At 44.4% G+C, this 550444-nt stretch overlaps 2 protein-coding genes, 3 long non-coding RNA genes and 2 other non-coding genes across 22 annotated transcripts; 3 read left to right on the top strand and 4 right to left on the bottom strand.

The window, feature by feature from the left end:
- Positions 1-11307: 11307 nt before the first annotated feature.
- Positions 11308-342382, top strand: UVRAG (UV radiation resistance associated). 9 transcript variants are annotated; one of them, XR_012423532.1, is made up of 16 exons: positions 11308-11624; positions 48903-49020; positions 58189-58223; positions 73681-73842; positions 87266-87340; positions 112600-112685; positions 162878-162983; positions 180791-180917; positions 202470-202554; positions 206085-206172; positions 207664-207724; positions 211746-211921; positions 215623-215788; positions 263704-263782; positions 313803-313894; positions 338870-342382. XR_012423532.1 is itself a non-coding variant. In XM_065528736.2 (15 exons), exons 1-15 carry the CDS (start codon positions 11508-11510, stop codon positions 339570-339572), a joined length of 2100 nt encoding a protein of 699 aa, XP_065384808.1. In that variant the 5' UTR covers positions 11308-11507; the 3' UTR covers positions 339573-342382. The 9 variants fall into 9 exon arrangements, 6 of the variants coding, with proteins under 6 accessions (XP_065384808.1, XP_065384810.1, XP_065384809.1 ...); XM_065528736.2 differs by lacking the exon at positions 211746-211921; XM_065528738.2 differs by lacking the exons at positions 211746-211921; positions 338870-342382 and adding an exon at positions 316289-316414.
- Positions 342383-388538: 46156 nt separating this feature from the next.
- Positions 388539-412696, bottom strand: WNT11 (Wnt family member 11). 7 transcript variants are annotated; one of them, XM_045371271.3, is made up of 8 exons: positions 412407-412696; positions 411515-411624; positions 408219-408392; positions 398463-398698; positions 396616-396893; positions 393621-393913; positions 389151-389251; positions 388539-388969 (listed from the first exon to the last, which is right to left on the bottom strand). In XM_045371271.3, the coding sequence occupies exons 3-8, from the start codon at positions 408299-408301 to the stop codon at positions 388836-388838; spliced, it is 1125 nt and encodes a 374-aa protein (XP_045227206.1). In that variant the 5' UTR covers positions 408302-408392; positions 411515-411624; positions 412407-412696; the 3' UTR covers positions 388539-388835. The 7 variants fall into 7 exon arrangements, with proteins under 7 accessions (XP_045227206.1, XP_073870894.1, XP_045227205.1 ...); XM_074014793.1 differs by lacking the exon at positions 411515-411624 and having other exon boundaries at positions 396780-396893; XM_045371270.3 differs by lacking the exon at positions 411515-411624.
- Positions 408502-418952, top strand: LOC123568722 (uncharacterized). Its single transcript, XR_006692204.3, has 3 exons — positions 408502-409357; positions 416292-416475; positions 417719-418952. It is a non-coding gene; the product is annotated as an uncharacterized lncRNA (long non-coding RNA).
- On the bottom strand, positions 412893-439036 carry LOC102130131 (uncharacterized). Of its 2 annotated transcripts, XR_010580925.2 has the most exons (5): positions 438936-439036; positions 437976-438088; positions 434688-434788; positions 430169-431288; positions 417272-418254 (listed from the first exon to the last, which is right to left on the bottom strand). It is a non-coding gene; the product is annotated as an uncharacterized lncRNA (long non-coding RNA). The 2 variants fall into 2 exon arrangements; XR_012423533.1 differs by lacking the exons at positions 430169-431288; positions 434688-434788; positions 437976-438088; positions 438936-439036 and adding exons at positions 412893-413184; positions 417152-417220; positions 418602-418769 and having other exon boundaries at positions 417926-418254.
- On the top strand, positions 437847-437918 carry TRNAP-AGG (transfer RNA proline (anticodon AGG)). The gene has a single exon. It is a non-coding gene; the product is annotated as a tRNA-Pro (tRNA).
- Positions 438143-438214, bottom strand: TRNAP-UGG (transfer RNA proline (anticodon UGG)). The gene has a single exon. It is a non-coding gene; the product is annotated as a tRNA-Pro (tRNA).
- Positions 439037-502620: 63584 nt separating the features above from the next.
- Positions 502621-506801, bottom strand: LOC135967272 (uncharacterized). Its single transcript, XR_010581255.1, has 3 exons — positions 506633-506801; positions 505340-505539; positions 502621-502834 (listed from the first exon to the last, which is right to left on the bottom strand). It is a non-coding gene; the product is annotated as an uncharacterized lncRNA (long non-coding RNA).
- Between the last annotated feature and the right edge of the window lie 43643 nt (positions 506802-550444).

Genomic DNA, 550444 nt, shown 5'->3' on the forward strand with positions numbered 1-550444 from the left:
ATTAGCCAGGATGGTGTTGCATGCCTGTAATCCCAGCTACTCAGGAGGCTGAGGCGGGAGAATTGCTTGAACCTGGAAGGTGGAGGTTGCGGTGAGCCGAGATCGTGCCATTGCACTCCAGCCTGGGCAACAAGAGGAAAAGTCCGTCTCAAAAAAAAAATTTGTTTGAACCCGGGAGGTGGAGGTTGCAGTGAGCAGAGATCGTGCCACTGCACTCCAGCCTGGGCGACAGAGCAATACTGTCTCAAAAAAAAAAAAAAAAAAAAAAGGCAGAGTTTGGAGTTGTGTAGGCACAAGCAAGGAACAAAGGAACACCTGGAGCCACCAGAATCTGGAAGGGGCATAGAAGGATTCTCTCCTCGAACCTTCTAAGAGAGCACAGCCCTCGATTTTGGACTTCTGGACTCCAGAACTGTGAGAGAATAAATTTATGTTTTAAGCCACCCAGTTTGTGTCTTAAACTAATACAGTGACTTTAATATATTTGCACCACCTGATGGAGAAGTTGGACCAGAGGACGACAACCTCTAGTCTTCTCACAAATCACATATTTCACTTTTCTTTCCATGGGGTGGACTGCAAGTTTGGAAGCCACTCTTCCCTATACTTCTGAGAGGGTGGAATATTTTCCCATTTAATGAGTTATAATGGGATCACGAGGAGGAGAAACGTGGGGACTTCCCCAACCCCCTGCTTCCACCACCATTTTTACAGCAAACTCATGCTTCATATATATATATTTCAAACTTCTTTTTCATGTTCCTGTTTCCCTTCCTTGCAAACTCTTCTTCAAAATATTTTTTACCACTTTCCATTTAGGGAGTTTTGTTTCATATATTTTCATCTAATTTTTTTTAATCATACATACACACAATTTTATTTCTTGTGTTTTTTATGTATCATTAAATCACACTAACATATACCTTTAAAAGTTTCTTCTCTGAAATACCAAATGATTTTTGAGATTTATATTTACTTTTGATGAAAACTAATACATCAAAGTATTTTTCTTCTAATTAAACATGAACAGTATATTTTTTCATTCAATGTATATGATATAAACATATATTCCAAAAAAAGTATGACTTCACTATATAAATTTATCGAAAATATATGCAGTAACACTATTTCATTAGAGGCAATAAAATGTAGGATTAACAACACTGGAGTTACACTGCTTTAGAATCCCAGCTCAATACTCAGAACATGTGACCTTGGGCAAGTAACATGACTACCTTCACTTTCTAATCTCATAGCACTGTTGTGCCGATACACAAAAACTGCTTGTAACAATGCCTGGCACAATCCAAGCACTCAATAAATTATTGTTTTTTAAAATCTAAGTTTTAGGGAGTTGAGCCTGATCTCTCTCTCCTGCTATAGAACTCCACTGTGGTAGCCCCTCTTGAATAAAGTCTGCCCTACGCCCTACTCTTTTTTTTTTTTTTTTTTGACAGAGTTTTGCTCTTGTTGCCCAGGCTGGAATGCAATGGTACGATCTTGGCTTACCACAAATTCCACCTCACTGGTTCAAGTGATTCTCCTGCCTCAGCCTCCCGAGTAGCTGGGATTACAGGCACGCGCTACCATGCCTGGCTAATTTTGTATTTTTAGTAGAGATGGGGTTTCTCCAAGTTGGTCAGGCTGGTCTCGAACTCCCGACCTCAGGCAATCCGCCTGCCTCGGTCTCCCAAAGTGCTGGAATTACAGGCGTGAGCCACCACACCTGGCCCCTACTGTTCTTAAATAAACGAATCTAAGCTTTAATGAGCAAAATATTAGGATAAGAGTAAAATAAATAATTTTCATTTCGTTTACATGAAATAGATTACAATGAATATTACACAATTTTTAAGTCATTTCTTAGAAACAATCTCACAAAAATTTTCAAGTACAATATAAATAATTTTTTTCCTAAACTATTTGAGAGTAAGTTGTGGACATGATACCTCATCACACTCAACAAACAACAATGTTATTCTTTCTCTTTTTTTTGAAAGAGGGTCTTGCACTGTCACCCAGGCTAGAGTGCAACGGCACAATCATAGCTCACTGCAGCCTCCAGCTCCTGGGCTCAAGTGATCCTCCCACCTCAACCTCCCAAGTAGCTGGGATTACAGGCACATGCCACCAGGCCTGGCCAATTTTTTATTTTTTATTTTTAGTGGAGATGACATCTCTCTCTTTCTCACAGGTCTTGAACTCCTGAGCTCAAGCAGTCCTGCCTTGGCCTCCCAAAGTGCTGAGATTACAGGCATGAGCTACCATGCATGGCCAAGAATGTTATCCTATATAACTACAATGAAACCATGAAGACCAAGAAATTAACATAAAAACATTGCTACAGTCTAATCCTCAGGCCCTATTCAGATTTCACCATTTGTCTTAATAGTGTCCATTCTGGCAAAAGGATCAAGTTCAGAGTCACATATTATTTCGATCTTCTTTTATCTGAAACAGTCTTCCTTGACCATCAATGACTTTGACAATCTTGAAGCTGACGGGCTGGGTCCTCTTAGAATGCCATTCAGTTTTGTTTTGCCTGTTGTTTCCTTATGATTGATTCAGGTTATTTATCTTTGGCAGAAATATCACAGATGTGATGATGGGCTCTTCTCACCACATCCTATCAGGAAGCACATAATTTGAATTTGTCGTATTACTGATGATGGTTATGTTGATCACTTTTAAGATGGTGACTTGCCACACTTTTCCACTGTAAAGTTACTCTTTTTTTGGTAGTTTGAGACTACACAAATATCTCCTTTCTTATTAAACATTTATTATAAAGACTCATGGATCCTATTTTATTCAATGGATTATAAGCCATTCTAACATTATTTATTCTGATGCTCAAACTGCCCCGGTTTTGGACAGTGAGAACCCCTTTGAACTGGCTTCTGTGTCCTTTTGATGTCATTTGTCCCATCATTTTTCTGAGGACTTCCTTATTTTCTGGCACAACTAGATGCCCCAGGATCATCTTTGGCTTTTTTTCTGGCCCAATCCTGGAATCAGCCACTTCTCCAAAGAGTCTTGATTCCTCCTAGTGGAGGACGGCATCTAGAAACCAAGATCTGGCCAGTCTTAATTTACGGACAACAGGGTTCATCCTAGTTCTCTCCCTTCTCATATTTATAACTAACTAGTCCTAAATAGTGTATTCTAATGAATGCAGGAGCTATGGTGTGGGTGACAAAGTCCTGGCCTGAGGACCTGTGTTCACACCATCAATTTGCCCTAAGAACCATGTGATGGGTCATTTTAATTTCTGAGCCTTTTTTTAGGCATCTGTAAAACAGACAATAATACCCACTGCAGCCAGGCTCGGTGGCTTACTCTTGTAATCTCAGAACTTTGGAAGGCTGAGGTGGGTGGAGCACCTGAGGTGAGGAGTTTGAGACCAGCCTGGCCAAGATGATAAAATTCTGTCTCTACTAAAAATACAGAAATTACCTTAGTGTGGTGGGTCACACCTGTAGTCCCAGCTTCTTGGGAAGGAGAATTGCTTGAACTTGGGAGGTACAGGGAGGTGGAGGTTGCAGTGAGCCGAGATCGCGCCACTGCACTCTAGCCTGGGTGACAGAGTGGACTGTCTCAAAAAATAAAATAAAACGAAGTAAATAATACCTACTTCACAGGATCCTGTGGGGATTGACCAGAGTAATGTATGTAAAACACTTAGCAAATGTTAGTTCCCTCTAGGTCCTAGGGAAACCTATAGACTCATAGAGGGGAATTGATTTGTCTAAAATCATGCAGTGAGTTAAGCTAAAGGTTCAGACTGGTCTCCAGCTGCCTACCCCGGGTGTGGAGTCTTTCAGCCACACCACTTTGCATCCAGGGTGTACCTTCTCAGGAACCCTGTGACGCTATGCCTGCCTGGGGAGTGGCTGACCAGTCAAAGAATCAGCCTAACAGGGAAATCAGACATCCCTTGAGTGCCTTTATTACCAGGAACTCAGCACATTTTTGTCCTAACTGTCCTCAAACTCAATGAAGAAATGTCACTATTTATCATCACCATTTTCACAGCTTTGCCCACCCCCGAATCCACTCAACACAGTAGCCAGAGTGACATTTCTGAAACATAAATTAGAGCATGTAACTCCCCTGCTTAAACCCCTTAGTCCATGAGCCTCAAAGAAATCCAGACTCCACTGTGGCCTACAATGCCCGGCAGGACCTGGCCCTGCCAGCGTCTCCGGCCTCATTCTGTGCCATCAGGGCTGGATTAGGACTTCAGAAGCTCTAAGCACCAAAGGATAATGCTGCTTCTGCTGTATAAAATTACAAATAAGGGCCAGGTGCAGTGGCACACACCTGTAATCTCGGTCAGCATTTTGTAAGGCCAAGGTGGACAGATCACTTGAGCCCAAGAGTTCGAGACCAACCTGGGTAACATACCAAAAGCAATCTCTACAAACAATACAAAAATCAGCCAGGTGTGGTGGTGCGCTGTAGTCTCAGCTATTTGGGAGGATCGACTGAGCCTGGGAGGTTGAGGCTGCAGCGAATCATGATCACACCACTGTACTCGAGATGGGGTGACAGAGCAAGACCCTGTCTCAAAAATAAATAAATAAATAAAATTACCAATAAAAACAACACTAAACTGTTAAAGAAGCTGAAGGTGGTCTTTGGTTTGGGTTTGGTTTTGAAATACCAATTTCTTTCAAAAGTGTTCTCCTCTTCCTCCTCGGCACCGGCTGGCCTTCTCTTTGAGTTGCTGCAATGCTCCATGTGGTCCTTCACAGGCTGTTCCTCCTGTTCCTTTATCCAAACAGCTTCCTCTGCCCTCACTAACCTCCTTTGTCCAGTTAACTCCTACTCATCTTTCAGACCTCACTGTAAACATCAGTTCCCAAGGAAAGTTTTCTCTGGACAACTCTCAGTAAATCAGCTCCCTGGGTTAGATGTGCTTATTTCCCATATGTGTTACCCTTACTGGCCCACACATTCACAAGCTCCTGTGTTCACACTTGCATCTTTACAGTCGGTGGCAGTGGGAAAACCCCTGGAACTGAGGAAAGAGCGTTGGTCTTGGGGACGAAAGGCCCAACTCTTTGTCTTAGCTTTGCTACAAACTTTGTGTGACCTTAGGCAAGCTTATTTCCCCTTTCTGGGGGCTGTGTCTAGTCAGGAGGAATGGAGGCCCCCATGTGATCCAAACATTCACTTACTCAAGATTCATTCATTGATTTCATTCATTCAGCCATTTGCTAAATGAAGCTATGGAGCCTGTCCTCTGTGTTGGGATACTGGGGACTCAGATAAATCAAAAGCAGAGGTTCACAGCAGAGTGGGAGGGACAAATGTAGACTGCTCAGTATATGACTAGGCACACAGTTACACATACCGAAGAGAGGTCAGACAGCTGCTGTAGGAGCCCAGAGGAGGTAGCAGTTCGTTCAGACCTGGGAAGGCTTTCTTGAGAAAATGACCTTGCCGAGTTGGGAAAGAAGAAGGGAAAATGCTGTCTAGGCACGTGCCTGTCAGGGTTCTTGGGTATGTGCAGTTTCTTTGGGGAACTGCCTTTTTCTTTTACAATTCTCACCTGACTTCTGCAAGTGTCTCACTCTTCTAGTCCTGCCCCTTCAAAGCTACCCCTCCCCCAAGGGCTGCCTGAGCCATATTTCTAAGTGCTTTCTGTTGCCCAAGATGAAACTCATGTTCTTCGGCCTGGTAGTCAGGTTCTTCTCACCCGGCACTAGCTTCCTCTTCCAACCTCTTTGCCTGTTGCTCTCCCATGCAGCCTTTGTTTCAGCCATGTTACACTCTGCTGCTGCCACATCCTCTGCCCCTGTGCCTTTGCTCATGCTGTTCCTCCTGTGTAGGATACTCTCCTCTCCTAGGAAGCCTTCCTGGACAACACGCGACAGTTAGCAACTTTCTCTTAGTGCTTCCACTGTACTTTATACATCATCTCTATTATTGTACTTACCACTTTGTACCGAATGAGCTGTGATCTCCTTTCAGTTAGGAATTCATGCGCATCATTTTTTGAAACGTAGTGCCCAGGCTGGACACCTGGCAAAGGTCTGATGGGTGTTTGATTAGACAAGTAAGTGAATGGAAGAAAAAGGGCTCTGTTGAAAGGAAGGCGATAGATTTAACTCAATACAGTTTAAGACACTGAAAGACCCATCTGACCTGCCTTGCTCTTATTTACCCAATGCATCAGGCCCATGAGGTGAGAGGAGGAAGTGGAGGCAAAATGGATTGGGGTAGGCTTAGCTTTTTGGCCTGGAAACTGAATGTTTGACTTAAATACCCAACATGGTACTAATTGGCTGTTAAAACACGAGCTATTCCCGAGCTAAACCAGTCTAAACACCTATTGTTCATCTCCCAATCATCCTTTATAACTTTGGTGAAGCCTGCTCTGACCTTGCCCACCAGCTCCTGAAGAGTTGGTCACTCTTACTACTTGACCTTGGACCCCATTCTATCATTGCATATATATTGCATTTGGCCACCTTATAATCTGTGTCCTCTAAACTTGGATATATGTTTCTCTGGGGGATATACAGCACTACGTAAATATTATAATAATTTAATTCTGTGATTTAAAATATTTTTACATTGAAACAAACAGCCATATTATGAAATAGGATCCCAATAATAAAAGAATTTTTAGGGCCAGGCACGGTGGCTCACGCCTGTAATCCCAGCACTTTGGGAGGCTGCGGCGGGTGGATCATTTGAGGTCAGGAGTTCGAGACCAGCCTGACCAACATGGTGAAATCTTGTCTCTACTAAAAATACAAAAAAAATTAACTGGGCGTGGTGGCGCATGCCTGTAGTCCCAGCTACTCGGGAGGCTGAGACAGGAGAATCACTTGAACCCGGGAGGCACAGGTTGCAGTGAGCTGAGATAGCGCCGCTGCACTCCAGCCTGAGTCACAGAGAGAGGCTCTGTCTCAACAACAACAACAACAAAGTTTTTAGAATGAAATAGGACATATGAAAATAATGACAGCTAGTATTTATTAAAAATGTACTATCTTCAAGACAGTATGTTAAATGCTTTACATTATCTTGAATACTTTGCAAGCAGCAGGCTTTTGAGTTCTTCCCAATGCCCCTAGGGATGAGAGTTCTAGTTCTCCTAGTGTTTGCGGCATTTGGGAAAAGTGGGAGACGGGTTGTTTACTTGAGCTCTGCATTTCCAGCACTGAGTAGCTAGCCTGTGCAAAGGTGAACCTCAGTAAAGGCTTGTGGAAAGAATGGATCCTGCTCTACGCTGGAATATCCTTTCCTCCCTCCCTCCTGACCTGGTGAACTCTTATTGGCCCTTCAATACCCTGTTTCAATGTCACCTTCACTGTGAAATCTGACTCTCAACTATTTTCTCTGGCTCCCACTGCCTTTGGGCTTCCCTCAGACCCAGCAGTGAGTAACTGGATGATCACTCTTTGTTTATTTTTGATGTGGAGTCTCACTCTATTGCCCAAGCTGGAGTACAGTGGCATAATCTTTTTTTTTTTTTTTTTTTTGAGATGGAGTCTGGCTCTGTCGCCCAGGCTGGAGTACAGTGGCCGGATCTCAGCTCACTGCAAGCCCCGCCCCCCGGGTTCATGCCATTCTCCTGCCTCAGCCTCCCGAGTAGCTGGGAGTACAGGCGCCCGCCACCTCGCCCGGCTAATTTTTGTTTTTTTTTGTATTTTAGTAGAGACGGGGTTTCACCGTGTTAGCCAGGATGGTCTCGACTCCATCTCCTGACCTCGTGATCCGCCCGTCACGGCCTCCCAAAGTGCTGGGATTACAGGCTTGAGCCACCGCGCCTGGCCCAGTGGCATAATCTTGACTCACAGTAGCCTCAACCTCCCCAGGCCCAGGTAATCCCCCCACCTTAGCATCCTCAGTAGCTGGGACTATAGGTAAAAACTACATGCCGGGCTAATTTTTGTATTTTTTGTAGAGATAAGGTTTTGCCATGTTGTCCCAAATTCTTGGGCTCAAGCAATCTGCCTGCCTCAGCCTCCCAAAGTGCTAGGATTATAGTGTGAGCCACTGTGTCTGACCTACTCTTTGTTTACTGGACTCCCATATAAGGGGTTGGGCAGCTCCTCTAGGGATGGATCTCAGTCTGATTTCCCAGCATCTAGCAAAGAGCTTGATAAGAGAAGCCCTCAGTGTGCATTTATTGAATGAATGAAGTGATAAAGTTCAGAACTGATGCCCAAAGGAGAAAGAAGTGATTCTGTGTTCTTTCTCTAGGTCCATTTTCTTAACTGAGTTATGGCCCCCTAAAAGATATGTCCATGTTCTAACCCCTGGAACCTGTTAATATGACCTTATTTGGAAAAAAAAAAGTATTTGCAGATGTAATGAATAATCTCAAGATGAAATCTAAATTATCTAGGTGGGCCCTAAATCTAAAGACAATTTTTTTTTTTTGAGACAGAGTCTCGCTCTGTCACCCAGGCTGCAGTGCAGTGGCACGATCTCGACTCACTGCAACCTCCACCTCCTGGGCTCAAGCAATTCTCTTGTCTTAGCTTTCCGAGTAGCTGGGATTATAGGCGCCAGCCTCCATGCCGGGCTGATTTTTGTATATTCAGTAGAGATTGGGTTTCGTCATGTTGGCCAGGCTGGTCTCAAACTCTTGACCTCAAGTGACCCACCCACCTCAGCCTCTCAGAGTGCTGGGATTTCAGGCGTGAGTCATTGCGCCAGGGCCTAAAGACAATGTCTTCATAAAAGAAAGAAGAGGCAGCCAGCTGCAGTGGTTCATGCCTGTAATCCCAGCACTTTGGGAGGCCGAGGTGGGCAGATCACCTGAGGTCAGGAGTTCGAGACCAGCCTGACCAACATGAAGAAATCCTATCTCTACTAAAACTATAAAATTAGCCGGGCATGGTGGCGCATGCCTGTAATCCCAGCTACTTGGGAGGATGAGGCAGGAGAATCACTTGAACCCATGAGGCGGAGGTTGCGGTGAGCCGAGATCATACCATTGCACTCTAGCCTGGGCAACAAGAGTGAAACTCCATCTCACACACACACACACACAGACATAGGAATAAGAGAAGCCCATGCAATGATGAAGGCAGAGATTGGAGTTATGCACCACTAGCTAAGAAACTAGAGCCACCAGTAACTGGAATATGTAAGGAAGGATTCTCCCCTAGAGCCTTCTGAGAGAGCACAGCCCTCCTGACACCTTGATTTCAGGATCCTAAACTCCTGAACAGTGAGAGAATTTCTGTTGTTTCAAGATACCAGTTTGTGATAATGTGTTATGGCAGCCTCAGAAAACTAATACAGCTTAGAAACAGAAATGTGTTTTCTGTGAATTTCCCCCCAGATCTTGGCACCACATGAGTTCAATCAGATAATATTTGGGATTTCCCAGTGACTCCTTTCTCAACAAACACCTGACCAAGCAACTCCTTTCTCAGCAAACACCTGACCCCACACCCCAGACTCCAGCCATGAGGAACCACTCAGTGTGTCAGAACAGGAGACGGTGTGACATCTTTGTGATCCAGCTCTGAGAAAGATCCAGGGTGTTTTTCAGGCTTCTGAACACCCTGGAAAGATAGTATGCTTACATTTCGTTTAAAAAATTTAAAATGCAACTATTATATGCCAGGTCCTGTGTGGGCACTTTACATATGTTGATTTACTTTAATCCCTACAGCAACCCTATTACTATTTTAAAGCTGAGAGAGGTGAACTGACTTGCCTTGGGATACATAGCTCAAAGGTGGCAGAGCCAAGATTCCAAAGTGCCTGATTCCTATTATGTCTGACTCTAAAACACTATGTTCTTTCTGCTATGTTCATCCAGGTGGTGGAAAAATTCAGTCTGGGAGCAAAAAAAGGAAGATCAATATCCTGCAGAATGACTCATGCTATTTATTATAGAAGGAATTACTGGAGATGCTATCATTGTGGATCACAGAAGTCTTCATGGAAGAGGTGGCATTTGAGCTAGGCCTTCACTGAAAAAAAAAACATTTCCCGATTCTCTGTCAGGCACTGGGGATCCAGAGATTAATCAGACAAGGTCCTTTTGCTTGAGGAATTCACAGGATTGTGTGTATGTGGGAAGGATGGTGGCTGCTTGTGTGTGTTAAAAGACAATGTGGCCAGGCCCAGTGGCTCATGCCTGTAATCCCAACAGTTTGGGAGCCCGACGCTGGAGGATCGCTTGAGCCTGGGAGTTTGAGACTAGCCTAGGAAATATGGCCAGGACCCCATTTTTACAAAAAATTTAAAAATTAGCTGGGTGTGGTGGCATATGCCTGTATTCCCAGCTACTTAGGAGGCTTAGGTGGGAGGATCACTTGAGCCCAGGAGGTCGAGGCTGCAGTGAGCCGTGATTTTGCCACTGCACTCCAGCCCGGGCGAAAGAATGAGACAGTGTTAAAAAAAAAAGAAGAAGAAAAAAAAAGAAAAGAAAAGAAAAAAAAAGGATAATCCAGACCTACGGTACGGTCAAAATTCCTAACTCAAGGTCCCAGAGAGGCTCAGAGAAGCCTTTTGGAAGAAGGGACTCCTGCCCCAGCTAAGACTGATGGATAAGTAGCAAAGGCTTTCTACGGACGGCACAAGCAGCCCACCTGAAGCGGTGAATCTGGCGTCCTGGGTGCCTGGCACACCTTGTAGCTCAGCGTACTAGTTAGTGGAGTGCGAGAAAGGGCGTGTACTTGGTTGGAGTTGGTCACGAAAAAGCTGGTGGGACTGCCCAACGGTTCTCAGGTCCCAGTGCATCCTGCGTGGTGGCTATCCGCTGAACCATAAAGCATTCCTTTTCAATCCCTGCACGCTGATGAGAACGCCGGGAAAAGACTGCGCAAGGAGCCTGCCAAGGCAGACAAGTGATCGCCACCCAGCTGGCTTCCAAGCGGGTCCCCGCCCTCCACCGGAGGCCTGTTACCACGGCAACCAGGGAGGGCGGAAGTGGCTCAGAAGACCGATACTCCCTAATCAGGTGACTCTCCCGCCTCCTGCACGTGACACCGGAGCCCAGGCGCGCACTCTACCTAATCAAGACCCCACCCCTCTTTCCCTTTACTGACAATTGACAGCGACCTCGTGCAATGGCCCTCCCGCCTCCACCAGGACCCTCTGCCCGTTGGTAGTGAATGAACCAATTACACTGGGAAAAAAAGAAGCAACGCCCCGGGTTTCATTCCGGCTTGACAGACGCAATTGAGGCCATCCTCGAGTCCCTCCGCCCCCAAGTTCAGTACGGCCAGCGATGGACAGACCTTCTACCCAATAGCACGCCCCTTTTCTGCCGTTGGGTCCCGCCCCTTGAGGGCTAAGCCAATGAGCGCGCCGGATCTCAGCGGGTGGAGGGGTTGCACTGCGGTAATATGGCTCTTCCTTAGCCAGCGGCGGCAGCGGCGGCGGCCACTGTGCGGACCGAACAGTCCTGCCTGTCGGGTGGCGGGTTTCTAGGCTGCAGGAGCTTGGCAGGTCGTGGCTAGGAGGCAGCGGCGGATGCCGGAGGAGCGGCCGCCTCGCCGCTTGGCGGCTCCTGGATCCAGATGAGCGCCTCCGCGTCGGTCGGGGGCCAGGTCCCCCCGCCACCCCCGGGCCCGGCCGCCGCGCTGCCTCCCGGTTCTGCCGCGCGGGCCCTGCATGTGGAGCTGCCGTCTCAGCAGGTAAGCCCGCGCGGGTCGCAGCGCTCGGGAGGGACCCGGGCAGGCCCGCGTGGAGAGCCTGCTGGCTCCGGGCTGACCCCACGAGCCGGGACACCCAGAGCAGGGACCCGGAGGGCTCGCGGGACTGAGGAAGACTGTCAGGAGATCTTGTACGGGGAGGGGTCCAGTGATGGCCGAACCTCCGGGAGATCCCGGAGTCCTAGGAGAATCCGGTTACAGGAGATGGGCTTGTGAGGGGACAAGCAGCCAGCCAGCGAAAGTCCCTGGGGCCCCAGCCCGAGGCCACCTCCCCCAACGCAAGGAGCCGGGGATTCCCCCGCGTAGACCATCTCCCTCGTTCCCCCCGGGAGGGACCCGGGGAAGCTCCTGTGTCCCACGGGCCACAGCGAAAGCACTTTTTCTTTCTTTCCCCACCTGGCCGTCCCCGCTTATGGAGAAACCAGTTTGTACTCTTCGTGCAAGAGCCCTGGAGGAGACTTTAGGGTGTCTACCATTTGCTTTAATCTCCCTTGATTATTAAGTATTCGGCCTCTTTAGAGAAATGTATTTGAGACTTGGGGGTTTCCTTCCTAATTCTCCGAGTCTCAAGGAACGCATCTTAATAATTAGGAGGACTCTTTCCTTCTTCATTCCCTCCAGTGAGTCTCTGTGGAAGGAGGATTTGATGTATATATTCATGTGTTCATCCTTTAAGAAGGGCTTTGAGGACCTCTTGGCTCTGCCTTGTAGGGAGTTAAGAAGGGGGAAACACTGACTTTGCAGGTCTGACAAAACTCTTTGTTTTACTCACATATCTGTAGAGTACTTCCCTCCTTATATCGGTTGCCTTCCTTCTGTCCCCCTAGGGGATATTTTGCAGGAGTCTTAGCATTAAAGAGACCTAAAGAAAGTACCTTTCACCCTCTCCCTTTATTCCTCCTTCCAAGAAGAGGATCTAGGAGAAACTATCATTTATTGAGAACTTACCGTGTTGGATTTGTGCAGAGTTGGATTTGTGCAGAGTTCACTGAATTTTCACAACTCTGTGAGATAGCTGATTTTATTACCCCCATTTGGCAGTTGAAGAAACGGGCTTGTCCAGAGCCTTCCAGTTGGTAAGTGGTGGGACTGGGTTGCAGAATCCAGTGTCTGACTCTGCAGCCATGCACGTTCTTGAGACTTCGGCAGCCTTCCTCAACCACCTTTACACAGGACAGAGTGAGTTCCTTCATACACCCCTCCAACTTTTCATCAGCTGCCAGTGGGACTTAGGAAGGATTCACAAAGAGGAAGGGAGAGGTTGTGGGGGAGAGAGTGGTTGAAAAGTGAAATGGATTTGAATGCAGTAAAGGAGGCGGGGGCTAAAGGGAAGAGAAGAGTTGGAGATAATAACCACTGTGGTTGCCATTGAATAGGCAGACAGAAGAGCTTACAGTAGCAACGGCTTTTTGCGTGACTGCTACCTACTACCGAAGAGGATTGAAAAGATACCATGTGCCCTGGTTTTGTGATGCTGTTGGCAGGGAATTTCTGAATAGTAGGAGTTTGAGGGTAGTGGGAGTTTGGATTGTATTGTGAGATACTGGAAGAGGGTAGAAGTCTGGCTAGGGAGACACGTCTCTGGAGTGAGCATTAATGTGAGTTTTTGTACGTGTAGGAGGTAGAGTGTGAGGGTGGATACTGGGAGAGGGAATAGGGAGCACCCTTAGAAACAGCCTGGAGAAGTCCTAAGGAGTTCAGGGGCCAAGAAGGGTTTAGTTTGGGGGAGCTTCGAGAGCATGTGGGATTAGGAAAGAGAAAGCGTCATTTACTTCATAGAGCCTGTTCTCTGATAACAGTTCACAGTTTAACACTGGGAAAACTAATGCAAACAAACTGTTGATGGAATAATTTCAGCCTCATTTGTTAGTGTTTGTCAAATTTTTGGATAGGTGCCGAGGGATATATAGTGGCTTAAGTGTACAGCTGAATGCTATATGAGTGCCGAGTATGCTATTTACAGCTTTCTGGGGGTGTCATCCTTGAATTCTTGGAAGGCAGCCTATATAACAAAGCACTTTTACTTTTGCAGTTGACATTAATTTAGCTTTTGGGGTCAAAAGGCTCAGGTTTTTAGTGTATAAATAGTATCAATAAAATTTTGTTGAAGTTTTATCTGTATATAGTTAAGTGCACAGATTATTAGTATTCAGTTGATGAATTGTCACCAAGGGAACAGTTATGTAAGTACTACCCAGATTAAGAAATACAAAATTTTGGCTGGGTACAGTGGCTCATGCCTGTAATCCTAGCACTTTGGGAGGCTGAGGTGGGGGGATCACTTGAGGCCAGAAGTTTGAGAACAGCCTGGCCAACTTGGCGAAACCCTGTCTCTACTAAAAATACAAAAATAAAATAAAATAAAAAAAATAGCCAGATGTGGTGGTGCACATTTGTAATCCCAGCTACTTGGGAGGCTGAAGCAGGAGAATCGCTTGAACCTGGGAGGCGCAGGTTGCCGTGAGCCGAGATTGTGCCACTACACTCCAGCCTGGGTGACAGAGTGAGACTCTGTCTTTAAAAAAAAACAAAAAAACTCCAAAATTATTGACATCCTGGAAGTCCTCCTTATGTTCTCTCCCATCTCTACTTTTCCTTTTTCTCTAAAGGAACCACTTTTCTGATTTCTAATGCAAAAGATCAGTTTTTGCCTGTTCTTGAGCTTTGTATAAATGGAGTTGTGCAAACTGTATTTTTTTGTGTCTGGTTTCTTTTACTCAGTATTGTTAGAGTCATGGAGTATCTGTGTATGTCTAATTTTTTTTTTTTTAAGCATTTCTTTGTTGTCTTTTTTTGCTTTTACAAAATTTCAAAGGTTTAGATAAATTGGAATGTCAATTGTTAACTTTCCTTTAAATAATACTTCCAAACCATACATTTTAATACATCCCATACTAGTTAGCAAGGTATCTTTTTTTTTTTTTTTTTTTTTTTTGAGACGGAGTCTAGCTCTGTTGCCCAGGCTGGAGTGCAGTGGTACAATCTCCGCTGATTGCAACCTCTGCCTCCTGGGTTCAAGTGATTCACCTGCCTCAGCCTCCCAAGTACCTGGGATTACAAACGTCTGCCACCACACCCAGCTAATTTTTGTATTTTTAGTAGAGGCAGGGTTTCACTGTGTTGGCCAGGCTGGTCTCGAACTCCTGACCTTGTGATCCTCCCGCCTCAGCCTCCCAAAGTGCTGGAATTACAAATGTGAGCCACTGTGCCTGGCAGGTATCAATATTTCTAAACAAATAAGCCCTGTTGGTTTAAGATTTCTATGATAAAGTTATCTCAAAGCATAGGTTCAGTGGCTCCAGCCTTCTTCTAAGATGGGGTTTGTCAACCTTGGGACTGTTGACATTTTGGAAAGAAGATGGACGTTACATGTTTAGCCACATCCCAAGATATCAGCAGGACCTCCCCAGTCCTGACAATCAAAAATGAGTTCAGACATGGCCAAATGTTTCTTAGGGGGCAAAACTACCCCTAGTTGAGAACCACCTTTCTAAGGTGTATTTTCATTTTAGGATAGAGAATAGTATCCTTATTATTATCGACTCATTTATTCCAATCTTCATTAAGTCCTGTTGATTCTAGAAGTGGCTGTAATGTTTAAAAAGTTAACACTGCAAACACCTGAACTTTTCCATGTATGAGTACTAACTATAGTCCGAATCAGCCCCTTGACAGTGTCAGATGGGACTACTACTTAATTTTGTCTCCTTTTGCTTCTGTGTGATCCTACTTTACTGTAATTTGAGCAAGAACTAGTCACACTTTTTTGTTTTTTAACACTTTGTTTGTTTGTTTGTTTTTGATTTTTGAGATAGTTTTACTCTGGTCACCCAAGCTGGAATGCAGTGGTGCGATCTCCTCTCACTGCAACCTGCCCCTCCTGGGTTCAAGCGATCCTCCCACCTCAGCCTTCCGCGTAGCTGGGACCACAGGCTGTGCCACCATGCCCAGCTAATTTTTGTATTTTTAATAGAGATAGGGTTTCACCATGTTGGCAGGCTGGTCTTGAACTCCTGGCCTCAGGTGATCTGCCTGCCTTGGTGTCCCAAAGTGCTGGGACTACAAGTGTGAACCACTGTGCCTGGCCCAAAGCAAACTATTTCTTAGAAAGTTTTGTTTCTATTTTTGACCAAGCGCGGTGGCTCATGTCTGTAATACCAGCACTTTGTGAGGCTGAGGCAGGATGATCGCTTGAGGTCAGGAGTTTGAGACCAACCTGGCCAATATAATGAAACCCTGTCTCTATTAAAAATAGAAAAATTAGCCAGGTGTGGTGGCAGGTACCTGTAATCCCAGCTATTCAGGAGGCTAAGGCAGGAGAATTGCTTGAACTTGGGAGGCAGAGGTTGCAGTGAGCTGAGATGGCACCATTGCACTCCAACCTGGGCGATGAGAGCGAAACTCTATCTAAAAAAAAAATTATTTCTATTTTTTTATTTTTATTTTTTTTAGAGACAAGATCTTGCTCTGTTGCCCAGTCTGGAGTACAATGATGTGATAGATCATTGGCTCCCTGAGGCCTCAACCTCCTGAGATCAAGTGATTCTCTTGCCTCAACCTCCCGAGTATCTAGGACTACAGGCATGTTGCCACCATGCCCAGTTCATTTTTAAAATTTTTTCATAGAGATGGGGTCTTGCCGTGTTGCCCAGGCTAGTCTCAAACTCCTGGCCTCAAGAAATCCTTCTGCCATGGCCTCCCAAAGTGTGGGATTATAGTTGTGAGCCACTATGCCCAGCCAGAAAAGTTTTATATTTATAGAAAAATTGAGAAGATAGTACAGAAAGTTCCTATATACACCTAGTTTCACTTATTCACTTATTCTGGTTTATTTTATTTTATTTATTTTTTTTTGAGACAGAGTCTTGCTCTGTCACCCAGGCTGGAGTGTAGTAGTGTGATCTCTGCTTACCGCAGCCTCTACCTTTCAGGTTCAAGCGATTCTCCTGCCTCTGCCTCCTGAGTAGCTGGGATTACAAGCATGAGCCACTGTGCCTGGCTGATTTTTGTGTTTTTAGTAGAGATGAGGTTTTGCCATGTTGGCCAGGCTGGTCTTGAACTCCTGACCTCAGGTGATCCGCCCGCCTTGGCCTCCCAAAGTGCTGGGATTACAGGTGTGAGCCACCGCGCCCGGCCTCATTTATTCTTAATATCTGCCTTGACATATGGTACATTTGTTAGAGTTAATGAACCAATATTGGTATATTATTGACTAAAAAAATCCATAGTTTATTTAGATTTTCTTAGTTCTAAACAACTGTGGCCAGGCCTGGTGAGCACTTTGGGAAGGTGAGGCAGGAGGATCCCTTGAGCCTGGGAGGTCAAGGCTGCAGTGAGCCCTGATTGCACCACTGTACTCTAGCCTGGAAGACTGTGATTAAATGTGATTAACTATATATACAACATAAAATTTGCTGTTTAAATATTTTTTAAGTATACAATATAGTGGCATTAAAAACACACTTAATGTTGGCTGGGTGCGGTGGCTCAAGCCTGTAATCCCAGCACTTTGGGAGGCCGAGACGGGCGGATCACAAGGTCAGGAGATCGAGACCATCCTGGCTAACATGGTGAAACCCTGTCTCTACTAAAAAATACAAAAAACTAGCTGGGCGAGGTGGCGGGCGCCTGTAGTCCCAGCTACTCCGGAGGCTGAGGCAGGAGAATGGCGTAAACCCGAGAGGCGGAGCTTGCAGTGAACTGAGATCTGGCCACTGCACTCCAGCCTGGGCGACAGAGCAAGACTCCGTCTCAAAAAAAAAAAAAAAACACAAAAAAAAAACTTAAAAAAAAAACAACCCACTTAATGTTATACAACCATCATCACTGTATATTTCCAGAATATTTACGTCATCCCAAACAGAAAACAACTCCCCATTCTCGCCTCCTACCAGCCCCTGGTAAATTCTGTTCTACTTTCTGTCTCTATGAATTTGACTATTCTGGGTACCTCATATAAGTGGCATCATACATTATTTGTCCTTTTATGTTTGGCTTATTTCACTTTGCAATGTTTTCAAGGTTCATCCGTGTTGTAGGGTATGTTGGAATCTCATGCCTTTTAAGGTGGATGGTATTCTGTTGTATGTATATACTACATTTTGTTTATTCATTCATCTCTTGATGGGTCCTTTTTTTGTTTGCTTCTTTGTTTTGAGACAGGGACTCACTCTGTTGCCCAGGCTAAAGTGCAGTGGCATGATCATGGCTCACTGCAGCCTTGACCTCCTGGGGTCAAGTGATCCTCCCACCTCAGCACCCCCGCAAGTAGCTGAGACTACAATGGCATGTGCCTCCATGCCCAGCTAATTTGAAAATTTTTTGTAGAAATGAGTCTCACTCTGATATCAAACTCATGGGCTCAAGAGATCCTCCTTCCTTGGCCACCCAAAGCAGTGTTGAGATTATAGCATGAGCCACCATGCCCAGCCAACCCTTAGTTTTTACCTGATGTCCTCCTTCTGTGCCAGGATCCTGTCTGGATACCACATTGTATTTAGTTGTTCTGTCTCTTGCCTCCTCTTAGTTGTGGCAGTTCCTCAGACTTTCCTTGTTTTTGATGACCTTGACAGTTTTGAGTATTGGTCAGGTGTTTTGTAGGAAGCCACTCTATTGGAATTAGTCTGCTGTTTTTTCTTATGATTGCTAGGGTGGTGGTGTTTTGGGAGCAAGACTCAAGAGGTAAAGTGCTATTTTCATCATACGTTATGTACATATTATTAACATGATTTATCACTGTTTTTTTTGCTTGTTTGTTTGTTTTGTTTTTTTGGTTTTTTTTTGAGATGGAGTTTCACTCTTGTTGCCCAGGCTGGAGTGCAATGGCGTGATCTCAGCTCACTGTAACCTCCACCTCTCAGGTTCAAGCGATTCTTCTGCCTCAGCCTCCTGAATAGCTGCAATTACAGGTGCCCACCACCACGCCAGGGTTTCACCATGTTGGCCAGGCTGGTCTTGAACTCCTGACCTTGGCCTCCCAAAGTGCTGGTATTACAGGTGTGAGCCACCATTCCTGGCTGATTTGTCACTGTTGATACTAACTTTTATCACCAGCTGTGGTAGCATATGTTAGGAAAAGCAAACTAGCTGTTTTCTCTTATTACACTATTATACCCTCAACATATATATTAGAGTTTATATACAATCTATATGTTAGATTTGGGGGGTTTAGATGTGTGGGGTTTTTCCCCACACACCAAGCGATTCTCGAGTGATGGTGTCCTATGATTCAATTCAATTCTGCCACAGTCTCCTTAGAGTTAGTATCATATTCCACAAGTTAAAGGCTCAGTCCCATAAAACTGTCCCCTTCTTCACATGCCAGTCGTAAGTCTGGGTCTCTGGAACTTCTGACCAACTGGCTATAAATTGGGGGTTCCTATGTTCATCTCCTCAGGCTCAGTCATTTACTAGAGCAGCAACCGGAACTCAAGAAAGCACTTTGCTTGCACTTACTGTTTTTTTTGTTTAAATAAACAATATTACCCAGGATATGGATGAACAGCCAGATGGAAGATATGCATAGGGAACAGTATGGGGGAAATGTCCCTGAGCTTTCATGCCCTCTCATGGCAGCTCCACCCTCCACATGTTCAGCAACCCAGAAACTCTCCAAAACCTGTAGTTCTGTGATTTTTATGGAGGCTTCATCGTGTAGTCATGATCAATTATTTTTTTTTTATTTTTTTATTTTTTGAGACGGAGTCTCGCTCTGTCGCCCAGGCTGGAGTGCAGTGGCCAGATCTCAGCTCACTGCAAGCTCCGCCTCCCGGGTTCCCGCCATTCTCCTGCCTCAGCCTCCCGAGTAGCTGGGACCACAGGCGCCGCCACCTCGCCCGGCTAATTTTTTGTGTTTTTAGTAGAGACGGGGTTTCGCCGTGTTAGCCAGGATGGTCTCGATCTCCTGACCTTGTGATCCGCCCGTCTCGGCCTCCCAAAGTGCTGGGATTACAGGCTTGAGCCACCGCGCCCGGCCCATGATCAATTATTAAGTCAGTCTTGCCCCTCTCTCCTTCCTGGAGGATGGGGAGTGGGGCTGAAAGTTCCAAGCTTCTGATCATGGCTTGGTCTTTCTGGTGACCATCCTCCTTCTAGGAGCCCACCAAGAGTTGTCTCATTAGAACAAAGGATGTTCCTTTCACCTAGGAAATGCTGAGGTACTAGGCGTTGTGTCTGGAACTGGGGTCAAAGACCAAATATTAAAAGTAGAGATTTTCTAGCACCCCTGTGGCACCCAGGGAATGACAGAGGTTTTAAGAGCTCTGCACCAGGAACTGTGTACAAAGACCAAAGTATACATTTATTATTATAAATTAAAGGGCCACAGGTAGTGTTTGTCAGGTTTCTCTGCTGTAAGGTTACTCTTCCTCCCCTTCCCTCTATACTGTAGTGTTCGCAAGGAAGTCACTATGTGTAGTCTACACTTGAGTGAGATCTGTGCTCCCCCTTCTTGAGGGTAGTGTATCTACATAAATTATTTGGAATTTTTCTGTATGGGAGATTAAATCATGGCTCACTGCAGCCTCTAACTCCTGGACTCAAGTTATGTGCCTCAGCCTCCCAAGTAGCTGGGACCACAGGTGCACACCACCATGCCTGGTTCATTTTTTAATTTTAATTTTTGTAGAGACAGAGTCTTGCTATATTGTCCAGGCTGGTCTCTAACTCCTGGCTTGAAGCAGTCCTCCTGTCCTGGCCTCCCAAAGCGTTGGGATTACAGGCATGAGCCACTGCGCTGGGCAGGTAACTTTAAAGTCACACAGAATGTCAACAAAGGGTCTACAATCTAGGTGTTTCCTGTTTGCCCTAGACACCCATTCTTTGCAGGGTTTTAGTGAAAAGTTTTAATTACCTCAGAGTTTGGTACCATCAGGCTTTATATTTTATTTCCTACAGCACTTGTGCCTAACACTGTGCTAATGATTTAGTAGGAACTCATGTACAATTTTTTTGTTTATGAGTCTTTCCCTTGAAAACTTTATAGCCTAAAGAAAACAAGGAAAGATTGGATTCAATGGTATTGAAACCCATACCAAAAAAAAAAAAAATGATAGAAGCAGAAAAGGAGATCTAAAGCTTGATTTTGCTGTACAGGATAAATATTTTCCCCTAGTATGTTTATGTTTATTTGGATACTCTACTTTTGTAAATCTAATTTAATCATCTTTCTATTATTAAAAAAATCAGTTTTATTGGCAAGGCCGTTCATCTTATCAGAAACATGTGCCTCACGCAATGCACTACCATGCTGTGTACATTCATTCCTTCTGCAAATATTTACTAAGCCCCTTGTAACTCGAAGAAAAAATGTAATATATAGTTCAGTATCTACAAAGTAAAATGATGGCAATTTTTGTGCTGCTTTGGCTCTTGTAAATAAAATGATATGAGGAAGCCTCAGAAACTTAAGATATCAGCATCTTGAAATCATTATTTTTTATGTGACAAAATGCTATTAGGAATTTATGTTTTTTGTTTGTTTCTCTTTTTCCTGTGAAAATGAGTTTTTTTTTTTTGAAAGGAAAAGCTATGTTTATTTAGTGTTTACCTTAAAATGTCTCTATAGGATCACAATTCTTTGTGGTAGAAAATTCAGAAGTGAAACTGACTAGAAATAGAGCACAAGCAGAATTGAAACTAATAAGTTGGGCCTGAAGTGAAATGTATGGTAGAATGAAAAAAAATTAGATTTTCATAGTTTCTAAATGTGTATTTTTAATCAGCTGTGTATTTTTACCTGTCAGACATGTTACTGCTGGGGAGAAAAAGAAATTTGTCATTTTTAACATACTGGAATGTGTACAGCTACAAACTAAAGGTGTTTTAGAAAAATTAAAGACATCTTTCTGAAAAGAGAGGTTGAAACATTTTAGGTTTATGCTTTGTTTTAGGTTTAATGACATAAGTAATGTCTTTTTTTTTTTTTTTTTGAGACGGAGTTTCCCTGTTGTCGGCCAGGATGAAGTGCAATGGCACGATCTCAGCTCACTGCAACCTCTGCCTCCCAGGTTCAAGTAATTCTCCTGCCTCAGCCTCCCGAGTAGCTGGGATTACAGGCCCCCGCCACCCCGCCTGGCTAATTTTTGTATTTATAGTAGAGATGGGTTTCACCACATTGGCCAGGCTGGTCTCAAACTCCTGACCTCAGGTGATCCACCTGTCTTGGCCTCCCAAAGTGCTGGGATTGCAGGCGTGAGCCACCGTGCCTGGCCAGTAATGTCTTATATTGTTAAATTTTTTCAATGCTTTGTACGATATTTTAGCAGTTGCCTCCTTAGATTATAAAGGTGAGGAGTACACGCAGAATGGAAACTTAACATTGGAATTTTACAATTCATAGTACACCTTCTTGATTTAGTATCACATAACCTTGTTTTCCCTCTTATTTTAAGATGGAAACATGGATTTTGAATCATGGAATTTTACAGATGCAAAACCTGAAACCCTCCAAGGTGAAACTATTTGCCTGGCCACAGACTTGTTCTATCTGTTTATTCTTGCCCTGAAGTATTTAGTGAAGAGTATTAGTTTAACAGATCTGTGTTGTGTCTTGTTCCTGCTTGTGGTGGAGAAAAAAACAGAACCTGGGTCTTGTGAACAGTTCCACTGTTCTTGGCTGGGTGTGTTGAGAAGTTGTTTCTTTTTTTTTTTTGAGATGGAATTTTGCTCTTGTCACCCAGGCTGGAGTGCAGTGGGTGGTGTGATCTCGGCTCACTGCAACCTCCGCCTCCTGGGTTCAAGCGATTCTCCTGCCTCAGCCTCCTTAGTAGTTGGGATTACAGGTGCCTGCCAGCACGCTCGGCTAATTTTTGTAATTTTAGTAGAGATGGGGTTTCACCACGTCGGCCAGGCTGGTCTCAAACTCCTGACCTTAGGTGATCCACCCACTTTGGCCTCCCAAAGTGCTGGGATTACAGGCGTGAGCCATCGTGCCTAGCCAAGAACTTGTTTCTTTTTCTTTTCTTTTCTTTTTTTTTTTTTTTTTTGAGATGGAGTCTTGCTCTGTTGCCCAGGCTGGAGTGCAGTGGCCAGATCTCGGCTCACTGCAAGCTCCGCCTCCCGGGTTCACGCCATTCTCCTGCCTCAGCCTCCCGAGTAGCTGGGACTACAGGTGCCCACCACCTCGCCCGGCTAGTTTTTTGTATTTTTTAATAGAGACAGGGTTTCACCGTGTTAGCCAGGGTGGTCTCGATCTCCTGACCTCGTGATCCGCCCGTCTCGGCCTCCCAAAGTGCTGGGATTACAGGCTTGAGCCACCGCGCCCGGCCTCTTTTTTTCTTTTAAGATGGAGTCTGGCTCTGTGGCCGGGCTGGAGTGCAGTGACGCAATCTTGGCTCACTGCAACCTCCGTCTCCCGGGTTCAAGTGATTCTCCTCCAGAGTAGCTGGGATTACAGGTGCCCACCACCACTCCCAGCTAATTTTTTATGTCTTTAGTAGAGATGGGGTTTTACCATGTTGGCCAGGCTGGTCTCAAACTCCTGATCTTGTGATCTGCCTGCCTCTGCCTCCCAAAGTGCTGGGATTACAGGCATGAGCCACTGCTCCTGGCCAAGAACTTGTTTCTTAAACTTCACTCGATGCTTTGGCACTTTAGCCTCACAGCTTTGGGGATTTTAGGCTAGAATTTGAAACGGGGGAGAGGCTGTATTTTAACGTTCTCTTTAAGGGCAGAGCACTCAGAGTCTACCCTCCACCTCCCTTTTATGGTGTGAATAAAAGTGAAACTTTGGAATGTCCCTCTGGAGCTTAAATGATCAGTCTTCTGTTTTGTCCCTGGGTACTTACCATGCCTATCTTTTTTTTTTTTTGAATACTCTACTTAACTTCTGTTCTCTGCCTCTTTAAGTTTCTGAAAGAGTAACCTTCTGGTGATGTGAGTTTTTTGATGGCAAGGGTTTTATTTTGTGTAATATTTGGTGTTGACTGCTGTAGACCCTATGTAGTAGTAATGTCATTAGGCATTTTACTTATCCATTCTTTGTGAAAACTCCAGTATAGTGTGCTTATTGATTGAGAGGCTGAGAATGATAATGCTGAAGTTGAGCATCAAAACTTACCACTTTGGAGTCTCACTTTGTTGGTCCATTGAAATAGCTGGCATTTTTTCCTACTGTGGTTTTTATAATGCCCAAAAGATGCAGTCAGACATTTTTGAAAATAATGAGGAATACCAGGAAGCTGAAACTAGCAGCAACCTTTGGCTTTTGTCAGTAAACTCCTGGGAAAGAAAAACAGGATGACATAAAAGTAAAAGTGAGAATCAGACTTAATAGATCATAAAAGTAAACCTGAGAATCAGGCTTATGATCTGTTTTTTTTTTTTTCTCCAGGAAAAACTTTATACTCTTTAACATGAGTGTACCTTTTGTGATTAAGGGTTTAGCAGTGAATACAAGTAATTCATGTGTTCATGTTCGCCCATGTTAAAACTAATTCTGGGCTGGGTGCGGTGGCTCATGCCTTAATCCTAGCACTTTGGGAGACTGAGGCAGGTGGATCACCTGAGGTTAGGAGTTCGACACCAGCCCGCGCAACATGGCGAAACCCCATCTCTACTAAAAATATAAAAAATTAGCTGGACGTGGTGGTAGGTGCCTGTAATCCCAGCTACTCAGGAGGCTTAGGCAGGAGAATCGCTTGAACCCAGGAGGCGGAGGTTGCAGTGAGCCGAGATCATGCCACTGCACTCCAGCCTGGGCAACAAGAGCAAAACTCTATCTCAAAAACAAACAAACCAATAAAAAACTAATTCTGAGTGCAGGATAGGAAAAACTAAGAGATAGCCATTTATTCAATAGATACTTTTAAAGTGCCTTGTTTGATTTGTTAGACACAGGATTTGGAACTGTACGTCTTGTGTCTGCCAACCTACTTACGTCTTTCAGGGAATATGAACTATTTCCTTCCTCAATTCCAATCATTCTTTTGTTTGAGAGCTAATCCAGAAAACTAAACTCTTAAAAAATACAAAATAAAAATAATCTTGCTTAGGATTTTGAAAAACCTTTTTTGTTTTAACATTGTCTCCTTTTAATGAAAATAAGACTGTCCTCAAGAAAATCAGTATTGCTTTCATCCACTAAAATGTTAATATCTCAGTATACATGAGAAGCAACAACATGAAGAAAGCTTTCTGGTTTTTTATTCTGAAAATAGATTATGAAGCAAGGTTGGCAGGTAGGCTGTGGGATGCTCATTGCAGGTCTAGGATAATTTGCAGGACTATACTCATTACAGGATAGAATTGGTACCATTATAGAATTTTATATATAGTAGATATTTCAGACTTGTTTTCATGCATTGACTTATTGGAGTTTATTCTACATGGAGTGTGTTTAATATAAATATAAAAATAAAGAGTAGCTGCCCAGGTACTCTGGAGTGATTGGTTGACTGGTGATAGTCATACACTTCTATCAAAAACATCAGTATAAATTGGGTGCCGTGCTATGCTCCTGTAATGCTAGCCTACCTGGGAGGCTGAGGTGGGAGGATTGCTTGAGGCCAGGAGTTTGATTCCAGCCTAGGCAATATAGTGAGACCCCCATCTCTAAAAAAAAAAAAAAAAAAAAAAAAAAAGACACCAGTCTGATGATGGTGATGATGATGATGATGATTAATTAATTTTTGGAGACAAGGTTGCCCAGGCTGGAATGCAGTGGTGCAATCATGGTTCACCCGCAATCTTGACCTCCCTGGGCTTAGGTGATCCTCCCACCTTAGCCTCCTGAGTAGCCGAGACTACAGGCGTGCACCACCATGTCTGGCTAATTTATATATATATATATATATATACACACACACACACACACACACACACACACACGTAAAAATAAATAATAAATACACACACACATGTATATATATATTTTTGGTAGAGACAGGGTTTTGCTGCTGGGACTACAGGCACGCGCCACCATGCCTGGCTAATTTTTGTAGTTTTTCTGGTTGAGATGGGGTTTTGCCATGTTGCCTAGGCTGGTCTCAAACTCCTGAGCTCAAGCAGTCTGCCCACCTTGGCCTCCCAAAATGTTGGGGTTACAGGTGTGAGCCATTATACCCAGCCAGTCTGGTTATTAGATGAGGACACTGTAGAGTTGCAGAATTTCTTTTTGGATTCTTTTTTTGAGACACTGGGTCTCATTATATTGCCCAGGGTCAGGCTGAAGTGTAGTGGCTATTCACAGGTAATGCACTACAACCTTGAACTCCTGGGTTTTAAATGGATCCTTCTGCCTTAGCCTCTGCAGTAGCTGGGACTGTAGATGTGTGCGACTGTACCCTGCTGAATTGCAGAATTTCTTAATTGCAAACTAGTGTATTTTTGATATTATACAATTACCCAAAAACTACTAAAAAATTAGAAAGCTGCTTCTCATGGATACCCAGACATTAACATTTTAACGAATGAAAGCAATACCACTTTTCTCAATGACATTCTTCTCTTCATTAAGGTGTCCTGTAAAGATCAGTGTAATATGGAAGACTTTCTTAACTGTGACCCATTTTGTTTGGCTTCTTAAAGTTCATTTGAGTAATTCCTCACTTATTTAATGTTGCATAAATGTGAATGCTTGTAAATGCCAGAGACTGTCTAGGTGCTGGAAATAAAACAGCAAGCAAGACAGAGACACTGCCTTTATGGACCTTAATTTCTGGTGCATGAGTGACAAGGTGGTTAGCAAGCTTTTCTGTGAAGGACCAGATAGTGAACATGTTTCTGTCTCAGCAGGCCTCCTAGAGTCTTAGTAGCAAGTACTCAACTGGTTGCTGTAATGCAGAAACAGCCTTATACTATATGTAAACAAATGAGTGTGGCTGTATTCCAGTAAAACTTTAAGGATACTGAAATTATTAATTTTCATTTCCCATGAATATTTGTCGTCTTTTTCTTTTTATTTTTTTGAGACAAAGTCTCACTCTGTTGCCCAGGCTGGAGTGCAGTGGCACAGTCTCGGCTCACTGCAGCCTCCACGTCCTGGGTTTAAGCGATTCTTGTGCCTCGACCTCTCACGTAGCTGGGACTACAGGTGCGTGCCACCACACCTGGCTAAGTTTTGTATTTTTATTAGAGACGCGGTTTTGCCATGTTTACCAGGTTGGTCTCCAGCTCCTAACCTCAAGTGATCTGCCCCCCTCGTCCTTCCAAAGTGTTGGGATTACAGGTGTGAGCCACTGTGCCCGGCCAATTAATTGGTATGAAATTCCTTCTGTGTATCAGATACTGCATTATACTCTAGTGTACTTCCTTCTCCAACTTCTGTTATTCTTGGAATGCCAGAATATCTTTGAATATGGTTTTGAGGCTTCTTACAGCAAGTAAGTATTCCTTTTTTTTTTTTTTTTTTGAGACAGAGTCTTGCTTTCGGCCAGGCTGGAGTGCAGTGGTGCAATCTCGGCTCACTGCAACCTCTGCCTCTTGGGTTCAAGCGATTCTCCTGCCTCAGCCTCCCGAGTAGCTGGGACTACAGGTGCATGCCACCATGCCCAGCTGATTTTTTTTTGTATTTTTAGTAGAGACTGGGTTTCACCATATTAGCCCTGTGGTCTCAATCTCCTGACCTCGTGATCCACCCGCCTCGGCCTCACAAAGTGCTGGGATTACAGGCGTGAGCCACCGTGCCCAGCCGTAAGTATTCTTTAATATGGTGTCATAGGAAGACTTGTTGTAAAGCTGGTCCGGGGTATAACTAAGGTAAGTTTGGAAAAAGCGCTTTGTTCTCGTCCTCATGTTCTTAAGCTTTATACAGTGAGAAGACTAGGTTATCTGTAGCTCTGTGCACATTTTTAACCTCTGTGTGCCTCCATTTCCTCAGTCGCCAAATGCTTTTGTCTTGAATACTTTCATTCTACAAATATTGTGTTCAACTCTGTTCTACACCATCATTAATTCAACAGTTATTTTTTGAGTTTCTACGATGTATCTCAACAGTGGTTAAGAATATGGACACTAGAGCCTGATTGCTTGTGTTCAAATCCTGGTCCAGCCATTTCCTATGTGCCTAAACTAAATTAGGCAATCTGGAAGTTATTTAGTCTCTGTGTGCCTCAGGGAGACTCAGGTAAAATGGGCATAATAATAGCCTACCTTGTAGGGTTGTTTAGAGGATTAAATGCGTTATAAATTTCCCTAAAAAGGTGCTTGGTTTACAGTAAGTGTTCAAAAAATGTTGTTGCTACTGTCATTGCGATTCCCATTTGTCAGGCACTGAAGATACAGGATAAATGTGTCCTTGTCCTAGAGGGACTCATAATCTAGTGGGTGGCCGGGAGTTGTGGCTTACGCCTGTAATCCCAGTACTTTGGGAGGCCGACGCAGACAGATCACGAGACCATCCTGGTCCACATGGTGAAACCCCGTCTCTAAATTAGCCGGGCGTTGCCTATAATCCCAGCTACTTGGGGAGGCTGAGGCAGGAGAATCACTTGAGCCTGGGAGGCAGAGGTTGCAGTGAGCCAAGATTGCACCATTGCACTCCAGCCTGGGCAAAAAGAGCGAAACTCTGTCAAAAAAAAAAAAAATTCAAATCTAGTGGGTAAGACAAATACGTCACTAGGCTATTTTAGTGCAATATAAGAGATGGTTCGAAGGAAGTACTGAGATGAGAAAGATGGGAAATGCATTCTGGCAGAGGGACCAGCTTGAGCAAAAAAGAAGGTATAAAAAGAATGGCAGATAATTGAGGCTAGAGTTTAAGGAGCTTAGAGGTGGGCAGTGGAAACAAGGAGTTGGAGAGTACAAATGCCTTTTGACTTACGATGGGGTTATGTCCTGATGAACCCACTGTTAATTGAAAATATTGCTAAGTTGAAAGTGCATTTGATACACCTAACCTCTCAAACACCGTAGCTTAGCCTAGCCTATGTTCTCAGACACTTTCCATTAGCCTGTAGTTGGGCAAAATCGTCAAACACAAAGCTGATTTTTAAAAAAGTATCGAATATCTCATGTAGTTTACTCATGTAATTTATTGAATGCTGACCTGAAGGTGAAACACAGGATGGCTGTATGGGCACTCCATGTACGATTTCTACTGAATGCATATTACTTTCACACCATCATAAAGTAAAAGCATCATTAAGTCAAACCCGTCCTAAGTCAGGGACCATCTGTACCTAGGACAGTCTGTACTGTTCTACTTACAGCACTTCTGACGACAAATATGTTCGGTTTTCCTCCCAACATCAACCAATTCTTTTACACCAGTTGTGCATCCTTGCGTTGAGTTCAATTCTGATGCTATTTACCAGGAGTTATGACCTACAAGTTAAGGGCCCACTCCCACAAGGCTGCTCCCACAGACGTCAGTCGCAAGTCCCAGTCGCAGGCCTCCTGTACTTCTCAGCTATCAACTATAAACTGAAGGTTACCGTGACCTTCTCCTTGTGGTCAGTAATTTGCTAGAATGGCTCACAGAACTCAAGAAAACATTTCATGTATTATTGTAGGTTTATGATAAAGGATACAACCTGGGGCCAGCCAATGGAAGAGATAAATAGGGCAAGGGACGTGGTGCTTTCATGCCCTCTCTGGGTGCACTAGCCTCCTAGCACTTAGATGTGTCCACCATTTCAGAAGCTCTCCAAGCTGTTTAGGGTTTCAGGGAGGTGCTATTACTTAGCCATGATTGATTATATCATTGGCTGTTGGTGATTAACACAATCGCCAGCCTCTCTCCCCTCCCTGGAGGTGGCGGGGAGGGTGGAGCTAAAAGTTCTGACCCTCTAATCAAGCCTCAGTGTTTCTGCCCTGAAGCTCTCTGAGGGACTCCCAGCCACCAGTTATCTTATTAGCATGCAAAAGACACTGTTATAACTCCAGAGATTCCAAGGATCTTAGAAGGTCTTGTGTCAGGAACTGGAAACTACCAATTATTACATTATAACAAAAGATGCTTCTGTCCCCCTATACCAAGGGTTTTAGGAGCTATGTGCTAGAAACCAGGGCTGAAGACATACATTTCTTATATTATAGTGTCACAGAGAAGTTGTACTAATAGTTTGGAGTTAGATTGTAAAGGGCCATGTATGCCATGCTTTAGAGTTTGGAATTTGGACATTATCCTATAGGTAGAGGGGAACAGTCTTTATTTATTTTTATTTGGAAAGAATTTCAAGCTTATGGAAAAATGGCAAAACTAAAACATTTTATTTTATAAATTTCTGTTTTTCAGAACACCTGTATACTTGTTACTCAGATTTGTCTGTTAACATTTTGTGTTCAAATCCTGGTCCAGCCATTTCCTATGTGCCTAAACTAAGTTAGGCCATCTGGAAGTCACTTATCTCTGCATGCCTTGGGCAGACTCAGGTAAAATGGGCATAATAATGGCCCATTTTGCTTCATTTGCAAGCTTGCTCTTTCTCTCTGAATATGTGTAGATAAAGATACATAATTTTATGTGAATCATTTGAAGTTGTTACATACATCATGACCCTTTACCCTTAAATACTTGAGTATGTATTTCCCGGAATAGGGATATTCTCTTTCATATCCACAGCATAGTTATCTGCAGAGACAGCTCAGTCGGGGAGTCCCTAACCCAGAGACGCTAGAGGAATTAAAGACACACACACACACAGAAATATAGAAGTGTGGAGTCGGAAATCAGGGGTCTCACAGCCTTCAGAGCTGAGAGCCTGGAACAGAGATTTACCCATGTATTTATTAACAGCAAGCCAGTGATAAGCATTGTTTCTATAGATTATAGATTAACTAACAGTGTTCCTTATGGGAAACAAAGGGGTGGGTTCTGGCTAGTTATCTGCAGCAGGAGCATGTCCTTAAGGCACAGATCGCTCATGCTATTGTTTGTGATTTAAGAATGCCTTTAAGTGGTTTTCTGCCCCGCGTGGGCCAGGTGTTCCTTGCCTTCATTCCAGTAAACCCACAACCTTCCAGTGTGGGCGTCAATGGCAATCACGAATATGTCACAGTGCTACAGAGATTTTGTTTATGGCCAGTTTTGGGGCCAAGTTAATGGCCAGATTTTGGGGGGCCTGTTCCCAACAGTTACCAACATCAGTAAATTTAACATTGATACTTTGATCTGAAGTTCATCGGTTGATTCTATAATGTCCTTTATAGAAATTTGCCTCCTCCAGTTCAGGATACAGTTGTAGGGTAGGTATTACATTTAACTGTTGTTTCTCTAATATAGAACATTTCCACGGCTTTTCTTTGTCTTTTTTTTTTTTTAAATGTCACTGTCATGATACAGACCCTGCTCCCTTTAAAAAAAAAAATAGGACATTCCTCATTTTCTGTTTATCTGATGTTTCCTCATTATTAGATTCAGATTACACATTTTCAGTTGGAATATTGCATGGGTGGTAATAAGTCCTTCATAAAGTATCACTTCTGGATGTTCATTTGTCCCTCATTGGTAATGTTAATTTTGTCACCCGGTCAAGGTATTGTCTGATTTCTCAACTCTAATTCTTTGTGTGTGTGTACATGCATGCCCTTGCAACTAATAGTCTATAGGGAGACACTTTAAGACGATGCATGGAGCGGGGCGCGGTGGCTCACACCTGCTATCCCAGCACTTCGGGATGCTGAGGTAGGTGGATCATGAGGTCAGGAGATCGAGACTGTCCTGGCTAACATGGTGAAACCCCGTCTCTACTAAAAATACAAAAAATTAGCCGGGCGTGGTGGCATGCACCTGTAGTCCCAGTTACTCAAGAGGCTGAGGCAGGAGAATAGCTTGAACCTGGGAGGTGGAGGTTGCAGTGAGCTGAGATCGTGCCACTGCATTCCAGACTGGGCAACACAGTGAGACTCCGTCTCAAAAACAACAACAACAACAAACCCCAAAATACTTTTTGTGGCAAAGGGTCTCACTAAGTTGCCCAGGCTGGTCTTGAACTCCTAGCCTCAAGATATCTTCCCTCCTCGGCCTCTCAAATTGCTGGGATTATGTGAGCCACCATGCCCGACCTCATTTGTGTTTGGTAGGGAAAAAAAGAATATAATTATGTAATTATCGGAGAGCCATAAACTATAACTGATAACACTGGTTGCCCCAGGGGGAAGGAAATGGGTATTTGGGGCATACAGTAGTATGGAGACTTCACTATATCCTCTTATATTCTGTGCCTTTTGAATTGTGAACCATATGAATACATTATCTACTATATTTTAAAAAATAACATTAAATATACTTTTTACTTCTTATTTTTTAAGACTAGTCAAGTGTAGTAGTGAGAAGGGGGAAAGAGTAGAGCAAGTTTGATCTGTAACTGACGGTGAACACTCAATTGAGAAAACTCATTACCTTTGGACCAGCTTAAGTTTACATTTCAAAAAAAAACAGAGATGGCAACCAACCTTTAAACACAGGTATGCGGATGACAATTTCCAGAAGCAATATGACACAGTGGGAAGAACTCAAGTTAGAGCTTCAGCTCCACTCTAGGTGGTTTTACCACTCATTAGTGAGCAAGCCACTTACTGTTTCTGAGCCTGTTTCCCCTTCCATAAAATGGAGGTATTTCCACCTGCCTACCTCTGTGGGTTACTGTATTGATCAAATGAAATAATGGATATAAAAGCTCTCTAAAAAATTATGAAGTACTTTATAATATATATTTAAACAATAAAGTATTACAAAAATAGAGATGTCAAGAGAGGGATGTGGTTATTAGTGGAAGATGACAAATTTAGGCCATTCTAGTTTGAAGTAAAGAGACACAGATTTAGAATTCATCTCTCTAAATAGAGGTAATTATAAGTCACAAAAGTATAACAGATCTCTGAAGGATAAACATTCAACAAATAGGCTGGGTGTGGTGGCTCACGCCTGTAATTCCAGCACTTTGAGAGGCTGAGGCAGGCAGATCATAAGGTCAGGAGATCGAGACCATCCTGGCCAACATGGTGAAACCCTATCTCTACTTAAAATATATATATACAAAAAGTTAACTGGGCGTGGTGGTACGTGCCTATAGTCCCAGCTACCTGGGAGGCTCAGGCAGGAGAATCGCTTGAACCCGGGAGGCGGAGGTTGCAGTAAGCCTAGATCATGTCACTGCACTCCAGCCTGGAGACAGAGTCTCACTCTGTCTCCAAAAAAAAAACCCCTTCAACAAATAGAAGTATAATACCGCAGAACTGGCAAGGACCCTGAAGGTCATCTAAGCCTTTGCTACTCTGCATCACTTGTATTGAAAATGCTGAGAATCTCAGGTCCCCCACCACAGACCTAGTCCATCAGAATATGTACTTCGACAAGATTCCCTAGGTAATTCATACTGACATTTTAAGTTTAAGAAGCACTGATCTAGGCCATCTTCCTTATTTTTCAGATAATAAAACTGAGGCCTTAAGTAAAGGGATTTACCCATGTTCACATTGTTAATAAGTAGCAAAATCAAGATTTGGACACAGGCTTGATCTCCTGGGCTGGTACACCATGTTTTCGTTTCCCAGACACCCTGTTTCAAAACTTTTGAGACATCTTTGCCTTTCAAACTTCCCATGTTCCCACCCCCATTTCTAATTGGCCATCTAGATCCATCAGTTCTTTCTTCCCAATGTCTTTGGCATACTCTGCTCTTTTCCACCCACTTCATTCACTGCCCTAAAGCTACTCTTGTTCATACTGGGAAAAACCAGCTTCCCTCTCCTGTGCATGTATCAACTTCCTCTTCTGCAAACAAGAGTGCACTTTCAAATAGTAAGCTCTATTTAATTCCTTAAGAAGGTGCAAGTCATTAAAAAGCATTAAACTTTAACATGCTAATTTCAGGCAGAATTTGTATTTGAAACCCACCAAAATTAGCAGCTGTAACTGTAATTCTAACTCAAAATCTTCACTTCCATTCTTTCTTTCCTATTACCTCCTTTTCTTTGCCCTAGAACTAACTTTTATGTAACAAGGTCCTCCCGTTCTAATCAAGCTTTACTAAAATACAGTTTATCATCCTTCAGTATCCTCAGGGGATTCATTCCAGGAACAGCCACCACCCTAATCCCCCACCACCACAGATAAAAAAATCTGCTGGTCTGGCGGTGGCTCACGCCTGTAATCCCAGCACTCTGGGAGGTGGAGGCGGGTGGATCACGAGATCAGAAGTTCGAGACCATCCTGGCTAACACCGTGAAACCCCGTGTCTACTAAAAATACAAAAAATTAGCCGGGTGTGGTGGTGGGCGCCTGTAGTCCCAGCTACTCGGGAGGCTGAGGCAGGAGAATGGTGTGAACCCTGGAGGCAGAGCTTGCAGTGTGCCGAGATGGCGCCACTGTACTCCAGCCTGGGTGACAGAGTGAGATTTTGTCTCAAAAAAAAACGAAAAAAACTGCAGATGCTCAAGTCCCTGATATAGAATGGCATAGTATGCATATAACTCATGCAACATCTTCCTGTATACTTTAAATCATCTCTAGATTACTTATAATATCTCATGCAAGGTAAACGCTGTGTAAATAGTTGTTACATAGTATTGAGTTTTTTTGTACTTTTTAAAAATTGTTGTGTTTTGGTTTTGGTTTGTTTTTTTTCAGGCTAGTCAAGTGAGGAACTGGAAAGTGGAGAAGGAACAAAGAAATCTCTTACTGGTTCTGATCAACTAGTTGTGAACGCAACTGCATTTGGACTAGCCTACTGAGATTTTTTTTTTTTCTGAATATTTTCTATCTGTAATTGGTTGAATCCAGAATCCACAGATGCAGAGGGCCTGCTGTAAATTCACAGTGTCATCTTTTGAATTTATAGCTCTTACCATCTACATTCTCATGCCTTTATAATTCTCTCCTATATATTCCATCCTAAGAAACCAAATTATTTCAACATTTATTGAGTACCTATGAAAAAGTTTTTAAAAATTAGGCAGGCATGGTGTCTTTGGCCTATAGTCCTAGCTACTTTGGAGGCTGAAGCAGGAGGGTTGCTTGAGCCTGAGAGTTTGAGGCTGCAGTGAGCTATGATTGTGCTACCTCTCTCCAGCCTGGATGATAGAGTGAGACCCTGTCTCTATAACCACCACCCCCCCACCCAAAAAAAGCCACAAATGCTAAACACACTGACTGTATAAACTGTACTTAAAAAAAAACTCCACAAACTAATAGTAGATCTTGGAAATTATTCCATATCAGTGATCAAAGAGCTGCCATGTTATTTATTCTTTATGGTCACATAGCATTTCACTGTAGGATATATCATAATTTAGTCCCCTATTGATGTACATTTCAGTTTTTTCTAGTTTTTTATTTTTGCTAATAAGCAACGCTCTATTACATCCATCATATTGCTGAATCAAATAATATATGCATTGTAATTTTTTTAAATTTTAGTTGTTTTTCGTTTTTGTTTTTCAGACAGATTCTCACCCTGCTGCCTAGGCTGGAGTGCAGTGGCTTGATCATGGCTCATTGAAGCCTCAACCTCCTGGGTTCAATCGATCCTCCCACCTCAGCCTTCCAAGTAGCTGGGTCTACTGGCATGCACCACCACAGCCAGCTAATTTCTAAGTTTTTCATAGAGATGGAATCTCCCTATGTTGCCCAGGCTGGTCTTGAACTCCTGGGCTCAAGTGATCCTCCAACACTGGCCTCCCAAAGTGCTGGGATTACAGTTACGGGCCACTGCACCCAGCCTGCATTTGTAATTTTGATAGATGTTGTCAGATTGCCATCTGTTATGGATGTCTGTTTGAATATCTGTTTGAATATTTGTCCCCCCCAAAATCCATGTTGAAATTTAGTCCCCTGTATGGCAGTATTGAGAGGTAGGGCCTTTAAGAAGTGACACCATGATACCATACCTCTGCCCTGATGAATGGATTAATCCGTTTATGTATTAATGGGTTAATGGGTTAGTGGGTTAATGGGTTATCAAGGGAGAAGAACTGGTGACTTTATAAGAAGAGAGGCCTGAGTTAGCACATTGGCGCTTAGCTCCCTTGCCATGTGTACCGTGCAAATCCTCAACCAGCAAAAAGACTCACCAGGGGCTGCCCCTCGACCTATGTTATCAGATTTTTTGGTCTGTGCCAATTTTAGTGTAGTTTTTAACTTGCATTTCTCTTATGAGTGAGGTTGAGAATCTTTTCATGTTTAAGAGCTATTTGTATTTATTTTTCTGTGAATTATCTGTTAATTTTTTTTGCCATTTTTTTCTGTTGGGTTGTTGGACTTTTGATTTCTAGGAATTCTTTATGTTTTAGTGAAATTGTCTTTTTTATATGAATTAAAATTTTTTCTTAGGTTTTTTTTTTCCTTTGACTTTGCATAAGGTAGTTTTTGCCATGCCTAATTTTAAAGTGTTTTATGTAGTAATTTTCTTTTATAGCTTCTGAATATCATTTTTAGACCTTTGTGTTTATAAAATAATTTTTCATGGTTTCTTTGGGTACTTTTTGCTTTATTTACGTTAAATATTTTTAAACCTTCTGGAATTTAATGTAAGGCATAGGATGTGTGTGTGTGTGTGTGTGTGTGTGTGTGTGTATTTTTGATGGCTACCTTATTGCCCTAACACCTTTATTGATTAGTTCTCTTTTCTCTAGAGGTTATCTTTGACTTGTTTATCTGTTTTGTCCATTTTCTCTTCATCCCTAACCACATCCATTATCTAATTAGTTATCCCAGTAAGCTCAGTTTTTCTTTAGGCTCCTATGTGTTCTTATATTTTCTTTCTGTTCCTATTGATAATACTTTAAACCATTTTTATTGTGGAAATTTCAATGTCTATGGAAATGTATATTTTATACATTAATATATTCATCACTATATCAATGTATATTGAAATGCAAGTAGTGTGTGTGTGTGTTTGTGTGTATAGAGAGAGAGAGAGAGAGATTGAGAGAGGAATATAATGAACTCCCAGGTACCTATTACCCCACTTCAATAACTATTAACTCATGGTAGATCTTGTTTAATCTATATGCCTACCTGCTTGTCCTCCTTTCCTCCCTCCAGTTATTTTGAAGCAAATTACAGGCATGCTGTTTATTCAACATCTGGACCTCTGATAGCTATTTTCTGTCTTCAATTTTTATCTTCTCTAGATCATACTGTGTAACTGTGTGTTTCTTCATTGGTCTTATATTTCTTTCTTTTTTTTTTTTTCTTTTGATCTTATGTTTCTAAATGCTGAAATTTACCTGAAAATTTACCAGAAATTTGCCCTTTTCTTTTTTATTTTTTTTTTGAGATGGAGTCTCGCTCTGTCGCCCAGGCTGGAGTGTGGTGGTGTGATCTCGGCTCACTGAAAGCTCCACCTCCCGGGTTCACACCATTCTCCTGCCTCAGCCGTCCGAGTAGCTGGGACTACAGGCGCCTGCCACCGCGCCTGGCTAATTGTTTGTATTTTTTTTTTTTATTAGAGACGGAGTTTCACCGTGTCAGCCAGGATGGTCTCAATCTCCTGACCTCGTGATCCGCCCACCTCGGCCTCCCAAAGTGCTGGGATTACAGGCGTGAGCCACCGGGCCCGGCAAATTTGCCCTTTTCATGTGTACAAACTCTAGTTCTTTAGTAAGATCATATACTCTGAAATTAGGTAGTAATTCGTAATAATAGTCTGTAAAGGCAATACCAAGATAGAATAGAAGAAAAGGGGAAACGAGGGGCAGGGGAGAGAGACACTTGCAGAGGGCAGTAGTGGATCTACCTGTTTCTTAGGGTAACACTACCTGGCGGAAAAATGGGAGGGGGGAAGGCAAGTTTTGGGGCCTTTCACCGAGTTTGGGGGTAAATAGGGTAGAAATATATAAGGTAAATAGGTAGAAATGTATAAGAAGTGTAGAAAGTTCAGAGTTGTAGTTTTTTTTTTCCTGTTGAGAAGTTTTATAATTTAGTGCTTAGTAAATGACTGCATTAAATTCAGACTGATTTGAACTTGGTGGGAGAGCAGAGTTAATTTCAGAATAAAGGCTTTAGTTCCAAAGTTGTGTAATTTGTGCCAGAGAAAGCTCTCAATTAGCAACCAGAACTATGAAGTGCTTTATGAGAGATTAGGGTTGTTGGGGTTGTTTGTTTAAATCTGTAACTTGGTTGGCACCATTTGCTTATAGCCAATAGCCCCAGGCTCTAGTTTTAAAGCATTCTTGTGTTCTTTCAAAATTTTCACAGTGAGGCTTTCAGGTTGGATCAAAGGATTAGGAAAATATAGGTGCTATAATATAGAGAGTGCCTTTCTGTTTTTTTTTTTTTTTTTTTAAACTGACTTGAATTTATCAAGCTTAAATTCTTAGTTCAGTAGTTGAGTATCTTTACGTTCTGTGGAAATGTGGAAAACCAGTTTCCCCCAGGTTTATATTTGTTACCTCTCAAAAAGTTATAACAAAGTAACAGTAATATAAATTTGCCAGAAATAATCTGGGCCTTAATTCTTGCCTGCCTTAGAGCCTGGTCTCAGGCGGAGAGGAAATGTCTGACCTGAGAAAGAAATGGAACCGGGAGTTGAGCATGGGAATGAAAGAAGGTGTATAGGACAAGTTTGACTACATTTCCAAAGGCAAATACTATTTTAAGAAATTATCTCATAATATCTGTGTTTATCTAAATCAGGGGTCAGCAAACTGTGACTAACAATGGCTGGTTTTTGTAACAACCTATAAGCTAAGAATGGTTATATTGTTAAAGAATCGTTAACAAACTAAAAAAGAGTATGTAGACAGACTGGGTGTGCACTGAAAAGCTTAGATGATTTACTCCCTGATCTACATTATTCAAGGTATATAGTAATATTTCTTTATGTGAACATTAAACATTTCTTGTTCTTTTGTTTGTTTCATATCATCATTTTCAATGACCTTTTAAAATAACTGGTAATATGGTTTTCCATTGTATTTTTACATTGTACCACAATGTAAGTGTTACTCAGTTTTTGCTTTTATAGCAATACTGGAATAAACATATTTGCACACAATTTTATCACTTGTGAAATGCTTGGTAAAATTTTATATGCATTTTAAAATGTGATAATTTTTGCTAAATTGCCCTCGCTCCAAAGCAGACCGGTTTTATGTTTTCCTCACTTTGTTGTCCTTCCTTTCCCGTGTCAGCCCCAGTAGAGACTAAAATTGTTTGACTCTTTAATCAGATCAGTCCCTTTAATTATCTATTACTCCATAGCAAACAAAAACTTGAGTGGCTTAAAATAACATCATCATCATTAATTTTGCTCAGAAATCTGCAGTTTGGTCTGAGCTTGGTGGGAACAACTTGTCTCTGCTTATTATCTTGATGTCATTTCTTGAGGCTTGGAGCCTCAGGACATGGTCACTTAGATGCCTGGCTGCCTGCTGGAATCTCAGCTGAGGCTGTGGAGAGAACACCTATGAAGCCCATGTGACTGGTTGGCTTCCTCACAGTATAGTCACTGGGTTCCAAGGAAGAATATCCCGAAAGGACCAGGTGGAAGCCATGTCGCCTTTCATCATTTAGCCTCAGAAGTCACATAGCTTCATTTCTGCCCACATTTAAGGGGGAGGAAACATAGACCTCCCTTATTCATGGATGACAGGGGTGGCAGCATTACATTGTGAGAGAGCATGTCAGATGGGATGTATTGGGGCAACCATGTTTGGAAACTGTGGTCGGCCACAAGGTGGAATATTTATTTTGATGTGTGTATTTTAAAATTATGGGTGTGATTATACATCTTTTCACATGTTCATTGACTAGTTCCATTATTTTTCCTTTTCCTTTGACCTGCCTTTTCTTTTTCTTTTTTTTTTTTTTTTTCTTTTTTTTTGAGATGGAGTCTCACCCTGTCATCCAGGCAGGAGTCCTATGGTGCGATCTCGGCTCACTGCAACCTTCCCCTCCTGGGTTCAAACGATTCTCCTGCCTCAGCCTCCCTAGTACCTGGGATTACAGGCGCCTGCCACCATTCCCAGCTAACTTTTGTATTTTTAGTAGAGACGGGGTTTCACCATGTTGCCCAGGCCGGTCTCAAACTCCTGACCTCGTGATCCGCCCGACTCGGCCTCCCAAAGTGCTGGGATTACAGGCATGAGCCACCGTGCCTGGCCTGACCTGCCTTTTCGTATCCTTTGCCCCTTTTTCATTGATCTCTAGGTTATTGATTATTGGTTACATTATTGATGTGTAATAACTCCCCCTTTTTTTTTTTTGAGATAGAGTCTTGCTCTGTTGCCCAGGCTGGTGTGCAGTGGTGTGATCTCGGCTCACTGCAAGCTCTGCCTCCCGGGTTCACGCCATTCTCCTGCCTCAGCCTCCTAAGTAGCTGGGACTACAGGCACTTGCCACTATGCCTGGCTAATTTTTTTGTATTTTTAGTAGAGACGGGGTTTTGCCATGTTAGCCAGGATGGTCTCGATCTCCTGACCTCGTGATCCGCCTGCCTCGGCCTCCCAAAGTGCTGGGATTACAGGTGTGAGCCACTACGCGTGGCCAACTCTTACAGATTAAACAAATCAGACTCAAACTCGATTTAGAAGGTACTTCCCTGTGGCCCTGGGAGTTGTGAAAGTTGTGTGTGGGATGGTTTAGTTTGGTGATGGTGGGGATTTATGGAGTAATTATATTCAAGAACCATACTACTTTTGTTTTTTAAGTAAGTGATCCAGCAAGGGAGGGTGAATGGGAGCCATTTCTTTGTCTTTTGGTTATCAGCCTCTCTGAATCACTCTCCAGTGCTTGATACAGAGCAAGATTCAGGGCACATCAGTTCTCGTTGGTCATTAATATATCTCAGAAGCCAGAGAATTTTAGATGCATACAAAGGAAAGGTGAAATATTTTACTACTGAAAATGGCTTTGAGTTCTGTCAGTTCTGGTGTGTGATCTGACTGTTTTTTTTAAATCTTGCTTTCCCCTATATTGAGGTTCAAAACTGTATCAACGAATGTAGATTGACCCTACAGAAATGATTGTTTTCTAAAATGTGGGTATGTTTAAAAAAGTGAAACATTTCTTTTATCTTGCCACTAAGTTAGAATGTTACTCCTCAACTACTAACCTGCCATGGGATAAATCCTTAATAAACATTACAGTATAATTTCTTTCCCTAGTTGTAATCTTTGACAGTTTTAAAGTGATGGGCTGATGTTTGCCATCATAGTACTCATTTTAAGTATAGTTTGATTGAGACTTAGATTGTGTCAGCAGGGTCTGAATCCCACATCTCTTGACTCTGCTCTCTTCTTTGTTGGTTTCATTCCCTGGTTTCACTGTGATGGAAAGATGACTGACAGGATCTCTAGCCCTATGTCCTTCTAGGTTCAGGGCCAGTGGGGGGAAAAAAAAGAACTCATGGTCAGACGCAAGGGCTCATGCCTGTAATCCCAGCACTTTGGGAGGCCGAGGCGGGTGGATCATTTGAGGTCAGGAGTACGAGACCAGCCTGGCCAAAATGGCAAAACCCTGTCTATACAAAAGATACGAAAATTAGCAGGTGTGGTGGTGTGCAACTGTAGTCCCAGCAACTTGGGAGGCTGAGGCAGTAGTGAGCTGAGATTGCACCACTGCACTCCAGCCTGGGTGACAGAGCAAGACTCCATCTAAAAAAAAAAAAAAAAAAAAGAGAGAGAGAACTCTCAACAGTTTAATTTCTGGGTCTTTCGTTAGCCCTAGTTGGATCATATGTTATGATCAGGGGAATAGAATGTGCTGATTGATTGGCCTGAGCTGAATCGCATGAACATCTCTGATGCTGCAGGTAGAGTTAACTGTACTGGACTGTGGATCTACAAGGCCATAAACAAAACAAACAAAAATATAAAAACAAAACAAAAAAGTTGTTTGTATTCTACTGTTAAGTTTTAAAGCAGATTTCTTTTTTTTTTTGGAGGCACAGTCTCACTCTGTCGCCCAGGCTGGAGTGCAGAGGCACCATCTCAGCTCACTGCAAGCTCCGCCTCCCGGGTTCATGCCGTTCTCCTGCCTCAGCCTCCGGAGTAGCTGGGACTCCAGGCACCCGCCACCACGTCCGGCTAATTTTTTGTATTTTTATTAGAGACGGGGTTTCACCATGTTAGCCAGGATGGTCTTGATATCCTGACGTTGTGATCTGCCTGCCTTGGCTTCCCAAAGTGCTGGGGTTACAGGCGTGAGCCACCGCGGCCGGCCTAAAGCAGCTTTCTAAGAAAATTACTGGTATTAAGAAGCAAAACAGCTATTCTAGGTTTTTTGGAACCACTGGTTTATAGTCATACAAATGAGTATGATTGTAATACTAATATTTTTATTTTTTTACTAAAGCAGATGTTTCTCTTTTTTTTGTTTTTTTGAGACAAGGTCTCACTGTGTTGCCCAGTCTGGAGTACATTGGCGCTATCATGGCTCACTGCAGCCTTGGCTTCCTGGGCTCAAGTGATTCTCGCACCTCAGCCTCCTGGGTAGCTAGAACTACATTCATGCGCCACCATGCCCAACTAATTTTTGTGGAGATGGAGTTTTGCCGTGTTACCCAGGCTGGTCTTAAACTCCTGGGCTCAAGCGATGTGTCCTCCTTGGCCTCCCAAAGTGCTGGGATTATAGGTGTAAACCACCATGACCAGCCAGATGTTTCAAATTTACTATGCATACCACTTAATTCTTGCATTAGAATTTGTATTTGAAAGATTTGTAAAAAGTTAAGGAATTTAGGGTCATATTGCTCTTTTGCCCACTGCCAACATTTCAGGTAGTTGAATTGTGCCCTATAATCTCTCTATCCCCCAAAGCAAAGCTGAATAGAGTTTGATTTTGTATGTTAGTGAATGTTTTTAACCTTTATATAAGGATGTGATAGGTAGTGTTTTCAAATATTTTAAAGCCATGTTAATTTAAAAATTAAAATCCCCTATTCAGCTCTGGGGATGGATGTTACTAGAGCACAACTCAGCCACCTAAAGCTACCACTGTAGTATAATGCACAAAGAGCATTTTAAAACAGTGAAAGTATGAAGTAGAGCATTTGAGGAAGTTTCTGGAGATTGCTTGACCACATGACTATTCACAATAGCAAAGACATGGAATCAACCTAGATGCCCATCAATGGTAGACTGGATAAAGAAAATGTTATACATATACACCATGCAATACTACACAGCCAGAAAAAAGAATAAGATCATGGCCTTTGCAGCAACATGGTTGGAGCTGGATTCTATTATCCTAAATGAATTAATGCAGGAGCAGAAAACAAAAAACTTCATGTTCTCTCTTATAGGTACACATGAACACAAAGAAGGGAACAGTAGATACTGGGGCCTATTTGAGGGGTGGAGCATGAGAAGAGGGTGAGGATTTAAAAACTAGGTATTGGGCATTATGCTGATTACCTGGGTGGGAAAATTATCCGTACCCCAAACCCTGAGACATGCAGTTTACCCATGTAACAAAACCTGTGTATGTACCTCTTGAGCCGAAAAGTTGCCAAAAAAAAAAAGTTAGGCGATCTTAGGAAGTTATGTCACAGACATGAAAGAAAAAGAAAACTGCATAGAATGTTATCTTAAAGAGTAATTCCAAAGTTTATGTAAATTTTAATTTTTTTGTGTAAATTTAAATTTTATTTACTCAGAATGTTTCTACTTTCCTGAGATATTTGAAGCAATTTAGATCATAAAAAAGTTTGGCTTAAATATCTATAGCTGGACCATTAATTCTAAACAGACCAGGAATTCTGTTTAGAAAAGATCAAAGCATTGATATTTATGCTCGATGGTGCCTCTAGGATGTGCAGTACCGTTAGACCATATACCCAAGAGCAGTTGAAGGATGAGCCTTGAGGATTTCCTGTAGGCTAAAAGTGCTGTTAAGACTTACCCCGTTTCAGTCATTAGGCAGGTTTTTAGATGTGAAGTGCCCTGTGTTCTCCAACCATCTGGTGGGTGGGCATCAGAATCTGGTAAGGGTTTCAGACCACTCAGAACCATTGCAAGGCCTAAGAAAAACCAAGTTTTAAATTTTAATTAAGTCCTACTTATCAGTTTCATCTTTTATGAATTATGCTTTTGGTGTTGTATCTAGAAAGTCATCACAAACCCAAGATCACCGAGATTTTTTCCTATATTATCTTCTAGGAGTTTTATAGTTTTGCATTTTTACTGAGGTCTCTGGTTCATTTTGAGTTAATTTTTGTGAAAAGTGTAAGATCTGTGTCTACATTCATTTTTTTTTTTTTTTTTTTGCATGTGAATGTCCACTTTCAGCACCATTTGTTGAAAAGACTTGGCTGTTGTCTTTGAATTGTCTTTGAGCCTTTATCAAAGAATAGTTGACAGTATTTGTGTATTTCTAGGCTCTCTATTCTGTTCTCATCTATTTGTCTCTTCTTTTGCCAATGCCATCCTGCCTTGATTACTGTAGCTTTATAGTAATGTCAGTCCTCTGACTTTGTTCTTTCATTTTTTTTTTTTTTTTTTTTTTGAGACGGAGTCTTGCTTTGTCACCTAGCTGGAGTGCAGTGACATGATCTCAGCTTACTGCAACCTCTGCCTCCCTTGTTCAAGCAATTCTCCTGCCTCAGCCTCCTGAGTAGCTGTGATTACAGGTGTGTGCCACCACGCCTGGCTAATATTTTGTATTTTTAGTAGAGATGGGGTTTCGCCATGTTAGCCAGGCTGGTCTCGAACTCCTGTTCAGGTGATCCACCCACCTCGGCCTCCCAAAGTGCTGAGATTACAGGCATGAGCCACAGTGCCCGGCCTGTTCTTTTGTTTTCTTGAGATGGAGTCTCACTCATTCTGTTGCCCAGGCTGGAGTGCAGTGGCGTGATCTCGGCTCACTGCAACCTCCATCCAACTCTGGGGTTCAAGTGATTCTCCTGCCTTAGCCTGCCAAGTAGCTGAGATTACAGGTGTGTGCCACCACGCCTGGCTAATTTTTGTATGTTTAGTAGAGATGGGGTTTCACCATTTTGGCCAGGCTGGTCTTGAACTTTTGACCTCAGGTGATCCACCCACCTCGGCCTCCCAAAGTGCTGGGATTACAGGTATAAGCCACTGTGCCCGGCCTGGCTAATTTATTTTTATTTTTTCTAGAGATATGGTCTCACTTTGTTGTTGCCTAGGCTGATCTTGAACTCCTGGGCTCAAGTGATCCTCTTGCTTTGGCCTCCCAAAGTGCTGGGATTATAGTTATGAGCCACTGTGCCTGGCTCTGGAATGAATGTTATTAAAAAAGAAGGCAAGACCTAGGGCACAAGAGGGTTTACATGTACATTTACAGCCTTTCACCAAAATTGCATCAGTAATTTACCCATAAAGAGTTTATTAGCGGCTGGGCACTGTAATCTCAGCACTTTTGGGAGGCTGAGGTGGGCGGATCACGAGGTCAGGAGATCTAGACCATCCTGGCCAACATGGTGAAACCCCGTCTCTACTAAAATACAAAAAGTTAGCTGGACATGGTCGTATACACCTGTACTCCCAGCTACTTGGGAGGCTGAGGGTGGGGAATCTCTTGAACCCAAGAGGCGAAGATTGCAGTGAGCCAAGATCACACCACTGCTCTGCAGCCTGGTGACAGAGTGAGACTGTCTCACAAAAAAAAAAAAAAAAAAAAAAAAAGAATTTTTATTAGCGTGGGCAACATAGGGAGACTCTGTCTCTAAAAAAAAAAATTTATATTAGCTGGGCATGGTGGCATATGCCTGTGGTCCCAGATACTTGGGAGACTGAGGTGGGAGGATCGCTTGAGCCTGGGAGGTTGAGGCTGCAGTGAGCTCTGACCTACCACTGTACTCCAGCCTGGGCAACAGAGAGAGACCCTGTCTCAAAAAAAAAAAAGAAAAAGTTTATTTCCTTTGTCCATTCCAGTTGCTATAAGTATCTTGGATTTTAAATATGGTATAGCGAAAATACCCTAATGCTTTTGAAATAAGTAAAATAAAGGAAAAAGGCAAAAAAAAAAAAAAAAAAAGGCATACAGCCCACAGTCAGTGCTTTAAGTATAGTTGGTCAGTTTGTGGAGTTTGTTTTTTGTAAACCTTCTTATAAAATGATCTGAATGTGGTTAGTTCTGTTTATTTGCATTAATGGATTACACTGGTAATCACCCAGATGAAATCATAGAGTTTAGAATCGGAAGGTATCTTGGAGGTGGTCGTGCTAATTGCTACATAATGCGGAGATCTCTTTGGTAATAATATTCATGCATCTATTACAGATTCGATCTCTGTCCAAGCCCTGCACACTGCTTTGTAAGGCAGTCAATTTCATGATAGTTGCATGTGTCATAAAGTTATTCTCTTGAGTCGAAGAATTGGTTATTTCCTTGTGTTCTGTAGTAATAAAGGAGTATAAAGACCAAATGATATCTTTTAGGTATATGTAGTACTTAGATAGAAATACATATCCAAATATATAGGGTATAATCCTTGGCTTGCTTTCTGCATTCTTTCCTTCTTTTGAGATCTCTCCTGTAATTCATTATTTTCTTTGTTTTATATTTGGTTACTTAGAAATGTTGGGATTGACTGGGTGTGGTGGCTCATAACTGTAATCCCAGCACTTTGAGGGGCTGAGGCAAGTGGATCACCTGAGGTCAGGAGTTTGAGACCAACCTGGCCAACATGGTGAAACCCTGTCTCTACTAAAAATACAAAAAACGTAGCCGGGCGTGGTGGTGGGCTCCTGTAGTCCCAGCTACTCGGAAGACTGAGGCAGGAGAATGGCGTGAACCCGGGAGGTGGAGCTTGCAGAGAGCCGAGATTGCGCCACTGCACTGCAGCCTAGGCAACAGAGTGAGACTCTATCTCAAAAAAAAAAAAAAAAAAAGAATAATGATTAATAGTTAACCTTCTAGGGTTGTTATGAGAATTAAATGATCACAGGAATGAAGCACATATTTAGCACAGTGCATGGCACATGGTAAACATTTAATAAATGCTAATAGTACAGTGATGGTAATGGTTTCTTTTTTTTTTTTTCTTTTTTTTTTTGAGACAGAGTCTTGCTCTGTTGCCCAGGCTGGAGTGCAGTGGCGCGATCTCGGCTCACTGCAAGCTCCGCCTCCTGGGTTCACGCCATTCTCCTGCCTCAGCCTCCCGAGTAGCTGGGACCACAGGTGCCCGCTGCCAGGCCCGGCTAATTTTTTGCATTTTTAGTAGAGGCAGGGTTTCACCACGTTAGCCAGGATGGTCTCGATCTCCTGACCTCGTGATCCGCCCGCCTTGGCCTCCCAAAGTGCTGGGATTACAGGCGTGAGCCACCGCGCCCGGCGGTAATGGTTTCTATCAAGCCTTTTTAAGGGAGCAACTGATTTTGTTACTGGTAGCAGTTCTTCACTGCAAGTTCTCCAGGTTCTAGGTGTTTTGAACAAAGAATTGGACAAAATGCACAGCATAGCAAGGAAAGAGTGGAGCAATAAAAGCAAAGATTTATTGAGAATGAAAGTACACTCAACAGGGTGGGAGTGGGCCTGAGCAGCCCCTCAAGGGTCCCCTTACAGAATCTTCTAGGGTCCGGATACCCCCAGAGGTTTCCCATTGGCCACTTGGTGTTCACACCATGGAAATGAAGTGGTGCCCTGCAGTCAGTCTGATTGGTTGCAGAAAACTACCAATCAGAGGCTGAAGTTACCAAGTTACACTCCTATGCAAGCATCTGATTGGTTATGGAAAGCACCCAATCATATTGGGGGGTTTGCAAAGGGAGTAGCCTTTGGTCCTTTTGTTACTCAGACATGGGAAGTTGGGGTTTTCCTTTAGATTTAGTTCTAGGTTGGCCTTAGGTCCCTGGACACCCTATTCTCCTGCCTCAATTTCAGTTGGAAAATCAGGAAGGGCAGGAATCTTCTTTCCTAAACTTTGAAAATTGCATAGGATCTCCTTAAAGAGCAGGATGGGCATTGAGATCTACCATCAGCAAATGCATGGAGCTAGGAAAGTGCATGGTCTTTTTGATGGACTTTAAGCAGTCATGTGTGACTGAGGGGTTGAGTATGTGGAAGATCAGGTGGGAAGTAAGGATGGTATATAGAGAAGTCAGATTGTAGAGGGCTTTGAACACAATGTTGGGATGTTTGTGCATTATCCTAGATATTCCAGATGTTTTCAGGTCTTTGAACAGAGGAGCAAGATTGCATTCTTATAGCAAAATATATGTGATTATTGTATAGAGATAATTAGTGGTTCCTGTTTTTAAAGTTTTGACTGAAAGGGCTAATGAAGAGTATGTAGCAGGAGAAAATGGTTGCTGTAATCCAGGGTGTGAAATGGAAACCATTGGCAAATTGTGGAAAAATAAGCCTTTTAGAGTAAGCCCAGGAAACTTTTTGTAAATATGTTTGAGGCTTTTCATACTTAGAGGATTAAACAAATTTATTAGACAATAACCTTTTCTCTCAAAGAATCTTAATCTCTAGATTGGGAGAAAGGATTGGGTTGGTATGTGCAAGGGAAAAAGACCTGGGCTCTTCTGGCTGACTGCGCATGTAATTGAAAGTGGACTTACCCCAGGAGAGTGAACTGTCTTTCAGCCTGAGGGAGAGCTTTAAGCGTATTTTAAGTGTAAGCACTTGCTTTCTATTTTTAACTCTCTGAAGATAATGGTCTGACATAGGGAACTAACTTTTGGGGATGAATCTGCTGTGCCCAGACTTCAGCATTGCCAACATTCTCTTTTTGATGTATGAGTTGATTTGGCTATCCCTTAAGCTTATTTTGTATTTTTGTTGATTTCTACTATTGCTTCTGAAGCTTTTGCATTTCCAAACTTGTGATTTCAAATCATTAAAGAGTTTGGTTGGCAAAATTGTTAGGAAGGAGGCCTGATTAGGAAATTGAGACTGGTTGATTACTGGTGAAATGAGAATTGAATGGAAGCTCACCGCAGTTGCTTTATTGGCTGAATGGAGTGACCAGTGAGTCACTATTTTTGTTTTTTGGCTGTGGCCTCATTTTCCTGCTTGTATAGATAATCTGGCATCTAGACTGAAGTAGCATCAGGGGTGAGTGTTATGTGTTAACTGGTGATTATCTGTTGGTATGAGATGGATTTTACATGTCTATCAGAATCCCTCTGTGGAGAAAAGCAAATTATTACTTAGTTTATGTTCCAGGGAATACTAATGCTATTATATGGGTATATAGCGCTTACATAACATTGGTCCTTTTCAAAAATATTTCATGTCTGTTGTCACTTCATTCTTCAACCACCTGGTAAATGAGATAGGGCAGGTATAATTCCTGTTTGACAGAGGGGATGCTGAGGCATAAATAAGAGAATGGGTTATGGTTTCTGGCTCAATAAATAAATGACTGAGACAACCTATTACGTTTCATTTTTGAACTGCAACTTTCAGAAAATTTTATAGGAGGAAAAAGCTGAATGCCTTCTCTTTTTGTTATTTTTCAGCGGCGTCTTCGACATCTTCGGAACATTGCTGCCCGGAACATTGTTAATAGAAATGGCCATGAGCTCCTTGATACCTACTTTACACTTCACTTGTGTAGTACTGAAAAGATATATAAAGGTAAGGGGATCTGTGGACTTGCTACCCACAGATTGTTATATTTTTATTTTTTTTTGTAACACAAGTGATTCTCAGTGCCTCCTGCTGTTGCAGCTTCTCGGAAACCTAAATTGTTTTGCTGTCTGAAAATATGAGCAGTTGGGATGTATACTAAAGAAAAATGGCAATTGGATAGTTCTTTCAGATAACTGAGCCTTACATTGATAAGTTTATCATTCCTTTATGAATGTTAGCTGTTAATGGTCTAGTACCTAGCATTTCAAGTAGATTGAATCCAGTATCCTGTAGTAATTTTACTGTTATAAAAATGTAATACATTTTTCTTTAATATTATGGTAAAATAGGGACCTAGTTTATATCTTCTCATATCTGTAATTTCCTGTATATAGGATATTTTTCAGAAGAATGACATAGTTTTCTCTAATTCAGTTTTATGTATTGTACTATGGATTCTTCTGTAAGTGAAAATTCTAAGAGCAGACCAAATATTTGATTAAAAATCACAACCACCTGCAGAATGCATATTAGATGAGAGGCACTGAGACATAATCAGTTGGCTTAGGTGGGATGGTGTAAGAGAGGAAGCATGGTAAAATGATAGTAATGTTGGATTATGATGGAAAATACTTCCATACTAGTTCTAGCCCAGCCACTCACTAGCTTTGTGACTTTTGATAAAGATCATGGTTTCTGGAACTTCACTCTCCCCTTTTGTAAAGTAGAGATAATGATGTCTTATGAAGTAGGTAAGACAGATTTTTATGAGGATCATAAAAATCTTGATGTGATTAAAGATGTATTTATGCTAACAAAAGGTGACATCATTTTAACAAAAGATACTGAGACTTGTTTGAATCTTGTCCTGTGGCAAAGGTGAAAAATTCCAGTGAGATATATATATATATTTATTTATTTTCGAGATAGGATCTCACCCTGTCACCCAGGCTAGAGTGCAGTGGCACAGTCATGGCTCACTGCAGCTTTGACCTCACAGACTCAAATGATCCTCCTGCCTCCGTCTCCCAAGTAGCTGGGGCTACAGGTGTGAGATGCCTCTCCAGGCTAACTTTGAAAAAATTTTTGTAGAAACAGGGTCCTACTATGTTTCTTGGGCTGGTCTCGAACTCCTGGACTCAAGCTATGCTCCTGCCCCAGCCTCCCAAAGTGCTGGGATTATAGGTGTGAGCCACGGTCCCTAACCTCTTTTTAGGTTTAATCATTATTTAAAGCGGCGATTGTTTAACAACTTTTTTTAAAAATGTCAATTCCAGTATCTGCTCATTAAAACATTCAGTCAAGAAATATACAGTGAAGAAACTCCTTCAGAGTAAATAGTCTTAAAATAATTTTTTCCCCCCAAGATAGAGTTTTGCTCTGTCGCCTAGGCTGGAGTGCAATGGCGCGATCTCAGCTCACTGCAACCTCCTCCTCCCTGGATTCAAGTGATTCTCCTGCCTCAGCCTCCCAAGTATCTGCGATTACGGGCACCTACCACCACGCCTGGCTAACTTTCGTACTTTTAGTAGAGATGGGGTTTCACCATGTTGGCCGGGCTGGTCTCGAACTCCTGACCTTGTGATCCACCTGCCTTGGCCTCCCAAAGTGCTGGGATTACAGGCGTGAGCCACCACGCCCAGCAATAATTTTTAAGGATGGGAAAAGGACTCAAATTCCACCGTCCTCATGTAATTTTATTTCATTCTCACTTTTCAGTCTAACCATTGCTTTATTTATTTATTTATTTATTTATTTATTTATTTATTTATTCTGAGACAGAGTCTTGCTCCGTTACCCATGCTGGAGTGTAGTGGTGCAATCTTGGCTCATTGCAACCTCTGCCTCCCAGGTTCAAGCAATTCTCCTGCCTCAGCCTCTTGAGTAGCTGGGATTACAGGTGCCTGCCACCACGCCCACCTGATATTTGTATTTTTAATGGAGACAACGTTTTTGTCATGTTCGCCAGGCTGGTCTTGAACTCCCGACCTCAGGCGATCCTATACCTGCCTTGGCCTCCTAAAGTGCTGGGATTATGTGTATGAGCCACTGTGCCAAGCCCATTCCATATTTTTAAAACAATTGTATTCATCTGAATGCTTAATGGTAGCTACTGTAACAAATACCACAACTCTTAGTGGCTTACCATAATACATTTCTTATACTAAGTCCAGTGCAGGTGTCCTTTATCAGGCGCTGTCTTGGCAGCTTTCTTCTAAGTGATGACTCAGGTATGCAGGTTCCTTCTAGTTTGGGCTGCTTGTGTCCTCAATACATGGCCTCAGACACGGCCAGGTATAGAAGGATTACTTGTGGGAGAGTTTTAAATGGAAATGGTCCATATCAATTTCATTACATTCTATTGGCCATAAATCAGTTGCATTGTCCTTGTTATTTTTTATTTTATTTATTTATTTTTGAGATGGAGTCTCACTCTGTTTGCCCAAGCTGGAGTGCAGTGGTGCCATCTCAGCTCACTGCAACCTCCGCCTCCCATGTTTAAGTGATTCTCCTGCCTCAGCCTCCCGAGAAGGTGGGATTACAGGCATGCGCCACCACACTCAGCTAATTTTTGTATTTTTTTGTAGAGATGGGGTTTCACCATGTTGGCCAGGCTGGTCTTGAGCTACTGAACTCAAGTGACCTGCCCATCTCAGTCTCCCAAAGTGCTGGAATTATAGACGTGAGCCACTGTGCCTGGACTGAATTGTCTTTTTTAGATGGAAAGGGAACTGGGAAATGTAAGCTTCCTATATGTCCAGAAGGAAAATGAAACAGGTTGGCTACTATTTGGTTTACGGGTATAAGCATTTTTATAGGCCTTAAAACATTTAGTCTACTGCTCACTAATTGGTTATATCACTAGCAATATATGACAGTGCTGGAGTATTTTAAATTTTTGATGAGTTTCTGTATAATCAGGCCTGGTTATCTTAACAAAACTTCTGTGTTCTTACCCCAGTGTTACCTCTGATAATAGTAATTAACACCAGTACTTAGCACATTTTGGGAATTTGGAAAATGATAGCAATTAGAATTATAATAATCATAATAGTGTTTTCTAAAACGAGTAGTCATGGGACTGGTTGATGATCACGTTAAAAAACTTGTCTAGAGATATGATGAAAGCGAAGTGACTTTTTTGTTTTTGTTTTTTCTCTTTTAGCTCAGATTATATCTTGAATTTAGCAGTTATCATTGACTGTTTTTTGAAGTTATCTCAGTGAGCTAATCATCAACACAGGTAGGGAATAGCTGGTGACAGACCCCAGGAAGTCCAGGGTCTGGTGTAGCTGTTGAATTTGGCACTAGCTGTCAAGCCTCTTGGATAGGGCGTTTACTCCCTCTTGCCAGCTTTAGTAATTTATCATTAAAATGAAGGGATTGGTGATTTCTCAGCATTCCTCCCATTCCAAAATGTCATGGTTGAATGAAGCCTATTCATGAACTTTGTTGGGCCCTACGAACTTTTAACTACCATAGGAGGAGCTGGGAAGCCCTTTCTGTAGTAATTCTAGTTAATGCTGTTGTATCTTGTTGGTCAGACCTGTTATAACAAATGTGAATATTTTATGATCCTTGTTTGGTCCTTGGTATAGAACAACCATGATAAGAGACCGATTGACTCTTCTCGATTAACCACCCGTACCACCTGTTTAGTGGTGACATTTCTTAGTGTCAGAAGACAGTTTTTTATTGAAGAATATCCAAAATGCTGGTTTCTAAGTTTTTCTTTTATTTCAGGTAAATTCATAGCAGATCCAAAGAAGATATGTGTGAAATTTAAGAAGAGATGTGTGAAATTTTTTGACTTTTGACATCCTTGTAGTGCTTTTAGGAGACTGTCTTATTTTCAATCAAATACTAGTTATTATATCCCCAGAGAACAAAGCCTTGTGTTAATGGATGGATGGGTTCTAAACTTGGTTTTCTGTTAAACTTGCAATTTTTATACAATCAAGTTTGTTTTTCTTTTCTTTATTTTTCCTTTGAGATGGAGTCTCGCTTTGTGGCCCAGGCTGGAGTGCAGTGGCCAGATCTCAGCTTACTGTAAGCTCCGCCTCCCGGGTTCACGCCATTCTCCTGCCTCAGCCCCCCCCACCCCCCCCCCCAAGTAGCTGGGACTACAGGCGCCCGCCACCACGCCTGGCTAATTTTTTGTATTTTTAGTAGAGACGGGGTTTCACTGTGTTAGCCAGGATGGTCTTGATCTCCTGACCTCGTGATCCGCCCGTCTTGGCTTCCCAAAGTGCTGGGATTACAGGCGTGAGCCATTGCGCCCAGCCCTCAAGTTTGTTTTTCATAGTTATTTTCTGACCCATGAAATGTAAGTGCCTGCCCTCTCCTGGAATTCCAACTGTCTTGAATACATCAGAAGATGAACTCTGTATTACTTAATTTGGCGATCTTACTTAAGTCTTATAGTTTTATTTATTTTTATTTATTTTTTATTAGGCAGAGTCTCACTCTGTCAACCAGGCTGGAGTGCAGAATCACAGCTCACTGTAGCCTCACCCTTTTGGGGCTTAGGTGATTCTCCCACCTCAGCCTCTCGAGTAGCTGGGACTACAGGCACACACCACCATGCCCAGCTAGTTTTTTTTTGTTGTTTGTAGAGCCGAGTTTTGCTGTGTTGTCCAGGCTGGTCTCAAACTTCTGGGCTCAAGCAGTCCACCTGCCTTGGTTCCCAAAGTGCTAGGATTACAGGCGGGAGCCACAAAGGCCTGGGTCAAGTCTTACAGTTTTAAATGTCACCTGTTGATCTTTCCTTTGAACTCATACCCCTGTAATCCAGTTGCCTACTCTGTAGCTCCATTTGGAGTCTAGTAGGTAACTTAAACTTGATATGTTCAAAACTGAGCTTCTGATATTCCAGCTGTGATCCACCTCCTGTATTCTTGCTTATATCAGAAAATGGCAATTCCATTTCCTTGGCCAAAAACTTTGGAATTATCCTGGATTGTCTTCTTTCTCTCACGTTTCATATCCAGTCTTTTGGCATATACTTTTGGCTCTTACTATCAAAATATATCCATAACCTAATCACTTCTTGCTATCTTCAAACCACAGTCATCTTTTAACTACATTGTTGGAGTAGATGTTTAACAGGTTTGTCTGCTCATGCAACTCCCTCAGTCTGTTCTCAACTGAGATCCTGTTAAAATCAAAGTCACATCCCTTTATTTCTCTCCTCAGAACCCTCCCATGGCTTCCCATCTCGTTCAGAGTATAAGCTAAAATCCTTATGGTTTCCTAGAAGGCCTTTCATAATCTGGTTCTTGGTTACCTCTCTGAACTCAATTTCTGCTACTCTTCCAGCTGTCTGTGTTCCAGCTAGCTGAACGTGTAGCTGTTGCTTGAATGCATTGGTTTTAACTAACTGAAAGACCTCTGCATTTGACATTTATTTGACTTGGATACTTTTCCTTCACATATTCACATGACTAGTGCTTCTACCTTCTTGCAGATCTTTCTTCCCCCCCCCCCCTTTTTTTTTTTTTGAGACGGAGTCTTGCTCTGTTGCCCAGGCTGGAGTGCAGTGGCGCAATCTCAGCTCACTGCAACTTCTACCTACTGGGTTCAAACGATTCTTCTGCCTTAGCCTCTCAAGTAGCTAGGACTACAGGTGTGCGCCACCACACCCAGCTAATTTTTGTATTTTTAGTAGACATGGGGTTTCGCCATGTTGGCCAGTATGATCTCAATCTTGACCTCATGATTGACCCGCCTTGGCTTCCCAAAGTGCTGGGATTACAGGCCTGAGCCACTGCACCTGGCCTTTTTTTTTTTCCTTTCAGTGCTGCTCCTTCTGAATTGCAGGACTTTATTCCAAATGTTTCTCAGAGAAAGTCTCCTTGATCACTGACTAATGCTTTTATAAATTGTGATTGTTCTCCTCTGTCTTCTGTGCTTTATTTTTCTCCGCGGTACTTAAGATCACTTGACATACTGTATGTTTAATTATTTGATTATTGTATGTCTCTTTCCACTAGAATGTAAGCTCTATGAAGGCAGAGATTTTCAGGTCACTTTTGCTCATTGCTCTGACCCCAATATGCAGAACTGCAGAACCACGCTTGACACATACTAGGCCCTCAAATATTTTTGTCTTTTTAATTTAATTTTTTTAGTAGATAAAAATATATATATATGTGTATATATGCAAAGATATAAAGGTTCATATTAAAGCCTCCCTTTCACTGGCCTTCCATCACCTTAGTTTTCTACCCCACCCTGATAACCACTGTTACTCATTTCTTGTTTGTCTTTCCTGAGATTCTTTATGCAAATACAAGTACAAATACAAATATTCTTATTCCTTTCTCTCCTCTTTTTTACCCAAAGTGTACCATACTATTTATGTTTCTGTACCTTGCATTTTTCACTTACTATCGTAGGGTTTTCTCCATATTGATTCATAGACAGCATCCCTGATTTTTGTTTTTTTTCCTGCATAGTTTTGCATTGAATAGATACACCATAACTGGCTCCTATTAGTGGACACTTAGATGGTTCCAGTCTTTTGCTATACACACAGTATTGCATTGAATAACTTTATAATACGTTGTTTTGTATGAGTGGCAGTATATTGATAGGGTAAATTTCATAAAGTGGAATTACTAGGACAAAGAGAATGTGTACTTGTAGTTTTGGTAGATATTGCGAAATTGTCCTCCGTGGGAGCTGTTTTATGTGTGAGTGCTTTTCTCCCCACAGCTTCACCACCAAGCCTGTGCAGACTTTTGAATGTTTGCCACCCTGTTAGGTGAAAAATAGTTTTGCAGTGTAGCATAAGTTTGTATTTCTCCTATTAAGAGTCCACATTCATAGTAGGAGAAGTTATGCATAGTGCCTGCATAGTTTTGCATTGAATAGATACACCATATCAATGAGTATTAGAATGAGGCATTTATGCATTTGTTGAATGAATGGGATGCTGCAGAACAGCTAAAACGTGCCACTGGAACCATGCTGTGCAATCTGTGATTGCTTTTTTTCTTTCTGTCTTAGCATGGCTACATAGAGAAGTATTTGTATTTAATGGTCCCTTTCATGTAGAGGCAGGTCTTGAATGGTATCTTTTTGAAAATTTAGGCTGGGCACAGTGGCTCACTCCTGTAGTTCTAGCACTTTGGGAGGCTGAGGCAGGTGGATCGTTTGAGGTCAGGAGTTCAAGACGAGCCTGGCCAACATGGCGAAACCTCTTCTCTACTAAAAATAACAAAAATTAGCCAAGTGGTGCTGGTGCGCACCTGTAATCCCAGCTACTCAGGAGGTTGGGGCTGGAGAATCGCTTGGACCCGGGAGGCGGAGGTTGCGGTGAGCCAAGATCATACCACTGTCCTGGGTGACAGAATGAGACCCTGTCTTAAAAAAAAAAAAAAAAAAAAAAAAAAGAAAATTTACTTGTATGATTTTGCTCACATTGAATGGAAAAAACTAAACAATTTTATTAATAAAATTTTATTAATTTTAAACAATTTTCTTTAAACAATAAAATTGTTTAAAAACTATTTTATTAATAAAGATTGTAAAATATTTTAAATACATTATTTTATTTCAGCCTCATAAAAACCCTATTATATTCCGGGTGTCATTGTCCTTTGAAAGATGAAGAAACTGTGGGCCAGCCCCCAAGTTAACAAAGTTTTGGAAGAAGGAATAATACCACTCATCTTAGAGCTGGAAATACTGCAAAAACTGTTTAATTTAGACACTTTGCAGGTTAAGCTAAGGAATTTGCTTTCTCAAAAGAAAAAGATTATTTTTATTGTGTTTTTCACTGACTTAACAGTAAAATATACTTGAATTGAATTCAAACGACACAAAAATATATACAGTATAATGTAAAATACCTTGTAATAAAAAACAGTAGTTTTAAATCCCTTATGCTTTTGTTTTTTGAAAAAAGTATGGTGCATGTATATTAGGATATATGTATATATATACATAAATACATACATTTCTAAGTTTGTGTCATCAATTAATGATTGGAATAATTGGTTAACCATTTGAGGATAAAATGAAAAGAACAATACAATACAATAGTGTTGGAGGAACAGGCTTCTTCATAAGTGGTATTGTAAATTATCACAATATTTGTAGTTAACAATTTAGCAATATCTATCAAAGTCAAATTGTTCTTTGAGTGTACAATTTTCTTTTCCTTTCCTTTCCTCTTCTCTTCTCTTCTCTTCTTTTCTCTTCTCTTCTCTTCTTTTCTTTTCTTTTTGAGATGGAGTCTTACTCTGTCACCCAGGCTGGAGTGCAGTGGTGCAATTCTGCCCACTGCAGCCTCTGCCTCCTGGGTTCAAGCAGTTCTCCTGCTTCAGCCTTTCAAGTAGCTGGGATTACAGGCATGTGCCACCATGCCTAATTTTTGTATTTTTAGTACACATGGGGTTTCATCATGTTGGCCATAAGAGCAGCATGGAGATGACTTGGGCAGGGTTAGTAGAGGGAATATTGGAAGGTTTTCGGGAATGTCTGAATTTCTGACACATTTTGATTGCGTCCTTGAGTTTTGTAACATTTTCCAGCATACATGAAGGCTTGTAGAGTCATGAAATTTAAACGCTTCCCGAGGACCTTCAATTATCAGTTCAATTCTCTAAGTTGTCTTAGAGCAATAATACGCCCAAGGGAATTAAAGAGACATAGCGTTAGTGACAGAGGTAGAAGTAGGACTTAAGTCACCTGGTTGCTAGTGTTTTAACCAAAACTAGCAACCAGGTAACCTAGATTAAAACACTAGCAACCAGGTAACCTACATCAGTATTCACTCCATAGTACTACAATGGGTAATGATTAGAGATGTTTGAGAAAAACAGAGCAAATGGAGTCAGTTGTGAGGGTGGAAGTGGGGAGGGAAGAATGTTGGAGCTTTTAAGGGCTCAAATTAGAATGGGAGGAAAAAGCAGTCAGTAAAGTCATAATTATTAAAGCAAATCTGAAATGTTTTAACCTTCTTTACTGAATTTTTTTCCCTTTAAAACACTTTCATTTACTTTTTACTTTTTTTTTTTTTTTAAACAGATATAGAAAGAATGAATTCCTTGAAAATATTTTAAATGTTTTACTGGAACATATGTTAAAAAATTTAGAGGATTAAGAGTTGGTTAATGGGCTTATTTTCTTTCATATCACTTATTGTTCTTTTTTCTTCTTTTCCAGAATTTTATAGAAGTGAAGTGATTAAGAATTCCTTGGTAAGTTTGCTTTCTGACAGGTACATATGACTAAGTGTATACACCTGTTTTCAGGAAATGCAGAAATGTAAAATAAGTTGAGGTTCAGCTCTGGTTTTATGATACAGATCTGCTCAATTGTTAAGTCATGATTGTTTTGTTCATTGCTGTATCTATCTATAGTGCTTATGTAATAGGTGCTTGATATATATTTACTGAAATGAACTGATTTTTCTGTTAAGAACTTTAAATGGTAAAAACTCAAATTCTATAGTTTTCTCACTTCCATTTACCATAAATAAGTTTCTGATTATTTCACTGGCTGTATGTCATAATAAATGATATCTTTGTTTAGATATGGTTCTTAAGAATTTTATGCCTAGGACTTTTGTATAGGATACACCTACTTGTTTCTTGGCAGTGGCATTGCTCAGTTGGAAAGTTGTAAGTGTCCTACTTTTGATAATGTGTACTCTGGATATTTGCATAAATGTCTCCATTTATTAGGCTGTGTTGAAAACAAAGAAGACCTTTATAGTAATGAAAATATATTTATAATGGTTCAATACCATCTTGGATTTGGCCCTTGTCTGCTTTTCCACCTCATCTCCTCCTTTTTTCAGCCCTCATTGTGTTCCAGGTGTACCTCTTTCAGTGCTTCAAACATGTGAAGCTTATCTTGTTCCTTATGTCTAGAACACTTGTTTCCTCAGCTGTTCGATTGACTGAAGAGGTCTTCAAGGTCTCACCTATGTTACTTCAGCAAGACCTTCTATGACTCTCTCATCCAGAGCAGTTCCCTTTCCCCTAGTCATGCTTTTTCATGACCCTGTTTTATTTTCCTGAAAGCGTTCATCACTGTTGGAAACTCTTGCTTGCTTGTGTTTATGAACTGCCTCCCACCTGCTAGAACATAGGTTCCATGAAAGCAGGGGCCCTGCCAATCTTGCTGCTTCTGTTACCCTGGAGTCTAGAATAGTATAGATGCTCATTAACTCTTGTTAAATGAATAAAGGATATCAATGATGTGTTGTATTTACATGTTATCCCATTTTGATCCTTAGAACCACCTGTAAAGTAGATGGGGCAGATCTTAAGAAGCTGGTACCTGGAGAGTTCCAACAACTTTTGCAGAGTCACAGGACTGCAGGACCAGAACCCCAGTCTAGACCTTCTGTCTTCGTCTCTACTCTTTCTTCATCAAGCTGTCTTTGAAATGTCTCTAAAATATCAATAGATTTGGATTCTAGGCCAGATAGTTTCCTTGAGTCCATCTCTGGGGAGGTCCCATCACCAGTAAAGCTCTGGTTCTACGTATATTATATGATATACAATAAGTGCCTAGCATCATGCTTGACATATAATAGCTACTTAGTAAAGACTAGTTTTTCCTCCTCTCCTTGCTCAGGTGGAAACAGAAATAGTTTGCAGACAGTTGAGAGCTAGGAGTGATTAGGGGGAAGATAGAACAGAATTTTGTGTTCATTTATTGTATTCTCTTTTCCATAGTCAAATGTTGGGGATGGTTTTCAACATCCATTGCTTTTCCCCCAGACTTGTGTTATAATAGACCCTATGTCATAATGGCACTTTAGTGTATTGTTCTACATTATTAGTATTGGATTTACTGGATATTCACTTGGCTCCCAAATCCATATTTCTAAAGATCTCTGAATGTTAGCTCCTATCTTCGACTCCTTTTGGCCTCCATCTTCAGTTGCTTTGGAGCTCTCTGTGAGGTCATGATACCTTCATCCTTAGTGCACTTAGGTGGAATATTGTCTCCAAAGGATACTGTAGAATGAATTCAAGACAAGGGAGAGGATTGGGTTAAAAGACTTCTAGGCCCCTTTCAACTCACAGTTTATTCTGTAATTATTTTCTGAATGTACCACATACAGTGTTTGCTTGCATTGTGATTATTCATGAACATTCTGTTTCACAAAGTAGATCAAATCTCCTGGAGGTCACAGACTGTATGTCTTTATATCCCCTTAGTTCCCAGTGTATTTCTCTTGGGTAGTTGTTTGACAAATATTAATTTTTTGATGTTCCTTTTAAAAGGTATTCTTTTGAGATTTTGGCGAGGATTTTTTTTTTGTTTGTTTATTTTATATCTTAATAAAGGTTTTATTAACTTAATTAACTCTTTTTTTGTGTGTTTGTTTTTTTCAGACAGGGTCTCTCTCTATCACCCAGGGTGGAGTGCAGTAGCATGATCTCAGCTCACTGCAACCTCCACCTCCTGGGCTCAGGTGATCCTCTTACCTCAGCCTCCCAAGGAGCTGGGACTACAGGCATGAACCACCATGCCTGACTAATTTTTGTATTTTTTGTAGAGACAGGGTTTCACCATGTTACTCAGGCTGGCCTCGAATTCCTGACCTCAAGCAATCCGCCCATCTCGGCCTCCCAAAGTGCTGGGATTACAGGCGTGAGCCACTGTGCCCAGCCTAATTAACTCTTTTCTTTCTGAGGAAGCTCTTTTGTCTTAGCTTTTTGCTAATTCATTGTGATTGGTTCAGATTGATGGGCATTGGGCAGTACAGGAGTCAACAACCCTCAGAGAATATGCCAGAGATGGCATGTTGTTACTGCCCTTCTTGCTGTCTCCGAGGAAGCACTGCCAGGCCAACAGCAGAGTTGGTTGGTTTCTTTCCTGTTTAGGATTTTGCAGTCTTTAAGCTATTGTGATATTTGCTGAATAGTTAGTTGTTTAAATGCTTTTGTATCTATTTGTTACCATTGTGCTTGGCACATAGAAGATGTTCAGCAAATGTTTGTTGAATAAATGGATCCTTCTGTTTGGCACTTTGGGAGGCTGAGGCGGGCGGATCATCTAAGGTCAGGGGTTCGAGACCAGCCTGACCAACACAGAGAAACCCCGTCTCTACTAAAAATACAAAATTAGATAGGCATGGTGGCACATGCCTGTAATCCCAGCTACTTGGGAGGCTGAGGCAGGAGAATCGCTTGAACCTGAGGCGGGGTTTGCAGTGAGCCGAGATCGCGCCATTGTACTCCAGCCTGGGCAACAATAGCGAAACTCCATCTCAAAAAAAAGAAAAAAATGATTAAAAAGAGTGTTTTCCCCCAAATATTAGATAAACTGTTCTTATGCCCTTTTTCTGTGCTTCTTTCTAACTCCTGAATACGCCAGATCACCTGTCCAATAAAACTTTATGCAATGATGATAATATTCTACGTATTGTTCAGTACAGTTGCCACTGGCCACGTGGCCATTGAGCACTTGAAAGGTGGTTCAGTTCTACTGCAGAACTGAGTTTTAAATTTTGTTTAATTTTAATTTAAATAGCCATGTGAGGCTAGTAGATATATTAGACAGCACAGTTCTAGATGCTTCTGAAAAGCTTTCTTTTTTTTTTTTTTTTGAGATGGAGTCTTGCTCTTGTTGCCCAGGTTGGAGTGCAGTGGCACGATCTTAGCTCACTTCAGCCTCTGCCTCCCAGGTTGAAACGATTCTCTTGTTTCAGCCTCCTGAGCAGCTGGGACTACAGGTGCCCACCACCATGCCCAGCTAATTTTCGTATATTTTGTAGAGACGGGGTTTCGCCACATTGGCCAGCCTGGTCTCAAACTCCTGACCTCCAGTGATCTGCCCACCTCAGCCTCCCAAAGTGCTGGGATTATAGGTGTGAGCTGCCATGTCTGGCCGGAAAGGTTTCTTATAATCATTAACAGGATTCCCCTTTTTCTTTTTTTAAAAGTAGTTTGGGCCCAGTGCAGTGGCTCATGCTTATAATCTTAGCACTTTGGTAGACTGAGGTAGGTGGATTGCTTGAGCCTAGGAGTTCAAGACCGCCTAGGCAACGTGGCAAAACCCCATCTCTACCAAAAAATACAAAAATTACCTGGGTATGGTGGTGTGTACCTGTAGTCCCAATACTTGGGAGGCTGAGGTGAGAGGATTGCTTAAGCCTCAGAGGCGGAGGTTTCAGTCAGCCAAAATTGTGCCACTCCAGCTTGGGTGACAGAGTTGAGACCCTGTCTCAAAGGAAAAACGAATTATTTTGAGCTGAGTGTGGTGGCCCATACCTATATCCCAGTACTTTGGGAGGCTGAGGCAGGAGGATCATGTAAGCCCAAGAGCTAGAGATCAGCCTGGGCAAGATGATGGGACTCCATCTCTACCAAAAAAAAAAAAAAAAAAAAAAACAACTTAATAAATAAATAAAATAAATAAATAAATAATAAAATAAAAAAATTAGCTGGGCATGGTGGTGCATACATGTAGTTCCCTGCTAGTTGGGAGGCTGAGGCAGGGGGACTCCTTGAGCCCAGGAATTTGAGATTCTGGTGAACTATGACTGCACCACTGCACTCCAGCCTGGGCGACACAGTGAGAACCCAATCTCAAGAAAACAACAACAACAAAAACTAAATAAAAAACTTTGTGCTTTTTTTTTTTTTTTTTAAATGCCACTAGTCTCATTATAAATCCATATAATAGCTTTTTGTATGGTTGTCTTAGCCTCTTTGATATGTAATAATAAATTTCAGAAAGCAGGGACCTCATGTGGTTCATGTTTGTAATCTCCATAGTCATTGTATCGTGATTTGCTTTGACTTGGCAAACAAACAATGTAATGTATGTTTAGTATGGCATATATATATACGTATCCAAATCTAAGTTTCTGGCTGTAAGACTCACTGTTACTTTACATTTACAAAAAATAGTTAAACACTCTGATTAAACTGAACGTAAGTCCTGGGCAATAGTCTTATGAGCTGTGATTCAATTTTACTAACCTCTTGTTACTTTGGAGTTTCTTCAGTCCATTCCAAGATATTTAGCAGTCTTTCCTTCCTTCAGGTGCATTATTTTCCGTGTGATAAGGAATCCTATTAGCAGTAAAACATTTACTTCCTTAAGTCCTTTAAAGAGGTTGGATGAAGTCATTTCTCCAGTGACAGATATTTGCTTCTCTAATACCAAATTCATGCCTCCTTGCTCTGTTTCTGTGCTTTTTGCCTACACAAAATCTTAATACTTTTTATTGAAATTTGACATTTATAGAAGAGTTTATAGATTATGAGTATACAGCATGTTGAATTATCTCAAACTGAATACACCTGTGTAACCAGCATCCAGATCAACAAATAGAATATTTCCAGTGCCTAAGAAGCCCTCTCATGCCCTTTCTAGTCACTGTTACTTTCCTGACTTTTAACACCATAGGCTAATGTTACCTGTTTTTGTATAAATGAAATAATATAGTATGCACTCTTTTGTGTCCGATTGCCATGTTTCAACTTTATATAGTAAGATTCATTTATTTTGTGGGACATAGTTGTGGTTTGTTTGCTTTATAATATTCCATTATATGAAATCACAGAAAAATAAATGTATGGATGTATTTCTGTTGAGTATACATCTCGGAGTGGAATTGCTAGGAATATGCATATGGCCAGCTAAAGCTGCTAAATAGTTTTCCAAAATTGTTTGATTTATACTCTCACCCTCAGTCTGTAAGAGTTCTGTTTACATGGTTGTGAACACTTGATTTTTAAAAAAAGTTTTGAATTTAAATTGTTAAATATTACCAAATTTTTTTTCAATATAAATCAAGAGAAATATTTTAAATGGCAATTAAACTCAGCACATGTAGTGCCAACATTGTGCCTAACTTAATATCAAACAGGGCTACTTTTAAGGGTGTGCATGTAGATACAATGACACTGGATGACTGCCACCTGGTGGTCAAAGATTGTAGGACTTTATTGATTTTACTATTTCTAAAACCAGAATTCATCTTACAATGTGAAAAAACATGCATGTTAGAACTGGTAAGTGGGCTATGTTGGATGGTAATAAATAGAACGGAGTAAACTGAAGCAGAATAAGGGAGTACCTGCCAGGGGGGATTGCGGTTTTTCTGCAGCAGTCACATAGGAGATGTCACTTGAGCAGACACCTGACAAAAGTGAGGGAACAAGCTATATAGCTATTTCAGGAATACTGTTCCAGGACAAGAAACAGGAAAGTAGAAAGACAGGAGTGTACTTGATGTGTTCAAAAAATGGCTAAGAAGTTAGTAAGGCTGGAGTGCAGTGAGCAGAGGTGATTTGAGATGTTGCTATGCACGTATAATAGAGAGACAGGTGCAAGGGAATTGAGGATCAGGACAGCAGAGGGAATGGCCTGGAGCAATAGGAGATGATGGTCAAGGGCTAAGGAGCATGAGAATGAGAATTAGATATTGGAAGGCATAGTATTACAAGTAATGCAAAATGGGGCACATCTGGTGGACCAGGACCCTCACCTTATTCATGATATATTTAGCATAGAACAATTCATGGTGAATGTAAAGCTCAGTGTTAATGTCTCTGGCTTCAGCTAGCCGTGCCCTCCAAATCATCTCTTCTTGGGTTCAGGGAGAGGTTAGATCCTTGATATTATTGAAGGGTCGTTGAGTTAATTAATAACTAAAATTGTTGAAGCAGTAACAACCAAAGTGACTAAATTCTCTAAAAGTTGGTTTTTCATGTTTATAAAAGAGAATAATTATGTCATGAACCCACATCTGCCTTTAACAGTTATAAAGTTAATCTAATCATTGGTTATTTTCCCAAAAAGGAATTTTTAACTTTTATTAGAATATTAAAAATCTCGTGGTGGGAGTATATTGATAGCTAATTTGTGTGTGTTTTGAAATGTCTCTGTACATGGATTTTTTTTTAACTAAAGAAGAGGTATCAGTTATAAGTACCCACCTATGATTGAAGTAGCGTGTTGGACATGTCATACATTATTTCTCATCCTGATAACAGCAATCCAAGCTAAGAGATATGCTAAGAGATATGCTTGTTTTACAGCTGAGGAACCAGGTTCAGCAGGTAGAGGAACTTGATCTAGGTCACACAGCTAGTAACTGGTAAAACCAGTGTTTCAGAGCCCTGCTGTTTTGCAGCCTCCCTTATATCCCGCTTCCTTCCACTCTGTTAGCTAGAGGGCTTACAGAGGTCAGTGATAGGCTTTATCATTGAATAAACAAGTTCTAGAGCGTGCATTTTAGGGAAAGCATGTGGCATAATTTATCAGAACTATAAAGTTCTGTTGAGATTGTGACTGAGCTGTTTTTAAATCTTTGGGAAAAAACTGGCTAAACAGTACAAATACTTTTTATGAGTTACTGGTCTGAGTGCTTCTCAAACCAACTTTGTGTTTCAGTTGAATTATGATTGAATGAATTAACAATCTGTGTGCGTGTGTGTGTGTGTAGCTTATGTCAGATTATGTTACTGTCTTTTAAACTGCATCATCTTCAAGGTTTTCCAAGTTCTGTCTGGTTAACCACATGATTTGAAGGGAGACAGAGATAATCAACACATGGAATTATATATAGTACCAGGGAAGAACAGGATGCCATGAAAACATGTAAAAGTTTTATTTATCTTAGTTTGGAGGGAGAAGTTAGGAAAGGTTTCTAACAATTAGTAATTTCTAAATTGAGATAGGAAGTCTGAATAAAAGTGAATGGGACAGGGAAAGAGAGTTTATTGTATTACGACTAATGGTAAAATCAGTATGCTATTCCAGTGAGATGTGTTGTATGGTTTCAGAAAGTTAGAACACCTTTTATGAGTTCTTGATTGTGTTCTTGTAACCATACATTTGTTATCAAGCAACATTATAGTAATAATGATTTTAGGTCCTCTTGTGGGTACATAGTAGACAGTGAACTTTTCAGAGCTTATAAATATCCTGATATTCTGCAATTGTGCTTTGCAGTGAATATGGTGGTACAGGTCCCTGGATGATAATAGTACTTGTTTAATTTGTTCATGTAGAAATTGGGCCGGTATGTGTAGATTAAATATAAATAAAAAAACCATCTGGGCCTATATGGTAAAAATGGTAGGCTGTGAAATCTTTGAATGTGTGGCGGGCTGTATCTGCCTGTATTTGAATGTACCAACTTAGGAATTACTGCTCACTGTCTGGCAACTATTTTGTAATAGTATAAAGGAAGGTGTTTGTAATCAGAAGATTGACAATAGCTCTACTGTATTAGTGTTATATTGGCTTAGAAAGAACACCCAGGTCATCTATTCAATCACATGAAATAACTTCAAAAAACTTCCCTGTCCTCCAGAGGCATTTGATTTTGAATGAAGTATTTAAGAATATTTGCTACAACAACCCCCAAGAGTATCTATCCCTCTTCCTTGCCATGCATTATGCCCCTTCAGATACATTCACCAAGTCTCATTTTTTTCACTTTGAAAGGAGGTATTATTTTCTGCTTTTTCTGATACTTTATCACTCTAATAGTAATAGGAAATTATGCTACTTCATATTTTAGAATATATTTACTTTTATTGAAAGGCAGTCTTACACAAAGGGGAGTAAATGACTACCTTTTAAGGTATAAATTGAAGACCAGGAAGGTTTAGGCTTTAGGATATACATCAGGAAGAGATGACTTCATTTGATTTATTTCAGTGGGGCACCTCCTGTTTTTTCCCTTGTTGGATCTTTTAAAAAAAATAGTTTCATTACTTTTCATTGAGATATAGCACACATCTAGTAAATACACAAATAATAGCCTTATGACTTTTCAAAAGGAACTGATCAATGAAACACGATCATCTCTTGCTTTTCTTTCTTTCTTTTATTTATTTATTTTTTGAGATGGAGTTTCACTCTTGTCGCTCAGGCTGGAGAACAATGGTGTGATCCCGGCTCACTGCAACCTCCGCCTTTCAGGTACAAGCGATTCTTCTGTCTCAGCATTCTAGGTAGCTGGGATTACAGGCATGTGCCACCATGCCTGGCTACTTTTTTGTATTTTGTAGAGACAGAGTTTCATCGTAACATGTTAGTCAGGCTGGTCACGAACTCCTGACCTCAGGTGATCCGCCTGCCTCGACCTCCGAAAGTGCTGGGATTACAAGCATACGCCACTGCACCCGGCCTATCTCTTGCTTTTCAATCACTACCTTTTCCCAAAGAGAACCTCTCTTCTGACTTCTAACACCATGGCATGTGCCCCCCCCCTTTTTTTTTTGGAGACAGAGTCTCACTCTGGTTGCCCTGGCTGGAGTGCAGTGGTGGGATCTTGGCTCACTGCAACCTCCACCTCCCAGGTTCAAGTGATTCTCCCACCTCAGCCTCCCAGGTAGCTGGGATTACAAGTGTGCACCACCATACCAGTTTAATTTTTTTTTGTATTTTTAGTAGAGACAGGGTTTCACGGTGTTGGCCAGATTGGTCTTGAACTCCTGACCTCAAGTGATCTGCCCACCTCGGCCTCCCAAAGTGCTGGGATTACAGGCACGAGCCACTGCGCCCGGCTTGCATCTGCTTTTTGCTCAGCATAATGTTTGTGAGATTTGTTCATGTTGTATATAGTAGCTCACTAATTCTAATGAACATATGTGTGCATTTCTCTGAGGTATGTACTTAGAAGTGGAATTAAGTGCTGGGTTATAGGTTATGTTCAGCTTTTGTAGATACTGCTAAATAATTTTCCCAAGCGTTTGTACCAGTTGCATCCTTACCAGCAGTGTGAGATTTTTAGTTGCTCTATCCTTGTCCAGACTTGGTATTATCCATCTTTTAAATTTTAGCCATTCTGGTGGGATTATGGTATTATGTTGTGGTTTTAGTTTAGTTTAATATGGTATTATGGTATTTATGTTGTGGAGCACTTGTTCTGGAAAATCATGCCAGTTAATGCCAATTAAGAATAAACAAATCCCGAACAAGTATTGGAGGCTTTTTAAAAAAGTTGATGGGATATATTTGATCTAACTTGATAGTTAAGAAGCCCTTTTTCATCTTCTTTTTGACTATTCAAGGATAAATGGAGTTGGTGATCTGTTGAATTCCAGTTTAGTAAAATGTTACCATTTGAGTTTTTCATATCCATGTTGTCTTTTAATGGATTTCCTTCCTCTCCCCTTTCTTAAATAAGGGAAGATTATTCAACCTTTTCTCATCAACTCAAGGTTATCATGAGGAACAGTAATGATTATATTACACTTGACCTTCAGGGGCTGTGTGGGACATAAGGCCCCATTATTCAGTCCCCACAACATGGCCTTCCTCATATACAAAAGTGATCTAATGCTGCCATGTTTTAAAATTTTATTTATTTATTTATGAGATGGAGTCTTTCTCTGTCGCCCAGACTGGAGTGCAGTGGTGTGATCTCGGCTCACTGTAACCTCTGTCTCCCAGGTTCAAGTGATTCTCCTGCCTTAGCCTCCTGAGTAGCTGGGACTACAGGCACATGCCACCACGCCCAGCTAATTTTTGTATTTTTTAGTAGAGATGGGGTTTCACTATATTGGCCAGCCTGGTCTCGAACTCCTTACCTTGTGATCTGCCCGCCTCAGCCTCCCAAAGTGCTAGGATTACAGGCATGAGCCACCGTGCCCGGCCTGCTGCCATGATTTTCAGATATTGATTTTGTCTTCCTGTTCCAGATACTGACTTTGTCTTCCTGTTCCAGGTATAACCAACCATGTGATCTTAGACAAGTGACTTCATAATTCTTAGCATCAGCTTCTGAAAAATTGGGATAATGCTGTCTGTTTTATAGGATTCTTGAGTTTCGTGAAGATTAAGTAAGAATATATAGTCAAATGAGTAGTATAGTACCTGGCACACTGAACCTTTGGTAATGGTGCTGGATATTGTAGAGGATAAATACACTGGTAGAAATCCCTGCCTTTGAGGAGCTCACGTTCTGGAGGGGAAGACAGGCAAAAAAATCAGTGATGGTGATGTGTCATGCCAGGTGCCATAAGAAAGTTAACCACTCACAGGTTCCTATGGGAGCATAGAGGAGCAGCAGCCAGCCCCAAGGACATCAGTGAACACACAGCTTTCATTGTTCCCCCTTTCTTGTAATAATTATACCAGTAGTAAAAATGAGTAAAATGGTTTTTATTCTCTGTTTATAAAGCATGATTCATATTAGGTGAGAAAGCGAATCACTTTTTCCAAATGAATCTTAAGCTGTGCTTTCTGGTCTTGGACTTAAATTTAATATTTTCAACCCCAAAGTGATTAGGTCTTCTTGCAGCAAAGTGCCAGGAATAGGTATATATATATATATATTTATTCTGCAGATATTTGAATACTTACTTTGTCTCCAGGTTACTGTATTATCTACTTGGGAAAGCAATAGCAAAAAAAGCCCCATCCTCACAGTGGGTGGAAGGGAGAGAAGGCTGACAGTTAAGAGGAGAACTGGGAAGGCTTCTGAGGAAGAGATGTTTGAACTGAAACCTAGTGGTTACAGAAACGTTAACCAGGAAAAGAATGGGTGGGGGTAGAGGCAGGGAGGGGCTCCCACCAGAGGCTGTCAGCTTCCTTATTTCAGAACTAGAAGTGGACTAGGCAAATTCAAAGGTCCCTTTTATTGCTTTTATTCCTAGGATATGTAAGCTAGAGGAAGCCCTCATTTTGTCTCTATGTTGTATGCAGCTTGCTTGTTTGTCCTGTAGTTCATGTTAAATTAAATCAGTTATAGTGCTCACCATGCAGTAAATGGCTCACAAATGATGCCATTACTCATATAAGGTAGAGTTGGTGAAGGGTACTCAGTTCCAGGGGAGCAGGCACATCCTCAGGCTGCAGGCTAGAAGGCTTTTCCCCAGCATTCCTAGCTACAGGTTTCTCAGTGTCCTTGGTGGACAGTTGGGTGAACCAGCGGAGGGCCAGTTCCTTCTTAGCTAATCTGTAGTGAATGCTTCGTTCTTGTAGTAATGGTCTATGCTTTGCTAGTATGTTTAGTCGGTTGTTTTGTCTCAGCCCTCATCAGCGGTAGAGTCTGGTGATGGAGCAGCAAGAGCTAGTGTGAGACCTATGGAGTCTCCCCAGTTCCTTTCTCCTGGAGAATAGGGCATAGGCAGAGGGCAGAGTTCTTTCTTCCTGTTTCTGCCTCTGGCTGTGAGATCTAAAATAAGGAAATTGCTGACCCTCTCTTTAGCCCCGCTTTGTTCTAAATTCTGTCTTTTGTAATTTGGTAGAAAGAAAAAAAAAAAAGAAAAACACACACAAAATGAACACTAGACAAATTCTAGAGAACTAGATTGAAATTCTGATACTATTTTTACCAAGTGACCTTAGGCAAGAAGACTCAGCTTCTGTGTTTTATTGATTTTATTGATTTTTAATGTTTTCACAATTTAACATTCCTGCACAATCTAGATGCATCTTAAAATCAGTTCTTTTTAAGTTGTATATAAAGTTATGATGCATTTTATGATTGGTGATGTCTTGGATTTGATGAAATACGGTATTTTGTCTTAACTATTGGAATTAACAGATTGTCTTATTTACTTCATGTGGATTTATTGTTAGGATTAACAAGGCTAATTTATTCAGCAGATTAAATATTTGTATGTGCCAGAATAAGCATTCTCTATGCCCTTTTTATCTATTATTAATACTTCATATAGTGACTGTCGCTAGTAAGTATTAAAATAGTAGCTATTGCTATAATTAGTTTTTTATTACTGTTCTGTTCAAGCTTCATAAAAACCCTGTGAGGTGATAGTTTTATAACTGATGATTCTGAGACACAGGGAATTATGTAATTCAACAGCATGGTTCATTATAGCACTTTCCTCTCTCCCACTCTGCCTGTCTTCATTTGCCAGAGGAAAGGCTGAAGCTACGTGATCCTTCAAAGCTATTCCACAAGCCAGTGGTTCTGTTCGGGTGACGGTCTGCTGCTGTTCCGAAGCCTATCCACATTTCTAGTGATTACTCCTATGTCTGCATAGCTTAGTGGTCACCCAGTGATTGGCGACTTTATGCTTAGATACCTCAAGCCAGTGTCTTCTGCCAGTAGATTGTGAATTTTATCCAGTTTTACTGTTGCTTTTTGGGGGAAAAATTTGCTGAGCTACTCATTTTATCACTTCAGACATCCTACCCCTCCTTTAGATTTACTCTTGTAGGTACCATTTATTTGCTCTTCATTCATTCTTGCAGCAAAAATGTTCTGAGTTTACTTTGCCTAAAGTGCATCCTTTAGGATTTTCTTTAGTGAGCATATGTTAGTGTTATACTCCCAAGTTTTTTTTGTCTGAGCATGCATTCATTTTACTCTGATTTGTGAAGAATATTTTAATTAGGTGGATATCTTGGTTGTCAGTTATTTGGTTTTATGTGTTCTGATGTGGATTTATTTATCTTGCTTAGGACCTGTTAGGTATTTAAACTTGTGAATTAGTTTTTTTTTTTTTTTTTAAATCAGTCTAGGAAATTGCTACTTATCTCTTTAAATAATTCCTTGCCTTCTTCCTTAATCCATTGTCTCTCTCTGGACTGCTTGCTAAATGCATATCAGATCTTTTTACTCTGTCATCCATGTTTTTAAACCTTGTTTTTTTTTTTTTTTTTTTTATATTTTTCTTTTTGTCTCTGCTGCATTCTGTGTAATTTCTTCTTCCAAGGAAGGTTCTCCTCTTACCCGTCATGGCAACCTTCCCTACAGACATTTGTGGGTAGGGATTTGGTGGATTTAGTTTCACTTGTGCTGTTTAGGGGTATAGCCCTTTTGTGGTTCCAGCTCAGTGTGGAGAGGGACATTTTTTAGTCATGGGTGGGACCTGGGCCTGGCTCTTGAATTATGTCCTTGCTTCCTTTAAGAATGCCAAAACTGGCCACGTGCAGTGGCTTACCCCTGTAATCCTAGCATTTTGGGAGGCTGAGGTGGGAGCATTGCTTGAGCCTAGGAGTTTGAGACTGGTGCGGGCAACATAGTGAGACCCTGTCTCTACCCCAAAAAGAAAACCAAAGCCACGGCTTTGTATAGATCTGTCATGACTTCACAACAAAGACCTCTGGATCTCCACTTATCTCTCTGGGCTCTTTCTTCCTTGACTTGGAAATTCTTTGATGTTAAGGGTGATTATTATTATTATTTAAAAAATATTTTAGCTGACATTTTAGTTTTCAATGAAAGGATTGTCCCGTCATTATCAGAAATGGATGGCTCCCTTCCATTCACCCTTGGGCCATATAGTCTTTTATATTTACCCACATATTTACGATCGCCAGTGGTCTCCATTCCTTCGCTTAGATCCAAGTCTGTATCCAGTGTTGTTTCCCTTTAGCCTGAAGAACTGTAAGCATTTCTTGTAGTGTGGGTCAGCATAGTTACTCCCAGACCTTAATGTTGGCTTCACATTTAGATGAATCTCTGCCCCTATTTAGCAGGACTGCTAAAACAGTTATAGTGAGATACAGAGTAGAGGTCATATAAGAGTGGAATTCTGTTGATCTTAGACTGAAATTCATGCATGGCTAGCATTTAGTTTTATACAATCCAGTATAAAACTGACTGCATAAATGTGCATGCTAGGTTGTCATCGTGCTATTTGTGGTAGTATTCAGTGTCCTCTCCCACCTCACACTTTGGTCAGGAAGAAAAACTGCCACAAAGCCAAGAACAGTTAGTTACCCTTATCTGAAGACCCTTTGATTTACTGATTTACATAATACGAAAATTTGTAATTTCATAGGTTGATTTTGTTTACATTCAGCAGTGAAAGCCCTTATGTTTAATGTAGGGGAAATAAGTGAAAGTAGTTGACATATTACATTGTAGTTCATTCCTTTGATGTTATGAAAGCTCCTTAACATTTTCACTTTTCAGAGAGGGTTTCAACTCCCTGGATGATTCTCTTAATGAGAAATAATGTTCTTTCAGAGCATAAAGCTGACCTTGTTATTTTCAACTTGCAAACATTTCAATGGCCCCACTGTTGTACAGAGTGAAGTATTCCCTCCTAGTAAAAGGCATAAAAGATCCTTCAGTTCAGTTCCTTGTGTGTCTGTCCAGCTTTGTGTCCTGCCACTTTTGTATTGTGTGGTCCAGCAGTAGTCCTGAATGCCCTGACCACACCTTGGCATTTTACACCTCTGAGCCCTTTTCATACTGTGTCCCCCTTTTCCTGAAATTCCTTATTTTAATCTGGTGAAAGCCCACTTGTCTGTTAAAAGCCAGGTTTTGCAGCCTTTGTGATATCTTCCCCTGTTCGTCAGAGTTTATTTTTCCTTTCTCTGCTGCTGTGTAGCCTTATGCATAATTCTGTTATTGAACTTTGCACAAAACAGTGTAATTATTTAAATGGAGGTTTGAATCCAGCAGTAAGTTGGAGACTCTTTGAGGGCATTGTTTATGTGTTGGCTCTTAATAATCATGTATTAAATGTTGAATAAATGAATGAATTACCATATGAAACCATGTAAGTGAGAAATGGGAATATCGCTTCTTCTAATGACTGTAATAAGTAAGCAGAGAAATTCAAAAGTACCATTATCACCCTTTTTATGTTAATTGTAATGTCTTTTTGGTTTACTTAAGTTTGCAATTTAATGTATTTATGAGGTCTTTTGGTTTTGAAAAACAAAATGATTTGCCACCTAATTGAAATAATTGTAAACAAGTAGAGTTGTCCTAAAGCCTGTTTTCATTTTCATGAGCAGAATCCCACGTGGCGAAGTCTCGATTTTGGAATTATGCCAGACCGTCTTGATACATCTGTGTCTTGTTTCGTGGTGAAGATATGGGGTGGAAAGGAGAACATCTACCAGCTGTTGATTGAATGGAAAGTCTGTTTGGATGGGCTGAAATACTTGGGTCAGCAGGTAATTTTTAGACTGTGGTTTCAAGTAGTTGTCATCTCCAAATTAACCTGTCTAACCTTTCTGTTTCTACATTTCCTATTATAAAGAGAGACTTATGACTGTTTACTTATATCACTGAGAGAGACCTTGATGATCATTTACACATGTTATTGTTTACTTATGTTACTTATGTTGTTATGTTTGAATCATTGCCTAGTTTAAAAAATAACTTTATCTGAAGAAATTTATGAAGACAGATTTGTGTGTGTGTTTAGGAAAGAATGTGCTTTCTCATAGCATTTTGCTTTTTCTGTCTTACTGGATGTCCTCACCTAGAATCTGAAAATTAAGTTGAAATATGGAATATCATGTTAAATACCTCTCTTTTGACTAGTAGGGTTATTCCAAGAATAAGAACAACTACTATTTATTGAGCACAGGATGACGCGCCTGGATTATATGCTGCTGCTGGTTCTCCACCTTTGCTGTACCCATGACTGATGTAGCTAATCTACTACAGTTTCTTTTCTTTTTTTTTTTTTTTGAGACAGAGTTTCACTCTTGTTTCCCAGGCTGGAGTGCAATGGTGCGATCTTGGCTCACCACAACCTCCGCCTCCCAAGTTCAAGCGATTCTCCTGCCTCAGCCTCCCAAGTAGCTGGGATTACAGGCACGCGCCACCATGCCTAGCTAATTTTTTGTATTTTAGTAGAGACAGGGTTTCTCCATGTTGGCCAGGCTGGTCTCGAACTCCTGACCTCAGGTGATTCGCCTGCCTCGGCCTCCCAAAGTGCTGGGGTTATAGATGTGAGCCACTGTGCTTGGCCTCTACAGTTATCTTTTAACTGGGCTCAAAAGTAGCTCCATAATATTTTCTTTCTTCCTTTCTTTTATTTACTTCTTTTTTTTTTTTTTTTTTTTTTTAATTAAAGATAGGGTCTCGCCCTGGTGCCTAGGCTGGAGTGCAGTGGTGTGATCATAGCTGTGTAGCCTCGAACTCCTGGGCTCAAGCGATCCTTTCTGCCTCAGCCTGAATCCCGCAATACCTCCTGCCTCAGCAAGTAGCTGGGACTACAGGCAGGCACCATCATGCCCAGCTAATTTTTAATTTTGTTTTTTGTAGAGATGGGTGTGAAAATGTGAGACAGGTCTCAGTTAATTTAGGAAGTTTATTTTGCCAAGATAGGATGCACCCGTGACACAGCCCCAGGAAGACATGTGCCCAAGGTGGTCAGGGCACAGCTTGGTTTTATACATTTTAAGGAAACATGAGACATCAATCAATATGTGTAAGAAGTACATTGGTTCAGTCTGGAAAGGCAGGACAACTTGAAACAAAAGCAGAAAGACTCAAAGCAGGGAGGGAGCTTCCAGGTTACAGATAGGTGATACACAAATGGTTGCGTTCTTTTGAGTTTCTGATTAGCCCTTCCAAAGGAGGCAAATCAGATATGCATCTATCTCAGTGAGCAGAGGGGTGACTTTGAATAGAATGGGAGGCAGGGTGCCCTAAGCAGTTTCCAGCTTGAGTTTTCCTTAATGATCCTTAATTTCCAAAATCCTTAATGATTTTGGGGGCCCAAGATGTTTTCCTTTCACATGGGGTTTTGCTATGTTTCACAACCCGGGCTGGTTGTGAACTCCTAGGCTCAACCAGTCCTCCTGCCTTGGCCTCCTGAAGTGCTGGGATTACAGGCATAAGCCACCGCTCGAGGCCTTCGGAATCCTTTCTAACAGTGTTCCAGGACAAATCTAGGAATCTGTCAGAATTGCAAATGAAATGAAACCTATTTGCTATCATCAGATATAGATTATTATAATTAATATTTATAGCAACCTTGTGAAGGTTGATATTATTGCCCTTATTTTCCAGATGAAAAAAATTGAGACTCCGAGACTTTAATAAATGATTCAAGATCACACAGCTGGAGCTAAAATTTAAATTCAAGTCTGGCTGATTTAAAAATTCATTCTTTTTGTCCTGTACTGCACTGGTATATACATGTGGTCCTTGGTAACCCCCCACCCCACCTTGGAATGAATCCTGTTTCTATTTTGTTATGCCTCTGGTACTACTATTAAAGGTAACCATGAAATGTTAGTCATGGATTATCTATAAACATCTTGATGCTTTCTTCATATTTATTCAATATATTACTTTCTGAGATGTTTCTTACTAAAGAAACAATTTCATTCGCAGTTTTTCAGATTAAAAATCTGAAAATCTGGGCCAGGTGTAGTGGCTCATGCCTGTAACCTTGGGAGCACTTTGGAAGGCTGAGGCGGAAGGATCACTTGAAGCCAGGAGTTTGAGACTGTTGGAACCGAACTGTCGATTCCCTCCTGGGCAGGGGTCGCCGCGAAGGATCACCGACACGAGATTCACAGCAGAGAGTTATTTATTACTAGCGCGCTAGGGTCCCAAGCTCTAAGTTGGCCCTGGGACCCCGAGTGCTTGTTACAGGTTGTTTATATAGGCAAACACAAGTTCAAACACAGCTTAGGGCACGAAATTCAAACAAAGCTTTAGGGGAGTGGTAATTGGGTCTGTCTATGGCCTGAGCAAGGTATCTTGTTCTGATTGGTTGGAGCGGGACCTTAGGAGGTTCTTTCCTGGAATTGCTGATTCTGGGAACATCGGGGACATTGAGTCAGGGTGGGACCCCATGAGGTTATCAGGGTGGGACCTCATGAGGCTATCAGGGTGGGACCCCATGAGGCTATTTCCCGGAATTGTCTTTCTGTTTGGGTTCTGGGAACATCGGGGGGCTATCTGTGGCCATCTGGGGTTTAAGTTTCATGATGGCCAAGCTTTCTAAATTTTATGAGGCTTAGGAATTATGAGGCCTAGTTTCAAGACCAGCCTGGCCAACATGGTGAAACCCTGTCTCTACTAAAAATACAAAAATTAGCTGGGCGCAGTGGCACGTGCCTGTAATCCCAGCTACTCAGGAGGCTGAGGTGGGAGAATTGCTTGAACCCGGGAGGTGGAGGTTGTAATGAGCCAACATGGCGCCACTGCACTCCAGCCTGGGTGACAGAGTGAGACTCTGTCTCAAAAAAAAAAAAAAAAAACTAAAACTAAAACTGAAAATCTAAAAAAACCCGAAAAATCTCTGTGCTCATTTTGCTTACCATACTTTTGATTTTTAAATTTTTTACCTGTAGTCACCATGTTGTAGTCTCTTGAACTTATTCCTCCTATTTAACTGAAATTTTGTATCCTTTGACCAGCATCTTCCCAAGCCTCCTCCCCTCCACGCAGCTTCTGCTAACCACCTTTCTGCTATTTCTATGAGTTCAACTTTTTTAGATTCCAGAGACAAGTGAGATCATGCTCTTAACATTTTTTAAATTTTGTGTCCTATAGTGACCAGAACAGTGCATATAATATATATGTTTTTTTAAACTACATTCTAAACTACAATTTAAACATCTAAAAAAATACATTTTTTTTTTTCCTGTTTTATGGATTATCTTAATTAAAACTTAGAAAATAATGACTTTTGGTTTAGGCCAGGGCCTTTGTTTTCTCTTTTGCTACCAGGTACTTGTTGCCTTTAGACTGACAAACCAGATTCCTGCACTGGAGTATATACGCTATCTTCCCACATGCCATACTTGGCTCTCTGTGGATAGACTCTGATATTAAGTACTTGTTTCTCTTCTATCTGAAAGTATCTACATTTCGTGGAGGATGGTGCTTCTTAACATTGTGGTTGCAGGGCTCTAGGCCTGAAGGGCTTTTTTGGTCAGCGAAGATGGGCTTCATCATGTTTTCCAAGTCACACGTTCCTTTGGTGGTGGTCTTATTGACATACCCAGCTGAACTTATATCTAACCCGCCCTAATTTCAGAGAGTTGGCATTCAGGTATCTTCGTATAAAGTTAGTTATGCTTGAGTAACAAGAGACCAGAAAAAAAAAAAAGGAAAGAAAAAACACTTTGGGAGGCCGAGGTGGGCGGATCATGAGGTCAGGAGATCGAGACTGCCCTGGCTAACACAGTGAAACCTCGTCTCTACTAAAAATGCAAAAAAATTAGCCAGGTGTGGTGGCAGGCGCCTGTAGTCCCAGCTACTAGGGGGGCTGAGGCAGGAGAATGGTGTGAACCCGGGAGGCGGAGTTTGCAGTGAGCCGAGATTGCGCCACTGCACTCCAGCCTTGGCGACAGAGTGACACTCCGTCTCAAAACAAAAACAAAAACAAAACATGTTTCTTAAAGCCAGATAGAAACTTAAGATCATTGTAGAAAGTCAAAACTTATCTATAAAATAGCTATAACAAGTAACATACTGCTAATAATAAGATTAGAGTTATTATTATGGAGGAACATGAGGCTAAGACGTTTTAGGATAATAGCCAGAATCAGTTAGGTTCATTGATAGATCATATACTTTCTACCAGGCGTTGTTCTTTGTGTTAAGGATCCAGAGATTTGTAGGACAAGGTTCTTAGACCTGGTATACTGATGATTGATGAATACCTTCATAGAGAGCTGCGAGAGTGGTATGAGGAAGAGATATTTAGACCAGCTTGTATAGAATCAGGGGTTAATGACTTCTGAATAAAGTATTTTTTTTAAGTTAGGTTTATTGAGGTACAATTTACATGTCATAAAATTCACCCTTTTGAAAGTGTGCAATTCATTAAATTTGAAAAATGGATAGAGTTGAGTAACCACTACCATAATAAATAAAGCTACTATGAATATTTAAATATAGGTCTTTGTGTTTCTTTTGGGTAAGTCTCCAGGAATGGAATTGATGGGTCTAATGGTAAATGTATGTTGAAATTTATAAGAAATTGCCAGTTTTGGGCCTGGCGCGGTGGCTCAAGCCTGTAATCCCAGCACTTTGGGAGGCCGAGACGGGCGGATCACGAGGTCAGGAGATCGAGACCATCCTGGCTAACACGGTGAAACCCTGTCTCTACTAAAAACTACAAAAAACTAGCCGGGCGAGGTGGCGGGCGCCTGTAGTCCCAGCTACTCGGGAGGCTGAGGCAGGAGAATGGCGTGAACCCGGGAGGCGGAGGTTGCAGTGAGCTGAGATCCGGCCACTGCACTCCAGCCTGGGCGACAGAGCGAGACTCCGTCTCAAAAAATAAAAAAATAAAATAAAATAAAATAAAAAAGGCCGGGCGCGGTGGCTCAAGCCTGTAATCCCAGCACTTTGGGAGGCCGAGATGGGCGGATCACGAGGTCAGGAGATCGAGACCATCCTGGCTAACATGGTGAAACCCCGTCTCTACTAAAAAATACAAAAAACTAGCCGGGCGAGGTGGCGGGCGCCTGTAGTCCCAGCTGCTCGGGAGGCTGAGGCAGGAGAATGGCGTGAACCCGGGAGGCGGAGCTTGCAGTGAGCTGAGATCGCCACTGCACTCCAGCCTGGGCGACAGAGCGAGACTCCGTCTCAAAAAAAAAATAATAAAATAAAAAAATAAAAAAATAAAAAACAAAAACAAGGATTTGAAATCACTGCAGAGCAAACAAAAACAGTCCGAAATTGGAGGGGATTCACCCTTGTTATGTAGCAGGATAAGCCACAGACAAAACTCCTCAGACACCGAGTTAAAGAAGGAAGGGGTTTATTCGGCCAGGGGCATTGGCAAGACTTCTGTCTCAAGAGCAGAGCTCCTCAGGTGAGCAATTCCTGTTCCTTTTAAGGGCTCACAACTCTAAAGGGGTGCATATGAGAGGGTCGTGATTGATTGAGCAAGCAGGGAGTATGTGACTGGGGGCTGCAAGCACCGGTAATTAGATGGGAACAAAACAAGATAGGGATTTTCACAGTGCCTTTCTATACCATGTCTGTAATCTATAGATAACAGAACCCATTAGGTCAGGGGTCGATCTTTAACTATCAGGCCCAGGGTGCAGTGCCGGGCTGTCTGCCTGTGGATTTCATTTCTGCCTTTTAGTTTTTACTTCTTCTTTCTTTGGAGGCAGAAATTGGGCATAAGACGATATGAGGGGTGGTCTCCTCCCTTAGCTAGATGGGAACCACACTGGGGAAATCTCCTTTTCTATACTTTCTTCCTGATGGTACTCCCCAGTCTGAGCAGTGTATGGAAGCTAGGACTCAGGCAGAAATCTCTAGGAAGCAGGAAGCTGCTTGAGATGTTAAAGGGTGGAATTAGGGGCTGCTAAAATGACTAGAAATGGAAGGGGAAATCCTGGAAAGAAGAGGGGCACAAAGGGGGTAAGCCCCCAAATAAGTCTATATACAGATTTGGGAGCTTACCCACTCCATGCCCCTCTTCTTTCCAAAGGTCTGGCCTGACCCTTTAACATATAAGCACAGCCAGGCACAGTGAGCTCACACCTGTAATCCCAGCACTTTGGGAGGCCGAGGCAGATCACCTGAGGTCAGGAGTTCCAGACCAGCCTGACCAATATGGAGAAACCCTGTCTCTACTAAAAATACAAAGTTAGCCAGGCGTGGTGACTCATGCCCGTAATCCCTTTAATGTACTCAGGAGGCTGAGTCAGGAGAATCGCTTGAACCTGGGAGGCAGAGGTTGCGGTGAGCCGAGATCATGCCATTGCACCCCAGCCTAGGCAACAAGAGCGAAACTCCATCTCAAAATTAAAAAAAAAAAAACATATAAGCAGAGTTGACTCCAAGGAGCCCAGTGGAAAGCAGTAGATAGAAAGCCAAAAGAATCGAGCAGAGATTTCAGGTGTTTTCCATCACAAGGGGATAGAATTAGAAGTTTGAGTCCAACTTAAAGGGATTTGGTAAACACCCCAGGCTTAGGCCAGGCAGTGGCTCATGCCTGTAATCCCAGCACTTTGGGAGGCAGAGGCGGGCGGATCACCTGAGGTCAGGAGTTCAAGACCAGCCTGGCCAACATGGTGATACCCCGTCTCTACTAAAAATACAAAAATTAGCCAGGCGCGGTGGCCGGCGCCTGTAATCCCAGCTACTCAGGAGGCTGAGGCAGGAGAATTGCTTGAACTCAGGAGGTGGAGGTTGCAGTGAGCCGAGATTACCCCATTGCACTCCAGTCTGGGGGACAAGAGTGAGACTTCATCTGGAAACAAACAAACAAACCAACCAGGCTTTCCACTGAAACCTCAGAAGTGTCATACCTTAACAATAAAGGCTGTTTCTCAAGTCTGGCCCAAGATTCATTGGCAAAACAAAATAGACCCAATAGCCAACAATTGGAAACAACATAAATGTCCATCATCGTGGATGAACAAAATGCCGGGACAAAACATAGTACAGGTCGACCATCCCAAATCCAAAAATCCAAAACCCAAAATGCTCCGAAGTCCAAAACTTTTTAAGCACTGACATGCAGTTCAAAAAGAATGCCCATTGGAGCCTTTTGGATTTCAGATTTTTGTGTTTAGGATGTTCAGCCAATAAGTATAATACAAACAATCCAAAATCCAAAAAAATCAAAATCCAAAGCACTTCTGGTGTCAAATAATTTGGATAAGAGATACTCAACCTTTGTGCCCATACAATGGAATAAACAGGAACTCAGCAGTAAAAAGAAATGGAATACTGATACATGCTATGACATGGATGGTCCGGAAAAGGACAGAAACAAAATATATGTTGTATGATCCAATTTACATGAAATGTGTAAAAAGGGCAAATATAGGGAGATAGAAAGTAGGTTAACAGCTTCCTGGGGCAGGGGTGAGGAGGGAAAAAATGGAGATTAACAGTTAATGGTCATGAGTCATCTTAGAGAGTGAAGAAAATATTCTAAAACTTGGTAAATCTAAAAAGAATTATTGAATTGTACACTTGAAAGTATGGATCATATGACATGCCTCATATGTAAACTATGCCTCAGTAAAGTCATATTTTTTAAAAATAAGTGACAAATATCAGTAGAGGCTGGGCACAATGGCTCACACCTATAATCCCAACACTTTGGGAGGCCAAAGTGGGAAGATTGGTTGAGCCCTGGAGTTCAAGACTAGCCTGGGCAAGATAGCAAGACCCCATCTCGGCAAAAAAATAAACAGTTAATCAATAGAAATTATGTAGACATCAAGCAGTGAATTGCGTTTTTTGTTTGTTTTTGTTTTTTTTTTTTTTTGAAACGAAGTTTTGCCCTGTCGCCAAGCTGGAGTTCAGGGGTGTGATCTCGACTCACTGCAACCTCTGCTTGCTGGGTTCAGGCAATTCTCCTGCCTCAGCCTCCCACATAGCTGGGTTTACAGACACACGTCACCATGCCCGGCTGAGTTCTGTACTTTTAGTAGAGATGAAGTTTCACCATGTTGGCCAGGGTGGGCTTGATCTCTTGACCTCGTTATCTACCCTCATTGGCCTCCCAAAGTGCTGGGATTACAGGTGTGAGCCACAACGCCTGGCCCAAAGAATGAATTGTGACAATTTTTTTCAGATCATCCCAAAAGGAGTAATTGAGAGGAAGAGTCATACTTCAAATAGCAGAGGTGAACAGTCTCTTAGATTGCTTGACAACTCAATTAATGAATAAGAGTAATACAACTAAGATACTGAAAAAATTTTGATGTTTCCTGATTTTACATAAAATACCAACATTGATTAAAATAATATAAAATTCATGATAGGACACTACAGTGCGGTCCTGATTACAAACCAGTTAAAGAATAAAATAGTATTTAAGAGTAGTCATGGCCGGGCACGGTGGCTCAAGCCTGTAATCCCAGCACTTTGGGAGGCCGAGATGGGCGGATCACGAGGTCAGGAGATCGAGACCATCCTGGCTAACACGATGAAACCCCGTCTCTACTAAAAAAATACAAAAAACTAGCCGGGCGAGGTGGCGGGCGCCTGTAGTCCCAGCTACTTGGGAGGCTGAGGCAGGAGAATGGCATAAACCTAGGAGGCGGAGCTTGCAGTGAGCCGAGATCCGGCCACTGCACTCCAGCCTGGGCGACAGAGCCAGACTCCGTCTCAAAAAAAAAAAAAAAAAAAGAAATTGCCAGTTTTCCAAAGTGACTATAATATCCTGCATTCCCATCAGCAATGTATAATAGTTCTATTTGTTTCACATCTTTACTAGCATTTGTGATTGTAGTCTTTTTAATTTTAACCATTCTAATGGGTTTGAGGTGGTATCTCATTGTAGTTTTAATTTGAATTTTCCTAATGACAAAATTAAATTGAGCCCTGTAAGCAAAAAAAGTCTATTTGAGATCAGTCTCTCTCTCTCTCTTTGTGTGAAGTATTTGTTCAGATCTGTTGCTTATTTTTAATTAGGTTGTTTGAATTATTGAGTTGTAGACTTCTTTATGTATTCTGGATATAAATCAGTCCTTTATAAGATATGTTTTTTCCAATACTTTCTACCAGTTTGTGGCTTGTCTTTTCATTTTTTAATGTTGGTAAAGTCCACTATGTCAATTTTTGCTATTGTGTTGCGTGCTTTTTGTGTCTTATCTTTGCCTAACCCAAGGTCACAAATAGTTTTTCCTTTGTTTTCTTTTGTCAGTTTTCTTCTAGAAGTTTTACAGTTTTCGGTTTTACATTTACATCAATGATCCATTTTGAATTTTATATGTAAAGTGCAAGGTTCATTGTTTTGCAAATGGATGAACAATTGTTCCTGTACTCTTTGTTGCAAAGGCAATTCTTTCTCCATTGAATTACCTTGTCATCTTTGTTGAAAATCAGTAGTTGAGAATCATTTGTGCGGTTCTGTTTCTGGACTCTCTGTTCTGTTTCATTGATGTGTATTTCTGTCCTAATGCCAATACCAAATTGTCTTGATTACTGTAGTTTTAAAATGTGTCTAGAATTCAGTCAATGAGTTCTCCAACTTTGTTCTGTTTTCAAAAATTTTCTGGCTATTCTAGGTCTTTGGCCTTTCCATATATACTTTAGAACAGTTTGTCAATTTCTATAAAAATCCTGTGATTTTGATAGATGTTGAATCTAAGAAAATTTGGGGAGAATTAACATCTTAATAGTATTGAGTCTTTCAGTGTATAGATATGATGTCTCTCCATTTGTAAAAATTTTCTTTGGTTTCATGCATCAGTGTTTTGTAGTTTTCAGCATACAGATCTTGCACATATTTTGTTAGATTTGTACCTATAGATTTTTTGCTAATTTAAGTGGTATTTCTTTTTTAATATTTCTGTTTTCAATTTTTTTACTAGTATATGTAGAAATATATATCTCTGTACTGAGCTTGTATTCTACACCCTTGTTAAACTCAAAAATGAAATCTGGTACTTCTTTTGGTAGATTTCGTTTGTAGATTGCTTACATGGGTCATGTATCATCCTAACTTTTGTGTTACGGAAGAAATTCTTGTGCTTAGTTTTGGTATTAATAACAACAGCAATTGTTAGTGTTTGGGTATCTTTTTACATACATACAATGACCTGGAGCTTTTTGAAGATCATGTGAGCAAGTATTGTTCTCTTCCTCAGTATTTAAGAAAACAAGCTCAGAAAGATTAAGTGATTTGCCAAAGATCACACAGTGTTTGGTGGATTTAGGCCATTAGTTGTTTCATTGCTCAGACTGTATATATTACTCATTTCACTAATCTTAGCAGCTGTCTTAAAAAGTATGCTGTTTTTCATAAGATATCAAAATATGAGGTTGTGGTTAAGTTTTAAGTTCTATAGTTTCCATATTAGGATTCTAACACAATTATTGTTAGGCCATTAACTTATAATTGATAAGTAAAGGATAGTACACATTACGCTTATTAGCATAATTTAACAGTTCTGAAATGTACACAGTAGTGTGCAACATGATATCGCCAGTTTTGTTAAGCACGTTTGTTAGGAACAAAGGGATCTTTCTGAACTTTATGGTTGCCTGATTCGTAATACATTATTAGATTTTTTAATCAATGATTTTTACCTCTAATTTCCAAAAATACTTTCACATCTCATTATCTCGTTTTGTTTTTATGACCCTCGTGCAATATAGGGCAGGAAATGTTTTCTGGTGTTTGGCTGATGAAGGAATTAAAGTATACACCGTTAACATTGCTAAACTACTATATGTTGGGTAGAGTGCAGGGTATCAGGGCTGTAAAACAAGTCAAAGTTCATTTCTCTGAAGAGCTCCTTATGAAACAGAGTTGGAATTAGAACTCAGGTTACTTACTTTTTAGCCCCATATCTTTTCAAGTACTAGTACTATATTGTTTCTTATTTTTCGACAAACTATTTTAATGCCCGTCTTCATGAAGTTTACACTTTGAGAACTTCACCTTCATGTTAGATTTGTTTCTCCCCATGCTCTCCCCATCCCTTTCTTTAAGTGTGTATTTTTATTTTCTTCTAATTTTCTTTGTGGACAATTTGGACAGTTTAGAAAAGCACAGTAAAGAGAATAAAAAATTACACATAATTCTTCTGCCCAGCTGTAACCATTGTTAACATTTTGGTGAATATAATTTTAATCTTTTTTCCCCCAGGTATATATGTGTAAAAGTGTTTTATGTTTATAAAATTTCAGGATCCTTCTAATCTTGAGACTGCTTCCATAATGTTTTCTCTTTTCTAAGATGAAAAACTCCTTGAGATTGATTTACAGTTTTTATTTTAAGTTTATGATTGCAGACTCATCTTTTGGTATTGTATTCAGTTCAGTAAATGATGTGGATAAACAGGGAGTATGTGATTGATTTTGCTTTCGTGATAGAGGTGGGAGATATGGAAGTCAGGGAAATGTTCACAGGAATGTTCTGCTGCTGGCTTTGACTGTTTTCCATCTCTAGGTAGAGAAAGGAGAGATTCTGTTCTGGTAGTCCTTCTTGTCTTTCCCCCACTTGAACTTTCACTTAAAACCTTCAGGGCAGAAGAATTTTATTTAATTGTTTTGACACAACTCTTTCTGATGAATTAACTAAATCTATTTATACATTTAATAGTTGGACACTTTATACTACTTCGAGTTATTTTTTTAATCTGAGTTCCTTAATTTTTTTTTTTGAGGTGGAGTCTCGCTCTGTCGTCCCGGCTGGAGTGCAGTGGTGCGATCTCGGCTCATTGCAACCTCCGCCTTCCAGGTTCAAACAATTCTGCCTCACTCAGCGTCCCTAGTAGCTGGAATAACACATGTACACTGCCACGCCCAGCTAATTTCTTTTTCTTTTCTTTTCTTTTCTTTCTTTCTTTTTTTTTTTTTTGAGACAGAGTCTCCCTCTGTCGCCCGGGCTGCAGTGCAATGGCCGGATCTCGGCTCACTGCAAGCTCCGCCTCCGGGGTTCACGCCATTCTCCTGCCTCAGCTTCCCGAGTATCTGGGACTACAGACGGCCGCCACCACGTCCGGCTAATTTTTTGTATTTTTAGTAGAGACGGGGTTTCACCGCGTTAACCAGGATGATCTCCAGCTCCTGACCTCGTGGTCCGCCCACCTTGGCCTCTCAAAGTGCTGGGATTACAGGTGTGAACCAACTCACCTGGCCCCAAGTTTTGTATTTTTAGTAGAAACATGGTTTCGCCATGTTGGCCAGACTGGTCTCATTTCTGAACTTAAGTGATCCGCCCGCCTCCGCCTCCCGAAGTGCTGGGATTACAGGCGTGAGTCACCGGAGCCTGGCCTCAATTCCTTAATTTTTAAAGTTTTATTCCTTCCACCTTTTAAATGAAGTTTAATTTGGGATGCACTGACTGAAGCTCACCTCCTCTGAAATAGAGTGGTTTGCAGACAATAATAAAAGAGAGTGGTTTAGGGATTGGATGCTATTGCCTTTTAAAAAATTGTCTTTTTGAAAATAGAATATATTAATCTTTTATGTTTGTTCTAGGGCTTCATTTTTTTTCTTCTTTTTAAGATGAGGTTGTGCTCCCTCACCCATGCTGGAGTGCAGTGGTGTGATCATGGCTCACTGAAGCCTTGACCGCCCAGGCTCCAGCAGTCTTCCCACCTCAGCCTTTCGAGTAGCTGGGACCATAGGCGTGCACCATCACGCCCGGCTAATATTTTTTATTGTTATTGTTATTTGTAGAGAAGAGGTCTCGCTATGTTGCCCAGGCTGGTCTTGAACTCCTGAGCTTAAGCTATCTATCTACCCGTCTCTGCCTCCCAAAGTGCTGGGAATATAGACATGAGCTACAGTGCCAGGCCTAGGTTTCGTATTTTAAAAATTACTTTTAGACTTAATGAATTGTGTTTTCTTTGGGTTCAGAGAGTGTAGAATATGCCTCTGAATGTCCTCTTGTTCAGGAATAGCCATTCTGTAACAACCTCAGGAAATGTTTGTGAAAGATATGTGAGTGATGGTGCCTGTGATGGCATCTGATAGTTTTGCAAGGCCTTTGACTAAAGCAGGAAATGCTGAATTGATCTCCTGGTCTTTTGAATAGTGATTGGTTTTCTGCTAGTATGTTTAGATGTAGTCAGCCTGTTTCTCTGTATTGAAGTAGATCCTGTTATAACTGTCATTCTCTGGTTATATTAAAACATGATTGGAATAAAAATAACGAATACTGACTGTATTTTTCTCCTCTCTTAGATTCATGCCCGAAACCAAAATGAAATAATTTTTGGGCTGAATGACGGCTACTATGGTGCTCCATTTGAACATAAGGTAAGAGGATCCTTCTGATGTTACGAATTTTGTTCAGTGCAGGTGTGCCTTGCAGGTGTACAGGGTAGATAGAATCCTGAAAAGCTCTGTGTAAATAGAATCATGCTTTAAATTTGTTGCTCTGTGTGGCTTAAGGTGAATCTTTTTTTTTTTTTTTTTTTTTTGAGACGGAGTCTCGCTGTGTCGCCCACGCTGGAGTGCAGTGGCGGGATCTCTGCTCACTGCAAGCTCCACCTCCCGGGTTTACGCCATTCTCCCGCCTCAGCCTCCAAGTAGCTGGGACTACAGGCGCCCGCCACCTCGCCCGGCTAGTTTTTTGTATTTTTAGTAGAGACGGGGTTTCACCATGTTAGCCAGGATGGTCTCGATCTTCTGACCTCGTGATCCACCCGCCTCGGCCTCCCAAAGTGCTGGGATTACAGGCTTGAGCCATTTTTTTTTTTTTTTTTTTGAGACTGAGTCTGGCTCTGTCGCCCAGGCTGGAGTGCAGTGGCCGAATCTCAGCTCACTGCAAGCTCCGCCTCCCGGGTTTACGCCATTCTCCTGCCTCAGCCTCCCGAGTAGCTGGGACCACAGGCGCCCGCCACTTCGCCCGGCTAGTTTTTTTGTATTTTTTAGTAGAGATGGGGTTTCACCGTGTTAGCCAGGATGGTCTCGATCTCCTGACCTCGTGATCCGCCCGTCTCGGCCTCCCAAAGTGCTGGGATTACAGGCTTGAGCCACCGCGCCCGGCCAGGTGAATCTTTTTAATGTGAAAACTCATTCTATAAGGCACATAACCATCCAGTCCATCTATTCTAAATCCAGATTATATTAATTTTTCTAAAGGAAATCTGGAACTAGCTGTTTTCTCTTATTCTACATAATTCTTTGGGGGTTAAGAAAGGATGGCGAATTTTGATTAAATGCAATACAGTTTTATTAAATGTTTCAGATCTCTCATAACTTTCAATACATTTAAGAAACTATGAATCAGCTTGTTTCATAGTCAGCATTATCTCTACATCTAAAAGTTATTAGAGAAAGGAAAAGGAAGTGAATTCATATTTGCCAAGTACCTACTATCTATGGTACTGTGCCAGCTGATTCTTGTCCTTTTCCCCAGTTAATACTAGCCAAAACCAATGTGGTATGTTTTGTCCTTTCCGTTTTATAGTTAAGGAAAAAGGTTGTTTGAGATGAACTTCATAGGTTCATCCATCTAGCTGAGCTGAAATTTCAGGCTGCCTGCCTCTAAAGCCTGTGCTTTTTCTATTCTACTATGGTATTTTACTTAGCAACCCTGTGCATTATTTGCTCTTAGTGATCATGTTGCTTCATAGCTCTTGGTTGTCTGAAATGCTATTGCTTAGAGTACTTCATTTTTTCAACAACATTTTGTTGAGTGCCTGCTGTATGTCAGCCACTGTACTGTACTCCGAGTGCTAAGAACACAGTGGTGAGCAAATGGATAATTTCCTGCTGTTGTGGAGTATATGGAGGAGGCAAACACTGATACAGTAATCTAACAGATAAACATGTAAACACAAATGGTGGTAAATGCTATATAAGCATATAAGGAGGGCCTAACCTATTCTAAGGGCTCAAGAAAGGTCTTCTTGGGGACTTGACTTTTTAAGCTACACTCCAGATGATGAATAGAAGTGAACTGTGTAAAGGGAGTAGGGGCTGAATAGAGAGAATATTTCAGGCAGTGGAGGTTAATGTGTTGGAAGACCATGAAATAGAAGGGAACATGGTGAGTTTTAGGGACTAAAGGAAGGTCAGAGCAATGAGGGGAGAGTGATACCCGATGGGGCGGGAGAGCTAGGCAGGGACCACAGCACACAACTTTTAAAGGATTTTATCCTAAGAACAGGGTCTGTGTGATAATTAGCACAGCAGTGAAATTATCAGATTTGCGTTTCAATAATTTCATTCTGGCTGCAGTAGAGACTGATTGTAGAAGAGGCAAGAATATTTGTGGGAGATCAGTAAGGAGGATCTTACAGTGTATCAGATAAGAGATGTGATACTTTGAAACAGGATGACAGCAGAATAGAGAGAAGATAGATTTAAGAAAGTTTTAGTAGATAAAATCATTAGGACTTGCTGATGATTTGAATTTAAGGCATAAGAAAAAGGAGGTGTCATGGATGACTTTTGGGTTTCTGGCTTAGATGAAGTAACTGGATGGAAAAAGGTGTCAGGCACTGAGAAAACTAAGAGACACTGGAGGAAAACCAGGTTTGGTGGAGGCAGATTGTGAGTTGATATTTGATCCTGTGGAGTTTGAGATGCCTTTGAGACATCCATGTGTAGATGGAAGTAGGCATTTGGATATATGAGTCTGAAATTCAGAGGAGAGGACTGGGTTAGAAATATTTATGTGGGGCCAATGACAAATAGTCATTGAAGTCGTGAGTGGGGATAAGATGGGCTAGGAACAGGCAGTACTGTAGGAAGAAAGAGGGCTAGGTGCCCAAGCCTGGATGACCTCCAGCTTTTAAAGGCCACATAGACAAGGGGGCACCAGAAAACATGACTGAGAAGAAGTGGTCCAAGGTAAAGAGAGCAAAGTTTTGTGTAGAATCTCAAAGTACAAAGAAAGAAAGGGTTTTTGTTGTTGTTGTTGTTGTTATTGTTTGTCCTTTTGCTTGTTTTTTAAGAGGAGAGAGTGATCAAATAGGAGGACCGAAAATTGCCCACTGGATTTACCAAAATGGAAGTTATTCAGGTGACTTCTTCAAAATTCAGTTCAAACTCTGATAGACATTTTTCTTTATTTCAAAGCTCTCCTCTTCTAAGCATCAACATGCTATGTGTACCTTTGACATAGGATATACCACTTTGCAACTAGGCTTGTCTTTCTTCTTTTCTAGCCTGTAAGCTTTTGAAGGACAGATTTCTGTAAATAATATTGAATTCCCAGCATCTCCCACAGTTCTTGGCGTATGCAGTTTGCTTAGTAGAAGTGTTTGTGATTTAATGAAATAATTGTGGGACTGCTACTGCAGCTGTTCATAATATCTCATGTACAGGGTTAACTGTTCTAATACTGTTGCAGCATTAAGTTCCTCCTGCAACTGGTATAACTCACCTTTTAGGACAATACCTGGCACATATAATGATAGTATTTTTTTTTTTTTTTTTTTTGAGACGGAGTCTCGCTCTGTCACCCAGGCTGGAGTGCAGTGGCCGGATCTCAGCTCACTGCAAGCTCCGCCTCCCGGGTTCACGCCATTCTCTTGCCTCAGCCTCCCGAGTAGCTGGGACTACAGGCGCCTGCCACCTCGCCCGGCTAAGTTTTTGTATTTTTAGTAGAGACGGGGTTTCACTGTGTTAGCCAGGATGGTCTCGATCTCCTGACCTCGTGATCCGCCCGTCTCGGCCTCCCAAAGTGCTGGGATTACAGGCTTGAGCCACCGCGCCCGGCCAATGATAGTATTAATAGCTAAAATGTATTGAGCATCACTGTATGTCAAACACTGTAAGAGCTTTACATCTATTATTGTATTTAATCCCCCAAGAACCTTATAGCCAAATCCTCAGAGCTGTTGAAGATTTGAGTAAGCCAATAACTAATACCCCTTTCTTCTCCTGAGTTTGGAGCAAGTTCAGAAATAGGTGATAGTCTGTAATCCCAGTGGATTTTGGGAGGCTGAGCTGGGAGGATCACTTGAGCTCAGGAGTTCAAGACCAGTCTGGGCAACATAGCGAGACCTCATCTGTACTAAAATCAAACAAAAAATTAGTCAGGTGTGGTGACATGTGTCTGTAGTCCTAGCAACTTGAGGGGCTGAGGCGGGAGGATTGCTTGAGACCGGGATGTTGGTGGTGCAGTGAGCCCTGATGGTGCCACCGCACTCCAGCCTGGGCCACAGACGAGACCCTGTCTCGGCGGCAGGAGGGCGGGAAGGATAGGTGATAGATAAATGGAGATCAGAACATTGGCTTTATTGTTAATAAAACTGACGGACAAATGTGGTTTAAATTCTGTGACTAAAAATGCTTGTCGATTCCTTCTATATACTTCTTCCTGGACTGAACCTCCCTCACAAAATAACAAAACAAATGAAACCAAAGTCTTCCTCTTATAGGAACAAAGCCTGAGCCTCCAAGCCAGAAGCGAAGTTTGTATGCGTGGTTAGATAGGTTGTTTCTGATTGCAGATAACCTAGAAAGAATTAAGCCAGTCACACATAGGTCCATCTCTGAAGCCCAGCTGTCAGATCAGTCATCTGCTGGTCCTGGAGAGGAGTGAGTGGAGGACAAAGAGAAGCTGCAATTGCTCTTTTCATGACCTTTTCTCCTGAGAAATGGAGTGGGGCATTTGTCTCCTGTGTAGGAACATGGGAATGCAGAGGAAGTGTTTCCCTCTAACAGGAATAATAGCTAGTATTTAGTGAGCACTTCTGTGCTGGCACTATGCTAAACACTTTACACATTCTACCTTATTTAAACCTCACACTTGGCCTTTCATAGAAGAGGACACTGGTACAGAGAACTTAAGTAACCGTCCCCAAATTACACAGCTCCCTAAGTAGCAGAGCTGCGATTCAAAAGCAGATGGTCAGTACATGCTATTGAATATATGATCGTAATAAGTGGTGTACTTTCCCCTATTGTCCTTCAGTTAGTGAGCTTTGTTAATGGGTAAGTTCAGCAGATCTTGGCCCCCTTTACCAGCTTTCAAATGAACACCTGACATGTAGACTGAACCTTAAAAAACCTTTTTTGCCTTTTTTAACAAAGCTGCAAACAGAGTTTCCAGTCAAGATGACATTGTTAGTGTACACTTTGAGACCTTCCTCAGCACCAAACAAAAAGCAAGGATTGATGAAATCAGAGAAATGTAAAAGAAATATTCCTGGCTGGTGTGGTGGTTCACACCTGTAATCTCAGCACTATGGGAGGCCGAGACAGGTGGATCACAAGGTCAGGCATTCACGACTATCCTGGCCAACATGGCAAAACCCCATCTCTACTGAAAATACAAAAATTAGCCAGGCATGGTGGCAGGCGCCTGTAATCCCAGCTACTCTGAGGCTGAGGCAGGAGAATTGCTTGAACCCAGGAGGTGGAGGTTGCAGTGAGCCGAGATCATGCCACTGCACTCCAGCCTGGGTGACAGAGGAAGACTCCGTCTCAAAAAAAAAAAAAAGAAGAAATATTTCTTCCTAAAACAAACAAGAAACCAAGACAATAAACATCTCCTGAACAGAAATGTAATAGAAACTCAAAAGAAGTGGGAAGAAGCAGAAGACTTGGGCCTTCTGGCCATCCTGCCCAGAAGTAGACAGAAAGATGGGCTTCTCAGGGCAAAATGAGCACAAAAAGCTGAGTGGGGCTCTCCCTATTACAAAAGGGGCCGAGAAAAGACAGCTTAGAGAAACTGCACAACTTTAAGAATAATCCTAAAAAGGGAAATTTGAAAAGCTACCAGCGAGAAAGGAAATACTATTATTTACGAATTAGGCTGATGGCAGACTTCTCATCAACAACAGTAGATGCCAGAAGAACTATGTCTTCAATGTGCTATTAATAATTAATTCTGTTTCTAGTAAACTTTTAGTCAAGAGTGAGACCAGCTAGGGCAACATAATGAAATACTATCTCTATAAAATTAAAAAAAAAAAATTAGCCAGGCATGGTACATGCCTATAGTCTAAGCTGCTTGGGAGGCTGAGGTGGAAGGATTGTTTGAGCCAGAAATTCAAGGCTGCAGTGAGCTATGATCGCACCACTGCACTCTGGCCTATGTGACAGAAAAAAAAAAGTGAGGGTGAGAGAGAGAGTATTTTATTGATTGATTGAGACAGAGTCTCACTCTGTTGCCCAGTCCCACCTCGGAGTAGCAGGGATTATAGGTGTGAACCACTGCACCTGGCAGAGATAGTTTTAAATGCATAAAGATTGAGAGTTTACTTCCCACAGACCCTTTACCCATGCTGAATGATGCAAATAGAAAATGATACCAAATGGAGCATGTAGTATGTAAGAAAACAGCAAGGGGTATACAAATGGTTAAAACATTAGTGAATTTAATTTCTGACTGTAAGCTAACAAACAAAAATAAATATCTGATAAGCATATGTGCTTTAAGGTGAAACAAACCAGGCCATTGTTATTCAAAATGTGTAGTCTGGACCAGAGCTCGTCTAGGAACTGTCTGTCACAATCTGTGGTGAGCAACATGGAAAAAGTAAGGGTAAAAGTTTCAGAACTTCTATAGCAATATGACGTTATTGTGACTCTTCATTGTGTTTTACGAAAGTATCAGTTCACAATGGAATGAACAACAACAACAACAACAAATCCAGCCAACTGGTCCTACCCCACAGAGAGTGAAAAGCATTGCCCTAGACAACAATAATGAGAGTGGGTGTTCAAAGGGTTAAGACTCACTGACGTCACTGATTTGTTTGGGAAGAGGATAAAGATAGTAACCAGCTTTAGAATTTGCTAGAAAAAACTGTGGTCAAGTGTACATGTTAAAAATTTAAGGATACCTAGTAAAGGCTAAAATCAGAGGGCTGGGTGTGGTGGCTCACCCCTGTAATCCCAGCACTTTGGTCTCGAACTCCTGATCCCAAGTGATCCGTCCGCCTTAGCCTCCCAAAGTGTGGGGATTACAGCCATAAGGCACCGTGCCCAGACCGTATAATCCTAGCACTTTGAGAAGCTGAAGTGGGAGGATTGTTTGAAGCCAGGAGTTTGAGACCAACCTGGGCAACAAAGAGAGACTCCCGTCTCTACCAAAAAAAAAAAAAAAAAGTTGGAAAACAGAGATTATAGATTTCTAATTAGCAGAGGAAAAAAGAGAATAGGAAGTATAGAAAGCTTTGTCAACTTGGTAGGAAACAAAAAAGGAAACAAAAGGTAAAAAGAAACATGTAGTGTGGGGGTAACATTAAGTCCAAATATATTTGTAATCACAATAATTATAAATGGATGTCATATAGGTTTGAAGTATTTCATTTAAAACTTTAAAAATGCTAAAGTAACAAGGCTTTGAGAACAGGATTAAATTTTAAGAATGAGTATTTTATACAGAAGAGGAAAAGTTATTCTTAGGAAGCAATGACAGAGCACATTTTTTTTTTTTTTTGGAGCCATTCTCCTGCCTCAGCCTCCCGAGTAGCTGGGACTACAGGTGCCCGCCACCTCGCCCGGCTAGTTTTTTTTTTTTTTTTTTGTATTTTTTTAGTAGAGACGGGGTTTCACCGTGTTAGCCAGGATGGTCTCAATCTCCTGACCTTGTGATCCACCTGTCTCGGCCTCCTAAAGTGCTGGGATTACAGGCTTGAGCCACCGCGCCTGGCCCAGAGCACATTTTAAAGCAGCTTTCAATAATGCCTAAAATTTTTGTTGACCAGTTCTTTGGCATTCTTCTTTTTTACATTAGCTGTGGCCAGAAACAGTTTTATTATTATTGCTGCTGATTATGTTGATGCTAATACTCCCTCTGTCTACATTCTCTTCATATGTCTTCAGCCACTATGGATCTAAAAGCTGAAATTACTTATCTGTTCATAACTTTTCCCTCTTTATTTATCCGCTTCTCTCAAAGGCTTTACATCTTTCCGTTGAGTTTTTAGGAACCAAAATCTCTTAACTATAGAATACAATGGCTAAGTATTTCATTTTCACTTCCAGAAGTGTGTTGGACACTACTTAATATACTGAAAAATTGTTCACTAAACACTGAATTTTAATCCTTTGTTCAGTTACCTATTCTGGCATTATTAGGGAGTGATACATTCTTGTTAATTGTAATAGCAAAATGGTCTTTATTTGGCATCCAAATGTGGCAGTCTTTTTTTTTTTTTTAAAGGAAAAAAAAATAGAGATGAGGTCTCACTGTGTTGCCCAGGATGGTCTGGAACTGCTGGGCTCAAATGATCCTCCTACCTTGGCCTCCCAAAGTGTTGGGGTTACAGGCGTGAGCCACCACACCTGGCCAGATACTGCAGTCTTAAGTGTTTAATAGCAATTCAGACAAAAGATAAGTTGAATAAGTGATGGTACAGATTTTTATCTTGGTTGTAAAAGTGATTCATGATTTTTTTTTTTCCTGGTAAAAAATATCAAGCACCTACTATAAGCCTATTATTAAACTAGGTACTGTGGGATACAAAAGTATAAGACGTGGATTCACAAATTTATTTTCTTTGTTGAGGAGATAAGACAGCATATATTCCAGAAGACATCCAGTTTACAAATGAGTTTAGTTTGAACAATTGTTTTTGGTGTCATTTGTTTGCATCTTGCAAATAATGCAGGTGAGTTATAGCAGAACCTTAAATAATTTGAAGAGCACTTCAGGAAGAGGTTTTAATGTTTGGTGACTATTGGGAAGCAAAGAGGAGCTTTGTTATACCTTGAAATTGTGGATGGAGGTTGGTGAATAAGGCTGGGTAACCTGTAGAGATTTCTACATGGATTTTCTAGGTGGGTTTAACTGCTATGATGGTGATTAGGGGAGGATGAGAAATAAAAGGTTGTTGAGCTATTAAGCTGGAAATCTTTCAGATCTCCATTCAGGATTTTGTCTTTAATGTATACAGGTAAGATTATCTTTGCCTGAATTTCCTTTTGGTGACCACTCTTCTTTTGTGGGACTGCTGACAGCTACTTTTTATGAATGCACAGTCCTAGCCATTAGGAATATGGCTGTTGGAGTCAGATTGATATTAATTATAGGCACTCTTGGCAACTACTACTCCAGTAAATGGAAACTTCTACTCACTAGGCTCTAAATCCTATGATAAGAGGAATTACATCTCTAATACTTACCATTGTATTAACACTATATCTCTAGCACAGTGCCTGGTATGTAGTAGGCACTCAATAAAAATTTGTTAGTGAATGAAGGTGAATGCTTGCGTGTTTAGGGCTATCAGGCTATCATAGCAATAATTGAGAATAAAAATCTTGAGTAGATAATATTTGTTCCACCCTGGGTTACCCTCTAGCCTCAACTTTTGGTATTTATTTTTATGTAACTCATAATGGCACAATTACTCCAACTGTTGTGCTATTGATAAGGCGCAAAAGCATTAGACCAGTTGTTATAACACTGGAGTGAAATTACTTATAGACAAATCTCTGAAGATTGAAGAGCTGTGAAGATAAGTATATAGATATATAGAGATATAAGTAAGAATTTCATTTTCTGATTAGAAGCTATAGCAGTAATATCTTTACAGTCCAGTAGATGGCAATACTTTCTCATTTTAATGGAAAAAATTAGAGTAGGCATAGAATCCAAGTCAAAAGGAGCAAATCTTTGTGAATGAAAGAAACTCAGGATATTGAAATAGCAATCTGGTGATGAATTTCACAAAAATAACCATATAACTTGATTGTCTCAAGTACATAGGCTGAGATTGAAGATTTAGTTATAATAAGTTTCAGGATCTGTTTTGAAAGCCTGCACAAATGAAAACTCCTTATTTCATATTTTTCAATTTGTTCTGGTACTGTGCTCCTTGAGCAAATCAATGAACTTCTCTTAGTTTTAGGTTCCTCATCTCAAAAGTAAGAAAATCCTAATTAGCTGTATAACACTGCAGGGAATATTAGTTATCTAGCCCAACACTCTTATTTCGTAGATGGAAAAACTGACATTCAGGGGGCTTATGATTTCTTGAACTTGACATGGCAAGTTAGCTCCATACTACAAATGATAACTTAGACATAGCTATAATTTATTTTATTTATTATTACTTTTGAGATGGAATCTCATTCTATCACCCAGGCTGGAGTGCAGTGGCATGATCTTGGCTCACTGCAACCTCTACCTCCCAGGTTCAATCGATTATCCTGCTTCAGCCTCCCAAGTAGCTGGGATTATAGGCAACCGCCACCACACCCAGCTAATTTTTGTATTTTTAGTAGAGATGGGGTTTCACCATATTGGCCAGGCTGGTCTTGAACTCCTGAGCTCAAGTGATCTACCTACCTCGGCCTCCCAGAGTGCTGGGATTACAGGCGTGAGCCACCAGCTGCTATAATTTATTCATCTCTATATATCTCTATACTTACCTTCATAGCTCTTTAATCTTTAGAGATTTGTCTATAAGTAATTTCACTCCAGGCTTATAACAACCTTAGAGGAAGGTAGGGCCAATTTATCATGATTTGCTTAAAAGAAATTGAGTCACAGAGGGGCAAAGTGACTTCCTTTCACTCCTTGACTTAGTCATTTCCATACAATGAATTGCCCCTTTCTCTTTGCTCCTGAAGCCCTTTTGACATACCTCTGTTAGTAGCTGTTGAGTTTATTATAATTTTTTCAATTGTATATCTGTCTCTCTTTCTAGAAGGTACAAACTGTATCTTAACTTTGTATCTGTAATACCAGGCTCAGTAGCAGGCATCTAATAGGTATATAGTAAGTGCTTACGGAATAAAAATGAATGGCCAAGATAGTAGGATGGAGTTGTGGCAGAACCCGGATCAGAACATATCTCTCCCTCTTTATAGACATGCACTTTCTTCATTGTGCTGTATCACCTGTGAAGAGGTGATGTGATAGAAGATTTTCATCATTTAATTCTTGTTTGAGGTTTCTTCCATCATTTAATTTCACTCTGATTATATACTGTTAGCGATACCTCCTTTAACTTATAGCATCTTAGGTGGACAAGTAGTAGTATTTTCATTTTCAGGATAAAGATGCTGAAACCCAGAGAAGTTAAGAGATTTCCATGTAGTTAACTTTGTAGAACTGAGAAATTAAATAGATGGTTATTTTCTCTTGCTAGTCATTCTAATGGATAACTTGTTTCCAAAGCACGTCCCACACAGTATGCAAGCAGGACATCATTCAGAAGTAGGGATTAAGTGTCCCAAGTAAAGCCAATATTTTAATAACAGGGACCTGGATATGGTATATTTCTGTCCAGGTCTTTTAGTACATTATCAAGCAAAAGTTGGAAAAACATTTAAAAAGTCCATTCCTATGCATATTCTGTTTAGTTTTCCTTTCTCCTGCCTTACAAAATAGAAGAAACGATAGAAGAAACGAAGACTGGGAAAATCCTCAGGGGCTGTTGATAATAGCCGCTTGCTTTATTATAAAACATCTAGAGATCTGAGCCCAGATTAAATCCAGGGTAAAATTTTATTTCTGAACTATTTGAACTGGTGTGATTGTGTACTAACAGTATTATACTAGGTAGGTATAGAGTTTTTGTTTGTTTTATTCTAAAATATTTTTCCCGGCCGGGCGCGGTGGCTCAAGCCTGTAATCCCAGCACTTTGGGAGGCCGAGACGGGCGGATCACGAGGTCAGGAGATTGAGACCATCCTGGCGAACACGGTGAAACCCCGTCTCTACTAAAAAATACAAAAAACTAGCCGGGCGAGGCGCCGGGCGCCTGTAGTCCCAGCTACTCGGGAGGCTGAGGCAGGAGAATGGCGTAAACCCGGGGGGCGGAGCTTGTAGTGAGCTGAGATCCGGCCACTGCACTCTAGCCCGGGCGACAGAGCCAGACTCCGTCTCAAAAAAAAAAAAAAAAAAAAAAAAAAATATATATATATATATATATATATTTTTTTTTTTCCCATTTCTCTTCTCAGGAATGCAGAGCTTTAAAAAAACTACCATTGCCAGTTTTCGTTTACTGAGTGCCTGCTATGAGACACTATATCAGATAGGTTACATATTTTTATTTAATCTGTGTGTAACAGACCCATGAGGAAGTTCTCCTCCTTTTATGGGTGAAGTACCTTAGAAGAAAGCATTAAACTACTGACCCAAGCAAGATGGCATAGGTGGTGAAGAGCAGATCCATGATTCGAGCCCAGGTCTGATTCATTTGAAGGCTTGTTTTCTTAACCACTATGCTGCATGGCATCTCCACATTTCTTCCCACTTCATGTAGTGTGACAGCATACAAAGTCTCCGCCTTCACATTAACCAACACAAAGCATAACCAGTTGTGCATTGTGGGAATCAAATGAGAGAATACACGTGTAAACACTTTGAACAGTATCTCAGTGCTTTATTCTGCAGACTTTGGGCATTTATTATTGTAGAGTGGGCATGCAATGCCCATGAGACCATCAACCCACTGAAGTCCACAAAAGTTCCACACATTAGTCACTGTATTTGGCTTCCCTCTAAGTCTTTTTTCCCCCTTTTCTCTTGGATCGAATTAGCTTTTGACAGATGTTTGGAAAATCATCTTATCCTGTAATTCATATTTATAAACCCTGCTGCTGCAGTGTGGTCCCCATTCTCTCTCTTCATTGAAGCCAGAGAATAATCTGGGAAAACGCCACGTTTCCTGTTATGAATTTGGAAGATCTTGTCTTCTTAGCACAATTTTTGAGAATTTTTAATACTCTAAAATTCAAAGCCACGTATGGTTCTTCATATAGATGTTTTAGATTCTTGAGATGTAAACAGAAACAGGGCTCGACTTGTTCTCACCAGGGGATTCAGAGAGTTTAAAATTTTGTTTTGTTTAATATTTTGAAAACTTGTTTTCACCATTCTTGTTTAGATTTGTGTAGAGGGCATTTTTGAGCCCCCTCACCCCATCCTGTAAGTCAGTTTCTGTTTCAACTGTTGTACAAAGCTGAGAATCTTCTCTCACTCTCTTTTTTTTCTCTCTCCATGAATGCTCGTTAACATACTGTCACTGTTGCCTTCTCTTTCTTCTCTCTGCTTTCACGGTTGTAGTAATTTGGGCATACATCCTTTCTTCCTATTAAGGCGTATGCTCATTTAGGGCTGAGGTTATGCCTTACTCAGTTTTAAAGTCTCAGACTTTGCTTACTGAGTATTTTTCCATGAGTGAATGAAGTCTACTAGGATCACGTTGTTCCCATCTCTATTTTAAGGTAGACTTTTTGCTTAAGGGATGGCTACTTTAGCAGGGTTACTTTCAGTCCTCATGTCATGGAGGAGCATTGAAGGCACTTAGTCCACTTCATACTTGGAGTGTGTGCCTGTGATTGTGATTATTTTCTGAGTATATTTGAAGTATGAACAAAAACATCTTCATCTCTGTTGATCTAAATTTAAAATCATTAATTTTAGTTTCAGGATCTGTACATCTTTGCTTAATGATACTATTCTTATTTCTCAGTGCTTCTCACTGTTTTAAAGGAGAGGAAAAACATTCTCTGTTGTCTCAAACATTGGGCCAAATCTGAGGGGATGTACTCATTCAGCTCAGGTTAATTGTCTAAGAAGAGGTCTCACCTTTCTTCCTTAACTACTCAGCATCTGGGTTTCATCAGATCTCAGAGCCAGGGGTGTCTAAGGCTTGATGATGCTTAACAGAGATACGTGCACAGTTTTCTTTGGCTTAAACTTGGCTGACACCTAAAAGTGTTGTTAATGTCCAAATGAACATATATACCTAGGAACACAGGCTGTCTATTGATTCATTAGGTAGCTGTAGTCATACAAACAAATACTGTGTTTTAAAAAAGTATACTCATTGCATCTGAAAATGTGCTCAAGTAGTAGGATGAGCCATTGTTTTTTTTTCCTTGCCCATCAAGATTTCTTATTTTACCTAGGTCAAGTAGAAGAAGACTATTTTCAAAGCTCACTCATGGTTTTATGCATAAATATAGAACACTGGCAAGTCCTGCTGGGAAGAGCTTTCCTCCCAGATATACACCTCCACTTTAGATTTTCATGTATCTGGACATGTGTCAAATTTGCCTGGATGTGTCAGGTATACATATGCTCTCCATAGCCCAAACTGAGCTCATTTCCCTTCCCCTCTCAAAATACTTCCTGCTGTGTTTCTTAGTGAAGTGAATGGTTCCACAGTCCACCTACTTTCTCAGGTCAGAACATAGAGTTGTCCTCAGTCCCTTCTTCTGTGTTTCAATCACTACTGATGGTGGCTGCTACTTTTTTCCTGGTTCTTGACATTATAGTCAGATTTATTTTTCTAAAATGCTTATCATGTTCTTCCTTTATTCAAATCTTGTCAGCAGTGTTTGCCCTCAATAATTAATGAATTATGAGGTCTTGCTATTCCTTATTTCTAAACACTCCATCCTTAATACTTTCTTAGGCTAAGATTTGTTCACATCAGTTTTAGGTTTTAGCTAAGGCTCCATTTCCATAGGAAGGTTTTTCTGTGATGTACCTCTTAAGTCCAGTGTGGACAGATCCCTTTTATATGCTTCCGTAGCACCTGGTATTACATTTCCCTCGTCACTGACCCTTATCCTATTATATTCTGATTGCCTATTTGCTTACCCCTCTTACCTGCTACACTGTAAACTGTGCGAGGGCAGGGACAGTGTCTGTTTTCACCTGTTGATCCCTAGTACTTAGCACTGTGTCTGGCATGTAATAATAATCCAGTACATTCTTGTCAAATGAGTGAATGAAGCTTCTGTAGCAGCAGATAATTAGAAATTCTGTTGGAATACACCACTTGGTCGTTATTAGTATAGCTCAGCAGTCCCCAACCTTTTTGCACCAGGGATCAGTATTGTGGAAGACAAGTTTTTCCACGGATGGGAGTGGGGACAGTTTCAGGATGAAACTGTTCCACCTCAGATCATCAGGCATTAGTTAGATTTTCATAAGAAGTGCACAACCTAGATCCATTACATGTGTAGTTTACATTATGGTTGGAGGTCCCATGAGAATCGAATGCCCTAGCTGATCTGATAGGAGGTAGAGCTCAGGTGGTGATGCTTGCGCTGGGGGTTGGGAACCCCTAGTATAGCTTGTTACTCAGAATTGTAGTTCTTTTAGCGGTTTCTGACATTTCTGCATAGATACCTGCCAAATTATTATACTTTAAATGGAGCTCTTCATTTTTTCTCTCCAAGGTTGCTTTCTCTTCCAGTTTTCCATGTCTTTATTAACTATTTTTTCAGTTATCCTGGCCTCAAATTTTATAGTTAAGTGTTGATTTTTTTTTTTTTTTTTTTTTTGAGGCGGAGTCTCGCTCTGTCGCCCAGGCTGGAGTGCAGTGGCGCGATCTCGGCTCACTGCAAGCTCCGCCTCCCGGGCTCCCGCCATTCTCCTGCCTCAGCCTCCCGAGTAGCTGGGACTACAGGCGCCGCCACCACGCCCGGCTAATTTTTTTGTATTTTTTTAGTGGAGACGGGGTTTCATTGTGTTAGCCAGGATGGTCTCGATCTCCTGACCTCGTGATCCGCCCGTCTCGGCCTCCCAAAGTGCTGGGATTACAGGCTTGAGCCACCGCGCCCGGCCTTGATTTTTTTTTTTAATCCATTCTATTCAGTCAGCCACTAGACTCTTCTGAGTTCTTATTTGAAATGGTTCTGGTATCTGTGGCTACTTTTCCATCTCCATTGCCATAATCCAAGCTCAGATCAACATTCCCAAAGGGCTGGGTCACTGCAGTAGTTTCCTGGCAGGCCTATGGACTCTAGTCTCTTTGTATCCACTCTGTCTTACTGCTGCCTGGTTAATCTTGCTAAAGGATGCTTTCGTTTTTTATTCCTTTGCTTAAAGATTGTAGGGAGTAAATTTTTATTGTCTGCTAGATGTGTCCAACTCTCTGGTCTGATTGCTTTCTCTCCATCAGCCCAAATTCAGTCAGTTGTATTGTACTTTGGGTTCTATCTCTGCTTTTATCTCTCTTCTTCCTTCTCTTCCTCCTCCCCACCTTCCTTCTCTCCCCCATCTTCCTTCCTCCTCCTCCCCACCTTCCTCCTCGTCCTCTTTTTCCGTTTCTGTTGGTTTTTATTACCATTGCCATTGGTGGATTTGGAACCCTCTTTATGTTTTGTATGTATGGATTTTTATAGTAGCCTCCTATCGGATAGTTGGACAGTCTTCTTCCTCCAATTTTTCAGGTTTGTCAATACCAGAGTAACTCTCCTTAAATGTAGCTCTGATTATAAACTCTAAGCTGTTAGAAACCTTCCATGAGTTCTTACTGCCTGTAGGTTGTCTTTACATTTTAGCATGGTATTCAAGGCTTGCTGTGTTCTGGCCCTCCTTACTTATTCAGCTGTATCTCCCACTACTTCCCTCTCCAGGGATCCAAATAATTTCCACGTCACTGAAGCTAAACGAATTGGACTACTATTTAATTTTCTCTGAATGCAGCTTGTGTTTTCCTGCTGTCGTACTTTGGCTAAAGGTGTTCAGTCTGTGTGGGACTTTCCTTCACTGCCGTTCAGCTTTTCAGTACTACTTAATCCATCCCAAATACTGCCACCCCTGCAGTCTTTGATGTTCCTGTTCTACTAGATGGAATCTTTACCGCAGCAGAACTCCTGTAGCTTTTTAAAAAGCCTTTCTTATGGCACTCTTGCATTATTTGATTCACTTGGAACGTTCACTGGGTTGTGTACTCTTATGAGGACAGTAGTAATAATGGCCTAACACCATCTATGTACTCGGTGTTCAGGAAACACCGAAAGGAATAAGTATATGTGTAATGCTGTTTGCTTCCTAATCAGTTATCCTACTAACAGGGTTATTTCTGTATACATTTTGTAGTTTTAATGAAGTTAAGGACAGTCTTGTGTTGTTGCAGCTAAAAACTCTCAAAATATGTAGTAACATGTTTTAAAACGTGACTCATCCAATGAGCTAGTAGAGCGGTAAGCAAACCGTGGTCCACCACATAGTTTTGTATAGCTTGCAACTAAGACTGATTTTACATTTTTAAAGAATTTTAAAGAAAAAATAAGAATATGTGGCAGAAATGACATGTGGCCTGCAAAGCCTAAAACATTTACTATGTGGCCCTTTATGGAAAATGTTTGCTGACCACTCATCTAGAAATACACCTGACTTGCCTGGAATTACTCCTGCTCGTTGGGTATGTTAAATTATCTATTTCTCTGAGCAGTTTAATAGGCACTCACCCAGACTGGTTACTATTCCGTTCCTTGAAGAAGAATCGTTAGGCCGGACTTCAGAAGAATTTTGAGTGACATGTAAATCTCTTCTGGGCTCTTTGGCACTTGGCAGTATCTCACACAGATAACCAGATACAAATGAGCCGTTTCTTTCCATTATAATCCTTCATCCGAAGTCTGTCAGGATCGAACATCTGGTGAAGTTAGATGTCATTCAGAACAAGGCTCTTAGCATATTTCAAGAATGTTAATTGCTAAGTGATGGCTGAAACAGGAGGGCTTAATAATGTCCTTAAATTGCCTTAAATGTACATGGACTCAGAATTTTTAGAATTGGAAAAGGTCTTAGAGATCATCGAGTATAGCCTGGTTCTTAAGAACATGGGCTGTGGAGCCAGACTGCATGGCTCTTCTCTTTAATCCTCTTTGTGTCTCAGTTTCCACACCTTTAAAGTGGGGATAATAATAGCACCTATTTCACAGGGGTTTGTGAACATTAAATGTGTTAACATTTAACACTTTAACAGTTAGCTAACCTTGACATGTAAAATACAATACTGCCTGCCACATTGTAAATGCATGTAAACATTACTTTTTATATTGCTGTTTTTTTATTACTGTTTTTATTACTAGTAGTTGCATCTCATTTTATAATTAAGGAAACTGAGGCCTAGGAGAGTTAAATTATTTTCCTCACTTATGCGATAGGCAGAGTAGATTAAAGCCCAGGATCCCAGCTTCCAGTTGAATGTTCTTTCCCTGTTATAAAGCGTGGCTTTTAGTTGTATGTCAGTGGGTGTGGATAAATTTTTTATAGTCAGAAAAAATATTTGGCAGCTTTTTCCATAAAATAAGAAAAGCTAAGTAGAACATCATTAATCATTTCTCCTGAGAATCTTAAATCTACTTCTCAAGTCTTCTATTATTTGGATTTTGTTGCTGATTTATAAGACTGTCTCCTCTGTCCTCATTTTCCTCATCTGCCCTTAAAATGTGTAGATTATTTCTTAGCATCCGTTTTTTTAAATTGAGGTGAAGTTAATGTAACATGAATTAACTATTTTGAAGTTTGCAATTCAGTGGCTCTGGGTACATTCACAATGTTGTGTACCACCATCTCTGTCAAGTTGCAAAACATTTTCATAATCCCCAAATAAAACTCTGTACCTATGAAGTGCTCACTTTCTATTTTGCTGTCCTTTAAACCTCTGGCAAACACCAGTTTGCTTTCCATCTCTATGGATTTACCTATTTTGGGTATTTCATACAAATTGAATTATATAGTATGTGACCTTTTGTTCTGGCTTTTTTTTCACTTAGTGTAATGTTTTGGTGTTGCATCTACATGTAGGAAGGAATGGACTTCGTTCCTTTTTAGGGCTGAGTAATATTCTTTTTTTTTTTTTTTTTGAGACGGAGTCTCACTCTGTCGCCCAGGCTGGAGTGCAGTGGCCGGATCTCAGCTCACTGCAAGCTCCGCCTCCCGGGTTCACGCCATTCTCCTGCCTCAGCCTCTCGAGCAGCTGGGACTACAGGCGCCCGCCACATCGCCCAGCTAGTTTTTTGTATTTTTTAGTAGAGACAGGGTTTCACCGTGTTAGCTAGGATGGTCTCGATCTCCTGACCTCGTGATCCACCCGTCTTGGCCTCCCAAACTGCTGGGATTACAGGCTTGAGCCACCGCGCCCAGCCGGGCTGAGTAATATTATATTGCATGTGTACACACACGCAGTCACACACACACATTTTGTTTATTCATCTGTTGATAGACATTTGTATCGTTTCTATATTTTTGACTGTTGTGAATAGTGCTGCTGTGAACATTCGTGTACAACTGTTTGTTTGAGTGTCTGTTCTCAGTTCTTTTAGGTATGTACCTAGGAGTGAAATTGCTGGGTCATATTATAATTCTGTGATTACCTTTTTGAGGAACTGCTAAACTTTTTTTTTTACAGTGGCTGACCAATACATTCTTAACAGCAGTATGTGAGGGTTCTCATTTCTCCACATCCTCACGAACACTTATCTTCTGTTTGTTATGCCATTTGTGTATCTTTATTTGGAGAATGTCTCTTGCAGTTCTTTGCCCATTTTAAAATTGAGTTGTCTTTTTGTTGTTGAATGTATGAGTTCTTTATATCATCTGGATATTAGACCTCTATCAGATATACAATTTGTAAATATTTTCTCCCATTCCGTTGGGTTGTTTTCTACTTACTTGATAGTGTCCTTTGATGTACAAAAGTTTTTAATTTTAATGAAGTATGATTTACTGATTTTTTTTGTACTAATGCTTTTTATATCATATGTAAGAATAGATTGGTAAATCCAAGGTTATATGGATTTACCCCTGTGTTTTCTTCTAATAGTTGTATAGTTTTTTTTTTTTTTTTTAGCTTTATGGTGTTTTGTTGTTGTTGTTTTTGGAGATAGGGTCTCACTCTGTCACCCAGACTGGATTACAGGGGCGTGATCTCAGCTCACTTCAACCTCTGCCTCCTGAGTTCAAGTTATTCTCTTGCCTCCAACCTCCCGAGTAGCTAGGATTACAGGTGCGTGCCATCACGCCCCGGCTAATTTTTCTATTTTTAGTAGAGACGGGGTTTTACCATGTTAGTAGCTAGGCTGGTCTCGAACTCCTGACCTCAAGTGATCTGCCCACCTCAGCCTCTCAAAGTGCTGGGATTACAGGCGTGAGCCACTGTGCCTGACCAGCTTATGGTTTTACAGTTAAGTCTTTGATTCATTTTGAGGTAATTTAAAAATATGGTATTAAGAATAGATCCAACTTCATTCTTTTACATGTGACTATCCAGTTTTTTTTAAGCACCGTTTGATGAAAAGACTTATTTCCCCATTGAGTAGTCTGTGAACCTTTGTTGAAAATCAGTTGATCATAGATGCATCGATTTATTTCTGGATTCTCAGTTCTATTTTGTTGATTTATATATCTGTCCTTATGCCAGTGCTATCCTGATTTGACTATTGTTGCTTGGTATTAAGTTGAAATTGGGATGTGCGAATCTTCTAACTTTGTTCTCTTCAATATAATTTTGGCTATTGACCCCTTGCAATTCCATATGAATTTGAGAATTGGCTTTTCCATTTCTGTAAACAAGGCTGCTGGAATTTTGATAGAGATGGCATTGAATGTCTAGATTGCTTTGGGTATTGTTGCTATGTTGATAATATTAAGTCTTTAAATCCATGAACATGGGATGCCATTTTATTTATTTTGGTCTAGTTTGGAATACACTTTATTTATTTTTCTTGCCTAATTATTCTGGCTAGAACTTAGAGTACAAATGTTGAGTAGAAGCGGCGAGAGCAATCACCTTGTCTTTCTTGTTTTTGATATTGGGGGAAGACTTTGAGTCTTTCACCATTGAGTATGATGTTAGCTGTGGGTTTTTTGTAGATACCCTTTATCAGGTCTGGGAAATTCCTTTCTATTCCTAGTTTGTTGATTTTTTTTTTTTTTTTTTTTTAAATCATGGAAAGGTGCTGAATTTTGTCAAATGCATTTTCTGCATCAACTGAGATGACTATGTGTGTTGTGGTGTATTACACTGATCCTTCCTTCCTTTCTTTTCTTTCTCTTTTTGACAGAGTCTTGCTGTGTCACTTAGGCTGGAATGCAGTGGCACAATCATGGCTCACTGTACCCTCAAACTCCTGGGCTCAAGTGATCCTCCCACCTCAGCCTCCTGAGTAGCTGGGACTACAGGCATGCATCACCATGCCAAGCCAATTTCTTTGTTTAAAAAAATTTTTTTTGTAGAAATGGTGTCTCACTATGTTTCCCAGGCTGGTCTCTAACTCCTGGGCTCTAGTGATCCTCCTGCCTGTGCCTCCCAAAGTGCTGGTATTACAGGGGCCCAGCCTGATTGATTTTCATGTATCGAAACTCCCTTGCATACCCTGTATGAATTTCAGCTGTTCATGGTGTATAATCTTTAAAAAAATTTATTTGTGTTAAATTACAAATACACAAAATTTACTATCTTAACCATTCTAAGTGTACAGTTTAGTGGCATTAGGTACATACCTTTCACACTGTTGTGCAACTATTGCCACCATCCATGTATTTCATCTTGCAAAACTTTTCACCTTGCAAAACTGAAACTCTCCATTAAACAATAATTCCTCATTCTCCCCTCTCCCTCGTCCCTGCCGGTTACCCTTCAACTTTCTGTTTCTAAGATTTTGACTACTCTAGGTACCTCATGAATGAATGGATATTTTCCCTTTGATTGGCTTATTTCACTTAATATAATGTCCTCCAACTTCATCAATGTTTTCACATGTGTCAGAATTTCCTTCCTTTTTAATGGTGAGTAATATTTCATTGTGTAAATATACCATGTTTTGTTTACCCATCACCTGTCTGTGGACACTTGGGTTGCTTCCACCCCTTGGCTGTTGTAAATCATGCTGCCATGAATATGGATATACAAATGGCACTTCCCATTCTTGCTTTCACTTTTGGGGAGTATATACCCAGAAATAGTTGCCAGGTTGTGGGTTATAATTCTTTTAATATGCCACTAGATCACTTTCACTAGTATTTTGTTGAAGATTTTTATATCTGTATTCATAAAGGATATTGGTCTATAGTTTTCTTGTGACATTTTTGTCTGGTGTTGGTATCAGGATAGTATTGGTCTCATAGAATAACTTAAGAAGTGTTTCCTTGCTTTTATGGTTTTTGAAGACTTTGAGAAGGATTCGTGTTAAATAATTGGTATAATTCACCACTCAAATAATCTGGTTCTGGGCTTATTTTATTTTTTATTTTTTTGAGACAGGGTCTCGCTCTGTCTTCCAGGCTAGAGTGCAGTAGTGCAATCTTGGCTCACTGCAGGCTCCACCTCTCGGGTTCACACCATTCTCCTGCCTCAGCCTCCTGAGTAGCTGGGACTACAGGCGCCCGCCACCACACCCGGCTAATTTTTGTATTTTTAGTAGAGACGAGATTTCACCGTGTTAGCCAGGATGGTCTCGATCTCCTGACCTTGTGATCTGCCCACCTCAGCCTCCCAAAGTGCTGGGATTACAGACGTGAACCACCGTGCCCGGCTTTTTTTTTTTTTTTTTGGTGGGAGTTTTGTGATTACAAATTCTGTCTACCTCTTTATCTGTTATAGGTCTGTTCAGATTTCCTGTTTCTTCTTGAGTCATTTTTGGTAGTTTGTATATCATTTTGTCTAGGTTATCTGATTTGCTGGAACACAATTAATTGTTCACTGTATTCTTTTATAAACCTTCTTATTTCTGTAAGGTTGGTAATAACATTCCCACTTCTTTCTTGATTTTAGTGATTTGAGTCTTCTTTCCTTTCCCTTTGGTTAGTTTACCTTAAGATTTGTCAACGTGCCAGGTGCAGTGGCTCATGCCTGTAATCCCAGTACTTTGGGAGGCCAAGGTAGGAGGATAGCTTGAATCCAGAAGTTAAAGACCAGCCGTTAGTAAGGCAACATAGTAAGACCCCCTTCTCTATAAAAGATAAAAATTAGCTGGGTGTGGTGGTATATGCCTGTAGTCCCAGCTAATTGGGGGGCTGAGGTGGGAGGATCTCATGAACCCAGGAGTTCAAGGTCAGTCTGGGCAACATGGAGAAACGCCATCTCTACAAAAAAAAAATACAAAAATTAGCTGGGCATGGTGGTGCATGCCTGTAATTCTGGCTACTCTGGTGGCTGAGGCAGGAGGATGGCTTCAGCCCAGGAGGTTGAGGCTGCAGTGAACTGTGATTGCGCCACTACTCTCCAGTCTGGATAACAGAATCAGACCTTGTTTCAAAAAAAAAAAAAAAGAGATTTGTCAGTGTTGATCTTTTTAAAAAATAAGCTTCTCTAGTTTGAATTAATACCAACTTAGTTTTAATACTGTAAAAAGCTTTGCTTCTGTATTCCCCTGCCTTTGTGTCATTGTTTTCACAGATTGCGTCTTTATAATGGTGTGTCCATCAAGATAGATTTATGATTGTTTCATGTATTTGCCTAGTTGATTGTTTTTTAAATGGTAGATCAACTAGACATTCTTAGGCTACATCCAGTTAATAATATGTCTTTTTAAATCTTTATAATGTATTGCTGGTTCAATTTGCTGATATTTCGCTAAGGATTTTGTGTTTCTGTTCATGAGGGATATTGGTGTATAATTTCCTGTGTGTGTGTGTATTGTCTCTGTCTAGTTTTGGCATCAGTAATGCTAGTTTTATAAGTTGGAAATTGTTCCCTTCTCCACTTTCTGAAGGAGTTTGTGTAAAGTGGATCCTCCCTCCCTCCCTCCCTCCCTCCCTCCTTTCTTTCTTTCTCTTTCTTTCTTTCTTTCTTTCTTTCTTTCTTTCTTTCTTTCTTTCTTTCTTTCTTTCTTTCTTTCTTTCTTTCTTTCTTCTCTCTCTCTCTCTCTCTCTCTCTCTCTCTCTCTCTCTCTCTCTCTCTTAAATGTTTGATGAAATTCATCAGTGAGACCATTTAGACATGGATTTTTGTGTGTGGGGGAAGATTTTCAATTGCTTATTCACTAAAACAGTAGATATGGGGCTATTTAGATGTTTTATAGTGTGTCTGGGCACTTTGTGTTTCTTTTCAAGGAACTTGTCTAATTAATCTAAGTTCTCATAGTTATAAGCATAAAGTTGTTAATAATATTCTTCCAATATCCTTTTAATGTCTGTAATGACATAACTTTTAATGCTTCTACTAGCATTATAGCAAATATGTATATGGTGCTTATTACATACCTTTCATTTTACGGATATTAACTTTTAATTCCCATAGTTTGTGAGGCAGTCACTATTATCATCTCCATATTACAGATGAAGAAACCAAGGTTAAACTAAGAGCACTCTGGTACCTTGCTTAAGATTATAGAGCTGTTGTATTGAAGGCTTGAATTGGACTCCTAGTGGGTCTATAGTCTTTTTTTCTATATTACTGTGTACTCTCCCACCGCTCCCTGACCTTTTTTTTTTTTTTTTTTTAAATGACTATTCCTTTTTATCTTTCTTTTTTTTTTTTTTTTTTTGACAGGGTCTTCCTCTGTCACCCAGGCTGGAGTGCAGTGGTGTGACCAGCCAATTGGTTCACCTTGCCTGCTGCCTGGACAGAGCCGATTTATCAGGACAGGGGAATTGCAATAGGGAAAGAGTAATTTATGTAGAGCCAGCTGTGCAGGAGATCGGTGTTTTATCGTTACTCAAATCAGTCTCCTCCTCTGCCTTTCTTAAATGACAGAGATACCTATTCTGTTCTTCTTATGGAATTGTCCTTTGTTCTTTTTAGAAAGTATCCTTGCTCCTTTGTACCCCAGAGTGGAAATACTTGTTTCTGGTGTTCCTAATTAGAACTTGGAATGCCCTTTTCCCCATAAAAAACGTTACATATGATGGCTAGGCATAGTTGAAATATTATTGTTAATTCTCTTTTTGAGTCACATAATATGTTAAAACGACCTCTGGAGCTTCCTTGGGAGGTTCGCCACAATTTGTAATGTGAAACATTGTTTCCGTGGGAAACTGTGAGAAGAAATGTATTTTATTTTTTGACCTAACACCAAATTTATCACTTTTTAAAAACAAGAGATTTTCCCCAAAAGTGAAGAAATAAGAAACAAATCCAGTGTTCATGCATTCCCAAACTGCAGCTGTGATTCCAGGATACCTCCTTCTCTCAAACCGAGCTGGCTTCATGGGAATCCAGTGGTGGTACATGGGTTGAGGGTTCCTTTGTGCTGCATTTTTTACTGACTCTCTCCTGAGTTGTGGGGATAGATTCTGCAGGCTCTTGTGCTGGCCCAAAGGTGCCCAGCCTTGACTCCTCTTCTGTGTCTGTGATCCCAGGTGGGCAGGTCTCCTGGGTCCCTGTGTTCTCAGCAGCTTTCTCAGGCGCCTCTCCCTGCTGCTGTTGCCCCAAGTGATGTTCAGTCATCAGCCTTCATCTGGAGCTCTCTCATTGTGGGTGTGATCCTTGTCATCTTCTGTCGCTGTGGAGACATTACCAAAGTGGGTCGAGGATCCGTGTTCATCTCTCTCTGGGGATGACGGGTCAGCACAAGGGTGGCAGCGTTGGGTGACACCTCCAAATCTGCTCTACCCCCTCGGGGTCTGGGGGCTGTTGTCTTGCTCCATGGCTGGGGTGGCAACTGCTGGGTCTGCACTGTGATGGGAGGGAAGGCCGCAGGGCTCGGGGCTGGGCTGGGCGCGCTCCTTCTCCGCTCTTGTCAGATCCCCCCACCAAAACTTATTTTACATTCCCTTGCCCTGAAAGATTAGACTTGTGTTACATGGCAGGTATACTTTACTTTTTGGAATCTCTACAATTTTAGATTCACTCAGTTGTTAATATGTCATATTTTTAAAAAGACAAACATGATTAATTTGTGCATATATTTTATTTTGTTTGGTTTTGATTAATTTGTTGATTAATGTCTTTCAGGGTTATTCAAATACTCAGAAGACTATTCTTCTGCAGGTGGATCAGAACTGTGTTCGCAATTCTTACGATGTCTTCTCTTTGCTACGGTAAGAAACTTCTTAGATTGCCCTGAATTCTAAAGAATCTTTCTCATTTTGAGTTTGTGACATTTCAATGTGAGAAAATTAACGGGAGCTTTAGAGGCTATTATTCAAGTTTACCTTTTTTTAGTGCAAGTGTCATAAATTTTGTAGCTAGAGTGATTTAAGTTTATCTAGTTTACAAAGTCTTTGGAAAGCTATTTCCTTTCTCTGGCCAGTGGGAGAGAATATTTGGAAGCCAGTGATCTTAAAACAAACATAAGCTATTTCCTGCTCTTCTGTACCCTACAGAACAACAATCAAAGTTGCAGATGTTAGACTTATCAAAGTCCTAACAACTGCAGCATCACTCGGAAAGCCCTTTAGCAGCCCCAAACGTGGCTTTGAGTTTTGACCTGTTCTTTGTCTTAAAAGAATTGTGTTTGGCAAGCCAAAAAAGCTTTGCATGTACCTAATACTCAGAGGCTTAAAGGCCTCAGCTCTATATTTTCATAATGTCTGGGCTTAATTTTGAAAGATTTTAAAATTTAGCTTTAATTTTAAATGTGATAGATCATCAAGGATATTTTTCCGGGGAGCAAGCCACCAAAATAAATGCAATTCCAAATAAAGTTAACAGTGACACTCAACCTGTGTTCACCCTACTCAGACAGATTGTTCATTGAAATTTGATTTTGACAGGATTTTCTAATGTTTACATGACACGTAATACATTTCAGAACATTAGACATCCTCTATATATGTACTTGAGGAAGAATCCAGAAGGATGCTCAGAGAAATGGTTATTTTAGAAGCATTACAAAATTGGCCTTTCCTTTGTGAAACTTGAATCTTATTACACATGATAATATAGAGTTTGGTCACATGGACTGTGTCCATTAATCTTAAGAAACATGGTTTTGACTAAAGTAACCATATACATTTTCTGAGTTTTGGTTTTTGCTTGAGAGATGCCTACGCCTTGACTGCTTAGGATATGTAGCAGAACACACAGGGTTTAGAAATTAGAGGGTGGAGATAGTGGGAGGTGTCAAAACATAAACGTATTTTAATGCCTCTTCAGTTTGAGACACACGAAGTTTTAAGTATTGAAAAGAAGAAAGTCTAGAAATTGTTTGAAATGTGAGTATGCCACTAATATTTCTTGGTATCAGTTTTCCTTAGTAAAATGAGGTGTAGGTACAATTATTTAAAGATATGTTCTAAATGTGAGATTGTGTGACCTTGTTGGAGAAAACAGTAGAATTAAAAGAAAAATACTAAGTCAGGAAGAAGAGGATTTAGGATAGTGTAGTATCATAGATGCTGAAAGAGAATAGTTTCCAGGAGTAGCGAACACTGTGATAATGTAGGAGAGCAGGAACTGAAGAAAGACTGTTGGATCTTGTGAAGCAGTGTGGTATCATGGAGGATGTTTTGATTAATCCTACCCTGCCGTTATCTTTGATTTATCCTAATTCATTTAACCTCTGATGCTTCTAAAAAGTGGAAGCAGTGATGTTACAAATTTGTGTAATTTACAAGCATTTTCACATTTTTTATCTTATTCTCTTAGAAGTCTTTCACACATCAGGGATGATAGATAGCCCTTGTCTTGATTGTAGAAGCTGAGGCCAAGAGGCATTAAATGTTTTATCTATCTGAGGGCACACAGCAAGTAAGAGCCAGACTGGAGGATGCTTTGAAGGGTTTCTGACAAGCATGTTTTTTAAGATCCTTTTAATAGTCTCACCTTCCTAAACTGGTGGTTACAAGGTACACATGGCATAATGACTGCGGACATTCTTTGGAAAACGCAATGCCCTACATAAATACAAAGTCATCAGGCTAATTTAGTGGTTTCTCAGTTATTGAACATTGATCTTGCAATGATTTGGCTCTTGGGGAGTTTATATCTAGGGTATTTTTCAGACTCTTCAGATGTGTCAGTAATTTGAACTGCCTTATTAACAGTGGTCTCCTCATGCCTATTGTACAATTCATGCCTAGCTAATAACACAGATATACTTTTCCTAAACCAGATCAAGTGTCTATTATCAACCAAATTTACTGAACCCAGTGCCTGTAATCCCAGCACTTTGAGAGGCCAAGGCGGGTGTATTGCCTGAGGTCAGGAGTTTGAGACCAGCCTGGTCGACATGGTGAAACCTCATCTCTACTAAAAATACAAAAATCAACCAGGCATGGTGACACATGCCTGCAGTCCCAGCTGCTTGGGAGGCTGAGGCAGGAGATTAGCCTGAACCCGGGAGGCGGAGGTTGCAGTGAGCCAAGATTGTGCCACTGCACTCCAGCCTGGGTGACAGAGTAAGACTCCATCACAGAGGGGAGAAAAAAAAAAAAAAAAAAGCTCCTTCAGATGGATGGGTTATACTGTTTTATAGGAAAACAATGACCTGAGACCTTAATCAGATACTTTGACCTATGGTTAAGAATTTAGGCTAATTTCAGTGTTGCCAAAGATTAGCATTTCTTTCCAAATTTACATTTAATGTGGGATAGTAATTAAACTATTCCTTCTTAACTCTTGGAAATCTCTGGATTAAGGGTTTGTTTTCAGGTAAAAGTAGATATTTAATTAGGAGCCAGTTTACTCATTGTTATATTTGATATTTTAGGGTGTTCACCACAAGGTGTCAATGTTATTCCTTAACTGGCATTTGAAATTTTATTTATTTTACAATTTTGGGGTGAGAAAAGTGGGGGACTAAAATGGAGTATAAAGCAACGTTGTAAATGATAAATAAGCATTCATTTTTTGAGTTAACTAAAAAAATCTTACTATGATTCCTTCTAGGTTAAAGAATACAGGCTTAGTAGATAGCTTTCTAATAGGCTTACTAGGTAGCTTTCTCCTTTTGTTTCTGTTTTTTTTTTTAACCCTATTGATAGGGAATTACTGAAAGATTATAAAGAGAGGAGGAGTAAATGACATAGTCAGGCTTGCAATTTAGAATTCTAACCATGGTGTCAGTGTGGAATAGACCTGAGGGATGAGCCTGGAAGCAATGGTTCCTGTCTAATCTTACCTGTTCTCTGACTGAGAGATTATTTTTACTGTTAAAAAAACTCATTTTTTGGTTGTTTTTTCTTTTATACTTTTTCAAAGAGGTAACTCTGTTATAGTAAGAAAAGTAGTAATTCTGGGTTTTTTTTCTAGTATAGTTTTTATTGTTTTTTTCCCCTTCTCCTTTAGAAATATCCTGCTTTTGCCAGTTTAATAAGTGGAAGTATGGTGGAAAAATAAAGGGCTTTGGTCCTTCACCTAAATTCCAGTCCTAAAACTGCCATGTGTAGATAGACTGGATGCAAGACTTTGCGTCAACTTTTTGTATACCTTAGTCTGCTTTTGTAAAATGGGGCTACTATTTGTCTCTTCTATTAGGAATATTGTTAGAATTAAATAAGGTAAAATATTTGAAAGATCTTAGGACAGTTACTGGCATATAGTAGACGTTCAATAAATGTTAGTTTTCTTCTTCCTCTTTACTTACCCTGTCTTGGAATTGGCTTTCTCCTTTAAGCCAGTATTCCTTTTCCTTGTTACCACTAGCTTTTCCACCTTTCAGCGTAATTTCCCTTTCTCTCCCTACCATTCTGGTGTTTTCCATATCTGCTTTTATAACTGCATGATGGATTCTTTTTGCTCACTGCCCAGAAAAGTCAATGCATTGAGAACAGGTTTTACAGCAAAGAAAGAGTTTGATTATCACAGGACCAGCCAAGTGGAAGGATGGGAGATAATTCTCAGATCTGCTTCCTCAGAATTCACAGGCTACAGTGTTTCAAGGATACTTTGGTAGGCAGGGGTCTAGGAAATGGGGAATCCTGATTAGTTGGGTTGGGGCTAAAATCATAGGGGGTCTAAGCTGTCTTCTTGTGCCACGTTAGTTCCTGTGTGGGGGTCATAAGACCAATTGAGCCAGTTTCTTGATATGGGCTACCTATTTGACACCAGCTGGTCCATCAGAATTCAGAGTCTGAAAAATACCTCAAGCACCAGTCTTAGGTTTTATGATAGTGATGTTATCTATGGGAGCAATTGGGAAGGCTACAAACCTTGTGACCTCTGGGTACATGACTTCTGAACCATAATTTTACAAAGGTGGTTTCAGTCGCTGAGTCATAAGGAGGAGGTTACTTTCGGGAAGGGACTGTTTTCATCTTTATTTTAAAGTTAAACTATAAATTAATTCCTCCCATAGTTAGCTTGGCCTATGCCCAGGAATGTACAAAGACAGTTTGTGAGGCTAGAAGCAAGATGGAGTCAGCTACTCCATGTTCATTGATTTCTGTCACTCGTAATTTTTGCAAAGGTGGTTTTACTTTCAAACTTGCTTTTATTAATTCTAAACAGTCATAATAAAATATATTTAACATGTGTATGTCTTTTCTCCTTAATGACATTGAAATCTTCTTGAAGGAAAGGATTATTTCTTTTGGCTGTATTTCTCCTCTCCATCTACCTTACCAACACTTCTTGGTTAATTGTTGGAGTTCCTTTGGCTTGTGAGCTTACTAGGGCTCTTCTGTATTACTCTGTTTCCCTAGGTACTCTCTTGTGTTACTAAAGCTACAACTAACACATCTACATGTTAATACCTCTTCATTCTGTATCTCTAGCTCTACCTCTCTTTTGGATTTCCAGTCAGCATTTTCCAGCAACCAAGGATATTTGTACTTTTTTGTCCTTGAGGAACCTCAACCTCGAAGTTGTCTGGAGCCACACTCATCAGTTTAATACTCCTCTTCCTTTTCTTTTCCCTGGTTTGTCTCGTGGTATTATCATCATCCTAGTCTCCCAAGCTAGTAATCTTAGTCATTTTTGGTTTCGCTAATTTTTCTTCCCTTAGTGATAGATATTGTTGATGATAAACCATATTGATTCTTTGGTGAGATGTCTCATCTGTCGATCCTTCTTTGTTTTTAATCTGTATTTTACTAGACTGTTTCCTGATCTCCTAGATGAAGAAATTAAGGCACAAAGTAGTTAAGTAACTTCACCAAGGTCACACAAACTAGTGTTAGAACCTGTATTCAAACCCAGGCAGTCTAGCTCCAGAGGCTATCATGTAAACCAGCATATCTTAAATCCTTACAGTCTTTTACACTGCTGCTAGAGTGATCTTTTAGAAGATACATGGGCCGGGCATGGTGGTTCCATGCCTGTAATCCCAGCACTTTGGGAGGCCAAGACAGACGGATCACGAGGTCAGGAGATCGAGACCATCCTGGCTAACACAGTGAAACCCCGTCTCTACTAAAAATACGAAAAAAAAAAATAGCTGAGCGTGGTGGCGGGCACCTGTAGTCCCAGCTCCTTGGGAGGCTGAGGCAGGAGAATGGCGTGAACTCAGGAGGTAGAGCTTTCAGTGAGCCGAGATCGCGCCACTGCACTCCAGCCTGGGCGACAGAGCCAGACTCGGTCTCAAAAATAAATAAATAAATAAATAAATAAATAAATAAATAAAGATACATGAATTTTCTTACTCGCTGGGCTTAGAAAGCTTTGATAGATTATATACAGGATAAGGTTCACACTTCTTAATGTGGTATTCAAGGGACATTTTGCAATACATGCCCTTAGGGACCATGGTCTTTATTTCAAAGTCCTCCCACTCCCTACTTGTATAATCAATAACTATCATTTATGGAGTGCTTACTGTGTTATAATTAGTTCTTCATTGTCTGATTTTCCCTCCATTCCTATCCACACCCCCAAACTGAGATTGCCTTTAGGCAAGAATCCTTGTTTTATTAGTCTTTGTATTAGCCCTATGGCAGTGTGTATCATATATATGTTAAGCAGATAATAAATGCCATTTCTGTTGATCAAATTGAACTATTGTTCAGGTTACTAGAGGACTAAAGTTTTGTTTTTTCTAATGGTTTCCATCTGGTAAAATGAGAGTTGCAAAACATTTCTAGGCTAATATTTAAAAGGTGTTGAAAATGCAATCAGGTCTGTGAGCCTTCAGCTGCTTCTTTCTTTCAGCCCCTGCTCTCCACACAGTATCTGGTGAGATTTTCAGGATTTCGTGACTTTTAATCCAACTCTTTCAATGAGTGTTTTGGGAAGACCTTTTTGTGGCTCTCTGGAAGCAAATTCTGCTTCTCCCACTTTGCTAGAAAGTACTTTCAACTATAAAATTCCAATTTTAACAGGAAAATGCTCACAACCAATAAATTATCAATAGCATAGTGTTTAGAGATGGGATGAGAAGTATAAGGTATAGGCATGGGCAAGGACTTCATGTCTAAAACACCAAAAGCAACGGCAACAAAAGCCAAAATTGACAGATGGGATCTAATTAAATTAAAGAGCTTCTGCACAGCAAAAGAAACTACCATCAGAGTGAACAGGCAACCTACAGAATGGGAGAAAATTTTTGCAATCTATTCATCAGACAAAGGGCTAATATCCAGAACCTACAAATAACTTAAACAGATTTACAAGAAAAAAACAAACAACCCCATCAAAAAGTGGGCAAAGGATATGAACAGACATTTCTCAAAAGAAGACATTCATACAGCCAACAGACACATGAAAAAATGCTCATCATCACTGGCCATCAGAGAAATGCAAATCAAAACCACAATGAGATACCATCTCACACCAGTTAGAATGGCAATCATTAAAAAGTCAGGAAACAACAGGTGCTGGAGAGGCTGTGGAGAAATAGGAACACTTTTACACTGTTGGTGGGATTGTAAACTAGTTCAACCATTATGGAAAACAGTATGGCGATTCCTCAAGGATCTAGAACTAGATGTACCATATGACCCAGCCATCCCATTACTGGGTATATACCCAAAGGATTATAAATCATGCTGCTATAAAGACACATGCACACGTATGTTTATTGCGGCACTATTCACAATAGCAAAGACTTGGAATCAACCCAAATGTCCATCAGTGACAGACTGGATTAAGAAAATGTGGCACATATACACCATGGAATACTATGCAGCCATCAAAAAGGATGAGTTTGTGTCCTTTGTAGGGACATGGATGCAGCTGGAAACCATCATTCTCAGCAAACTATCCCAAGAACAGAAAACCAAACACCGCATGTTCTCACTCATAGGTGGGAACTGAACAATGAGATCACTTGGACTCGGGAAGGGGAACATCACACCCCAGGGCCTATCATGGGGAGAGGGGAGGGGGGAGGGATTGCATTGGGAGTTACAACTGATGTAAATGACGAGTTGATGGGTGCTGACAAGTTGATGGGTGCAGCACAGCAACATGGCACAGTATACATATGTAACAAACCTGCGCGTTATGTACATGTACCCTAGAACTTAAAGTATAATAATAATAATAAAAGAAAAATAAATAAATAAATAAATAGTATGCAAAAAATAAAAAAGAATTATAAGGTATAACTTTGTTTATTATCTTTAAATTATGGATGTGATAACCAACTGTTAGGCTCCGGGAAGAGTTTTTTTTTTTTCCTCCCTGCCTAATGGACTCTAAGTGGTAATTGCAGTTAGACAGAATACAGCTAAGAACCCAACTGTAAGCAGACTTTACAGAGTTTATGTACTAAAACTCGTGTACTTTCTTTTCATAGTAGAGACTAGGCTCTTACCCGGTTTCTGTATGCTTATTTTAAGTAAGTTAGGGGAGGAATTAAGAGGATTACCGTTAAAATAGACACACTGACAGCAAGAAGCGAAAGTTGATAGTTTGCTCTGTTTGTGGTATACTCTTTGATTCTGGAATATAGCTGAGTGATAAATCATATTAGCTACTGTCCTACCTTTGTAGTCACTGTGTTTGGATTCTTAAACAGCCCTGTCTCACTACTTCATGTAAAAAGAGAGAGAGGGAGAAACAGTTCAATTGTAAGGAGGGGCCGACTAAAGAAAAAAACATAGCTAGCCAACTCCTGTGTGTGTGCTTGGCCCAAGCACATCTCTATATTGCATTTTATAACTCAGGTTACTCACGAGAATTATGAGTGCGCTGTCTTAGTTTTTAATAATGCCGTCTCCATTTAACAGATGAGGAAGCAGGCTTTGAATGATGAGAAGATTTGCCTGGGCCACAGGCTGGTTAAGTGTGGAAGCAGGTCTGAAGAAAGGTCTGCCAGGCTCCAGTGCACTTGCTGTTTTCCACTATGCCATATTGGTGTTAAATCATCAGTAAAATAGAAAACTGTAATTATGAGAGCCTTCATAAGAAAGCAGGCACATAGAAGATTTAGGAAGGTTTTCAATCAAAATTAAAAATAAAATGATTTTGGTGTTCTTTTTTTTTTTTTTTTGGAGACGAAGTCTCGCTCTGTTGCCCAGCCTGGAGTGCAATGGCGTGATTTCGGCTCGCTGCAACCTCTGCCTCTCCAGTTCAAATGATTCTCCTGCCTCAGCCTCCCGAGTAGCTGGGACTACAGGCATGTGCCACCATGCCTGGCTACTTTTTTGTATTTTTAGTAGAGATGGGGTTTCACCATGTCAGCCAGGATGGTTTCGATCTCCTGACCTCGTGATCTGCCTGCATTGGCCTCCCAAAGTGCTGGGATTACAGGTGTGAGCCACCGCGCCCGGCTAATTTTGGTATTTAATGTAAGTTTTGGTGGAGCAAACTTTATATTTATGTGTAGCAGCACATTTTATTCATCTTTATTCATCTGTCTCTACATATAATACAAATATATGTATGTATATATACATACATATAAAGACACACATATACACACACAGTTTTACAAAAGTAGGATTTAAGCAAAATATGGGAGTAATTATAGGATGAAGTCTTCTCCTTCCCCTTTCCTTATACTTTTTGGCTTATCTTCTTCTTTAAGCCCTTCTCCCCCATTGCGCTGCCAGAAAACCACCCAAACACAGAACACATGTCCACATGACCCCTAGTCACCCTTCACCCATGTTAACAATCTGATGTGTATCCATCTGTGTTTTTTCCCATACTCTATGTATGTCATAGATATGATTTATAGATACATGTATATATGTTTTCTGTATATTTATGGTTTGTGTATATGGTTTGAATTAATTTATAAAATTAAAATTGTTTTATAAAATTGGAGTTGATACACATACTTGGGTTTCTTGTTCAATATTCTATGCATACATTCCTCTAATTCATTTTTTTAATGGCTTAATAATAGTCCATGGTGAGGCTATATCATATTTATTCAGCCACTACTGTACTGATAGGCATTTCGTATAATATTTACTCTGGCTCCGGTTTTTAATGCTTGTTTGTTTTGACAGTATGCACATTACTGAAGAAAATATTTATATACATCTATAACCTTGTTTTTATGATGATTTTGTTTCCATGGATTACATTCCCAGCAGTGGGATTTCTGAGTCAAAGTATTGTTTCAATTGTCAGAGATAATCAGGTTGTTTTCCCAAAGGGCACAAAATAAATGGCATTACTCCTTACTCCGATTCCGTGCTGGAAATGGCCATCATCAATTTTTATGATTTTTACTAATTTGATGAGTGTAAATGACACCTCAGTATTACTTCAATTTTTGTCAGCCCGGTGCAAGTACTTCATTTGAGCTACAGGTGAAATTTAACATGTTTTCTTAAGCTTATTAGCTATTTATGGTATTATTCTGTGAATTTGCCTATTCATTTACTTTATCTAATTTGTAAAAATTGAATTGCTTGCATTTTTCTCGTAAGTTTCTAAGAGTACTTGGTATTTTTTCCCAAATCTGATAATTACATCTTGACTTATGATACCTTATACAAAAAGTTCATATTTGTTGTATTGTGTAATTCTGTTTTTTGTTTTATATTTTCTGGGCACTCTTGAGTTGAAGATGACTCTCCTATACCTTGCTTCTATAGATACTTTCTGCTAACTTTCAGATCTATATTATTTTACTTTTTAAATTAAATATTTAGTACAAATTGCAATTTATTCTTTTTTTTCTTTTAATCCAACCATCTGCACACTGATATCTAGTATAGATAGTCCATATCTTGTAAGGTAGAAATGATTTCTTCACAGATGAGTTCAGTGTGCCAGCAGCTTTCTTTTCTCACTGAATTTAAATAATGCTTTTGTAATATATTAAAAGTGCATATATATTGGGATCTATTTCTGGATTCACTCTTTTTTTGTTTATCTTATCTTTTTGTGTGTTTTGTAACTTTCAGATTGATTTAACTACAGGGGATTTTTTTGGTGTGGTCTAATATCAAGTAAGGCACGTCCTCTTGCTACTCTTCTTTTTGATACTATTTTTGGCTATTCTCAGAACTTTATTCTTTTATGTGAACTTTAACTTATTTTATCCAACTTTAAAAGACTGGTCTTATTGGAATTTTAATCAAAATTTTTATATCAGTTGAAGTTTTACAATTATTTTGGGAAAGCTGTCATTTTATATTAGTATTCCCATCCAAAAACATGGTGTCTTTTCATTTGTTTATATTTTATTTTATTTCTTCAACAAGATTGTAGTTCTCTTTATACGGTCATTTGCCTTTCTGTTACATTTGTTCTTAAGTATGTTATAGTTTTTACAGTATTTTGTATAAAATAGGTGTTCCATTCCATTCTTGTGTGCTTATTGCTATTATAAGGAAAAGCTATAATTCTAGGAAAATCTTATTTATATTTAGTAATATATCTAATTGTTTTTATTGCAATTTTTTTTTAAAGGAAAGTTCTCCTTTTTTGGCATACACATTATCATCAGTAAAAGGATAGGCTTTTCTTCTCTAATGTTTATACAGATTTTCTAGTCTTACTGCATTTGCTAAACCTTCTAGAACTTTCAAAATAATGTTGAAAAGTCATGGACATTGTTACCATCCCAGTTCCTTGTTCTAATTGAAAAAGTTTAGTAGTTTGCTGTTGAGAGTATTTTCTGTTAATTTTGAAAAATATTGGCCGGGCTGGTGGCTCATGCCTATAATCCCAGCACTTTGGAAGGCCTAGGTAGGTGGATCACCCGAGGTCAGGAGTTCAAGACCAGCTTGGCCAACATGGCGAAACCCCGTCTCTACTAAAAATACAAAAATTAGCTGGGCGTGGTGGCAGGTGCCTGTAATTCCTGAGGCAGGAGAATCACTTGAACCCAGGCGGCGGAGGTTGTGGTGAGCTGAGATTGCGCCACTGCACCCCAGTCAGGGCGACAAGAGCGAGACTGCATCTGAAAGAAAAAAAAAAAAGAAAAACGAATATATATATATATATGTATGTATATACATACATGTGTGTATATACACACACATAAAAAAATATATAAAAAATATATATACACATATATATATGTCTGTGTGTGTGTATATATATATTTTACATATATATATGTTTTTCTTTTTTTTTGAGACGGAGTTTTGCTCTTGTTGCCCGTGCTGGAGTACAATGGCTCAATCTCGACTCACCGCAACCTCCGTCTCAAAAAGGAAAATACTTTAAATAATTCTTTTTATTCACTTAATGCTTTTGTTAGGAATTGTTGCTGAATTTTTTGAAATGCCTTTCCACATTTATTAATATTATATTTTTTCTTCCTTTATCATTGTAATAAGGTATGTGGATTTCCCAGTGTTGTATTACTGACTAGTTACAGGTTATTCTTTTGATCATTACTTATAAGCAAGATTAGTTTTTAGCAGTTGTTGTGTTGTTGTTAAGGGGGGGAGGGTGTAAATTACTGTCTCTCCCAAGATGTTAAAATTGAATTGTGAAGCTTTCTATCTTATGCTATGCCCTAATCTGTAAAATGATGATAATAGCATCTGTCTCTGGATTATTGGGAAGATTAAAGGTATTAATGTGAACTATTTAGTACAGTGCCTGAATTGTATGTGTCAGCTATCATTATCATCATTACCATCTGAAACAGATTAAATCATTTCAAAAATTTTTAGTTCTTTGAAGGTTTGTTAGGACTTAGCTAGTAAATCATCCAGTTCAGGTGCATTTTATAAGGGTAAATCTTCTTTCAATCCCTTTAGTGCTCATTGCCCTGTCCATTTTTTCCTGCTTCTCCTTGGTTTATTTTTGGCAATTTGTTTTTTGGTAGGAAGCCATCTATTTCCTTTAGATTTCCAACATTATTGCTGAAATAATGCACAAGTTTTATTTTATAATTCTTTTAATCATTTCAATAATTTACAGCAGATTTTCTAATTAAGACCAGAAACTACTCTAATGTTTTAGTTAGAAATGTTGTTACATTATGAACTCTTCTTGGACAGGATGCTTTCTGATGTTGAAATTGTAATAACTTTTTTCATGAAAACTAAAAGAAAATATTTCAGATACTTTTGCCTTAAAAGTGTTTCTCAGAATGAGAATGGAGAATATGGACTATATACGTTTAGGGAATTTGTATCTCTAGTTTACAATGTTGTTCCTAGCGTATAGCACCAAGCTGGCTCAGAGTGAATGCTCAGCAAATATTTGTTAAATGAATGAATGAAGACATGGGTGAAATATCCTGTTGGATAATAACTGAACCAGGTAGATTTTTTGAGGAATTTTTAAAATGGTAGATTTTTAATTACCTTTCCAAAGATGATTAGTACTAACCTCGGATATATTTTGCCACAGTTATAGTATATTTTATATATAAAATAACTTAATATTTCAGTTTGAATATAGTGCATGCTAATGAAAAACTCATGTTGAAAGCGTTGTTTTTAAATTAACTGCAGTTTACTAAATGAGTAAACCAGTAGTCAGGACTTACTGATAGATCTCATAGTCTTTAACTAGGACCTCTTATAGGCAATTCATGTTACTAAGTTCATTTTCTATAGTTTACTGAATGTTCAATACAGAATGGAAATGTAATGGGTAAGTTAAATGAGCCCTCCCCAAAACAGTGTTCAGAACTCTTGGCTTAGAGCAAAAGTCGGTTTTCAAATGTTGAAAAGGTGAATGAAGAATAAAATAGGAAGAATAAAATCAGCATAGAGAAGTAAAGCGTTCTTTGAGGGCAGTTAAGTATATGTAGTCTTCTGCCCAAGAGATGTTCTCTGTCTCTGCCTCTGTCCTTTAATTTTGGCTTGAATTCACAGGGTTACTGTACTAAGACTGCTTTGTTTAAGATGTCATTGCGAATTAAGGCTTCACTGTCACATCTGTCATAGCTGCCTTGTAACTTCTACATTCCCACTGGTGCCAGGCATGTTCCAAGGCAGCATTCCAAGGTTTAGTGATTTCACCCTGATGTCTCCGCCAATAAAAATAACCAGTTACCATTAAACACCTACCCCACCCATAACTTGATTTTTACGTGCCATTTTATTACGAAAACTTATTGACGATTTTAGGAGAATTAATACATTAAGTTTATCCGGATATCAGCTGGCCCTTGGTGTAACTTTTGTTCTAAAAGTGGATGTTTCACCTTGGAAGAGAATCTGAGACTCAGCATGGTTATCTGTTGAGAGTGGACTTTGTAATAACCTTATTCCTACAGTAGATTCTTTATGACTGGAAATACTCTGTTAAAATGAGAAGCCAGATTATTACCTTAGGGATTTATATTCTAGTAGGACAGATTAACAGATACAGCAAGCAAAGGGTCTTTCATTCGTTGAGAAATTAATAATAATTTCTAAATATGTTGTGTTCTAAGAATAAGTCAGAATCCCTTCCTTTTCTACAAAGGGCCTAAACAGGGGGTGGAGAAGGAAAATAAGATTTGAGTATTAAAATTTTTCACTTAAATACATTAATGCTATTAAGTGAAATAGCATTTCAGTTAAATGCTAAAAATTAGCATACATCTTTTTATTGTGTTCACAATAGCCACACTGCTGTTACAGTTCCATTTCACTGGTAAGCAGACTGAAGCTTGCAGAAGTTGAGTAGTGTGGCTCCCAGGTGTTCAGCTAGTAAGTCATGCAGAGTCCAAGTCAGGTTAGTAGTAAAGGCCTTTCCATTATACTTCTCCATCTTGTGTGGAGGAATTCTCCTTGACATTCTTTTCTCTTGTTGAGACTAACTTATAGCACCCTTAGTCTTCCCAGTAAAATTTTTTTTTGATGATGCACCAACATAAAATGAGTCAAATTTCTTAGAGTCTTGTGGCACCCACACAATGGAGAGTTTCCTAATAGGCTTTTCTGGAGCCCTCCAGAGTGTGCTTAATATACTCCTTACCACGTGCCTCCCCATGGAGCAGGTCTTAATGGTTTACTATTGAGGAGTGTCTCTGACTCTATGGCCACATAGGTCTTTTTACTTCTTTTCCCCCAATATGTTAAGTGTGAAGTGATTGGACCCAGTGATTCTTAGTTGGCATCCCGGACTGTTCTTAGGCTTCTATTCCTTAAATTCAGACTCTGCAAGAAGTAAACTAATGTCATAGAGGAAAATGACCTTTCCACAGTAGCACTGATTTTTCTGTCCCCGAGATTCTTTTATTCTAATGACAGAGTTACATTTGAACATGGGAGGAAAACTGACTTTAAACAGTTTATGGGGAGAACATCTGGAGATTTAAACTTATGAAAAATGCAGTGTAAGCCAAGAAATTGACTCAGCAGCATTAAAAAAGGAGCTAAGATGATCTTATATTACATTAATTAAAATATATTGTCCAGATCAAGAGAAGTAATAGTCTTCCTGGACTTTGTGTTCATTAGATCATATTTGGAATATTCTGTTTAATTTGAGTCCCAGTTTACTTTGATGGGAAAGAGCCAGGGGAGATGGCCAGGAAGATGAATGATTTTAAAGCAGTCATGTAAAGACTAGTTGGGAATAGAGGATATTTAGAGGATATAAATATCCTGGAGAAGAGAGGACTTTGGGGATATAGTTGCTGTCTTTAAACAGTTATGTAGTTAATTTGGCAAACAATTTTAGGGTAATAAGAGTAAAAGATACATTTATTGGATATGTACTATCTGCCAGGTAAGTTTTTTACATGCTTTATTTCATTTAATCCTTAAAGCAAGTGTATGGATTGCTGCTAGTCATTGTTATCACTGTTTTACTCATGAGATCCAGAAAGGGGAATTGAGTTGCCTAAGGTTGCATTATGGCGAAGGCATTTTTTGTTTTTTTGAGATGAAGTCTCGCTCTGTCGCCCAGGCTGGAGTGCAGTGGCACAATCTCGACTCACTGAAACCTCTGCCTCCCAGGTTCAGGCAATTCTCCTGCCTCAGCTAGTAGCTGAGGCTGCAGGCGTGTGCCACCACGCCTGTCTTATTTTTGTATTTTTAGTAAAGCTGGGGTTTCGCTGTGTTGGCTAGGCTGCTCTCTTAACTTCTGACCTGGTAATTCGTCTGCCTCGGCCTCCCAAAGTCCTGGAATTACAGGTGTGAGCCACCGCACCTGGCCAGGGGTGTAATTTGGAAGAGAAAAAGTATATAGGTTGTTGTTATTCCTGAGAGTAGAATACAATGATAGCTACTTTTATTGAGTGTTTGTTATGTTCTAGGCTCTTGTTATATCCTGAAAAAGAAAGAAAAATTCCTATCTTTATGGAGTGTACATTTTAATAGGAAATTCAGAAGTAAGTAAATTAATTAGTTATAAATTTGTTGCTAGTGGTAAGTGCTATAAAGGAAAATAAAGTAGGAGGAGGATAATAGAGGTTGGTAGATACTGAGGATGATAGATGATCAGGGAAGACCTCACCGAGAAGAAAATATTTGAACAAAGACTTGAAAAAATTAGACAACAAGGTTGGATGGGCACTTGGAGAAAGAACATTCCAGAGAGAAGAGACAGCAGGTAAGAATGAGTTTGGCTTGTTGCAAGAATAGCTAGGTAGGCAGTCTAGTTTGGGCATAGTGAGCAAAGTTGGCAAGGCCAGATTGTGTGGAGTTTTATTTTTTTTCCAAACATGATAAGAAGTTGTTGGAGGGCTTTGAGCAAGGGAGTGATGTGATCTGATTTCTAGTTTTTTAAAAAATGCCTCTGATTAGCCCAGGCATGGTGGCACATGCCTGTAGTCCCAGCTGCTTGGGAGGATGAGGCTGGAGGATCCCTTGAGCCCAGGAATTTGAGGCTGTAGTGAGGTCTCATCGTGCCACTACACTCTTAGTCTGGCCAATACAGCTGAGACCCCATCTCTAAAAAGAAAAAAAAAAAATGCCTCTGGTGTGGAGAATAGACTGGGCTTCGGGGTCAGCCCACCACAGCAGTGATCCAGCAATCAGAAAACTGCTGCTGGTGAAATAGCCATCCCACACTTACCAGACACCTAAATAAGGAAACTGTCTACTGCAAAACCTCACTCCTGAGGGAGCTTGTCACTGCTGCAGGGAGAATGGCCTCTATCCCTTCTACCTTCCAGATTTCACTCGAGGCATTCCAGCATTTAAGAAGATGATGATAGAACAGAGAAGGACAGCTAATGAGGTTGGGGAAAATCTAGGACAAAGAGGTGTCCCAGAGGTCAAAATAAATTAAATATTTCTAAGAGAGTGATTAATTGAATCAAATATTGATGGCTGGGGCATGGTGGCTCACTCCTGTAACCCCAGCACTTTGGGAGGCTGAACGGGGAGGATCGCTTGAGCCTGGGAGTTTGAGACCAGCCTAGGCAACATAGTGAGACCCTGCCTCAGAAAAAAAAAAAAGGTTGCTGATTGGTTGAGTAATGTGAGGGTTAAGAATTGAAAGCTGGGCCGGGCACAGTGGCTCATGCCTGTAATCCCAGCACTTTGGGAGGCTGAGGTGGGCGGATCATGAGGTCAGGAGATCAAGATCATCCTGGCTAACATGGTGAAACCCCGTCTCCACTAAAAATACAAAAAAAAATTAGCTGGGCATGGTGGTGGGCGCCTGTATTCCCAGCTACTCGGGAGGCTGAGGCAGGAGAATGGCATGAACCCGGGAGGTGGAGCTTGCAGTGAGCTGAGATCGCGCCACTGCACTCCAGCCTGTGCGATAGAGGGAGACTCCGTCTCACAAAAAAAAAAAAAAAAAAAAAAAAAAAAAAGAATTGAAAGCTGAATTTAGCAACTTGGAGCTCACTGGTGACATATATAAGAAGAGTTTTGATGTGGTGGAAGTGGTACAAAGAAGAATGGAAGTGTTTTCCAACATTTTAAATGATTGAACAATTATAATTTTGTGATTGTGAGAATGTGTATAAAAACAGTAACAATGAAGAATTTTACCGTATAGTATCCGTATGAATCATGGAGATTGCTATGTGATAAACTTTGCAGTTGAGAATTTTATGATAAATTAGGTGCAGAGTTTAGTGATCCAGTAATCAAGAAAAGGAATGCTCATTAACTATTTGAACTAAAATGTCATTAGTGACTAATCTTTATTGAGAATCTGTTGTTAGTAGACCTTGTGTTACTCTGTCAGTCATCCCCCTCCATTCTGTCAGTTTGAATGGGGAGCTATGCACAGAATAAGCAGTAGCAGAATGAAAATCAGAGAGTTGTTTTATGAGTAGGTGCCCAAGGGAAGGGTGCAGTTGCTGAAACCTCCTACATTACCCCTAAATCTAAATCTTGGTCTCAGCATGCTCAGTCATATTTTTATTTTGGGGTGTATGTTGGTGAGGGAGAGAAATGAAGCCCCTTGTCATCTTCTATTGTAAAATTTTACATGGTGATATAATCCTGTGTTTAATTATTCTGTATCCCTCAATAGATTTGTGGGGGACAGGGACTCTAGTTTATCTTGCTCACAGTAACAACCACTGGTCCTTAGCTTGTTCCCTGTCATGGGATGGGTGTTAAATTTATAAGGAATAATTGAGAGTTTATCAGGCAGTATAAGGAACAGAAGATAACACGTGGATACCAGCCTGTGGAAAGGTGGGGAATGTTTGCCTGACATGTTAAATACATTCTTAGAGATGTAGATCGCATTCCTCTGCTCTAGGAAGCATTGTTGGATCTCACTTCATTCCTGTACCAATATTGCACATAGAAAGTATTCTGTGCCCTGGATCCTTTGCTTTATTAACCTTACATTATCATATAGATACCTCCTTATCTCCTCAATACTAGTCACAACTTTTTTTGATTGCCTGTCATTTGCAAATATTGTGCTAGGTGTTGTATATATTTTATTATTCTATTTAATTCTTTCAGCAACTGGGAACATTAGGCAAATGAATAAATTGAGGCTCAGGAAAGTTTAATAACTTATCTAAGATTGTACATTGCTTTCTTAGCACCTTCCAAAAGGTTGAGGCCTCTTCTGTTCCATGGTGTTTTTTTAACAGGGTACATACTTCAGTAGAATTTTTATGCTTAATGAAAGTCTTCTATACTTTTTTAAAGATCTTACCACAATTCCGTTCTTTTTTGTTGATTATTTGATCAAAGGGCCATGTAATTCTAACACTTCTTGAAACATTGGAGCTGAACAGTAAGACTGGTGAAATAGCTGACTTTAAATATTGCGTTTTCAAGGCTAAAAATGAGTGTCTAACTTACTGATTCATTGTATGATAAACTAATATTATAGAACTGTTTTTATATAGAGCAGACAGAAAAAGTTTTATAATTGCTCTGAGAAAAAAATATACTTATTCAAAATGTGCTAAGCATTCCAGTTTTGATGCTTCAACATGGAGCTGTCCCCTGTAGCCTTGGAGACCATAACTTCACAGTGCTTGTTTTTAAAGTAAGGTTTTCTTTTGAATGTAAGCAGATTTTGATGGCAGAAAGAAGTTCTCGTGTGGAATTATTCTGTGGAGCCATTTGAATAAACTTGAAACATTGTTTATGCATAAATAAATTCACCACTCTGAAAAGTGTTCTGACAAGGCACGGCATGTGTTGGCGTCTGCAAGTCAGCCTGTACTGAGTTTTCACTACCCACAAGAAGTGGTGAAAACTACCTCCGGTATAAAATAAATGGAAAAGGTGAAGTGTTGGGATTTCTTCCCCTCTCTTCTCCTCTCCTCTCCTCTCCTCTCCCCTCCCCTCCCCTCCCCTCCCCTCTCCTCTCCTTTCCTTTTGTTTCCTTTCCTTTCCTTTCCTCTTTCCTTTCCTTTCCTTTCCTCTTTCCTCTCCTTTCCTTTCCTCTTTCCTCTCCTTTCCTTTCCTCTTTCCTCTCCTTTCCTTTCCTCTCCTTTCCTTTTTCCTTTCCTTTCCCTTTTCCTTTCCTTTCCTTTCCTTTACCCTTCTTTCCTTCCTTCTTCCTTCCTTCCCTCCCTCCCTCCCTCCCTCCCTCCCTCCCTCCCTCCCTCCTTCTTTCTTTCTTTCTTTCTTTCTTTCTTTCTTTCTTTCTTTCTTTCTTTCTTTCTTTCTTTCTTTCTTTCTTTCTTTCTTTCTTTCTTTTCTTTCTCTCTCTCTCTCTCTCTCTCTTTCTTTCTTTCTTTCTTTCTTTCTTTCTTCTTTCTCCTTCCTTCCTTCCTTCCTTCCTTCCTTCCTTCCTTCCTTCCTTCCTTCCTTCCTTCCTTCCTTCCTTCCTTCTCTCTCTCTCTCTCTGTCTTTCTTTCTTTCTTTCTTTCTTTCTTTCTTTCTTTCTTTCTTTCTTTCTTTCTTTCTTTCTTTCTTTCTTTCTTTCTTTCTTTCTTTCTTTCTTTCTTTCTTTCTTTCTTTCTTTCTTTCTTTCTTTCTCCTTTTAACCTTTCCTGGGAATTCATCAAAAGTTTGTTTTCAAAATTAATTTTTTGGTGAGACATAGTTAGTGTGACAGAACTATAAATGTGGATGTTCATTTTATGTTTTGGGGGAGTTGTTTCTCCTTTTCCTTTTTTCAATGCTGTTTTCCAAATAATTTGTATGATCATTTTTTTTTCCACTATGGCCATCATTCATGTGTTGTTTTCATTCAGCAGATACTTATTGCTCTTCTAGTTATTGTACTGTTATGTGCTGGAGATACAAATGTCACATTATGACACCAGCCTTCAGGAGATTTTAGTCTAATGTGTTAGTCATACAACTCATACAACTATGCACACAGACATAGTATGTTAAAGGCTCTGATAGTGTCTCATGCTTGCCTCTTGGGAACACAGGGAAAAGAGACCCCCAGGTAGTCATGGGAAACTTCCTGGAGAAAGTGATACCATCTTTCCTTTTCTCCCCCAAACAAACTTACCCCCCCAATTCCACCTGGCATATTTTTAAAAATTAAAGTGAAATCTGCATACAATTTTTAAAAAATCAAATTCTAAAATGAAAAGTAAAAGTTCTTGTTCAACCCTCCCAACGTTGACCCAGTCACAGTCCTTAGTAATAACCACCTTTCACACTTTCTGTTTTCCCTTATGATGGTTATCATTAAAACGTGAAACAATGTACTTTGTTTCTTTTATCTAATACATAAACGTTAAATGTGATTTGGCTTTGGACAATGAAAGATGAGGAATTTACTACATTTATAATACCTGCCACCTTCTCTCTCTCCCTCTACCTCTGTGTTTTTGTTAGCTGTCTCATTTTTACATTATCAAGTTTAAAAAAACTTTACATGTTGCTTTGTTGTTGTAATCGGCTGCTGTGCTTTATCTATAGGATGACTTTAAAAGCTGAGCCACAGACAAACACCCTTCATAATATTTTCATAGGTAGAAGTAGTGAAATGTCCTCACACCAGAAGAATTTCCCAAGAATCAAGGTCCAGTGGTCCAAAGGATGGTTTGTCTTTCTTTTTTTTTTTCTTTTGTTTCTCATTGGATATGTGAATTCCAACCTTCTCTTTGAATAACATTTAGTATGGTGCTTGAAAATTCAAACAGAATACTGCCTCATTTATTTGGCAATATCAATTTATAACAGCCAAACGGTAATCCAAAGGTTAGAATTAAAAATCCACTAAGCAAATTGGAAAGGAAGAACTCGAATTATCTTTGTTTGCAGATTATATGGTCTTTTTTTTTTTTTTTTTTTTTTTTGAGATGGAGTTTCGCTCTGTCACCAGGCTGGAGTGCAGTGGCACGATCTTGGCTCACTGCAACCTCTGCCTCCTGAGTTCAAGCGATTCTCCTGCCTCAGTCTCCCAAATAACTGGGACTATAGGCATGTGTCACCATACCTAGCTAATTTTTTGTATTTTTAGCAGAGACGGGGTTTCACCATGTTGGCAAGGATGGTCTCAGTCTCTTGAGCTTGTGATCTGCCCGCCTCGGCCTCCCAAAGTGCTGGGATTACAGGTGTGAACCACTGCGCCCAGCCCAGATTATATGATCTTATGTTTGGAAAATCCTCGAGACTCGACCAAAAAACTGTTAGAACTGGCAAATACATTCAGTTAAGTTACGGGATACAAAATGAACATATACCAAAATCAGTTTCTATATGCCAACACGAACAATCTGAAAAAGAAATCAAGAAAGTAATCCCATTCACAATAGCTACAAATAAAATTAAATATCTAGGCATTAACTAAAGACGTGAAAGCTCTGCAATGAAAACTACAAAACATTAATACAAGAAATCGAAGCAGACACAAAAATGGAAAAATATTCCATGTTCATAGATTTAGAAGAATTAGTATTGTTGAAATGTCTGTTCTACCCAAAGCAACCTACAAGTTTAGTGCAATTTCTACCAAAATATCAATGACATTCTTCACAGAAATAGAAAAAAGAAAAACTCCTAAAATTTATATGGAACCACAAAATACCCAGAATAGCCAAAGCTATCCTGAGCAAAAATAAAAAAACTTCAGGAATCACATTACCTGACTTTAAATTGTACTATAGAGCTGTAGTAACCAAAACAGCATGGTACTGGCCTGAAAGCAGACACATAGACCAGTGAAACAGAATGAAGAATGCAGAAATAAATCCATACATCTACAGTTAACTCATTTTTGACAGAGGCGTTAAGAACATACATTGGAGAAAGATCAGTCTCATCAATAAATGATGCTGGGAAAACTAGATATTCAAATGCAGAAGAATGAAACTAGACCGTTGTCTCTTGCCATATAAAAAATTACAATGGATTAAAGACATAAATCTAAGACCTAAAACTATGAAACTCTTAAAAGAAAATATTGGGGAGCTCTTCAGGATATTGGAGTGGGCAACAATTTTCTGAGCAGTACCTCACAAGCACAGGCAACCAAAGCAAAAATGGACAAATGGGATCACATCAAATTAAAAAGCTTCTGCACAGCAAACAATCAATAAAGTGAAGGCACAACCCAGAAAATGGGGGAAAACATTTGCAAACTACCCATCTGACAAGGGATTAATAACCAGAATATATAAGGGGCTCAAACAGCTCTATAGGAATAAAATCTAATAATCTGATTTAAAAATAGCATAAGATCTGCATAGACATTTCTCAAAGGAAGACATATAAATGGCAAACAGGCCTATGAAAAGGTGTTCAACATCACTGATCATCAGAGAAATGCAAATCAAAACTACAATGAGATATTATCTCACCCTAAACTGGCTTTTATCCAAAAGATAGGCAATAACAAATACTGGTGAGGAGGTGGAGAAAAAGGAACCCTTGTACACTGTTAGTGGAAATGTAAATTAGTACAACCACTAAGGAGAATAGTTTGGAGGTTCCTCAAAAGAGCTAAAAACTGTGCTACTGTATGATGTAGCAATCCCACTGCTGGGTATATAGCCAAAAGTAAGGAAATCAGTATATCAAAGAGATACCTGCACTCCAGTGTTTATCACGATAGCCAAAATTTGGAAGCAACCTAAGTATCCATCAACAGATGAATGGATAAAGAAAATGTGATACATATACACAATGGAATACTATTCAGCCATTAAAAAAATGAGATCCTGTTATCTATAACAACATGGATGGAACTGGGGATCATAATGTTATATGAAATAAGCCAAGCACAGAAAGACAAACATCACATGTTCTCACTTATTTGTGGGAGCTAAAAATTAAAACAATTGAAGTCATGGAGATAGAGAGCAAGAAGTATGGTTACCAGAAGCTGGGAAGGGTAGTAGAGCAGGGGGTGGTGGGGAGGAAGTGAGAATGGGTAATGGATGCTAAAAAATAGTTAGAAAGAAAGAATAATACCTTATACATGCTAGCACAAACAGGATGACTATAGTAAAAAATAATTTAATTGTACATTTAAAAATAACTAACAGAGTACAATTGGATTCTTTATAACACAAAGGATAAATGCTTGAGGTGATGGATACCCCACTTACCCTGTAATTATTATTACTCATTGTATGCCTGTATCAAAATTTACCATGTAATCTGCAAACATATACACTTACTCTATGCCCACTAAAATTAAGAGTAAAAAATTTAAATAATAACTCCATAGTTAGAAAAAAATCCACTAAGCAGCAAAAACATCTCATACCTAAAATGTTCTACATTTTATGCCTAGGAAGAATCCATAGGCCTCATTTAGAAGCTGTTTACTCTTATTTTGTGTGTCATTCTACAAATCATGGTCTAGTCTCCAAGTATATAACATTAAATGTTATAATTTAGTAATGCTACAGGCAGGCACATTAAAAGCCCAAGAAATGTCATGTGGGAACCTCATAGAGAAGAAAGGCAGTCTGTGCATATCACCCTGAATGTGCCTGATCCTGTCTGATCTCAGAGGCTAAGCAGGATTGGGCCTGGTTAGTACTTAGATGGGAGAAGAAAGGCAGACAAAATATTAAATGCTGACTATACAATTTAAAAGGTATTATGATGTAGGGCTGTATGATACTGGGCATAATGGTGCTCTAATGATCATCAGCCTTTACAAAAAGAATCATTATTTTCATTGTACAGTGTCAGAAGACAGGGAAGTAAGTAGTCATTGAGGATATATTCCTATCCAAAATGGTTAAATTTTGAAAAACTGTTTATACAATTAAAAAAGGTAAGTGTATGATACAGTTATCTGGAAAGTTAATTTGTGTGGGAGCTCTTCTCCGAGGTTAGTGGAATTGTATATTTATTATCACATTTGTGATATGAATGGGAATTGCTTTATTAGTTACTAAAAACTCAGTCTCAACAAATTAGCTATTGTGTGACTTATTACTGGGAGGCAGCTGTTGACTTTATTGTGAAATATGTCAGTTAGGAAAAAAAGCAATCTCTCTCTCTTTCTGCTATATCAGTGGATTGACCATTATTTCCACAGATTAAAAAGACTGGATAGTCTGCCACTGGGGACAAGTGAATATGCTTCCTTGTGGAAGAGTCTTGGTTTGGTACCTTAATACTCCCTGCCTTTATTTCTTGAGTGTTTTATGTCTTTTTCCTTGGAAATATTTCCAAACCTAAAGAAACATTATGGAAATGGTATAAAGAACTTCCCTGCCCACCGGCCCCCCCAACCCCTGTTTGAAAGTAAATTAGAAAGATGATCCCTCAGTACTCCCGAATAAATCATGGATATTTTCTACAAATATGAACATCCTTCTAGATAACCATAGTATGCCCATTAAAACCAGGACATTAACCTTAACATGCTACTGGCATCTCATTCATCTGCCTATTCAAGTTTCTTCAGCTGTCTCAGTGTGCTTTATAAGTAAAGGATTCCATCTAAGACCACAAATTACATTTACTTGTCATGTATCTTTATTCTCTGTCAATCTGAAATAATTTCTCAGTCTTCCCTTAAGATTTTTGAAGATTTTTAGACCAGTTAATTTGTAATGTTTCTCAATTTTGGTTTGTCTGATGTTTCCTCATGAAGAGATTCAGGTTATGCATCTTTGGAAGGAGTAATGTGGAAGCAATATTGTATTGTTTTTGCATCCTGTCAGAGGGGACACATTTTGATTTGTCCTATTGCTAGTGATATAAACTTTGAAGCCTTAATTAGTGTCTACCATGTTTCTCCTCTGTGAAGTTAACCTTTTAGACTTTGCAATCAGGAAGTATTTGTGGGGAGATACATTTTCAGATGATGTAAGTATCTCATTTTTTAATCAAATCTCTGTGCACTAGTTTTAGCACATATTGATGTTTCTTGGCTAAATTAATTTTTTAAAATGATAGCTGCCAAACGGAATGGTTAATTCAGTTATCTCTTCTACATTTATCAGTGTGACATTTTGATACTCAGATCACTCCAGATTTGACCATGGGAACCTCTTCAATCTGGCTTCTGTATTCTTAAGATATATTTCCATCACTCTTTGAGTATGTCCTTACTTTCTGGCACAATATATTACAGGTTCATATTCCCTTTGCCCCTGGATTAGAATTACTCATTTCTCTAAGGAGTTTTGTTTTGTTTTAGTACAGAATAATAATAATAATAATAAAAATAACTACTGATGATTGACTTAAACATTTCTGTTTTTTAGAGACAAGGTCTTGCTGTGTCTCCCAGGCTGGAGTGCAATGGCCTGATCACAGCTCCTCAAACTCTTTTGCTCAAGGAATTCTCTCACCTCAGCCTCTTGAGTAGCTAGGACTATAGGCTCAGGCCACCACACCTGGCTAATTTAAAATTTTTTAGAGATGGGGTCTTGCTATGTTGCCCAGGCTGGTCTCAAAGTCCTGGTCTCAAGTGATCTTCTGTTCTCAGCCTCCTGAGTAGCTGACAGGCCACCAAGCTTCAGTTAATTAACTTTTAAAGCAATTTAAATATTAAGAAAAGTTTTTAGACCGGGGGTGGTGGCTCACTCCTGTAATCCCAGCACTTTGGGAGGCCGAGATGGGCAGATCCTGAGGTCAGGAGTTTGAGACCAGCCTGGTCTCAAAAAACCATGATGAAGCCCTATCTCTACTAAAAATACAAAAATTAACTGGGCATGGTGGCGGGCACGTGTAATCCCAGCTATTCAGAGGGCTGAGGCAGGAGAATCGCTTGAACTCAGGAGGCAGAGGTTGCAGTGAGCCAGGATCACGCCACTGTACTCCAGCCTCAGCGACAGAGTAAGACTCTGTCCGGGGGGGAAAAAAAAGTTTTTATATTTGCCAATATAGTTACCATTTCTGGTGCTCTTCATTTCATTTATTTTCATCTGGTATCATTTTGCTTATGTCTGAAGTATTTCCTTTTGCATTTCTCATGGTGCCTTTCTACTGGTAATTGAACTCTTTCAGTATGTCTGAAAACATCTCTATATCATCATAGTTTTTGGAAGATGCTTTCATTGAGTTTGGAAATCTAGGTTACGGGTTTTTTATTTCTTTTAATTCTTTAAAGATGTTTCTCCACTGTTTTCTAGCTTGTATTGTTTCCAGTGAGTCTTTTTTATGTAGTGTGTCTTTTTTCCTTGGGCTGCTTCATTACTGTTGCAAGGCAATTTGATTCTGTGTACCTTGGCATAGTTTTCTTTGTGTTTTTCCTGCCTCGTATTGTTGGTATTCTTGGATCTATGGGTTTGTAATATTCATCACATTTGGATATTTTGCAACCATTAATTATTCAAGTATTATTTTTCTATCTTCTCCTTCACTATTTTCCCCTTCTTGAACTCCGTCTAAATGTATATTGGACCTTGAGAAGTTGTGCTACCGCACACTGATGCCTTTTATTTTGTTTTTGTTTTAGTCTTACTTCCTCTGTTTTTCATTTTAATGTAGGATTACAGGCGTGAGAAACTATTTAGTTTCTGCCCAAATGGTCACTGACATTTATCATCAGGTTTATATTTTTCCTGTAAAAACTAATTTGTTCATCCTTTAAAAAATATGTGTGTATAGGCTGGGCGCGGTGGCTCACGCCTGCTGGGATTACAGGAGCCACTGCACCCAGCTCTATAAGAACTAGCAAAGATCTAGCAAGAACTTTGTAGAAGGCCAGGCGCGGTGGCTCACGCCTGTAATCCCAGCACTTTGGGAGGCCGAGGCGGGCAGATCACAAGGTCAGGAGATCGAGACCATCCCGGCTAACACAGTGAAACCCTGTCTCTACTAAAAATACAAAAAATTAGCTGGGCGTGGTGGTGGGCGCCTGTAGTCCCAGCTACTCGGGAGGCTGAGGCAGGATAATGGTGTGAACCTGGGAGGTGGAGCTTGCAGTGAGCCAAGATGGCGCCACTGCACTCCAGCCTGGGTGACAGAGCAAGACTCTGTCTCCAAAAAAAAAAAAAAAAAAATTGTGTGTGTGTGTGTGTGTGTGTGTATATATATATATATGCATATGTATACACATACACATATTTTTCTCATTTCAGACATCATGATTTCCTTTTTTGTTTTTTTCCAGTCAGCTTTCTCAGTTTAAACAGACATTGTGATTTTTATCTCTGAAAGTTCAATTTGGGTTTTTCAAAAATTTTCAATGTCACTATATGCTCAGTCTATTGTCTGGCTTTTAAACTTATAAATTATAGTTTTAATAATTGTTTTAATGGCCCTGTCTACTGATTCTATTATCTCTAGCAATTTTGCATCAGTTCTGATGATTTTGCTGCTCATTTTGGATTGTATTTTCCTGCTTCTCTGCATATATGGTCATTTTTAATTGGATGTCAGGCACTGTAAATTTTACCTTACTGTTTGTTGGATATTTTTATGTTCCCATAAATATTCTGGAAACACAGTTTTGTTACTTGGAAAAAATTTATTCCTTTCAGTTCTTGCTTTTACGCCTCCTCAGCCTGTACTAGAGCAGCACTGAGTCCAGGATTAATTTTACCTACCCCTGAAGCAAACCTCTTCTGAGTACTTTATTGCGTGACCCATCAGTTATGGGCCATACTCTGACTGTCAGGAATAGGCCCTGTTCCTGGTCCTGTGAAATCTCTTCTTATTGTTTCTTCTGTCTAATCCTTTTAGGTTGTCCTTTTCCTGGCCTTGGATCATTTCCTTAGATGATTCACTGATCAATACTCAGCTGAATATTTCAGTGTGACCCCCTGCAGATCTCTGGAGTTCTGTGTGTGCAGCTCTCTCCTTTAGTATTGTGCCCTGACAACTCTCGCACTCATTGCTTCCCTGGACTCCCAAATATTTCTCCTCTACTCGGGTAGACCACCTTATTCTGTTGGGATCCCCATCCCTACTCCAAAGCCTCGAAACTCTCCAAGCATTAAGGCAGGGCAATTGTAGAGCTCTCCTCATGGGTTTCTCTACTCTCAGATGTTACTACAAGTTGTCTGGTGGCCAGTCTTAAAATCTATCATCTTATATGTTTTCCTAGGTTTTTTTTTTTTAGTTATTTCAGGTGGGATTAAATGCAGTCTCTGTCACTCTATTTTGGCCAGATGTGGCATAAATTTTGCTGGTTCTTAACATTTTGATGTCCTGAAGATCATTTTAGTATCTTCGGGGTAAATGAATTTTCTCTACACTGTAGTGTAAGTTGTGGACCATACCTTGCTACCTCTGTATCATTTTTTTTGTCCTCTTTGTTCTTGTTGAAACTTGAACCAGTCTTATGGGAAGCTGACTATGGGCCAGGCAGAGTAGAATGGGAGTTAGATTCATATGATCTGATTCCTTCCCATAGAGAACTCAGAACTTAGAGTTACATAATATCCTCTAAATCATAGCTCTTAAATTGGTAGAACTGAGTTTTGAACCATATCTTTTGGCCTTCCCATTGAATATCTTTTTCATTGTAGCAGTGTCTTTGTATAATCCCCTATGCATGTGCATACATAGACTTACACGTATACATACACACACACACATACACACCCTATGTAACTCAGGAAGCCTCATGAGCATATAGTCTAAAGTTTTCACCCTCTTCAGATTGCTTTTTGCTTATCAGTGATGCAAAGGCTTGGGAGGCATTTGAGAATGTGTGAAGCTGGTAATGAACTGGAGGTCCAATGGAATGAAAAGGGAGGAAAAAGGAGAGTGTGGTGTTTTATTTTTTGGAACAGACTTCAATAATTGTAATTACTAGTATGCTGGTAGAAACTTGCCTTTGGAGACACTGTGGTAATTTTGATTTGTGTCCAGTTAAAACTGCAACAAAACTGCCAATACAGAAAGAATTCTGTGTTTGCTCATTTTCTTCAGATAGTAGGCCAAATGGAGAAATTCGTTAAGCCAATCCTGAAACACTATACCAAAAACTTAAATGAGCAAATTTAATCACATGTATTGGCAATAGGGGATTCCATGAAAATGTTTCCACTTCTGGCAGCAACTTTTAAACTTTCTAATTTCAGTAATAAGGCTATTTGCATAGCTCTAAACGTAGCAGGCAAATGGTACAAAGAAGACAAGAAGACAGTGTGGTGTAGAGTAAGAAGGCAACTGGAAATTAAGAAACTTGGCCTTTTAGTCCTAGCTTTCTGACTGGCATAGCTTTGAGACATTGGACAAGTCAATGAATCTTAACTGTGGTTTCATTTTCATATTTAAAACGAGAGCACTGAGTTAAAAGACTTCTAAAATAACTCCTAGTACTAACATTATCATGGCCTTTGACTATAAAGGTGTCCTTAAATAATAGTCAGTTTTCTAGTTATTTCTGGAACTAATAACATTTTAAAAAAATGCTTTACTATATCGTCACATTTTCTGTTCTACTTAAAAGGTCATTATCCTGTTTGATTGCCTTGTAATTCACAAAAATTTAGCCCAGATTAATTTTAATGATTCCTAAAATACCAAGTCCTCTAGCAAAGGTGGAGATTTGCCATTATAGAGGATATCCAGTGATGGTACCACAAGTTTTATGGAGAACTCCCCAAGTGCTTTGGACAGTGGCATTCTTGCTGGAATAAATATGTAAGTTGCAAGGGGATAGTACTAATTAGAATCACTGCTAATATTTGAGTACTTATCAAGTGATAAAACTAGATGCTTTTGAAGTATTTATCAGAATAAACCTTTGAAGAATGTACGATTTTTATCCCCATTTTGCAGATGAAGCACAGAGAAAAGTCAGGTAATTTTCACAAGTTACTGATGAATTTTTGATTAATGGTTAATAAGCAACTGAGCTGGGATTTGAACCATCACAGGCACCACAGCCTACCTTCCTAACCACTACATTATACTATCTATTATATTTATGAAATTCAAATGTATCAAATTGCCTGATTTATTTCCACAAGTAGACATCATTAATTGTACAAATTCTGCCTTCAAAAACAGTCCTATGACTTTATTATTAAATTTTCTCTCAGTCTGAACTGTTTGTTACCATTCTGCAAAAAAAATGAGGCTGTTGTGCCAAAGTGTTTTCAGTAATATCTTTAATAAGCACATTGTTGAGTTCAGCTGATATTTTGTAGCAAAATTTTCTCAGTGAAGGAAATAGTCGTTCATTGACTTACACTTGAGAGCAAACTGTATAAAAATGCCCTTCTAACTTTGCTTTTATGAGCTACTCAAAGTCTGTGTAAACCCAAGGATGTGGATGAAACCAACTGTTTCTGTTCCGATTCTTGTTGTTGTCTGTACCTCTCCATATCTTTATTATTAATTTCCCTGGAAATTAGAACTTTTCTAAAACTATAAGATATTTAGAAATCTTCAAATGTATTTTCCTTTCTATAAAGCCTTCTTTAAAGTTACTCATTATTACAGGTTGAACATCCCTTAGCCAAATTGCTTGGGACTAGAAGTTTCTCGCTTTTTTTTTTTTAAATTTTAGAATATTTGCATTATATTTACTGGTTGAGCGTCTGAAATCCCAGATGCTCCAGTGAGCATTTCCTTTGAAGGAAATGTTGATCCACTTGTTTATGCTCAAAAATTTTTGAATTTTGGAGCATTTTTGAATTTTGGATTTTCAGGCTAGGGATGTTCAACCTGTATCACCATATCTGACATCCCCCGCTCCAACCTGATATTGTTTCATTTGGTACAAAGTTTCAGAATCAAATTAAGGAAATGTCATGTTTCCACAGTTGAGTTCTCTGAAAAACTTCCTCTTACAGTGAAAGTCATAGTCCAGGAGAACTTTAGATGCAGAACTTCAGGGCCAGGTGGAAAGCCATTATGAACTCTTGCATTGGCTCTCTTATGATTGTAAGCCTGAAAGTACAGAATCCTGGAAAAGGAGGCCTCTCTCTGCACCCATGTAATTTTTAAAAAGGAGAGAATGATACAAAAGGGGCTAAAGCTTGATCATAAAAGATCAGGGCAATGAAAACAAATGATAATGAATAACAAGTACTAAAAGTAAAAATGCAATGCATTTTAAAGAGATGGGGTGCCAATTATAATTCAGTTTTGAATACTACATTGCAAAAGAACTATTTTTAAAAATAGTTAAGGGAAAAAAATATCTGAATTGTTGAATAATTTCCCCCTATTTATTCCTGGTAAACTTCAATCCCATCTTATAATCCCATTCTAAGTTCTTGTGGAGTGTGAATATCAGCAATTTTCTGACCTTCAAAGAGGAACTTGAATAAATTCATTGGCGCTCTGTGTATTTTTTGATAGTATGATTCTTTGAGTTTCTTGGGATGTTTCTTGGTCGTCATTTTTTACCTTGCAGTGAACCTCACTATTGTCCTATCTAATGACTTTGAATAAAGTATATTTTTTTCTCTCTTGTCCCTGAAGTCCATGGTGGAAGCTTTTGCCTCTTGTTTAGACATGGTGATGGGGGCTTTTCTTTCGGATCTCCACTGGGATTTACAAATCCGTGCTTTTTCTTCACAGCTCACCACTGCTTTCTGTTAAGATGTAAACAAGTCTAATAATTTCTTTTTCAAATGCCGTTCTGATGAAACCTGAGTAGTTAAAAAGTACTATTTAAATTACAATCTAAAAATTACACAATTGTTAAGTATGTATTAAATGCTTGCCGAGTGTACAGCTGTTTATCAGACGCAATACAGGAGAGGATACAAAGGAAGAAGACAAGAAGTGAATTGTCTAGTTGAATAAGATTTAGCATGTGGAAGAATTAGTGTCAAGATAAATTTATTCAAGTGCTGAACTTCATGGTACATATGCTTACTGGATAAAATAGCACGCAAGGTACTTAGTATCCTTAGTTTATGAGCCTTAAAACAGATTTAGAAAAAGGAAGAGCCAACTGGACACAGTGGCGGGCACCTATAGTCCCAGCTACTCGGGAGGCTGAGACAGGAGGCTCACGTGAGCCCAGGAGTTCGAGGTTACAGTGAGCTATAACCTGCATATCATACCACTGCACTCCAATCTGGGTAACAGAGCAAGATCCTGTCTCTAAAAAATAAGATAAAAAAGGTCCCACCTCCCAATACTGTGACAATTAATTTCAACATGAGTTTGGGTGGGGACAAATATTTATACTATAGCACCCTAAAATCATCATGGCCTACACCCTCCCACCCCCACTTTGGTAGCATTTTTAGTTTCTTTGTAGTTATTGATCTATTCAGGGTTTCAGCCTCTTATTGAGACAATTTGATAATTTATAGTTTGCTAGAAAATCATTCACTTTTCCTGTTTTTTTAAAAAAATTTATTGGCCTAAAGTTGTATGTAATATTCCTTTTATATTGTAAAAATCTTGTCCATGTCTGTAGTTTGTTTTGTTTATTGTTTCTAATTCTGAAGTGCTTTTCTGTGTACTTCCTCAAGTGTGTTTATTGTATAATGAATACATTTTAAATTAAACTTGCTAAAATGCACATGGATAGTATTATGAAAAAATCTGGGAATGATTTAGCTTGCTCTTATGCCAAATGTGGTTCTTCTTGCCTGAAATGAGTTAGTTGAGATGTAAATTGGAAATGCGAAGAGTTGATTATTGTTCTATAACTGTTGCTGTATCAGTGTTGTTAGTTTTTGAGGGTATGCATATCCTTGTTAGACTTGATGCACTAATTATCACATGCTTTCACACCACCTACAGTCTCCTCAATAGGACTTTCCCACCCACGATGCTATTTACTTTTCCATGAAAGAAGGTTAATTTTATAAGTATTTATAAGTGATAGTATTGTCTTATTTGATGCCATTAGCATGAGATTGTGTTCTTCCCAACTATGTGCATGGTCTAGACGGAGGAATGTAGAAGCAGGCTTTGGGTAGACTCCTGGTCTTTTGGGAAACTATCATATTTAATAAATCCATCAACAAGTGTTTGAGTGATTCCCATGTGCTTTAGACTGCTGTAGGTGCTGTAGAGATGCAGATAATTTATTAGACATTTAAAATCTACAGCACTGTAGCTCTGATCAACCTTTCCAGCCTGCCTCTCATGATACTGCTCTTGTGCCCTCTTTGTTTTATAGCACACAACCTACTTTTCTGTTCTGAACATGTAATGCACTCTGCTTCCTTAATGACTATGAAAAGCTATTCCCAATACCCTAAACAGCAATTCCCTTGCATACAGCTATGAGTCTTAGCTACCCTTCCTTCATATTGGAGCTTAAATCCTGCCTCCTTTAGTGAGCCTTTCCCAGGAACAAGTTATCTCAGACTAATGTATCCATTTTGCAAGGGTACTTAGATTTGAAGATACAGATAACCTCAGTGATATGTTGGATAAGGTATGTCAGGATAGCTTTGGGAGCAAGATGAAGAAGTGTAAGCTAAATGACAGAAAAGATAGGTCGATTGGTAACTATTTGATGACTTGCTATCTAAAGGGAAATTTTTAAATGCATGGCATAGGGCTCTGTTTTTGACCTGGTCTTTTTCAACATGTCCATTCATTTGATTACTTACCTGCTTATTCAAATGTTTATTCAGTACTGCATGCTGGAAACTATGCAATATGCTGGGTATACAGTGGTGATCAAGGGAGACATGGTTTTTCCTCTTGAGAATACCACAGTCTAAGCCTTTGAACAAAAATATAGAAAATTGACTAAGCTAATGCAGTGGTAACGTGGTACTTATAGAGATGGTGATTATTGCATAACAGAATTAGTAAATAAGATCTCTTGGGACTGGAAAGAGAGAATTATATTCAGCTCATCTTAAATTTTAAGATGGAGTTTAATTGTGAAAAGAATATATAGTCTTATACTTGAGTCCTAAAACCAACTGTATGAGAAGAGGGAGGCTTGACATATGGGCAACAGTCTGAGTAAAAAAAGTTACAGAACCTTTAGTCAGTAGTCAAGTCAATATTAATAATCAGTGAGATATGACTGCCAGAAAATATTGGATTATTAAATTGATGGACATGTAGTATCTACAATGAGAAATGATCAATCTTTTCTGGTTTACAAACATTAAAAAATGTTCTCAAGGCAGTTTCCCAGGAGTTTTTCTATTCTTGATATACATCTAAGAAAACAGAAATTATCGCTGAATAAATTGCACTGAATATTGCATAGAATCTGAGAAACATAGAATCGGAGAAATCTTAAAATAATCATTTTTAATTCATTGGGCGTCTGTTGTGCTCTGGGGGGTTAAGAGAAGGGTGAGATGTGCCCCTTCATATTTCTGAGGAAGGAAAGGGAGTAATCTTAATACAGTCTGTTACTGAAGACCTGTATATGCAAAGTACTACAGGGAAGCTCAGGAGCACAACAGTACTAAAGTATAGGCCTAGGTTTTCAAGGAGTGTAGAATCCACTGCTGGAGAAAGCCAGAAAACAAATGATTACAGCATGATATGAAGTCTAGATGGAGCATGCTCCCAGTGCTGTTGAGGGAGACCACCACCCTTACCAAATATTAACTATTCCCGGACTCCTACTTGAGTTCTTCCTCTTCCAAAATGAATTTGTGGGTCTATTTTGTACCTAGAGGTGCCTAGTCTTTTTGCATTGCAGCCCACATACATGACATCTCTTGGTCAGGCCTCCAAATAAGTTTAAAGCTTATTTATTTGCCTTAAGAGTAAAGCTCCTTAGCCTAATATACCAGGTTTTCATAATCTGACCTCTGCCTGCCTTTTTACCTCATCTCTTGCCATCCTCTCCCATAGGACCTTGTGCTCCAGCCTTTCTAAGCTGCGTACAGTTCCTGAAAATGTTAGGCTACCTTTTTTTTGTACTTGTTTTTGCTTTTGTCTGGAATATCTTTCTCCCTTTTTATCAAGCTGATTCCTACTTTTCCTTCTAATGTTGGCTCAGTGTTTACCCCCTCCAAGAAGACTTTTGCTTCCACTCGACCCCACCCCAGAATAGATGCTCCTTTTTTATGTTCAGCCCTTACCCGATACATGCCTGTACGGTAGCCTGTATAATGCTATTATGATTGTTTACAAACAAATTTCTCTACAAAGTTTGAGCATTGTGAAGATAATGCTGTGATCTCTGTATTTTTATTACCTAACAGAGGGAATGGTGAACATTTAGGCCTTTAATAAGTGTTTATTGCATGAATATGTAAATAAGTGGTATATTTCTAGAGAGCATAGACTGTCTGCAATGTTTTTTTCTCTTAACACTAGACTCAGTATTAGCAACATAGAAAGTGCTCAATGTGAAGACAGGATGAATGAATAAATTTAAAGATACGTTAACCATCATTAGATAAGGAATTAGGCTAAAGATTTATAATGTGCAGGTGTTATTTTGACTAATGTGATAATGTGCTCAGTAAATGGAATCATGAAGAGATGACTTTGAAAGAAAGATAATTAATATTTGGATTGAAAGAATGTATTAGTTTTTGATTGCTGGATAATAAATTACCACAAATTTAGTGGCTTAAAATAATACCTGTTTTATTGTCTCATAGTTTCTTCTTTAGGCCGGAAATTTGGGAACAGCTGACTTGGTTCTGTGCTTATGGTCTCATGTGGCTGAAATCAGTGTCAGCTGTGCTGTGTTCCTTTCTGGAGCTCAGGGTCCTTACTTAAGCTTCCATGGTTTTTTGGCAGAGTTCACTTCCTTGTGGTTTATGGGACTCAGCCTCTTGTTCTCTTGCTGATAGTGGTCTGAGGGCCGCTGTCAGTCCCATAGAGGCCACCTGCAGTTTCTTGCCACGTGGCCCACTTTATAGGCCCTCTCGTGCTTCAAATCTCTTCTTTCAGGAAGGGCCAGTCCCTTTTTTAGTGCTTACCTGGTTAGAGCAGACCTATCCTCTGTATTAGTCAGCTTGGACTGCCACAACAAAATACCAGTCTGGGTGGTTTTAACAACAGACATTTATTTTCTCAGAGATCTGAAGGCTAGAAGTCTGAGATCAAGGTGCCAGCACGGTTCAGTTTCTGGTGAGGGCTCTCTCCCTAGCTTACAGATGACCACCTGCCTGTTGTGACTTCACATAGCCTTTCCTTCTTGCATGCATGTGGAGAGGGAGAGATCTTTTTCTCTTCCTGTTCTTTTAAGGCCTCCCTGTGACCTCATTAACTTTAATTACCTTCTGAAAGTCCTGTTTCCAAATATAGTCACATTAGGAATTAGGACATTTCAACATGAATTTGGGACGGGGGATGGAGGGATACAGTTCAGCCTGTAACAGCCAGCTCATCTCCCTTTTGGTTAACTCAAAGTGAACTGATATGTGACCTTAATTATAGCCCCCCAATTCCTTCACCTTGTAAAGGAACATTTCTGGGAGTAATATCCTATGGTGTTCACAAGTCCTGCTAATAACCAAGAGGAGGGGATTATGCAGAGAATGGGAATCTTGGGGTGACATTTTAGAATTCTGCCTACCCCAAAGATAGTGGGATAGAATGCAGCAGCAGATTTAGTTGAGATACAAGTTATATTGTGAATGGAATCGTAGAATAATGGAAGAGAAAAGCACACAGCAACTGATATATAAGGGTAGGAATACTGAGCTTGGACACACATATTTGGAAGGTTTAACCTAAATAATGTATCTGTGAAAAAGCACTTTGGAAACTAAAATTATTTAACATGTAAGGTGTTACTGATGCCAAGGTTTGTGGGGAGATGGTGACAAGATTAGCTTGGGAACGATGGGTTTGTGGGTGGGAAATCAGGAAGCAGTGAAGACCACAGGCTTTGGAGTTAAAGAAACCTGGGTTTAATTACTGATTCTGCCACTTACCAGCTTCGATTTTCTCACAGGTAGAATGGGAATATTTACATCTATGGATTTTTGTGAGAATTAAATGAAATATCCATTTCAAGTTTTTAGCTTAGTGCCTGGCACATAGCCAGCACTAAATAAATGTGTATTCATTCACCAACGAATTATTAAATAAATATATTCTATGTGCCAGGCACTGTATTAGGCCTCAGGTTTCTGGTAAATATTAATACTATTATGCCTGAGCTCGATTTCATTGGACTTTGAATTGCCAGACTAAAACAACAGAGTTTAATGTTTATTTAAATAGCCCTGGGCTGTTTTCAAGCAAAGAATAACATCTAATCATACGTTTTTTAGAATCTGTGATTATTTGGTGCGAGTACATGGTGGTTTTTTTCTTTTGTATAAAGAGCCCAAATTTGCCTGTAGTCATTCTAATTATTGATACACTAAGACTTAAAAGATCTCCATACCTCTTACGTCATTGTTTTGATTTTTTGAAGGACACTATTGAAATCTGTGTTTTAGGAGAGCATTCTGATGGCAGTGTTGCAGATGGGTTGAAGAGGGCAGAGATTAGTAAGGAAGGCCTTTTATTAATGCTGAACCAGGGTGCTTACAGTGGGAGTGATGAGAAGGAAATTATGTGGATAAGCGCATTGGGAAAGAAGAATCAATAGGTTTAGGTGAGCGAACACAGGAAGTATGAGTGAGGGAAAAGGCAGCACTAGTATACTGTGATGTCAGTTCCGGAGCACTGCAGTGATTCATGGAGCAGATTTATTTGATAAAATTTATTTGAATAGGTGGATTTATTTGAATAGAATTATTTAAAAAATGGACAATGCATTTAGTGTGGAAAAATGTAGATCACGCCTTTCAGACACCAGAAAAATCCTTTTATCATCGATGGAAGATGTTATCAACATGACTAGAAGTACACGTATGTTAATTACCCATAGATACATAATGAAAGGAACTGTGTGTGCAACCACACACTAGCTATTAGAGGGCCTAGAGTATCTAAAAGGTTAGTGTCCATTAGAGAAGAAGAAAGATAAAGTGGTGAGGTACTAGATGCATTAGCATGAATCTTTGAAATTGTAAGTTTGTGGATTGTGATATTTCTAGCTGTCTCTAAGGAAATACAGTTTTAGATGTGTATAAGGCAGTCATTCTGGATGCTGTTGGGGAAGATAAACTACAATTAGTAACTGAGCAAATGAAGAACAGGGGTTCTTTGGTACTAAGTACAGAATAAAATTGAGAAGAATAAGAGTTGAAGCTAAGAAATCAGTTAGGGCTATTGGCTAGGTGGCAGTGGATCTGGGGTGAGGTGAACGGATTTGAAATGGCTTTAATTAAGTCCTTGCTGCTAAATATGTAGAAACTGTCTAGGCCTTAGGTTACTTGATTTTTGTGACACTGGTCATTCCTCCCTCGAGATGTGCTGTTCCTTTAACTGCTGTCATACCAGCTCTCTGAGCTGTCCTTCTACTTCTCCCTGGATATTCTAGTTCAGAATTTTTTGCAGAACTTTTTTCTCCCCAATTTCTTAAATATTGATGTTCCTCTGGTTTCTGTTCTAGGTCCTGTTTACTCTCATTCACACAGTCTTCAGGGTGATCTCATTCACTTTCATAGCGTTCATAACCATCTGTGTGCTAATGATTGCCACATTTTTATCTCTGGCCAAGATCTGTCTCCTGAGCAACAGATCTTTATATTCAACTCATATTCAGCACATCCTCTTGGATGTTACACAGGCACCTCCAACTGTAAATAGAACTTTCTTCTCGAACTGCTCCTCCTGTGTTCTACATTGCAGTAAATAGCATTGCCATTTTTCTGGTTCCCCAAGCCATACACCAGCAAACATTCTTTTCTTTTTCTTTGGCAGTATAATTTATATACAATAAAATACAGATATATATATATACACACATACACACACACACACACACACAGTTTGATGAATTTTAATAAATATACATACCTGTATTGTCATCGGTAAATCAAGGTATAGAATATTTTCATTATCCAGAATGTTCCCTCATTTGCCAGCGTTCTGACACCCTCATTCCCATCCTGGGACACTTTTCTTACTGCCTCATCATTTATTAGTTTTCCCTGTTTTTGAACTTCTTGTAAGTGGAGTCATACAGGGCACTCTTTTGGTTTCTGGCTCCTTTTGTTTAACTTACAGTTTTTGGAATTTATCCATATTGTTGTATAGATTAGTAGTGTATTCCTTTTTATTGGTGAAGTGGTATTTCCTTCTATGAATATACTACAGTTTGCTTATTCATTATTCTGTTGATGGATATTTGGATTGTTTCTACTTTTTGGCTATTATAAATAAAGCCAATAGGAACACCTTACACAAGTTTTTTTGTGGTCATGTGCTTTCTCTTTATTTATTTATTTATTTGATATTTTAGAGACAGGGACTCAATCTGTCACCAGGCTTGGAGTGCAGTAGTGCAGTCATAGCTCATTGTAACCTCAAGCTCCTGAACTCCAGGGATTCTCCCTTCAGCCTCCCACGTAGCTGGGAATGGGTGCGCACCACCATGCTTGGCTAATTTAATTTTTTTAGTGACGGGGTCTTGCTGGATTCCTAGGGCTGATCTCAGACTCCTGACATCAGGTGATTTCTCCCACCTCAGCTTCCCACGGTGTTGGGGTTACAGGCGTGAGCCACCGCACCCAGCCCACATTATACCTGAGGGTGAAACTGTTGGCTTATACAAGAGGTGCATATTTAACTTGTTAGGTATTGCCACACAGGTTTCCAAAGTAGTTATATATTTGTACAGTCCCTCCAGCAATGTTGGAAAGTTCCAGTTGCTCTACCTCTTGCCATCATTTGGTATTGTCAGTTTTCTAAGTTCTAGCCATTATAATAGGGCTTGTAGTAGTGTATCATTTTGATTTTGATTTTTAATTTTACAGTGACTAAAGATATTTGTACCATTTCATGTGCTAATAGCTCATTCTTATATCTCATTTTTTGAAGTGTTTGTTCAAATATTTTGCCTATTCTGATTTATTGGGTTGTTTATATTTTTATTTTTATGTAGGAATTCTTTACGTATTTTGGATAGAAGTCCTTTGTCAGGTGTACACACACACACACACACACACACACACACACACACACACACCCTGAGTGTTTTTTCTGTCATGACTTGATGTTTTCTCATTTTCTCAATAGTGCCCTAAGGAAATTTTTGCCTAGTTCAAGTTCTTGAATATATTTTCCTATGTGTTATTTCAGAAGCACTGTAATCTTAGCTTTTACATTTAGGTCCCTAATCCATCTCAAATTAATCTGTGTGTATGAGGTGAGGTGCAGGTTAAGGTTCATTTATTTCCTATATGCGTATTAACTTATTTCACTGCCATTTGTTGACAAAGTTTTCTTTTCCTTATCAAAAAATTGAGTATGTATCAATGATTCTTTCTATAATCTGAATTTATATATATATATATATATATATATATATTTTTTTTTTTTTTTTTTGGAGACAGAGTTTCGCTCTTGTTGCCCAGGCTGGAGTGCAATGGTGCGATCTTGGCTCACCACAACCTCTGCCTCCCAGGTTCAAGCAATTCTTCTGCCTCAGCCTCCCGAGTAGCTGGGATTACAGACATGTGCCTCCATGCCCAGCTAATTTTGTATTTTTAGTAGACACAGGGTTTCTCAATGTTGGTCAGGCTGGTCTTGAACTCCCAAGCTCAGGTGATCCACCCACCTTGGCCTCTCAAAGTTCTGGGATTATAGGCATGAGCCACCGCACCCAGCCCTGAATTATATTTCATTGATCTATTTGTTTAGTTCTATGTGACTATTGCTGCCTTACTTACTGTAGCTTTATGATAGGTCATAAAATCTAGTAGTGTAAGCCCTCCAGCTTTTTCCTGCTCCGCCCCCTCCAACATTTTCTTATTGTTCTAGGTCTTTTGTATTTGGATATCAAGTTTAGAAGCAGTTTGCCAATTTCTATTAAACAAAAAAAACCTTTTGGGTTTTTGATTGGGATTGCTTTGGATCTAGATCAATTTAGGGAGACTTGACTGCTTAATAATATCACGTCTTCCAATCCATGAAATGGTGTATGTCTCCATTTATTTAAGTATTCTTTAATAGCTCAGCAGTGTTTTATGGTTTTCAGTGTACAGGTCTTTCACACCTTTCTTTAGATTTATTCCTAGTTATTTATTGATATTATATAGAAACACTGATTGATTTTTAATATATTAATTTAAACTCTTGCAATTTGTGGAATTTACTTATTAGTTCTAGTAGTTGGATTTTAAATTTCTTTGGATTTTTCTACATACACAGTCATAGCACCTTTAAGTAGATTTGCTTCTTCCTTTCCTATACCTATGGCTTTTATTTACTTTTAAAATGCATTATTATAATGGTTTGGACCTTGAGTACGTGTGGAATAGAGTGATGAAAGTGGATATTTTTGCCTTTTTTTTTTATTGTGAGTATAAGATTAGCTGTAGATTTTTTTCTATAAACCCTTTAGCAGATTGAGGAAGCTCCCCTTTCCTCCTAGTTTGTTGGGGGTTTTAAAAAATTTTTAACCAGTAACAGGTATTAAATTGTATCAAATGCTTCTTTTTTTTTTTTGAATCTTTTAAGATAATCATATGATCATTTTTCTTCATTCTGTCATTGATTGATTTTCAAATATTGTACCAACCTTGTATAGTATTTGAAAATCAGTCAGTAACAGAATGGTATAACCTACTGAGATAAACCCACTTGATCCAATTGCTTTGTCCTTTTCATATATTACTAGAGTTGATTTGCTAACATTTTGTTAATGATTTTTGCATTTATGTTCATGTGTAATAATTGGTCTATAATTTTTTTTTCCTATAGTGTTGTTCGTGTCATGTTTTGGTATCAGGGTTATGTTAACCTCATGAAACAAACTGAAAGCATCCCCTCTTCTTCTTGGAAAGATTTTTGATACTACTGGCATTTTACCAGTGAAGCTATCTGAGCCTAGAGTTTCCTATGTGAGAAGATTTTTAATTACAAATTTAATTTATTTAACAGATAGTGGTTCTTTAGATTTTCTGTTTCTTTTGTTTGTTTTGGAAATTTGTGGATTTTAAACAGTTTGACTATTTCATTTAGGTTTAATTTATTGGCATAGAGTTGCTCATCATTTCTCCTTAATTCCTTTTAACTCTCTGAAGGATCTGTAGTGATGTCTTGTCTTTCATGTTTATGCTGGTAATTTGTTTTCGAGCATCATTCTTTATCTCTCTTCTCTCTCACTTTTCACATCTACACCATCTTCCCTGTCACTATTTTAATTTAGGACAGAGCCATTTGTTACATGGACTGTTGGAATAACCTCACACTAACCTTCCTGTTTGCAGTCTCTTTTCTCTGTGTGCCATTCACCTTATTACAAGAAGAAATACCTTTCTAAAGTGCAAATGTAGTTAAATCTTTCCCAGCTTAAAACTTTTTAATTGTTTTCTAATGCCTTCAGAATAAAAATCTAAGCACCTTCATATGAAATACAAAACCATTAATGATAAGGTATTGATTTGTTTCCTAGATGCCTCTCTTTCCTGTGTTTCTTCTCCCTTTTTATCTCTCTCTGCAAGCCATAGGGAACTATACTTCACTGCCTTTGTAGGTATTCAAATTTGTCATTCTTTGTCTTAAACTTGAATGCAGGGTTTCTGATGTGATATGATCAATACTATCTTAGAACTTCTCCTTCAGTGAGATTGTTTTTAATATCTCATTGACATGGTCTCAGTTAACCTTTGTTAATAATTTACTTGACATATTTTTTTTATTCAGTGTATCTTCACATTCATAGAAATACATAGCCTCAAAGCACTTTTTTAGTCCAGTTTCAATTTATTACCTCAAATCATATTAAAAAATAGGAATGCATCTGTTTCCTATCACCAGAATACCTATCAGATAGCTACTTGATCTCTCCTTCCCAACAGCAGTGATGACGAGTTTTATTTCAGCTTGAGGGTGTTAGTGTTGATACTGACCACTCACCCATATTACTACATGATATATATTTCTTTCTTTATAGATTCTTTTGATAGTTTGCAAAATCAAGCAACATTCCTCCGAAATTGGCCAACCAGTTTGGAGGTAAAGCAGTTGTTTCTTTTTTAGTTAGTCCTTCACCTCTTTATCCCCAGGGGAATCAGGATGTCCCATGTTATTTTTCAAAGTCTAAATACTTCAAACTTTTATTCTCCTGTTGGGTTTGAAAGGGGGATGTTATTAGCTCTGTCGTGATGTAGCAGGGGCTCTGAAAGTCTATTTGGATAACACTGAAGATTGGAGGAAATGTGACTCTGTCTGTGTGTTTTAAGCCCCTAAGGTAAGATCAGAAAGCGTCTGGGGCAGTGAGAGCCAAATAGTTGAAGTCATACATTAATTATGGTCATGAATCATTTTTATTTTTGAAGTCTTTACCATTTGACAAGGTTGTTTGCATAGTACCAGTGAAGTTTTAGACAGCACTTTCCTACTTTTAAAGTAACAGGCTATTTTGTTGATTTCTTCTCTGGGTTGATGATGCCTATCATTTTTAGAATTCTGATAACATTTTTAGTAAAAATTGCTGTTTCCTTACTTGAATGAGTAGTCTCTATGTGATTTTTATTTTGATACACTATTTTGAAGTTACAAATATAGGAAACTCCCGCATTGATCTTCCAATTAATCTCCCACTGATGTCAAAAATATCAAATTTTGGAACTGTGCTTTTATGTTCAGACATTAGACATTAAGCCAGCAAATATATTTTGAGTCCCTCCTTTGTGCCACATTCTGTACTTAGCATTTGGAATATACATGAGAAGATGAAATTTATTTTACCCCCAGAAAGATCTAGTAAAATAGGCAAAGAAATAAAGAGTTGCTGTAAACTAGGGTTGTATAGTATTTATTGTGGTGCCATATACAAGTAGCAGATTTCCAGAGGAAGGAGTGCCTATACCTGTCTGTAATAGTCAGGGAAGGCCTTTGAAGAAGAGGTTGCTTGAGCTTCCTCTTAATGGATTAGGAATTTAGTTATCTGTTAAGGGATGTGAAGAACTTGTAGGCACATAGAACAGCTCACAAAGGGGTACAGCAGGAAGAAATGATAGGATATGTTTGGAGAGTTGCCAGTAGTTCAGCATTGCTGGAGATGAGGGTACAAGGTGAAAAATAATCAGGAATGAGACAGGATGTGTCAGCAGCGACTACATCACAAAGGGCCTTACCTGGATGTAAAATTACTGTAGAGCTATCTTTTTAAGAGAGTATTACTGTCAATGTAGATTAAACACACAAACACACCCAGACCATGAGGCAACAGGATGGAGTATAATCTCCTCTATTGGATTCCTTAGGAGCCCTGAGGGATTTGTTGAATTCCTGGTCTCATGAACAAAATAGCTATGTTGAGAGTTGGTCCTTTTTATATGACTTAAGAAATCATCAATAAATGTCAGGCAATTTCTAAAAGTACAGAATATATCATGAATATTTCTAGGGTTTACGGTAATAATAATAATAATAATATTGGCAGAGGTAGCAATACCGTCAAATGCCTAAGAAAATGAACCTCTCATGTATATGATGACTTTCAGGTTAGGATTGATGACCACCTTTTAAAAACAGAGGTAAAATTCACACACAGTGAAATGCACAGATCTTAGTATAAAATCTGTGAGTTTTGGTGTACTCCTTACCCTAATCAAGACATCAAAGCCAGGTGCAGTGACTCACTCTTGTAATCCCAACACTCTGGGAGGCTGAGGCGGAAGGATGGCTTGAGGCCAGGAGTTTGAGACAAGCCTGGGCATAGTGAGACTCTGTCTCTACAAAAAATTAGCTGGACCCAGTTGCACGCTCCTGTAGTCCCAGCTACTCGGAAGGCTGAGGCAGGAAGATCCCTTAAGTCCAGTAATTTGAGGGGGCAGTGAACTATGGTCATGCCAGTGCACTCCAACCTAGGTGACAAAGTGAGACCCCGTCTAGAAAAATAAAGACTTAGAACATTTCCATCACCTCAGATAGTTGCTTTGTTCCCTCTTCTCTCTATGTCAGTCCCAACCACTCTTGATTTGTCACCATAGGTTGGTTTTACCTGTTCTTGAACTTTGTGGAAAGGGAATTATACAATATGGACTTTTCTGTTTCTGGCTTTTTTCACTCAACATATTGTTTTTGAGATCCATCCATATTGTTGTATGTACCAGTGGTGTGTTCCTTTTTATTGCTAAGTAGATTTTCATTGTGTGAATATAGCTCAACTGTCAATTCTTCTCTTTGATAGACATTTGGATTGTTTTCTATGAACATTCTTATACAAAGCTTCTTGTAGACATGTTTTTTATTTTTCTTGGGTAAATACCTAGGAGTAGAATTGCTGGGCCTTAGGTTAAATGTATGTTTAACTTAATAACTAATACTTTCTAAAAAAGGCACTGTTACTTTATTAGGCTGGTGCAAAAGTAATTGCAGTTCTTGGCCCCCCCCCCCTCCTTTTTTTTTTGAAACGGAATCTTGCTCTGTCGCCAGGCTGGAGTACAATGGCACGATCTCAGCTCACTGCAACCGCTGCTTCCCGGGTTCAAGCGATTCCCTTGCCTCAGCCTCCCAAGTAGCTGGGACCACAGGCGTGTGCCACCATGCCTGGCTAACTTTTTGGATTTTCGTAGAGATGGGGTTTCACCATGTTGGCCAGGATGGTCTTGATCTCCTGATCTCGTGGGTTCTTGCAATTTAAATTTAAATTTAAAATAATTGCAAGAACTGTAGTTACTTTTGCACCGGCCTGATACATTTTTGCCAGCAACGCATGCAAGTTTTAGCTGTTCCACATCCTTGCCAGCATTTAGTGTTGTCATTTTAATTTTATCTATTCTAACAGGTGTGAAATGGCACCTCATTATGATTTTAATGTGCATTTCCCTGATGACTAAGACTTTGAGTGACTTTTCCTATGCTTATTGGCCATTCTTGTATCTTTTTTGTGATGTGTTTATTTCACTCTTTTGTCCATTTTTAATTGACTGTCTTGATTACTGATTTATAAGAATTCTTTATAGTCAGATAGGTGCTTTGCAAATATTTCCTCCCAGTCTATGGACTGTTTTATTTTCCTAATGGCAGCTTTGTTAAGATTAACAGGTATTTCTCATTTTTTTAAAGTCTAGTTTATTCCTTTTTAATTTTATGATTAATTCTTTTTATGTCTTCTCTACTGAATATTTGTCTACCTAGTAGACAAGAGATAGTCCTATATTTTTGGCCATAAGTATTATGATTTCAGCTTTTATATTTACTGTGATCCTCTTTAAATTAATTTTTGTGTGTATGAAATAGGAGATGAGATTGATTTTTCTCTATGCTTATTCAGTGTTCCATAGCACCTTTGTTTAAAAAACTTTGTTTTCTGCACTGATTTGCCTTGATTCCTTTGTCAAAAATTAATTTGCTGTATATGTGTAGGAGTATTATGGTGCACTTTATTCTCTTCTATTGATCTATTTATTTTTTAATCTCCATGACCATGCCATATTGTCTTAATTATGTAACTTAATAGAAACTCTTGAAATCTGGCCTATTTCAAGATTGGTTTGTCACTTCTAGATTATTTGCTTTTCTATATAAATTACAGTATCAGCTTATTAATTTCTGTCAAAAACAAAATCCTTTGGGACTGTGATTGGGAGTCTCAAGCTATTTACCCATTTGGGAAAAGCTGACATCTTTAACAATATGGAATCTTCCAGTCCATGTACATGTATTTTTTACTTACTAGTTCTTCTTTATTGTAGTAATGTTTTGTGACTTCAGGGTTGAGTCTTGCACATCTTTTATTTCATCCCTAAGTATTTTATGTTTTTTGATGCTGTCATTAAAGTATTATTTAAGAATTTCGTATCTCAATTGTTTGGGGCTAATACAGGAATACCTTGGAGATACTGAGGATTTGGTTCCAGGCTACCCCAATAAAGCAAATATCGCAACAAAGCAGTAAAGCAAATATTGCAATAAAGCGAGTCACATGAACTTCTTGGTTTCCCAGTGCATGTAAAAGTTATGTTTACACTATGCTGTAGTCTATTAAGTGTGAAATAGCATTATGTCTAAAAACAATGTACATACCTTAATTAAAACATCTTTTATTGCTAGAAAATACTAATGATCATCTGAACCTTCAGCAAGCCATATCTTTTTGCTGGTGGAGGATCTTGCCTCCATGTCAATGGCTGCTGATTGATCAGATTGGTAGTTACTGAAGGTTGGAGTGACTGTGACAATTTCTTAAAATAAGACAACATGAAGTTTGACATATCAGTTGATTCTTCTTTCATGCATGATTCTCTGTATCATGCAATGCTGTTTGATAACATTTTACCCAGAGTAGAACTTCTTTCAAAATTGGAGTTAGTCCTTCCCCTCAAACCCTGCCACTGTTTTATCAGCTAAGTTTATGATGATATAAATTTTTTGTTGTCATTTCAACAGTGTTTATAGCTTCTTCACCAGGAGTAGATTCCATCTCAAAAAACCACTTTTCTTGCTCAACTATAAAAAGTAACTCCTCATCCAATCAAGTTTGATCATGAGATCACAGCAATTCAGTCATACCTTCAGGCTCCACTTATAATTCTAATTCTCTTGCTATTAAAACCATATCTGCAGTTACTTCCGCCACTGAAGTCTTGAACCCCTCAAAGTCATCCATGAGGGCTGGAATCAGCTTCTTCCAAACTCCTGTTAATGTTGATATTTTTACCTACTCCCATGAATCATGAATGTTCTGAATGGCATTCAGAATGGTGAATCCTTTCCAAAATGTTTTCCATTGATTTTGCCCAGATCCACTAGAAGAATGAATTATCTATGGAAACTCTAGCCTTATGAATGTATTTCTTAAATAATAATACTTGAAAGTTGGAATGCCTCCTTTATCCATGGGCTACAGAATAGATAATGTGTTGGCAGACATGAAAACATTAATCTCCTTGTACATGCCCATCAGCACTCTGGGGTGACCAGGTGCATTGCCAATGAACAGTAATATTTTGAAAGAAATCTTTTTTTCTAAGCATTAGGTCTCAAGAGTCCTAAAATATTCATAAAACCGTGCTGTAAACAGATGCACTGTCATCCAGGCTTTGATGTACCATTTATAGAACACAGGCAGAGTAGATTTAGCATAATTCTTAAGGGCCCCAGGATCTTCAGAGTTGTAAATGAGCATTAGCTTCAACTTAAAATCAGCAGGTACATTAACCCCTAATAAGAGAGTCAGCCTGTCCTTTGAAGCTTTGAAGCCAAGCATTGACTTCTCCTCTCTAGCTATGAAAGTCCTAGATGGCATCTTCTTTCAACAGAAGACTGTTTCATCTATGTTGAAAACCTGTTGTTTAGTATAACCACCTTCACTGATGATCTTAGCTAGAGCTACCGAGTAACTTATTGCAGCTTCTCCATTAGCACTTCCTGCCTCACCTTACACGTCGATGTTCTAGAGATGGCTTCTTTCCTTAAACCTCATAAACCAATCTCTGCTGTCTTCCAACTTTTCTTCTGCAGCTTCCTTACCTCTCTCAGCCTTCAAAAATTTGAAGAGAGTTAGGTCCTTGCTCTGAATTAGGCTTTGGGTTAAGAGAATGTTGTGGCTGGTTTGATCTTCTATCCAGACCAGTAAAACTCTTTCCGCATCAGCAATAAGGCTGTTTTACTTTATCATTCACGTGTTCACCGGAGTAGCACTTTTAATTTCCTTCAAGAACTTTTCCTTTGCATTCACAACTTGGCTGACTGTTTCATGCAAGAGGCCTAGCTTTTGGCTTATCTTGGCTTTTCACATCCCTTCCTCACTAAGCTTTGTCATTTCTAGTTTTTGATTTAAAGTGAGAGATGTAGGACTGTTCTTTTCACTTGAACACTTAGAGGCCACTGTAAGGCTTGACCCAATTTCATTATTGTTGTGTCTCAGGGAATATGGAGGCCCAAGGCAAGGAAGAGAGACTGGGAATGGCCAATTAGTGGAGCAGTCAGAACACACAACATTTATCAAGAAAGTTCACTATCTTATATGGGTGCAGCTCATGGTGCTCCAAAATAATTATAATAGCAACACCAAAGATCACTGATCACAGATCACCATAACAGATATAATAGTAATGATAAAGTTTGAGATATTGTGAGAATTACCAAAATGTGACAGAGACATGAAGTGAGTACATGCTGTTGGAAAAATGGCTCCAGTAGACTTGATTGACTCAGGGTTGTCAAAAACCTTCAATTTGTTTATTTTTTTAAAGCAATATCTATGAAGCACAATAAAGCAAAGTGCAGTAAAGTGAGGTATGCCTACATACGGAAATATCATTTTTTTTTTTTTTGTATATTGACCTTATATCCCATGACCTTGCTAAATTAACTTATTAATTTTAATGTTTGTTTTGTAGATTTCTGATGATTTTCCACATGACAATTATGTCATCTACAAATAAAGACAGTTTGACCATTTGGTATGGAAATGTATAAGAAATACATGAGCTATATTTAAAGATAAAGAAACCAGGCGCAGTGGCATAGTGCTGTAATCCTAGTACTTTGAGAGGCGGGCAGATTGCTTGAACACAGAGTTTGAGACCAGTCTGGGCAACATGGTGAAACCTCGTCTCTGCAAAAAATACAAAAATTAGCCAGGCGTGGTTGTGTATGCCCGTAGTCCCAGCTATCTAGGGGCCTGAGGTAGGAGAATCACTGGAGCCTGGGAGGTCAAGCCTGCAGTAAGCCGTGTTTGCACCACTGTACTCCAGCCTGGGCGACAGAGTGACACCCTGTCTCAAAATAAAATTAAATTAAAATAAAGATAAAGAGGCCAAGAAGCAAAAACACAAAACCATAACTTAAAAATAAAAATAGCTCTTAATATTTTCATTGTTCCTTGAAAGAGACCTTACTGAAAATGTAGTTGCTAGTTTGAACCTGGCCAAGTATTTAATTCCTCCTATTTGTCTTTTCTATCATCTTTTGGTTTTTTCTTATCTCTTTGAGAGTGCTATCTGCTTTGATTCAACCTTCTCAGCTGGGATTACTGTGAATTCCTTTTTTCTTTATGGATACCTAGAAGTAATAGTCGCCTTTGAGAACGGTGATACTCTCTCGGTGACTTTAGCAATCCACTTAATTTCACTGGGCCTCAGTTTCCATATCTATAAAATGATAGGATTTTACTATATTACTTTCTCAGGGCTCTTCCCGACTCCTTTGAGTTCTTCATCTTACCTGACAATACATCAGAGGCAGGCAGGCAGGTACAAAAAGGGTGTTTTAGAGCTTTAATGTTTTAGGATTTATTGTATTCCTTGTTATTTCATTGTGAATATGCTAGATAATTAAATAAATTGGGTTCATTATTAAATCTTTGTATCCTCAAGGTTTGTCATTTATATCTGAGGCTCTTTGTTGAGTTTACTGTCAACTCATTTTCATTTTTCTATAACTTATATTTCTAGGCTTCATAGAGCCCAGTGTGCAATTAAACAGACTCAGGTAACTGTTCAGAAAATTGGGAAGGAAATTGAAGAAAAACTAAGACTCACATCTACAAGCAATGAGCTGGTAGGTTTTTATGTATTTACCTGTTTACACTTCTTGTTTTCTAAAGGAGAGTATCATATTCTTCTAGGGTTAATTTAAAAAAACCCTTTAGATAGTTTTTATCTTATTAATGTTCTACTGAGAGTTCTATTGGCATTTAAATGTTGGAAATAAACTTTCCCATCTGCTAATAGTGTAACACGCAAAGTGCCTGCTTTATTCTGCTAGATGTAACTTTATATTACATAAAATTACTTAGAAGATAATTAACAGGCAGTTTTATTAATGTGAACTCTGAACATGAATTATATAGTGAATGAAAAATAGCTGCCAGGAGGAAAAAAAATAAACTATGGGAGCTAATCTACTTTTAAAAGATGAATTTAAAAAGTATTTGGACTGAGCAAAATAAGTCTGGTTTGTGGACAGTGATCTCTTTTGGGAAAACTCTTATTAAGGAGCCATTTCTAAAGAAACAGAAATCCTAACCCAAACGGGCAGATTGAAGATATTAATATAATTTTGAGTTGTTTTTCCTAGTGGAGTGGAAAAAATGTCTATTTTGTAATGAATATTGTGTTTTTGTAAGCACAGTAGTGGGTATGGCTAATAAACTGAGCTTTTTTTTAAAGCCATTTGGGTATGAATAGCTTTTGAGGAACTTTGTGCTGTGGATTGGACTTAAAATAAAATTCAGATCTTCAAATTAAGTTCTAGATAAAATTATTTAAATATTTGTTTGTGTGAACTCATTATCACAGATAGGCATCTTCCTATTGTCATTTACACCCGTCTCAGCTTAGCAGAGGGCCTTTACATCCCCAAACGAAAGCTTTTTGTTGCCTTGAAGATCTGCCCAAGATAATCATATAGTAGAAGTGTAGAAAAGCAGCAATGCACTTAACCTTACAGAAACTTCCCTCTCATGGAATTTGAAATTAATATGTTAGTTCAAACTGTATACAGTTGCTGATTTTATAGCTAGTGCTATACTTGGCAGGTAGCAAACATACAAAATAGGGTAGCTGCAATAGGTGTAGTAGTAATTCTTATTATTCACGTGACTTTCCTTGTCTATAAAAGCATCTTCCATTTCAAAGATGCTGCTAAACCACCTCTTGTTGTAACTTAGCCCCAGCAGAAGACTAAATTTCAGACTATTGAAGGGTGACGAAAAATCACTGATTTTAATTCTTTCTGTAGTGTATAAAAATGCTGGATTTTTAGAACCTTTGGGGAAAATTGGTAGGTTTTATTTTTGTTTTCCTCTCCCAAGGCAAGACTGTTAAATACTTGTTTCATTAAATGACAGCATATGCTTTATCTCAGTGTGGAAAAATGTATTTTTAATCCTGTTTTTAAAAGAATATAATTGGTGACACAGAGCAAGGTAACAGAATGTGTGAGTTTAAAGAGGTCAAGTTCAGAGGTTCACTGTGTGTTTTTATGCTGCCTAGTCAACACAGAAGAAAAATCACTGGATTTTTGAACTGAACATGAACCTAGAAATCATCTAGTTCCCTAATAACCCCATTCAAAACTATAGCCCCCTCAGTACATTCTGTCCCTTTTCCTGCTCTATTGTTCCCTGTAATATTCATTATGATTTACCATGATACATATTTTGCATATTTTTCTATCTCTCTAAACTCTTTAAGGCGAGGGATTTTTGTCTCTCTCTCTCTTTTTTTTTTCTTCTTCTTTTTTCTTTTTACATTGGTGTATTTCCAGCATCTAGAAAAGTGTTTGCCGCACAGTAGGTGCTCAGTAAGTATTTGTTGAATTTAAGAATGAATCTAGCATAATGTCCTCTTAAAATAGGACGGTAAAATGAAGCTTAAAGAAGGGAAACAGCTTTCCCACAATCATTTGACAATAGAGACAGATAATTTGGTTTACTTGTTTCCTTTTAGAGAATGTTAGAGAATAATGCCATCTACATGTTAGTGAGTCACTTTAAGGTTTACCTGTAGCATATTAGAAAACTTTACTATTTGTCTTTTACTCATTTACTTTTCAATTTGGCCCATGGCCATTGTATTCCAACCCATCCATTTCCAATATTTAAGAAATCATTTTCATTTTAACCTAAGTAAAAATTCAACAAGAAGGCATATTTGATGTTGAAAGAAATCGGATTACCTTCCAAGACCATGTGTGATTAACTGTGTTATAAGAAATTGGGTTCATACTTGGTGACTTTCAAAAATTTGGCATCTTCTCACATTACATGAATGCCTAACGTTTTTTGGCATTTAATTATATTTATGAAATTTCTGCTGTTGTCATTTTGAATTTTTACTTACGTTTTATAATTTTTTTGTTTGTTTCAAGGTGAGATCTCACTATGTTGCCCGGACTGCTCTTGAACTCCTGGCCTCATGTGGTCCTCTCACCTGAGCCTCCCGAGTAGCTGGGATTATAGGCGTGTACCATCACGCACAGTTTGTTTCAGATTTTGTCAAATTCCTTTCCCGTATCTGTTTAGATAAATGTATGTTTTTTGTCTTCTGGTATTATGGTGAAATACATTGGTTGATTTTTTTTTTTTTTTTTTTTTTTTTTTTTTTTTGAGATGGAGTCTTGCTCTGTCTCCCAGGTTGGTGTGCAGTGGCACGATCTCAGCTCACTGCAAGCTCCGCCTCCCGGGTTCACGCCATTCTCCTGTCTCAGCCTCCTGAGTAGCTGGGACTACAGGCGCCCACCACCACGCCCGGCTGATTGTCTTTTTAGTGGAGACGGGGTTTCACTGTGTTAGCCAGGATGGTCTCGATCTCCTGACCTCGTGATCCGCCCGTCTTGGCCTCCCAAAGTGCTGGGATTACAGGTGTGAGCCACTGTGCCCAGCCGGTTGATTTTTTAATGTTAACCCAACTTTGCATTCCTGGGGAGAGCCCTCTTGGTCATGGTGAATTACTTTTTAACGCTTATTATTGGATTTAATTTGTTAAAAAATTTTAAAGAAATTATGTGTATGTATTTATAAAGAATGTTGGTCTGTAGTTTGTTTTCTTGTAATCTCTTTGTCTCATTTTGTTGTCAGGGTGACGTTGGCCTCAACTCACTTTTGGAAAGTGTTTTCCCCCTTTTTGTTTTCTGGAAGAATACGTGTCGAATGGGAATGTTAGGTAGAATTTACATTGAAGCCATCTGGGTCTGGAGGTTTTTTTGTGGGAAGGTTTTTGATCTGGGAATTCAGTTTCTTTAATAATTTACCTTTTGCATGAACTTTGGTAGCTTGTGTCTTTCAAGCATTTGTCCACTTCATTTAAGAGGTCAGTCTTTTTACATTTTAGCTATTCTAGCAGTTACATAGCATTTTCTCTTTTTGTTCTGAATCGTATTTCCATGATGAGCATTTTTTCATATCCTATTGGATATGCATGCATCTTTTAAGAATTATCAGTTTAGTGGCCCACGCCTGTAATCCCAGCAATTTGGGAGTCCAAGGCAGGTGGTTCACTAGGTCAGGAGTTCGAGATCAGCTTGGCCAATATGGTGAAATCCTGTTTCTAATAAAAGTAGAAAAAATTAGCTGGGCATGGTGGCGTGCATCTGTAGTCCCAGCCACTTGGGAGGCCGAGGCAGGAGAATCACTTGAACCCGGGAGGCAGAGGTTGCAGTGAGCCAAAATTGCGCCACTGCACTCCAGCCTGGGTGACAGAGTGAGACTCCATCTCAAAAAAAAAAAAAAAAAAAAAAAGTATCAGTTAAAATATTTTTGCCCACTAAAAATAAACTCTTTATTTTAGATTTATAGGAGACTTGCCAAGATAATTCAGAGAGTTCCCACATACCTTTCATCTAGTTTCCCTAATGTTAACATCTTACATAACCATGGTACATTTGACATGGTGCATGGTTAATAAAAAGAAGGACATTGATATGATATTATTAACTATGGATTTTATTCACATTTCACCAGTGTTGCCATTAATGTCTTTTTGAAAATAAATAAACTTTGAATTTTAGAAGAGTTTTAGATTGATAGAATTATCACAAAGATAGTACAGGGACTTACCCTATATGTACCACACCCAATTTCTCCTATTATTAATATCTTGCCTTAATGTGGTACATTTGTTACAATTGATGAACCTATATTGATAAATTATTGTTAACCAAGGTCCATGGAACCAAGGTTCAGTTTTTTTTTTTTTTTTCCCCAGCTTTTAACTAATGTCCTTTTTCTATTCCATAATCCTATCCAGGAAAATATACTGCATATAGTAATAGTAATCATACTTCCTTAGATTCTTCATGGTTTTGAAAATCTTTCAGACTTTTCTTATTTTTGATGACCCTGACAGTTTTGAGGGCTTTGACGGGGCAGGTATTTTATAGAATATTCCTTAATTAGGATTTGTCTGATGTTTTTCTGTTGATTGACTGGGTTCTGGTGCCTATTGTTGTTTCAGTATTTAGTCCAGGAAACCACATTGGATTTAGTCATCATTTTTTCCTAGTCTTCTCCTATCTATGTGTTTGTTTTCCTTTTTAAAATCACTGACTAATCACTGTTGATGTAAACCTCGGTCTTTTGGTTAAGGTAGTATCTCCCAGGTTTCTCCAATACAAAGTTCCCTTTCAATACTCTGTTTTTTGAAAACAAGTTACTTAGTTAGCCTACAGTCAAGAGGAAGGGAATTAAATTCCACCCTCTGGATGGGGGAATATGTACATATATTATTTGAAATTCTTTGAGAGGAAAATGTGTCTCTTCTCCCACCACTTATTTGTTTATTTAATGACTTGCTAGTGTGGGCTCATGCATGTTTATTTTATACTTTGGGTTACAATCCAGTACTATGTTATTTATTTTCTTGCTCAGTTTTGGATTTGGCCATTGAGAGATCTTTCCAGTTGGCTCTTACGTCCTTTTGATACACCCCTATCTCTTTGTTTGTTTTTAAAAGACTTCCTTACTCCTTGGCACTATGTGATCCAGTCTCATCTTGTGTTTTCCCCATCCCAGCCCTAGAATTAGCCATTTCTCCAAGAGCCCTGTTCCTTTTGTTTAATAATGATATTAAACAAATATTAAATGTTATTAATTTAATTAAAATATTAAATATTTTAATATTAAAATATTAAATTTAATATCAAATATTAAATAATGATATTAAACAAGATGTGGGCTTGTTGCCACTGGATTGCTTCTAGGATCTCTCAGTGGACAGAGCTATGTATGCACATGTTTCTATCTCTCTCTCTATGTATTAAAATGAGTTGGGGCCGGGCATGGTGGCTCGTGCCTATAATTCCAGCACTTTGGGAGGCCGAGGTGGGCGGAACACAAGGTCAGGAGATAGAGACCATCCTGGCTAACACGGTGAAACCCCACTCTACTAAAAATACATTTTAAAAAATTACCTGGGCGTGGTGGTAGGTGCCTGTAGTCCCAGCTACTCGGGAGGCTGAGGCAGGAGAATCACTTGAGTCTGGGAGCCTGAGGTTGTAGTGAGCCGAGATCGCACCACTGTACTACAGCCTGGGCGACAGAGCGAGACTCCGTCTCACAAAAAAAAAAAAAAAAGAAAAGAAAAGAAAAGTTAATACTAATCATTTATATTTTAATACCACAAAGTGCTTTCTAGCTGTCCCCTTCATGTTGTTTATTTGTATTATCTTTTTCTGATAGTGAGAAACCTGGCTCCCATTATCTGTCATTTATGTACTCATTTGTTCAGTCCTAGTATACGTGTAAAGTAGTTTCAGATTTGTTCTCTCTTGCTCCCGCTGTCTTCTTTAAGGAAATAAGGTCTTGCTCTGTCACCCAGGCTAGAGTGCAGTGGCACGATCATTGTTCACTGCAGCATCAAACTCCTAGGCTCAAGTTGTCCTGCCTCAGCCTCCTGAGTAGCCACCTGCCCAGATAATTTTCTATTTTTTGTAGAGGCAGACTTGCTGTATTTCTCAGGCTGGCCTCAAACTCCTGACCTCAAGCAATCCTCCTGCTTCAGCCTCCCGAAGTCTTTTCTCTTTTTTATTGAAATGGAGTCTCACTCTGTTGCCCAGGCTGGAGTACAGTGGCACGATCTGGGCTCACTGCAAGCTCCGCCTCCCAGGTTCACACCATTCTCCTGCCTCAGCCTCCCAAGTAGCTGGACTACAGGCGCCCGCCACCATGCCCAGCTAACTTTTTTTTTTATTTTTTATTTTTAGTAGAGATGGGGTTTCACCATGTTAGCCAGGATGGTCTCAATCTCCTGACCTTGCGATCTGCCCACCTTGGCCTCCCAAGGTGCTAGGATTACAGGTGTGAGCCACCGTACCCAACCAGTCTTTTTCCATTTTTAATTCAGATTTTTGTCTTCTTATTTTTGGTTTGTAAGTATATGTGTGTGTTTCTGTATACAAATCCTTTTTCTGTTTTGTGTGTTGGGAATACTTTCTTTTTGGTCTGTGTCTTGCCTTTTTGTATTCTTAACAGTATTTTCTAAAGAGCAAAAGTTTTGAAGTTTGATGAAATCCAACGTATTTAATTTTAATTTAATTTTTTGTGTTCAGGGATTTTTGTGTTAGAAATATTTGCGTAACCCAAGGTCACAGGAATTTTCTCCTATGTTTTGTTCTAACAGTTTAATAGTTTTGGGCTTTACATGTATATCTCCAATCCACCATTCTTACAGTTCTGTAGTTCATTGTTTTGTATCACATAAGTAAGGGTAATTTTTTCCCCCTGCATGGATATCCAGTTGATATCCATCATTGGATATCATGATTAGCATCGTTTATTGAATAGTCTTTTCATTCCTCATTTAATTGCCTTGATATGTTTGTTCAAAATCAATTGATCATATATGTGTACATCTATTTCTGGATTTTCTATTCTGTTCCATTGATCTATATGTCTGTATTTCCCCAATAGCCAACTCACTTATTATTGTAGATTTGTCATCTTAAAACTTGACCGGGTAAATCTTCCAACTTTGTTTTTTTTTTTTAGACTTCTGTGGTTTTTCTGGGTTCTCTATATTTCCAAGTTAATTTGAGAATCAGTTTGTCAATTCCTACACACACACAAAAAAGGCCTGCTGGAATTTTGATAAGAAGCTGTAGATAAAATTATGGAGAATTGCTGTCTTAACAATATTAGGTCTTTCAGTCCGTGAACATCGTGTATATCTCTTTTACTTAGATTTCTCTCTGATTCTCTTTATAATGTTGTAGCTTTCACTGTAGAGATTTTGGACATCTTTTGTTAGAGTTATTCTTAAGTGTTTTATGGGAGTTTTTTGGCAGGGGAGGCATTATTACAAGTGGAACTGTTTTTGAATTTTTATTTCTCATTTGTTTGCTGCTAGTATGTAAGAATACAATTAATTTTAACTTATTAATCTTCTGTATTACAATCTTGTTTTATTAACTTATTCATTATGCTAGTTATTTATAGTTTTTTGGGATTTTCTGTGTAAACAATCATAACGGCAAACTTGTAGAGTTTTATGCCCTTTATTTGATTTTCATCCATTACAGTGTTGGACAAAAAAGTAGTTAGAACAGGAATCCTCACCTTGTTACTGGTTTTAGGGAGAAACCATTCATTGTTTCTCTATTAAATATAGTACTAGGAATGCCCTTCATTAATTTTAGGAAGTTCCTCTTATTCCTAGTTTCTGAGAGTTTTTATCATGAATAGACATTGAATTTTGTCAGATGGTTTTTCTATATCCATTGAAATGATCATATGGTTTTTTTCTTTATTCTCTTATTGGTTTATTTTCAAATGTTTAACATTGCATTTCTGCAATAAGCCTACATTGATTATAATATATAATTATTTCTGTGTTTTGTTGGATTTGTTCTTATAATTTTTTTTCCTTCATATTGTCTTGGGTTTGCTTTGGTAATAATTTAAGAAATTTTGCACCTGTATTTATTAGGGATGTTGTGATACAATGTTTTGAATTGCCTTTTCGGATTTTGGTAGTAGGATTATGGTAGCCTGGTAAAATTAGTTGGGCAGTGTTCTTTTTTTCCTATTCCATCTTGCCCAGGAGCAGAAATCTGGACCTTTTAAATATTTTCTAGTTCTCTGCTGATATTTCACATCCTTTTATTCACTATAAGAATATTTCAATTTTTGTTGACATATTCGTGGGAGTGGCTTTAAAGTTTTTGGCAATCCTAACATCTGGATCATCTTGGGGTTGGCATCTGTTGGTTTTCTCCTCCCTAGAGAGTGAGTCACATTTTCCTGACTCTTCATATATTGGGTAATACTGCATAGTATCTTGGACATTGTGAATGTAATTTGGTGGAATCTCTGGATTTTGTTACTTTGTTCCAAAAAATGTTGATGTTTTTATTTTAGCAGATAGTTAACTTGGTTAGACTCAAACTGTCATGCCTGCAATGAACATTGGCTCAGATTTCAGTGTAGTCCTTTTACCCTTAGGCACAAGCTTCTTTCTGTTTGTCTCACGCATGTGTAGTATAGGACTTAAGAGACTTAGGTTGAATTTAAACAGAATCTAGGGTGCCCATTCTCTGCCTTCCTCTATTCTTGCACTCTTGATTGCCTGACCATTTTTCCCTGGTTCCTCTGGTCAGAAAGAAAGTTGACTTTCTTTTGGAGTTTGCAGCCACCCTCAGGGAAAAGCCACAGAAAAGGGGAATTTCATTTTATTGGTTGTTTATGCCAAGTTCTGACTCAACTCCAAAATATGCCTGCCATTGATCATTCTCAAGAACTTTCAAGTAGTGATTTTTGTATTTTTTCCATAGTCTATATCTGTTATCCATAGTCTGTGTCCTCTATGAGAGGACCAATTTGTTGCGTACTTACTTTTTTACACCAGAAGCAGAGCTCCTGTACATTTTATTATTACATATTTTTGCTGTATCCTCCTGGCTAAACCCGGGTTCTAAGCCTGTTATTGCTAAGTCTATGAAATTAATTGATTGGAAATATTTTCTAAGGAAATCTTTTCCTTTTCTTAGTGGTTGACTAGGTGTAGGTGCAGTAGAAACAACCTGTAAATGACATTTAAAAGCAAATGTGTTAAGTTTTGGGACAGCTGCCACAGTTTTAAAAACTTTTTTCTGATTGTTAATTATTTTCAATTTTGGGGGGGTTAAATTACTATAGATGAAGATAAAATATACCCTAAGCTGTCAATTCTCAAAGTTTTTGTCTCAAGACCCCTTTATACTCTTAAAAATCTCAAAGAATTCAGCAATACCTTTTTGTGAAAAATAAGCATATTTTTCTGAACAAAAGGTTTAATTAGCATTGCATTGCTTAAATATTTTGTGAATTTAACTCTATTAAGCTTATGTCTAGCCTAATAAAAGACACCTGGATTTTCACATCTGCTTCTGCAGTGAATCTGTTGCAATATCATAAGTCTTGCAGATTCTGGTAAACTCCATCATAGACTTATGAGAAAATGAGAGTGGAAAAGAGGCATACAGCTTAGTATTATGCTATTATATTTTATCTTACAAGAGTCTGTAAAGATGTCAGGAACCCTCACGATTCCCAGGAACATGCTTTAGGAACTTTTGCCCTAAGGCAAAAAGTTTTAACTCCAATATCATCAATGTGAAGACATTTGTTCCGTTACTAAGAGAACATCTCATATCAAAAATACAAAATCCAAAACACCCCAATGAGCATTTTCCTTGAGTGTCATGTTGGTGCTCAGAAAGTTTCAGATTTTGTAGCGTTTTGAACTTCAGATTTTCAGATTTGGCATACTCAACATATAATATGTTATTTATACGTTAGTCATCTTTCTGAAATGAATGTTTAACATTTCCCATTTTTTTTGGCAACGACTCACATATAGGAATGTGTGTATCTGTGATTTTCAGTTCACATATAGTGTTGTATAGAAACACTAAAATCTAATTAAAAGTAATCTATTGGAGATATATGTGTGACATTACACTTGGAGTAAACAGATAAATAGAACACTGAAACTCATTAGAAGATTATGGAACATTAAGATCTTTGAGCAATTCGTCTTTGATGCATTAGAAAGGAAGCAGAACTAGATTCCACATGGGTTTGTTTACTCATCAGAAATTGGAGCCAACAATTCTGGTTTTGAATGACTTGATATATTTCTATAAATGAGCCAGTTTCTGAACTTGGACCATAACACAAACACTATACACATACATGCCTTCCCATATTAATGTAGTATTTAGATTAACTTGTAACCTTAGTTCTTTAAATCTAGAAAACATATCTCAGTATGTACCCTGGAATAGAGCAGATTATCCTCCTAGCCAGGCATATCCCTGTGTTTTCTGAAGATTTGCTTTTCTTTTTCTGTATTTTCTTTCTCTGCCCAGGTAGAATTCAATTTACATATTTTGTGGAAAAATTCAAGTTAAGCAAGTTGAATACCTCACTCTTTGTGGGAAAAGATTGCTTCCTAAAGATTTTACCTTTTTCCTCAGTGATGTAAGAACACCTTAGGCTTCTTGATTATACTATTACATTGCTAAAGAAAACTCAGATTGTTTCTTCATTCCTTTTTCTTTCATAATAAACAAGCTCATTGACTTTTTTTCTAATTATTTTTATAATACATATAAGATTTATGATCTCATTTCATTTTTAAATGTACAGCCCGGTGGTATTAAATACCTTCAAAATGTCATGCAACCATCATCACCATCCATCTCCAGAAGTCTTTTAAACTGAAACTGTACCCATTAAACACTAACTCCTTGCTTCCCTCTACTCCCAGCCCCTTGCAACTACCATTCTACTTTTTGTCTCTGTGACTTTGACTGTACTCTATAAGGAACTCATATAAGTGGAATCATGCAGTGTATACCCTTTTATGGCTGGCAGTTTCACTTAGCATAATGTCCTCAAGATTCATCCATGGTGTAGCATATTGCAGAAATTTCCTTCCTGATTAAAGCTGAATAGTATTTCATTGTATGTATGTACCATATTTTGCTTATCCATTCATTTATTGATAGACACTTCGATTGCTTCTGGATCTTAGAATGTTGTGGACTTTTGGTTTCTGTTTTTACAGTGGGCCGGCAGGGCAAAATGGCTTTTATCTACAGTAGACCTAAATTCACAGAAAGTAGAGACCATTTCTCATTCATTTAGAAGCATGTAGTAGGGCCTTTATTAATGTTTGGTTTGTTTAGAAACATTCTTTGTAAAGCCATATTTCATAGACCTTTCAAGCTAAATATAATAGTGATTGGAAATAAGTTTTTCTGCTGTTTTCTCAGCTTGAATGTCTTTAACAGATGATCATACCATCTGTTTAGAATCAGTATTTCAGGGATGAGTAAGAAAGCATCTTGGGTGAGAAATGATTGCTGTAAGTACTTTTAACACATTGCCAAAAATCATTTTCCATGCCCGTTGCTTCAATAAGGCCATAGCATGATGCATCTCACTGAGTTCCCAGGCTTCCTCACTGTCTGTGAGTCAAATCAAGATACTAACCTTTTCCTTTTAAAGTTTTCTATCAGCTTATCCTGGATCCTTAGTAACCTATTTATTTAATGGATGAGTTTTGTAGTTACAATTTTAATTGTTTATACCTTAGGAAGGAGATAAAAATTTACTAGCTATAACCAATTTGCTGTTTGCTTAAGATATATGTCATGGAAAATCATGAAAAGTATATTAGTGACACTGATAAAGACCAGGAGAGAAGGACATACACATTCACAGTGCAGTAATTGTGTGTGTATGCACACATATTCAGGCACATACATACTCATTTTGGGGACAAAATTTCAGATTTGTATCTGGAGGTAAATTCAGGCAAGGCTTTTGGAGCAAAAAAGAGGCTGGGTAAAGTTTAAGCAGTGGTTTGATGTAATATTTATATGGAAACATAAGTTAACAAACAAGTTTAATTGTATCCCTGGCTGGTACAATGGGTCAGGAATTTTGTTTTATTAAATGTGTATTCATTAAAATTGATTTTTAATATGACTTAAAAATAAACTTTCTTTTTCAAGGTAGTTTTAGATTCATAGAAAAATTAGGCAGAAAGTACAGACTTCCCATATAACCCACCCCATCCCCAATTTCTTCTGTTATAACATCTTGTACTAGTGTGGTACATTTGTTATATTGGTTAATTAATATTAATACATTATTATTAACTAAAGTCTATAGTTTACATTAGGGTTTACCCTTTATGTTATACAGTTCTATGAGTTTTGACAAATGTATTGTATTATGTATCTGTACAGCATCAAACAGAATAGTTTCATTGCCCTAAAAATATCCTATCCTCCACGTGTTCAATATATCCTTTTCTCCCTCCCCTGATGACTGATCTTTTTACTGTCTCTATAATTTTGCCTTTTCCAGAATTTTATACAGTAGGAATCATACAGTATGTAGCTTTTTCAGACTGGCTTCTTTCATTTAGCAATATGCATTTATGATTTCTCTGTCTTTTGATGGGTTGATAGCTCATTTCTTTTTATCACTGAGTAATACTCCATTGTATATATACCACAGTTTATCTGTTGACTTATTGAAGTATATCTTGGTTGCTTCCAAGTCTTGGCAATTATGAATAAAGTTGTTGTAGACATTTGTGTGTAGGTTTTTGTGTAAACGTAAGTTTTCAGTATCCAGGTTAATATATGAGAGTATGATTGCTAGATTGTATAGGAAGCCTATTTTAGCTTTGTAAGAAACTGCCAGACTATCTGCCAAAGTGGCTGTACCATTTTGCATTCCCACCTTCAGTGAATGACAGTTCGTGTTGTTCCATATCTTTGCCAGCATTTGGTGGTATGAGAGTTTTCGATTTTATTCTAATGGGTATGTAGTCATATCACATTGTTGTTTTAACTTGCAATTTCCTAATGACTTATGATGTTAAGCATCTTATAGATGGCATGCTTGCCATCTATATATCTTCTTTGATAAGATACCTGTTCAGTTCTTTGTTGTATTTTTAAATTGGGTTGTTTGTTTTCTTTTTTTTTTGGAGACGGAGTCTCGTTCTTTCACCCAGGCTGGAGTGCAGTGGCACGATCTTGGTTCACTGAAACCTCTACCTCCCAGGTTCAAGCAATTTTCCTCCCTCAGCCTCCCAAGTAACTGGGATTACAGGTGCACACCACTGTGCCTGGCCAGGTTTTTTTTGTAATTTTGTGAAAGATGGGGTTTCGCCGTGTTGATCAGGCTGGTCTCAAACTCCTGACTTGAGATAATCTGCCTGCCTTGGCCTCCCAGCGTGCTGGTGTTACAGACGTGAGCCACTGCACCCAGTCAGGGTTGTTTGTTTTCTTAATGTTGAATATTAAGAGCTTTTTGAGGCCAGGCCCAAGTGGTAGATCACACTTGGGCAACATAGTGAGACCCTGTCTGTATTTTTTTTTTTTTTTTAATGAGAATTCTTTGTATATTTTGGATACCAGTTCTTTATCAGGTATGTTTTTTGCATAGTTTTTCTCCCAGTCTGTGGCATGTCTTTACTCTTAACACAGTATCTTTGGCAGATTTTAATGATTTCCAAGATACCAATTTCTTTTTTTGTGGATCTTGCTTTTGGTGTTATATCTAAAAAGTTATCTCCAAACCCAGAGTCTTCTGTGTTTTCTCCTGTGTTATCTTCTAGAAGTATAATTTTTAATTTCACATTTAGATCTGTAATGCGTTTTGAGTTAACTTTTTGTGAAGGGTGTAAGGCCTGTATCTAGATTGATTACTCCCTCCCTCCCTCCCTCTGTTTCTTCCTTCTTTCCTTTCATTTTTTGCATGTGGCGGGCCAGTGGTTTCATCATTTGTGAAAAGACTATCCTTTCTGCATTGAATTGCTTTTGTTTCTTTGTCAAATATTCTTTGACTATATTTGTTTGGGTATATTTCTAGGCTCTGTTCCATTTGATTGATCTATTTGTCTGTTCTTTTACCCATACCACCCTGTCTTGATTACTGTAGTTTATGGTAATTCTAGACATCGGCTACTGTCAGTCTTCCAACTTTGTTCTTCTCCTTCAATATTGTATTGTGTATTCTGGGTCTTTTGCCTTTATATAAACTTCAGAATCAGTTTTAATACTAACAAAATAATTTGATGGATAATTGGATAATTTGATTCCACTTGTTCATTGCTGTTACACAGGAAGACATCTAACTTTTTATACATATTAATTCTATATTCTGCAATCTTGCTATAATTACTTTTTCCAGGAGGGTGTTTTTTTGTTTTGTTTGTCAGTTCTTTTGGATTTTCTATATAGAGACAAAAATATTATCTGCAGACAAAGATCGTTTTATTTCTTCTTTCCCAACATGTGTAGCTTTTTTTTTCTTTTTCTTGTCTTATTTCATTAGCTAAGACTTCAAGTATAACTATGTTGAATAGGAATGAAAGGTGTCATCCTTGTCTTGTTTTCAGACATAAGGGATAAGCATCTAATTTCTTACTATTAAGTATGATGTTAGCTGTAGATTATTTGGTAGATGTTCTTTACCAGTTAAGGAAGTTCCCCTCTTTTCCTTATTAACTGAAAGTTTTTATCATGAATCATCATTGGGTTTTGTCACATGCTTTTTCTGTATCTATCAATATGTATGATCATATCATTTTTTCTTCCTCAGCCTGTTGATGTGATGAATTACATTAATTGCTCTTTGAATGTTGAACCAACCTTGCCTACCTGGGATAAATTCCATGTTGCCATGTTATATAATTATTCTTATACATTGTTGGATTTGATTTGCTAATATTTTGTAGTGTCTTTGTCTGGTTTTTGTGTCAGGGTGATGCTGGCTTCACAGAATGAGTTAGAAAGTGTTCATCAGCTTCTAATTTCTGAAAGAGATTCTGAAGAACTGGTATTGTTTCTTACTTAAACATTTAGTAGAATTCACTGTGAAACCAAGTAGAACTTTTTTTTTTTTTGGTCCTGTTTTGGAAGGTTAGTAATTGTTGATTTAATTTCTCTCTCTCTCTCTTTTCTTTTTCTTTTTTCTTTTCTTTTTTTTTTTTGAGACAGAGTCTTGCTCTGTTGCCCAGACTGAGTACAGTGGCACAATCGTGGCTCACTCTAGCCTTGAACTCCTGAGCTCAAGTGATCCTTTCACCTCAGCCTCCTGAGTAGCTGGGACTACAGATGCATGCCACCACATCCAGCCAATTTTGTTATTTTTTAAATTTTTTATGGACGGAATTTCACTATGTTGCCTAGGCTGGTCTCCAACTTCTGGGCTCAAGCAGTCCTCCCACCTGGGCTTCCTAAAGTGTGAGATTACAGCCATGTGCCACCATATCCTGCCTAATTTCTTTATTACCTCTTTCTCCTACTGTGAGTTTTGGTAAATTGTCTTTCAAAGAATTGGTTTATATCATCTAAGTTACCAAACTTCTGGGCATAGAGTTGTTTATAGTATTTTTTTATTCTTCTGATGTTTGTGAGATCAATTGTGATAACCCCTCTTTCTTCATATTAGTAATTTTTGCCTTTTTTCTTTTTTCCTTGAATAGTCTGGCTAGAATTTTTTAAAATTTTATTATTATTATTATTATTATTATTATTATTATTATTATTTTGAGACAGATTTTCACTCTTGTTGCCCAGGCTGGAGTGCAATGATGTGACCTCAACTAACTGCAACTTCCACATCCCAGGATCAAGCAATTCTCCTGCCTCAGCCTCTCAAGTAGCTGGGATTACAGGTGCCTGCCACCATGCCCAGCTCATTTTGTATTTTTAGTAGAGATGGGGTTTCATCATGTTGACCAGGCTGGTCTCAAACTCCTGACCTCAGGTGATCCGCCTGCCTCAGTGTCCCAAAGTGCTGGGATTACAGACCCAGCCCTGACTAGAGTTTTATCAATTTTATTTACCTTTTCAAAGAACCAGTTGTTGGTTTCATTGATTTTTCTGTAGTGGATTTATTCTATTTAGATTTAGCTGGCTTCTTGAATGTGTAGATTTCTTTCTTCTGCCTAATTTGGTAAGTTTTTTAGTTCTTTTAGACACAGTCTTGCTCTGTCGCCCAGGCTGGAGTATAGTGGCATTATCTTGGCTCACTGCAACCTCCACCTCCCGGGTTCAAGTGATTTTCCCACCTCAGCCTCCTGAATAGCTGGGATTAAAGGCGCCCACTACCATGCTTGGCTAATTTTTTTATTTTTAGTAGACACGGGGTTTCACCATGTTGGCCAGGGTGGTCTCAAACTCCAGACCCCGAGTGATCTGCCCACCTCAGCCTCCCAAAATGCTGGGATTACAGGTGTGAGCCACTGTGCCTGCCCCTAATTTGGCAAGTTTTTTAGCCATTATTTCTTTTCTTTTCCTTTTTTTTTTTTTTTTTTTTTCTGGTGACAGGATCTTGCTCTGATACTCAGGCTGAAGTACAATAGCATGATCATAGCTTACCACAGCCTTAAACTCCTAGGCTTGAATGACCCTCCTGCCTCAGCCACTGAGTCGTTGGGATTACAGGCATGAGCCACCTTGCCTGGCTCCATTATTTTTTCAAGTACTTTTTCAGTCATTCTTTGTTTCTCTTTTCTTTCTAGTACTCTGATGACACAGAAGTTAGCTCCTTTGGTATAGTTACACAGGTCCCTGATGTTTTGTTCTTTTTTTTAAAGGCTATTTTCTCTCTGTTGCTAAAATTGGTAGTTTCAGTATTCTGTTCACAGACTTTTCTCTGTTTCCTCTATTCTGCAATTGAGCCTATTCACTGAGTTTTTGTTATTTTTTGTTCTAAAATTTCCATTTGGTTCTCTATATCTTCTGTTTCTTTGCTGAGACTTTCTAGGTTTTTCTTTTCTACTTTTTCATTTGTTTCAAGCATGTTTTTAATTGCTATTGAAGCATTTTTATGTTGACTGCTTTTAGGTCTTTATCAGATAATTGTAACATGTCTATCATGTCAGTATTGGCATCTGTTGCTTGTGCTTTTTCATTTTCTTTGACATTTTCCTGGTTCTCGGTGTGGTAAGTGGTTTTTGATTGAAACTTGGACATTTTGGGCATTATGTTTTAAGTCTCTGGTGGGTGGTAAAAGTCCAGTAGCCCCATGTGGTGTCAGTAGTTACCACATGGGACTCGTTTGGTTACTGCCTATCTGGGATGAAAACCTCAGGCCTCTGCTTGGCCTTCTTTCAAACAGGCAGGGGTTAGAGCACCTTGGTTTGTTTTGGCAAACGTGGAAATCTACTTTTTGTTTCTATGGGCTTGCCTATTCTGGACATTTCATATAAATGGAGCCATATAGTGTGTGGGCTTTTAAAACTGAATTCTTTAACTTAGCATAATGTTTTTAGGGTTCATCCATGTTGTAGCATTTGTCAGTACTTAATTTCTTTTTATTACAAAATAATATTTGATTGTATGGACTGGCCACATTTTATTTATCCTTTCATCAGTTGGTGGACATTTGGGTTTTTTATGTTGTTTGGCTATTATGAGTAATGCTGCTATGAACATTTGTGTTCAGGCTTTTGTGTGGATATGTGTTCAGTTCTCTTGGTATATATCTAGAAGTGGAATTGCTGGATCTTATGGTACCTCTATATTTAACTTTCTGAGAACTTACTTGTTATTAAGTTTTAAAAATCTTATTGTACTGTATTGTGGTATCAGAGAAGGTACCTGAGATATTTTGTGTAGTGTCTGTTGGGTCCCCAGACTTAAGATTTACTTTTATTCTTATTCTTTGCTTATTTCTATATGATTTTAATTAAAAGGATGGTGCTGATAATTAAGTTACTCAAGAATTCCGTAAGTTTGATGAGTATTAAAATGCTTTAAACCATTATTTATTTTTAAACATTGTGAGTATATAATTATTCATAGTCATGACATTTATATTCATAAATATACCTGTGATTTTATTTATTTAGAAAAAAAAAAGTGAATGCCTGCAGTTAAAAATTTTGGTGCTTCAAAATGAACTGGAACGGCAGAAGAAAGCTTTGGGACGGGAGGTGGCATTACTGCATAAGCAACAAATTGCGTTACAGGACAAAGGTGAGTGGAAATATGATACAAACAGCCTAACCTCCACCTTCAGTAGTTCTCCTTTCTTCTTCACAAGCTCAAATAGTCAATTTTTGTGTAAATACAGTCACACATCACTTAATGACAGGGATGTTCTAGAAATGCATCCTTTGGTGATTTCCTCCTGAGCTGCCATCATAGAGTATGCTTACACAAGCCCAGATGGTGTAACCTACTACACACCTAGGCTATATGGTATAGCCTATGGCTCTTAGGCTGTAAACTTGTACAGCATGTTACCATACTGAATACTGTAGGCAACTATAACACAATGGTCAGTGTTTATATGTCTAATATATCTAAGCATAGAATAAAAATACTATACTATAATTTTATGGGACCACCATCATGTATGTGGTTTGTTGTTGATTAAAACATCATTATACAGTGCATGATTGTATGGTGATAGAATTTTCTCCAATTTTAAAAATATTTTTGCAAGTATTTTGAAGTTAGTCCGTATAGACAAGTGTACAAATCTGTATTCAAATGGTCCTGGACTTACAATGGTTTGATTTAATGATGACTTAACTTACGATTTTCAGTTTTATAATGTGCAAAAGCTACATGTGTTTGGTAGAAACCATACTATGAATTTTGAATTTTGAATTTTGATCTTTTTCCAGGCTAGCAATATGCGGTATGATATTTTCTTGCTATGCTAGGCAGTGGCAGTGAGCTGCAGCTCCCAGTCAGCCACATGATTATGTGGGTGAACAACTGGTACTCTATACTGTACTCTGTTGCCACTGTTTTTTGGATATTGTGTTTTATGTTTTCACATCCCATCTAGTCTACAAAATGCTCATCTGTATATGGTATTCAATGCTGTGTTATAAAATAAGCTTTGTGTTAGATGATTTTGCCCAACTGTAAGCTAATGTAAGTGTTCTGACACCTTAAAGTAGGCTAGGCTAAGGTTTCCTGATCAGTAGGTTAGGTGTATTAAATACATTTTCAACTTACGATATTTTCAGCTTACAATGGGTTTATCAGGATATAACCTCATGGTAAGTTATGGAGAAGTTGTGTACACAGAGCTTGAATTTTCACAAAGCAAACACACCCATGTGAGCAGAATCTCAATCAAGAAACAGGACCCCAAAACCTGGGAAGCCTCCTCAGGCTTCCTTCCATTTACCACATCTCCAGCCAGACTAGCCACTGCCAAGACTCAAACCAGATTGGTTTTGCCTAATTTTGAACTTTATAGAAGTAGAATCATGTATGTACATGTGGTGGCTCTTTTCAACATTATATTTGTAGAGTCACTCTTACCTTCATGTTGTTGCAGTTTATTCATGCTTAATGCCAAATAGTATTCCATTATATGAGTGTGAATGTATTTATCTACTCTTGCCATTGGTTTCAGTGATTTTCATTTTTGTACCATTATAGTTAATGCTTCCATGAACCTTCTAGGTTTCTGAGTGAAGAACTTTCGTATGTTTCTTAATAAAGATTTTTAGATATTTCAGTTGAGTAGAAACTGAGGGGTAGAATTACAGTCAGAGAATGTACGTATCTTCAGCTTTAGTAGATCGTGTCCAACGGTTTTCCAGTATGATTGTGCCAATTTATCTCCCCTCCATCCAGTACTGCTCCTTCCTACATCCTTGTCAGGAATTTCTTTTTTTTTTTTTTTTTTTTTTTTGTATATTTTGTATTTATCGCATTTGGTAATTTGTATTTTTCACTTTAGCCTTTCTGTTGGATATGTTGTAATATCCTCTTGCAGTTTTAATTTTTGTTTTCCTGAAGACTAATGAAGTTAGTCTTTCATATGTTGTAAGTTTTATAAATGTTTCATATGCTTCTTGCTGACTGAGATACACTCTTCTGTGATATACCTGTTGAAATATTTTGCCAATTGAAATTTGGTTTGACTGTTTTTTTTGGTAAGATTTCTTTATATATTATGGATATGGGTTCTTTATTTGGCATGTGCTTAAAAATATATTCTCCCATTTTGTGGCTCGCTCTTTAAAGAGATTTCACTCTTTAATGATACCTTTAAATGAACAGAAGTTCCATTTTATCAGTCTTCGATATATGAGGCTTTTTGTGTCTATTTGGAGAAATATTTACCTATTTTAAGATTTTATAGATGTTTTTCTATGTGTTCTTTAAAATGCTTTACTATTTTACTTCTTACGTTTTTATCTGGAATTCATCTGGAATTACTTTTTGTATGTGATGTAAGGTAGGAGTCGAGATTTTATTTTTTTCATCTTGATAGTCAGTTGACCCAGCACCATTCACTGAAGATCATCCTTTCTCCATTGCATTGCAGTTTTGCTTTTCTCATAAATCAAATGACCATATGCTTGTAAGTCTGTTAAGAACCCTCTGTTCTGTTCTGTTGATCTATTTTCTGTTCCTTTGCCATTTTCTCGCTGTTTTAATTTTTTTCATGTTACAATAGGTGTTGATATCTGTTAAAGTTCTTCAGCTTAGTTGTTTTCTTCAAGATTACCTCGGTTATTTTTGCTGTATGTCATTTTCATGTGAATTTCTACATAGAAAAGAAAACCTTGCTGGGATATTTTTTCTTAATTGTCATACATCATTGCTGGGACTTGCTAGGATTTTAATGGAACTGCATTGAATATATTTGTCAAATGTAATTGGGGATAATAGACATCTTTACAATATTGAGGCTTCCATCCCAAGAAAATGATATATGCCTTTGTTTATTAGATCTTCTTTGCAAAACATTATTGAAATAAGATAGTGTATGGGTCTTTCCCATGATTTATTGAATTTATTTCTGGTTTTTGATGTTTTATGATACTATTGTACATATCATTAAATTTTATTTTTACTAGTTTCTGGTGTATAGATGTACAATTAATTGGTTTTCTAAAAGTGACATTGGTATTTATTATGTTTAAAGAAAAATTCACCAGAAGCCTTATAGACACATTAGTAATTGTTAATGTTACGGTTACAGCCCTACAGATGCAGTCTTGCTGTGGTTATTTATTTACATTCTAATTTAGTTGCATTATAATTACATTTCATTACACTAAAATTAGTAATGATTTTAACTATTTAGTTGTTATAAATATAAAAAATTGCAGAAAATTTAAAAATCAGATTTATTGAGATTTAATTCCCATACCATATAATTTGCCATTTAAAGTGTATAATTCAGTTTTTCTTAGTTTATTCACAGAGTTGTGCAGTGATCATCACAATCTGATTGTCCCGCCTTCCACACTGCCCCTCCGCGAATTCTAAGTAACCACCAGTCTACCTTCTTTCTCTAGATTTGCCTTTTCTGGACATTCTTTTGTAAACAGAATCATGCAATGTTGTGGTCTTTTATGACCAACTTCATTTGTTTAGCATAATATTTGTAAGGTTCATCCACGTTGTATCATGCATCACTACTTCATTTTTACTGCTGAATAATACATTCAGTTATATGAATATGTCACGTTTTAAAAATCCATTCATTGGTTGTTGGACATTTGGGTTGTTTCTGCTTTTTGTCTATCACAGATAAAGCTGCTTATGAACATTCAGATGCAACTTTTTATAGGGATGTTTGTTTTCATTCCTGTTATGTACACCTGGAAGTGGAATTGCTGGGTCATATGGGAACTCTATTTTTAACTTTTTGAGTGACTGCCAACCATTTTCCACAGCAGCTGTTTTACATTCCTACCAACAGTATATGAGGGTTCCAATCTCCCCATTTTCTCACCAATATCTGTTATTATCTTTCCTTTTAATTATAGCCATCCTACTGAGTATAGCGTTGTATCTCATCGTAGTTTGGATTCAAATTTACCTAATGACGTACATACTTCTTACGCCAGATTTTTGTATGTTAATTTTATATCCAAGGAACTTATTAATTAGTTCTAATAATGGTTAGATTGTTTTAAATTTTCTGTGTGTGCAGTCATCTCATCTGCAAATGATGGCATTTTTATTTCTCATTTCCTAATACGTATGCCTTTAAAACTTTTTTCTTACCTGTTGTGTTGTCTGGGACATCCAGTATAATATTAAATAGAAGTAGTGTCAGTGCATATCCTTTTCTCCTTTCCAGTCTCAGTGAAAGTTTTGTAATATTTCACCATTACATAGAGGGTTTACTATAAGCATCCTTTACCCATTTTGTGGTTTACCCTTGTGCATCATTTACCCATTTTGTTATTTTTGCTTTAACTGGTTTTTTTTTTTTTTTTTGAGATGGAGTTTCGCTCTTGTCTCCCAGACTGGCGTAAAATGGCGTGGTCTTGGCTCACTGCAACCTCCGCCTCCGGGGTTCAAGCGATTCTCCTGCCTCAGCATCCCAAGTAGCTGGGATTACAGGCACCCGCCACCACGCCTGGCTAATTTTTGTATTTTTAGTAGAGATGGGGTTTCGCCATGTTGGCCAGGCAGTTCTCACACTCCTGACCTCAGATGATCCACCTGCCTCGGACTTCCGAAGTGCTGGGATTACAGGTGTGAGCCAGCAGCCCGGCCGCATTAACTGTTCTTTTAATGAATTGATAAAGAGCTCAATATGTGAATTTTCATTTCTTTGCTTTTATTATTTTCTTAAAAATCAGTTTTAATGAGATATATTTTACAAACAATCAAATTAATCTATTTAAAATACACAGTTTGATGAGTTTAACTAATGTATTCAGGCAGGTAACCACCACCACCACAATCAGCGATAACATTTCTGTCATTGTAAACAGCTTTTTGGCCTCATTGTAGTCAGTTCCTTCCTCCATCGTTTGACCACTAGCAATTACTGATGTGCTTTCTGATACCATTTACCTTTTCTAGCATTTCATATGAATGGAATCTTACAATATGCACTTTTTATATCTGGCTTTTTTTCACTTAGCATAGTAGCTTTGGGATTTATGTGGTTGTCTGTGTCAGGAATTCATCTTTTCATTGCTGCGTAGTATTCACTATATGTACATACATTTTATTTATACATTTACCTGTTGATGGCCATTGGGTTTGTTTCCAGTTTTGAATTATCGTGGATAAAGCTGCAGTAGATATTCAAGTATAAGCCCTTGTGTGGGTATATTCTGTTGGTTAAATATTAATAACTAGGTGTGGGATTGCTGGGGTATAGTAAATGTGTGTTTAACTTTCTAAAAAACTACTAAGCTGTTTTGCATTTTCAAGCAATATATGAAAGTTTCACTTAATCCACGTCTAAACATTAATTTTAGATTTTAGCCATGTTACTGGGTATGTAGTGGTTTCTCATTGTTTTAGTTTGTATTTCCCTGATAACTAATGTGGCTGAGCATCTTTTCTTGTGCTTATCTGTTACCTGTCTCTTTCCTCCGATGAAATGTCTGTTTAGGTCTTTCATCTGTTTTTTGGAAAGTGGGGAAGGGAGGTGGATGGTAACCTTACTAAGTTGTAAGAGTTCTTTTTATATTCTGGATATGTTCTTTATCAGATATATGCTTAACATATTTTTTCTTCCCATCTTAACAGTGTATTTTGAGTTTATTCATCATTGTTTAAAAAGTTTATTCTTCTTTGGGAGGCCGAGATGGGCGGATCACGAGGTCAAGAGATCGAGACCATCCTGGCTAACATGGTGAAACCCCGTCTCTACTAAAAAAATACAAAAAATTAGCCGGGCGAGGTGGCGGGCGGCTGTAGTCCCAGCTACTCGGGAGGCTGAGGCAGGAGAATGGTGTAAACCCGGGAGGCCGAGCTTGCAGTGAGCTGAGATCTGGCCACTGCACTCCAGCCTGGGTGACAGAGCGAGACTCCGTCTCAAAAAAAAAAAAAAAAAAAAAAAAAAAAAAAAAAAAGGGTTTATTCTTTTTTTCCTTTTTTTTTTTTTTTTTTTTGGAGACGGGGTCTCACTGTGTTGCCCAGGTTGGAGTGCACTGGCATCATCTCAGGCCACTGCAACTTTCTGGGTTCAAGTGACTCTCCTGCCCCAGCCTCCCGAGTAGCTGGGACTACAGGCGGGATTATAGGTGTGTACCACCACGCCTGGCTGGGTGGGATTATAGGTGTGTACTACCACGCCTGGCTAATTTTTGAATTTTTAGCAGAGATGTGGTTTCACCATATTGTCCAGCCTGGTCTTGAACTGCTGACCCCAAGTGATCCGCCTGCCTCCCAAAGTGCTGGGATTACAAGTGTGAGCTACCACGCCTGGCCACTTCTGGAACTTTCCTTGTGTTTGTTCACCCGCTGCATTGTGGCCTGGAAACACTCCCCATGTAGTGATTTGGAGCCGTTATAGGGCTTACATTTCCTTGTTTTCATTCTCCCAGGCATCATTATACTAGGCTGCCTCTTATCTATTGTCTGAAAACTGTTGTTACATATAATTTTGTATGACTTTCTAGTTGTTTACAGTGGGAGGAAAATCTGATGTATGTTGGTCCATCAGTCAGAAATAGAAGTCTTTTTCCTTTGCTTTTTTACCTCTATACTTGCTTTTATGAGAACACACTTTACTCATCTCTCCTTGGTTTATTTCTTTTGGTTCTTCAAAGACATGCGCAAATACTACCTCTCCTTGAGACTTTTTTCTCCCTCAGATAAAAGTTTCCTGCTCCTTCTGTGTTCCCACAGCATTTTGATATCATCTTATCTTCCCACTTAGTTGGTAAGCCCTTTCAGGGCAGGGACTTTGCATTTTTATGGTATCCTCCTCAGTGCCCAACATTGAGGCCCTCAGTGAGTATTACACAGCATGAATCTTTGAGGGGCTTTTATATACGTAATGTGCCATTAAATGTAGTACATGAATTATTTATCATTATTTTATTTGTTGCATCCGTTTGTGGTTTCCTGGTTAGTTTTCGGTGTATTTCACATAGTTGACATTGGTGGATGAATGAGACGTAATAGGAAACAGAAAATCTACTGTGGCAAGAGTGTATTTGGAATGTGAATAAAATAAGTCATTTTTAGCAAGTTTTAAAGTTTTGACCTATATGAACTGTAAGTTACATTACAAAGAATAATTTTATAAATATGATTTTTCTTCATTTCAGTAATTTTAAAAAATAAGTTTTTATAAAGGAACAGACTTTGATTCAGAATGCCTTGTTTCACGCCTGGCTTCATTGTTTACCAGCTGTGTAACCTTGTCCAATAACTTAGTGTTATCTCTCCAATGGGGTTAATAATAATACTTAAAACTGTATCTCACTGAGTTTTAACAGGCTTCCAAGTTCTGCTGATGTTTCTGGTCTATGAACCACATTTTGTGTAGCAAGAATGTGTATGATATGATCAGATGAGTTATGAAAATGAAATGGTCTTATAAAAATAGGAACAAAACACCATCTGTTTTATTCCTATATCATACTCTGGTGGGTTTCTGTACCTTTAAGATAAAAGGCTCAACTCAAGATGACTTACAAAGGCCTCCAGTGGCTCACCTCAATCTGAATGCTTCAACCACATTGAACTCTTTTAGTTACTTAAGTATGCTTTGTTCTATCTTACCTGCATTCAGGCCTTTGCCTAAATGCTATTTTCACCAAGTAACCATCACTGATTCCCTTTTCTTTCTCCTCCCACCCCTAGGTTAAATGTACTACTGTGTGTTTCCATAGCACCCTATATTTTTTGATAGCACTTTGATTATTAGTCTGTCTCCTTCTCTAGACAGATTCTGAGGGTAGGCACTGTTCAAGGACCACACTAAATATTCATGTCTTTTAGGCATGGTATAATACCTGGGATATAGTACACATAGAATAAATATTTGTTGAATGAAAGCATCATGCTTATGCTTATGTCATGGGTATCATTGCTAAAGAAAGACTTCTCTAACTTCTAGTTTAGTATTCATGTGGGAAGACTGATATTCTTATGAGAAAGACTGCAGAAAACGTATACGTTGTTTGGCAGTGATAAATATCTGCATTCCAATACAACTTGCATATTGAAATTTATAAATGAGAGTCAAAAGGAATAATGCCATTTAAAATCATGAAGCATTATGATAAAGTCCACTTGTCTTTGTTAGAGTGGCCCCAAATAAATAGACAGTCGTTTTGTATATACAAGGCCTGCTTCAAAAGATTTCATCTTCTGTGAAAAGACACATTTCTTACAGTGCTTTGGAAGTACCATAAACTTTTACTGTACTTACATTGCCTGCTACCTGTGGCATATGTTTCTGCATATCTTACCTTTTTAAAGATCATTAACTTTCAAAATGAAAACACTATAAGGTTTTGAAGGGTTTAGGGACTTTTGACCTTTTCTAGTAAGAGTAATAATAGTAGCAATAATGTATCCAGTACAGTGCTTATTACTATAAATATGTGATACTGTTTAATCACTACAATGACTTTATGAGGTAGATGCTATTATTATTTACCTTTTATAGCTGAGGAAACTATGTCAGGGTCAGAGAGATTAAGTAACTTACTTAAATTCATGTAGCTAATGAGAGGTGATATTGGAATCTATTGATTCCAAAGCTCTCAATCACTGAATAATACTACATTTTTATAACTAGTATGATATATAAAGCCAAGGGATATATTTTATTCTAGAATATGGCAAAAATATATGGAGATATAGTTCTTTAACTGTTTCTGGTTGTATATTTGCCTATTAGGATGGAAAGAGGTCCAGGATGTCTATCCTTAGATTATAAGCAAATGAACCTCTAAACAGTTGTATCTATACCATTTATAAGACTGAGGTTTAATAATAATTGCTCATATTTAGAGAATAGGAGCTTGTATTTATATTTTATAGAATGCAAGCTGGTATTAATTGCTTTTATATATAGACTATTAGTGCCAGGAAATGTCATGTTTTCTCTTCTTTACCTAATTTTGTCCTAATAGTCCTATACATTAAAGATACTGTTATTATCCTTCTAATGATAAAGATACTACATATTAGTACCCAGTTTGCAGATGAGGATGATTTGTCCAAAGCCACATAACAAGTTATGTGCCCAAAGCCACATACATAGAAAGTTACGGCAGAGCCTGTGTTCAGAGTTTCTGCTGCCTAACTGTGCTGCAAAGGGAGGTTATAGAATTTTTGTAGATGTCTCTTCTAGTATTTTAATTCTGACAGCCAAATCAGTTGCACAGTCTTGAATCTCTGTTTTACCCTGCAGAGAAAGAATGGTCATCTTCAAGTTAAATACGTATTTGTCATGGTGGATCGCAATCGTTGATTTTTAACACCGACTTTGTACTTCAAGTGCCCTTTTCTCACTTTTCTATATGTTTTTGAGATGAGAATTACTTTGTATTCCCCTGGACTATTAGAATCCTCAGAAGGTTAGGATCTAATGTTGACACTCTGGTTCCTAACATAAATAGGAGAAAGAGTGCTGCTGCTGGCTTCACTCTTACTCCCATTGCGAATGTTTGTGGGCTGTGGGGGTTCGGCACTGGGGAGTGGGGAAGAGGGGATGGCTGGATACAGATAAACCACATTTATTTACTAGCATAACCTGGTCTAATTTTTGGGGACCTGTGTTCTTCATAGTGGTTGTGCTAGGTAACCAGATACATAATTATTCTTCAATATTCTATTCTAAACATACACTATTATATGCTTGTGTTGAACATTATTCTTGTACAGTTACATGAATGTACTATTTAATGAATCTTAAGCCAAGTTAAAACATTTTAGAAGCACCATAGTCACTGGTGTTTGGTCAGCGAAGGTAAAAAAAGGTATTTGTCTCTTGCATTTGCAGCTTTGATTTAGTTTGTTTGCTAGGGAGTAGTGAAATGATTTGCTAATACAAATATTACTAGTGGATTCTTACATATTGTGCCTGGCACTTGGTGCTTATCTAGGTACTTGGTTCTGAGTCCAAGAGCTCAGGTAGGATATAAAGTCAGTAATAGATCATATTTAATTGTGACTTTGCTACTGATTCTTCTGAATGTCCGCAAAGGAATTATTTACCGTCTGCATCTTTTTACACATCTGTTTAGTAAGGATAGCTGCTAATAATAGTGACATAGGAATTAATTTGTGTAAACAGTTGGAAGAAACCAGGTGCTTGTATTTTTGTCCATGAAAATTTATTGCAGCAGGGTGATTTATTGGCAAGTGCCAAAAAGACAATTTTTATCCATGCTGCTGACTTGCTGAGTGGTCACATAACTCTAAAGGGCCTCATTACTTCACACTCAGACGTTTTCCCTTCCTATCCCTCAAAGGCAGTGGTTCTCAACTTGTGGTCTACAGCAACTTCCAGCTGGGTCATGAGCTGATCTTTTCAGTATTAATGTTTATTAGTGTATATATTTTCATTTCTGGAAGGTATTAGTAGTTTAACTTAGGATGTTTAATAAAAACCAGATTTCCCCTCAGTAACTCAAGCCAAGTAATCTTCCCATTAATGAATTCTGTGTTGCTTTACAGGGTCTTTTGTCCTGACACAACCACCAAATCTTTGAAAAGCAACACTATCAATATTAGTTTGCTGGAAACTTAGCTAAAAAAAAATGGTATGAAATGTTGGTTTTAAGGAAATGTGTTCAGTATAATGTAGATTTCTTATTGTATTAGTCCATTTTTGCATCACTATAAAGAAATACCTGATGCTGAGTAATTTATAAAGAAAAGAAATTTAATTGGCTTGTGGTTCTGCAGGCTGTACAGGAAGCATGATGCCAACATCTGCTCCTGGTGAGGCCTCAGGAAGCTCACGGTCATGGTGGAGGGGGATGCCAATGCAGGCGTATTGCGTGGTGAAAGTGGAAGTGAGGGGGGCGGGAGAATTGCCATACTCTTTTAGACAACCAGGTGTCCTGTGAACTACCAAAGCAAGAACTCACTATCACCAACGGGATGGCGTTAAGCCATTTGTGAGGGATCCACCCCCATGTTCCAGTACTTCTCAGTAGTCCTCCCCTGCAACATTGAGGATCACATTTCAACACGAGATTTGGAGGAGCACACATCCAGATCATATCACCTATAAACAAATGTTGATTAAAACCCAAGAATACTTCAGTGGTGCCTGGGAAGTGGTATTAACTTTATAAAAGGAGAGTTCTCCAATCTTTGTGGGAAGAAGCTACTTTTAATACAGTTACTTTCTTGATAGTAAGGATAACCATACAGTTAAAAAGTGCTTATACAAAAGTTCTTATATTTGATCCTTAAAGAATCTCTGAAAGCTAAGTAGGGCAGATGTTACCCTCATTGTATATGTGAGGTACTGGGAAGTTAAGTGACTTGGCCAGGAACACACAGACAATTAGGAGCAAAGTTGAGATGTGGACCCAAATTCAACACAGATTTCAACTCTAAATTCTTTGCTTTTCTCAGTATTCTGTACTACCTAAAACTTTGTAAAACATTCATTTGAGTCCCACATAAATCACATGAAGTAGAAAACTTTTATTGAAATCCTGTAACATGCAGATATTTTAGTTTTGGTATATTATTAATTCTTAAAATAGTCTTAAGATATAATTTTTACCTCCTTTTCCCAAATCAGGAAAAGATTTGAGAGCTGAGAGACACTTTCCTGAGGTCCCAATTAAGTGACAGATTCCAATTCAAACATTGGTTTATCTTGCTCCAAAGCCTGTCTTGTTTCCACTAAACAAAACGTCATTACTGCTTTCTCTAGTATATGTCCAGGTCAACTCACAGTTTGCTGTTTTTCTGTTTGGCCTGTGAGGTGTTAGCTAGAGAACTTTGTTTTGCTTTATTCCTTTTTATTACAGTATGACTGAAGTGAATTTTCTCCAAAGATTTCTTTGATTTGGGTCTGCCATTTTCCAAGTTTGTCCTTAGACAGGTCATTCAACGTTTTGAGCTTATTTCCTCTGCATAAACAAAACAAAACAAAAAATTCTGAATTATACAGTCAAGATTTCTTTCAGCTCTATTAAGATTTTGGTTATCTCAGAAAGGTAGGACTGGTGGGAATGATGGTGATCTGTTCACCTTTTTTTATGCATCTCTTTATTGTTGTTATTATTATAAGTTTAATGCTGATGATATATTTTCCAGCATTTTATAAAAGTTTTTTTTTTTTTTTTTTAAATATCTTTGACCCAGGTGTGTCTATGACTGTTGCCTGTTTAATACTGAAAAGCCATTTGGTGGGAATGACCTGTTAGAGTTCTGTAACTAGCCATACTTTTCTCCTATTTTACTTTGGCAATTAAGAGCAAAAACAAACACATTATTTTGGTGACATAGTGAATAGGAGAGGTCAGATATGTCAGATTTTGTTGCTCAGATTTGGGGAAAGAAATTACTCTTGGTAATTTCAGTGAATAAAAAGTTGTTGCCAAAATATTTTATGTGAAGTTCCCATCAGTTGTGATTGTTTCTTATTGTCATTTTGAAAAAACAAAACAACAGCAACAACAAAAAAAGAGTCATTAAGGTGACCTACATATGTAGTTTGTTCTATTTAATTAGCTTCTGCCTGGTTGGTAAATTACTGTTTTCCTTTTGGTCTGCATCTCAGATAAAAGAAGAATCACATGGTATATTTAAATTGATACTTTAATTTCTATCAGAAGGTCATAAATTTCTATTTGAAGTTGTAAATACATTATTAAGTCTTATATAACAATTTTTTCCTTTTCTTAGATCATACAGTTACTTATGAAAAGTTATTTCTCAGTTTTTAAACTCAAAATATATTTATTTGAAATGATGACAAAATGTAAATTTTATTAGTTTATATGTATTCTGATTTTTTAAATAACCATCTGACAGAAATTCTTAAATAGACTTCTTCAAAGTTATTAATATCTGACTTTCAAAAAAATGTCTGGACCTGAGGACAGATTCTCCCTAGGATTTATGCTATTAGCAATAAAAGCCAGACAACTTGTGGCAGGGGTAGTTTGGGGAAGAGGCAAGTAAATATGAGCCCTAAGCAAACTTCTGATTTTATTTCAATTTCCATGTAAGTAATTTATTCCAATTAATGTCTTATTTGGTTGTAGGAACGGCAGACTGTCAGATTTTAATCTCTCTTTTTTTCCCATGGAAGGTATAGATGTGTAGAAATATGCCACCTGACACAATTGTATATTGGTTTGTCATAATTTTTTCTCCACTTACTCGCAAAATGCACTGGAAGTAATGTTTACAAAAAAAAAAAAATTACATTTAGGTGGTTGAACATAGAAGTAAAAAGAGAGCATATGACTTATAAAGGAAGTAGAAAGAGCACTGATTTTTATTTTTCTGCATATATGCCCATGTCAATTCATTTATTCATCATTTGTGGAACACTTACAAAGAACCAGACATTGCAATTAGAGTCAACTTGGCGGGTGTGATAAATATGTAACAGAAGTATATAGAGGGTACTGTAGGAACACAGAATATAAACATATGAAAATCAGAACAGCAGGTAAAGGAGGTGACACACTGAGCCTAGAAGAGTATACAGTATTGTTCTAACTAGGGGTAGAAGGTGAGACCTTCCAGGTAAAGGGAACAGTTTGTACAGAGGCATGGAAGTAGCTTAGGGAATTGTGAGCAATTCCAGTAAAGCTTATTGGGGACGGGCACAAGAATGCAAATGTTAAAAATGAAACTCTCCCCATTTTACAGATGAGGAAAATGAAGTTCAGAGTTGAAACGTGTCTAGAGTCTTGAATGTAGCACGGGTAGAATTTCAACCTAGATCTTTCTGATTCATAAGTCCATGGGCTTTCTAAAGACAGTTCACTGCCTTCCATAGGATCTGCTTATTGTTCTTAAGAACTAATATTAGCTCTGACCTCAGCTGTCAAGCCAATTGTATAGAGGTATGAAAGGTATCGTTTGTTTTACATTGCCTGTTAATAACGAAGCCTATCAGTTCTATAGGGGAGAAATAAAAATACTCTCTTAGCACTAAATGCAGAGAATAATTTAGTTTCTTATGTGCAAGATATTAAGTATCATAATGAAATAAAGTCACTTGTAATTTTGCAAAAGTTACAGCAAGAAATATCTGTTAACCCTTGAGAAAGGCAGCATCATAAATCATAGTACAGAAAAGGCATTTCTTTTTTTTTTTTTTTTTTTCTTTTTTTTTTTTTTTGAGACGGAGTCTCGCTCTGTCGCCCAGGCTGGAGTGCAGTGGCGCGATCTCGGCTCACTGCAAGCTCCGCCTCCCGGGTTCACGCCATTCTCCTGCCTCAGCCTCCCGAGTAGCTGGGACTACAGGCGCCCACAACCGCGCCCGGCTAATTTTTTTTTTTTTATATTTTTAGTAGAGACGGGGTTTCACCGTGGTCTCGATCTCCTGACCTTGTGATCCGCCCGCCTCGGCCTCCCAAAGTGCTGGGATTACAGGCGTGAGCCACCGCGCCCGGCCCAGAAAAGGCATTTCTGCAGGGAGGGAAGCTAAAGTACTCCAAGTATATTGCTTTTTGGTCATCTGACTTAATGTAGAAAACCCAGAAGAATGACAATTTATTGGTTTTAACTGTAATTTTGACAGGAGCTGGCCATTGGCCAGTCTCAGACCAAACTCTGGTGAGAGAGAACCAAGAGTTTGTGTTTTGTTTTGTTGCGGGAAGCAAGATTCATAGTCCTTAGCTATTATATTTATAGGAGCCGACATTGACATTTTGCTATTAAAATTATATTGCCTGACTTGTTTTCTTGCTTAACAGAGAGGCTATCTGATTTAACAGAGTAGAACATTGATATATGCCTCGACAGGGCCAAAGCAGTTTCGGAAGATGGTAAACCAAGCTCCGGCATTTGTGTTCCCTCTTTCCCAATGACCTATTGATGTGATAATAAATATACATGTATAAAGAATGAAACCATGGTGCTGGTGGAAACAAAAGAGGATGTCATTGGAATAGCAAAGGTTTTGGCACAGTTCTCAAAGATACAAAGTAAATAGGACTGTTTTGATGAATAAACTAAAGCAGAGAAAAACTGCAGCCTAGAACACAAATAGAAACAGCTGCAGGTAGGGTTCCTGATAGAACCATCAGAGGCTTCAAGCTTGGAATTTGCCAGTATTGAGATCAAGAATTTACTAGAGCAATAATCAGGGTAGTTGAGCCTGTTGGCCCATTCTCCTCCTTGTGTGCATTTGGAGCAACTTTCTATAACATTTGCTATAGCTGCTTTCTAAACATAATGGATTCTTGACCTGGTTAGGTCCCATGATGTAAGTGTTTGACATGGTAGAAAGTCTCAGTAGAACCTAAAACGACTGGACTTTTATAGCCAACCCAGAGGAAAACATGAAAGACAACTCTACTCAGGAGTGAAATACCTACCCAAAATAAAATCCCAATGTGAAGCTCCCTTTGACAGTTACAGTAATTCAAAGTAAAAGTATACCTTCTCCCAGCATATATACCCAGAAGGGAAGCCTAATTGTCAACAGGACCAGCTCACTTATACTAATGGCACTAAGGGGTGAGGGCTTTTATGGAAATAAATCTCATAGCTCCGAAGGAAACCTATGCCAGTTGTCTATACTAATCAGTCTAATCACTTATTCATGGGTTTGAAAGGAGCATTAAGGATCGTCAGATATTTGAGGAAAACAGCATGAATGAGACCAAGTTGAATAAACAGAATAACTGACCCAAAATAAACAGACAATACAAGAAATGGGGAACTTTAAAAAAAATCAAATTAATATCCTCAGATTTTCCTTTCAGCCTCTGCCTAAGATGTAGGTGGAAGGAGTTTCACTTCTACCCTAAGAATAAAGAAAAAAAAAAACACTGGATAATGTACAAAGTCATAACTTTTCCTAAATCCATCAGAAAACTAGGATCTCAAGGCAACCAAGTAGCTTGAGTATAAGGAAAGACAGACAGCCTCCAAGGAGAGATGGGTTGTAAGCACTGATTACTAATGGCAGAGCATGGGAAGAAGTGGGGCTGCTATGTAATAATTGAGCTAAAGCTTTTAACAAATCGTTACTGACCAAGTGTGGACTAATAAGGCAGATTTTACCAGCTTTCAGTTTCTTCCGCATAGACCTCTATTGGAGCTTCACAAGAAAGATTGAGGACAGGTTAGGAAATCTTTGTTCTTCTGCAGGTAATATGTCTTTTTTCTATGGCTGCCTTGGATATTTTCTCTTCATTTCTGGTTTTCAGTAGTTTGAATATGATGGTCTAGGGGTGTGGTGGAGCAAGAAGGAGGGAGGAAGGGAATATGTGTGTTTTCAGGTGGATTACCTGAGGTCAGGAGTTCGAGACCAGCATGGCCAACATGGTGAAACCCCATTTCTACTAAAAATATAAAAATTATCCAGACATGGTGACAGGTGCCTGTAATCCCAGCTACTGGGGAGGCTGAGGCAGGAGACTAGCTTGAACCCAGGAGGCGGAGGTTTCAGTGAGCTGAGGTGGCACCACTGCACTCCAGCCTGGGTGACAGAGTGAGACTCTGCCTCAGAAAAAAAAAAAAAAGAAAGAAAGGAAAAAATAGACGATCAACTTTCTAAAGCAAAAATAATGGTGTTTGTGGGATTATAGCATACATAAAGTAAAACATGAAGAATTTGAAAACTGGGAAATGGAAGAATTGAAAGTATACTTTTTTCAGTTTTTTTTTTTTTTTTTTTTGAGATAGAGTCTTATTCTGTTACCCAGGCTGGAGTGCAGTGGTGCCATCTCGGCTCACTGCAGCCTCCGCCCCCTGGGTTCAAGTGATTTTCCTGCCTCAGCCTCCTGAGTAGCTGGGATTAACAGGTGCACATCACCACACCTAGCTAATTTTTGTATTTTTGGTAGAGATGGAGTTTCATCATGGTGGTCAGGCTGGTCTTGAACTCCTGACCTCATGATCTGCCCGCCTCGGCCTCTCAAAGTGCTGGGATTACAGGTGTGAGCCACTGTGCCCAGCCATATTTTTAGTTTTTTTAATGCTCTATGTGAGGTGGTATAATATTACAAGTTGAATATTTCTAATCAGAAAATCTGAAATCCAAAATATTCCAAAATTTAAAACTTTTTGGGTGCCAACATGATGCTCAAAGGAAATGCTCTTTGGAGCATTTCAGATTTCAGATTTTGGAGTTTAAGGTTGTTGAACCAGTATGTATAATGCAAATATTCCAAAATCTGAAAAAAAATTAAATCTAAAACACCTCCCATCCCAAGCATTTTGGATAAGGTATGCTCAACCTGTTTTTGAAGGTAGACTATGCTTAATTAAAGATATATTTTGTGAATTCCTGGGCAGCCAGTAAACATTTTTAAAGAGATTAAAACATAAGCCAATAGTGAAGAAAAATGAAATTACTAAAAAATAATCCAATAGCATTTAAAAAGAGAGAGAGAAAGGAACAAAGAAGAGATGGAACATACTGAAAACAGCTAGCAAAATGGTAGATTTTAATCATAGCAATTTTTATATTAGGTGTAAGTAGTCTGAATATTCTAGTTACAAAAGAGATTGTCCAGATTTGATTTACAACAAAACAAAAACAAGACCCAAATAAATACTGTCTACAAGAAATCCACTTTGAATATAAAGGTAGATATATCACCAGGTGTGGTGGCTCACATGTGTAGTTCTAGCACTTTGGAAGGCCAAAGCAGGAGGATTGCTTGAAGCCAGGAGTTCGAGACCAGCCTGGGCAACATAGTGAGACTCCATCAACACACACACACACAAAATTAAAAATTCACCAGGCATGATGCATGCACCTGTATTCCTAGCTACTTAGGAGGCTGAGACAGGAGGAGTGCTTAAGTCCAGGAGTTGGAGGCTGCAGTGAGCTAAGATTACACCACTGCACACTGCACCATAGCCTGGGCAACAGAGTGAGACCCTGTCTCTTAAAAAAAAAAAAAAGGAAAAAAAGAAAAAAGATAGATTAAAAATTAAAGGATGGAAAAAGGTGTACCATGTAAATAACAGTCAAAATAAAACTGTAGTGTCTATATTAATATCTCAGTCAAAATAAAACTGTAGTGTCTATATTAATATCTGGCAAAGTAGACTTCAAAACAAGGATTATTACCTGGAATAAAGAGAGATATTACATCTTGGTGAAGAGGTCAGTTCACCAAAAGACATAACAATTCTAAATAAGTGTGAACATAGCAATATTGTTTTAATATAGATAAAGCAAAAATTGATAGAACTGAAAGGAGAAATAAGCAAATGCACAGTTATAGTTAGAAACCACAACACTCATCCTCAGTGATAAAGATAAATAGAGACAAAATCAGTTAAAAGACATATCAATTTTCTTGACCTAATTGATAGCATACCACTCCACTGAACACTAGCAGAATATGCATTTCTTTCAAGTGTACATGGAACATTCAGTTAGACCACATTTGGTACCATAAAACAAACAAATACAAAATAATTAAAATCATACAAAGTATGTTTTCTCACCAAAACAGAGTGAACTACCAGTTACTAACAGAAAATATCTAGAAAATTCCAAATATTTCTCAATTACACAATATATATATTATAAACCATGGGTCAAAGAAGAAATCACAAGAAAATTGGAAAGTATTTTGAAATGAATGAAAATGAAAATACAGCATTTGAAGTTTGAGGTAAATTTATAGCATTTGATGCCAATATTAGAAAAGAACATCTCCAATCAATAATGTAAGCTTGTATCTTAACAAATTAGAAAAGAAGAGCAAATTAAACCCAAGTCAAATCGAAGGAAGGAAATAATAAAGGCCAATAATCAGTAAAATTGAAAACTGAAAGAGTAGAGGATGTCAGTGAAACCACAAGGTAGTTCCTTGAAAAGATCGCTAAAATTGATAAACCTGTAGCCATATTAACTAAGTAAAAAGAGAGAAAATACAAATTATCAATATCAGGAATGAGAGGGGACAGCACTACAGATCCTACAGAAATTAAGATTGTAATGTAGTATTTTAAAAAACATGATGGTAACATCTCACAAGGACTCTAATGAGGCAGGTTGAAGAGAGTCCCACTGGCTGAATCTGGGATCACTTAAGCACCAAATAATTATGTACAGTAATAAGTTACAAATCATTGAAAAATAAAAAGGAATTAATGATTCTGTACTGATAAGGGATAGTTAATAGAGAAGACAGGGGACTCCTGCTTAGAGAAGAATGCTGAGTGCTGACTGATAATTATGGAGGAATTACTGAAGTTGGAATATTATTTTTCAGCATTTGTAGTAAAGATTAATTTAAACAGAAACTATTAAGCTCATTCTAGGGAGAGATTTACATGAGAAGCAGGATGTGTGCATGCTCTTAAACATGGACATCATTGCTTCCAGATATGATACCCTTAGAAGGACACATCATCAGTCATGTAGTATTCAGGTTGGTAATATAAAACCTGAACAACCCTTGTAGAGCTTGAGTATACCATTGCCTCAGTATAATTACTTATTTCGAAGTGACTTTTAGAATTTAGGTTGAGTTTTCTGAAGTATCTTCAAATACTTAATTCTTCTCTATCTGACCCTAAATAACCCAAACTGCTTCAGTTTTATTCCAGAGCCCACTCTTGTGGAACCAATAAGCTGTATTACCTTTCATAGAGAAATGAATGTGATGTGTTACATTTTAACCTATTCGTTAGCTGGTTAGGATATTTTTTAAAATTTCCTTTTTACCACATTGCAAGGAATTTTCTTTTCTTTTCTTTTCTTTTCTTTTTTTTTTTTTTTTTTTTGAGACGGAGTCTCGCTCTGTCGCCCAGGCTGGAGTGCGGTGGCCGGATCTCTGCTCACTGCAAGCTCCGCCTCCCGGGTTCACGCCATTCTCCGGCCTCAGCCTCCCGAGTAGCTGGGACTACAGGCACCCGCCACCTCGCCCGGCTAGTTTTTTGTATTTTTTAGTAGAGACAGGGTTTCACCGTGTTAGCCAGGATGGTCTTGATCTCGTGACCTCGTGATCCGCCCATCTCGGCCTCCCAAAGTGCTGGGATTACAGGCTTGAGCCACCGCCCCCGGCCAAGGAATTTTCTTGAGGGGAGGTCATGTAACAACATATTTTAGAGTCTTCTGAACTGAGGAGGGGGACACTTATTTGTGTTTTGAAGCCCAGATCTGTCTTTGGTCCCTATTTGTGGTCTTGTTAACACTGTTTGAGTTGAGGCAGCCTAATTTATCTGGGATGAAGAATGATATGGCACATTTCTCTAGTGGTAGAAGAATTCATATATTTTCTGATGAAGTATGTGGGGGTAGAGGGTGTCAACCTAAAGGTCTTAAAAAATCACTAAGGTGAAGATTTGGGAAGAAGTTATATTGTGGGCTGAAAAGTTGTGTTCCTTGGTTAAATTCTTTTGGGGTTAGAGTTCCCAACTTACTGGTCTTCATAGCACGTTGAAGGAGAAGAGAAGCGTGCTTAAATATATTGGGAAGGCCGGGCACTGTAGCTCACACCTGTAATCCTAGCTCTTTGGGAGGCCATGGCAGGCAGCTCACAGCTTGAGCTCAGGAGTTCAACATCAACCTGGACAACATGGTGACCCTATCTCTACAAAAAATACAAAAATTAGTTGGGCACTGTGACATGTGCCTGTTGTCCCAGCTACTCAGGAGGCTGAGGCAGGAGGATCACCTCAGATTGGGGAAGTTCAGGCTGCATTTAGCTCTGGTCATGCCACTGTATTCCAGCTTGGGCAACAGAGAGAAACCCTGTCTTAAAAAAAAAAAAAGGAGAATTGAGGTATGAGGGTATTATTTAAAATGTGAAATATTCCTGTAATTCACATTCATGCAGTTAAATTTTATACAGCTCTAACTCAGGTTATCTGTCATCCTGTAAAAATAGTTGAAAAATCAAAATACACATTTCCTATACACTATGATTTTCACTAAAATACTGATTTTTGGGCGGGGGGGGGGGTTGTGTGGAGACAGAGTCGCATTCTGTTTCCCAGGCTGGAATGCAGTGTCACAATCTTGGCTCACTGCAACCTCCACCTCCCAAGTTCAAGCAATTTCCAGCTAATTTTTGTATTTTCAGTAGAGATGGGGTTTCACCATGTTAGCCAGGCTGGTCTTGAACTCCTGACCTCAAGTGATCTGCCAGCCTTGGCCTCCCAAAGTGCTGGGATTACAGGCATGAGCCACCGTGCCCGGCCTAAAGTAATGATATATATGAGGAAGATGACAGTTCATAAAAACTACTTACATTTATCAACTATACTTTAGTAGTCAAAATACAGGTACTTTTTTACTCTTTTTTAAAATATACTTTCAGTAATGTTATTCTGTAGCATTTTTGATTGGAAAGGAATTAACCACTCATTTTTTTAAAGTGAAGTCTGAATTTTGGTATCTTATCAATTGCTGACCATCTTTCTCAGTCAGTAATTGAGAAATATCTATAGGCAGAGAGTCTTAGGCGTATACTCTTAGGCTCCTGCCAGAGGCTGGACTTGTGTGAAAATTGGACCAATAGGGAAGTTTATTCTAGCTCCTCTCCCCAGAAGATCTCTGTACTCAACCCACTTTCCCTAACTCTTTTTATTTCCCTCTCACAGTCAGGGATTTGGCTTGGCCTCTTTGGTTGTGATTGGGAGGCCGAGGCAGGCAGTAATCCTATGTTACATATGGAATTGTCTCCTTCCTTTTCTTTTTAGGAAGTGCATTTTCAGCTGAGCATCTCAAACTTCAACTCCAGAAGGAATCCCTAAATGAGCTGAGGAAGGAGTGCACTGCGAAAAGGTAAGTGCACACTGAGAAGAACTGCTGGGAGTGTGGAGTTTACTGTGAGGATAGATTTGAAAAAGTAGCATTCTTTAAAACTGCTGGTATTAATTTATAGTCCATATACCTCAGTAACACATTTGTTTATTCAACACATATTCATTAATTAGGCACCTACTCTGTGTCATGCACTGTGCCAGAGGTTAGTTATGAAAGCTCCTAGTATGTAGTTATAATCAGAAACATGAACACTATCTGAGTTTCTCAGGCCACAGTATCATGGTTTAATGTTTGAATTTCTTCCTCCTGTCTTCTACATGCAGTTTAGCTTATAGGTTTTTTTTTCAATAATTTTTTCAGATTTACTCCTGCTTGTCGTTAGCTCGTTTGAATTACTTCAGCAACTTGATTACCTCTCTAACATCAGTCTTCATTTTTCCAGATTTTCCAGGTTCTGCATGCTACTATCAGAACTCTCCTCTTAAAATACCATTTTTACCTCATTTTTTGTCTTCTTTTTTTTAAAACTTGGAGAAACATTTCATTCATTCATTCATTCATTCATTGATTCATAGACAGGGTCTCACTGTGTCACCCATAGACAGGGTCTCACTGTGTCACCCAGGCTTGAGTGCAGTGGTACAGTCATAGCTCACTATGGCCTCAAACTTCTGGCCTCAAGTGATCCTCCACCTCAACCTCCGAAAGTGCTGGGATTACAGGTGTGAGCCATCATGCCTGACATTTTTATCTTCTTAATATGGTGATCCTTTTGCTTAACTTTCAAATATCCTTTAATAAATTGGCACTATGCAACTGTAGTTAATTTTAGTCGCTCTCCCAAAATTCATTTAACAAATGCCAATCATTTTTCTCTTCATTTTTTCCAACATTTGCTTAATTCATTGGTGCCTCGGTTGCTTTGCTCATCTTCACTTGCTTTTGCTGGAAAGTCCATCCATCTTGCACTTTTCTTCAAAAAAGTTTAGTAGCACTTGGGGATTTGAAAATGCTAGACCGGCCCGGCACGGTGGCTCACGCTTGTAATCCCAGCACTTTGGGAGGCCGAGGCAGGCAGATCATGAGGTCAGGAGATCGAGACCATCCTGGCTAACACAGTGAAACCCTCTCTCTACTAAAAATACAAAAAATTAGCCAGGCATGGTGGCAGGCACGGATAGTCCCAGCTACTTGGGAGGCTGAGGCAGGAGAATGGTGTGAGCCGGGGGGGCGGAGCTTGCAGTGAGCCAATCGCGCCACTGCACTCCAGCCTGGACGACAGAGGGAGACTCTGTCTCAAAAACAAATAAATAAAATAAAATAAAATAAAAAAAGTGCTAGACCTAGAGAATACCATAGAGAGTATCTATTCTAATTCTCTCAATTTGCAGATAGGAAGGCAATGCTCTGGTAAGTTACTGTTTGTCCAACTCACTAGCAAAGCCAGGACTAAATCCCATTATGTCATCAGTGCTGTTTTAGATAAGAAAAATACCAGTGATTTTAGTACTGTTACACACCATTCAATCCAACGCTTTTGACATTAGATTCTTCAGCACACACTCACTGTATGTCTTATAATTTAATTCAGTTCTCACTCTGTCTTCCCGCAAATAGTATCAGATCCCACAGAATTAAGGACTCATTCCCACAAGACTGCCTCACCACATCAGATGCCAGTTGGCAAGCCCCAGGTTGTGACCTGTGGTTCTGATTGACCTGCTTTAAATAGAGGTTCCCACAACCCACTCCTTGGATTCGATTAATTTGCTAGAGCAGCTCACAGAACTCAGAGACACATTTACTTAACCCTTACTGGTTTATTATAGAGGACATTACAAAAGATACAGATGAACAAGATGGAAGAGATGCACAGGGCAAGGTATTGGGGAGGGAGCATGGAGCTTCCAGGTCCTGTCTGTGCACATCAGTCTCTAGACACCGCCAGTCTGGAAGCTTATTAAATCTTGTTGTGCAAGAGTTTGCATAGGTCTCGATCTCTAGCCCTCTTCTCAGAGTTTGGTGGGTGGGGAAGAAAGTCCATCCTTCTAATCTCTTGGTCTTTCTAGTGACCAGTTCCATCCTGAGGCTGTCTAGGAGCCCCTGCCTTAACACATCTTATTAGCATAAACTCTGGTGTGATCAAAAGGGGCTCATAATGAATAGCAAAAGACACTCTTATCGTTCAGGAAATTCCAAGGGATTTTAGGTGCTCCGTGATAAGAACCAGGGACAAAGACCATATATATGTCATGTTATACCACAGTGCTCTTTGCATTATACTATAGGTTTTTTACACTCTGACCTACAGTTTCTCCGAAATTCCTTTTGTTCTTAAATTCTTGACACAGTTGATCAGGCAACTTACTTTACAGGTATTTTACCTATTGGTCATGTTTCTTAAGTAGTGCAAGAGAAGAGCTGGTGCCAGGCACAGTGTCTCATGCCTGTGATCCCAGCACTTTGGGAGGCTGAGACGGGCAGATAGCTTGAGCCTAGGAGTTTGAGACCAGCCTGGGCAACATGGTGAAGCTCTGTCTCTGCAAAAAATACGAAAATTAGCTAGGCATGGTTGAGCGCACCTGTAGTCCCAGCTTCTCAGGAAGCTGAGGTGGGAGGATCACCTGAGCCTGGGAAGGTTGAGGCTGCAATGAGCCAAGATTATGCCACTACTCCAGCCTGAGTGACAGAGTGAGACCCCGTCTCAAAAAAAAAAAAAAAAAAAAGAGAAGGGTAATTTCATGCTATAGCTTTTTATTTGTTATTTTTAACTTTTTTTCTCACAGTCCAACGTGTTGGTTTTTGAGGTAATTCTAATACGTAATTTTGAGTGAAATATAGAACACTTTTTGAGGAAATACCATCCAGATCTCTCTTGAAATCAAATTGGCCTCATTAAATTAACTGTGAAATCTTGGTCAGATTACTCAGACTCTCCAAATATTGTTTCCTTTTTTATAAATAGATATAAATAATATTAACCTACTAGAGTTGTTATAATAACTACATAAGGCCATTTGTACCCTTTACATTTCTTTTTTTTCAAAGACAGTGTCTTGCTCTGGTGCCTAGGCTGGAGTGCAGTGGCATGATCAGGGCTCGCTGCAGCTTCAACCTCCTAGGCCCCAGCAGTCCTCCTACATCAACCTCCCAGGTAGCTGGGACCACAGGCATATGCTACCAAGCCAAGCTAATTTTTTTATTTTTATAGAGATGGGATCTCCCTATATTGCCCAGGCTGGTCTTGAACTCCTGGGCCTCCCAAAGTGCTAGGATTATGGGAGTGAGCCACCACTCCCAGCCCCCTTTACATTTCTTAGCATGGTACTAATCATACAGAGTAGCACTCAGTGTATAGTTAGCTTAATTGATATTGTTTGGAGATAGGTCAAGACTTACGGTAACTATTATTTATGCTTCTACTTCAGAGTTTCTGTGGCCTGTTACAGACGGCATAATCTTTCTTTGCATTAATTGTATGGAAATAAATGTTACAAAGCATGCAAGCATATATTTTTTAATAAATGTGTTTTTTCTTTCCTCATTAGAGAACTCTTTTTGAAGACTAATGCTCAGTTGACAATTCGTTGCAGGCAATTACTCTCTGAGCTTTCCTACATTTACCCTATTGATTTGGTAAGTTTCAAATTTTCTGAAAATATTTTTCTTTTTGAAAAGATGATTTCTGTGTGAAATTTCCTCTCAATGAAAAAAATCATTGCTCTAGGCTTAATCTATGCTCTTATCATGATTCATTCAGGAGCTAATGTCTGTTTAAATCATAGATTTAGACTTGTTTGGTCTTAGGTTCTACTACTTCATTTATATCACTTTGGTGGTGGGATGCATTCATCATCTGAAAGACTGCCAAATTATTTTGGTTACTTTAGGATCTTTTTACTTAACCACATTATCCATTATCACCATTTCTTCCTTTTTTTTTTTTTTTTTTTTTGAGACAGAGTCTCGCTCTGTTGCCTAGGCTGGAGTGCAGTGATGTGATCTCGGCTCATTGCAAGCTCCGCCTCCCGGATTCATGCCATTCTCCTGCCTCAGCCTCCCGAGTAGCTGGGGCTACAGGTGCCCGCCACCATGCCCAGCTAATTTTTTTTTTTAGACGGAGTCTCTCTCTGTCGCCAGGCTGGAGTGCAGTGGCATGATCCTGGCTCACTGCAACCTCTGACTCCCTGGTTTGAGTGATTCTCCTGCCTCAGCCTCCTGAGTAGGTAGGATTATAGGCATATGCCACCACATGCAGCTAATTTTTGTATTTTTAGTAGAGCCGGGGTTTCACCATGTTGGCCAGGATGGTCTTGTGATCCGTCTGCCTCGGCCTCCCAAAGGGCTGGGATTATGGATATGAGCCACAGCGCCCGGCCAATTTTTTTGTACTTTTAGTAGAGACGGAGTTTCACTGTGTTAGCCAGGATGGTCTCGATCTCCTGACCTTGTGATCCACCCGCCTCGGCTTCCCAAAGTGCTGGGATTACAGGTGTGAGCCATGGCACCTGGCCCATTATCATCATTTATGACACATGTGTAAATATATGTGTATTGCTTTAAAAATATGATTGATAATTTTCATGTATTAGTGTTACTTAAGATATTCCTGGGTTAACTGTCAGGCTATTAGGGTTTTGAGCCTAGTTTCTTAGAAGGAGTGAAAAAAGGAAAACTTTAATAAAATTGATTAGAATTATTTTTCAGAGAAATAAATCTGCTAAATTTGATAGTTTTCTTTTTAATGACAAGTTACTTAAAAGACTAATTTTCAGAGAAGAATGCTAATAGGATTTGAGTTTGCTTATAGAATTTTATTAAACTATTTATATATGTGAATGAACCAAGGATATTTTTATGATGATAATTTTACATGGCTTTTTCCTTGGGCATAATGTCTTAAATGTTATTATAGAAAATGTCAAGTATATGTAAATGTAGGGAGAGAGTAGAATGAATCATCATGTACTTATCATCCAGCTTCAACAATTATGATAATACTTGGAATTTAGAACAGTGTTTTAAGTCAGCACAAACCTGCTGACTTAGAGTTTGTTTGAGATTTGACATTTGACTTAGTGGTTGTTTGCTTTATTTATTAATTTTATTCTTTAATTAAATTCACAGAATGAACATAAGGATTACTTTGTATGTGGTGTCAAGTTGCCTAATTCTGAGGACTTCCAAGGTATTTTATTTTTTATTTTGAAGATTTGGTATATATTAATATATGGAAATAGAATATCTTGAAATGCTCTTTGCCTAGCACTTTATCCAAAAGAATTTTTGGACCTTCTGTCCTTTCCCAATTGCAAGTATGTATGTCAGACTCCTTGATAGGAGATAGAATGTTAGTTCTGATCATAGAAAAATAATTACTGAACTTTATATTAGAAATTTAAAAGAAAATAGTTTTTAAATGGGCTTTAAGCAAATTAGGCGGTAGGGTTCTTAAGAATACAAATAATTGCCCTTCCTTTTGGTTCGATTTTAATGAAAAATTTGTGTGTGTTTGGGAGCAGAGGAACAGCAAACAAAATCTGTTCTGTTACTATTTAGAAAGTCATATTACTGCTGACCTGAAAAGTATTTGAAAATTTAATTTTGTGAAGTTTCCATTACCACAGGCTTAATTTGTTATACTACCATTTTTCTTATCTTTTAACTGAAAATAAATAAATTACATTAAAAGTATTATAGAATATGATCCTTAGTAATTTCTATATTTTAAAATCTTTTGCTTTTCCTACTCACTTTGCAAATATTCCAAAGAATTTATTTTCTTTGGCATATCAGTGATTATTTTTATTGTTAGCAAAGTGGGTTCTTTTCCCTTAGGCTAAACAATGCTTTGAGGCCTACTGAATATCTTTATAGATTATTCCCAAAGCCAGCATATTATCTACTTGAGAAGTTACCGAAGAAGAAGAGAGCGTTGCTAGTTTTGATCAGGACTTTCGTTTTCCTATAAAGAAGCTGTTGTTATTGGTGATCATTTAACATCTAAGAGGGTTTTGTTACCCCGTTGGGCCCTTACTTGTAAGTACTTTGGACATGATAAAAGGAGAGTGATAAACCAGGAGCTGGAAAACCTATGTTCAAGTCCTGATTGCCCTTCTATAAACCATGTAATTTGGAACAAGTTGTGTAACCTTTGAGTTGATTTCCTAATTGATTGAATGAACTATTAATTTATGCCCTACCTGTCTTATATGATTGTTGTGAAAAATTAAGTGAGATATACCAGTAGCTATAAATACATAAGATTTTGCCTAATCTTTAATACTCACGAAAACAAACAAAGGGATCCTATAAGGAAAATTGTATTCAGTAACTTGCTTGAGACCACAAAGCCAGGTAATAATATAGCTGGGATTTGTCTGGTTTCCATTTCATAGTGCTCCCTCAGATATCTGTAAGACACTCATAGAAATGTGTTTTGATGTTAATTTTAGGCAAAGTTGTGGTGTCTTGAAGCCCATGGTGCATCATTTTCCTCATTTATTCATTTAGTAAACATATTGAGTACTTTTGTCCCGTACCAGTTTGCTGGGATACAGAACATCATTCATTGAAAAAAATGTTCATTGAACATCTAAATGCCAGGCACTGTGCCTTTGAGGATACAATGATGCAGAAAGTAAACATGTTTTCTCCTTCCATGGAGCTTATTGGGGGAGACAGCCAATAAACAAGAAAATAAGTAACTAGCAAGTATTTAATAGAGGAATATGCTATCCCAGAGAATGGAAGAAACGGCTTTAGATAAAGCAGTCAGAGAAGACCTCTCTAAGGAGAAGTATAAAATTGAAGGCTAAAAGGAGCCAACTATGCTGCAGCTGGGGGAAGAGCATTTCTGGGAGACGCGTCAGCAAGTACAAAGGTGATGATGAAGGAGGAATGGGCTTGGCATCTCTCAAAAAACTCAGAGTTGGGGGAATGTGAGAAAAGACTTGTATTTTGGATAAATCATGTAATCTTTCAGCTTAATTTCTTATAAAATAAGATACCTATATCTGTAATTTCTTGTGATGATTGAATGAAATAACATTTGAAAAGGCTTTTCATATAGGAGGTACTCAATAAATATAATCGGAATTAGTTGCAAAAGAGAGAGGAAGGAAGGACAGAAAAGACCAGACGTGTGCAGCTGGAGCATAGTGAGCGAGGGAAGAGCTACTTTAGAGGAGGTAGGGGACGGCAGCCAGGGCCTTGAGGTCACGGTAAGGAGTTGGTATTTAATTCTCAAGAAAGTAGGAAATGCCTGAGGGACTTCAAGAAGTGGAATGGCATGAGCTGAGTTAGGCTTTTGAAAGTCACTCTGGCTGCTAAATACAGAATGATTTGAAGGGGGCAGTCAGGGAAACAGGAATATCAGGAGTGGTGGTCTGATTACTCTGAGATGTGTCTTGATTCTATTTTGTTTTCTTTGAAATTCCTTCTCTCCTAGTTTTTCATAGCTTTTATAGTTATCTACACTTAGCATGCCCAACAAGCCGAATACAGTCTCCCTACCCTTTAATTAGTGTAGCTTTTTAGTGCAATTGTTGAAAAACAAAATGTGAGATAAAATGAAATAAATGTTTCATTTTACTCTAAGGTCCTGTTCATTCGCCATCACCCTTAGGAATCAGAAATTTTAAGAAGCACATGCAGTAATACTGGACTTTAAAAATCTTATGTTGGCCAGGCGCAGTGGCTCATGCCTATAGTTCTAGCAGTTTGGGAGGCCGAAGTGTGCAGATCATTTGAGGTCAGGAGTTTGAGATCAGCCTGACCAACATAGTGAAACCCTGTTTCTACTAAAAATACAAAAAATTAGCTGGGTGTGGTGGCATACTCCTGTAATCTCAGCTACTTGGGAGGCTGAGGCACAAGAATCGCTTGAACCCAGAGGCGAAGGTTGCAATGAGCTGAGATTGTGCCACTGCACTTAGCCTGAGCGACAGAGCGAGACTCTGTCTAAAAACAAAAGCAAAAACAAAAAATCTCATGTTAGTATCCTGCAAGGCACTTCCGTTCTGTGTATGTTATCCACTGTGCCAGGTGTTGAGGATGTAAGAGATGGTTAAGACATTGATCCTGCCTCAGTGAGATTATAGTCCAGTTGAGGATACCAGATTTGTAATCCAGACAATCAATAAGTATTTATTGAATTCATACTCTGTGTCAGGCACTTAGAAGTTTATAGCAGGTACATGGTACTCAAAAAAGTGAGAATAATCACTTCTATCAGGAGGGGATCAGGAAAACTTACAGAGAAGATGATTTCAGTGTCTTAAGAAATAAAATGATGTTTTCCAGTAGAAAAAAGAGTAAGAAGACATTTTAGGCTGGTAGAAATATAGTAACATAGGCTGGGCATGGTGGCTCATGCCTGTAATCCTAGCACTTTGGGAGACCGAGGTGGGAGGACTGCTGGCGACCAGGAGTTTGAGGCTGTAGTGAGCTATGATTATGCCACTGCACTCCAGTCTGGGTGACAGAGTGAGAACCCATTTCAACATAGAAAATAAAAAAGGGAAAGAAATATAATAACATGGAACATCATGATGTTCTCACATTTACCCTAATTCTCACAACTGTGAGAATTAATTCCATCTGTGAGGAAAGAAATTTACTCTAATTGAAAAAAAAAAAAAGAAAAGAAAAGAAAAAGAAAATGGAAGCTCAGAGAGATTAATTTTTTTCAAGGAGTCTTATTAACCAGTGATAAACCTAAGATTATTCCTGGTCTGCCTGATTCTAAGATTGGTGTAATTCCTGCCACAATGCAGTTTTCTTCCTTGCTTTGAATAATACCCTCTTTAAACCTGTGACAACTTTTTAGTATTCTATAGCAGCTGCTTTCTGGGAGAGCCTCTAGTGAAGGAACTCCAAGCTGGTTATTCTGTGATATTCATGAGACTTTGCTGGGATAGCCTTTACGCTGCATGGGGTGATACTGTTTGGAAAACTCCATCGTAGTGCTCCAACATTATTGTGCTTTTCTAAATGGGTAAGTTACTACTGCAGTATGCCAAGGAGACCTGGACACAGTGGGAGAAAATTGTCCAGTGAAGGGTGTTCATCTCAGTTCCACTGACTGAGACATTTAGCCTGAAAAAAAATGTTTGTGTGCGTGTGTGTGTTTAAGTAATCCATAACACGAGAGCCTTTTGTGGTAATGAGACCCAGATTTCCTTCTGTGTCTGTATCCCTTTATGCAGGCATGATTTCTTGGAAAGGAGAGTCCATATGTCAAACAGTGTCTCATTGAGAACATGGAATGATTCCATAGATGCTGTGGCAGTGATTAGAGTCTTAAATATTTTGTCCTGTCTGGATCAGTGGGTGCTTGGTTCCTTAACAAATCAGCTGCCTCAGTGATTGGGAAGGCAGGATGGTAAGAGCTTTTAGATCACTTATTGTACTTGGATGCATTTGAATATTAATAGTTTGTCCAACATATAAATCAAAGGAACATTTGAATTAATTTATAATGTTGTCATGGCCATTGTGTGTTTGTGGAATTTGTTGTCATTAAAAGTATACAAAAGCTGCAGCCTTGAGTGGTTACCTACATTTTAAAAATAAACCAGGAATATTTATTATGAGGAAACTGTGGGTTTTTATTTTATTTTCAAGCCCCTTAAAACTTTGTTGGAATTAGCATCTTTTTCACATACCTGAGTCTTAAGGTTCATTCTTGTTTCTCCCTGGACCCTCCACTCGTGCTCCAACTTCTCACTAACAAAACTATCGTCTGTGACCTTTTTAACCCCCAGAACAGCGTAAGGTACACAAACCTCTGCTCTGCCTTAGGTGTTAGGGACGTCATTAATGCTTACTGGAAAAGCACACCCCAGAGAGCTGGGTTTTGGCTGTTGCAGGTAAAAATCTTTCAGATCTTGCAATGCTGGAAACCTTAAACCTTTTGGTTTTTTAGCTAAAGTGATTGGCAACAGAATGTGACATCTGAGGTTGCATGGTCTGCAATAGCCATAATTAACCACATGAGCTCACATTTTCCCACTGGAGATTCAGTGGTCTTGGGGTGATGAAAGTGACTTCCCTACCAGGAGGTGGTTTTCCTTTTGAGGGTATTGGAATACCCTTGGGCCCTGTAATGCTTCACCCGTGGTCCTTTTAAAATGCTTTTTAATATAAAGCTTCAATATTGGAAATCTAACACCACAATGTTTAACACTGAGGCTGTGATGGAGCCCTGTGGCCTGGAATGGGAAACCTAGAATTTTTAATAGGTGGAGTGGGAAGACTTGTGGCAAGAATGGTGAGTGTGAATAACCTGAATCAAAGCTGATTTCCAATATTATTCAATTTTCAGTGTGTGCTATTTATTTTTGTTTTCTGTGTGTAGACTTCTCTTAGAGATGACTTTTTGTCTTTAAACAAAATTGTTTGTTCATTGGTGGGAGGTGATGTTAGAAAACCAACTTTTTGTTCTTTTAATAGAGATGTGGACGTAGTCTCGAAATACACAAATATAATTCTTTGGCAGTCCTCCTTTCATAATATGGGGAAAATGTAGATGCTTGAATGTTTAGCATTAGATAGATATTTTTCAAATATTCATTGTTTGCATCTGACCTGCTTGAAAGGCTAATCTAAGAGGCCTGCTGCTTTCTGGAAGTTTTCAGGTCCTCTTCTGTCAGATCATATGGGAAAGGAAAAGCTTTGTATAAAGCACATAGAGGAAAGTTGCAACTTAGCATAGTATTATCTGTCTTTGAATCCTCCTCCTCTTCTTCTTCTTTCCCTCTCCCTTCAAAAGGTTATTATTGAAGATCAAGTCCTTTTACTGACAGGAATATTTTAAATTTGATAAGACCTAATCTTTACGGAAAGCACAAGGCAGAATTCAGTGACCTGTGAAGAAACTCACAGTTCCAGCTGTGACTCCACACCTGTATAGATATTCTGGAGAATTGTGGACACAGTTCTCTCAGTTATTTCGTTACTCATAGTTTCTACCTATATGGCTTTGACCAAGCCATTTATACCACCTGGGTCTCATTTCTCTCTTCTCCAAGTTGGTAGCATCACACCCAGTGATTGCAAAAGTTTATCTTAGTTATATTATTGTATGATAATGAATTTATAATGTAACAAATATATAATGTAAAGTACTTTTAGTCCCTAAGGTAGTCTGATGTATGGGTTTCAGCAGAAGGAAAGCATTGTGGTAGTATTCAGGTACTTGGGTGGGACTGGGGCAAGAGGACATGGTCTCTAAAAATAATTAGGATTCTAGTTAGTTAGGGCATGACTCAGTAGTTGGTTGAAAATGACTGCTGTTTGATTTTTTTCCGTGAGTTTGTTTTAGAGAACAGACATTCCTTGAGAAGCCCATTTTCTGCAAGTCATCGAGGATTCTCAGACTTTTTATGTGTTCTTTGCTCTTACTAGAACACTGTGAAGAAACTAAGGTGGTACATGTGTGTCATATGCTTCGTACATTCCAGGCTCCCAAGTTAAAAAATTGTTATATACTGAGCACAGTGGCACACACCTGTAGTCCCAGTTACTTGGGAGGCTGAGGCATGAGGATTGCTTGAGCCCAGGAGTTTGAGGTCGGCCTGGGCAACATAGTGAGACCCCATCTTTTTTTAAAAAATAATTATTATTTTAATGTTTAACAATAAAGTTCTGAGACAGTACAGTAGACTGGTTAATGGTGGAGGATTGGGTGTCAAGCCAACCTGTTTACTAGCTCTATTACTTTGGAAAGATTTCTTAATCTCTGAGCCTTAGTTTCTTTATCTGTAAAAGGAATGAAATAGCATTTCAAAGGTCTTTAACATTATTAAGTGAATGAATGTCATATATAAAGTACCATAGACAGTTCTGGATGGAAAAAAGTATATATATAAAATGCATATATAAAAAGTTACCTATTTTTATAAGACTACCAAAGAAAAACCAATAGTCTGCTATGGTAGTTAAGGATAGAGAATTCACTGAGGAATGGATGGCTATAGTGGCACTTCTACCATAAGAAGGTAGTGCTTAGATAATTAAGTAGAAATAGAAAGAAGAATGCGAAAATGTTATTAGTAATTGAGGTTAAAGCCACCCTTAGAAGTCAGGGAATAGTCAAGCCATGGCCATTGTGATCATTTCAGCCCTTCTTCTCTAGCCAGATGGGATATTCCAGATTATGTGTTAAATGTTTTAGTGTATGAGTGCACACACATGTACTTGTGCACTTTTAGAAGCATTTAGGAATACTGTATACCAAGAAGATCCTGTTTCCTTCCTCTTGGGGGAAGTTTAAAACTTTCTGTTGTATTGCTCCCTGTTCTTAGCCCCTGAATCATCATTTCTCACTTGATAGATAGTGGCAGAAATCTGGATAAGTTTTAAAAATGTAATTATCTGTGGCTTTTTGAAAACTAGATGCTTATGTCTGATTATAAGATACCTGCATTTTTTCCTAGTAGTTACTTTCACCTATATTGCATAAATAGGGTGGTATATGAACAGTGTGTTTTTCACCTTTTGCTTTTGCTGTTTAAAACTTTTCCCCCTTAACCCATATTACACTTCATAGACTTATTTATGTAACACTGTCTTTTTCAATATCAAGAACATACCCCATAAGAATGATTATACTATTTCATTTCTCTTTAGAATTAATAATTTTGTAAAATAGTACAACTGTATTGCCTAGGAAATTGTTAATGAATAAAATGTATAACCACTGTATAGTGTGTTTGTTATGTTTAAACCTCTGAAGCTAATTTTCATTTCATGTAATAGACTCAAGTATTAATTCTCCCTGTAAAAATGCTGGGAAAGAAAGCAATGGTTATCTGCATATAGTAAGAGTTCTTGCTGTAAGGTATATATCAAATGTTAATCTCATCACATTAATTATTGGGAAATAGTTTAAAATACAGTTAGTAGATGAAGTTTCAAGTCTTGTTAATATGTTTACATTTGCATAACATTTATATAGTTTAGATAAGTGATATTTTATGTACCACATATTTTTATAAAATATTCTTTGAAAATGATTTATTGTCTTGTGGTTATTGATAAGGTAAATAGTTATTTTCTTTTCCTCTGCTTTTGAATTTACAGCAAAAGATGATGGAAGCATTGCTGTTGCCCTTGGTTACACTGCACATTTGGTCTCCATGATTTCCTTTTTCCTACAAGTGCCCCTCAGATATCCTATAATTCATAAGGGGTCTAGATCAACAATCAAAGACAATATCAATGACAAACTGACGGAAAAGGAGAGAGAGTAAGTGTATTTTTTAAAAAAATGATTTTAACATCAAGCCAGTATAAAACGTGGGGTATAATAAAATATATAAAATGTAACCTAAATTATGACAACTTTTATATAACCTTTGTAGAGTGCTCCATTTCATTTAAATCAAATGTAGTTGTTATATGAAACTAGTTATTCATATAAATTTTAATGACTCAACCCCTGAGCTTCCAAAAATTGCTAATGGTAGCAAATATTTACTTAAGTTTCATTTACTTTCTGCTTACTTTTGTGAGGATAAGTGTCAGATGATCTACAAATATTCACTTAGTACCTTTTGCCTGCCACTCAACAAGTAAAATGTTAAAAGATTTGTCAGAGATCTAACTAGGAAAAGATATAACGGCAGATTGAACATAGCTGAAAAGTGGATTAGTGAAATGGAAGATAGGTCAGTAGAAAATACTAGTGTCTAATATACATGTAATTTCAGGCACAGGGAGGCTAGAAAGATTGTGGGGTAAACACAAAATTTTAAGAGATAATGACTAAGAGTTTTCAAATTTAACAAAAGCCATGAAATTACAAATTCAAGAAGCACTAACAAAATGGAATGACAATAAAGAAAACATACTTGGGGAAATTAAACAGCTGAATATCAAAGATAAAGTGAAAATACTAAAAGCAACTAGAGAGAAAGACATGATAGCATGAAAAGATTGATAGTAAGACTAAGCTGATTTCTCAGCGGAACAACAGAAGCCAGATGGTGATGCGGTGACATTTTAAAATACTGAAAAAACGCAACTGTCCACTTAGAATTCTATACCCAGTGAAAATATTATTCAAAAGTACAGGCAAAATAAAGATATTTCAGACCATCAAAACTGAGAAGATGTATCCCAGCAGACCTACAGTAAAGGAAATACTAAAGGAAGAATAAAAATAATTTCAAACAGAAACATGGAAATACAGTATGGAACAAAGAATAAGAGAAAGGATAAAGATGTATATCTAAATTCATTTTGACTATAAATACTAATGTCTTCTTAAATATAACATGCATATACTTAATAATATATGTAGGTTTATAGTGCATGGTTCTAACACAAAAAGTAAAAAGGGTTGAGTGGGGTTAAAATGCTCTGTGATCTTAGCATTGTCTGGAAAATGGTAAAGGTACCAATTTATATCAGACTAATAAATCAAGTATGCATACTGTACTTTTCTTTTTTTGCCTTCAGCACTTTAAATGTGTAATACCACTCTCTCCTGTCCTGCTAGTCTTCCACTGTAAAGGCTGCTGCCAGATGAATTGGAGCTCCATTGTATGTTACTTGTTTCTTTTTTTTTAAAAAAATTAAATGATAGAGCTTTATTGTGAAAAACCATTTGATTGCTAATGTAATCCAATTATTTGGTTCCATTGTGTGTTTTTTTTGAGATAGAGTCTTGCTCTGTTGCCAGACTGGAGTGCAGTGGCGCAATCTTGGCTCACTGCAACCTTCACCTCCCGGGTTCAAGCAATTCTCCTGCCTCAGCCTCCCGAGTTGCTGGGAATACAGGTGTGCACCAGCACACCCAGCTAATTTTTGTATTTTTAGTAGAGATGAGGTTTTACCATGTTGGCCACGATGGTCTCAATCTCTTGACCTCATGATCTGCCCTCCTTGGCCTGCCAAAGTGCTGGGATTACAGGCCATTGTGTGATTTTATAGCATTTTTTGCCACTGCTTTATTCATATTTATCCTTGTTTCTTTTGTCCTGCTGCTTTTAGGATCTTCGCTTTATACTTGACCTTTGGGAGTTTGATTATTAAATGCTTTGAGGTAGTCTTCTTTGACTTAAATCTGTGTGGTGTTCCATAACCTTCTTGTACTTGAATATTGATATTTTTTCCTAGGTTTGGGAAGTTCTGTTATTATTCTTTTCTACTCCTCTCTCTTTCTCTATCTCCTCTTTAAAGCCAGTAACTCTTAAGTTTGCCCTTTGAGGCTCTTTTCTAGTTCTGTAGGCATGCTTCATTCTTTTTTACTCTTTTTTATTTTGTCTCCTCTGACTGAGCATTTTCAAATAGCCTGAATTCCAGACCACTGATTCTATCTTCTCCTTGATCAATGCTTCTATTAAGAGACTTTAATGCGTTTTTCAATATTTCAGTTGCATTTTTCACCTCCAGAATATCCACTTGATTCTTTTTAATTATTTCAATCTCTTCGTTAAATTTATCTGATATAAGTCTGAATTCCTTCTCTGTATTGTCTTGAATTTCTTTGTGTTTCCACAAAACAGCTAATTTGAATTCTCTGTCCGAAAGATCATGTATCTCTGTTTCTCCAGAATTGGTCCCTGATGCCTTATTTAGTTAATTTGGAGAGGTCATGTTTTCCTTGATGGCCTTGATGCTTGTGGATGTTTACTAGTGTCTGGGCATTGCAGAGTTTAGGTATTTACTGTAGTCTTCACAGTGTGGGCTTGTTTATACCTGTCTTTCTTGAGAAGGTTTTCCAGGTTTTTGAAAGGACTTAGATGTTGTGATCTAAGCTGTATCTGCATTAAGGGGAACCCTAAGCTCGGTAACACTGTGGTTCTTGCAGTCTTGTAGAGGTACCACTTGCTGGTCTTGGATAAGATCCAAAAGATTTCTCTGGATTACCAGGCAGAGACTCCTGTTCTCTACCCTTATTTTTCTCAGAGTCTCTCTCTCTCTATGCTGAGCTGCTTGGAGCCGGGAGTAGGGGGACACAATCACCCTTGTGGCCTCCACTACTGGGATTTCCCTGGTTCAGACCTGACACCAGCATAGGACGGGGTCTTACCCTAGGCCCTGTGTAACCTCTACCTGGCTACCACCTATGTTTGCTTAAGACCTTATGGCTCTACAGTTAGCAGGTGGTGAAGCCAGCCAGGATTGTGTCCTTCCCCTCAGGGCAGCAAGTTTCCCCCAGCCCCTGAGCAGGTCCAGAGATGCTGTTTGGGAGCCAAAGACTAGAGTCCAAAGCCTTTGAAATCTATCTGGTGCTCTATTCTATTGCAGCTAAGCCGGTACTTAAACTGTAACTCTTCCCTCTCCTTATCATAGGCAGAGGATTCTCTCCACATGGCCACCATCATCGTAGACCCATGGTGGGTACTGCCAGGCTATCACTGATGTTCACTGAAGGCTCAAGGACTCTTCAGTTAGCTTGTGGCAAATGCTGCCACACCTGGGACTCACACTTCAGGGCAAAGGGCTCCCCTCTGGGCCAGGACAGGTCCAGAAATGCCATCCAAGAGCCAAGGCCTGTAATCAGGGACCCCAAAAGCCCATTTTGTGCTCTACTCCACTGTGGCCAAGCTGGTCCCTGAAAGTAGAACATCTCAGAGTCTCACCCAAGGCCCACGGCTTACTGTCTGGGTATTACTCCTGTTTCTTCAGGGCCCAAGGGCTTTTTGGTCACAGGTGATGAATCCTGCCAGGACTTGGTCCTTCCTTTCAAGGCAATACATTCCCTTCTGGCCAAGCGTGTGTCTAGATACGTCATCTGGGAGCTAGGGTCTGGAATGGGGGCCTCATGATTGCCCAGTGCCCTATCCTGTTGTGGCTAAGCTGGTATCCAAGATGCAAGACAAAGTCTCTTCCTTCTCCTCTCAAGCAGAAGAAAGGAGTCTTTTTGTTTGTTTGTTTTACTGCAGGGTGCACTGCCTGTGGTTGATGAAGGGGTGTCACAAGAACTTCCTTAGCCACCCTGGCTAGTTTCCCATGTCCATTGCTTCTAAGGCCAGCACTAGCACTAGGACTTACCTAGGAATTGCAGTCTTCATGGCCTAGACTGTCTTTCAAGATTATTTAGAACCCCAGAGCACCTTTTCCATGGTAGAAAGGTTTGCCAAAACTCAAGTTCTAACCACTGGGATGGGCGATTCCCCTCTGACTAGGGCTGATCTAAATGCGGCCCCCATGGATGGGCATTGGCTGAGTTTAGTCCAGTTTTGTTTCCCACTGTGACAGAGCGGCACTGAGTTCAATGCAAAGTACCACAATCACTGTGCTCTCCCTCCCTCAAGAGCACAGATGCTCTGTATCTCATGGCGGCTGCGGAAGGAATGGGGAAGGGGCGGTGTCAGGAATTCAAGTCTGTCTTCTCTACCCTCTTCAGTGCCTGTTAAAGCTATATGAGGTTAAAACCAAGTACTGTGATTGCTTACCTGATTTTTGGTTCTTATGTAGGTGCTTTTTTGTGTGTGTAGTTGGTTGTTAAATTGGTGTTCCTGCAAGGTTAGCAGGGGAACAATCAGTGAAAGCATGTATTCAGCCATCTTGCTTCACCCTCCTCATGGTGTTTTCTTATAATCCTTTTCATTTCTGTAAGGTTTGTAGTAATGTCCCCACTTTCATTTCTCATTTTACTGCAGTTTCTTTCTTCTTTTTTATAGTTAGTCTAGCTAAAGATTTGTCAATTTCTTTTCAAAGAACTGACTTGTGGTTTTATTGATTCTCTCTAGTGTTTTTTTGCTCTCCATTTTGTGTATGTCTGCTCTTATCTTTATTATTTCCTTCATTCTGCTAGCTTTGTGTTTTATTTTCTTTTTCCTGTAGTTTCTTAAAGATGGCAACTTAGGTTAATGAGATCTTTACCCAATGTTTACACCTATAAAACAGTTTCCACACCCCATACATTTTTGTATGTTATTTTTTTTAAATTAATGTCAAAGTATTTTCTAATTTCCTTGTGATTTCTTTATTGACCACTGGTCGTTTATGAGAGCATTGTTTGGCTGGGCGTGGTGTCTCACGCCTGTAATCCTAGCACTCTGGGAGGCCAAGGCAGGCAGATACTTTGAGGCCAGGAGTTTGAGACCAGCCTTCACAACATGGCGAGACCCTGTCTTTACAAAAAATACAAAAATTAGCTGAGTGTGGTGGTGTGCACCTGTAGTCCCAGCTACTCAAGAAGCTGAGGTGGGATAATAGATTAAGCCCAGGAGGCGAAGGCTGCAGTGAGCCGAGATTGCAGCACTGCACTCCAGCCTGGGCAACAGAGCAAGACCTTGTCTCAAAAAAAATAGAAAGAGAGAGAGAGCATTAATTTTTCCATATTTGTGAATTTTCTAGTTTTCCTTTTGTTATTCATTTCTCATTTTATTCCATTGTGACAGAGAAGCAGAGATGTTAGTCTTATGATTTTAATATTTTTTAAATTATGAAGACTTGTTTTGTGGCCTAATGTATTGTCTGTCCTGGAGAACATTCCACATGCACTTGAGAAAAATGTGTATTCTGCTGTCATTAGATGCAGTGTTCTATTTATGTCTATTAGATCTAGTTGGTTTATGATGTTCTCAAGTCTTCTGTTTCCTTATGGATCTTCTGTCTAAATGTTCCATTTATGATTGAGAGTAGACTGTTGAATTCTTCAACTATTACTGTAAAACTGTATATTTCTCCTTTCAATTCTGTCAACATTTGCTTTGTATATTTTAGACCTCTGTTGTTTTGTGCACATATTTCTTGTTATGTCTGCCTGATGAATTGACCCTTTTATTGGTATATTTTTGCCTCTTATAACAACTTTTGACCAAAAGACTGTTTTATCTGATGTTAGTATAACCACCCCAGCTCTCCTTTGGTTACTATTTGCATGGACTATCTTTCCCATCTTTTCACTTTGAACCTTTTGATCTAGAATAAGTTTCTTGAAGATGGTGTATAGTTGGAGCATGTCTTTTATGCATTCCTCCAATCTCTGCCTTTGGATTAGAGTTTGTAATCCACTTACACTTAGTTACTGGTAGGGAAAAACTTACGCCACTTTGCTATTTGTTTTCTGTATGTCTTATGCTTTTTTTGTGTCTTATTTCCTTTATTACTGCCTTCTTTTGTGCTTAGTTGATATTTTTTGAGGTGTACCCTTTTGATTCCTTTCTCATTTCCTTTTCTGTGTATTTTATAGATTTTTTATGGTTATGATGGGGATTTTAATTAACGTCCTACATTTATAACATTCTAGTTTGCACGGATACCAGTAAGCTTCAGTAGCATATAGAAACTCTGTTTCTATACACCTCTGTTCCTCCCTCTCATCTTTATGTTGTTGTCACAAATTGCATTATTATGTGTTGTGTGCCCATAGTACTATCTTTTTTATTTACATATGTAATTACCTTTTCTGGATTTTTATTTCTTTATACAGCTTCAAGTTACTATCTATGGTCCTTTAATTTCAGTTGAAGGCCTTAGCCTTCACTTTCTGGTTGCACTGAGCCTAGCTGTCAGCCAGAGGGGAAAGTATAGGCCCTTTAGGTTTTTTCTGAATATGCATCTTGTTTTGGGCATGAATGTAGCTTCTAAATTCCCCAGTATACTTGGACATTTTTGAATGACCAAATTTCTCAAAGAAACTCTCTCCAGCTTTTCTTCCCAGGCTTTAGGCAATCTGTTTTGTGTCTGAACTGTAATATTTTTTGCCCCAGGTGGCTCTGGGTTGTTTGTTTGCCTTATTACTTGAACATTGTTAGCTGCTTTTCAGTTCTGAGTGAGTTCAGACTAGGTGAGGAACAAGGGAAAGTAACTCGCGTTAGTCCTTCAGGTAGCCACCAGACAAGTTAGAACAGATACACTTTTTTTTTTTTTTTTTTTAAATAAGAATCTGGTCTGTTCTCTCAAGATCAAAAAATGAGGTGCCATACTGAGAGTGCAGGCTGTCGTCTTCAAGATCTATGCTGAGCTGGAGAGGAGGGTAGAGCCAGGGCAAGTCAAAAAGCTGCAAAACTTTATTCCTGGTTTTGAGTTTCCTTTTTCTTGATTTGACTTTCAGACAATTGATAAAAACCTTTGACTATTTTCCGGGGGTTTGACAAAGTTTATTTTGATGATTTTTCTTGATTTTTTTTTTAGATGTTTCCCTGGAGAGATAGGTCTTTGGCTGTATCTACTGTACCATTTTTGCTGACATCATTTGGTTTGTTTACAAGGATGAAAAACATGGCTTATAAGGGATGAAGGGACGCCTAGATGATTTTAGGCAAAAGAGAATACCATGACCAGATATATACTTAAGAAAGATCACCTTGTAGTTCTCTGGAGACTGGGCTATTTCCAACCAGCCTTCTCCTAGTGCCATAATGTTCAAATTAAGTGTCTTTCCAGATTTTTATCAAAATTTTTCATGATAATCTGACTTTAAAATTAGTTATCCAGGAAAATCTCTTTGGGAACTTGCAGGAAGAGTGTTCCTTGAGATGGTAAATATTCTTGCTCTAGATCGGTTGCATACTTTAATTTGTGAAGTAGCAACTTAATATGTGGGCAATTTCAAGTAGCATGGCGCCCAGTGTGAGTAGCAGCAGTGATTTCTTGATTGATTGATTGATTTTTCTCAAGTGATCTAGTAAGGCCAGCTGGTTTTAGGTGATTATGTTATCCCTTTTTTCTTTGGCAGCCAGAGGAACCACAGGAATTGCATTTTGGTGAATGAATTTTATATTCTGCTTCTATCTTCCTCCTTTTGCTGAAACACATTGTATTTCGTTGATTTTGATATATACATTTTGGGCATTTTAATATTGATAAAAATGAGTTGCATCTTGTAATTACTGGCATGTCATATTATAATTGATAGTACTTTTAGTGTTACATAAGTTAATGATGCATTTTACAATTGGTGCTGTCTTAGATTTTATGAACTATCAAGTGTTTTAGCTGGTTTTATGTATTTTTGTGAAGTACTTCAAATCCTTTTTGGAACAACATAGATGTATAAATAAATATATAACTAGAAATATGTTTATTGATTATGCTTGTGCCTCAGTTATTCTTAGCCTGGATCACTGAAAGAGCAGATTAGACATGGTTTTTCTTTCTCTTGTTTTCAATTTTGATGTAAACCTTTCCAGGACATTAGATGGAATCAGATCTTCATGGGAGACGGCAAGTAGAAATTGAATGACTCATTGGATAAATTATAATTAATGTAATGGCCCTAGGAATTTTCAACCTCTCCTCTCTCTGATTACCTGTCTCATCTGGCTATTAGCACATGAGATGTTAGAGTTCAAAGCTCTATTTAGCCAGTTTTGCTGGAAATAAAAAAGACCAATTTCTTTTCTTTGTCTGGCCTGTTTGAAACACAGGCCTCGACTGATGCCTTGCCTAAACCATTACTTGTGCACCTGCATTCTGTAAAGGGAAACTCTGAAATCTTTGCTGCATTTCACTGTGAGGCTCAGACCTCAAAACATGAGGAATGTAACCACAGTCCAGCTGCAATGTTCCTCCACCCCCTACTTCTTTCACTGAGGACTGAAAAGTATGTTTTAAAGTGATTTTTGGAATGAAATTTATTAGTCTTTGTTATTGTGCTACTTAACTGTCTGGTAGATAATAAATTCAGAATGGATTAGCGAAACAAGCCATGAGTTAGGGCCTAGCTGATCAGAGCATATGGCTTTTTCAGGGCCTTAAAAGATGTCTGAAGTTTGTTTTATTCTCAGGAGCAGAAACGGGACTGGTATAATTGGCAGGCACTTTTGAAACTTTCTGGCCTGCTCACAACAATACTTTTATACATCTCTAAAAGATGGTCAGCTATTTTTCTGTTGTAGAGTTATTGGAACTTAGAGAAATGGTAATGCTGTTTCCTTGATTTTGTGTAGTTATGTTTGTTCCTATGGAGGATCCTGACCTTACCAAAACCCCAAGAGTTGCCCTTTTTACCTGATTGATTCTGATTTCTTTTCAAGACAGAATTTCTAACGTATAAAGAAATTGTGATGTGTTCAAAATCAGATAATATTGGGCTAGGATCATAGTCATTGCATGTGGACCCGATTCTCATTAGAGTGGAATGGTCTAACACCTTTTTTGTGACTAGGTACATAAAGAGGTCATATATCCTATGTATAAAGAGGTTGGCCAAACAGGTCCCCAAGTCTTATGACCTGCGTTTTTTATTATTCTTGCAGCCACATAGACAGGTCTAGAGGTTTATGGACCTTCCCGTTCTGCATAACTAGGTTGCATTTTGCCAAGAGGGAGGAGACAAAGGAGTGTGCAGAGTAGCAGTGAGCAGGCTGATTCCTTATCTCTGTATTCCCTCAGCCTACCTCTTGGCTGAGCAATACTGACTTGATAAATAAATGAATGAAAATGTCTTTCTGATGGCCTCTTCTTGAAGCAATTAGAATACCTGGAGCTTTATTTATGTAAGTAACAAGTTTTCTGTAGAAATAGTGACTAGCACCCAGGATTTTGTTGGTAAAAAGCTTATATTGAAAACATAAATGAAAATTCCAGAACTCTACTTTTCAGACTGCTGTAATTCTGACTCATTTCTATTATTACCTGCTTCAGGCATACTTAAACACCTGTTGACATCTTATATTAAGAATTACATCTTCCTTCCTTAAAAATTCTCAGCTTCTGTTTGTTAATCAAACTATTTTAGTGCGGAGAGTTCAGAAATGATTGCTGTTTTCACTAAATTAGCATCTGTTTGCTTTCCTGGCATCCAATTAAATCTGATGGCCTTCTTCCAGAAGTGGGGAGTCATGGTTAGGCTTAAATGCTATGGCTCTCATTTTCAACTCTCTTCTGTGTATCCTATAAATTAGAACATTTCTTCTAACCTTTCATCTTCATTTTATTATAGGTTGTTGCTCAGATGTTGGCATTTAGAGCACTCAGTAGACCCAGACCCCAAACCTTTAAATTGGATGATAAATACGATGACTTGAGGCAGTAGAAAAGAGTGGACCAAATGCTTTGGTTTTCTATTTTCCTTGCTATGCAACTTTAAAGTATAATTAAGCAAATATTTTTCAGGGTGACTAATACTACTGAAATGAATGAAATTATTAGTTCTTTTGGATTTTTCACTTGATTACAGGAATTTGACCTAACTTGAAAAATCTCTGTTCATGTGAAAACTTTCCCAAGTGTCTGTAGTCCAACTCTCTATAATTACCTAACAGTACACCATGGAACAGAAATAAAGATGAAAAAAAAAAATAAGTCCATGCAGAATTGTAGACTTTACTGTATTTTAGAACCAGTCGGAATATTATTCCGTCATCTGATTGAACCCTTCATTTCACAAAGGGAGAAACAGGTTGAAAGATGAAGTGAGGTCATACAAGTTAACTAAGCATTCATTTTGATATGCCCCCCTGAGGAGAGGCAAGCCCAGAAGATGAAGTGCTAATTATTAAGTATAGTACTTGTAAAGCAAACATATAGGAGATGGAAGAAGTATTTTTATCAAAATGGGTCTGTACTGGAGCCTGAAATACTCCTTTTTCCTGATTTAGGGAAAGCACTCTTGTAAAGAATGCAGTAATGTGAATCTCTGAATATTAAGCAGAGTTACTGTGTGACGTTCTTACTGAAAATGTTAATTATTCAAGTCATATTTATTAGTTAGTTCACTTGACATTTGTTTTTCCTCTAAAAGGTATGGTGCAAAATGCATCTCTTTTTTTCTCTCTTGCCTCCAATTATTTAAACTCAACAAAATTTTTGTTTTTTATTTCCAATTATTTTGGGCTTTGGGGTCATGGTGGCTTCTCTCTTATTGCTGAGTGACTGTGGTAGTGTTCTCCTCTCTGAGTCTTAGTTCTCCTGGCATAGTACCTATGTCACTATCCCACTAGGTTGTTACAAGGATTAAATAAGCACAGTGCTTGGTATACAGAAAATGCTTAACAAAATTTTGGAACTACTATTATTTATACATTGAGCTTTGCAACAGGAATCCTAGGCATGTAAGTTTTTATTCTATGTGCTAGATAGAAGATGGGCCTAATAAAGGGTAAAGAGAATTAAAAATATAACCCAGTGGGAAAGTACTGTGTTTCCTTTTGTAATAGTGCTGTGAGGTACATCATCTGTAAGTCAATGGTCTAAGTGCAAAGGACTAGTGAAGTCCCCCATAATGCAGGGGTTAAAACTGGTGTAAGTCTGAAGGCTTGTCTTTTTACAGGCATACCTCATTTTATTGCATTTTGCATTATTGTGCTTCATAGAGACTGTATTTTTTACAAATTGAAGGTTTGTGGTAACCTTGCATCAAGCAAGTCTGTCAGTGATATTTTTCCAAAGGTATGTGCTCGCTTTGTGTGTCTGTGTCACATTTTATAAACTTTCACAATATTTCAAGCTTTTCGTTATTATTATATCTATTATGACCTATAATCAGTGATCTTTCATGTTATTGTTGTAATTATTTTGGGAAATACAAACCACACCCATATAAGATGGCAAAGTTAATCAATGTTGTGTGTGTTCTGACTGCTCCACTGACCAGCTCTTCCCCCATCTCTCTCCCTCTCCTCAAACCTCCATGTTCCCTGAGACACAACATTATTGAAACTAGACCAATTAATATAGCCCTTTAATGGCCTCTAAGTGTTCGAGTGAAAGGAAGAGTTCCAGTATCTCATTTTAAATTAACAACTAGGAATGATTGAGCTTAGTGAGGAAAGCATGTGAAAAGCTGAGATGGCTGAAAGCTAGGCCTCTTGGGTGAAACAGCGAAGTTGTAAATTCGAAGGAAAAGTCCTTGAAAGAAATTAAAAGTGCTACTCCAGTGAACATATAAATGATAAGAAAGTGAAAAGACTTATTGCTGATATGGATACAGTTTTAGTGGTCTGGATAAACAATCAGACCAGCCATAACATTCCCGTAAGCCAAAGCCTAATCTAGAGCAAGGACCTAACTTTCTTCAGTTATTTGAAATCTGAGAGAAACGAGGAAGCTACAGGAGAAAAGTTGGAAGCTACAGAGGTTGTGTTAATGAGGTTTAAGGAAAGAAGCCATCCCTAGAACATAGAAGTACAAGGTGAAGCAGGAAGTGCTGATAGAGAAGCTGCAGCAAGTTATCCAGAAGATCTAGCTGAGAGCATTGATGAAGGTGGCTACACTAAACAGATTTTCAAGGTAGACAAAATAGCCTTCTGTTGGAAGAAAATGCCATCTATAGCTGGAAAGGAGAAGTCAATGCCTGACTGCAAAGATTCAAAGGAAAGGCTGACTCTTTTATTAGGGGCTAATACAGCTGCTAACTTTAAGCTAATGTTCAGTGACCATTCTGAAAATCCTGGGGCCCTTAAGAATGATGCTAACTATACTCTGTGTTCTATGAATGTAACATCAAATCCTAGATGACAGCGCATCTGTTTACAACATGGTTTATTGAATATTTTAAGGCTCCTGTTGAGACCTACGGCTCAGAAAAAATATTCCTTTCAAAATCTTACTGTTCATTGAAAACATGTGGTTACCCACGAGCGCTCATGGAGATGTATAAGGAGATGAAAGTTGTCTTCATGCCTGCTAACACAGTATCCATTCCGCAGCCCATGGATGACTTTTAAGTCCTCTTATTTAAGAAACACATTTCATAAGGCTGTAACTGCCATACATAGTGATTCCTCTGATGGATCTGGGCAGAGTCCCTTGAAAACCTTCTGGACAGTATTCACCATTCTAAATGCCATTCAGAATATTCATGATTCATGGGAGGAGATAAAAATATCAGCATTAACAGAAGTTTGGAAGAAGTTGATTCCAAACCTCATGGATGATTTTGAAGGGTTCAAGACTTCAGTGGAAGAAATAGCTATTTCATGATAAAAGTTTAACGATGAGGAGTTGCTTCTTATGGATGAGCAAAGAAAGTGGTTCCTTGAGGTGGAACCTAATTCTAGTGAAGATGATGTAAAAAAAGAATTTAGAATGTTACATAAACTTAGTTGACAAGGAAGTGGCAGAGTTAGAGAGGAAGGATTGATTCCAATTGTAAAAGAAGTTCTACTATGGGTAAATGCTATCAGACAGCATTGCATGCTGCAGAGAAATCTTTCATGAAAGGCAAAGTCAATTGATGCCAAAAACTTCATTGTTGTCTTATTTTAAGAAATTGTCACAGCCACTCCAACTTTAGCAACCACCACCCTGATTAGTCAACAGCTATTGCCGACTAGGCAAGACCCTCCACCAGCAAAAACATTATGACTCTCTGAAGGCTCAGATGATCATTAGCATTTTTTAGCAATAGTATGTTTTTAAATTAAGATATTTACGTTGTTTTAAACTATATATTTTGTATTTTCTTTAATTTTTTCCATGAACACATGTTCAAAGATATTTTTAAAACATAATGCTATTTTCATATATGCCAGCAAACAAAAAAAAATTGTGTGAGTCACTCTTTATTGAGATACTCACTTTATTTATTTTTATTTTTATTTATTTATTTATTTATTTATTTATTTATTTATTTTTGAGACGGAGTCTCGCTCTGCTGCCCAGGCTGGAATGCAGTGGCCGGATCTCAGCTCACTGCAAGCTCCGCCTCCCGGGTATTTTTATTTTTTTGTAGAGACAGGGTCCCGCTATGTTGACCAGGCTGATCTCGAACTCCTGGCCTCAAGCGATACTTCTGCCTCGCCCTCCCAAAATGCTGGGATTACAGGTGTGAGCCACAACACCCGGCCAAGATACTAACTTTTCTGCAGTGGTTTGGAACCAAACCCACAATATATCCAATGTATGTCTGTACCTCAAATAGGCCGAGAGTTTACTGTCTACAGTCTACTGAGTAGTCACGTAAGCATGTGGGCCTTGGAAGATATGGGTTAGTGAATGCTGAGGCGCTTATTCTTACAAGGAATGCAGAGCATTTTCAAACTAACTAGTTCTCAACCTGGCCCACTATTTACTTTTTTAGTCGTATCTCCAGGTTCCTTCCCAGTTCGTAACCTATGCTTCAGTCAGACTGAACAATTGGTTGTTTTCCAAACACATCACAGTATTTCCTACCTTGATGCTCATTGTCCATGCTATTTATCTGGAAAGCCTTCCCTAGCCATCTCTAGTATCACAACTGTGCTTGTACATGAAGCCCTCCCTTAGTATCTAAACTTTCCCCATAAACTCTTTCTTGATTTCCCATAGTTTGGTAAACTGTAATTCTTTTGGATTCTTGTGAACGATTCTCTCTATATGGTATCACAGAAATGAAGTTCTTTTATATGTACTTTAATAACAGCCGAACTCAATGATGCAGGTAGTGTATTTGAGTTATTTATCCTTGTCTGAAATATTTTCAGGGTAGAAACTGCATCTTACTTGGTATCAGACTTCCCTGCCTTGCAGAGAGGCTTGTATTTTGTAGACACTCAATAAATATTTATTGAATTAGGAGAGTAAAAGGAACATTCCATTTTTGCAAATTCTATTAGGTAATCTGACACTCTACTCTGTGGCCCATTGTTTTAACTCTGGATGCTCTGGCCAGGACAATCATTTCACAGAGTCCCTTGGGACCGTGACAAGCTATTAACTTCTGTGCTTGTTGTAATCCAAGGCACAGGCATCAGCACTGATGGGGTTATGTTCAGGGGTGTGAGCAAAGAACATGTTTTAAATGAGGAATCCCCATGGAAATTCAGGCAGTAGAGATCAACAAAATAAAAATGCAGAAGGTGGCTGCTGGGTGAGACAGGAAATGAACACCTTGTGAAGATTAGGCATTCCACTGAGAGGGGAAATGTGGAAAACCAGTCAAGAGAAATTGTGCAGCTATTTCATCACTGACACTTGGAGGTATATTGTTGTGTGTGTTGTTTTTAATGAAGTGTGCTTTTATAGTGCTGATGTTATTATCTGGATGAGGAAGTCTTCTCTAGTATTATTGTCATCTCAGCTTTCTGTAACCAACAAAATTAAAATACAGTAATGTAATGGGACAGTGGGATAAGAAAGAAAACCAGATGACTCTGACATGTGACCCCAGCCTGAACTTACTGCTTTTCTAGTTTTCAGCATACTGAAATCAAAGTAGAGGCCAGTGTAATGCTTGCAGGAGCTGGGGGGATTGGACAGAGGAATGATACATTTGGTTAATAGTGTCCTGAGTTCAGTACTGTTACATTATTAGTATATGTGAAATCAGTGTTTCTCAGCAGGAGTCCCAACACATCAGTGAGCGCGCCAGTAGTTCATGGACTAACCATTTGCAGTCCATTAATATTTATCATAGGACAGCATAGATGCTTTGTGTTCTGATATGAATTAATCATCGAATTTAATAAATAAAGCTTTATTTTATTGGTGTTGCATGAAAGTAGCTCTGTTTTTAATTCTTACATGTTTGAATCTTTTGGTAAGCAAAGAATGGGAGAATGAGGGTAATTATATCAAGCCAGAGAGTTTGTAGTAGGTAATCTGGGGAATATTTTGGTTTTCTGACAAAAATGAATGGAAGGAAAGAGTAAAAGTTATTTTTAGGTAGATGTGAAATTATTTTAGCTTCCAAAAGCATCTCATTATAATAGTTCTTTAGACAATTTTCTAAGGATAATAACATTTATGTCCCGGGTAATGGTATCATTATAAAACAAATTTATGTCACTCTTTAATCCAGATAGTTTTAACTACCATATTTTTATACCTCTCTTTTAGATTATTTACAGTTAGTAAGGATGATCACCAAAAGTAATTTCTGAATCAGGTTAAGTGATCAATTAGTTTTTAATAATTGCTTTTCTTCTCTAATTCATTGAAAATGAAAAACTGATACAACGTTTAATTCATATATAGTTAAATCACAAGATAGTTAAATCATAAGAGGGGACATCACAAGAAAGCCAACTGTGTTTATTGAGCACTAGGACATACTAGTCACTGCAGAAGATACTAGAATTAGGTAAAGTTACCTGGCTCTGAACTGGCATCAGGATGCACAGCAAGTCAGCAGAGAGTCATTCTCCACATAATAAGACCCGTGCTAGAGATCAGCTCAGGGTTGGGTTGGAGGTAGCCAGCAGAGGCATGCTTGATGAGATGGCCCCTAAGCATCTGAGCTGCTGGTTATGGAATAGGATTAGGAGCTTCCAAGTGACCCAGATGTAATGAAACATGTACACTGGCACAAAGCAGATACTACACCTTTCCATGAACCAAAGCTTCCACTTTCTCACCTTGCCTCGTAAGTGAATTTACATTGCTGAACAGTTAACATTTAGGCATATATAAGTGTAGAGTATGTTTATAATTTAATATTTAGTCTAAGTAAAAATTAAACTTACTTTCAAAGATTACTAGCTTTAAGTGGTTAATATTAAAATACATTTATTCAAAGGACAGGAACCTATCTATAAAGTATTTTGGATCACAAATTGGTTGTAATAAATATATGACTAATTTGATTTAAACAGAGTTTCTTGCACATGTAACTATCTAACAGAGATAAGCCTTGTTGGCTTTTAAATAATAAAACTTGTGTATTCTAAATTAGGAAAGGAAAAACCATGGCTTTCCTGTTTCACTCTTCTGAAAGAACTTTGGCATCAGATACACCTTGAATCAGTTTATTCTATGTCTCTAGCCTCAGAATAGTCTTTTGGAAAACAAAGATAATGGATTCACAGAAAGGTGGAGAAGAATAGAGAGAATTTATATAAAATGACCTTTGCATGTAATAGTCACTCAGTAAATATTTGTATACTCATAAATGAACCTAGTAGTCACAATATTAATTTTTCCCTTCTAGTTGAATTTATCTTATATTATTCCAGTAGAAATGAGACTCATAACTTTTTTTTTTTTTTTTTTTTTTTTTTTTTTTTGAGACGGAGTCTCGCTCTGTAGCCCGGGCTGGAGTGCAGTGCCGGATCTCAGCTCGCTGCAAGCTCCGCCTCCCGGGTTTACGCCATTCTCCTGCCTCAGCCTCCCGAGTAGCTGGGACTACAGGCGCCCGCCACCGCGCCCGGCTAGTTTTTTGTATTTTTTAGTAGAGACGGGGTTTCACGGTGTTCGCCAGGATGGTCTCGATCTCCTGACCTCGTGATCCGCCCGTCTCGGCCTCCCAAAGTGCTGGGATTACAGGCTTGAGCCACCGCGCCCGGCGAGACTCATAACTTTTTAGAATTTCAAAAATCCTTGGTTTTGGATTTAGAAAGTATTTCTTAAATAAATCACAGAAACAAGACCATATTATGAGAAATGGTCTGTAAGTTTGATTTAAGAAAAAAACCTTGCCTATAATTCATAGCTTTTAGATTCACCAAATGTCAGGATCCAGAATATATATTTTTAAAACCTTTATCAACAAGTAAAGGAGCAATCAACCTAATAAAAATATGGACATAATATATGAAGAAGCTGTTACAGAAAAACAAACCCTAGATGTTTAATAACATAAGAAAAATACTTAGCCTCACTAATAATCAGGAAATGCATGTTAAAACCAGAAGGAAATGCCATTTTGTATCCATCAAACTGGCAAAAATTAGGATGTCTATTTAGTACCAGATTCAGTGAGCACATAGAGGAAGAGAAACTCTCATCCTTGGCTTGTGAGAGTTTCAGTTAGTTCATTTATTTCAAACAGCAGTTTAATAATACAGTTAAATCTGCAGGAATCCCACTCAACCTAAGAACCTCAATCCTGGTTATATACTGGACTGTTGAGTAGCTCTTACAGATACGCATACTACAGATATTTATTATGTCTGTATTATATAGATATTTAAACATTATCTCTTAATTACCATTATTGTGTTCTGGAATTATTCAAAATTATATAGTTAATATTTGTTTAAAGAGCCTCTGTCCTCTTGTACTATCCCTTTCAGAGCCTTTATTTCTGTGCAACATTATTTTCTTTCTTTTTTTTTTTTTTGAAACAAGGTTCACTCTGTCACTCAGGCTGGAATGCAGTGGTGTAATCATACCAGCTTTGACCTCCTGGTTTCAAGCAATCCTCCCACCTCAGCCTCCTAAGTACCTGGGATTATAGGCTTATGCTAGCATGCCCAGCTATTTTTTCTAATTTTATTTTTTTGTAGAGATGCATTCTCCCTATGTTGCCCAGGCTGGTCCTGAACTCCTGGGCTAAAGTGATTCTCCTGCCTTGGCCTCCCAAAGTGCTGGGATTACAGTCGTGAGCTACATGCCCCTGGCCCATTGTTTTATTTAACACTTTTTAAAGGCTACTTTCTTAAAGACTAGGATACATGTTTCTCTGTACCTAGCGTCTTTCTTTTTATTAACATAAGGTCGATGTGGGTGGTTACTTTTTCTTATAATTCATCCCATTTTCATACACTGGTTCTGGCTTCTTGATTGGTTTTAATTTTATAGTAGCAGTTTGCCATATTTCCTTTTGAGCAAAGATTGGTGTTAATAATGCCTAGAGTTTTGAGTGCTATTCATTTATATTATTGGAAACCTTTAAAAAGACTTACAAAAGAATTAATTCTTCCCATGATGCCCATTAGTTACTCCCACTAATATAAATGATGGCTCCCAGGTTCATGATGTGGAGAGTCTAGTGATGAAATACTAGAAGTGTTAACTGTAGTTAGTTATGGGAATTTACTGTTGTAAATTAATTAAACACACCAATAAGCAACAGAAGCTTTTTATTATTTTAATTTGTATAAATATAAGGTTGGTAAGCTAATGAGAAGTGACAGGTCTCTTGGAGTTTGATTGACACCTATACTTAAACTCTTTTAAATGTGTAGATGACGAATTTATTGAGACAACTTCTGTGGTAAGATGTTCCATACAGGGAATATTTATTTTTGAGTGTGTAGTGCACAGTTTTGTCATTTCCAGCTTTAACAAATTAGTTACTAGAGGAAAAACATTTTGGAAGCCACCTCCTAATATTGAATTTGCTGAGTCATGTTCTGTGTGAGAGTTATAAGAATTTCATATTATATTCTGGTTTCTGTATTCATGGTTTCTATATAAATCACAAAATGAGAGGTTCATAGTTGCTTAAGAGGAATTTGGTAAATAGCATGTTATTTCACTCAGCAATTTCTATGGGAAGATGATAGATAGTATTCCTTTCTAAGATGATGCAGTTCAAATAAATTTCCTTTTCTATTTTTGTATTATTTTAATTGGAAACTGCCCTGTTTTGTAGTATGCAATTTGTAATAGACACTAACTCAGTTTTGTATTATTAAATACTAATTCAAAATCAAGATTCATGGTCTCAGAATGATAAATATACAAATGAACCTGTTCACCTATTCATGCATTCATTAAATGTTTAATTAGTACATAGTATGTGACAGATACTGTTCTATTGATAGGTCTTTGTGATTTAGTAAAGAACAATAACAACAATTAAAAATGTTCTGTCTTTAAAAGGAATGGACAGTTTAAATTCTGTAAATACTGCTGAATATCTACCATATAAATAGACTTCATGCCATATATTTTTATGAAACAGACTAAGAAAGTTAGCATATTATCAGCTTATTACCTAGTTTCAGAGATAACAAAAATCACCTTGTTTCATGCCTTTTATTTAATAACACTCCTTTCTTTACCTGGCATGCCCTTGTCTCATGAGTAAATACTCTTGCAAGATTCATTAGGTATCCCTAGGGGTAGAAAGAAGTACAATCTGATTTTAAGCAAAAATAAGATTGGTTGATAAGTGGTTTGGGACCTATCTCAAGTGTCAATTTGTCATTAAGAGTAAAGGCTTGATAATTGACTGGAAAGTACTTTTAAAAGTTTTAGAATCAAGTTAAAATTGACTTTGCTCAGAATATCTAACTAATGTTTAGTTCTCACTCCTGCAAAAATATACTGAATCAGGACCTAGTTGTTTGACAAGACTGAAGCAAAGGAATAGTAAGTAGTGTTTATCCTCTCAATTAGCCAATGAAATGAAAGGTTAAAATGTTAAATTAGGCTGGGCATGGCGGCTCATGCCTGTAATCTGGTCACTTTGGGAGGCCAAGGCAGTAGGATCACTTGAGCCCAGGAGTTTGAGACTTTAGCCTCGGCAACATACTGAGACCCCATCCCTACAAAAAATAGAAAATTAACCTAGTGTGATGGTACCCAGCTACTCAGGAGGCTGAAGTGGGAGGATCACTTGAGCCCAGGAGGTCAAGGCTGCAGTGAACCATGAATCCTGCCAGTACCCCACCTCAACTTGTGCAGCAGAGTGAGACCCTGTCTCAAAAAAAAAAAGAAAATTAAATTAGAAATGCCATGCGTGATTCGTCATGAGTTTCACATGTGGATGTGCATAAAAGAAGTTATAGGACATGGAAAATGATTGAGAGGTGTTAACATATATCTAATAGGAATTCTAGGAATAAAGATTAGAGGACATGGCAAGAAAGAAATATTCAAAACATGGTGGCTGAGTTAAAAAAAAAAACAGTATTAAGAACAAAAAAAGGAGACACAGGTGCCACACAGATTGAAAACTCATAAGAACATATTGTAAACAGTTTTTAAAAGGTTGGTGGAATAGTCTTTTTTAGAAAAAAATGTAAAATAACAAAATTGATCCGAAAAGAAATGGGAAAACTGAATAGGGGCTATTTCCAGAGTATAGTAGCACAGATATCTTGACCAACACTGAAACTGCCTGGGAAAAACAAATTCTTTAATATATTGATTAGTTCACAAGAAAATAAAGAATACTTAGGTCAAAAACTGAGGAAGGCAAGAACCTAAAGAAATAAGGTGAACACTGAAGCCAGCTTTTTCCTTGAAAGCATTTAATAAACTGAGTAAGTGTGAATTTGATAAAACAACCTGAACAGGACAATAGAAAAAAGCACAAAAGTTATAGACAAATGTCTTTCATACTAAGTTGCCACTTTTGTATGAAAGACATACAAAACAAAACATACACAAGCTGAATCTAGCAATTCAGGAAGAGTCAATGGCTCAACATTTAAAAAGCTTTCCAAATAACTCACCCATCAAGAGATTAAGAAAAATATCTCATTTCAATAAATACAAAAAAAAAGCATTCAATAAAATTGGACACTTATTTAGAAAGGCAATATGGGTTTTGATTAGGAACATACATTCTCAGCAGGGCACAGTGGCTCACGCCTATAATCCCAGCACTTTGGGAGGTTGAGGCGGGCAGATTGCTTGATCCCAGGAGTTAGAGCAGCCTGGGCAACGTTTGAAGACTTTGTCTTTACAAAAAATATACAAAAATTAGCCGCGCGTGGTGGCACTCCTGTAAGTCCCAGCTACTCAAGAGGCTGAGGTGGGAGAATACTTGAGCCTGGGAGGTTGAGACTGCAGTGAGCTGTGTTCACACCACTACACTCCAGCCTGGGTGAGAGAGCAAGACCCCGTCCCAAAGAAAGGGGTAGGGGGGACTTAAATTCTGGAACCAGATAACGAGAGTTTGAATCCAGACTGTTATTTAGTGTAAATGGTAGGCAGAATTTGAAATGGCACTCAAGATTCCCACTCTCCGGGTGTACATGTCCCTATAAATATCTTCCCCTTCAGTGTGAGCAAGACTTTTGAATAATAGTCGGCCCTCTCAATCTGCAGATTCAACCAGCCACGGATAGAAAATATTTAGACAAAAACAAACAAAAAGTAACAATACAAAAATTTTAAAAAATACAAACTTTTTAAATTTTCAAAGTATGTAGGAATTCTTTAATTAGAAAAGTAAAGGCAATGGGATTGTCTATTAGGTTCCGGAAGTACCCATGAATTAAATCACTTGTATCTCCCAGTTAAAAAACAAAACAAAACCTTAAATCACATTGCTGTTAAGCTTTCATACAGTAAGAAATAAGACCAAGCTTTGCTAAAGTACAAAAACCTGAAATTCTGAGCATGAAAATAATTTATTGATTAGACATCTTGCTTATTCAAGCATTAGGCCTACTGGAGTTAGAATTAACACAGCTCATGGAAAAGGAAAAAAATTCCAAATTTCCTGGGGACATGGTTTATGCAAAAAAAAAAAAAAAAAAAATTTAAAAACAACAGACATAACTATTTACATAGCATTTGCATTGTATTAGGTTTTATAAGTAATTTAGAGATAATTTAAAGTATGTAGAACTTAGGTATATAAGTTATATATGTAGGTTATATTAAAATACAAATTTTATATCAGGGACTTGAGCTTACTTGGATTTTGGCATCCACAAGGGTCCTGGAATCAATCCTCCACAGATATTGAGAGATGAATATAATAGAATTTTACTCCCATGATTAAGGTTCCTAATCATTTGACTTTGAGTTAATATAAAGCAAAATTATCTGTATAGGCTTGACCTAATCAAGTCAACCCTTGAGAGCCAAGAAGCAGTAGCAGATGCTCTTCTGGTAGCCCACAAGAAAGCAAACAGAACTCCTCGTGGAGGGAGCCATGTGGCTAGGACCTGAGGGTGGCTCCTAAGACCTGGGAGTGAAATATGGCTGACGGCTAGCAAGGAACTAGCTCTGCCCTACCACCACAAGGAGCTCAATTCTGCCAGCAACCTGAATGAGCTTGGAAGATGACCCTGAGCTACACATGAGAAGCCTGGCCAACATCTTGATTTTAGACCTTCTTAGATCCTGAGCAGAGAACCCATCTATAGTGTGGCTAGATTTCTGACCTACAGAAACCATGAGATAGTAAATGAGTGAATGGATGCTTAGCTTGTTTTATTTTTTAAAGCAGTAGTAGAAAACTAATACATTGTGTGACTTTGGACAAATTACTTGATCATCCTATGTGCCTTACTCTCATTATTAAATGGAGAGAGAACAGTACCCACTTCATAGGGTGTCTAGCTGGATTAAATGAGTGAATACATGTAAAATATATGTGGTACTTGGTAAAGCGTCAAATGTTGGCCAATAATAGTAGTAGCAGTTGTTATAAGAACTCATTGTAAAGTAGAAAATGAAAGAAATTTCCTTAAAATGCCAAAAGATGATTGTCACAAACCTATAGCAAGCGTTGGACTTAATAGTGAAACTTTATAAGTACTCCACTAAAATCAGGCAGATAAGGATGCCAGCTATCTTCACAATAAAATACTGTACTTATGGCCCTGGCCAATAGAATTATATGAGAAAAAGAAATGAAGTTTACATATTTGAAAAAAGGGAATAAAAGTTTACAAATTGAAAAGGAATACAATACAAGCACCTCGCAATATGGTTAATAAAAAGGGTGAGGTCAGGCGCGGTGGCTCACACCTGTAATCCCAGCACTTTGGGAGGCTGAGTCAGTCAGGTGGATCACCAAAGGTTGGGAGTTTGAGACCACCCTGGCCAGCATGGCAAAACCCTGTCTCTACTAAAAATACAAAAATTAGCCAGATGTGGGGGCGGACACCTGTAGTCCCAGCTACTTGGGAGGCTGAGGCAGGAGAATCGCTTGAACCCAGGAGGCAGAGGTTGCAGTAAGCCGAGGTTGTGCCATTGCACTCCAGCCTGGGCAACAAGAGCAAAACTCCGTCTCAAAATTAAAAAAATAAAATAAAAACAGTGAAAGACCTTTATCAAAGAAAAATATAAACATTATAAAAATGAGAGTGAAAAACACAGATCTGAATGGATGCACACACATACATACATACCTTGTTTAGCTATGCTTTATGCTCTTCTGATTTGGCATTACACTATTTGTATATATATTTTTAAGTTGTTTTTGAATTTGAAATAATTCATTGCAGTATATTGTAAATCTTTTTTTCCCCAGGCACAATCAAGTGTTCTCTGCTTATAGCCAAGTAGAAGAGCTTTGACCCATAATGACTAACTAAAATATACAAATAGCAGCACTAGATCTGCAGCAAAAAAAATAGAAGCGGCTGGGCGCGGTGGCTCATGCCTGTAATCCCAACACTTTGGGAGGCCGAGGTGGGCGGATCACGAGGTCAGGAGATCGAGACCATCCTGACTAACACAGTGAAATGCTATCTCTACTAAAAATACAAAAAATTAGCCAGGTATGGTGGCAGGCGCCTGTAGTCCCAGCTACTCTGGAGGCTGAGGCAGGAGAATGGTGTGAGCTTGCAGTGAGCCGAGATCGCACCACTGCAGTCCAGCCTGGGTGACATAGTGAGGCTCCATCTCAAAAGAAAAAAAAAAAAAAGAAAAAAAAAGAAGAACAACACCACACTGGATTTTTGTTTTGTTTGTTTTGTTTTGTTTTTTTGTGGGGAGGGAATGAAATCTCACTCTGTTGCCCAGGCTGGAGTGCAGTGGTGCGATCTTGGCTCACTGCAACTTCCGCCTCCTGGGATCAGGCAACTCTTGTGCCTCAGCCTACTGAGTAGCTGGGATTACAGGCACGTGCAACCACATGTGGCTAATTTTTGTATTTTTAGTAGAGATGGGGTTTCACCATGTTGGCCAGGATGGTCTCGATCTTCCGACCTCGTGATCCGCCTGCCTTGGCCTCCCAAAGTGCTGGAATTACAGGTGTGAGCCACCATGCCTGGCCAACACACTGGATTTTAAAATGCAAGTGTTAAGTGGGAATAGAAAACATAGGGTAACAATCAGCAGGCATGGAGGGTTTGGTTGAAGTTACTTGACAGTAAGAAGAATATCACACACATTACTGCAACCCTAGAAAGATTAACTAACAATTATATGAAAGTATATCAGAAATGAGTTTGGTGAGTGAAAATTTTAGCACATAAATAGCAGAAAAAGAAAAAGAAAAAATTCCAATGTAGGAACCCTTAGGGAAAATAGTTAAAAGACAAACCACTCAATTAAAAAATTATCAAAGGGTATTATATCAATCACGTTTCAGTCAGAAAAGCAGAATTAATGTGAATATTATGGTCTGATGGATTTATTATCGGAACAAGATCATATGCAACTGTGGAAGAAGCTACAGAAATAAGAGTCCAAAAACTGGGCTTGGAGATCAGAGAAAAGTCACTACCCCAGCCCTTCTGAAGCTCTGGTGCAGGTAGACAACTCAGGCAAAGAAGTAGGAAGTGAGGTATATCCAGCTGCTGAGTGGAACCCCAAAGGAGAGCAGGTGGAGACATCTATGGAAGGCTGTTGCCACTGCATCTGGTAGTGAAAAGGGAGTTGGTATTGGTCAGCAGGACCAGCAGCTGGGAACAAGAGCTAGATGCAGAATGGAAGCACAGAGACCAAATGGAATCTGCAAGCAGACTTGCACCTGTGTCTTACTGTGTCTAACACCATGCCCTGTCAACATGCCAGTGTAGTGGCTGCTGCAGTGGCCGGTTATTATCTTTGGAAGACAATGAAGTGAATTCTGTCTTCCAAATCTTACCAAAATTTATCTTTTGTTCATCTGTAACCTGGATCCATATAGGCAGTGGTCTTCTGGGAAATATTTCCAGCTTAGCCAAGTTGACACAGTAAAAAATTACAGTGGATATAAATAGGCCTTGTATTATATTCTAGTAATACAAAGATTAATAGCAATAATAGTAATCACTCAGAAAATTATAGTTGCTCTTAAGATCTTTCGGGTACTGTTCTAAATTTTATACACGTACACACGTGAATTGTCACAAAAGCAGTATGAGATTAATGCTGTTATTATCTACATTATATTCACAAATTGTGTCACGGAGAGTTCAGGAAAAAATACTTCCAAGGCTACATGTTGTTCTCTAGGGTTAGCAGCACCAGCCATTTGGCAGAATCTAGTAAAATGGTTTCTAGTACATACTGTTCAGAAGTATGTCCCCTAGAGAAACTTGCTCAAAGGAGGGCATAAAAAGATGTTAAGTACATCATTACTTGTACTGGTGAAAAAAGAAACAACCTGAATCCCCTTTAGTAAGAGAGTGGAGAAATAAAATATTGAACATCCATAAGATGGAATACTAATCAGGAGTTCAAAGGAATATTTTAGATACATATATAGACAAAACTAGCTTTCAGAAAACAGTATGGAGTGAAAAAAAGTAAGTTGCAGAATGGTATGTGTGGTTCATTGTTTTTCATAGAAACACTTGTATTTTAAAAGTATGAAAAGCATTAAACACAGGTATTAACCAAATTTATAAAAGAAATGGCTTGTGGAGAGAGGATGTGACAGGTGCTGTTGGTTACCAAACCATAGCCATTCCTGTTTCTCAAGAGCTCCCTGTTGTTAGTAATAACTCTCTTCTTGGCTATGTGGAAAGTGGGTTCCAGTCTCAGTGCCAGGGAGTGAACCACAACTGGCTTTTTACTAATCGCGGTGATCCCATTCCACTCAACAGTGATGGATTTAGGAGTTGATTCACAATTCTGGCCAGTTCTATGAGGTACTGCTGGGAATAGTTTTATGCACTAAGACAGACACGTGGCTACGATGCTGGTAATACTCAATTTCTTGGTCTAGGTGCTGGTTTCATAAACGTATTCATTCTGTGAAAATTAAGGGAGTTTGCTCTTATCTATCTGTATGTTATACTTTAATAAAAAGTTTATATATAAAAAAGGAGACACAGGAGAAAAGTCTGCCATTTCCTACTAGATGTTGTCTCTACAGATGAGACCTGATTGTGTACCAACCATCCTGTGATCATGAATGGGCCTTGCCCAATTTTCTAAGGATGGCAGAGTGGAAAGATGGGAAGACCTGGGTCCCAAATAATGTAATAAAGTTTCTGAGTTAGTCATTTCTGGAACCAGTCTGTCTTCATTCTCTTTCTTCTTTAAATCAGTGATTTGGTTTTTCTGTCACTTAAGATTAAAATCATCGTAACTAATGGAGGAAGGGGGAGTCCCAGAATTCGTAAACAAAGAGGGCTCACTTGATCTGTAATATTTTATTTATTTTAACTAAAAAATAATATCTGTTGTCAAGTCTGAGTAGTGAGTATGTAGGTCATTATTCTCTAATTTTAAAATGAAGTGGGTACTATTATTTAAAATGTTCTTTAATTTTTTTTAAAAAAAAAAAGGAAGAAAAAGTATCAGATGAGTTGTTGCTCATCAGGAACAAAAATGAGGGCGTGATTATTGTAAGTCGAGGGGCAACTGGGAAATAATATTTCTCAGCAAATGAATCAATAACCGATTTGTTTATATTCATTTAATAAATACTTAGTGGGCTTTTACTGTGTATAAGCCACTGTGACATTTTGTTTGGATCTTATGTTTGAAATCACTAGGTTTTTTGTAAAGAGCATCTTAATATATTGGTATATGTCTTCAATAGGTAGGAAGTTATATGTTCTGGAGGACACCCATATGTCTGGGCTAAAGTCTGTATTTTAAATTAGAGTGTCTCTAGTATTATATTCAAATTTGGCAAAAAACTTATATAGGTATTTTTGTATGATAGAGAAACATGTTTCCGTCATTTAGCTAAGTAAAATTCATGAAATAAATTATTCTTACGTCTAGTAGAAGTGTACGTAGAATTCTGACTCCTAAGTTTGTATTATTTATTGACATAGTAACCATGCTCAACTCTCAAATTATGACATACATATGTATGTGATTCCAAGATACAATAATTTAAAGAAAGCCTTTTGTTAAAAATATGCACTGTGGTGTAAGACCTGAGTTAGAATCCAGCTCTTTATCACCTTAACCCTGGGCAAGTCACTTCTCCAAGCTTCTGTATGGGGAATAGTGTCATTGCGGAGTTTGTATGTAATGGAAATCTCAAATTAACAATGACTTAAATAAAATTTTATTATCATGCATAAAAATCCAGGGATGTAATCCACGGCTGGAGTGGCAGTTCTGTAAATGCTTCAGGAAATGCAGGCTGCTTCAAGGTCTCTGCTCTGCCATCCCTGGAGTGTGGCCTTCATGGTCCAAGATGGTTGTTGGAATGTCAGTCATTATGCAGCCAATAGGAAATGGGCATTCCTCCCTCCTCTAAGGACTCCTCTAAGGACCTCCGTAGGAGGTTGAGAAATGTCTTTTTTCTAAGTGGCTTTTAAACTTCAGGGATTCTGTTAACAACAGAAGAGGAGGAGAATGGGCATGGGGCACAATCAGCAGTCTCTGTCCCAAGGTTGTTTTAAGAATTAGCCAGTACATACAAAGCCCAGCACACAGAGCCTGACAAGGAAACAAAGGCTGCTATTTTAATCACTAGTAGTAAATGTCAAACTTATGACTGAACAAGTGTGCTTATCTTTTCTCACCAAAATGCCAATGAAATAACAGTACAGGGATTAAAATTTAAAAAGCAGGCCAGGCGTGGTGGCTCATGCCTGTAATCCCAGCACTTTGGGAGGCCGAGGCGGGCGGATTGCCTGAGCTCAGGAATTCGAGACCAGCTTGGACAACACGGTGAAACCCCATCTCTACTAAAATAACAAAAACATTAGCTGGGCATGGCGGCATGCGCCTATAGTCCCAGCTACTCGAGAGGCTGAGGGAGGAGAATTGCTTGAACCCGGGAGACAGAGGCTGCAGTGAACCGAGATTGCACTACTGCACTCCAGCCTAGGCTATGGAGCAAGACTCTATCTCCAAAAAAAAAAAAAAAAAAAAAAAAATTAAAAAGCCTAAGTAAGGAAGAGGAGTGGCAACCCCCAGAGCAGAGAAACTGTGAAATCAACAAAATTGTGAGAACTGAACAGCAGGTGAAAGAGTAGCAACTGACGTAGCAGACTGGAAAAATGAAAATCTAAGAACTTGCAAGGGGAAAGATTAAGAAGCAAGCTGATTCATGCTGCAGAAGTCCAGAAAGTCTCAGAATTGGAGGCCAGGAGTCTTTGAAGGTGAGTTGGGTATGTCTGGAAGTCTGTATTAGAAACCAGTATACCCTGACAACCCCTCTCATGCAACTACCTCTCCCTACACCAGCAGAAAACCTGAAGTTTACTCTTGAGAGGTCGAACTAGACTAACCCTGGATTCAGGGACAGCTAGCATAACTGAGGGCAGAGGTGCCAGCTGAAAAAAGGAATCGATTGTACATACAAGAATGTGGAAAAATGATCCAAGAAAAAATACATACAGCTTCTTAGAGTTGTACATCTCCATATGAAACTTCCAGTCCTCTGGTAATAACCCCAGAGTGAAACCTGCCTTTTGGCCAATCCTGTCAATGAATATCTTTCAATATGTGTGCTCTTTAGTGCCTTGCTTTTAAAAATGATTAACCAAAGAATTGCCAGACATTTGAGGAAACTTCTCATATGAAATATAGAAGCCAAAATCATGAAAAAGAAATGTGGAGGAAAGAAGGATTATAAGGATAAATAAAAAGCAATAGTTTGTTGGGATTTTTTTTTTAGGACACTTTAAATAATATCCTCAAAGAGACAAGGGAAAGTACTGTATCCAAGAACAAAAACAAGATGGTATAAAAATGAACATTCAGTAAAAGATGAAACTTGGCAAATTAAAATGATGGAAGTTTTAAAAAAATTCAACAGAAGGTTGGAGGTAAAGTTGTTTTTCTCTTAAAAAAAAAAAAAAAAAAGCCAAACAGAGATCAAAGATAAGAAAGAAAAGATAAGAAATTAGAGGAATTCCTCAAATGTTTAATGATCCAACAATCCAGATAGCAGTGAGTGCAAAAAAGAAACAGAAAAGGGAAGGTAGGAAATTATCCAACTAATAATAATGCAAGAAAATTCTAATAATTAAAATACTTGATTTCAAGTGGAAAGAGCCGAGCCCAGCGAGTGTCTGACACAGTAACATTTTAAAAGCCCACAATAACATTTTAAAAGGCCACATCACTGGTAAATTATGGAATTCTAGAGGTAAAGTGAAGATTCTAAAAGCTTGCAGAGAAAAAAAGTACATACAAAGGAAAAGGAGTCATAAAATCGTACTCCTCAAAGGCAGCACTGAAAGTTAGAAAGCAATGGAACAGTCCTTCAAAGTACTGAGGGAAAATTATTCCTATAACCTATATTTATATCAAGCTATCAGTCAAATAAAAGGGTAGAAAAAAGACTTCAGGCATGAAAATCCTATGCACCTTTCTTAGGAAACTTCTGGAAGATGGACTCTATTAATATAAAGGAATAAACCAAGTAAGAAGAAAATATTATTCAAGGAAAAGAAGGGATCTCAGGGTGAAGGGAAACCATAGATGATCAGCTCCCGCACTGTCTAATGGAGCAAGAGGACAAAGGCACCAAGAAAGAGTGAAACTGAAAGAGGATTTAACTGTAGCAAGAGGGAATTTTCATTGCTTCCAGGGGTTCTGGGAATAAATTAGTGAGAGGTACATAAATTTAGCAAATGAAAAAACTAGGTGGTTATTAACTCCATGGAAAAACCAAGTTTAAAAGAATTAAAATATGATACATTATATGTCTCAGCTCAAAAAAATAACATGGTTATAATACTGTAATGTTGCATACTGATTTAACCAAAAATTATGATGTTGACCCTAGTGAACAGATGGGAGGAAGGGGAAGTGTGGGTATTTTGGAAGAGGTGGGGAAGCAGTGTGTAAGAGAGCTGTATCCTCATCTTCCCCAATATGTTGTCAGTAGATCATTTTTAAAGCCATCGAGTCGAGAAACAGGAATAAAAGGATATTAATGAGAAACATAGAGGGAAAATACCAGGGGAAAAAAGCAGCCTAAAGTGATGAGAATAATAAGCTTGGAGGTCTAGGAATGGAGATAAAGCTCTAGGGTATTTTAACTAATAAACATGTAAACTAATGTTTTTAATATCAGGCTTGTAGAACAATTTGGTTTTTCAACCATGTGTATCTTTTATTTTGATAAAAATTGATTTTTAAGTGTGCTTTTGGTGGCTTCATTTATACAAAGTCTTTGCAAACTAACAGTACAATTCAGTGAACATTTATTCAATACCTGCTCTGTTAGACCATTGTACAAGAGACAGACATGTAAACATGATTGTAAAACAAAGCCTAATGTGATTACCTGCTCCCAAATGATGAATAAATACTGATATCTCATGGAAGCACCTCACTTTTTTCGGGACTAGGGGAAGGCTTCAGAGAGGATAGAGCATTTGCACTGGGCCCTGAAGGGTGAGAGCAGTCTGAAGAGGAGGTTCAGTGCCAGCTGTGGCCAGTGTTGTCAGATCCCACCGTCACTGGAAAAGGAGATGTGTGTAGGAAAGAAATCTGGTGGAGCTGTGGGAGGCTGTTGTGACTTCTCTGCCTCTCCTAGACATTTATATTAGTCATTTCTTCCTGAGGATTTTCTTCTCCCTGGCCTATCACCCAGACACTCTTAATTTTAGTATTGACTTTGCCATGCTGTTATATTGTGGTTCTCTCCCCACTGGCACCCTGCCTCTTACTTAAACTTGTGGTCTAATTTAGAGAAGGACAAGGGAAGGGAAAAGAAAATATTGGTTTCACCTGGCCAGATGTAGATTCCTCAGTATAAAGATAGGAACTCTCTTTCCTGACCTCATAGGTTTCTAGATATAGCTGTTATCTTTTTTGAGGCACTAAGAGTAAACTGTCATTTTCACAGTTTGAACATAATTTTTAGAACCCTCAAGAGTAATATAGGACACATCTAATTTTTTCAAAGAAGTATAATAGTTTCACAACTATAAAATATTTCTCTGTGAAGATGCTTTTCAGAAGTAACTGGGCAAGTCATTATGGTGTGTGTACATGTGTAACATCCTACAACTTTACAATTTTGTGCCCTGGATTTGTTTTCTTTTATATTGTTGGGTCCAAAAGAGGAAAGGCTGGCTTAGAACTAAATAGCAGAACTAAACCATATGTTTTATACCAAATTAGAAACAGGTGAAGGTTGTTAAACTCCAGCAAGCACTTAGAAAAGCTTGAGACACAAGTTTGTATTAAAGGCAGGTGGTTATATGTACAATAAAAAACAGTCACCAGCACACTGGCTTATTGATACATATGTGATTGATCTTTTTGGATAAAAACAAGGAGGAGTTAATAAATCACTGCACATAGCTATAAAGATGTTTGGGCTTGAAAGCCTAGCCTGTAAGAGCAAATGTGGACCCTGAAGGAAATTTATGAAGCCTAGATCCTTTTAGCTTTACTTAACAGCTAACATCTGACTGACCCAGGGGGACCATGGAAATTTATTGCTGGGCCATTCAAATATTTAAGCTGTTGTGTGATGCAGAACAGGTAAAGATTAGCCCAATAACAAATATGAGGCTATAAAATAAAATGAGATTTCGATGACTTGTAAGTACTTGTCAGAGGTCAGCTCCAAATGACTGGTCAGAAATGGTTAAAAACTTGTTGATAATTAAAGTGGATTGACTATGACAACCTAGATGTTTGCATTGGTTGCTGTCAGATCAGTGATCCTTGGAGTTTCCTCCTCCTTTGAAGTCCATACTTTAAAAAATGACTTAGGGGCCTCTAAATTGTCTTTTTGTGCTCTGAAATTGGGCAAGATGATGAATTGAGGTGATTCCTTTTGCAATTTTATAATTGAAATATGTCTTTCTCAAATACATTCTGAATATAATGCAATTCCTAGACAGCATATTCACTTTAGAAAACTGACTTTAGCTAACTTATGTGTGTAATTTTGAGTGTTGACATCCAGAAAGCAGGTAAGTTTTTAGACTTTTTGTGATAGATGATCTAAAATTAGCCTTTAAAACTTAAGTAGTTTAACAGATTTATGCACCCCATTATTGAAAAGTTGATTTAGTGGAATTAAGTGGATGTAACGAATATGACTGTGCTGCAGTCGAGCATATATAGGGCAGCAGGCATAGGCTGAGGTAAACAGCCTAGATGACTCAGCGGGATTGGGGCGCAAGTGCACAGTACCATATCTTATATAATCATAGCCATGTAGACACAGCATAGAGAAGCTCCCTACCTGGCTCTCAGCAGCTATTGTTTGTGTAGTGTATAAATGTAACACTAACCCTGTGAAGAGGCTGCTGAATAAAGCCATGTCTCATCTACCTGCTGTCTCTTGAGTGTTCTTCCAGCTCCCGGCCCCACATCCACCCACTCCCCTCAGCCCTCAGCTGGGGTTGGAACCTGACCCTGAGCATGACAGTGGATTTTTCAAAAACTTTCCAAATATTCTACCCACTTTTATTTATTTAAGCCTCAAAAGCAATAATGTATATCCATACAATATTGTTAATAGGACTATGGAAGTTACATGAATGAGATCTACAGTTATTGGCATTGACAATCTTTGCTTTTTTGACTTAACTCTAAACATAAAATGTAGATTTGATGGTTTTCAGAGTGCCAGCTTATCAAATCAGTTGGTAAATTTGGCAGTGATTTGGTATATGAACATCTGATTTGTGGAGAGAAGAAATCCCCTAGTTTTTAATAGGAATCTTGAATGAAATGAAATTTACAAATAATACAGCTTTACAAAATGGGGTTATTACTTGACGGAGAGCATAGAATAGAATAAAAAGCAGAGGCTTAGGAGTCAGACAGGCATGGGTTGGAAGTAGCTCCACCACTTCTGCTTCACCCATACATTCACCCCTCCCTCCATTCCACAAATGAATGTGTTCCAGACACAGGGCTCTTGGAGCTGGGATACAGCATCAGTAAGACTTCGGCTCATAGTTCACTTTCCTTCAGAAGATTCAAGGAATAAACAAGCAACTACAATACAGTGTCAAAGGTACCCTGTTAGGGATTGTACAGGGTTCTGTGAAGACACATAGGGAGAAATAATTCAAACTCGGGGCAGGGTTGAAGTGGATTGGAGACGGGTGGCTGTTGTGGAGTGTTACGAAACACAGTGTGACCGTGGGCACTAAATTAACAGTGCTTGCTGGACAATTGCTAGGATTGTATAGATAAAGTATAATAAGTGCAATACCTGCTGTATAATAATATTCCATAAATGCAGTCCAGCATCAGCATCATTGTTATTGCTGTCATTTTATTGGTACTCACTGGCCTTTACTCTAATGGTAGAGGGCTCTACCTGCTATTAATCCATCGCAAACACCATTCTGTAATTTAAGATCTTCTCTCAACCAGATAATTTTCATTTTGAGCAGAACTCAAAGCATTTTCTAAAAATAAGAGTTGGTTGTCTAGGTATATTAAAACCAAGAAAGAAACAGTAGTAAGAACATACCTGAATCTTCTTCCATATTGATTCCTGTGTTTTGTTTTGTTTTGTAATTCACAGAGCTATATGTTACTTAGACACTTCTCCTTCAATATTTAATTACTTAATATATTCATTTGTTTAATCATTCATTTGCAGATATTTGTTGAATACCCACTTTGAATAAGAATCTGAGCTTAACACCCATGTCCTCAAGGAAATTGTGTTTTAATTGAGGAAGACAGACATTTGTATAAACAGCTAAAATGTTGAGTAGAAAACGCCAGGTGCATAAGAATGCTTTTTGATTTCAGAAGGCAACAAAATGAATAAAATACGCTATCTCTCTTGAGACACTTACAAATAGGAGTGGAGGAAAAGAAAAGGGAAATCAAGCATACCATTATGAAAGGTAATAATAATAATTGAATGCCTACTGTATCCTACTAACTGTGCTGGGTCATAGATTTTTTTAAAATGCATTTTGTTGTGTAGATTTGAAGTTCAGTCATAGATTTTCTTGTTTAATTTTCACAGCAGTCCTGAAAGATTGCTATTATTAAACCTATTTTAGAGTTTTGGAAACAATTTCAGAGTAGCATGTTCTAGTTCACACCACAAGTAAATAACAAAGTTCTGCCCCTCTGACTGCAAAGCCTTAACTTACTGTACCTAAATAGCCCTTTTGCTTTTCTCCTCATCTCAAAATAGGTATCAGCACAAAAATTAAATACGCAATTTTTATATAAAGGATTGAGTACCTGTTATCAGCACTGTATAAGGAAGCGATTTATAGACAATATAGAATTAGATGTCCTCATACATTTAAGCAACCCCATATTATATGTACACATTGTGAAGTGCTGTCTTTAGATATTTTAGATGGTGAATAGTTTTTCTTCCAAATTTATATTCCAGATGGAAATATCTTCTGGCATTACCAAGTATTTATGCACCTTGCATGTGTAATTGTGGATTTGGGTTTTTTTTTTTTTTTTCCTTAACATTTACAGATTTTTGTGGGAAACAGGTGCTGTTAAATCCAGGCAAATGCAGGATGACTGTTAATGTTGTGGAATGTGATTTTGATTTGCTTGGCAGAATTTTTATTTTACGAAATTGACTATTAAAAAAAGACATGGTTTCCATCCTTTAATTTTACTCTGTTCACTGAAATTTGCCTGTGGACTGTTTTTCAACAGTTACAAAAAGGGTGTGGAAAAACTGGAAGGTTTCTATAAGGAAATTGATATTGAGTCCTTTAACAATTTCCACAGCCCTGCAACTTACCAAGCAAAAAAAAAAGCCGGGGGGGGATTATTTTTAACCTTCTTACTAAAATTACCTGGAATTCGATTTCCCTGAAATTCCGTTCTCTTTTTAGTATAGCTCTGTCTAAAATATTGTATATAATATTGGCAAAGAGAATATTCTGATGTAAATCTTCTCATTACATGATTTCTCCTTTAAAAACTTTGGGGTGATATTTTATTTCCTGTTATATCAAATTTAACCTCTTTTGGTTGGCACATATGTCTCCCATTATATTTTCTCTCTCTTTTCTTCCCCCAAAGAAGGAGGAAAAAACAATCACTCCTCTTTTTGTTCTTCCATGAGGACTTTTAGGATGGAGATCAGCCCTTGGTCTGAATGGTGTGTGTAGAGGGCCCTACCTAATCTGTCACATACCTTCCTATGCAACTTCAAAGTTGTCCCTTGCCATTCCTCCTTCAGCCCAGTCCTATTGGCCTTCTTGCCAATCCTTGACGCAGCATGTCTCCTCCTGCCACAGGCCTTTGCACAAGCTGCTTCCTCTAACCAGAACATTTCTTCCTTTAGCACCTACCCATCTCATTTATTAGGCTGATTATTTGAGCACTATCTGTCTAATTCACTGGACTCTAACCTCTTGTTTGTGTTTACCCAGTCTTATATCCCTACCACCTAACACCATACGTGGCACATAGTATGAGTTCACTGAAAATTTGTTGAATGAATAAACAGCATCCACAGTGGTTATTTTCCTTCCTCCCCCCCGTTATGACGAAAGAGTTGCCCTTGTCCCACCTGCTGTCTAAGGCAGACGCTTCTGTACTCTCACCTGTGTGGTAAGGAACCTATCCTCTTTCACCCCGGGACATGTTTCCTGCTGTGCCTCACCACATCCCTGCAGCTGCTGAGCTCCCCTCTCTCTATGCCAGGCTTCCCACCAGCTTCATTTCCTTACCTCTAGCCACTGCTGAACTCATACCAGTCAGCCTTCATCCCCTGCTACTTCAGTTAAACTTTCATTTACCATATTATCAGCACTACCTACCAACGAACCCACAGAATCAATCCAGTAGACGTTTTATTTTCAGATTGGCTTGACCTGTCTGCCCCACTTAACTGCTGATATCAAACTTCTTACATTAGTGTTTTTCTGAGTTTTTCTGGTGAGATACTTCTTGGTTTTCCTCATATCTTTTAACCAGTCCTTTTCTGGCTCCTTCTCCCCATCCTTCGTTCATATTCTCAAGGCTCTGAAGTGGTTCTCTTGTATACCATTTCTTTAGGCCATCTCATTCATACCTATGGCTTCGGTTTCCATCTAAAATGTTTATAATCCCTTATTTGATATTTTCAGCCCAAATTTTGTCACTTTATTTTATTTATAAATAATAAATATATTTAGTTTATATTATAGAGTATAAATATACTATAGAGAATATAGGTATAAATATATAGTATACAAGTGTATTATATTTATATATAATAAATATATAGCCAGGCGCTGTGGCTGACGCCTGTAATCCCAGCACTTTGGGAGAATCACCGAAGGTCAGGAGTTCAAGACCAGCCTGGCCAACATGGCAAAACCCCATCTCTACTAAAAATACAAAAATTAGCCAAGCGTGGTGGTGCGTACCTGTAATCCCAGCTACTCGGGAGACTGAGGCAGGCGAATTGCCCCAACCCAGGAGGCAGAGGTTGCAGTGAGCCAAGATCATACCACTGCACTCCAGCCTGGGTGACAGAGTGAGACTGTCTCAAAACACACACATACACACACACACACACACACACAAACACAAACAAATATGCACCTGCTCCTCCTCCTGTGTTTCCTGTCACAATTCACAGATACCGCCATCTGCCTCGTTTCTCAATCGAGAAATGAAAGGGTCGTCTTTGACTCCTCCGCTCTTTACCATTTTGTAACAATCAGTCCATCACAAAATTCTTTTGGTTCTTCCCACAAATCTATTCACATATCTTCCTCTCTACTTCTGGAACCCTAACCAAAACTGTTACCATTTCTGGCCTGGAATTTTGCAATAACCTTCTATCCAGGTCCTGTTTCCCTTTATTTACCACACTGTAGCCAGTCTGGTCTTTAAAAAACATAAACCCCATCTTATTACACCCAAGCTTTAAAAAGTTATTATCCTCCCAGCTGGGCATGGTGGCTCACGCCTGTAATCCCAGAACTTTGTCCCAGGCAGGTGAATCATGAGGTCAGAAGATCGAGACCAGCCTGGCCAACATGGTGAAACCCCATCTCTACTAAAATACAAAAAATTAGCCAGGCATGGTGGCAGGCACCTGTAGTCCCAGCTACTCAGGAAGCTGAGGCAGGGGAATCACTTGAACCTGGGATGCGGAGGTTGCAGTGAGCCAAGATCATGCCACTGCACTCCAGCCTCGCAACAGAGCAAGACTCCATCTCAAAAAAAAAAAAAAAAAGTTATCCTCTCATTTTCCTTAAGGATACAGTGTAGACTTGGTTTTCTTGTGGTTTATAAAACCTTGCATAGTCTGGTACCTGCTGACCTTACCAGCCTAATCTTATGGCACTCAACCCCTCACGCTCTTTTTTTTACCCTAGCTCCTAGCTGTTTAATTTCACCCGTAATTTTATAAAAAGATGGCAATTCCATTCTGTCAGTTGCTTAGGTCCAAAACTTTGAAGTCATCCTTGACTCCTCTTCCTCTCACACCTCATAGAAGATCTGTCACCAGATCATGTTGGCTCTGTCTTCAAAATAAGAGAATCCAGCCACTTCTCACCACCTCCACAGCCACCATCTTGGTTCAAACCGCTGTCTTCTCTTACCTAAAGTTTTGCAGTAGCCTCCCCTTGTTTCTTTTCTTGCTCCTCTGCAGTTTATCCTCACAGAGCAGCCGTTAAACCCTCCAGTGCTTCTCCTGTCATTCAGAGTAAAAACCGAAGTCCTTGCTGTGACCTCCAGGACCCTGCATGATGTAAACCGATCCCCTTGCTGACCTCATCTCCTGGTCCTTTTTCCCTCACTCTACTCCAGGCACTCTGGTCTGCCTTCACTTCCTTGGATGTGAACATACCAGGCATTCCTGTCTCAAGGCCTTTTCACTTTTCATTTCACCTGCCTGGAACACTCTCCCCCAGATAGCTTCAAGACTTTCTCACTTCCTTCAGGTTTTTGTTCAGATGTAATCTTCTCATTGAACCTCCTCTCATTTGTCATGTCTTTCCCACTGAAATGTAAGCTTCATGAGGACAGGAATTTTTTTTGTTGTTTTGTTCACTGTGTTAGCTCAGCACCTAGAACAGTGCCTACCACAAGGTGATGATGCAGTAACTATTGCTAAACGAGTGAATTAAGAATAGTATTTGCTTTATTTGTCCAATGCTCATTAGAGTCTTTGGTATAAAATAAGTAAATCATCTATTGATTGAATCAGTTCTTTTACACTAATTTCAAGTGCTCTTTCATCTTCTCTCCTTCAAATTTCTGACCTTTACTTTCTTCAAAACTAGTTTTAAATTTTCCACCTATAGGAAGCTGCCTATGATTAATCCTGTCGCTCAGACTGGAGTGCAGTGGTGTGATCTCGGCTCACTGCAACCTTCATCTCCTGGGTTCAAGTGATCCTCCCACCTTAGCCTCCCGAGTAGCTGGGATTACAGGCATACACCGTCATGCCTGGCTAATTCTTGTATTTTTAGTAGAGACAAGATTTTGCCATGCTACACAAGCTGGTCTCAAACTCCTGGGCTCAAAGGATCCACGTGTCTTGGTCCCCCAAAGTGCTGAGATTACAGGCATGAGCCACCGTGCCCAGGCTGTTTTTCTCCTATTATTTGCCATTAGCTAAACCTTTTTTTTGGTTTATTTATATTGTATCCCAAGATTGTATTATGAAAATGTCTAAACATACAGAAAAGTTGAAAGAATCTTAATAGTGGACACCCACACACCCACCACCTAGATTCTGCGGTTACTTTCGCTGTACCTGTGTTATTGTATCTTTCCATTTATCCATCTGTTTATGTATTATATCAACCTACTTATTTCCATGAATCTTAAAGTAAGTTTCAGATATCAGTAGACTTCCCCCCAATGCTTCATCATGCATATGATTAATCAGAGCTCAATATTTGTTTATGATTCTTCTTCTTTTGAGGTAAAAGTTATATATAATGAAATATACACTTTTTTTTTTTTTTTTTGAGAAGGAGTCTCACTCTGTCACCCAGGCTGGAGTGCAGTGGCATGATCTCGGCTCACTGCAAGCTCCGCCTCTCAGGTTCACGCCATTCTCCTGCCTCAGCCTCCTGAGTAGCTGGGACTACAGGCACCCACCACCACGCCTGGCTAATTTTTTGTATTTTTAGTAGAGACGGGATTTCATCGTTTTAGCTAGGAGGGTCTCGATCTCCTGACCCTCGTGATCTGCCCACCTCAGCCTCCCAAAGTGCTGGTATTACAGGCGTGAGCCACCGCACCAGGCCAGAAATATACAAATCTTAAATGAACTATTCTCAGTTCCATCAAATACATATGCATCTGTACAGTCCAGCCCTTGTCAAGATACAGATCATTGACTCTCCCCTGAAACTTCCCTGCCCTCTCTCTTTTTTGTAGTTTTGTATTTGTATTTGTATTCCCTCTCTCTTTTTTCTAGTGAATCACTGTCTTTCCCAGTCCCCTACTTAACTATTGTTTAACCATAAGCATGCAGTATGAACTTATTGTAGGTTCTTTCATCCTCAACACTTAGGTGGTTTTCAGTTTTTGGCTATTATGAGTAAAGTTGCTGTGAACATTTTTGTACATGGTATTTTTTTGGACAAATGTTTTCATATATCTTGGGTAAATACTCAGGAACAGAATTGCTACATCATAGGATAAGTGTATGTTTAGTTTTATAAGTAACTGCCAGACCTTTTTCCGTAGAGTGTAATGTACATCTTATACTCCCACTCAACAATATATAAGAGTTCTGGTTGCTCCACATCTTAAGTCTCTTAATCTGGAGGTTCTCTCCTTCTTTATTTTTCCTTGCAATTTTTTCCTTGTTGTGTAAGTTAAACTTACTCTGCAGATCTCTGTAAAGTTCCTCACATTTTGGATTTTGCTGATTGTATTAACATGTGTATCTTTCCCCTGTGTTAGCTATAAACTGGAGATAAAAACTTAGATGATCATACTGAGTTTTCTTGGCAAGAATACTTCATAGGTGTTACTGATGCTTCCTTTTGTATCACATTTGGAAGCACATTATGTCCAATTATCTCTTTTTTGTGTGTAATGTTAAAATTGATTAGTACCCCTGGCCACTCTTAGTCTAATCTGCCCTCAGTAATCTTTCTGAGGAAGGATTTTAGATTGAGTGACATGCAGTGGTCTCTCTAGGGGTGATTCTGATCAAAGGCCAGAATGACAAGAAAGTGTCAGCTCTGGGAAGACTTCAGGAGCAAACACTTAAAAAACAGAGAATAGCAAGTTCGAAAGTCCCAAAGTAGGAAACAAGCTTGGCATGTTCAGGGAACAGAAAGAAAACCAGCATGACTTGAGCATAGCGAGTGCCAAGGAGAATGACATGAGGTAGAAGTGGCTTTAGCCACATAAGGCCCTGTGGGCTACCCTGTGTGGTTTAAATTTTATTTCCAGTGCAGTGGAAAATCTTTTGATGGTTCTAAGTAGGAGACTGTGCCACGATCAGATTTGATTTTTCAAAGATCAGTTGGCTGTGGGAAAGAGGGAGAAAATGTCCATTGTTAATCATGCTTTTCATAGATTATAACTTTAGCCCGAAGCAATGGATATCTGTTACTTTCTGTGTTACTTTAAATTCATTATGATGTTTAAAATGAGATATCACTTACGGGGGAAGGTTAAATGGCCCTTAGAGTAAAGTTATTAATCCAAAGAAAGATGGAAACTTAAACAATAGATTTCAGTCGTTAAGTATTAAATGATAAATGGAAATGGAAATATTCTTTTAAAATGGCTTATTTTTTAAAGAGTACATTTTGGGCTGGTTAATAAATGTGACTTTTTAACATGGAAACAGATGCTCAAATATTTTCAGTCCCCAGTGTAACCCCCACAGCCAGCCATTTCCATCTCACATACCTATGGCCTGCCTTATACTTTCACTGCATTACCATCAACAGTTAAAACTTCAGTGACACTATACAACATAGCAGAAAAATGTGAGGTTTTTTTTTCCCCCCTCTTTAGTCTTGGCAGAGTAAAACATAGTCCTTTCTACTCTACCAGGTGCTTTACTTTGGCCATAATAATTTAGTATGGGTCTATAGCCTTTGGTCACTTCCCTTACTCGATCATAGGGGAAAAATAGGGGCAGATTGCATGCTGCTGGCATTTTACATTAACTCTTTTTTCATAGGTTTTTTTTTGTTGTTATTGTTGCCCTGGAGAACTTGAATGAGGCTCGTGTTTTTTTTGTTGTTGTTGTTTTGTTAATTGCTTCTTTAAAGTGCATGTAGCCTTAAGACTTACCATAGCCAACCAAGAACTGGTTGCTCCTGATAGATAGTAGGTCGTCCCACCAGTTACACAGACTGGTATTCCACAGGAGGAGCCCAGTAGGTATTCATGTTATAATCTATCCCCATTTCTGAACCCCTAAGCATACCAGAGTTAACTCACAATTTACTATAGTTGTTGTAGGGGGGACTTTTTGGGAAAATAAACATTGAAAATGTCTTTTAAAATGAGTTTTAGGTCCGGGCATGGTCACTCATGCCTGTAATCTTAACACTTTGGGAGGTCGAAGTGGGAGGATTGCTTGAGCCCAGGAGTTCAAGACCAGCCTGGGCAACATAGTGACACCTTGTCTGTATCCCCCTGTGCAAAAAATTAGTCAGGTGTGGTGGTGCACACCTGCCGTCCCAGCTACTTGGGAGACAGAGGCCGGAGTATCACTTGTGCCCGGGAGGTCAGAGGCTGCAGTGAGTAATGATTGTGCCACTGCACTCCAGCCTGGGCGATAGAGCAAGATCCTATCTCAAAAAAAAAAAAAAAAGAATTTTATTGGTTTTGGCAGATACCCTGATTTAATTTTGGTTACTTCTTTAAATGTGATGTAGCCCTCAAATAAAGCATGAGGCACCAAGAACAAGAATTGTGCACATGTGAATGTGAATCATGAAGTGTGGGAAAATTAATGCACTACCACTAGAACATGAAATAAATGAATATGGAAACAACTACCAATCGATCTCTAGGCATTAAATAGGCAACAGGAAGGTCAAAGGAGAATCGTTGAGTCCTGGAGCGGTCAAGGGCAATTTAAAAAGGAATGTGTGGCGGGGCGCGGTGGCTCACCCCTGTAATCCCAGCACTTTGGGAGGCCAAGGTGGGCGGATCACGAGGTCAAGAGATCAAGACCATCCTGACCAACATGCTGAAACCTTGTCTCTACTGAAAATATAAAAATTAACTGGGCGTGATGGCACGCAACTGTAGTCCCAGCTACTCGGGAGGCTGAGGCAGAAGAATTGTTTGAATCCGGGAGGCGGAGGTTGCAGTGAGCCAAGATCGCGCCACTGCACTCCAGCCTGCCAATAGAGCAAGACTCCGTCTTAAAAAATAAAATAAAATAAAATAAAAGTAAAAATAAATGCGACAACTTAAACTAGATCTTATGAAGGATGGAATAGTGTTTAGATAGGAAAGCAAGAAAGATGGACACTTTCGAGAACTAAGTAAAGGCAGAGAAAGAAAAGTGAACTTGATGTGTTTGTGACACTGTGAGGAAACCTCTTGAGCAAAAGGTGACAGATCAATGGGGCAGATGGGTCAGATCACTTAGGCCTTGAAAGGTAGGCAGAGGAGTTGAAATTTAAAACAATAACTGATTATGAAGCAGGACTGAGAAGTGACATAAGAGGTCTTCCTTAAGAGAAAATAATAACTTATATTTGTGTCATGCTTTGCAGTTGCAGTGTACTTTCTCAATCTTGAGGTGTTGTATCCTCACAAGATACTTGTGAAGAAGGCAGGAAAGATGATAGTTTCTCCACTTCACAGCTTAAGAACTTAGCATTAAACTAGTTATGATTTACCCAAGTTCATATAACAACTAAGTATGTAATGGAGCTGAGACTGGAAAAACTGTGTCTTTTCTGTCGTAATTCAGTTTTTAAAAACGTAGTAGACTTCCTAAAATCAATCTGACAGTGATATGGAGCATGAACTGGCATTAAGGATTCTGGCTAGGTAGTAAGCAAATTGATAAGAGCTTAGAACAATGACTCTCAACTGGAGGCAGTTTGAACCCCTTTCCCCACCCACCCAGGCAACACTGGGCAATGTCTAGAGACATTTTTGGTTATCACAGCTGGGAGTCCAGTGCTATTGGCTTTTAGTGAGTAGAGGATAGAGATGCTGACCCTGCTAAACATCCTGCAGTATATAGGACAGCACCCCACAACAAAGAATTATCCAGAGTGGCAGCAGGAATGGAGAATGTTACAGAGTTGAAATGACTTGTCAGCTTGGTGAAGCACTGCATATGTAAAAGGCAAATCAGGTGGGTAAAGTATTTTACGTACAAGTAATTGACAGAGAAAAGTTGTAATGGCAAACTAGTGTGGACAGGAGAAAGTATACTGAGTTTGAGGTAAAGTCATGGCCTCAGAATATATTGAGTCCATGTTGTCACATTTTGTATAAATACTAATGGCAGAAGTAATATGTATGATTTAAAAATTTGAATTAACTATAGCCATGTCCTCATCCCCAGTTGCCATCAAAGAACTCAATCTGGATGTGAGGCTCTGAAGGTGAAGGCAAGAAACTATCAGCAGCTTGGAGTCCTTTGTAAAAATGTCTGAGTTGGTGGGGAGAGGGTAGTGTTTATAATAGTTGTATCTTTTATAAATATTTAAAGTTTGAAAATCAGTTTCTTGTCACAGTTTTTTTCAAGTTGTGTGTGATATATTTTTCATGAGTTAACGTCTCTAGGTGTATATATATATTATATATACACAAACATATTTACATATATATGTCTGTATATTTATGTATATAAATTTACGTGTGTGTATATATGTATATATACACATATATTTACATATATGTGTGTGTACACACACACACACACACACACACACATATATATGTATATAAAAATTAGTAAAAAAGAAAAATCCTGCTCAGGCTCAGCCTGTGCATATGAATTTCTTGTTTTGGTACTTCACTTTCCAAATTTCAGTCGGTCTACTTTGCAACCTTAGCTGCTACCTGTCATGATGACTCTTTGGCATTAGAGTCTCAAATCTTTCTTGGTTCCCGAAGGAAAAAATGAAATTATATTCAGTATGTTTAGTTTCACGTATTCAGAATTATAGAATTCGCTTTGGTTCTCCCTGCTTGAAGCCATGCAGAAAAAAAAATGAATTATTTTTCTCTCTGAAAGTCCTTCATTTGTTTTCCCTGAGACTTGTATCCTCCAGGACAAACACCTTTGGTTCCTTCAACAATTTCTCTCAATACTGACTCCTGTTCCCCTAATCATCCTGGGTTTGCTTCTCTAAAGCATTCAGAGGCAATAGAGAGAATACTGAATTTATTATTGAAGACCTAATACTGAGGCCATGTCTCTTCCACTTACTACTTGGGGGACCAAGGCAAATCAATTTATTTTAAATAACAATAATACTGACTGCTTCATATTTCACTGCATGCTTTTTATAGTCAAATGAGATTGTTATAAACGTTCTCTAGAAACGTAACCTTTAAGTAAGGATACAAGTGTTCTTCTGTCTGTTTGTAAAATACTTTCACTCCCAGAACTGAACATAGGTCTCTCAGTACAGTCTAACCTAGTGCAAAGTAGTAATCACTATCACGTTCCCCAGCTGAGCTGCTCCTCTTCTGTTACCACAGCCTGGGATCACAGTAGCTTTTTTGGTAGTCATCGCGTAATTCTTAACTCATACTGAAATTGTTCCGTACTAAAGAGTTCCAAATCGTTTTCACAAATAATCTTTTTTAAAAAAATTCAACAAATGTTTATTGAGTTCTGCTAGTAGCAGTGCTTAGACACTTCACAGAGAGGCAAAGAGGAACAAAATAAAATCGGTTTCTGCCCTCTTGGAGCCTACAGTATCATAAGGGAGACACACATTAACCAAGTAATCACACAGTGAGTGTAAATTTACAATCTGAGACAGACTGGAAAAAGAAAGGGTTGCAAACTGACCTAAGCCAATTTGATAGTTCACAATGATATGAGTATTTACAGTAGATAAAGGTGGGCTCTGATAATTAAGATTGGAGGTCTGCAGTTCTCCCCACTAACCTCTTCACCAGCTGGTGTTAGTTACAGTGACAGTAAGGTTCAGATGGAATTCTGTCACACATGTAATCTTATTTATTGCTTTCTAATTCCTTGATTTTTCTATTTATAGAAAGAGTCACAAGGTATGGTTCAGTTAAGGCCATGTGAAGACAGTAGAGTCAGTGAATTTTCTATGTGGAAATTTAATTTAATTTGAAAATAATATTAGCCATTTTAATTGAATATAATAATAAATTGCATTGAATCTTCATAGGAAATACATGGTTCATCCTTCAGTTATTTAATGTAATATTCCTTTAATGAGTCCCCTTTGCGATGTTATGGACCTACTTCTGGTTGTACTTTAATGGCCACATTCTTATCTAAAGCTTCTATAGCTTGCTAACGTAATTCTCCAATATAAGATTTGTATCTTATGTTCTGATAATAGGTTTTGCCCTTTAAAATGGGTGTTTTTCAAGATTGATAGATCTATAAATCCATGTACTTTTGCAAAGTAAGATGAATGCATGATAGTTATAAGCTATTTTACTCTTCAACTTCAAGTGACCTAAGAATTTGAAAGCAATATAAAATGTAAATTCTGTCTTAATATTTGATCTGTCTTTGCATTGCCTTATTTGAACCATACCTTGTGGCTTTTTGTATAAATAAGTCCCACTGAAGTCATAATAAAGTCAAATGTTGTGAAATCAATTTTTTAGGAATGTTGAAGCTTGGTTTTCAACGTATGCTGATCTCAATTTACTCTTCCAACATACGAAACAGTTTCTAGATATATACCTTGAAAATGGAGATAGCTATGGGTTTGGAGAGCTGTTCAGATAGTCTACATCTGAAGCTTATAGAATAACGGCTAGACAGCAAAGAGGTTTAGGACTGTAGTAGATTTTCTCTAAAGTGCCCCTGTTGGGTATTTGCAAATATGTTGTTTCTTTGCAGGCTACCCCATCTGAATTTGAATGATTCCCAGACATCTTGCAAAAACCTGGTGTTGCACTTTGCTTATCCTGAATTTGCTATGCTGCCATTTTTATGCATCTCAATTTGAGGCCAAACCACATGTCCTAGTTTATTTTTTACTGTTTCAATTAAATATAAAGCTCTGTCTTCTTAATGGGTGTGTGAAGCATTTAGTGTTCCTTTAGTAGAGAATAAATACAGTTCATGACCTTGCTCACTCCCCAGCGCTTAGAATTTTATAGTGTAACAAATTTGCCTTTGGATACTATATAGCCAGCAACTCCTGAGAATTTAATATAAAGCCCTTAAATTCTATTTCCTTTATTTTATTTCCTCTAGAAAATAATGTCCTTTAGGCTTTATGGAATGTATCTTTTCCTCAGACAATTAAAAGACAATTGAAATTAAGACTAGTAATTGTCACCTGCCATTCATTTCAATAAGATTATTTTATTCTTGAGAATAATTGTATATCGCAGAAGGAAGATGAAGTTTTCTTCTTGACCCTAAATAGTTATTGATCTGTTTGTAAAGAAATCTGTATCAGATGCTAAAACTTTTGCTTGATCTTGAGAATCAGAAAACAATGACTAGACTATAGGTGTGCTCTAACCTTCTTCATTTGCAAGTATAAAGAAGGGGAATAGTGAGGGGAGTTACTCTCTAAAATAACTCATTATCTTTATGAAGATCCAGATCGCATGCCTTTGTTGCTCCAGTGTGGCAGGTTAACATGGAAAGTCCTGTATGAGAGGCTTGTGGCTCGAGCACATTGCCTTAGAGAAGTTGCATTCAAATAGCCATCCCTGTAAATATGAGTGAATATTTTAATGAATTTTGGCTCATATTGGCACTGTTGATTTCACTGGTCACCTTAAAAGAAACAGAAATCTTGCTGGGCGCGGTGGCTCACGCCTGTAATCCCAGCACTTTGGGAGGCCGAGACGGGCGGATCACAAGGTCAGGAGATCGAGACCATCCTGGCTAACACGGTGAAACCCCATCTCTACTAAAAATACAAAAAATTAGCCGGGCAGGGTAGCGGGCGCCTATAGTCCCAGCTACTCGGGAGGCTGAGGCAGGAGAATGACATGAACCCGGGAGGCGGAGCTTGCAGTGAACTGAGATCCGGCCACTGCACTCCAGCCTGGATAACAGAGCTAGCCTGGGTGACAGAGCAAAGACTCCATCTCAAAAAAAAAAAGAATAAAAAGACACAGAAATCTTATATATTGCTTCTAAGTCTGATTTTTTTTTTCTTTCCTAATCTTCCTCTCCCATTTAGTAGAAGTTGAGATGTCAGGTCCAAGATATTAGAGGGAAAAATTTCTGGGATCTTAATCTTAGCTAAGGTGGCAAGTTTATGATATGTAAATAGGAACCAGTGTCCTCAACTCCTTGGAGTGGATTGGTCACTTTCTTAAACATTAGTTCCTTGTTCTGTGACCTATTCACTTCTTTTTTTGAAAGAAAGCAGCTGTTATTCTGACTTAATTAATATTATGAAGATGTCAGTAGATTGCAATGACTATAACTAGGTGACTTAGTCCAGTTCAGGTGTTTATACTGTATCTAAGAAATTTTAGCCTCTGTCGACAACTTGGAGGTTGTATTTACTCAGCTTTGGAAAATATCTGATCCTTCTTTACCTTTCTTAGGTTTCCACTGTATCCAAAAGGAGGGGAGAAGTTGCAATTTGATTATGGTGTCTATCTTCTGAACAAAAATATAGCCCAGGTAAGTCTCTGTTCTTCACTTATCTCCTACTTCCATGCATAGCCTCTTTCCTTAGATTGCTAGCCCTTTTTCTTTATAAACATGCACTGCAGTTGACCCTTTTATTTAACCAGTTACATTAGTAATACACAGTTCTTCTTTTGACCACATTTTTTTTCTGTGCCCTTAAAGTGACTACAGGGAAGCAATGAATACAAATTGGAATCTCTTACTAAACTCTGAATCTCTTTCTGTGTTTTTACTTGCTGGTAGACTACACTTCGATGTGTGGGCTTCATCATCTCTTGCCTCTGCAGCTTGACCAATTGTAATTTTCTTTTCTTAGGCTATTTCTAGGGACTCAGTTTGCATTGTTGTTTCTGGAGTAAAAGTTCAGTGCCTATGCAAGTACTTCATGGTATCTTCACTTTGTTATTCAGGGCCCAAAGGAAAAGACCAAGCACATGGCCTTTCCAGTCTGTCTTGGATGTTTGTGGCACTCTCAACATCACGTCAGTTAGGATCCCACCTAAATAATGTCTTTCCGTATGCCATAGTAAGACTATCAGATGCCTAGGTTTGTGTTTTCTTGAAAGAAATATGTAGCATTTCTTTAGCACTTCTGGCCCTACTTCAAGATGTAGGCATTCCATAAGTTTTCTTATTATAAAGGAAGACTAACTTCCTTTGTTTTTGATTTGTTTTTGTTTCTGTTTTTGAGTCAGAGTCTTGCTCTGTCGTCCAAGCTGTAGTGCAGTGGCATGATCTTGGCTCACTGCAACCTCCACCTCCCAGGTTCAAGCGATTCTTCTGCCTCAGCCTCCCAAGTAGCTGGGACTACAGGCGCCCGCCACCACGCCTGGCTAATTTTTTGTATTTTTAGTAGAGATGGGGTTTCACCATGTTGTCCAGGCTGGTCTCAATATCCTGACCTTGTGATCTGCCCACCCCGGCCTCCCAAAGTGTTGGGATTACAGGCATGAGCCACCGCGCCCGGCCTGTTTATTTTTATAAATAACGAGTGTTTTGTTTTGTTTTCATTGGACATCCTTCCAATTGGAATATCACATGGATGAGTGTCCACAATTTGGCTGTTATTTAAAGACGTTGTGAGCTATATCCTCAGATCTTTTGGTTTAACAGAAGTAATAAGATTTGCGATGCTTTTGTTTTTATGAGCCTGTGTTTATCCACATGAATCTAAAGACTTGCTGAACATTCCCTTACTCATTTCTAATCAGTCTAGAATTATTACTCTATGTAGTATCATCTGCCACTCTTCCCCTCAACCAACCTCAGTTTAATGGTGGGGATTGTTTTAATTTGTTTTTTATTAAGATTGTTGTCCTTTTCTGAAATTGGGTCAGATTTCTGGATTGCATTCCTCAATTTATCGTTTGCTTCACCCTTCACACTCATTGTCCTCTCAACCATACTGCTGTTACTGTTACTTCCACTCCAGCTCCAGGAAAGCAGCCCTCTGACAGTCTCTGGCCCATGACTTACCTTTCCATGTGCTGTTCTTCCCACAACTGATACTTGCCCACTCTCCATTTTTGGCAGACAGGTATTTCAGTCAAAGAATCAGGGCTTTCATTCCAAGGCTGCCTAGCTCCCCCTCTGCTGATCACAGTTCTGTCATACCTTGGAAAAGGCAATGCTTAAACAGAACTGGTCAGAAGTGCTCAGACTGAGGCCAGGTGTGGTGCCTCATGCCTGTAATCCCAGTACTTTGGGAGGCCGAGGTGGGTGGATCGCCTGTGGCCAGGAGATGGAGACCAGCCTGGGCAACATGGCAAAACCCCATCTCTACTAAAAAATACAAAAATTAGCCAGGTGTGGTGACATGTGCCTATAATCCCAGCTACTCAGGAGGCTGAGGCGTGAGAATCTCTTGAACCCGGGAGGCAGAAGTTGCAGTGAGCTGAGATCGTGCCATTGCACTTCCAGCCTGGGTGACAGAGCAAGACTCTGTCTCCAAAAAAAACAAAAAACAAAAAAAAAAAAACAAAAACAAAGTGCACAGACTAAGACTGCACTAAGGAAGAAGTAAATTAGAGAGCCCCTCCAGCGATCAGCGATGTCAGCCGTGGTGGAAAGAGCACGTAGATACTACAGGATCCAGAGTTTGAGAGTAAAATTGGCATCATTTAGTAGAACTAAGTTCTGATTTGAGTTCAGAACATCTCTTCTTGCCCTATTTTCTCTGTCTTGCTCTAGGCACATAGGTCCTAAGGTCAGAAGGCTGTTGTAAGCTTCCTGGTGAAACTTAATCCTGCTGAAATGCCTATATTTCTCCATATATCCCAACTTCAAACATACACACAATATGCATATGTGTATAGACATCCACACATATGCACAAACACACTTCTTTCTTCTCAAGGGCCCCAAAGGATGGTATGACAAAGGATGATATAAAGTGTTGCTAAGAATACCACAGCTTGCTTTGAGAGCAAGACCAAGATGGAGGCGATGTGCAGGGGAAAACTTAGCAAAGTCAGCCCTCTTCATCAGACTCTCAACTCTCGGACCTGTTTGGTCCCCACTTCCCAAGAGGCCTCTGAGTTTATTATTAACCGAACCAAGGCCACAAGTATGCTGACCTAGTTTTACTCATCTAAGAAATGGATTGCTTGTAGTAATTGTGTATCCTCTCCAACTTTATATATGCTCTTTGAAAATTGAGAGAGAGAGAGAGAGAGAACAATCAATAGGTTAACTACTCTGAATCCATAGGGGAGCAAGCAAGTATCTTCCTGTCTGGGTTTTCTTTTTTGAATCACACTAGAGGTAGTTTTAAAAGGAGGGTACAGTAAACTTCTTAAAAACTGGCTTTTTTATATTTCAAAATGTTTTCAGGAAGCTCTTTAAGCAGTTAGAAACTTTTAGAACAGTTGTGACCTTTCAGTTTTTTTGCCTCAGCTCTGTCTGTTCTGTCTCTCGCTGTTTCTCGGGGAAGCTTCCATTTTGTCTTGGACCTTACTCCCATCACTTTTTCACATTTCGATTTGTAACAAATGAAAGAACCATTAATTGTTATGGCTCCTAACCAAGCATTATAGCAATCAGATATTTCCAGCTTTTGAAGGTTTGTTTTTATAGACATGTAGACTAATACATGTTGTCAAAGGGGAGTTTGTCTTCTCAGCCAGTCTCATATGTACCCCATCTCTCAAGATGTGAACAAATCATACTATTAAAATGGCCTCACCTCAGTAATTTATAAGCCACATTAGTGGAGGTGGATGAAAGCATTGGCATGTGTTAAAGTGCCAGAGAAAAAGGAGTGAAGTCATTTAATACTGCATCCATAACTTGGTTGAGGATTTGAATAGTCAATAGGACCTTTCATCACAACCAGAAGTCGTAGTAAAATCACTTTTTTGGTAGAGGAAATGACAGAATTTAGTAATATTTGTTACTTCAGTATTTGGGATCAGTCCAGCCCAAGTTTTGAAAGCACAAGCTTAGAGAGACAGGCCTTCAAGTAGAAATCCTCAAGTGTTGTTTGAAGAGCTGAGAGCGCTAGTAAGGCCTGCTTGCGCTCTTCATGTCACTGCTGTCTGAAGGTGTGTGTGTGTGTGCTGGATTAAGTACTAAGAGTGAGTGAAGCAAAATGCCTCGTTTTCAGCACCATTTATTAATATTTGTCAAATGCCAGCCTCTTCAGTTGGAAATAGCCTTCCTTGTTGGCTACCATGTAACGCTATAGGAATGGGCCTGTCAAAATTCAGGTGCAGTATAATTGACGTTGACTTTAAAAACCAGATCCTGCCATAATTTCAGTTAGTTCATGAGTACATTATATTAGAATTTGTGTAGAGAACAGAAATTTGCTTTTAATTCTCAGAGCATAAAAATTACATGTAAAACGAAAATTGTAATACTTTTATCTTACATTTGTGGAGAGCCTTATAGTTTGTAAAGTACATGCCTTATAGTTTGTAAAGTACATTCACATGATCCCTATCATCACCCTGCAAAGTAAAAAGGGCAGATACTATTAAATGGATTTGAGGACAGCTTGGCTTTTGACATTTGTCCCTCCAGTTTCATATCACATGATTTGATAGGTGTGGCAGAGATCCCCTTACTTCTGTAAACTTCACTGTTCTGTATATTTCCATCCTAAAAGTGCACCAAATCAAAGAAGACGACATTCCCAGATAGAAAAGGAAGCAAATGTTTTTTGAGAATGGAGACAAAAACTATTTTGCATATCATATTTCCATTAGCAAGCACAATGCCAGAAACATTATAAATTCTAAAGAAATTAATAATGAATGGTGATATAGCACCATCACACAAGAAACTAAGACTTAGAAAAGTTAAGTGACTTTAATGAATTTTAAAAATTGTGATACACACACACATGCACACACACAGAAATGGAATATTATTCAGCCTCTGAAAAGGATATACTGCCATTTGTAACAACACAGATGAACCTGGAGGACATTATACTAAGTGAAATAAGCCAGACACCGAAAGACAAAGACTGTGTGATCTCAATCGTATGCAGAATCTTAAATGTAAAGGTTGAATAACTAGTAACAGAGAGTAGGATGGTGATTCAGTGGGAGGGAGGGAAGGAAATACGAAGAAGCAGGCTAAAGGGTATGCAAATTTGCAGTTAGATAGGCTGCATAAGTCTGGAGATGTAATATACAGAATGAGGATTATAGTAATAGTGTATCATGTACTGAAAATTTGTCAAGAGGGTAGATTTCTGCAGTTTTTATCACACACACCCATGAATATGTTAATTTGTTTGACTGCTGTAATCATTTCACTATGTATATGTATATCAAAACATCATATATACCTTAAAACATGTTGTATCCCTTAGATACAATATAAAATTTTTTAAAGTTAGGTGACTTGCTTAAAATTCATTAGTTTATTCAACAGTATTTGTTGAGCACTTACTGTGTGCTGTGTACACTGAGTTAGGTTGCAGTAGGTAGAGCAGTGAATAAGATACACAAGATCCCTGATCCCTGCCTTGCTAATATGCTAGACCAAAAGAACAAATATTGTAGCATTCCATTTATATAAGTATCTCCAAAAAGCAAACTCATGGAGTCAGAAAGCCACATTAGACGGCTGGGGGAATAGGAGAGCTATTGCTTAATGATTACAAAGTTTCTGTTGGGGTGATGAAAAAGTTTTGGAAACAGATGGTGACAACAGTTATATAACGTTGTGTATGTAATTAATGCCACTGAATTTTACACTTAAAAATGGTTTAAATGGCAAATTTGAACTGTACACTTTAAATGGGTGAGTTGTATGTTATATGAATCATATCTCAATAAAGCTGTTTTAATAAAAGAAAAAGAAAGATCCCTGCCTCATGAAGCTTGTAACCTGATGGGAAGAGACATACAATAAACAGAGAAAGTCATTTTAGATTGCGATAAGTGCTGTGATGGAAATTAATTAGGTGATATAATAGAAAATAACTGGAAAAGGACCTACTTTAGATTAAATTGTCAAATAAGCCTTATTGAGGAAGTGACTGTTGAGCTTAGACATGAATGATGACAAGCAACCAGCCATGCAACCAGCTAGGGAACAGAAAGTTCCTGAAGGTGATGGGAATAGCAAGGGCAAAGGCCCTGAGGTAGGAAAGAGCTATGTTGAGGTAACAGATGGAGGGCTGATGTTGTGGCAGGATTGTAGTAATTGAGGGGCAGAGGTAGCCAGGCAGCATAGCATATAAAACCTCAGAGACCACAGCAGTTTCCTAAATTATTTTAAATACAAAGGGAAACCATTGAGTGAATGATGTAAGCAGGAAAGTGGCATGATTTGATTTGTTTTCTCCCAAAGATCATTCTAGCTACTACTTTTTTTGGCTCCACCCACCCACCTCCACATTCTAGCTACTTTAATGGATTGCAGGGAACTAGAGTTGAAGCAGAGTTACCAGTTAGAAGGCTACTTCAGAAGACCAGATTAGGGGTGATGGTGGTTTGGATCAGGATGGTAGGGGTAGAGATGGAGAGAAGTGAGCAGATTTGAAATATATTATGGGACATGAACTAGTGGACTGAATGTGGGAGATGAGGAAAAAAGGAACATCAAGAATGACTCCTAGGTTTTGTGTATGAGCAACTCCTTGGATGATAATGCCATTTATTGAGATGGGGAAGGATCCAGGAGATGGGAGCGGGGCAACCAAAAGATCTTCTTTGCAAATGTTAAGTTTGAGTTACCTATTAGAAATCCAAGTAGACAACAGGATATATAAGTCTGGAGCTCAGGATTGGAGGTCAGTACAAGGTATAGAAATTTGGGACTCATCAACATAAAGATGGTATTTCAATCCAGGGAACTAGATGAGATTACCCAGGGAGAGAACGCAGAGTTGAGAAGAGAGGGAGACAGATACAGACACACACCTACAGTGGGATTTAGCCCTGGGAAATTACATTTAGAAGTTGAGTAGCGGAGGAAGAACCAGCAAAAACTGAGAGGAATGGACAGTGAGGTAGGGAGAAAATGGAGAGAGAGTAGTGATTTGGGAACTAAGAGGAGTAAATTTCTGAATAGAAGAAGTAATCAGTATGTCGAGTTATGGGTTTATCACTGGAGATGACTGTGGGATTAAGGGAAGTTTCTTTTTGTTTTTTTTTTCTTTTAATTGGTTTGTTTTGTGGGAATCTGGAATGGTTTGTTTGCTTTGTTTCTGAAGATGGCAGGTATCAAGACATATTTATGCTGATGAGAGTGAGCCTTTGCTCTTGCCACTTGTCCCAAATTACCTTTTTCAAATGCATGAAGGATGGTGGGTTCTGGGTAAGGAAGAGAACAGGGAAAAAGTCCAGCTCTTTATTTATCTTATAAAAGGAAGACTTTTGATAGGTATGATGTAAATGTGTAGTTCTCACCACAACTCCCACCATACTGTGAATATATCTTTGATGTGAAGATGAATTGACCATCTGTACAGGCACTGAATTAGTTTAACTTTTGGATAAAGTGAAGAGAGCTATACTGAAACTAAATAATTTTCTTTCTTTTTTTTTTTTTTTTTTGAGACGGAGTCTCGCTCTGTCACCCAGGCTGGAGTGCAGTGGCCGGATTTCAGCTCACTGCAAGCTCCGCCTCCCGGGTTCACGCCATTCTTCTGCCTCAGCCTCCAGAGTAGCTGGGACTACAGGCGCCCGCCACCTCGCCCGGCTAGTTTTTTGTATTTTTTAGTAGAGACGGGGTTTCACCGGGTTAGCCAGGATGGTCTCAATCTCCTGACCTTGTGATCCGCCCGTCTCGGCCTCCCAAAGTGCTGGGATTACAGGCTTGAGCCACTGCGCCCGGCCGAAACTAAATAATTTTCTTCCAGATTGTTGGTACTGAGCCTTTAGTAGACTTTCTGAGTAGTTTCACATGAGTGTGCCAACTGTACAGAATTTAAGTGACAGATTCCTTTTTCTCCTAGATCAGCGGTGTAATCAGTCCCTGGTTCCTTGGGGATCCCCAACGCCCTCAGTAGGTCTGGGAGGGTGGAAGTATTTTCATAATAATACTAAGACATTTTTGCCTGTTTCACTGTGTTGACATTTACATGATGGTGGGTAAAACTGCTGGCCACTTAGAACAAATCAAGGCAGAGAAACTAAACTCGGCTAGCAGTATTTGTCTTCTGTAAGACTGTGTACTCATAGTTTATATATATATTTAAAACAGGGTTCAATTAAGAATGTCCTTAATGGCTGGGCACGGTGGCTCACGCCTGTAATCCCAGCACTTTGGGAGGCCGAGGCGGGTGGATCACAAGGTCAGGAGATCGAGACCATCCTGGCTAACACAGTGAAACCCCGTCTCTACTAAAAATACAAAACATTAACCAGGCATGGTGGCGGGCGCCTGTAGTCCCAGCTACTTGGGAGGCTGAGGCAGGAGAATGGCGTGAACCCGGGAGGCAGAGCTTGCAGTGAGCCTGATCGGGCCACTGCACTCCAGCCTGGGAGACAGAGTGAGACTCCGTCTCAAAAAAAAAAAAAAAAAAAAAAAAAGAAAACAGAACCAAAGACAAAAACCACATGGTTATCTCACTAGATGCAGAAAAGGCCTTTGACAAAATTCAACAGCCCTTCATGCTAAAAACTCTCAATAAATTTGGTATTGATGGAACGTATCTCAAAAGAATAAGAGCTATTTATGACAAACCCACAGCCAATATCATACTGAATTGGCAATAACTGGAAGCATTCCCTTTGAAAACACGCACAAGACAGGGATGCCCTCTCTCACCACTCCTATTCAACATAGTGTTGGAAGTTCTGGCTAGGGCAATCAGGCAAGAGAAAGAAAGAAAGAGTATTCAGTTAGGAAAAGAAGAAGTCAAATTGTCCCTGTTTGCAGATGACATGATTGTATATTTAGAAAACCCCATTGTCTCAGCCCAAAATCTCCTTAAGCTGATAAGCAACTTCAGCAAAGTCTCAGGATACAAAATCAATGTGCAAAAATCACAGGCATTCTTATACACCAGTAACAGACAAACAGAGAGCCAAATCATGAATGAACTCCCATTCACAATAGCTTCAAAGAGAATCAAATACCTAGGAATCCAACTTACAAGGAATGTGAAGGACCTCTTCAAAGAGAACTACAAACCACTGCTCAGTGAAATAAAAGAGGAACACAAACAAATGGAAGAACATACCATGCTCATGGATAGGAAGAATCAATATCGTGAAAATGGCCATACTGCCCAAGGTAGTTTATAGATTCAATGCCATCCCCATTAAACTACCAATGACTTTCTTCACAGAATTGGAAAAAACTGCTTTAAAGTTCATATGGAACCAAAAAACACCCTGCATTGCCAAGACAATCCTAAGCCAAAAGAACAAAGCTGGAGGCATCACGCTACCTGACTTCAAACTTTAGACTAAACTTTTGAGAACCACTGTCTTAGAGAATGTGGCCTTCCAGATTTTCTATGAAACTCTTCAATTGCTCCAATACACATGTATCATTTCCCCAAATGTGGAAACATAGTATGAGAGACCTACCAATTTGCATTCCAGGAATGATATGTAGTACAAGTCAGAAGGCTAGCAGCTATCAGTGGATTCTTCCCTGTTGCTTTTGTAAGCCAGGCCTCTTCTCTCCTTTTCTGAAAGCTCAATATTTAAGAGTAATACTTTGAGGGTATATTGAACAAATAATAATGACGATTTACATATGTATAGAATGTAATGGCTTTGGAGTGTGTATTTTTGTGTAGCTCACTTCATACTCTATGAAGTATGTTGACCAAGTCTATCTTTAGAGATAAGGGATTGAGCTACTGTTAGGCTAATTTCCTAGGGATGACAAAGCTATTAAATGGCAAGCAATTCAAAACCAAATCCAGTTTTGTCCTACTAACATTGTTTGTTTTTCTTTTTAATTTGGGCCTTCTTACAATTCTATGAGTTAGACAGGGCATAGACAATTATCTGCATTTTACAGATGAGCCCCCTGAGACAGTGAGTTAAGTAGAAGAGCTAAAATTAGAACCTGGAGATTTCATGACTCCCTTCGTTTTACCCTATTACTTCTCTTCCCCTTCAAGTTAAGACTTCATAGAAAGTAAAAGTAGCTTCTCCATCCAAAACAGCTGGGAACCCACGTTCTGCCAAGGACGTGGTCCTTCTGTAAATCTTTACTCCTGGGGCCCACAGTGCACAGCTATTTAGAAGGGATCAATGCCAGCTCATACCCAGCAGCTTAAATTCATGTATATTTCTTTAACATGCAGCCAAATGTATGTGACACATGAGAAGAAAATATGCTTTTATTTTCATAATTCTTGGAATCAAAAATACAAATTCCAAGGATGTTTTAATAGTCATAATGCCTTTCCCAACTACTGCATACAAAATTTGCCAATAATATGGTGGAAGCTCTTTATAAAAAGTACTAAATTTAAAAAAAATAACTTCACTGAAATATATTTCATATACCATACAATTGACCCATTTAAATTGTACAATTCAGGCCAGGCGTTGTGGCTCACACCTGTAATCTCAGCACTTTGGGAGGCCGAGGTGGGCAGATCACTTGAGGTCAGGAGTTCGAGACCAGCCTGGCCAACCTGGTAAAACCCTGTCTCTACTAAAAAAATACAAAAATTAGCCGGGCAGGGTTGCAGGCGCCTGTAATCCCAGGCTGAGGCAGGAGTGGAGTGGCATGAAACCAGGAGGCGGAGGTTGCATGAGCCATGCCACTGCACTCCAGCCTGGGCAAAAGAACAAGACTGTGTCTCCAAAAAAAATAATAATAATAATAATAAGTATATAGTTCAGTGGCTTTTAATATATTCACCAAATTGTGCAACTATCACCACGGTCAATTACAGAACATTTTCATTGCCCCCAAAAGAAACCCTGTACCCACTAGTAGTCATTCCTTATTCCCTCAAGCTCCCCATCCCTGGGCAGCTACCAGCCTACTTTCTGTTTGTATAGATTTGCCTGTTCTGGACATTTCTTACAAATGGAATCATAAAATATGTGGTCTTCTGTAACTGGCTTCATTTGCTTTGCATAGGCTCAAGGTTTATCCATTTTGTAGCATGTATGAGTCATTCCTTTTTATAGCCAATTTTTTTTTTTGCAGTTGGAAGATGTGTATGTATATATAACATGTTATTTATCCATTTATGAGTTGGTAGACTTTTGGGATGTTTCCATTGGCTGTTATCAGAATGCTGTTATGAACATTTGGATACAAGTTTTTGTGGGGATATAGTTTTCATTATTTTGGGGTGTATATCTAGAAGTGGAATTGCTGAGCCATATGGTAGCTTTGTTTAAATTTGAGGAATTGCCAGACTGTTTTTCTAAAGTGGCAACACCATTTTACATTCCCACTACTAATGTACAAAGGTTCTGTATTAGTCTGTTCTCATGCTGCTAATAAAGATATAGCCATGACTGGGTAATTTATAAAGGAAAGAGGTTTAATGGACTCACAGATCCACATGACTAGGGAGGCCTCACAGTCATGGTAGAAGGCAAAGTAGAAGCAAAAGCACTGTGTTACATGGCAGCAGGCAAGAGGGCGTGTGCAGGGGAACTCCCCTTTATAAACCTGATCTCACATCAGATCTTGTGATACTTACTCACTCTCACAAGAACAGCACAGGAAAGACCTGCTCCGTGATTCAGTTACCTCCCACTGGGTCCCTCCCATGACACATGGGAATTATGGGAGCTACAATTCAAGATGAGATTTGGGTGGGGACACAGCCAAATCATACCAGGTTCCCATTACTCTGTATCCTCACCAACACTTATTTTATGTGTTTTTTATGATAGCCATCCTACTAGTTGTAAATGGTTTTGACTTGAATTTTTTCTAATGACTAATGATGTTGAGTGTCATTACTCTTCATGTACTTATTGGCCATCTGTGTATCTTCTTTGGAGAAATATCTATTCAGACCCTTTGACCATTTTTAAATTAGGTTGTCTTTATTTATTTATTTAGAGGCAGGGTTTCACTCTATAGACTAGGCTAGAGTGCAGTGGCATGATCATAGCTCACTGCAGCCTCAGACTCCTGGGCTCAAGCAGTCCTCTCACCTCAGCCTCCCACATAGCTAGGACCACGTAGCCAGGCACATGTCACCGTGCTCTGCAATTTGTCCATTGAATTGTAAGAGATCTTTATATATTCTGGATAGAAGTCTCTTCTTAGAAAAATGGTTTGCATATATTTTCTCTCACCATGCAGGTTGTCTTTTCACTTTTTTGATAATGTCTGAAGAAATACAAAGGTTTTTAATTTTTATGAAGTTCAATTTTATCTATTTTTTCTTTTCCTGCTTGTACTTTTGGTGTCATATCTAGAAGGCTTAGCCAAGGTCACAAAGATGTACTTTTAGGTTTTCTTCTGTATAGTTTTAACTCATATTTAGGTCTGTGATCTATTTGAATTAATTTCTGAGTATGGTATCAGGAATCCAACTTCATTCTTTTGCATGTGGATATCTAGTCATTCCAAAAACATTTGTTGAAAAGACTACTGTACCCATTGAATTGTTTTTGCAATCTTGTTGAAAATTAATTAACTGTAAATGTGAGGATTTATTTCTGGACTCTGGATTCTATTACATTAACCTTTATATCTGTCTTTATGCTAGTGCCATCTATATCTTTTATACTTAAAAAATATTTTCTAAATTCAAAAATCTTACATGTCCATTGTAGAAATTTAGCAAAGTACAAAAGAAGAAAGAACAGAATTTTTTTCATTACCTATAATCTCACCACTCAGAGAGAGGCACCTTCTGGATCTTCCAAACTTTTTGTTTTCTTCTTATGTAGTTGAGATGATATTGTAGCTCAGGGTTTGTCCACAGTAAGTGTACTCAGTAAATGGTAGCTGCCATTTTTTGTTGTTGATCTTGTTGTCATTCTTGTTAGGCTGATGTGGAAAGGGAAAGCATCAGTAGAAGGATAGAAGATACGCCACCTGAACTGGGAAGTCAAGGAAGAGAAGTGTCTGGGGAGTGAGAGAAGAGGGGGAGCCAAGGTGCACAGGAGGAACTGCTGAAGGCATATGTAGGCTGGCCTGGCTGGAGCAGAAGGTTACCTTCATAGTGGGGACAGGAGCCATGTTTTTGGCTAACTACTCTCGGCCCCAGAACCATACACTTACCAGTTGTTACACCTGGACCTAAATGTGGTCTGTGTGAGATCCCTAAGCATGTTTTGCGTATGTAATAGGTACTTATTGAGGCCTGATGCAGTGACTCATGCCTGTAATTCCAGCACTTTGAGAGGTTGAAGCAGGAAGATCACTTGAGCCCAGGAGTTCAAGACCAGCCTGGGCAACATGACAAGACCCCATCTTTACAAAAAATAAAAAAATTAGCAGGGTGTGGTGGTGTGTGACTGCGGTCGCAGCCACTTGGGAGGCTGAGGTAGGAAAATCACCTGAGCCCAGGAGGTCAAGGCTACAGTGAGCTGTGATTGTACCATTACACTCCAGCCTGGGTGACATGACAAACCCTGTCTCAAAAAAAAAAAAAAAAAAAAAAGATGTCTATTGAAAGACTGAATGATGAATGAATCAGTCAGAAGATTGTTCTTTCCTCTTTACGGCTGATAATTAAACAACTTATTTCTGTGTAATGTATTATATATTTTATATATAAGAATATATATATAGTTAGAATTTATATCCCATATATCCCCATATATGTAAGAATATATAACATATATAATATATGTAAACATATATTTTATATATACACACACATATCTTGTATCTAATGTTTTAATTGAGGTCAAAAAATTATATTTATTTGTTTATATATAGTTTTTCCAAAAGTTCTATTCTGTGTTTAAAGGGATAACATGCATTTTTGTAGTTGCAAATGATTAAGTGTTCATGTATTAATTTTTCTGAGAACCATCATTAGCTATTAACCAATGTACTAGACATTTTTAATGTCATTGACTATGATTACTGTACTCTTTGATTGCTGAAAGTGTAAATTGATAAGATAAAACTTTTTATCTCAGTTGGACATTTTTTCCTTTTAAACTGAAACTACAAATACAATGCCAAGAATATCTTTCCAAATGAAAAATAAAACAATTGTAACTTACATTTATCTAGTTTATTTTAGGGCACAGGGCCCTTTCACATATATTATTTCTTTTATCCTTTGCAGAAACCCTAAAAGTGTTGGTATTATTATCTTCATTTTACATTTAGATAAACTGAGCCTCTGAAGGGTAAGTCCTTTGCTCATAGTCACACAGCTGTTACATGAACAAAGAAATTCAGACCCTAATATCTGACTCTAAGTTCAGGAGACGATACTTGCTGCTTTCCTTTTATCAGACAGGAAGAAACATCTTACATAACAGGCTTCCCTTTTTTTCTGTGGCTAATAGCTCAGTATAAATTTAGCACCTTACTTGGCTTACCATCTTTGATAACATCTATCTCTTCCTTTATCCTAGTTGTTTTAAAAGAGTCACTTTAGGCTTTTTACTTGTTCAGTAATAAGATTAGCCTTTTCCAAAGCACCACCATGAGTGACATCTTTTGCTGGGAGGAAAATATTTAAAGAATGTACCTCAACTGAAATGAAATATGTAGTGCTAGCTAGTTCAGAAAGGATGGGATATAAATTCTAACTATACTTTTTATGATTAAGCATCATGAAATGAATCATGAGCTATATGAAAAATGAATTTGGTCTGATTTTAGTTGGCATCAAAGTGACCGGGATAGCTTAGGTGTAAGCTCTTTAAAGAAATGAACTCCAAAAAAATTGTTTATATTGCCTGATTCGAAACCCAAAGTCTCTAGCTTTTAGGGGAAGGTAGCCCAGTAGATTTGAAATTCTAAATTTTGGAACTTTTAATGATACTATGTTTTGCTAATTTATCTTTTTGAAAGAGAGAAAAAAGCAGTTACTTTCGCCAACATACTCACAGTTACCTGTGGATAGCCCCATATCATAATTCTGTATTTAAAATGATAACTTTGTAGATATTTGTGTAAATTATCAGTTTAAAAATGTATATATTATAAATGCAGACTAGCACTTTACATTTAAATAATTATTTAGGTAGATGCAATGAAGGGAATGAAATTTTGTCATCCACACATTTCAAAAAGGTGGATGAAATGATTTAATGGAAAGAACATAACACCAACAATTAGAAATTTCAGGATTAGGCTGGGCGCCGTGGCTCACGCCTGTAGTCCCAGCACTTTGGGAGGCCGAGGTGGGTGGATCACGAGGTCAGGAGATCGAGACCATCCTGGCTAACACGGTGAAACCCTGTCTCTACTAAAAATACAAAAAAAAATTAGCCAGACGAGTTGGCGGGTCCCTGTAGTCCCAGATACTTGGGAGGCTGAGGCAGGAGAATGGCGTGAACCCGGGAAGCGGAGCTTGCAGTGAGCCGAGATCACACCACTGCACTCCAGTGTGGGCTACAGAGCAAGACTCCATCTCAAAAAAAAAAAAAAACATAAAAAATAAAAATAAAAAAAGAAATTTCAGGGTTATATTCCATCTCCTTTAGCTTGCCAGTACCTTGGGCAGATAGTGTCTTTCTGTTGTGTTTCAGTCTTCTCATCTAAAGAATCAAAAAGTTGAGTATTATGTGCTCTATGCCCCATGTCAGCCCCAGGTTCTTTAAATCTCTGCTTCTTAACTTTACCACTCTTATAATTTAGTCTGTTCATTGCTTTTTAAAAATAACTTTTAAGTTGTTTGACTCACGACAGCATGATCAAAAAGATATTAAGATTCTTGCCAGGTGCAGTTAGCTCATGCCTGTAATTCCAACATTTTGAGAGGCCAAGGCAGGAGGATCACTTGAGCTCAGGAGTTCAAGACCAGCCTGGGCAGCACAACAAGACCACATCTCTACAAAAAATTTAAAAAAGTATCCGGACACAGTGGCATGTGCTTGTAGTCCCAGCTACTCAGGAGGCTGAGGCAGGAGGATTGCTTGAGCCTAGGTATTCAAGGCTTTAATGAGCTATGATTGTGCTACTGCACTCCCGCCGGGGCGACAATGAAACACTGTCTCAAAAAAAAAAAAAAAAGATAAAATGTACAAATAGTATGCTTATATATTGGTGATTTTGTTTTTAGAAAATATTCAGAGATTTATGGAGTACCATACTAGGTTTATATAAGTCCCATGCAATATGGACTTATAAAACTAATGATAATACTATCTGACGTTGTTAGTGCATTACAGTTTTCAAAGCATTCTCATAAGCAGCTCATATACTTCCCCTCACAATTTCTTCTCTGAAGTAGAATTAATAAGTAGTTTGATTTAGTAGTTCATCTTGGGAACTCTAGCATAAGGAAATAATTCTAACTTCCTAAAAACAGTTAAATATGTTTATCATAGGTTAAGTAAACGAAGGAGCATTGTCTTCATTCGTTTTCTGCTGCTATAACAATATCGTGGACTAGGTAATTAAGAAAGAAAAGAGATTTGTTTGGCTCATGGTTCAGGAAGCTGGGTAGTCTGGGAGCATGGCACCAACATCAAGCAAGCATCAACCCATGGCAGATGTGAGATGGAAAGAGGAAAATTGGGCCGAATTCACCCCTTTATTAGGAGCCCACTCCTGCAGTAATGGCATTAATCCATTCATGAGGGTGGAGCCTTCATGACCTAATCACCTCTTAAAGGAACCACCCCTTAATACTGTGACGGTGGCAACCAAACTTCAACATGAGTTTTGGAGGGAACATTTAAAACATAGCAAGCATTCACTGTGATTTAAATTTTTATGAAGATTAGGTAGCATAGAAATACCTTTGTTATTCGTGTAGAAAAGAGAACATGGGGTTGAGTGCACACTATGGTTACAGTTATTAAAATAATTTTAAAGGCACCAAACAAACTACCCTATATACAGGAGTGAAAAGATTGCCTGGTTGTATACCAAAACTGTTACGTGTTTGTTTTGCGGGACTTCAGATAATCTTTCTACTTACCTTTTTATTGATTTATTTTTATTGAGTACGTATTGCTTTTATAATAGAATATGTATATAAAATTATTTTTTTCAGATAAAAACTGAGTCCTAGTGAAGTTTTTTGACATTCTCAAAATGGCACTAATGGTTAAAGGTGAACCTGGGACAAGAAACCAATTTTCTTCTCTTAATCTATTCATTAGTACATTCAAATTAAAGGATATTCCAGCAGATATAGAAATTACAGCTTTAAAGAGGTTGGTCAAGCTATGTATTTTTTTGCAATGGTATGTACTTCCTCTTTAAGATTCATTAGCCATAGTAAAATTGACAAAATCAGCATTATTTTTTCATACTTTTTTTTTTTTTTTTTTTTTTTTGAGACGGAGTCTTGCTCTGTCACCCAGGCTGGAGTGCAGTGGCAGGATCTCGGCTCACTGCAAGCTCCGCCTCCCGGGTTTACGCCATTCTCCTGCCTCAGCCTCCCGAGTAGCTGGGACTACAGGCGCCTGCCACCTCGCCTGGCTAGTTTTTTTGTATTTTTTAGTAGAGACGCGGGGTTTCACTGTGTTAGCCAGGATGGTCTCGATCTCCTGACCTCGTGATCCGCCCGTCTCGGCCTCCCAAAGTGCTGGGATTACAGGCTTGAGCCACCGCGCCCGGCCTATTTTTTCATACTTTCTAAAACACAGCTGTATTCCCTCTAGCTGAGTATGTTTCCAGTCAGTATATGTGGTTAGGAGAACAAGTACAGACAGACATGAATTCACTTTCTGATCGGTATTGCCACTTGATAACTGTGGCCTTGTGAATTTCTAGGCCTCAGTTTCCCTATTTATATAATGAGATTCACAAATTCTGTTAAAATGTAATGCTGACTTTTTCTAAACTGCCCTAAAACATTTGCCTGTCTGTCACCATTGTTTTCACATTTATAAACAGTAGTTGTATTTCATTGTTTCCAGATTCCTTTGCAAGGCAGCTTAATGCCTTGGAAAGAGCTCTAGATTGTGTTCTAGCTTCAGAGTTGCCTCTAACTCTTTGGTTTTCTAACTCATTGTCCCTCTTATTCGCTGTAACATTGAGCTAGTCTTTTTCTCTTTTTTTTTTTTTTTGAGACAGTCTTGCTCTGTCACCCAGGCTGGAGTACAATGGCGTGATCTTGGTTCACTGCAACCTCCACCTCCTGGGTTCAGGCCATTCTCCTGCCTCAGCCTCCCGAGTAGCTGGGATTACAGGCACCTGCCATTGCGCCCAGCTAGTTTTTATATTTTTAGTAGAGACAGAGTTTCACTACGTTGGCCAGGCTGGTTTTGAACTCCTGACCTCCAATGATCTGCCCGCCTCAGCCTCCCAAAGTGCTGGGGTTACAGGTGTGAGCGACTGCACCTGGCCAAGCTAGTCTCTTAATTTTTCTAAGCCTTGGCACCTTTTTTTCATTTCCTTCTAGCAGTAATGTTCTTCAGTTTCTCCCAATCTTGTTTTGAGCACACGTGTGATTAAAGAAAAACAACAGTAAACTGGTTACTCTTAAAGTAGAGGTGATGGGAGGGTAGATTGATCATTTAAAAAAATAATTTGGCGTTATGCAGTGAAATTGAAGATTTGTATATGAGAATGTTTATAGCACCACTATTCATAATAGCCACAGATTAGAAACAACTTAAAATATATTGACAATATGTTCATCATTAATTATGGTATATTTATGTAATCAAATATTATGCAGCCATGAAACCATAGCAGTGATGGGGCGAATTTCACCAGCATAATGTTGAGTAAAAGAACCAAAGAAAAAAAAAAAAAAAAAAAAATCTCCACAATCATCCTCTATTTATGTATAGTTGAAAACCAAGCAAGATTAAACTATATTATTTAGGAATGAAAACTATACAAAAAAACAAGGGTAGCGACTACCTCTGGAAGCGAGAAGGGGGCTCGTGGAAGGCTTCTGGGGCACCAGCAGCCTTCTATTTCTTGACCGAGTGGTGGTAACATAGGGGTTTGCTTTATAATCCTGATCCTTTAAACAATGCGTATGTGTCTTTTATGCATTTTCTATATGCATACTATGTCTTGCCATTAAAAAATCATAGGTAACAACAATTTTTTAAAATGTATAACACTATTTCATCAAATTCTTGTAATCTCTTGAAAAATAATTGCCATTACAAAGGATGGCAAGGACTTTGTATTTCAGCATCATGTACCAGAAGAAAAAGAATTTTCAGCGAGAGCACTTAAGCATTGTCTTAGCTTTACACATAAGAATATCTGCTTTGGGCCGGGGATAGTGGCTTACACTTGTAATCCTAGCACTTTGGGAGACCGAGGCAGATGGATCACTTGAGCCCAGGAGTTCAGGACCAGCCTGAGCAACATGATGAAACCTCATCTGTATTAAAAATACAAAAAAAAAAAAAAAAAAAATTAGCTGGGTGTGGTAATGCACACCTCTAGTCCCAATTACTCGGGAGGGTGAGGTGGGAAGATTGATTCCCAGGAGGTCAAGGCTACAGTGAACTGAGATTGCACCACTGCACTCCAGCCTGGGTGACAGAGACCCTGTCTCAAAAAAAGAGTATCTGCTTTTGATCACACAATATATCTTTGTAACAAATCTGCACGTGCACCCCCTGAATCTAAAAGTTTAAACTAAAACAAAAAAGAATATCTGCTTTTATTGATACCTATATGCAAAGCATGTCTTATTCTTTATTCCTAGTCTTCACAATAACCTTTTTTTAGTTTTTTGTTATTCGCATTTTACAGGTGAGGAAACAGGTGTAGAATAATTTTTGGTAGATGAGGAATTTTTAAAAAATAATTGAAACAAATTTGCATGGAGCATTTTTGGTATTTTTTTTCCTCCTTCATGTTATAAAAAGATAAATTGGAAACAAGATTTGTGACCATTTTAGGGATGTGTACTATTAAAATAAGCCCTAAACAAAAGAATAGACTGAGTTTGGGCTGTTTTTTCTTTCAAATGTATCTGGAAGTATGTAAGATATCCCAAATGCCTAATAGTAAACAAGCTTGTGGGTATTTGGGCATTTACCACTTACAGGTCAAGCCCCTGCACTGAGTGTTGAAATGAAGCCTAATCAGAAGAGAAAGTAAGAGAAACAATGTCTACATTTTTAATACACTAATTGTGGTGGTCACTCTACACAAAGTTTGCTGAACTATGACTGCTAAGCTAACCAGGAAGAGGAAATTACTTTGTATAACCAAGCCAAAAAATTTTTTTTTAGATTTAGTTCATAATGTCACTTAAGATTCTTCTGAAAGGCTTGTGAACCTTTGCCTTCTTTTAATAAGCCTTCATAATGACAAGGTCCCCTGAGAATGAAATCATCTGAACGGAATGTGCCTGTGTCTTAAAATCTGATAAACATCACTTCACGGTATTCAGGAGATTAAAAGAGACTTAAAACACGTAAATGTTACTTTCAGGTTATTATAACCAAGGAAGCCTGTGGCCCAGCTATCAAAATAACTTAGCTTCAGCAAGTTGTAAGCAGTGGGCTTAGCCAGGTTGGTTAGTGCTGCTTTAGGACTGACCGCACTGTCTTTTGAGTTGACCTGTAACTTTGAACGTAGAATGTAATTGCTTCATCTCTGAGGCACATTTATGTGTCCCTTTGCTCCTGACGCTAATTCATCATTTGCTTTATAGTAATTCCACTCAGACATCATCATCAAGCCCCAGTGGAGGCTACTAAATGATGTGAGTGGATATATTTCCTAATCAGTGACATTAGTTTATATCTCCTTATTAAGATACCCATTAAATTCATAGCAGGAGAGATAACATGAACGCTAATGCACTCTACATCTTCCATCAGTGCTTTCTTATTTATTTCTATAAAGGCGGTATTAATATCTGAATTTAAGAGTCCAAAAGAATGCACAGCTTTTATTAATGGGCTAAGATCTTTTATTTTGTTAAGAAATGGAACATGTGAAAAGCAAAGACATTTATTATCATGTTGTCATTTTTATTCTCTTTCCCTCCCTAGAATATAGCCATTAAAATATACATAGTATCATTTATTTTTAAAGTTGTTAATATATTTTATATACTTTTTCCAAATAAAATGTATGATCCGAGTTTTCCTGTATTTTATCTTTATAAGTTACCTTATTTTTCTCATTTTAATCTGAAACTCAGAATATATTTAGTGTTTTGTGGACGTTTTAGAAATACCAGCCAAAAAGTATTAATTGAATATACTATACTAGGCTCTGGGTGGTGGTGGAGGGTAACAAAATAAGTTGCTTTATGTGACAAATAGTTCACATGTGTATAAAATCTAATTGTTCTGGCCAGTCACAGTGGTTCACGCCTGTAATCCCAGCACTTTGGGAGGCTGAGGCAGGCAGATCACTTGAGGTCAAGAGTTCGAGACCAGCCTGGCCACTGCGAAACCCCGTTTTTACTAAAAATACCCCCCAAAAAAATTAGCCAGGCATGGTGGCGGGTGCCTGTAATCCCAGCTACTTAAGAGGCTAAGGCATGAGAATCACTTGAACCTGGGAGGCAGAGGTTGCAGTGAGCCAAGATCACGCCATTGCACTCCAGCCTGGGGGACAGAAAGAGACACTGTCTCAACAACAACAACAACAAAATCTAATTGTTTCGATGAATCCCCCACCACATTGCCTTAACCAGAATAGTTTGTTCAACAGATATTTTTTCATTTATTATCATATCCTTTTGAGACATTTGGCAAAGTTACTAATGTGATTTATCATTTGAGGAATCCATAAATTACTGTGTTCAGGAACTATGGCAACATCATGGCAATGTGGTAGCCTTTTGTTTGGCTCTGGCTTTTTGCTGTTATTGCTTTTTCAGAACTGATAACTTTTTTTTTAATAATTAGAATATAAATTGTGCTGGGATTGTCTTTGTCAGTGCTGCTCAAAGTGTGATCCACAGGCCAGCAGGCAGTCTGTGGTCCATAGAGCTTGTTGCCAGTCTGCAATGAGATAAGGAAATTGTACCAAATGTGAATCAACTGTGTCACTGAACACACTACTTAGTTCAGATGCAAATTTTTCTTTTGTATCAAGACGTTCTGGATGAAGGAAGCAGGGCATTTATTTATATTGTCTCACAAGCTTCTTATTTGTTACATACTGGCACTTTAAATAGCCTTGGAGTTTAGGCAAATATAAAAAGCAGAATATAATATCCTTTTAAAAATGAGATTTTCTTTTTCACCTTATAGGGACTTTATTATATATATATCTGCTTGTCTGCTGCGGGGGAAACCACTCTAAGCTGGGCATTGGCAAATCACATTACTTATGTCAGTGGAAGAGGCACGCTCAGCATTTGTCAGCATTAGGGCTTGTGATCAAAGTAGACAGGTTTGTCATTGTCATTTTTCCAGGTCCTTTTCCATGTGTCTTTTTCACAACTTGTATTTCTGGAGCTCTTGCTACATGTCGGACACCACGTGCCTGCTGACACCCAGTGCCCTCATTCTACTTTGTTAAAGTCATAAGCTCTGAAGTTGGCGTACCACCAAAATCCACTTTCCCTCCCAGTTCCAGAGTATGCAAAGTTTCATTCTCTCAGTAAGCAGATAGGTGACTCATTGAAGGGAAAACAACCTGCTTTAAATAAGTAACACAAAGGTAACTCACCTCCTGCTTACATATTTGTAATTTAAAATTTGGGCCTGTTAATGGAACTATATAAGACATATGTTTGAACTGTGGATGCCCTCGCCTAATCATGAACTTGAATCTTTCTTTAGTTTTTTTCATCATGTATTCTAGAAAGATTTGTCTTTACACATCTGTAGAGCTGCTCACTCATGCCCTGAAGTGGGTACTGGATTTTCCCACAACCTTTTACTTTGGTAACTTTCTTCCATGGAATAACCTTGGACAGGGAGACATGAATCCAGGAAACCAATCAGACCTATTCTTTGTATGTTTAAGGATTTAAAGTATTGGCTGTATTTTGTTTTCAATTGTAAGTATCCTTTCATATTTGAAACTAATTAGATAGAGATTTGGTATATTTTTTAATGTGTTCCCAGATCTTTGATGGCTTGTTAACATGATGTAGTAGACTAGGAACATCCAGTTTTGCTTTCATACTTTTAAAAACTAAAGTGCGTGTTTCATAAAATTAAAGTGCCCCAAGAGTCAGCTAATATAAAGTCATATTTTACCAAGGTCATAAGTGATTTAATATGAAAGATCATATTTTATCATAAGCATAACAGACTTAAAATCTAGACAGACAAATTGCTAGTTTAGAAATGATCTGAACTTATTTTTCCCAAAAACACAAAGACCTGCAAGACTGTGTATATATGGCAACAGGCATTATTTCATTGATCCCCAAGGCTGTGGATCTAGCAGCAGCTATTATAACATGCTTTGTTTTCATTATTGCAATGCTTAGTCATCTGAATTCTAGCTATTGCTGTTTATAGCAAGAAATAGCATCCCAGCTGAGGCAGCACAGCTAGTCATACCTTTTTATTGATGTAATTTAACTTATTTGGGTTCCTTTCCTAGTGTCTAACATTTTGTGAAGCCCTAACATAAATTATTGGCTTGTAACCCACTGCATCGACTTCACTTGGAGATTTGCTGCCTATGCAGTTCCTTAATTTTCAAGTGTGAGAGATTTATTTTTCCTCAGTGAGTCCTAATGTTTCTGCATGCGCACACACATACACGTGCTTGTGAATGTGTGTGTAGGTACATAGGAATGCCAGTGAGAAAGTCAAACATATTCTTAGTTAATTCCTGCATGATATTCTGGAGAAATATTTACGATTACAGATATGAGTTGCCACATTCTAAAATTCACCTGTGAGCAGTATGGTAGTGTTTTTAAATTTTGTCCCTACTTTGTTTTCTTTTCCTTAGAGACTCTGACTAATTAGGACTCTGCATACTTCATGTCCTCAGTGAATACTTACTGGCTGCATCACAGAACAGTTGATTTACCATACACCAATGTAAATGGCTAAAATACTGCTATAGATGATAATCATAATTACTGTGTGTCAGACAAGGCACTTCAGTCCTCATAGCATGAGGACTGTAATATAGATGGAATTCTCCCTGGTTTACAAATGAGAACTTTGAAGCTCAGAAAAATTAAACAAATTGCCCTAGTTATACAGCTTTATAAATGAAGGATCAAGATACTTTATCAAAATATTTTTATGTATATTATTTCCTTTGATCCTTATAGCATTCCTTAAGGTGGACAGAACAAGTCCTTCTCTATTCCCATTTTAGAACTGAGTAAAGAGGTTTAGTAACTTACCCATGGTTACTACAGTGTGCCTGATTGTCAGGACTGTCCTCTGAACCCTGATACTACTTGGCATTTGTAAACATTTAGTTGTTTAGGTGTTTTGTTTTGTTTTGTTTTGTTTTGGAGACAGGATCTCACTCTGTCGCTCAGACTGGAGCGCAATGGTGTAATCACAGCTCACTGCAGCCTTGACCTCCCTGGGGTCAAGTGATCTTCCCACGTCAGCCTCTCAAGTAGCCAGGACTACAGGCATGTGCCACCACACCTGGCTGATTTTTATATGTTTTTTTGAGGCAGGGTTTTGCCGTGTTGCCCAGGCTGGTCTCAAACTCCTGGGCTCAAGCGATCCACCTGCCTTGGCCTCCCAAAGTGATGGGATTACAGGCATGAGCCACCACATCCAGCCCCATTTGTGAAAATTCATAAGCTAGTAATGACATTAGTGATGCCATTATAGTGCCCTTATAGTAGTTTTCCATTGGCTGATTTTTGTCACTTGAGTAATTCTTCATTGTCTCTACTAAGGTAGAGTCCTGCTAAAATACTTGGCATTCAGGTAAGTACTTTTCTAATGAGAAAAACAACAAGAGTGAGGGGTGGGAAGCTTTGCAAGTCTGTTATGTCTGCCCCTGCTTAAAACCTTGTCATCATTTTCCATAGGCTACCCCAAATCCCATCTTCTCCTACACCCCCTGACCCCGCCCGTTGCAACAAGACTCTTTCGCATGGCAAAGGCTTCGCATGATCTGTCTTCTCTCTCACTTTTCAGCCTCAACTCCTGCAACCACTTACCCCAAAACCTCTGCCACTGGCCCTTTATGCCAGGAAAGCTGAACAACACTGAATGGCCCATTTTCTGCTTTTGCTTTTATATTCTCTTTTCCTGAAATTTCCTTCCCCTTTTGTCCATGTGGTAAACTCCCACTTACTCTCCAGTATCCAACCAGGCCGTGTTCTCTTCTGTGAAGCCTTTCTTTACCCTCCTGAACAGAGTTATCACCCATCTTCTATTCTTCCTGCCGACCTTGTCTTTAAAAACAGTCAATCAAATATGTCAACATTCTTACATTTCTGTTGTTATTTTGCACGTATGTCTCCCCTACTAAATTAATAAGTTCCTTAAGGGCCAGAGACGGAGGTTCATTCATCCGTTTATCCAGACACAGTAGCTAGCACATAACATGAACTCAGGAAAGGTTATCACATGCGTGATAGACTGAACCTGCGACCTTCCTGTGTGGACTAAAAACTAAGAACTCATCTTTGAAAGGAACAGCCTTCCATTTAAAAGGCGGAGAGAATTCACATTTGTATCAAATGAAATTACAGTCTTCACTTACAGATGTGCCTGGCTTTGCCTGTGTCTGGGAAAATAATGCAGGGCTTTGAGAAGTGGGGTGAGATTAAGGAGAAATTATCACAGTAAGCAAACATTTTCCCCAAAATGCATGCCCGTGGTAATAAGTTGTTATATGTTGAGTGACTTTTTCTCTTCTGGTCAGAGACCTGACAAATATTTTCGAAGTGTTATAGTGTTTTCTAAGTGTTATTCTTTCACTGACAATTTTATTTAATTATTTTAGATACAGTAGTGGCTCTGGAGCTAACTGAATTATTGCCTTATGTGTAATTCAGCTAGTATATTCATATTGACAGTACAGGACAGATGATTACCAGCTCACAAAGAATGCATGACATGATGCCATTTGAAGAATTGAAAATGGAAGTAAGGGGGTATGTGAATTTAGGTAACTCAACCCTAGAGTTCTGGCCCATTAGCTCTTTGATTTTAGTTTTGTAAAATTAAATATGCTGTTAAAGTGTCAAATAGATCCTTAAGGCTAATTGTGAGAAACAGTATTTCTCCTTGTTTCCCAAACGTAGCGACTTTCAACAATCTTAGCAGATTATCTTACTTCTTGCCTCTAAATAATTTGATAATGCTGATACTTCTTGGATTTTGTTTGAAGAAATCAGGATTATGTCTGATTTCTTCAGTAGAAGGAGATGAGATTTTAGTTCCCTTTCAGCACATTCATATCCCCTTTCTGTTCCCTCATTCTACCTAAGAATAAAATCCGAACAGACCCCGTTTTGGCCAGAAGGACCCTAGAGAAACCCTAAAAACTGAGTTTCCAGCTGTGATGGGATAGGAAGTTGGACCTGCCTTATTCTACCTCAGCCCTCGCTAGCCGCCATTCGGTGTTCTTTCCCAAGGGCTAAACAGAAACCAGCCCTTTAGAAAGACTTTCTACACCTCTGATTTCAACCAATCTCCTAACTGTCCCTCCATTTTTATGTTTCAAATGCAACAACTGGTCAGCATTTCTTCCTGATAAGAGACCACACTGACTGTGGAGTGGTTCTGGCCAGTCTACAGAGGCTGTGCACAGAGGCCTTTCATGTCCTCTCTTTACCTTTTGATGTACAGGGCCTACTTGTAATACATTTAAATGTTAAGTCTCTACCCCAAAGTGAACATGGTGTGCAGACTCTATACATACTAGCCTACTACGCCTGCTTGTGCTTCCCCTTCATGAATATTTATAACTCCTCCTATAACCTGTTTAATGTATATATTTAGCCAACCCACTCAGCATAAATTCCGATTCCCTTTAACCCTCCCCAGCAGTACCTATTTCCAGCTTCTGGCCAGAGGCTATCCTTCCCAGTCTGTCAGAATGGCTACCTGCAGGCTGCAACCCTTTATGAGAAATAAAGCTCTCCTTTCCAAACTTAGGAACCTTGTCGTTCTTCAGCTGGCATACTGATACGGGTTTTTAAATTAGTTTGTCTATATAAATACCACTCAGATAAGCCATGTAGTATACTGTGATTACTTTTTTTCCCTACTGTTTTTTAATTTCCTTTGGAGCTTATTTTCTTATTTTTTCTTTGATTAGTTTTCAGTGTGCTTATAACTAATTTCATCCTAAACTCTCTACCAGTTACCTAAATCACCTCTCAAGATATTCAGACACGTCAGATATATAATAAATTACATATCGAGTATTCACACAATTTCATCTTTGGGAGAAATCTCTCCTAGAACCTTCTGATCTGCTGCAGTCTTTCATATTGTTTTCTATGCCTTTACCATAATCCTAGGGATTTCCATAATTTCTCTTATGTTGAAACCCCTATTTTCCAGGTAAAGCCTCACAAAGAATGCATGACATGATGTCTTCCCCTTTCTCAGTTTTCTCCCTTGTTTTGTTGGAGCATATCCTTCTATAGCTTCCTAAGAAAGCATGCCTGGAGATAAATTTTTGAGACCTTATAAATCTGAAAATTATTTTTATTCTTCTTTGACTGAAATGAAATGTTAAGCTGGAAACAATTTTCCTTAAGAATTTTGAAATCATTGTTCTATTATATTTTAGCTTCCAGTGTTACTGAAAAATCTGGAGATATTTGAGTCCCCCTTTTTTGTATGTGAAATGTTATTTACTTACTTCGCTTTGCCTGGCTTTTTATTTTTAGAAATTTATAGGAACTGTATTTGTGCCCAATGTTCTGAAATCTCAGACTGATAAGTCTATTTTTATCTATTGCGCTCGGCACTCAGTGGATCCTTTTAACCCAAAAACTCAAATCATTAAAGTTCTGGGAAAATTCCTTGAATTACTTCATTAATGGTTTCTTCCCTTTTGTTTTTTTCTGATATCTCTTCCTGGACTACTGTTGTTTAGATATTAGGTTTCCTGGACCAATCCTATTACTTTCTTACCTCTTCTCTCCTGTTTTCCATCTCTTTGTCTTTTTGTTCTATCTCTGGAGAGATTTGCTTACCTTTATCTTCTTGCCCTTCTGTTTTTCATTTTGGCTTTCATATTTTTAACTTCTAAGAGTTATTTTTCTCTGAATAGCATCTTATTGTTTTATGTGTATAATATCTTCTCTTTTCCGCTTGAGCATATTAATGATTTTTGAAATTTTTATTGTTTTTGTTTTGGACTTGATATATCATTTGTGTTAGAGGCTTTTCTTCAAAGTTTGGAGATATTCGATTGTATATTTATTTTTAAGAGGAAAGAACTAGAAAATTAATTGGAAGCTTGGAGCATGTGGACAGGGATAATCAACTGTGGGGTTCACTAGAGTGTAATTTGGCTGGGCTTTTTCTCATTAGGGAACACCTAACATCATTCTACTTAGGTCTTTCCGCTTGAGCTTGTCAAGGATGTTCCAGTCATCCTGCTTTAAAGTACAAGCCGACTGCTTGTATTCTGGAAGCAGAGTTGGGAAAGAGGACTGAAGGTCTCAGCATTTAGTATGCATATGTTCACTTAATCACCTTGTTTTCAGTAAAGTGCTTTTGCCCTTACCCTTAATTGTACCTGACATTTCCCTCTCCAAAGAATAAAATTCTAGTGTGTTAGGATGGAAAAAGAACTGGTGCCTGGCTCATGGAGTTTGAAGGGAAATCTGGGCATATAATTGTATAGCAGATTTTCAAGCAGTCTTCCTATTCCCCAACTTTACTGCCACTTCCAGAAGTACCCAGGGCCACCAGTTCTTGAGCCTTTGTGGGTTCTCAGATTGCCTCTCAGCTTCCCCTACTTCTGGCTTAGAATTCAACTTTTTCAGTTCTGCTAAATTAGTTACCACTTACCTGCTTTTTAGCTTGCAAAACATTGTTGCAGTTATATCTTTTCCTATTCTTTGTCTTTGTTAAGCTAATTAAGCCATTAAAAAGCCACGTTATTAAATTTACATATGTAAAAAAATTGTGATGTAAATATGTCTTATATGTCATATATTTATATACATAAATATATATGTTTTAATCCCTTGGAGCTGGGTGTGGTATCTCTTGCCTGTAATCCCAGTGCTTTGGGAGGCCAAGGTGAAAAGATCATTTGGGGCCAGGAGGTTGAGACCAGCTTGGTCAACATAGTGAGACCCTATCTCTGTAAAATATTTTTTAAAAATTAGCTGGACGTAGTGGTGCCCATCTGTAGTTCTGGCTACTTGGGAAGCTGAGGTGGGAGGATTGCTTGAGCACAAGAGTTTAAGGTTGCAGTAAGCTGTGATTATGCCACTGCACTCCAGCCTAGGCAACAGGGCGAGACTCTGCATTTAAAAAAAAAAAAAAAAAAAAAGCCCTTAGAGGGAGATGCCACTTCTGCTCTTACTGAGTGGCTTCTAACAGATCAACTCTCCCACAGATTAAAAACTGTAAACAAAAATATAATAAAGCAATTATATGAAGGCACTGGAGAATGACAAGGGGAGAGTCAAACCTGGAAGCAGGGGATAGCACTTGCTGAGTGTCATTTGTGTAGCTTGTAGCCTGAGGGCAGCCCCCAGTCAGAACCCTGCAAGGCAGCTAAGATTCTTGTAGAACTCATAGTCTGTCTGGCTTGAAAAACCAGAAAACAAAATAGGGAGACACAAACAAAACAAAGATTCACTGGGGAAGCCAAGGTTCCCTTCTGTGTTGAAATTTACTTAACATGGCTTTTTTTTGTGGCTTAATTAGATAGAGAATAAAATTGTAACAGAAGTTATTGATAAGCCTGAAAAAAATGTATGTTAAATATATAATTATTCTAGATAAGTTAAAAACATAAGAGTGTGTCCAAGGGAAGGAGATAGCTATCTTTGTATTTGCAAGGCTGTCAGGGAGAAGGAAAAAAATTAAACCTTGCTGAGGGACTAACTTAATACAAATAGATAGAAAGGATAAATTTTTAGCCCACGTGAGAAATAACTTTCTTTAACAGATACAGCTGCCCAACAATGGAATGGAAAGCCTGGGATAAATTAAGTGTCTAAGTCACTGAAGGTGTGTGTGCGTGCTAAAGCGAGGTCACAGTCAAGGTTGCTGTAGTAAAGGAACCTGCTCTGTGGATCTGTAAAACCCGAATGCCTTCTAAGTTATGCTCTACTCCATAGGATTCTGTGCCTGACCAGGCCTCTTGCTGTCATTTGGGTGGAAATCTGTCATCAGATTTTGCCACCAGAGCCTGTTCCACAAGCAAATACCCTGAGGCAGTCCTTTCCTTGAGTCAGCAGTTTCAGCTGAGACCTTCACCCGGGACTTGGAAGTCCTGTTGAGTGCAGTGAGACAGGCCTCATCCAAATGAAGCCTTTGCTGCTGCTCCAAGGACCTCAAGGGCATCCTCGCCCAAACTGAGGCCTCCAGCCCCTTGCATGCTTCCTGGTAGCCATAGCACTCTTTTCTTCTCCTTCCCTTAACTGAAGCATGCAACCCCTTCTGTTAGAGGCTTGTTTTCTGGCACTTCCCAAGAGCGAGACGGTGATGGAGGTGGAGAGTAGAATAGGAAGTTTCTCCATATCTCCAGAACATTGCGTTTCCCTCCTTGTGTAAAACCATCGTCCTTCTTTGAGCCTGTATAACTGCTCAACCCTCTGTCACACCTCGTCACTGTCATCAGGCATGCTCATGACTTCTCTGGGGCACCCGGAATTCAGTACCTTGCTTAAAATTTTCTTCTCTAGGCTGCTGCTCCTCCAGTAACCTGCATTACTCTCTCTCCTCCCTGCCTCCACCAGGCCACACCACGTGCTGTTTCTCACGTTCTCTTGTGCTTCTGGGGATTTGCACGTGCAATTTCCTCTCTCTGGAATACCATGCCTCCCTCCTCTTTCACTCACTCAAATCCACCTCGTACGCCACAGTCCAGACAGGTTATCACTTCTTTTCTGAACCATCTAGTCTCACTGAGATTTAGGTGTTCCTTCTCTGCGTTCCTATATATTCCTCTAACGTGGTCCTTACTCATTTTTAGTGTGGTCCTTACTCATTTTTAATGTACTTATGTTTCTGATTTTTAAGTATCTTTCTGTTATATTGTGGAACTGCCTCTTCCTTATCTTTGTAACCTCAGCCCATGGCCTAGCACATAGAAGGGGTTCAATATCTCTTGACTGAATGAATATATGCTTCGAGGTGCTTATCTTCTTTACGCCAATACAAGACTGAAGGTGAAACAAAAAATAGTGTTGTTACCATAGCTAGTTGAAATTCTGTTTGAAATGTATATATTCATTCTGTTAAACATATATGGATGAACTTAGGTTCAAAATGTAAGTCTGCCTCTTACCGCCTATAGTTTTATATCCTCTACCTGATAACCCTGCCAGTATCATTCCATTTTTGTTGTTCTGTCCATTTTCTAACCCTATTACTTTAATCTACTTTCATCCACAGAATTTTGGCATTTCTTATCTTCAGAAATCTTATTGTTTGTCTCGGATGAGTTTTTGTTTGTTTGTTTTGGCGAGTCTTATCTCTTCTAGACATGCCTGAATCAGTTGAGATCCAAAATAGCAACATATGTAGTCTTAACTGAAAGAAGTTAGAAAGAAAAATTAATAATAAATTAAGTAGAAAAATAAGGTATAGCATTAATGGTTTAGTGTAAGAAATAGTATCCTTAGGAACAGCTATTGAGGGAAAAGGAAGCTAACTAACATTTGTAAGATACTCAGAACTCACAGACTGTTTCAGTTTTCCATAAATTACTTTAATTAATCCATACAATAATTCTGTCAAGCAGGTGGTGTTGTATGAGCCAGAGGCTCAGGCGGGGATAAGAGACTTGCCCAAAGTCATACAGAGAGTAACTCGCAGACCTTGATGCCAACCAAAGACTCTTTGATTTTGTTGTTCCTTCTCCTATATCATTTCATATATTTTAAATTGACTTTTTATTAGATTGTTTTTCAGTCAAGAATTTTTGGAGTTAGCTAGGAAGTTAATGTGTAAGTGACAGTTTGAAGATAGAAGACCACATCATTGTTTAATAAGTGTGGCACAGTCCTTGGAAAAGCTAACTGATTTGATGGCGGTAGTTTTGTATCATAATCTGCTCAAAGATGAATAGCACAAAGAGTAATATTTAAATACCAAATGGAGGCCTCATTTACCAGATCTCTTGATGGAAATTTTAATACACCTAAAACAAATTTATGCTGATTTTTTTTGTACCCCCAGTACAGTTGTCCAAAACCTGCATAGGTGATTCACACATTATATAAAATTCATTTTCAAAGCACCTTATGCAAACAAAATTGTATTCCTGCTCTGTTGTTTAAAATTAAATAAAATGGTTCCTCGGCCAGTCCACTATCCCCAGACATGCATCCACACACATTCATCATACATGCTTACCTGCCTCTGAACTTTGCTTAGAGTCTTTCCAAGTCTCCACTCACTGGCCTCCTTTCCCAGTTGTTACTGCGTTCAGCTCATCTTCTTTCAGATAATGGCTTAGGTCCTAACACCTCAAGAAAGCTTTTCCAACAGGAATGTATTCATCAAATAAGGAAATGTGGATTTCACCCTTGCAGTTTGCAGTGCAGTTCCCCCAAAAAAGTCTATTAACTACCACACACCTGGCATGATATCAGGTGCTGACCATTTAACAGTAAGTAAAATAAATTCTCTGTCATTAAAGCATTTACAGTCATCTTGTAGGCCTTGTGTAGGGATCATAGGAGCAAATTATTTTCTCCTTCTGTGCCTCCATTTTTTCATCTGTAATATGAGGAAAATAATAGTACCTGCTTTCTTAGGATTCTTATGATAATTGAATGAGTTAATATTTGTAAAGTACTTAAAACAGGGCCTAATCAATAGAAAATGCTTTATTTACTAAAACAAGACTAAACTTTGGAATAAGTGTTCTAGTTCTAGAAAGATCCTATTTGTATGTTTACTAGGATTATAGTAAATGTATAGGTTTGTAGAGAAATGTCATTTTATAGTAACAAGTCTTCCTATTCAAGAACAGGGTATGAGTTTCCACTTAGTAATATCTTCTTTTACATCCCTCAATAGAATATTAAAGTTTTCTTCCTATAGATCTTGCTATTTTGGTTATGTTTATTTCCAGGTATTTTATCTTTGTTTCTGTTTAAAATAGCACCACGTAATATTCTAATTCATTGTTATTTATATAAAGGCAATGATTGATTTTTGTTTTTAAATTTTGTATTGAAGTATTTTATTGTTTGTGATGAGCTTTCACTTGGTTTGCATGGATTTTCTAAATGTATAATCATATCTATTAAAAATGATCATTTGCCTGTTATTTTCCAATTTTTATAGCTCTTGACTTTTTCTCTTACCTAATTAGTATTAACTGATTATGATAGTAGTGAACATCTCTGTCTTATGCTGTGATTTTTGACTTGTGACCATTTATATTTATATGCTGTAAATATAAATGGATATATACTAGAAATGGATTATGTATAATGTTATGCATTCCCAGTTTGATAAACAAAATCACAATGTGTTTTTTAATTGTCCAGTCTGCTTTCCATAAGCTTAAACAAGCAAATTTGGTTCTTACCCTAATAAAAATCTTCCAGAATATTTTAAAGAAGTATAATCTATTTAGAACAAAATCTCACACTTCCAAAAGGAGATAGTCAGACATGATTCTTCAGTGTTACTAACCCTTTCCCCTGAGCACTTAAATTAGCCACTGGGGATTCTGTCCTAATATATTTAATGTTCAAAATATCTGCTAACTAAAAACCTCTATACTATTGTTAATGACTAACCCCATTGTGCCCGACACATAGTAGATACACAAAAATGTTTATTGGAAGTGTTGATGAAATTCCAGAAACTCTCTCCACTGACTTCCCTCATCTAAATATTATCTGTCCATCAGTGAACTGCTTAGACCATGTTCTCCCCATGAATTCTCTCCTAATATCTTCAGGTAAAAGGTAGACATAATCTTTTCCACTTGAGTTAGTTTTCTGTGCTTTATAACTAATTACCACAAATTTAGCATCTTAAACAACATCCTTTAAAAAAAAAAAAAAGTTTAGGGTTACATGTGCAGTTTTGTTATATAGGTAAATTCTTGTCACAGGAGTTTGATGTACACATTATTTCATGACCCAGGTATTAAGCCTAGTACCCAATAGTATTTTTTCTGTTCCTCTCCCTCCTTCCACCTTCCATCATCTGGTAGGACCCACTATCTGTCGTTCCTCTCTTTGTGTCCATGTGTTCTCATCATTTAGCTCCCACTTGTAAGTGAGAACTTGTGGTATTTGGTTTTCTCTTCCTGCGTTAGTTTGCCAGGGATAATGACCTTCAGCTCCATTCATGTTCCTTCAAAGAACATGATCTCATTTTTTTTATGGCGGCATAGTATTCCTTGGTGTATATGTACCACGTTTTCTTTATGCAGTCTTCCACTGATGGACACTTAGGTTGATTCCATGTTATTGCAGTTGTGAACAGTGCTGCAGTGAACATACACATGCATATGTCTTTATGACAAAACAATTTATATTCCTTTGGATGTATACCCAATAATTGGATTTCTGGGTCGAATGGGACTTTTGTTTTTAGCTCTTTGAGAAATCACCACAGTGGTTGAACTAATTTACACTCCTGCCAACAGTGTATAAGCTTTCCTTTTTCTCCTCAACTTTGCCAGCATCTATTATTTTTTGGCTTTTTAATAATAGCCATTCTAACTGGTATGAGAAGGTATCTCACTGTGGATTTGATTTGCATTTCTCAGATGATCAGTGATACTGAGTTTTTTTCATATACTTGTTGGTTGCATATATGTCTCCTTTTGAAAAGTGTCTGTTCATGTCCTTTGCCCTCTTTTAATGAGGTCATTTGTTTTTCTCTTGTAAATTTGTTTAAGTTCCTTATAGATGCTGGACATTAGACCTTCGTCAGATGCATACTTTGCAAATATTTTCTCCCATTCTGTAGGTTGTCTGTTTACTCTGTTGATAGTTTATTTTGCTGTGCAAAAGCTCTGTAGTTTAATTTGATCCCATTTGTCAATTTTTGCTTTTGTTGCAGTTGCCTTTGGTATCTTCGTCATGAAACCTCGGCCAGTTCCTATGTCCAGAATGGTACTGCCTAGGTTATCTTCCAGGGTTTTTATAGTTTTGGGTTTTACATTTAAGTCTTTAATCCATCTTGAGTTGATTTTTATGTATGGCGTAAGGAAGGGGGTTCAATTTCAGTCTTCTGCATGTGGCTAGTCAGTTATCCCAGCACCATTTATTGAATAGGGAGTCCTTTCTCCATTGATTGTTTTTGTCAGCTTTGTCAAAGAACAGATGGTTGTAGGTGTACAGCCTTATTTTGGGGCTCTATTCTATTCCATTGGTCTTTGTGTTTGTTTTTGTACCCAGTACCATGCTGTTTGTGTTATTATAGCCCTGTAATATAATTGTGAAGTTGGACAGCATGGTGTCTCCTGCTTTGTTATTTTTGCTTAGGATTGCCTTGGCTATTCAGCCTCTTTTTTGGTTCCATATGAATTTTAAAGTAGTTTTTTCTAGTTCTATGAAGAATGTCCTTGGTAGTTTGATAGGAATAGCAGTGAATCTATAAATTGCTTTAGGCAATGTGGCCGTTTTAATGATATTGATTCTTTCAATTCATGAGCATGGAATATTTCTCCATTTACGTCATCTTGATTTCTTTGAGCAGTGTTTTGTAATTCTCCTGGTAGAGATCTTTGACCTCCCTGGTTAGCTGTATTCCTAGGTATTTTATTTTTTTGTGGCAATTGTGAATCAGATTGTGTTCCTGATTTAGCTCTTGGTTTGGCTGTTGTTGGGAATGCTAGTGATTTTTGTACATTGATTTTGTATCCTGAAATTTTGCTGAAATTGTTTATCAGCTTAAGGAGCTTTGGGGCCAAGACTATGGGGTTTAATAGATACAGAATCATGTCATCTGCAAACAGGGAGAGTTTGACTTCCTCTCTTCCTATTAGGATGCACTTTATTTATTTCTCTTGCCTGATTGCTCTGGCCAGGACTTCCAAAACTATGTCAAATAGGAGTGATGAGAGAGGGGATCCTTGTCTCCTGTTGGTTTTCATGGGAAATGCCTTCAGCTTTTGCCCATTAAGTATGATGTTGACTGTAGGTTTGTCATAGATGGCTCTTATTATTTTGAGGTATGTTCCTTCAATACCTAGTTTGTTGAGAGTTTTTATCATGAAGGGATGTTGAAGCCTTTTCTGCAACATCCATTTTTATCTCACAGATCTGCAGGTCAGAAGTCTGGGTGGGCTCAGCTGGTTTCCCTGCTCAGGGTCTCACAAGGCCAAAATCAACATGTTGGCCAGGCTGAGTTCTTATCTGGAGTTTCTTGGCAATAATCCACTTCCAAGCTCATCTCAATTGTTGGCAGAATTCAGTTCCTTGCAGCTGTAGGTCGGAAGTTCCCATTTACGTGCTGGCCTTCAGCCAGGGGCCACTCTTTGCTCCTAGAAGCTGTCCACATTTCTTCTTACATGATCCTCCATCTTCAGACCAATAATGTCCCATCAAGCCCTTCTCATACTTTGAATCTCTCTGTCTTCTGCTGCCAGCCAGAGAAAACTCTGCTTGTAAAGAGTTTGTGTGGTTAGACTGTCCCACAAAAATGTCTCCCTTCGCTGTAAATATAAAATTATCAAGGAATTAACACCGGGGGGTGAAGGTCATGGGAGCCATCTTAAAATTCTGCCTATGACTCCCTGCCATCAAACTCTTTCCTCACTGTATGAGGAGGTAACCTCCTTCAGGGTAGTATTCATGGCTGAGTTATTTTTTGATACCCAATCACACCTTGCACATAGTAAATATTTATTACATATCTAATGAATTCATTACTTTTTGTTAAACGAATTGTGAGAGAAAACAATTATTTACATTATTTGAAAACAAATTGTGAGGAGCAATGTAGCAATGTGCACTTGAAAGGTCATTGCTGTTTTGGTTTTTGGTTTCTTCTTTGTTTTGTTTTTTTTGAACCTACATTTATTTATGATCAACCAGAGAGACTAAACAGTGGACTCATGGGTTTGGACTCTATTGCAGTTCAAGTGAGGTCGGAGGAATTCCACAGAAAACTTAAAAGGCATGAAGTAGCTATTATAGTAAAATTAATATTTTAGGGGAAAAATCATTAATGAGAGAAAAGAGCATTCTGGAAAACTGTGTTCCATTTAAGGCACCTCATTACCAGATTCTTTAAGGAAAACTGGAGGGAGTTCTGAGACACAAAGAATGATTAAGAGGCTGTAGGGATTAACTTAGAAACAACGATTTTAAAAGACTAAATATGTATAGCTTAGCTGAACAGTAAGTAAATAGAGATGTAACTATTGTCAAATTTCTGAAATCAAGAGAAGTAATGGGTTTCTCTGATTTAAAAATAAAAAAGACTTGAGGGTCTCCTTTATGATTGTTGGAATTAAATGAGGAAAAAGAAAACAAAATTTTTCTAAACAACTTATATGCAATATTTAGACTGTGTGCTGCAGTGTAAACCATCAGAGTTGAATTCAAATCCCAACTCCTTTATTTTCCATTTGGGGAATTTCAGGCAACTCCTTCCACCTTTTAAACTTTGTCATATGTAGGGTGAGAATTACACCACCTACCTTATAGGGTTATTATGAAGATTAAATGAGATGACATAAGTAAACAGTCAAGTTCCATACCTAGCACAGATTGCAGGTTGAGAAAAAGAATAGCTGCTATTGGTATCACCGTTATCATCATCGTTCTTAAGTGGTTACAAGTTCAAAGTGGTAGGATTCAGACAAACCTAGAATTCAACCACAGTGCTTGAATTCAGGCTAATTCAAACTCTGTCATTTAATTCTCTCTCTTAAGTCATGGTTTCTTCAACCATAATAATGTTATAGTGAGGACTCAATGAAATAATATAAAATGCTTAGCACTGATTCCTGGCACATAACTAATCACTAAATAAACACATTAACAGCTGTAGCACTATTTTCATTATCATTAGCACCATCATTATTCCATCATAGAACCTGGCCAAAAGCCTAACATATATTTAGATTATTTCCAAATTTCCCCTGTTATAAAGTGCCATGCATGTATCTCCATTTCTGCCATTATCATCACCACCACACATATACATGCACACAATTCAGTAATTATTTATGACTTGTTGAATTAAGTAATTTCTTCTAATGATCATGTCGGGTATTTGTGGTCACTATACATGGCTGGGGAGGTACCAGAACGGGCCTGTATGTTTCTTATGTAATCAAATTTACAGCAACAGATTTAAGTGCATTTTTTCATTTCAGTAAAACTGATATGTAGATTTATTTGAATTTTTATAAAGAATCCCTGCACTTACAATAACATTTTCATTTGTCTTTTCCATACATAAGAACTTGCTGTAGCTACCCATTGCTTATAAGATTGTGTTACTGCAATAAACAGAATATACTCTAGCTAGATTAGGCAGAAATGGTATCGATTAGAGGGTTACTAATTAGAAGGTATTAAGATTAATCAGAGGGTATACATCAGATGTGTTAAGTATTCATCAGAGGTACCTCACATTTACCATTAGATAGCTCACAGAAACTGGGAGAACCAGCAGAGATAGAGATGGCAAATAAACATATGAAAAAAGTGCTCAGCTTGGGCAGCATGGCCAAACCTCTGTTTCTACTAAAAATACAAAAAGTAGCCGGACGTGGTGGTGCACACCTGTAGTCCCAGCTACTTGGGAGGCTGAAGTGGGAGGATAACTTGAGCCCAGGAGGTCAAGGCTGCAGTGAGCTGTGTTTATGCCACTGCACTCCAGCCTGGGTGACAAAGCATTACCTTGTCTTAAAAAAATAAAAATCTCAATATTATTAGTCACTGGGGACATGCAAACTAAAACCACAATGAGGCTGGGTGCCATGGCTTATACCTGTAATCCTAGCATTTTGGAAGGCCAAAGCAGGCAGATGGCTTGAGTCCAGGGATTCGAGACCAGCCTGGGCAACATAGCAAAACGCTATCTCTACCAAAAAATTAGCTGGGCATGGTGGCACATGCCTGTAGTCCCAACTACTCAGGAGGCTGAGATGGGAGGATCACCAGAGCCCGAGGTCAAGGCTGCAGTGAGCTGTGATCACGCCACTGCACTCCAGCCTGAGTAACAGAATGACACCCTGTCTTAAAAACAAAAAATAAATAAAATAAAACTTCATTGAGACACGACTATACAACTGCTAGAATGGCTAAAGTTTTAAAACTGACAGTATCAAGTGCTGATGACAGTACACAGCAACTGAAACACTCATACATTGCTGCTGAGAATGAAAAACTTATATAATCACTTTGGAAAGTAGTTCGCATTTTAAAAATGAAGTTAAAGGTATATCTGCCATTCATCCCAGCAGTTCCACTCCTAGGTATTGGTCCAAGAGAAGCAAAAATACAAGTCCAATTAAAAACCTATGCCCACATACTTATAGCAACTTAATTCCTAATAATAAAAATGAGAAACCCAGATGTCCCTCAGCTGGCATATAGATAAATCATGTGTGGTACATCCATACAATAGAATACTACTCAGCAGTAAAAAAGGACCAGACTACTCACACAACCTGGATGAATTTCTTATGTGAAAAAAGGCAGACACAACAGGCTAAATACTCTGTGATGCCATTTCTACAATGTTCTGGAAAACTACCTCTGTTCTATTAGACTGTGATCTTGATCTGAATGTTTAGCTCTTTGCACCAAGATTGCATCAAAGTCAATGAATTGGAGGCAAAAATGCCTTTTTTTTTTTTTTTTTTTTAGATGGAATCCCACTCTGTTGCCCAGGCTGGAGTGCAGTGATGTGATCTCAACTCACTGCAACCTCCGCCTCCCAGGTTCAAGCAATTCTCTTGCCTTAGCCTCCCAAGAAGCTGGGATTACAGGCAGACACCAACCTGCCCGGTTAATTGTTTTGTATTTTTAGTAGAGACAGGGTTTGGCCAGGCTGGTCTCGAACTCCTGACCTCAGGTGATCCACCTGCCTCGGCCTCCCAGAGTGCTGGGATTACAGGCGTGAGCCACCGTACCCGACCTCAGAAATGTCAAATTTGATCAGTTTAGAGAGTAAGGTTTAGCTGTGAAGGGAATCAAAGATCCAGATTGGGCCAAAGGTCAATCCAGGGTATTTTGGGATAAATCGAGGTACACAGGACTATCAACATGAGGGCAAGGAGCAGAAGATGGGCTTGCTCGACCTGCTGAACAGCATGAATATCTACATTAATGGATCCTACTCAAGTCTACTGACTCATATAGCCTTTAGCCTCCAGAGAACATAGCCCTTCTTTGATGATCACTGATTAAAACTAATTGCAGTTGCATCCAAGGTCATGATTTACCTGCTTTTGACAAATTTGCAGTTTTTCTTTGCTTGTTTATTTGCAATATGCATTACTAATCCTCCTTAGCAACTCACAAGGATTGGAAGTGACAGAGACTACACTAACAGGTTGACTCCAGAATCACGTGAGGTTAATAGTGCTTCTAGTTGCTTTCTGGTCAATGTAAGATTCTGAAGCAAAGGACCATCTTAATTGAAATATTTTTAATATGGCAGACTTTATAACGGTAAATTTAACTTAGTTATAATCTGTGCCTCATGAATACAATAAAGCAACATATATAAAGAAAAGAGCCTATAAGGGTAGAACTTGTCAGACTTGGATTCTGGTCCCTGGATTCAACCTGTTCAACCTTAGGCCATTTAACCTCTCACTTTCTTCAGAGGTGCTATTCAGCTCTAGTATTAATTCCATGATTCTGAAAGCAGTTGATAGTGTGACTGGAAGGAGAAATGAAAGAAGCTTTTTCAATTACTAGACTTTAAAGCTTCTAGTTTTGACTTCTAGGCTTCAGTCCTCACAATGGTAGACCTGAGCTGTGTCCATGTTTACGTTATAACGTATCTACTTTGGAAAAGACTGGCATGTGTTTATAGATGGGATTGGAAAAGTACTTAGGTTGTTCTTGCAACCAGAGGCCCATAATCGAGTTTTTATACTATTCCTTAGAGGTATGTATTGCAATGACTCACTGTAAGAAACAATATTATTGCTCATATTAAATATTCTTTAAGTAGCTTTTCCACATCTTGAAAGAGTTGCATTTTCTTCTAGGAAGGCAGATTTTGTTTTTGACATGGTGGTACTCTTTTTTTTCAAGTGCATAATCTAGTTCTTTTCATGTCAGTGAAACTTAGTAGTACTTAAAAATGGATTGAAATACTGGTAACTAGTTCCACAGAGATGTTTGCCTACATAAGGCAAATCTGTAAAGTTAAATCTTTGATGCATATGTGCGTTTTTCATTTCGTATTTTTAGTTCCTCCAGACCATTTCTTTGTAGTCAAATTCATTGTAATCCCATCACGAAAGTGTTGATCTTTTAGTAACCTTTTTTGAAGCATTGTATTAATCCACATTCCCTCACGATAACACACGGTTTGTATCAAACATATCATGCAGCTTAGCTCAAGCCACATATGGAACTAATAAGTCAGGCAATAAGTGGCTTTGTGTGGATGAATACAGTTTGGAAGGGTGGGGACGTGTGTGTGTGTTGTCTGAACTGCATTTCTCCTGTGCCAAAACCCAAATGACACAATGATTCCTGAATCCCCAGAGGCTTTCCTGGCCTGGAAAAATTGTGTTTAAAAAATAAAAATAAAATGGAGCACTTTGATATTAAATTAAACCTCTCGACTCAATAGGAGGATGCTTACTGGGTGCAAGAATGCAGCATTTATTTCTTAGCAGTAAAATCACACTACATTTTAAATATGATCTCCAGAGCTGCAAGTTGTCTTCCCTCGTCAATGGAGCAACATTTATCAAGCTGCATGAACTAGTTAATTCCAACTGCAAGAGCTCTAACGTCATAGTTGATTTGTCTTATTTGATTAAACACAAAGTGGAAGAAACCAGCATGTGGCTTTGGAAAAATACTATATTTTTATACAAAAAGGGGGTATATGAGAGGGAAACAGAGAGAACATAGAATTGACATGGCTGTAGTTGTCTGTTGTGGTCTGAATGTACTCATTGCTTGGATTTTCTTTCTTTTAGCTTGTTCCAGTAACTATAAAGCCAGATCTTCCTGGGTTTTTTGTTTTTAGCATAGGGATTATCTTTTGCTACCAGACAATGCAGTTTGTTAATTTTTCCAGGGAAACCACGGAACATTGTTTCTCCCCACTTCCCGTCTAACGTGTTATCTAAGTGTAATTTTCACCTTGGTTACTTACTAGCCATAGAGTTGAACAAAATCTTGATTGCCTCATGGAGTCCTAAGTCAGTCAAAGTAAAGCTGAAATTCAAACTAATTGAAACCAAAATTCCACTTAAAGACTGCTTAGACTCTTTTGGTAGTGGTGGTGGAGTAGGAAGTTGTTACAAAAGGTGTTTATTTCAGAGGCTAATTTGAGGCAGTTAGACCCAAAGCAATATTTGCCTGGTTTTCTTGGCATCTGCCTTCCCCAATCAAAAATGAAAGCAAAAGGAGCCGTAATGTTTAGGGAAGTGTGGAATTGATAATAGTTGGTGAGGGCAGGTGTTGACGTAACCTGAAATAAGATTTCTTAGAGAGAAGAGTACTTCAGTCTTTTAGCCTGTCCATAGCTGCCTTTGCAGTTGTTTCCCTCGTTCACTCTCTTGCTTAAAACCCTGGAGTAGGTTCTTACTACTTACCAGCAAGATAAAGTTGAACTCTTCAGCTTAGCACTCTCAGACCTCGGCAGTTTTAATGACTGTGCTGTAAAGTCAGGCCTCAGGAACTTCTATTCTCTATAAAAATTCTAATTTAACTCTTACAAGTATCTTATGAGGTAAATATTGTTGGTCCTGTTTTATAGACAAGGCATAGATTGGTTATGTAACTTGCTCAAAATTACACACATTATATGGCGAGAATAGGCTGTGATTCCAGGCCTCTCATTCCAAAGACAGAGAGCTGATTCACATTGCCTAGCCTAGTGGACACTCAATAAGTATTTGTTGAATGAATGAATAGGACGTATAGAGACTTAGCAAATGTAGTTCTTTCTCCCCTTTCCCTATCCTTATCCTTTCCTGCTTGACCTGGTTTCTTCTTTTCCTTTCTGCTTTTACTAATATCTTACCAGGGAGTTAACTTGTTGAAGATTATTGAATTTTAAAAAGTTTGAAAATCATTTGACTAGCCCAAGCAAGGAAGGAGTTTGCGTGACCATATAGCAGAGCTGGGTCTTTCACCAGGTCCCCTGACCACTCACATCATGTATCAGTCTTTCCATTTCACTATATAATTATTTAAGATATTGACACCTGTGTGTGTTTATTGCTGCTTCTCTGGAGTGCATGCAGTCAGAAGCTTAATGAAAATTAGCATTTAAAAAGTGAACAGTGTACTTAAGATTTTCCCTTTGATTTGAAGTAACTCTTTCCTTCTTCCTTTTCTGCCCCCCATTCTTAGTAGTTAAGTGGTAAGCCATTATTGAACACCGGCTTTATGCCCAGCCTAGTGGTAGATGCTATTGAGAGGTGACAATGTGCTAGCAGCCCTCACTGTCAGCGCCTCCTAGACCTTGGCGTCCACTTTGGCGGTGCTTGAGGAGCCCTTCAACCCGCCACTGCACTGTGGGAGCCCCTCTCTGGGCTGGCCGAGGCCGGAGCTGGCTCCCTCTGCTTGTGGGGAGGTGTGGAGGGAGAGGTGCGGGCGGGAACCGGGGCTGCGCGCGGTGCTCACAGTCTAGCATGAGTTCCAGCGGGCGCCGACTTGGCAGGCCCAGCACACGGAGTGGCCGGCCGGCGCCGCTGGCCCAGGGCAGTGAGGGGTTTACCACCCGGGCTAACAGCTGCGATGGGTGTGCCGGGTCCCCCAGCATTGCCGGCCCACCAGTGGTGTGCTTGAGTTCTTGCCTGGCCTCAGCTGCCTCCCCGCGAGGCAGGGCTTGGGACCTGCAGCCCGCCATGCCAGAACTGTCCCTGGGCGTGGACTCCCGCCTGGACGGAGCCTCCCCGACGAGCGCCACCCCCTGCTCCGCGGCACTTGGTCCCATCAACCGCCCAGGGGCTGCGGAGTAGGGTGCAGGGCGCGGGACTGGCAGGCAGCTCTGCCCGCCAACCCAGTGCAGGATCTACTAGGTGAAGCTAGCTGGGCTCCTGAGTCTAGGGGGGACTTGGAGAACTTCGATGTCTAGCTAAGGGCTTGTAAATGCACCAATCAGCAGTCTGTGTCTAACTCAGGGATTATAAACACACCAATCAGCACTCTGTCAAAACGGACCAATCAGCGCTCTGTAAAATAGACCAATCAGCTTGCTGTAAAATGGACCAATCAGCAGGATGTGGGTGGGGTCAGATAAGGGAATAAAAGCAGGCTGCCCAAGCTGGCGGTGGCGTGGGAATCCGCTGGGGTTAGTTTCTGCTTTGTGGGAACTTCGTTCTTTTGCTTTTTGCAATAAATGTTGCTGCTCAACTCTTTGGGTCCACGCTGTCCTTAAGAGCTGTAACACTCACTGTGAAGGTCTGCGGCTTCACTCCCGAAGCTAGCTAGACCACGAACCCACAGGGAAGAACGAACAACTCCAGACGCGCTGCCTGTAAGAGCTGTAACACTCACCGCAAAGGTCTGCAGCTTCACTCCTGTCAGCGAAACCACGAACCCACCAGAAGTTATAAGCTCCAGACACATCTGAACGTCTGAAGGAACAAACTTCAGACACACCATCTTTAAGAAGTGTAACACTCACCGCGAGGGTCCACGGCTTGATTCTTGGAGTCAGTGAGACCAAGAACCCACCAATTCCAGACACACTATGACGATAATAATGCGGAGAGTGTGTGTATGTATATATGTATGTGTTCGTGTGTGTTAGTAATGATAACAGGTATTTTATATTGAGCACTTATGATGTACCAGATATTATTTTGGACAGTGTATATACTTCATCTTTAAACTTTGCAACAGCTCTGCAAGGCAGGCAACATCCCCATTTTACATGTAAGGAAATGGAATCTCAGAGAAGTGACTTATTTAAAGTCAGCTAGTAAGTGACAGTACTGGTATTCAATCCCAGCTCTTCTGCATTTAAGCCTATTTCTACTGTGTCGTGATGCCTCTCATTTCTTCCTAAACTGTATTTAACTTGTTAATTACCAAGTATTTATCAAGTACCTATCTAGTTAGTTAAGGCTTTCCAAAAAGAACAAATGGAAAAGTGGCATAGGGAGGAGTTTAGGGTCAAGCGTAAAATGCCGACTTACCTAGAGTAATCAGAGAGCTTTCAATGGAGAATGGAACTTGTGTTGTTTGAGAATAGATAAAATATGAGATATAGAATGCCTAGAGACATGGAGTTAAGAAAGCTTTCTGCCAGAGTAGTGAGTACTGTGTAAAAAGCGATCAGAAGAGTTGTTAGCCAATAATGAAAAGCTGGTTTTTTATATATAAAATCCCATATATATATATGGGACTCTGCTTGGAGACAGAGTCTCCGTTGCCCAGGCTAGCGTGCAGTGGCACAATCTCGGCTGACTGCAACCTGCACTATCCAGGTTCAAGTGATTCTCATGCCTCAGCCTCCCGAGGAGGTGGGAGGTGCACGCCACCACACCTGGCTAATTTTTGTATGTTTAGTAGAGACAGGGTGTCACCATATTGGATAGGCTGGTCTCGAACGCCTCATCTCAAGCAATCTACCCGCCTGAATATGTTTGTCACTTCTCTACTAAAATGCTAATAATAAGGTTAAATAATTTAAAAATTTTAAATTCACAAGGATAAAAGAACAGACAAGACCAAGAAAATTTAGCAAATTGCAAGTAAACGAATGAGTGATAAACTTGACTTGGCAGAAGCGTTTAAGAAGCAACAGAATCCAAACCACAGACTCCAGAAGGATGTGGTGGTACCGAGTACCTCATGAAGTTTAGGGACAATATATAGAGCTAAACATAGGAGGGTAGGTTGACAGTCTATAGAGAAAGAGAAGTAACACTCCCAGTTCATTTTTCCCACTCTCTGCAGCCAATAACTGTGTTCCCCCATGCCCTAGCAGGAAAATGAAGGTTTACTTGCTGAAAAAGATTGAGCCCAAGAAGCTCTGAACCTAAACTGCTTGATACACTGGGAACAAGAAGGAAGGTGCCTTACCAAAAGGTGATTAAATGAAAGTGTAACATACTGACACAGAGTTCCCCAACTACCTTTTCCAACTTTACACCCCAAATAAGATCCAGATTATGCCTCAAGACAGAAGATTGAAGGATTCTTTCTGGGAAGAAAACAGGCAGCAATGAGAGGTACTGGGACTGTAGTACTAACCTTTCCCTGTGGAAAGACTGGATTTCCATCCACTCATTCTACAGTGAACCCTTCCCCCACAGCCAGTCAAGTACTGCCAAGGCAGACTTCCTTCACAGCTTTTTAGAGTCTCACAGTCTTACTTGTAAAGATAAACTAAGCCAAAGATTACTAGATATTAAAGGAAAGCCTCTAATATTTAAAAAAAAAAAAAGTCTAAAATAAAGTGAAAAAAAAAAATCCAGAGGGTAAAATGAAGAAGGAGGAGACAAAATAATAATAATAGAAGAAAATGATCAGAATTAGGCAATGAAAGTATTCATATTGAAAGGATGTAGTAAGTGCTCGGCCCAGGGAATGAAAACAGACTGAAAATGATGAATGAAAGACCTAAATGAAGGCTTATCACTACGAAATTTCAGAATACTAAGGTTAAAGAAGAAAGTCCTAAAGCTTCCAGAGAGAAGAACCAGCTTATATTCAAAAGATTAGGAACCAGAATTTTAACAGGTTTCTAAATGGCAGTAAAGAAATACTTTGGAACTACCTAAGAAAAAGTATTTGCAGCCTTGAAATCTATACCTAGGCAAACTATTATTCAAGTGTAAGAATGGAATAGTTATATTTTGAAATATTCAGGGTGTCATAAAAGTGAACCTCCCATGCTATCCTTTCCAGAAAGATAATATAGGATACAGTCCACCAAGATGAGGCAGTAGATCAAGAAAAAAGACAATCTAGGAAATAACAGCTTCAGCACAGGAGAAAAGTAAACAAAATTTCCAGCATGATGGCTAAAGAAGCTTGTAGGAAGATAATGCAGCAGGCCTAGCTAGCAGCCAATTCAGGCTGAAGCAGAGAGAGGAGGCTTCAGGAAATACATCTCTAAGAACAAAATGGACTTGATCAATTTTATGGTGTGCTTAGTTAGATTGAGAAGAATTTTAAGGGTTTTTGTTTTGTTTTGTTTTGTTTTAATTTTTTTGAGACAGGGTCTCACTCTTATCACCCAGGCTACAGTGCAGTGGCACAATCTCAGCTCACTGCAGCCTCAACCTCCCAGGTTCAAGCAATCCTCCCACCTCAGCCTCCTGAGTAGCTGGAACCCCGGGGATGCACCACTGGATAATTTTTTGTATTTTTGGTAGAGAGAGAGTTTCACCATGTTGCCCAGACTGGTCTGAAACTCCACCCACCTCGGCTTCCCAAAGTGCTGGGATTACAGGTGTGAGCCACCACGCCTGACCAGTTTTAAGATTTTTGTCAGAGTTTGGGGAGTTTCTAGTGACAAGTACATAGAAAAACTCAACTGGTAGAAAAAATGGCAGTTATCACTTCCAGTGAAACAAACAAGTGCAAGAAAGGAATAATACATTACATAGCTCAGCAGCAAACAGTATTTATGTAGGTATAATGAGGTAAACACTAAATGTTGATTTAATTTAAAATGTGATATTGAATGTATTGAGAAGATGAGGAAGGGAACTATGTGTGGGAGAGTAGAGTCAAGTTCTCATACTCTTTCAGAAAAAGCCAGTAGATAATGTATGGGAAAGGGGAAAAAATGTTTGTGTGAGGGCAAAGTGGTGTTAGAGTGCTAAATTCTCATCTTTCATGGTGGGAGCGTAGTAGATGATATCTCCAACTGGAGAAGAAAGGAGAATAAAAAATCTTAATATAAGCATATTAGAAATATGAAGGTGAAGAAACAGCTAAAAGGTGTTCTCAGAGTTTGGGGTAGATAGTAAAGCAGAGAACTTTTTTTTTTTATTTATAAATCTTACCGTGGTTTAGACTTCTTAAACCGTACTTATACTTTATTAATAATAATGTATGTGTTATGTATGCATTTATTTTTGAGTTCTCTAGGTGGAAAATTAAAAGGGTAATATGGTAGATTTTGGCGCTGTTATTAAGAGGTTCTAGCCTTGGCTTTGTCCCTTATCATCCCTGTAACTTTGGGCAGGATGCTCTTGTCTTCCTGGGCCTTAGTTTCTTCATTTATAAGAGGAAGAAGGTTGGAAAGATGATCTCCAGGGTCTCTTTTAGTTATAAAATTCAAAGATTTTATGATTTTTTAAAAAGTACTGCTATGCAGCAAATGGAGAGTTAAGACCCAGACGCAGGCTTGAAATTCCCACATTTTTCTTTTTTTGGTTAAAATCAGACTTGGAGAGAAATTTTCACTGTATTCTCTGAAAACAGTTCCACACCCATCTTCCACTGTGGAACCTGGGGCAGGCAATTGTCTGTGTACTCACTGGGAGACACATAGCTTAGTGTTATTTCAGTCTGGTTTTCTTTTTCCCTTGATGTTTAATATTTTTCACTATGAATCACAGGTAAAATTTCCATGCCATGTGTAAACAATTTCACTTCTTATTGAAACAATGAATTCAGGAATGTCATGTTGGGATATCAGCCATTTTGCTTTTATCAATGTATGGAAAAATGCATTTATATTAATATAAGAAATGATGTCATTTAATATGGGGGTAGATCTTATAATTCAAGGTCAGCAAATCTCAGGAGGTGATTTAGGTCATCAAGCTGAGTTTGAAAAAGGAAAAAACTGTTTTCCTTCTGCTTTCTCAAGTATTGTTACCAGTTTCCTTCTCAGACTTTGGGATAGATGGTAGAGAGTAGTATGGTTTGTGAAAAGCAGGCCCTGGCTGATAATATCTTTGCCATTGAACCATGTGGCCCTGGATAATTTACTTCCCCTTTCTGGGCTTCAGTTTTCCCATCTGCAAAAGAAAAGGATTAGCTGAAATAATATTCAAGATACCTTTTAGTTTTAATGTAGTATGTTTCTGCCTCCTTACTTTGTGTGTGTATTCATTCAAACCATTCAGGAGACCCAGTTAGGTTTAGAGGTTTTTCTTAAAAAGCCCAGAATCAGTGAGAGTGAACTCTTTCTCCCTAAGTATCACTCAAGCAGAGAAAAATCAGTTGAATACTAGAGTCAAACAAAAGAAAACTTACTGTTTTTAGTAGGTGTTTTTTTATGCCTCCTGTTGTCTAACTCTGAAGGTCTGCTTTCTATTCACATGATTTGTGGTTTTCTTTTTTAAAAGAGGGATATATTTAAAAGTTTGACTTAGCCACTCTTAAATTTAAGTGCTAAAAGAGTTAAACTTTAAGACTGATGCCTCTTCACATTTGTACACTGACATACATTTTATAAAGTCTATAAACTTTCTTCATGTGTAATATGTCATTTGAAAAACACATTTTGCAGAACTGTGTTATCCACTTACTGTGTGTTTGATGTGTGGATGAGCATGTGTGTGAATATGCACATCCACTTACTTCGGCTCTCCGTTATGGTCAGTTAGGGAAGCAAATGGTGATATTCGGAGACACAGTTTAAGGAAGTGAAGAGCAGACAGATGAAAACCATTAGCAAGTTATCCAAAGCACTCAGAAAGACACTTAATTTTAGAAAATTGGCCTCTAGCAGAAATAAACAAAGGGCAGATCTCGCCCATAAGCCAGCAGTTTCCCTATACCACCTCTCCAGCTGTGTGCTCTGGTCTGGACAAAGAGGAACGTTAGAGACTCAAGAGAAATACAGAGCACAGCCTCTGTCAAAAGTGAGTTGCAATTTATTTGTTTAATAAGCATTGACTAAGTACCAGCACTATGCCAGGCACTATTGGAGTCAGAGATGAATACAAGATGGTCTTTACCCTTGTTTATACAAAAGAGAGGGGCTGAAGGGAAGCTGGCAATATCTAAAAAGAAACACTGGTTTTCTGGTATATGTCCCTGAAATTGGTGTTAGCAAACCCTACCACGGTCTGGGGGTAGAAAAGAAGGCTAGATACAGGGGTCTTTGAAATATCCTGATTCCACAGTTGGTTACTCTTAGTCTTCTCTGAGTTTAGGGGGCAAGAGAACAGTAAGTAGATGAAGAGGCTACCTTAAATACCATCGTAATTTAAGTGGTTGTGCATATTCATACACATGCTTATCTATATGTCAAATACCCAGTAAGTGGACAGTACTGTGAGGCTGATAATAGTATCATACATTTACATTTCCTCTTTTAGAGTTCAAAAAAAATAACTTGTTTAGTGGTTCATTTTTCTGAAGCTTATAATCTGCCAAAATATCTTTAATTCTGTTTTTTCACCTTCACAGCTAAGATACCAACATGGACTGGGGACTCCAGACTTGCGACAAACCCTTCCCAACCTGAAAAACTTCATGGAGCATGGACTAATGGTCAGGTGGTGAGTACCTTTATCTCTGATAACCAGAAACTGTAATGTGGATAATGATCCTGAAAATCTTTTCTGACTTCCACATTGCTCCACACCTGCATCTGAGTTTTCTTCTGTAATGAGATATCGGAGGAAAATGAAAGGCACCATCACACTTGGGGAGATCTAAGCTCCTGTCTGGCTAAGGAGGATGTAGCCCTCTTGGAGGGAGGAGGGGCCAAGAGGATACTGCTGGAACTTTGAGAAGGTAGCTGAGCAAGGAGCCCTTGAGGGCATTGCTGAGACAAACTGAAAGACAGCCAGTATGATTCATGGTAAGGGAGACCCAGAGCCCCTTGGACCTTTCCAAAGAACAGGTGAAGGGCCTGATTATGGAATGAGCATCAGGATCCATGACTGTGAGCATTAAAGGAAGAAAGCAGATAAGGAATAGGTCAGGGGGTCAGGACTTAGTGTGAGACCAGTAGGTACATTCTGAAATGTTTCTTGTATTTGTCAGTACCTGTTGAACCGTGAGGGCAAGCTGCTGCTGAAAGTGCTCCATCAGGATAGACCTGGACCTTTTAAAAAGAGAAAGAGAGAGGAGAAGTCTGATACAAAGAAGATACTAGATTCATTCACTTGACCTAAATGGAAAGCTGTTGGCTGTGTCCATTTAGTAATTCTTGACATTTGAATCCTTGGGTAGTGGGCAGTAACTTACAAAATCACGTGACTGGAAAGCAGCCTTGTAGAGTTAGCCTGCTGGGGGCAGCACTAGCTTCTGATTCCAGGTATTTTTCCCATCATCTGCTGTGTGGATTTGAAATTCTACCTCTCTGAAATTTGATTTCCTCTGCTGATGTGCCTTCAGAAAAATAAAAAAAAAAACCTGTGATTGGTCTTTACTTTGATTTTCAAAACGGCAAGTTTCAGATGTCTGGTCTTAGATAGGACTCAAATACACAACTGTTGTTAAGCAAATACACAACTGTTTAAAGAATTCCACTCAAAACATCAAAATAATTATTAAAGCTTGGTGTTGATATGGACCCGGATGCCTTCAGGAATATGAGAGAGGAATTAAGTTTTAATGTAAAGTAGTAAGAATAATGAAAGTGAGCTAGCAGGCATTTACATAGCTTGTCTCTCTGTAAAGTTCTGTGATAGGCGCTCTGCAGGGAAACAAGAAGGCTCAAGCCCTGTCCCCAAGAGATTTGTGGTCCAGTTGGAAACAAGGCATAGAATTCATGAAGAGGTTTTCTAACACAATGGTAAATAACCTAAAATAATGAGAAAATTGGCAACCTACAACACTAATTAATTACACTCAATGAATCTTGCTCAGTGCAGGATAGCAGGTTATCCCTGTACCATTTACTGAAGTGTCTGTCTTTTCTCCACTGATGATAATGGCATCTCTTTTGTAAACCAAGTTCACTTATCCATAGAGATCCATTTCCAGGCTCCCTAGTCTGTTCTGTTGCTTTATTTGGCTAGTCATCGATTAGTATCACATTTTTAATTATTGTAAGATGTAATTTCTAAAAGTCTTGTTGAGATTTGAGGATGAAATAAAAATCAAAATGTCCATTTTACTACTGATAAAGCTGCTTGGAAAATGGGGCTTTCGATCTGTAATAAAATGGGCTTGCAAAGATGTCACTCAAAATTAAACTTATCCTCATAATCACAATGTAAACTGGAGAGCCACAGGCTTTCCCTAGAGAGGCAGACCCTTAACTAATTGGCAGGCAGTGATCAGGTGGCTTCTCTGCAGGAGCCCAGATAGGGCTGAGCCAAGAATACCCAGTTGCTATTTTGCCCTCTAAATTCACCAATCAGAAAAGTCCCGCCTCCTCTGAGAGAGTGAGAGGATGGAGGGAGCCAAAAGTGTTAACTCCTAAGCCATGTTCCTTCATAGGAAGGGAAAAGGAAAATACCTCCAGCTTTCTTGGTATCTGTTAGAGAAAAGCTCCTACGTAAGGCTCTTCTTCAAAACTCTTTGCTTTGCTTGACTTGAGTCTTTGAGTGATTTCACAGCTTTATGACATTGGGTCTTCCTAACTATGAACATGTTATATCGCTTGCTTTTTTTAAACATACCTCCGTGAAGTTTATAATTTTCTACATAAGGGTCTATGCATCTTTTATTAGATGTACTTAGTCATATTAGCTTACAGTTTTGGTTGCTGTTGTAAATTTTTTTATTATAATAGTTAACATTTTGTGGCTGGTATACAGGAATAGCACTGATTTTTAGTATTTTGAGAGTGTGTTCTGGCAACCTTGCTAGCAGTTACAGTAGTTTGTTTCGATTCTCTTGAATTTTTTGTGTATATAATCATATTTTCAGTGAATAATGGTATTGTTTCTATTTTTATAACTGCATTATTTTTCTTGTCTTACTACGTTTTATTACAGAAAAGGAGCAGTGATAGTGGATATCCTTGTCTTCTGACTTCAAAGAGAATGCTTCTAATTTTTCACCATTAAGTATTATATTTATTGTAGATTTGGGTAGATATCCTGCATTAGCAAAAGGAATAATTTTTCTATTCTTAGCTTACTAAGAGTTGTTTTTTAATCATGAATGTGTGTATTTTGAATTTTACCATGTTTATTCTGAATCTATTGAGGTAACACTACATTTTTCTAATGTTAAACCATCTTTGCCTCCTGGTCATGATGTGTTATTTTTTCCTACATTATTGGGTTCTTTGGCTATTATTTTAGAATGTCTCCATCTGCAAACTGAAATGAGACTGGCCTACAGTTTTTCTTTCACATAAAATCCTTGTCTTATTTTGGTTCGAATTGACCAAACATGATGAGGTTATAAGAGCTTCATAAAATAAACTGAGGATCTTTACCTTCTTTTCTATTCTCTAGAACAGATAGAGGAAATATCTCTGTCTTAAAGGTATGGTAGAACCTAGAAAAAAACTAGTGTTTTTTGTTTGTTGCTGGGGAGAGTGTAGATTTTTAACTACTGATTTAATTTCTACAATGCTTACAGGTCTGTTTCTGTTCTGTTTTTCCAATTCCTCGTTTACTCGCTCCAGTCTGATTTTTAGTTCTATGAGTATGCTGAAATTCCTTTTATCTAGCTTGGTGCCTACTGAATTCTAAACATAGGCCCAAACCCAAAGGTCACTTTTCATCCTTACCCTGTTCAATGTCACCTGGCCTTGCTGGCCATTCCTGCCTTCCTGAAACACTCTTCCTTGTTGTCTTCCACAGGGCTGCCTCTCTTGGCTTTCCTGCTTCTAGTTTCTCCATGGCCCCATCTTAGGCCCTCTTCCCTTTTTCTCTCTCTACTCTCTTCTCTTTTTTTCTGTCCTCCTCTGCCTCCTCTCTACCCCCTTCTTAAGTGTTCTCACCCATTCCCATCGCTTTGAAAGCCATATATGCTTATGACTCCCAAAGTTTTGTTTTCAGCGTAAGCCTCTCCTGCACACTCTGGATAGCCAGGGGCCTACTTGACTCTGCCCCTGGGAGTATTACAAGCATCTCAGCCTCAACACAGCTAAAACCCTCCTTCCACCAGCACAATTCCTCTCAGCTAATGGGACCCTGTCTACCCAGTTGCTCAAACCAGGGAATCATCCTTGATCCCCTTCTTTTCTTCACTCACATCGGAGCTAATCTTATTCATCAGCAAGCCCTGTCATCACTAACTGCAAAATACACAATCTGTTCACTTCCCATCTCTGCTATTACCACTCCAGTCCAAGCCACCACCTTTTCTTCCCCAAACAGCTGCACCAGTGCAATTTGTCTCCCTGATTTCCCTCTTGTCCTGCCTCGGTCCACTCTCCATAGTAGCCAGAGTGATCTTTTTAAATGTTAGCTAGATCTTAATCACTCTCAGCTTCAGTGGCAAGAGTGAAATCCAGGTTTTTTTCCACAGTCTGCTTGGCCTCTGCCTCATCTGATACCACTCCCTTTCCACTCTCACGTCCTGTCACTGTAGTGGCCTCTGTGTGGTGATGTGAATAAGCTCTTTCCTGTCTGAGTGGTCGCGCTCACTGTTCCTCTGTAGAATGTGCTCTGTCTCTTCCTTCTTTCCTGCCACCATCCTCACCTCATCGCCTCATCCAGAGGGAATAGTTTAAGAAAAGCAGCTTTATGAACACAGCAGCTTTATTGGCAATGAATAGACACCTTGGCTGGAATGCAAATTCATTTTAAGAATGGGGAGAATCTGGGCTTTGTGGTTCCTTGGCAGTCCTTTTTAAGAAAAAGAATACAAAATTACAAATACGAAATCGGAAATGAAAAAGCATTTGGAATGAGAAACAAATGACAACAAATTACTGGAACCTTAGAGAGTAGGTCCTTTTCTTCTGAGATGTCTGTAGACAATTTACTCAAATTATTTACATATAAATGCTTCCTCATTGTAACCTGACTGCCCTGCTCCTCCTAAAACGCTGTGATTTCCAGCAACTCTCAGTTCTAAGGTATGGAGAAATTAATTGACTTTCCAGGCATAATTGACCCATGAACCTGTAGCAATAAAACTAGAATCTAGGTGTCCTGGCACTTATGTAGCAAACCCATTAAGCTCCATGCTCATACATTTATAAATGTAGTGCCCCTCTGTGCCAGCTGTGCCAAGCACATAAACACTGGGTGAACAAGAATGTGCCACTTTATGGTGCTGTAATGTAAAAAAGGCTACTAAAGTAGATGCAGAGCACTGCAAAATGAATGCTACATGTTAGTTCCAAGTGAAGATCACGGCAGGAAGCCAGGCTGGAAGTCACAAAGCTAAACAGAGCCGCAACAAGCACTTTGAGTCTCAGAGGAAATCTGAGAATTTCCGAGAGCAGCCATGCAGTGAGGAGTTACCTCTCAAGCCTTTGCTCCTTAGGGCAAAGGGTAAAAAAACTCAGGTTCCTAAGGGAGGCTCTTACATCTTTGGTAAAGCAAAACACTTCCATTTTCTGTGTGGTTGTTACCATTCACAGATTGGTCCCTGTGGAGGCAGATTGCTGTATGTTCTTTTGGTGTTGAGGATTGTATACTGGCTGAGGATCAGTGCATTCACTGAATTCCTCCTTATGGTAAGCTTCAAAGTTATGTGACAGCTTGTTTTGTTTTATTTTGTAAAGAAAAGCTGTGATAAAAATCCTTTTACTAGAGTAATTCTTTTTCTTGCACATTATGGAATTCTTAGCTAATATGAGAATGATCAACCTGATTAATCCTAAAATGAACCCCTATTTTCTGTGAACACAGTTGCACGGGGCACAGCTCTCAGTGATTTATGCCAGGTCTTTCCAAAAGGAGTGCCCATTTTTTCATCCTAAGATTATAACCTAGTCGTAACTACCAAGCAACACAATTTTGAAAAGCAGAATTTCAGCTTAGAATCTGTGCTCTTGAATACTTTGATTAAAAGTCACCAGAATGTCATTTAAACATCCCGTTTTTCTTTTACTATTGCCTGCAAAGTGATCCGAGACTCAGATTGACATGCACATGCACCGCTGATGTGGGTGCTGAAGAATGTGCGCGCAAGCTGCTGTGTGATGGCTGCCTGGAAGACGATAAGTTTAGAACTGAGTGGAAGAGATTATGTGCTGAGGTTGCTGTGAATGGACTGTGTGATGGGGCCCCAGCATCCAGGTCCTGAGACAGTGCCTCGATTTTGTCCCTCCACCACTCCCCCACATTTTCTCAACTGACCCCCAGGTATAGCACTCTCCTATACTTGGAGGTCACCTCCGTTCTTTACTTAGGCAAGTTCCCACTACCCAGAATAGCCTGCCCCTTCCTCTGCCCTATCCAGATGTTGCTCTCACTTCAAGATCCAGCTCATATCCTACCTCATTCATTCACTCACTCAACACCACAGTGGCAGATACAGAGATAAGTATGTATTCTCTCAGTAGCTTAGAGTCACTTCTCTGCCTAGTCTTACCCACTAGGCTTTTGAGCAGCTTGGGTGTGGGGACCACGTCTTACTCATCTCTGTGGTCCCAGCCTGGCATTACGGAAACCAGGGAGGCTAGAGAAGGGGATGAAGAAGCCATCTGAGCTGTTCTACTCATGGAATATGCTCCTTGAGCTTGTGTTCAAGGAGCTTACAGTCTAATTAAGGTAGTGAAATAGGAGCAAACAACATGTACTGAAAAAAGTAAAAAGTATGACATGCTATAAGAAAAGTAGGTAAGTTATTTTGAACATTCAGAGGAAGCCCTTTAGTTCCCGGTGTGAGGGGTGTAGAGAAGCCTTTACTAAGGAGATAACATTTCAGTGGAGAGTGGACCTGGAGCACAAGAAGAATTTGACCACGTGAGGATTGGGGTATAGGACCAAGTAGGTTAAGAAACAGTGGCCCAGTTAGGTGGAAAGACTAGGACTATGAATTTGAATACCAGCACCACCATTTACTGCCTCTGTGACCTCAAACAAGTTTAAGCTACCTGCCTCAATCCCTTTACCTATAAAATGAGGGTAATAGTGCCTACCTAACAGTGTGGTCATAAGAATTAAATATGTAAGTACCTAGCATACTGCCTGGCACTTAGTAATACTCAATAAGCGGTAGCTTGTATAATGAATAAATGAATCGTGTTTACTGTCTATATCTTTTTAAAATCAAATGCATCCTTTGCTATAGGTGTTTTTACTTTGATATCTATAGTCATTTGACAGCTTGGTATAGAATATGGCTCTTGTTCATGTTCTGGCTCCTGCTGTCTTGTACGTTAATGGTACAGATTTACCATGTGTCTACCTCTCACTTACCGCAAGTCCTTTATAAGACCACTCTGAGGACTTAGAAGTACCCTACACATCTGTTTGCCTACAAACTTTTTTTGGTACCTGCCTTCTTAGGTAACTCTCACCCATAATTAGAAGTTAGGAATAATAAAATCTCTTACTTGCAAAACTTTCTATGTTTTCACTTAAGCTTGCAAGAACCCTGTGAGGGTAGCTGGGTAAGAAGAATGACCACTATTTTACAAACCAAAAAACTGAGACTCACAGTGCCAAGCGACTTGCCAAGATCACATGATACTAAGTGATGGAACTGGGACCAGAAACCCAGATTATCTGACTCCTAATCCCATATTCTTTTTACCATATCACAGTGCCCTTTATTGGGTGATGGCCATTCTCTTCCTTCTCTGCCCTTCACCTGCCCTCCTGTCTCTGTACTACCTCTATCCTAGTGCCTCCTACCTTCCTCAGGGAAACCCACCAGAGTCAAATCGAGAGCGCTGGAAAGATACACTGCAAAATTAGGCAGCAGGCCTGGTGGAAACATTCCTGGTTGTTTATTCTACCCCGTTTACCTCCAAGAGGGAGGAAACTAAAAGTCATAAAACTTTGGGAAGAATTTAAGAACTTTAAGACTGAAAGAAACAAAAATGATCACATTTCAATTTCATTGGTTGAGAAACAGGAACACGGAAGAAGGAAGCATGTGGGTTGGGTGAGTGGCCTAAAGTATATTTACCCATAGCGTTTGTGGAACGCTTCCTGTAATGGCATGCTCTTTTTTCTGAACAAGAAAGAATAAGAATAAGATAAAAGCAAGATTTCAAAGCCATCTGTCCTGTTTTTTTCATAGAATTTTTTATCCTAAGTTTAATTTTTCCTGATTATAGAGTTTAAACTGTGTAACACCTCCATGCAAAGTAGTGTAACACAGAGGAAGGAGCACTAGATTTGGGAATCCGAAAATATGGGTTCCAGCTTCAGCTCTATCACTTAATTTTCATAAGTTTGTTTTTGAGTATCAGTTGTTTTGTTTTGTTTTTGTTTTGTTTGGTTGAGATGGAGTCTCGCTCTATCACCCAGGCTGGAGTGCAGTGGTGCGATCTCAGCTCACTGCTACCTCCGCCTCCCGGGTTCACACGATTCTCCTGCCTCAGCCTCCCAAGTAGCTGCGATTATAGGCATGCACCACCACGCCCAGCTACTTTTTGTATTTTTAGTAGAGACGGGTTTTCACCATGTTGGGCAGGCTGGTCTCGAACTCCTGACCTCGTGATCTGCCTGCCTCGGCCTCCCAAAGTGCTGGGATTACAGGCGTGAGCCACCGCGCCCAGCTGAGTATCAGTTCTTTAAATGGAGTTAATATCACCAGTTACTGGGAAACTAGTGGTATTATTTGCCAATGATACTATTATTTCCCAACCATAGTTTTTGTAGGCCAAATGAGATAATGTTCATCAAAGTGGTTTATAAACTAAAATGAACTGTGCAAAGTATTATTAAGTATTATTTTGGATTTGACAATGCATTAAGCATCTCTTCGGCATATAGCATTGTTCAGGAGACAAAGGAAGATTCAAAAGTGTAAGATTTTCCCTGCTGTTCCTTAATCGACAGTTGTTTAGTTTATAATCTAAATTACAGATAAGACAAATTAAAAATTTTGAAGGACATGACTTGCAAAAATATTCTTATACATTGTTCACCCTCGCTGTCGTTTGGGACTTACAACCTGAGGCCCATCATTACTGTGTAGTCTGCTACAATGATGGAGGGCAACGTTGGGCTGACTTATTTTGGTTCAGGACCAGGCAAGCCATTTTTAAAGAGACAGAATCAATCTCAGTGACCTTAGTAAGGGTGGAGCACTGAGAAGTATCTTTGGCTGTTCAACAGCATGCTAGAATATTTCTCCAGAGTACTTTAGTGTTTAACAAACACTAGTGTTTAATGTTGGGAGAAGTAACTCGTGGCTTTATGTGAGGCCATCTCACTTTAGTGGTAAAATCTCCAAATAGTCCTTCTGCTGACCTATTTATAATGTAGTCCTCTGCTCCTTTTGGTAAATAGAATCAAGCTATAGCTTTAAATAAAAGTATTAGAAGATGAAAATACCTAAGAAATTTGACACATTTTAGGAAAATGTGTTTTCATTAAACTGAGAATAATGAAAATTTAGAATAAGTGAGCCAATCTACTTTCCTTAAAATCAAGTAATGATATGGTAGTTCTGCTTTTACGCCAAACCACTTACCCTTGAAAATGAGGCAGTATCCAGTATTTAAATCTTTACAAAGCCTCACTGTTTAGAAACAGATCTACCCTCTTCCCTTCCGTCCATCATCCTTATGCTGAATTCAGAACTGAAATCTGGCAGATGACCCTCTAGGGAAGTAAAAAACATGTTGTCTAGCTGACGTTGGTTTTTAAATTTAGATCAAATAACATTGCCTTTGAAGTCTCAAGAGTCCTACTTAAGGTAGCTATATCAGATAGGCTTGCTTTTGAGAGCATTTCTTGCAGGCCAGCACCCGTAATATGAAAAGTTAAGCCTAGTCAAAACTAAATGAAAAAGAAAGTTTTATTGGAGTTATTTACTCTAAGATAGCTGTTTCAGAAGAACCTTGACGAGTCATCTCCTTGCCTCTAGACAGGAACACACAAGGCATATGGGTATCCGTAGTATTTTAAAAGACCTTAGGGGACCAGGCTTCTTCCATAACTCATTCCAGAGTTGAAACACCCTCACTTCAGGAAATTCTTCCCTACATTTAACTTACAGGCCCCCTCCTGCGGTTAACACCCATTTCCACTTTTTTCTGCCTCCTGTCAGGATGGAGAACAGCTGGCCAACATCCTTTGTGCACTAACCCTCCACTGGCGACAGAAAGGCACTGGGTATCCCGGCCCCACCTCTCCCTGACTCCAGCAACTAAGTCTCTGAACCAAATTGAGATCTCTTTTCCCATTGTTTTTACTTGGGTCTTCTTTATTTCTGTTTACTCCTTTTGATTATAAAGTAGTATGTGCTCAATGAATAAAATTTGGAAGTTGTAAAAATATACAGAAGGGAAACAATAGCTCCATAATTCAGGCACAAAAAAATCACTGTTGTGTTAGTCAGTTTTCCTTGTGTTTCTTTTCTAATTCAGATCTTACCATCTGTACCAACACTTTTCAATAGAAATATAATATGAGCCATACATATAAATTTAAATATTCTGGCAGTCACATTTTTAAAAAGCTAAAGAGAAACAGGTAAGATAATTTTAATAATATATTTTATTTAATTCAAATAAAATCCAAGTTGTATATCCAAAATGTCTTGTAGACATGTAATCAACATTTTAAAGATGATTAATAAATATTTTACATTCTCTTTTTTCATACCAAGCCTTCTAAATCCAGTTTATACTTATAGCACATCTCAAGTCAGACTAACCACATTTCAAGTTCCAGCAACCAGTTCCTAGTGGTCATATTGGACAGTACAGTCTTTACAGCTTTTTTGTATACCATAATGTCTTAAGTATTTTATCAATGCCCTTTAAAACTTTTTATCATCATTTTTAATGGCTACGTAGTATTTCATCATTTAGATTTACTATAACAGTATATTGAGGCAGTTCTGTTTTTCTCAACACATTGCCAGAAAACATCACCTAAATGTTTCCTTTTGCACACAACTAATTAAATTCATTTTTACATAAAGCAAGTATATTCACTGAATATCTGTGTGTCTGTACTAAGTTATATTGGAAAGCAGAAGAGTGGGTTTCCAGAAACAAAGACTAGATCGCTCCCATATGCTATTTACAAGACTTGGCTCCACGGTTGGACTGCACACAAATACAGTATTTTATTCTGCCTTAAATGCCCTTCCCTTCATTTATTGCTCTACCCGACCCCCAACACACACATACATTGCCTGGTTCGCTTCCACTTATCCTTCAGGGTGCCAGTCAAATACAACCTCCTCTGATGAGTCTTCCCACTGATTACTGATTGCCTTCTTCATTGTAATATACAAAGTGTGTATTGTATTCAAAGCACCATGGTGTTCTGGTTATTGGTTTACTCTCTGTCTTCTCTACTAGAGTGGGAACTCCTTAATGATAGGAATCTTATTTTATACATCTCTTTATTTCCAGAGCCTCGAAAACTGTCAGGCAATGAAATGTGGATTTCAGTAATGTCTGAAATATGTGTTGAAAATGCAAATGATGCAACATTAAGCATCAGTTGGATGGTAAAATAATAAGTACTACCTTCAGAATTCAGAGATCACTTTAGATTGGCATGGTTAAAGAAGAAAGAATGAATGAAGGAGTTAAATAAATGAGTTAAAAAATGAATGAGGGCTGGGCATGGTGGCTCACGCCTGTAATCCCAGCACTTTGGGAGGCCGAGGCCGGTGGATCACCTGAGGTCAGGAGTTCCAGACCAGCCTGACCAACATGGTGAAAACCTATCTCTATTAATACAAAAAATTAGCCGGGCATGGTGGCACACACTTGTAATCCAAGCTACTTGGGAGGCTGAGACAGGAGAATCGCTTGAACCCAGGAAGCGGAGGTTGCAGTGAGCCGAGATTGTGCCATTGCACTCCAGCCTGGGCAACAAGAGCAAAACTCCATCTCAAAAAAAAAAAGAATGCAGCCGGGCGTGGTAGCTCACACCTATAATCCCAGCACTTTGGGAGGCCAAGGTGGGTGGATCACTTGAGGTCAGGAGTTCAAGACCAGCCTAAGCAACATGGAGAAACCCCATCTCTACTAAAAATACAAAAATTAGCCGGGCGTGGTAGTGCATGCCTGTAATTCCAGCTACTCGGGAGGCCAAGGCACGAGAATCACTTGAACATGGGAGGCGGAGGTTGCAGTGAGCCAAGATTGCACCCACAACTGCACTCAAGCCTGGGCAAAAAGAGCGAGACTCCATAAAAAAAAAAAAAAAAAAAAAAAAAAAAAAAACCAGTTAGGACTTGAATCGGGTTTTAAAAGATGGGCATACTTAAATGAATTAGAGAGAGAATTAGTATGAAAGCCACTGGGATATGCACACTAAAAAAGCAGTGTTTTTCAGTAGGCATTCATTAGCACTGGGGTCCCCAACCCTTGGCTGTGTACCTGTAGCAGTCCATATCCTGTTAGGAACCAGGCCTCACAGCAGGAGGTGAGTGGGGGCGAGTGAGGATTACCCCTGAACTCCACCTCCTATCAGATCAGCTGCAGCATTAGATTCTCATAGGAGCACAAACCCTATTGTGAACTGCATATGTGGGGGATCTAGGTTGTGTGCTCCTTGTGAGAAGCTAATGCCTGATGATCTGAGATGGAATAGTTTCATCCTGAAACCAGCCCCCTGCCCACGACCCATGGAGAAGTTGTCTTCCATGAAACCAGTCCCTGAGGCCAAAAAGGTTGGGGACCACTGCTGTAGCATATGTTGATAAGTGTCAGTAAGCAAGTATCCTTCTGGATCGAATGCGCTGCACTAAGTTTCAAGAAGGCTTAGCGATATGGTCTTTGCCCATCAAAAGCTGGTAAGTGTTGGCAGCATTAGAAATGAGCACTGGCTGCTTCAGTATGACCTTGGGTGCCAGGCGTGGGAGGTGTTTTTTGTTTGTTTGTTTTGAGACAGTATCTCGCTCTGTTGCTCAGGCTGGAGTGCAGTGGCGCCATCATAGCTCACTGCAACCTCGAACTCCTGGGCTCAAGTGATCCCCCCACCTCTGCCTCCCAAAGTGCTGGGACTGCAGGCATGAGCCACCCTGCCCAACTGTGACCTTTGGGCTTAAGCTCAACTTAGATATAATTCCCTGTGTTTTGTTTTGTTTAGCCTCTGGATCCATCTGAGGAAATTCCCTGTTTTAATTTTAAAGAGTTTACATATCATTTCATATTATGTTTCTTCTATAATTCTTCTCTTAATGGATAGCAATGTATAATAATAGTTAATATCATTATAGCTAATATCAAGTGACTATTACTGCAAAGCAGGTACTCTTCCAAAGCACTTTGAATATATTATTCAGTTAACTCATTTAATCCTCACACCACCCTGTGAATTAGGACCCACTAACCTCTCCCATCTTGGAACTGAGGGAACTGAGGAACTGAGGGGTTAAATCACTTAATGTGACACAGCCATCAAGTGGAAGAACTAAGATTTGAGCCCAGGCAGAGTAGTTTTAGAAGTCCTGCTTTAACCATTACATGGACAACCTCTCCTATAACTAGTTAAGAATAAAGTATTTTACACAAGGGATCATTTAGCATCTGGTGATTCCAGAAAAGGAGTCTTGTTATTACAGCCTTCTCCTGGTTTTCTTCATTCCTCTCTGAATGCTCCTTCTTACCTCATTTGAAGGCTCCTCTTCCTCTACCTCATCACAAAAAGCTGGAGCTCCTAAAGGCTCAGTCCTGGGCCCTTTTTTCTCTTACTTTATTCTTAGTGGAGATAAGTTCTGATATCAGAAATTGCCTCCTGTACATTTTCACAGCACATTCTACGTGCCCATGCATTTTTCTACCAGTCTTCCATCCCAGTCATGATATGCTCTTTGCTTTCTGCAAATGGAACCACTTTCCATTATTCTACACTAGCCAGGAAGCCAGGCAGAAACCTTGGTTCCTCCTTTTCTTCCTCACCCTTCTATCCAACTCTGGCAACTCCTGCCAATTTCTCCTGCTATTTCTATTTGTCTATGTGTGTACATTCCCATTATGATGTACGCCTCCATTACCTTTCACCTGTACTACTGCACAGCCTGCAGTCTCCCACCATCCACTCTGGCCCCTCCAGTCCAGTCTGCTCTCCAGCTGCAGCCAGAATGCACTTTCCAAAGTGTAAATCTCTCTCTCTCTCTCTCTCTCTCTCTCTCTCTCTCTCTCTCCCTCTCTCCTTTGCCTGAAAGTTCTCTCTACCTCTGACTCTCTCTCTCTCCTTTGTCTGAAAGTTCTAAACATGGCTTGTGACTGCTGCATGGTCTAGACTTTGTTTTACTCCTCAGTTTTATCTTCTACCATAGAACTCTTCACTCATTGACCTTTTGGGTCCTCAAACATTGTTATCTTTCTTGACAGAAGGTCTTAGCAAATGCTGTTCCTGCTGCCTGGAAGATACTCTCCTCACCAACCCATTCTTTACCTGATAAAGAACTCTATTAGCCCTTCTAATCTTGGCCTTTTCTGTCTGCGTCAGATCTCTGCTACAAGCTCTTTGAGCCCGTGTCCTCTCTGCATAGCACGGGTCAGAGGTGGTTGTTTGACATTGATGTCTGTGATTCTGTGATACTTGTCTGTCTTCTCTCACTAGACAATAAATTCCATGAAAACATGAACCATGGCCTTTTTCCAATTATTATAGCCCAGCGCAGCACCTAGTGTATAGTAGATACCCAGTATGTATTTGAAAAAGGGGGTAAATCAATTTTTTTTAATTAATTAATTAATTAATTTTTATTATTTTTTTTTTGAGACGGAGTCTCGCTCTGTCGCCCAGGCTGGAGTGCAGTGGCTCAATCTCCACTCACTGCAAGCTCTGCCTCCCAGGTTCACGCCATTCTCCTGCCTCAGCCTCCCGTGTAGCTGGGACTACAGGTGCCCGCCACTGCACCTGGCTAATTTTTGTATTTTTAGTAGAGACGGGGTTTCACCGTTTTAGCCCGGATGGTCTCCATCTCCTGACCTCATGATCTGCCCATCTCGGCCTCCCAAAGTGCTGGGATTACAGGCGTGAACCACTGCACCCGGCCCAATTAATTTGTGTTATACTCCACCTCCTTTAGGAGTATAGGGGACTACAAAAGATAAGGTTACCAAGATGTCATCTTTAGAGTCCCAGTCTCTTACTAAACAGTAATTAAATGGCGGCTAATTGTAACTCAAGCACTTCTGCCCAAGGCCTCCAGCATCTCTGGAAATAGTGGCAGAGCTATCATTTTTCTTTTGAAATAACAAACAACTAAACCCTCACAGTTTGGTTCATGTGAGAGTTTATTAGAGAGCTGACGGTAGGTCAGCGTTAGCTGTATCTTTCAAAGACTTCATCTCACAGATTCTGTCACAGGTCCTGGGAGTCTAATGCATCCTTTAGCTCCCTTCCAAGTCTAGTTTTTAAATTCTGAAAACATTCTCTGACCAGGGTTTTAATTTCCCTATTGAGTTTCTTCTGGGGCTGGGTTCTGTGAGATTGTTGTTCCTCTGGTTTCCCTGGCAAAGGTAGAGGTTTTTTAAAAATTTTTCCCTGGTTTTCAGCATAAACAGTTTATTATTCCCAAGTCTCAAGTGCTGTCCAGACACTCTGAGGGGTCCCCAGGTATCATTCCTGGCATCTCTTTCCTGTTCTTTCCATGTTCTCGTGTAGGATGTTACTTAAGCCCTATATAAATGACATCAAGATGGGCTATGTCTGTTTCTACAGACCATTTTACAGTCCTCATAATGTTGGTTGCCTGACTGTGATTTTAGTACATTAATTTGTGTGATGATTTCTTAAAGTGAAAGCTGATGAGTGAAGTGGTTGACTTGACCCCTCCCAGGACCTCTCTTTGTCTCCCTGGAGGATCACTGTGTATTCTCTGATGCCATGGAGCTCAGCCTGGAGCCTGAGCTGGCCTCCAGATGGGCTCTGGGCAATAGGCACCCCCTCATCCTCTGTCCACTGGCCCAAGCTGGGCCATGGAGGCCTGATGGCCAAGACATCACATCACAAAGCCTGGGGAACTGGATTTCTTCAGCTTGCTTATTTTGTTCTTTGCCTGTGGAACTCTTTCACCAATTCATCTTTCCATCACTACTCAGTTTAAATAAAATCCAAAGGCTGCCTTGTTCAGTTATACCGTTTTATACTCTGTTTTTATTTAGTCAGACTTTGGCAGGAAACCTTCCAAGCGAAGCCCAGGGGAAAAGTGACCATTGGCACAGATTTCAGCCTGTGCTTTTGGCCCAATATTGTTTCTATTTTTATTTTGTTTCGTGTTTTTGTTAACATCCAGGGCAAAGATTAAGTACTTACACTTATCTAGTAATGGTGAGAGGCCTTTAGATTGCTTGCCTGTGGCCTGGAGACTGCATGCTTAAAACTATTAACCCCCAGCTACCTCCTGGGAGATAAGATCTAGCTGTTAAATTTGGCTTTCCCTAAAGGAGGTTCTGAGCTCCTGCTTAATCTGAGAGAGGGAAAGTAGAAGGATAAATCCCAACCTTTGCTGAATTTTGAAAAAAGGATAGTAGCTTAATTTATGGAGGTTGTTTTTTGAAAAAAAAACTAACTTTATGTCATAATTTCTTAGCTGCCAAAAGACGTAATTCTACCTCAGCTTTGCCTTGGCAACCTGCTTTTGGCACTCTGTGCAAGCCTGTCGTTGCTCTGCATTATTTAAGCAGTAATCTTTAAGAAGGTGAGAAACTATTATTGCTTTTTAACACAGTTGACATGATATTGGCGCAGAGTAGTACCTAGAGCTTCAAACATTTCTAGTGGCCATCAACCAACTTAAACACCTCCATGTAAAGGTCTCCCTGCCATGAGGTCATAGATTGCTACAAGAGGGGAGAAAGAAGAAGATCAAAAGTTGTTTAAAAGTTGGGTTTTTTTTTTTCTTTTTAAGTATTCTTATTCCACTGAGTTGTAGCTGTAGATTTTGGCCAGGAGCCAGACAATCAAGATTTAGTATTTTGACCAGCTGTGATCTAGTAATGTCCCTCAGAGGAAACATTTTGTAGGAGGGAAAGACACATATTTGAGATTGTGAATTGTACTCTGTCCTCATACCTTACAGTGTGGGACCTGGTTGTAGACAGATAAAACAAGTACAAGTGAATCTGAAAGATTATTAGGAAAAAAAAAAAATGTTTCAAATGGTTAAAACCTCACCCCAGCTTCAAGAACTCTCTTGATGTGGTAAATCTTTACATGCTTTCTTTATTTCATTTTCCCGTAAGTTTCCACATTTACATCAGTTTGTGGCAGAATGTATTTCTGCTCATAGCTGATGCTTAGAATGCCTAACAGTATAATAAGTCTTAGAAAGTCAAAAGAGCAACACAAACTGAATGTAGGCAGGAAGAGAAGAGAAGGAAAATAAACCAATCCACTTAACCTAAAAATTATTCTCATTCTCACCCCGTCCTCAAATAGAAGTAGAGATCAAATGTAGATGTTTTGGTGACAATAAAAAACTTAAGATCCTAGGGACTGGGAAAGAGAAGGAAATTAACAGTTAGGCAGACCGGCTTGGTTAAATCACATATTTCTACCCAGTGGCTTCATGACCTTGGTCGAGTTACCTAACCTCTGTGCTTCAGTTTCTACATCTGTAAAATAAGGATGATGTTTGTAATACTTCATAGAGATGTCATAAGGATTAAATGAGACCATGTATAAAGCTGTTAACAGAGTGTTTAATCAGTAGCACTTTATAAATTTTAGTTGCCGTTGTTTTATTATTATTAATAATTTATTGGGTACTTATTCCTGGTACTAAGAATTTTACTTGTATATCTCATTAAATCCTTACTGCAATAACTGTTGGGTAGATATAACCATTTTATAAAAGAGGAAACCTAGGCTGGGAGCTGTGAAGTGCACCCTCAGTGTCTCGTGTTTCCTAACGATGGCGCTGCATGTGGAGCTCTGGCATGTTACCTATGGGAGATGTGGAAATGGGAATCACATTTTGGACTGGTGCTTTCTTAACTTGTTCTCTCTTTCCCAATCTCTTTTCTGTAAAAGGAGGCTATAGCTTCAGACAGTAAAACCAAGAGGAAGAGGGGAGGGAAATGATGGGGCAAGGATGGTGGAGTAGAGGAAACTGGGCAACTGGGCTCTACCAGTTCCTGGGTTGGCTTCATGGCAAGGTGTTTATATAATGGTTATAAAAGTGCTGCATATGGTCTTCCTCATTTTAGTCAGAGAAATAGAGAATTTCTCCCTCTTACAAAAATTCTCTCTCCCTGAAGCTAAATTCATGCAGCAAAAGGCTGCATCAGGGGTTTGGGGACAATTGGAATGTACCTCAAAGGATTCTGGGAAGTTCTTATAGTCCCTAGGCGGTAGGTAGATCATGTAAACAGAGGAATTTTGAGCATTTCGACTTTATTCAAAGCTTTCCCCACCTCATGTCCCCAAGAAAAAAAGAAAAAAAACCTAAAATTGTGTTTTGCATTGAACAAATTAAATCTGTTGATTGATTTGGATCTTTTTTTCTCCAAATCTCTTTTATACTTTTTTCTTTTTTCTTTTTTCTTTTTTTTTTTTTTTTTCTAAGACAGAGTCTCACTCTGTTGCCCAGGTTGGAGTGCAGTGGCTGCAATCTCGGCTCACTACAACCTCCACCTCCTGGGTTCAAGAGATTCTCCTGCCTCAGCCTCCCATGCAACTGGGATTACAGGTGCCCACCATGAAGCCGGGCTAATTTTTGTATTTTTAGTAGCGATGGGGCTTTGGCCTTGTTGGCCAGGCTGATCTTGAACTCCTGACCTCAGGTGATCCACCGACCTTGGCCTCCCAAAGTGCTGGGATTACAGGTGTGAGCCACCACACCCAGCCTTTTTTTTTTTTTTTTTTTTTTTTTTTTTTGAGGTAGGGGTCTTACCTTCATCCAAGGTAGAATGCAGTAACGTGATCATAGCTCACTGCAACCTCAACCTCCTGGACTCAAGTGATCCTCCCACCTCAGCCTCCCAAAGTGCTGGGACTACAGACATAAGCCACCACGCCCAGCACCGTACTTCTTCATTTGCTTCTTGCAGCTAGCTCCCTGATGTACGGAAGTGGAGGTGTGGGAAGGTAGGTGGGAGGAGTTCTGTTTGTTCCTGCTTGAAACAGTATGCTGTATAAGAGAAACAGTAAAAGGAGAATAATACTTGGAATTTGAGGCCCACTGAAATGAATTATAATGACAGCAACCACAGATACAACTACTACTGACACCAGTGTCTATGCCAGGCATCCTGCCAATGATTTTAAGCACATTATTTTATTTAATCCTTATTTAATCTAATGATCTATTTTATAAATAGTCATTAAATATGCCCACAGTCATATAACTCGGGGGTGTCCAACCCCCGGACCGCAGACTTTCACCCGTCTGTGGCCTGTTAAGAACCAGGCCGCACAGCAGGAGGCGATGGGGGTGAGCAGGCATTATCCCCTGAGCTCTGCCTCCCATCAGAGGAGCCATGGTATTAGATTCTCATAGGAGCACAAATCCTGTTGTGAACTGTATGTGTGAGGGATCTAGGTTGTGTGCTCCTTATGAGAATCTAACTAACGCCTGATGATCTGAGGTGGCAGTTCCATATCCCCGCCCCCAAGTCCACAGGAGAATTGTCTTCATGCAACAGGTACCTGGTGCCAAAAAGATTGAGGACCACTGATATAACTAATAAACGAATGTGACCTTAAGTTATAACTCCACATAGATGGGATCATAGTGGCAGAGCTAGGAGTAGAATCCAGGTCTTTGAACAGTCCTTCTTGTCACTACCGTCTCTAGAGCTGAAGAGATGAGAAAAGGTAGTTGATAGCAATAAATAAGGACTCACAGAATGAGAAACAATTTAATCATCTTAATTTAGAGAGCTCAGAGAAAACTTGATCCAAAGAAGCCAAACTGAAACTAGACTGTCCTCCTTGACATCTAAACTCCAGGCCACTTGGCTTCTCCCTCATTGTGCCATTGTTTGTGACCTCAGGAAATCCTTTTTTACTTATGGCAAAAGGTTTATTAAGTAATTTAACAGTCTCTGGTGTGGTTCAATTATTCAACAAGCTATACTGTGTTTCACTAAACCATAGCCTAGTAAATTTGCAATTATGGTATCTTTGGGTTGTTGTTTTTTAATAAATTCCTTTTAATTGCAACATTAAACCCCAGATGTCATGTTTCCAGTTTGGAGCTAAGCCCAACTGGAAGAGACAGCCACTCACGGGAAATGGCTGGTGAGGAGAATGTGTGCAGTGAACTAGCAGACTCGGTCCAGTTGCTTGAACCTCAGGCTCTGCACCCGCAATTCTAGTGCCTCCAAACACACGGGGCCCCTTGGTGGGAGCAGACAATAAAGAAAAGCTACCGAGTTTCCTAATATGTCCACACCTCCCAAAAAGCACACATTTTTGCTTTTGGTTGTCTAAGGGTAGAGGCTCCCTGTAAGTTTTTCATCACAACATAAATAATGTACTAATTGCATTTGATGAGTAAATTGTCAACAGCCTTTAAAAATTGGTCATATAATTAGTAAATCTGTGAGTTTCAACCTCTTCATCTAGGTGAAATAGTCATGAAGCCAGACTGTAATCAAAGAATCTTGAAACCTCCTGAATATTCTGTTTTGAACTATTATTTGCCTTTTTAATTCCTGCCTTTCTCTCTTTAGGCAAGAGTAGAGATAAAAATACTCTTATTTCTTTATCTTATACTAAAATATGAATGAAGGGTCTTTCTCAAAACGTTCTGTTAAATATAAAATCAAAATTATTTTATGAAAAATCTCTGCAGTATGTTTTTATACAGAGATGCTCACAGCAGTTTGTTTTTTAATAGTAAAGGTTCAGAAACATCCTAAATCTACAAAAGCAAGGGAATAATTAAGTAAATTATGATAGTCCATTCAGTGAAGCAGCCGTTTAGAATTCTGCTTACCAGGAGGTTTTAATAGCATCCAACAGTAGGACATAGAATTCTGTATATACCAGAAACACGGCTTTAGTGTTTCTTTCTTGTTTCCTTTTTTTTTTTTTTTTTTTTTTTTTTTTTTTGAGACAAGGTCTTGCTCTGTCGCCCAAGCTAAAGTGCAGTGGCGTGATCGCAGCTCACTGCAACCCAGGCTCATGCAATCCTCCCACCTCAGCACACAGCTGGTGGGACTACAGGCGCTCACCACCATACCCAGCTAATTTTTTAATTTTTTGTAGAGACAGGGTCTCCCTGTGTGGCCCAGGCTGGTCTCAAACTCCTGGGTTCAAGCAGTCCTCCTACAGTGCTGGGATCACAGGTGTGAGCTGCCTGCCACACCTAACCCATAGGATTTCTTTTTTTTTTTTTGAGACGGAGTCTCGCTCTGTCGCCGGGGCTGGAGCGCAGTGGCCGGATCTCAGCTCACTGCAAGCTCCGCCTCCCGGGTTTACGCCATTCTCCTGCCTCAGCCTCTTGTGTAGCTGGGACTACAGGCGCCCGCCACCTCGCCCGGCTAGTTTTTTGTATTTTTTTAGTAGAGACGGGGTTTCACCGTGTTCGCCAGGATGGTCTCGATCTCCTGACCTCGTGATCCGCCCGTCTCGGCCTCCCAAAGTGCTAGGATTACAGGCTTGAGCCACCGCGCCCGGCCTAGGATTTCTTTTAGAATTCAACACACGTATTTAAAATCAAAGTCTGAAAGGAAAATACCCAAAATTAATAGCAGTTGCTTGATGGGTAATAGACTTGTAAGTTTTTATTTTTTTTATATAGTTAACATATTTTTAGTTTTCCTGTGAGTAAAACTATTGTAATAACTAAAAATACATGCGTGTTTAATGTAATCATTCGATACTTCAACTGTTTGGAGCTTGGCTATCTTAAAAATTGGGATGTAGCTGGGAATCTTGGAAGTAATAAAAAAAAATCAATTCTGAACAGCCAAAACTATGTTACCAAACTCATATAATAAATAAAGCATGTTATGCCCAGGACAGCTCCTGGCCCGCCACTGAAATTCTGTTTACTCATACTTCGCACACAATTTTCAGGATATCTGCTTTACAAGAACACAGCAAACTAAGAAAAGGGTAGAGCGGCCACTGCGGGCAGGGGCACTGACTCAACCACTCTCAGCACCAGAGGGGAATGGAAGAACCCATGCCAGACTTACCTCCAGACCCGCGTCCTATGGAACAGACACCACTGAACATCTGTAGTCCTCTTACTCTGTCGTCGCTCAGTAATACATGTTCATATCTGTGGCCCACGGGGCTCAGAACATGGTTGACGGTCGAGAAAATGCCTTTTCTTGTTCAACTTTTTTAAGATCGTAAGAAAAGCTGTAATAAAAATTTTTGAAAGGTTTAATCTCATGTAACTAAAAATGGAGGGAAAAATGTGGTGATAAAAAGGTAAACCTTAGATATGTAGACTTCTTCATTATCTTTCCAAAAATAACTAATTTCCTTACCATTCTTAAGAGAGAACATTTTGGCTGGGACCTGTGGCTCACACCTGTAATCCCAATATTTTGGGAGGCCAAGGCAAGAGGATCACTTGAGCCCAGGAGTTGGAGACCAGTGTGTGCAAGATGATGAGACCCTGTCTCTAAAAAAAGTTAAAACTAAAAAACATTAACCGGGCATGGTAGCACACACCTGTAGTCTCAGCTACTTGGGAGACTGAGGTGGGAGGATCCCTTGAGGCCAGGAGTTGAGGCCGCAGTGAGCTGTGATCACACCAGTGCACTCTAGCCTGAGCAACAGAGTGAGACTTTGTCTCTAAAAAGCTTTTTTTTTTTTTAATTTAGAAAATTAAAAAAATTTAAAAATGAAAAAACGAAGAGAGAGAGAACCTTTTACTGGTACTTGGATTTTCCAATTTGAATCTGATACTACCATTACCTGAGTTTTCATACAGATCCAAGGGAACTGGAGAAGAATGTCACAAAATCAGGACGTCAGAAAATACCAAAGTTCCCACCTCTCAAAGCCTTGGAGTCCATCCATGAAAACAGGAATAACATACCATCTTAGAGTTTGTGGGCAAATGAGAAAGCACTTAGCTTGATGTGTACTATGTCTTTGGCACTTAGCAAATGTTACTTGAATTTGAATGTTGTGTTCCCATGTGGGACACGATAGATAGGATGGGCTCTGGAGTCAGACGGAATCTAGTTCAGATGTGATTCTTCAGCCTTGAACAAACCGCATGACCCACCACCTGCTATCTTCCTCGCAGGACACTCGAGGGCTGTGTGGGCAGCACATCTTCCACGGGGCTCAGAACATTATTGACGGTCGGGAAAATGGTCGTTCCCTTCGCATTGTAGTTGGCGAGGTGGGGCAGTGGGGGTTGTTACACCTCATTACTTTTCTGTTGTACGAAGTGGAGAACTTTTAGAGCGTCTCAGAATCAATGAGGGCTACAAACACCCTGTTCCTCTTGTGTGGCAAGCACTGCTGGGTGTGCCCCAGGCCTGTTTCTCATGCCCTGCCTTTTATCAGCCCACTGGGAGCCCCACAGAGCAGCAGAGCAGGACGCCTGGGGTGGGGGCAGGGGTGGGAGGACGGCAGCACAGGGTCGCAGCATGAGGGGTTAAGCACCTGGCTCTAGCCACACACCAACAAATCACCTTCAGTGTTGCAGGCTGCTTCACCTGGTGCTTCCACCCCTCGTGGGCTGGGCTGGCAAATGAAAGCTAGGCTTGTCTGCACAGAATAGACTGTAGACTGAGGTGCTGCTGATGTTCTCTTTTGGTTTGAGTACCTAGTCAGCCTGCAAGATCATTTAGAGAGGGACATGGTCAGCAAGTGGTAGAGTAAAAACAAGGTTTGCAGAAATGTGTAGCTTACCCAATTATTGGGAGTTGTGACAACATATTAACTATAAACCTAGATCGAGGCCAGCAGATTTTGCTCTGTTTTGTTTTTTCTTGAGAACTAAAAACTGTAATTTACTGTTCTACTTGCCTAGTTCTATATGCACCCCAGTTACCACTCCTAATTATGAAATCTCTCCTGGCATCAGTACTCACAGCCAGGCAGAGGAGCCTGATGGACCCAAGGATTAGAAGCTGTGTGGTTGCCCCTTCCCAAGAATAACCCTTGCTTGGGTGTCTGAGACTGCAGGTATAATCCTGCATCAGAAACAGTCTGAGAGGAGAGAGAGCAGGGAGCTGGGGCCAGGGCTTGTGGCTATAGAAACAAGTAGAAGAAATCCCAGATCTCTTCTTTTCTGGGGCACTTCTTGCTATTGTAATTTGAAAATGTATTATTTGAATAATGAGGAATGTCTTTCTCCTTCAGGATTGGTAGCTCCTTGGAGGCAGGGCCTACTGGTCTTGCATCTGTCTCCCTGCCTCAAGGCCAAGCACATATGGGAACTATTTGTTGGGTATGTGTAGTTTCAAGTTCTGCCTCTACCCCTGCCTAGTGGTTGCCCTTCTGCAAGCCACTTAACCGTCTGTGCGTGTTTCCTCATCTGAAGCACACAAGTCAAATGATCTGTGTGCACCTCCCTCTGCCTCTGGACCCAATCTATTCATATGGTTGTATTGAAGCTAATTTCATCCACATACAAGAATGTCTAGAGCTAGCATAGTGTATAACATAGCCATCATTTCCAGGATGTAGATACTCTTATTTCCATTAACTGATTATTATTTATTATTTCAGACTTAACTTTACCCTGCTTTCTCTATAGAGTTTTGGTAAAGACTAAGTGAAATGATGTATAGGAAATTACTTCAGAAATTATAAAGTTTGTATAACTGAACAATGATTATTATTGCTGGCCCAAAGATACCCTCCTGAGAAGAAACTCAGACTCAAAAGATGGCACTGCAGACCAAGTATTGTAAAACATATGTGTGGCTAGCCCCATCAAAGAATGTATTTCCCAAGGTAGTTTTTCATTAAAAAAAAAAAAAAAAGGAACCCCTCAAAAAAATTTTTTTTTAATTTTTAAAATGTCACCTTGACCCTCTCTCTCTCTCTGCCAGTTCTCTAATGCAAGGTGGTTAGCATTTATTAGCATTTGAGTGTTGGCAAGGTCGTTGGTCATGAAATCATGAGTCACAGATCTTAGTCTCGCCTTGTCGCTGCCTCACTGAGTGTGGGCAAGTCATGTAACTTCGCTGCCAGATGAGGATGCCTGCTTTTCAAAGCTAAAATAAGAATTGAATTGCACTAAAAACAAGAATGAAATTATGGATAGCCCTTCAGAAATATGAAGTTGGTTACATCCTTCACATGTTTTTCTTGCCAGATCCAGCCTGTCCAGTTACTTCACCGCTTCCCTATAGGACAAGGTTTCTGTTGCCCGCCCCGCCTTGGGCCGTCTTCTCTAAATATATTGCATTGTGTCTGTATCCTGCTGGAAGGAAGCTCCCAAAGTTGGACCCACATACCTCATGTTGTTTTTTGCATTCACACACTGCAATAACTATAGTCTAAGATTGATTCTTACCTATTTTTATTAGCTCAGACCTAAGTATGCTGTTTCCTGTCACTGGATCCAGAAGGCTTACACCAAGTTCTGAAGTAGAAAGTAACTTCTTGTTTTTGTTTCTCTTCTAGTGACAGACATCACACCTCCAGTGCAATCCCTGTTCCTAAAAGACAAAGCTCCATATTTGGGGTTGCAGATGTAGGCTTCTCTGGGGGGATCCCTTCACCAGACAAAGGACATCGAAAACGGGCCAGCTCTGAGAATGAGAGACTTCAGTACAAAACCCCTCCTCCCAGTTACAACTCAGCATTAGGCCAGCCTGTGACCACTGTCACCTCCGTGGGAGAGGCCGAGAGAAAAATAACCTCTCTCTCCTCCTCCTTGGACACCTCCTTGGACTTCTCCAAAGAAAACAAGAAAAAAGGAGAGGATCTAGTTGACAGCTTAAACGGAGGCCATGTGAATGTGCGCCCTCGCCAAGAACAAGGAGAAGCCCCCTCCGAGCACCAGGCCACAGTCAATGGCACTCTCCTACCCGGCGAGCAGGCCGGGCCCGCCAGTGTCCAGCTTCCAGGCGAGTTCCACCCAGTCTCAGAAGCTGAGCTCTGCTGTACTGTGGAGCAAGCAGAAGAAATCATCGGGCTGGAAGCCACAGGTTTCACCTCAGGCGATCAGCTAGAAGCATTTAACTGCATCCCGGTGGACAGTGCTGTGGCGGTAGAGTGTGACGAACAGGTTCTGGGAGAATTTGAAGAGTTCTCCCGAAGGATCTACGCACTGAATGAAAACGTCTCCAGCTTCCGCCGGCCACGCAGGAGTTCCGAGAAGTGAAGTGAGCAGGTCAACAGTAGGACCGGGGCAGAAGCTCTGCCTAAAATGAAGTGAAAGCTGCACTTAACCCTTTGTAATAATGATGACACAAAATGAATATTAATGGAGGATATTCCTCGGAAAAACAGACTTTGGGAATGAAGGAGGGACTCAGGATCATTGTTATCAGTGGGCCAAAGTTAGATTTTGCTTTCAAGATTTGCTTTTCAGGCCTGATGATTATTTTAAAGCAAAAATCACCCTCTAGTTGAAAGAGCTTACAGCTTGAGTCACCTTTTAGCTATTTGTCTGCTTTTTATTTACCCTTCTATGTTATCCTCAGAGGGAAGATGATAATATATAAATAATATAATGAACTCACCCTTAGTTTCGCATAAGCATTTGCCCTCACCATGGCTTGTAAAACTTTGGGAAAATGGAATATTCAGAAATAGATTTCCACCATGTACTGAAAGGTCTGTGGCCATCCGTGAGGTAGATGAAGAAGCAGCATAGTGGTCTCCTTACACCCAGGCCCATCTGTCCCTCTCCCTGCCCCTGGGTACCACAGTCCACCTTTAGACTCTACTGTCGCCCCATCTTCTCCATGAATGGGCCATGCGTCCTGAAAACAGGACATCAGATTCACTGGTTCTGTAACCAAGTAGCCATGACGTTCCATCTCTTCTAACCAGCTATGGCCTTTTCCCCACCTCTGCCATACCCTTAATGTGGCCCTCAGATTAGATGAAAAACTTCCAGTGGATCCCAGGGGAACCCTCGAGGACCTCGAGGTTACTGTAGTCAGATGCCATCTCATCCCCTGTGGGGGCCGAAGTTTTTATGTGGGCAGGAACTAGGCATGCTTTCTGGCAATGCACTCATCAGACAAAAATCCCTTGATGTAAATCCCGTGTTAATTTATTAAATTTCAGTCAGAAGGTTGGCATTTACGTGACAGAATGTATGTAGAGAGTCAGGGTGTCTGGTAGGCAAACTGCAAGGCAGTTGAGATAGTTGGATTAAGAGGCTAGACGAGATATAGAATACTATTGGTATGTGTGCAATTTGATGAATATTAAATTATGTTTTGAAGTCCAGTTGTCATTCCTGCATTTAGATTTCATTTGCTATTGCTTTATACGTTATGTACCCAAGGACATTGCCTCAGGGTTGCAAACTCTTTAAAGGAAAATTTATCCATATATCCATGTATTATATAGAAGAATAAAAATTGAGTTTACTTCACCCGACCTGATTTTTTTTCCCAGCTTGGAAATTCCTTTTGAACCTACGTCTCCATATGTCACATCATGACAGGACTAGCCTGAACAAAAGCCATGTCTATCTAAGCGGAGGCTGTTGACTTCATTCAGTTTACGTATTGTATATAGCAACACAAACACTTGACAGGTATACACTCCAGTCGCCGCATTTGTCCTGCATGACAGCTTCACTCGCAGGCCTCACAGTCACTTTATATTGTGTCCAAGCATTCCTGGGCTCAAGTTTAATGTATAGCTATATTGTTGTTTTCCATGTAGAGAACTCATAGGATGACTACATCGCAGATAAACCCAACTCTCAGGCAGTCGAAAGCTTTAACTGGATCTGCAGAAGCCCATCTTCCTCCACATGAGGAGGTGGGGCTCCTTCACACGGAGCGGGAGCTTCTCTGCAGTGTACTGTCTGTCGCTCATTTTAGAGTCAGTGAGGGTGCAGACAGACAGCACCGTGGATATGCACATGCTGCGGGGCCCTCCAGGGAAGTAACATTTACAAAAAAAAAAAAAAAAGGTTCTGAGGGGCAGTGTTAGGATTGCAGAATGGAATGTCAACCCTGTGGGACTTAATGATTGCCCCAGATGTGGGATGGACTTAAATGGCATACCAAACTCAAAGTAGGTACATTGGGTTGCAAGGCATCCAGCCTGGCTCTGGCACCACCGAGGAACAGGACTCCTCGTGATTACAGTGTCCATCTCAGGTCCACACAACCAGGAGAGCCTGGACTCAGGTCCACCCGTCAGTGCCCCCCACCGCTGTGCAGACTCCCTGGTTGATTCTGGGCTTCATGGCTTTTCACTGCACCACGGGGAGCCCTGCTCTAGAATGTCATCGGGCTGCTCAGAGCTGATTGCTAGGTACACATTTGCCTCGACCCACACAGCCCTGTGGTGACGCCTCAAAACACCACTTAGGTTTGGGTTCATTTAGTTCGAATTTGGGGTTTTCATTTGAACTTGTTTGATGTCTGCAGTTGCTGCCATGACCTGGGTAGAACCTATGGGATTACCCGTCTCCTGGAATAAGTTCAACGTTTTCCAAAGTTGTAGAGTTAGTTTGGCCCCTGTTTAAAGTGGCTGGGGACAAAACATGGGATTAGTTATTATCTCCTAACCTTTTAAATAAGTTTTGTAAATCACTAAGAAAATTAAGTTTGCTTGGAAGATATAAGTTGAATTGGAAACTGATTACTATCTATTTCTGAACTGCTAAGAACCCTTTCAGTTTTCATACAGCCAAGACGCTTTTAAACAGCCGGCAAATGTTATCAAATGAATATTTGATTGTGTTTTTTCTCTTCACTTCCCCTTAACCACTTTAGAAATTCCAGAGACTTTTTCCCCTCAGAATATTAGTTTTGGAAGATTGTACCCAGCTATATATTTTTTAGCAGTTCTAATGGTGCCCATTTATCCTGACCTAACCAGTTATTTAAATAATTTTTTAAACCACCACGAATAATAAATGGCATGTGAAACTGATCTGTTGGTAACTGGAAGAAAACTCAGCATCTGTATTTATACAATAAAATTGATTAGTATTTATTTTGAGAGTTAAAAGTGTATATTATTTCCCTGCTATGTTTGAGTCCTGTCTTCATTGTTTTGAATTTCATATTGAAGCTGGGTTAACCACGAAAACCTTGTTCTTAAAGAGCCAGCATTTATCGAGCACACTTGCTCTCACACGCTCACACACACTCTCTCTCTCCACATGTGTGTAAGGGACTGGGCTAAACAAGGTTAATAAAGAGATGAATAAACCTTGACCTCTGCCATGTTCTCTAGTGAGGCGCACAGGTATGTTAGCTATTAATTCAGTGTGCTAAATTCTGTGATGGAGAGATGTACAGCCATTCTATGGAATGCAGACAAAGCTGTTAATTGTCACTCAAGGGTCAGGAAAGATTCATGGAAGTAATGCAGATTAAAGATATATAAGATTTCACACTGTGGATAGAGAGAACAGCATGGGCACAGGCCCAGAGCCAAGGCCTTGGGTGTGAGCTTGGAAACGTGCTGTGCTTGGGGCCTGAATGGGTGTGAGGAAGGGCAAAAGGGGAAACTGAGTTATAGGCCAATTGGAAGGACTTAAGGTGCCAAAGAGATTTGGATGAATCCAGTAGGCAACTGGTAGGTACACTTTCCAGACTTGAAGCAAAAGAGTAACTTGGTTAGATCTGACTTATGACTTGCAGCTGGTTTCAGGCTGGACTCCAGTGATACTTGCTTGAGTCTGTTTAATCATCTTTTCTTTGTGTTTGGGGGCGGGGGGGGAAATCTGTATCTGAAAAAGAGATGCATCCCTCTGTCCCTAGTATTTTCAGGGAATGATATAGTTGGGATGTTTGTCTCCTCCAAATCTCGTGTTGAAATGTGATTCGGCATGTTGGAGGTGGAGACTGGTGGGATGTGATTGGATCATGGGAGCAGACCCCTCATGAATGGCTTAGTACCATCCCTTTGACGATAAGTGAGTTCTCAGTTCACCCAGGATCTGATTGTTTAAGAGTCTGGGATCTCCCTTGAGACCATCCTGGCTAACACGGTGAAACCCCGTCTCTACTAAAAATACAAAAAATTAGCCGGGCATGGTGGCAGGTGCCTGTAGTCCCAGCTACTCGGGAGGCTGAGGCAAGAGAGTCTCTGGAACCGGGGAGGCGGAAGTTGCAGTGAGCCCAGATCGCGCCACTGCACTCCAGCCTGGGCAGCAAAGTGAGACTCTGTATCAAAAAAAAAAAAGCCTGGGATCTCCCTTTTGTCTCCTGCTATCGCTCTTGCCATGTGACATGCTGACACCCCATCGACTTCTGCCATGATTGTAAGCTTTCTGAAGCCTGCCCGGAAGCTGAGCAAATGTTGGCACCATGCTTATACAGCCTGCAGAATCGTAAGCCCATTAAACATCTTTCCTTCATAAATCACCCAGCCTCTCGTATTCCTTTACAGCAACACAAAAATGGACTAATACAGGTACATATTGAATAAATCTAGGTTTTTACTGTGTAGTACTGAGCACAGCCAGCATCTCTTCTTTAGAAGCTAGATTCTGAATGTCCTGTGGCCCCTGTTCACCTCTCTGCAGCTCTGCTGCTTTGAAGCTATGACCCTGGAAGTCACTGAGCTTTTGAGAACTTCCATTTCTTCATCTGTAAACAAGTGGAGAGGACTCTGCCCTTCTCAATTACATTTGCAGGGGACCCGCCACATCATAGGTGCTCCATCAATGTTAGTTACCTTGGGTCTCAGAGGAAGCCACTTTGCCGGGATAGAAAGGATGCCTAGGACTTAGCGGGTTTCCTGTTCTAGCACTTGGAGCACAGCCACTTAACCTCTCTGGATTTGACTCCTAATCTGTGAAGCAGGGATAATACCCCACCCCTGAGGATTGATAGAATGTTAGAAGAGATAAACATCTTCATGAAAGCACGGAATTATCTTTATAAAGCACCATACACATCAATGAGGATTTCTTGCATTCTTTGTGTCAGGCTTTGGTGGGATCGTTGAAATACAGATATACATTCTGTATACATTGAGAATGTGTACTAGGGCTGAAACTAGTCTTCCGAAACCTAAGCTCTGCCGGGTGTACTGGCTCCCGCCTGTAATCCCAGCACTTTGGGAGGCAAAGGTGGGTGGATCACTTGAGGTCAGGAGTTTGAGACCAGCCTGGCCAACATGGTAAAACCCCGTCTCCACTAAAAATACACAAATTAGCCAGGCATGGTGGTGTGCACCTGTAATTCTAGCTACTCCAGAGGCTGAGGCAGTAGAATCACTTGAACTTGGGAGGCGGAGGTTGCAGTGAGCCGAGATCATGCCACTGCACTCCAGCCTGGGCGACAGAGCGAGACTCCGTCTCAAAAAAAAAGAAAAAGAAGAAAACCTAGGCTCTAAACAAATGTGAAATATTTCAAAGTGCTTTGGTGGTAGGCAGCACCGACAAGGTGTAGAGACATGGCCTCTCGGCCATAATGTCCATGTTTCTAGCCCCTGGCAGATAAGCTGCCTTAGGCCTACCTTGCTCGTGAATGTTCTCTAACACGGCTTCGGGCGACCTCAGTGAATGAGTTGGTGCCCAGAGCTCTTGATTCTGCTCAAAGTAGATAGCTTTCTTTTTCTTTTTTCCCCCCCTTAGCACATCTAATTACAGTTTTGTAGGTAGACAGCTCAGCCTTGTGGATTTTAAATGAATAAAAAAAGACATGTCTTTAAAACAATTCCAGACTTTTTAAAGGCCAGCACTGTCAGCAATCCAGAAAAAGAATGAGCATGAGTCTAGATACGAAAGAGATGGCCAGTTGGTGAAATAGCTGTAGCCAAGCCCAGGCACAGAACTACAAGGGAGAGAGTGGCAGGCGCAGGTCATTTTGGCTGTGTGTACAAAACACAGTTCTAAGGTGCTGCAGATGAGAAAGTCTCGGAGGGTGAGAGGGGGCACGACTAATGGACAGCCTGAAGCTAAGGAGAGAACAGGAGCACATGAGAAGGAAGCAGTCTCGGGGGGCCTAGCTGAGCAGCACCCTGCTTTACAGGAGAGCAAGCCACACATGTTTCAACCCCAACGCTGCTGTTCACTGGCTGTGTGACCCCGGCGAGGCACTTGACTTCTCTGAGCCCACATGCTGGTCTGTAAAGTGAAGTCAGCCCCTTGTTCTGTATTTCCTTTGATCCTGGACAGAGGCTTCTCTTGCCCTAGAAGCAAATTTGTATTCTTTCTTCAAAACCTGTCTCCAATTGCTTTGGGGCCCAGAGCATGACATGACAGGTGAGGCCTCTCACTTGCCACTCGGCCTGTTTGTGAAGAACGTGGCACAGTTCATAACAGCCCACTTCTGATCAGGGTGGTTTGTATGTAGCAGAACAGCTACCACCCTGCCATCGACTCAAAAGTGCATGGCACAAGAGCTTGTAAAATGTGTAATAAAAATTAATAAAGCAGCTAGCTTAAAAAATTCAGCCTTAATGTGACTTACTGTTGCTAAGGATAGACCCCAGTCATCACAAAAAGGATACATTGATTTTAGTTTGATAGGAAAATGCATAAAATAGTTTAAGGAAGTATATTATTCAAAATGGTTAAAATAGGTTGATGCTTTAAGGGATAAACTTGTTCTCTCGAAAGTTTACCTGCAAAAACTTTTTAAAACATTTTAGTTACGCAGAACACCTTATTCCTCAAAGAAACCAGCCTCACCGTGTATTTCCACAGATTACTCACTCTTTGGGTCAAGGGTCAGGCACACTTGATGTGAGGAGACTCCAGGCTTCTTTGTGTGCAGGTGATACGTGACCTTTTGTTCGTGCAGCGCATGTCTCCAGAACCTGCTGACCTCAGCACCAGGCCCGTTGCTGCCAAAAACCTGCCGGCCGCCTGAACTTCTCAGCCCCGACCCGTGCCTAAGTGTTGCCTTCAGTGGCATACGGTAGGTGCTCCTGAGGTGTGCATGTTGGTATGCAGCGGGGCAGTGTGGGTGAGGAGGAGCACAGGCTGAGTGTGGTAAGTCACGCCTGTGTCTGTCTCTTGGTCCCCTGGGAGCTCTGTGAAGGCCCAGTGTTCCCAGAATCAGCATCGGAAACCTTTAGAAGCAGAGCTGTCCCTGGATCATGTAAGACTGTGGAACTGCGTTATTGTAAACAGTAAATCACACCGATTCTCAGTAAACATTCTGAGTGCTAATGAGCCACCACCAGCTGGGAAACCAGAACAGGAGCTGAGGCCCTGGTGCCCTGCCCTGCGCACATCTGTATGGCGACGCCTGCTTTCTCTCCATGGTGACGCAGTGACCCCTCAAACAGGCAGTGTTTTTCCTGTCCTAACCCTCTCCCCCAAATAATTGCATTTGATTCCAAGGCCAGCCCGCCGAGTGTGTGGGCAAGGTGTTCCCATCGCTACTTGACCCCGGAACCCACAGGAAACCCCCAAAGAAGGATGACCTGCCGAAGATCACACAGATCCCAAGGCCACACTGGGGCCAGACCAGGCCCTGACCTCTCCCCCAGGGATCTTTCTTCCACACCCCAAGCCCTGTGGAGGCCCCACAGCCTCTCCTTCTGTCCCACCCATCTGAACATCCTGCCCGATACAGAGAGTCCTCCCTACTCCGCAGCCCCAGTTAAGAGGGAGGAGCAGGCCGGGCGCGGTGGCTCAAGCCTGTAATCCCAGCACTTTGGGAGGCCGAGGCGGGCGGATCACAAGGTCAGGAGATCGAGACCACAGTGAAACCCCGTCTCTACTAAAAATACAAAAAATTAGCCGGGCGCGGTGGCGGGCGCCTGTAGTCCCAGCTACTCAGGAGGCTGAGGCAGGAGAATGGCGTGAACCCAGGAGGCGGAGCTTGCAGTGAGCCGAGATCGCGCCACTGCACTCCAGCCTGGGCAACAGCGTGAGACTCCGTCTCAAAAAAAAAAAAAAAAAAAGAGGGAGGAGCAAATCTGGGGGACGTTTCTGTGCAGGGAGTGGAAAAACTGAGCACTCACAGCACTGTGCTATGGGGAGTGGAGCAACTTTAAGGGGGAAAATGTGTATTTATAACTGCCAGAAAGGCGATACAACTGTCAAAAGTCCATGAGGTCGGCCGTGTACATTATGACTGACAGGCATAAAAGGGGCGGGGGGCAAAGGGGCAGGAGGGGCTTCTTTGAGGACCCCCCTTAGCTGTGTCTGACAGGCAGATCAACGGGGTGAAACGGGGCCGGGGCTACGAGCCAGGGTAAGAAGCAAGAACAAAGGTGTTGCCGGGAACCTGTATTATTCGTGTGTTTAATGGTTACTGACTCTACACTGCACACCAAGCCCCGGACTAGGCTCCAGGGTGAGAAATGCACAAGGCAGACACAGTCCCTGCCCTCAGGAAGCTGCCAGGCCTGTGGCTGAGACAGGAGAGGCCTGTCTCTCCTGAGGAAATATGATATGAAGGAAAGTACAGAGGGCATGGAGCTGTGGTGGAGCTGGGTGTAAGGCAAGTAGTTGAGGAGGGGAGGACTGAGCCTGTGTCTGAGGGCCAGGGGCAGGGGATATGGCTGGGTATGTGTGTCGGGGGTTCTGTGCACAGGGTTAGCAGAAGAGCAGCCAGAACAGAGGCCCTAGGAGCTTCCCCCAAGGCTGAGCATGGAAGACTGTGGGACGAGACACAGGACAGAAACCTGGAAATGGGGAAGGGTCAACAGGGCCAAAGACCCAGGAGGTGCCATGGGAGGTGAGGGCAGGCACAGCCTGAGGCCCTTGGTGACCTCCATGGGAGTTGTTTCAGGGCTGGGGATTAGCAAGGAAGCACGGGGCAGTGGGCGTGCACAGTGGGGAGGTAGAGACAGTGAGTGTAGACAACTCTTGCGAGTTTAGCTATAAAGTGGTGGAGAAAAATACGGGCGGGAGTTGGAAGGGACTGTGAGATCGAAGGAAGATTTCCTGTAAATGCGAATGGGATGGAGCCAGTAGAGGAAGAAGGCAAAGGTTCAGGAAGAAGACGGGACAATGAAAGGAGCAAGGCCCCAGAGAAAATGTGGGGTGACGGGGAGAAGGGGGAGCCCCAGGGCGTGGTGAGGACGGCAAGGAAGGGCGGCCGGGCAGGAGTGGGCTGAGCTGTCCGTCTGCACAGGTGGGAGGCTGCAGGTGAATTTCCCGCCTGGCCCCTTAAAGAGGGACAGCCTGGGATGGGGCCTGACTGGAGTGACTATCCCGGGGTACAGGCCAGGGCAGAAGGAGCACCGTGAGGGTGGCTCAGAGCTTCCTGGGCCTTTTGAAGGAGATTCCTGAGGTTTATGGGAGGGGGTAGTTTGCTGCCCCTAAGTTCAACATGCCTGGATTATAATCACCTCCTCCCCAGGCGCCCTTCAGCTACCTTTGTGCCCTCCAGCCCACTCTCCACATGGCAAGCATGTGACCTGTCCTAAACACAGCTCTCACCCTATGAGAACTGTTACATAAAATAAAGCATCAAACATTTATTTACCTTTGCTATATGCATTGTACACACTAGTTAGCCGGATAGTTGGTGAAGGGAAGTTTCTCTTATGTAAATATTCCAAGTAACAAGATTCAGAAGGGATCATAGAATTAGGCTTTCACCTCTTTGCAACTCCTAAGGAATGAGCACACCTAAGACAATGTCATCAATGGCACAGAAAGACAGGCAAACAGACATCTGATGCCTCCTGATGGAAAAGCGCACACCTTTGAAATAGTTTTGACATAAGTTTGACCCTGAATATAATGAAGCTTCTATCCGTGCTGTCCAAAGACAGGAGACACTAGCCACATGGAGTTCTGAAGTCATTGAACAGTGGCTAGTCCACATTGAGATGTGCTATGAATACAATCTACACTGAACTGCAGAGATTTTGTACAAAAAAGAATGTAAATTCTTTTATATTAATTTTTATATTATGACATGTTAGAATAATATTTTGAATATATTGAGTTAAGTAAGATATAATTAATTTCATCCGTTTCTTTTTGCTTTTTAAAATGTCACTACCTGAAAATCTAAAATTACATATGTGACTTGCACTTGTGGCTCACATGATTTACTATTGGGTGGTACTGCTCTGGATCTAACTACCAGTTTACGGGAAATTCAGAGGGCAGATGAGACTTTAACACCAGGAAAATGCAATCGGAAAAATCCAGACGGTTGGAAACCCCGCAGGACGAACCACCTGGTTTCTCCAATAAATATACTGAAAGAAAAAAATACACAGAAGAAGGAAAAACCTATTAACAGGAGACTCAAGAGACATATAAATCAATCCCATTATGAACCGTGCTTGGTTCCTGTAAACTAAACAACCTGAAAAAAAGAAATTAAGGAACAATCAAAATGGGAACACTGACTAAATATGATATGAAGGACTGGTTATTTGTTTAGATGTGATAATAGCATACTGGTTTTGGTTTTTTTAAGTCCTTGTTGCTTAGATGCATACAGAAATATTTACAGATGAGATGCATCTGTCTGGGATTGGGGATAGGGTGTGAGTGGGGTGTGGAGGAAAAAAGATTGGCTATGGATGATGGCTGACAGGTGACTGGAGTCCCCTGTGCCTTGTGGCACACACTCCGCCCTCCAGCCAGGTGGATGCACTTGCCATTCCCAGAACGCCCTGCCCCTGCAGCCCTGGGGCCTTTGCCGCCATGATGTCTGTGTGTAGAATGTCTTTCCCCCTAACCCACAGCAAACCTCTGTCCATGTATATGCCAGCGCTCAGCTACCCTCCTCTCCTCTTTGAAGTCCTCCCTGACGTCTTCCCCACTCTCCACCCACCCACTCTCCCTCCTTTGTGTTCCCCCACTACCTGTGTATGCTTCCAGCGCAGCCCTTCCTACATGTCCCTAAGTGTATGTTTCCCTATCTATCACCTTCAGGAGCCTATGAGCTCCCACAGGGCAGGCGCGGGATTTTAAGGCACAGCTTGTGCTCAGGAAAACTGGATAGATTCGTCTTGGTGTGTTGAGTGCCCATTTTATAGAGGAAGCAGTTGAGACCCGGAGAAGTTAGTCTTGGCTAAGTTTACAGAGCCAAAAAGCGACAGAGCTAGGACTTGAAATCAGGACCTTTGAGGCACGTCTCTGCCTGACATCAGCTCTGCGGGCCCCGTTCCCACCATTCCTTCCTGCCTCTCGCATTGACGGGGCTCCCCCTGTCGGTCGGCACTAGCTGAACAGCCATGGGGCGGCGCGTTGGGGAAACCACGGGCGACCAGGAGAGATCTCAGGCAAGCCTCGGGTCAGTGAGCTGTAAACTGAGACCTGAACCCAGACACAGTCCATGCCAGGCCGAGCGAAGAGCCTGTGCAGGGGCTTGGAGTAGAGAATGGCACGACTCCTGGAGCTGGGCGATGGGCCACCGCGCGGAGGAGGCGCGGGCGGTGCCGAGCTCCTCCGGGGACCTACAGACGCCGCCCCTCCTCCCCAGGCTGTTTTCTGATGATTGTATTTTGTATTTCAGTGTTGATGATTTTTTTTTTTTTTTTTTCACTACCTCACCCCCTCCCAAACGCCCAAAACTGCCTGGTGATTTTTTTTTTTTTTTCAAAGTGCATCCTGACCCGTCTGGCTGCCCCCATGGACTCAGCTTTAGTCGCAGCCCATCCTGCTGGCACAAGGAAGCCCCCGCATGTGGTGGGGTGTAATTTACAGCCAAAACCCTAATGTGCAGAAATGTCACTTTATTTCCCGTAACTGTCCTCACCCAAACCTGTTTTGGCTGCTGGCAGCAAAACGCTTATCTGACCACTTAAAGGCAACTCATTCATCTCTAGTTAAAGATTATCCTCTGTGGGGTAAATGCTCAAATTCCCCAGATTTCCTGACCTCACCCCTTCTGGCCCCAGGGACCAGGCTTCAAGCAAGTGTCCCCTGACCTGCCAGTGGTGTGGCTCATCTGGGTGTCAGGGGCCGGCCCCACTGCAGAGGCCTTTCCTTGGTTCTCACCCTGGGACTCTCTCCTCCAGGGCAAGGGCCACTCGGCTCCCTTGGGGCTCAGCCGCCTAGCCCGCTTTCCCTCACTGCTGCCACCAGGCCACCTGCGTGGACTTCTCTACTCTGCTGGTTGGCTGTCCTGCACCCTGAGGAACACGGAGCCTTCTATGAAGGCTTGCCTGGCTTCTCCTGGCAGGCCCTGGGCAGTCAGGTCCCTGTTTCCCATTTAGAACCCAGAAGGGGACAGGGACCAGAGAGGAAATGCTTCTCTCCGGCTCCAAGTCTTTAACTTGGGGCTTCCTGCCTTCCACATAGCCTCCACTGCAGCTGTTCACACCTTCACTTCCTCTTTCAAAAGTGAGAAAAGACTCCTGCATCAACCCCAGTCTGTATTTTTCTCTCCTCTATGGCTTTTGTTTGTTTTTTTTTTGTTTGTTTGTTTTGATGTACATTCAAAGTCCTCCAGGCTCTGTCTGGTCAGAACTCACACATCCTGTCCTTGCTCAACAAAGCCTGGCCTTGCGGGGAAAGCTTGGCTTTCCAGACAGGCAGTGCTTCAATTCCCTTTATTGTTCTGGGCTGTATCCACTCTGTCCTGGAGGCAATAAATGGGGGTATCGGTGAAGGAGTCAAAGGAATGACTAACACCAAGCTTAAAGCCCAGCCTCACCAGCTGCTGTTACTGCCACAGAGCGGGGACAGAGCAGGTAACTGGACACACGAAGCATTCCTGCTGAGTGAAGTTCCAGAGATGATGGGGCCTGTAGCCCAGACAAAGGAACCCTAGAGATTCTGAGGGAGAGAAATAAGTTGTCATTGACATGTAGTGTGGGCACGTTAGAGGCTGAGGAACTGGCAGTGTGGCATGTGGCGGGAGTGCCAGGGTCACAAGATGGACGGTGATTTAGTTTCAGCAAAATATCATCCACCGCGTTAAATTAATATTGCTAATATGAATTTAATTGGCTTAGTAGTTTTGTGTGGTTTTAATTTGTAAACTTGCTTTGGTTTTATGGTTGTGGGAGAGCTATAGACCTTAGTTTATATTTAGTTTTTAGTTTGTAAAATGTTCTTGAGAGTGAAAATGTAGGGATGGAACGATCTTTAATAATTCTTCCTTGCAATTCATCATCTGTCCTCCACCCCACCAGGAAAAAACAGGACCCAGGAGGACATGGAAACAGTCTTTGCTTCAGGCTTGTGCCATAGCTGCCCACCCCTATGAGAGGAGGCGGGAAGCCCTGGGAGGGCCGACTTCACCCATCCCCAAACTGAGTCTTCCTTCTAGATCCTTGGGTGCCCTTTGTGGCTAGGCCCTCTCCTCTAGACTCTCTGCCCCCTGAACTATTTCCCCTGATGCCTTTAACCCCTGGGTTTCCCTCCTTCTTTGAGCTCAACCTTTTCTTTTCTTCAGCCCCTGGAGGGTCCAGGCTGTGGAAGGGACTGTGGCTCCTGTTGGCAGCGCATCCACCAGACAGACTCTGACCATTTGCAGCGCCAAGTAGGGTCCGCCCTGGCCTCATTGTGGCCAAGGTGTTTCTGTCTCTCGCTCCACCGTGGCTGCATTCCCAAATGCCCCCTCTGACTTCTGGGTTCAGTGTGTGCCAGGCTCCAGGAAGGAGGGGGATAAGGAAAAGATCCTACCCTGGCACAGACTTCTTTAGGCGATATTACAAAGAAAAATCAGGTTTCAACCTTAAGGGGTCGCTACAGGAATTTTTAACTTTGAAATAATCACGGCCGGGCGCGGTGGCTCAAGCCTGTAATCCCAGCACTTTGGGAGGCCGAGACGGGCGGATCACGAGGTCAGGAGATCGAGACCATCCTGACTAACACGGTGAAACCCCATCTCTACTAAAAAATACAAAAAACTAGCCGGGCGTGGTGGTGGGCGCCTGTAGTCCCAGCTACTCCGGAGGCTGAGGCAGGAGAATGGCGTCAACCCGGGAGGCGGAGCTTGCAGTGAGCTGAGATCCGGCCACTGCACTCCAGCCTGAACGGCAGAGCGAGACTCCGTCTCAAAAAAAAAAAAAAAAAAAAAAAAGAAATAATCACTACATTATTTCTTGTATGGTGTTGCAGGCCTCACTAGGGATTTTTTACTTGATCTTCAATGCAATGGGAAACTTTGGAAGGGCTGTCAGTGTGGAGAGTGGAGAGTGACATGTTCTAGCATAGGTTTTCTTTCTTTTTCTTTCTTTTGTTTCTTTTTTTCTTTTCTTCTTCTTTTTTTTTTTTTTTTTTTTTTTTTTTTTTTTTTTTTGAGACGGAGTCTTGCTTCATCGCCCAGGCTGAAGTGCAGTGGCACGATCTTGGCTCTCTGCAACCTCTGCCTCCCAGGTTCAAGCGATTCTCCTGCCTTAGCCTCCCCAGTAGCTGGGATTACAGGTCCGTACCACCACGCCCAGCTAATTTTTGTATTTTTAGTAGAGACAGGGCTTCACCATGTTGGCCAGGCAGTTCTCAAACTCCTGACCTCAAGGGATCCACCTGCCTCAGCTTCCCAAAGGGCTGGGATTACAGGTGTGGGCCACCGCACCCAGCCAGCATAGGTTTTCAAAAGAGTGCAGTGGGAGAAACTTCCTGTAATGGCGGTGGTATGAAGTGGCTGCATGAATTGTCCTGCAGATAGCAATTATGGAATCTAGACAAAGTATTTCTTTTTTTTAAAAAAGCAAGTATGTAAAGCCCCTGGAAAGTGTCTTAGAAAGACAGAAGCTGGAAAAAGAAGTTTACTGTTGAAAAATGGCAACGAGAAGAGGTAAGAATCATGGCAGCACTCTCACACCCCCGAGGCTGGAGCAGGTGGTAGACAGTAGAGTTCAAAACTGTAAGGGCAGCTGGAGCATCAAAGGCGACATTCTGGTGGCATGAAGGCCTCAGGCCCAAAACCCGAACACAGACTCTGTCCAAATATTCCAATGCTAGAGGGCCTGGTGAAAAAACAACAACAACAAAAAAAAAGAAACTGGAGATAAGCTACCCTCGAAAGACAGAGCAGCTCTGGACTGGGTAAAATATGTGAGTGTCCTGCTTTTTAAACAGTGAGTGAACTTCCCAACCTGTATACCTGTATACAGCACAGGCAGCAGAAAGTGAAAACGTCTTACTACCTTGAGGTATCAGAGGACGGAGTCCAAGCCTGGTAGAACAGCTGGAAATTTAGGGGAAAATCCACAGAAACAAGGGAACCATCGCAAAGTGAGCAACAAAATCTGAATGTAAACTTCCCAATCCTTGGATGACTGCCCACTGATAGCTGCAGGGGACCCCTGGGAGCCACACTGAGAAAAGCCATGAGTGGGAGCTGCGGGAGCGGAGCAGAGGTTTCTGTGGAGGAGACAGAGCATGAGGCTGAAACAGGCAAACGACCCCCGAGCAGAATAAATACAGCAACCATCAGAGGAGCATGAAGAAACCCAGAGTACCAGAATATCTAGTTTCTAAGCTGCACTGAAACAGGAAAATGTGACCCACACTCAGGAAAACAAAAAGGGCGAACAACAGCAACTGGCTCAGTGGCATGCATGTTGGCATGCTGGATTTTAGCAAAGACTTTGGAAACAGTGGCTTCCCCCCCCCCCTTTTTTTTTTTTTATCTTTTTGAGATGGAGTCTCGCTCTGTCACCCAGGCTGGAGTGCAGTGGCACGATCTCGGCTCACTGCAAGCTCCACCTCCCAGGTTCACACCAGTCTCCTGTCTCAGCCTCCCGAGTAGCTGGGACTACAGGCGCCCGCCACCATGCCCAGCTAATTTTTTTTTTCTTTTTTTTTTTTTTTTTGTATTTTTGGTAGAGACAGGGTTTCACTGTGTTAGCCAGGATGGTCTCGATCTCCTGACCTCATGATCCACCCGCCTCGGCCTCCCAAAGTGCTGGGATTATTGGCGTGAGCCACTGCATCCGGCCTTTTTTTTCTTTTTTTGAGATGGAAGCTTACTCTGTCACCCAGGTTGGAGTGCAGTGGTGCAATCTCAGCTCACTGCAACCTCTGCCTCCCAGATTCAAGTGATTCTCTCACCTCAGCCTCCCAAGTAGCTAAGACTACAGGTGCCCACCACCACGCCCAGGTAATTTTTATATTTATAGTAGAGACGGGGTTTCACCATGTTGGCCAGATTGGTCTTTAACTCCTGACCTCAAGTGATCCACCCACCTTGGCCTCTCAGAGTGCTGGGATTACAGGCATGACCCACCATGCCTGGCCAAGAAAGCGGTCTTAATGAGTGAAAAGAAAGGGATTCTCAGCAGAGAAATATAAATGCACACATACATACTCAATATATAATCATTGAAATGGAAAATTCACTGACTGGGCTAGACAATAGATTGGAGATGGCAGAAAAAAGACTACCTGACCCTGAAGACAGATGAACAGAAATGATCTGATATGAGAAAAGATAGAATGGATTAGAGAAAAATGACTGACCGCACTGCCCCGTGTGGGAGCCCCTGAACTTTGGAGGCGAGATGCGAGCAGGGAAAACCTCAAAGGGCAATGAGGTTTGGCCTGGGTCGTGAAGGACAAGTGGGAGCAGGGGTTTTCCACATGCTGAAAGGGAGGCTGAGTTTGTCCTGCTTGATCCAAGGGTGGACCCCAGACCTTTGGGCAGAGGCCACCCAGAGGCAGATGCTCCCTCCACACAAGGCTTCTCACAGCTCTGGCTGGACAAGGTGCAAGGGATTCCCCGGAGAGGGGGTGAGCACCTCATCCGTGGGGTGTGGAGAGCGGAGCTGGCAAAGGCTGAGCACCTTGGAGCAGGAAGTCTGCAGAGGGTCCAACCAGGCCAGCCCCCCTGCCTGCGAGACAGGTCCTGGACGTGCAGGCTGGCCAGGTTCCTTTCCTAAGCAGGCTGCGCGTCTGGCGATTTGATCAGCCACGTGCAGCCCAGCTGCAGAGGCCTGGCAGGGGCTGGGGCCCAGCATCTGCTCCTTCAGAGCCCCTATTCTTCTGGCCCCCACCCAGCCACCAAGGTGCTACCTGCCAAAATGCGTCCCCAATGTGGGAGGCCTGGGAAAGGGAGATTTTCAGACTCTGAAATGTGTAGGCTTGGGGAAAATATGCCGATGAGGGTACCGAGAGTACAGGTGAGGCCTGGGGGTGCCTAGGTCTGGGGGAATCCCTGGTTATGGTCACACAATTTACAGTCAGAGAAAGAGTGTTGCAGAGGTTGAGCGAGGCTGGGAGGCCTCTTGGTAGACCAGGGCAGATCGAGTTTTGAGAGGCTGAGCCTTGTGCGATGTGGAGAGCCCTTGTTGAGAAAAAAAAAAAAAAAAAAAGTTGCCCGCTGTTTCATCTAGAGCAGCCGGACTGCAGCAGGATGGGATAAGTTGGTATTCTAATGTGTGGTTCCATCACCTGGGATGCGTAAAACTTGCAGCTTAATGCACAGATGTATTTGTTGTTTGTAATACTGCTACACATTTGCCAAAAACATGGGAATTCTGAGAAGCTGAATTTTGTGTGATTGTCATAAGAAAAGAGAACAAAATGAACAGTGCCTTTAGAGTTAAACCTGGGGCTTCACTGAGTGCCCCTGACGGGAGGAAACTTCCATGTGGAGTACGCATCAAAGAGAACCAAATCCACTTGCAACTTTGCAGTCTGGTGATTGGAAGCGTTTTCCACGTATTAGCGTCTGGCTCTGTCCATTTCATTCCTGGCTTCTTCACCACTGTCCACATGCCGTCAGGGTCAAGGTCTGATGGACACGTTGATGTCCCTCATGACCTTGGGCTCTGCCTCACAGGGTCATGGTGCTGGTGGGTGGTGGGAGTGTTCCTGGAAGCCACTGCACACCGGGATGGCCAGCAAGAACAGAACAGACATGCAAGTGCCTGCAGCCCCATACATACATCCCCAAAGCCAAGCAACAGGATCCTCAGCTTCCCTCAGCCAGATCCCCAAATACAGCTGTTCCAGGGAGGAAGGGCAGTGGAAGTCAGAGAGGAGCGAGACTGAGGTCTTAACCAATTGCAATGAAAACATTCTATTTTTGCAGATTTTACAAAAACATAATTGTGTGGACACACCGCTGGGTCCTGCCCTCTCACCCCCACCCCCAGGCTTGAGGGGATGCTGATGAGTGCAGGGTCTGGAGCTCAAGGTCACCAGCTTCTCAGGGTCCTCTCCAGCCTGGCTCCACCCCGTCTCCTCCTGTTCAACACCCTCCCAGGCCTCCCGCCATCCTCAGGATAAAGCTGCTCATGGTCCCAGTGACTGCATGTGCTCCGCTTGTGCCTGAGGAGCTGAAGGAGATGGACTTTTTCAGGGAGAACAAAGCTGGGGGGCCAATGGGCGAACCCCGAGGACAGCAGGATGACAGACCTTAGGGGGCACTCACCCCCGGGTGCCTGAGGAAGAGGCTCTCTTGCTCTCCAGGTATGCCTCTGGCACTAACCTGAGAGATGGGGCCCATGGGTTGAGGCAGTGCCCACACTCCCGATGGCAGCATCCTCCTTGCTGAGGCCAGCGCAAGGAGGGACTGCTAAGGGCAGGGCCCCATTCTCCTGTGAAATTGCTCCCTGGACCATGGGGGTGTGGGATGGGGGTGGGGAGCAGGGATGAAATGGTGGGGCAGTGGAAAGGAACCCCGACCTGAAATCCACAGACCTGAGTTCAAGGTCCTGTTCTGTCTTTTGTTGGCTGTGTGACCTTGGGCAGGTGACTTAACTGCTCTGAATCTCAGTGTCCTCATCCATGGATCAGGAAATACTTGTTTCCTCTCAGGGCTTTTGTGAGGGGTCAATGAAACAAGGGTCATGAAGGTACCGGTAGGTAGTAGGGTAGCTCCCTGGCCCGCAGAGGACACAGAACTCGTTTGCTGGTCTTGATCCTGAATGACTCCTGGACCTCCTCAGTAGGTAAAGCAATCATGTTGACTATTTATTCGCCTCACAAACTCTTATGGGGGTAAATATCACTCAGCCCCTTCCAAAGCACCACAAAATCCCCACTTTCCATCACCGTCTGCCCACACACCTCTGCAGTGGGGACCATTCAGCGTGTGGGGAGCACTGGGCAGGGCCAAGGAGCCAGCAGGGGCTCCGCTCCAGGCCAGGCCTCCGTCTCCCCGGCTGAGCGGTGAGGGGCGAGCGGGCCGGAGCCCAGAGCAGCCCCAGAAACTGAGCCAGCTGGCGAGCCCCTGCCCTTGCCCTCTGAGTGGCCACACGACTGTGGTTGGTTTCCTTCCTCGCTGAGCTTGTTTTCTAAGAGGTTAGAGGGGCTGCTGAGAAGTTCACAGGAAAGGGCCTTGTCTGCCCTCAAGAGAAGGGGCCCTTTGACCAGTGCCCCAGGTGAGTCTGCCTTGAGAAGGTGCCAGTCAGTGTGCCCCCGACAGAGGTCCCGCTCCCTTCAGAATGAGGTGGCCCCATGACCTGACCCTCCCAGCGTGGCATCACTAGCCCCAGGACCCCCCAAGGTGCTCCACCTCTAGGCCTTCACACAGGAGAGCAAATGCTTCATTTGCGTTTTGAACAGCATTTTACAATCTGCAAAGTACTATTCCCTCTCCTTTCCTCAGAGCCCTGCAGCACCACACATCCTCTGAGGGGTGAATCACCATCCCATTTTTCAGATGAAGAAACCGAGACTGAGAGAAGGGTGGTGGGTGAGCCAGACACCTGTGGGGTAGGGGGCATAATCGGAAGCTGGGGCCTTCTCCACATTTCATGGGGCTGGCAGGGGACCTGGGATGGTTCAGGGAACCCAGAGTTTGAGTGGGTGATTTGGAGTGCAGATGAGGTGGGAATGAGCAAGCAGAGCCACACTTCAAAGGGGCGTTCTCCGACCCCAGAACAAGAGGTATGCTGGGCGGGCGTCCAGTCTGGAACAGCCAAGGCTACCGGTGTTGGAGGTCACTCCCCGTGTGTGGCAAAGGCCTCCCGTTGCTGCCCGGCACACAGTCAGGGCCTCAGCACTGCAGGCGGTGGCTGGCAGCAGGTGGGAACACTGCAGAGGCCAGCAGGGGCTGGGAGATGAGGGGCTCAAATGCCAGGCACAGGAGAGAAACAGGGAAGGGAGAGAGACCTGGGGCCCGGCCTCCATGGCAATGCTCCTGATGGCACTGACTGGGCAGAGACCCTTAGCTCCTGCAGTGGGCACACAGCAGGCTGGTCCCGGCCTGGACAGAGCCAGGCTCGGAGCTGGACACCTGTGCTCCTGTCCTGGCTGGCTTTCTTTAGTGCCCAGTGTTGCCCCGCCCTGGACCTGGATGCCTCATCTACCAAGTAGATGGACAGGTTGACATTTCCTGCCCTGTTTGCAGTTCGGGGCTCCTGGGAGCTCAGAGAGAGAGGGCATGGAAGCCTCCGGGGAGACTGCCTGGTTCTGAGCTCAGCTGGACCTTCCTGTCTTAGTCTCTGCGTGCGCTGCAGGGACATCAAGCCCTCCTGTCCTCCCTCCCAGGGTCAAGGGAGTGAGTGCAGATGCCCTTTGTACACGGAACTGCAACGCTCCTGAGTACCATTGCTGAGCGGGGAAACAGAGATGGCTTTCTCTGGAGCTGGTCTCCAGGTGTCCTTGGGTTGCAGGGTTTGTGGGTTTTCTACTGGTTCTTATTAGTCACTCATCCATCCCTTCATCCCTCCAACAGCAGCCAAGGCTGCCCCTGGAGCTGCATGACACAGTATGGGTGCTGTGAGGCTTAGAGACCCTTAGAGGTGACGGGGGCACCACCCCTCCATGTCCACATATGAGAACTGAGGTCCAGAAAGGGGCGGGAGGGAGCCCTAGGATGACCTGATACAGCCCCAGGGCCTCAAACTGCTCCTCCCGTCCCCAGGGTGACCTCTGCCCCTGCCCTGGGTCTGCCGGGGTCTCTCAGACTTGGGGTGAGTCCAGTGGGACGGGGTCCAGGCCACCTTCCAGGCTGGGAGCAACCTGACCCCTGCCGTAGAGCTCCCACTCAGGGCCCAGGGTGGGGCGTCCAGGCAGGGGCAGCGTGGGGAGGGGGGCAGGGTGTGGAGGAGGTAGGGGGTTGTTGCGGGGGCTGGCGAGGCTCCGCCCCACGGCGCTCCAGCGCGCATGATATTATCTCTGGCCTGGGCTCAGCCTCCAGCAGGATGCGGCTTTCAACACCTCCCTCCCCTCGGACAGGCCGGGCTTTTTGAGTTTCTCACATATGGATGGAGGGGCTGGGCCTGGGCAGAGGAGGCCCCCAGCTGAGGCGCCTCCACCCTGAGCCTCAGTCATCAGTCACAGCCCCTCGAGTGAGAGAGGGAAGGGCCGTGGTGCATGAGAGGGAGGGGGTTGCAGGCATGGTTCCCCTGAGCGTCTCCCCCACCCCCTCCCCTCTGCTCTGTTGTCCATAATCCTGGGCGTCTGTTCAAGGAATTCTCCACCCGTGTGTTAGTGATTTATTTAGACTCGGCTCATCCCGCCAGCCCGCCCGGCGGGTGACAGGCCCCCACTCCCCACCCCCACCCCAGACCCTGGGACCATTTTCATCTCCAGCACTGCAGGCCTGGCCCTGCTCCAGGCCGCTCCAGATGGTAGGGGCTCTGCTTCACTCTGCAGGCTTTCATGGAACCCTGGAATCTCACTTTTGGGGGCCCAGGTAACCCCCTAATGTTCGTGGACCCTCCTCCTCAGTCCTGTTGAGAGCGGCCTGTCTGTCGTGGTGATTGTTAATGCTGGGATTTGTTATTAACCCCTCTGGCCCCCCTGTCCAGCTGGGAAGGTGACAGGTGACTTCTAAGAGCAAGAGAATCTTCGACTCCATCTCCCCATTGAACCAATGGGTGGCTACAGGCCAAGACAGAGCAAGGCCCTGGGAGGCGGTGGGGAGGCCCCAGTCCCATGCTCGGCCTTAAGATTCTTGATTCTCTGTCCCCCACACACGATCTCATCTAAGCCTCAGTCAAACCCTCCCACCAACAAAGGGTACATAGCCCTGTCTAACACATGAAGACGTGAGGCTGAGAATGGGAGAGGGACCGCTGGTACCCAAACCATACGGCCAGGAGTGAATCTGCCTCCATCTCCCGGGGCCTCTCCCTGTCTCCCTAGGTGTGGCCTCCAGCTCTCAGGGCTGGGTTCACTGCTCTGTGTGACCGGGACTCTGTCCCAGCTGCAGGGCTCTCCTGCCCAGTGGCAGCTGGGCATGCCTGTGGACATGCATGCTGCACTTTGGGGGCAGGTAGCATACTCCTGTTCCGAGCTTGCAGGCAGCCTCACCTGCCCTCCTTCTCCAGGGAGCACCAGGCTCATGAGCACTGTGGGCTGGTGCCCACCCCTGCCTCTTTCCCCTCAGCCCCTCCACCAGGCCTGGTGAGTGTGAAGAGGGAGCTGGATCACCTGGCGTGGGTGGGGACACCTTGTGCCATGGCCTGAGATACTCACTTGCCTGCTGCCCTGGCCTGTGGCTCCAAAGGGGACCGGGGAGAAGCCTCCATGTTTCCAGCTCTTCTCTGAAGTCCCCATCCCAGATGACCTCCTGCCGGGTCCCTTCTGTCTGCTGGGAAGTGCTTTCTGCCCTACAGAGGCTGCTGCAGCCTGGGAGTCTCTGCCTCCACATGGGCCTTCAGAGGCTGTAGAGCAGGCGGATCTGGGGACCTTTGGGGTCAGGTGCTTCTGGGTTGAGTCTTGCCTGTGACAGGCTATAACAGATTAGGCTCTGGCTGTCACAGGGCCTGACTCAAACCCAAGCACTGCACTTTAGAAGTTCTGTGGCTGTGGGCAAATCCCTTCACCTCTCTGGGCCTTGGTTTCCTCCTGGGTGGAGTGGGGTAATAACGGGGTAAGCTCATGGGGGCGTACTGCAGAGGGCGTGGCCTGGCCGATGGACTGTTGAGAGTGGGCCGTCTGTGTTGGCGATTGTTACTGCTGGGGTTCGTTATTAGCCCCTCTGGACCATGGGCTCCTCTTCATGGAATGAGATTCCTGATTTAGGTTTCACGAGTCCCCTTGTCCTGGGAGTGGAAGGGAGCCTGGGTGTGCCTCTCCTTCCCACAGTCCCTCAGGGCTATTCCATGAAGGCTAATCTGTCAAACTACAGGGATAACAAACTGGAAGCCCAGGCGCAGGCACGTGCCTGTTAGATCGGGGGAGGCCCCTTGGAGGCCAAGCTATCCACTGGCAACGTCAGCCACCAGTCATTCCCCAGAAATCACCCTCTCCCTGCAGGGTGGCTTGGGGCAGGCAGCGCAGGCTGCCCGGAGGAGTACGGGGCTCCCCCAGAGCGGAGGGCACGCTGGGCAGAGGTGCTGGGGCCCAGCTAGCTCACTTGCCGGGCCAGAACCCACATGCATTGAGCCTTTGTCTCCAGCCCCAGCATGCCAGTGCCTCCCTCACCACGGCCGCTGGTGGGGGTGCTGCCCCTCCCCACCTTCTCTAGGGCAGACCTGCCGTGGGTGGTGTAGGTTTGGGGAACGCTGGGGTCTTGTCTGACCCTCCCTGTCTGGGCCAGGTGCTAAGATCCAGAGGAGGATCCCACCCAAATTGTGCCAGGAGGCGCCCTCCATCTAGGGTCAGGGAGAGCAGGGATGGTCCGAGTGGGCCTGTACCTGGTGAGTTGGATTCCTCTCAGGTTCCCAGAGCCCAGTGAAGCGCTTGTTAAGGGAACAAGTGACCAACTGAGGCAGTGCCCACTGATCCACCGTGTTTTTAAGGCCCCTGTAATTGCAAACTCACCTCCTGGAGCTTCATCCACCTGAGTGGGGAGGCAGGGGAAGTCCCCTCTCTCCTCCTCCAAGCCAGTTTTGCTGTTGGGGGTTAGGGGTTGGGAGAATGCAGGAGACACGCAATGGGAGTGGGGGAAGGATGCGGGTGCTGTTTCCAACACGAGGCTGACCGCTCACAGAGGGCCCCAGGGAGTGAAGGCAGGAGGAGCCAGAGTGGTCCAGGTGGTGAGATAAGCCTGTCTGCAAAGACAAGTCCCTTTCCCAGGGTTGCAAGGGAATGAAAGTCCCCTCTGCCCCCAGGGACACCTCCGTGCAACCTGAGCTCTGTAGCCCCAAAGGGAGGAAACAACACACGCACAGGGGGGACGCATGCACGGTCAGACACACACACGGGGACACACACGGGGGACACACGCACGGGGGGACGCATGCACGGTCAGACACACACACGGGGACACACACGGGGGGACACACGCACGGGGGGACGCATGCACGGTCAGACACACACACGGGGACACACACGGGGGGACACACGCACGGGGGGACGCATGCACGGTCAGACACACACACGGGGACACACACGGGGGGACACACGCACGGGGGGACGCATGCACGGTCAGACACACACACGGGGACACACACACGGGGACACACGCACGGGGGGACGCACGCACGGTCAGACACACGGGGACACACACACACGGGGGGACACACGCACGGGGGGACATATGCACTGGCAGATACACGGGGACACACGCACATGGGGAGACACACACGGGGGGACGCATGCACGGTCAGACACACACACGGGGACACACACACACGAGGGGACACACGCACCAGGGGACGCATGCACGGTCAGAACACACACGGGGACACACACACGGGGGGACACACGCACGGGGGGACACGCACGGGGGGACACGCACGGGGGGGACACACGCAGGGGGGACACACACACGGGGGGACACACGCACAGGGGGACACACGCAGGGGGGACACACGCACGGGGGGACGCATGCACGGGCAGACACACACACGGGGACACACACACAGGGGACACATGCACAGGGGAGACGCATGCACGGGCAGACACACACACGGGGGGACATGCACGGGGGGGACGCATGCATGGGGGAGACACACACGGTGGGGACACACACACGGGAACACAGGCACAGGGGGGACACACACACAGGTGGGACACATGCACGGGGGAAACACACAGGAGGACACACACAGGGGGACACACACATGGGGGACACACACACGGGGGACACACGCACGGGGGACACACACGGGGGGACACACGCAGGGGGGACACACGCACGGGGGGACACACGCAGGGGGGACACACGCACGGGGGGACACATGCACGGGCAGACACACACGGGGACACACACACACAGGGGACACACGAACAGGGGAGACGCATGCATGGGCAGACCACACACACGGGGACACACGCACGGGGGGACACACGCAGGGGGGGCACACGCACGGGGGACACACACACGGGGGACACATGCACGGGGGGGCACACGCACAGGGGACACACACACGGGGACACACATGGGGGACACATGCACGGGGGGCACACGCATGGGGGGACACACACATGGGGACACACGGGGGACACACGCACGGGGGGCACACGCACAGGGGGACACAAACACGGGGGACACGCACACAGAGGGACACACACAGGGGGACACACGCAGGGGGGACACATGCACAGGGGGACACACACACTGGGGGACACACGCAGGGGGACATACACAGGGGGACACACACGGGGGGACACGCGCAGGGGGGACACACGCACAGGGGGACACAAACACGGGATACACGCACAAGGGGGACATGGGGAACACATGCACGGGGGGACACACACAGGGGGACACACGGGGACACACACATAGGGGGACACATGCACAGGGGGACACACACGGGGACACGCAGGGGGGATACATGCACAGGGGGGACACACACGGGAGACACATGCACAGGGGGGACACACACACATAGGAGACACATGCACGGGGGGACACACGCACGGGAGGGCACATGCACGGGGGGACGCAGGCATGGGGGGAAACACGCGTGGGAGGACACACGCACAGGAGGGACAAACGCAGGGGGCGGACACGCACGGGGGGACACACGCACGGGGGACACACGCACAGGGGACACACCCACTACTGCGGGGACTCATGCATAAGGGGGACACATGCACAGGGGGGCACACGCACGGGAGGACACACGCACAGAGGGGACGCATGCCCAAGGGGGACACACACCTGGGGGGATGCACACACTTGGGGACTCACACACAGGTGGGACGCACGCACAGGTGGGGCACATGCATGGGAGGACACACGCACGGGGTGGACGCAAGCACAAGGGGAGACTCATGCACGGGGAGGATGCACGCACAGGGGGCACACATGCACAGGGAGGACACAGGCCCGGGGAGATGCGTGCCCGGGAGGATGCACACACGGTGGGGACACACACAGGGGGACGCACGCACAGGCAGGACACACTCACAGAGGGACGCACGCACCGGGGGGGTGCACGCATGGTGGGGACACACGCATGGGGGCACACACGCACAGTAAGGACACAGGCATGGGGGGGTGCACGCATAGGGGGAAGCACGCACGGTGGGGACACACACGGGGATGCACGCACAGGGAGGACACACTGGGGGACGCATGCACGGGGGGACACACGCATGGGGGATGCACGCATAGGGGGGACGCACACACGGTGGGGACATACACACGGGGGGACACACGCATGGGGGATGCATGCACAGGGGGGACATACACACAGGGGAACACGCACAGGGAGGACAGACATACAAGGGGGACACACGCACGGGGAGACGCATGCATGGAGGGACGGACACACGGGGAGGACACACGCACAAGGGGGATGCATGCACGGGGGGACGCACACATGGGGGGACGCACGCACAGGGGGGATGCATGCATGGGGGAGGCACCCACGGTGGGGATACAGGCATGGGGGGACACACGCACAGGTGGACCCTCCCACAGGGAGGGCACACACACGAGGGGACGCACACACAGGGAGGACACACGCATGGGGAGATGCACGCACGGGAGACGCACGCATGGGGGACTGCACGCACAGAAGGGACACAGGCACAGGGAGGGCACACGCACAAGGGGGACGCAGCACAGGGAGGACATGCACTGTGGTATGCACTCACAGTGGGGACACACTCATGGTGGGGACACACGCGCAGGGGGACGCACGCACAGGGAGGACACATGCACCTGGGGGACGCACGCATGGGGGGGACACCTGCATGGGGGGGGACACACACACAGAGGGATGCACACATGGGGGGACGCATGCACAGGGATGACACACGCATTGGGGACCCATGCACGGTGGGGACACACGCATGGGGGGGTCACACGCACTGGGGGACACACGCACAGGGGGACGCACACACAGGGAGGACACACGCACAGGGGGGCGCATGCACAATGGGTACACATGCACAAGGAGGACACGTGCACGGGGGATGCACACAGGGGTGACACATGCACAGGGGGACACAAGCTCAGGGGGACGCACGCACAGGGAGGACACACGCACAAGATCCTGGGAAGTGGAGCTGCAGCCAGAGCCAGGCCTGGAGGGTGGAAATGGGTTCTCCCTGCACGCTTGTCCACCCTCTCTCTTCATCCTTCTGCTGCTGTTGTTCATCCATGTATTCAGAGAATGTTGTCAGTGTCCCCGAGGGCTGTCTGGGACCTCTTTGTCCTTGGTTTGAGTCCACTAGAGCTCGGAAGCAAAACCAGTATCTCAGAACCCAAACTCCAAACTCAAATGTGCAGCCCAGAATGAGGACTGGAGGGCAGGGGAGGCCGGCAGCCGCCACCCTCACAAGGCTTCTGCACCTCTAAAAATCCATGCTCCCTTTCGGTGGCCATGCAAATCTCATGCCTTGTTTTATTGTATTATTTTATTTTATTTTGAGATGGAGACGGGCTGGAGTGCAGTGGCACTGTCTTGGCTCACTGCAACCTCTGCCTCCCGAGTTCAAGCGATTCTTGTGCCTCAGCCTCCTGAGTAGCTGGGAACACAGGCAGGTGCCACCATGCCAGGCTAATTTTTGTATTTTTAGCAGAGAGAGGGTTTCACCATGTTGCCCAGGCTGGTCTCTAACTCCTGAGCTCAGGCAATCCACCCGCCTCAGCCTCTGAAAGTGCTGGGATTGCAGGCGTGAACACCACTCCTAGCCTCATGCCATCTTTTAATATTCTCTTAATATTTGAAAATCAAAGCGAATTCAATCCTGTGACAAAATGTGAATGAGAGCAAGGGGACTCGGCTGTGCCCCCCTGTTGGGGGGGTGCGTCCTGGCCTCCCCACCTATAGAGAATCACTGCAGGAAGATTGGCAGCAGGATAGAGCCCCCCAGACCTGCCACACACAAGGGCTGCTAGTGTCCCTTACACTCATGCAGGAGGGGACCTGCAGGAGGCCAGCCCTGTCCTCTGACAACTCAGCCAGTTAGGCTCCTTGCACTGGTCAGTGCCCTTTCAAATGCAAGCTGTCCTCTGGGGGATGGAACCCAGTCCCTCAGTCCTTAGTGTGAGAGGGCAGCTGATGCATGCCTATTGCCAACCACATCTTGACATTTTCTGTGGCTTTTAGGGAGTTTGTTTTGGAGCAAAAAGGGTGACTCAGAGGCCCAGAGAACTCCAGGGTTGTAACCCTAGACCAGGGTGAGCATCCTACCAAGATCAGGTGGATCATCTCAGTCCCCAAAACAGGCAGGGAGGGAGAATCACCTGGAACACTTGTGTGTTTTAAATTTATTTTTTATAGAGATAGGGTCTGGATCTCACTCTATTGCCCAGCAATCCTCCCACCTCAGCTTCCCAAAGTGTTGGGATTACAGGTGTGAGCCAGCCACCTTACCTGGCCTGGAACCCTTGTTAAAATGCGGACTCCAGGCCGGGCGTGGTGGCTCATGCCTGTAATTCCAGCACTTTGGGAGGCCAAGGCGGGTGGATCACAAGGTCAGGAGATCGAGATCATCCTGGCTAACACGGTGAAACCTCATCTCTACTGAAAACAGAAAAATTTGCCGGGTGTGGTGGTGGGCGCCTATAGTCCCAGCTACTCGGGAGGCTGAGGCAGGAGAACGATGTGAACCCGGAAGGCGGAGCTTGCAGTGAGCCGAGATCGCGCCACTACACTCCAGCCTGGACGACAGAGTAAGACTCTGTCTAAAAAAAAAAAAAAAAAAAAAAAAAAAAAAATGCGGACTGCCAGACCCAGTCCACCCTATTGAGTTAAAATCTCTCTATTTGTTTTAGGCAGGTCCTGACACAAAGTTGTATGTGTGTGCGTGTTGTGCAGGGGTCTTTCAGCCCAGCCCTCACCTCTGCTAGGCACAGTTCCTTGGCTTTGTGGGCACCTCCCATAGGGTCAGCATACACAGAGTCATAGGCAACCCATGGAACTGGAGGAAGATGTCACCGCGTGGGTAACACAGCCTCACTAGTCAAAACCCAGTTCTGCACTTCCTCCTCTTTTTTTAGGCGGAGTTTCACTCTTCTTTCCCAGACTGGAGTGCAATGGTGTGATCTCGCTCACTGCATCCTCCGCCTCCTGGGTTCAAGCCATTCTCCTGCCTCAGCCTCCCGAGTAGCTGGGATTACAGGCATGTGCTGCCACACCCAGCTAATTTTGAATTTTTAGTAGAGATGGGGTTTCTCCATGTTGGTCAGGCTGGTCTCGAACTCCCGACCTCAGGTGATCTGCCCACCTCAGCCTCCCAAAGTGCTGCCTCCTCTCTTTTATGAACAGGAAGATGCGGTCAACAATAAAGGAAGAGGTGCTGACACCCCAGGACCCCTCAGAGGCTTCGAGGGACCTGAGGAGGGTGGCTGCCTCCATCACAGTTCTTCAAAGGTTTGTTGACCGCATGAATGAAGGAGATAACAGGGCCAGACTCCCAGGTGGGTGGGCCCTGTGGGGTCCAGCTGGCAGCCCTCACCACTGTGACCATGTGACAGGTGGGCAGCCCCGTTAGCCAATGCCCATCCGCCACAGGCTGATGTGGTGGGAGCACAGCTGGAGGCCTGGCGGTCGGGGGGGGGTCTCCTTCCTTCCTGGCCCCCCTGGTCAAGTTCACTGTGAAGAGAGGAGGTGAGACATCCAGCCTGCCCTGGGATCCCCATGGGAGCCCAATTATTTACTGGAAACAGTGAGGGATGAATTCTTGGCAGCTTCAGTCCATGCGAAGCAGAGACACAACTCAGCACCAGTCTGGTTTTGATCAGTTCCAACTGAACAGACAGCTTGTTAAACCTGAGCTGAAGGCCTCCCTTCTGGAACCCCTGCCCTACCCTCCCCTCCCACCCCAGGGCTGCAAGGCCCCCTTGAAGAGCAGTGGGTCCAGCCCACCCATTTTACAGATGGGGAAACCAGGCTGGAGTGCAATGGCATGATCTCGGCTCACTGCAACCTCCGCCTCCCAGGTTCAAATGATTCTCCTGCCTCAGCATCCCCAGTAGCTGGGATTACAGGTGCCCACCACCATGCCCAGCTAATTTTTGTGTTTTTAGTAAAGATGGGGTTTCACCGTGTTGGCCAGGCTAGTCTCAAACTCCTGACCTTGTGATCTGCCCACCTCAGCCTCCCAAAATGCTGGGATTACAGGCATGAAACACTGTGCCCAGCCACCCTCAAGGCCCTTTGATCTGCAGCCACCTCCAGTAGCTGGAGCCTGGGCTGGCAGGGCCCAGGCAGTGATGGATGTGCCCTCCTGGCATCCCATTGGGTAACGTGTCTACTCACGCAGGTCCTGAGGCCTCTGCCTGGCATTCAAGCTCCTAGCCCCAGCTCACATGGCTCCTTTGCCCACACCCAGCCCTTTTGTCCACTCAGTACCTTCATCTCCCCCAGCCACATTGTCTCTGCCCCCACCGTCTCCTCCTGCGGAGCCGTCCAGGCCAGAGTCAAGTTTATGAGTTCCTGGTCTAGTTCACACATGGCTTTCATGTGTGGCCCCTCACTTTATCCCCACCACTACTTGTGAATTAGGTGGCATTGTGATGGTCCCCATTTTACAGAGGGAGCCACTGAGGCTTGGAGACGCAAAGCCACTGGCTGCGGTTAGTGAGCAGGGACTGAGGTTGTGATCTATATGTTCATGCACTGCAGGGCTTGGCCAAGAGGCTCAAAAAATCCTGAAGTCAGGGCTAGAAGGAGTCTGGGGAGGGAGTGGCATTTAATCCAAACTCAGGAGATCACTAACACTCAGAATCTTGGAAACTCCACGCCTGGAAGGACTCTTGCTGGTCACTGAAACCACCCACCCTACTCAGCAGGAGCCTCCAGCCCTTGCTTGGACACTCCCAGAGATGAGAAGCTCACTTCTTCGCACTTGGGTCAGCGCCCGCCCTTGTGGGACTGCTGTGACTGGAGGAACACCTTTCCTCCTACAGAGCCAAGAGCTGTGTGCCTCCCAGGCCCATCAGTCTGGAGGCCACTGTGGAGGGCCTCTGCGTCCTCTTCCTTCCAGGCAGGTAACAAGGGAGGAATGGGGTGAGGCTGACATCTGGGGCTGGGTTGGACAGTAGGGGGTTCCCAGCTCAGGCCACAAGGGCAGAGCAGGAAGTCCAACCCCACCAGCCGCTGATGTGTGGCCCCCACGAAGTCCCTCCGGTCTCTGAGTCCTGTTTCTCTGTCTGGAAATGAGAGAGGGCAGCTGAGGGGCTGACAGGTTCCCAGCTCACGGTGCGGGCGTCGCGTCAAGGGCTGTGGGAATCTCAGGTGACCTTTGACTGCCCTCATCTCCCCAAGGTTGGGGGTGCGCCGCACCAGTGGCTCCTTCCAAGCATTGATTCACAGCTGGGGAGCACCTGGTTGGCAGATGTGGGCTCCTGTCACCCCACTGGATCCTGCTCGTGCACGGGCTTGAGGGTTCGTGTGTGTGCGTGTCGTGCACATGCGTGTATGAGAGCGCATTGGGAAGTGAGGGCAGCACCCAGTGGGTCAGGGGAAGGTGCTGGCTCTGCCAACTCACACTGGGACCCTGGGAAGTCCCTGGCCCACTGCATCCAGCCCCGCATGGGCCCTGAGCAGTGCCCTTCAGAGCAGAGCCTCCACTGCAGGCTCAGAGCCCTGAGGCTGTAGGGGCGCGAACGTGCCTTCTCCGCACTGACCTCCGCCTGTGCCAGACACCGAGGCAGGGAGTGAGTCTGCTTCAGGCAGCGAGTGTCTCAGGAGGATGCAGCCATGCAGGGCATTTTCTGAGAGCAAAGACAGCCTCATGTCAAGGTTGGGTGGAGGGGGTGAGGCCTCGCTTCACCTCCCAGAGCCTGGTTGGCGGTGCAGGGAGAGGGGTCACTGGCTCCTCCAGAGTGGGCCCAAGCCATGTCAATGACCCTGTGAGGTCAAGGTTGAATTCCCCATTCCACAGAGAAAGAAACCAGGAACCGGGGGACCCAGCCAAGGTCCCCGACTAAGGGCTGACTCCTCAATCAGCAGTTGCCCCACACAGGACTCAGGGGAGGATTCTGCTGGGCCTGGGCAGCTGGGTGGGGCTGGAGTGCTCTTTGGCCTCCCAGGAATATGGGAGTGAGAGAGGCTCTGGGCAGGACCCTGCTGCCCTGCAAACCAGCATCCACACCTCAGGGCAGGGCTTGGTGCTTTCCAGGCTCAGGCCGGGAGGAGGTCAGGCTGCAGGAGGGGATCTGGGAACGATTTGGTAATTAGGCAAGAGGCCTTGACAAGCAGCCTCCAGGGGGTCCATTCGGGGGGCCCTGCGGCCTGTGGTGAGGCTGGCCACTTGCCAGCCCCATCCTCACTGGTCCCCCATGGCCCCTCTGCTCCTGCCCCTGCACCCTGCCATTCCCCATCCTTTCTTCTGGCCCCCAGCAGCTCCTGCCAGCACCCCCAGTGCACCAATAGCTCTGACTGAGCAAGTAGTGGCTGAGAGCTTCATCCGCTCCAGCCTCAGTCACCGTGGATGCACTCCACAGCCCTGTGAGGCCGACCCTTCTACTTGCCAAAAGGAAAATGAGGCCCAGGGAGGGACTGCACTTTGTCCAAGTCCATACAGTGAGCCCCCTCTGCGGCCCCAGAGAGGCCACAGGGCAGCTCTGCAGGTGAGGGCACCTGGGCTGCAACCTGCTGTGCCCTTTGCTGAGAGGCCAGGGGGCATGAAGAAACAAGCTACAGAAAAAAGCTGGGGGACCCAGTCAGGACAGGAGAGGGCGTGGGGAACAGGTGAATGTTGGGGGTCAGTCTCATTGTCCTCAGCTCTGGGAGGGAAAGGATTGAGACGGGTTGTGGGGGGTGGGCAGACATCATCCCACCATCCCCAAATGCTAGAGCACTGGAAGGGCCTGATGGAGCAGGAAGCTCTTGGCCTCAGCTTCCTGAGTCCTGGCCAACCGCCTGGCATCCCTCATCCTGGCACCGCCTCACCCCTCCTCTGAGCAGCCCTGACTCTGAGTGGCCATCCACCCTGGTCTTGAACAGAAAAGAGGTGTGTGGGCTACCCTGACCCCTCCCAGTGCCCAGGGAGGGCCCCTCCTCAGGTGTCCCGCCCTGGCGGTGGGGATGGCAGGCGGGAGGTTCTGCAGGGAGAGGTTGTCAGGGCCTGCACACTCAGGCTGGACCCACTGACATTGCACTGACCACCAGTGGTGCCGGGTCCTGTGCTGAACCCTCACAGGCATTCTCATATAATCACCCTAAATGGAGGCACAGGATGTGGCAACCAGTGTCCCCGTCTCAGCCTTGGCTCAGAGAAGCTTCGAGACAGAGACAGACCCAGGAATGTATATAGGTGGCAGGGCCAGATGGTCAGTAGGCCCCTCTGACACCGAAGTCATGATTCCTCCCTACCCCCAATCCCCACCCCACACTGCCTCCCACGGTGTGGCGTGACCTGGAAATGAAGTGTGGTGTGGGTGTGTGCCCACAGACAAGCCCGGGGCAGGGTATTCGATCCATTCTGAAGAGGAGTCGGCCTGAGCGAAGGGAGTGGTTTCCATGCCCAAGGCAGGTGTGGAAAACAAGGCGTGGGGGGTGGCAGTGGGAGGAGAAAGAGGAGGAGGAGAGGGGCCAGACCTTGAATGCCAGGCTGAGAAGTGGGCTGCACTCGAGACCAGCGGCTCCTCGAGGCCGGGGTGCGGTGTCGTGACGCTGCCCCACACAGCTCAGAGCCCCACACAGGACAGGCGCTCCCCAAATCCCTGAGGTTTGTCCAGAGAACAGCCATTTCTCCAGGGGTCCCTGCAAAGTCACGAGGCCAAAAGGCCCCCAGCCCGCTTCCCGGTGAAAGCATTTGGTGGTGCCTGTGCCAGCACCTTACCGGCCGGGGTGGTAGGGTGGAAGGCAGTCGGGGTTGAAGGGGATCTTCCCTTTCTGGCAAGCACCCTTGTCTTGTGCCTGCCTCTGCTCCAGTGCCAGCTCCAAAACAATCCCAGATGCTTCTGGCACCACCAGAGCCTTCAGAGTAAGGGAGGGCCTCCTCCCTCCCCCGGAGCTTCTGGCCACAGCATGCCCTCTGTACCTACCCATGGTCAGACCCAGGTCTCGCCCAGATCTTTGAGCAGCCGATTTGTGTTCTCCCAACCCTTCATCTGGTAGCCAGATCCTCTGGCCTGGGTGGCGGCAGGGGTGGGAGGTCCTCCCCTTTCTCCTGAACCCCGTCTTGGCCCGGGGAAAACACGACTCCCCTGGTGTCTGAGCCCGGCATTTGGGGCCCTGGGCTGCTGGGCAGCCAGCATTCAGAGCCAAGAACCACAGGCTCGCCAGAGTACAGGGCCTGGGAACCGCTCACCCACGGAGGTGATGTGGAATCCGGCCGTGCCCCCCTCGTCGTGTGTCAGAGTGATTTATGGGCAGACGCTGAGAGAAGAGGCTGAGGAAAATAAGCCTTGCCAGCTGCCAACCTGCCACAGATCCGGAGAGGGGGAAAGGGCCGAGCTGCTTCATGACCTCCAGCAGGCTCCTTCCCTCTCTGGGCCTCTGCCGCCTCTGAAATCGGGGTCTGAAAGCCAGCGCCAAATCACAGACTTGCCAGAAGGATCAAGTGAGAAGTTGGCCATCAAGCCCCCAGCACAGAGCCTGGCACAAAACAGGTTGCACCCCTGCTCCCAAACCTGCAGTGGCTCCCACGCTCCCTCAGTCTAACCCTGGTCCCTCACTGACATCATCCCTGGCCCCCATGGCTCTGGGGTTTGCAAGAGCTGCCATTTGCATTACGAGGTCTTCCTGGACCACTGAAATAGACTAGAATCCTTCCGACCAGTACTGTCTACCCTGTTAAGACTGTTTTTATTAAGTTTTTCCTTAATATTGGCCACCACTTGATTTAAAAAGACAAAAAGAGTCCCAAGTGTTTCTTATTTGTTATCATTCTTCTCAAATAAAGTGTCAGTTGCATGGGGGCAGAGGATTTTTATCTCATTTATTTACTGCGGAATCCCTAGAACAGAGCCTAGAACAAAGTAGATGTCCCAGAAACGTGTAGATAGGCAAGAAGGGAGAGGCATTGGGACTTCAGAAAGGGAATGTGTGGGTGACAAAGCCAGGGATTGTCCAGGGGGTGTGACACCTGGACGGGGGTTTGGTATCTACCAGGTGCAGGGAAGGCTCTCTAGTCTGGGCATAGCCAAGTGCCTGAGGACAGGCATGGCCGGAGTGGACACAAGAAAGTGGAGGCTGGGCTGGTGAAGAGGAGATAGGGCAGGCCCGGAGGAGGTATGGGCCAGGTTGGGGCTAGACAGCAGACAGCTGCCTATGGCGGGCAGGGCTGAAAACTATAATGCATTCCCCACATAATTTTAAAAAATTATGGGTCACTTAAAAGAAAGGATGCTACAGCGGTCTTAAACCATACTCCTAGAAGGTATAGGAAGTGGCTCCACAACCACACAGTAACCTGTGTAATGGCTGTGATTAAGAGGAAGTTTAGCTCTGAATTTCCTGGAAACCACAGCAATAAAGGAAATAATGATGCATCAGATACTTTGCATTGTCTGACAGAAGAAGGCAGGCAAGCTCTTTAGGAAACCTTCCCCAGAGCCCCGCCTGCCACCCTGATGCTAAATTCTAAGTATAATTTATCAAGTGGTTTAGCTGGTAGACAGGGAAGAGGGGAAGGCACTGAAGGAGACTCTGAGAGTGAGGGGCTGTTCTAGAACCATCATTTGCCCATCACACTGTACGCTTTGGCGATGGGTCCTGCGTTACTGCGGATGTATCAGCAAGATGTGGACTTAGAGATATGAAGTCACTGGCCAAGGCCACACAGCTAGTAAGGGGAGTTGCTCGGATTCAAACTAAGGACCGTCTATCCTGAAGACTGAGGAAAGTGGTAGCCACAGTGGGGTGCCCCGGGCTGAAGGAGGGGAAGTGAGGGAATGGGGGGATGAACAAGCAGCCTTGGGCTGGGCGAAGGGCATCTGTGCTAGAGGTTCCTGGAGCTGAACTGCCCCAGGGCAGCAGCTGCTGCTCTTAAGGGCCTCTGGAGGCACTGGTGGGGCTGGAAGACCCCCAGCTGCAGATCCTCTGAAGTCTGTAAACTGTGGGGAGGGGCCAAGTATGGTAACGGCAGGGGCAAGACAAACACTTTTCTGGAACCAAGGTGTCGGGGGCTCAACTCCCTCCCTGGAGGAGCTGCTTGTGGCTGTTCTGAAGATGCCTTTTCTCCATTGGGATGGGAAGGTCATGTAGCAGCCTTATAGAGATTTGGATAACTTCCATTCTCTGCTCCAAAGCCCTCCATGGCTCCCCACTGCCCTCAGGATCCAGTCCGATTCCTCAGCTGGTGTTTGAACAGACAACACAGCATGGCATACTCAGACCTCTGAATGCAAGCCTCAGCCCACCATCTCCTCACTGTGCGACCCCAGGAGAGTTACCACATCTCACTGGCGTGCCGCAGCTCATCCACCTGAAAAACAGGGATGCAGATAGTATCTGCTGGGAGGCTTAAGTACACCGGTACATGTAAAGGGGTTGGCACGTGTAGGCAAGTGCACTAAAAGCACTGGGAGTGGTCACTTTTAACTGCAGTGCCTTCCTCCTCAACCCCCATCCCTGTCCCCAGCAGGAGCAGCATCACAGCTGGCCTCTACCGACCTCTCCTGAGCTTACCCTCCTGCCCCTCTCCTTCAGACTGGACCACTTACCTAACTGGAACTGTCATTCATTTCTCATTCGTTGTCCGGAAATTCCCCGAAAGCCTCTCTGGACAAGTACTGGATTGAGTATCAGGGACACAGATGATCCAGACCCCTGTCCTGTTCTTGGGGAGCCCCAGTCTGTGCTCAGCCCCCTGAGACAGAAAAGGCCAGGGATGGTGGAGGCTTGGTGGAGGCTCAGACCAAGCTGGGAGATCAAGGAAAACTTCCAGGGGGACTTCAGGCTACTTTTAAATAACATCCATCCGTTCATCCATCCGCTCGCCTACTCATCCATCCATCCATCCATCTGCCATCTACTTCCCATCTACTCACCCCCCATTCATCCATTCATTTATTCATGCACCCATTCACTCACCCTTTCATCCATCCAGCTATCTATCCAGCCGTCCATCCATCCTCTCATCCATCCATCCACCCATTCCTCCATTCATTCATCCGTCCGTCCGTCAGTCCGTCTGTCCATCCAACCATCCATCCATCCATCCATCCATCCATCCATCCATCCAACCATCTGTCCATCCAACCATTCATCTATCCACCCACTCATCCATCCATCCATACATGGAAGCATTAATTTTTCCATATATTAGTGTGTTCATCCACCCACCCATCCATGTTTATCCATGCATTATTCATCCAGTAGTTCAGCCATACATACCTCAAGTGATTTGGAAAAACTAGGCACAAACCCTCCAGCCCAGCAGTTCATCTTCAAGACTAGAAAGGATGACAGAGGTCATGTGGTCAGGCGGATGACCACCGAAATCCCAGAGGAGATGAGCCCCTTCAAGAATCTCCCTGACCCTCCTGGCTTGGCCCTTCCCATCTGTGGACCATTTGGATGGCCACACCACAGGTGAGAGGTTAGAGGAGAGTGGGACCTCACAGGGAGTGATCACGGCCAGGCCTGGCTGTGTGCACAGATCAGGGGCAGCTGGGAAGAGCAGGGTGGGCCTGGGTCCACTAAGGAGGCGCTCTGAGGAGTCTCTCAGGGAACCTGCAGTTCTTCTGGGCAAGAGCCTGACTCCAGTGGGAGCCGCTGTGAGGGTGGAGTCCCAGGCAGGGGACCCTCAAGCCTGGGTGCAGGAGGGGTTCCTAGAGCCCTCAGATCACACCGGGGGTCGGGGGTGTTGAGCGTCTCTGCAGACAGAGTGGAAAGGAGCAGCTGGAACACTGGTAATGTTGGGGAGAACAGACCCCTTGGCTGGGAGGGCATCTGCTGTCTCCAGCACCCTGGCACAGAGCGGATCACAGTCTTGGGTGCTGGTGGAGAAGACAGACGGCCATGCTGTCACTTCACGTCTGGTGTCTCATCTGCCCCTCACCCATGAGGTGTGCTTGGCTGTGTCCATGTGAGAGGAGAGGAGACAGAGGTGCAGAGGGGCTCAGGAGTGCATCTGTTTCCCAGCATCCCCACCAGGTCAACCCGACCCCTGTGAGCACAAGATGCTGGTGGGGAGCTGGCTCCCCTCCTCCCAGCCAGCCCAGTGAGGGGTGACTTGGACCCTCTGCAGATTCAGCTGTTTCCCTAGCCTCATTTTCCACCCCATAAAATGGACCATGGGGCTGGGGGTGCAGGCAGTGGACAGCCACAGAGGGTGTCAGGCAGGAGGGTGGCGAGGCTGGGGCCTGTGCTCCGGCAGTGCTGCTCAGTCTCCAGCCTGCTTCCCAGAGTTTCCAATTTGGTAGGTCTGGGGTGGGACCTGAGGGACCCAAGCAGGTGCTGGGGTCACCATTCCTGGGGTGGTGGTGGGAGAGGCAAGTGGACAGAATGAGAGCCCTGGAGTGAAGGGCACTGTGACCTTGACCCAGGGGCCCCTGAGCTGCCGCAAGGGGCTGCCTCTGTCCCCTCCGGCCACATGGAGAAACAGGCCCATGGGGCAGGAAGACGCACAGTGAGGCGGTGGTGGCAGGACCCAGAGGTGATCTAAACCAGCTGGGCTCAGTTTAGAAGATGCAGCCCCTTGTCTCTGCAGCCAGACTCTCTTGTTCTTTTCATCTCAGCATTTACTGAGGCCTTCCCTGCGCCAGCCCTTGTATGAAACTGAAACAAGCAGGACCACACAGGGTGACTAGAGCTGTCCCAGAGGGAGCCCAGGGTGCCGTGGGTACTAATTTGGGGCCTCTGCCTGGAGAAGTCAGGGAGGATTTGCCACAGAGGGTGGTGAAGGATCATCGATGTTTCCAGGCTGCCCAGGGACAGGCAGGAGGGATGGAGACATGCAAGAAGACGGCCACGTGGGGAGTGTGGGCTACAGGGCGGTGGCTGGGAAGGAGGGCAAGGTGCTCGGGTGCAAAGAGGAGCAGGCTAGGAGGGGAGACTCCAGAGCAGGTTGGTGGCCAGACCAGAGGGGCTGTATGTGCCAGCCTGGAGCTATGCTTGATCCTGCAGGCAGTGGCGAGCCACAGAGGGTGTTGGGAAGGAGGGTGGCGAGGCTGGGGCCTGTGCTCCAGCAGCGCTGCTCAGTCTCTAACCTGCTCCCCAGAGTTTCCAATTCGGTAGGTCTGGGATGGGGCCTGAGGATTTGCATATAGGGAGGGGGGACGCTAAAGCGGGTGGGGAATGATGGCACTTCCCATTCATGGAGATAGGAACCCAGAGGGGCTCAGGACAGGGGGATGAGAAGAGGAAGTTAAATCTGAGGCCCCTGTAGGAATCAGATCCCTGTGGTGTCAAACTTCTGCCAGGCTTGAGGCTGCGGAGGGGTCTGGCTATAGAGGAAAAGCGGAGGAACCTGGGATACAATGGTCCCTTCCCCAACCCAGGAGGGGTCCCTTGCAGGCCTGCGGCTGAGGATGGCTCCCTCCTCCAAGAACCCAAAGGCACCACCACCTCCAGCTGCCACTGCCCAGGGGGACCAGGACTGAGACCAGGACTCTACAGTCAGACCTGGACCTGAGTCTAGTCGCCTACTGCTCTCTGTGACCCTGGGCAAGTCCCACCACCCCTCTGAGCCCTGGTTTCCCATCGAAAATAGCTAAAACAGTACCTGCCTTACCGAGCTGTTATGAGGGCTGGGGGATGGGAAAGTCCTGGGTTAACTGTACACCCCTGGACATGCACGTGTTGCTCTTATTGTTATTATTATTAATGGAAAAGGGAGCCTAGTGGGAAGATATGATGTCTCACCCCCAAGGAATTATAAATGGTGGCATTTCTGGCACCATAATAGGTCTGTGCAAGAAATCATTTGTGGTGGGGGCCCTAGGACACTGGGGGCCTCATAGTCCTCTGTGATGTGGCTCCTGGCACAGGGCCTGAGGCAGAGCCACCAGGCCAAGATCTGAGCTCTGCTCTCTTCCGCACAGACTAAATATTTGTGTTGCTCTTCCCCCAGCTTGTCGGGACCCAGGAGCCTCTCTGGTAGGGAGAGGGGAAGACCCTGCCTCAGAGGGCAAGGCAGGCGAGGGTGGCAGGATTGATTACAACAGGCCCTGCTTGGCCCAGACCCCACCGCCCCCCAGCCCCTCGGAGGCCCGAGCACAGCCAGGGAATCTGCCTCTGACACACCGCAGGGCCGGGGGCAGCCCTGCCCCTCTGGGCCTCAGTTTCCCCATCTGTAAAGTGGGGTTGAGGCCAGGAGAGTTGGAGAAGCTGACTTCCAAAGTCCTTCTGGTTCTCTCTCCAGTGACCGAGGCCTCCCTGAGCCTCCAGCCCTTAGTGAGCAGAGCCGAAAGGGACCTGCAAAATGGGACAATCCCTCTCGTGCTGGGGGGTGGTAGGACCCAGCAACAACATGGATGGATGTCCTCGGGAGATGGGCGGCCTTGCAGTGGAGGCGTCAGGCTTACCCAGAAGCATCCCCAAATGCCACTAATTCTCCCTCCTGCCCAACATAATACATGCTGTGGCCATTTGTAAGCACCTGGTCTGTGCCTAGCATCATGGCAGGGGCTATCACAGGAGGCCAGGCCTCCAGCTCCCCAGGGAGTGGGGGTCCCACGGAAACAGCCTGATGGGACCAGCCATGAGGGTAGGCAGAGCTGTGCCTGAAGAGGAGCCTAGGTGCCAAATCCTGGCATCAGGATCTTCGTGCTGATCATTTACAAGACCTCGACTCTGCCAAAGGCTGTCCCAAGCCCTTGACCTTACCTGCTTCTCTCAACATCCCAGAGAACAGAGGACTGGCCTGGTCCCCATTTTAAGGATGAGAAAACAAAGACAGTGGTCACCCAGGGATGAAATAGTGGAGCTGCGCCTTGATCTGGCTCCAGCGTCACCCACAGTACCTGTTTCTTCAGTAGTAATGATGCCACAGCCTACTCACAGGGCATGTGAGCAGCTAGGCCAGCAGGGGCCGTGTGTGCCCTGTGCGTAGGGCCTCAGAAGTGCTCAGTAAGGGCTGGTTGTGTGCTTGCTACCACAGCAGGGGCTCAGCTGCAGGCCAAGGGCCAGGCTTCCATACTCCCAGGCAGGTGAGTCTGGGGCTGCTGCTGTGAGTGTTTCTTAATCATAGTGCCTTCCAGTAGTGCCCCTTTGCAAGCTCCTTCCAGGGAACAGCTGTTCTGCCTCCAGCAGCCAGGCCTTTGCGGGGAGCCAGGTACCCAGGCAGAGGTGTGGTGCTGTGGCCTTTGCAACGCGTACTGCAACCCTTCCATGGGCCTGAGGCCTGGAGACCTCTGAGTGAGGCCCCCAGTGCACACACGCACCAAGGGCAGCCCCCAGCACACAGGAGGTGCTCAGGAGACATGGATGTGGCAAGAGGGCAGGAAGGCCCTCAGCACAGGGCCAGGCATCTCTGCAGGCCTCTGAAGTCAGAACCGCTGGGAGCCAGCACCCATCAGGAGCAGCCTTCTTGTCCCGGTTTCCTTGTCTGTAAGTCGAGGTTAGCCTGGGGGAGGATGGGTTCTGGGGGCCCACCACTCACCAGTGAGCAGCATCCTTCAAGAAGCACACATGTCCCACCTAGAGGCTGGACCTGAACCCCAGCCTCGGGCTTGCGGGGCCACCCGCTCCTCTGGTACAGGCCCTTGCTGCCTTGGGCTTCTGCTGTGTCTGTGGACCAGGCCTGGGTCGGGTTCTGGGGAGACAGCAGGAGCAGATGGTGTCCTCGCGGACCCTGGTCCACCAGCATCCGCAGTCCCAGGACCACATGAGGTATGGGTGGGTGCTGTAAGGAGCCGGGGGACTCGACGGTGGGGCCAGCCCCTCTCAGAGGCCCACAGCCTCCTGGGAGAAGGGCTGCAGGGCTACAGGGCTTCATCAAGAAGGGCAAAGCCGCCCTCTGCTCACACTCCGTTCCGGCTGTCAAAGGAGCCCTGTGTGAGGGCGGGACTGAGCTTCACCCCTGCAGAGCCTTCCCGTGCAGCTCCCCTGGGATCCCACAGAGCTGGGCTTTTCCAGAAACCCTGAAGGCCCCTGTGAGTGTGTCTCCTGAAGAGACCTTGCTCTCCTCGCCCCGACCTTGGCTACACTGTCCTCTGCCTCAGTGTCCCCCTCCAGTCTAGCCAGGCCATGTTCCTCTTCCCCATGGGGCCTTCCCTGGGAGGGCTACCCTGACTCCATCCCCTTGCTCCTGACCCCAGGCCCCCAGCCCACTTTGCTTACCCCTCAATTACAGTCTCTTCCCCAGACTCTTGGGGCTTTGGGGCTCTGAGGGCTGGAGCCATTTAGCCTCAGCTCTTACACCCCAGCATCTGCAGAGGCTGGCTCAGTGGAGGTTTGTTGACTGACTATGTGACTGAATTATTCTTTAATCACAGTGGCTACCAGTGGATAACTCTTACTATCTGTCTGCTGGGTGCTTGATGTGCATTACCTAGTTTGAACCTTACAACAAGACAAAGAGGTGGGTGCTGTCATTCATCCTACTTCACAGATGAGCAAACAGGGACTCAGAAAGCTGAAGTAACTCACGGCCAGCAAGGGCAGAGCCAGGAGCCACAGTCAGGCCTGTGCCTGTAACACATGGTCCTCCCCAGCCCCTCCTGCAGCAGATCATCTCTCCTTGGTGCTCTTGGGTCAGAGGGTGCCCAGGTTACCAGTCCCTCACCCCACAGCAGGTGTGTAGTACAGGAGCTGGGGCTAGATTACCTGTGTCCTCAGCCTGCAGCACAGGGCAGGGCATGGATCCCAAGTTCAGGGCAGCTTTGGGGAAGGAATGGCAGGTTGTATAACAGGCACAACCCACCTAGCTTTGGCTGGGCCTGGTCAGCCAGGCAGGGTGCTGGAGGCTTTACACACTTGACTTCTCCCGAGTGTCAGGACAAGCTGTGTTCACCCCCATTTTACAGCCAAGGAAAGGGAATCACGGGGGTTGTGATGTGTTCAGGGTGACTCAGCTTAGAGGGGGCAGTGCAGCGTTAAAACCCTGTCTGTGTGGCTCTGACAGGCCATGCTCCTGCCTGCTACTCAGGACAGCCTCCCACAGAGTTCCTGCATTTCATGTGTGTTCTGGAGAGGGAGAGAGAGAGAGAGAGAGAGAGAGAGGTTGTGGGGGGTGTTGGCATCGGAGGTATGCTGTGTATGTGCAGGAGGTGGTGGGGTCTGTTTTTCTTTGCTCTTAAATGGATTGTACACCATGCCTGGACTTTGGCCTACACAGGAAGTGTTGATCATCATTCCCGAGAATCTGGATTGGCCCCTGGTGCTGATGGAGTCTGTTTGCTGGGAGAGAAGCCCCCAGGGGCCTGCAGGTCCACCCTGCAATACAGCAGGAGGGAAGGACAGCAACTGCCAGGAGGGAACAGCCTCCAAACCAACCCAGATGTCACCTGGAGCACAGAGCCCGCCCCATCACAGGCCTGCAGGACAACCCAGGATGAAGAGCCAGGTCCCAGGAGCTGGTCTTGGATCAGAGGGTGCCCTGGTTACCCATCATCTCTCACCCGGGATGTCCAGGGAAAGTCCAGGGCTGAAGAGAGCCAGGGTCTGCCTGTGGTGGCCTCCTGCCTGCTGCTCCCACTCCGCCTTGGGTCAGATGGGACTGTAAGAGAGGGCGACTCCCGGGGGAGGGGACGTGGGGAGGCAAGGGTGGTGTAGATGCAAGAAAAGAGAAATCTCGCACTTCAGGTGCAGAAAGCCGCAGCAGACAGTTCTGGAGTCTTCAAGTACTAGGCATGATGGACTTGTAGTGTCTTGAGTCCAGTGTCCTGAAACCTCAGGGCTGTGGAGTGGTTCAGAATGGAGGACCAGAATCTAGGAAAAATGGACTCTGGGAATCTTGAGTGTGAAGGAGGCTCCGAGGTAATGACATCTAACAGGCTGTTGTCCCGGCAGCCCTCAGGCAGCCTCCCACTCCACCGCCTTCTTGAGGGCTGCATGCTTTCGCAGATGCGCAGACAGTGGAGACATAAAATACTCTGATTTGAACTGCATCTGTGCCCAGGAGCACAGGAGGCTGGGCCTCTGGCAAGCTCTTGCCTTCACCTGCCAGCCTGAATAGGGGTGTCTGGGATGACTGTCCTGATCAGTCACGTCCTCCTCTTGCTCCTCCCCCATCACCCATCCCTGGCTCCCTGCCCCAGCCCTCCAGCTCCTCTGCTGGCACCCAGCAGGTAAGACAATGCGGACCAAGGGGCCGGTAAGGAGACTGTCTTCAGCAGCCACGAGCCTGGGGAGCAGAGCGGATATTGATTTGGTATACGGGAGCAAAGGGACCCGTTAAACGTGCGGCTGTTAAATTGCTCTGCCTGGAGCCAGCCAGCTCTGCGGGCGGGCGGGTGGCCTGGCGGGCAGGCGGCGGTCAGACCAGTCAGCTGCTAGCGCCCTGTTGGGGGTGGTCTTGGACACCTGGCAGGACCCAAGGCAGCCTGGCTTGGACCCTTGCTGCCCTGGTACCCACAGGCCCCTGAGCTCTAGTCATACCCACCTCTTGGCATCCTCTGAGCATACTTTACTGCCATGACTGTTCTCACACAGACCCCTCCACATCACCTCCTTCTCCATCTCTTAAAATCCTACCCCACTTTCCAGACCCAATGCAAATGGCACTTCTTCCATGAAGTCTTCCTTATTTCCCACTCCCTACTCCCAATACCCAGAAAGGAGTAGGCCTTCCCTCTCCAAATCCCCAAAGCCCCAGGGCTCTGCCTGTCTTCAGCCTCCTGTCCTCTCTGCTATAATAACTAAGAGTTGTGCGCCCACTGAAGAAGACACCTGAGCTTCACGTGCTCCCCTGTCCCTCGCCCCAACACACACACAGGTGGGGCCTGGATGGCCAGGCACACAGGCGATGCTGAGCAGCTCACCCGGGGAGGGCAGGGTGGGAACGTGGTGGCTGATCTGTGGCCTGATCCTGATGGGCAACCCTTCCCGGCACCTGCTCCTGGACTGCGCTTCCCAGGCCCTGCAACAGATGTCAGGAACTGCTCAGTCTTGAATTGTTTCCTGTTCCTCTCTTGCAACGCCCTCCAGTGGCTCCCAGTCAAAACCCCCACTCAGTCAGAGGCCACTTTCATCCCTGGGATGCACGTTGTGGAGGCTGAGACCAAGCCCAATGGTTGGAGCCAAGCAGTCCAAGGTTTGAATATCAGCTCTTCTACTAATTATTCTCTAACATTGGGCCAGGCACTTCCCTCTCTGAGCCTTAGTTTCCTCATCAATAAAACAGAGATACTGGGTCATATCCCTTAGAACGGTTGTGAGAATTGGACAAGACAATTGCCGAAGAGGCCCAGAGAGGGCCAGTGGTTGCCTGGAGTCACACAGCAAGAAGCTAGAAAAGATGCAGGATTCCTACCTCCTAGCCCCAAACTCCCCTTACCCCGTCCAGCCTCTCTGGGTCTGGGGTTCTGGACCGGAGCCTGCATCATACTGGGGCCTGGTCTGTGTAACCCAGTGGCTGATCTCTGCAACCTCAGGAACCACAGACCAGCAGCTTGCACAGGGCTGGGCTTTGGCCCCTTGGTTGTTCCTCTGGCCTGGCCAGGCCTCCTCACGGGGCCTTATCTGTCCACTCTCCCCTTTCCCACCAAACTAATCTCTCCCTCTTTTCAGGAGTTCCTGTTTCCTCTCTGCCGCCTTCTTGTCTCCCTCCTCAGGCCCCATCTCTCCTGTGTCTCCAGCCAGCCTCCCACACTTGGTTCAGAGCCGCCTCAGAGTGGCTGGTGCTGTCATCACTGGGGAGTCTCCATCTTTCGGACTCTCTGAGTCTCACAGAGCCCTGTCTGGGACTGCTGCCCCTTAAACAGGAGGGAGATGGAGCAAGTTCTGGGAAGGGAAATCTGCTGGGGACAAGAATTCTGACACTCTCAGATCAGTACGCAGCCTTCAAAATTTTTTGGGTGGGCCATTTGCCTGGGGGCCTCTACAGGGCTGGCAAGGCAGTGGTTTGGGGGTTTCTACCCCACAATTCTTGAGTACCAAGATCTTATGCTTCCAAATCTCTGAACACAATGAGATACTGAGCTCCCAGAGCTCTGAGGTCCTGGGAACCTCCATGCCCCTGTGATGCACCTGGCAGAGGCCCCAGCCCCCAGCTCCCCGGAGTGGGGCTCAGCCTGGTTGCATTCTTAGAGCCCTGACCTGGGGGCGAGGGGAAGCACTGGGACCAGCTCCCACTGCTCCTCTGTTGTCTAGCTCCTGGCCAGCCAGAAAGGTTCAGGGCTTTGTCACAGATGTGGGGACTGGCCAGTGGCCTGCTGAGTCAGGGACTCCCCAGGGTCTCCTGTCTTGAGCTTGAGGTCTCCCCTCCCAGCCCTCCAGCTCAGCCCAGGAAACTGTCTTCAGCTCTCCATGCAGCTCCCCCGAGCCTGCTGGGAGTGCAGACGTGTGAGCAGGGACGCACCTGCGCTCAGAGCCCCGCTGTGCTGGGAGCTTTCCTGAGGTCTGGAGCGAGCCGCCTTTCCTCGCAGAGCCTCAGTTTCCTCCTGTGTCAATGGTAACAATACTCACTTCGAAGGGCTGCTGTGATGACTTGGGCCAATGTGCTTAGAAGGTCACACAGCAGGTGCACAGTAAATGGTAGCACTTATCTCACGTGGCCACCCTTTCTGAGAGCCGTTCTTGGTCCCTGGTCTGGTTTCCCCCATTTACTTGTCCTGACAGAGGTCCAAATGACACTCCCAAATCCAACATTTCGGAGGTAGGTTTTATACCTAGCCCTGTTGTTGTGCTGCCCCCCAGATCCCAGGGCCCATAGGTGCATATGGCTGGTCCCAGCCCATGAAAAGGCCCCAGACAGGTGGGGGAGACAGATGATATGACACAACACAGCCCTCTTCAACACCTTGGTTCCGCGAACATTGGAGGGAGCACAGAGGCTGTGGGAACCCAGCAGAGGCCCCTGACCCAGGCTGAAGGTAGCTGGGGAGGGCTTCCTGGAGGAGGGAGCCATTTACCTGGCTTTTGCAGAAGAGGGCATTGACTGGCAGCTTGAGAAGGAGGGTGATGGCTGCTTTGAATGTTCAGAGGGTTGTGGGGAGCCTGAAGAGGGGCAGATCCCTTCCACCCAAGGCACTGGGGAAGGTTTTGTGGAGAGGGCTGTGAGGGTTGTGTGCGATTCCAGCAAGGAAAACAGCACTTTTGGTCAGGGAGAGCAGCAGATGCCCAGAGGCCAGGCGGGCTGAGCAGCTGGGATTTGCAGGAAATGCTGTTGGAAGAATTGCCTGTGCCTGGGGAACAGGCCTTGTGTTCCAGGCTAGGGACCGGGAATTGGTTTTGTGGGCTAGGAGGTCGCTGAGAAGCAGGGAAGCCCTGGGTCTGGAGAGCACACATTCCAGGGGCTCCTTCCAGGGAGGCTGGGGGTTTTCGACACAGGGGCTGGCAGGGGCCCCACCCGGGGAGGCTCCACCTCCCCCAGCTCCCAGCCCCTTATCAGCTCTGTGACCACAGGAAGGCCCTTCCCATCTCTGAATTTCCTCCTCTGCAAAACACACCAGAAGACTTATCTTGAGGTTCCTTGCAGCTGGTGACTCTGTGGCTCTGGCTGCCCCCACTGCAAGCTTTCAGGCTGGGCCTTGAAGATGGCCACAAAAACCCCCCTTCTTCCCACTCAGGATAGGTCCAGCCCCTGAGGGGTTATCCATGCCATCCCACCCCCAAGGATGTGGCTTCACTTATCTAAATCCTGCGCAAGGCCCCACTCTGCCCCAGCCCCTCCAGGTGGTGTCTCAGTCCTCAGCCGGCTCGGGGAGGGAAGAGCACTGGTCTGAGCCCGACTCTCCGGTGCATGCAGAGATCCAGATTATAACATCCTCTTACACCCTTTGTCTTGTGTGGTTACCCCCCAGCCACAGCAAGATCCAGGTGATGAACCACTACTTCTGTTTTGGGGCCACCTGCTCTGGCCAGGCACTGGGGATACCCCACTTACTCAACTCTTGGTTACTGGTGCTTCCTACATGCGGGAGGTGACGCGGAAGCTCAGAGGGACTGTGATATGCCTGCGATGATCCTGTTCCCCAGCAACAGCCAGGACCACCGACCTCCCTCCTGCTTCCCTGGCTGTTCCTTCTGTCTCCGTGTCTCTTCTGAGCTTCATCTCCCCAATCTCCAGGGCAGGAGTGTCCCAGGCCCAGGCCTTGGTCCTCTTCACTCTTCTATCCCACACACTCCTTTAGTGATGACACCCAAATGTGGATCTCCAGCCCTGGCCACTTCCCAGAACTCCAGTCCCAAATATCTTCCCGTCCACTCAGTATTTCCACTAGGAGCATAAACAGTGTCACAATCCCCACGGGCCCAAATCTGAACCCCAGGCCTCTCCCCACCCCCATGTCGGCATCCAGCCCCTTCAGCCTTCCAAGTGCTCCAGCCAAAACCCCGGCAGTCATTCTTGGGCCTCCTTCCCCTCACACCCCACATGCAAAAAGAGAACAAATCCTGTTGGCTTCCCCTTCAAAACAGAACCAGAATCCAGCCACTTCTCAACACGTCCGCTGCCGCCAGCCTCCAGGCACGAGGCCTTTCTTAACCTTCAGCCTTCCTCCCCACCGCTCCCATTTTACAAATGGGGAAACTGAGGCTGGCAGAGACCCCTCCCCAGGGTCATGCAGAAAACCCACCAGGGCTGCCTCCCCGAAGTCTGCATCCCAGCTGCCCAGGGACGGTTTTCCCTTGAAGCCAGCTTAGCAGGCAGGCCTGACAACATGGCCAGGCTTTGAGCCGCGCATGCATGTGTGTCCCTGAGGAAAAAAGATGCTGCCAGCTGGGTTTATGTTTCACGACGTCTGTCCTCGCCCTTGACCAAGAGATCTTACAGGGAGATCAGGGCCAGGGCCCGGTGTGGGGGAGCGCGGGGGGAGAAGGGACATCAATCGGAAGCCGCCCTGCCTGGAAACTGGAGAGCTCCCTCTGCCAGCCCCAGGGTCTGCTGAGTTCACTCAAGGAGGCCGGGAACTGCAGGGGCGGGCTGGGGCTCACTCAGCATTTATTTCGTACAGCTGCTTAGAAAGCTTGTTTTAAAATAGAGATCATTATATATATATATATATATATATATACACATATATATTTATATATATAAAATATATAAAGAGGAATCGAGAAGTGCTACCCCAAAGAAAAAGCTATGTTTTATAAATATTTCTGTAGCTTCCACATCCCAAAGGAAGAAAAATCAAAAAAACAAAGGAAAACATTTACAACCCAAGCTAGTGGTTCCATGTGGTTGGCCCAGCAGGCTCTGACCCCAGGGTGGGCCAGGGGGTCCCGCAGAACATTCTGAAGAAGGCGGGCAGACCCGTTCCCGGAGGCTGGTCTCTGTGGCCCTGAAAGGTCACGTCTGTATCAGTCTCACCAATCCCAAGCCCCGCTCCTTAGACCAGCCCATGGGCACTCCAGGACCTCAGGCTGCCAAGTTATTTTTAATCTTGTCGGTTTCCTTTGATGTCCCGGCCCTCCTTCCAGGGTGGCCAGACCTTCTGTTCCTGGTGGCTTCCAAGTGAAGGCAAAGCACAAGCCGCCTCCCATGCCTGGCATCTGGAATTCACAAGCAGAATCCATGGAGTGTCTCCAGACCCCTGGCCCCAGGTGCTGAGGGTCCTTGAGCAGAGTCCTCGCTCCTGCATGGGGCGGAGGGCAGGGCCTCACTTGCAGACATAGCGCTCCACGGTACGCTCACACCTGCGGCAGGTGACGTAGCAGCACCAGTGGTACTTACAGTGGCACCGCTCCACCACGCGGTCTGTGTAGGGGTTGTAGCCACGCCCGCAGCACATAAGATCGCAGCTGTCACTTCCATTGGATGTCTTGTTGCACTGCCTGTTGTGGGGGCAGGAAGGAGGTCAGTGCATGCCTTGGTCACCGACCCACCAACACCCCATGACTCCCAGCCAGGCAGCCGGCAGCATCTCCTATGACTCCCAGCCAGGCAGCTGGCAGCATCTCCCATGGCCACCGACTCAGCCCTTCTTAGAAGCTGTCTTGATCTTTGGGGACTTTTAAACAATCCTCTTACCTGAAGGTACTTCTAACTTTTCCCTATATTTCTAATAAGGGGTTACCAAAATGATGGAGCTATTTTCTTTTATTTTTTCTGAGATGGGGTCTCACTCTGTTGCCCAGGCTGGAGTGCAGTGGTTGTGATCATGGCTCCCCTCAGCCTTGACCCCCACCTCCCCGCCAACCCAGGCCCCCGGCTCAAGTGCTCTTCCCACCTCGGCCTCCTGAGTAGCTGCGACTACAGGCACACACCACCATGCCTGGCTAATTTTTTAATTTTTATTTTTGTAGCGATGGAATCCTACTATATTGCTCAGGCTGGTGTTGAACTCCTAAGCTCAAGCAATCCTCCCACCTCAGCCATCCAAACTGCTAGGATTACAGGCATGAGCTGCCGTGCCCAGCCTTGTTTTGTTTTCTTGGAGGTATCTTTTTTCTATTTCTTCTACTTCTAAATACTGGAAAGACCCTCCCACCAATCTAATAATCCTACCTTTATGTGTTTATGTGTAATTTTTTTTTTTTTTTTTTTTGAGACAGAGTCTCGCTCTGTCGCCCAGGCTGGAGTGCAGTGGTGCAATCTCAGCTCACTGCAACCTCTGTCTCCTGGGTTCAAGCGATTCTCCTGCCTTAGCTTCCCAAGTAGCTAGGATTACAGGCATGTGCCACCACACCCAGCCATATTTAATGTTTAATTAAATATTATGAGAGATGTAAAGACCATTTGATTTTTAGAATCCTAGCATAAATGCTGAAATACTAGAAGCCCCAGTGGGCATTGGACATGCTGCTCGTGGAGGAAGAGGGGTCTGTTGGCCATGTGCCTCCTGTGGGTCAGGCACTCCCTCCAGTGTCTTATCTTAGTGGAGGTGCTCAGGGCCCTTGGGTCAGTGGTATTATTATGTCCATTATGCAGATGAAAACAGGCTCAGCAAAGGGCAGAGGCTTAAACTCGGGGACTAAAACTAAGGCCCTGGCTTGCTCTCCCTACCCTAAAGGGCGGGGCGTGGAAGCCGGCAGGGGCTGCATTTCTTCCCAAATGTGGGATGCGAAGGCATTGAAGGTCCCTATAAAATGCAAACATGCTTCCACTGCTCTCAGTTCTTCTGTCTAGTGACAAATCATCTGTTCAGACTGGTGGCTCCTCTAGCCAGGCTGAGGCTAGACAGGGAGTGTTTTCATGAGATGTAGCTGCGGACAGAGCAGCAGGGGGCTGGGGCACTGACAGGGACAAATGGTCCCCACATGTGGACTGAGGAATCCCAGAATGTCCAATGTGGGAAAGTCCTAGAGACGACCGAATGCAATCCTCATATTTACTGATGGGGAAACAGACACAGAAGGGAGAGGGGCCTTGCCCGGGGTGAGTACAAGGTCTTGAGAGTCCAGGAGGGCTTCCTGGAAGAGGAGAGGCCATCTAGGCCATTCATGAAGGAGGAGCAGCACTCCACCGTGCAGAGGAGGGAAGAAGTGCTGGGGTAGAGGGAATAGCCTGGGCAAAGGCAGAAGACCAGGCCTGCCCTCAGAACAGTGAGAGCAGATGGAAGGGGAGAGCTGGAGGCCCGGAGGAGGCTGATCAGTACTGGGGGAGAGGCCAGGCCTGAGCTGGAAGGGGCCATGGGCAGAAGGAGGGGAGCATCTGGGGAGAGCCAGCCAGTGACAAGTAAGTGGGGGCTGCCAGCAGTTCCCGGAAGAATACATGCCCCACAGCTGGACAGACCTGGGTTCAAGCCCCAGCTCTGCCACTTAGTGGCTGTGTGACTTAAGGCAAGTCACTGAACCTTTTTGGGCTTTGTTTGGTCACTCAGCATCCATGAGTTCCCCCTCAGCCTTCTCCTGAAGGCTCTGGCTGAGCACTCTACCCTGAGTGGTAGGACGGAGACAGGGTTCTTTTTTAAATTTCTGGATCCCTGACATGCATTGTCTGAAAACTTGGCTTCCAATGTCAGATTCAGACAAGGCCCAGGTGCCTGGGACCAGGATTGGGGCCAGTGGGGCCACAGGCCCAGGGAAGGGCCATTGGGATGCCTGGCTCCCAGGGCACAGGGTGGCTCAAACTGTGGGTGGTGGGGGATGTGTGGGTTTCAGAGGTGCGAGCCTCTGGAAGAAATATGACAAGAGGGCTAGGGTTTGGAATATTGACTGCAGATTAGGCCTCGGTTTCCCCAGGTTAGATTTGAGGAGGCTGCCAGGTATCTTCCACAGTGAGGGAGCCAGCCTCTAGAGATACCCCACATGCACACACCTTGCACAGTTCACCAAGCTCACTTACATCCAACCCCCAACCTAATCATCAATCTCACATTTCCCCTCCTCTAGGAAGCCTTCCTTGATGTCCAGGCTGGATCAGGGACCCTCTGGGCTCCCCTCACACCAAGCTTTCCTGTCATGACCTGAGCCCTTGGGGATCCCCCACCAGCACCTACCAGAGCCAGGCAGAGATACAGCTGACCTGCAGTCTCATGTAATGGGCACGAGAAATGTCTGTGGTTGTGAATTACTGAGAAATTGGGGCTGTTTGTTACCGCAGCAAAAGCCAACTAACACAGATGCCTGCAAGGGCCTTCCCTGGGGAAGGACTGGAGCCGCAAGGCAGGAGACCTGTGGGGGCTGCGAAGGAAGCAGGAGGATGGGTGGTGCTGTGGGCGGGGCCTCCTCATCAGGAGGGAGGGGCGACTGGGAGAGAGGGCACAGTGGGAGGGGAGACTGCCCAGGACGGGAGGGGAGAGGGAGATGCTAGGTACGTGTGCTTGGAGATCACGCGACAACCCTGTGTGCCCTCCCCACTGTGCGGAAGACAAGCCTGAGCCTCAGATCAGTGAAGGATGTGCTCAAGTCCCCCTGCTGTGCCCTCCCTGACACACACAGAGCTGCACATGGATCCAGGAAGACCCTTTCTTCACCCTCGGGTCCTCTGTGGGCCTCCTGCAGCCCTCCATGTTCTAGAATCCTCCTCTAACTCCCCCATCCCCATCTACCTCAGCCCAGCCTCTGGCTTCTGCCTGTCTCCTTGGCCTGACCTGGTTCCATCTTCCCTCTGTCGACCCCCTCAATCTGGCCTCCAGATGGGAGCCTGGGCCTCCTCACAGAGCCTGCTGCCCTGGCCTGTGGGGATGCAGCCCCCCAGCCCACCCCTCCCTCTCCTGGAGACAGGAACGTGGGCTGCGGAGGAAGTCAACGCTGGCTGTGCACCAACTATGTGCCAGACACGTTCCCAGACACCCACTCTCTGGTGCAATATTCTTTTAACCCCGAGAACACGAGTTTTGTGGAATGCTATTAGGGGCTCCTTAATAGAAGCGTTCCGTGGCCAAACACCTCTGGGAAACACTGGCTTAAACAGATCTTTACTGCAGATTCCTCAGAGCCTTTCATATGTTCTAGTGCCTTGTGAATTGCCAGAGAATTTCCCAAAAGCATGTGATGACAGAGCTCTTTCTCTCGTAGATCGGGACCAGCTTTCGCCAGCACCGTCTTCAGGAAATGCTGCTTGTGCAGTCCTCACCAACCCCACCCAGCACACAGTAGGTCTGCAGTCACCCCTGGCTCCCTCACTCTCCTGTCCTGAGCCGACTGCAGCAGTTGTGACTGGGGCTGTGGTAGGGTTCCAGGCTCAGGGTCCCCAGGAGGAGATGGGAGGAGCAGGGGGCCGGGGAGAGGGCTCACAGAGGCGAGGACACAGGGGCAGTGTCGCTGCATGGAATGCAGGCAGACATCGCTCTCCCTCACTCATTGTAGGCTGTCCCCATCTCCCCTGGCACCTCAGTCCCTTTGCTGTGCAACGAGCAGGCTGTATGGCCTTTACCCTTCATCTGTTCATCTGCCAAACATTTTCTGAGCACCTATCTTATGTTGGGCAGCCTCGTTCCTGTCCCGTCTCCCAGTAGCGTCATTGTCTCTTTGCATCTGTCTCCCCAGCTGGGGAAGGTAGAGCAGGAGCCTCCCATCAGCCCCCATTCCCTGGGCCCCTGCCAGGCACAGTGCAGAACAGGTGCTCCCAGCAGCTCTGCAGGGGACCCTAGGACCCTGGCATCTCCACTTAGCAGTTCTGGGGCCAACTCCCTCAACTGAGCAGGGACTCCATTCCCCAAATGCCACCTGAGTCCCTGCTGTGTGCATGGCCCTGAGTTGGGGAACAGTATGTGCAACACAGGTGACCCTTTCCCACCAAGGTGGCGGCAGGCCTCACCTGTCTTGTGTTCCGTGGGAGCCCACCTTCTCATTCTTCATGCAGAAGTCAGGTGAGCTCTGCAGATAGACGAGTTCTGAGTCCTTCACAGGCCGGATATCCAGGTCTTTGGGCACCAGGTGCTTGCGGGTGCCCATGGGTCGGTGCACTACCTTGGTGGCCGACAGGTATCGGGTCTTGAGGTCAGCAGCCACATCCCGTAGCTCCTGCAGCCCCTTCCAGCAGGTGCGGATGGAGCAGGAGCCAGACACCCCATGGCACTTACACTTCATTTCCAGAGAGGCGCGCAGAGCCTGCAGACAGGGGAAGGCGTCGGCTGGGTGGCCAGAGTCCCCTCCCTGGCCTGCCCCAGGACCCCAGCCCCACCCACCCATGGCTGGGTGCTCAGGGAGTCACTGCCTGCTGGAGCCTCAAGTGATAGAGCTTTTTGCTTTAAAGCTTGGAGGTGGTATGGGCCTTCCTGCAACCTTGGGGGACAGCTGAGGGGCAGGAAGAAAGGCATTTGCAGGGATAGGGATGTCATTATTGAGCACCTACTGTACACCAAGCGCTCTAACGCATAATGGAGATTGATCACCACAACAGCCCTTCAAGGGAGGTATCCTAACTTCCCCCATTTTAAAAAGAAGAAACAATAGCTCAGAGAGGCTAAGTCTCATGCCCAAGGGTGCAGTCAGAAAATCAAGGAGCTGGGATTTGAACCCAGATCTGAGGGTGATTCCAAAAGTGGTGGCTTTTAATTGTTCCATGCTTTTTCATTCACTAAATGCTTGCTGGAAAAAAGGAAGAAAAGAAGAGAAGGAAGGAAGGGAGGAGCGTAGGAAGGGGAGAAAAGGCAGGGGTGAGTGCAGGGGGCACCTCCCTGCCACCTGGCCGGCTTTCCCCCCACTGCCAGTGCTCCTGCCAGGCCACCCTCAGCAAGCCACGTCACCACTCAGGGCCTCTGTCTTCTTTCGTGCAAAGCGAGCACATAATTCCTGCCCTGCAGAGAGCTGTAAGGATGAAATGAGATGGCACACACAAAAGGGTTTTGTGAACCATAAAAGTTAAATCAATGCTGGTTTTGAAAAATCCATTTAAGTAATAACGATGGCGGAGACCCCTTGGGCTCAGAGGCTTGGGGAGCCTCTTGCCCTGGCTTCAAAAAGGACTCGGGCCCACCAGCTTCCCTGGGCCTCAGTTTCTCCATTCATACCTGAGGGGCAGAAGTTAGATGCCTTCTACAGGCCTTCCAGTTCTGCCTTTTAAACCCTTCTTTCAACACAAGACTTGGATTCCCCTGCCCAGGCCTGCCCTCCTGCCTCTCCTGTTCATAGACCTGCAAGAGTCATGGGAACCTGGGTCCATCCCCTGCATTAGAGAGATGGAGAAACTGAGGCACAGAGTGGGCAGGACTTGCCCAAGACAAGTGAGTTAGTGGGGAAGCTGGCCAAGGTCCCAGGGCTCCTCTCCTCTCCAGTGCCAGGAAGTGAGGACCCAGGGAGTACTTTTGGGTACCCAATCTGGAATTTGCTGAGAAAAGTCTATGGAGGTCACAGGGATGAAGTCAGCAGGACTGCAGGGCACCGAGGCACTGGTGAGCCATCGAGGGAAGGTGAACTAGGTTCTGCTGCTCAGCATAAGCTGGGGGAAGGGGCCTGGAACTTCCCGAGGTACTAAACATGTGTTTGCGATCTCATTTAATCCTCAGCAGCCCTGCAGCTTTCGGGGATACTGGCCCCTTTTGCAGATGGCCTCAGGGACAGTCCTGATTTGCCCTGAGGCTGAAGATCCTCTTTGGACTGCATGGTGGGGAGGGGAGGGCTGTGCCCCTGGCAGCATGTGGCGTCCAGCTGGCCTGGCCATGATGGTGGGCGTGGCCATGGTGGTGGGCGTGCAGGCCGCTGGTGAAGGGCTCGCACTGGGTTTCATGAGCAGGGGTCGGGGACAGGTAAGCAGGGCCAGGAGGCAGGAGTCCTGAGTTCCTGGCCAGGCTTTGCTATAGATCCACAGTATGATTTGGCCTCAGTTTCCCTAACTGTCCAAGGATGGCCTGGACATCCTAGAATCCTCACACAAGTCAGACCCTTGAGAGCAGATGAGGCCACGGAAATCCCTGAACTTGGGAGTCCCACAGTCCTGGGCTCTATCGTGCTGTAGGTCTGAGCCACTGAAGTGCTTTCAGCCTCACTTAGTGCCTCTGTAAAATGGGGCTAAGGGGTGCAGGGAGGAGCTAATGAGATGCCATCTGCACATGCAGCTCTGGCCAAGTGGCCATCCCTGCCATTCACGGTCCTTTCTCCATCTGTGAAAAGGGGACAACAAGGCCTGCCCGAGTTGTTCTGTGACCACAGAACAGAAATGTATGGAGCAACAAGCACAGTGTCTGCAACACAGATTGGTAGAAAGTTCATTCACTTACGGGTCCACTCACCCCAGTCCTTTGGGCAGTGAGGTGAGGAATGAATGAAAACCTGATAGTAATGAATGCTGGAGGAAACTGTTCTAGCGGCTGCGGTGGGTATGGGTGGGAGTCCCCGTTACATCCAAGCAGATGAGCCCTTAGGATAGGCTTCTGTTGACCACAGCCCTCTCCACACCCTGGAGGGAGGGACAGCCTGAGGAACATGACAGATGGGGACTCAGCACCAGGTCACCTCCACCATTTTATAGATGGGAACAGCTGAGGCTAGAGAGGCACTGACTTTCCCAATGTCCCTAAGTGAGTTTAGTGCCAGAGCCAAGGCCAGAACTCAGAGCGCCTGACTCCTAGTTCAGTGCTCCTTCTGCTTGGACAACCCAAACCCCGGTGGACCCCCTGGAGGAGGAAAGCGAGACAAACCCCAAGCAGCTGGCAAGGGAAGGGCTGAGGATGAGGACGGTGTGAGGCACGTCAGGTGTGGGCCAGTCAGGGCCCGTCCCCCCGCACCCCCCACCATCGGGGCACGCTGGGTGGCCCTTTTCCGGCCAATGGTACAAGCACAACTATCTGGGGCTGGGTGGGGTGGGTGGTTACCTGTCTCCCCACTTCACTGTTGTGTAGACGCATCAGTTTATTGGCTTGGGATCCTGTTTTTTTCACCTTCATAGGAGCATCGGAAAACTTGGCCCCCATGAGGAGCCCGTAGCTGAGGTTGTCCGCACATCCTCCCCAGCGGTTCCCGGGCCCGGGTGGCTCACCTGGGACGGGGCCGCAGGAGCAGCCCGGCAGGTCGCCGGAGGTGCAGGCCCGGGCGATGGCGTGGCTGATGGCGGCGGCCGACAGCGCATACACGAAGGCCGACTCCCGGGTCCCTGGGGGTGGGAGGGAAAGGTCAGCTGCCCAGGTCAGACGTCCTCCTCCTTCGCCCACACCCTCATGTAACCAAGGTGGCGCCAGCAGGGGTCGGCACTAGGGCCATTGAGCTGTCACCCCTGCTTCCCCAATTCCTTCCGAATATACCAGCTGACAGCCACACTCGACCCACACCCACAGGCATGCCCTTGCCCACGTCCTCCTACTCATACTCACAGCTCTGGGCTTTCACCCACTTGCCCTGCACTGGCGTTAGGGGATGCTTTACAGTAGTGAAGCCCAGGCTCTGAGCTCCTGATGCACCAGACGAATGCACAAAGGGCCTGCTGTGTATGGACCCGTGTCCCCCTGAAGGATGTGTTCAAGTCCTGACCCCTGGACCTGTGAGCATAATCTTATGATGAAGTGGGGTCTTTGCACATGTAATGGGGCTTAGACAAGGTCATATCAGATCAGGGTGGGCCCTAGGCCAGTGGCTGTAAAAAGGGAATTTCGGATACACAGACACACAAAAAGGGAGCTTGCCCTGTGATGACAGAGGCAAAGAATGCCAAGGATGGCCAACTGCCACCAGGAGCTAGGGACGGGCCAGGAAGGATCCTCCTTGGCACCTTCAGGGGGAGCACGGCTCTGCTGACACCTCGATTTTGGACTTCCGGCCTCCAGAACTTCGAGACAATACACATCTGCTGTTTGCAAGCAGCTAGTTGTGGCCCATTGGACAGCAGCCCTGGGAAACAAATAGGGCACTCAGGAGCCTCAGCTGCGGGGTCCTGGCCATTGGTCCGAGCCCTGGCTCTGTCTCCTAACTAGCAAGCCACTTTCCCTTCTCCAGCCTCAGTTTCCTTAACTGTAGAATATGGGTGATAACACCTACCTCACAGGCTGGCTCTGGAGTTCAAATAATTCAGGAAGAAAGGAATTTGTCAAATATTAGCTGCTACTGTTTAGGACCCACAAGAAAAGTTATTACAGTGCAGGAGAGAGATTGCACCTACTGGGGCACTTCTGTCTGTCAAAAGCCTCCCTATTGTACATGGGTCCCCCAGACACCCCCCACCAGAAGCCACCACCTGCAGGAAGTCTTTGAGATGTTCTGTCTTTACACTGCTTTGTGCATGGTGCAACAGTTTCAGCAGCCCAGTTCAGTGTTACCTGTGGCACACCTGTCTGCCCTGAGGGTGGGCTCTATAGCATTCTTGTTTCTAGACTCCCCTCCCAGGAGCCTCCCTGATATGTGGCCTCAAGTACAGCAGGCCACAGCCCTGGCTCATTCCTTCATTCATGCATGGGGGCACACAGGTACATGTGCTGGTCTTCAGGCTCCCCTGCACTGATATTGCCACTCATCTATGTTTACTTATTTGTGAATTCATGCCTACACACCCATCTTATGATTAATTCATCCACCCATACCCCATTCATCCATGCCTGTATCCACCCGTCATTCATCCATGAATCCATTATCCACCCGCCCATGAACCCATCCCTCCATCTAAACACACAGATCGATGCCTGAATTCCTTCACCCGCACCCACACGCATTTAGCAGCTTTGCCAGCTCCTACCTCTCTCCAGGTCAAGCAAATAGTTGGGGGCGAGCTCGATGGAGGAGCAGTTCCAGCGCATGTCGGCGAAGGCCCGGCGACAGGCCTTCATGACCTCACGGGCAGCGTGCACCACCGTGTGCATGAGCTCCAGGTTGCTGCGGCACAGCTGCACCTGTGCAGACACCAGGCCCTCCAGCTGCTTGCAGTGTTGCGTCTGGTTCAGTGCCAGGGCTGCTGGTGTCTTGGACAGTGCCCTGCACACCATGGAAAGGCCATGACCGATGGAAGGAGAGACAGGGTTGTCAGGGGCCACATGGCCTCCAACCGCCCTTCTGACCCCAGCCTTTCCTTCAGTGGACTTTGCCTCCTGGTTTCCTGGCTCCTTCCAAGAAAGGCTCCCAAAGTGCCGGCTGGCAGAGCAGTGGATTCCCCTCCCACCCCGTGTGCCTTGGGCGCATCACTGTCCCTCTCTGGGCCTCAGGCCCTATTCATAACACAGGATCACAACCCCCATCCTACCTAAGCTTTATGATAATTATACGAACAAAACAGCTCTATAGTTCACAAAGCTCACCACTACCACCTGATTTAGTTCTCACACAGCTGTGAATTATTAGTCTTTATTCAACACTCATTCAACACTGAGCAGCTATGTGCCAGAAACCATGCGAAATGCTAGATTCTTATAATCACAATAATTATATATACTATTAACTGAAGCCTTACTAGATGCGCAACATGAGGTTGGAGTTTTTCATCATTGTTTCATGTGATTACTAAACCCATTTATTATGTTGTAAAGTCCCATATCCATGCAAGGAATTCCTAATAAAGGATTAAAGAGCCACTCAGTTTTGTGATGACCTGGAACTTGAAAATTTTAGTACCTAATCCAGACTTGGCCATTAACTCGTTGTGTGATGTTTGATAGTTCATTGCCCCTCTTCGGGCCTCTGTGTTTGTACTTATAAACTGTATTTCCCAGAATGGGCTCCAGTGAGACACTGACAAAAGGGATCCATTTGGGGAACACAATGTACTATGTCCCTGCTTGGAGAGTCAGGATGCATATTTACATTTTAAAGGCCCTGAGAAGTCCTGCAGCAAAGCAACAGGCTTGGTTTTGTTTAACTCAGGGAGTCTATTGAGTATATTGAGCACAGAGCCCTTTGCTTGAGGCTGCTGACCTCATCCATGCTTTGGGAAATGTTAGCCTAGTGGGTCTCTGTGAACCCTGGTGATGTTAGAGGACCCAAGAGCCTCCCAGATCCCAGCTCTGGGCACCTCGGTTCCAAGACTCTAGGACCAGGTTCCTCCTGGATCTGCTGTTCTCCTAGGCCTTCTCTGAGGGGCAGGCTGCATCGACGGCACTTAAGGACCCCACAACCCTAAAAGACTCCATATGGACTCACTCCCAGTCCCCCCACCCAAGCAGGGGCCGTCTGGAACCCAGAGTCAGCTGGCCTTCAGCAACCCAGCAGAGACCCAGGAGGGACAGGGAACCAAGAGGGGCCATTGTGCAGCCAGAAGGGCTGAGTGCCCCGCCTGCTGTGGCCCCAGCGGTTCTCGCCCAGGGTCAGGGCTGAGACCTGGCAAGGTAGAGATCCTAGAACCCCTGAGCTGAGTTCTGAGGGAGGCAGCCCATTGCCAAGGGCACTGCATAGGCTTGGGTAGACTCCAGGCTAGTCACTCCCCTTGCTACCTTGAGCAAGTCACTTAACCTCTCCTCTCCCACCAACCTCCCAGTATTAACTGAGGGCTTAAATCAGACAATGTGTGTCACACGTTCTGCCCAGGGCTGACGCTCTGTGGTCAGTGGTCAGTGATGGAAGCTACTACAATTACCACCTTGGTGGTCTTTTCCTACCTGGGGGCAGCCTCCCTGGACCTGCCTAGTCAAGGCCAAGGGCTGCCACTTGACATTCAGAGCCCCTCAAAGCCTGGCCTCCCAGCTCTCCCCAGCCACCCATCCTCATCCTGACATCCAGCTATACCAGGTTCTTGACTTCTCTGAAAGGAACTGTCTTGCCACTATGCCTTTGCCCAAGCTTTTCCTGATGCCAGGAATGCCTTTCCCCCTGCTTCTGGACATGAATGAATAAATGAACTTGATCTACTTGTGGAAGAAGTATTTTCTAAGCACCAACTCTTCCCAGACTCATTTGGTAATGAACATGACATAGATCCTTCCCTCAAGGATCCCCTAGTCTAACGGCTGGATAAAGCTATCAACAGTTATAAATCAATGACCCAGCTGTTCTCGCTCCTGGCCTGGCCCCAGGAAGAGCACAAGCTTTCGACACCAGCTGTGTGACCTAGGTAAGTTACCCAACCTCTCTGGGCTCCAGGTTGCTCATCTGTTATAAAGAAATGATAAGGCCAGGCGCGGTGGCTTACACCTGTAATATCCCAGCACTTTGGGAGGCCAAGGTGGGGGCAGATCATCTGAGGTCAGGAGTTTGACACCAGCCTGGTGAACATGGTGAAACTCTGTCTCTACTAAAAAAATACAAAAATTAGCCAGGCATAGTGGCACATGCCTATAATCCCAGCTGCTCAGGAGGTTGAGGCAGGAAAATTGCTTGAACCCAGGAGGCAGAGGTTGCAGTGAGCTGAGATCGCACCACTGCACTCCAGCCCGGGCGACAGAACGAGACTCTGTCTCAAAAAAATAAAATAAAATAAAAAGAGAAATAATTACTACTTCAAAAGGCTACGATGAGGCTGGGGGTTGTTGCTCATGTCTATGATCTCAGCTACTCTGGAGGCCAAAGTAGGAGAATCCTTTGAGGCCAGGAGTTCAAGACCACCCTGGGCAACATAGGGAGATCCCCCGTCTCTACCAAAAAGTAAAAAAGTAAAAAAGTTAGCCAGGTGTTGTGGTGCATGCCTGTAGTCCCAACTACTTGAAGGGATCACTTGAGCCTGGGGGTTTGAGGTTACAGTGAACTATGATTGCACTGCTGTACTCCAGTCTGGGTGACACAGTGAAACCCTGTCTACTGGAAAAAAAAAAAAAAAAAAAGGCTATGGTGAGACTTAAATAACAGAACGTAGGCAAAGTGTTTTAAACATTCATAGATGTGTAATCCCAGCACTTTGGGAGGCCAAAGCGGGTGAACCATGAGGTCAGGAGATCAAGACCATCCTGGCCAATGTGGTGAAACCCGGTCTCTACTAAAATACAAAAAAATTAGCTGGGTGTGGTGGTGTGTGCCTGTAGTTCCAGCTACTTGGGAGACTGAGGCAGGAGAATCGCTTGAACCTGGGAGGCAAAGATTGCAGTGAGCCGAGATTGTGACACTGCACTCCAGCCTGGCGATAGAGCGAGACTCCATCTCAAAAAACAAAACAAACAAAAAATTCATGGATGAAGCTAAGTCTCCCGCTTGTTGCCTAGCAAGTGCTGGACCAGACAGAGTGAGAAGGCCTGGGTTCTCACTCAAGCTCTGTCCTCTATGTGCTGGGCAAACTTGGGCAAACTATTGCCTCTCTCTGGGCATCAGCTACAACGTGGGGACCTCTCAGGGTCTTGCCAAGGCTGAATGATATGTGCTATGATAAGTACTCAATAGGTTCCTTCACTTCCTCCTGCCTCTCATGCTCTGCCATGCCCACCCATCCTATAACCCCCCAAAATAAAAACCTTCCCAGAGACCCAGAAAGCAGGGCCTGGTGCCTGTGGTTAGGGCAGTGCGACTCGCCCTGTGTAAGATCAACTGTGGTGTCCAGGGCAGTCTCCCCTCACTGCCACCCCCTAAACTGAGCCGGGAAATGTTTGGTGTGTCTAGATGCCAGCATATGGCACAGGGTGGGCCACACAGCAGCCCTCAGATGCGGTTTCTTGACCTAAATGAACTACTCTGGCCTGCCCTGGCCTCACCTTCTTGGGGAACCTGTTGCTGAACCCTGCCGTAATTCCTGGCGGGCTGTGACCACACAGAGGCACACGTCATCACTTCAGTGTGTTTCCTGGTTGTCAGCAGCCCCTCCACCTCCACCCAGCAAACCCTGTCCCTGCGTAAGGTGTCATCGCAGGGTAACAGCCCCACATGGGCATGGCCCTTCCTGGTTGACACAGCCTCCCACTTCACACCTCAGAGGGCGGCCCGGAGGGGATGATCAGCTCTGCTTTAAGGGCTGTGCTTGTCCAGCACCCCCCAGCAGGCCCCGTCATCCTTCTCAGTGAGGCTGTCAGTCCCTGCAGGCACTGGGGTCACTTCTCTCTGGGTGGTCCCCACCCAGCCCGTCCTGAGCCCGCTCTGCCGCTCGCCCTTGCCCAAGTTTCCTCCCGCTCCTTCTGAGCCAGCTTCCTCCATTTTCAAATGAGAAGGATGACGTGGGCGACAGCACATCAGCGTGTGGCCTAGCAGCAGGCTCATGGCACATGGTGGGCGTTCAGGCAGCGAAGGCGGCCTCCCATGTCTTTCCCTGGGCTCCAGCTCAAGCCACGGGGTGGGATGATGGGGGCCGAGCCTCTTCCCGGAGAGTTCAGTGCAGACAGCTTGTGAGTGCTGGGTGCTGCAGCTCTCAGGGAAGGGAGACTGGTGTTCCTGGTGCCTGGGTCTCCTTGGCTGGGACCCTGGGGTGAGCCCTGGAGCCACTTTGGGTCTCAGTTTCTCCAACCTCCTGAGAAGGCTGAGGGAGAAGGTGCTGTCAGAGCACCTTCCAGATGAAGCTCAGACTCCCCAGGTGGCCCGAGGGTAAATGAGAAGCAGATCCAGAGGCCTTGGTGGGCACAGAGCAGTGTGAAGGCCCAGGGGCCCGCCTTGGAGGCTGAGGCTGGGACAGGAGCAGGCTGCCATGCGTGCCAGGGAGGCCACCCGCCCACCGGGGCTGCAGGCAGAGATCGCAGGCGGGAGGCAGCAGATTCCACTCCCGAGGAGGGCCATGCGGTCATCTGGTAATTAGTGGTAATGACCGTTTCCAAATAAATCCCCCTTGGGGAGGTAATCAAGGATTAGGACGGGAGGCGGGGGAGTTCTCCTTGTGGACATCTCGCTCGCTTCACTCCAACAGACCCCTAATTGGAAACATTTCAGTTTATCTGGGGGTGGGGGCCTGGGGGAGAGGGTGGAAGAAAGGACAGGAGGGAACGCAGAGTTCACAGGCAAGGCCCAAGCTCAGTGCCCTACCAGGGTGGCGAGGCCTCCTCTCATTCAGGAGTTGGGGGCCTTGCTGGGACTGGCTGGGACAGAGACCTGGGTTCAAGCTCTAGCTCAGCAGCTCTCTCCCTATGCGACCTGGGGCAAGTCACTGCCCCTTGCTCCACCTCAATTTCCCCATCCATACTGCTCAATGCCCAAGAACAATGTAGGCTCTGACATTGGTAACACAAGTTGTCAAATGACTTCACTGAGGTACTTTCCTGGTGGTGCCAGCAACTCTACCCTCAGGCCGCTCTGGGGGACCTGGCCCAGGTAAGGCACCCTCAAAGGAGGGCTTCCTTCCTGGACCTGCACTTCACAGCATCCCTCTCCCTCTAGGCACAGGGGTCAGGTCACATGAAGAATTCTAGGCCAGAGACCTGGGAGCTGGGTTCAGGCTCCTTTAAGTGACCTGGGCCCCAAGGTCCCTCTCTGCAGTTCTGCAGCCCGGCCGCCCACGGTGTGGAATGATATTGCCAGCTCATTTCCAGGCGAGGCTTCGGCAGAGCTGGGCTCAGAGGGCCTCAGAAGGTGCCCCCACCAGCGCCACCCAAAATGTAGCCTGGCAGCTACCAGGAGAGAGATGGGATGAGGTCAACAGGTGGGGTGGGAGAGACCCTGATGCCCACATCTGTGCTTCTGGGGTGAGGAGGGGGCTGGTGAGGGCTTCGGGCTGGCTTAGGGACTCAGTATTGCCCTGGAATACCTGTGCTTCTGCATCTGTGGAGCCTGCTGACCCTGAGGTGGGAGAACAATGGAGTTGAGGAGACCCTGTTCTCCCAGACAGACTTTTGTCCCTCCCTTGCCCATGTCCCTTTGGGCTTTCCTGGGCCCACCTCATCCTGGTGCCCACGTGGCAGGGAGGATGGAGCAGGAACTCGGGCTGTAGGCCACCCAGGCAAGCCCAGCCTCTCCCCAGGCTTCCGTCTGTTCCCCTGGGGTAACCATGGGGAACCTCTCCCTCCATGATTCCTCAACTAACTCCTCAATTAGGCGCCAGGTCCAGGAACCAGGGGGAGGTCTAGGAACTTTGGAAGTGCCCCTTCTTCACCAGCCACCCCAGCTTGGGGCTGCAGCTGCCTGTCCAGGAAGAAGAAGCCCCTGGGGCCCCATAGCCTGAGAGTCCTCCTATTCCCTCCTAGGCTTTGTCCCAGGACTCCAGAGTGAAGAGGGATCCATCCAGCCGTTGTCCCCACTGTGTAGATAGAGAAATGGAGGCTGATGAAGGGCCTGGAGCCTTCAGATCCAGACCTGCCTGGAAATGACACTGGGTCCCCTTCACACCCGACTGCCCAGACCTCAGAGGTGGAAGCCCGTCCCCTTGGCCTCACACATGCTGACCCACCTGTGCAGCCCATCTTGCAAGGTAAAGCCCTAACAGGCCTTGGTCTGACGCTTCTCAACCAAGAAGCCAAAGGGGAGCTGCCACAGCGTCACCAGCTCCCATTATGCAAGTGGGGAAACTGAGGCCTGGAAAGGGCAGGGCTTACCCAGATCTGTACACAGCCAATCAGAGGCAGAGACAAGCTAGACCCCAGGCCTCCCGCATCCCGAGGTAGGGCTCCTTCTACCTCTATCTTAGAGCTGAGGAAACTGAGTCTCAGAAAAGCTAAAGCGATTGACCTGCAGAACTCAGGCTGGGCCTCACAGTCCCAGTCTGGCACCCTACTCTGCAGCACCATGGCCCTCTAGAGCCTCCTGGCCCCACCTCAGTGGGAGTGGCAGATGTGGGACTGCCCAGGGAAGGGGGCGGCCTGTATGGATGTTCCCAGCCAGCCTGGGCCTTTCCTCTCACCCCATCGCTTCCATGGTTCACAGGAGTGTGGGACTCCCCTCAAACCCTCCCGCTACCCAGGGAAGCCAAGAAGGGGGTGGGCAGCCTAGACCTGGGACCCCGAATACTTGAGGGGCTGGGAGTCTTCTGGTGCCTGGCCTGGGTGGAGGTAAGGTAGGGAAGGATCCCCAGGTTATTTCTGGGCAGGTGCCTCTATGGGCAGCCAGGTTCTGATCCCCTGTCCCCAGCCCCCATCCCACCAGCTCAGCCTGCGTCTCACGCACCCACCAGGTGAGCATTCCAGGCCATTGGGCCATGTTGGCCTTCAGTTCCTGTGTCAAGCGCCCCTTTCATCTCCAGCTCACTCTCCAAAGCCCAGGCCAGCAGAGGCTCCTGGGCGAGTCCCCGGCTTTCCAGCCTTACTGAACACTTTTCTGCTCCCAGCTGTGCTGGGGCTCACTGTGCCCAACAGGCCACAGAGCCAGGCAGCTTAACTCAAACCCTGCCTCCTCTGAGCTGTGACACCCTGCTAGAGTCCCCCATGCCTATTTCCTCTTCTGTGCAATGGGGGTAATAGCAGCACCCACCTCACAGGGTGGTTGGGATATTTAAATGGAACAATATACATAAAGCACTTAGAACGGTGCCTAGCACGCAGTGAGGCTGTGTGTGTGTAGACATATATGTACATATGCATACATATATGCACGTGGCCTACACATGTGTATCTATATCTACACATATACAATGCACACATAGATAATTGTTATTCTTACACTCTACCCCTTTTCCCACCTCTCTTTAATCCTCTCTTGCTAGACTATCACCTTCTCATAAGAGTGCAGTATGATCTAAATTAAATGACCCAGGCTCTTGGAGCAGCGTCTGGGGCACTTAGGAGTAGGCTCTTGTGGTGCCTGGTTTCTCCAGGTCTCCCCGCGCGCACTGTACGGCCTCCGGGGCTTCTGCTCATGCTGTGCCTCTCGCCTAGGATGCCTGCTTTGCATTCCATCTCTGACCATCCAGATCCTCCCTGTCCTTCCAATCTTGGCCCAGGCACCTCTCTTACGTAGAACTGACCACTCCTCCTCTGGGCTGCCATGCTCCCTCTGCTAGGACACAGACCATAGTCCACTTTGTATTTCTATATGTCCATCTCCCCCAAGAGGCTGGGGGCTTCTTTAAGGCACACAATGAGTCGCACTCATTTCTGTGGCAGCCTGACTGCAGTGGGGACAGAGGACATGGATATCAGGTTTAGCCAGCCGTCCATCCCACCACATGCCAGCATGGGGGCTTGTGTGCATCACACCCTTTGCAGGGCCTCAGTGTTGCCACTGTGGAGCAGGGATGAGCGTAGTGACCCTACAGGACTCTCATAGGCAGCAAATGCCACCCAAGCCCAGGGCAAGGCCTCTGACGCTCCTTCAGCCAATCCTCTCCTTCCCTGGACCTTAGTATCCTTATCTGTAAAATAGCGGTGGTGGATGAGAGAGCTTGGACTCACTGATCGGAGGTCCCTGCCAGCTGGAACAGTGCTGGGTACCCCGTAGCAAAACGAAGGTGGCTGATTTCTCACAGAACTCCTCAGGGACAGCTGGGAAAAGCTAGTGCCCAGGGCCGGGAGACCGCTGAGACCAGGCTTCTTCTTGTAAACAAGAAAGGCAGGAAGACGGGGTTCCCTCCTCGAATCATCAATTAATCAATAACTTGGCCCGAGAAGGGGCAGGCCAGTGACCTCCAGACTGTTTGCTGGTGGCGCAGCCACTATCACGCTGTCTTCCAACTAATTCACAAATCCTCTGCAGCGCCCTCCCCAGCCCCCACAATCTGCCCCCTGCTGTCTTATCTGCAGGCTCCCTGCCCCAGCCCCAAACTCCAGACCCTTGTCCTGTCCTGGACTTTCCCTCTGAGTGAGGCCCTCTGCCCACAGCGTCCTCCTCTCCATTGCCCGAACCAGCCAACTCCCGGCAGTGCGTCAGTCACTAGCGGCACAGCCCCGGAAAAGCTTCCTGGTGTCTCAAATCTGTGTCCCCACCAGGTGGGCTTCCTTCCTCTAGGACCCCAGAACCCCCCTCTGGTTTCTCCTCCAGCACTTGGACACTTGTGGAGTTATTTACAGCCTGGGCTTATCTCTCTTAGCTTAGAGGGCAGCTCCTCCAGGAAGGGGCTGGCATTTACTCCTCTCTTCACCACTTCCAGCCCCCTGAGCAGGCACTCCCTTCAGCTCGGCACCAAGCCTCTCTCTCCCTCTTACCCCTGCCTGAATAATTTCTATCTAAAGGAATGCCCTGCACATGTGCACAGCGGCATCTGACAGCTTCTGAGGTCCTTTCAGGAGCCTCTTCTCATCTGATTTCAGTGAGGTGGAGAGTCTCACCCTCCTGTGACAGAGGAGGACAAGGAGGCCCCAAGAGGTAGAGTGACACTTTCCCAAGGTCACCCAGGTGGAGGGGTCAGGAGTGTCTCAGCGGAACTCCCGCTAAAGTCAAGGAGACTGACTGACAAGGAACGCTCCTGGGCTGGCCGCTCTGGATTGCACCCCCTGAACAGAATGTCTTTTTCCATCTGCCCCTGCTGAGGTGGCCAGAAGCTCCGCGGCCCTTGCGCCACCGTCAGCTGCACAGGACCAGGCGCTTCCGTCGCGGTCCACGCCCGTCCCACTCCCTCTTCGCAAGCCTCCGGGAGGTAGGGACATTTTACAAACGGAGGCTTAGGGATGATTTGCCCACGACCGCCAAGCCAGCTTGGGCTCCCGGGTCTTGGTACGCTCGCACCATCCAGGGGACCCCATAACGCCCTCCGCCGCCCCAGTCCCCGGCCTGTGCGCGTGGATGCGGGGTCCCTACTCACAGCCACTTGATGCCATAGCATATGCCGGTCTGGAGCGCCAGGGCGAAGAGCAGCGCCTCGCAGACCTGCGGCCGCGCCCTCATCGTCGCGCAGCGGGCGCGCCCGGGGTCACACCCAGGAGGAGCCGCGCTGAAGTCCTCCGCCTGCACGGCCGCTGCTGGTCCTGAATGCCGCCTGCAGCCGGGAAGAGCGGAGGCGGCGGGTTAGGGCCGCGCGCGGGCGGGGGAGGCGTTTTATTCAAATTACAAAGGAGGGGTCGGGGCCCGGGGAGGCCTAGCGCAGCGGGCGTCCCCTCCCGCTCCGCCCGGCCCGGGGACGCGTCTCGCGCCTGGCTCGAATTAGGCGCGGCCGAAGGCGTGTCCCCTGCGGGGCCTGGGGCCCTAACGCGCTTTCGGGGCCCTAACGTGCTTTCGCGCCCCTCCGGCCGGGGCAGCCGAAAGGAGGGACAGGAGGCGGCAGAACCGGAGACCCCCGGAGAGATCGGGCAGACACAGCGAGAGGGACAATGACGCTCAAGAGGACAAGGCTGAGAGACACGGAGGCAGAGGGGAAACTCGGACAGACGCAGACTTGGGACGGAAAGGAGAGGAATGAGGAATCAGGAGTCCGGGCAAGGCAGCAGCGTCGAGGCCCCGGTGCTGGGGCTTATCCCTGCAATATTGATCATTAGTTATTAGGGCCTCGGCAATTCTCTTTGCCAACCGTGCCTCAGTTTACCTCCTCAGTACGCTGGGGCAGTTCGGCACAGTTCCGCTTTTATAAAGAACGTTCCCTGGCCGGGAAGGGTGGCTCACGCCCGTAATCCCAGCACTTTGGGAGGCCGAGGCGGGCGGATCACCTGAGGTCAGGAGTTCGAGGCCAGCCTGACCAACATGGCAAAATCCCGTCTCTACTACGAATACAAAAAATTAGCCGGGCATGGTGGCGGGCGTCTGTAATCCCAGTTACTTGGGAGGCTGAGGCAGGAGAACCGCTTGAACCCGGGAGGCGAAGGTTGCAGTGAGCCGAGATTGCGCCTCTGCACTCCAGCCTGGGCGACAAGAGCGAAACTCCGTCTCAAAACAACAACAACAACAACAACGACGACAACAAAAACTTTCCTAACACGATCGTATCTGCTCCTCCCAGCACCCCGTGAGGTAGGTACTATCACTGCCTGATCTTACAGATGAGGAAACTGAGGCGCAGAGGTGGAGTTGTTCAGCTAGGGAGCGGCAAGCCGGGTGTCCGGCGAAATCAGGAAATGGGGCTTGCTCGGGGCCCCTCTTTCTCGCTGTGGGAAGGGAAGGATGGGAAACGGGATGGTAGGGCTCTTTGTAGAGGGAGGATCCGGAGTCTCCAAGACAGTCTTTAGCCGCCCCACTTTGGAGGGTGGGGGTGGGGGCGGGGGCGTGTGAGCCGGGACTGGGCAGCCCAGCCTTGGCGAAGCGGGGAAGCTCCCGGGGCTGGCGCGGTGTTGCCTCTGGCCTCCAGGCGGCGCCCTCGGGCCGCGAAGGAGCCGCTGCCCCGCCCGCCCGCAGCCCGCGGAGCCGCTTTCTCCGCTTTTTTTCTCCTTCACTTCATTCTCACCTCATTAACTCCCTTCCCAGCTTCTCCCAAATTTACCAACACCTGGCGTTCGCCCGGAGTCAGACACAGCCCCAGCCTCTCTTCTCTCGGGAGGAGCAGAGACAAAGGGATTCCTTCCTAAGGGTTTGGGGAGTTGGAAAAGGAGGCGCCCACGGTAGTGAGGGGCGCTGGAGCAGAAAAGGGACGTTCCTATCTGGCTCTGTGAGCTTGAGCAAGCCCTCAGCCATCCCAGCCTCGGTGTCCCATTTCATAAGAAGGAGGAACGGGGCTTCACCGTGCGTTCCCCGAGGACCCCGTCTCCCTGCAGCCTGCGGGGCTCCGCGCCCCTCTGCTGTTTGCACCGCGACGCCACCTGCGTGGCGCGTTCCTGCGCGTGGGTCGTCAGCGCGCACAGAGGGGAAGCCCCACTGTTTTCTGGAGCCTGTCGGCAAAACTCACAGGAAGGCGAGGAGAAGCCTGGATCTCACGGTTCTTTTCCTCCGCAGAGCCCCTTAGCTAGCGCCCAGCACAAGGGCGCCTGCTACAAACATGCCGTCAAGGCTGGGGGTTTCAGCGGGGTTCCCCGTGTAACCCAGCCCCGTCCTCCCACCCAGCCTGTATCCAACTCCTTTGTCTTCCTGGTTCTGCAAGTTTCCCGCACTTCTCAGAACAAGAAAAATATCCGCTGGACATGGAGGAGGGAATCAAAACTCCAGTCACCGTCTTCCCCTCTCCCAAAGTGAGCCGCCCCGCGAAGGCACCCGGCATTCCTGAGTCGGGAGGGGGCGGGGGCTGCACGAGGACGGAGGCGCGCGGACTCACAGCGGGGGATCTGTGTCTAGCCTGGTCTTCTAGGGAGAGGAGGAGCGGCCTAGGTCGCACAGCGGACGGGGACCCAAGGCCTCCAGCCCCGCCCGGCTCTTTCGGTGCAGCTCCGGCTGTCCCAGGGCTCTCCCTCCGCCGCCCAAGCTCGTCGCGGGGGGAGGCAGCGCCGGGCCCGAGCCTCTGGGTCCTGACGCACTGTTCCTGTCCCTTGTACCAGCGCCCGGGAGAGCCGCGCGGGCCGTGGGGTCACTCTCCGCCTGAGCCTGCGGGTCAGGGTGCACTCGCCTCCCGAAGCCCTCAGTCCGCCAGGGGGCGCTAAGCCGGGGCTCGGGTGGGGGTCGGGATCGCGGCTGCCACCCGCATCACGGGCTGGGGGCAAGTCCCCTCCACTTCCTGGGCCCCCGCTTCCCCATCTGGGGATGGGACGAGGTGTCGAGGGAGTGCCCCCTGTGTCCTGGTCGTTCTCTAGGACACTTGCCGTGGGCCGCCCTGACCTGCCCGACCCCTTGCTTGGGGCCGGGCGCGTAGCGGGCCGCGCCAGGCGCAGCACCTTTGGAGAGCCAGCGGTCACCTCCTCGAAGTTAGTCCGAGCTACCCTGCCTGCAGCGGGCCCGGGAGGCCCCCGCCTGGGGCTGTGCACAGGGAGGGCACCACGAGCGCAGCGCCGCAGCCCAGCGCCGCCAACAGGTGGTCATAGGCCCGGGCTATGGAGAGCTCTGGAAAGCCCGCTGCCGGGACCAGGCCACGCCAGCGAGGACTTGCGGGGCCTCCCCTACCCCGATGCCCCGCGAGCACCGTGCACAGGGGCCGATTGTCCGCGCGGCGCGCAAGGTCGGCACCGGCGGGTCCCGAAGCCTCCCGCCGCGCAGCTCACGGAGCTGACCCCGCCAACCAGGGACGCCAAGAGACGGCTTCAAGGTTACCTGTGGGCCAGGGAGGCCGGGGCGGCCACCCGGCTTTGACCCCAGCCGCGAAGTTTTCAAGAGACGTCTGCTTGGCTGCGCACGCGGCGCCAGGTCACCCGGGAGATGGGCTGTTTTGGAAGTGGAAAGGGTGGGTGGGGGCACTCGAGATCCCTCCTGCTAACCCCCTGGAGGGGGGCCCTGCACGCCCAGGGTCTTGAGGGACACCGAGGCATTTCAGCCCGGGGGGTGGGAGGCGTGGAGCTCGTGCGCGAACTTAGCCAGATGTTCGGGGCGGTTCGAGATGTGCCGCGGGGCCGGGGACAGGACTTTTTCCTCCCCAGCCCCTAGCCTGGAGCTCAGGTCAGTAAACAAACTCGGTTCTCCCGCTCCCCCCGCCGCCCCTGGGACCTGTTCTCAAAGTCAGGCGTCTGCCTCCATCCCCAATTTACTAGGCGCTGCCGCATTTCTCTGCCTTTTGCCACCCTCTCCCCACCACCACACACACCCTCTGTCTCGGGATCCAAGTCCCCCACCCCCGGGGGGTGGCTCGGGCATGACCTCATCCACGGGACGACTGGGAAGGAGGGGGTCGCCTGGGGTACAGGAGCAGAAGAGGGGGGCCGGGCCGGGAAAGTTGGAGGAGGGCCGCAGGAACTGCACAACCCACCCCCGTCCCGCGTCCCCCTAAACCCCGCGTCCCCAGGCTCCCGCGGCTGCGCTCCGCAAGGGGGAACTCTTCGGAGTGCTGCGGAGGAAAGGTATGCAGGAGCGCTTGGTTTGCTTACCCGCGAGTGGGAGCCCAAGGGGGTCGTGGCGGGTGTGAGAAGCGCCGTCCCCCTCCGACTCGGGCGCCCCCAGCCCTAGCCGGTCCCCGCTGAGCAGCTGCCCGCTGCCCGCAACCACTGCTTACCTTCCGGGGCGCTCGCCAGGCGCGCCCTGCGTGCCCGGGTGCCCTGGCCTGCCCTGGGAGCCGCGAGCGCAGTTTCCAGCGGGCCCGTGCGCACTCCGGCTGGGCTAGCGGCGGAGGCGCCCTCTTCGTGAAGCGACGCCAGAAGGACGCCAGGGATCCTGGCAAGCTGCGGCCGGCTCAGGACCCGCGCGGAGTCAGGCGCGGACTCCGGCTGCTCTCGGCTGCGCTCAACTCCCGGGGCCTGTGCTCGCCGCTCGCCGGAGCTCTCCTCCTCGCCCGGCGCGATCTCCGGCGCGGGCCTCCCAAACTGCTTTATAAGGCGGGCGGCCGCTTTGATCCGCCCACGTCAGCGCGCCGCAACCCCACCGGGTGGCCCCGGCCGCGCGCTGGGGGTGGGGGCGGGGTCCCCGCGGACGCCACTGACCTGCAGCGCCCGCCGCTCCAGAGAAGTTTGTACTCTGTCGAGTTACAAAGGGGGACTCGCTCACTACAGCTGGTGTTTACTAAGCGTGCGTGCTGCGTGCCTGCGACACGCGTGGGGCCCGGGTAAGGCCCATCTCGAATAGTCGCAGCAACCAGGCAAGGAGCCTCAACTCGTAGGGGGAAGTCAGACTTGGGTCTCAGTCTGGAGCTGGGGCATCCTTAGGTGCTGGTCGCGCAGCGTGGTTACTATAAACGTCTGAGGTCCTGACACCTGCCTTCGTGTCCTAGTCCATGTCCTTCGGGGGACCGTCTCTTTTGGCCTCTGGTTCCAGTTGTGGGAAAGGAATCAACGATCCTGCAGGAGAAAGAGACACGAGGACTCCTCGCTACAAAGCCCGCTGTAAACCTTAAGTGTGGAGCTGGGCGGCGTCCCAGCCGCTGGGGTGACTGCTGGGGAGTGTTCTGGACACAGGGGAGGCGCAGCAGAGGAGGACTGTGTTTCAGAAGCTAAAGGAGCCTAGAGAGGCGCCTGCTGCACTGTGTAGCCCAGGCATGTGGTGCTTCTGGGACCACTTCTCCCCATCACTTGGCCTCCCCTGAGGAGACCAGCTGCTTACCCTACAACACCACTACTATTTCTAACTGCCCATCGGGTGCTGTGGGTTCATCTGTGTCTCCCTCTTCTTCTAGGGACCTCAATCCCAGGACGTCCTCAAGGATAATTGGTTCATTAGCAGAAAGGGAAATGGAGACTTAGTGAGGACACGGAGCCTGTCTCAGTTCCCCCAAAATGCCTGACATTCTTTTCCCCATTCTTTGCAGCTGCAGATGAAGTGGCACTCGCAGGCTGCCCCACACCCAGCCACAGGTACCTCCATATACAACACAAACATCTGGGCCTACAGTGCCCACAGCAGCCTCCCAGCCATACCAGCACTCCCACACAGCCAGTCCTCACACACAGCCAGGGGCATATCACCCCACAAATGGTTACAAACACACTCGGGAGATACCGGGACACATCATCTGCCCTCACACACAATAGCACAGAGGTGTGAAATGGCCGCACACACGTCATGAAGGGGAGGCTGCACACAGACCACCTGTGCCCACACAGTTGATGTGCAAACATGCACGGGCTTCCATGCACACACAGCTCCCAAGTGTACAATGCCAAACATGTACTCCTGCACACAATCACAGGAATATCCTTTGGAACACACGCTGGGACACCCCCATCTCTTATGCCAGAACACTGGGGCAATCTGATCAAAAAAGCAGTGGAAAGACAGTGGGGCTTGGGGCATTGAGGAAGGGAGGAAGGGGGGGCAGAGGGCAAAGGCCTCCGGGGGCCCAAGAGTGTCCTTAGCTCCCCTGCCTCAGGCCCCCTGGCCACTTCAGTCAGAGCCATTCCAGGTGGCCTCTGTCTGTTTGGGATGCACACCCCTCTGCTCATTTAAGAGGCTCAGTCAGTTGCCTCCAAACATTTCCAGCAGTCCTCCTGCCAGAAATCCTCTGGCTCCCAGCTAGAGTAGAAACAGAAGCAATTTGGAGTCATTTAACTTGGATTCCAATACAGATTTTGCCCAGTTTTATTTTTAGCTGTGTAATCTTGAGCAAGTTGCTTAAATTCCCCGAGACTTAGTTTTCTCACCCATAAAATGGGAATAATACAATCCCATGGAATCCTCTACTTCTCCAAGATCAGGATTAGTATTCCCATTTCACAGATGTGGAAGCTGAGGCTCAAAAGGGAGCTGATATTTGAACCCAGATCTCTCTGGCTCAGAGTCCACTATGGCTGGTGGCTCCCGGTGAACACATGGGGGAAGGATAGTGACTTTCCATTGTCTTGTGGGGAGTTGAAGGAAACCAGGAGAACATCCCATACTCCTGAAGCTCAGCCCTGCCCCCTCCTGCCCCCTGCCAGCTACTCAGCTGTGTCCTTTGGATCAGGACACAGGCATCATCAGCTAGGGCTGGAAACCTGCCTGGGGGTAGGATAGGGGGAAGGGCTATGAGAAAGTGATGCCAAAAGCTTGCATTGAAAATCAAAGGAGACTTGGGGTGAGGGTCTGCCCCTCCCTGCACCCAAGTCTCTCCATGTGTATAATAGGCAGTACTTGAGAAGAATTTTGTTTTCATCTTTAGAACCAACTGACCTTCCCCCTTCCCTCTGTCCAGTCCTCCTCAAGGGCCACTGTGTATCTGGCCTGTGCTGGCCACCTGGGCTGCAGACTCCTCTTCAGAAGGGATGAGGCCCCAAGCCCCTGGCTGCTGCCGCTGTGGACGTGGATGTGAATATATTTTTCTTCTCAATCAGCCCAGGCGATTCTGGTGATCTGATCGCCTAGACATGCTGGGGGCTTCCTGTCAGCTGGCTTCTCAGCCCCTGCCTGACTGCCATTGGCCAGGGGCACACCCCTTTCCCCCCACCCCCATCCCTGCACCAGCCCTGCCCAGGGAGGCACCCAGGCTGAAAGGACATGGAGGTGAGGGCTGACACAGTTCCGTTTGCCATGCTGACCTCTAGTGACCCCTCTGCCCACCTCAGCTTCCTTCCCTTAGGCCAAAGCCTTGGTGGAGATGGTGGGGGGCAGTCACCTCTTTCCAGGGGCGCCGGATGGGGGTGCAGGAGAACTGGTTGCAGTCCTGAGCCCCGTCACTAGTTTGCTGTGTGAGTCAGGTAGTTATTTTGCTTTGTCTGAGCCCCAGTCGCCCATCTATAAGTGAAGGGTTGAACCTCTAAGGGCCTTTTCAGCTCTAGAACCCGCACATCTTGGGGCTCCTGACCCAAGGATGCTGTGTGACCACAACCCCAGATGTCCCCCAGAAGCCTTCTCTGTCTTCCCTAAGCCCACTACCCATACTCGGACCTCAGCACTTTATGCCTCCCACAGCAACGAAGGCTGGTCCAGAGAAAGCTGAAACCAGTCAGTAAGGAGAAGGGTCAAGATCACCCACCCTGGGCAACGACTTTGCAGTGTGTGAAAGGCGGATGTGGTGGGGCCCTGCTCAGCTCACTGCTGTCGCTTCACCAAGGGAATCAAAAGAGAGTGACAGCTAGGTGCAGTGGCTCACGCCTGTAATCCCAGCACTTTGAGAGGCCGAGGTGGGTGGATCACTTGAGGTCAGGAGTTCAAGACCAGCTTGGACAACATGGTGAAACCCCGTCTCTGCCAAAAATACAAAAATTTGCCAGGTGTGGTGGCAGGCACCTGTAATCCCAGCTACTTGGGAGGCTGAGGTAGGAGAATCGCTTGAACCTGGGTAGCAGAGGTTGCAGTGAGCCAAGATGGTACCACTGCACTCTAACCTGGGTGACAGAGCAAGACTCCATCTCAAAAAAATAAAAAATAAATAAAAAAAAAAAGAGTGACAGTGTTTTGCTCTGCTTTTGCTGTGTACAGAGTCTCTGTGGCATCATCCACAAGCATATGCCTCTCCCTTCCATGTCTGCAGGTTGGCTGGGGGCAGCTGGCATGGGCTGGACTCATGGATCCCAGGCTCCTGGTTGGGTTTGGACCTGCTCCACAGATGACTCCTTCTAGCTTGGAATCAGCACTCCCTAGGCCATGCTCGTCTCACCACCAAGCCAACCTGTGCCATAGGATGAGCCATGAATGTGGATGAAGGAAGCCCACAGGTACTCTCCCTCTCCCGACCCCAGGCCACCTGGCAGATGCTGGCTTCCCAGAATCTTTTTTTTTTTTTTTTTTTTTTGAGACAGAATTTCACTGTTGTTGCCCAGGCTGGAGTGCAATGGTGCAGTCTCGCCTCACTGCAACCTCTGCCTTTTGGGTTCAAGCGATTCTTGTGTCTCAGCCTTCCAAGTAGCTGGGACTACAGGTGCCCACCACCACACCCAGCTAATTTTTGTATTTTTGGTAGAGACGGGTTTCACCATGTTGGCCGGGCTGGTCTCGAACTCCTGACCTCAAGCGGTCCACCCACCTTGACCTCCCAAAGTGCTGGGATTGCAGGCGTGAGGCACTGCGCCCGGCCAGAGCCATTTTTTGAGATCCCTCATCCTGGTTCTGGACACATCTCTGGGGAGGGCAGGGCAGGGCAGGGCAGAGGCCGTCATCACCATTTCCCATTTCTCACTGGTTACAATGAGACTAAAGGGCACTGCTTCCACCACCAGGGTGCTTTTAGAAAGGCCTTTCTGAGAAGACACATGAACAGGGGGTCTGAGCAGAGCAGCCCAGCTGTTTCTGGAACGCCCTGTGAGGCCAGATCTTCCAGGCAAGGGTGGGGTGAGGGGACCAAATAGTAGCAGGCCTGTCATCAGAGCACCTGGGCCTGGCTATCAAACTCACCTCCTCCACTTAACCCACCGAGGGACTCCAGGGAAGTCACTCAGTCTCTGAGATCCTTAGTTTCATCATCTGCAAAACAGGAAAGCCACGAAACCACTCCTTCTCAATGTTACTGAGAAATAACATTGTAAGAAATTGTATTGGTTGAACAAGCACCTACTGTGTACCAGGCAGTTTCTGTGCCTATGCATGAGACAGGCATTGCTCTGCAGATGAGCACACTGGGCCAGGTCTGTCAGGTTATTCATGCAGGATCTCTCTGTCAGTGAGTGGGCCTGGCTGCAAGCCCTGGGTCTGTGGGCTGCTGGAACCTCTGCCCACTACCCAGGCTAGGGTATGTCCTCCTCCTCCCCCTCGGTTACCCCAGGGGAGGTATTGTTATTTTACAGGGCTCAGGGAGCAGGCCTGGGGCACCACGGAGAGACAGGAGGTGTCTTTCCTGGGTGCACGTAACAAAATGCCACCCGTCATGTCTACTGAGGGCGTCACGTCTGAAAGGCTGCTTTCAGCTCTCAGTTGTTTCATCATGGTGGTGGCTGCTCAGGAGACAATGTTTGTGTTTCTCAGGCCTCTTGCAGCTCCAAGAGAGAAGAAACCCAACCCCAACCAGCTTCAACACCAGAGAAATTGACTGGTTCCCACAGGAGAAACCGGGTAACTCGTGGCCCTACTGCACTCAGGAGGGCTCGGGGCTGGTGCTGGGGCCCTGGGCCCCTGGAGACGCTGTGCTGTCTCAAACTCACTTCTGCTTCTTCCTGCTCTCTTTGAACTCACCTGGGCCTCATTTCTCCCCATTGGGATGCAGCCACTAACAGCCCCAGTTAGAAATTCGAGTCAGATGAGACCTCTGTCTCCTAGGGCTTCTGAATCAGTCCCAGGGAAGGCGGCTGATTGGCCTTGTTTGAGTCCTGCGCTCTCCCTTTGATGCACATCTGTTATTGCCACGGGAAAGGGGCTCTGGGCATGGCCGGGTGCAGTGCCTGTCACCAGAAGAGGAGGCATAGGAAGCAGTGGGCCAAAGGGGCATTTGTGTCAGGATGGCAGTTTCTTCTACAGTTGGGCTTCTGCTTCTCTGATATGTGTACAGGTCAGCGTCTCTGCACCTGGGAGAAGAGGGGAGGCATTGTCTGAGTTTCACCCCATCACACACACACACAGCGCCAGAGACCTACCATGCTCAGTGCCCCCACTGTACACATGTAGAAGCTGACGCTGACAGAAGGGTCGTACATCACTTGGTTAGTGGTGCAGGAGACAGAAATCAGGTGTCCTGACATCCAGGCATAAGCCATGCAGTTATTTGTCACTGGTTCTGAAGCCTTTCTGAGCAGGCCAGTGAGGCAGCTTTTTAGTAGCACCAATTCCTCCCATCCCAGAACATAAAGACCCTTTGGAGTGTGACTCCATGCAAAGGCGAAGGCTCTGTCCCCACCCCTCCATTTAGGCTGACCTCATGGCTTGCTTGACTAGTAGATGTGGCCTGTATTCTGCTGCCCAGGACTTGGGGCCTTGCAGCTTCTGCCTTCACCCTGTGGGGGCCCAGCCCAGCTGCAAGGTCAGAAGCCCAGGCTGGGGCAGAGAGAGGCCTTTGCTGTATCGGCTGGCCCATCAGTCACATGCAGCCGCGCCAGCCAGCGCCACAAAGTCAGCAGAGCTGCTGGGCCAGCCCACAGAAGCAGGAGAGTCCATTATGGCTTTAAGCTACTAAATCTTGACAAGGTTTGTTATGTAGCAATAGAGACAAGCAGCAGCCAGGCTTAAAGAGTGAAAAAGCTAAAAAAAAAAAAAAAAAAAAAAAATGCAATTATTTGTCTAATGTCATTTCAGAATCTTAGAATCTTACAGTTGGGCCACCCCCTCTCATAACCCGGAGGTTCTGGCCACCAGAGCCCTGTAATGCCTCTGCTGATCTGGGGGCAGCATGTGGTCAGTGATGGCTCTGTCATCCGCTGCTGTGTCCCCAGTACTGCACCAGGGCTGGACAGTAATTCCTACAAAGTTGCCAAATGAATGCATGAATGTTATCCAGCCTCTGCTTGCATACCCCCAAGCATGGGAGCTCACTCCCTTCAGGATGGTGTCTTCCATTATGAATGGCTCTGTCTTGGAGAAGGTCCTCCTCCGTCTAGAGCAGAGACCTGTGATTCCCCCAGGGGTCCTGGCTGTCTTCCTGGGGTCCCCTCTTATATAGGATAGCGTTAGGCACATCACAATGGTCCCTAGCATTACAAAGCAGCACAACCTCACTTAATAACAAGTATTTTTATGTACTTGTTATTTTATATATGTACAGTTATTTATATATGTACAGTATTTTATATCTGTGTCCCCGGACACAGATATAACCCTAAGGGAAGTGCTTCCGCCTGGCCCTAAAACAAGCATGGGCTCTGCATCACACAGTTCGGGGTTGCAACTCAAAAGCAACCTCTGTTTGGCCTTGGAAAAGACACTTCATGTCTCTGATCCTCAGTTTTCTCACCTGAAAAATAGGAGGAGTGAAATTTACTGCCTGGGTTGCTGTGGGGCTTAAAGGGGAGATGATGTATGTAAAATGCTCAGCATGTAATCGGTCCTTGATAAAGGTTAGTTCCTTTTCTGCCAGGTACATAAACAGTTCCAGATGGAGAGCTCATCCGTACTTAGCATTCATGTCTATATAAATAATGTGCAGGTGGGAGAGGAATTGTCAGGTGACTGGGGAAGTGGGAGGGCGTTCCCAGCAGGGGAACAGTGTAAGCAAAGACAAGAAGGAGAAGTTTGCTTTCAGAGAAGGGTAAGTGGGTGGTTCGGTGCTGGTGGCAAGAAGACCAACAGGAGGGAGAATAATGGGAGAGGAAGCCAGGCCCATGCCATGGGGGGCCTTCAGTGCTGGGCTAGGGAGCTTGGGCTTTGCCAAGGGAGACATGGAGGAGGTCTGAAGAGGGAAGGGGTAAGGTCAGGTTTGGGATTCAAGTCTGGGGCAGGTCTGGGGTTGGATGGGGAGGTGAGGGGAGATGGAGCTCCTGGAAGCCTATGAGGGGAAAGTTGGGGTAGTAGCAGGAATAACTTGGGCTAGTGGATGGGAGGGACAGCCTGGCCACTGAGGCAGCAGCTGAGCCACCTGCGTGGGCACACCTGTTGTGGGAAGCAGGGCCCTTGGTCCTCTGGTCTAGCGCCTCTGCTCTGCATCTTCAGTGCCAAGCCCTGTTGGGAAGAGCACTTTTTCTGTCCTTTTCAATCTAGAAACAGACCTGAGAGGGAGAAGACCTGGGCTAGATCTGTAGCCAGAAGGATGCTGGGTAGACCAGAGGGGAACTGACTTACCTGTCTGTCTGGTGGGGATTCAGAGAAGTCCCTCTCAAGGTCCGCTTGCTCATTTTATTAACCATCCCAGACCTCAAGCTGAGCTTTCCAGTTTTCTAAGCCCTGCCACAGTTATGGGCGGGCTCCTTTGAGCCTCGCCACTGGCTTGAGAGGGAGGCTGGGCAGAGGTGATTAGTTCTGTTGTTAAGATGGGGAGACCTAGGCCCAGAGAGGGCAAGTGACTTACCCAAGATCACACAGCAAGTGCATGGCAGAACTACCCTGGAACCCAGTTCTCCTGCCTCTCACTCATATCCTAGTCCCTTTCCATGTCACTGAGGGACAGGCAGGACGTTCTCACTTACCTGCTCTGGGTGAAGAGTGAGGAGAGCCAGAGAGAGGTTGACAGCCATCAGCAGACAACACTTAACCCAAACTGACAATTTAATTGTGAAAATGTGGACGAGCTATAGTTATGTGCAAGGAAATCCAGACGGTCTGGGCCACTGGGGAGCCTCGGCTAGCACCCCAGTTGTCAGGGAAACGGGAGAGGGTTGTGGATGATGTCACTAGACTCCAAGCCGAGGCTGAGGTATGGGGGTGGGCTCTCCATCCACCTCTTTGGGGCGTAGGCTCTCATCCTCACGTTTAACCCCTTCTCTTACAGATGGGAAAACGAGAGCTCCAGGGGGAGGCGGTGACTTGCCCAAGGTCACACAGGGAGTCAGTGCCTGAGCTATCCTTGTTCAGGGCGCCATGTTGATTCACCTAGCCAGGCTGCAGGCCCTTGAGGGCAGGCTGGGTCAGAGTCACCTGAGTCCTCAAGCCCAGCACAGGGCCTTGAGAAGGGCAGATGCTCAACTCTGTGGTAAGAGCTGCTCGATCCCTTTTAAAAAAACAGGGAGTGTGGGAGGTGACACTGTTGACTTTCTAGCAGCCTTAGATGAGCAGGAATCCTGAGCAGGCATGCAGAGCTGTCACTGGTTCAGGGATCATTGAGCTCAGAGATGGCAGGTCACCAGGCCAAGGTCAACCAGCAGGTTGGGGCAGTGCTGGGCTGACCCTGAGTTCAGGACTCCTAGGGGTCAAGTCACCTCTCATGCCGCACAGAGGACATCTATAATCCTTCCCCGGGAGGAGTCATCTCTCTCACTGCCATTCCCCTTAACCCTGGTGCAGGGGTCTGGGCCTAGACAAGCTCCCACTGTCTGAAGCATTTTCGCAGAATCCCCAGGTTCTGACTTGAAGCTAAATATCGACCCACCCAAAGCATCAATAACAATGACAATGACCAACCTGAGCACAACCCCTACCATGCACTAGGCTCTGGGCTATCACTGCATTGCCCTTATCTCAAATATCTACAACTCTATAGGCTGGGATTATTGTTTTCACTTTGAAGTCCAGAAAAATGAGGCTCTGGGAGGTCCCTTACCCACCTGCACACAGCCAGAAAGTGAAGAAGCTGGGTCTTGAACCCCAGGCCACTCTGCATCCAAACACCATGACTGCCTTTTCCCCTGGCTAGCGGATCATTCCCACAATGGCCTGAGTGCTTACGGGAGGGGGCAGCTGAGTTTTTGCCTGCCCAACCTCTCTTTCACTTCTAATGATAACAATACCCCTCCCTGCCATCCCCCAACTTCATGAAGTTCTGATGGGGTTCTCAGGCACAGAACCCAGTCCCCTGATAGAAGGCCTGGCCTTGTGGAGAATTCCATCTTCCTAGCCACATAATTGACCCAACTGGACCAAATAGAGCTATTTCCCTGTGATGCATGAATGGGTTCTGGAAGAAAGGAGTCAGCCCCACCTTGGAATGCAAGTTCCAAAGGCGTGATCCCCAGAGCTTCCTACCCTGTATTCCCTGCCATGTGAGGAAGACAAGGACAATGAAGAAGGAAAAGAAGAAACAGGTAGGGGGGTGGAGATGGGGTGCCATTTGAGTCCCTGAGCCTGTCCTTCCCAATTATGGGGCCAGTGAATCCATGTTTCCTTAGGATCATCAGAATAGGGTCTCTATCTACTCTCTTGCAATTAGAGCAATCCTATTTTCACCACAATGTGTTGAGTCCTATGCTGTTGTTACAGGGAGTACAAAATTAATAAAGGTTTCTGTTCTCCAAGACCTAACAGTCTAGTCAGGGAACAGCGGGGTGGCAATAGGCAACAGGTTCTAGAGCCTGCTCTGTCTCAGACATGCTGTGTGATCCTCCCCCTCTCTGGGCTATAGTTTCCCCGTCTTTAGCATGGAGGTGTGTTGAAGCAGGAGAGGGAGAACATTGGGCTCAGCGTTCTGCAAGATTCTCTCCAGATCCACACAAGTACCTTTAAAAAAAACTTGATATTTGCAAACTATGTATCTGACAAAGGTCTAATGTCCAGAAGCTATAAGAAACTCAAACAGATCAACAAGCAAAAAACAACCCCATTTAAAAATGAGCAAAAGGCTGGGTATGGTGGCTTATGCCTCTAATCCCAGCACTTTGAGAGGCCAAGGTAGGAGATATCACTTGAGCTGAGAAGTTTGAGACCCGCCTGGGCAACTCAATTTTTAAAAAGTAATAATTAAAACAATTTTTAAGTTAAAAAAATGAGCAAAAGACATGAACAGACGCCTCTTAAAAGAAGACATACATGTGGCCAAAAAGCAACGAAAAATGTTCAACATCACTAATCATTAAAGAAATGCAAAACAAAACCACAATAAGATACCGTCTCATACCAGTCAGAATGGCTATTATTAAAAAGTCAAAAACAACAGATGTTGGTGAGGTTGTGGAGAAAAGAGTATGTGTATGCACCACTAGTGAGAATGTAAACTAGTTCAGCCACTGTGGAAGCAGTCTAGAGATGTCTCAAAAACCTTAAATAGAACTACCATTTGACCCAGCAATCCCATTAATGGTTACATACCCAGATGAATATAAATTATTCTACCATAAAGACACAGGCACACATATGTTCATTGCAGCCCTATTCACAATAGCAAAGATACGGAATCAATCTAGATGCTCATTAACAGTGGACTGGATAAAGAAAATGTGGTACATATACACCATGGAATACTAACTATGCAGCTACAAAAAATGAGATCATGGCCTTTGCAGCAACATGGATGGAACTGGAGGCCATAATCCTACGTGAATTAATGCAGAAACAGGAAACTAAATACTGCACGTTCTCACTTTTACGTGGGAGCTAAACATTGAGTACACATGGACACGAAGAGAACAACAGACACGGGGGCCTATCTGAAGGTGGATTGGGGAAGGAGGGTAAAGACTGATATTATGCTGATTACCTGGGTGACAAAATTGTCTATACACCAAACTCCCATAACATGCAATTTACCCATGTAACAAACCTGTACATATACCGCTTGAACCTATAAGTTGGAAAGGAAAAATATTTGAGATATAACTTCTATACCACACATTCACCCTGTTACAGCATACCGTTCAGTGGTTTTTAGTATATTTACAAAGTTGCGCAACCATCACTACTTTCGAATTTCAGAACATTTTCATCCATCACCCCAAAAATCAATCCCATACCCATTAGCAGTCACTTTTCATTCCACCCACCACTCCAGCCCCTAGAAACTGCTAATTCTTTTTGTCTCTATGGATTTTCCTATTCTGGACAGTTCAAGTTCATTTTCACGTTTATCTATGTTGTAGCATGCATCAAACTCCTTCATTTCCTCTTATGGTTGGTTAATATTTTATTGTATGGATATACCACATTTTGTTGACTCGTTCATCAGTTGAGGGACATTTGGGTTGTTTCTACCTTTTGGCTATTACAAATAATGCTTCTATGAACATTCACGTGCCAAGTGTTTGTCTGAAATACATGCTTTCAGTTCTCTTGTATATGTACCTGGGATGGAACTGCTGGATCATATGGTAACTATATGACTTTAAGGGAACTGTCAAGCTGTTCTCCGTAGTGGCTGTATTTTTTTTTTTTTTTTTTTTTGAGACGGAGTTTCACTCTTGTTGCCCAGGCTGAAGTGCAATGGCACAATCTCGGCTCACTGCAACTTCTGCCTCCTGGGTTCAAGCGATTCTCCTGCCTCAGCCTCCCAAGTAGTTGGGATTACAGGTACCTGCCACAATGCCTGGATAAATTTTTTTGGTTTTTGTTTTGTTTTTTGTTTTCGTTTTGAGACAGAGTCTCACTCTGTTGCCCAGACTGGAGTGCAATGGCGCGATCTTGACTCACTGCAACATCCAACTCCCGGGTTTGAGCGATTCTCCTACCTCAGCCTCCTGAGTAGCTGGGATTACAGGTGCCTGCCACCATGCCCAGCTAACTTTTTTTGTATTTTTAGTAGAGACTGGGTTTCGCCATGTTGGCCAGACTGGTCTCAAACCCCTGACCTCACGTGATCTGCCTGCCTTGGCCTCCCAAAGTGCTGGGATTACAGGCATGAGCCACTGCACCTGGCTCAATTTGTTGTATTTTTAGTAGAGACGGGGTTTCACCATGTTGGCCAGGCTGGTCTCAAACCCCTGACCTTACGTGATCCACCCGCCTCAGCCTCCCAAAGTGCTGGGATTACAGCCATGAGCCACTGTGCCCAGCTGTGGCTGTCCTATTTTACATTATGAGAGTTCCAATTTTTCCATGTTCTTGACAACACTTGTTAATTTGGTATTTTTTATTATAACCATCCTGGTAAGTGTGAATGGCATATCACATGGTGGTTTTGATTTGCATTTCCCCAGTGACTAATGGTGTGGAGTATCTTTTTAAGTGCTTATTGGCTATTTGTATATCTTCTTTGGAGAAATACCTGTTCAAATATTTTGCCCACTTAAAAATTAAGTTATTTGTCCTTTTCTTGTTGAGTTGCAAAGAGTTCTTTATGTATTCCAGTTACTAGAATACTTCATGTGCAAGTATTTCCTCCCATTCTGTGGGTTGTTCACTTTCTTGATAATATCCTTGGAAACACAACATTTTAAATTTTGATGAAGTTCAGTTTCTCTATTTTTTCATTCGGTTGCTTGTGCTTTTGGCACCATGTAGAAAAAACCATTGTTTACTTCAAGGTCACAAGGATTTACATCTATGTTTTCTTGTAAGGATTTTCTAGTTTTAGCTGGAACAGCATCACTTGTTTAAAAAAAAAAACAAAACACCTATTATTTCTCCACTGGATGTCTTGGCACTCTTGTCAAAAATCAATTGACCAGGCTAGGCATGGTCACAATATATCACACAGTAATCCCAGCAATTTGGGAGGCCAAGATCGCTTGAGATTAGGGGGTCTGAAACCAGCCTGGGCAACATAATGAGACCCCTGTCTCTACAAAATTTAAAAAAAGAAAATTAGCTGAATGTGGTGTGTGCACCTGTGGTTCCAACCACTAGGGAGGCTGAAGCAGGAGGATCACTTGAGCCCAGGAGATTGACATTGCAGTGAGCGGTGATCGTGCCATTGCATCCAGCCTGGGCAACAGAACAAGACCCTGCTTCTTTAAAGAAAAATAAAAGTCAATGGCCATAGATGTGCGGGTTTATTGACACAATTGCTTGTTAAGTGACATCTAGGAAGTAAGTTACAGTAGGGTCCATGTAGTCACCACCATGTAAGGGGTGTGGCAGAGGGAAAAGGATGAATGAGAAATTTGGAGTCCTGCAGACCTTTGTTTCCATTCCAGATCCACTGTAACCCAGACAACCTGTTTCATTTTGCCTTTTAAGAAGTGACACAATATATCACACAGAACACATTCTCATAAAAAACACAAACATCAGAATGCCCCTGAGCCTCAGTTTCCTCCTCTATCATGTCTAAGCCCCAGAGCTGGTGTGACGCCTAGGCTTGGGGCCGGGGCACAGCGGGGAGAAGAAGGGTATTCCAGATGGGGTCAAGGGCACTGGTAAGAGCTGGAGGCTGGAAAGTGCAGGGATGTGACATGGGGACACAGTGAGGAGTCTGCAGGCCAGGGGTGGTGTTGACAGGTTGCCTCTCCTGTCCTGCATGTGGTGAAAAAACAAGACTCTGGCACCTGAGTCACAGCTCAGAAGACACCTCCCACGTCCCCCTGGAGAGCCTCATACTATAGCCAGGCCCTCCAGGTATGAGCCTCCCTCACCCCCGTGGTGGGGTGGCCGTGAGCATGCTGCAGGGATGCTGTTGGTGATGTCAAGTCTAGGGCTGGGAGGTAGTTAGGGGCCAGCTGGGGGCTTCTGTTTCTTGTTTTGTGTGTGAGTGAGTGAGATGTGCAGGTCAAGAAGATAGTGCCTGAGGAAGGTAAGAGGAAGCTTGTTTGTTGGGCACCTCCTGTTTGCCAGAAGGCACTTTGTGGACTTCATCTCAGCTCCCAACCACCCAGAGAAACAAGAGTTATGAGGTTCATTCCCATTCCACATGACAGGAGCCTGAGTCAGATGGGAGGACACATTTGCCCAAGCTCACCCAGCCAGCAGGTGACAGGGCTGGGATTTGAACCCAGTTCCATCTGTCCTGAAGCACATGCTTTTCTATAATGCCAAGTTACCCTAGAGAAGAGCGAGAAAGAGGAGGGGGGTGAGATACAGGGAGGCCCAGCAGAGGGACAGTCACACAGAGGACAATCAAGAGAGGCAGAAATGAAAAACAAGAGTGGAAAGAGCATGAGGCCCTGGCCCGGCCGAGGCCTGGAACAGGTCCTCAGGGAGTGGCTGAGGGCGGGGACGACCGGAAACCGGCTCACCGAACCTGGAGCCAACAACCATGCTTGGCCTGAGACATGGTGGAAAAGCTCTCACCTCAAGATACTAGTAGGGGAAACTGGCATGGGTGGGAGCAGGGTCTGCCTGAGAAAAGGACAGCAGGGTCGGATGGCCAGGAGCTGCCAAGCAGGCCCATCATCTGGCTAAAGTAACCGCTGTGGCCGCCGGGCTGGCAGGCCCTTGCTGCTGGCCATGCAGAGCGGCAGGCCCAGAGGCCAGGACGCAGGCAGCGATGACCAGGCCTTCCTGGAATGCGGGTTGTTTTTAGGACAAACCCCTTCACGTGGCCTGCAAGTAGGGTGGCTGTATAGTTTACTGTTTCATCTGGGACAATTAAAAGTGTGAGGGGACAACAGGCGTACATGGGTATGTATGGGCCTAACTTCTAAGGTCCTGCTTGGCCAGGCCTGGCTTGTTTCTGGGGCAGCCTCCAGGCTCTCTGCCCTCTGCCTTCACTGCCAGGCCTCAGCCGACCCTTGGGGCTTCCACATTATCTGGAATATCTGTCTGTGTCACCTCCACACCTCTCCATACCCCTTCATCGTTCCTACAACACCCTCAAAGCTCCTCCAGCAGAGCCAGTGTTCTCTCAAGCTATTCAAGACACTGTGAGCTTTCCCTTTGTGGCACTGATAGCAATAATGAAATAAATTCTTAATTGTGTGCTTGATTGTTTCAAAGTCTGTCTCACTCCCTAAGGGCAGACTGGGTCTGGCTTGTCCACTGCTGCATCCTGCTCACCCAGCCCAAAGGCCCCGAAGCACACACGAATAAACCAACCCCCAGGCCCCATGCACTGCCACAGAGGTGTGTGCCCACCCTGGGAACTTTTTTCTTTTCTTTTTCTTTTCTTTTATTATTATTATTATTATTATTTTTTTTTTTTTTTTGAGATGGAGTCTCCCTCTGTTGCCCAGGCTGGAGTACACTGGCATGATCTCGGCTCACTGCCACCTCTGCCACCCCAGTTCCAGCAACTCTCCTGCCTCAGCCTCCCGAGTAGCTGGGATTACAGGTGCCTACCACCACGCCCAACTAATTTTTGTATTTTTAGTAGAGACAGGGTTTCACCATGTCCGCCAGACTGGTCTTGAACTCCTGACCTCGGGTGATCTGCCCGCCTTGGCATCCCAAAGTGCTGGGATTACAAGCGTGAGCCACCGCGCCTGGCCCACCCTGGTATTTTTGTTTTGTTTTGTTTTTTCCTATACAAAGAAAGGAAAGGAAGGAGCTAGTCCTAAAAAAACAAACCTCTTGCACAATTCATACTTCTGATTTCTTCCACAGACATTGAGCCCCTTCAGGAAGGGACTGTACTCCCTTCTCTTCCCCAGCCTAGCTGTGGACCTGAATCAAGCTTAGGCTGAGCTTGATGAGTGACTGCAACATTGAATATCACCATGGTGGGTCACAGAAAGTCAGAACAGGAAGGAACCCTAGAGGTCATGAGATATGCAAGTGCTGAATCCAGACCCTGGGGTGTTGTAGGCACACAAAAAATTAATGTTCCTTCCTTTACAGGTCATCTTATCCAACCACCATCTTTTTCTTTAAGGTTTTTAAGTGTACAATTCACTTTAGCATATTCACAAAGTTGTGCAATCATCTTACTACCAAATCCCAGAACATTGTCATCACTGCATAGGAAACCACATACCTAGTAGCAGTCATGTCCCCCTGTCCCCTTCCCTCAGCCCTTGGCAACCACCAATTACCGCATTTTAAAAACAGAGAGGCCGGGCGCGGTGGCTCAAGCCTGTAATCCCAGCACTTTGGGAGGCCGAGACGGGCGGATCACAAGGTCAGGAGATCGAGACCATCCTGGCTAACATGGTGAAACCCAGTCTCTACTAAAAATACAAAAAACTAGCCGGGCGAGGTGGCGGGCGCCTGTAGTCCCAGCTACTCGGGAGGCTGAGGCAGGAGAATGGCGTAAACCCAGGAGGCGGAGCTTGCAGTGAGCTGAGATCCGGCCACTGCACTCCAGCCTGGGCGACAGAGCGAGACTCCATCTCAAAAAAAAAAAAAAAAAAAAAAAAAAAAAAAAAAAAACAGAGAAACTGAGGCCCAGGGAGGGGCAGTGCCTTATTAATGTCACATTGCCAATGGCAGAGCCAGGCTAGAGCCCGGGCCTCCTGATGCCCACCTGCTACAGTAAGGCCACAGGTCTGAGTTCTCTCCGGCACACTCAGCATACTCTGGGGCCTGACATGCAAGAGGGGGTGGGCAAAGGCCTCTCCAGGGTAAGAAGTGACCGTACCATCTGTAACTGTGCCCTTAAAGTCCAGAGCGTGCCGTTCCCAGAATGGAGCCGAGGGTTGTGAGGAGCAGGAGACACATGGAGGGAACATTTCCACCCTGTGCCTTGCTTCTTCGAAGCCAGCGTCCTTCCAGGGCTGGGAACACCCTTCCCCCAGATGACCCTGGGCTTCCTCCTCACCTCTCCAGCATCCTCTCAAAGGCCCCCTTCTCAGTGAGGCCTGCCCTGACCACCCTGTTTAAAACTGCCAACAGGCTGAGCGGAGAGGCTCATACCTGTAATTTCAGCACTTTGGGAGGCCGAGATAGGAGGATTGCTTGAGCCCAGAAGGTTGAGGCTGCTGTGAGCCATGATCGCAGCACTGCACCCTAGCCTGGGTGACGGAGAGAGATCCTGTCTCAAAAAAAAAACCAAAAAAAACCCCAAATCCTAAAAAACAAAAATCACTGCAAATAGACCCTGTGCCTCCCCACTGGCACTCTCTATCCCCCCACCCCCACCCATGGTGGTTTCCTCCATAGTGCGTCCTGCATCCTTTCCTTCTTTACCTGGTGATTGTCTTCCCCACCACGGCAGCTCCATGCAGGCAGAGGTTTTGTCTGCTTTGCTTTCTGCTCTACCCCAGCTCCTAGAATAGTGCCTGCTATATAGAAGGTGTTTTGTAAACACTGAATGGATGGATGGATGGACGGATGGATGGATGGATGGATGGGATGGCTATCGTTGCATTTGATTCTTACCAGCAATGATCAGGGGAACAGCTATCATGCCTGTTTTTTAGATGGCAAGATGAGGTCCATCTGGGACCTAGAGGCAGGCTATGCTCTTCCTTGACCTTGGTCCTGTCAGGGGAGCCTGGAGCAAGAGCAAGGTGGGCATGAGGAAGCAGGGGCTAGGCTTCCAGGTTCTGCCATTGATTTTAGGGCCCAGAAACCAAAGCCACTTTCAGAATCCAGCCTTTACTTCTTCCTGCAGTAATTCAGCAGCTTTCACTTTCCATGCCTTAGCCAAAATGGAAAAAGAAAGGAAGAAAAAAGGCAGTGCTATTTTTTCAAATGGACTTAGCTCTGTGAGCTCCAATGTGGAAACTGCTGTCCATGATGTCACGGGCCCCGAGGCCTCTGGGCAGCGTTACTGACACTTTATATGGCAGGCTGGGCACAGGGTCCCCACTCCTGTTTCTAGAGCTCTGTAAGCACCACGGGCAGATGGTGGCTCCATCGACAAGCCTGGGCCCAGATCTCCAGAGCCAGGATGGAGCCAGGCACTGGGCAGGCAGGGGGCAGGCTGATAGCCCAGTGGAGCACCTCGCTCTATTGTCCAAAGGTCTTCGACATCCACCACTCACAGGATCTGTGGCAGACCACAGGGCGAGCACTGTGGTCTGTGTCTTTCCGTGGGGAGCAGAGGGTCAGAGTAGTGTGGTGCTCTGCCCACGGTCACATACACAGTCCGGCTCCAAGTGATGGACTTTGTGTTGAACCCTGTCCTCTGATTCTAAATTCTATGGTTTGCTAGAGAAGAGAAGGCATGGCTCTTGCCCAAGAGAAGTTGGCAGTCTGAGAACGGCTGTAAGGAAGCCACTTGATCAAGTCTAAGTCTTCATTTTACAGTTGAAGACACCAAGGCTCAGAAAGGAGCAGGGACTGGTCCAAGGTCACACAGCCAATCCACAGCCCAGACAGTGCTGGACGCAGTCTCTAGATTCCTGGCTGGGAGTAATTTCTACAAGATCCTGCACTTAAACAGTTCCATTTGGCAGAAGCTCTGCTGTTCCAGAAGAGACTCCAGGCCTTTCCAGAATCCGGTCTAAGGCTGTCTTCCAGGATCTGCTGTCAAGGCGTACTCCTTAGGGAGCAGCTGTTGGCAAATGGAGGAGAGATATTGATTATGTCTGGGGCTGCGGGGAGGGTGGTTTGGGGAGGTGGGGGGGATGGGGAAGAGCAGTGGAAGTTTCTCTGAAAAACGAAAAGCATATTTGTTTTGACTTTTGCTTATCTATATGTTATAATTCTTCTATGGTTATATAATCAACATTTCATATTTGAAAGGGATAAACTGTTTAATTAGGCAGGGTCTGGGCATCCAGGATTGTCTCAGCTCTGACAGGCTGTGTGAATTTGGTGAGATCCCCCCGTCCCTCTGGGCCTTTCTTAGAAATGCCAGTAATGTTGCCCTGTGAGAGGTAAATGAATCACAGGGCTCCCTGGCTCAGGAAACAGCCATCCGGCCTATTCATGATGTTAACCTGTCTAAAGAAAGAATGCAGCAACCAAGTCATGAGGTCCCGAGAAAAGCCAAGGTTCGGAGAAGCCCACTGTGGCTGTGTGTAGGTCCAGTGCTGTCTGGAAGGTCAGGGAGATTGTCTGAGACCCAAGCCTGTCCCAGTCCCCACAGAGAGCCCCCTGCATGGGTGGAGATCATTCTTCAGGCTTCACCAAGGTCTGCATGAAGCACCTCTCGACTAGCATTCCTTGCCCCTTTCCTCAGATCCCAGAGCCCTGGCTCCCAGGAGGGAAGGAGACTGAGAAGGGGACAAGATCATTCCTGTCAGTAGAAGGGTAGGGTGCCCAGTGTCAGTGCTAAGTGTTGTGAGGAGGCATCATCTTGAGTGACATGGTTAGGGCCAGCCTGTCAGACCTCTCTAGGTGTCTGGAGAAAGGTCAATGTCAGAAGCTGCCAGGTGAGGGCTGGACTCCAGGCTGAGACCTGCTGCCCAGTGAAAGGGCTAAATTATTTCAATACATGTGCAGTGCGTGGCACAGCGCCTGGCATAAAAGCAGTGGACAATAAAAACTGCTCAGTGAAAGTTAGCTGTGCCCTAACTGGACAGCAGGGTGGAGGCGCAAGTGCAGAGAGGGAGAAGAACTCGATCCTGGCCCATCTGCCCGGCGGGCCCCCGTCTTCGGAAGGCAGGCTCGGCTCACACCCACTTTCTTGCCTGTGACCCACACCACAATCTCTGTCACTCATGGGCACTGAGGGAGCACCTAGCTTCCTGTTCTGAGCTGTGGTGTCACTTTCTGGTCTTCCCCTGATCTCCAGGCCTGAGGAATCCATGGCTTCCCATCCCTGAATTATCCCTAGCTCCCGCCACCCATCCCTCGCTTCCCACCAGCACTGGGCTGGACCTCAAAGGCCAGGAATTAGAGGTCGGGTTGGGACCCCTGAATGTCAGGGCTGGAAGACCTCCAGTGAGTGCCTTGCTTGCCCCTCCTCCAGGGATGCACATGTCAGGGAACTGAGGCCCAAAGAGGAAGCTGCCCTTTGCACAGCCCGTGAGTCTCTGGCTGTTTCTCCAGCCTCCTCTGCTCTCTGGGGGCCCCCAGAGCCTCTGGGAGACCATACGTCCCCCCACCCCCTCACGGCTACACCTCACCTGGTCTTTGCTCTGCGGCTCTGTCTGGGATAATTCTCGCCAAGCAGGGTCAGCCCCTGGGGAGCAGGCCGCTAATGAGCTTCAGATGCCGGGGCCAGACTCAGTCTTGCAGCAGGCGGATGCTCAGATGCTTTGGCTGATTGAGGATGTCTGGCCAGTGGATATGGCTCAGAAAGGACACCTCCCCTCCCTTCACAGGTTACCCCACTCCTGACTTGCACTAGGCACAGCAGGTGCCAGTGTTTAACCCCCCAAACCCCAGCTAGGGCAGCTGTTTCAAGATCTGGAAAAGGACAGACAAACTGGAGGACAAATGCATTTCCATCACTTGGGAACTTAGTTCTTCTTCTCCCAGGATTTTTCTGGGTCCTAAGCTGGTGTTTCCACCAAGGTGGCAGCAGGAAGGGGGAAGAGAGAGGGACAAGTTGCTTTCTGATACCCAATCATGCACGCTCTGGGCTGGGCACAAACGTCATCTTCTCCAGCCCTCACAGGAACCCTACAAAGTAAGAACTGTCACCAAGCCCTTCACAGGAGGAAACGGAGGCTCAGAGAGGGGAGATGATTTGCTCAAGGTTACACAGCCCCTGAGTGGCCAAACTAGGGTTCCATCCCACCTCTGTCAGAGCCCACATTCCACCTGCAACACGCTGGGATGTTTCTAGAAGACCAGAATGCTATATTGTGATCTCCAAGCTTTGTGAATGGTGAGGGCCTGTGGCCACATGGGTTTCAGACCCTCAGGCTGCCTCTGCAGCTGACTCACTGCCTGATCTTGACAAGGCAGCAGATTTCACATCTACAAAACGGGGATCATCATCGCAAGTTCAGGTGAGGTAATGCTAACTGCCATCATCACATTCTCAACCATGCCCAGAACACATTCTGGGAGCCAGACTCACTGCTGGAGGCTTTTTGTTGGGGAGCTTTAAAAACCGTAGATTCCAAAGCTCTGTTGCCTACTAGCTGTGTGACCCTGGCCAAGTTACTGTGCCTCTCTGTGCCTGCATTTCCTCATCTCAGGAAATAAATGAAGATAATATTAGTTCCTATCTCAGAGTCGGTGAGGAGTTAGGTGTGTTATAAAGGGATTAGAAGGATATCTGGCACAGGTGGCGCATCTAGCACATATGTTAGCTAATACTGGGCTCAACCTTGTGAGACACGTGTTATTTTCCCCAAAGCAGCAATGTGGAAACTGAAGTCATGCAGCACAGTGATTCTCCAACTGAGTGTGCAGAGTCATCTGGAGAGTTTGTTAAAACCCTGAGGGCTGGGCCCACCCCAGAGTTTCTGGAGCAGTACGTCTGGGTTGGGGCCTGAGAATGTGCATTTCTAGCATGTTCCAGGTCATGCTGACGCTGCTGGTGTGGGGCCCACACTCAGAGAACCACTGCTCTGGTGGGCCTGAGTATGGCTCCTGGTATGCGGGGGCCAGCTAGTTCCACACATGATTCGGTGAGTGAGCAGGTGAGTGGGTGCACAGAACAGAAAGGATGTTGGACTAGTGATCCTTCATGGCTCTCTCTCTCCTCTCTCAGCACCAAGGGTTGTGGCTCATCCCCTTCACATCTTCTTTGAACCTGAATTGGGAAGATCCCCACCACACTGTCCCCCACACCCCATGGCAGAGGGCGGCGTGCTTGCTGTGGCCACAGGCTGCAGAGAGGGGCCTGTGTGCCGGCTGCTCACCTCCCACTGTGTGCCCAGCGGTTTTCTATTTCAGTTGCTGTAAAAATATCACCTTTGATCTCAGCTTGTGGCTCTTAAAAAAAAAAAAGAAGAAACCACCAACAGGCTGGGTTTTCATTCTCCCCTGGCCCCACCCTGCCCTCACCTTAGCTCCAGCTCTTTCCCTCCTTCCATTCCACCCCACTCACCCTCTCCTCTTTGCATCTCAGCACCCTGGATCCGGGGCACCTTGGGAATCCGTGGACCCTTCTCTCTCTGTGTGTCACCCCTTGCCCCCATGCGGGGCTGCCTGCAGGAAGAACAGTATAAATAAGGGTGTGTGTGGAGGAAGAGCACCCTCTCCCCTCCTCCCTGTCTCCCTGCCCCTTCCCCTCTGCTCCAAGGTCCCCTGCTTGGCCAGGTCCAGGCCTCTTCTCCAGCGCTGTCAAGCACATGGTACCCATCATAGCCCTGCATCTGTGGAGGCTTGGGTCCTCCCAGAGTAGAAAGAGAAGAGCGAGGGGGCCTAAATATTTAGATCACACCATCTACTCAGGGATCCCTCAGCAGCCCAGAGATGCCTGGAGGAGTGGTCTTCAGGGCTGATGGTGCCAATATCCCAACTCCTGGCTCAGCAGGCAGACAGCCCGCCCCCTCTCCTTGACCCCAAGCCCCCTCCCCCAACACACACACCGGTTTCCTTTCAGTAAACTCTGGGGAGAGGCACATGCAGCCCCCCTGCTCCCCTAGGGTGGTCCTGCATACTCTGGCCTCTGTGACCTGACATTCTTTTTTTTTTCTTTTTCTTTTTTTTTTTTGAGGCAGGGTCTCACTCTGTCACCCAGGCTGGCTGGAGTGCAGTGGCGTGATCTCTGCCTCCCGGGTTCAAGTGATTCTCATGCTTCAGCCTCCCAAGTAGCTGGGATTACAGGCATGCCATCACACCTGGCTAATTTTGTAGTTTTAGTAGAGATGGGGTTTTGCCATATTGGCCAGGCTGGTCTTGAACTCCTGACCTCAAGTGATCTGCCCGCCTTGGCCTCCCAAAGTGCTGGGATTACAGGCGTGAGCCACCCCGTGCCTCGCCTCCCTGACATTCTTGAGCCTACTTGCTTCACGCAGGCCTCTTAGCCAGAGCCCTTCCGGTTGGAAAGTCAACTTCTCACTTATCAGAGCCCTTCCTGCCCTGCCACTCCCCTGTCCAGTGAGGTCATCTCCAAGGGTCCCAGCGCTGGCAGAGGGACCAGAGAATCCCACCACTTCCCTAAGAAGTTTCTTGGCTGACAGGCATTTTGTGCCAATGGAGGGAGCAAGCAAGCCTTGAACCTCTGACTCACACCAGGCTTTGAGCTGTGATGGTGTCTTTTTTTGGCTTCGGCTTTTACAGAAAGACAAAATACCACTCATTCAACAAACGCTTTACAGGTCATCTGCATCGGGCCCTGTGCTGACATGGCCACTCCTCAGAGAACCCTCCCTCACACTCTTGTGGGTGGAGACACAGATGTGTGCAGGGGTCAGGCATCCAAGCGAGAGGGAGTGCAGGGGTTGGGGGCACTTGGAGGGGTGTCTGCCTGGAGGCAGAGGTGGTGGTGCAGAAACTGCAAGGCCTGGAATGTGCAGGAAGCTGGGGGCAGCCCCAGCTGGAATGAGCAACTTCCAATGGAGCCATGACTGGAGTGTTCATGGAGTGAGGAGGGCCTGAGGAGAGGTGAGTGGGGAGGGGTCAGGCCTCAGAGAGTCCAGGTGGCAGGTAAAGAGTTCAGCCATTGCTCCCAGGGCCTGGGGAGCCACCGCAGAGTTTGAAGACACTGTGGCTGTGGGACTGTCCCTGGGGAAGGCCTGTCTGGAGGCACAGAAGGCCTGGGCAGAGGATGTAAGGTCCTGGGTGTGTGTCCAGGCCACAGCCTTGTTTAGCAGTAACCACAGTCCGCCAGGGCCCAGACTGAGCTCCTTGCAGACCAGCCCACAGCCCTGGGCTAGGCAGAGGGTGCAGCCAGTGTGGCCACCACTGGGCAGGGGGTTCAGGAGGCAGGCTTGACTCATCAGTGTCCCCAGGCCCCAGCCCGCGGGTGGGGCAGAGCAGGCGCCAGTGGAAGTGTGTTGTGGAGTGAAAGAAGCTTTACAAACGCTTCCAGCGACCGACTGAAGGTATTTCTTCCTGCCCACACATCCTCAGACCTGGGAATAAGGAAACGTGAGGCTCCAGCCAGCTCCTGAAGGCGCAGGACACAGCTGAAAGGAATTTGGAAAAGGGCCACTGGGCAAAAGTCCCTCCAGGGCTTCACAGTCTCAGTTTCCTCATCTTGAAGTCAGGGTGTGTGTGGGGTGGAAAGGGGTGGGGAGGAAGAGAGAGCCAGAGCGAGAGAGAGAGCGACAGAGAGCGCAACGGAAATTGGCTGGACTGATCTGCACCGCTGGATCTGCACCGCTGCTAGCATTGTGATGGAAGCCAGCACAGCCACTACCTTCCGCTCTCCTACGGGAGACAGGGGGCGGTGGTGGGGAGCTCCCAGTTCTCTCTGGCAGGCAAGAAGGCAGACCTTGTGACCCCTTTTTCACCAGGGGGGCATGCCAAACACATTGGCTACATGTCCCAAGGACACTGAGCCACAAGGTGGAAGGGCTCCATGGAACCTGTTTCTCGGAGTGGGTCTGGCACCCCTGTTTCCCACAGAGGCTTCTCCGGGAGCCTAGAACCCATGGACCGTGGACGCAGAGGCCAAGCACGGGAAACCGTGCCTGGCGCCCCACATGTTGGGAGGCCCATTCGGTGAACCCGAGTCGGTGGGTTCCGCCCGGGATTCGGTAGCTAAACCAAGAAACTGCACATCTGACCCAGCCTTGACCGAAAAGTCAGGCCAAAGCCTCGCAATGTTAGTTACTCTCCCACAAAGCTAGACATCCAGGAACCCAGGATTACCCAACCTGCGTAATCATAATGACGATGATGATGGTGAGGTGATGTTTGGAACGCAGGCGCGTTAGGGAACTCCACACATGATTCAGGGAGAATTCTCCTGCCCGGGATCCCAGTCCACCGCCCCCAGCTCCCGGTCTGCAGTTCTCCGCGTTCCCGCCCCAGCTCCCAGGTCCAGTGTAAACTCGTGGTCCCTGTGTCTGCAGAAAGGCACGTTTCCCCGCTGCAGCGCGGACTGGCTGCGTTCTCCCTGCGTCCAGATCCAGGGCTCGCGGGCGACAGAGCGAGTCTCGGGGTCCCACTGTGCGGATACAGGATCGGATACCGGAGGCGAGCCCAAAGTGCACAGGCCATTGCGTGGGTCCTGTTCCGCTGGGACGCAAATGCGCAGGCTCTAGGGCGCCTCCTATTCTACTTACAAAGTGAAACAAAGTGGTTTGCGAGCCGTGGCTCGTTGGTCTAGGGGTATGATTCTCGCTTAGGGTGCGAGAGGTCCCGGGTTCAAATCCCGGACGAGCCCTTTATTTTCTTTCCCTTCCTTTTCCCTCATCTCAGTACCCTAAATAACAGCACTTACCGAACTGGAAGAATTCTTTAGATAGCAACCAGTGGGCAAAACCGCTCGCTCGTTTTCAATCGTCGATGCGACCTCTTCGAATTGTGCCAGGTCCCATTTCGCGTTCATTAGGACTGTAGAACGCCAAGTTACGTGTGCCAAGCAGATAAAAGAAGTTAAGAAAAGAGGGGCTCGTCCGGGATTTGAACCCGGGACCTCTCGGACCCAAACCGAGAATCATACCCCTAGACCAACGAGCCAGCTGCTCAAGCTCTTCGCTTTGAATTTACTAGAGTCGAAGGCAGTGGCAAGAGCGTGGGGCAGCGCATGCGAGAACTAGTCGGGTGGGGCGTGGTTTCTATGCACAGAAATCCACGCGATCCCCTTGAACAAGCAGGGATTCAGGCCTGCTAGTGTCCCCCGACTTTGCTCCTAAGAACGTACCGCGCCCCCATTCTACCCGGAAACCCTTTCCTCCCTGCCCCTCAACTCCTGTCCCCGCGAACCCTCAATCACCGGCGGGACACACCCCCGCCTTGGAATCCCAGATCTATGCTTCCCGCCTCCAGCGCCCGGGCAGGGGCTGCCTCAGGCTCGGCATACAGCAAGTGCCTAATCAGTTCAGGCCGAATGCTGGACACAGTGCATCGACCCCAAAAGCGATGTGTCAGTCCAGGGCCGGAGCGGAGGGTGCGCAGGCCGCGGACGAGGGCGACACAGAAGGGACGATGTGAACGAGGCCAAGGCGGCCTCAACCCTGCAGGGGCGGGGCAGCGACTTAAAGACCGAGGCTTTCCGCAGCTCCCCCAAAATGGAGACCGCTTGGCCGCGCGGCGGAGGGAGCACGGAGCCTGGAGCACTGAGTGCTAAAGTGGCAGCGCGAGTGCGCGCGAGGATCTGGCGCAGAGGGCAAGCAATGTGCCTGGCTCTGCAGGTTGTTCTTATTTTTTGCATTAACGAACATTGCCCCGAAACACTCACCTACAGATTACCTTTCGTCCTTCCTCTCCGCTCAGGGTCAACCCCAACCTCCTGGAGTCCGCTGTTCTCTTCCCATTCCAGCGACTCAGACTGGAACCTCTGCGGGATCAGGAGCTAAGTTGGCCCTTTCCCTATGCTCAGGGTATGGAGCAGCGCTTGCCTTCGAAGAATTAACACAAATAATCAGCAATGATTTCACACGCCATCTCTTACTGAACTCTCTCAATAACCTCTCAAGGTAAGAAATGCCCCCATTTACTGGTAAGCAAAGGGGTCAGAGAGGTTAAGTGTGTTACTCAAGGTCACACAGCTTCACATGGCAAAACTGGGATTGAAATTAAGGTGTCAGTGATCTCCCACTGCCTGCCTTGCTTTCCCCCTTATACATTTTCGTTTACCCATTTACATTATATTTATATTCACATTTGTTTTCCAGGAAATATCTGAAATTGTGTGGAAACAATTTATAAAGCAAAGGGCAGTTCCCGACATTCATGTGTTCCTGAGTCACTAACCCCCAAATAACTTCTGGCTCTGCTGCTTTTCACTGCTTCTGAAAATGACATTACTTCAGCCTGTCCCAGCAAGGCCTCCATTTTATGTACATTCCTGTCTGAATACTTGAGAAGGACTCACAGAGTGGGCCAATAGCTTTGCGGTTTCTGAAGTGCTTTTAAGTTGCACGTGAGGAGGAATGAACCCAAAGGGAGGTAAAAATATCTTTAGATATTAAGCGTCTTACCATGTGCCAAGCACAATATAAGGCATTTTACATATTTTCTTACTGAATCTCTCAACATCAACATCCAGGTTAAGGGTGTTTTACAGTTATCCCCATTTCACAGATAAGGAAGCTTGAGGCCACAGAAGTGGAGTGACTTGCCCAAGGGCACGTATTCTGTAATTGTTGGAATTGGGGTTATTCATTTATTCAGCTGACTCTGGTGCCAGAGCCCATGCTAGGGGCTGAAGAATCTAGGTGAGGAGGACCCAGCCTCTACAACTGGATCTGTCTGATCTCACATGGAGCTCTCTCCACTACACCAGAGCCTTTGAAAAACTGCTTTCCCGGCTGGGCGTGGTGGTTCACACCTGTAATCCCTGGAGGCCGAGGAGGGTGGATCACCTGAGGTCAGGAGTTTGAGACCAGCCTGGCCAACATGGTGAAACCCCGTCTCTACTAAAAATACAAAAATGAGCTGGGCATAGTTGCAGGTGCCTGTAATCCCTGCTACTCGGGAGGCTGAGGCAGGAGAATCACTTGAACCTGGGAGGTGGAGGTTTCAATGAGCCGAGATCGAGCCCCACACAGGAGCAGGGAGGCCACAGGGCATCCAGTGGAGTAGGGCAAACCTTAGGCAGAGGTTCTCAGGCTCATTGAGACAGGCTGAGTGGAGGCTCCAGTGGAGGGGCTGAGGACAGCTCTCTAGGCTTGCCTCAGGACCCGGCTACACCCTAGATGTGCTGCACACCCCAGATGTGCTGCTGGGTGAACCAGGCTTTCTCCTCTGTAGGCTAGGGGCCGTCAGGAGATCATGACAATTGTCAGTCATTCCCACTGCCCACTGCCCACAGCCCACCATCTTTTGCCCAGATTATGCTGGCATCCTGACTTTTTTTTTTTTTTTTTTTAATGGAATCTTACTCTGTCTCCCGGGCTAGAGTGAAGTGGCATGATCTTGGCTCACTGCAACCTCTGCCTCCTGGGTTCAAGCCATTCTCCTACCTCAGCCTCCCAAGTAGCTGGGGTTACAGGTGCATGCCACAGCACCCAGCTAAGTTTTAAATTTTAATAGAGACTGGGTTTTACCATATTGGCTAGGCTGGTCTTGAACTCCTGACCTCAGGTGATTGGCCCGCCTTGGCCTCCCGAAGTGCTGGGATTACAGGAGTGAGCCACCTTTCCAGGCCCGCATCCCGACTTTCAAATGATGCCTTTGGGTATGTATGGCCAAGTTGCCCACTATCTTCCACTTGAGATGAAGCAGCCTGAGGCCTGCCTTGAAGACTGCCAGGGCTGGGAGCAGGCTGGGATAACACCATCACTGTCAGGAAGGGATTCATTCATCTCCAGATCCACTGTGCCCAGGGTGTTGGCACCGAGAGGATCATGTTCCTCCACCACCCCTTCCTGACCCTCCGTGCTGCCCCCCACCTTCTTCCCAATCTCCCGTCTGGGTGGTGGGGGGCAGGTACCACCACCCCCAGTGACCGAGGCCAGCTCCCATGGCCATGGCATTATGGAGCCACCACCCTGGCCGAGGCTGGCTTCCTCCCCCAACCTCTACTCTAAGAATCCCCTCAGGGCAGAGTGTCAGGGATCAAGCCCCTCCAAGTCTGGGCACTTGCCAGGCTGCGCACAGAACTGCAGGTCAATCATTAACTTCAGGACCCAGTCCGGGAAATGGAAAGCCACTCAAACTCCGTCCCAGTGGTAGGTTTCTCCTGCCCTGCGTCTCCCCAGAGCCACGGGGCCCCCTAGCCCCAGCCGCAGACACAGAAGATCATTCGTTCCTGTGTTTAGGTGACCTCAGGCAGGGCTTTGACACTGGCCAACTTTCAGCTGGGCTGGAAGACTGGGGTTGGCTTCCCAGCCCCTCCATCATTCTGGGTGACCTTGAACAAGTCACTCAGGCTCTTGGAACAGTTTCCTCATCGGTAAAATGAGTGTAAAGGTAGCTGTCCAGAGGGAGGTTGTGAGTGGGGAAGGGAAGAAATGGAGGTGAAAGTATCTGTGAGCTTTCTGCTAACCCCTGAGCATCTTCATCTATGCGGTTCGGGCACAGGCTTGTTGTCTGTCTGGTCTCAGGGAGGCCATCCTTCCCTCTCCTCCACTCCTGAGGGGCAGATGTCACGGGAGGCGCGAGTGCACCAGCAGGGTCCTCACTCCACCACCTGCTGGCCTACGGCTGCCCTCCCAGAGCTGTTGGGTTGTTGGTCATTGGGAAATGGTGAACTCATTCTTGGAAGCTGACAACAGCTTCCTCTGTTAAAATGAAAATCTGTTCTAGACTTCTCATGAGACCTCAGTTGAACTGGTGTCTTCACCTCTCAAGAGTTGGGATGGACAAATTGAATGGTCTCAAATTTTCTTTTAAAAAGCTATGGAATCTTTAAACGAATTTATTGAATGCAGCTGCACCAGTGGAAAAGGGAGAAAGGCATTTGCAGAACTGCCTGGCATCAGTGGTAGGCCTAGCAAGGCTTCAAGGAGTGGTGGCACCTGAACAGCCCTTAATGATGGCTGGGATTTGGCCAGGGGAGACGTAGAAGGGGCATTCTGGGTGGAGGGACATACTTGGCCAAAAGCATGGGAGCGAGAGGGCAGGTCTGTGGGGAGGGGACTCTGAGAGCCTGTGCGGAGGGAGATGTGCCTGGGGTGGTGGCTGGGCTGGAGCCAGGTTTAGTGGGTCCAACTCACCAAGCTGGAGAGGGCAGGGGTGGGGTGAGTCCTGGAGACATGGGGGTCTCCACCATCCAGGCATGTCCAGTCTAATGAAGGAGACAGATCTGCATCCACACAGGACGCTCAGGGGTCTAAATGGTCTGAGGCAAAGCACAGGGCGCTGAGCCCCATTTGGCTGGGGAGACCTGGACCAACTGGTGGTCAGGGAAGGCTTCCTGGGGAATCTGTGTGTGCCTGTGCTGCCTCCTAAAGTGAGTGTCTGAACCAGAGGCTGTGTACACTCAAAGGGAGGTTCTAAGCAGAGAAATGCAGTGCCCTGCCCTGTCCTCCCCCTTCCAGCTAGGCCTCCATGTGTAGCCAGGCTCCCTCTACTCACTGCCTCCAGCCTCGCCCCTCCCAGTTCATTCTTGAAGCCCCTAGAATTACCTCTCTTAACTCCAGATGAGACCAGGCCCCACCCTGCTCCACCCTCCAGGTTCCCCACTGTCCCCAGGGTCAAGTCCAGGCCCTCCAGGCTCCCCACTGCTCCCAGGGTCAAGTCTGGGCCCTCCAGGCTCCCCATTGCCCCTAGGGTCAAGTCCAGGCTTCCCACAGGAGGAGGGGAGACCGAGGCCTGCAGGATCTGAGCCCTGTGAGCCCAGCTTCCAAAAGGCAAAGAAAGGTGAGGCCAGGGGCATGGGGGCCTAGCTGCCTCTTCCGGATGGGGCAGGCGGAACTTCCCGAGATAAGGGCAGCCCACAATGGGGGGCTGTGTGGTGCGGCCCATCTCCTGGCCACAGGAAATGAGTGCCCTCCGCACCATTAATCTGCCACTGCCCGCGGCATCCTCTGGAAGGGCGACTCAGGTTGGGGGGGTGATGTTCCTGTGCACCCCACCTGCCGTCTCAGCTGGAGGGACTGGCCCTGCCACTCCAGGCCTTCCTTCCAGGATCATACATACAAGAGGAGGCTGCCCGGAGGGGCGGGGGGCGGGGGCAGGCAACCTGGGCATGGGTACTAGTTCCTGGGTCTGCTGCCTGACTGAGCCCCAACCCGCTGTGGAACCCGGGCAAATGCCTCACCCTTTCTGGCCCCCTGGCCCCTCATGGGTCCCCAGGCTCCTTCCTTCTTGGCTGTTCTGGGAGCCTGAGGACAGCACATGCCTGTAATTCTTGTGTTTCTGCCCCTCTCATCACAAGGGCCCCTGGATACATGCTTTACCCAAATATGGGGGCTCTGACGGGATTTTAGGCGTCAAGTGAGGCTGCCGGGAAGAGGTTTGGGGCTTTGTCAGTTATCTGTGCAGTGCAGCCGAGGTCAGTGGGGAGAATGCACAGCCCTGCACCATTCTGGGCCTCAGTTTCCACTTTGCACTGGGAGGGGTGGGACCCAATGACCCTGTGCGGGGTGGGCTGCTACGGTCAATGACAAGAGACATGACACCATGGAATTCTCACAGTCCCTGAGTTCCACCTTAGCTACAGACCAGCTGTGTGAGTCTAGGCAGACCCCTTCTTGCCTTGGGCCTTGGTCTTCCTGTCTGTAAAATAGGGTCCCTGCCCAGCCAGCTCAGAGGAATTCTGTGACAATGGGTGGAGATGGGGCCCTGTCTGCTACACAGGGAGCGGTTGCTGCCTCTGAAGTGACTGAGCTGGGGATCCACTGTGAGGGGCCAGTCTACAGGCCAGGGAGTGCAGCTCTCCTGCCCCTCCCCTCACCATTTCCCACCTGTTGTGCCCCCAACTCTTGGATGACCAGCCTGAGGCTGGCTTTGGTTGGGAAGGAGGTCAAGCTTCCCCAACCCAGGTGACATTCAAAACAAAGGACAGGACCTGGGGAGCCCCTTAGATACTAGGGCCAGCTCACTCATTGTTCAGATGGGGAAACTGAGGAAACAGGTGGCGAGTCTCCCAAAACCACACGGGCTGCGAATGGCAGAGAAAAGCCTGCACCACAGACCTCCTGCTTCCCACACCTTCCCTGCAGCTCTGGAATATTAGGGCTGGAGGTGCCTGTGGGGCTCAGGAAACTGAGTTCAGAAAATAGAAGGAATTGCCCAGGGCCACCTGACTTGAAAGAGTTGAAGCAGCACTTCCCGCTCTGCCCATCCCAGAGGTGGCTCTACCTCCTGGTCTCTGATAGGCTGAGTGGCAGTGCAAGGGGAGAGCTTTCTCCTAAGCAGAGATAGGGATTCTCTTGGCATGAGGGAGTGAGCCCCCACCCCACGGGAGCTTCAAAATGGGAATGGCAACATTCCACGAAGGCCTGCAAGACCTGTGTGTGCATCTGAATCTGTCTCCAGCTTCAAACTCTGTCCACTCTAGAGCAGCTGTGCCAGGGGCAGCTGATGCAGGTGGACAGAGCCCAGGAGAGTGGGCCTGGCAGGAGAGAGGGCTAAGGGGCATCAGCACTTGGTTGCTGGCCACGTGAGGGCGAATGACACGGAGCAGGAAGAGTGAGAACAGCCAGGAGTCGAGGGAGGAGTAGGGACCCTACCACTTCTGAGCAGAAGAGGGGGATCCAGTGACCTGAGAGGCAGGAGGGAGCCAGGAGAAGGGGTGTCTGGAGAGGCACGGCAGTTGGGCATCAGGGTGCATGAGGGAGGGAGGGCTGGTGAGCCAGGCCTGAGGCTAGGGCAGAGGTGAGGCCAGGGGGAAAGAGGAAACGGATGGAAGGGGAGCACAGTGAATGTGTTTTCATGGAAATGGTGGGGAGTGAGGACAAAGAGGGGAGGTGTCAGGGTGGGGGGCGGGGACTGCGGGGTGGAGAGGGGCCTGAGATGGAAGAGGTGCCCAGGGATGGGGTGTTGGAAGTCTCTTCTGTGGGACAGGGCAAGAAGAGGACAGAGCTAGAATGAGAACAGCTGCAGATGTGTGTAGGGGAGTGACACAGGACATTAGCACCTGCTCCCTGTTTAGCAAAGAGGGTACTGTCTGATAAGAGTGGTGAGCCGTGAGGGCCAAAGGTTTGCTGCTGGGGGAAGAGGGAGGGGCTAACCAGAGTACTTAGAAAATGTTACCCTGCAGACCAAACACAAGTGGGCCCACAGCGCCTGTCATTGCTAACACTTAGCAGTTGTAGAAGTTCTGGTAGCCGGCCTCGAGTCCTAGCTGTTGCCCATCACACTCTCCTCCTGTACAATGGCTGCTCATGTTTGTAGAGCTCTTACCACATGCCAGCAGCACCCAGCCTTTCATGAGTGTGAACTTGTTCAAGCCTCCTATAGCAACCCCATGAGGCAGGTACGACTACACACGCGTGTGAGCTTGCGGGCACACACACACAGATACACAGACACAGGGGGGTCCTATCCAGCCTGGGAAAGGAACAGGGCAGGGGAAGGTGGGAGCAGTCCCTGACTGAGAAATCCCTCCAGTTCTCCAGCTTCCACCATTCTTCCCCTCCCCACCTCCATTCTCCCATCTGTGTCTCTCTCAGGTGAAGATTATTTGATGGTTTTCAGACTCTCCTCCCTTGCTCCCCAAGCCCCGACTTATCCACTGTGAGAGTTGGGAGGACTGAGAAACCAAAGTCCCAGGTCCATATGATAGAAGGTTCCAGGCCCTCACCCCACCCCACCGCAAGCTATCTTGGGTCACCCCCTCCCCGACGTGTCACCTGCAGCCTGAGCCTTCCTGGGTGAGTGTGGCCAGCTGAAGCAGAGTGAGATCTTCAAGTATTTGACTTGGTGGCTTGAGAGCCCTGGCAGATGCCACGTTCATCCCTGGGCAGTGCCTGACTAACCAGGAGAAAGGAGGCTTCTGCAGCACTGCTTTCTCCCATGGGGCCCTGGCTCATCATGGAGGCCCTTCCTCCCCTTCTTGGACCCCAGAGATCACTGGCTGCCTCTCTTCCTACCCTGGGGCCACCCAACTGTGCAGACCAGAATCCGCTTCAGTGCCACCCCTACCCCCACTGGGCTGCACTGATTCTATCACATTTTCAAAATTTTCCTGGCCTCCATCCAGATCCAGTCCCTGCCCACCCAGCCAGCCATTCACCATCTACTCAGCTGCTGTGGTCTTAGTGTGTCCCATAAATTCACATGTTGAAACCTAATCCCAGTGTGATGCTATTTGAAGGTGGGGCCTCTGGAAAGTGATTGGGTCATGAGGGTGGAGACCTCATGACAGGATTAGCACCCTCATAAAAGAGATCTCAGGGAGACCCCTCATCCCTTATGCCATGTGAGGACACAGCACAAAGGTGGCAGTCCCTGAACCAGATAGTGGGTCCTCACCAGACACCAACTCTGTCAGCACCTCGATCTTGGACTTCTTAGCCTCCAGAACCATGAGCAATACATTTCTGTTGTTTATAAGCCACCAAGTCTATGGTATTCTGCTATAGCAGCCCGAAGGGACGAAGACATCATCATATTGTCCTTTATAAGACCCAGCATCCATAAGAGGGGACCTTACCAGATGCCAAAATAAGTGGCATAGATGGAAAACTTCTGCCCTGTTCCCCTCCCAGAGCTGTGGTGAGGTTCAAATGAGCTAATGGTCATGAACATTCTGTGTAAACTGCTGGGATCTATAATATTACTCATTTCTAGAGCACGAGAGCACTGTGAGGTGAGTAGCATGAAGGCTTGACACCACCTGGTGCCTTCTGGGAATGGAAGGATTTCCTCTGGCTGAAGCCCAGAGGGGAGGAGGAGAGGGAGTTGGGGTGAGGCTGGAAGTGAAGACAGGGCCAGGTGTGACGGCCTTGGGGGGCTGGATTAATGACCTTCAACTGTGTTCTGAGGGTGATGGGGAGCAAAGAGAGGATCTCCAGCGGGGAGTTCAGGTGGTGTGGACAGCCCATGGCATCTCCATCAGGAATACAGAGACCTTCAAAGAAGAAGAGACCACTGGAAGTGTGGATGGCTGAGACCCATCAGCAGGAGGAGAGGGAGCTCTGGTGCCCCTCAGAGTTGGAGACTGGAGCCATAGACAGGAGCTAAGCTGGAGAATTCTGGAAGGCACATAAATCTAGGCATGGTCCTTCTGCCTGCCCAAGCCCCACAGGCCCTCCTGACACAAGAGAGGATTCTGGGTTGGTCCTGAGAAGGGAAAAAGGGGTGCTGGGGAGAAGGTGTCTCCTGCCCAGTATGTCTAGGGAAGCCTCACATTAGAATGGGACTCAGCTGGGAGGGGAGAGCAGAGAAGGCTGGGCAGGGCCCAGTTGTGCAGGGTGTTCACTGCACAAGGGCACTGGTTGAGGGGGTGAAGGGGTGAAATCCTGGCACGGGGCTGTGACTGCCCAGGCGGGGCACCTTTTTCTAACTTTCACAAAGGCACCACAGAAGCTTGATGGGCCCTGTAGCCATGGGAGAGCAAAAGGGGCCCCAAAACAGATTCAAGCACTGAGAAGGCAGGAGCCTAGTAGGGCCCAGCACAATCTCTCTGTCTCTTGCTCCCTCAAAACACAACCCGATTTTCCTCTGGGTGAGGAGAGGAGCTGAGCCTTCACCAAGCTCCCTGAGGACCCAGGCTGCGAAGATGGTGCCGTGCTAGAGGCCCTGGCCAATTTGGGCACTGGGAGGCCCTGTAGCAGAGCCATGTGGCTTGGCCAAGAGAGGGGAGGTCTGGCATGGCTGGCCCCCAAGCTCTGCTGCTGCTCTGCCAGGCGCTGTTGGGCAGTCCCCCAGGTGACCTGTTTGAAACAAGATGGTGGCCGCACTGACGAGTGACTACAGGAGGCAGCAAGGAGTGGGGAAGGGGCCAGGCCTTGTTCGGCTCCCTCTGTGGCAGGTGGTGGCACATCACTGTCCTCCTCTGCAGCTCAGTGTCCTCCACACAGGGATCTGCTCCCAGAGTCTGGGGATATCTCCCAGCCCCCTGGTGCCTGGTGGCTGCTGTCAGTAGGGGCAGACATTTTCATACCCTACACAGGAAAAGCAGTGGGGGGTGGGAAGCCAAGGTGAGACCTGAAGCTGGAGCAAGAAGGGGTTCGGGAGGCAAGGACCCATCACCCCAAGTGGGGATGCTTTCTCCTCTTCTCCCATGACTTCCTGGGGTTCCTACCTCTCCCACACTTCTTTCCAGCCCCTGCGCACTCCCAGCCACTGTCCTCTGCACACCCCAGATTCCAGAGGGCCCAGTCTGTGTTGCCAGAGCCACGGCTGCTATCTGGAGAGCACTGGCCACCCCAGGCTCACTGTCAGCACCACACACACACCATCTCACCTAAGTCTCGTGACAGCTCCACAAGGGACAGAGACTGCTATTCCCAGCTTATAGATGCAAAAACAGAGACTCAAAGAGGTTAAGTCGCTGCCTCATATCACAGTAAACAGATGCTCCCACAGGAACACAGCCATTCCTAACAACTCTATCATCTATGCTGGCCATCTATAGCCAACAGGCTGCACTGGGCAGCCCGGTGTCTAACTCTCAGGGCAGATGGGCCAGCCCTGGGCCTGCAAGGACTCCCAGCACAGAGCCAACCTTGTGCTGTCTTCTGGAGCCACTCGGGATGCTGGCCCTCAGGCTGGAGGCACAGGAAGGTCACCCAACCGGCTTTCAGTCTGGGATGTTTTCTGCACTTCTATAGACCAAAAAGAAGCCACTGATGGCTGGGCATGGTGGCTCACGCCTGTAATCCTAGAACTTGGAAGGCCGAAGCAGGTGGATCACTTGAGGTCAGGAGTTTGAGACCATCCTGGCCAACATGGTGAAACCCAGTCTCTATTAAATAATACAAAAATTAGCTGGGCATGGTGGTGCGCACCTGTGGTCCCAGCTACTCAGGAGGCTGAGGCAGGAGAATCACTTGAACCCAGGAGGCGGAGGTTGCAGGGAGCTGAGATGGCGCCACTGCACTCCAGAGTGGGCGACAGAGCAAGAAAAGAAAAACAAAAAAACAAAAAAAAGAAAAGAAAAGCCCCTGATGGATGTGGCGTAGAGCCTCAGCCTGGAAGGGCTGCAGACCCCAGACTGTCCCTGCGGACCCTGGGGTTTCCACCCCCCTGTTCTGTCCTGTCCTGGGGCAGACCCCATCTGCACACCTGGAGCTGCGTCCTCCTGCTCCCTGGGGACCAACCTTTGCATGCATGGATACAAACAACTCCAATTACTGAGAGTGTCTAGTTCGGACTTCCCCTAGTCCTCCCTACCTCAGCCCTGGTCTCAAAGCCCTGTGATTTTTTGGGAAAATCAGTGCTTGAACGGCCTTGGGGACCCCTGAGTCCAACCCTACTATCAGAAAGAGAAGACTGGAGCTCTGTGAGAGGCCCAGCCTGGCCCAAAGTCACGTGGCTTGGGGACCCCTGTTCATTCCCTCACCTTGTGCCAAGTCCTGCTCCCTTAGCTCAGCCCTCAGAGGCTCCATGATGGGGCCCGGCATGGTTTTAATGCCCAAGAATGATGAGGCTCCCACCCCACCCCAGGATTTAAGTCCAAGTTCCTTGGCCTGGCATGTCAGGATCTGGGCCTGCCACCTGTTCCAAATGGGTCCCCCATGACTGCCACCCCTCACACCAGCTGGGCTTAAGCTACATGTGCATCTTCCACATCTCAGCTCCCCACTCCAGCACTACTGACCACCCATCAACAGGCCAGTGTCTCAGGTCCAAATGTACTTGAGTCACATGTCCTCCCAGGTCCAGTCACCTATGGCCATGTCACATGGTCACCATGATTGCCAGGACCACTAGGGGGCAGTTCTCAGAGGAGGGGTTAACATCGCAGTGAAGGCAGATGACTTCTGACAGGGCAGACCAGTGAGCACTGGATGGCAGAGCTCCTTGGCCTTCAGGGTTATCTAATCCAAATTCAGCCTTGTTAAACCAGGGGCTGGGGCCAGAGAGGGCCAGGGACTCACCCGAGGCCACACAGCACATGGGTGATAATACTACACGAGTGGTGTACGGGGAGCCTTCATACCGGGTTCCACAATCGATGAGGCCCTGTCACCCCGAGTGCCTCATGTAATCCTCAGAATGACTATACGAAGTAGCCCCTAGAATCCTTATTTCCAGTTGGTAAGTAGGGGCTTGGAGGGCATACTATGCAACTATGGAGTGAAAGAGCCAGGACTGAACCCAAGTCTCCATCTGAAGCCAAAATCTAGGGCTCTTATGGTTGTACAACATTGTGAATGTTATTAATGGTGTTGAATTATACACTTAAAATGGTTAAAATAGCAAACGTTATGTTTATATATATATATATATATATATATATATTTTTTTTTTTTTTTTTTTTTTTTTTTTGAGATGGGGTCTCGCTGTATCACCCAGGCTGGAGTGCAGTGGCACAGTCTCGGCTCACTGCAAGCTCCGCCTCCTGGGTTCACGCCATTCTCCTGCCTCAGCCTCCCAAGTAGCTGGGACTACAGGCGCCCGCCACCACGCCCGGCTAATTTTTTTTTATTTCTAGTAGAGACGGGGTTTCACCGTGTTAGCCAGGATGGTCTTGATCTCCTGACCTCGTGATCCGCCCGCCTCGGCCTCCCAAAGTGCTGGGATTACAGGCATGAGCCACCGCGCCCGGCCATGTTATATATATTTTACCACAATTTAAAACAGTTAATAATGCAACATACCAAAAGCCATTAATTGTACACTTTAAATGGGAGACTTGTATGGCATGTGAAATATATCTCAATAAAGCTGGTTTAAAAAACAAAAAAAAAGTCTTGGGCTCTTAACCAGGATGTTCTGCAGACTCTTGTGTCAAGGAGCTCAGAGAGTAGTGGGGCAGACATTCTCCAAGTGGGGAGAAGGAGCTCTGATGGGGAGCACAGGCTGCTGGATCCCAAAGGGGTTCTCAGGGCAGGTTGCAAGCCACACCCACCTGTGGAGCTTTGTAGCTGCCCAAAGGTCCAGACTCCACCCCCTGGAGATTCTGCCACTGACTACACTAGGGTTGAGATCACTGCCCTTCCCATGCAGAGGTGACACTAAGAGGGTTTTGAAGGATGAATAGGAGCTACAGGATGGAGAGGTTTGAGGGAGAAAAAGGAGTCCAGATAGAGCACACAGTGTCTGCAAAGGCCAAGAGGTGTGAGCAGGAGGGGCTGGGTATGTGTAATCAAACCCTGCCTACCAGCTCTGGAGAACGGTGTCAACTTCTGCTCAGGGGCCAAAACCAACAGAGGTGTGGCTTGCGTCCTGTGCACCCTCCCTGCCACCTTCCTCCCTAACCCCCACCATCACCTGAGGCCTTTTCAGTCCATCAATCAACAGGCTAGATTTACAGGGTAACTGACCAAGACTAGCTCTGAACTGACAGCACACTCCCTTCCTTCACACATACTAAGGAAAGAAGCCCAGAGCCACTGGAGGGAGGCATCTGTCTCAGCCTTGAAGGTGCCAGTGATGGTGGCAGCAGCCCATCTGGAGCAGCCACTGTGAGGACTCCAGCTGTAGCAGGGGAGGCACAGCCAGGGCTGCAGGTTCCATGGAGCCAGTGGGGCCAGGAACAGGTGGGGGTGCCGCACTCTACTGAGTTGGCAGAGTGGGAGCCCCATGCTCCCAGGCGCAGCTACAGCCACCCAGTCTTGGCTCCCAGCCTAGGCATCCCTGTGCTATCAGGGGCCTGCAGACTTGGAAGTGCCTGCTCCCAATGCCTGCTCTGATTTTGAAGCTTTTGCTGCAGGCACCAGTGTTTGGATAAGGGAAACATGATGGCACCTGAAAGCTCAGAGATGCCAGGAACCACAGAGCCCCAAAGAGGGTATTACAACATGTCACAGCCCTGGCTCTGGGAGCCCCAAGTCTGGGCTCCTACAAGGGCCACAGCTTTTCTCTCCTTCTCATCACGTGCAATGTGGCAAGCAGGGGGTGTGTAGCCAAGCCCAGGCACTGTTGTGATCCAGCTGGGTGTGCACATGCTTGGGGTGGTACTGACACGCCAGCCCCCTGCCACCTCAAGCCCCCTCTGAACATTGGGTGAGGAGTGCTAGAGGAAGGCTGGGGGCCAAGGGCAGCTCAGCATGAGCCTGCAGATGCCCTTTGGTGTGAATAGCATGGGCATTGTGAATGACATGTTGATGGCATCAGGAGGCAGACAGGTTCCTAGACAGGAAGGGATGGGTCCCTGTGAGGCCCCACCTTCAAGCCAGGGACAACCTGAAGGCTGGGGGCTGGGCTGCCAGCGACCGGGGAGGCCAACGTGGGGAGTGAGAACTTCATTGATGACTGTTCGGCCAGTAGGATGGTGCTTTTTCCAGACCCACCCATAGCCACCCATGGACCAATCACCACTTCCTCTACTCTGAGCACATAAAAGCCCCAGACTCAGCCAGACTCATACACCTGCTTGGATGACCTGCCCTCTACAGATCTCCTCTCCACTGAGAGCTGGATGCTCACTGGGATGACCTGCCTGCAGAATGGAGCTGCCTACCTGTTCTGTCGCTCAATAAAGCTCCTCTCTGCTTTGCTCACCCTCCAGTTGTCCAAGTACCTTATTCTTCCTGGGTGCGGGACAAGAACTTGGGACTTGCTGAATGGCAGGACTGAAAGAGCTGTAACACAGACAGTGCTGAAACACACTCCTTGCTCACCATATTGTGGGCGATGAGGAGAGAAAAGCTGCAGCCCTTCTGGGAGCCCAGACTTTGGGGCTCCCTGAGCCAGGACTATGACATGTCATAACACCCTCTTTGGGGATCTGTGGTTCCTGGTGTCTCTGAGATTTCAGGTGCCATCATGTTTCCCTTTTCCAGATGCTGGTGCCTGCGGTGGAAGCTGCTTGATACATCTAGTCCAACTGCAGCCTGGCACAGAGCTGACACCTGGAGCTGACCACCCCACCACAGCTGGCTTGGCTATGTGCAGTGGCGGGACTCTGCACTCACTTGCTCACACACCCCTCACTGGTCCATGCTTGGCTTGACCTTGGCAGGACCTGGGCCAGTAGCAGGAGTCAAGTGCAGCCTGTCAGGCTGAGTGGGTGGAACAAACTCAGCAGGCACAAGCAAAATCCAAGCAGAGGCGCCACCAGCCACAGAAGTTCCCAGCTGGTGAACCAACACCCTAAGGATCCTGTGACACCAGGAAAGGGCTTGTGGGGAGACCCAGGACACACCGCTCTGAAGGTGCTGCTCTGTGGGGAGTGGGTGGGGCCCAGCTGAAGCCAGCTGTGTATGCGTTGATGCACGCATGTGAGCACATATGCACAGCCCTGTTTCTGCATCCGTGAATTGGGGATAAAGCATCTACCTCTTTTGTATTAGAATAATCACTGCAAAGCTGTGAAGAGACCAGTAGCTGCCAGGAACTGGGGGAATGGGGAAATGGGGGTTCCTTTTAGGATGATGAAATTGTTCTGGAATTAGACGGTAGTGATGGTTGCCCATTGTGAAATACTGAATGTTACTGATGGCACATTTTTTGTTTTTATTGTGTGTTTAACACACAATAATGAGTGGAAGAATGGAAAAAAGAGCCATGAGGACTACTGGGATGGAAAATGGGAGGCGGTAAGAGCTGTCATTCACTGAACACCCACTGAGTGCCAAATGTGGGATCTAGACGTGTGAAATGGTGGGTAGTGGAACCAGTGGCCTAGTCAGTAAACTCTAAGCCCTTAGGAGAAAGGGGTCTTCCTAGAACTGGCTGAAGGGCAGGGAGGTCCAAATATTAATTGATGGAATCCTGCTCACAGGCACAGGCCACACAGTATTTCAGGAGGACGTCAAGACATATGTCGTTTTGCTGCCCATCTAGCCCCATTCCTGTTTGGGGGTGTCTTGGCAGGAGGCAGGACTTCAGGTCTGCTACAGAAGCTGGAGGGTCTACCCGGCCCTTCTTCTCTCAACCCCACACCGCCCTGTACTGAGGGCATGATGTGAGATCCAGCTCAGCCAATCTGGCACCCTGGCCGGGGCTTTGCATCTTGAAGTGACCTCAGTGATACAGACACAGTGGGGAAATTTTTATGGGAGGTAGATGGGAAAAAGGTGGAAGGAAAGGTGGTGAGCAAATTCATTCATTCAGGAAATTTTTACTGAGTGCTTATTATACATGAAGTACAGAGTGAATCAATGAATGAGGGAGAGAATTAGTGGGTGGGTGTGTATGCGAGGGCCCGCCCTTGATAAACCTCAGGGGGCTTCCAGGTGGGGCTGAGGGGCTGGCAGGAGACCCGGGATGGGCATATTAGTGAGTGGGGCTGGCTTAGATCACGAGGATGTTCACTGGTATTCTCTTTCAGAGGCCAGGCAGGGGGTAGGGTCCCTGACAGGCCACTCGCCCCATAAAAGCCCTGATTTATGCTGCAGCCGCCTGCTGGCCATGATGTCGTCTGTGCCTTGTTTATTTATTTGTGAGACCCAGGTTGGGTTCTGGCTCCTCGGTTCTTCTGTCTCCATGTGTTCTAACCCCACATGGTGAAAAAGACGAATGCCTTGGAATTATTTTGCATGAAATTGCAGTGGAAAACTATTTGGCCCGCATTTGATTTCACCTCTTGTTACAGGATAATTTGTTATCCTGAAACGTGCAGCAGCTGGAGGCCTGGAGGAGCAGATGCTCCTGGGGAGATGCAGGCTCCCCAGGCAGGGGTGGTGGCTTTGTGGAGCAGGAGCAGAGCACTGCTTCTGCCAGGCAGGCCTGGTCCTGACCCCACCAGTGCCCCTTCAGACTGTGGGAAGCTCATGGAGCCCTAGCTGAGCCTTGGTTTCCCTGTCTATAAAATGGGGATAAGGCCACCTACCCACCAGAGGTAAGGACTGAATGAGGTGATTCACAGAAAGCACTTAGCACACAGTGCCTAGCCCGTGGGAAGCCTCCACAAAGGTTTGTTATTATTCCTGAAGAAAGGATTGTCCAAGAGAGGTGTTGAAGAATGAGCAAGATGTGAACTGGGTAAAGACGTGTTTTGTGGCACAGCATAAGCAAAGACATGGAGGAGAGAACCACAGCTATCATTTGGGGTTCCCAGAACCGAAAGAAGGCAGAGAGCAGTGCGAGAGGATGCCAGAGAAGGTGGTCAGATCAGCTATGAAGGGGCGCATGGAAGCCAGTGAAACAGGGAGCCAGAGAAGAGTGGTGAGCTGGGGAGGGACGTGCTTTGATTCCCCCACTACAGAGAGCACTCAGGCCAGGAGGGCAGCTGGGTGAAGTCTGCAGCCAGCTGTACAGTCTCGTATTACTTTCCAAGGGCTGCCATACACAGTGCCACACGCTGGATGGCTTAAAACAACAGAATGTATTCTGACAGTTCTGGAGGCTAGAAGTCCAGCATCAAGACGTTGGCCGCACCATACTGTCTCTGAAGGTTCTTGGGAAGAGCTCTCGTTGCATCTTTCCAGCTTCTGGTGGTAGTTAGTAATCTTTGGCACTCCTTGGCTTGCAGCTGGATGGCTCCAGTCTCTGCCTGTTGTCCCATGGCATTCTACCCTGTGTCTCTTTGTCTTCTCTTCTTAGAGCCCACCCTAAAGCAGTATGACCTCAACTTAGCTAATTATAGTTGCAACGATCCCATTTCCATGTATGGCCAAATTCACAGGTATTTGGAGTCAGGACTTCAACATATCTTTTGTGGGGGGTGGGGAGTAACACCAGTTCAACCCCAATACTCCCTCTGACCTCTGCCCCACAGTCACTAAGGAACCCAAGAGCTCTAGAATCCCAGGACTCATTCACTGAGGAATGTTCCCTGCTTTTGGTTGGAAGCAGGGTGGGGAATCACCATCCTTGGGGGACATAACAAGCCCTAGGGGATAAGGAGAAGGTGAAGCCAAGACCAGGAAAGGAGGAACAGAAGGGCTGAGGTCATGGCCCACAGTGGAGATGCGAGGCCAGAGCTGGGGCAGGCTCTGGAGGTGGAGTGGAAGGTGGCTCTGAAGTCCTCGGGGAGGGAGGGTCTCACAGCCAGCCCCTCTGGGCACGGCAAAGCAGAGGTGGAGAGTGAAGGCTGGATCCTGGGGAGCTTAGGCAGGATAGAAGCCAAGTGAGCTGAAAAAGCTAGTAATGGAGGGACTCTTTGGAAGGTCCTCAGCCTCCTCTCTGCAGTTTTAAAGGCAGAGTCCTTTAGAACTGACTTCCATCTGTGCCACAGTAGAGGCCCAGAGAGGACAAAGACTTTCCCAAGGTCACACAGCGGGTCCACAGCAGGAAATGCCTGGGGCCCACACTTCCTGCTCCAACTACAGCTCCCACCACCCAGCTTACAGGTAGGCCCTGCCCTGAACATCTTCGAAGTCTGCCCCATCTATGGCACAGGATGAGGAAGTGGTGACATCAGTGGGCGGGACGGTGGGAGGCTGGCCAGTGCCCCCATGCCCCAGAGGTGAGGGCATAAAACTGCCTGTGGAATGAAAAGAAATGTCCATTCTTCCAACCCTGGGCAAGGCAGGAATCCTGCAAAACCAGGCATTTCAAGGGATGCTGGGAGTTGGGGAGGGGAGTGGGAGGTGGTATTGGAGCTTGAGGCTCTCTGGAAGGGTGGGTGGCTCCAGATGGGGGTAGGAAGAGGGTACATCTGGAGGAAGGGCAAAGTGGTAGGTTTAGGGCATGGGAACAGGTGTGTGTGCAGGGGTGGGGGTGGGACAGGGCCCTGAAGGAACGGGGCACCTAGAAGAGAAGGTGGTTTCTACTCGTGGGAAAGACTGCTATGCCCCTCCAGAGAGGGGAGGCCTCAGGAACGACAAAGCTGAGGGCTGACTGATGCAGGAAATTCAGAGAGGAGGCTGTGGGATTCAGTGCTTCTCCCAGTGTGAAGTTGCAATGAATCAGCTGTTCTGTTAGACCCTCAGGTATGCTTAGGCCTAAAGAGCTCTATTCCCCTTCAGGACACAGTATGTCCCCTGGTACTCTGGATAGGATAAGGGCCAGCCTCAATCTCTTGGGGTCTAGAAAAGCAGCCAGGAACTGAAGTGGGCTGGGTCAGGGCCACACAGCTGGCCTCCTGGACTCATGGTTGGAGGGCAGATGCCCCACAGCCCTTCCTGTCTGTTCCTTAATATCAGGCCCACTCGGAGACTGGCTGTGGCTGGGATTGACTCTGAACCCCAAACCCCAAATTCAGTAAGATAATTCATCTGGACCAGCAAGACCTGGGCCAGCCCGGGTCCCGTGTCCATATGTCGGTGGATCCTCAGGAGTCAGGCTCTCAATGAAGCTGCATGGCCTCACCCCTTGGCGGGGCTGCAAGGAGAGGTTCTGGGGACTAAGCTGGTCCCCAAAGGCATCTATGTACCAGTCAACATCAAGGATCGAGCAGATTAAAAGGGGAAAACAAGGCTGAGTGTGGTGGCACACACCTGTAGTCCCAGCTACTTAGGAGGCTCAGGTTGGATGATCCCCTGAACCTAGGAGGTCCAGGCTGCAATGAGCTGAGATCATGCCACTGTACTTCAGCCTGGGAGATGGATCAAGACCCTGTCTCAAAAAAAAAAAAAAAGTTCACAATGACAAAAGGAGTACACACATGACGTTAGAAAACCAGGCCAGGCGTGGAGGCTCACGCCTGTAATCCCAGCACTTTGGGAGGCTGGGGCAGGAGGATCACCTAAGGTCAGGAGTTCGAAACCAGCCTGGCAAACATGGTGAAGCCCTGTCTTTACTAAAAATACAAAAATTAGCTGGGCATGGTGGTGGGTGCCTGTAATCCTAGCTACTCAGGGGGCTGAGGCTGGAGAATCTCTTGGACCTGGGAGGCAGAAGACTGCAACCTATATGTACCAGTCAACATCAAGGATCGAGCAGATTAAAAGGGGAAAACAAAGCTGGGTGTGGTGGCACTCGCCTGTAGCTCCAGCTACTCGGGAGGCTGAAGTGAGAGGATCCCCTGAACCTGGGAGGTCCAGACTGCAATGAGCTGAGATTGCACCACTGCACTCCAGCCTGGGCAACAAGAGTGAAACTCCGTCTCAAAAAAAAAAAAAAAAAAAAAAAAGAAAGAAAGAAAAATTTAAGCACCGAGGGAATACCAACTAGCATAAAGAAAAAGCAGCAGCCACGTTCTAAAGCCCCACCGCAAGCAGCCACGGAGGCCCGCAGCGAGGCCTACCAAAGGCTAGCCTTCTGCGCCAGTGGTCAAGGGAAAAGGAGCAGACAGCAGAAGCCCGGGCTGCCTGGCCTAGTGGGCCACACGTACAGCCCCTGGGCGTGACCCCTGCCTGCAATCTGAGCATCTGTCAGAGCTACCACCTCTTCATCTGCCAAATGGGAGCCCTAGTCCGCGTTGCCTCTGGGGCAGCGGGAAGGGTTCAATGAGGGGCTGGCCCAGGGTCCGAGGAACAACAGGCACACAGCGTTTGCCGGAACTCCATGCTTTCCTCCTACACCAGGGTCCCACAGGCCCCACAGGCACGAAGGACCTGCCCCTTTGGCAAAGATCAACCCTAAGGTGCTTCTTGGCACCCTCATCAATGTCACAGCCTGGTTTACCTTCAACTGCTAGTTCCCTTGGAAGCCATAAACACATCCAACTGTGAGCACAGGCGCCGGCCTAGAGTGCCCAGCTGAGCGTTAGTTTTGCTGAAACCAGTGCCCTAGGAGGTGCCGGGGCCCTGCTACCATGGGTTCAATGTGTCCGCACCATTCCTGTCGCTAATCTGGAAGCAGTGGTGCTGGCCTGGCCCCCTCCCCGCCAGGGCCCCTGGGAGACAGCAACCCTCTGTGGATGTTTGTCTGACACATGTAAACACAGGCCCAGAGTTGCTCTCCCCCTGTGGCTGGTGCTGGCTCACAGGACAGAAATTCCATCGGCCTGGGTCTCCTAGGGAGAGCCGTTCAGCACCCGCCTGGGAACCACATGCCCCTGAGGATCCTGGAGCCCTGAGTTAACTGTCTGACCCCTCCTTCTTCCAGCCTAGCCTGGGGCTGCTTAGGACACCCAGTTCCTCCTGGAATCTCTGTTTGGGTTTGGTTTGGGGTTGGAGTTTGTTTCCATTCAGGGCAACTTGATCTCAGCCCAGCCTCCAACCCCTCACTGCCCCCGGCATCCTTGCCCCTCAGGAGGGGTCTTGACTTTGCCCACATGCTGACAGGGCAGGCTTCTCTAGACCTCCCACATGGGCACTGAGAGCTCTGGCTGTCTTTGATGTCCCAAAAAGAGATCCCCCAGCTTCCACAGCCTCAGCCCCCTCTCCCTGAGTGCTAAATAAGTCAGAGACTGTGAAGGCCAAATGCCACCCTGTGGAGTGGAACAAAAAAGAACAGGTTTGGGGGACAGAAGACCTGGGGTCTAGATACCTGTTGATCAATTCCTTACGAGTGGCCTAGAAGAAGACATCCAACCTCTAGGGGAGGTGGCTGAAATGGCAGCATTAATAGCTCACCCGGATGAGCATGGTAGCTCATGCCTGTAATCCTAGCACTTTTGGAGACCGAGAAGGGAAGATTGCTTGAGGTCAGGAGTTTGAGACCAGCCTGGGCAACATCATGAGACACTATTTCTAAAAGAAAAAAATTTAGCCAGGTGTCATGATGTGCGCCTGTAGTCCTAGCTACTCTGGAGGCTAAGGCAGGAGGATTACTTGAGCCCAGGAGACCAAGGCTGCAGTGAACTATGATCCCTCCACTGCATTCTACGAGGTGACAGAGCAAGATCCTGTCTCTAAAAACAAACAAACAAACCAAACAAACAAAAAACTAAAACCAAAAACTTGATCTGTGAGCTGTGAGAAGGCTCACATGACAGATGGACTAGGTGACTGCTCCAGTCCCTTCCAACATACAGTCGATTTGGGGTTTTTTGGTCATTGATTTTTGGTTTTGGGAGACATGGGGTCTCACTTTGCTGCCTAGGCTGGTCTCAAACTCTTAAGCTCAAGTGATCCTCCTGCTTCAGCCTCCCAAAGTGCAGAGATTACAGGCATGAGCCACCACGCACAGCCAACATTCTTTGTTTTAAACATGCATTGTGTGCCTCTAGCCCATTCTGGGCTATAGATGAAAAAGGGAATAAATTTTAGCCCTGCTCTCAGGAACCTATAGGCCTGGAGACTACGGCTTAGATGAGTCGACTGAGCCTCAGAGAAAAAGATGTGACATGCCTAGGGACTGATGGGACTGGACATCGAACCAAGAATGTTGCTGTCTGTACTTTACAGATGAGGAAACTGAGGCTCTAGCAATGACATGAACACCCCATTGTCAGGGAGGGTTTGCAGGGTGGAGACGGATGCCCAAGAAAGGCTTATCCAGAAGTCTCATTTGTGTCCTTCCCTGGCGGGCCTGAGACTCAGCATCCTCAGTGCCAGCTTTGTCCCAGACACTTGCTTTTCCTGCACCTCCGAGTCCTGTCAGGTCACCAGAGCTTTTCAGAGAGCCCAGCCCTGTTCAAGACCCTGCACGCCTCCTATCAGGAGAAAGATTAGAACACTGATAAGATACAAGCTAACAGTTTCTTGATCTCCTAAAATTATGATGCCCTTGCTGCGATGGAACTGGAGGTCAGAGAGGTAGGTGGCTTGTCCAGGATCGCACATGGAGGGACCGGCGGAGTTGGGACCAGGCTTGGGTCTGTTCACCCCTTGAGCCTCCCTCCCACTGAGGGGGAAGTTAGGCTCTGATGTCGGGCAGGAGCTCGGCTCTCACTCGACTGTGATCCTGGACGGAGGGGTTTTCACAGATACCATGGGAGGGGGGCCCTTGGGTGCAATCTGGCATTTTCAGCACCAAGATACTGGGGATTCTAGGATTCCATATGCAGAGATTCCATGCTGCAAATGGAACCTCTGGTTTTTACATAATACTAAGATATCATTATTGTGGCTCTCTGTGATTCAATAATTGTAGGATTCTAGGATGACATCAGTCTAAAGTTCCATTATCCTGTGATTCCATGATCCTAGAATTCTAAATTCCCCTGAGAGCTTGGGCTCCGAAGAATAGGAAAATCTGGCTTGGAGGGTAGAAAGGCAGCTTTTCCATCCTGTGGACTTTTCTAACAACGACAGGGCAATGTGTGATGTTTGATTTTCATTGTGTTTAAAGGAAAGCATGGGGCTTGGCCAAACCACATCAGAGTGAGTTCACCTGCCCCTGGCAGAACAGCCTACGGAGCTGGAAGAGGAGGAGGAGGAGCAGGAAGAGGAGAAGAAGGAAGACATGAAGAGTAGGAGGAGAGGAGGAGGAGGAGAGGAGGAAGAGTAGAGGAGGAGGAGGAGAGAAAGAGGAGGAAGAGCAGAGGGGGAGGAAGGAAGATGGAAGGAGAGGAGGAAGAGAGGGAGGAGGAGGAGGAAGGAGGAGGAGAGGGAGAAGAAATGAGTAGGAGGAGAGGAGGAGGAGGAAGAAGACAGCCAGATAGGGGGCAGAGGAGGAGGGACAGACAAGGCAGACAAGAACAGGAGTGGGCAGCACAAAGTAGCTGCTGGAATACGAGGACGGGAAAGGCTTCCCGCATGAGGAGTTGAGGGCAGCAGATCAGCCAGGGAACGTTGCCCCAGGAGCTGGTTCCACATTGGTGGAGCCTAAGGAGGGCGGTGGGAAGTGACAAGAGATTGCAAACGCAACAGGGACCAATTCATGCAGGGCCTTGAATACCTTGCTGAAGAGATTGAACTTAATTCTGATTGCAATGAGCAATGAGGGAAGGTTTTTGTTGGTGCAGGGAGGTCCCTGGGCACCCTGAGAATGCCAACTATGAGGAGGCCTGAGGTCATGTGTCCAAACCCTTACTGTACAGTTGAGGCCCAGAGAGGAGGATTGCTCACAATCCCTCCGCATCAGCCTGAGCTGGGGAGACCTCCCAGCCCACCCCTGCCAGAAGATTCTGGCACAGACAACCCTGGCAAAACAATAAGATGCCCCTGAAATCCACCACTCCTTGGTGCACCGGCCCAGAATCCCTGCACAGGCCTGTCCTTCAATCACAGGATGCCTGCGAATGGCCCCATCTGTGCCTCCTTGCCTCACACCCAGCAAGGTGAGGTCAGGCCAACTCAGGTGGCCCAGGCTCTCCAGTAAGACTCACACCCCTCACCACTGAGCCCCCAGGCCGTGCCAGGCCAGGATGGCAGATGGCACCAGCAGAAGAGTCTTTGTTAAAGAGGAGAGAAGAACAGAAATTCAGTAAAACATCAACACGGAAGTTGAGGCACAGAAAGCAGGCAACAGCAGCCCCAGCACGGCCTGTGTGGCATGTGTATGTTTTACTCTGAGGCTGAATGAGATGCGGTTAACTCATCCTTGCCAGCTACTGCAAGGCCTGGAGGACAGGAATCCCTTCCCCTGGGTTCATTGGCACTCACAGCTCCAATGAGGGGGAAACAGATGGGAATAACTGGTTCCGAGACAAGGAAAAGAAGGAAAGATCTGAGAAAAGGAAAGTGGTTAAAATACAGAAAGGTCCATGGAATACTACTCAGTAATAAAAAGGAATGAACTATTGATACGTGAAGTCACTTGGATGGATCTCACAGGCATTATGCTGAGTGGGAAAAAGCCAGTCTTAAAAGGTTACATATTGTAGGGCTCCATGAAACATTCCGAGTGATGAAATTACAGAGATGCAGAGTAGATCAGCGTTGGGTAGGGGTTGAGGATGGTTAGGCCAGACAGCAGAAATCTGGCAGCAGGGGTGGAACCACAAGGGGCAGCCAGGCCTCCAGATGCAGGGGAACCGTGATGGGGAGGAAGGGACAAGACAGGGCCGGTGTGTGGGCAGCGTGCCTGTGACTCTAAGGGGTAGTTTGGGAGAGACATTTGTGGTGATGGAGTGAGTGGATTCTGTATCTTGATTGTGGTGGGGGTTGCGTGAATCTGCTAAAGATGCATTTATGATAAAATGACAGAACTATACACCAACATTATACCATTGTCTATATCCTGGTTTCGATATTGCACTATAATAATTTAAGATGTCACTGTTGGTGGAAATTGGGTGACGGGTACATAGGACTTTTCTATACTACCTTCACAACTTCCCGTGAATCTACAATTGTTTCAAAATAAAGAGTTGTCTTAAAAGAATCAAATAGCCATAACTTGCGGCAGTCTATTTGCAGCCTCTCTCTGTGGTTCTATTGACCTCTGTATATGGTTCCTTCAGTAACACACAGTTCTGATGACCAAAGTCTTTCAATCAAACAGGTCATTCCGCCCACTTCATTGTTCTTTTTCTAGATAGTTTTAGCCCAGTTTCTTTACCTTTCCATATACATTTTAGAATTATCTAATCTATAGAAAAAATCTTCCTGAGATTTTGATTGGAATTGAGTTGAACTTATAAGCAAACTTCTATGAATCTGTAATTACTTAAAAATAAAAAGTTAAAAAAAATTTTTAAAGGCACAGAGAGGACCCGGGGGTAGAAGGAGGAAGGAGAGAGAGCAGAGAGGAGGAAGGAGCTGATGTCCACTCCGAGGGCCGTGCAGTCAGGAGAGCAGCACAGGGAGAAGAGTTTTCTGCTGTTTTCAGGGCCTGCAGTGTGTGGGGGCTCAGTCCTCTAACACTCCACATGTTTCCTGGTGATGTGGCAATGGATGTGCAACTGCACCCTCGCATGCATTTGGGGTAACATTAAAGTGTCCTGCCTTTGTGCAGAGATCACTGTGCTGCTGGTGCAAACCGGTCAGAGACTCTTCAATGGGTGCCCACCCTGTCCCACAGAGCCCAGTCTGCCCTGCCTTCCCAGGCACTGCCCAGAAACCACTTCCTGGAACAAAGATCAGCCAGCAAATTTGGCAGCCCAGCTCTCTGCTCCCCACTGGGCTGTCTTGGACAGAGAGGCTCTCACAGACCCTGAGGCTGTGACCCGCCCTACCCAGTTGCCCATTATGCTTTGAGTTATGGGAACATCTCCCCACAAGCTCAGCTTGGCTACCAAGGCGTCCCTAAGACAGGATGGAGCCAACCCTGGACCCTCTGGGATATTCCACCTGCAGAGGGGGTGGCCTCTTCATTCTCTCAGTCCCTTGCCAGATGCCAGGGTGCTGGAGGAGGTCACCCCTCCCCAGACTCCTTGGCTACCTGGGAAGCCCTTTGGTGTTAACTGAGTGAACAGGAATGGGAGTTTGTGGACTATGGGAATGGCATTGTTAACCATCACATGCAGTGCAGCTTACTGGAGAGCTGTTACTTTCCATCCCTTAGCCAGGATGTCCCTGATGAAGGGCAGGACCCAAGATAAAACACACTTGGCCAAACTTTAGGCAGTTGTCCTAGCACTGGCTGTCCTGGCCAACAGATGGTTTCATCTTCACATTCATTATTAACCATTGGGCCATTACCTAATAATGGTCCCCTTCAAGATAAGATATGCCTGGAATCTCTTGCCTCACAGAGACCCAAAATATAAATCAAAATTACCCACATCTCTACATACTTAGGCCACAATACAAGGTCTTGCTAGAACACTCCTTATTCCCTTTGGACTTCCAGACACCACTGGTAGTAAGCAAGACGCCCATTTCCACTTCTCAAGATATACCATGCTGGGCTTTTGGGAAAGGTATTCAGTAGAGCTTTCACATCCCTGATAGGTCCCAGATAACCGGTTTAGTTGAGAGACATAATAGTCTCCTCAGACAACTCCTTTTAAAATTCCAATCCAGCAAATAAATCCCTAAAATGAGTCTCTTTCTTGCCCCAGGTCTTGGCTTATTTTTATACATTTTCCGTCTTGTCCCCATCCCGTAAAGGCAGGAGGCTGGATGGAGGGTGCATACTCTCCTAGGACCCATTAACCAGAGATTGTCCTGCTGGCCAGGCAGCTGCTCATGGGATATGGGACCCATTTGAACCTAAACTTCCACCAAAAACAAAAACATAAACCTGTCAAGTGCAGCTGCCCACCACTCTGGTGACTACGGTCTTACGATACTGGCTTGGGTGCTTTCCATAGATTTACAATCCGGAAGGACAAACCCTTACAGTGAGCCATTGTTTCAACCAAACATGGTAGAAGCTGAAGCCTACATTAACCCTAGTGGTCTCTCTTGGAAAGGATGCTTCAGGCCCACATCCCACATGACACTGTCCTGGCTTAGATGCTTACCCCAGGAGATGACATTGCCTCAGATGACATCCCCCAAACCTGAAACCTCACTGTTGGAAATGACCTCGCCCCTGGCACTGGAGACAAATTCACTCCAGACACTCAATCACTTCTATATATTTAAAATCCTTTGGATGATAACTGAGACATCCTGCCACCTTATCCTGCTTCTAACTCCCCTCTGTCTGTCACTTTTGGGTTGAGACACATTGGTTTCTGATCCTTGTCCTGGCCACACTCACTCTGGACAGCCTCTGGCTACTCAATGGGACTCTGTCTTCCCTGAATGCCTCCTGTCTGTCTAGAGTCCACACAGCTGGGCCCCCCAGAGCCCTCCTCTCTGACTTCTGGACCTGAGTCACCAGACTTATTGGGGTCTAAAGCAGTTGTGGCCACAGAATCTCTTGGCCACTTCTATTCCCCAAGGGAAGTGGTGTGTTTTCCTACAAGATAGGGCTGAGCTTATCTGATAGGACTTCACCCAGGTCTAGAGAAACTGCTCATCTGTTCCAGACCATCTGCCTCCTGGATATGGCTTGATCCAACCATATAATGATGCTGTAAAGTCACTAGTTTCTGAGGATGATAGATAATCTAGCCCTGATGACCATTCTTCTAGGGGACTTATGGGGACAAAGTCTGACCTGGAGAAGCAGCCCTAATGGGGATAGATAGATAGATAGGTAGATAGATAGATAGGTAGATAGATCTCTATATATAGAGAGAGAGCAGGCAGCTGCCTGGCCAAGTAGATAGATCTGTATCTACCTATCTATCTGGCCCTAATGGTTATATATCTATATATAGATATATATATCTCTATGTAAAGAGATATATATAGATATATATATCTCTATGTAAAGAGATATATATATAGATATATATCTCTATGTAAAGAGATATATATAGATATATATATCTCTATGTAAAGAGATATATATAGATATATATATCTCTATGTAAAGAGATATATATAGATATATATATCTCTATGTAAAGAGATATATATAGATATATAAAGATATATCTCTCTATATAAATATGCATTTACATAAATATATATATTTACATATATAGATATATAGGGAGAGATATATTTTCTTTATATATAGAAAGAGATCTATCTATATATATATCCATATAGAGAGAAAGAGAGGAGGCAGACACTTTGGCAACAAAATATATATATTTTATATATAACTATATATCTATATATGAAAAAATATATATGTAATTATGTATTTGTATAGAGAGATATATCTCTTTATATACATATATATATATATACACAGAGAGAGAGAGAGAGAATGACAGGAGACACAATCATGACACGATCATGGCTCACTGCAGGTTTGACCTCCGGGGCTGAAGTGACCGTCTCACCTCAGCCTCCTGTGTAGCTGTATAGTTGGGACCACAGGTGCACACTACCACATTTGGCTAACTTTTAAAATTTTTTGTAGAGACAGGGTTTCACTTTGTTGCCAAGGCTGGTCCGAACTCCTAGGCTCAAACAATCCTCCCGCCTCAGCATCCCAAAGTGCTGGGATTACAGGCATGAGCCACCACGCCTGGCCCCTAAAGGTGACATTTCAGGTACCAGGGCAGGCCAGAGAAGAAGATACTTTTGAGGCTAAGAAGTCACCAATACTCATAAAACGACATAATAATAGCAAAATGTCAGTCATGGGTGGAACTTCAAAGCACATCTCCATCCGTGATCTCACTGAAATCTCCCAGCACATTTTCACAAAGGCAGACATGAATTTTCCCACCTTACGGACACCGATACCTAAGGAGGTATAGTGACTCATGGGATGTCCTGTGACAAATATGGCTTGGTGCTAGGGACGGTGAAAACCATGGGCTATGGGCAGACAGACCCAGGTCAAAATCACAGCCCTGGGTGAACTAGTCACTTCACCTCTTAGGGCCTCAATCTCTCCATCTGTTAAATGAGGCCAGTGATCCTCACATCCCAGGACTCTTTGGGGGATCCAACCAGCAAGCCTGTGAGATGCCTGGCTGGTTTTCTGGTGGCTTTGGAATGGCTGTCATTCTGAGAACCCAGCTTCCCTTGCAGCATCCGCACTGGCTGCTTAGACAGCAGACCAGAGGGTCTGGGACTGGGAAAGCCCTGTGCCTTCCAGCTCTGCCAACGGGACCCCCTGGCAGCCAGGTGACCAGTGATGTCATGATGGATATGACCAGGTGCCCTCCTCTCAGACTCAGAGAGGCTGGGTTCCAGGACTCAGTTCTGTGCCCAGGGTGAGCGTTCTCCTCTAAGGGTTGCCTCCATCTCTCCACGGTTGGACCTCAGATTCCTGCTCCAGCTGAAAATATCTTCATGGTGTGGCCCATCAGCCCCTGGGTATGGACTCTGGATCAGTTATGGGATCCCTGGATATGTTGTTATAACTCTCTGAGCCTCAGTTCTCCTACCACTTGAATAGGAAATACAAAACCTAGCTTTAAGGCTGTTGTGGGATTTAAATGAGAGAATGCATGGAAAGCGACTTAGCTCAGTATCTGGAACATGGTAAGCACCGAAGTGTTTGGTGACTGGGCACTCAGCAAAGTCTTGCTGAATGGTTGAACATCCCTAGACCATTTTACAGAACAGGAAAGCTGAGGCTCAGGCCAGGAAAATGACTGGCTCACACCAGTGGCTAGGATCTTAAGAGTGCTCAGAAGTCAAAGCTCCGGCCACATCTTTCCCAGTCTTTGTTTCTTGTCCAAGCAGGTCCTTTCTGATTGGATTTTGGGGAAAGCTTTGGTCTCTTTGCCCACTTGACAAATTCCAGACCGTGGCTGGATCCACCCACACAGCTGTGAATGGACAGCATAGGGTAGGGGAGAAGAGACACAAATCCTGGCCTCTCTCCAGCCCGTCCCCACTTCTGGACATTCTGGAAGCCACACCCTGTCCCCAAGACTCTCTGGAAACCCTGGCAGCCTTATCTGCAGAGAGGAGGAGAAGAGGGTCTGGGGCCAGCCAGTGAATGTCAGAGGGAGGAAGAAAGCAGGTCAGAGAGGGATGGAGAATATACCACGGGGCCTCAGCCACAGCTCTTGAGCACTCGCTGTCCTCCCGGACTGTAGACAGCCAGCAGAAACTGGCTTTCAGCCCTGACCCTGTCCTGAAGATGCTGGGTGACCTTGGGCAAATCATTTCTCCTTTCTAGGCCTCGGTTTCCCTATCTGTGGAATGAGAAGTTGAACTAGAGCAGGGGTCCTCAGTCCACCGGTAGGAAGCAGGGTTTCCAGAACAAGGCCCCTGACCCCTGTGCCCCATGGGCCCCACACCCACCCACAAGTGTCCGAGAATTTGGCTGTGGTATTTTATGTATCATCCCTGCGCTTCACAGGTACCACGGCCGGCAGGCAGATTACTCAACAGGCTTATGACACTCCTCGGTGACTAATAGATTCTTTTTCTGTTTGTGTTTTAAAGCCATAGCAATAACATTGGCTCCCAATAACCCCACTGAAATCACCATTATTCAGCCTGCCCCTACCTACACGATAAACAGACCAGCAAAAACATCTCTCCTTAGAAAAGGAGGGCCTCTGCTTCTCTCGCGGGGGACCACTTTCTTTGCTGATGAGGCTGGTGTGTGTTGGGGGTGGGATGGATTTATGAACTGGTTAGAATCATAGGATTAGGTCACTCCTCTCGTCCCTTCCAGCTCTGACCTACACACTGTACCTCATCAGAGGGAGGGGCTAAGCAGATACCATCTTCCTGTGAAAGTGGAAGTGTGGAGCTAAGAGTCCCGTGAGGAGGCAGACAGCCTGGCTTTTGGTGCCAGCTGCACCACTTGCTGGGCTAGGTGACCTTGGGCGAGTCCTATCCTCTCTCTGAGCTTGTCTTCTTATCTGAAAAAAATGGGGAAACTAAGATGACCTTCCCCTGGAGGTGGGGGGTAGATAGAAGGAAGTCATTCAGAGAAGCACTTGGCACAAGTCAGAGCTCAAAAACTGGGAGCTGTCCATATTAGATAGATGCCGAACCCCTGGGCAGTGGGCAGGAGTCCAACAGGGTGGGGAGGGTTAGGACTGACTTGAAGGGGGACTTGATGGAGGGTCAAAACACCCAGGATGACAAGTCAAGGGCTGGTCAGTGTCAAAGCCACTTGGTCTCTCCTTTTCTTTTCTTTTTTTTTTTTTTTGAGACGGAGTCTCACTCTGTCGCCCAGGCTGGAGTGCAGTGGCGCGATCTCGGCTCACTGCAAGCTCCGCCTCCCAGGTTCACACCATTCTCCTGCCTCAGCCTCCTGAGTAGCTGGGACTACAGGTGCCCGCCACCACGCCCGGCTAACTTTTTTGTATTTTTTCAGTAGAGACAGGGTTTCACCGTGTTAGCCAGGATGGTTTCGATCTCCTGACCTCGTCATCCGTCCGCCTCGGCCTCCCAAAGTGCTGAGATTACAGGTGTGAGCCACCGCGCCCGGCCTGGTCTCTCCTTTTCTGAGCAGTTTTATCTGTCAAAACTACAAAGAACAAAATAGCCCAGCACAACCCAGTCTCTCCAGCATCTGCCATGCAGAATTGCTCACTGCTAAATTCTTCAGAGAAAGAGAGCAGGGATTATCTCTAGCTCCTCTTCCTTGTGGGAGAGGGGGCAGAGCAGAATCTTCCATGGTTGACCCCCCGTCGCAGGTTCTCCTCTCCGGGATTCAAAGCTCCCTGGCTTCCTTAGAAGCCCACTTCTCATCTGCTGTGGGCGGGAGAGCCTCATCTCCATCACCATCCACGGGCTCATTTCCCTCCATCCGTGGTTCTCCGCCCTGTGGGCCCCTTTACTGTACTGAAGTGATCTTCGTAGATAATATAGCCTGCCTCCACACACAATGAAAAAAGCCCAGCGGTGAGCTGGCAAACATTTAACAATCTCTGAAGGATTTTTTAAAAAAGCTTAATTTATATCATTCGTCAACTTCTGTTGGGTAAATACTTCCATCATGACTGATTTCAAACCAACACGCTGACACGGAATGCGGAGTGGAGAGAAATGAACACAGTCTGCTCTTGTGGGACTTGGCTCCAGCGCAACACTGAATAGAACTGAAATGAAATACATGGAAAGGATCTTATAGTAAAAAAATTACATTTCTCTGTTTTCGTGCCCAGGGCTGACTACCCTAGAAGACATAACAGAAGGGTCCGTACGGAGGCCCACCGTGGTTGCAACTGCTATGTGTGTACACGGGGCCAGGTGTGCCACTTTAGTCCTCAAACATCATGGGAAGCATTGCCATCAGTGATGTAATTTTTGGGAAATGGTGAATGAGTCTCTACAATGTGTTGAACAAAGGACTATCTTCCTTCAATTTGCAAGGTGGTTGTGTTCTTAGAAAACTCAGGGTGTATTAGAATCATGCTAAAAATAATTTATGCTTATACATAAAACCGAGTTAAGCTAAAGACACAGAACTTTTATTCACCAAAATGTCCCACAAGATTTTTAAATGTCCCCACTTGCAAAATGCCTGTGGAGACCCTCAATCATCATGACATTAAAACCCACTCCCGTGAATTTCCAGAACAGTCTTTGGTGCGGTACTTGGCACCTGTTGAGATCACTGCTACAAAGGCACACACCACTTCACTCCAGGAAGACCACTCTCTAAGACTCCCACCATGCTGTGAGCTTTGCTAATTTGCTTGTGAAATTAGCTTCCACATGGAATTCTGTCTTCCAAATTCTGACCTAGAGTTTAGCCACCCATCACCCATCCAACCAACCATCCATCCATCCATCCATCCATCCCTCCATCCCTCCATCCCTCCACCATCCATCCACCCATCACCCATCCATCCATCCATCCATCCATCCATCCATCCATCCATCCTGCATCCATCCTCTATCCGTCCATCCATCCCCCACCCATCCATCCATCCACCCATCCCTCCATCTATCATCCATCCAGCCACCCATCCGTCCATCCTCCATCCATCTGTTCATCCATCCATCTACCCATCACCCATACATCCATCCATCTATCCTGGCCCTCTGTGCCAGGCCCTGTACAGTACAGGGACTTAAGGACCAAGGATGAAGCCAGCCTGACTCCTATTCTAAGGGATCTGTCAGGTAAGTGGGGAGTGAAACATATAGATAGACATCATAGACAATGACAATGCAATGGCCCAAGTGAGATGACAGAGTGAGGTGTGTTTGGCCATGCAGCTTACAGGTAAGACTACCAACTTTGGTCTTGAGCACCTGAGTTTGATCCTTACCTGGGCAGGTACTCACGGTGTGACCTCAGCAGAGTGGCTTTAATCTCTGGGCTTTGGTTTTCTCTGCTATAAAATCAGAGATTAAAAAACTTGAATGTCCCAAGGTTGTTGTGCCAGTAAGTTGGGAGAAAGATCATGGGGGGTCCACATGTCCTGGTGGGGGTCTCAGAGAATCAGAATTGGCCAGTCACTGGCTCCTTCCTAGCAGACCTACATAGCCAGCTGCTCTCACCTGACAGTACACAGGCTGTTCTGTGGCAACCAGGTTGGGCAGATTTCTGCTGACGGGATGATTCGTAGATTGATTCAGAGTTCACTGAACTTCCAGGGCTGGCCCAGTGTCCTCACTGTGTCCTGGCCTGGCTGGAATGACCCTGCTCTGGGCGGGATGCTTGGCTGGGGGAAGGCGGGTGAGTCAGTAGCTGCTCAGAGGCCCTTCTGGGGCCTGCCACTCACCAAGCTGAGCCCCTGCCATGGGCCAGCTCCGAGTATCCAGTGACGCTGGAGGACATCAAGATGAACAGACGTTCCCTGACCCCAGGGAGCTTCCAGTCTGGTGGACAAACACACCATGGACACATCTCATCCTTTTAGCGTGTCCATATTACCCTCAGTGACTTCCACATTACTAGATGGCTAGTGGCTACGCCTTTGTCCCCATCACCTAAAACCTCTCAGCTGCCTCTGGCCCGCTGACCTCTTTCCTCTGGGGCCCCTGTGGCAAACCCCATGCTCCCGCTCAGAGGAAGACTTCGACCCTGGTTCCATCACTGCTCAGCTGCCGTACGCTGCCGCGGGGAGGAGGAAATCACCCCACTTCCCCATCTTCCCCCAGCCCCAGTGTGCTCCCCAGCCCCATGGCCTACAAAATAGCAAACAGCTGCTGTGACCAGGGCTGCCCAGACCCCAGGGGCCCGGGGGGAAGCAGGCCAAGGGGAACTTGGAGAAAGAGCTCTTAATAACATACCTTCCCCAAGCTGCTTCCAAAGAAACTTCTCCTCACAAATCATTCCATAAACACTTAGCAGGCTCTCAGGAAAGCGTGCACAGCTCTCACCCGGCTATTAGGAGGCTCCTCACAAGTAAATTGAGACCAGGCAGCAGAGGCCTGTGCCAAATCCCCTTTCCTGCCCTCTTCCCACATGGGCGTCCTCCTCCCCCACCCTGGGCCCTTCAGTTCCAAGGGCCAAGGTCTCCTCCCCTGCTGCTCCGGCCTCTCCTCTGACTCTGGCCCTCTCTCCCTGCTGAGCTCAGGGTGCCCTGCTTCCCTGGAAACCAGGCGTCCTCCCCAGCATGGCTGCTAGGTTTCCAGAGAGCTCTCCTGGGCTGCTGTGTAGACCTAAATCCTACTGAGACTTCCGAGGGCCACACCACCAGGCCAGGCATGGACAGACTGGGCCAGCCCACGGCCCCACTCTGTCCCAGCCACCCCTCAGCAGAGGCTGCTGGTGCCTCTCAGGCTGTGGCTGCTCAATAGGGAAATAACTCCAGGTTCATCCAAGTCACGAGCTGGAAAATCCCTCCCATCCAACAATCCCCCTCCAGGGAGAGCATTGTGCAACCCACTCAGCTGGATAATATCCAGCACTTGGCTAATAGCCAATGGGGATCGGGGAATTGTCTGATTGTTCGTAGGTTGACACATTTGCTTACAGGTTAGCAGCTTGCTTGCGTAATGACTTTCATTAGGGTCTTGGAGAACAACAGTAGGAGCTGGCACCCCAGTCTAGCTCTTCATCATCATAGGCTTTGGAAAACACTTCAAGAATGATCGCCCCTTTTTCTAGGTTTATCCAATATCGTTTTGAAGAACAAAAGGCTCTATTGTAAACAGAAATCATGGGTGAAATAAATAAAACATTCAGATGAAAATAACCTGCAGATTTGTAGGCACTGCAATTAGCGTGGATGGGCTTTGAGAGACAGGCCCTGGGCACAGGTCTCCGGTCAAGTCCCAGCCACCAGTGATTGGAAAGCTGACCATGGGCAGGCCCCTGTAAACCTCAGTTCTTCAACTCTAAAATGAGGATAAATCTTACCTATCTCGAAGAGCTGCCGGGACCAGCTCCTCCTGCTCCACCACCTCTTCACAGGAGGTTAGTGGAGGCCTCCCAGGGAACCCAGAGGCTGGAGGCCTTGCTACAGCACCAGGCCTTCTGCTGCCCCCTCCAGGAGTTCAATCACAGGTCACCCATTCAACCTTTCTTCCAGCAATCATTGAGGAAGCCTCTTGTATACACCAGGCACTGAGCAAGACAGTGACCAACACAGACACAGGCCTGCCTCATGAGGAGCAAGCAGAGAAGGGGGACAAGCACAAAAGGACAAGTGCTGACCTGTAGCCACGGTAAGAGTTACAGTGGCCCTGAGTCAAATGACTGAACGTTTCCTTCCACAGGGCAGGGAGTCAGACTCCAGGCTCCAAGCTGCACAGAAACTGAACTCCAGGCCCAAAGGCACCCGTGAGAAGAATCAGGCTTCTTGTGTGTTGGCTGCAGTGGGAGAAAGAATGAAGGAGGGGGTCTAGACGACTATGCTGCTGCTGCTGAAGGCGAAGATGATGGTGATAGCTACAGTTCTCAGAGCACCCACCTAGTGCCAAGCACCATGCTTTGCTTTCATTGCGGATGATCCTCACCACAACTCTGTAACTACAGATGGGACGCTGAGGTTCAGAAAGGTGATGTGAGTCATCCGATGTCACACATCTTGGAAGCAGAAGGGGCAAAATGGAAGCCCAGGACTGTCTGACGTCAAGAAAACATGGCAGTGGGCCCCTTCTGCGGACCCGAAACAAAGGAGTCACCTCTGGAAACAGTGAAGTGGGCACCACTCCAGTGTGTGGTCTGTAGCCTCTTCCAAAGCTAGTGTTCCCAGATGTTGGGACCTGAATATCCAGCCCTGGTTCCCTGCCCCTTTGCGCCCACCATTATCCTCCTTAGACATCTCAGTCCCATATACATCCCTGAGGAGTCTTTTTTTTGGTAGGGGTCAGGGGATGGGGTCTTGCTCTGGCACCCAGGCCGGAGTGCAGGGGTATGATCACAGCTCACTCAACTTCCTGGGCTCAAGTAATCCTTCCACCTCAGCCTCCCCAGTAGATGGGACCATGGCCACAAGCCACCAGGCCCAGCTAATTTTTTTATTTTTTGTACAGACAAGGTATCACTATGTTGCCCAGTTCCTGGCCTCAAGGGATCTTAAGTTCCTGGCCTCAAGGTATCCTCCCACCTCAGCCTCCCAAAGTGCTGGGGGTTACAGGCGTGAGCCACCATGCCTGGCCCCTGGGGATTTTTAAGTAGAAATTCCTCCACTCGACAGTGAGGTGGTGCTGCCTGTCCACCTGCGTGCCTGTCCTCACATCGCCTGGCTCAATGGGCCCTAGACCGCCCACCTCTCTCCATCACGCCTGCCCTTTCCCTCCCCAAAGCTTTGGCACACATTGTTTCTTTCCCTAAAATGCCCTTCCTGTCTTCTTCTAATGGACTCCTACCCATTCCTCAAGGTTCAGCTCAAACTCCACTTCTTCCCAGAATTTGTGATTCCTCACCTTCTGGGAAGGTGACACAAGAGAGGAGAAAAAACACTTGTTTTCACTTTAGAAAACCTGGCCCTAGCCCTTACCTAATGTACAACAACTGTGAACAAATCACATTTCCTCTCTCTGGATCAGTTATCTTAACTATAAAATAGGGCTAACAGACCAGGCTTGGTGGCTCACGCCTGTAATCCCAGCACTTTGGGAGGCTGAGGCTGGTGGATCACTTGAGGCCAGGAGCTCGAGACTAGCCTGGCCAAGATATGGTGAACCCCTATCTTTACTAAAAATACAAAACTTAACCGAGTGTGATGGCACGCACCTGTACTCCCAGCTACTTGGGAGGTTGAGGCAGGAGAATCGCTTGGAGGCTGGAGAATCGCTTGAATCTGGGAGGTAGAGGTTGCAGTAAGCCGAAATTGCACCTCTGCACTCCAGCCTGGCAACAGAGTGAAACTCTGTCTCAAAAAAAAAAAAAAAAAAAAAATAGGGATAATAATTATTACTTTGTGAGCTTAAGATGGTGACTAAATGAGGTATGAATATAAATGCTCTTTGTAAACAACAGAGTGCACCGGGCACGGTGGCTCACGCCTGTAATCCTAGCACTTTGGGAGGCTGAGACAGGCAGATCACTTCAGGTCAGGAGTTTGAAACCAGCCTGGCCAACATGATGAAACCCCATCTCTACTAAAAATTCTCCCTGCAAAAAAGAAAAAAAAAAAAAAAAGGAGCTGGATATGGTGGCATGCACCTATAAGCCTAGCTACTTGGGATTCTGAGGCAGGAGAATTGCTTGAATCCGGGAGGCGGAGGTTGCAGTCAGCCAAGATCATGCCATTGCACTCCAGCCTGGGTGACAGAGCAAGACTTTGTCTCAAAAAATAAACAAAAAATAAATGACAGAGTGCTAAAGGATATTATTTATAATCAACAATCTCATTGCCACATAAAGTGACAAAAATTGGCTTAGTCAAAAAAAAGAAAGAAGGAAAAGAAAAATATCGACTTATCTAACTGCAAAGCCCAAGGGCGTGAGAGTTTCAGGCACAGCTTTATCTAGGGGCTCAAATTCTGTCCCCAGAACTGCTTGCTCCATCTCTCGGTTCTGCTGGTTCCCATGTTGGCTTCATTTTTAGGCTTCATATAGTGAAAAGATAACTACGAAATTAACTTCCAGGTTCAGGTTCAGCCAAAAAAAAATTTTTTTAAGAGTCCTGCTTTCTCAGTAGACCCAGCAAGTATTCAAAAAAGTAACCCATTTCTCCTAACGGGTCACGAGTCCATCCGTGAACAAGTCCCTGTGGCCAGGAATATGTGATGCTCTGATTGGTTGGGCCTATGTCTCACAGCCAGCTCTGGAGCTCTGGAGTTGGAGGATGGGGAAAACACTATCTGAAATATAGGAGCCAATGCCTAGGGAAGAGTGGATGAGAGGAACAATTACCCTAGAGCAAAAGCAGAGTCCTGCCACCAGAATAAAAGGGGAAAGGATGTTGAGGACAAGATAATAACTGCCCACACAGTCCACCCCTTTGATGGGCTGACATTCATGCATGCCTTTACTTGCATACAAAATAATACCTTCCCACTTCCTCCCCTCTCTCAAATAGAAGACAAATCAGAGACTCATAATACTGAGTTCAGAATCTCTGGGTGACTTACATTCTTTTCCGTCAGAGTTAGATGTGTTCTGAGGTCCTGCAATCTGTGGTTGAAAGACGATCACTCCAACAGACCATGACTCCACAATGGCAGAGAGAATTGGTTAACTGCAATAACAGTTCCTACTGAAAAGAGAGAAGAAAGAAAAACAGCACACGGCGCTACCGGTCCGCAGCATTCACCAGTTCCTGATGAACAGGGATAGCAAAGTCTTCCTGTCCTGGGTGGAGAAATGAGTTACTTGAATGGAGTGGTAGGCAGCATACGCTCCCCACCCCAAAGATGCCCACAGCCTGATCCCTGGAACCTGTGAATATGTTATGTTAAATGGCAAAGGGGAATTAAGATCACAGATGGAAATCGGGTGCTAGTCTGCTGACCTTAAAATCGGGAGAAAATCCTGGATTATCTGGTGAGCCACTGTAAGCACAGCGTCCTTGAAAATGAAAGAGGAGGCAGCAGAAGAGTCCATGTCTGAGTGATGGGATTCAGGAAAGACTCAATCAGCCATCGCTGACTTTGAGGAGGGAAGGGAGCCACGAGCCAAGGAGTGTGGGCAGCCTCTAGAAGCTGGGAAAGGAAAGAGGACAGATTCTGCCCAGAGCCTCTGTAAAGGAGCGCAGTCCTGACACTCTGATGCTAACCCAATAAAGTGCGTTTTGGACTTCTGGCCTATGGGATTGTAAGGTAATACATTTGTGTTAAATCCTTGAGTTTGTGGGAATTTGTTACAGTGGCCATAGCAAGACAGCGATACAACAAATCCTACTACCACGATACTCCTTTTGTTCCCACTGTTATGCCTTTGGCTGGAATGGAACAGACACTGCCATTTTTGGCCCCCCTAACAATCTTGGGAGAAGGCGTAATCATCCTTAGGTTACAGATGAGAAAACAGAGACTCAGGTAACAGACAACTGCTAAAGGCAACCAGTTAGCAGAAGAGGGAGCCAACAGGCAAACCCTCGCCTGCCTGACTTGGAGCTGGGCTGGGGTCCTCATATAACTTCCTCACGCAGTGGTCCTCTTATCTCTGCTGAGACCCTCCAGCCACAAGGGCTCACACCCTGCAAAGCCCCAGGCCTCCCTGCTCCCTCCTGGCCTCACGCCCTGCATGACCTGATGGATGGCTGCTAGAATAGCCAGCGGAGGGCGGCCAGAATGTCAGACCCTGGCCAGTCAGCGGGCAATGAATTCAGGACGCAGTTGCCTTGCTGGTGGGCCCAGGCTGAGCATCCCTACTCATAGGGAGCAGGTTCTGTTTATCAAAATCTAGACTTCTGCCCTCCTCTCCTGCCTCCAGCCTCCACACTCCCCTTGGCAGAACTGGGTTTTGGAATGCATTGCTTTGTACTAAATGGAGAAAATGTGGAACTTTGTCTTTCAAGATTTATTCTTCTCTGTGCTGTCACCTCCACTCCCATCTAATCCTGGAATGTCCCTGGGGTGGTTGAGGTGAGGGAGGGCAACTAGTGCTCCTCCGATTTCCTCCTGACAAATGTAAAATGGGCCAGGGGGGCCACAGGGGAGGTAAATCGATCCCAAAATGTGCCTTGTGTGCAATTTGGGGATGAGAGAAAGTTCATGTAGAGATAGGGCTCCAAGGATGCACTCCAGGGGCTGGCCTGGCCAGCTGACGACCAAAACACAGGTGCCTCCCTCCTCCCCAACACACACAACCCGCACACAGGCCCAGGCTTACACCCCCCAACTGCGTGAGAACAGTCAAGATCCCAGAGGCCAGACCACAAAACCTAAAACGCAGACTCCAGAGGGCAGATGAGACCCAGGGGAACATCTCTTCCGACCTCTTCATTGGCCCAGAGAAGGGAGATGACTTTCCTAAGGTCACATGACAAAGTCAGGACTACTGCCTCATCAAGCCTCAGTTTCCCAGGGGTAAAATGCAGGCTTGATGAGAAGCTCAAGCGGGGCAGAAATTGCTAAGTGAATGTGAGAGAGAAATAATAACAGCCCAGCAAGGATTGGGAGCAGTTTTCTTTCTTAATGCTGTGAAACTGAGGCTCGGAGAGGACCTTTTTCAAGATCACACAGCTGGCAAGTGGCAAAGCTGAACTTCGGACTGGCTCTGTCTGACTTCAGAGCCCACGGGTGCTACCTTTCACCACATTGTCATGTCACATGTCAGCATCACAGTGACCCTTTCCATACCTGAAATCTGTTCCAATTTGCTGAACCCAAGACCCAAGGGAGTGACTGGGAGGCCTGGGAGCGTCTGGGGAGAGTTGTAAGTCTGAACAAAAGTCAGACCCCGGCTTGACTGCAGTCCCCAGTCCCTCAGTTGGTCCTGTGTGCCAGGGTATACCCTGAAGACCAGCAGACAGCCCTGGCAGGGGGTCTCTGGGTGGGCAGAGCGTACATCATACACACTGTGGGCTTGGACCTATGGGGGATGCCCTTCTTGACCCACCTGGGCATTTCTGATGTCCCTGTATCTGTCTGAGGCTTGAGGGGCTTCTTTGGGTGCAGGCCCTGAACGGGGTCCTCAGGTGCTGGGCACACACAAGGGGTCACTCAAGCACTCAGCAAATGCCTGGCAGGCCCTGTTCCGGGTTCTGTGTAGAGACCATCAGACCCAGTCCCTTCCCTGGAGCAGTCCCTGAGCAAGTGCAGGAGAGGCGGGAAGAGATAAATGACAGAAAGGGAGCTGGCACCTTCGCACATCCACTAAAGCCACCCCTTCCTGCAAACACAAGGTTGTCTTGAAAAATATACAAATTCCTGTTGACAGTCATGGGCCAGGTGGCCCCCAGAGTGGTGCAGGGTCAACCAGCACAGTGGCCTGGCCCCCTGCACCCCAGATCTTCAGGCCAGAACCTGAATGGAGGGCTCTCTGACTCCAAAGCTGTGCCTTCCTCACAGCTCCACAGGAGGCCTGGCCACCTCCACTGTAGCCCACACCCTCTCCTATGCTTGCTGCTCCCACACCCCGGCGGCTTCCTGTCCAGGCCTTCCTGCCTCTTCTGCATAGAAGCTAGATGGGGGAACCCTGGCCCCCAGCCGCCTGGGACGGTCTGGCATGAGTGTATGCAGAGCTGGCCCTCGAGCCAGGGCAATGGTCCTTGACGCGCCTGAGAGCATTCCTCGTCAATGTGACGTGACCACAGGGGTCACTTGGAAAGGGCGGGACAAATGGGTCACGGGAGAGAACAGGAGCATAGCAGGAGCCCCTCCAATCTGCACAGTGGTTTGCCCCTTACGAATCCTGTTTCCATACTGTGGCTCCCTGAAAGAACCACTACAAAGGAATGGGTGAAGCAAGGGAGGCTCAGAGAGCTCAAGTCACTTGCCCAAGGTCACACAGCCACACCACAGCCCAGCTGAGCCTGCCTGTCAGCCTGCCCCTCCATCCCAGGTCTCCTTCACCACCCCCAGCCCCTCTCTGGCTCACGTGGGTGGGCTCAGGGAGGCAGGGGGCTGGGCTCTGTGGCTGGGCCCCACCATGCGCACTGAGGCATTGGAGTTGGCAATGACGATGGAGCTGCCAGAGCTGCTGTCTGCCGGGAGGTGGTCACGGTCTGCAGACGCCACGGTCTGTTGGCTTTGCGAGCAGGATGAACTGGGGAGGCCCACCTGGCCCTGGATAGGTTGGGGTGCTCTCAGCAGAGCCAGGGGAGACGGCAGCTCCACCAGGGCCCTCTTGTTTCCCTGCTTCCTGCTGGAGTATGGGGGCAAATAACCCATCCAAGCCTCCTTTGCAGGGCAGGTAGAGTGGGTGGTGCACTAGGTGAGGGGTGCACTGCAGGAGACCAGGGGGACCTCAGGCCAAGGGCAGCATTACCTGTCCCCCTTGGAAGCCCAGCAACTACCTAAGCATGGGCACTCTGGAGCCACACTTCTGGGTTCAAATCCCAGCCACCTGTGTGTGACCGTGGGCAAGGTCACCTTCACCTCTCTGTCCCAGCTGCCCCATCTGTGTGATGATGCTGATACCAATGTTTACCTCATAGGGTTGTTATGACAATTAAATACTGACCCTCATAACCAGCAAGTCAGGCAAGGGCTGGGACATGAACGTAGGATCCCTTTCAACAAAGGCACAGCGTATGCATGGGAAAGGCTACCCTAGAATTGCTTCAAAAGCCTCTTCCCCTCTCCAAACCTCAGTCTTTCCGTCTGAAAAGTGGGTGGGTCAGCCTACTAGGTCTCCAAGTCTCTGAGGGGTTAGCCACCCAATGTCCTGTGCCCCCTTGAGCGCTGATGGAGGATGGAGAGGCAGCAGGATTAGGCAAGTGACCGTCAGGTCTAGGGCTGAAGACAGTCTGTCCTCTCCACTCTAAGGACATTGGGAGTGGTGGCAGAGGAGGGGATGCCCTTATGGGGGTGTGGAAGACCATGTCCCCCATCTCACTTGCCCAGCTGACTAAGGCCAGGCTCCTTAGGCAATAGGGACAAGAGCAGGATTGGGGCACCCCAAACTGCTCCCCAAATCAACTTCCTTTCTTAAAAAAATCTTTCTCTCTGGTGTGGACTGACAAAAATTACAGAGCCATTTATGACCAGACAGACATAGGTTCCCAACCCGCCTCTTCCACATAATGCTGTGTAACTTAGGCAAGACACTCAACCTCTCTCTGCCTTCAATTCCTCGTCTGTAAAATGGGGTTTATGGTCCTTCCCTCACAGGCGGATGACAGGTGGGAGAGCTCCCTAACCAGAGCGGGTGCTCGGAAGATGCTGGGCCGCTGGGTCCTTCTCACCTTCATTTGGTGATTCAATCCAACTACCTCGATGCCACCTAAAATGGACTAGGCCGTGTCGTGGGCTGAGGACCCACATAGACCAGCGTCAGTCCTGCTTCCAACCAGCTAAAGGGTCCCAGGAGAAGCCAACACTGTGACCAAAATGTTGAGATGTGTGAAGGCTTCACGATGGAGGTGGAGGCAACTGGATGTTTTACCATGATTATTGAAGTCAGATGATCCAGACGTGGACTTTATGACACTATTCTATACGATGTTGTGTTTCATGAATCACCTAAAATGATCTCAAATACTATCGTCCATATGTAATAGTCTCAAAAACCAGATGTCAGGAAGCATTGGAGGATCTATCCAACTTTGCCTCCCCTGGACAAGCTCCAGTTTGTCCATGGAGCCCAGAGTAGGCGGTTCTCCAAAGTAGAACATTCCTTCAATGTCCTGCTTTGGAGAAATGTAGGGTCCCGGGCCCCACATTTCTGGTGATATAGCCAGAGATGATAGTGGTGTCCTTTGCAGCCTGCCGCTATTGGCTCATGGCCACTCTCCCCTCTGCTCCTATCCTGGGTGGCCTGCAGGTGGGCTGAACCACAGGCGGCAAATATTTGCTGACCGAGGGAATGTATTGTCATTGAAGACCACTCAGCAGGTGTCTGCATGTGAGGGGGTGAAACAGGGGGCAGTGGCTGGGGAAGGAATTGCCTGAAGCTTCGCACCTGTGGGGCAGCCCAGACAGTGGATGACCCAGCCCCAACCCTGGTCAAGTTCAAAGGCTGAGGGAGAAGACAGGGGCTAGATCAGATGCTTGAACAACAGGGTGCAAGAAGTAAAGATGTCATCAAAGGCTGAGGTGACAGCTCTGCAGCTGTGCTGAGCCAGAAAGAGCTGGGCACAAGAAGACTGGTCCGGTCCCCACAGCAGAGTGAGGGCAGGGTACCAGCAGCTCCTGGGGTAGCCCACATATTCAGAGACACCCCCTCGCAAGGAGAGGGCAGGGTTAAACATGAGTGGCCGGGTGGAGTGTGGCATATGAGCGTCAGGACCCCATAGAAAGCCAGATCTACCCTCGAATGTGTGCAGCCTCACAGGGCACTCCTGCAGGCGGGGATAGCAGTAACACCCCCTTGAGGTGTTCAGGGCGGAGTTGATGGTGGGCTGACACTGTGGGTGGGTGCTCGGTGGAGAGGGACTCACCTGCCTCTAAATCAGGACCAGCCCTCAGCTCCAGGGCTGCTCCTAGTGAAGCTGGCCCTGCCCACCACTTGTTTAAAAATATTCAGAATAATACTCAGCTGCATCTTGTCAAGCATCTGCGAGGTGTCAGACACTTGCTGAGTGCTTTGTAGGCCCTGACACATGGCAACTGCATGAAGTAGGTGCTACCACTTCCTCCCTTTCCAGGCGAGGATACTGAGGCTGGGGAGCTGAGGAGACTGCCTGAGTTGCAAAGCCAACATTCAACAGAGGGCTTTGGGGACCGCCAGCCAGGCTGCAGGGCCCTGCTCGTCCTGTGACCATTCCTTCCTGCAGCTTGCCACCTGGGCCACTCAGCTGGCCCAGAACCACCTGCTGCCTTCTGTTATCCCTAGAACAGGGAACAGTGGGGTTCCTTAGAACAGACTGCTGGGGTGCCCACTGGTCCTGTGGGCGGAGAGAGACTCTGACCACTACCTTAGGTCTCCCACTCCCAGCACGGAGAGACTAGGTGGCCTCATGCCCTGTGGAGAGATGAGGGCCTGGGTTGGGGGGAATGAGATGAGGGCCTGGGTTCGGCCATTGCTGGGCAGGGGTCCTCAGAGCAGCCACGAGTCCAGAACTTAGAGGGGAACTCACACAGCTTGCCATACCAGGGGCTGCTGAGGACCCCGGCCTCCTGCTCCCAGCTGGGTTCTGGCCACGTCTTGGAAGAAGGGGAGGCAGGGAGCAGGAACAGCCAGGTCTCCCGTGATGGGGCCAAGGCATTGGAACCTCCCTGCTCACTGTCTGGGATGGGGGCTGAAGAAAGAGCACAAGGGCCTGGAAACTTGGGACTTGTGGAGTGGTCTTTGGAGAGCCCCTTACCCTCTCAGAGCCTCCGTTTCTGCCCAGTTGACCCACTGGCTGAAGTGTCCAGCAAGACAATGTGTGTGAGTGTCCTCGGTGGTCCCCTGCCCAAGCTTTCTACCACTGCTGTTGACACATGACCTCGGGGCACCTGTGTGACTGTCCTGGCCAGGGTCCAGGTGGGAGCGGAGCTGTGGTCTGCTCAGATAAGGAGCCCCTGGCTCCCAAACAGGATGGCAGCAGCCCCACTGTGTGATTTTAGGGACCATCATAGCAGTTAGGCAAACCAGGAAAATAATACTAACCCGGCCAGCTCCTTCCTGCTGCCAGAAATCACAGACGGGAAAGTGCAGGGTCCATGGTGGGCGGGGGTGCTGGGGAAGCCAGATGCCCTTGAGCCCGCCTGCCCTGGCACTCTGTGGGATGTTTCTGGGAAAGGCTGGGCAAGGGGGCTGGTCTCAGCTACTTATGCCCACCCCTCCCCTAGGTGGGACCCTGGGGTGGGAGAAGGGGCACCAGAGGAGGTTGTGCTGGGCTGGACTGGGGAGGCCCTGTCCCCGCCTCCATGTGACCGTGGAGGTCCCTGGCCCTCTCTGGATGCTAGGATTTCCATCTACATCAGGGGACTTCTTTCTGACTCCCTTTGATGCTGACAGTGGCTTGGGGGTCACATCTGCAGGGCCCTGCGGCTGACACAGGCCCAGGGAAGGGTTGGAACTGTGTCTCAGGCACTCCCCACCCCCCATCTCCCTGCAGCCTGCTTCTCCCATCCCTCACCCAGACTACCCACTTCCTCCCCTAGGCTCCCCACCTCCGAATCTGCCTCACTCATTCCAAGGGGATGCAGACATCACCCCCAAACAAACAGGGCTCCTCGGGATGAATCTTTGATAGGTGCCTGGCATACAGGAGGCACCTAGGAAATGTTCGCTTTGGGGAGGAAAGTTCCGGGCAGAGAGAAAAACACACTGAACGCCCGAGGAGACCCGGCCCATTTGGGTGCCAGGGTGGCCCATGGTGTGGCTCAAAGACCAAGATGCGGTGGGGACACAGTGGCAGGAGCGGAGGCTGGATGAGGCGCGTGGGGGACAGTGAGGCGGTGAATGCCCGTGAGGTCTGTGCTGGGGAGGCCGCCGCACAGGACGCAGGTGCTTGAGGAAGAGGCTCTGCCCACAGTGTGAGAGGCACAGCACCAGGCCAAGGAAGAAGGCAGAGAGACCAGGGCGGCAGGCCTGGGGAGTGTGCTGGGGTCGGGGAGGACTCCAGAGCCTTGACAGAAGCATCAGGATGGCCCAGAAAAGGGGCACCCACCCTGTGCATAGGAGCCTGGCTGGGCTCCAGGGTCTCCCATTCTGGGGCAGGGGCCGGGAGGGCTCTGGTGTTCAGTGGCCACAGAATGTGGGGCCTGGTGTAGCCTTGGGGTGTGGACAGGGCTTTCACGAACTGCAAGAAAGAAATTTCTGTTCTCTATAAGTGACCCAGTCTATGGTGTCCGTGATAGCAGCAAGAGACGGCCTCAGACAGTGTCACAGACTGTGAGATGGAGCGAGGGTGCTCTAAGTGTGCGTGTTCAGCACTCAGTATAGCAGAATTCCCAGGGAGCAGCCGGTCAGCTCTACCCTAAAACAGGCTTTGGGCCAGGGATGAGCAGCATTCTGTGTGTCAGAGAACCCACTGTCCCCTACTAGGGACACGAAGCAGGACCCTGGCTGACACCCCCAGGGGGTCACCCACTCTGAAGACAGAGGTTGGACTCCTGTGCACGGGACTCCTGGACCCCTCTGCCTCAGCACAGCCCTGGCCTCAACCTGGCCCGTGCCACTAACTCTGTTGACTACCCTGGGGGCAGAGGGGCTGGAGAGAAAGGCCTGGGGGAGGACATGGGGTTGGGGAGAGGGGACTGCATCCAGGGCCTAGGGTTTTCTTATAACTGCAGGCAGCTCATGAAACCCTTGCAGCAGCTGTCAAAGGAGGCAGGAGAGGTGAAGTGGGTTCCCCAAGGGCATAATGCAGGAAGCCGCAGAGTGGACTTGACCCCAAAGCCCTCACCCTTTCTCTTTCAGGGCTGCTGCCCCCAGAAGGAATGTGAGAGGTGAGAATGAACTTACCATACCACATGGCCTACCATGGAGGCCACAGGCTCTGCAGAGTTGCCAGCGCTGCTTGAGCCAATGAATTGTTAGTCTCAGGAGGGAGGAGAGGAGAAGGGGGAAGGGGAGGGAGGGATGGAGAGGGAGTGGAAGCGTGTGGGAACCCCTGCCTGGCTGCCTGGCACTCAGACACTGCTCCAGGGAGCCAATCCCACCCTTGTGAAGCTGATGGCGTCTTTGCCCTGAGTTGATTAGCCTCCCCCAGGGTCTGTGGGTCCCAGTGGGAAAGCTCCATAGGGTGCTGACAAAACACTGGGCTGGGCGCAGTGGCTCACACCCGGAATCCCAGCACTTTGGGAGGCCAAGGAAGAAGAATCACTTGAGCCCAGGAGTTCGAGACCAGCCTGGACAACATGGCAAGATCCCATCTCTGCAAAAAATGTAAAAAGTTAGCCGGGGATGGTGCTGCGTGCGCCTATGGTCTCAGCTGCTTGGGAAGCTGAAGCAGGAGGACCGCTTGAGCCTGGAAGGTCGAGGCAGCAGTGAGCTGTGATGGCACCACTGCACTCCAGCCTGGGTGTGAGAGGGAGAGGGACCCTGTCTCGAGAAAACCTGCTGAATCAAGGGCGCATGTCGCTGACGTTCTGAGGGGCTGTGGGTAATTCATGCCTCTCTGAGCCTCAGCTTCCCAATCCATGCAATGGTATGATGATCACCACTAGGCCCATCCCACAGGCTGCTGCGGCCCAGTGAGCTCGTGGCAGTGAGAGCATGCATGGCCCTCTCAGCCTCCTGCACAAGGAGGGTGTCAGGACCGGTCTCCTCCTGGGGGCAGGTGCTGAGTGTGCTTGGCACCCGTGGGATCTGGGTGAAAGGAGGCTGCTCCCTGTCTGGTCTGTGGTTTCATCTCAGCCACCTGCACCCCAGGGCCTTGCTCAGCCGAGCCCAGCCCTGTCCCTCCCTGCCCGGCCCTGTCTGTCCCAGGAGCCCCAGTTCCCTAGGCCCCTATTGTTCTCCCAACCCTTCATCCTGTGGCCCTCCCAGCCTGGAGTTCTGGAGACAATTCACATTCCATTCCGTGAATTCCACAGCCCCCACCCCTGCCCTCAGCCTCCTTCAAAGTGGCCGCTGGGGCTGGGGTCTGTCTTTGCAGAGGTGCCAGGCCACATGCCCCGCCCACCTCTGCCAGCTATGCCGCCTCTGAAGTTCCTCTAGCAGCACTGAGGAGGGGCCCTGTGGTCGAGGGTGCAGCCAAACGAGGCCCGACTGGGTGATTGAGCTCAGCTTGGCTGCACTTGTCTTCCTTGGACCTGCTGGGCACCCCCAGGTAAGTCACTGCACGATTGGACCTCAGTATCCCCCTCTGTAAAGTGGGGCAGAGACAGCAGGGTGGGACCGAGACAGCAGGGTGGGGAGGAGACAGCAGGGTGGGGAGGAGACAGCAGGGGGTGGCAGTCATGAGCATGGGCCTTGGAGTCAGACACCCTGCTCCCTGCTTTGACCTGAGCAGGTGGTCAGGTCTCTCCATGCCAGGTCATCCAGTGGGGAGGACACCAGTACCTACCTCAGAGGCTGTGGGATTTAGATGAGTTCCGCAGGTCCCCACCGTGATGGACTGCATGTGTGTCCTCCAAATTTCTATGTTGAAACCTTAACACTCAGTGCAATGTTATTATGGGGCCACTTGGAGGTAATTAGGTTAGGAGGACAGAGCCCTTGTGATGGGTTAGTGCCCTTATAAGAAGAGACTCCAGGGAGCTTACTTCCTCTCGCTCTGCTCTCCACCGTGTGAGGGTACAAGGAGAACATAGCCATCTGCGAACCAGGAGGCAGGCCCTCACCAGACACTGACCTGCGGGCACCTGGAGCTCAGACTTCGAGCCTCCAGAAGTGCCAGCTCGTTGTCTAAGCCACCCAGTCTATGGGGATCTGGTGTAGCAGCCTGAACAGACTAAGACACCACCAAGTTCAGGGCCCAGCCGAGATGAGCCTCGAGAGGAACAGCTGTTTCTAATGGGCCTTCCAAAAGCCCTCTCCCCAGTGTCACTTCCTGCCATTCTCTGCCCCGACACTGGGTCTCCATGTAGTGCTGCCATCTTGCCTTTCCTCATACTGCCCTCCGCATACCAGGCTTCTCTCAGCTTGTCCAATCCTCACCAGCACGCACATGCCAAATGGGAAAGGCATCCGTCTTCCCTAGGGACCTGCTGGGCCCTAGCCACGCTAATGTCTCCTACCTCCAATCTTCCCACTTTCTCATTCTCTCTGTGGAGCCTAGCGGTGGCCTAGCACTGTGTGCCCACCACACTCCCTCAGACTTGAAACCCCTCCAGCACATCTCCTTGGCCAGGTTTCTGCTAGACAGAGACTTAATTTGCCTTACGATTCAGCTCCCCTCCTGAGCTCCTGACTGGCCTGTGAGCTGCCCTCAGGTGGCTCCCAGGCTGTTGGGGATGGCAAAAGGTGACACCCTCTGAAACACAGTGATCTGAGCATATAGGAGGCTGGGGTGTCCAGGGAAGGGGATCTAACTCTGTGGGAAAATGGGCTAACCAAGGAAGGCTTCTCAGAGGTGGTGACACTGAGCTGAATCTTGAAAGATGAGTGGGATTCATCAGATGGACAGGGGAGTAGGGGTTCCTGCCTCACAGTGGGAAAACACACAAAGCCCCAAAGGCTGAAGCCACCAGAAGGGCTGCAGAATGACACATCTAACTGTTCACTGGGGGGCAGCATAGGGTGGAAGGGCAGGGAGGGCACTGGATTCTAGAAGGGGCCAGAGAAAGCCAGGCTCAGGCACGGTGGTGCTGCTGGAGAGATGCGATTCGTTGGCATTGCAGCAGGGCCCTCCTGGCTGCTGGCAAGGATGACTTGGAATGGGTGAGACTGGAGGCCCAGAGCCCAGGGAGGGGCAGAGGCCCTGGTCTGCACAGGAACAGGGAGGTAATAAGGAGGCAAAGTTTCAGGAGCGACTCACGCTCTGCACTGAGCCCTTCTATACTCTCTGGCCGTTTCTCCTGGGCAATCTTTATCTCTACCTCTCTGTATCTCAGGCCTCTCTTTCCAGAGCCACATAGGCCACCTGACATCCCACAGGTTCTTCTACCTTCCAAGACCAGCTCATCACCTCTGGCACCCCTCTCTATAGTTGCCTCCCAAAGTCTCCCATCTCATACCCACAGCCCCCTTGGCATCAAGCTGGACATCTGGGAATGACCTTCAGCACCAAGTCCCCCCACCGGTCACCTGGACTTGCAAAAGTCTCCTTACTGGTATCCCTGTTATCCAGGAGCCATGGTGAATTATTTAAAAATTCTTTTCTTCAGCCGGATGCAGTGACTCATTCCTATAATCCCAGCACTTTGAGGCTGAGGCGGACAGATCACCTGAGGTCAGGAGTATGAGACCAGCCTGGCCAACATGGTGAGACCCTGTCTCTACTAAAAATGCAAAATTATTTTTATTTACCACAGGTGTGGTAGCGCATGCCTGTAATCCCAGCTACTAGGGAGACTGAGGCAGGAGAATCGCCTGAGGGAGACGGTCATAGCCTCACAGATGGCCACCATGGAGACAGCTCTGCAGGGAGGGGTGGAAGAGAGCGAATTTGTCAGAGGAGGAGCCAGGGGAGGGCACCCCAGGCAGAGGGAAGAGCTTGTGGAGGCTGAGGCAAGAAGGAGCTGGTTCAAGGCCAGTGTGGCTGGAGCGCAAGGGCCTGGAGTGAGGATGGGAGGTGAGGCAGCCATTCTGTGTAGGGTCAGAAACCCTTGAAAAAGAGAAGCAGAGATGACCGAGTGTGCAGTTCTCTGTGCCAGGGCCTGGACTGTGCAGCAGGGTGATGGGCAAGCATGCCCTGGCCTTGCTCTAAGGCTGGAGAAAAGATTTTTTTTTTCCAGATAGAGTTTTGCTCTTGGTGCCCAGGCTGTAGTGCAATGGCCCAATCTCAGCTCACTGCAACCTCCACCTCCTGGGTTCAAGTGATTCTCCTGCCTCAGCCTCTCCCATGAGGTCAAGGTGGCAGAAAGCAGCACCACTCAGATCTCAGAGCAAGGCAAAGCAAGCAGGGAGCTGCGCCTGCCTCGGGCCTAAGACTTTGCCCAGGGCTGTGTTCAGAGCTCCTCTCCACCTCCCGGGCAGGGTGGAGGCTGCTTCTGGTGGGCCCAACACGGAGAACCATCAGGGGCTAAGGCAGAACCAGAACACAGGGATTTGCTCTCCTGCCAGCCCAGGCCTGCAACCCCCTCCTGCCCCTCACTTCCTCCTTAGAGTTCCCTGGGGCCTGAGAACCCACCCACAGTGCCCTGGAGGGTCACTTCCCCACCTGCTCCCCTGATGGCCTCCTACACCTATCAAGAGCTAACTCACAGCTTACCCTCTTCTGAAGCTGTTGGTGTGCCTCAGGCAGGGCTGGTCACCAGCCTCAGGGCACCCTGTGTCATTAACTCCCTACTAGTCAGCCTCCCACCCAACCCCCTATGCACACACCAGGTCTGGAGCCCCTTGGAGTCAGAGCCTGAGCCTGCTCCATCTCCATCTCCGTGTCTGCACTCCCAGCACGGGGACCTCAGTTGGGGTTGGTGTGGAACAGGGTGAAAGGTGGAAGGAAGGATGGATGAATAGCAGAATCGAAGGGTTACTCTGATCTCTGAATAGCCCCAGCCAGTTCTCCTCCCGCTCTGGTACCTCCTGCTCCACCTCCCAGGCAGGACAGCAGCAGACCTGGCCCTCCCATTGCCAGTCCTGATTTGTGGGGTCCCTGAGGTGGTGAAAGGAGTCTGGGCCCCTTTCCCCTTCCTGCTTGGCCCATGTGCACCTCCTGGACTCTCTGAGCCAGAGAAACCCCCTCTGGAGGGAGGCATCTCTCAACAGTGTCAGGGAAGGGACACGGTCAGCTCGTTTGTCAGCCCTGCTGGTCAACACCTGCCCGCCTCACAGGGAGGGGCTGGTGCTGGCCTCCCCTCTGGGGCCTGTTTCCCTTGGAGCCCTTTCCCAGAGCTGTCTAGAGCTCCCCACGAGCAAGTCCTGCTCATTTCCTTCTGAAAATACAAACCACTTCCTGGCTTCGCAGAGAACTGCTCGGGTGAAATGGGCCATGGTCTCCGAGTCGTCTATGCACCACCCCCACGACCCAGCTGGTCAGAGCTGTGCGCCCGCCTCCCCGACCACACAGTCAGCCCATCCGCAGGCTCCCTCCAAGGCCTCCTGTCTGTCCAGCCCTGCACGAAGGAGCGGGGCAGGCGCAGGATGTTCTTTGATTCAACAGACCTCCAGCGACATCTCTGTGCCAGGACCTCAGCTGGCCACAGGGGAGCCGAGTCAGCATGCCCTGGCACTGCCTATGGCTCTGCCAGCCTGGACACTGTCATCCCAGATCCAGGTTTGCATCCTGACTCGGCCACTCCCAAGGCCATTTGGCCCCAGCAAATGCTTGGACCTCGGCCCCAGGTTCAGAGAGAACAGGGCTGCGGGAGGAGCAGAAGAAGTAAGGTGTTTCTCACTGCAAAGCCCTCAACAAATCTTAGATAATAAGCAGGTGGCGAGGCCACAAATGCTTGGGGCTCAGCAAGCGGTTCACTCTGGAAGGGGTGAAGAGCTTCACAAACCATGATGCGGAGGAGAACAGGAGCCTGTAGTCCCTGGAGACCAGGACCTGGAGGTCTGCCCCTCACAACCTCTGCCCAGGATCCCAGTGTACAGAAGGGGACACTGAGGTCCAGAGTGGAGCATGACCTGTCTCAGGTCTCACACTGAATCATGGCAGTGCCTGGGGTGGAAGGGACCATCAAAGCCAGGTTCACTGCAGGTGCCCTCACAACCCTAGACTCAGGGGAAGAGGAGGTAGAAGGGGGAGGCTATGGAGAGGATGGGGGCCAGGAGAGGCACAGGGGTGAAGCCTGGGGCAGGGATGAAGGGGCAGCAGGTGAACAGATATGCGACGCACACACACACAGCTGATAACCCCTGGATGTCCCCAGGCCCTGCAGACTCCCCATGCCCATCCATCCTCAAACCTGCTCTCCCCAGGTTGTCTCAGAAATGGCACTTCTGCCCTCCAGAAGCCCAGCCAGAAGGTGGACATTCCCGTGAATGACCCGCCTTCCCCTTCCTCCCAACAGTGAACTTCTCTACACCTCACAAAAACCTCTCCATGATGACAATGTGAAGCACCTGGAGCTCACACATTGCTGGGGGAGTATAACTAGGTAAAAATACTTTGGAACACTGTGTCACACTTAAAGCTGAACATCTGCTATGAACCAGCAATCTACTCTTAGGGACATATCCAGTGGTGTGCTGGTAAATGTTTAACAACCAGCTCTCAAAAAAAAAAAAAAAAAAAAAAAAGGTCGGCCATGGTGGCTCACGCCTGCAATCCCAGCACTTTGGGAGGCTGAGGCAGGTGGATCACCAGAGACCAGGAGTTCGAGACCAGCCTGGCCAACGTGGTGAAACCCTTGCATGTTTAAATGATTCTTCGGGATAATGGCATGAACCCGGGAGGTAGAGCTTGCAGTGAGCTGAGACAGCACCATTGCCCTCCAGCCTGGGCCACAGAGTGAGAGCTCATCAAAAAAAAAAAAAAAAAAAAAAGAAGAAGAAGAAGAAGAAGAAAGAAAGAAAGGAAAAGTCCTGATTTGTAGCATTTGCCAATTTCTATGGTGTCAATAATCCCACTATGGCCTATTTGAAACTACCAACGTGATGCCCCAGAATGCAGAGTTGGGAAGAGATGCATGTAATGGACTCTTTTATTGAGATGGGGTCTGCCTCTATCACCCAGGCTGGAGTGCAGTGGTGTGATCTCGGCTCACTACAACCTCTGCCTCCCGGGTTCAATCAATTCTTCTGCCTCAGCCTCTGGAGTAGCTGGGATTATAAGCGCCTACCATCACGCCCAGCTAATTTTTGTATTTTTAGTAGACACAGGGTTTCACCATGTTGCCCAGGCTTGTCTCAAACTCCTGATCTCAAAGTGATCGGCCTGCCTCGGCCTCCCAAAATGCTGGATTACAGGCGTGAGCCACCGCGCCCAGCCACATGTAATGCATGTGGCTCCAGCATATCACTGAATGTATCCTGTATACTTGTGGACAAATGCACCCCCATAGACAGGTTCTGGCATGTTCAAAGTAGCACTGTTCCTAAAGCCCCAAACTGGACATTACCCAAATGCCCACCAACAGTAAAAGGGAAAGTCAATTGTGATCCTTTCACACAACAGAATGCAATACAGCAATGAGAGTGGCCAGCCACTGCTACTACATGCAGCCCCATGGAGGACTCTCACAGATACAACACTGAACAAAAGAGGCCAGGCACGAACAGCACAGGTGGAACTGAGGAGTCCCAACCCAGCGCAGGAAGGGCACAAGAACATCGTCCTGTTTGTGGACTCACCTGGTAGTTACCCGCGTGCGTTCACTTTCAATAATTTATTGAGGAATATTTTTATGATTGGTGCACTTTCCTGTATGCATGTTATATTTCAAAAACAAGTTTTCATGAAAAAAAATAAGCAAACAAATACCAATGATCTCTGCTGTCCCCTCCTATCCTCCCATGCCCTTGCCCTGTGCAGGCCAGCACTGCCTCCCCCGGGATGGCTGCCCTGGCCTTCCTCTCCTGTATCCACCTCCCCACACCTCCCACTCCCACTGCAAATCACAGCCACCAGGCTTAGCAATAAAAGTACACTAATGCCAAAAAAATTGTTCACTGTTTATCTGTAATTCACATTTGACTGAGGGTCCTATGTTTGACCTAACAACTCTACTCCCGATGTGTGTTCAACCCCCGCCTCCTGAGAGGTCTTCCTCAAAGGCATATTGGGCCATGTCCCTCCACTTCCCCTGTTCCCCTCTGGCCTAGGACTCACCAAACTCCTTAGTATGATCTTTAAGACTCTCCATTTCCAGCCCCCGCCCGGTGTTTTCCAGTCCCATACTCTAACTACACCAAACTTCTTCTCATGCATTCATTCATTCAAAAGATGTTTGCTGAGTGCTCGCTGCGTGCCAGGCCCTCTTCCTAGCCGTACCGCTCCCTCTAGAGGACTGTCACTCTGCAGGTGCTGTTTTCCCTGCCTTAGGTGCCTTCCATAGCTGGGCACCCTGATGAACTCATGTTCAGAATGCAGGTCAGGCCTCCGCCTCCCCCAGGGCACACCCCCACCCTCCTGATCTCGGTCTATGTTAGGGGCCCCTCCCTGGGGTTTCTCTTTGTCCCAGCTCTGAGCACACCGCTTTGTCATTGTCACTGCCTGTGTCCACACCTGTCTCCCCACCAGACTGTGACTTCATCCTGGACAAAGGCCAGGTCTGACTCATCTTGGGGTCCCCAGCCCCGGCCCAGGGCCTGCAGAGGAGCTGGCACCAGGAAAGGTGCGTGCAGCACGCGGGGGAATCAGTGATAAATGAGCACAGGGAGTGGAGCCCCGGAGTTTTCAAGACGGTTCTGATTTCGGTTTCTGTCCAGTTGCTCCCATAAGAAGCCAGCTATGGCCAGATCACATGTCTCACCTGCTGGCTTAGTCTCCATCTACAGGAGAGGCGTGGGGCCTGGGGTGTTATATCCTGATGCTCCAGTTCTGTCTCTGCCTCAGGGGCTCCCTGCTCCCTCCAGTCCCCAAGCCTCAGTCCCAAATCAGTGACGGGGTCTGGGAAGACTGGGAAGTGTCTGAGGGTCCTTGCCATGCAGCCCTCTCACCCTCACTTGTCTTCTCTGAGCTGCCTCTGCGCCTCACACTCAAGCGCCTGTGGCTCTGGGAGGTGAGACTGACGGCAGCAGAGGTGAAACCCCGGGTGCGTTAATGGAGCCCGTGTTTACCCAGGCTGGGCCCATAAAATGCCTCAAGCGGAACTGAGCTTGGCTTGCAGCTCCTGGGCATTGTCCGTTCCGGCTGCTGAACCTTGGAATGGACCACCCGGGTGGGCATCTCATTCCCTTGACACCTTAGAAAACTCCAAAGGGAAGCTTGGGAATGCCTTGAGGCAGAGGAGTAGACGAGGATGGGTTGCAGGGTCGGGACCCTGAGAGGTTGGCCTGTCCAGCTTCCTGCCCTATGCTGCATTATGGCCTGGGGCAGAAGGACTTGGACTTTTTCTGCATGCTGCCTCTAAGCAGAACCCTGCAGGAGTACCCAGTAGACATGGCTCTGTGACTTGTCACCTCTGCCTGGTGTAGGTCTTCTTTCCCTACACTATTGCTGGGCCCTGAGGGCAGGGCCTGGGGCACTTCACCTCTCAGCCTCCCAGTCTGGCCCTTTTCTGAGTTCCTCTTCTCTGTCCTACCCTGTGCAAGGGAAGAATCAGACTCTGTCTTGCCTTTGGGGAATTCCCTGTCTGAAAACAGCTAGCAGCTGAGTACCTAGTAAACTAGAGGACGAGGCAGGCGTTCATCCGTCCATCCACCCATTCTTGCATCCATCTCTTGGCAACAGTCCCATCAGCTTCTGGGGAGCAAAGTTACTAGTGCAGCCTCGGGGGTCACGTGGTTCTGACTTCAAACCTCTTCCCACCGGTCACATGACTTTTGGCTTCTCTGTCTACCTCTTTAGATCTCAGTTTCTGCATTGTTTAAAAAAAAAAAATCCCACCTCACAGAGTAGTTACGGAGATTTCCTGAGACAATCAATGCTCATCCACTGATTAGAACAGGACCAGGCACCAAGGCAGACATACCCAGAAGCTAGTAAAGTCTATACTTCAGTCTCCCTTGCTTACTGCTGTCCCTTCTCTGGGAGATAGATACCCTAGCAATGCATTCCCATGGTCATATGTTTTTGTAAAACTTTGCACAAAGCAAGGTATTCTAACCGCAAAGCATTGATACCACTGTTTCTTTTCACTTTTGCTTCCCCTCCTTCCTTTCCTGTCAAGGGGTGTTGAGTGGCTGAGGCATTTGGAGGATTTAGCTGAAGGGAAGCTGAGCTGAGGATACATTTACAGTAATTTGGGATTAGTGGTGCATATTTATATGGTTCGCGGTCACTTACGGGTAGAGTTATTACTAGACGTTCTGGTATAGGAACAGCTTCCAGAATGAATACCCGTACTGCCTGCCCACCGTGCCGACTCATTTGGCGTCATAGCTGTGACCGGCGCTGGAAGTCTGTGGACAGTGGAGGAAAACAAGGTTTGAAATGTATAGAGACTGAAGCCAGTCTGTGGAGTATTCTTGCAGGCATCAGATGTACCAAATTGTAGGCAAAGAATTTGGGCCTCATCAAAACAGAAATTATCAGCCTAGTGCTGTGGCTCATGCCTGTAATCTCAGCACTTTGGGAGGCTGAGGTAGGCAGATCGTTTGAGTCCAGGAGTTCAGGAACAGCCTGGGCAACATGATGAAACCCCCATCTCTACAAAAAAATGCAAAAAAAAAAAAAAAAAAGTTCGTTGGGCATGGTAGTGCATGCCTATAGTTCAGCTACTCAGGAGGCTGAGGTGGGAGGATCACTTGAGCTCAGGAGGTGGAGGCTGCAGTGACCCTTGATTGCACCACTGCATTTTGGCCTGGGTGACAGAGTGAGACCCCATCTCAAAAAACAAACAAACAAAAAACAAACCCAGTAATGATCTTGCCTCAGGAATGTAACAGATAATGCAGCCTATATAATTAGAAATTATAAATACATCTTTTCTGGGCCGGGTGCAGTGGCTCACACCTGTAATCCCAGAACTTTAGGAGGCTAAGGAGGACAGATTGCTTGAGCCCAGGAGTTTGAAACCAGCCTAGGTAACACGGCGAAACCCCATCTCTACTAGAAATTCAAACATCAACCGGGCATAGTGGCGTGCATCTATAATCCCAGCTACTCCAGGGCTGAGAGGTGGGGGGATCACTTGACCCTGGGAGGTAGAGGCTGTAGTGAGCTGAAATCCCACCACTGCATTCCAGCCTGGGTGACATGACAGCATGACAGAGTGAGAGCCTGTCTCAAAAAACAAAACAAAAACAAAACAAAACAAACAAACAAACAAAAAACACAATAGGCTGGCATGGTGGCTTATACCTGTAATCCTAGCATTTTGGGAGGTCGAGGCGGGCAGATCACTTGAGGTCAGGAGTTCGAAACCAGCCTGGCCAATATGGTGAAACCCTGTCTCTACTAAAAATACAAAAAAAAAAAAAAAAAATTAGCCGGGTATGGTGGCAGGTGCTTGTAATTCCAGCTACTCAGGAGGCTGAGGCAGGAGAATTGCTCAAACCTGGGAGGCAGAGGTTGCAGTGAGCCGAGATTGCATGCCACTGCACTCCAATCTGGGTGACAGAGTGAGACTCCATCTCAAAACAACAACAACAACAACAACAAAAACAGACAAAATAAATAAAAAGTAAATAAATACATCCATGTTTTCTTCTTGATGGGAATCATGTGAAATAGAATTTGCCAGAGCTCTACATTCGTAGGACACAACCCTACAGCAGTAGAACAAATAGCAAGTGTATTTGTGTCTGAAGTTGCATATTTTATGCATCTCAGCTGTCAATCATAATACACTAGTTTCAATCAATCACATGAAAAAAGACGGAATTATCTTTCTATTCTTTCTATAGAGAATATTACATAAGTTGGCCAGGCGCAGTGGCTCATGCTTGTAATCCCAGCATTTTGGGAGGCCAAAGCAGGAGAATCACGAGGTCAGGAGCTCGAGACCAGCTTGGCCAACATAGTGAAATCCCATCTCTACTAAAAATACCAAAAGAAATTAGCCAGGCATGGTGGCAGGCACTTGTAATCCCAGCTCTTTGGGAGGCTGAGACAAGGAGAATCACTTGAACCTGGGAGGCGAGGGTTGCAGTGAGCTGAGATCATACCACTGCACTCCAGCCTGGGACAGAGTACGAGACTCCACCTCAAAAAAAAAAAAAGGAAAGAAAATATTGTGTAAGTTATTATAATAACTTTATTATTTTTGTAATTATTAATAAGTTACAGTATCAGGAAGCGAAGAGTATATAGTTCAAATTTATAAGAGAAAAGCATTTATAGAGCTATTTTTGGCACTTAAGAAAAATATTTTCAGAATTTGGTGATGTTTATGGTATTTTTTGGCATTTAAAAATTTGTAATTAATTGTGGTTTTTCTCATCCTAAATAAATATTCACTTTTGTACTTGATTTTGTCATTTTTAATTTGATTTCTCTTTTCTTTTTATGTTTTTATTTTTTTTCCCAGGCTGGAGTTCAGTGGTATGATCCTAGCTCACTGCAGCCTCAAACTCAAGCAATCCTCCTGCCTCAGCCTCCTGTGCAGCTGGGACTACAGGCACATGCCACCCTGCTTGGCTAATGTTTTAATTTTTGTTTGTGGAGATGGGGTCCCACTATGTTGCCCAGGTTGGTCTTGAACTCTGGGCACAAGCAATCCTCTCACCTCAGCCTCCCAAAGTACTGGGATTATGGTCGTGCACTGTGCCTGGCATATATTTTTCTTCTTAAAGAGGATACCCAGAATTACAAGTTTCAGGGTCCCCCAAAACTGGATCCAATCCTGCCTAACACATAGTAAGTGCTCAATAGTGTTGGAAATTTCTGACTTGGCCCTATTAATCTAGCCAGGACTCCAGTCCAAGTTTTCCCCCTCCTCCCACAGTGGAACCCAACGTCCCCTCCCCATTTTGCAATTAGATAAACAGACACATGGAGCCAGATACAGGGGCACATGCAAGAACAACTCAGCCAGCCAATGTTCCTATCTCTCCCACCAAAGAGGGAGGATCCCTGGTGTATTAGCTAGGGTTCTCTACAGTGTTAACCATCAGGCCTGGCAAGGACATGCCTGACTCATCTGAGTCCCCAGTGCCCAGCAGGATCCTGGCGTGAAGTAGGAACTCAAGCCCACGCGCAATCAGGCTCAGCGTCAGCAACATCTGGGTTTCCCCTAGCTTCCTTCACTTTTTATCTGATGGACAAAGAAGAGCATAGCTTGGTAATTTTAAACTGAGCCCTCAGGATCCTCAGAGGGGCTGGGAGCAGCCAAGATGGTCAAGGGAAGGTGAACAGATGGGACTCCAAGCATTCCTCCCTTCCCTTCAACCAGGGTGCTTTCCCTTGTATCTGATAGATGAATTGGGGTTCTGCCTAAGAGTCTCTTGGAAAGCAAGATGCAATGCTATGAACCAGATAGAAACCAGTGCTGTGCTTCTAGTCTTGCGAGGTTCTGGAAAGCTCAGAGCTGTGTTCAAGGCTAACGTTTAGAGAACCTCTCAGCAGGTGTTTTGTGAGCTAACCTTACCTCTTGCATCCTTGTTACTTATTTTATTTTATTTTATTTATTTTTTGAGACAGAGTTTTGCTCTATTACCTAGGCTGGAATACAGTGGCACGATCTCAGCTCACTGCCACCTCCACCTCCTGGGTTCAAATGATTCCTGTGCCTCAGCCTCCCAAGTAGCTGAGATTACAGGTGCACACCACCTCACCTGGCTAATTTTTTTTTTTTTTTTTTTTTTTTTTTTTTTGTAGATATGGGGTTTCACCATGTTGTCTAGTCTGGTCTCGAACTCCTGGCCTCAAGTGATCCACCCGCCTCGACCTCCCAAAGTGCTGGGATTACAGGCATGAGCCACCACACCCGGTCCCTAGTTATTTTATTTTATTATTTTATTTTTTGCCCTGATTGTCTCTTCTCCTTTTAAAAACTGGTTGTGTTCTATATATGTCTGTATGCTACCTCCCTTTTGGAATGAGGCAAGCAAGAAATAAATTAATCTAAGGGTTTAATAAAAGTTTGTTGAATGGAAGATTCTCCAAACATGTGCTCTCCCTTAGCCCAGCCCTCCCCACAATTCTCTTGCTTTCTGTGTCTCACAGAATAATTCTCAGCCCCTGTCTGTTTTCCCCACTAGAAGATGAGCTCCTCCATGGCAGGGGTCTGTGTGTCCAGCAACTCCCCAGATAGTTCAAGTTTTTACTACGTGTTTACAGAGAGCAGGAAGGCAGAAAGGGAGGAGGAGAGAAAGGATGTCCTGTGTGGTAACCTATCACTAAGGATGTGTGGCAGAGCCCACCTGGGCTCTGGAATCACACACACTCAGGTTCAAATTTTGGCCCTGCTGCCTACCAATTGTGTGACATTGGGCAAGTCACTTCCCCTCTCTGAGCCTCATCTCTAAAACAGAAGCAATGGGCCGGGCACAGTGGCTCACACCTGTAATCTCAGCGCTTTGGGAGGCCAATGGTGGGGGGGATCACCTGAGGTCAGGAGCTCAAGACAAGCCTGGCCAACATGGTGAAACCCCTTCTTTACAAAAATACAAAAATTAGCCAGGCATGATGGTGGGTGCCTGTAATCCCAGCTACTCGGGAGGCTGAGGCTGGAGAATTGCTTGAATCCAGGAGGCAGAGGTTGCAGTGAGCGAAGATCACACCACTGCACTCCAGCCTGGGCAACAGAATGAGGCTCTCTCTCTCAATAAAATACCATAAAATAATAAAATAAAATAAATTTTTTTTTTAAAAAAAGGAACAATGATCGTTAGCTTCCAAGTCAGTGGTCAGTGAGATAATGGGCAAAGCCTCCAGGCAGGCCTGCCACACAGTAGGTGCTCAGGAAAGGGCTGGAAAATGAACTAAACTGGCTGTGAAGGGGAGGGGCCTCTGGGTGCAGAGCCTGTCCCAAGCTGAGACCTCCTCTCTCCCACAAGTTCCTCAACCCTGGGGCTCCAAGTCTAGTGGGGCAGAACCTTTAATTGGGCCAGGCCTGGAGGGTCGAGGGAAGCAATCAAGCCTGCCCTACCTTTGGTAGGCAGCCTGGCCCCACTAAGCCTGCCCGTGCCAGCCACCAAGTCTCTAACAACAGAGTGTTCCAAGGCCTGTCTGCCTCCACCAGCCAGATGCTGGCCACACAGCTGCTTGGCTCCCCACCTGTGCAGGCTAAAGCAACTCCATCTCAGATGCTGATACACCGTGTTGACTTTTGATTAACCCCTGTTCTGGGAAGGCCTCTAAGATTTCCAGTTTCTCCACTGTTCCTCATGTAAGAGTGCACACTTACTGTAAATCCTGCCCTTAGGCCAAAACAACCTTGATGTTATGGTACTTCGATTGTCCTACACATCCCTTCTGAATCACAGATGCCCTTTCCCTATGGTATATAAGCCTGGGTCTTTGGGGGATAACGGTGCAGGGATCCACCATCTTGTCTCACTGCCACCCGAGACACCACAATGGCTTCCGTTTGTCAGACCCTATTACATTTTTCTAAGAAACTGAATTTGCCAGCTTTAGCCTCTCGGTTTCCTCGGACACTGGGGACAGGTTTGCATATGCCTACCCACTGTGGAACACCATCCTACGGAGTCCTTGAAGCCTGTTGTGCATGGTTAGGAGCCTGGTGGAAAGGCTGGGCACACAGGTGAGTTGAATACAATTGCAATCTGTGGGCATACTCCCATAGAACGCACAGATACCTCTGTAAGATGGAGAACCCCCTGGCCTTATATGGGCAAAATGAAATAACACAATAGCTGCTTACTGAGCATCTACAATACATGAAACATATTTATATAATGTAACCACCAACAGGACTCGGTGGCTTACACTTGTAATCCCAGCACTTTGGGAGGCTCAGTTGGGAGAATTGCTTGAGGTCAAGAGTTTGAGACTAGCTTGGGCAACACAGCAAGATCCTGTCTCCACAAAAAATCAAAAAATTAACTAGGCATGGTGGCTTATGCCTGTAGTCCCAGCTACTCAGGAGGCTGAGATGAAAGGATCGGCTTGAGCCCAGGAGTTGGAGGCTGCAGTGAGCTACAAACGTGCCATTGCACTCCAGGCTGGGTCACAGAGTGAGACCCTGTCTCAAAAATAAAGAAAGAAAATATAATTTAATTTCCTCTGGAGTGTTATCCCCATTTTATAGGTGAGGAAACTGAGGCCCAGGGAAGTTAAAAACTTGCTCAAGGTCACAGAGATCATAAGCTGTGGTTGGAGTTTAAGCCCCACCACCCACCCTGGAAGTGGGTGTTCTTGTTCTGCCTGTTGCCACCCACCTCTCGGTTCAGGCCCATGTTACCCAAACCTTCCTCTGTGCCCAGCCCAGTGTTGGGGCTGGGGTACATGATAAATCTTCAGGGATCTGCCAGGGCAGGTTTGCCTCCTACACAGTCAATGCCAAGATGAGGTAGCCGTTCTCAGAGCAGAGACTGGAAGAATCTGAGCTGGGGTCAGAGGGCCAGAGGTGGCCTTTGCACAGAGCCTTAAGGGGTAAAGAGTGATGAGCCTCAAGACCATCTGCTTTGAATTCCCATTTTACAGACAAGACCACAGAGGGGTGCAGAAAGCAGAGGCAGAGCTGGGCCTGCAACCCAGGCCCTCACACCCAGCTGGGGGCTCTGGCCCTGCTCTCTGACCACGGCCTCCTACAGGTCTTGCTGACTGTTCAGACGGCAGCCAGGTTGTAGGAAGGTGGGAGCAGAGAAAGAACGGACCAAGAGTGGAGGCAGCCTCCAGAGGACACAGAGCACTCCTGTCACAGAGGGGCTGCCTGGGCAGAGGGAGTGGCAGTCACAGGCTCCACCCACACTGGACTCAGTATTTGCTGAAGGAAAACATGAACAAATGAATGAGTGGGGTCCCAGAGGGCAAAGTGAGGATCAACAGAAAGGAGGCACAGGAAGTCAGACGTTTGAACCAGTGTCTGGAAGCATCTTCTCCCAGGCAGATGGGCCCCACATGAGGTTACCCTGGGAGGAGGGAGCATGTGCCCCATCAAGGCAGGGGTGGAAAAATCACTTCCTGGAGGGCTATTGGTCAGGACTGCTGCAGCCAGGATTCCCTCCTGAGGAGCTGGTATCTCTGGTCTGAGCTTCTTCCCACAAAGCCGCCTGGCCCAGAAATGACTTGCATTAGGAGAAGCGATGTGCTTGCAGGCCGGCGATCTAGCCAGCTGACAAGTACCCCTCTGCTGGGCCGGGGGGCCAGCCTCTGACCTCCACACCAGACACCAGCTCCCACTCCCTGCTGGCCCCATGGGCCCAGGCCAGCCTGCCACCAGCTCATGGTGTGGCTGCATGAAGGGTGGATCCCCTAGGTGCCCTCCCCTGACCTGTCTGCTGTCAAGGGTGTTTTGATGCAAAACCCCCCCATGTTGCAGCCTAAAAACATGTTTACTTTATTTCTTTCATATAAAGGCTGGAGGTGGGGGACCTCAGTGATGGATACAATTTCTTAGGTACAAGAGCCTCCCCCTGTAGCTGGGATGGGGGTGGTCCCCAGAACAGCCCGGCCTGGGTCATTTCTTTCTTCTCCTCTTTCTTGTCTCCAGGGCCACCTTGTTCTTCAAGTCACTTCACCTCTCTGAGTCTCAGTTTCATGTTCTGTAGAATAAGAATATAGCATGATTTTACAAACTCAAAACAAACCAAAAAATGTTATTTAGAAAGGAATGATCCTCCGCACCTGATTCACGGGCTGTGAGGACTGGCAGGACGCCTGGCAGGTGCCTGTTTCCTGGCTGGCTCTCAGGTTCCCCAGTCTCAACCCCCAACCCACAGCAGGCCTGAGCGTGGGAGCTGCCCCACAAAACCCTGTGCCCAGCTCCTGCTCCGCTCATTTTGTGCCTGGGAGACATGGAAACTGAGGGCTTCAAACTCAATGTGTTTTATGGGCCCTGCGAACCCAGCAGCACCATAAAGTTGCTCTAGATGGTTTCCAGGTCCTGAGACCTCTGGGGATCCCCTGACCCAGGGAACCCTGAGCTCGCTGGAGAGCACTGGGCCTCAAAACCAAAGGACGAGCTGCCAGGCCCATGGGACTGGGCCGCCGAGATAACGCCCTCTGCCTACCCTGCTGCCCCTGCAGCCTGAGAGAGGCAGGGAATGGCTGTCACCACGGATGGGGCCATCAGAGGACCTAGAGAGGGATTCTACCTGCAGTGATTCTTAGCAGCTTCCGGCTTTCCAAGGAAATAATGTATCAATCCAGCCAGGGCCCAGGCGCTGGATGGGCTGAAGGAGTGGCCGCGCCGCCCACCCGTATGGCTCTCACAGAGGTGTGGCGGGGGCCGCTGGAGAACTGCAGCCTCCCTCTGCTTCCCTTCCCAGGAGGGCCATGGTTATAGGCACAGGTTTAGAGTCATCCCCAGCTTGAATCCTGCTTCTGCCACCCGCCCTGTGACCTGAAGCAAGTGAGTCCCAATCACCTCATCTGTGCACTGAGATGCAGAGCAGCTATTTCTACTGCATGCGGCTCCTGTGGGGACTGGGCGAGAGAGGTCCCCAACGGGTGCTATGATTTTCTCCCTGCTTTTTCCCTCAGGTATGATGGCACCAACCATGGACCCAACAGATGGGCACATCCTATTGTCGCCATGTCCCAGTTCTCTCTGGGGCCTTTCCCAACCCAGCTACATTCTTTCCTTTTTTTTTTTTTTTTTTTGAGACGGAGTTTCACTCTTGTTGCCTAGACTGGAGTGCAAGGCCCAATCTTGGCTCACCATAACCTCCGTCTCCTGGGTTCAAGCAATTCTCCTGCCTCAGCCTCCCGAGTAGCTGGGATTACAGGCATGTGCTACCACACCCAGCTAATTTTGTATTTTTAGTAGAGACTGTGTTTCTCCATGTTGGTCAGGCTGGTCTCGAACTCCTAACCTCAGGTGATCCGCCCGCCTCAGCTTCCCAAAGTGCTGGGATTACAGGCATGAGCCACCACTCCCGACCCTACATTCTTTCTTGTTCCTTGATTGTTAAGGAACTTCCAACGGAAACATCTGCTTTGTTGTCCTCTAGCCATACCTGGCAACCCCCGAGCTTTGATCTGGCCCCAGGTAGACCGATCATTTCCTCCAAGTCCCCCTTCCCTGAGGAGCTGGCATGCTTCAGTCTCACAAGTAACACTATTACTACTAATATCCATAATAGCAATAGGAATAGCTAGCATTTATGGAGGGCGAGCCTCCACGTATTGCACGTTACACACAGTTGAGTTACAGAAACAAATCCAAGTCATCCTCACCACTATCTGTGACATAGGTGCCAACAATATCCCATGTTACAGATGAGGATGCTGAGGCACAGAGAGAAATAACTTGCCCCAAAGGTACACAATTAAGGAGTAGTTGAGCTGGAATTCAAACTTGCCAAGTCTGGTTCTAGAGCCCCCGCAATGATCATTCTTGGCACATGCTATGCATTCATTCACGCGACATGAATGGGGACTGGAAGGCACAGAAAACGTGGGACAAGAGGAGTGTCCTCCAGGCTGGACATCTACAAAGCCCAAGTGCAAATGTGCTCTGCAAACATTGCACACACACTATCTCTTTTTTTTTTTTTTTTGAGATGGAGTTTCATTCTTGTTTTCCAGGCTGGAGTGCAATGGCACGATCTCGGCTCACTGCAACCTCTGCTTCCCAGGTTCAAGCGATTCTCCTGTCTCAGCCTCCTGAGTAGCTGGGATTAAAGGTGCATGCTATCACAGCTGGCTAATTTTTGTATTTTTAGTAGAGACTGGGTTTCATCATATTGGTCAGGCTGGTCTCGAACTCCTGACCTCAGATGATCTGCCCACCTCGGCCTCCCATAGTGCTGGGATTACAGGAGTGAGCCACCATGCCCAGCCTCCACACCCACTATCATTGCCATTTTCAGATGAGGTGGCTGAGCCTGGGAGGCGGAGGAGAAGTGAGCAGCCTAGGAGCTCACAGAACTAAAGGAAGGAACCCCAGGGCCCTGCCTGCTGAGGCGCACAGATTTCCCTGGTGGTACAGTGCCCTCATGCCTGGGCACTCTGGAGCCGACCCTGTCACCTACAATGTTATTCTCACCATAAAGGCATCAAGGTGAGGGTGGTGCTTCCTAGGACATGCTCCCTGGACCACCTACCTGTGCCAGAGTCTCCTAGACACTTGTGAAAATGCAGATTCCTTGGTTCCATTCCCGAGCTCCTGAATTAGAATCTCCAGGGGTTGAGAAAAAGCATTAGGCTAGAAGGATTTCTGCTCAGACGTTGGAATCCATTCAGATGCTGAATCAAGGAACCCTGGGCAAGTCACTGAATTTTTCTCAACCTTCATTTTTTTCATCTGTAACTTGAAATGATAAAACCGGTGACTGTGAGATTCAATGAAATAGTGTGTGTGTAACTGGTATACGGAACAGGCCGAATCAGTGGCATGCAAGTGAAAAACTTTTTGTGGCATGCAAGTAAAAATCTTTTTCACTACCGTCTTTCTTTTTTTTTGAGACAGAATCTCGCTTTGTTCCCCAGGTTGGAGTGCAATGGCACTATCTCAGCTCACTGCAGCCTCTGCCTCCAGGGTTCAAGCGATTCTCTTCCCTCAGTCTCCCGAATAGCTGGGACTATAGGTGTGCGCCACCACGCCCATCTAATTTTTGATTTTTAGTAGAGATGGGGTTTCACCATGTTGGCCAGGCTGGTCTCAAACTCCTGACCTCAGATGATCCACCCTCCTCGGCCTCCCAAAGTACTGGGATTACAGGTGTGAGCCACTGTGCTTGCTCACTACCATCTTTCAAACCTGCCCTATTGGATCTCCCTCTCCACCCCTGAAAAGGATCTAGGGCCAGGCGTGGTGGCTCACGCCTGTAATCCCAGCACTTTGGGGGGCCGAGGCGGGCGGATCACGAGGTCAGGAGTTCGAGACCAGCCTGGCTAACATGGTGAAACCCCATCTCTACTAAAAGTACAAAAATTAGCTGGGCATGGTGACGCACACCTGTAATCCCAGCTACTCGGAAGGCTGAAGCAGAAGAATCGCTTGAACCCAGGAGGTGGAGGTTGCAGTGAGTCGAGATTGTGCCACTGCACTCCAGCCTGAGACAGTGAGACTACATCTCAAAAAAAAAAAGAAAAAAGAAAAAAGAAAGGACCTAGGGTGGACCCGCATCTCCCTGCTCTGTATTCAGTATTAAGGAACAGGCTCATCTTCAGCTGGTCACAGGTGCACCTAGTCTGACTCCGGGAGCTTAATCTCATGCCCAATTCAAAGTTCTGCCTCCCCCAGCTCAGGCCCATTCCCTGCTTCCATTGCTGGGTGGGGAGGGGCTCAGTTTCTTCCTCTCTTCCCTCCTTCCACTCCTCTATGCTGCCCTCTGCCCACAGTCAGGCCTAGAATGAGGAGTGGAGGGCAGTGTGGAACACCAGTAGGGTCTTACCTGGAACTGCTGAATCCAGGATAGGGGAGTCCTCTCAGGGTGTCAGTGTCCAAATGCCAGCCTTCTGTCTCTGGGGTGTCCTGTGTCCTGTGGACTCTTCAGTGACCCCTTTTTGCTAAGAACCTCCAACCCACAATTCATCGGCCTGGGCACGCCTCCTCTTCCTGCTGCTGACTTCCCCAGCCCCGCCCTCAAGCCCACCTGAGGTCTTCAGTCTTCCCTTCAGCCCCACACAGATGCTTTCTGTTGGGATTCCCTGATCCTGGCAAGCAGCAGACTCCTCCGACTGGTCCTTGCTGCATGGTTTGAGCCCCACTCCATTCCAGAGTGTCTACTTTGACTCACAGGAAACTTGGCTTTTGCCTGCCAAACTCTGGCAGAAAGGGTTTGCCCCTGCAGCCCCCTCTTCTCTCCCTCCAGCTTCCAGCCTCCAGATGGTGTTTCAAGTGCAAATCAGATACCTGTCCCTCTGCCTCCAAATCCAGGACTTGCCAGGAAGGGGACAGTCCTTGCACACCAGACCTCTCCTTCCAGTCCCTGCCTCCTTTCATGCTTGGGCTAGAGGTGGGTACCAGTAATAGAACTGGTTTGGGGCCATCCCTTTCTTCTATCCTACACAGAGACCTTAACATTTGTGGTGCTGAGCATCCGTGGTGTGCACTTCGGAGCCTCAGCACCTAACACAAAGAAGGAGTCCATAAAGAATCCCAGACCCTTCTCTTCCTAAAACAAGGGGAGTTGGGGACTCAAGGGAGGAAACAGGAGAGCAGAAACCAGGGATACGCAAAGCATCAGGCGGAGCAGGGCACCTCCACAGGCTCCCGGAGACGGACATAAAACCAGGGATTGGGAGGGATTCGTTTTTAATTAAAAAGCCATCAAGGCCCAGGTATAAAGTATCATGACACTAATGGCTCAGGAAATCTGGAACCTTAAATCACAGCAATTTCTCCCTGGAGGGCAGGCCTGGGACCCCAGGATTAGATAGGGGGCTTGGCGTGTGCCAAGGCAGGAAATGCTGAAGGCGAGTGCAGACTCCTCCCTGCTAAGACATTCAGATACACAGCAGCATGAGAGATCAGCGGCTTCAGAATCCAGCTGGGTGCCATCATTTCACAAATGGGGAAACTGAGGCCCAGAGTCACACAGAGAGCAGGCGCAAAGCCAGAAGAGGAGCCTGAGCTGGAGGCCCCTCCCTGTGCCAGCCTTGAAATCGCACCCCAGGATGGAGGGCTTTCCCACACTCCCTTGCCAGGGTTCTCCAGCGGGCCCTGGGGGAGGAGAACTCTGCCAGGGTCACTGAGCCCAGAGTGTTGCGTTTCTGCAGGGCTGTTGGGTGGTGGTGCTGGATGGGGCTAACCTAGAGATCTTGTAAACAGGGTGAGCCAGCTGTCCCCACAAGTAGAGGCTGCCGGCACTCACACCATCCAATGTGGTCCTCCCCATCTGCCTGCACCGCCTTCCAACAGGGACTCCCTGGGTGACTCTAGGAAACTTGCCAGCCTCCTTCTACTCCAGCCTCACTTTCACCATCTCTGTGCAGAGGAGGTTGAACTGGACTCTCTGTAGAGGCCTTCCCAGTACTGATTACCTGAGATTCCATGAGTCTATCAGCCTGCTGTTCCATCCCCCAAAGAGTGGTATTGTGAAGGCAGAAGGCAACCACCAGGCTGGGGGGAATGATGAATGGAAAGACAGGAAGTATTTTGAGCTCCCAAGGAAAAACTGTAACACCACCCCCAGGCTTGAAGATTCCTCTGTGCCCCCTAACTCTCCAGATTCCCTCCTCGGGGCCGGCATGAGCCAAAAATCAGACACTTCATTCATTCATCCCACAAGGATTTATTGCTTCCCTGGAATGTTCTGTGCTTCTTCTACAAATCTTAAAATGTCTGAGAGCATAGCCAAAGTGGATGGGTCTCCCTGCTGCAGCCGAGTGAGACAGGCTGCCAAATAACTACTGATCTCTTTGGCCACCTCAATAGAGATATTGTACCCAAATCCAGGGAGGTGATTTTCTCAATCTACTCCATACAGACTAGATTCCTAGAGAGGGGTGGTGACCAGTGTGGAAGCATAACTTTAAAGTGGAGCCAGAGAAGGTGACCAGGCTCCACTCAAAGTTATGCTACACACACATACACGCACGCACCATCTGTGCCTATTATGTTTTCTGACATATAGCAGGCACTCTGTCTAATCAATACATGAATGCATCAAAAATTCAACTCAACTCTCACCCACTTGGGGAAGTCTTCACTGCCTCCTGCCTACAGGGGCTGCTGCAGGCCCCCTCCCTGCTCCCACCATAGTCTCCACTACCACCCACATCCCTAGCCCCCACACACCCCCCAGATGACCGCTGGCGTCTCTCTCCTGATGTGGCCTTGGCACAGAGGAGGGACCCAGAAAGGAACGTGGAGTTCGCTGTAATGTTAGACCCCTAATAAAACTGAAAGATGACTACATCGAATCCTCTATTGTTACAAAAGAGGAAACTGAGGCATGGAGAAGGCCGAGCTGGGAGGACAGGCATCCAAGCTGTAAATCCCCATCCATTTAGATGTCCTTACTAAAGAAAAAGGCCAATCAGATGAGGAGGAGGCCTGTGGGGACTTAAGAGCCTGAGCTGGCACTAAGTTCCCCCTCGGGTCAGGCATCCCCATAGTGGAGCTTGCAAGACCTGCCTCTGGGGCCCTGGAGGGGTGAGCTGAGGGTCAGCGAGAGTTACTCAGGCTCCTGCCTCCCCACAGAGGCCTTTTATTTTCCAGGCCAAGGGCCTCCTCCTTGCGCTGGCTGGAGGAAAGGCCTCGGTGGGTGCTGAGTGGAAGGCTAAGGTTCAAAAGCTGCCTGCAGCAGGCACCGGCCCTCAGCTTCCACCATAAATTTACAACCCCCAAATGGCCCTGTATCCTTCAGGGAGTGGGAAAGGTGGCGAAGGCGGGCTTTTCCACGGCTGGCCCCCTGCTCTAGAGAGTCAATGACTTGCTGGAAAGTCTGAGTGAGACAAAGTGGTCCATCCATGCTGAGGGCAGCGGTAGGCCTGACCTGGGTGTAAAGGGTCTGCCCGAGGGGCCTCACCTGGGGGCATCTCCAGACAGGATTATAGCCTGCCACCATCTGATCAGGCCATTTCCTGCTTAGCACAAGCTCCTACACCCCATAGGATGAAGTTCAAGCCCTGGATCAAGAGTCAAAAAAACAGGGGTGGGTGGGGTGAAGGAGAGAGGTTAACTCCTTACCTCCAACCCCTGGGGGGCCTCTCTGGGCCCAGAGCCATGTGAGCCTGGCAGAAGCTGCCAGTCCTACAGATGGCAGCCTGGATCCCAAAGTGAAGTGTCCGAGCAGCAGCAGAAGTGGGCAGCACAGTGAGACTGATGGATGGTTGCGGGATGGGGCCCAGCCCCGCTGCCGTGCTCAGCCTGGGACCTCCCCTGATGCCCTCCTCTGTCTTCCTCACCTTCATGGCTCTCAGAAGCCAGTATCCACACTGGCCTCTGCTTGGTAGGGCAAGACTTCCACACCAGAAACTGCAGAATCACTAAGCATCAGATGCAGGAGGGCCCCGGGGTCCCTGACACCATGTCTTGCCTTTTGCAGAATGGACAACTGAGGTTGAGAGAAAGGAAATAAGTTGTCCCAGGCCAGCAGCTGAGTCACGAGCAAGGCACCTGGTTCTTCATCTAGTGCGGCCTGTGCAGGTGAGTGATGACCCAGCCCAGGCTAGGGACTGGGGCAGAGTCACAGCAGGAGAGCTGCCCGCAACACTCAAATTATCTCACCTCCGCTGATGCCGCCTCCATGCCAAGTCTGGCCTGGCCCTGGGGCCTGGTGCTGATGGTATCTGCCTCTGCCCTCCTAGTCATTTCCTGGCAAGACAGACCACACATTCCAAGTGCTAAGTGCAGGGGTGGGGAGAGGATCAAGTGCTGTCTAGGGAAAGTGAGGAAGAGGAGGTCCTGGGCAGGGGAATAGCATGGGCAAAGGCCCTGCCCAGCCGGGGAGCTGCAGGTGGATTCAGTCTCTCTAGAATGTAGGGTGGGAGTCAGGTTGAAGGAAGATAACCAGGAGATGAAGCAGGAAAGCCAGGTGAGTGGGGGCTTTGCGAGCCACATTAAGCAGGTGGGCTTTATCCTGAGCCTGGGAAGGGTTCGAGGATGTCCTCACAACCAGCTGCAGCAGAGCTACCTGTGGCCCAGGTGCCCAGCTCTCCCCTGCACCTGCCCACTCAGCAGAAAGAGCCATGGGTCCCCTCGCCGGGGAGAGTGAGGCACTGAGGTCTGGCCACAAGCCAAGGCCACCCCAAATCATCTTGTCAAGGTTCCTCCCTGGAACCTTGGGAAGCTTGTCCTTAGCCAGACCTGCCAGACCTCACCTCGAACCAGGAATCAGCTTCTTCAAGTCTTTATTTAATTAAGGTAATTTTCTCCCAACCTGCACATCAGACTGAAAACAAAACAGCCTTGGCCTTTCCCTCCGATGCTGGGGACTGGCTTTCCCACTGCGAGGGCGCAGCCTCCACATTAACCTTCCTGGGGGCTGAGCCTGGGCCTGGGGGCCAAGGTGGGTGGGTTAGGCCGGCCCCCCCCATGGCTGAGGGAGGGGCTGGAGCATAGAGTCCATATAAATTAATTTAATTGGGTCCTATTATCACTTTGCTCCAAGCCTGCAAGCCTAATCTAGCGTTGAAGTAATTCATTGGGTGTAAAGTGTCCTGGAGCCAAGACTTCCCTCTGCTCATGGAACAAACCTCTCCACGCTTGGCCCAGGCCCTGGGCCACTGCAGCCTGGCTCAGCAGAGGGGCTGTGTGGGGAACAGGGCGGGCAGGGGAGGCCTTAAAATAGCTCTTTGCCTTGGCTACATCCCCTGACTTTCCCAGAAGGAGGCCCTAGCCCACCCCCCACCCCCCAGCACACACACAGCCACATATCAGGGTGACGGTCCGACCCTCACGGACCTAGAAGATGGCTGAAGAGGTCCAAGGACACCTGGGTGAACCCCCAAATACTCTAAAATTTTTGACAAGTCTTTTTTCACCTTTCTGTGCCTCAATTTCCCTTCTTGCAAAATTTTCTGACTTCTCCCTTTAGTAGCTACGTGACTTTAGGCAAGTTATAAGACTCAGTTTCCTCATCTATGAAACACAGAATCCAATAATGACCACCTTATAATGCTACTGGAAGGGCTGAATACATTAATATGCATAAGGTGATCTGAACTGTGCCTGGCATACAGTAAGCACTCCATAAACGTTTGCTCATTCCTATTGTGAGACGCAGGTGGCACGGGAGCAGAGAGCCCTCTGTGCAACTGTGATTACTGAGGCCAAGGTACACGTTGTCGTTATAATTTCAGAAAAGTAGCAGGGTGTGGGACGGTGTGGTTCCCACGGAAGTTTTGTCCCAGGATTAAGGCCCCTGAGAGCTGAGAGAATGCAAGTTGCCCAGCACAATGTTGTTATGATTAGATTTGCATAACTTGTGGTGCAATTATTTGTACCCTGATGCCAAGCTCATTAAGCAATCAGGCACCATGAATCCACTGGTTGAGGCCCAGTCTGAAGGGGATACATGGCTTGGGGGCTCTAGGGGGCCCTGCTCTGGAGGCAGAAGCAGGACACTCATGCATGAATGCAAGTGTGCATACCACATACCCACAGGGGGCCCAGGCACTGCCACAGTCTCATCAGGAACAGGTAAGGCCCATAGGCCCTAAAGCGGTTAGGGAGGCTGAGGATTTCCCGGTCTGCCTGCCCATTCCTTTACCCCTCCTGAAAGAGCAGCCGACCTTTGCAGGGCTTTTGTGCTCCAGAGCCTGCGCCTGTGCTAACCCCTGCCATCTGGACCATGCAGCATCCTGAAAGACAGCATTGATTAGCACTGCTCCTGGTATTAACACCCATTTAATGGCTTTAGTGCTCAGGCCAGCCTTCGGAGAGGTTAATGGGCAACACAGTGAGACCCCCATCTCTACAAAAACTTTTTAAAAAATTAGGCACTAGGCTGGGCGCAGTGGCTCATGCTTGTAATCCCAGCACTTTGGGAGGCCGAGGCGGGCGGATCACGAGGTCAGGGGATCGAGACCATCCTGGCTAACATGGTGAAATTCCGTCTCTACTAAAACTACAAAAAATTAGCCGGGCGTGGTGGCACGTGCCTATAGTCCCAGCTAGTTGGGAAGCTGAGGCAGGAGAATCGCTTGAACCCAGGAGGCGGAGGTTGCAGTGAGCCAAGATTGCGCCACTGCACTCCAGCCTGGGTGAGACTCCGTCTAAAAAAAAAACTAGGCACAATGCTGCATGCCTGTAGTCCCAGCTACTCAGGAGGCTGAGGCAAGAGGATCACTTGAGCCCCAGGAGTTTGAGGCGCAGTGAGCCATGATCATGTCACTACACTCCAACCTGGGCGACAGAGCAAGAATTCTCTACCTCCTGAGTTGCTCTCGTCACAATTTATCAGCCGGACATCACCATGCAAGTCACTAGAGCTTTTCAAGTCTCTATGTTAAAATGGGCTAAGAAATTGTCCCTCCTGCCAGCCTGGTCAACATGTCAAAGCCCCATCTCTATTAAAAATACAAAAATTAGCCAGGTGTAGTGGCAGGTGCCTGTGATCCCAGCTACTCAGGAGGCTGAGGCACAAGAATCGCTTGAACCTGGGAGGCGGAGGTTGCAGTGAGCCAGGATCATGCCACTGCACACTCTAGCCTGGGCAATAGAGCGAGACTTCATCTCAAAAAAAAAAAAAATTGTCCCTCCTTACAGTGTTGTGAGAATGACCTGCAGTGTAAGTAAAGCACCTGGGGAAGTGCTTGGCAAACAGTAACAGAGGGCTGGGGAGCCGGGGGTGTTGTTTTGTTTTGTTGTTTAGCCTGTCTAACCCACAGTCCTGGGAACAGCAGGCCCAGCTCTGCTCACTTGTCTTCCCCCCAATCATACCACTTACATCACCTGCAGGCTCTCGGCCAGTACCCAGGCTGTGCCTCTGAGGGGTACGGGGGCCAGGGATGCCACCGGGGGCCGAATCGTGAGGACAGCTCTGAATCGGTGAGGCCCAAGAGCCCCTACACTCTATACACAATGTATGGCCCCCAGAGGCAGCATTTGCAGTGCCCCTCCAAGTACCAGGTGAGGCCAAGTAGCAGACCTGGCAGAGGAACCGGCCCTCGCTGCTCCTCCAGTCCACCCCCGCGGTGCTGGATTATTGAATTCTCTGAGTACCCCTCAGCCTCTCCAGTGCTCAGCTGCCTCCATGGCTCCCCAGGGGGGAAGCAGCTGCCAAAGGAGGAGAAGTTTGGAAGCAGAGAGACAATTATAAGGCTGATGAGTGAGCCGTATGACCACAGGAAAGCCTGTAACTCCTGTGAGCCTCAGTTTCCCCACATGCCACGCATGGGTGATGACACACGCCTCCATGTGAGATGCTAGGCCTTCTAGGTCCCTCTTCAGAAATGAAATGCTGGGAGTGCAGGAAGACAGCTCCCAGCTGTCAGCACTTCGGTGAGATCAGCTCTGCTGAAGCAAGCTGCCTTGGCCAAGATCGCTCCCTCTTCTAGGGGCAGCCTGCACCGATGACTGACCAGCTTGCAGGGAGGGGAGACCCAGCCCCTCACCTCAAACTAGGGCAACTTTGAGTCTTGTCTCAGGTCCAGAGCTCCCCCGGGGGCCAGCTGAGGGCTTCATACGACTATCACAGCATCCTGCTTCCTCCCCTCCCTTTAGTAGGGATGATTCCAGGGACACCCTCATCAGCCAGCCAGGGGCTGCCTCTCAGGGAAGCCAATCTGTGACCAATCCCACGTGAGAAGTAGCAAATGCTTGTCTCAATTTGTCTCTATGTCCTGGGCATTTCTCTGCCAACATAAGCCTCCCTCATTGGAATCCAGGCTCCCTGAGGGCCAGGACCCTGCTTATTTTTGTTCATCACTGTATTTTCATGCCAGGTATATGGTAGGCACTTAACAAATGTGGACAGAAAGAAGACAGGCAGGAAATAGAGATGTTAGGGTGGTCTTTTTTTTTTTCTTTTCGAGTCGGGGTCTTGCTCTGTTGCCCAGGCTGGAGTGCAGTAGTGCGATCTCAGCTCACTGCAACCTCCGCCTCCCAGGTTCAAGCGATTCTGCTGCCTCAGCCTCCCGAGTAGCTGAGATCGCAGGTACCCACCACCACCGAGTATCTGAGATCATAGGTACCCACCACCACGCCTGGCTACTTTTTGTATTTTTAGTAGAGATGGGGTTTCACCATGTTGGCCAGGCTGGTCTCGAACTCCTGGCCTCGTGATCCGCCTGACTCGGCCTCCCAAAGTGCTGGGATTACAGGCATGAGCCACCGCGCCCGGCCAAGGATGGTCTTAAGGGAGGAAGGAAGGCAGTCAGAAGGGATATAGGAGAACCTACTGGACTGAGGTTCAGGTGAGAATAACCCCAGGAAAGTGCTGTTCAAACTGAGAGCTGATGGGAGGGAAGACACTGGCCAGCGGTGGCTGCCATGAGGAGCGGACGGAGGGGCAGAAGGACATATTCTTCCAGGCACAGGCAAAGGCTCTGAAGCGGGAGTTTGAGGAGCAGAAAGAAGGCTGGGTGTAAAGCCCAGGGTGTCACGAGATGAGGCCAGAGAGGTGGGCACAGCTGGACACTGCCCCATGGAACATGGCCTGAGCCTCCAGTCAATGGGAGCCTGAAAGAGTTTTAAGCAGAGAGAGACAGGGTTGGGTCTGCGTTTGGAAAGGTCTCACTACCACGGTGGAGGAGGGGTGAGAGGAGACAGTCATGGCCCAGTGTGAGTATGCTTCTGTGACTGTGGCCATGGTGGAGACGGGAGAATTGGCAACAGCAGCTTATTTGGAGGCGGTATCCTCAGATTTTACTGCTCGCTTGTTTTGGTGTCAAGGGTGAGTGAGAGGAGAGAGGAATCTGGGAAGATGTGTAGAGTTTAAGCCCTGGATGGATCACGGGGCCATTTATTGACCTGGGGAAACCTGCGAGGGAAGCACATAGCGGGTAGGGTGGGGAACAAATCAAGTGTTCTTGTTTGAAAGCCTGTGGGACACCCAAAGGGCAAAGTCAGGGCGTCTGTGAGATGTGAGATCTGGACCTGGGAAGAAGTGCCCAGGTTGGGGGCTGAGATGTGAGGGCAGCTTGGAGGTGGATTGTGAGTCTCTGAAGGAAGGACCCGGTGGGAGTCTGCTCTGCAGTCCCACACAGCCTAGGCCTGAGACAGAGACCATGCTGGGTAAACGTTTGCTGGCTGGATAGGTGTGTGGATGGATGAACGAATGGATGGCGGGGGATGGGTGGAAGAATGGGGGGATGGATGGGGGGACAGAGGGATGTGAGGATGGATAGATGGATGGATGGATAGATGACCTATGATGGATGGATGACAAATAGATGTGTCCTCCCCTGTACATCCATGGGTTCCCTAAGGGTGGAGACTGGGCCCTCTCTTGATGCCCATAGCCCAACCCAGGCCTGAAAAATAGCCAGCGCACAGGATGCTCCTCTTGCTACTGCCTTCACTGTGAGGGTGATGAAGCAAGAGTGAGGAGGAAGTGGGGAGGAACAAGGGACAGCCAGGCCCCTCACTCTACAGATAGAGAGCTGAGGCCAGAGAGAAGCAGAGCCAGGGTCTGGCTCCCAGCTGGTGCCTTTTCCATAGTGTCCAGCAGCCCCTCCACCTCTCCAGGCACCTTCAGGAGTACTGGGCAACAGCCATCCCCCTGAAACAGAAAAAGAAACTGAGACCCAGAGGAAATCACCCACTTGCCCAAATTCACACCTTGAGATAGCCACTAGGGATTAAAATAAAGCAGTTTGGAGTTTAAGACTTGAGTCCAGATTCCCAGCTCGGCCACCGGTCAGTGGGCACTCAGGGACATTCCAGCCCCTCCCTCCGTGGGTAACAGAATGATGATGGAGAGCCCAGCCCTCTGGGGTGTGGGGAGGCTGGGCTGGGTGTGGCACAGGCTTGGAAACCTGCAGAGCATTGTAGAAGCTTTTTGATCCTGTGGGCGGATTACAGGGCCTGGCCCCCAACCCTGGCCCCCAGCAAGTCCTGGCTGATGTCAGCGGGTCTGCTGGCCAAGCTAGCTTGCTTGGGGCAGAGAGATGAGAGCTAAGATGGAGCGTTTCTGAGATGAGGCAATGCAACGCAGCGTGAGGGGAATGCAATTTGACGGGCCCTTCCTCCACCCCCGGTAGGCGGAGCTCAGGCTGAGGGGATAAGCACAGGGAGGCAGCTTCAAGCTGAGCATCCGCCAGTGGCACTTAGTCCCTCCCTCGTTACCTGTTTCTCAGGGGCAGTTGGAGGGTCCCATGGCCACAGAGTACAGATGGGGCATGTGAAACCAGAGTGGAATGGGGCTTTGCCAGCTGGTGGCAGAACTGAAGCCCAAGGCTTGCAGGCTAGGGATATTTGCACTACTTGTTTTACTCATTCATTCATTCATTCATTCATTCATTCATTCATTCATTCATTCAACAACCTTTCCTTCTGGCCCTGTCGTGGGAGCTGCAGACTCGGAGAGGAATCAAACAACCCCCTGCCTTCAGGAACTCCTGGTCTGATGGGGAAACAATCACATAACTAGTCGATGACAACATGGAACTTGTGTCACAACAATTCACAAGGGCTGGGGAGCCCAGAGCAAGGCCCAGTCCAGGCTCCAGTGCAAGGAAGCTTCCTGGAGAAGGCTGAGTATGTAGGAGAAGAGGGGCTCCAGGGCTACATCCCAGCAGGGCAGGGAGTACAGAGAGATGACGGGAACTCGCAGAGGAAACACCCTCCGCCAACTAATTCATGCCCCACCCTAATCCCCGGTTGTCTTCCTGCTCCTCAGATTTGCCTCGCCTACATCTCAAAGGTGGTGGGACAAGCATGCTGTGCCCACAGGTCCCCGAGCGGAGCCTCCCCTTGCATCGGCAGCTCTCTCCACACAGTGTGGTTTCCAACAGGGCCGGTGCTGAATGCCAAGAAGGGCAGTCATCTCAGCAGCTCCCAGTCCTAACAGCTAGTTCATTTGCTCACAACAAGTATTGATTGAGTCCCTACTATGGGTTAGTTATTCCTACCAGTTAGAGTCACTTTAAGAAAAAAACAATGAATGAATATTGCTTCCCTATGCATGAATAAGGACAGCTTAGGAAAAGGTGAGAAACTGGATTATGAAAGACATTCAAGTGCCGATTCCACTTTTAGTGGCTTGGCAATTCGGGATCTCAGCTGGTCAAATGGGGATGGTAACACTCCACCTCTCGGAGCGGCTGTGAGGACTCTGGTGGAAGAGGCCTTTACACCAGGCAGGGGCTCAGCAAAAGTGTGTCTCCTCTCGTGAGCAGCACCCTCCACACACCTCCCTGGGCAGGGAGTGGGAGTTTCAGGGATGAGGCAGGACCAGAGGCAGCAGGAGAGGTTCTGGGGCATGCTAATACTCGCCTGACTTCCCCACTCGAGCTGGGATGATGCTTTACCCCTCATGTCCCCTGGCGGGAGTTGGCGGCACCATCCCAGGGGCCAGTCTGACTTCTCCCACCAGGAAACCAGCAGGGACTCTCACTGCAGCCCACAGCTAAGGACCAGTGCCAGAGGCCCTGCTGTTCAGAACTGGGTGGTGCTTGGAAGAGGCGCCCTGCCCTGAGACTGATGATCCAGGGGAAAGGTTTACCTTCCAGAAGTGGCTGGACCCCTTGGATGAGTCAAGGAGAAGCCCTGACCAGGACCCCAAGGGACCCCTAAGAGGCAGCCTCCCAGCAAGAGGCTGACCTCACCAAGTGGTGTGATGCTGGCAGGAGTGGTGATAGGAAGGTGGGCATCAGACTGCACTGGGCATCACCACCGAGCAGACACTCCCCAGCAACTCCCCACACTGTCCTGCCCCAAACACACCCCCAAGAAGGATGGCTGCAGCTAGGGCACAGGGTAGATGAAAGGAAGTTCTGTAGCACGCTCACCAGGAAGGCATCCTGAGTGCTCCCTCCTGGGAATAAACAGGAAGCCGCAGGCCGGGCACGGTGGCTCACGCCTATAATCCCGGCACTTTGGGAGGACGAGGCGGGTGGATCACTTGAGGTCAGGAGTTTAAGACCAACCTGGTGAACATGGTGAAACCCCATCTCTACTAAAAATACAAAAATTAGTTGGGCATGATGGTGGGTGCCTGTAATCCCAGCTACTCAGGAGGCTGAGGCAGAAGAAATCGCTTGAACCCGGGAGGCAAAAGTCGCAGTGAGCAAAGATAGCACCACTGCACTCCAGTCTGGGCGATAGAGCAAGACTCTGTCTCAAAAAAAAAAAAAAAAAAAAAAAAAAAAAGATGGGCCAGGCGCAGTGGCTAACACCTGTAATCCCAACACTTTGGGAGGCCGAGGCGGGTGGATCACGAGGTCAGGAGCTGAAGACCAGCCTGGCCAAGATGGTGAAACCCCGTCTCTACTAAAACTACAAAAATTATTCAGATATGGTGGCAGGTGCCTGTAATCCCAGCTGCTTGGGAGGCTGAGGCAGAGAACTGCTTGAACCTGGGAGATGGAGATTGTGGTAAGCCGAGATCACACCACTACACTCCAGTCTGGGCAACAGAGCGAGACTTTTGTTTCAAACAAAAAAGAAGAAGCTGCAGCTGCCCAGCCAAAGAGGCTGTACCAAATGACCACCAAAGGGCTCCCTAAAGGACCCGAACACTCGCCTTGGAAGAGCAGGAGGGAGTGTGCTTTGTGCCATAACCAAGGCAGACTGAGAATCAGGAGTTCTTGGTTCTGGGCCTGTGTTCGTTGTGGGATGTGGGCAGGCCCAATCCCTCTCTGAGCCTGAGACACCAAGGGCCCTTCTACCTCTGACTTCTATGTAGCATCAAGACTGGGCACCCAGATATAGAGGCCCCTTGGGGGACTTCAGGCTAAAATTTCCCTTATTGGTGCCTAGAGAGGAACAGGGATAAAATCAAGGTCATGCAACAAGTTGAAGACACTCCCATCATTGGGAGTGTCAGGCTCTAGAAGCCTGAGCACTCTGATGGCCTCTGCTTTTGCCCTTCCATGCTCCTGGGTTTTTCTGCAACAAATATTTGCAGTTTGTTACCATGGTTTTTTGTTTTGTTTTGTTTTTTTCTGAGACAGAGTCTTAGTCTGTCACCCAAGGTGGAGTGTAGTGGTGCAATCTCGGCTCACTGCAGCCTCGACCTGCCAGGCTCAAGCATTCCTCCCACCTCAGTAGCTGGGACTACAGGTGCATGCCACTGCTCCCAGGTAAATTTTGTATTTTTAGTAGAGATGGGCTTTTGCCATGTTGGCCAGGCTGGTCTCCAACTCCTGGGTTCAAGCAATCTGCCCACCTCAGCCTCCCAAAGTGCTGGGATTACAGGCGAGAGCCACGGCGCCCAGCTCATTATCACATTCTGCCCACCCATCTTCATGGGCAGCCCCATCGCTGCTTACTTCTTGCTTCCAGGCACCCAGCCTACTGACCACAGGGCCCCTTGGAAGGCCTTGGTATTAATATTTTGGCCAGGCCTGATCCCAGACCATGTGCTGCTTGACCCACTGAGCCTTGCCTCTCCCTGGATCACTAGGTCGGCCTCTTGGCTGGCCTCCAGCTGCTGGTCTCTACCTCACAGCAGCCATAGAAGTGCTTCTGGTACTCAAGTCTGCCCAGGTCCCTGCCTGACTTGGAACAACTGGAGACTTCCCATGCTCTAAAACAGGGAGGGAACCTGACTTCTTGAGGGCCCAGGCACCTGAGTGGCCTCCTGATAGCTCCACATTAGCTTTGCTCAGACTCTGGGAGATTTGGCCCCTGCTGCCCTGTAGCTCCTGGGAGCCGTCCCACACGCTGAGCCCATCCCTTTAGCTGCCTGAGGTCTTGCTATGCCAGGCAGCCTGGTGAGCCTGGTTTCTATTCACTCACTTGCTGTGTGACTTTAGGCAAGTCATCTCTCCTCTCTGTGCTTCACTCTCCTCTTCTGCAAAACAGAGTTAGTAATTCTAGTGTGACCCCACCAAGGCTGCTGTTAGGATTGCGAGGCTGTGCATGGAAGTACCAGCGCAGCGCCTGGCCCATGGCAGTGTACCATGATCTGGTAAGGATCCTCTCAGAGTGCACCTGTCATTCAGACATTCATCCAAAAGGACAGCACAAAGCTCCCATGGGGGCCAAGCCCCATGCCACGGGGAGCAATGTGAATCAGGTGCCAGGGTCCCCACCCTGGATGTGCTCTGGGTGATTCAGCAGAGAAGATGGGAGCAGGGACCCTCACTCACACAGTGTGGTCACAGCTATGGCAGCCCAGAAGGGGCACCTAAGCCCCCATACCTTGGAGGCCCCCACTGAGTCATGGAGGGTTAGTAAGAGTGCGACAGTAGGATTGGCACAGATAAGGCATGAGGGCCAGGGTGAGCAGAGACCTGGGGGCCCAGAGCAGATCCCCATCTGCCAAGCAAACTAAGCAGCCTTTAGGGATGATGAGGGGTCAGGGAAGGGTTTAACAGGGGAGGGTGACCATTGGATCTGTGTGTGATGGAAATCCCTGGGTTGGGTGGGGGATGGATGGGGTGGGGCAAGGCACGGGCAGGCATGGAAGAGACAACACAGCCATCTGTGAGGAGGCTGGGACAGTGGTCCAGGCCAGGTGGATGGTGGGAACTGAGAGGAGAGGGGCCAATGGGGAGGGCAAGAGGAGGCAAACGGGAGGGATTTAGGAGGGGAAAGGGATGGGATAACCTCCCACATCAAGCACTGGAACCGCCCCCGAGATACTAACCAATTCCGTGATTCAGGCAAGCCCCTCCCCCTTGGGGGCCTCAGTTTACCTACACGTGAAATAGGACACGGGCCAGAAAGTCCCTGGAGGCCCTCTCTACTCACACATCCTGTGGTTCTGTAAAGCGAGTGGCCTCCCTGCTTCTGGAGAAGGAGGAGCAAAGCCCATCCCCATCCTACCCCTCCAAGCCTCATCCCTGGAGATGGGACCCAAGCCCCAGGGCCAAGCGGGACAAAGGGTCTGACCCACCTAGGTGAGGGCAGGTAGCCGCACCCTGGAGGCTGCATACACAGAGCTGCAGCGCCACCTACTGTCCATGTGGGAAGAGGCCACCAGTCCCAGGAGCCCGGCTCTGACCTAAATAAATCCCAGTGGACTGAAGCACAGCTAAGAGTTCCTACCTGGGCCACTGGCCCAGTTCCCTCCCCGCCACCCCCAGGTCTCTCCAGATGGCTCGATGAATGCAAGATGCTTCCTTCTGTAATGGATTATGACCACATCATTCTCTTGCTCAGAAACCTTTCATGGTTCCTCACTGCCCTTGGAGACCATGTTTGCTCCTTAGCTAGCATTCAAGGCTCTTCCCATCCGGGCCTCTGCTGACCTCTGATGCCCCATTTCCTATACAGCAAAATACTCACCAGCTCCTTGAACATTCCACGCTTTCCCCAGTCTTGTGACTTTGTATTAGGTTGGTGCAAAATTGCAATTTTTGCCTTTACAGTCAATGGCAAAAACCGCAATTACTTTTGCACCGACCAACATACATTCTTCTTCTTCTTTTTTTTTTTTTTTTTCTTTTTGAAATGGAGTAGTCTCACTCTGTTGCCCAGGCTGGAGTGCAATTATGTGATCTCAGCTCACTGCAACCTCCTCCTCCCAAGTTCAAGCAATTCTCCTGCCTCAGCCTCCCGAGTAGCTGGGATTACAGGCACACCCCACCATGCCCGGCTAATTTTTGTGTTTTTTGGTAGAGACAAGGTTTCACCATGTTGGTCAGGCTGGTCTCGAACTCCTGACCTCATGATCCACCCACCTCGGTCTCCCAACGTGCTGGGATTACAGGCGTGCGCCACCGCTCCCAGCCCCCCATATATATTCTTGCTTCTGCTTGAAATAACTTTCTCTGCCTTCTTGGCTTAAAAACCAGTGCAGGCCAGGCATGGTGGCTCACACCTATAATTCCAGCACTTTGGGAGGCTGAGGTGGGTGGATCACTTGAGGCCAGGAGTTCGAGACCAGCCTGGCCAACATGGTGAAACCCTGTCTCTACTGAAACAACAAAAATTAACCAGGCATGGTGGCACATACCTGTAGTTCCAGCTACTCCGAGGCTGAAGCAGAAGAATCGCTTAAACTGGGAGGTGGAGATTGCAGTGAGCCGATATGGTGCCACTGCACTCCAGCCTGGGCAACAGAGCAAGACTCCATCTCAAACAAAACAAAAAGTGCCAGAGCAAAGTCACCTCCTCCATGAAACCTTCCTTAATATACCTTTCTCCCCAAGTTCACTACTGAGCACAGAGCCTGTTCTGGGTAAAAGTTCAATCCCATCTTCCTCTGGGTCCCCATAGTTCCTGTGCTGTCCTTTGTCCCTGCATAGGCCAGGAATGTGTCTGTACCCATCTCTTGCTCTCCCCAGGCTCTGAGCTCCAGGGAAGAGGCTGTGTGTGACCCACTGCTTCTCAGTATAAGGTCTGGTGTTCAATAAATTTGCATTTATTAAGCATCTCCTATGTGCCATTGGACTAGATGTTTTCCTGTGCTTTACCTCACTACAGACTTAGGTCACCTGAGTTGAACATGGGAGTCTTGACCACTTTGTTCCTGCTCTTCCTGTTAGCCAAAGTGCCTTGCGATGAGCTTGCCACATAACCATGGGTGGCTCACTGGACTTTCATCTGGGCAAAGAGAAGGGTGTGATGACACCACTCATGGCTCCTTCATCTGGGACCTACCCAAATCCCATGGCTTTGCTCACACGCATCTGATCGTGTTGTGCCCAAGATACCTGCTCCCATGCCTGGATACTTGCTGTAGCTGCTCCAAGCCAGGATCCTGGCAATCTGTCATCTTAGATCTTCAGCTCTGGGCTGGCCTTCCAGGTGCCTCTGCCTCCCAAGGAAACCCAAAGAACTCCACCAGAAAGGTAACACCTAAAAGAGCAGCAGTAGGGACTGTAGGAGTCCTCCTGCCTGCCCCCTTGTTATCCAGAGTGCACAGAGGGGCCCTGACTTGCCTGAAGTCACACAGGGACTCCGGTATTCCAATCCTTGGCCTTAAAAATCACTGCTATCCACTGTTACTTCTATCTAAAAGCCCTAGAGAAGTTTCAGGAGACACTCAAAGGGCCCTTGTCTGGTTTCCGGGCTGACCAACTCTAGTGGAGAAAAAGCTCACTCACTGAGCATACCCATATGCCAGGCATATAGAATCCTTCAACGGAGGGATCATTCTCCCCATTTTACAGAGGAAGAAAGTGAGCTCAGAGTGAATGAAAGACTTTCCCAGTTCACATGTCTGCAGTAGAACTGGGGTTCTCGGGTGGTCTTGATCACCATGCCCAGCTCCCTTGAAGGCTGATGCACACAGATTAATTCCAAAGGCAAGGCAGCAAATAATCAGATACAGGCTTTGGCGTTCTGAGACCCTGAGGGAGCAGGGAAGACTTCCTGGAGGTGGTGAGTGGGGCACTGAGCCAGGCCTTGGAAGAGGGTCCAAGCTGGACCAATGAGGAAGAAGGGTTTGGCAGGAGGGAGACATTCCCACTGCTGTCACCTGGGTGCAGGCACTGTGACCTCTGCCTACAGCCTCCTCACCCATTCCCCTGCCACTCTCCCAGTCCCCTTCCCACATCAGTCAGAGTGGCCTTCCCGGCAAGCAAATGATTGGCCAGTCAGGGTCCTGCTTACAATCCCTCAGAGCCGCCCATCCAGCATGGTTTTCCAAGCACCTGCTCGGGACGCTCTCCCCACTCTCTCCAGCCCCATCTTGAGCCACTACACCTTGAACTCAGTGTTGTGACAACACACAATATTTGAAATCTCCCCAACTGCCACCCTGTTGGTCTTTGCATATTCTGTTCCCTCTGTCCATCATATCCGTTCATCTTTCGGAGCTTTGCTGAAATGCCTCCAGGACGCCTTCCCTGAGCCCCGGATTGAGTGGGGCACCCTCCCCCAGCCCCCACCTTGGGTCTGTGTCCGCCTGCCTTGCCCACGCCCGCCCCCCAAGGCCCACGCTTTTACCCTCGGGCTGAGCAGGGCGAGGGTTTGGGGGCGCGGTACTGACTGGTGTCCAGGCCTCTCCTCGCAGGGTTCCGCGAGTAGAAAGGTGGACCACGGCCAGAAGACGCGTTGGAAAGGCGTTTCGGGAATATTTATGGACTGCTGGCCGGGCAGGCGGGGGCGAGGCTGCCCGGCGGGCGGAAAGCGCCGCGCGCTCGGGTCCCCTGCGGTCCCCGGCAGGGGTCGGCGCGTGCGGAAAGCGGCCCCGAGCCGCCCAGCCTCGGCCAGTGCGCAGCCGAAGAGGAGGCGACCGCAGCCTGGAAGCGAAGAGCCCCCAGCTGTTTCCTTCCACCCGGGCGGGCGGGACGGAGAAGTGGGAGGGAGCCTGGGAGAGAGGCAGGTGTTGCGCTCGCCGGTGCTGTCGGGGCGGCAGGCGGGGCACGGCACCCTCGGAGTCTCGACTCTGCCCACTTCACAGGCAGAAAACTGAGGTGTTCCCATGGCCAGAGGTAAGAAAGGCGGTGCTGGTTCCTGGGCCCCAGCTGCTCACAGCTCCCTTCAGCATCCCAGTAGGGCAGCTGTCTTAGGTGACCGCAAGAATCACGGGGACAGTTGTTAAAATGCAGATTCCAGGGCCCCATCTCCCAAAGACGCAGTAGGTCTGAGATGGAACCCGGAAATCAGCTCTTTAAAGCAAGTAAATAGTCCACATGTTGCGAAGCACTGGTGAAGAGAGATTCTGGAATAGGAAGCTTCCCCCTCTGCCTGGTTAAAGCAGTGAGCGAGGACTTGGAAGGGACAGGCCTGGACCCTGAAGCCCAGGCTTTCCTGCTGGATGACTAACTTCTCTGTGCCTTGATTTTATCTTGCCTAAAGCGAAGATAACATTCAGCCCACAAAGTTCTGTAAAATCAGAGAGATCTGAGTAAAAGTGCTTTACTAACTTCCCCACCACCATCATTATTATTCACTGTCACCGCCCATCCCCTAGGCAAGAAAAGAAGCCATCCTGAACCTGTGGGGTGATGCGCTCAGATGCCACCACCTCTGCAAAGGCAGTCCTGGTTATTCGGGAGGAAGCACACTTTCCTTTGAACTGCACACCACTCCTTCACCCCCATTTGGTGCTCCTTTTATGTGCCCAGGGCTGACTCTGCAGTACACGTGCCATTTTTTCACCAAAATATGAACTCCACCTTTGGGGCTCCTCAAAGTCAGCAATTATGTCAGAAAGGCTGCATGGAAGAGACATGTGTTCAAGTCTCAGGTCTGTCATTTACTGAGAGATCTTGAAACTGCCTTTAAAAAATTATGACTGAGACAGTGAAAGACATCTAACTTAACTGACTCAATTTTGCTTCTAACCTCCAAGCTGTCCTTGTTCATTCCTAAGCATAGATTGAACTATCTTTGGGAGAAATATAGTTTATTGTTTAAACAAAGATGGTAACAGACCTTTCCCAAAGCAGACCTCCTTCTTGCCTGGGGGTTAGATTGCTTTGGTAGGACTAACATTAGCCACAAGATTAGGAATCATGGTTTAGGAGTCATGCAGCTGAAGGATACAAGATTCTGACCCTCTGTAACCTGCTCTAAGATCTGTGCTTGAGATGTTTTGCAGATCCTGCACTTGATGGATCAGCTGGCACACCCAGATCAGTTAACTGGCTCATCTGATCTTGTGGCCCCCACCCAGGAACTGACTCAGCATAAGAAGACAGCTTCCATTCCCTATGATTTCATCTCTGACCAATCAGCGCTCCTGGCACACTGGACCCACCAAGTTATCCTTCAAAACTCTGCTCCCCAATGCTTGGGGAGACTGATTTGAGTAATAATAAAACTCTGATCTCCCACACAGCTGGCTCTGCCTGAATTACGCTTTCTCTATTGCAATTCCCGTCTTGATGAACTGGCTCTGTCTAGGCAGCGGGCAAGGTGAACCCCTTGGGCTGTTACGATGTCAGTAAATGTAAACTGTCCCCGTGATTCTTGTGGCCACCTAAGAGTGAGCTGCTCTTGGCCTACTGTGATGCCAGAGGACGCAGTGAGCAGCGGGGGCCCAGGAATCAGCACCGCCTTTCTTAGCTCTGGCCGTGGGACCACCTCAGTTTTCTACCTGTGAAGTGGTCAGGAAGGCTGTGGGATCTTGGTCAGTGCATCCACCTCTCCAAACCTCTAACACTTTAGAGTGTAAAGGTTTAAATGGAATAATGTCTATAAAGTACTGTAATATCTATCACTCAGTTGGCCTAAGTTGAATAAAACAAATACAAGCTGGGGAGACTGAGGAAGGCATTGCAAGGAGTGGCTTTTGACCTGGGCTTTTAGAGCCAAGAGTCTTAATAGGTAAAGAACTGGTGGGGAAGGGCCCCTCTAGGCCCTTTTCCATATTCTGGTTCCGGTCTCTGTCAATGTTTATAAACAGAGACTTCCCGCTCTGAAATGTGTTGTTGCTGCCCATTTAAAAATGGAACTAGAATAAAGATAGCAAGTGGAGCTCACACTGTGGTCTTCCCTGAAACCAACTAAAACAACAGTAAAGGGATTTATCATAATATTGGAAACCGGACACAGCCAACAAAGAAAGGTAACTGATTAAATCCTAAAAGGCAATAAAGAAAGTTGAAAATCAGCCCAATTTACACTGTTAAACCCCCAAATGGTTCAGGAATTGGTTGTACCAGGTACTTCTGGAAAGTGGGTGGGTCGGAGGCGGGGGAGGCTAAAAACAGAAAGATTGCTTGGAAACAATCAGATTTCCAGATACTCTGTCTCTTGGCAAAATACTAATACTCCAGACAGGATATGTAAAACAGTTCAGGCAGGAGATTGGTGGAGCTTTTGTTTTGACTAGCACAAAAGAAAAGACATGGAATGGCCCAACTAGATCCCTGTGCACAGCCTCAATCATGTTCAGAGGGTATCAAATCTATTCTAGTGTCTCATTCTTAAATATGAACAGACTGCAAAAGATGAGTAAGCATTTGAGAAAAGCCTCTAATTAAAAAAGAAGTCAAAACAATAGGGGAAACAACAAAGGAACTTAGAAGATGGCAACTATGCAAAAAGTTAAAGACTTAAAACTATAATTAACATCCTAAGAAATAAGGTATTGCTACAAAAAGCTGAAGACTGAAGACTTAAAAGAAAACTGTAATTAATGTCCTAAGAGATAAGATATTGCATCCATAAACAAGAATGGGATGCTACAAAAAAGAACTCTTGGAAATTAAAAATGCAATAGCCAAAGATGAAAAAAACTCAAAAGAATGGTGGGAAGATAAATTTGAGAAAATATAGGGAAAAGGAAGAGACAGAAAACAGCAAAGACAAGTTAATTAGAGGGCTACTCAAGGTGATTAAACACCTAAATGACAGCAATTCTAGAAAGAGGGATTAGAGAAAATGTCTGAGACTGAAATACATGAGTTTCAGACTGAAATAACCCATTGAGGACTCAGTACAATGTATGAAAATAGATTCACACCAAGACATCAAAATTTTAGAATCTTGATAACAAAGAGAAGATCATAAAAGTTTCCAGATAGAAGAGTAAATAAGAAGGCTTCATACAAAGGATTAAGAATCAGAATATCATTGGATTTCTCAATAGCAAGATGGGAATTAGGAGACAATAGGGAAATGCCTCCAAAATTCTGAAGAAAGTTATATTTCCATCCCAGAAAGTTATATTTCCACCCAGCCAACTGATGATCATGGGTGAAGAGAGAATACATTTCTAGTCATGTGAATTATCTTTGCATGCTTTCTGAGGAAGCTTCTGGAGGGTGTGCTTCAGCAGAAATGAGGGAGTTAACCAAGAAAGAGGAAAACATGGCATCCAAGGAAGAGAAAATGTAACAAAGAATAGGGGCAAAGGAATCCCCAGGCCATTCTATTCTATTGTGCAATAGAAGACAATTCATCCTAATGGGACATGGTGGAAGACTCTGGGAGGGACTTCTTCAGGAAGATGAAATTGGTAGACTAGCCAATGCATTTAAACATATTGAAAGGAGAATTGCATAACCACAATAGTTATGCAGGGAAGGAAAAATAATTATAGAATACTACACAGCCCAGTTGTCAATAGCACGTCGCCTGATAATGAAAACATGAATGCTGTTCCAATCAAACTTGTGATACTAAGAGGAAGTAGGGAGACACAAAATGTACATGTGAGTGTGGAGAGAGTAAGGGGAAAGAGAGAGAAAGAGAAAGAAACTGAAAAATCAAGAAGTGGCAGTATAAGCAAATAATTTAGAGTCAAAAGCAGTAGCCTATGTCAAGCAGAAAATTTGTGTGTGTGTGTGTGTGTGTTGTGGGAGGGGTGCAGGGGGATTGCTGCTTTCCATTACAAGCCTTACAGATTTTCTAAACTGTACACATGTACAACTAAATATTTAAATTGCGTAACAACAGGCCCTTAAGTGAGGGCTACTCTTGGCAGGGAGGCAATTATTTTCAGCAGAAGGCCCAGCTGGACACTGGCCAACTCAGCAAGGCTAGCAGGAGAGGAACATTCTGGGGACACTGGGATGCTAAGTTAGCTGAGTAGGTGGAACACAATTCATCCATCGCGGGCAAATTCAAATGCATGGCTTTGAGGAGCCTTCCATGCTCCCCACAATCTCATGTGATGTTTCCTTCCCCTTTCCCCTGTATCCCACTCTCATTACTGTGATCACGTCTAGCTTTGACTGTAGATATTTTGTCTGGTCTCGTTTCTCCAACCAGGCTGTGAACTCCCCAAAGATAGTGAGTTCAGCCTAGTGACACAGAGAGACTGCTCAATAAAATATTTGCTGAATGCATGAATGGCCAACACCTAGTGAGGGCCAGGCACGTATTTATTGAGCATAATGATACGTAAGACTTACTGAACAGAAAGGGTCCTCTTCCTTAGAATCACCTTAATCTATGTTTGGGTACAAAGCAAGTCCTTGACAAATGTGCATTGCCTTGGTTGAGTGGATGTGGCCTCCTGGATTCCCAGCCTGTTGTGTGATTTTGAACAAATCTCATAACCTTTCAGAAAGATGCCAGGGTTTCTCCATTATCAATAGAGAAAAAAAGGGTCAGAGAATGCTTCCTGGGTCTCGGAGCTGTGACTTGAGAATTGAGTGGGGGGAGAGGAGATGGCAATGGTGATGCACAATGTGCACCTGAGGATTCCTAGGTGTCCAGAAGACCTGCCCCTGGGGTGGGCAGGTGGAAGGGAAAAGTAACAGCTGATGAAAAGAGGCTGCAAAAGAGGCCTGGGTGGGAGGACTGATTCTTCCCCAGCATCTCCCTTCCAAAGCCACTCCTCATCACTGCGCCTTGGCCCTGGCATCCAGCAGCCAACTCTGCTGAATCTGGAGGGGATGTTTGGGCCAGATTCTCCCTATCGCCTGAGATGGGGTGAAGTGGGTCCCTGGCCCGTGTCTGCTTTCCTCTGGTTGTTGTGTCACAGGAGATAATGGCTCCAAGGGCTCCAGCAGCACTGCATGGGACATTATTAGATCAGCTAGCCCAGAACGTCTCCAAATTCTAGATTTTACCAACTGGTAAAATTTAAATGAAGAGGAGGTGACCAGCGTAAAGTTACCAGCTTTTTAAGTTTGCTTAAAAAAAAAAAGGAAAGAACATTAAAAAAAGAACTATCATAATGTTCTATTTCTTTATCTGGGAGGTGGTTCCATGGTGTGTTCATTTAGTGGTAAAGCATGAAGCTGTACATTTAGGAGTGTGATTATTCTGAATACATATTAGACTTTGTGAAAAGTTACTCAAAGACTGTCATGTACTAGGCCAGGTGTGGTGGCTTACACTTGTAATCTCAGCACTTTGGGAGGCCGAGGTGGGCAGATCACCTAAGGTCAGGAATTCGAGACCATCCTGGCCAACATGGTGAAACCCCATCTCTACTAAAAATACAAAAATTAGCCGGTATGGTGGTAGGCGCCTGTAATCCCAGCTACTCAGGAGGATGAGGCAGGAGAATTGCTTGAGCCCAGGAGGCGGAAGTTGCAATGAGCCGAGATCGTGCCACAGCACTCCAGCCTGGGAGACAGGGCAAGACTCCATCCTCTGTCTCAAAAAAATTTTAAAAAAGGAAAACTATCCTGTACTATTGCACCACTATTTCATCTAAAAAAATTTTTTTTATGCAAAATGGGAAAAGCATAATCTCAGTAAAGTCCAGTTGGTCCTTATGAAAAGGTAGTGAATAGTGAACGGTAGGTGAAATTACAATAGCATGCTTTACATGTATGATAGTAACATTCTAGGGGAGAAAACCAAAAGCGTCATTTCACAATGTTACTCACATATTGGTTTTTGTGAATTGAGGGATTCAGATGCTAAGTGGAATCCTGTAAATAGCTTGTTCTTAAGCTTTCTCATAGTTGTTGAGAAAAATCCAGTTTCACTTGGTTGTCATAAGGCAAGTGGAAGCCACACCCAGTGTAGTTCCACTGAATTTCTAATGTTCTCTGACTCCTGAGAGAGGCTGGGAACCAAGACAGCAGCTGCCAGCCCCTGCTCTCCCTACTACTGGAAAGGAGGCCAGGTGAGGGGGGCTCACAGCTACTGGGCACCCTGATCATCAGGCACAGAGTAGTCAGGTCTTTATTTGAAAGGGATGCTGCAGACCAAGAAGACCCTGACCAGTTAGTCCATCTGTAAGCACTCGGGGACCTTCTGTCAGGCTCCCTTATATGAGAAGAGGTCCAGAGTGAGGAAGTGATATATTCAAAGACACACAGGAAGTTAGTGAAGAACTGGAGCTAGAACCTGGCCCACCAGTCCTGTGTTCTCCCCATGCACCCTGGCTGAGGAGCTCCTGGTGGCCACCCTCCTTGACCTTGAAAACTGCTCCCTGCCATGTTGGAGGTAAACTTTTCAGAGCTCCGGCCCTGGTGGCCAGAGCTGGGCTGATGCTGGGCTGTAGGGAATCGAGTTACCTAGTTGGAGAGGATCCCTCAGGAGCCAGCCACTCTCCAGTTGGCAGGAGGACGACTTGGCGAGGCGAGGCTCTTGGAAGATGCCAGAGCTGCTACAATGGAGGGCTTCAACCATCCAACACCTCCTTCAGGGCTGCTGTCACCAAACCCAAGCTGACACCCTGGCTCTGGGCAGAGGCTGGCGGGTGTGGGTGGAGGAGGGAAGGTTGTTAGGAAGGCTCTGCCAGGTGGGAGGGAGGAAGTTGGCCTCTGCAAAATGGGCCTCTTTCCCACCTGGAGGGCTTTGCTGACCCGTGCCTCCTCGCTGCTTCTCTCTCATCATGGACACGCCCAGTCTCCACTGATTGCACAAAGCCTCTTTGATTAATGATGCCATAAAGAGGCTGCTTCAGGGGACCCAGGGGTTGGCCCACTCTTTGGGCCTTCCCCACCCTATCTGTGAAATGGCCAATTGTGAATATATGAATATACTCAGCTCTGACAGGGAACCTTTCAACTGAGCACCATGGTTAAGGAGCTCCCAAATGAGGGCATGGGCCCATAGCAGCCAGGCGGCCCATTCCTACGCTGAGTGGAGGCGTAGGGACCCTTAATTCTGTAACACGTGTCAGAGACACTCAAAGCAGGAAGCAGTCTGGTAAACCATATGTTCCAGGTGCCTTGAAAGTCTCAATATTTGTTGAATGGGCGAACGAATGAAGTTCAACGTAAGACTTTTTTTTTTTTTTGGAAATGGAGTCTCACTCTGTCACCCAGGCTGGAGTGCAGTGGTGCAATCTCAGCACACTGCAACCTGCGCCTCCCAGGTTCAAGCCATTCTCCTGCCTCAGCCCCCTGAGTAGCTGGGACTATATGTGCCCGCCACCACACCCTGCTAATTTTTGTATTTTTAGTAGAGACGGGGGTTTCACCATGTTGGCCAGGCTGGTCTCGAACTCCTGACCTCAGGTGATCCACCCGCCTCGGCCTCCCAAAGTGCTGAGATTACAGGTGTGAGCCACCGCGCCCAGCCAAGACTATTTAAAAGAAAGATGCCACTGCTGAACAATAAAAATCAAAGACCTCGTTTAGTAGCCCTCATCTGACAGAAGAGAAACATGCCCGGTGAAGGGCCCTTCTTGCTGACGTTTCCAAGTAACACAAGGGACCAGGCAGGCATCCCGAGCCCAGGTGTCTGATGGCTGCTCTTCTGCTGGGTGAGAGTCCCCCAACACCCCTACCCAGGGCCTGGGCTCACTACTCCATGAGCAGCCCCACTGTTTGCCAGCAGATCTGCAGTTTCCACAGACACTTCCAGCTTTCAGTTCCTTGAACATTCCTGTCATTCCTTGGGAAAACCCCCTCTACCCCACCTTTCTTTGAACTTCCCCGACTTCCCTGACCCTCTGAGACTAGCTGTATGACCTTGGGCAAGTTGCTCAACTTCTCTAAGCCTGAGCTTGCACATCATGAAAGCGAGAGAAGCATTACTGACCCTGAAGGGTTCTGTGAGGCCCACAGCTCCAGCTGAGAAAGCGCATCATAAAGTCAACATGATGGGACCTTCACTTTGTGCCAGACACATGCAAGACAGGGTTATGTCCTGCACAAAGCAGTGTAGGGGTTAAGCACAGATTGGATTCACAGGTGGGGCCAACCTGAGTTAGAGTTCTAGCCCTACCACTGACTCACTGTGTAACCCTGGGTGAGTCCCCTTAGCCTTTCTAGGACCCTCTTTTCTTGCCTGTAAAATAAAGACAATAATACCTACAGTTGCTTAAAGGATGTAAAGGGAACCCCATAAATGAAGTGCCCTGCCCAACGCTCAGCACACAGCAAGTGCTCAGTGAAGGGCCACCTCCACGCACCTCCTTCTCCATGAAGTCCCCAGCAGGTTGGTCCTACAGGTCCCCCAGTGACTTAAGAGTCCCAAGTGTGAGCACTGGCCCCTGCTGCTTCGTAAGTCCTCTGCCCAAAGCTGTGGAGTTCTACTTGGGTTTAACTGGGAACACCAAAGTAAAAAGGAATGAGGACGCCCCAGGATGGAGAGTTTGGAGTGGGGCTGCTGTGTAGGATGGCAGCCAGCAGGCCTGGCCCTGAACCCCGGGGCCACCACCTTTTTAAATCAGATGCTTCCCTCCAAGCAAGCAAGCAAGCTGGCTCTGGCGGAGTTCCTGGCCAAGCACAGCAGAACCTTTGTGAGCTCTTGGCTCTCCCCCTGCCTCCCCCCTCATCCTTGTCATCGCCTGCAGGGAGCTCTGGGGGTGGAGCTCTGGGCAGGGGAGCGGCTGGCAGGCTGCTGGCTTAGCCTGACGTTCAAGGCCTGAGGGGCTGGTCTCACCCTCCAGCCACATCTTCCTCCAGCCCCCTCCTCCCCTCCCAGGCTGCCGCTTGGTCTTTGGAGGCGTAGTTGTCTGTCCCTCTGATACTCTGGAGAGGTAGCACTAAAGTGGAGGCTAGGGCTGTGGAAGGGCAGGGAGAGGTCTTCATTCCAGGAGAGGCCAGCCTTGTCCTCACGCCCTTTGCTGTTCCTGGAGCAAAGCAATGCTTCACCTCTGCCCCGGCCAATTCTAACCCCTCAGACCCGAGTGTAAGTCTCTGCTGGCAGGGTAGCTTCAGCCCTGAGAGGTACTTCCCTCCCCTATGCAAAGAGGTGAAACTCTCTAGACCCTCACAGGGCAGCTTTCTGTGCACCTCAGAGACTCAATGAGACTCCTGGGACTCCTGTCCTTGCCTTTCATGCATGGCCATAACAGGTGCTTCATCACCACTCAGTAGAGCTTAGGCTCCAAGAACCTGTACTCTGAAACCTCCATCTCTCAGAGGTCTAGCCTTGTATGAGTTACTGCTCAGAACCCTCCCGCTGCAGCCTGGACCCCTGGGAAGTCCCACTTCATTCTTCAGGTCCAGCTGGGGAGGTGTCCCTGTAACACCTGCGCTGAGTACTGCCCTGCTTACCCATCAGTGCCATGATGTCAGAGCTTCTGCCCACCTCACTCACCGCTGGACCCCAGTGCCTGGGCCAGGGCTGGGAACAAGGTAGGGGATCCAGAAACAAGTATTGCCTGCCTGGCCCAGGTCCCCCATCCCCTTCGCTGTCAGCACCTGAACCCACCTTCCCTTCACGGACAAGGCGAGCATTACTACATGAAAAAATAAATAAATAAATCAGTCAGTCAAGTAACAAATGGAGAAAACATTTGGATGCAAGACAGACAAAAATGCTAATTCCTCCTTGTTTATGTAAAGCAATAAGAAAAATACTTTTGTTCATAATTTTTGTTTTTTTGGAGACAGGGTCTCACTCTGTCGCTCAAACTGGAGTGCAATGGTGCGATCTTGGCTTACTGCAAGCTCTACCTCCTGGGTTCATGCCATTCTCCTGCCTCAGCCTCCCGAGTAGCTGGGACTACAGGCGCCCGCCACCACGCCCAGCTAATTTTTTGTATTTTTAGTAGAGACAGGGTTTCACCGTGTTAGCCAGGATGGTCTTGATCTCCTGACCTCGTGATCCGCCCACCTCGGCCTCCCAAAGTGCTGGGATTATAGGTGTGAGCCACTTTGCCTGGCCACACCTGGCTAATTTTTAAACTTTTTGTAGAGACAGGATCTCACTATGTTGCCCAGACTTGTCTTGAACTTCTGGGCTCAAGTGATCCACCCACCTTGGCCTCCCAAAGTGCTGGGTTTACAGGCATGAGCCACCACAACTGACCCATATTCTTTATCAAATTGAAAAAAAAATTTACAGTAAAGAGTAAACACACACATTATATATATATGCTACACACACACATATAAATATATAGATATATATACTTTTTTTTTGAGACAGGGTCTCACTTTGTCACCCAAGCTGGAGTGCAGTAGCACAATCATGACTAATTGAAGCTTTGACTTTCCAAACTCAAGCGATCCTCCTGCCTCAGCCTCCCTGGTAGCTACCACAGGCACGTGCTACCACACTGGGCAGTTATTTTTATTTTATTTTATTTTATTTTAAGATGGAGTTTTGGTCTTGTCACTCAGGCAAGAGTGGCACAATCTCGGCTCACTGAAACCTCTGCCTTCTGGGTTCAAGCGATTCTCCTGCCTCAGCCTCCTGAATAGCTGGGATTACAGGTGCCCTCCACTATGCTTGGCTAATTTTTGTATTTTTAGGAGGGACGGGGTTTTGCCATGTTGGCCAGGCTGGTCTTGAACTCCTGACCTCAAGTGATACGCCTGCCTCCGCCTCCCAAAATGCTGGGATTACAGGCATGCGCCACCACACCCCGCCTGGATAGTAGTTTTAGTAGAGATGGAGGTCTCACCACGTTACCCAACTGGTCTTGAACTCCTGCGCTCAAGTTATTCTCCTGTCTCAGCCTCCTAAATTGCTGGAATTACAAGTGTGAGCCATCACACATGGCCCAACACTTTTATGTGTTTAAAAAGATGCTTACTTAACTTCACTTAAAATAAAAGAAAAATTAACTAAAATCAGTGAAATGTGCTTTTTGAGCTATGTCTCTCAGATTGGCTTAGATCAAATGGGCTATTTATGAGAGATCTACTTACATGTTTGCAGTAATGGGGAAAGATATTTGTTGCAGCATTGTTTAAAGCAGAGGTCAATAACCTTTTTCTGTAAAGGATAGACAGTAACTATTTTAGGCTTGAGAACTATACAGTCTCTTGAACTCCTGGGCTCAAGTGATCTGCCTGCCTCGGCCTCCCAAAGTGCTGGAATTACAGGTGTGAGCCACCATACCCAGACTATATGGTCTCATTGTAGCTAATCCACAATGCTGCTGCAGCTCAAAAGCAGTCATAAACAAACATAAATTGATGGGTATGCCTGTGTTCCAATAAAATCTTATTTATGAACATTGAAACTTAAGTTTTGTATACTTTTCATGTGTCACAAAATATTATTTTTTCAAAATCATTTATAGGGTTGTTGTGATGGCTCATGCCTATAATCCTAGCACTTTGGGAGGCTGAGGCAGGAGGATCACTTGAGGTCAGGAGTTTGAGACCAGCCTGGCCAACATGGTGGAACTGCGTCTATACCAAAAATACAAAACTTAACTGGGTGTGGTGGCACCTACCTGTAGTCCCAGCTACTCAGGAGGCTGAGGCACGATAATCACTTGGACATGGGAAGTGGAGGTTGCAGTGAGCCGAGATTGTGCCACCGTACTCCAGCCTGGGTAACAGAACCAAACTGTCTCAAAACAAACAAACAAACAAACAAAACAAACCCATTTATAAACATAAAAAAAATTCATAGCTTAAGGTACATAAAAAACAAGAGCTGAGCTGGATTTGGTCAGGAATCCATAGATTGCCAAACCTGGTTTAGATTAACAGAAGGCTAGAAACTATCTCAATACCCCTCACTGGAAGAATGGCTAAATGCACTATGATACATCCTTAGGACCCCTGGATAGTTCCTCCTCATTCCTCAGGTCCAGCCAAAGGAGATGTCCCCATGAAAACATTGCTGAACACTGCCTTGCACCGGAAGCCCTTAAAATACCTGCAGTAGAGATGTGTTTATGAGCTGCCTCCACCTGCATTTTGAAAAGAAAACATGCCCATGCATCCTTGTTTGGCCTGGAACTTGGGAGGATACAGAAGAGAGACAAATGACCACCTTTGGAGAAGGAAACTGGAGACTGAGGGAGTCAAGGGTGGGAGGAAAATGCTTCGAAGTGTACCCTAGTGCACTGTTTGGAATATATTAATACTATAAGCACATAGCTTTTTCAAGAAACAGTCAATCACCTGGGCACAGTGGCTCACACCTGTAATCCCAGCACTTTGGGAGGCCAAGGCGGGCAGATCACCTGAGGTCAGGAGTTAGAGACTAGCCTGGCCAACATGGCCAAATCCCATCTCTACTGAAAATACAGAAATTAGCCAGGTGTGGCAGCACGCACCTGTAGTTCCAGCTACTCGGGAGGCTGAGGCAGGGAAATTGCTTGAACCTGGGAGGTAAACGTTGCAGTGAGCCGAGATCACGCTACTGTACTCCAGCCTAGGCAACAGAGTAAGGCTCTGTCTCAAAAACAAACAAACAAACACAAAACAGTCAACTCCCCACTCCCCCAAATAAAGATGTTCCCTGACACAAAGGGATTTTTGGTGAAATAAGTTTGGTACATGCAGGGTTAAGTGATGTTCAAGTGTCTTTGCTGCATAGGCTTGGGGTGGGGTGGCCTTTAACATGCTGCTGTGTCTGATGAACCCATCTGAGGCCTGGTGCTCTCTACACTTGCTGCTAGGACCATTTTTCCAGACCATCTGATGTGTCCCCACCCAAATCTCATGCTGAATTGTAATCCCCAGCATTGGAGGCTCTGTGTCCCCACCCAAATCTCATGCTGAATTGTAATCCCCAGCATTGGAGGAGGGGCCTAGTGGGAGGTGATTGAATCATGGGGGTGGTGGTTGTGAACAAAATGCTGATAGTGATATGGACAATGAAGTCCAGGCTAAAGAGGTCTCAGATGGAGATGAGAAACTTTTTGGGAACTGGTGTAAAGGTTACTTTTGCTATGCTTTAGCAAAGAGACTGACAGCATTGTGCCCCTGTGCTCTAGGGATCACTTGAACTTTGAATTTGAGAGAGATGAATTAGGGTATCTGGTGGAAGAAACTTCTAAGCAGCAAAGCTTTCATGATGTGGCCTTGCTACTTCTAAAAGCCTACACTCACCTGCATAAACAAAGAAATGACTTGAAATTGGAACTTATATTCAAAAGGGAAGCAAAGCACAAAGATGTGGACAATTTGCAGCCTGGCCATGTGGTAGAAAAGGAAAACACATTTTAATACATTTTCGGGGAAGGAATTCAAGCTGGCCGCAGAAATTTGCATAAGAGGAGCTTTACTTATTAATTACATTAAAGTATGTTAATAGCCAAGACAATGGGGAAAATGCCTCCAAGACATTGCAGATATCTTTGCAGCACCCCATCCCGTCACAGGCCTGGAGGCCTAGGAGGGAAGAATGGTTTTGCTGACTGGGCCCAGGGCCCTGCTGTCCTGCGCAACCTTGGGACACTGCTCCCTGCATCCCAGCCATGGCTAACAGGGGCCAAGCTATATCTCAGGTTAATGTTCAAAAAGGTGCAAGCAAGTCTTGGCAGCTTCCTATCGGTGCACAGAGGGCAAGAGTTGAGGCTTGGGAGCCTCCACCTAGATTTCAGAGGATGTATGAAAACACCTGAATGTCCAGGCAGAAGTCTGCTGCAGGGGTGGAGCCCTCGTGGAGAACCTCTACTAGGGCATTGTGGAGGGGAAATGTGGGGTTGGAGCCCCCACACAGAGTCCCCACTGGGGCACTGCCTAGTGGAGCTGTGAGAAGAGGGCCACTATCCTCCAGACAGCAGAATGGTAGATCCATCAACAGCTTGCACCCTGTACCTGGAAAAGCCACAGGCACTCAACACCAGACCACGAAAGCAGCCAAGGGGTCTATATCCTGCAGAGCTACAGGGGCGGAGCTGCCCAAGGCTTTGGGAGCCCACCCCTTGCATCAATGTGGTCTGAATGTGAGACATGGAGTCATAAGAGATTATTTTGGAACTTTGAGATTTAATGACTGCCCTGCTGGGTTTCAGACTTGCATGGGCCTTTATTTTGGCCAATTTCTCCCTCTTGGAATGGGAGAAATGCCATTTACCCAATGCCTATGCCCACACTGTATCTTAGAAGTAACTAACTTGCTTCTGATTTTATAGGCTCATAGGTGAAAAGGATTTGCTTTGTCTCAGATGAGAATTTGGATTGTGGACTTTTGAGTTAAAACTTAGTGAACTGTTAAGAAGGAATGATTGTGTTTTGAAGTGTGAGGACATGAGATTTAGGAGGGGCCAGGGGTGGAATGATACAGTTTGGCTCTGTGTCTCCACCCAGATCTCATGTTGAATTGTAATCCACAGTGTTGAAGAGGAAGCCTTGTGGGAGGCGACTGAATCATGGGGGTGGTTTCTAATGACTTAGGCACATCCCCCAGTGCTGTCTTGTGACAGAGTTCTCATGAGATCTGGCTGTTTGAAAGTGCATAGCACCTCCCCATTTCTTCTCTCTCTTCCTTCTGCTCCAGCCATGTAAGATGTGCCTACTTCCTCTTTAACTTCCACCATGATTGTAAGTTTCCTAAGGCCTCCCGAGCCATGCTTCCTGTACAGCATGTGGAACCATGAGCTGATTAAACCGCTTTTCTTTATAAATTACCCAGTCTCAGGTAGTTCTTTATAGCAATGCAAGAACAGACTAATACAGCATCCCTGAGGACTAGTATTCTGTGGATTAGATGTTGGGGATCACCACCTCCAGGAGCAAGTACAAATGCCCTCACCTTCCTGTTCTCCAACACACACACACATACACACACAAACACACACACCCCTCCCAGCTTTTCCTGAAGTGCATTCCTCAGGCCACTGATCTGAGATTCTCCATGGTCAAACATTCTTGGGAAACACTGCTCTGTCAAAGTAAATGACAAATGATCACCAACATTTCTCCTAGACTTTAATACTTCTCTGCTTTAGCTCCCACCATTCTTTCCATCAGGACTGCTTTTGTTTTAACTCATTTCTCTCTGCCAAAGTTCTGTGTCATCTGTCAAGGGTTGAATCTCATGCTTTTTGCACCATGATGAAGGCTTCTTGGATCCTAGCAAAGTGCTTGAGGTGCCTGACAGGTGTCCCTAGACACTCATTGAAAGAAATAAATAACTGAGTGCAATAGGGGAATGACTGAAAGGAGGGAGGAGGAAGTGATAGGTGGATGGGTGAGTGGAGAATTAGATCATTGGGAGTGATTGTGACTGGGTTAATGAGTAGGGCATGCGGTAGTTTGTTATTCCTGTGTCCACAATTCTACTCATTGTGGGTGGTTTAGGCAGGAGCTTGAGCTCTACAGGTTGGACTGAGGTTCCCACAGTAGCCTGTTGGTGGCTCTTGGGCAGCCCCCAGAAACAGCTGAAAGGTCCCTCTCCTCCACCTTCCCCTTGGTCTCTCATTCTTGTCTGAGCCCCACCAAGAACACTGCCAACCACTGGACAATGATCTAGGAGTGCCTTTCTGCATTGCCTGTTCTTGTCCTTTAGACCATCCCCACGGGCACTCCAGAGGAGAGGGCACCTGAGTTAGTTTGATCAGAGAATCTGGTAGGGCTGTTTGGAAACTGGGCTGTACTCACTTCCCACCCAGATTCTGCAGCTCACTGGACACCCCAACACTGCCCCTCTCAAGGACCATAAGAGAGTGGACCTCCAAAAGGACCCAAAATGGAGAGGCCTTATTGTTTTTTATTTATTTTTATCTTTTGAGACAGGGTCTCAGTGTCACCCAGGCTGGAGAGCAGTGGCACAATCATGGCTCACCACAACCTGAACCTCCTGGGCTCAGGTGATCCTCCTACCTCAGGCTCCCTAGTAGCTGGGACCACACGAGTGCACCACCATGTCCAGGGAATTAAAAAAAAAAATTTAATGGAGACAAGGTCTCACCATGTTGCCCAGGCTGGTTTCAAACTGCTGGCCTCAAGCAATCAGCCTGCCTCAACCTCCCAAAGTACTGGGATTACAGGTATGAGACACAGCACCTGGCCTGACCTACTTACCCTTATAAGCAATTTCCTCTGGAACCATCAGCAAATTGTCTAACCTCTTTGAACCTCATTTCCTCCTAACTCTACAATGGGTCTATCTATCTCACAGGCTAGTCATAAGTTAAAGTAGATTAAAGTGCCTGGCCTATAGGAGGTCCCTAGCAGCTGTTACTTTCCTCCTTTTCCCAGTTCTGATTCTGAGTTGCTAGACAGAGACTGTTTTTTACTTTTCCATCATGTGGTGTCAGGACACTGAATGTAGGATAAGTTGTGATGATGACAGGGGGCAGCTGTGGCCCAGTACATGTCAGATACAGGTGTGCAAATTTTAAAAGAAGTCTCACTGCACCCCCACCCCACCTCCGCCCGCTCCAGGGAAGGCTTTCCCAAGCCTTTCCCCAGCCTTTCCCCTTCAGGATTGCTTTTATCGTGCTATCTTGTAACAAGCCGGTTTTCTCATCAGTCTCCCCCTCACTCCCACTCACCTCCCACAGATGTGAACTTCCCTCAGAGCAAGTGTCAGGGATGACTCAGGTCTGTGTCCTCAAGCCCACTCAGGGCTTGGCACAGAGCAGGCTCACCAAATAGAATAGTGAGAAGGACGGTTCTCTGCACTTGTCACTGAAGGTCCCTTAAAGAACAGTTTTACTGGCTGGGCACAGTGGCTCATGCCTGTAATCCCAGCACTTTGGGAGGCCGAGGTGGGCAGATCACCTGGGGTCAGGAGTTTGAAACCAGCCTGGCCAACATGGCAAAACCCCGTCTCTACTAAAAGTACAAAAATCAGCTGAGCATGGTGGTGGGTGTCTGTAATCCCAGTTACTAAGGAGGCTGAGGCAGGAGAATCGCTTGAACCCAGGAGGCGGAGGTTGCAGTGAGCCGAGATTGCGCCACTGCACTCCAGCCTGGCGACAAAGCAAGACTCCAGCTCAAAAAACAAAACAAAAAAGAATAGTTTGACTTGTTGCTGAGAGGGTGCAGAGCTCTTGGCAAGAGTGAGTGGGCACTGGGAGCTGAGACAAGGAGAGGAGATGACGTGGTGAGAGACGGGGTAGACAGAGCTCAATAAGGAACAAACTACTTTGTCATTTCCCCTTGTATTCATTCATTAAACTAAATTAACAAGTATTAAGTGCCTAGTGTTTGCCAAAATCTTTACTTGTTCTGGCTTGGGGTACTGCAGTGTGTTGGTTAAGAGCGATATGGATCTGACTCTATGCATTCCGGGCAAGTTGCTCAGGATCTCTGGGCCTCAGTGATGATGATATTATGGCCATATCATCATCAACAATATGGCCATAATACCCAATGTTTCATGAGGTGCTTCTGAGACACAACTTTAAAAAGACTTTTTTTTTAGAGACAAAGTCTTGCTTTGTTGGCCAGGCTGGTCTCAATCTCCTGGCCCCAAACAATCCTCCCACCTCAGCCTCCCAAAGTGCTGGGATTACAGGCATGAGCCACCACACCCCACCAACACAACTTTATGTAAACTGATAGACACTGTTCCTGCTAGATAATTGTTCCCTACTAAAAATAATAAAAATCCTCACTCAGTTCTGTGTGGCTAGAACAAGGGCTCCAGCAGGCCTTGGAGTTCAGGCCAGCAATCTAGTTCCTTCATCCAAGAGCTCAGAAAACTGGGGCCAGAGAAGACAGAGGTGGAGCAGGAAGAGATCCCTGGCCAAAGACTTATAGGGCACTCTTTTTCCATCTATGCTGTTGTTTTTCCCAGAGTTTAGTCTGCAGAGAGGGTGTGTATGCTGGTTTGCCAAGCACTCCTTTGGGGAAAGTGGTATGTGAAGCTGGGGCGCAGTTTGCACATAACAGAGCAATAAAGGCGATTTCCTGGACTCACAGCTGAGGATGCACTTAAGGACTGGGCCTGCAACGTGCTGCTCTGAGCACCTCCTCTCTCTGGCTGTCCCTTCTGCTGAGTTACAGCCTGGCCCGGGAGAGTTTATTGCTTCACCCCAGAACATTCTCTTACTGGAAAGACTTTGAGGCAATAATAATGATACAAGTGTATCTGTAAGATTTTCCACTGTTTCCCTAGTGCTATCATATTCTTGATTTCATTTGATTCCCGAAATGTGATTTTTCATTGTTTTTTGTTTTTGCTTTTTTTTTTACAGCTGAAGAAACTAAGTATCTTATCTGAAGTCTTGGTACTGATCACCAGGTAGTTTCACCAAGTCTAGTGCTCACTGAGTACTTGAAATAAGAGCTGGCACTGAGTGCCTCCTGGATGCCAGACTCTGCTTGAAATGCTCCACCTGCAGTAGGTCCTAGTAATCCACACAGCCACTGTATGTGGAAGACAGTTATTATTCCTTTCCCAGATGAAGATGCTGAAGGACAAAAGTGAAGCAACTGACCCAAGGATACACAGCTAGAGATGGCAGAGCTGGGGTTCAAATCAAGGCAGTTAGGCTCCACAATCTATGTTCTTCACCTTGATGTCAGGGTTTCCTAACCTTAGTGGGAATTTTGGGCCAGATTTTGTTTGGGGGTGTCTTTGTTGTGGGGCTGTCTGTGGGATGTTCGGCAGCATCCCTGGCCTCTACTCACTAGAAGCCAGTACCCCTTCCTTGCACCATGGTTGTGACAATCAAAAATGCCTCCAGATATTGCCGAATGTCACTGGGGGGTGGGGGTGAGGCAAAATCGCCCCCAGTTGAGAACCGTTGGTCTGTGTTATGCTATTCTAAAAATAACAACATATAGTTATTCAATGGCAACCCATAATTTGACAAAATATGTTCCTGGAGACCTCTTCCCAAAATGAATCAACATTCAGACTCAAACAACCTTAACTGCTCACCTCCTATGCCCAGTCAATTTATAGACCATTTTAAAAATGCATTGATGCCTAGAGAAATCCAGTGACTTGCACAGAATAATAAAACTAGTATGTGACAGAACAGAAACTTGAACATTGGTTCCAAAGTCCACATGACTTTTTTTGGTAGTATTCATTCTGAAGTGAGATAACTGTATTTTTCAATTCTAAGACACATTTTATCCCCACAGTTTAATGGTTTTGAAATTGAGATGCAACATAAAACTAGTGTATGTTTATAGTTGAAATATTTTTTCATTTCCTTAAAAGTTATCATGTAATCAAAAGTTTGTCTCCACCAATAGCCTCTTAGAATTGAGACTCACGGGCTTGAGCTGTGAGAGTGGAGGATGCTGATGGGGTCAGATGGAAGGGAAGAGACAGAGCAGCAGCCCTCCTGTTCTGATAGGACACCTGGCCTCTGCCCTAGCTGTCCACACCAGTTCTGCGTCCTTACCTGCTGACCTATCTAGTCTTTGTGACCTAGTTCACACCACACTCCTCCAAGAAGCCTTTCCAGGACCCTTGGCGCATATCTCACCCTGTTCTAATTTCATCTAGAAGCCTTTTTTCTGTCAGAGCATTTTAGTAACAATATTGCATAAAGCTGATTAAATGCTTTCTCCCTCATCATGAGATATTTTAGCATCCTTGCTTTACAGATGAGGAGACAGGCCCAAAGAGGGTTGGCAATTTGCCCATTTGTCTCAAGGTCAATGGAAGGGTGGGGAAGATAAGTAGTCTCTGGGTTCTTCACACCAATATTTCATGCTTGTTGTGGGATAGTTAACCACAATCAGCTGGTGAGCAGTCTGGTTAGCCAGACCTTTCCTTGGAGAAAGTGGCATTCCAGGATGTGAAGAGGTTTACCCATAGAGTCCACAATAAAAACTATAATATATGAGCTCAGAGAGGTAAAGTGGTTTACCCAAGGCCTCACCACTTCAAAGTGACAGCATTTAGATGGGGTCTCCCGACACCCTCCTTGTTGCTTTCTCTGGTTGCTTGCTGCTATTTTGTCTAACCCTGACCCTTTTCTCACTCTGATGCTTCCAGGTCCCAGTCACACTTGTCTCTACTTCCTCTAGCAGGAAAGGGACAACAGCCTCTTCTAGACCCATGTCTCTGTTCTTATCGATGTCACGGGGCTGAGGCTCCTCCAGCATCTCCCACCAATGCTCTAACTCTTCAAGAGCCAGATTCAAATCCCTCCACCCACCACAGTGACATGCACAGGACCCTATGCACCAGACTCCAAATCAAAAAGCCACAGAGCTGGCCAGCCGCGGTGTCTCATGCCTGCAATCCCAGCACTTAGGGAGGCTGAGGTGGGTGGATCCCTTGAGCTCAGGAGTTCAAGACCAGCCTGGGCAACATGGCATAACCTTATCTCTACAAAAAATACAAAAATTAGCAGGGAGTGATGGCGTGCATAGTTTGTCCTAGCAACTACAGAGGCTGGGTGGGAGGATCGTTTGAGCCCAGGAGGTGGAAGCTGCAGTGAGCCATGATCACATCACTGCAGTCCAGTCTGGGTGACAGACTGAGACCCTGTCTCAAAAACAAAAAACAAACAAACAAGAAAGAAAGCCACAGAGCTGGAGGAAAAGAGACATAAAGTCCATCCCAGCAGTGCCGCATTCTGGCAAGCCACTTGGGGATGACACTGCCATCTTACAGGCTGTTACGAGGACTGAAATGACAAGATGTCTGTGCAAACTCTTGGTGTACCTTCGAGTGCTGTGGGATTGAGGCTGGCTGTGTGGTGCAGGGCAAAGAGCACTGCCTCTGGCTTTAGGCAGACACGGACCTCAGGCAAATGATCCTTAAATTCAGTTCTCTCATGGGAATAATACATCAGCCTCATCAAATTGTGGATCTATAGTGCCTGGCATACAGGAGGCACACAATAAATATATTCCTTCCTAAGTGTAAGCGTCATTATATGAAGCATTATATCAATCCTTTAATTCTATTATTTAAGCACATGGATAAATCTCATGCTATGGGTAGGGAATTTAACCTCAAATGAGCACTAAGATTGCTAATGATTTTAAGGCACAAGCAGCTACTTTTGCATTTAGTCATCTATCTTTCAAGGAGACTGTATGCTGGAAAAGGAATTGCAGTCCAGAAGAAGATGCCACTATGTATGGAGGGTGATTTAAAAATGCACATCTGTTCATCCATACTGTTTCAGGTTGGCTCCCCTTCTGTATTAAAAAGGCGGGAGCCGAGACACAAGCAGGTTCTAAAGAGGGCAATGAAAATTATATGGGTTGTGGTTTGAGAAGGGAAGGAAGAGAAGAAAAAATAAGGCAGAAATTATTTCACTTGGAAAGGAAGGGGTAAGACGGGTGATAAATAGGAGGGTATTATATGGCAGCAAAGGGTGGTGAGTCGCATGCCAAGGTTGTTATTGTGGCAGGGGCCTGGGGGACCAAAGGGATCATGTCTCAAGACTTGGAACGCATTGGAAGAAAGACTATACAAATCACAGATGTTATTAATTATGATTAACAGTGGCCAATGTGGGGTTTGCTTTTTGTGTTTTTTGTTTTGGTTTTTTTTTTTTTTTTTTGGTCAGTTTCGCTCTTGTTGCACAGACTGGAGTGCAGTGGCACGATCTCGGCTCATTGCAACCTCCGCCTCTCGGGTTCAAGCGATTCTCCTGCCTCAGCCTCCTGAGTAGCTGGGATTACAGGCGCCTGCCACCATGCCTGGCTAATTTTTGTACTTTTAGTAGAGACGAGTTTTCACTATGTTGGCCAGGCTGGTCTCAAACTCCTGACCTGAGGTGATCTGTCTGCCTCAGCCTCCCAAAGTGCTGGGATTACAGGCGTGAGCCACTGCGCCCGGTCTCTTCTCTCACTTTCTAAACATGCCCAGAAACTGTAGGCTGTACTCTGCCATATGCATCTCACCTGCGAAGGGCACTGTTTCTATGACCAGGCCAACTCCTGAGCAGGGCTTTCTAGGTTTTCATGGATTGGCCCCTAAATCCCTTTCCATCCTCACTTTGGTTGCTTTCCTCGCCTCCAATCCTCTAGCCACTGTGAATTTCCCATTGGCTCTAGAACCCACCATTTGTTCAACAAGTACGGAGCAACTATTACATGCCAGGTCCTGTTTTACCAATTGGGAATACAACCAGTAAACAGGACAAAGTCCCAGCCCTTGTAGAACTTACATACTAGTGTGAGAAGACCAATCATTTCCAGGAAAGGTAGGCTACTTTACAAAGGGTAGTCTGAGAAAGCTTCTCCATGGAGATAACATTTAAGCAAAGACCTGAATGGTACAAAAAATGAGCTAGGAGCTAACTGGGTCAACAGCTTTCAAGGCACATCAAGTGTAAAGGCCTTGAACAAGCTTCTCTCAATGAGCTTAGTGAGTAGATGAAACAAAAAGACCACCATTAATAGCTGGGCAGAATGAAGAAGGTCTATAAGTTGGCATAGCCCAGCTCACATAGGGCCTTAAGAGTCATGGTCAGGAGCTTGGATTCTGGTCTAAGTGTGGGGGTCGGAGAAAAGGAGGTCCATGCAATCACTCTGCCTGTTGGGTGGAAAATAACCTTGTAGGGAATGATAAAGTGAGAGATGATGATGGTTTACACTAGGCAGGTAACAGGAGAGGGGGTGAGAACTAACTGGGGGCCAGACATAGGGGTGCACTGGTTATAGGACACTTGAGCTGGGCCCTGACGAATTAGCAGCCTAAGTTTGCCAACAGGGTCAATGTCTCATCTTTGCAGCCAAAACACCTAGCGTGATACCTGGCATGATGTGTGTTAAATGGAACTGGAAAAGTAGTAACAAATATACTAGAAGAAAAATGTTTTCATGAAGTAATCTTGAATTTTCTGTTTCAGAATGCTATTTAATCTTTTTCAAGGTGGCTATATATATATATAAAATTTGAAAAATTGAAATGTCAAAGAAAGGAAGTTGTTATTCCTCATAGTCCCACCACCTGGAGACAAACTGGTATTTTGGTGTACTTTCCCCCTAGTCTTTCCATACTCATTTGTAAAAAGGTGGGTATTTCCTCTTTGAGGAGCAGCCTAGTCTACCAGAATCAGCTGGTTAGGGTCTGAATCCCACTCCACCACTGAGTGGTTTGGACAAGCCATTTACTCTCTGGCCCATCCCCAAAATGGAGATAGTAACATCTGATTATTGTGAACCTAAATGACTGTTACAAAGTACCTAAAACGATGTTTGGTACATAGTAAGTGCTCAATATATAGCAGCTGCTATTAATAAAAGGATGTCCAAATTCCACAAACCAATTATAAAAAAAGCTTTCAACATGTCTTTTAGGAAAAAAAAGGCTTTGCAAATCTACAGTCTAATCACATGGATTCTTCTAAAGAAAAATAATCATACCAACAATAGGAATTTGCCAAAAAAGATGTAAGCAATACCAAATATTTTTAAAACCAAATTTTATGGTAACACAAAACAGAAATGGTGCCAAGAACCCTAGACCCTGGCCTGTTTAATAAATCTCTCTCCTATAAAGCTGACGTACTTACGGGATTAGCATTTACACTAAGTTTAAAGGGCAGACACTGCTCACCTGCCAAGAAATAATTCTTTCAGGTTTTCCATCTTGAGTTACGTCTGTGTGCTGTGACAGAGCACAGGACTGAGTGAGGACACTTCTGCTCACCCCCAGCCTCTGCCATCACCAAGCAGTGCGATCCTGAGCAAGCCGTCCTCTCCAGTCCTCTGTCAAATGAGTTGTCTACAAAGTTTCCACAACTCCTTCCAGCTCTAAAACTCACCACCATGAAGAATTTAGTTCAACGTGTGTAATACTGGTGTGAGGAAGACATTATTACTTATGTATCAGGTACCTTAACCTGAAATAGCATGCTGAATATCAGAGTTTTTTGTTGTTGTTGTTGTTGGGGGTAGGTGGGGAGTGGAGGATGAATCACACATTATATGGGTATACTTCTAATACTAATATAAAAGCTACATTTTCACTGAGAAGGAAGTGAGAGACTAACCTAATATTTGGGGTCATGAAGTTGCACAGTACACACCACTTTCAAAGGTCCAACTACTGTTAGCAAATGCCAATTTCTCAGTGGCTTCAAACATGTTTCAACTGGACCTATATTGGCAATGATGGTGGTGAATTTGGCTTAGTTTTACACACCACCATCACTCATTAACTTAATGAGGTAATATATGGGGAAACAAATATTGCTGTTTTTATAGGTTTCTGCAAAGGCTGTTGCCTACCTCTTGGACCTCCTATATTCAATGCTGTCTACTACTCTGAGCTGCAAACTGGGAGACACCTCAGAGTCACAGATAAGGATCCCCTGACCCACATTTCAGGGATGAGGAAGCCCCCAGAGGAACTGGCATCTAGACTAAGGCCTGCGAGGGTGACAACACACCACACATGCTGCACTCTGTTGATCCAGGGCACTGCCTCTAGTCAGTCAGGGCACTCTCCTCTGTGCTCCCCTCACACCGAGTTTACCTCTAGCTATGGTGAACAAAAGTTGTGGTGTGCTCTAGACAGTCTGTTTTATCTGTTGTCTGGCACAACTATTAATAGTGCCCCCTTACATGCTCGAAAGTACTTTGGTTAGGACCATCAATTATAGGGTTACCCCACCGTTAGCCCTGATCCTGGCAGACTCCAGCTTGCTTGTTTGGCTCTCCCACGTGACTCAGCTCACTGGGGGCCTGGGGTCAATCTTATTCTCCTGTGTATCCATGGCATGGGCTCTATGTCATTCACATTTGTATCCATGACAGCCTTGTGCCTGATGCCAAACAGACTGAGCAACATAGGTGTTCAATATGATATTCAAAATTAGAATGAGAAGCAAATACAATTAACAACAAACTAGATTTGCAAATCATTATATCATGTTGGGATTCTGGATTTACCTTTCACTAGCTGTGTGACCTTCTGATTCTTAGGTTTTCACCTGTAAAATGGGGATAACAGTACCTTCTTCATAAAGTAGAGCATAAAGTAGAGAAGTTTAAATGAGAAACTATAAAAAAGTGTTTTTGCACATAGCTGGCATATGCTGAGCACTGTTAGCAGCAGCTGCCGCTGTGGACGATGATGACTGCTGCTGCTACAACCCTGTTTTGGTGTGAGAAAACTGACACCTAACAAGCATCCAGTAGAAACTCAGTAAGTGTGCACTAAAGGAATGCTTGGTCTCGTGCTAGGTGCTGGCTTCACACCAGAATCTTGGGTTACGAGATGCATTAATCAAAATTACAATTTAGAAGTCAAAAGTTTTGACTCCTCTAAGCCCAGCTTTAGTAACAATTCAAAAAACCCTCATTTCCATAAGAAGCATAGAACACAGCAGCACTATCTGACTGCATCCTTAGATTGCTAATTACCAACATTTAAACTTCACCCTTGTTGTAACTATACTCTTAAAATTTACTCATAT

The sequence above is a fragment of the Macaca fascicularis genome, chromosome 14, assembly GCF_037993035.2.
Source record: "Macaca fascicularis isolate 582-1 chromosome 14, T2T-MFA8v1.1".
Taxonomy (NCBI): Eukaryota; Metazoa; Chordata; class Mammalia; order Primates; family Cercopithecidae; genus Macaca; species Macaca fascicularis.

Coding starts and splice junctions, on each gene's coding strand:
- UVRAG (XM_065528736.2), top strand. CDS start 11,508: ATGAGCGCCTCCGCGTCGGTCGGGGGCCAGGTCCCCCCGCCACCCCCG. Junction 49,021..58,188: donor TACTGAAAAGATATATAAAG/GTAAGGGGATCT, acceptor CTTCTTTTCCAG/AATTTTATAGAAGTGAAGTG. Junction 215,789..263,703: donor CTGACGGAAAAGGAGAGAGA/GTAAGTGTATTT, acceptor TACCTTTCTTAG/GTTTCCACTGTATCCAAAAG.
- WNT11 (XM_045371270.3), bottom strand. CDS start 408,301: ATGAGGGCGCGGCCGCAGGTCTGCGAGGCGCTGCTCTTCGCCCTGGCG. Junction 398,699..408,218: donor TGCTATGGCATCAAGTGGCT/GTGAGTAGGGAC, acceptor CATGGTGTGCAG/GGCACTGTCCAAGACACCAG. Junction 389,252..393,620: donor TCCCACGGAACACAAGACAG/GTGAGGCCTGCC, acceptor CCCCCACAACAG/GCAGTGCAACAAGACATCCA.